Source organism: Equus caballus, chromosome 7, assembly GCF_041296265.1.
Source record: "Equus caballus isolate H_3958 breed thoroughbred chromosome 7, TB-T2T, whole genome shotgun sequence".
Classification (NCBI taxonomy): Eukaryota; Metazoa; Chordata; class Mammalia; order Perissodactyla; family Equidae; genus Equus; species Equus caballus.
Genome location: NC_091690.1, coordinates 30946491 through 31413146, shown reverse-complemented (window position 1 = coordinate 31413146; position 466656 = coordinate 30946491). Strand labels below are relative to the sequence as shown.

At 43.9% G+C, this 466656-nt stretch overlaps 4 protein-coding genes, 1 long non-coding RNA gene and 1 pseudogene across 68 annotated transcripts; 4 read left to right on the top strand and 2 right to left on the bottom strand.

Annotated features, from left to right (window-relative positions):
- Positions 1-34216: 34216 nt before the first annotated feature.
- Positions 34217-35155, top strand: OR6X1 (olfactory receptor family 6 subfamily X member 1). The gene has a single exon (NM_001391491.1). It carries the CDS (start codon positions 34217-34219, stop codon positions 35153-35155), a length of 939 nt encoding a protein of 312 aa, NP_001378420.1.
- Positions 35156-43948: 8793 nt separating this feature from the next.
- On the top strand, positions 43949-60948 carry ZNF202 (zinc finger protein 202). Of its 9 annotated transcripts, none has more exons than XM_070273863.1 (9): positions 43960-44094; positions 45078-45200; positions 45402-45515; positions 54262-54756; positions 55456-55666; positions 56027-56115; positions 57051-57180; positions 57723-57842; positions 58323-60948. In XM_070273863.1, exons 4-9 carry the CDS (start codon positions 54508-54510, stop codon positions 59312-59314), a joined length of 1791 nt encoding a protein of 596 aa, XP_070129964.1. In that variant the 5' UTR covers positions 43960-44094; positions 45078-45200; positions 45402-45515; positions 54262-54507; the 3' UTR covers positions 59315-60948. The 9 variants fall into 9 exon arrangements, with proteins under 9 accessions (XP_014596793.2, XP_070129964.1, XP_005611717.2 ...); XM_005611660.4 differs by having other exon boundaries at positions 54262-54760; XM_014741307.3 differs by lacking the exon at positions 45078-45200 and having other exon boundaries at positions 43949-44094; positions 54262-54760.
- Positions 60949-61399: 451 nt separating this feature from the next.
- LOC138925115 (uncharacterized) lies at positions 61400-109328 on the bottom strand. Its single transcript, XR_011440861.1, has 6 exons — positions 109242-109328; positions 106726-107459; positions 104059-104169; positions 62651-62796; positions 62308-62515; positions 61400-61722 (listed from the first exon to the last, which is right to left on the bottom strand). It is a non-coding gene; the product is annotated as an uncharacterized lncRNA (long non-coding RNA).
- Positions 109329-112623: 3295 nt separating this feature from the next.
- Positions 112624-138898, top strand: SCN3B (sodium voltage-gated channel beta subunit 3). 7 transcript variants are annotated; one of them, XM_070272186.1, is made up of 7 exons: positions 112624-112683; positions 114877-114956; positions 122391-122554; positions 125216-125441; positions 129470-129608; positions 133916-134001; positions 134375-138439. In XM_070272186.1, exons 2-6 carry the CDS (start codon positions 114902-114904, stop codon positions 133977-133979), a joined length of 648 nt encoding a protein of 215 aa, XP_070128287.1. In that variant the 5' UTR covers positions 112624-112683; positions 114877-114901; the 3' UTR covers positions 133980-134001; positions 134375-138439.
- Positions 138899-139740: 842 nt separating this feature from the next.
- On the bottom strand, positions 139741-367303 carry GRAMD1B (GRAM domain containing 1B). Of its 50 annotated transcripts, none has more exons than XM_070273843.1 (22): positions 324727-325071; positions 266688-266765; positions 241362-241429; positions 185683-185893; positions 179043-179063; positions 168105-168189; positions 167377-167480; positions 166518-166613; positions 165095-165175; positions 162249-162364; positions 160233-160389; positions 158933-159122; positions 157285-157428; positions 156180-156298; positions 155767-155909; positions 153713-153816; positions 152867-153070; positions 151635-151725; positions 147928-148035; positions 147499-147616; positions 144877-144970; positions 139741-140467 (listed from the first exon to the last, which is right to left on the bottom strand). In XM_070273843.1, the coding sequence occupies exons 3-21, from the start codon at positions 241421-241423 to the stop codon at positions 144881-144883; spliced, it is 2244 nt and encodes a 747-aa protein (XP_070129944.1). In that variant the 5' UTR covers positions 241424-241429; positions 266688-266765; positions 324727-325071; the 3' UTR covers positions 139741-140467; positions 144877-144880. The 50 variants fall into 50 exon arrangements, with proteins under 50 accessions (XP_070129944.1, XP_023500806.1, XP_070129925.1 ...); XM_023645038.2 differs by lacking the exons at positions 241362-241429; positions 324727-325071 and adding exons at positions 184778-184798; positions 302288-302767 and having other exon boundaries at positions 152858-153070; XM_070273824.1 differs by lacking the exons at positions 241362-241429; positions 324727-325071 and adding exons at positions 184778-184798; positions 302288-302766.
- A 9917-nt stretch (positions 367304-377220) lies between these two features.
- LOC111774146 (prohibitin 1 pseudogene) lies at positions 377221-379851 on the top strand (annotated as a pseudogene).
- The last annotated feature ends 86805 nt before the right edge of the window (positions 379852-466656 follow it).

Genomic DNA, 466656 nt, shown 5'->3' with positions numbered 1-466656 from the left:
AGCAGTTAAGTTCACACGTTCCACTTCGGCGGCCTGGAGTTCGCTGGTTCAGATCCCGGGTGTGAACATGGCACTGCTTGGCAAGCCATACTGTGGTAGGCATCCCACATATAAAGTAGAGGAAGATGGGCATGGATATTGGCTCATGGCCAGTCTTCCTCAGCAAAAAGAAGAGGATTGGCAGCAGATGTTAGCTCAGGGCTAATCTCCCTCAAAACAAAATTTCTTCCTGAGTCTTTTGTTCATAAAAATAATCAAGCCAAAGAGGCACATTTTGGGTCTCTTTGCTCCCCTATGCAGGATAAGGCTAATCAGCAAAGCAAAGCAAATGCCAGGGAAAGGAGTAGCCCTTGCCTAAATGTATTCCCCACCATACCTAAAACAATTCCCTGCATATAATTTGTGTATCAAAAAAAGTAAATAAAACCAATTGTGGCATGAGACACAGGAAACCAATGAAAGCGAAAATATCTCCTTTATTGCTGATAGAGTTGATAGGAGAACATATCTTTGGCTTGTTTACACTTCATCCAAGAATTAGAGGTCACACGCTCTGGTCACAGGCAGTGCTATATACAGAGATGGCCACATCATCAGAGGTAGACCTTGCTCAACTAAGCTCACATGTGGTGAGAGAACAGACTAAGACACAGCACACCCTCTTAGAAGGCAGCAAGATCTGAAAAAGAATTCCAGAAGGGCCGGTTCAAATTCGCTCAACTCTTTCTCCCAGACTTGCTGGTTAGATAAATCAGTTCTCCTCCTTTGGGTGAGGATGTGAAGGTGGTAAAGTCTTTCCACAAGATAACACCTCCAGACAATCTTTGTTCTTTTATTTTTTCCCGTAACTTCTTGAATTGGATGCTTGCCATGTTAATTTTCAGTCTTTCTCCTTTTCTAAGGAGCATTTCTAAGCCTTTAAATCTATAAAATTCCTTTTACTTACTACTTTAGCTTATGGCATGTGTTTTGATATGTAATATTTTCATTATCATTCAGTTTCAAGCATTTTCTAATATACATTATGATTTCTTTTTTCACCCCAGTGTTTTTTAGAAGTATGATCTTAACATTTCCAAGATAAGGGGATGTTTTTCATTATCTGTTTTTTATTATCTGTTATTTGCTTCTAATTTAATTACTTTGTAGTCTGAGAAGGTGTTATCTGGTTTGACCCTGATTTGAAAATATTTTTTATGGCTTGATATATGTTCTATGTAACTGTCCTGTAAGTGTTTGAAAAAAATATATTCTTTAATTTTGGGGTAAAGGATTTTATGTACGTCCATAAGATGAAGCACATTATATTATTCCACCATTCTATAATCTTACAATTTTTGTCTTCTTGACCTATAAATTATTGAAAGAGTTGTGTTAAAATCTCCCACCGTAATGATCAATTTGTCAATTACTTTTTGTACTCTCTCAAGGTTTATTTATATTTTGCATAGGGTGGAGCTATTTTATCTGGTGCATGAAAGTTTAGATGCCTGTTGAATCTGTCTTCTGGTGAATTAAATATTATATCATTATATGGTACCATTCTTTTTAGTAATAAACATTTGTCTTAAATTTTATTTTATCTGATATACATAAGGTTACACTTGCTTTCCTTTGTTTTGTATATGCCTGGTATATAACTTTTGATGCTTTTGCTTATGACTTTTCCTTGTCCTTATATTTTAGGTGTGTTTCTTTTTTGTTTGCTTGTTTACTTACAGAGCTAGCTGGCTTTTTTTCTTTGAACAAGACTTTTTTATTTGGATATAATGAACATATAATATATTGGTTTCAGGTCTACAACATAATGTTTCAATATTTATGTAGATTTTGAAATGATCACCACAATAAGTCTAGTTAACATCCATCACCACACATAGTTAAAAATTTTATTTCTAGAGATGAGAATTTTTAAGATTTACTCTTTTAGTAACTTTCTTTTTTTTTTTTTTTTGGTGAGGAAGAGCCGCTCTGAGCTAACATCTGTTTCCAATCTTCCTCTTTTTTTGCTTGAGGAAGATTAGCCCTGAGCTAACACCTGTGCCAATCTTCCACTATTTTGTATGTGGGTCGCTACCACAGCATGACTTGACGAGTGGTATAGGGCTGTGACAGAGAGCCAAATCCATGAACCCAAACTGCCAAATCAGAGCACGCCAGACTTAATCACTACGTCACAGGGCCAGTCCCAAGCAACTTTTAAATATACAGTACAGTATTATTTATTTGTAGAAAATATTTACTTTTTTTATTCATTTTTTTTAATTAAGATCATGTTGGTTTATAACATTATATAGATTTCAGGTGTACGTTGTTATATTTCAACTTCTGTATAGACTACATTGTGTTTACCATGAAAAGTCTAGTTGCCATCTCTCACCCTAAACATCTGCCCCTTTACCCATTTTATCTTCCTCTCACCCCCTTTCCCTCTGATAACCACCAATCTGTTCTCTGTATCTATGTGTTTGATTGCTTATCTTCCACATATGAGTGAAGTCACACAGTAGTTGTCTTTCTCTGACATTTCTTTTAGTGTCATATCCTCAAGGTCCATTCATGTTGTAACAAATGGCGAGATTTCATCCTTTTTATAATTGAGTAGTATTCCATTATGTATATATAAATATATATATATATGTATATATATACACACAACATTTTCTTTATCCATTCGTCCATTGATGGGCCTTAGATTGCTTCCAAGTCTTGGCTATTGTGAACAATGCTGCAACGAACGTAGGGGTGCACGTTTCTTTATGCATTCATGTTTTCATGTTCTTTGGATAAATACCCAGCAGTGGAATAGCTGGATCATAAAGTAGTTCTATTTTTAACTTTTTGAGGAATCTCCTTACTGTTTTCCATAGTGGCTGCACCAATTTACATTCCCACCAGCAGTGTATGAGTGCTCCTTTTTCTCCACATCCTCTCCAACTCTTATTATTTCTTGTCTTCTTAGTAATAGCCATTCTGACAGGTGTGAGGTGACATCTCACTGTAGTTTTGATTTGCATTTCCCTAATAGTTAGTGATGCTGAACATCTCTTCATGTGCCTGTGGGCCATCTGTACATCTTCTTTGGAAAAATGTCTTTTCGTATCCTCTGCCCATTTTTTGTCCAGGTTGTTTGTTTTTTGATGTTAAGTTACGTGAGTTCTTTATATATTTTGGATATTAACTCTTTATCAGATGTATGATTTGCAAATATTTTCTCCCACTTGGTAGGTTGTCTTTTTTATTTTGTTGATGATTTCCTTTGCCATGCAGAAGCTTTTTAATTTGACGTAGTCCCGCTTGTTTATTTTTAGGTGTGTTTCTTGGAAATGGCATATAGTATTTTTTTTCAAATCTAGTCTAATATTCCATATCTCTTAACTGAAGAGCTTAATTCATTTACATTTCTTTTTATTATTGACGTATTTAGATCTATTTTTACTTATATCTTTTGGTTTTCACTTGTCTCACTGTTTCAGTTCTTCTTTTTATTCTTCTTTCTTCTCCTTGTTCTGAGTTAAGGTTGGGTTTTGGTTTTGTTTTTGTTCTTCACTTTTCCCATCAACTGATTTGAAAGTTGTTACGCTTGATTTTTATTCTTTCAGTGGGAATACCCAAAATTTTAAAATGCACATTTAAAATGTCTAAAGTAGCCAATATCCCTCCCCTTCTTAATAATATAAAGACTTTAGAATGCTTTGTCTCTACTATTTCTCTGCTGGCTCATGTACTTTGCCATCTAGAGAGCTTTGTCTTTTTTAAGCCTTCAAAAGATGTTTGATTAGAATTTCCTCTAGTGAGTTTCTTGGTAGCAAATGCTCTAAGTTTTTGTTCATCTGAAACTGTTTCCATTTTTTAAAGAGTTTTCTGAGTGTAAAATTCTTGGATGGCAGCAATTTCTCCTCGTACTTTGGCTACCATTGTGCTATGGAATAGCCAGCAGTCTATTTTTTGTTCCTTCATGGATGATGTTTTCCCTGGCTCATTTTGTGGCTTGTTGTCTTTGGGGTTTTGAAGTTTCACTCTGCTATGTCTATGTGTTGATTTCCTTTTATTGAATCTACTTGGGATTCCTGACTCTGAGAATTGGGTCTTTCATATTTCAGTGATTAAGTGATTATTTTTTTGAATCTTGCTTTTCCCCTATTCTCTTGATTCTTTCCTTTTATATCTGTAATTAAATGGTTGTTAGAACACTCTAGCCCAAGTGTTAGCACACCCTGCAGCCTATTGGGAGCCACCTGGTTTTATAAAAATTACTATTGGAACAAAGCCACATGAATTTATAATTGTTATGCATCTTTCAGGCTACAACAGCAGACTTGAGTAGTTGTGACAGAAACCAGAAGGTCTGCAAAGTCTAAAATATTTATTATCTGGCCCATTAAGAAACAGTAGATCTCTGCTTTTGGCCCTTATATCTTTTATTTACTCTTTCAAATTTTCCATTTCGTTGTCTCTGCATTCTGAGTAATTTCTTCCTATCTATCTTCCCATTCACTAATCTCTTCAGCAATATTAATCTCTTATTTGTCCCAATCACTAATTTGCTAAATTTAACTGTTTTTCCACAAGACTCATCTATGTATTTCTCAAAGCTACTTGATAATTTTTTCATTGTCTGTAGGTCTTTACTTATGTTTTTTATTCCTTCTCATTTTTTAAAACACATTAAGCATGCCCTTTTTTGGATTCAATAATTCTGATATTTTAATATTGACATCCTCATGGGCCTGATTCTGCTGATTATTGTTTCTGCTCGATCTTGCTAATGGTGCCTTGTACCGAGAATGAGTTTTGTGCTTTTTTTACTATAAAGTTATATGTCTTATATTCCTATGGGGATTTTTATTCAGACCTGCTTTAAGAATGCCTTCCTCTAGTAGGGATTTGCATTTACTCCTTCCAGCTGCCTGGAGAGCATTACACTACCCACCTAGGTATACTTTAACTTAAATTTCCTGATTATAGTTTTTCAAAGAAGAAAAATGACATAAAGATCATTAATTCACAAGAATATACTGTTCTCCCTCAATCTGTAACCAAGATAAAAATAGAAAAGTGGGATGAATTTCTTTTCTACTTTACTCTTTTCCTGAGAATGTAGCTCTTCCTCAATCTCAGTTTTACATAGGAGTCTTAATCCTGCCTTCTTGCCCTATGCAGGTGTAAGGCTTTGTCTCCTGTACCTGAGGATACTTCCATCAAACCAAAGCTCGAGGCAACCTGGTGTCAGAGATACCACAGGTACAGAAGGTCTGGTGCCCCAACTTTGTTCTGGACTCAAAGAGTTTCCCTCTTCCTGACAAGTTCACGTATTCAAAGAGTGGGTTTTTATTTCAATATTTTATCCAGTTTTTCAGAAGTTGTGTAGCAGAAGACTTTCAAAATATCTAGTCTGTATTATTGCCAGAAAGATTACATCAAGTTTGATCATATTTAATTATTTTAAAATTAAAACTTCTTTATGACAGAAGACTCCATTAAGTAAATGTGGGATGAGGGGGAAGTATTGACCGTGAGATAATTTTTGTAACACAAATAAACAACAAAGAATTTGTATTGTAGGGAAGCAAAATTTGCTACCCCAAAATATGCTACTTTGGTATATTGATTATTTTGAATTAAAGTTACTTGAGAAACAGCCAGTGCAAGAGAACACTGTGACCTTCTCTATCCCCCTGAAAGAAGGAAATAAGTTTACCATGTGAAAGGTGCCCTCCCTGTAGAGGAGGTAGAGAGACATCCTTATCACCAGAGTTAGGAAATGTAGGGCTGAGAAGGCTATATAAACAAAATCTGTTACTTATTTACTGATTTACTACCCAAGCCCTTCTTTGTCTTGTCAATTCTTTACAAACTTATTGTTTATTTGTCTAAAAAGGGATAAGAAATTTTCATATATTGAGGTATATGGGGTAGCTATTCCGGTTTAAATCTGATTCAGCCTGAACTAAAAGAAACCTGACTTATGTCCTATCAAATATACGTTGTACACCTGCTTTAACCATCAAAGTAGAGAATGCATTAAACATTATCTCAAGGTAAAAGAATGCACTCTTTGAAGATAAGAATCAAAGAGTATCAGTAATGCCAGGATCAATACTCCTGAAGGCAAGTTTCCCTTTCCCAGACATGAGGGTCATGTTGACCTACTACTCTGCAAATGAATGTCTCTTTGACACTTTGATGAATATGCATCCCAGAAGGGTTTGATGTACGTTCTCTGTTCTAGAAAGGTATAAAACTGTACTGAAAGCCATGCTTCTCCAGAATGCTTTCTTCTTTTGTGGAGTCTGGTTTTCATCCTGGCTCAAGGAAAATTCGCCTTATCTCTTTTGTCTATAGAATGGCTATTGGATATTGGCATTGACAAAAGTATAAAAAGCTGCCTGTTTGGGTCATTTCTATGGGTCTCACATTCTTATGGAGCTCTTGCACATACAAAATTAAATACCACTTCCTCCTGTTAATCTGTCTCATACCAATTTAACACTTAGATCAGCCAAAAGAACAAAGAAGGCTAGGGGGAAATTCCTGCCCCCCACCCGCCCCCCCCCCGACAGTGTATAGATTATACAAAGAAGTAACTTTTTTTAATGGTTGAACAATCTCATAGAAAAATAGGAAAATCTTAGAGAACAAAACAGGGGCAAAAAAATTGTGTGAAAAGATTGAAGGAGAGCAGAATATTCCACCTCAAAATACCCCTCTTTGGCGTAAGGATTACTTTACGCTGGTTATTTTCAAGAGACAGCAGACATAGGAAAAGCTCTAAAATATGAGTAGAAGTTACCCTTCTGTATGAAACATTAACATTTATAAGAGAAATTTCCATTTGTAAGGGTGTCTCCCTCTCCCTCTCTGTACCAAGAAGAGAAAGATGACTCAATCTCTAGAAACTTATCAATGGAGAAGACAATGACTTAAATCTCATAACAACTTTACCCTTGTTAAATGTGCTTTTCCTTGTAACCTCCAATAACTTGGCTTCTCCCCTCCCCCCCCCCCACCCCCATGTCTTCTTTTTCTTTAGCTGGAGATGCGATTTGCTGTGATGGGTTGGGCCATTTCAAGGAGTCATCCTATTTTCCTGGAAATCTCTCATGTACACAGGAGGTACACATATTACTAAACTTCTGTTTTTCTCATGTTAATCTGTCTTTTATCTAAAGGAAGAGTTAAAAAAAATAGGCCCCAAATGGCCCCCACAACAGCAAACCACAACTTATTTACAGTTTCAGCCCCTCCCAGGAATGTGACCTTTAAACAGTCAATCTGAAATTTCCTGAGTTGCATTTGAGAGGTAATCTGCTTGATAAAACCCCTGCCATTTCCTTCTCCCCAAAATAAGAATGCTGACCTGAAATAATCCTTTCCTTTCTTTTCTTTTGCTAATAACTCCTTTGCCCCATACTCCTTCCTATGAAAATCTTCCATTTTGTACAGCCCCTCAAAACACCCTTCTAGTTTTCAGATGGGATGCTATTCAATTCAAGAATCACTTTTAAAAGCCAATTAGATCTTCAAATTTACTTAAATTTTGTTTTTTAACAGATTTAGTGGCAGCTGTGGGAACTAGGTAAACTTTTGACGGCATTTGGGGACAATGAAAAACATAGGCAGGGCACTCTCAAACCCCATTTTGAGTTCAGTGTCTCTCTCACTGGTTCTGAGGGCCATTGCTAAGTTCCGCTCAGTTTGAGCTCAACTCTCTTTTTGCATTTGAGCTCTCAATCTAATTAGCTTTCCTTTGCAGGACAGGTCAGCTTGAGCTGGCAAAAGATTCTACCAAGAGCCCAGCTGAGCTGGCAGAGAATTCTGCTTGGAGCCAGTGGAGCTGGTAGATAGTCCTACACAGAGCCAAGCCTCTAGTCTTTCAGACCACAATTCCCCGGGTGGAAAACCTCAACCCCTAGATCTGTCTCTGGATTCTGCATTGGGAACTGCTGATGGTTTCGTATGCAATTCTACATTTGTTTGGAATTAGCCCCCAGATTCCATGCTGGGAAGCGTTGGCAATAGCTGCAGTTCTCCATTAAGTTTGGAATCAGTCTGCAGTGCCTATTTCTTAGGGTTTGCTAGTTCAGTCCTTTTCCCCAGCCCAAAGTTCCACAGGTAGTGTTGTAGTTACTGGCCAGAGTTGGACCAGTTTAACTTGAAAATTGAGCTGATTCTGGGATTGGACTGGATCCAATTTAAACTGGACTGGGTCCAGCTGGAGGCCTCAGGTGAATTTTAAATAAAAGCTAATTGCTATTGGGAATCTCAGAATAAATAAAAAAGCCTCAAAATTGCTGGGCACGGGTCAAGCATTCAAATGCTGTTAAAGCACTTGCCACCTCTCAAACCTATGGCAAGTCCCTTAGGTATTAGTTTGGCTCCAAGGAACCCAAAGGCTTCAGACAAAAGAAATGGGATCCTCAAGTTTCAAAAAATTGAGCCCTCCACCTTCCAGCACAACTGTTCATTTTATGTTTAAGAACTGCGGTCCTGAGTGTTGTAGATATCTGCAAAAATGGCAACGTTTAACTAAAAACAACCTAGAATTATGATCATTATGTGGAATGGTCCAATTAGATAAAATTGATACAGAAGCTTACAAAAGGCTTCAAGATTCCGAATTGAAAGATTCATTGCAAAAGGCTAGTGAAAAGTTAAAGAGATAAGGGATACTTAAAGCAAAAGACAGTAAGACTGGTGTAGTGCTGACATAACTCCTACTGCTTCCTCTATCCTCCTCTGAGTACTCATTCTAGAAATCCTCTGTATGAATTGTTTTCCCACTCTAAAAAGACTACATGACCATAAACAAAAGCTTGCCAAGTTAGGGACATTACAGACACCCTCACATCTACCTTTGAAGGAGTGCCCCATGTGGGCCCTTCCTGAAGTTGATGGGCCCCTGAGGGATTTCCTGATAAACCACTACATTATTCCCTTAAACAGTCAAGGGGGAACTAAAATTAAAATTAATGGAATTGTCCAATACTGCCAGAAATATTAGTTAGTCCTGGCTGAAACCTGACAAGATATTTTAAAAGATTTAATAACTTTATGATCAGAAATTGAAAGCTGGTATTCAGAGACTGATAGAAACTTTTTTAAAGCCCTCTCCTTTAAGCTAAAATAAAACTATGTACCCGGAGGTAAAGAAGCAAATTGGAGAAAATGTAATTGAATGCACATGTCAGTCCAATTATTTAAGGATTTAAAAATGGCTGTCTTTGTTTTACAAATGTAGTCTTGACAGGACCAAAGGCATGGCTCTAGAAGTTTAAAGTTCACCTGCCCTTTTTGCTAGTCCCCCAAACCTCACCCATTCCTCTCAAAATGCTTGAAAACATCAGGATGTTAGAAACAGAACTGTCCTGGAAATATGTCCCCAAAACTCCATCTTGGAGGAAACTTGGATACCTTCTCTGTACTTTTGTAATGTAGATTTTCTACCCCCATCTTCTCTAGGAACTAAGAGCCATTCCTTGAAATGCAAATGTTTCTCATCAGAAGGAAAAAAAGAGAAGAAATATTTGGAAATTGGGCTAGTGAGAAATCTTATAAATCTTCTCCACAAATATTAGTGACTATGAGGTGTCTGTTTGCATCAGTCTGCATGTGTATGTTATGGTTATGTGATATGTTTCTACCTTTGGGTGATATTACTAAAATTACTTTGTAAAAGAGCTCTATTTAATTAGGTTAAAGGTCAAGCACTTGTAAGAATTGGGCATTCTATAGTTCTCAGAAATACAGAAACTAACTCAAATGCTTTTCAAGTTTATGTGATCTGGGATAATCTTTGGTAAATATAAGCTAGTTTAATTTAAAAAGACATGTGTTTAAAGTTATTGGAATTCAACATAAAGCAGATAAAAAACATTTATTCCACCTGGGTTTACTAGTTAAATTCATGTTATCTCTGTTGCAAAATTTGTCAGCAAGAAAAATAACTCAGTAAGATGAAACTTTCATAGGTAATCTAAACACAGCTGTTAAGAGCAAGAAAAGTAAATAAACAAAAGTAGGATAAATAATGTTTTAGGTGAACTTTTCAAATAGTTTGCCAAATCTTTTGGGTAACCTGCAACTTTAAAGTTTTGCTAAGTTAAATTAAATAATGGGAACTTTATTGAATATCTAGATTATTCCAAACTTAAAAAAAAACTAAGATTAAATTTTCTTTCACCTGTTAAAAGGACAAAGTTTGTCTTGGACAGGTCTGCTCATGATAAATGATAATGAAAATAAAGCAAAGATTTTATCTTTTATCAAAATAATTTTCCGTGCTTCTTCTGGTCTTTGATTACTCAGAAAAAAAATCTTCTTAATATTAAAATAACTATGTTTTGTTAGCAGATAATTATTGCTTCATAATGATCTGTGATCCTATTAAGGAAAGTGTTTTAAAACTTTCTTTTTTTGACATTTTTGACAAACTTCCCAAAATCAGATTCTAAATGAAGTCTTTTTGACCTGGAAGAAACTGTGGGATTTCAAGAGGATCCCTGGAACAGTCTGAAAGATTTGTTAAACTAATTAGGCTTATTTGATATACTAAATTACATAGGAAGCATTGTCAAATAAGGAGATGACTCCTTCAACAAGGTCTTTCTTTGACTTATTTGATTTTGCTTGGTTTGGGTCTTAGAGACCATGGCTCTGAAGTGCACTCCAAGTGTTAGGAATTATCCTGCTTCTTATAATCATAATAATCCTCCTGGCAAATTTTATTTTCTCAAAAACTTTAAATGCATGTTTGCAGCCACTAGCTGCCAAGCAAATGATCTCCCTATGACTGGAATATCAGAAAAGAAGTGAAGAAAATGATCCATTAAAGAGTGTGAACCTGGAACCATGGCTAGTGAATATCACACAGAGAATAAGAAAAAGCCAGGAGAACTACAGAGCAGGAGTTGAGAGTGGCACTAATGCCTTAATTTTTAACCATATCTCTCAGGCCGAGTGTTTTGATTAAAAGAGGAAGATTGTTAAAAAAAATAATAATAACAGGTCCAAAATGGCCCCCACAACAGCAAACCATGGCTTATTCACAGTTTCAACCCCTCTCAGGAATGTGACCTTTAAACAGTCAATCTGGAATTTCCTGAGTTGCACAAGTGAGGGAACGTGCATGATAAAACCCCTGCCATTTCCTTCCACCAAAAATAAGATGACTTAGCCTGAAGCAATCCTCTCTTTTCTTTCATTAACAACTCCCTTGTCCCACCCTCCTTCCTATAAATACCTTCCGTTTTGTACAGCCCCTCAAAGTGCCCTTCTAATTGCTAAATGGAATGTTGCTTGATTCATGAATCATTTAATATAGCCAATTAGGTCTTCACATTTACTCAGCTGAATTTTATTTTTTAACTAGGGTCTCAGCCAAGAACCTAGAAGTATAGAGGAAAAATTATTTTCTTCTCTCCCACAAGATGTTACATTCAATAGTAAACAGGAAAAAATGAATATCTATGTCTTAGCCATGTGGGCTGCCATGACAGAATACCATAGAGTGAGTGGCTTAAACAGTAAACATTTATTTCTTACAGTTTTGGAGGCAGGGAAGTCCAAGATCAATGTGCCAGCAGATTCAGCATCCAGTGAGATCTGACTTCCTGGTTCACAGATGGCTGTCTTCTTGCTGTGCCCTCACATGGTGGAAGGGGCAAGGGAGCTCTCTGGGATCTCTTTTTTAAGGGCACTAATCCTATTCATGAGGGATCCATCCTCATGACCTAATCACCTCCCAAAGGCCCCACCCCCTAACACCATTACACTGGGGATTAGGATTTCAACATATGGATTATGGGAGGACACAAACATTCAGTCAAAGCAAACTATGACCAGGAAAGTCCTCTTCAAGATATTTACCTATAGAAACACTCTGCACAAGATATGGACAAGAAAATGGGTACAACTTTTATTACAACGTGAGTTGTAATACTGAAAAATTGAAAACAATTTATCTTTTCAACAGGAATCAAGTGAGTAACTGTAGTTTATACCTGCATGGAATGTTATACAGCAGTTAACATGAATGAATTATATTTTTATGTCTCAATTTGGAAAAATCTAAAAAACAAATTACTGGATAGAAAAAGGCAAAGAGTAAAATAATAATTGGACTAAAATATTATTTATTTAAATTTTAAACACACAAAACCACACTGTATACTATTTATGGATACATACATGCATATCTACAAAAATATAAAAATTGATATTTTTATACATAAATATCAGATTGATATTCATTAATTGTTAGAAAGTAGTTCCTCTAGCAAAGGAAGCAGGAAAAGAGTAGAGTTTTAGCACTATCTGCAATGTTCTTTTCTTTTTAAGAGAAAATTATTGCGAGATAATAGAAAATATATGTATTGGTCTCTGCCCCCAGTTCCTGGCAGAGTTTATGAAACCTTTGTAATTTCCTAAGTGATAAAAGTATCTCTTATTCTAATATTTGGTCTCTGACAGCCTCCCTGACACCAGGCTCCTAAAACCCTTGCAATTTCCTAGGCCACAGGAATGTCTTTAGTTCTAATGAGGTGATTTTAGGTGGGCTCCTGGATGGCTCCTGGATGTGGGCTGGTCACCAGAAAGACCAAACCAGAAGTAGAAACTTGGAATTTCTAGCCCCACCCCCATTTTCCAGAGAGGGGAGAGGGGATGGAAATAGAGTTAATAATTTATCATGCCTACATAAGGAATGCTCCATAAAATCCCAATAGCACAGGTTTCAGGGAGCTCCCATGTGGTTGAACACATCCACATGAGGAGGGTGACACACCTCAACTCCACAGGAACAGAAGCTCCTGCTCTGGGAGCCCTCTCAAACCTTGCCCTGTGTGTCTCTTCATCTGACTGTTTAGCTGTATCTGTTATCATATCCTTTAACAAACTGGTAACATAAGTAGCTATTTCCCTGAATTCTGTGAGCCACTCTAGCAAATTAGTCAAATCTGAAGAGTGGTCATGGGAACCTCCAATTTATTGTCAAATCAGACAGAAGTTGTGACTAACTGGGCACCTACTGCTTACAATTAGCATCTGAAGTGGGGAGGGGTCGCAGTCTTGTGGGACTAAGCCCTCAGCCTGTGGAATCTGATGCTATGTCAGGGTAGGTAGAGTCAGAATTGAATTAAATTATAGTACACCCAGCTGGTGTCGTGGAGAATTGCTTGCTGTGAGGAAAAATTTGCACTCATTTGGTAACCAGAAGTGAAGTGTTCTGTGTGACTAGTGTGGGGGATCAGAATTTGCCACCTCAAAATGTGTTTCTTTGGCATGAGGATTAGTTTGGGCTGGTTGCTCTTAAGAAGCTGCAGACATGGGAGAAGCTCTGAATACCAAATAGAAGTATCCCTTTGTGAGAGACATTTACATTTGTAAGGGAAATATCCGTTTGTACAGTTGTCTCCCTCTCTGTACCAGGAAGAGAGGGATGACCTTATTTCCAGAAACTCTTACAAATGGAAGGCCAGGACTTAAATCCTACTTAAATCATAATAACTTTGCTCTTGTTTACTGTGCTTTTTCTGGTAATCTCCCATCACTCACTCTCCCCACCCCTAACATCCTCCTTTGTCTTTAACTAAAGATGGTATTTAAGGTGGCAGCTTTGGCCATTCTGCAAGTTACTCAGCTTTCCTGGGTTTCTCCCATGTATATATGTTATTAAACTTTGTTTGATTTTCTCCTCCTTATTCTGTCTCATGTCAATTTGGTGCTTAGACCAGTCAGAAGGACCTAGACAGTAGAGGAATTGTCTTCGTCTTCTACAGGAGTAAAGGAGAAACAGAGGAAAGCAACACACAGGAGGAAGGACTAGGTTTTTCCATATACAAGAGAGAAAGACATAGGAGTTGGGAAACAGTTTTTCATAACACATATCTAAAGCAAATATGGTAAAATATTAACATCTCTTAAATTGAGTGCCAAATGTATATATATCAGCATTATTTTCTGTGCACTTCTGAATGTCTAAACCACTTTATAATTAATTTTCTAAAAGAACGAGGACAAAATGAATGAATGTAAAAATTGCCAAACATCTTTTGACAAGAACACTTATGAATAGAGATTTGAAATACCATAAGGCTTTAAATATATATATATGTAATATAAAACAGATAAATATATGTTACTGCCACAGGAAAATATAAAGTTAATCAAGGTTACAGAATATAGTCCAGAAACTGGTCCAAGTGTTGACTGGATTGTAAATTTCATAAGAACAGAAATTTTTACCTGTTTTGTTTTTCTGAATTGCAGAACCTAAACAGAGCCTAGAATATAGTAGGTATTCAAAAACGATTTGTTGAATGAAAGAATATTCCTTAACCATGTCATTTTGATAAAATGTAGTATTTCAACTCTATGAAAAATGGCAAATAAATTGTTCAATAAATAAGATTGTAGGATATTCATCTAACAGGAAAAAAGATAATGTTTGCCTAACCCTATATACAAGAAAAATCTAGCATAAATAAAGATGTGAAGATAAAATAAAAGTATAAAAGCATTTCTTAACATTGATAAAGATTAATGTTGGCTATGATATGAGTGAAAAAAACAAATCCAAGTTGCTAGAGAAGATAAGAACTGCTACAGTCTTTTTGCAATGTATTCTGACAGTACGTACTGAATTTGGGCACAAGAATCCCAATCTTGATATTTTGTTTATAAAAATAAAAGATATCAATAATCAAGCATAAATATATAAACATTTTTAACACTTGGAAACAGATAAGCAAATAGCAGAGTATTACATGTTTCATGATCTCATACATTGGTATGTAAATTAATAAGCAAGGCGAAATTTTTGGAAGGATACACCAAGCTGTTAATAGGGATGAGAGCAGTTTTAGGAAAAAAGAAAGACTAAACCAAAATTTAAAAATATGTATGCTACAATGTAATATGAAAATATACAATATAAAATTATGGATAATATTTCTTCAAAATTGTAAGAAATGAATTTGTTTATGGTGAAAAATTAGAAAGTAACATAGAGCAGAGAAAAATCTTGATTTTACTAGAAGATGGGACTGGGGCAGCTTTGTTTTTAGATTTCTATTGTTACTTAAATACTTCTTTCAATAAGGTAACATTAAATAAGGATAAATAAAATATTGAAAGAAGTGTAATGAATTTCAGGTGGGGGAAAACACTGCTAATCAATTCAGGGAAACTAGAAGAGTTAAAGGAAATATTTGATATACCTAGCACCATAAAAATGTAAAACTCCTGCATGGTAAAAGAAAGTACAATCAAAGCCAAAATACAAATGACAGAGTAGGGAAAATATTTACACCATCCATAACAGGAAAAAAGTTAATATTGCTAATATTTTAAAGGCACCTACAAATTAATTAGAAATGAAAGACAATCTAATAGAAAAAAGTGTTCTAGATATATGAATTAGCAAGTCACAGAAGAGAAATTGCAAATGGCCAACAAACATGAAAAGATAGTCATCTTAATTATTAATTAGGGAGATATCAATTGAAACAATAACTTCTCTGCATATCTAATTGGCAAGATTTTCAAAAAATGGATACTACCCAGGATTGGCACTGGTACAGGGAAACTGACACATTTACAAACAGTTCACAAAAATGTGACAGCAGCAGATGGTGGAGCCTCAAAGTATGCACGTAAATTTCCCTCAAATCATTTTCTGACTCCTAAAGTGTGTGTGTGCACGGCATACTCCAAGAAACCCAGTGAAAAGCAACATCTGGAAGACTGAGAAACAAATTTCAGCTGCTGCTCCTGACAAATGAAAAAAAGTTTGGAGCTTGAATTCTAACTTGATGCTAGAAAGGTTGGTAAACAACTTGGAGTTTCCATTGAAACTAGCAAAGATCCATAACAGAGGATTAAACACTATGGCTAAAGGCTAAGGAGTTGCCCTAAGAATAAGGGTAAAACCAACACAGACTAGCCCTTAAAACATATAAAAACAGGGGCCAGCCCGGTGGCACAGCCGTTAAGTTCGCACATTCCACTTCAGTAGCCCAGGGTTCGCCAGTTCGGATCCCAGGTGCAGACCTACGCACCACTTGACAAGCCATGCTGTGGCAGGCATCCCACATATAAAGTAGAGGAAGATGGGCACAAGCGCTGGCTCAGGGCCAGTCTTCCTCAGCAAAAAAGAGGAGGATTGGCAGCAGATGTTAGCTCATAGCTAATCTTCCTCAAAAAAAAAAAAAAAGAAAAGAAAGAATATAAAAACAAATCTCCCATGGTTCAAAGTGATTAATCAATAATTAGTCTTCCTGAAGGAACAAAAAAAGAAGCCTTTCCAGAGAAAGATTATAGAATCCAGGGTCTCTATAACTTATTCTGTGGTACACTGTATATATGATAACAATACATGCAAAACTCACTAAATCTGTGAAAAATGTGAACCATGATCAAAAGAAAAAGTAGTCATAGAAACTGACTATACATGAGCAAACACTGACGTTAGCAACAGCTTTAAAACAGATTCTATAATTATATTTTAACTTAAAGAAAAATATGGACATAATGAACAAACAGATGGGGAAATTTCTGCAAAGAAATGGAAATATTCAAAAGAACAAAATGGAAACTCTAGAACTAAAAAGGAAAACGTCTGAAATGAAAAAGTCATTGGGTTTAACAGTAGAATGGAATGGTAGAATAGAGGATCAATGACCCTGAAGACATCAATAGAAATTATTCTATTTTGTGAAATAGATTTTGTTTTCACGTTTAAAAATACAGAACTTTGGTGACCTCTGGAATAATATCAGGCAAATGTGTAATAATTATCCCAATTCCATTTGAATTCCAATATAGATGGACATTCACTATAAAAATGCCAAACAATTTTTAGTCATAAATTTTTTTCTTTTTTTTGAGGAAGATTAGCCCTAAGTTAATATCTGTTGCCAATCCTCCTCATTTTTTTGAGGAAGACTGGCCCTGAGCTAACATCCATGCCCATCTTCCTCTACTTTATATGTGAGACACCTGCCGCAGGATGGCTTGACAAGCGGTGCATACATCTGCACCCAGGATCTGAACTGGCAAACCTCAGGCTGCTGAAGCATAATGTGTGAACTTAACCACTGCACTGCCAGGTTGGCCTCTAGTCACAAAATTTTGTTTTAAATGACTCCATTGCTAAATATGACACTCTTATTCCACAGGATCTGAGGCATCAAAAATATTTTCAAAGAGAATTTCAGTCTCTCGGTAAATAATGAGGAAGTAAAAAGAAGCGTTTTAAAGCAACGAGACACTTGACCATAGACCCAGTTTCCCTTTCCCAGTCCTTCCTTTTTCTATAATTTTTGGCCATTAAATCGTTGCATGACTTGTTCAGTGATTATAAAAGTTAATGTGAGATTTGTCTAGTTTAGAATGATTAAATGTCTTTGGTGGGGGGAGGTAGAGGATAGAGGAGTTTAAGGTAGTTTCTACCTAAAAACCAATTAACATCTTTGATCGCACCCTTTCCCTCCATTGCAGTCCCCTCCATTTTTTTTCCCTCCTCCTCCTATATATTTCCTCAGAACTTTAACACAGCCTAAAATACTTCTATACACACATACACAGTTGAAGATAAATATAAGGGACCCTTGGTAAAGCTATGTGGTCATTAAAATATTTATTCTGCCCACAGCCTCATATTTTACCTTCCATTACCTTCTTGGGTTCATCACCTTCATGACAAGAGCCCTAGGGCCCTCTCCTTTTCTCCCAATAGTTGCCTATTGTGTACTTTTGAGGAAATGTTTATGCTCTGAGTAAAAAACAGCCCTCCAGAACTCCAGCACCCTCAAAGTCTACAGCTTCAGGATAAGCTGGGACAAGCTTGGCTAAGGCAAGCCTGCCTGCAGCTGTTGGAGAGCCATTCCCAAGAGTTTCTAGGGTTGAAGCCTTTTCCTGCCAAGTTCTCAGGATGTGACTCTTCTCCTGCCAGAACACAAACCCACTGGAAACATCCTCCCACCAGTTTTCACTCCTCTCCACTTTCCCCCAAACCAGCCACTCTTCCCCTCCCTGTAATTTCATCATTCCTTTCTTTTAATGCTTTAGCCAATTTTTAAAATAAGACTTTTTTCAACTTTTTTTAGAGGTATAAATTACTGTGTGGTCATCATAAAAATAATTCTAAAATTGAAAAGGCATGGAAAAGCACTTAACCTCTATTGCCCAGAGACAACTGATTTAAATTTTTTACTGAGTGGTTCCTTTTGGGTTCAAATTCATTGGAAAGTATAATCTCAATAAGTGTGTGAGAGATTAGACAGGCAACAGTTTTGTATCCTGCATGTAGAGCCCTATAGGAAGGCACTAAAATAAAACGAATGAGGGACATATTTTAGACAGAGTTCTGGAAGGCGCCAGGAAACCAGAGTCCTCTTCAGGTGCATCCACTAAATCACTGTACAACATGGACTAAAATCACTTTATCCCCCTGCAATCAGTTTCCTTATATGTATAATGAAGGGGCTAGACTTGAATAACTTTAGGTTTACTTCTTTCTGACATACGTTGTTTATTTTCTTTGTCCCGTTCCAATTTGCATTTGAATTTTCTCTACATTTTGTATTTTCTGACTATTTTTTGTATCTATGTTCTGTTAAGTTAGTAAATTATTCTTCTTATTCTTTGTATCTGCCCAAATATGGTATATAGCATCTGATAGGTACTCAATAAAGGAAGGAAGGATGGAAGGAAAGGAATTCTTAAGAATATTGAAAACAGTTTTTACCCTGTCAAAGAAACACTTAGACAAGAGCCTTTAAAAAACAAAACAAATTTACTTATAAATTTTACTAGAAAGTCTAGACTTTCAAAGAATTAGCTCCTCAAATAAAAAATGGGACAGGTATTTAAAGAAAAAAATTTACTGAAGTTACCAAGTTTATAGTTAATCTGGTCATAGTGGAAAATGAGAATTTTCTAAAAAAATTTTAAATCCATGGAAGTCATTGCTACTGAATCAGGTTCATTTTTGCCTGTCTCCCAGAAAGCCAAACATGGAGACAACAAGATTACAGCACAGATCTTGGACCAAAGACTGTCGCGCTAGTGGGGAAACATGTCAAGTTTCTCCAGGGCGCCCCAGGGATCATGTTGTCATAATGAACACAAGGCACATTGCATTTTCTGGAAACAAATGGGAACAAAAGGTGTATTCCTCACATACTGGCTACCCAGGTGGATTGAAACAAGTAACAGCTGCTCAACTTCACCAGAAGGATCCAGTGGCAATTGTAAAACTGGCTATTTATGGCATGCTGCCAAAAAACCTTCACAGAACTATGATGCAGAGGTTGCATCTTTTCCCAGATGAAGACATACCAGAAGATATTCTTAAGAATTTAGTGGAAGAGCTTCCTTAACCTCGGAAAGTACCCAGACGTCTAGATGAGTGCACACAAGAAGAAATAGAGGCTTTCCCAAGAGTGTGGTCCCCACCTGAAGATTATCGGCTGTAGAAGAATGAAAGTTGCGGAAAACAACAATGAGGTGATTGAAACTTCTTCCTGGTGAATTTCTCCTAGCCTCCGGGGCAGAATGAACCAAGTGTTACATTTTGACCAGAAAGTTGTTATGAGTGCTGACCGTTAGTGGAGAAAGGTCAGGAAGGGATATTCCTCCCATAGGAAATTGCAATAAAATACATTTTATAGAATTAAAAAAAAAAAAAGATTACAGCAGAGAGATGGTTTTAATCACAGGGCAGCCAAGTGAGGAAGTGGGAGAATGAGTCTCAAATCCACCTCCTTGAAAACGGTGACTTGGGGATATTTACGGGGTAGGAGGGCAAGGTGGTCTGAAATGTGGAGACAGTTGATTGGAGGTGAGGAGAGGTGAGGTAACTGATGATCCCTGAAAGCCTAGTCAAATTTCATGCTTCTTCTTAAAACACATGTTCACAAAATGGTGGCAGCCTCATGATCTGAGGGTGGAGTTTTATCTCCTTGATATCAAAAAGGTCACTTGTCAAGCATTTGTGCAGGCCCAGTTGAAGGGTTGATGATCTCAACCAGACTTAACTGGACAAGTGTCCTAAATCCTGAAAAACAGCTCAAACCTCTGGTACCACAGTGATCCAGGTGCCAGGGAAATGTTATTGATAGGAACCCAGGGGGAATCAGATGGTATATTGCCTAAGCAGCACAGCCAACAACAGGTAGGTGAACAACTAAAAGCTATAGTTAGTAATTGCAAAAAAATTTTAATTGCTCACTAACTAATCATCAATGGCTGTTTACCAGTTTCATCGTCATATATCTTCACACATCAGTGTTGCAAAGGCTAGGAACAAAGTTGCTTTCTTAGGGAGTCAGTAATTTATAGGAACTGCTCAAGGTTTCATTTATTTATTTATTTTAGGGACTAGCACCAAACAGGATGACCTTGTTTGTTCTCTGGGGGGCAGGGAGAGAGGATTGTTTACTTATCTCAGGGCACAGGGTATTGGTGGTGTTGTCTTTGTTCTTGCTGCTGTAGGAGAGGAAGACATTTCCTCTACCCACTCTAGGTCCTTCTGGTCAGACAGCGAATTAAATTCACATGAGACAGAATAACAGGAGAAAATCAAACAAAGCTTTACAACATGTATACATGGGAGAGACCCAGAAAAACTGAGTAACTCGCCAAAATGGAAGAGCTCTCACCTTAAATACTATCCTCAGCTAAAGACAAAGGAGGATATTGGGGGTGGAAGAGTCAGTTATGGGAGATTATCAGAAAAGTACAGTAAACAAGAGTCAGGTTATTATGCAGATTTAAGTCCTTGCTTTCTGCATTGATAAGAGTTTTTTAGAGATAAGGTCATCCCCCTTCTTCCTGGTACAGAGAGGGAGACACCTTTACAGATGGAGATTCCCTTTACAATGTAAATGTCTCTTAACAAAGGGTAATTTCTACTTTTCAGAGTTTCTCTCATGTCTGCAGTTTTCAAAAGTAACCAGCCCAAAATAATCCTCATGCCAAAGAGATATATCTTCGGGAGGCCAATTCCAGTCTCTCACACTGCTGTTGCTGCTATTACTGCCTTTACTCTTGACCATAGAGGTGATGTGTACATTTACCCATAATTTAACAATGAAGGCAACACTTTCAGTCCCACAGCTCTCAAATAGAATAAAATCAAAAAGGGTTAAATGAGCCAGAACAAGTGTACAAAGCAGATTTTTCCTATAAAGATAAAACAAGAAAGCCTTTCAGTAAAGATAGATTTCCCAGGTCATTCTAATTTCCTTTTTCTTTGTTTGAAAACAGTTGAAAATATGAGGCTGAAAGAGAATCCTTCTGTCATGTAAGTCACTTTATTCTCAAATTCATCTGTTTGAAAATTGCAAATTAATTGTCAAGATTATAATGTTAAGGAGGCTGGCTCCATGGCCTAGTGGTTAAGTTTGGTGTGCTCTGCTTTGGTGGCCCAGGTCCAGTTCCCGGGTGTGGACCTACACCACTCATCAGTGGCCACGCTGTGGCAGCAACCCAAATTCAAAACAGAGGAAGATTGGCATACATATTAGCTCAGGGCAAATCTTCCTCAGCAAAAAAAAAAAAAAAAAAAAAGGATTATAATGTTAAGTATTCTGTGGAATAATGTAAAAGGCTGTCCCACTTGGAAGGGCATGAGAAGAACTGGGGGTAAAGGGAGATGAAGAGCAGTTGTCACTTCAGTAGAAATAATTTTTCCTTATACTCACCTACGTTTCCACCTCCACACATTCCTCAGGATCTGGCTTTTTTTAAATCTTATTTTATTTTACTTATTTTTTTTTTTTGAGACAACTCTGAATACTTAGCCTAAACTAACTCTGTGTGTTCTCTAGAAATCAGGCTTGTTCTGTCCTACCTTGAGGCCTGGAAGGGATGATGAAGTCAGAGATTTATTTGCCTGAAAACTATTTGGAAGAAATTTGAGAGAAGCTTGAGTTCTTGTAGAGATGTTCATCAAACCAAAGAATGGTTGTTTTTAGTGACCCATTACCATGGCCCTGTGTTTGTCCAGGATTGAAATCACCTGGAACACTTGGCACTTTATGTCTGTTTACTAAGCCGTGAAGACCAACGTACAAACAGTGTCACTGGGAAGTTCTTGTGAAGAAAATGAATACTGAGTAGAGTCTTCAAGATTGTAGACTCTTCACACTGGTGAGATATGGCTTGAAGAGGAAGAAGGACTTTTCAAGCAGGGTGTATAGCATGTATCAAAGCTAAATGATGAAGCAAAAATAAGCTTTATACGTATGCTAATAATGGTTAAACATTGGCTTTGAGGCTAATAAAAGGAAAAAAACTTTACCTGCTTGAGTCTTGGTTTGCTAAGAAGTTAGGGCTGAAGTTTAATTTAGTTGCTAATCTGATAGCAATAAAGCATGAAAAATAGTATAGCCAGGAGTGGTTCCTCAAAAATGTCCTCCAAATTTTTTAAACTATTTCAAGTTCATGTCCCTGTTACCTTTGGATCCCTCTCTCTGCTCTTCATTCACCCTCCACTGTCATCAACTCCGCTTCCTATTTTCTTTAGCTAACTGATAACATCTTCGTTAATATGTTTGCAAAGAGTAAATGTTGCCCTACCCATTTGGCTGTTTGAGTTTAAAGGGGAACTATAGAAGACTCAGAATAATTCAAGACCAAAAATAACTGCTCTCCAATGCTGATTTTTAGGGAGATAACAGAGGTAGATGATTTTGGACAGATGACCTCCTTGTTCCTGCTAAACTTTTATCCTATACAACATTTTATAGTATGACTTAAGGTATCCCTAGGTACCTTTCTATAGGAGAAAACAGTATCTTAGACCATTTTAAGCTATGGATCTGATTCCCACTATTTACAAGGATTTTGACGAAGACTACTCTACCTATGCCCAACTTAAAGCACATTCAAACCAAAATTAAAACTTAAAGCAAATTCAAAACAACAAGAAGTGATGATTCAGTACAAAAACGCAAACAGATCATTTTTGCCTACTGTTTACATATCCTAGAATTACACTAGATTTCTATCCTATAAAAATATTCACTTAGGGCCTTGTTTACCACACAACGTTGTTGTGAAATTAACTAGTTATGTAACTTGGAAAATTGGAAATTAAAAGCACAGTACAAATGTTATGAATACTTTGATTTATGTAGATTACTGTGGTTCCAGGATATTTTACTATATAGATAGTGTGTTAGCTCATATTTATCTTATTTATTTTTTCTACCAGATCCCAGGAAATAAAAGTGATTTGTGGTTATTTATAGGAGAAAGGACAGGCTGGAGTTGTCAATTAACATGTCCTTTGAAGGAATGATAGATGGAACAAAATAACATTTCAGAGGACCCCCAGAGATGAGAATAGACCGTAACAGAGAATTGGAGGCAGGTGATTCTCAGGAACCAAGGAGGTAAGCACTCAGCATCCAGACAGATAATCAACCAGTGGTAAGATTTCCAGTTGCTGGGATGGTGTTGGAGCAAGACTCCAACTCCAGCAGGGGATCTAGGAGAAGGCCAGTTATTACAGAAGTAACTTTGAGTTGGTGGAAGGTTGAGGAATGAAGGAAAATTCCAAGCCACAAGATCCAGGCAAAAACTCACTCTTCAGAACTGACAGACTAGAAACCACACCACCTGATCTTAGGTGCTTACTGTCCCCTGCTGCAGGTCAATTTTGCTCAAGGGAACGAGATGAAGAACGTCAACTGAAGAGGATTATCTAGCTATGGCAGAGGCATGCCCAAGCCAGGAATATGCCTGGGCCTAACATTTCCTTCTACATCACAGCACCACTTTGAGGTTCCTTGTGTACTTCTTGCTCTAGAAATGCTTTCTTTTCTTCCAGGAATGCTATTTTTTCAAAACCAAACTCTGAAACCATGTTTTCTGGGTGGAAATTTGTCATTTAGTAGCTATATGGCCTTGATCAAGTTACTTCACCATTCTGTGTCTCACTTTCCTCATCTATAAAATAGAAATAATAATAGTGACATTACCTCAAGGGTTGTTGTGAAGATTACGAAGACTTAATACTTGTAAGAGCACTTGGAATAGTACCTGGCACACAGTAAGTGCTATGTTTGCTTTGGTTGTCATTATCTTTATTTTCTTTAATTTTAATTTTTATCTTTTTATAGTTAAAAAAAATATTCTTTATTTTTTACCTTGAGAAATTCATAGTTTCTTCTGACTTGGGTCAACTACAATTTTATACTTGAATTTGTCATCTCAGCTGAAGCATTGCAGAACAAAAAACTGACACATCAGAGTAATGCTCTGAATCTGTACTGTGGTAATAACCTGATGTGACTTTTAAAAGGGCTTTGGGAGATTTCCTAACTCCCTTCAGAGTTTGTACACATTTCTCTTCTCTGTACCTTGTAAGTTTTTCAAAACTGAGAAATTTCACCAGCCATTTTTAGGCACCTGAGTTCTGAAACAGAGATGGCATTTCACGTTTTGAAAGCAAGGAAGAACCAAGATTTTTTTCTTAGTGATGGCTGCCCACTGGAAGGAAAATCTACCGAATCATTTTCCTGGTAGCCCATGGCTAAATCTTTTTAATGTTTGTACGATGGATTCAGAATTTGTGGTAAAGCATATACTTGGGGAGGCCATCTTTAAGAAAAATAATACTAGAGCCAGCCCTGATTGCCTAGTAGTTAAAGTTCGGCTCTCTCACCACTTTGGTAGCCCAGGTTCGTTTCCCGGTCTCAGAACCATGCCACCAGTCTGTCGGTTGCTGTGCTGTGGTGGTGGCTCAGAAAGAAGAACTAGTAGAACTTACAACTAGGATATACAACCACGCAGTGGGGCTTTGGGGAGGAAAAAAAAAATACTAAAGTACAAATACAGATTAGGTACAAAACGAACATGTATTTTAAACAAGAGGGAAAAAATCACAATAAATTGCAATTTTAAAAAGTAACAAAATACTGTAAATACTACACAATCCAGAAAAATAACACAATATTTTATTAGCTGATGCTTCTCTTATTAGCTGATGTTCCTGTGTTTTTAGTTGCATATTCTTTGATCATAAAACAATGGTTTTATAATATAATTTTCTGTAGAAAGAATGGAATGTTAATTTGATTTCTTCTGTCATGGTTGATTGAAATGTGTTTTTAATTTATGTTTTAGAGAAGTCACTTTTAGCTTCACAACATATTATTTGTAATATATAAATATATAGTGTTTTATCAAATTTAAGATACACCTCTAGAGTGCATTTTTAATAGTATATGCTGCGTTACAGAGTATGCACCTGACAATAGAGAATTCCTGCTTTGAATAGGCAGCAATGAAAATGTCCGCTTACAGTTTCAGTTTCACATGACCGACGATGGGAAAAATGTTCACAGACGCACTTCTGGCTTTGTATATTTCTGGCTCTGAACATTTTAAATCTTGCTTCTCTTCCATGACCCACCATTGAAGAAATATAATTAAAAAAAAAATCTTCCAACACAGAAAACCTCTCCACAAAGGTACTAAGAGAAGAAAATACCTTTATTATTAGATAAACATTATACCAAAACGTGATGAGCATCAGAGGTAATCTGCTAAGAGAGTGCAAAGACAGAAAGAAATCTCACCTTTTATAGAGCCAAGCAGACACAGCCTGTTACAAACATGTTTTCAAGATAAGTAATAGCTAGTCCTCAAGTAACAGGACTAGATAACACCATTTGTGACACATGGTGCATCCTAGATTCATTTGGTAATTGGAGTGACCGTCTGTGCTAGCTGATTGGCTTTATCCTGAAGAAAAACAAATTGCTCATATCTTGATGACAGGAGGTGGTTTTGCAGCTTGGAGCAAGGTGCCCATGGAGGCCCCCACTCTCCCACAGAGACTGAGATAGGGTGCTACCTCCCTTGACGTTTACATTTCAAAGAGACGGCTCCCAGGTCCTTGAGAAAGACATTTCTGGGCCATAAAGCTGGCAAGAGGCTTATTTAGCTTCTCAAAAAATTTACACACATTTCAAAAGAAAGAACTTACAAGCGTTCAAATGTAAGCACTCTAAGAAAGTGGAGAAAGAAGTCTCTTCCCTTATTTTCAACAAGGAGAATTAAGACTCTTATTTTTTACTTTTATTTGTCTTTACACCACATACTTCAGTGCTTTCTGGAGTCTCTCCAGGAAAATCTCTAGTCCTGTTCTTTCAGGTCATAACATCCAGGTGAGTCAGTCTGGTGAATATTTCTAGAAACAATTCCTAGGGCTATTTGGTTCCCTGATGACAAAGTTCTTCCATTTAACCCTGGGCATCTCATTCCCAGAGCACTCCAGGGGAAAACATCAGGGAGATGGGGAAAAGATCACAGGGCCAGGAGAGTGGATAAGCATAGCTCTACCCTGTACCTGGAACATCCCTGTCTGCTCTAAAATTGTCCCACTGCTAAGCCAATCCCACCTTACACATGGTGATTTTTCTCTCAGAATTTCCAAAGTGCTTTCCTGAAATTCGCTCGATTCAGGGACCACCTCAACTTCCAAATATATTTGTAAGTATTTCAATTATGAATGGGTTTTAAGTTGTTTCCCATTGGAGCTCCCAGACCTGAATTACATCAAGATATATGATATAGCAATCTGATTTAAATGCTCAAATATTACAAGATTGATGAGAAGTTTGCTGAATATTATATAACAAAAGGATGGTGTAATCAAAACATATAGTTCAGTAGGATGTTATTATCTTATTCCACACATGGACCTAAAGAATTCTCATTTAAACAAGATATCTAATTGAATATATTTTGGTTATTACTAGGACTGGCTAACTTTACACACAAAAAAAGGATAAGTTAATAAAAACTGAGATTCTCCCCTCAAGAGTAAAAGACAAGAGGAAAGAGAAAGGAGACAGAGAAGACAAGAGGATGTAATGTCATAAAAGGCAGAAGAGAAGACAGTTCCAAAAAGGAAGTAGTCAGTGGTATCAACTACTACAGATTCACTTTTTAAAAAGCACTAGGAAAATCCCATTGGATTTGAAAGATTAGCAGAAAATTTAAGAATGATCTCAGTAGAAACATCCTTCCAAAATGAAGGGCATATAAATAGATTTCAAACAAAGAAAAACTGGAGAAAAATTTTTGCCATCAGACGTTCACTGCAAGTAATATTAAAAATTAACTCGGAATGGATCACAGACCTTAACATCTAAAAGAAAACATAGAGAAAATCTTCGCACTCTTAGAGTAGGTGAAGATTTCTTAGGATGAAAAAAAAATGAACTATAAGAAGAAGAAAAAAATGATAAATCAGATTTCAAAAATTAAAAATTTCTGTATATCAAATTATATTGAAAGAAAAATCAATAGTAAGCCACAGACTGGGAAAAAACATTCTCAACTTTTTTATCTGACAAAGGACTCACATCTAGAATAAAAAATTTTTATGACAATAATAAAATGAAAATCTAATTTTTTAAATGGACAAAAGATTTAAACTACTTCTTCATAAGAAATGATATATGAACATCATAAACATATGAAAATTTGCTCAATATAACTAGTCATCACAGAAATGCAAATCAAATTAACAATGATAAAATCCTACCCCTACTTTAACTAATTTTTTTAATTGACAATAACAGATGCTGGTGAAATGTGGAGCAACTAGAACTCCCATGCATTTGTTGCTGGGACTGTAAAATGGTGCAACCTCATTGGAGAACAGTTTGACTCTTTCTTAAAAAATTAAATGTACACTTATCTCATACTCAGGAAACTCCCTCTTAGACGTTTACCCAAAATAAATAAAAACATATGCCCACAAAAATGTTCCTACATGAGTGTTCACAACAGCTCTATTTTTAACACTCAAACTGAAACAACCTGAAAGCTCGTCAACTAGTAAATGAATAAGTAAGGTGTGGTACATTCGTTCAATGAGATACTACTCAGCAATTAGAAGGAATGAACTTTTTATAGTCAATGATATGGAGGAATCTCAAAAATATTTTTCTAAGTGAAAGCATCCAGACACCAAAGAGTATATATGCTGTATGATTTCATTCATTTAAAATCTTACAACAGTCAAGACTAATCTATAGACATAGAGATCAGATCAGTGGTTTTTGGGGTAGGAGAAGGGGTATTGAGGTAGACTAATGTAAAATGGGCACAAAGTAACTTTTTGGAGTACTGAGAAACATTCTAAATCTTAATTGAAATGGTGGCTATATGAGTGTATTCATCTGTCAAAACTCATTGAACTGTATACTTAAAATGACTACATTTTATTCAATGTAAATTATACCTCATTGAAGGTTGTTCTTTTAAAGTTACAATTCCAACTATATTTTTCTGTTTTGCAGAGTCTCCACCAACTCTCCAGACAATCCTCAACATTTTAGCCCTATCTTTTCATTTATCACCATAGGATAGTTCACAAGAAAAAGAAACACAATTATATTTTGTTTGTGCTTGTATTCCTGCATACTCGATCATTTTTCATATTATTAATTAAATTTCCTACCCTTGATTCAATTCAATTCGTTAGAGAATTGCACTTAATTATTGAGACACTGATTTCCCCTCTAGGAGGAACTGAGAAATTCAAGACCTAAAACTCATAAAAGCATGGCTTCTCAGACTTTGATTAATTATCTCAGGAGTGCAGGGATGATTGGTACCAATTAGAATTTAGAAAACTGCAAATTCCTCAGCTTGACTTACGAATAAACTTTTAGTGAGACCTTCCTTGTCTCCTGGGAGTCTCTGGAGCACATCCATGGAGACTGATGTCCCAGAGGAAGCTATGAAAGTGCCCCACTAACAAATCGTTATTTTGAGAGAAGAAATCTTGACCTAGTGTGAACTGACAAACTAACCACTTTCAATACAATTCTCCTAAACACTGAAGAAATCCTGCCATTTCTTGAAAGCGTTGCGAGTAGAATTCAGCAATGTCTAAGAGCACTTGCCTAAAACTCTAGAGAGATTCATTTTCCTTGTGCAAAAAGAAGGAAAATTTCCTGGTTCAATGAGACTGTCTTTATAACCAGTCTCTCCTTCTCTTTAGTCCACTAGCAGACAAGGTCACATCACAGGACCGGAAGTGTTTCCCTGGGATTCATTAGTGCTGTGAGTATTGCTTTGCCACAGAGAGGGAAAGGGTACTATTTTGGATACAGTTTTGCTCGTCTCTAAAATGAATAGATACAGCTAGCCTTGATGTCTTGAAGCCTCAAAATAAATTCCAATAAATGAATTTCAGTCTCATGTAGACAGGCAATAACAGTGACTTAGATTTGGACCTTCCTAAATCAAAGCGGTCTTTATTCACTGCATCCTACCCAGCACCATCAGTCCAGGGGATGATTTTCAAACTGCTTGTCTTTATTTGCATTCCAGGTTAGCACAGTCCCCCAGTTAGTGATTCTTGACGCACTTCCCTTTGTGGAGCCTATAGTATGTATTCTGGGTCTCACTGCTTTAAGGTTCTACACCATTGGGCACCTTCCAATTTACTACATGATCAAAGCCTTTAAAAATTGAAATTGGCCCCTATCAACAATTAAAAAACAAAACATATAAATGAACAGAATAAAACTTTTTTTTAAAAAAAGGGACATACAACCCTTGGCCCAAATCCAGAAAAAAAATTAATACTTTTCTCTTTTTTTCTTCTTTTAAGACTATGAAAAGTTTAAGAAAAATGAAAGATCCTTTATTGCAACAACATAGCTCAGAAAAAATTATTCAACTCCATCTCAAACCATTGAGCATTAAATGGATTAAGAAAGCTATCTGTACTCAGGGTAGTCTGGAGAAGCTGGAAGAATAACCAGAACACAGGAGAAACACATATCCCTGATTAGAGAAAGATGGAGCAGAAAGGTTTGCACGCAGGAGAACTTACATAAAGAAAAGCTGGGAGCAGCAGCAGACTTGGAGACACATGATTCAGCAAACAGTCCCGATTATTACATGTCGCCAGCATTTGAAATCTAACAGTAGCGTTTTATAAACATATGCATGGGTCAGACTACATAAACTTAGAGGTAACTGGGGACACAGTGTTAACAAGTCATCCATTTATATAATCAGTCAGAAAATATCTTTCAAGGGCTTATTTTGCGAGAGCCCTATGCTTAGCCCTGCAGACACTATTGCTGCCTTCAAGGGCCTTGGCATATATAGAGGAAATGAAGCAAACAGTAAATACAATGCTGTAAGTGTTCAGATATAGATATGCATAGGCTGTTAGGGAAGCATAGAGGAGTAACACCTTAACTAACTAGAGATAGGAAGTCAGGGAAGGCTTCCTATGAGGTGGCTCCTCAGCTGAGATCTAGAAATCAGATAGGACTTAGCCAAACAATGGAGAGATTGGGGAAAGGTATTCTAGGCAAAGGGAACAGCATGCATAACGATCAGGAGATAAGAGAGAGGGTGGCACCTTCAGGGAACTAGAGCAGGGGTCAGCAAACTGTTTTTGTGGGTCCTAACAGTAAATATTTTAGGCTGTGGGGGCCACATAGTCTCTGTTGCAACTACTCAACTCTGCCATTGTAGCACAAAAGCAGCCACAGACAATATATAAATGAATTAGTGTGGTTCCAGTAAAATTTGATTTACAAAAACAGGATCATAGTTTGCCAAACTCTGAACGTGGGTAATTCAATAAGTATGGAGCATAGAATAGGGAAGAAAGAAGGAAGAGTGGCAGAAGATCAGACTGGAAGATCAGGTAGGTAAGACCAGATCATCAATGACCCTGAGTGCCATGGTGAGGAGTCTGAATGTGACACTCAAGGTTCGGAGGAAAGACGTGATCAGAATTGTGTTTTAGAATGACCATCCTTGCTACAGTTTGAAATGGATAGGAAAGAGTATGGCAGGTCAGGAGACAGGGAGTCCAGTCAGGAGGCTGTACCCTGATCCTGGTGAAAGATAATGGCATGAACAAATGAACAAAAGCAGCCTAGATGAGATGGAAAGAAGAGAACAGACTGAAAAGTGAGTAAGGAGACGAAATTAACAGGGCTAGGTATATGATTGATATGGGGAAATAAGGAGGAACACCATATGACTGTATGCATTATGACTTTTATAAAGAAAAAAATGCCTAGAGTATACAATTAAATTGGTTGAGTATATAGACTGCAGTATTTAATTCAATACTTTAACTCTATAACCTTAGCTTCCTAAGGTTACTTTCCTGTGTTCCTCGGAATATTGCTTTTACCTGCTAACTCAAGACATCTAACCTCCCTCAAAACCCCACAAAACTTCACTTGTGCTCACAACCCAGTCCAGTCAGCTGTCCAGACAGCTACCGCTGGGTCCTGCCACTTTTCTCTTGCTCTGCATCCCCTCCGCTGCCACTTCTGCTGGCACTATTTCTGCTGACACCATTGCTGCTACTCCTGGGTCCTCATGGTGCCAAATCCAAGCCATGTTCCTTACAAAGGTAGAGAGAATCTGTCTCTCTCTATATGAGCCTCACTTTGTCGCCTGGAGCAATGCTGTCTGTGACCAGGGTCTCAAAACAGCTCACTCAGTTGCCACTGGCAGCCCCTTCCTCCAGAAAGATAAGTGTGTACATGTGTCAGGGAGGCAGGCTGACGGCATATTTTCCTCACATGTGCGTACATACATACACATTTGCCCCATGTTGGCAAACTTCCTGATCCAAGATTCTCCCCTCCAAAAATCTCATGAATCCGTCTTGTAAACTGACTCACAGGAGGCCTGCCCCACCTGTTAGCTTATCAGAAGAGCCTGGACAAGCATGACTCCCAGCTTCAGCTCAAGTTGAACTCTCTGCTCTAGTTCTGTTTCACAAACATTAGGTTCTTGTCTGGAATGCATTTTCCCTCCCTACCTGGCTCTCTTTTCCTCTTGAACTCCGCCAGGACTCAGCTTAGGCATCTCCTTCTCTGGAAAACCTTCTTTAACCCCTACATAGGCTGGGTAAGGGGTCCCTTCTGGGTGTTCCCAAAATAATCTGTGCATAACTCTATACTTCCACTCTCTGGGTTATACTGTAATTATTCTATATGGCCTCTCTTCCTATCTGAATGATAAGGTCCTTAATCCCCTAGCAGGACTTGGAACACAGTAAGATCTCGGCAAATGCTTATGGAATAAATAGGTCTAATTCTCCAAATTGTGGAACGTGTAGCCCTTAGAAATTTTGAATTGGCCAGGAAAGACTGCCACTCTCCTCTGCATGGGGACTGAAGATATATCTATTTCTACCCTATTTAGAGAGACCAGGCTCATGGCCAGTTATATTGGCCATTAGTACAAAATTCAAATACTTCTCTGAGTCTTATATTTCATGGAAAAGAAGTGGTGCTTGTGACATTATAGACAAAAAAAAAAAATAATCCTTTCTGGGTCTAGAAAAGAGATGGAAAGGAATGGAAGTATTTTTCTCACCTAAGCTTCCAGAGAATTAGTGTTCTCTCCTATGGTGATAGAATTAAGCAACATATCAGTGAACTGTGAGCTGCCTCTTTCATGCTAAGTGTCCTATATACTTTGAAAATGGTGCAATTAATTTCACAGTAATTTATCTTACCCATTGCAAAGAAGGACCATATAGAAGAATATCCTCAATAAGATAGGAAGTAGTTTTACTATTTTCTAGTGAATTTTTAGTAGAAGAGAAAGTTCTCAGTCTATGAATTTGCATACACAAATGGGAATGCTTTACTTGTATGGAAAGATACTTAGTCACAAAGGAAGGTTTTGATAGGAATGTCCTTTCCAGGATTTACAACTTCATTATTCTTAGCATTTGCTAGGCTTTTCCCCTTTTTAGGTTAGCGTCTACAGATCTTTATCCAATATACTTTTATGAAGCACTTCTATATATTATGCCCTGATTCAGCTGGTCTTGTAATTTTGAATTAAAAGTTAGCATATTTCCCTACTTGCTGAGCAATTTTATCCATTTAGTTTTGAATGTTTCTCTAGTCTACTTTAAAAAAATGTCTGAATTAGATTTTGGAAGTGGATTCTTCAAAAAAACATGTTTTACTATCTAATTGTATCTCACCACTAATGAATAACAAAGATTTTTAGTTATATAAATACACACATACATATGCGTGTATAAAATCAGCTTTCTTAAATATATCTGTAATATAAGTCAAGAATTTTCTTTCAGAATACAACATGAGAGTGTGGATTAACTTCTTATGAGCCCACAGCTGGACTTATGTAGATATACCACTGGACACATTGTTCATTTTAAATAATCATATGGATTATTGACAGATAAACCATTATATTATGATGATTATTCTCATAGTTGTATAAGGGTGAAAAAATACTTTTTTACTCATCAGGTGACTCAGTACTTTCAAAGTCCACTTAAAATCTGATTTATGGGCTGGTCCCATGGCTTAGTGGTTAAGTTCAGCACACTCTACTTCAGTGGCCAGGCCCAGTTCCCAGGCATGGACCTACACCACTCATCAGTGGCCGTGCTGTGGTGGCAACCCACATACAAAAGAGAGGAAGATTGGCACAGATGTTAGCTCAGGGCAAATCTTCCTCAGCAAAAAAAAAATTAAGCTAGTTTAGCTGACAAAGGAACAAGCCAAATCATGAGTAAGGAAGGAGACCTGGATGTTGTCAACCTTTAAAAAGAGAAAACAGTTTAACAGGCAGAGCATTTATTTGGGATCAAAGAATTGCAATTCAGGGAGCACAGATTCAGGTAGAAACTCAAATGGTGTCCCACTTACAGGTTAAAAGCAAAGGGTTTTTATGAGAAAAGGAAGGGGATAATTACGTGAAAAGAGGAGGAAAAAAGAAAAAAATTTCTATGAGTATTAATAAGCTAAGTTGTCCCTGGCTATACATAACTGATTACTGATCCTATCTTAAAATGAAAAGTCCATCATCTTCAGTCTTGTGATGAAGATGTCCATTTCTCTGCTAACTTCTCAAACAATTAGTTGTACAACAATGGTGGTTTTATCCCAGTCCACAGGTTTGACCTGGTCCAAGGTTCAAGATAGCAAGGCAGTTTCTATGGAAGGGTAGCTCTGACTCCATTTTAAAATGGCTCCACTGAAGCCAAGTTTGACAGTGTGTGTGTATATGTGACGGAGAGGGAGTACCCTGAAGGGCCTTAAGAATAGAATCAGAATCCTCCAGCTTTTTTATTTAATCAAACTATATTTGAATGTGGGATTCTAAGAAGCTACTTTCTTGCCTGTTTTTCTAGAGTATCAGGGACATGAGAAATGGCACGGCAATCACAGAGTTCATCCTCCTAGGCTTTCCTGGTATCCAAGGACTACAAATCCCTCTCTTTATAGTCATCTTTTTCATCTACATATTAACTCTTGCAGGCAATGGGCTTATTATTGCCATTGTCTGGGCTGAGCCCAGCCTACAAATTCCAATGTACTTCTTTCTTTGCAACTTGTCCTTCCTAGAGATCTGGTACACCACTACTGTCATCCCCAAACTGCTGGAAACTTTTGTGGTGGCGAGAACAGCTATCTGCACCCCCTGCTGCCTGCTGCAGGTCTTCTTTCACTTCTTCTTGGGCACCACTGAGTTCTTCATCCTCACTGTCATGTCTTTTGACCGTTACCTGGCCATCTGCAAGCCCCTTCGCTACTCCACCATCATGACCAGCAATCTCTGCCTGCAGCTGGCCCTCAGCTCCTGGATGGTGGGCTTCAGCATTGTCTTTTGTCAGATGCTGCTGCTCATCCAGCTGCCGTTCTGTGGCGACAATATCATCAATCATTTCTACTGTGATGTTGGTCCCATTTTGAAAGCAGCCTGTGCAGACACAAGAATTTTGGAGCTCTTGGGTCTCATAGTAACCATCCTGGTGATCCCAGGGTCACTCATGTTTACTATGATTTCTTATATCTATATCCTGTCCACCATCCTACAGATTCCTTCAGCCACTGGCCGGCAGAAGGCGTTGTCTACCTGCGCCTCTCACCTGACAGTTGTCTCCCTGCTCTATGGAGCTGTTTTGTTCATGTACCTGAGACCCACAGCGCACTCCTCCTTTAAGATTAATAAGGTGGTATCAGTGCTAAATACTATCCTCACACCCCTTCTGAATCCCTTTATTTATACAATTAGAAACAAGGAGGTGAAGAGAGCCCTAAGGAAGGCAATGGCTTGTCCAAACACTCGTCATCCAGAGTAAAACACACAACACATCAAAATGCACTTAATGCAGGTACAAAAATTAAATGTGAGAGAGGATTGTGGAGGAGATAAAGATGTGAAAGTAAACTGTGATGGTCGGGGTCCCCTATAAGAATTTGTTACATATAAATGGAACAGGAGGCCTTCTTGAAGAGGAGAAATGACCTAATTCTCCAATAAGGAAACCCCAGAATCCCTTCAGAGGCATGAGGTAGAACTCTGCACTTTCTCAATTCTAAACTGAAAGTAGAAACCACTACTGTCAGAGACAACTCTCAGTAACTTTTCAAAAAAATGTAAGAAATCCTGCTCCCTCTTTGTTTATAATAACCTCCTTTGCCTCATCTCCTTGTCAAAGGTATAAGGCATCCCACACCTCATTTCCTCAGGACTTATTTTCTTCATAGTTGAAGTCCCCTGAAGTTTCCTAGTCAATTCTAATGGTCTTTCAAAAATTTTTTGGGGGGGTATGGGGGGTGGAGATTAGCCCTGAGCTAACATCTACTGCCAATCCTCCTCTTTTTGCTGAGGAAGACTGGCCCTAAACTAACATCCATGCCCATCTTCATCTAGTTTATATGGGGGACACCTGCCATTGTATGGCTTGACAAGTGGGGCATAGGTCCACACTGGGTATCTGAACTGGTGAATCCTGGGCCAGCGAAGCGGAACATGCAAACTTAACTGCTGCGCCACTGGGCTGGCCCCAAAAATTCTTGAAATGAACCAGGTTTTTGTTTGAGAATGTCTCAATAAGGGGACTTCCATCTTGATATAATACAAATTTTTAGATAAACCTCAAGGTGTTTATTCCCAGATAATACCAAAATTTGAGGACATCATATGAAAATTTCCAATTTGATTATACCAGTTTCTATTTTTCAATCTAGGTAGGCAGTGTGCCTAGGAAACCAACAGCAATCTTACAGCCAATATAAATATGAAGGCTTTCTTGCTGGAAAACTCAGGCCCAAGGTTACATTACGTTCAGGGCTTGCATGTAGGGTTAGTATTTAAGGTCCCTCAAGACAGGTGACAAACCTATTGGTTTAACCGTGTTCTCAGGCACAACATCTGGTAGAAATAGCTTTTAATAGAATGATGACGCAGGTGATTCACAGTTTGTGATAATGACTATTATATATGTCTCTCCTCCATCAGCAAAGAAAGACTACCATTAAAAGCCCATTAAAACTACGACTTTAAAAAAAGGATTATTGCACATTCCTTTTAGTATTAAATGGAAAATTGCAAATGCAAAACAGTGTACCTGATTTTATCTTAGAGATAGAGCCGTTTGGGGGCTGGACAGGGGAATTTGGTCATTTGAAGGCAAAGAGAGAGACCCTAGGGACATGAATATTATCAAGAGCCTTACCATCAAAATAATAGTTTAAATTGTCCCGAATGAGAAAATAAGGATAATACCTAGTGCTCCTCGGAGAAGAAAATGCCAGAGAAAGAAAAGAGAAGAGAAAGAGCCAAAAAGAAGGAATGCAGAAGAAAAGTCTGTGGGAGGAAGCGAGTGGAAATTCTCCAAAGTTGGGGCCACAGTTCCACAATGTTAACCTGTCCTCCCCTCACGCCTTCAGTAAAGTCTCCAACATTACCAAATGCATGTATGATGTCACATGTATTCATGCGTGTGTGTGTGTGTTGTATGTATAAGTCAAGGAAGAATTGAGTTTTACATCTGGAATGATGTGGTTTGACTTAGAGACAGCCCATAAAAATCTCACAGCAATGGCCACAGAATATGCAGAAATTTTAGGAAGAACTTCAGACTTTCATTCACTTGGGTGTGTCTCAGGTAACCCAAATCTAGAGGACTTGGGACATCTGGTTTATATTATTATTTAAAAATATTTTTAAAATCTGCCTTCAAGTTTTATAAACATTAGTTTTCCTGAGTCTAGCCTATTGCCTTAAGAGTTTCCTGTTTGATGGAAGACAGAGGGTAACATAAAACACCTTGACAGATCCTAGAAAGAAGAGAAGAACAAGTGTGAGAGTACTGCCAGGTTTCAATTCATGGAACTCAAAACAGACACCATTTATTCATGCATTTTTCCTGTTTTATTGATGCATTGGTATCATATACCAAGCAACATGCCTGATATTGATTCTGCTGAAAAAAACATATTTTTGTAGTCTGCCACTGAATCAGTTCTAGGAGTTGGAAATACCAGGGTTAGAAAAGCCCGTCCAACAGTGAAGCTTCAACACCTGAACACCAAGAATGAAATGAGTTACAAGAAGACTTCTAGGCAGCCCTGCCTTAGATCCAACTGTCCTTCACCAACACAGGAGCCACCAAGGTCACCAAGGAGAGTGTTGTTTACCTCCAGTGTCTCCAGGAGCTGGAATGCCGTTTTGAGGAAAAGGAGCTCTGGCCACAGAGACAATATGTCAGAATTTGAGACTTCACATTGCACCCTACTGTTTCTTGGGGTTCTAGAGCCCAAATGTCTTTCCAAAGTGTACATATCCCACCTTTCTCCAAGAGAGTAAGAAATTACACAGAGACCCATCCTAACAATATGACAAACAACCTCCTACTCAGATCCCTGGATATTAATTATTTTTCTACTACTGATAATTCTAATGAAGAGGTTGAACTCATGGATAATCTGAGCCAAATCCTTGGCAATGAGCTCTTGAGTTAATTTGTTCCTGAGAATATACTGTGGGGCATCAGAATTTGCCACCCCAAAATGTATCTCTTTGGCTTGATTATTTTTTTTTAGATTGGCCCTAAGCTAACATCTGTTGCCAATCTTCTCTTTTTGCTTGAGGAAGATTGGCCCTAGACTAACATCTGTGCCAATATTCCTCTATTTTGTATGTGGGTCACTGCTACAGCATGGCTTGATGTGTGGTGTAGGTCCGCACCCAGGATCTGAACCCACACCACTGAGGTGGAACATGTGAACTTAACCACTATACCACCAGGATGGTCCTTGGCTTATTTTTAAGAACAAAAGACTCAGAAAGAGACTTTGACCTTTCCTCTACTGCCTAAAAGAATTTAAGATAGAAGGCCTCTTCCAGGAAGGAGCTTTCACCATAGATAACTCTAGGTGTGGTAGGCAGGAAAGCACCTAGCAAGGCCCATTTTATCAAAGTTCCCTCTAGGGTTCCCTTTTAATTATGTCTTTGTTTTCTTTTTTTTTTTTTTTTTTTTTGCTTTTTAATCCTTTTTAACATTTGTTTGCAAACATTTGCTTTTCCATCTCCAGGTGAATTGCCTCCTTCCCCTTTGGAGTCCCGAACCACTACCCCCAACATCCTCCTTTGTCTTTAGCTGAAGATGGTATTTTAGGTGGGGCTTTGGCCATTTTTGCAAGTTACTCATTTTTCCTGGGTTCCTCCCATATACATGTGTCATTACATTCATTTGATTTTCTCCTGTTATTCTGTCTCATGTCAAGCTAATTCCTAGACCAGCCAGAAGAACCTAGAGGATAGAGGAATATTCCTCCTCCCCTACAAGACACATTTAAATAAAGCAGTGTTTCCATGATGTGTTTCACAAAATATTAGTTATTAAAAGCAGAGCTCAATATGCAAAGTGGAGGAGATGCAGAGTTAGACAAGGTCAAGCAGGTTCCTTCACTACTGAACTTCTCAGAATCTTTAATGCCATCTTGAAAAAAATTTCCAAATCTCAAAACTTTTGCATATGAAAGATCCTGCTTATATGATCTTGGATATTATTGAGAAATGTGCCTATAATTACTGATGTAAATCAGTGCAATGATCATCCCTAAAGGAGACTTTACAATTCTCTCCTTAACCTATCAAGTGATGGCCTTCAAGATCCTGCCTTATTTGGGCAAAACTTCCTCACTTTATCTTAGATCTAGCCCTTCTCTTACAACTTAGAAAGACTCACTGAAGTCATGTTAGAGTGACACAGCTCTCCCTTACCTGACAAGTAATAAATTCAGCTTTACTTTTTCAGTTTAATGATCTTCCTATGCACTATAAACCCCAAGAGGAGGATACGGTACATGCCTTTCTCAAGCTTATCTAGCTACAGACCATTTTTTCAATGTGCCATAGACTAAAGATTTCCTGCTGTCTTCTTTGAGGCATATCTCTAAACTCATCTCTGTTTTTGTCCAGATCTTATAACTCAATGACATGCACAAATGCCCAACTAACTTGGAGATAAAATTTTTAAAATCCAATACAAGAAAATCTGAAGTACAATACAGAAAAATTTGGAGTAATTATATATTTACCAAAGTATCTAGTGCCTGACCAAGTGGCTTACCACCACTTTGAATTACAAATTCTCCTGGAAAGTTTAAATGACTCCAATTATAAAAATGCCATTTACACATAGCTCTTCCAGAACCAACCACTTCCTATACCAGGTGTTCAGCTAGACTTGGACTGAACCACTAGGAGAGTAGAACTCCTACACACACTTTCAGCTGAGCTCACTCCACTATTATCCCTGCCATTTCTTTGATTTTTGGAAAATAATCTCTCTTTATCCTACGTACAGAAGCAACTATTGTCATAATAATTAGTTCTTTGCTCTTCATGAAATATTGTTAAAAAAAATAACAACCCAGGGCTGGCCCTGTGGCCCAGTGGTTAAGTTCACATGCTCAACTTCAGCGGTCCGGGGTTAGCCAGTTTGGATCCTGGGCATGGACCTATACACTGCTCATCAAGCCATGCTGTGATGGCATCCCACATAGAAGAACTAGAATGACCTACAACTAGGATACACAACTATGTACTTGGGCTTTGTGGAGGAACATGAAAGAAGAAAATTGGCAACAGATGTTAGCTCAGGACCAATCTTCCTCACACACACACACACACAGACAGCTGTTTTTCTAAAAGAAACAGAAAGAACAACCCAATGCCTCCCATATCCACTACTATGGCTTTAGTCCAAGCACTTGACCTACAATAATAGCTCCCTCAATCACCTCTCCACATCCACTTTTGGACCCTTTCATTCTCCTCAGTGGCCAGAGAAGCCAAAAAATGTACATCTAATCATGTCACTTAATTAATGAAAACCCTTTCAAGACTTCCCAATAACTTTAACAGATAAGGCCTAATTTGCTCTATTAGACCCTTGGTCTATCAGATCTGATCCCTGTCCACAATACCAGGCCCAACTCACACATTACTCTGTTGCTCTCTGGCCCCAGATGCACTAGATGTCTCTCAGTTTCACCAATACCCCAAGCTTCTGCCCATCTCAGGGCTTTTGCATACTCATTATTTCCCATTACTTCAAATATTCTTTCTTATTCATCCTACTGCCCACACCCAACTCCAATCTCAGCCTGCCAAGTCATCCAACACCATTCATCTGAAAGGTTACTACTCAAGAAAGCTTTTCCTAACTGCCTCTCTACCAGCACCACCACCAGGATTAGGATCTCTAATCATAAGCCCTCATAGCAATCTGTACTTCTCCTTGTAGAAACTTCCACAATCATAATTAGTTATTGTGCAAATTTTTTAAAACTGATTCTTTCCTCCCAAGCTCCTTCATGTCATACACACACACCACACGGAAGTCCACTCCATGAGGACAGATATAAATCACTCTTGTTCTCCACTGTATTCCACCTACCTACCACAGTGTCCTGCAATAGCAGTTGCTCAATAAATATATTACTGATAAACGAAGGACCAAATAATTCCATAGAACACAAGTCACATCACACATGGATTATATTCTCTGCAGTTCTGTTATGTAAATATCTTATACTCCATGTTTTCAAAGTGGAAATTAACTACCAGAGACAATATTAGATTAGAATATCCAACTTATATCATTCACAAAAATAAAATCAAAATCTGAGAACAAAAAAGCAGCAGAAGAAAATACAGGAGGAAGCCCTGATCACTCTGGTGTGCAGAAGAAGTTTTTAAATAAGACATGAAATTCAAAGCCACTGAGAAAAACAGTGTATCAAATTTGAAATTTTAATACTCTAAACATAGTTAGAATATAAGCTATAAAGTTGAATAAAACATTTGCAACATATATGACAAACGATTAGTATCTAGAATACATAAAGAACATCTAACAATCAACAAGAAAAAGACAAAAAAATCCAATAGAAAAATGGGCAAATTTATAGGAAACCTACAAATTACCAATAAACATACACAAGAACATTCAGTCTTACTATTAATCATGGAAAGGCAAAGTAAAACACTGAGACATCACTTTTTACCAATCAGATTGGTCAAAATTTACAAGTTTGGCAGCATGAAGGAATGTCATGGATGTGGGGAAAAATATTCTCATGCACTGCTGTTAAGAGTGTAAATGTTGGGGCCAGCAGGTGGCTCAGCGGTTAAGTGTGCACATTCTCCTTTGGTGGCCCGGGGTTCACCAGTTCGGGTCCCAGGTGCGGACATGGCACCACTTAGCAAGCCATGCTGTGGTAGGCGTTAAAGGGGAGGAAGATGGGCACAGATGTTAGCTCGGGGCCAGTCTTCCGCAGAAAAAAGTGGAGGATTGGCAGCAGTTGGCTCAGGGCTAATCTTCCTCAAAAACAAAAACAAAAAGAGTGTAAATGATGCATTCATTTGGGAAAATAATTTGGCATTATCTATTAAATGTGTACAACCTAAGACCCAGCAATACTGTCTCAGAGTAACACATGTATGCACAAAGATGATACTTATTGTATCATTGTTTGTGACAGCAACAATTGTAAACAACATATAATATCAATAGGCAAATGGCTATTCAGGCTATGAAATGTTACCCAGAAAGTAAAAGGAATAAGAGAGATCTGTACGCACTACTATGGACAGATCTCCAAGGCCCACTGCTAGGAGAAAATAGCAAATTGAGGAATTTAACACGCACATACAGGGGTGGCCCCGTCGCCCAGTGGTTAAGTTCATGCACTTGGCTTCAGCAGCCAGAGGTTCACTGGTTCGGATGCTGGGTGTGGACCTACGCACTGCTCATCAAGCCACGCTGTGGTGGCATCCCACATAGAAGAACTGGAATGACCTACAACTAGGATATACAACTATGCACGGGGGCTTTTGGGAGGGGAAAAAAAAAGAGGAAGATTGGCAACAGATGTTAGCTCAGGACTAATCTTCCTCACCAAAACAAAACCCACACATTAAAAAAAAATAACATACCCACAACACATACATATACACACAAAACAATACTACGTATTTTCTATGAATACATGTGTATTGTATGTATAAGTATAGAAAAAGTTCTGGAAGATAAACATACCAGACTCATTAGAAGAAACTTCTGGTGAGAGAGATGAAGCCAGGAGTAGTATAAGGTCATTAGCTTTACTTATAATGTTTTAAATATTTAAAAGAACATATTTATGTATTATTTATAAACTTACTATTTTAAAATATTAAATGAGATAGATAGAGAAAAGAGCTGGCACACAGTATCCTTTCATAAACTATAGATTTGTGGGAGACTGGACTTGGCCACCCCAAGACATGTCTCTTTGGCATGAGAATTATTTGGGGCTGGTTACTTTTGAAAAATTGCAGACAGGAAAGAAACTCTGAAAAGTAGAATTTACTTACCCTTTGTTAACAGACATTTACATTTGTAAAGGAAATCTCCATCTGTGAGGATGTCTCCCTCTCTGTACTAGGAAGAAGTAGGGATGACCTTGTCTCTAGAAACTCTTAATACGGAAGGCAAGGACTTAAATCTGCATAATAACCCTACTCTTGTTTACTGTGCTTTTTGGGTAATCACCCACAACTGACTCCCCCCACCCCCAACATCCTCCTTTGTCTTTACTTGAGGATGGTATTTAAGGTGAGAACTTCTGCTATTTTGGCAAGTTGTTCAGTTTAGCTGAGCCTCTCCCATGTACACATGTTATAAAGCTTTATTTAATTTTCTCCTGTTATTCTGTCTCCCGCGAGTTTAATTCCTTGTCCAGGCAGAAGGACCCAGAGCAGGTAGAGGAAATGTCTTCCTCCCCTGCATATTCCTCTCCCTCCACCAAAAGTGATGAATACCCTGGGTGCAAACACAATCAACAGACCCCAGCAATACGTCCCATGAAAATGAAATGCGTAAGATATAGTTGGGGAAAAGGCAGGCTTCACAGGCATGTGGAAAGTGGTGACTGAAGGGGTGCTACGGATAGAGAGAGTAAGAAGGAAACCAGCAGGTACAGGCACAAATGTCACTGACTCAGACAAAAATGAGCAAATGAGATCAGGCAAGAGCGTCTCAAAATGAAGAAACAGAAAGAAATACTCAAAGAAAAATAGAGGAGAATGATACCATAACTTTCCTCTTACTGAGCTTACTATGTTCACATGCAATGTGTCATCTCGCCCTAAGAGCAATGGTATCATCACCCCCATTTTAGATGGGCACTGAGATTCAGAGAGGTGGAAGGATTTGTACAAGATCCTGCAACTGATGGCGAATGCAAGAGCCAGTATTCAACCCCAAAACTGCTCTCATTTTTGCCTTGCTTCGCGGAAAATGTAAAAGAAAAAAATCAGGAGAAGCACGTAGAGGTATAGCCACTTAAATCAAAACAAACAAAAGATCAAGAACAGAAAAACGAAAAGAAACCCCCTGCAGATGTGTATGTGTAAACGGCAGGGCCTCCTCGCTCAGACAGGAGGGGCTGTGCAGACGGAAGCGGTCTGGCACCCGGCTTTTCGCACCGAGTCATCCTAGGGCACGGAGCCTCAAACCCCCGCTGGGCACATAGAGAGAACCAAACCTCCCAAAGCCTAGAAAGGCTCCAGCGCGACGAGGAGGCGGGGCGAAGGGCAGCTTCCGCTTCCGGGCGAAAAGGCCCCACGTGTTCCGACCCGCCAGGCCCCGCGCGGCTCGGATCCGGCGGCGCTGCTTCGGCCGGGAGTGGGTGGGGGAGAAGCCGGGGCAGGGGAGGAGCTGCCGGAGCTGTCGGAGCCGTGAGTGCTGGGGGCCGGGCCGGGCCGGGTCGGATCGGGCTGAGCAGGGCAGGGCAGGGCGGGGAAGAGGGGGAGGGGTCGAAGACCCCGCCCCCCCCGGAGCCTGGGGAAATCGTACAGTCCTGGGGAGGAGGCGGCAGCAGTGTAGTAAGGGGGCCACGGCATTGTGCTCCCCGTGTCTCCTGATGGCCGGAGCTAGGACCCCCGGAGACGCGATGGCACTCCAGGCTTCTTTCTTTCCAGCCACCGCCCTCCGCCCCCTCCTGAGGCCTGCAGAAACGTAGTTAGTCCGTACCTCCCATTGCTTCCGCGCCAGCTGCCCCCCGGAACCGAGGCAGTAGTCGTCTAGGCCCCTTTATTTCCCGCAGCTCCTTCTCACCCCGCCTCTCAGATTGCTCAAGAATCCCTCCTCAGGCTCCCTGCCCAGCTGACCCCTACTCTTTCCACCGCTGACCACCCCTGCAACACACACGCAGATAACGCTAACCCGTGATCTTATCACCCGTGGTCATACTAGGCCTTGGAGACCATCTGGCCTGTGGCCCTTCAGCTGCCACTGTGACCGACCCCGAGCTTCTCAAGCCTGTGGCTGCTGTCTCCACTGTCTCCCCGACCCCTCACCCCTCGTAGCCAGTTTTGGCACTACTACTCAGCACTACCGTTACCCTCAGCAAGAGTGAACGGGCCCCTGCTGCTTGTCTAGTTCGACCAAAAGTTTGTTAGTCTGTATGCCATGGACGTGCTATGTTCTCTTGGAAAGGTGTCAGCCCAGTTTTTATTTTTCTGGGCATCGGATGTTCTTGTTCTCCTAGGCGCTTTGATAACCCTGTCAGCCTTGGTCCCTGCACTGACCTCCCCAAAGGTGGGCTCTTAGGCCTCCCTCTTGTTCAGCCACCTTGGTTCTGGGGAGCAGTACCACCTCCAGGCTCTCGCTTAGAGGCTGGGCTTAGAACTGTTGCTTTTTCTCTGTCCACACTCTGCAGGTGACACCCAGGGCATCCTCACTCAGAAGCCACAAGGAATGCTAGTGGAGTCCCTCATCCCTCCTCCCAACTTCTCTTCCAAGCTGCCCCATGGGCCTTGATCCAGAAAGCCACTTCAGAAAGGTTGTGGGGTAGCCACGGGAGGCTTGCTGGTGGGAAGTGTGTGACAGTGGAGCAGTTAGGGTTTGTGGCCATTTGTTTGGGGTAACTTTATGCTCTTACTGTCTAGCATAAGTGGGTGGGCAGGGTTGGAGAGAGGAAGGGCATTTTTCCTCCTAGGACCGAACACCTGGGATACATAATCTTTCCCCCTTTTTTCTCCAGCTGTACTTCTTTTGAACTCTTTCCATAAACCATATTACAGTAGACAGTTCAAGGGAACAGCCAGGTTTACTACGATGTGAGGCACTCTTGGCCTTTACGAACTGTACAGATGAGGTAAGTTACAGGTTTACAACATTTTTCTCCCCAGTTTGGCACAGGCATAAAACATGTAACAGTCCTAGACTCTTCTCCTTTTGCGAACTCTCCTTTAGGTTTAACCAGCACTGGAAAAGTTGAATCCTTTCTGCTTGAACCTCAGATTTACTTCCTTTGTCTTAGTTACAGGTTCTCAAACTTATCCTGCCTCTTAAGCATTTGAGGGGCTTATTAAATACGGATTGCTGGGCCACCCCCAGAGTTTCCCATAATAGGTCTGGGCAGGCACTTGAGAATTTGCATTTCTGACAAGTTCTCAGGTGCTGGTGCCGCTGGTCTGGGTTTCTCACCTTGAAAACCACTGCCTTTGGCCAAACAACTTCTCATAAACATTGCAGTGGTTTGGGGATCACAAGATCGGTGTGAGTACTTCTGTGCTGAAACCAGTAATACGATCTTGTGTGGATAATTTAACCACTTAGGTCTAAGTTCTTTTGCTTGTAAAATTAAGAAAGTGTACTTAAAACTCGAGGTGCTAAGTTATGCTAAATTGAAGGTAAATATTGATGAGTTTCTACCTTGATTTTCTCAATTCTCTTGATAGGACCTTCCATTTTGATCATATAGCTTATACCCATATTCGAGGTTTTTGCTGAGAATCTCTAGTATGCTAAAGTCCCTGCTTTTTATTGACTACATGTTAAATTCTTTGTGGACAGAGCCTGTGCTTTTTTCACCTTTCTTTGCCCAGCACGTTGAGTTGTCTGAAACATGCAATTGAGGTTCAGTAGATATTTGTGGAATGAATGAACTCCATCCCCTGCCCTCCTCCCCCCTTGAAGAAATTTTTCTCCGCTAATCCTATGCCACACAGTAAAGCAGCATATGGCTGTGCCACCTGATTCTCCCCAGGAGATTGGAATAAATGCTAATGCCAAATTGCAATAATGTCCCTGTGAGTGGTGTATTACCCAGAAGCCCTGGCACCCACTGATGTTCTGAATTTCAGTGCTTCTGTATCCGGATTGGGGGAAGAGAAATAGACAGCTTAATTAAATTGAACACACATTTATTGAGTACCTTTCCTACCAAATGTTTGACAAAGTGTTAGGCACTGGGAATACAAAAATGAATAAGGAGGGTCTTACCCTCAGGGCAGGGCTCACAGTGGGAGATAGACACTAACCACTGCCCACAGAATGGCATCCTGGGCTTGCTTCTACCTTGGAGCATGATTTAGTCTGCAGTGGAAACCTCATACTCCTCAGATTCCTCTGATCCAGCAGGCATGGATCCCATCCTTTATCATCTCATCATATGCAAGGGAGCCTTGGGCAAACCAGAAGGAAGTCATGTAGATACAGAGCAGGGAGTATCCTGACAGAGAATATTAATTACAAAACTAAGAACATAGTAATGACTTTTGAATTGACTCTTCTGAATTATCCATATTACACCTCGGTCAGCTATGTTTATAAGCTATATTCTGTTATTTTTCATTAAATAATGGTTCCTCTAACTGTGTGATTGGCATTGTCCATGTTCATTGTAGTAATTAATTGGATCCAGCTAGTTTTATTCTAGCTGCCAAATGAAAACTGCTGTCCTCATCAGGGTGGGTGGTAGGTTTGATGACTGCCTTTTTCCTGCTTCAGGTTAGTTTGTGATGTTCTGTTTTAAGTGAAGCATATAGATTGGCCTGCATTATTTAGGCCATTAACCACCTCTGGGTGATAACTTTTATGGTTAAAAAGCCTAGCTTCATGTTGGAGATTAACCAATATGATCACGATGGCCAGATATTTAATTCTGGACTCTTAAAATCTGTATTTGGCTTCTAGCGCTTCTTGACTCTTGCCTAGATCCCTCTCACCATCCTAGGCTAATAGATTATGGCCCAAGTACTCAATGAAGAAGCCGTATATCCTTGTTCCTCTCAAAGCCCCCCTTTTATCACCATCAAAAACCTTGATAGTTTCTCAAAAGATCATCTAGCTCTTTGCCTTTAAATAGAGAATCACCCCCATTTTCAAGATGACACATCTTTAGGAGCTAGAACACAGCTCATCTCCCTCCAAAGGCAGAACTATCGACTGTCCAACACTGCCTCCTTGGCCTGTGGTACATACTATAGAAAACATTTTAATTTAAAGTAAATTGAAATCTTATGATTTTTATAGCTTTATTTTACATTTTTCATATTTACTCTCGACATTTTTATACCCGCTTTATACCTTGATCGTAACCACAAAGTACAACATTTCATGGCAGAAGATATTTATGTCTTAGTCTCCACACTCTTCCCTCTACCACCCTCTACTTATCTTGCCTCTCTTTTTATTTCTTCTGTCTTCCCCTTCTCTACACTGTATTCTGTTTCTTTGAAACGTATCATAGTAAGCTTTAAGCCACTTCTACCTTTTCTACTTAAGTATTTTATGTTGAATCTAATGAAGGAATAAAAACTTTAAATGCAAAAATATTTTAAAGAAATAGTTTTTAAACGTGGTTTGAAGCATGCTGATTATGATTTGTTAAAAGGCCCAAAGTCAGTGAATGCGGCCCTTGCCTTACTTTTGCCTTCTGGGTTAAGTTTTAAGGGCCATCTTGGGTATACTAAGCTGCCTCAAATTCCCTCCTCCCAGTTAGAGAGGGGACACGGCTATGACATTGTACATAGAAGGATTGCTAATAAGGTCTTTGGCAGAGAACCCACCTTTAAGATTTTGTCCCGTCTATGTTCCAAGGATCTTATTTAATCTTAGCTTATAAGAGCCTTCAAAGCAATGGCTCTTCTTTTGGTTTAACACTTTATTTGTAATATAACAGTAAATCAAGATTTTTTCTGTGTATTTTAATTTTCTTTTTTTGGAATTATGATGAAATAAAGGACTGTTTGCTTTGTTTATCATTGAAATCTCGCATTCTTCCCAAAAGGATTTAAAGCAATTTAAAGGAAAGAGAACAAAATATATTGAGTATCTGCCTAGGCACTCGGTTGAATGATTCTGTACATTACTTCATTTACTCCTTAAAACAGCCACGTGAGGTAGGTAGTATTGGCCACAGTTTGAAGATGAGACTGAGGCGTAGGGAGCGTCACATGGCTAGTAAGTGAGGAGAGGGTTCCAAACCCAAGGCCCCAAAGCTCCTAAGCATTATGTGGGAAGCATAGACACGCATCTGTATGGAGAACAGTTAATGATGAAAGACAGTTTTTCCAGTAGAAGGATCATGCTGGATAATCTTTAGTTTTAAAGAACAATACAGCATTGGAAAAGGATAATGAACAGTTTTTATTAGTTGATTTCTATTCTAGAACGATGAGAAGAGCTGTTGCAATGTCTGGTTAGCCCCAGTGAGCGGTCATATTCAAATTTCCAGATTAGGAGCCTGCAATAGGGTAAAAGATAAGAATGGAGACTGGAAGGGATATAGATAATCTGCTAAATATAATCATTTGAACCTCTCTGATCACTATTTTCTTCTGAAGATTGTTTGCCAGTAGTCAGATCCCTGTCTCTCCTATAGGTAGATTAAATTATGAGTACAAAACGTGTCATTTAGGGTTCAGAAAGATCACCCCAAGTAGTAACATTTTAAGGTAGAGAACCAGATATCCTTTCATTGCCTGCAGTTTTCTGTTCTTGTCAGTAGAATTGAGTTAGGGCCTTCACTGGCATGTGACACATTCAGATAAGGGCCAGAGACAGCTGGACCAAAGATTGGAGAAAAGTCTTACCTTTCCCACATCTCCCCAGTCCTGCCCCATATGTCTTAGAAACATACACTGAAGAGACTAGGTCATGGCGCTTGTCCAGGCCTAGGCTTGGGAAGTGTCTCTGCACACATTGTTTTAGAGCTTTCTGGAACCAGGTCTTTCACTCTTCCTGGCCTGGCTTCACAGTCTCCCTACAGTATCCTGGTGTTCGGTTTTTCTCTCTCACTGGAACCCTTCCAAGGACAGACCTCGAAGGAAGGTATTAGAATAGCAAGGGCAACAAATTGCAAAGCAGACTTGCGGTGCAGCACATCCCCTGAATTTTAGGATAAAACACAAGGTCCATTTTCTGTGTCTAATATTGATAAACTGACATTTGCACAGCACATTTTAGTTCATAAGCTCTCATGGATCTCAGCTAATTCTCTGAGTTAAGAGAATGGTTATCTGCAGAGGGCTTTACTGTTTCCCAGGGCTCTTGTGTACGTATCTCATGAGACCCTCAACAGCTCCAGTTACTGGGGGATCTGGGGCTGGAACGCACATCTTTGGATACCTAATTGTGGGCTTTTCCACAGCACCATCTGCCTTCTGTTCCTTCCCATCTTGCCCCACCAAGGACTCCTTTTCCTCCCTTCATTCCGCTGTTGCTGATCTGTTTGCCTTCATCTCATCTTCCTAGGCTGCCAAAGTAAATACAAAACAAGCAATGGAAATTGCAATTCATGATTGCTGAAGGGCTGTGAAAAATGGCCGGTTTTATGTGGTGCTGTTATATTTTTTTTGGAGTGCAAAGCTCTGTGAGAACAGGAATCCTCTGTCATGAATCTATGGTAGGGAGTCTCTTGAGCTAGTGCTACATGAAAATGATGAGAGTTCCTAGTCTGCTTCACTAGGCATGGCTTCTTAGACTTTTAAGATAATGGAAATCCTTTCGTTAAACCTAAAGATGCTATGTACCAATTCCATCTTCTCTTCCAGGGATAGAAAGGTGAGGGATTGGGAAGCTTTGTCTGGATAAGTAATCATTGTAGTTGCATTAAATTATGTGCTGTCTGGTTTTGTGCTTATTAAAGTTGATTCAGATCCTCAAAGGAAAATGATTTTTTTCCAAACACACAGCTTTGTGTGGCTTACATTGGCAACCTGAAGATGCTTTGTGATGAGTTGTGGTTTCATCATGTTAGGAACCACTAAGCATATTCTGTTTTACTCACAGGCCAAAAAGTAAATGTTTCTTCCTTATTTATTCATTTGTCTAGGGCACAGTTTGCTGGACAATTGTATGAATAAGAATAAGACAGGGTATTTATCCTTCCAAAAAAAGACTTTAAAAAACTTAATAAGTGTTCTGTGCTTGAGCACCTGTTGCCTGACAGGCGGCGTGCTGGGTGCTGCATGTGCTGCCCTCAGAGCCTTAGTCTGGCAAGTTAAACAGCAAGATGAACACTTTTTACCACATAAAAAATAGATAGATATATGTGTGTGGTATGATATGGGGAGAGGGGTACAAGTTCCTGTGGAAACAATCTTGGAGGATCAGGAAAAGCATCCTGGAAAACAGATCTGAAGGGTGAGTAGAGTGAACTAAGTAAAGAGGGTAGAAAAGAGCATTTCAGGCAGAGTGAACAGCATCAGGAAAGCCCAATGAGAGCATAGAAAAGAGAGAACAGTCCATTCAAGCAGTGACTTTCAGTGGGAGTGGCAGTCATAGGAGAAAAGGAAGTAGGCAGGGGCCAGGTCTTAAAGGGCCTTGAGTATCAAATTATAAGGAGTTTCAATTTCATACTATGGACAATGTGAAGACAGTGGCTCATTTTGTATGTTAGAAAGTTCACCACGCAGACCTTCTTGCAATATTGCAGGTGGAACTCATGTGGATGGGGCTCCTGCCCATTATTAAATGCCTGCCCCCTCCAAAACTAAAGGTAAATGTATAGATTCCAGGAATAAAAGCTAAAGGAGTAAGTACAAGCTGAGTCCACCACAGCCCAAGGAGATTTCAAACCGAATAACACTTCTGGAGTTTGGGGTTCTAATACCTATGCTCCAACAAGGAGATATGAATTGGGGAACTGGTGAGGATGGAGGAGGGATATGGAATTAAACCGTCTGCCATCCTGGAGCCTTGAAGAGCTATCCCCTTTGTGAAAATCTGTCTGCCAGTCAAGCAAATGGGCAAGGAAGTAGCCTTGGGTAACACAAAAATCACTCACAGGCATAGGCCCAAATAATACGCTATCGGCATGATTCTGGAATACCGTGAGAAATTAACATAAAAACTGATCCAACATCATTGAAACCATTAGTACTTAGGTAGAAGCAAAGGAAATTCTTTTCAAAGGCCTCTCTTTTATAACAGCATTCTCGGGACTCCCAAAGAAAAAACAATCCCAGTCAAGATGGGCATAAAATTAAAAAAATTAGAAACCACCGTGGGGTAGAGTCAGCAGATTTAATAAATAGGAAAATTAGCACATGAAAATGTAGAAATTATGGAACTATCTAAAACAGACTGAAACTATGTAGTAAATGCTTGAGGTTAATGGAAAAATGAAATAAGCATGAATGAAGTGATTTGAGATGGATAATAAAAGCGAATAATATGGTTATTGAAATTAAACTCGTTTGACGGGCAACAGCATATTAGACACAGCTGTTGGGAGTGGATTGATAACCTTGACGGTGGATCTGAAGAGTTGCAGTGAAGCACCAAAAGATTGAAAAATGAAGAATCCCGCAGGTTCCATGTGAAGAGTGGTCTGGAGCAGGCAGGACCAGGAATACCAGTGGTGAAACTTGAACCGTGTCCTTCATTGAATGCGGACGTGCCTGTTATGTGCCAGTTGCAGTGTAGGGGCTGAGGATATCGTCATTTTTTTTTAAAGGTTATTTTAACACCTTCTAGTGGGTCATAGTGGCTCCACTAGGGGAATGGCAGTGGAGATGAGATAAATGAATTTGGAAAACATTTAGAAGGTAGAATGAGTAAGATTTGGTGAATAAAAAAGAGCAGAAACATAATAGAGGAAAAGATTGTTTCTTCCTGTTATAGTTGGAAGAAAACTTCCAAGTGGAGGTTTATTCATTTAAATGCATTTTTTGTGCACTTTAATAGGTATTGGAGATTGATGGAAAGCACAGTCCTTAACTTCAGGGAGTTTCAGAGGGAAGATAAACAATAGCTATGTGATATGACAGATGGGTGATGGAGATATGCCCAGGTTGCTATGGAAGCAAAGTGATTTCTAACCATGTCTAAGGGTAGGCATAATGAGATCAAAGAAAACATCTCAGAAGACGCGAAGCCTGAGCTATATCTTGAAAGATAAGTTTAACCTAATGAAGGGTGACGAGTCAGAAGGAAGAGCATGTCCCAAAGCCAGAGAGCATAGGGCTTTTGTGTGCTTCACATGCATACACTGTGTGTGTGAAAGGATTGGGGAGGGGGGCAAAAGCAACAACAAGGTGAAGGTCAACCCACTGTATAGTACTTAGAAGTTTGTCTTTCACTTAGAAGACAGGGAGGAGTGATGATCTTAAACAGGAAAGGGACATGACCAGATTTGTCAAGAGCGCTCACTCTTGTGATACTATGAATGGTAGCTTGAAGGTAACAAATCTAGAGGCAAGTGGCTCATATCTGGAGGCAGTTGCAGTAATCCAGACAAGAACTGATAAGGGCCTACATTGTAAATCATGGGAATGAAGAAGAGGGGACTTGTTAAGAAGAAATGAGAACATACCATGCGGCATTGGGGGTGGGGGAGTGAGTATTCCATGCAGAGGAGCAAGCCTTCATACAGGCATGGAGGCCTGAAGACACCCTATTGTAGGGAGATCAGCAGTGTGTTCCTTATAGCCAGGTAGTACAGAGGAAAAAGCAGGATATGAGGCTTGAGAATATATTTCTAACAGTAAAAAGTTATTTTTAAATGTTGAGGGAACAGTTGGAACTATAATTTAGGAAGTTAATAGTTAACATTGGGATGCTATTGCTCTTCTGAGTACTTCACAGATAATGATGCATGTGATCCTCATAGTAACCCCATTAGGTGGATACCATTATTACCTCCATTCTGTAAATGGAGAAACAGGTGTAAGGAGAATAGGAACTGCCCATGGCCCCAGACCTAGTGAACAATAGAGCCAGGATTCAAACCCTAGCAGTCTGACTTCAGGACTCTCTTTCAACCTTACACACCCTAGGTATTTTTCAACCAGGATGCACATCAGAACAACACACAGATTTTCTAAAGACACAGTTGCCTAGGTTGACAATCAGAATATGCAGAATGATATGTGATACTGTGTTCTGCAAAAGCTCCACAGGTACTTCTGTTACACTGTGCTCATAGTTGCGTTCTGCAGGGATCGCAGTTAGGGAGTATGGCAGTGGTCCAGGCAAGAGATGACGACCCAAGCTAAAGCAGTCTATGGGAAAGACGATGAGGAGACGGATTTAGAGGCCTAAGAGGTAGAATTGGCTTAACGAGCTGTAGGCCATGGGGAAGAATCAAAGTCGAATCCAAGGATTACAGAGTTGAGTGTTTATTTAACAAGTGATGGTCTCAGCCAAGACAGGACTCCGGGAAGAGGAGTGGGTTTGGGAGTTAGAGTAATGAATTCAATTTTGAACCTTGGGTTTGAGGGTCTGTAGGTCTAATTAAAAACATCAACAAGAGGAAGGTTGCTTGTGGGGGTGCTCTTTTGCAGTCAATACCACGTTTTTCAGCAGGTGATTGTCCTTTCTCCTAGGCTATTCCTTTTAGGTTCACTGGTTTCATGAAGTAGAAAAGTGGTGTTTTTCTATGGGATGTGAACCTTGCCTAGGAAAAGAGATGGGGAAACATACCTTGAGACATACATCTTCCTATTCCAACTAGATCCATTTATAACATATAGTTATGCAGATTAGGGGAAAGGAGATTTAATAGTTTGAGGAAGTAGTATGTGTGCAGGATTATGATTGAACTCATAACTGTTATCCCTGTGTATAATTTCATGCTTATACTGTTGTTTGTCTCTACTCTTCTACCCCAGGTCCCTTGGGAGAAATTCCTCGAGGTCCCCAGGCTCAAACTGGAGGTTAATGACAGTGTGAGCTCTAAATGGTGTGAGACCACCCCAGAACCAGAAAATGGCTACAGCCTTGGAACCAGAGGACCAGGATCTTTGGGAAGAAGAGGGAATACTTATGGTGAAATTGGAAGATGATTTCACCTGTAGGCCAGAGTCTGTCTTACAGAGGGATGACCCTGTGCTGGAGACCTCGCACCAGAACTTCCGATGCTTTCGCTACCAGGAAGCAGCAAGCCCTCGAGAAGCTCTCATTCGACTCCGAGAACTTTGTCATCAGTGGCTGAGGCCAGAGAGGCGGACCAAGGAGCAGATCCTAGAGCTGCTTGTGCTAGAACAGTTCCTTACCGTCCTGCCTGGAGAACTGCAGAGCTGGGTGCGGGGCCAGCGACCAGAGAGTGGCGAGGAGGCAGTGACGCTGGTGGAGGGTTTGCAGAAACAACCCAGGAGACCAAGGCGGTGGGTGAGGAGGGGGAGTCCTGATCTGTGTGATGTGGAGGGGGACTTTTTGCTGGAAGGATGAATTTGGGGGTAGGGCTTACAGGGCCCCCATAAATTGCCATTTAAATTTAACTGGCTCTGCCCTTAGATTGCGCCTAGATCCGTAAGCTCCACGGGGCAGAGGTGTGTATGTGTGCGTTTGTGTGTGGTGAGTGTGACTTCCTGGTTTCTGAAACACCTGCCTGCAGTCTGTCTTAAGGGCCTCAGCACCCAAGGGTCATATGGCTCTGGCTTTCCCTTTGGATGTTGAACCTCCTCTTCCTGGGAAGGACAATTTGGTAACTTCCTCAAAGGTTCTTATAGACCCTCAGTCACAGAGCCCCCTCCCAGGACAACAAGACAGGGAAGCAAACAGCAGGGAGAGCTGCGGGTGGGATAGGTAGAGATGGGAAGGATGGGTACCTCAGAGCCCTGGGTGCCAGGGGCATGGTTGAGGGAAGTGAGAAAGCAGTGCGGTATCTGAGTGTCCCCTGCCTTGTCCTGGTGAGGGTAACCTTCAACTCCACCTTGCATGCCTCACTGGAACTCAAGTTTCCCCTCCTCATCTGAGTCCCCTTGGGAGTTTTTCTCTTGGCAACTTCTCCTAAAATAAGCCCTGACGACAACCAAGATTTTCCTCCTGACTCCATGGTGACTGGAAGTTGGAATTATTCCCAGGTGACTGTCCATGTTCATGGCCAGGAAGTCCTTTCAGAGGAAACAGTGCATCCAGGAGTAGAGCCTGAGTCACCTACGGAGCTGCAGGATCCTGTGCAGACCTCGACCCCTGAGGAGTCCCATGAAGAGATGACACAGAGCCCAGATCTGGAGCCACCAGAAGAGCAGAGCCCATGCCATGAGTTGGAGTTCCAGCCCCTGCAGGAGAGCGGTGAGAAACCTCAGCAGGAAGGGGGATGGTGGCAGAGTATGGGGAGGGGGATATTTCTCCTATACCAAGAAGGCTGGGTAGATTGTAATGGGAATAAATTACAGAACCCAGGGAGTTGAGAGGAAACAGTACCAGCTAGAGTCCCCCACAAATAGGGCTAAGCTCAGGTGGTAATATTCTTGGTTATTCTTTTGGCATTTCAGTAGTGTTATAGGTGGTAGCATTGGGATGACTTGAGCTGTTCTTAGGCCGGTTTCTTGATTCCTACCTTCCCACCAAAGATGATGGGGGATGCTCAGCTCTTTGCCAGTTACAGGGGTGCACTACATATCACTGATCTCTGCCTTCTTTTCTTCTTAGAAGTTCCATTGCCACAGGACCCAGACCTTCCTGAAGAGAGGAACAATGGAAACCAAGAGATGGTTGCCCTTCTTACTGCTCTGTCACAGGTGCGCCCTAGTTTCCCTCTGTAGCACAGAGAATCTGAAGAACTAGTGGGCATTAGCCATATATGAAACGAGTCAGACAGGACACGGATTTCCACTGTCCTTTTGCCAGTCCAGTTCTCAGTTCTGCATGTGTCTGGAGGGGAGGAGTTGCCTCTAATGAGAGCACTATAACAGCCTCAGTTGGATCTGCGGGCTCCAAAGCTTCCTTATGTGCCATTGACCAGAGGGACTAATGAAATGGGGCTACTTTGTAACAGTGCACTACAATTTCGAATGTTTGAATGAGAGTTTGTTTTTGTTTTTAGGAATAACCTTGATAGACATTTGTAAGAATGACTGACTGTGCTTTAGAAACAATTTCTGAAATTGTGTGGCGTACTCTTCCAGTGTCAGGCCATGACATTTATGAAGCATTCATCATGGTCAGAGCCCCGAAACTGAGCTGTGTGGCTGGAGATTTCATCTGTGTTTTTAGATTGTAGTCTAGCTAAAGAAAAAAATCCTGTTTCTGCTCTGTAGACTATGTAAGTGATATAGGTGATTAGATAAGGTCAGTTAGGGAAAGCTTCCTAGAAAAGAGTAGTTTTTACAGAAATGTAGGTAATATTAAAGCATCAACTAGGAAGTTGAATGATGACTTGGAAGACTTGTCTTATATTTTAAACAATATCTTCAAGGAGGAGAAGAACATAGGCTGGTCCTGAGGGAAGGCATTGGGACTGGAGGGAGCAGCAGGAGGCCAGTGCAAAAGTAGCAGGTCGAGGAGCAGGGACAGAGGGCGAAACGCAGATTTCCTGAAAGGGAGCCAGGTGTCCCATTTGAGTTCCTTTTGTCTCCTGGGTGGATTCTGCCTATACCAGTGACTTTCATTGCAGGAACAAAAGATGAGGCTCCGTGAAGCATCACACTTTAATTGAATCTTTGTGTTGTTTCAGGGGTTGGTAACCTTCAAGGATGTGGCTGTGTGCTTCTCTCAGGACCAGTGGAGTGATCTGGATCCAACACAGAAAGAGTTCTATGGAGAATATGTCTTGGAGGAAGACTGTGGAATTGTGGTCTCCTTGTGTAAGGAATTTCAACTGTTTCCAGAGTGTTCTGAGCACAGACATCATTTTCCTGTTGGAAATTATGGGGATCTTAGACCTCAGACTGTATGCAGTACACTTTTCTTATGTTGACTTTGCCAATGAGGTCGAAGGATTAGCTAAGGAAGATGATATCCTTCCAAGTTAAAGAGAAGATAAATTGCTTGGAAAGTAGTTGGAAACTTCTAATAAGAAAATAAAGTTGTAATATTACAGCTTTAGTATATTTGAAGTGAGCATATGAGTTTTGAAATAAGCAATAAAAGTTGGAGATAATCTACTTACTTGAATATGGGGAAAGACGGTAGCATTTACAGTTGTATAATGACTGAGTTGTAGATGAAAGGTGAGAGAGATGCCGTACTTGGTTAGAGCTGCTCAAGCTAAAGAGACAAGATCTGATCAACTGACCTGGCTATATATTTGTTCTACAATCTACCAAACAGAAAAGATCTGCTCTTAACACAGGGAATTATTACTTGATTGCCAATCGTAATGTCCTGTTTTCCCTCTCTTGAGCAGCATTTCCAATCCCCAGACTAGATGAGATCTCCCATGTTAGAGAAGAAGAGCCTTTGGTCCCAGATATCCCAGAGCCTCAAGAGTCTCAAGAGCCAGAAATCCTGAGTTTTACCTACACAGGTGAGGAATGACACAAGGAATCTTCCCCCCTACTTGCCAGTTCCTCTAGTCAGTGCTGCTATCTTCCGCTGAATGCCAAATTCTTCTATGCTTTTCCTCTCTCTCACCCTGCCCATCATTTGTTTGAGGGCTATGTGATGCAAAATGGTGAAAGGAAAAAAACAGAACTTTTGGAATTGCAGCTCTACCATTTACTAAGCAGGTCACTTAAACTCTTGCTCCTCAGTCTCCACATTTGTGAAATGAGGATACTTGTCCATACTGAGGTTTGTTGACATGAGATATCACATGAGAAAGTGCCTGGCACATGGTATGCATTCAGTTGTCCGGTTATTTCCTTCTTTCCCAACCTCTAGAGTTATGAAATATGAGCTTCTCTATATGATCTTGCTCCCCCAAAACTGTTTAAAAATCCCCTCCTTGTGTAGAAGGCACCGTTATCTCTGTAATTTCCCCTTTCTCCTCTCACCCTCTCTACAGGAGACAGGAGTGAAGATGAGGAAGACTATCTTGAGCAAGAAGAGCTGAGTTTGGAGGATCTACACAGGTCTGTTTTGGGAGATCCAGAAATTCATCAGACTCCAGATTGGGAAATCGTCTTTGAGGATGATCCAGGTAGACTTAATGAAAGAAGATTTGGTACAAATATTTCTCAAGTTAATAGTTTAACAAATCTTCGGGAAACAATGCCTATCCATCCCCTGTTAGGGAGACATCATGACTGTCCTGTATGTGGAAAAAGTTTCACTTGTAACTCGCACCTTGTTAGACACCTGAGAACTCACACAGGAGAGAAACCCTATAAATGTATGGAGTGTGGGAAAAGTTACACACGGAGCTCACATCTTGCCAGGCACCAAAAGGTGCACAAAATGGGCACTCCTTATAAATTTCCCCTAAACCGGAAGAATTTGGATGAGACCTCTCCTCGGGTCCAGGCTGAGAGAACTCCACCTGTTGAAAAACCCTATAGATGTGAGGATTGTGGAAAACACTTCCGTTGGACTTCAGACCTTGTCAGGCATCAGAGGACACATACAGGAGAAAAACCCTTCTTCTGTACTATTTGTGGCAAAAGCTTCAGCCAGAAATCTGTGCTAACAACACACCAAAGAATCCACCTTGGAGGCAAACCCTACCTGTGTGGAGAGTGTGGAGAGGACTTCAGTGACCACAGGCGATACCTGGCACACCGGAAAACACACGCCGCTGAGGAGCTCTATCTCTGCAGCGAGTGTGGGCGGTGCTTCAACCATAGCGCGGCATTTGCAAAGCACCTGAGAGGACATGCCTCGGTGAGGCCCTGCCGATGCAATGAATGTGGGAAAAGCTTCAGTCGGAGGGACCACCTCGTCAGGCATCAAAGAACGCACACTGGCGAGAAGCCATTCACGTGCCCTACCTGTGGGAAAAGCTTCAGCAGAGGCTATCACTTAATCAGGCATCAGAGGACCCACTCAGAAAAGACCTAGCTAGGTCCCCGAGTGAGGAGATCTGCATTCAGCCTTTACCCGTGGACGGGCCAGGAGAAGCGCTCTCGTCAGCCTGGGAAGACCTTTTCTAGGGAGTCTCCCTGACTTGCCCCAATCTGCATAACCTCTTCCCACAACTAAATCAAACCCCCAGGTAGAACCTCTCAATCTTCTTCTGCTCCTTGAGGGGATTTTTTGCCCAAAGTACAACCTGAATTGAGGCTTCTCCTTAATGGGAGTGCTCCTGCCTCTACCTCATGGGTATGAAGTAGGAGAATTAGAAGACTTAAGAGCTTGTGGTTATTATATTTTCCCCAAAATAGCCTGTTACATATCCTAAAGACTCCTTAACAGCCAAGTTTAAAGGGGCCCAGGACAAACCTTAGGTTTGGCAAGGGACCAACCTTTAGGATTCTGTCCTTACTGGGCTCAAATCTTAAAGCACACAGCCCTGAACTCAAGGCAGGAGATTTGCATCCTGATGGCTTTGCGGCACATTCACAGGATAAGTGTACAAATCTCTCACTGATTCACTTCTTCACCATGCACTTTCCTTTGATACTGGGGGGAGAGGGGAGAAGTGTTTGATGGGTGAAAACCTCACGGCTGCTTCCTATGGACCTTGTCAGGCTGCTCCCCTCCCCAGTCTCAACATGACACCAGGTGCCAGACACGGCTAGAAAGGAGGACCTAGTCAGAAGCCTGTTCCCTGTGGGTTTTTCCTGTTAGAACACTCATGCCTCCCCTTCTGCTGTCCTGCCAGTCTCTTGGTTTTGTCCCTAGCACTTCTACAAGTGAGCTGGAGCATTTAGGTGCCGAGGGATTCCGTGAAGCATACTGAAAGCATTTACATTCTCACGTATGTACAAGCCCACCTACCGCACCTTCTGCATGGGTTTGTGAGGGGATTTTGGAACACCGTCAGCTTACAAAGGCACTATAATAATTATAGAATCATGATTGACCGGGTCCCTTCATTTCTATGAAGAAAACTGGAGAAGATCTGAGATCAAATTGTGGAAAAATTAAGAAAAGCTGTTGCTGCTGGCTAAGGCCATCAAGACTATTCTCCTGACACCCAACCCCCATCATCCCTGCCTCGGTTCTCTGATACCAGGGAAAATTATGAACCCCAGTACCTGGGACACTCAAGAATTTACCAGGAGTAAATGGCTTTCATGTTTTTGCGTTGTTTGCTTTTTCTTACGTGATTTCATGTAATTAAGAACTAAATAGTAGTATCTCATGGCCCAAGGATCTCTGTTGCCTGATAAGGGTTCCATGGAGATGAGGCTGAATAATTATGAACCTCACCTGCTCTGATCGTGGGAGTGGCAAGGACTGGGGAAAGCGTCCTGCATAAGTGGAGCACAGGGTATGGGATTAAAGCATGAGAAGGGAAACTATCTTCTGCGCCTGGTTTCTTCTCTATTTCTCCATCCATTATGTGGCAGTGTACACCAGGGGAATTTGGGTGGGATGACAAGGCCTCAGCCCTAATAGCTCAACAAGGAAATTCTCATTTTGGTCAGTAATGATATTCTGATTGACTGGTTTGGTTTTAATACCAGTCAACCATTGTCCTTCTGGAAATACACACATATGAAATAAATAAAAGTAACACTGGCAGCCAAGTTCCCTGGTTTCTGGGACTTTCCGTTTTACCCATTCACTTCCCAGGACTTCAGGTTCCTGATTCTTCTGAAGAGCATTCATACTCACAAAGAGATCTGGGAGTAGAGAGTGGTTTTCCATGAGACTGGAGAAGGCTTGGCATGGTTAGAGCCACAGGTGGGATATATGCATGCTGAGGTAAGATCTGAACCTGGAGTTTACAGAAGAGACTATCCTAATATGCAGACATTTCTCAACCAGAGAGTAAAGTCTAAGCACAGTTTGTCTTGGGTGAAATGTCAGCCTCAAAAGATAATTTCCCCTAGCTCATACCATTTATCGAAGTTCATGAAATTGTGGAGGTAACAGAACAAATTGACTTTTAAATCTCTGATTGGTCTGCATTATTGCAATAAGTGAAAATCTGTCAATAGAGTTCTACCTAAGGGAAAGTTTGAGAGAGAGATCCAGTTTGTTGGAAAATCAAATAGTTATTTTATTGATGATCCCCTTGCACATTTTCATATGCTGACACTAAATCTCTGGTCTCTTGCAAATTAGTGTATTTTCTGAGGTTCTTGCGGAGACATGCTGTCTCCTAAATCGGAACAAAAACAGAACTACGGTTTTCAGCGGCAGGGCCAGAACAAGCACCTGGAATGAACGAGAAGCAGTGGAGCTGAAGATAGGGAGATGCTAGAGCTCAGGATGTCATTACCATTCAGGAGGGCTCCCCTCTCGAATTTCGTGAACTGTTGAATCCTGGTGGTCTTGAATACCACACTAAAAAGTTTCTGAGGAAGAAAAAGAGAGGATTTTAAAGCTATTATTTGGAGGAAGCTATAAGGTAGTCTAAATCAACAACTTGGAGAATTGCTAGATTGTTGGAAATGAAATTGTGTGCAAATAAAATTATGAAATTAAAATATTATTTGACCATTAGTTTAGGAATAACCAAGGAATATTCAGCCTCTTCTTTACCCCAAAGTTCCAAGAGAAATAAGTGGAAAGAGATAAATGAAAATATATTTTTATTATGTGGAACTTAGGCCTCAGACTCTTGAGTGGAATCTAGTGAACCAGATGAACCACATGGAGAATTTTGTTCATTGGGTTACCATCAAAGTACTAGAACCAAAGCCGGCTAAAAACTACTGCCTTTTTCTCCACAGCCCAACTCAAGTATGGATCTGATAGAGGGTGCGTTCTTCCCTTTGAGCAACAGAATAGTGAACGTGAAAATGCCCCACTGAATCCTGCACAGTCAGCAGGGAACATTTGCTCCAGTCTTCTCAGTTAAGGGCAGGAGCCTCTAGATCACTCCTTTGCGTGAGGACAGTGAGGTAATGTGCCCCCTACCAAAAATCATTTTGACTCACCAGGCTCCTAGGAATGACGGCAACGCAGATGAGTGCTAATTGGGCCCCATGATGGTTTTGTAGAGCCAAAGCTGTACTGAGAAGTAGTAAATTATGATATGCTGCGCAGATTACTAATTTGGTACTCTTCCACACCAGTATTTTTTTGTTTTACCTCCAACATTTCCCTCAGCTGACCAAAGTGTTTCTTCTGGCCACAATGGCTCTCCTGAAAGAAATATACATGTATTCTCTTCTCTCACCTTATATTTCTAGGGATGTTGGCTGGCTGACCCATTAATTTATTTTCTGGGAGAGGAAAAGACTAAAATCCTAAAAATGGGTGCTGTACCAATGTACTCACCTGTATTTTGGCAAAATCTAATGTCCTTAAACTTGAGCATGTCTCCTTGGAAGTGAAATAACTTGATTCCTCCTTGGGGAAGTCCTGAGGAGCAGGCGAGGAAAAGGCTTGAGCTCTCTTCAGATACCAACCTTTGTAAATCATCCCTAATAAGAAGAAACAAAGGATGGTTGTTAGGGCAGCAAAAGTAAGGATATCCCATAATGTGCACTTCCTGGTATTTTTCTTGTGTGTGTATGCTCATGGAGGTTTCAGGCAGGAGGAAGGTGGAATGCAATTTAAATCCTAAGAAAGGAGTCAATCAGCACAGACTAGACTCATGGTAATTTGTAAGGATGGGGATTCTTCAGGGGAGACTGGGAGCTAAAAAACAAGTGTAGGGATTATATAAAGACTTCCAGAAGCTGCAGTGTTGGGTAGCTGAAGCAACAAGATCCAATACAAAAGGGCATGAAGAAAATAACTAAATCTTCATTTAAATGGAGTATAAATGTTAGTAATGTTCTGGGCAGAGTATGACAAGGCTTCAAAAAGGTCATTTTACAGGAAAATAAATGCAACTAAATTCTCAGGATTTCCTGTAAGACGATGGCTCTGGCTCTTCCATCTGTGGTTCCTTCATTCGTTGTACATCTTATCCTGTAGAAGAATCCAGGAGTCTCCTTATCTAGTGAAGATTTCAGGCAGAGGACTACAGCAATTGTTTGATGCTTTGGTTCGTTTACTGAATCTCTTCAAAAGCTCTACAGAGAAGCACTTCTAAGGCAGAAGTGCTGTGGTGCAGTTGGAAGAAAACACCCAACCAAGGAGTTAACCTGGAGTCCAGAAACATCAATGCAAAAGCAAAAGACTGGATCAGCCGAACAAAGGAGGAAGATCTCTGCTTCCTTCCTTACCTGTGACAGGATACTCTGAAAGGCCCTCTACTGAAATAAAATTGTATTTTGGATAAATAACTAAAATAGAGATCAGAAATAGCATGTAAGTTGGGATAGAGAGATCAGAATTTAAGTGTTTTATCATTCATGAACTTTTCAGGACAAAAGCTATAAGATGTTGATTAACTTCAGACATTAAGTATACACTATTAAATTATTACATTAAGTTACTGAAGTATGCAGTGTACAGTATCAAGGATATTCATTATAAGATATGAAATAAAGCAAATAATATTCTAAACAGTGGAGGGAAAACTGGAAAGAAAAATTTAAAACAAAAAACTGGGAAAGGGGGGGCTGGTCCCATGCCATAGTGGTTAAGTTCAGCACAGTTCACTTCGGTGGCCCAAGGTTTGCAGATTCGGATCCTGGGCATGGACCTATACCACTTGTCAGCTGTGCTGTGGCAAAAAAAAGGAGGAGGGGGGCTGGCCCCGTGGCCGAGTGGTTAAGTTTGCACGCTCCGCTGCAGGCGGCCCAGTGTTTCGTTGGTTCAAATCCTGGGCGCGGACATGGCACTGCTCATCAAACCACGCTGAGGCAGCGTCCCACATGCCACAACTAGAAGGACCCACAATGAAGAACATAAAACTATGCACCAGGGGGCTTTGGGGAGAAAAAGGGAAAAAATAAAATCTTTAAAAAAAAAGAGGATTGGCAACGTGTTAGCTCAGGGCTAATCCTCAGAAAAAAAAAAAGTGGGAAAGTAACTCCACTGTCCAAAGAAAGGCAAAAAAATAAGCATAGAGAAGGTAGGGAGAAATAGAGCTACAAAGATAGCAGAAAGTCCAAATGTATGTATAAAATAGACTAAATAGCATTTAAATTATAGAGATTGTAAGAGTGGGCTAAAAAGTAAATTATAGCAATAGACTCTATACCAGAGAAACACAAAAATATAAGAATAATGAAAAATTACAAGTGAAAGAATATACCAGGAAAATACTAACCTAAAGGAAGCTAAGGAGTTGTTTTAATATTGACAAAGTTTTTTTTGTTTGTTTTTTTGTTTTTTCATTTTTCTCCCCAAAACCCCCCAGTACATAGCTGTATATTCTTCGTTGTGGGTCCTTCTAGTTGTGGCATGTGGGACGCCACCCCAGCGTAGCTCGATAAGCAGTGCCATGTCCGCGCCCAGGATTTGAACCAACGAAACACTGGACCGCCTGCAGCGGAGTGCGCGAACTCAACCACTTGGCCACGGGGCCAGCCCCGACAAAGTTTTTTTATGCAAAAAGCATTGTGAGAAGTACTACATTATGAAAAATGTAGTCCACCTCGAATGTATATCATATCTACATTTGTATGTGTCTAATGAAGTAGCCATAGATTATGTAACAAAAATTGGTATAATTACATAGAACTGACAACCATCATTTTAGTAAGCAATTTACACCTCCCCCAGTTATTGATTGATCAAGCAAATGAAAAAACCATGAGGACACGTATTTGTACAACACAGTTTAAGAACTGTGTTGGGCAATAAAGATCCATGCCTCACAATTATAGAATACATATTCTTCTCAAACAGACATAAAAGATTTAAAATAATTGCTAATGTATAGTGCAATAAAGTAAGTCTCAACAAATGTCAAGTGAGTATTACATAGATGATGTTCTCTGACCACAACATATTTTATTTGAAAACCTACAGCAACAAAAATTTTAATGTATATTGGGAGACTTTTTTTTTTGGTGAGGAAGATTGGCCCTGAGCTTACATCTGTTGCCAGTCTTCCTCTTTTTGCTTGAGGAAGATTGTTGCTGAGCTAACATCTGTGCCAATCGTCCTCTATTTTGTATGTGGGATGCCTCCAGAGCATGTTTTGATGAGTGGTGTGTAGGTCTGCGCCTGGGATCCAAACCTGCAAACCCTGGGCTGCTGAAGTGGAGGTCATGAACTTAACCACTATGCCACCAGGCCAACCTCCTACATTGGGAGGCTTTTAAATGTCCATATAAATAACTCTTGCACTAAAGAAGAGATCACTTGGAAATTTACTAACATTTAGAACTAAAATGAAATATTGTATATCAGTACCTTTGGATGCAGTGAAAATAGTACTTAGAGGGTTACGAGAGAGGAAAAACTAAAAAATTAATGAGCTAAATTACCAACTTAAGAATTTTTAAAATAACAGTAAAAACTTAAAAAATACAGAAATGAGATAACTACAGAAAGTAATGACAAAAAAAGTAAAACTGGTTCTTTGAAAAGATTACTAAAACCTCTGGCAATATTGATTAAGAGATGGAAATATATAAATACAGTAATAAGATACAGAAAGGTAAATATGTAGACAAATATCAATACTGATTGAAGCAAAAATAATGTCTCATGAAATTAAAATACATGTCAGTATCATGTAACATGGAGAGAGTAGATGGAGTTAAAATGTTCTAAGGTTCTGGCATTATTGGGAAAGAGGTGAAGTAATATGTTTTTAGACGGTAATAATAAAGGATATATGCTGTGATTATTGGAGTAACCACTAAAAGAATAGTAAAGGAATGTATAACTGACAAATTAATAGAGGGAAAATAATGAAGATGTAAAAAATTAATGCAAATGAAGGGAAGAAAAGAGAGAAAAAGGAATATAAAACAGGTGAGTCAAGTAGATAACAAATAGTTAAGATGGTAGCTAAAAAAAACCCAATATATGAATAATTACATTAAATTTAAATGGATTAAATACCCCAATTGAAGACCAAGCTAACACACACACACACACACACAGAGGAAGGAAGCATACTCTAAAGAACACAGGAAGGCTAAACATAAAAAGCACACTAAAGTGAATTGTTCCTGAGAATGGATATAGTCAAGAAGGGAATAAGAGATTTATCACAGTTCTGGAGGCAGAGAGAAGAGCGCACTATGAGACGAACTGCCCTGAGCCTAAGAAGAAAAGCAAATTTGAGGGAAAGGAATGGGATTGGGGGCAGGGGGGCGAATAGAATGAACAAGGAACCACCTGCTTTTTTCTAGTTTGTGATCCCTTCCAGTCAGTTAACCACTCATTTGTTGAGTATAGTCTGATCATTGTGTACTGAATGCTTGTGTAACTTATTTAATCATCAAAATATGTGTTACAAGTATTTTTATTCATATTTCACAGACTGAGAAACTAAGGCTGAAATGAGAGAAGCAGCTTATTCAATCTTACTAATCATTAGCAGAATGGGTTCAAAATCAGGACTGTCTGACTCCAAAGCCAGTTATTTTTACAAAGGTATACTTTCTAGAATAGAACGGAGGAGATGGGATGCATAATGTCAAAAGGAGGCGGAAGAAAAGGAGTAAAAGAAGATCTTGCTATTTGTATCAGTCAAATACTGCCAGATAATAACATAAAATTTTGGTAACTTACAACAATAAGCATGCACTGGTATTAGGCATCTTCAGGTAGTCTGGACTGCCAGAAGCTGATCTTGACTAGGTGTGGCTAGGTGGCTTTGCTTCTCCCTGATCATCCATGGGCCAGCTGGGATGTGTCTTTCAATCTCCCGGGCCCAGTGGGGCTAGCCAAGGCATTTTACTCTTATAGTGATTGCAAAGGTGCAAGAGGCCAAGCCCAACCACCAAGTGCATGTCAAGCCTAATGTCTCAAGTCTGCTAACATCCATTGGTGAAAGCAAATCAAATGGCAGAGCCCAAAGTCAAAGGGTGGAGACTTTTACTGTATCTTTTGTGGGAGAGACTGCTAAGCGGCAAAGGGTTTACATATAAAGGGGTGAAAAATGAGAGTCAGTAATTCACTCTACCGTCTCCAAGCAAGAAACACAATTTAGTTTTTTAAGGACTTTACATTCATGCTGATTTGGAAAATGTCTGTTTTTATAAAAGTCTTCTAAGATTAGTCCTCCTATCTATACAAGAAATAGAAAGCATTTTTGTTTATCATTTTCCTTACAAGCTGATAATGGGGAATGGGATCAAACACTTTCTTAGGTATGATCAACATGCCCTATGTAACCTTTATAGAAAAATCAAGAGCAGACCTGTGCTTAATTGCTCCCCAGAAAAGTTTTCACTTATTGACTCATTCAACAAATATTTATTGAGTGCCTTTTGTGTACTGGGCACTGTGATGGGCTCTATTGTCTATTCACTCATTCATTCAACAAAATCGAATGAACTGGGGGAGGGGGTTTGAAGTAGAGGATGCAAAGATGAATAAAACAATGTACAGAGGGTTGTGGGGATCTGTGTGACAGGCGACATTATTACTCAAGTTAGAAACACAGGAAAAGGAAAAAATACATGAGAGGAAGATATTGAGCTCAGTTTTCATTATGTTGAGTGTGAGGCAACTCAGTTATCCAGAAGGTATGGATCTGTTGTGAGGAAAAAGGACTGGAAAGGAGATTTAGATTTGGGAGTAATATGCAAATAGGTGCAAATTCAGGGCATGGGCATGGATGAGAAAGAAGGAAGGTGTGTACATTAAAAAAAAAAATTGCTAAGGACAGAAATCTGGGCTTTTCCAACATTTAAGGAATAATTGAAAGGAGCATTTAAGGCAGAAGACTATCCACCAAAGAAAAGTGAGGAAAACAGCTAAAGAGGAGAATCAGAAGAAAGAAATGTTGAAAAAATCTAAAAGAGAAGGAAATTTTAAAAGGAGGAGGCGGTCAGTGTTGTAAAATGCCATAGAGAAGTCAAGTTAGATGAAGACTAAAAGAGCATTTGATTTCATAATTAGATCAATTATAAAATGTGGGGTGAAAATTAGATGAGCGAGTAGGAGTGGAAAAGAGACTGGGAAGACAGTGTTTTTCTAAGAAACTTCAGAAGGAAAGAAAAGAGTGTAGTAGTTTGGGGAGAGTCAGTGTCAAGCAAAGATGTCAGCTTTTCTCAGGATACAGGAAACTTGAAGCGTTAGAGGAGTCTAGCATTTATTGACCACCTGCTATTTTCCAGATACTGTGCTAAATGTGTTTATACATATTGTCAAATTATATAAGCTGAGGAGAAGGAACAAGGGGAGACAGAAACATTAAAAATACAAAAAGGAGGACAATTGAGGAAGAAAATCTTAAAGAGGATAGGATCAAAAGTACAGGTGGATGGATTAGCATTGAAAAATACCTCATTCTGAGACACAAAGAAAAATATCTTCAGGTGAATACAAAATACGACCAGCTTGCAGACTGGGGAAAGGCAAATGAAGGGAATCCATAGCTGCTGATTTCTGTCTTCTCCTGGGGTAAGTGCTGCCTTCATCATCTGACAATGAGGGCTGTGAAAGTAGAGAAATGGGCTCAGAAAGAGGAGGAAAGGGTTTGAGCTTGTGAATTCAGAATGCATTGGTTAACGACAACCACTGCCAGCCTCAAGATTTGAGAATCTAATAAAGTTTTATTAGGGAGAGTGGAATGAAAACGTGGCTCAGATTATTGTTTCACTGAGCTGCAAGCTCGAGAAGGACTAGACACGACCTCTAGCTCAGCAGCCTTCCTCACACCTCCTACAGCCACTGGAAGCCCCTGTAGCTTCAACCTACACTCCACTTATTTTGTCAGGATGGATTGTGTTAAACTGATACAGGTCTACAAATAACCTCTATGGAGCTAGAGTGAGCTAGGAAATACTTTCACCTCCCCTTAGTTATCTCAGTTATTCTTATTGTGGAGAAGACTGTTAGAGAAATGGGGCACGTAATTGTATGTAATTGCTTGTTGTCAAAAGTTTTATTAGTAAACTGACCAACAAAAATTTACATAAATAATTATTGCTTTATATAAATAATTTTTATGAATTTTCTTAATTAAAATCTGTCTATAGTTTAGTAGGGGGCATATCCATTAGATGGCCACAAAGTCATGGAATCTTAGACTGTTAGGAGCTGGAAATATGTGTAGAGCACGTGTAATCCATTAGTTTAGAACATACAGTTCCTGAATAGCATGATGAGTTTCTTTACCACGAAGCTTATATTATGGGGAGGAAAGACAAACAGGGAACAAAGTAAATTACTATTTAAATTATATAGCATACTACAAGACGACAAATGCCAAGACGAAAAATTAATCAGGGAAAGTGTAGAGAATTCCAGGGAGGGGGAGGGGTAATTAAGGACGGCTCCACTGAGAAGGTAGCCTCTGAACAAAGACTTATACAGGTCCAGGGAGGAAGTCATGCATATTTACGGAGAAGAGCATCCTAGAGTCAATAGCAAATGTGACATCCCTGAGACAAGTGTGCCCTTGGCATGTTTGAGAAGCAGCAAGGAGACCTGTGAGCCTGGAGCAGAGAGAATGCGGGGGAGAGCAGCAGGAGATGCAGTAAGAGGGATAATGAGGAGGCAAATCATGCAGATCTTTATAAGCCAGTGGAGCAACGTGGGCTTTTATTCTGAATAAGATGGGGAACCACTAGACGGTATTGTTCAAAGAATTGCTATGTGATCTCACTACAATCATAAAAAAAAACAAGGCTAGTAGGTGAGAATGGATTGTAAGGGAGCAAAGATGGAAGAAAGGGGACCACTTAGCAGACTTATACAATTATCCAGGTGAAAGATGAGCGTAGTTTGGACAAGAATAGTAGCAGTGAAAGTGATGAGAAGTGGTAGGGTTCAAATTACATATTTAAAGTAGAGTTAACAGGATTTTCTGTTGGACGTGCGATTTAAGAAAAAGACGAGTTAAAGAACCCTCTAAGCTTTTGGCCTGAGTAAATGGGAGAAGGCAGATGCCGTTGACTAAGCTGGGAAGACTGTTAGGTGAAGCACGTCTCCAGGAACGTCAGGAGCGTAGTTTGGACGTGATAAGTTTGAGATGTCTACTAGACGTGAGTGGAGATGTTGTATAGTAGCAGGTGTAAGAGTCTGCAGAGTAGAAATATAATATCCACCCACTCATTAAACATTTGTTGGGAGCCTGCTCTGTACCAAGCATTGTGTTAGGTGCAACGATTACTGAGAGTTCCGCTTCCAAGGAATGCATGAACTGGTGGGAAAGACTGGCCTCTAAGCTGATATATGTGATGTGCTGCAATTTTTTTTAAAAAAGGATACATTCATGCTATACATTTTATTTTAATTTCAAACACATAAATCTGTTTCTTCTCCATTTTTTCAAAAAAAGAGTATACTTTGTTTACTAATGTCTTATATACTTAAACCATCATTCTTAGTGTTTTAAAAATTTTTTTTCGGTTTTATTGACATGTAATTGATATTCCCCATTTTGCAAAGCTAGTATTGCACGATAATTAGTCTGAGTTTAAATCTGGCTCCACTATTTACCACCTGTGTGACTCTAGGGACTAATGAGAGCAAACACTGATATAACACTTACATGTGCCAGTTTCCTAAGTGCTTCACCTATGTTCACTAGTTTATAAGAGCCCTCCTGTATTCACGCTCTAGGGTGGCCCTAACACTTGCCACAAACAGCGGCTTCAAAACAGAAATTTATCCTTTCAAAGTTCTAGAGGCTAGAAGTCCAAAATCAAAGTATCAGCAGAGCCAGGCTCCCTCTAAAGGCTCTAGGGAAGAATCCTTCCTCGCCTCTTCCCAGATTTTGGTGCTTGCTGGCCATCCTTGGCATTTCTTGGCTCACAGCTGCATCACTCCAACGTGCGCCTTTGACTTGACTTGGCAGTCTTCCCTCCATGTGTGTCTGTATGTCTCCAAAATTCCCTCTCCTTACCAGAACACCAGTAATTGGATTTAGGGCCCACCCTATTCCAGTGTGACCTCATCTTAACTTGATTACATTTGCAAAGACCCTATTTCCAAATAAGGTCACATTCACAGGTACCGTGTATTAGGACTTGAACAAATATATTTGGGGGGACCCAATTCAACCCACTGCACCTAAGCAAAAAGAATTATTGATTATCTAATTTTACAAATAAGGAAATTGAGGCACAAAGAGGTTAAGTAATTTGATTATGTTCACACAGCTAGAGAGTAGTAAAACTAATATTCAAACCCAGGCTCCCAGTCTAGCTCCCAATTCTTGCTCTTAACCACTATGTAATACTCCCTCTAAACAGAAAAGGGAACCTGAGGGTAGCGAGTGCTGTGCCTGACACCATCAAACCACAGCCTGAACTCTGAGCTGTCCTGGGCCTAGCAAATGAATCCAAATCTCCACGGTCAGGCTCTGCTGACCTGCAGATCTGTATTAGCACTTGCAATTTAAGGATTAACCACTAGAGGTCGACTCCCGATGCTGGAGGCGTGTTCCCTCCACAGGGACTCCAGGTCTGCAAAACTAGGTGTTAGGTGGAAAGAAATAGGGAAGTGTCAGGGATCTCAAATTTTTGAAAGCTCCCACTGCTGCCTCAAATTTTCGAGAGATATATGTATATAAAAACTGAGCCTCTTATGACCAGCTAGGTCTTTGGACCTCAGACCCTCCTATACAATCAAGCTGGGAGGCAATATATTTACCTGGCACTCCTACCTGAACAATCTTAAAAGATAAGTAAAAGTGATCAGAGTTCCTGAGGAATATAATACAAAAATACAGCACAATGCCCATGGGTCTTTTTTCTTATTACACCAAAAACCCATTAGTCCTCTCAGAAATGAAAAGAAGTTGGGATAAGGAGAGGGGAGACAATTGTGTCCTCACTAAAGCCAATACCCCAAATCTATGATTCTTCCTGAAAGTGACTTCCACCAGCTACCTAAGTCAGAAATCTACGACTTGTCCCAGATCCTTTCCTCTCGCTTCCTCTCCGTATTCCATCAGTGATGCTAATTCTCAGTTATACTTAATGACCCACATCTGTGACCTCCTCTCATTTTCCCTCTTCCCCCTTCCCCACTGCAAAGATTCAGACCTCATCATATGAGTTATTACAATGGCATTCTCACAGATTTGACTGCTTGCAACGTCACCCCTCCATAACTCATCCTCTACATCATTGCCAGCAAGCATCCTGAATATTAAATCACATCCTATTACTTCACAACATAAAATTTCTCAATGGCTGCCCAGCATGTACACGATTGAATGCAAACACCTTAGCTGTGCGTGCAGGCCATTTTTCCCTCAGCTTCTTCTATCCATCCCCCACTCTGTCCATGCCCCACTCTTCCCTACTCTTACGTGCTAATTCCTTTTTATTTTGAAAACTCAACTCACGGTTCACATCCCCAAGAAGCGTGCTCTCATTTTAGCACTTCATTTACTTCTCACGTGGCCCTTTGAACATTGTGTTGTAATCATCTGTTGACTTTTCTCTCGGTTTTGTTTGCCTCTAACACCTAGCACAATTCCTGGTACATAGTAGAAAATCAATAAATGTTTGTTGAATAGTAAGCTAATGTCTGAAAAACTGTAGGAGAATATGTAAAAGTTGACTGATGCAGCCATAGGCACTATTTGGAAACTGGTATGATGGAAGATGAAAACATGGAGACGTGGTCCCTGACTTATGAATTTAATGAACATGTTGTTTTGGGGAGAAGACCAGAGAATGCTTCCTTTGACCAGTTACCATGTACCATAAGCTCCCCAAGGGAGATATAAGCAGAGAAGAAAGTAAGATAATTAGTTGAGACCTTAGCCTCAAACCCCATCACAGAACTTGAGTGAATGTGGCTGGACCCCACATCCTACCTTCACCCCAAAGCCCAAATCTGAGTCTCAGGTCTTACCACGCCAACATGAAGAAATTGCAGAATATATCTGCTCACAAAAAGTGCAAGAGGAAAAGTATGACAGTACAAGTCCCAGTGCTTAGAATATAGCAAGCCTAAGACAGCTCCCACTGGCCTTTCTCAGAAGGGACTGCCACAAAGGCCTATGCTGTCTAACAATGTGGCAGTGTCTGAGAGGCCAGCCAATGTGAGCTCTAGCCTCTGACCTGGACAGAGAAGTTATCCGTGGGCAAAGGGGCATTATCATGTTTCCAAGCCCAATCAACCATTGCAAGCTTTTTTCTTCTTGGCAGTGGGTTGACCGAGGAGTAGTGAGTAGAAGGGAAAGAGAATTAAGAAGAGCAGTGAGCTTCACCACCTCCCCTCCACCTCAGTGTGCTTCATGGAGAAGTATTTTTACCCAGGACCATCTTGTTCTATGTGTAACCTTAATAAAAGTTGGGGTCTCACATGGCCTACTGTCCACAGGGACTTACACTCAGGGGAAAAACATATCTAAACCCAGAATCCTTGAAAAATAATACATAGTTTTACTCTAGGTTTTTTTAGAGCAGTTACGTTTTAGAGCTACTCCTGTGGGTTGTTAGTGCCTGTGACAGTGCCTGCCACATAGTACGTGCTCAATAAATATCTACTGGATGATGAGTGAATGAGCGAATGAACAAATACCTATTTTAAGGCCTTTCTTACAGTACTTCACTCTGATTTTTTATGTTTCTCCCTTACTTGCCTTTGAGCTCCTCAGGCCTCTTGAGTATACTTTAGAGTATATGCTAGGACCTGGCACAGGGCTAGACTATAGTAAGCACCGATTGCCTGTTTTATCTCTGAATCTCACTCTCGGCTTTTGAAAATGTAAACAATCACTGAAGAAGTTAAAGTCCTCCAAGTCTAAACTCTAAATAGATTTGAAATGAAAGTATATATATATATAGGATCCTTTGAAAAATCAAGTATGCAGAGGCAATGTAAAAAGTAATTTTAAAAAATCATATATAAGGGAAAGCTTAAATGGAAAGACTAATGAACTATCCAGCCAGCTGACTTTGGACCCTCTACTTCTCATTCACTCTACTGACACCAGGTGGCGGCATTTTACTGTGATTGACTAAGTCCTGGCCATTTGTTAATTTATTCAGCAAATGTAGCATGGAGGCCCATGCCAGGCACCAAGAATTTATAAATGAATGACACATAGACCTTGATATCAAATATTTATAATCTATTGGGAGTGTATATACTTATACAGACAATTTAAAAAGTACAATAATGATGATACAAAATAATAGCTAACATTTTTTTAAGGGACAAAAGACCTGAAAAGACACTTCACTATCAAGGATATCCAAAAGGACAAAAAGCCCAAACAAGTGATCAACATTATTAATTATCAGGAAAATGCAAATTAAAAGCTCGATGAGATACTACTACATTTTCATTACAATGACTAAAATGAAAAGGACTCAGAAAACCAAGTGAGGAAGAGGCTGTGGAGCAACTGGAAATCTTGCACACTGTCGCGAGGATGTAAGCTGGTACAACCAACTGCTTGGTATATCACTGAAGCTAACCTGGCAAATACGCCATGACCTAGTAATTCCACTAATGAGTATATACCTAGAGAAATGAATGCTTATGTGCACCAAAAACATGCATGAGTATATTCATAGCAGATTATAACAGCAAAAAAATGGAAATAACTCAAATGTCCATCAAAAGTACAGTGTGTAAATAACACGGTTTACACACAATATATGCAATGAGTGGAACATCACATAGCCATGAAGAACAAAATGCCACGACTTACAGCAACATGGATGGATCTCACTAAGCATAACATTGATTGAAAGAAGCTAGACACTGAAAGCACATGCTATGTGATTGTATTTATGTAAGTTCAAGAACGGGAAAAACTAATCTATGATGATAAAGGTCAGAATATTGGTTTCTTTGGGGAGCAGAGTGGATATTGACAGGAAGGGGGAAAAAGTGAGCCTTCTGTTGTGCTAGAAATGTTCTGTATCTTTTTTTTTTTTCAGGGAAAGATTCACCCTGAGCTAACATCTGTTACCCATCTTCCTCCTTCTTTCTGTTTTTTTCCTCCCCAGTGCATAGTTGTATATCCCAGTTGAAAGTCATTCTAGTTCTTCTATGTGAGCTGCCACCACAGCATGGCAACTGATAGACAGGTGGTGTGGTTCCAGGACTGGGAAGCAGACCTGGGCCGCTGAAGTGCTGAGAGCACTGTACTTTAACCTCTAGGCCATCGGGGCTGGCTCAGAAATGTTCTACATCTTGATCTATGGGTTGCTACACAGGTATATACAGATGTAAAAGTTTTTTGGATTGTATAAGTTTGTGCACTTCCCTACATATAAGTTATTCCTCAATAAACAAGTAAATAAAAAGAAAGCAATAGTTAACATAATTGAATGTTTATTAGGTGAAAGACATTTTGTCAATACATATATTATCTCACTTAGTCATCACAATAATTCTTTTTTCCCAGCTCTATTGAGATATATTTAACATATAACATTGTTTAAGTTAAAGGTGTACAAGGTGATGATTTGATATATGTATATATTGCAAAATATACCCCAATAAGTTTAGTTAACATGCCCATCATCTCACATAGTTCCCTTTTGTATGTGTGTGTGTGTGTGTATGCATGGTGAGAACTTTTATGATGTACTCCTTTAGCAACTTTCAAGTGTCCAATACAATATTGTTAACTAGTCACCAGGCTGTGCATTAGATCCCCAGAACTTGTTCATCTTATTACTGAAAGTTTGTACCCTCTGACCACCTTCACTCGTTTCTCCCATCCTCCCCCTCCTCCTTGCCCCTGGCAATCACCAATCTACTCTCTGTTTCTATGAGTTGGTGTGTTTTTAGATTCCACAAATAAGTGAGATCATACAGAATGTGTCTTTCTCTGTCTGATTTATTTCACGTAGAATAATGCCCTCAAGTTTCATCTATGTTGTTGCAAACGGCAGGATTTCTTCTTTCTCATGACTGAATAATATTCCTTTGTATATATTTATATATATCCCATTTTTTTAATCTATTCATCCTTCGATGGCCATTTAGGTTGTTTTCATGTCTCGGCTATTGTGAACAATGCTTCAAAGAACATGGCAGTGCAGATATCTCTTCAAGAGAGTGATTTCATTTCTATCCCAAAATAGAAGTGACTGTGTACCCAGAAGTGTGATTTGCTGGATCATATGGTAGTTCAATTTTTTGAGGAACCTCCATACTGTTTTTCCATAGTAGTTATATCAACTTACATTCCCATCAGCAGTCAACAAGGGTTCCCTTTTCTCCACATCCTTGCCAACACTTGTTATTTATTGTCTTTTTGATAATAGCCATTCTAACAGGTATGAGGTGATGTGTCATTGTGGTTTTGATTTGTATTTTCCTGATGATGAGAGTTATCACAATTATTCTAAGAGGAATGTCCAGTTTCTAACTGCAGTTTACAGATCAGGAAGCTGAGGCTTAGAGAACTAAGTAACTTGCCCTCATGCGCATAATGTGCACGTGGCAGAGGAAGAACCTAGATCAGTCTGGTTACAAAGCCCAGGCTCTAGTCTGTTATTTAATTGTTTCCCATTTTACGAAGCCCAGTAGGAGTTATGAATTCCGTCTTATGAGGAAGTAGATTAGCAAAGTCCTTTCTAAGAAGTCCTCAAAGAAAAGGATGATACATCTTGAACCAAACAAGTAAACCAAAATGTTATCAGTTTCCTTGCTTCTTCCCAAGAACTGTGGAATCCTGGATTTAGGAGGAGGTGTAGAGATCATCTAGTCTAGTCCAATCCTTTATTTGTGAAGGAAATAAAGCTCAGAGTGGCAACAACACTCACTTAATGCTGGAAAAGACCAGAGCTAAGGTCAATTGGAAAATAGCCAACCTTAACCAAAGAGGTTAAGTAACTGCTCACGGGCACTCAGAAGTAAGTGGTGGAGCCGGTATCTGAGTGCAGACCATGTGACTGCAGAGCCTGTTCGCTTAAGCACTGTGCTATTCAGGGTCCTGACTCCTAGCCCCGTGCTCCATCCACTGCCCCAGAATGCCTCCCTAAAATACACTGAAAAGTCCATACGTTAGGAGAGATTGGAGTGGTCACAGTCAACTGGAGGCGAGGAGGCAGGCAGGGAAACTGGCATGCTTGCCACATCGAATCAGGCCAAATCCAAATGCAAACAAACTGGGCAGATAATTGGGAATTGCTGGTCAATCAAAGTCAACTTTGTTTGAGCAGAAAGAAAACAGCATTGGGAAACCACCTAATTTAAACCAAGGAATTATTTCAAGACTTGAATTTAGACCTGAAGGAAGAAAAGCCCAGTTTCAGCAAAGTTCAATTAAGGTATTAAAAATCCAATTTATATCGAATTGGTAGGCCTGGCTCAGCCCAGGGGTAAGATGCTTATCTGGCCAAGGCGCCACAGCCCAGAGTCAACAGCTTATCCTGGCCTCTCTCTCTCTCCATTCTTTCCATCTGTCCCTCCCTCTCCCCCAACAGAAGTTCTTCCTAGTTTTTCCCAGGACTTTTGCAATCCTTGCCCACTTCTCAATGTTCCATTTCATTTATCAGTGGTCTAGTACACTGATGGTCTTTGACTTGGTGCAGTTGGCCTTGTTGAGTCTTTCCTCCATTGTATTACTTTGCTATGGCAACTGAAACAAACTACAAACTTGGTGACTCAAAACAACAGCAATTTATTCTCTTGTGGTTCTGGAGACCAGAGGTCCAAAACCAGTACCACTGAGCCAAAATCAATCTGTCAGCACAGCCACGTCCCCACCGAGGGATGTAAAGGAGAATCTGTTCCTTGCCTTTTCCAGCTCCAGGTGACTGCCCTCGTGGCCTTCTGGGGCTTGCAGCCTCATCACTCCAATTATTGCTGCCTCCATCTTCACAAGGCCTTCTGTGTGTGTGTATGATCTCCCTTGCCTCTCTTTCACAAAGACCCACCTAGATAATCCTGACTAGTCTCCTTATTACAAAATACTCAATTTAATCACATCGGTTACCATATAGGATAGTATTCACTCTTTTTCCCAATAAGGTAACATTTAGCAGTTCCAGGAATCAAGATTTCATCTCTTTGGGTGGCCATTATTCAGCCTACTAGTTTCCAAGCCCTACAACTACAGAAAGATAGATTTTAAAAATAAAAAAACCCTCTCTAACAACCCACTAAAAATGTCACCATCATCAAGGAGAAGTCCTCTCTTCCACCATCTTCAGTCTGACTTTTTTTCCTCACCATCCCCTGAAAATACCCTTGTCCAGGCTGCCAAATCCAGGGATCATTTCTCAGTTCTTATCCTACTCCCAGCAGCATTAGACACAGGAGAGCTCTCCCGGATGGAAATTACACTCCTACATTTCCTCCTCTAGTGGCTACTTTCTTTTCAGCCTTCTCTCCTGGGTCATCATCTTCATACAACTTCTGAACATCAGAGTGTCTGTGGCTCAGTCCTTGGACCTCTTTCCTTATTTATCTATCCTCATTCCCTGAGTGATATAACCCAGTCCCTAAGCCTTAAAGTCACCAAAACACTGATAATTCCCAAACTCACATCTCCATACCAGCCTCTCCTCTAAACCTCCAACTATGATAGAGAACAGCCTACTTGACGTCTCCACTCGAATGTCAACAGGCATCTCAATCCTAACATGTCCCAAACTAAACTCCTGATTCACTCTCCTCCCCAAACCTGCTCTTTCCCTAGTGTTCCCCATCTCAGTAGAAGACTATATCTGCCCAGTCATAGGTCCAAAAACCTGGGGGTCATCCTTGACTTCTCTTTCTCACGTACCTTACAGCCAATCTACCAGCAAATGTTATTGGTTCTATCTTTTTAAAAATTCTGAATGCTACTACTTCTGTCCACCTTGACCACTGTCACCTAGTCTAAGTCACCATCACTTCTTGCCTACACTATTATAATGACCTCCTCAGTGGTCTCCCTGCTTCTTCTCTTTCTTCCTTACAATCTATGAAACAATGGAGATCATTTTAAACACAAATCTCATCAATACCTTCCCATGATATTTAAAATAAAATCTAAAGTCCTTACCATGGTCCATGATGCCTCTGTGGCTTCATTCCTTATTATTTCTGTCCTTGCTCCTTGTACTCCAGGCACACTGGCTTCCTACTGGTCTTCAAATTTGCCATTCTCATTCCTGCCTCAGACCCTTGCACCTTCTGTTCCCTCTCCTGGACCTCTTTTCCCTGACTATTTCCCCAGCTTGCTCCTTGACAACATCTAAGTCTCCGGTCGCTTGTCATTTCCTTGAGGAGACCTCTCCTGACGCCCTACCTAGTAGCATTTCTGTCACGCTCTAGCCCCATACCATAATTTGTTTTCTTTAAGACACTTGTCACTACCTAACATTATATTATGTATTGAACTGTCTAATTGGTTAATTTCTATCTCCCCCACTAAAATACTGATTTTCTGAGAGAAGGGAATGTGCCTAGTTTTGTTCATCACCAGATCTCTAGTGCTCAGAACAGTGCCTGACACAGAATAGGAACATGTTAAATATTTTTTGAATGAATGAGTGATAAAGATTTCAGGGGTAGAGGGCTGGGATAGGTAAAGTAAGTTCTCGGAAGGGACCTGCCTCCACTCCCCCGAGCACAAACCAGATAACTATAGCTGTGCTTCCTCCCAGCTTGAACACACCCACCTGCTCCAGCTGAATGTCAGCTCTGCAGAGGTAGCAACTGCCTCCACCCCCATCTCAGCTTTCTGACCAGCCTCCCAGAGGAAGTGGGCAGGGAGGCCACAAGGCAGAAAGAGCCACCTCGGAAAGCAGAGCTGATGATGGACTGTTCTTGTATTATAGCAACTGCTGTGACATGCAAATGCTGTGTGTTTAAAAAAAAAAAATAAGAGTTACCCTTGGGGATTCTCTGTAAGCTCTTACTAAGAAAAGCATCATTTGATGCCCACTTGGGGCAGCAGTTGAAAAAGAGTGCAGTCGTGGTGTAAATGATGTCCACAGTCCTTTCAGGGGCCTCTGTGGGGCACAAGCCCAAAATAATGCCTTCTTTTTGCTTCAGACACCACTCTCACCACCACCAACCTTCCTATGGAAAATTGGTATATGCTCAGTGGCCAGGAGAAGCCCACATAAAGTAGAGAAGCAGTATAATATATTAATGAAAAACCGAAATCTTAGAGGCAAGCCTCAATTTAAATTCTTAATCTACGTTGTTAGTTATATATTCTTGGGAAAGTCACTTACTGAGCCTCAGTTTCCTTATCTGTAAAATGAAAATAATGTCTGTCTCTTAGGGCTGTTATGAGGATGGAATGGTCTAGCCCAGCACGGGGTCTCAGTGACTCCTAGTAGTTAGTATCATTACCCTTGGTCGGCCTTTAGGAAGGAATGGAGGGTAAGGAGGAGAACAGTAATGGCTAGGACACCAACATCCTATGACGTGATTGGCATTGGAGTGTGACCAGTCTGCTCTATGGAAGCCATCACAGAAAGATAGGGTTAAGACTTCAGAGATATTAAAAAATAAAAATAAAAAAACCTTGCATTTTATAAAAAAGGAATAGGCCTAGAAAGATGAACTGACTTGCCCAGAATCACACAGCTGGTTAATGGCAGAGCCAGAGCTGGACCCCAGAACTCAGACTTCAGGCTCACGCTCTTACCAGAGCCCCCTGGTGTTTCCAACATCCTGGGTGATCTATAAGCCCTCCAGCTCCACCACTCCCAGGCCTCAAACCACGTAGCAGGCCCAGCTGTCATAGCAGACAAGCTCAGACCGGCCACAGCCTCACCAGGCCTGCAAGGACTCTGTTCCTCCGGCTCCTCCTCCCATTCTCTAATTTTTCTTCCTTCATCCATTATGGCTTGTGATCCCCGAACTCCGTGCTCCCCACTCCCTCTCAACAGAACACAGCAGCCAGACAGCCCCTTGGCCTGCTGCAGAGCAGCAAGTTTCCTAGAGGTGAAATGAAGGGAACTGCAAGGTCCACCTGAGGATCCCTGTGCTGGCGTGGCAGCTAACGCATTCAAGGGAATGCTTTTCCCAGGTGAAGCCTTTGTAGCCCCTCTAATTCCTTTCCTATCCTCTGAAGCACTCGTTTAAGCTTGCTGGTGATGCCATATTACCAAAGTTGCCATAAATTAAAAACGATGGCAGTCACCCAGATCCCTTAGGTCAAAGGCCGCACACCTAGAATTGCCTGTCTACCCCTTTCACTTCTCCGTTCCTTCTCCTTCAAACATTTTTAAAATATCTTCTCTTCTGCTGGGCCCTTTGAATACAGGAATCATTCTGAACCAGGGTGCAAATCCTTAATTGCTCCTCATTAGCAGTGTGACCCCTCTGTGCCTCAGTTTCCTCAACTATAAAATGGGGATAATAATGTTATCTCTTTCATAGGGTTAGTGTGAGATTGTGAATTGATCCATGTAAAGCACTTATAGAAATGTCTGGAACAAAGGAAACCCTCAATAAATATTCTCTACTGTTATTATTATCTTGATGATAATGAGGAGCAATGGCAGGATATAACCACATAAGAAAAGAAAAGAGGTGGCACACTTGTTCCCCCAAAAAGCCTGCTCGGTTCCCTGAATACCTATGAATATTCCTCCCCTTCGTTACCTTGACCTCTTAGAACAGCTGCTTGATCACCCCAAGAGCTGAGAAGTTGATTTGTGAACTTGGTTCCTGTTTCTCCATTCCTTGGCCATTGAATAAAGTTCCTGCTGTTGAATGCTCATCTTCAGTTTTGTTTCAAATCCACAACACTGAACAGGAAAGAACCCTCGGAGGAAGGGATGGATTGTGGGTACAAGGCCCACCCATAGGCCCCTCCTTGGAGCTCCTCCGAGTGTAGTCAGAGTCCCACCAGCATGAGGTGAAATTGGTAACAGATTGACCTCTCCCACTTTAAATAGGAATTTACCATGGGCCTCCAGCTGCCCCATAATGTGTCTTTCTCCCTCTTTCTGTCCATAACCAAGCATATTGTAGTGCGTTACCTCATGTAATCCTCTTCTCTGTTGGTTCTCTTGTCTAGCAGCCAATGTCTGATTTAGAGAGAAGCTTCCAGCTGGGCGGGGACCAAACCTGGTTAACTATCTGAGCCTTACTCTCCTCCTGTGCCAAATGAATCTAATTCCATGTGCCTTGTACTGCTAAAAGGATTAACCAAAATAGCATCATAGATTAAATGGTAGAAAATACTGTCACCTTTATTCTTGATTATCTGTCTGTGTAACTTGACTAGTGTTAGATTTACTATAAGAAATTGTCCATTTTTCTAGGTCAAAAATAGTCAAATACCAGCAATTTCACACAGTTCAATCTTATAATAGTACCAGTAGTTGTAATAAAAAAAAAAAAGCAGCCAACATTTATTTAATGCTTCTGTATGCCAGGTACTGTCCTTTTTGATTCACGTGGATTATGCTATTTAATGTCTAAGACCCTATGAGGTATGTGCCATTATCATCCTCATATGTGAAATGCAGAAACTGAGACACCTAGAAGTTTAGTAAATGTCCAAAGGTAACACAGCTGGTGAGGGGATTACAAACTTGGGGAGTTTAATTCTATACTCACATACCCAACAAATATTCTCTACTGCTAGGCCTCCTGAATCCAGACTTTTCCATGGTCTTGTCCATCCATCTTTCAGTCCTCAAGAACTGCAACCTTGTCCTTGATACCCAAGTAGTGGCTAGGCTCCTGCCACCTGATGAGAAAATGCCCTGATTCTGCCTTTAGTCTGCTTGAGTCCCTGAATATGGCTTATTCCTGTTTCTCCAACACTGTGTTCTGTCTGTCCAAGGAGCACTCAGCTGTTTTTCATGTTGGACCTCCCTAATGAAAAGTGCTTTACTGCAGAGCTCCCCATGATCCATGCAGTCCTGTTAATCATATGCCACATTCTCCGTACCAGACAGTACTTGCTCTTTCAACTTCAGCTAAGTCTATCTCCTCAGTCCCTTCTCCATTTCTAGGAGGGTTCTAGTATCACATCCACACCCACCCCCATCTGTCTTTTCCTGCTGTCTCAAGCAGATCATACCTAGCCTTGCTCATGCATATGAGCTATGGGGAGATTCTTGGGGATACAGAGAGCATGAGACCTGGTCCCTGTGTGCAAAGGGCTTGCAATCTCATTGGCAGAGAGAATCTAGAAAAAAAAAAGGTGGTGTATACTGAGTGATGATTGAGTGGCACGAACATTTGTTATGCAGTAAAGGCTTAGCATTAGGGAGAGAGTGAAGAATCGTGATCAGGATACAGTCCAAACGGTTCCTGTTTATCATCTGCACCAAACTCAGTATCCAAGTAATAAAGAGAGCCCAATAGGGGGACAAAGGGAGCTCACCTAAGAGGCCAGGTGACAAAGCAGCTCAGTGGAGTGTCGCTTCACCTCCAGCCCACTCCACGTAATGGCGGTAGCTGAATCCTCTTTCTGTGCCTCATTACACTTGATCCTAAGCCTTTCATCCAGGAGTCAGGAGTCCAGTGACCATAATTTAAATTCTCCCCAGTGCCTAGCCTGGCTGTGCCACAGTAAACTGTAGCCTAAAAAGCCACATTTTTTTTGTTTGGACCCACACAAACCATGCATTTTCAGGCGACTTTTTTTAGCCTCCCTTCCGCTAGCTGAACAAGCTTCACTTATCTGCAGCCATTAAGTCTGTCCACAGGCAGGTATCAGGCATGACCAGGAAATCAATATGAGCCAATGAAACAAGATATTTCCTCCCACTTCGGCTCGTCTAAATGAGAAAGATTCCAATGGTGATCAGAGAGCAGCCGGCTGCTCAAAGCCCTTTTCTGTCTCCATTCGTGGCAAACACAGAAATTATTTTCTGCCAAGAATATGGACCAAGATTAAATTCAAAGACTTTAACAGTATTATGAAGCCAGTCTAAAATCTCCTTCACATCTTGGAAGCTATTACAGAATGTGTTCTGGAAAAGGGTGGGAAAGAGAGACTAGAGGTTCACGGGGTGGAGGTGTATGAAATGGTTAGGCCCCTATTTCCACATAGAACTACATAGTAATCATGTGCATTTACCTCTAAAATTCTCAGAAACCTTTATTTCCAAACCCCATTCTAAGGACTTGTATCTGTATATGTTGGGACGTCTTTACTACGTCCGGCTTTTATTCATCTAAGACAGTTTATTATTGATGATAGCCTTTTCTCCTGAGCCTCTGTTGTTCAATAAGATTTTGGAACTTAGCAGCTTTGTGACTAAAGAACAGGGTCCATTCACCGTCACTGGTAGAAGTAGACAGTGGATACGGTTGAGGAGCAAAGCAATGGGGAAGACACTCGTCCTAGTCAGCTCGGGCCACCATAACAATACAGCACAGACTGGGTGGCTTAAACAACAGAATTTTATTTTCTCCCGGTTCTGGGGGCTAGAAGTCCAAGATCAAGATGCCAACATGGTCAGTTTGTGGTAAGGGTTCTCTCCATGGGTTGCTGATGGCCACCTTCTCATCATGTGCTCACATGACCTCTTCTTTGTGCACGCACACAAAAAGAGTGTGCAAGCAAGTGAGCTCTGATGTCTCTTCTTCTAGGAACACTAATCTCATCATGAGGGCCCCACCCTCATGACCTCTTCTAAACTATTGCCTCCCAAAGGCCCTATTTCTAAATACCATAGCACTGGGGGTTAGGGCTTCAAACTATGAATTTGGAGGGAGGTGCACAATTCAATCCATAGCAACATTATACTATAGATCCTCTCTGTTACTATATGAACCATTCCAATCATAGACAGAAAGGTCCATAAGGCGCAGGACCACATATTTCTGTGACGGCTTCTCCTGTGTTTTCTGTGGGCAGCTGTGGCTGGTGTGATGTGGTGTAGTTTCCGTGCTGTGGTATGATCCTCACTGGACTTGCAGTCAGAAGACAGAGTTTCAATCACCTCACACTCATTAGGATGGCTACTATCAAAAACACAGAAAAATAATAAGTGGTGGCAAGCATGTGGACAAACTGGAACCCTCATGAAATAACGGTGGGATTGTTAAATGGTGCAACCGCTATGGAAAACAGTATGGCAGATCCTCAAAAAATTAAAAGTAGAACTATTATATGATTCAGTAATTCCACTTCTGTGTGTATATCCAAAAGATATCAAGGAAATATTTGTAAAAACATGTTCATTCACAGTAGCCAAGAGGTGGAAGCAATTCAAATGTCCATCAATGGATGAATGGATAAATAAATTGTTTGTTTATATACATACAAAGGGATATTATTCAGCCTTAAAAAGGAAGAAAATCTTGTCACATGCTATACCATGGATTAACCTTGAGAACATTACGCTAAATGAAGTAAGTCAATCACAAAAAAGCAAATACTGTATGACTCTACTTTTATGAGATACATAAAGTAGTCAAATTCATAGAAACAGAAAGTAGGGTGGTAGTTACCAGGAGCTAGGAGGGGAGGAAATGTGGGGTTGTCGTTTAATGGGTACAGAGTTTCAGTTTTGCAAGATAAAAAACCTCTGCAGATCTGTTGCACAACAGAATATACTTAACACTAGTGAACTGTACACTTAGAAATGGTTAAGATGGTAAATTTTAGGTTCTGTGTGATCACAATTTAAAAAAATACACATAGCTTTCAAGTCCAACCTCAAGCAGGTGTTAGCAATGAGACCGTCATTTAAACCTTCTAAGCTTCAGTTCCTTCATCTGTAAAATAGGGGGTAATAATGTCTATCTCTCAGAGTTACAAAGAAATCTAAATGAAATAAGTATACGGGAGCATTGTGGACAGTACAGTACCATACAGAAGTGGTGCACTAAAACTGTAGCTGAGAATTGCTCTGCCACAATTCCAATAATATTTAATGCATTAGTTACCCGGAAGTGTTTTAATTCTGGCCTCTGCTAGGACCTTCCGCAATGCAGGCACTGGAACTGCCTGCCATATCAATTCTCAGTATGGGAGGAGGGTGTAAATTTTAAATGAAATTTTGAGATTGACAATATATCATCTAGGCAGCAGAAAACAGAACAAGTTACTTTGGTCTGAAAGCATTCAACTAGGATTTGTAAATGATAACCTAAAGTGATTCATGATTTCTGTATATTACAGAATGGTCAACAAGACTGGTTCTGTGTGATTCATTCCCCAGCTGCTGCTCAGGAAAGGGTAAGCCAGTAAAATCCATTTGTGGGCTGTGAAATATTTAATGCTCATTTGCACTGATGTTTTATCATGAAAAAAACCAGTTCATTTATGAAAAGGACAGCAGCCATCAAGAGGTAGCACATATTCATATGAGTCTGCCTGTCCATCTTTAGGAAGCTCTGCTCCCAGGTTCCTGGGTTTCGGCTAAAAGATGGGGACAAAACATAAGTTCCCTTCTACCCACCAACACTAGGAAGCCAAGATCCTCTTTCCTTGGTTCTCCTACCAAAGAACAGCCAAAGCCAGTATCCGGTTCTCCTTTGCACATCTTCTAAAGAGACTAGAAAAATACTTTTAGAGAGACAATCTGTATTCCTTCATTCACAGACTGTTCCGAGAAGGCAATTGTCACAAAACCAGCAGATGGCCTGTTCAGACGGTCCTGCTGCCCACTGCGGGTCTGTGAGGAGGGATATGATGAGCATCTGGGAGTGTTCCCAAATGTTAGCAGCAAGGGGACAGTGTATTTACACTGCAGTTAAGTCTCACTGATCCTAACATAAAGGAGGAACGAGCAGTGATGGAGCTAACCCCAACGAGCCAGCAATATCTTTTAAAAGTTGAATTCAACTTTTGACTATTGCTATTTCTTTTAGAAAATTGACTTGGAGGCTGTAACGTAAGGGAGCTTTTCTCTCTTTGTTGAGGACCATACCTCTTGGTGTCTGAAGGGCCCAACCAAAAGTAGTTTTGCCGTTCCTCTAAGAAAGTCTTGGGTTTTCATTCCATTTCATATCCCGGTAGCCTGCTTGTTATGTTGAAAATCCCAAGGTAGACAGGCAAATGAGGTGCCCTGCCAAAATATTGTTATGAACACATGCAAACCTCACACCTAGACCTCACTGGAATGTCAACTCAGTGAGGGAGGAGATTTTATTTGCTCTGTTCACTGTTTTATTCCCATCACGTGGAAGAGTTCTGAGCAAAGAGTGGTGCTCAGTCACTATTTTTCAAATGAACATATGAGTGCTTGCGTGCACTCACACACACATTTGCACAATGGTGAGAACAGAGCAACCAGTTTCTCATGTGAGGGAAACACATGCATATCATATATGACTGAATATATGACTGAAGGTGACTGATTTTCTCACTATGCTGATGATGTCTAACACATCTACAGCTGGAAAGAAAAATGCCTTATATCCAAATATCATGTCTGGAACACTAAGAATGTATTTAATTTAGGGAATCTTAAAATTTGAGAAAACAAGCATGTAAGTAATGAGAACTATAAAAACAACTGATATGATGCTTAGACTGAGAAGCTAAAGAATGTCAAAATCTGAAAAATCAGTCCTATCATAATCGTGGACATCCCGTCATCAGGTCTCAGGATCTAGTTAAATTACTATTTTATTACTTTCTTCCTTAAATTTGATTCATAAAGATTTTACCTGACTTGCTAACTTGACTGTTAATTTGTGACCTTGTTGTGAGTCCTTGTAAAATCACACTCTTTAGATTTTTTAGAAACAATTTCTAACACATTACACTTTTCAAAGAATCTTTATATGTATTAATTTAAATTTAAATTATATACGTATTACTTAAATGTAAATTAATTTAAAATGCCTGTGCAAAGACTGAGGAAGATCAAATTTCTGAAGTCCAGGAAGCCTGAGAGATTATCCAGTTTAAGTTTTTCCTCTCCCTCCACAACTTGTTCTTAGTCTTAATCTGAGATGCCCCGAGGCTTCCCTTTATCATGGACTAACTAAGAGGTAGAATTGAAATTTCTTGTCCTACAGGTAATTGAAATTAAGCTTCTGGATATGCGTGCCCTCTAGTGTTTGTGGGGTCTGTAGTGATTCAGAATAGAACAGAAAATTAAAAATCAGGGCAGGTAGCAACAGTCCCAAACACTTCATTGCCTAAAGCTGGGCATGGACAACCTTGTACAGGAAGCTAGTGAGACGGTGTGTGTGCATGTTTGTGTGTGAGTGTATATTTTGCAAGAGTCATCAGACTTTGGAGTCAAGTGCTCAAAGTTCAGACACTGCTACCCCAGCAGCACCACTTCCCCCCACCCACCACACTACTGACTCTCAACCCTGGCTACACCCCAGAAAAATCTATTATTCACTGAATGTGCCCACTTCGGAGATTCTGATTAATTTGATCTTGGGTAGGGTCCAGGCATCAGCATTTTTCAGAGCTAAGTATATAATTCTTATATACAGCCAAAGTTGAAAACTACTGCTTCATGCATTGCAGTAGCTTAGATGAGGTTAGATAGAATTTACCATTGGTGAAGTTGTTTGATCTTGAACCTAGGAAATTTATAAATATCATCTTCTGGGCTTTAAAAAAGAAAAAGGTCTTAAGACATATATAGTAAATCAAACATGAGTTTGTCTACACTCCCTCCTGAATTCCCACTGAAATAAGAGTAAAAGTTATAAACCCATAAGGACAGATAGAACAGGGTGGAGAAATCAACAGGCAAGAGATAACAGCAAAGTTTTGCAAAATGGAATGCAAATAGAGGAATAGAGACTGACTTCATAGAGCTGGAAAAGCTAAAACCTAAGTGTTTGCAGAGGGAAGGTTGATGAGAATCAAGCTGATTTGTGTTCAAGAATACTTGAAAAGGCTCAGAAATTGTGCACCAGATGCAAAGATGGGAAGAGGGGTGGGACTGAAAACAAGAGACTAGGTTGAAAGTCTGTATAACGAGCAGTTAGACCCTCAGATTCTCTCCTCCGATATGAGAATTCAGGTGACTCCTTCCCTTTATCAAAGAAGGAGCTAGTTCTTCTCTGAAAAACACAAATCGAAAGTCTTCAGACAGGAGACCAGCACAGAGAAGGATAGGGAAGAGGCACTGTACTGACAGGAGGGGGATTCAGTGGGTCTCGATAATCACCTTTGGCATCCAGCCCCCTTCCGCAGCTTGGCCTCAAGAATACTGACTGCCAAACAAATTCTCCCCAGACTAAAGATCGGATGATCTTTCTCTGGAGAAACTGAAGAACTCCAAGTGGAAAAAAATGACATTTAGAATACCCACAACATAAAAACTCGCTGTCTGCCGCATCACCATTGAGTAAAGGCAACGATTTGACAAGCCACACTGATTATTCCTGAGATTCCAACCAGCTTTTTAGAGTCTTGCTCTGAATGGATAGCTAAGGATCTTGAAGAAAGCTTCTACCCAACTACAAAAAACCAAAACAGAAGAAATGGAAGACAAAGGAAATAGAGACAAAAAAGATATTACATTTATAATTAGTATTCTCAGAGACAAAAAAGAGAATAGTATATCCGTGAAGCAAGAACAGAAGGCTATAAAAAAACGAACTCTCAGAAAACAAAAAAGAGTTCTCAGGAAATAAAAACATGGTAGTTTTGGTATCTGGTATCCAAAGATGGACCACAATGAACCGTGCTTCCCAATATCTATGCCATTACATAGTCCCCTCTCATGTGGAATCCAGTTTGGCCCTGTGACTCACTCTAACCAATAAAATGGGACAAAAGTGATGTTGTGCTCCCTTTTGGCCCAAGCATGAGGAGTATATCTTGCAGCTTCTGTTTTTGGTAGACTTGAGCTGCCATGTAAGAAGTCTAGGTACCCTGCTAGAGAGACCACATGGAGAGGTCATGAGGAAAGGGAAAAGTCCTGAAACTACACAGAGAATGAGAGGCTCAGCCCTTCCAGTGTCCAAGCTGAGTCATCTTCCAGCCGTCTGGCAACGGCAGGTCTATGAATGAAGTTGTGTTAGATATTCCAGCCCCATTTGCCCTCTGATGGAGAGGAAGACCATATGAGAGGCCCCAAGTAAGCCAAATGAGCCCCAATCAATACACAGAATCATGAAAAATAATCAAATGGTTGCTGTGTTTAAATCACTAAGTTACAGATGGTGTGTTATGCTGCAACTGATATCTAAAATTATTGCCAAATTAAGAAAATGAATCTGAATGGCATCAGACTTCTTAACAATAACCCTGAAAGCTGAAAGACAATGGAGCAACAGCTTGAAAATCCAGAGTAAAGGATGGGAGTGCATTTTTCAATCTACTGAGTTTTACACTCAGTAAAATTAGCAATCAAACATAATGTTACACTAAACAAGATTTTATGCAAGCTCTCAAAAAGTTTACATCCTCTGCAGCCCTTCTCAGGAAGCTATTGTCAGATGTAAGTCAACAGAGTGAAGGATTAAACCAGAAGTTCTCAACGGAGGGCAATTTTGCCCTCTAGACGCATTTAGGAACGTCTGGAGACATTTGGATTGTCCAAAGTAGACGGGTGCTGCTACTGGCATTTAGTGGGTTGAGGCCAGGGACATTGCTAAATACACTGTAATGCTCAGGACAGCCTTCCACAACAAAGAATTATCTGGTCCAAAATGTCAATAGTGCAGAGGCTGAGAAACCCTGGATTAAATTGAGAAAGAGAAGTATCAAGGAATAAGATTGCCAAAACAATAAATTTGCAAAGAAGAGTCCCGTAAATTTGTTTACCAATTTAAACAAACTGAAGAATGTGATATTGACCTGATATGACTGGTATGGCCTGGGAGCCAGGAGTTACTAAGTGTCTGGACTATCGCTCCTGCAACCAGAGTGGGAGGATAGGGAAGGGGAAAGCAGAGATGAATGTGCTAAACATTGACCTATATATAATATACATACAAATATATTTATTTGGAAATAAAGATATAGCAGCACAAGCATATTGTTTTGAAATATGGAGGAAAACATCAGAAGAAACAGCTGAGAGATTGAAGTAGTTGCCCTGAGGGGATGGGATTTAGGCGTGACAGGGACAAAGCAAGGGAGAGCTTTTATTATTATAACCCTTAATACTATTTGGCTTTAAAATTATGTATATCTATTACTTTGATAAAAAATAAAATTTGATTAAAAAATTTAATAAATTTTCATTGGTTTAGGGTTCTTAAGACTTACCCTGCCTGGAAACAGAGGTATAATCCAATGATTCCTAAAGTGGCCTTTTAGGTTAAGGACCATGGAAACTGGAATATTTTGTTTCAGGGAATGGCCTAAATTGACTTTTTTTTTTTTTTTTTAAAGATTTTATTTTTTCCTTTTTCTCCCCAAAGCCCCCCGGTACATAGTTGTGTATTCTTCGTTGTGGGTTCCTCTAGTTGTGGCATGTGGGACGCTGCCTCAGCGTGGTCTGACGAGCAGTGCCATGTCCGCACCCAGGATTCGAACCGACGAAACACTGGGCCGCCTGCAGCGGAGCGCGCGAACTTAACCACTCGGCCACGGGGCCAGCCCCTAAATTGACTTTTTGTATGTAGGTCAAGAAGGTCATTCAGAGAAGAGACCCTTGTCTTGAGCCACCTAAGACTCCAAATGATCCGTTTGAGTCTGGAAGCAGCTACACTTCCTCGATGTGTGGCACTTCTATGACAAGTCTGTGTGACATCCAGAGGAACTCCTTTATGGAGAAGACCATGGAGTATGTCATGTGGGAAGGGGTCTTCACTGAAGGAAGTGGAAGATTGATAAACTCCATCCCTGCTACAAAAAATGAAGGTCAAGTGTACTGAAGGAAGGAAGACCGTGTGGGAAGGCCAGGCCCCACTCCACTTACATTTCAAGTGAAGACTAAGTACAAACATTAGGAGATTTTTTTGAGATTTCTGGAAACTTACCCAACTATTCAGAAAACCCTTTTCTCTTGCTTTTCAGTAGCCTCAGACACCTCTTCTGCACCATTTAATATCCTCTCAGCTTCACTATTTCGGATGCCTTGGATCACTTGTTCCAGTCCTATACCCTGTAACAACCAACGCCATGCAACCACAATTCAACAGTGCCTTGCCTCATGCCTGAGCTGGTTGGTACCACTTAGCTCTTGTCCAGGAGATTCACTCTTGACAATGAGGTGAGAAACCAGTTGAGTTGGACCAGTTGGGTTCTTACACAGAAGCATGGGTGAAATTAACACTGTGTGATTAAACTCTGGCTAGTAGAAGGCGAGCTCCAGTGGATAAATTCTTCTCTCTTCTTCTCCTAGAGAAACTGTCCTGAAAAAATCATGTTTAGCTTGGGAGACCCTGTGAAATCAATCATCCAGTCCTGCTTTGTGTCAAGTGATGATCAACTCACTCATGCACTCCTATGCTGCTTCTCCCTCTTCCTGTTACTTTCCTTTTGCTCACTCCCACTTCCTGGGATTGCACACTCTAACCAAGTAATAATCCACAAGCTTGTGTCTTAAGATCAGCTTCCTAGGAAACCCACATTTCAGACTTCAAAATGTTAAAGATCTCACCTAATGCAAAATAGATCATCCTGGGGCCAGCTCAGTGGTGTAGGGGTTAAGTTCATGTGCTCCAGCTTCTGTGGCCTGGGGTTTGTGGGTTTGGATCCTGGGTGCAGACCTAGCATCACTCATTAAGCCACACTATGGCAGCATCCCACATAAAATAGAGGAAGATTGGCACAGATGTTAGCTCAGGCACAATCTTCCTCAAGGAAAAAGAAAAAGAATATTAAGAAAAGAATAAATAAATAAATAAAATAGATCATCTCAACAGTCCTGTAACTATTAAAGAAATTGAATATTTAACTTGAAAGCTTATGAAAAAGAACTCTTCAGGCCCAGATGGTTTCAAAAAAATTCTACCAAACATTTTAAAAATAATTAGCATTAATTCTATGCAATCTCTTCCAGAAACTGGAAGAGGAGAAAGCACTAACCAACACATTTTATGAGGTTCGTGTTACTCTAATACCAAAACCAGACAAACAGTTTTTAAAAAACATAAAACTTCCAGTTTATATTTCTCATGAACTTAGATGCAAAAACACATTTTTTGCCTCCCCAAAGCCCCAGTACATATTCGTATATCCTAGTTGTAGGTCATTCTAGTTGTGGCAGGTGGGATGCTGCCTCAGCATGGTTTGATGAGCCGTGCCATGTCCGCACCCAGGATCTAAATCAGCGAACCCCGGGCCTCCTAGGCAGAGCACATGAACTTAACCACTCAGCCACAGGGGCAGCCCCGCAAAAATACTTTAAAAAAATGCTAGCATAGGGGCCGGCCCCGTGGCCGAGTGGTTAAGTTCACGCACTCTGCTTCAGCAGCCCAGGGTTTCACCAGTTCGAATCCTGGGCGTGGACATGGCACCACTCATCAAGCCATGCTGAGGCAGCATCCCACATGCCACAACTAGAAGGACCCACAACTAAAAATACTCAACTGTGTACCAGGGGCCTTTGGGAGAAAAAGGAAAAATAAAATCTTTTTTTAAAAAAATGCTAGCATATTGAATCCAGCAATATATAAAAAGAATAATATACCACAACCAACAGGGGTAAGGGCTGGAATAAACCAGCTAGGCTGATTCAATATTTTAAAATCAATAAATAGATAGAGAAAAGGTATTTGAAAAAATTCAATATCCACTCATGACAAAAACTCTCAGCAAGTTAGGAATAGAGGGGAACGTCCTCAACTTAATAAAGAGCATCCATAAAAACTAACAGTTAACATCATACTTAACAGTGAAAGACTAAATAAGATTAGGGTCAAAAGAAGGATGTCCACTCTCACTACTCCTATTCAACATAGTGGTGGAAGTCCTAGTCAGAGTACTAAGACAAGAATAGGAAATAAAAGGCATACCAAGTGGAAAGGAAGAAATAAAACTGTCCAAATATGCAGATGACACGATTATCTACATAGAAAACCCCAAGGAATCAAGAAAAAGTTCATACAACTAGTGAGTGAGTTCAGCAACTTCACAAGCTACAAGATCAACCAAAAACTCAATTCTATTCCTATATATTAGCAACAAATGTGTGGAAAACAAAAACCAAATACACAATGCCATTTACAATTACTCTCAAAAAATGGAATACTTAGGCATAAATCTAACAAAACACGTATACATCTGTATGCTGAAAAACATAAAATGCTGATTAAAAAAATCAAAGAAGATCTAAATAAATGGAGACGCATACCATGTGTAAGGATTGGAAGACTCAATATAGCAAAGCTGTCCATTTTCCCAACGGATCTATAGATTTAAAGCAATTCCTATCAAAATCCAAGCAAGAATTTTTGTAGGTATACAAAAACTTATAAAATTTCTATGAGAAGGCAAAGGAATAGAATAGTTTAAATAATTTTGAGAACGAAAAATAAAGTAGAAGGAATCACTGTACCTGATACTAAGACTTATTTTGTAGATACAGTAATCAAGACAGTGTGGTATTGGTGGAGGAACAGACATATAGATCAATGGAACAGAATAAAGAACCCAGAAACAGAGTAACACAAATATGCCCAACTGATTTTTGACAAGATGCAAAAGCAACTAACTGGAGGAAGGATAGTCTTTTCAACAAATGGTGATGGAAGAGTTAGACATCTACAGGCAAAAATCATGAGCCTTGACATAAACCTTACACCATATACAAAAACTAATCCAAAATGTATCACAGATTTAAATGTAATGTGAAACTATAAAGCTTTCAGAAGAAAACATAGAAAATCTTTGGATTTTTGAAATCTTTGAAAAATTTAATATTAAATATAATTAATATAAATATTTAATATGAAATAAGACACCAAAAACACAGTGCATAAAAGGAAAATTCTTGACAAATTTGACCTCATCAAAATTAAAAAATTTTACCCCGTGAAAATCTTGTTAAAAATGAAAATAAAAGCTACAAACCAGGAAAAAATATTTGTGCACCATGTGTCTGATAAAGGCCTTATGTCTAGACTGCAGAAAGAACTCTCAAAAATCAACATTAATTTAAAAAACCAGAACAATTATAAAATGTGCAGAATATATGAGCAACCATTTGATCAGAAAAGAGATATAGGTGGCAAAGAAGCACATGAACAAATTAAAATCACAATGAGACATCACTACATACTTTTAAGATCAGCTAAAATAAAAAAATAGTGGCAACATCAAAACTGGCAAGGATTTAGTGAAACTGGGTGACTCACAGATTGCTGGTGGGATTGGAAATGTTACAGCCACTCTGGAAAACAGTTTGGCAGTTTTTATAAAATTAAACATGCAAATACCATGTGACCCAGCAATTTCACTCTTGGGCATTTATCCCAGAAAAGTAAAAACTAAAATTCACACAAAAATCTATACAGGAATGTTCATAGCAACTTTATTCATAAGAAAAAAACACTGGTAGCAACCCAAAAGTCTATTCTGAATGAATGATTGAACAAACTCTGGTACATCCATAGGATGGAATACTACCTATCAATAAAAAGAAATGAGCTACTGATGCATGCAACAACCTGGACGGACTTCAAAGACATTATGCTTACTGAAAAAAGTTAATCTCAAAAGATCACATAGCACATGATACCTTTAATAGAACATTCTAGAAATGACTTAAAAAGCAGAGAACAGATTAACAGTTGTTAGAGGACAGGGATGGGAGTGGAGTGGAGTGGAAGATCTAGCATGAGGGTGTTCTTTTGTGGTGACAGAGCAGTTCTGGATCTTAATTATATGAATCCATACATAGGATAAAATTGCATAGAACTGTATACACACAAACACATAAATGAACGCAGGTTTAAAAAACGGAGAAGACTGAATAAGATCTGTAGTCTAGTTAACCCCAATGTACCAATGTAAACTTTCAGGTTTTGGTATTGTACCACAGCTACATAAGATGTCACCATTGCACTGACTGGGTGTGCACACGACAATTTGTACTACTTTTGCAACTCCTTTTGAGACTATAATTGCTTCAAAATAAAACATTTTTTTAAAAACAGAGAACCTTAAAAAATGAAAAGTAAATTTTAAAAAACGACCTACTAAATTTTTTTTAAGTGACCTAAGAAGTCTGCTAAAGCAGACTCAAATGACTGTAAGAGTCATTTTTCCCCATGCTGAGGATAGATGTGGTCATGGAGAGGCTGGAGCAAATCTAGGTTTAGAGCGTTGGAGTGGGAGGAGGAGAACATCTCTGTGAGGGTGGATGGAGTGACAGAAGAGGGAAATCCTCTGGATTAATAACACAGGGTCTACACTTCGGGTGCAGCAGTGACAATGTTGAGCCTTGTGAGCACTGACTGTCTGAGACGGAGTCAAGCCCCTGCTGGCCTCAGATAGCAGGGCTCTGCCTGCTCCCTCAGCTCTTCCCTCCTCCTAAGCCCAAGGCATATTAATAATAGTCATCATCACAACCTAAATTTGCATAGAACCTTTTCATTTTTTCAAAAACGTTCCATCTCTGTGACCTCATTTGAGCCTCACTGCTCTCTTGTAAGGTAGTCAGGAGAGGTGTTTTGTAAGGTAAGAGAATTAAGAATTACAGAGGTTTCACTGACTCATGTGTATATGATGCTACATATCAGGTCTCTGGGCTGTGACAATCAACTCTGAAATATGAACTGTGTTCACTCTTTTCCTCTCGGACCATGTCAATTCCCAGTCCACAGGCTCTTTTGCAATATGATATACAGGGAGAGAGAAATTCAGAGAAAAGCTCCCAGCAAAATCCAGCCTCAAAAAGAGCTCTGCTCTTCAAGGAGCCATAATAATAAAGAGAAAGCATCAGTTCACTTGTTTGTGGGTTTCATTTTTCTTAAGACAGGAAAATATGCAAATTTTACCCGGACTGGTTTTCTGTTTTCAGGTAATTCCTGAGTCTTAGTCATACATGGGTCCTGGATTAATCAGAATTTATTTTTATCTCCCAACCTTCCGGCTGAAGCTTAGAGTGGTGTTCTCTGCCTGCTGGGTGAGGTTGCCATAGAAACTGTTTCAGGGGAAGCAGTGTCTCTCTTTCTAATGTTGTGACTGCAAGCAGGGACTAAAGCAGACCGGCTACTCCCAGACAAGAAGAGTAGCCTGGGACTCAGAAAGTGCTCCATCTCCTCTACTCCAAGACGTCCCGTGCCCTGAGATGGGAAGTGTTTCCCAAACAGATCAGTGGCCGAGCACACAAAAGAAAATATCGTTTGCTCCCTTAGAATTAGAAGCATTAGTAGAAGGACTGCCATGCTGGAGCTGGCTTGTATTGGTTCACGAGACCAAGGTGAGCATCTCTTCCCAAATCCACCTTCAGGGATGTCACACTGGTAGCTTGAAATGAGCCCTGGTGGGAGTATTTACACAGCAGTAATTGGGAAATCTTACAGATCAGGGCTTTTTACTTTTTCACCAGCTCACTACTGAGATAACTTATCTTTCTAAAAACTATAAAAATCTTTAGTCTCGGATTCTGAATACTTTGTCTTCCAAATATTCCTGGGTTATAGGTATCTATGAATCCAAAAGGGATGAAGTAACTCAGATCACATCTGAGACTAGAGCCCAGGTCTCTTCTCCAACTTGCACCACCCCTGTAACTTTTACATACCTCTGTTATCGCACCCTGCAGTTTTATTTTAAATGCATGTCACTGTCATTAGCCTCCATCTCCTTGAGAGCGAAGATTCTTTCTTATGAGTCTTTGTATCCCTAGGACGAAGTGCAGTGCCTGGCATCCAGCAAGTGCTCAAGAGATATTGGTGAATGAGTTACTGAATGCATAAATGAATGCAACAGCTGGAAGGGCCAAGAGATAATCTAACACAGGCATTACACTGGTAAGAAATGACTCCCAAGAAAGTGACAGTAACTCGCCCAAGAACATAATCATATTAATGGTAGAAGCAAGATAAGAACTTAGCTGACATCTTTTTAAAGTATGCCATGTTGGGGCCAGCCCAGTGGCATAGCAGTTAAGTTCGTGCACTCTCCTTTGGCTGCCCAGGGTTCACTGGTTTAGATCCCAGGCGCAGACCTGGTTATCAAGCCAAGCTGTGGCAGGAGTCCCACATAAAGCGGAGGAAGCTGAGCACAGACGTTAGCTCAGGGCCAATCTTCCTCAAAAAGAGAAAAGTAAACTATGCCATGTTGTCACCTAGTTCCAAATACCTAGTACCTGTGAAAAATACTACATTTTATTTGTAGCCTCAGACTTTCCTATTACCTCTGAACATTACTTTCTATAATCTTGTTATATGAGGAGCCCCGCCCCCGCACTGAGATTTTTCCATCCTTGTCTGGGTATTTCCAACGTCTTTAATACCCCCATTCCTGCCCCGGTGAGGTATAACTATAAGGGAAGGAGCCCCGGGACATTCACATCAGATCATAGTGCCCTACTCTTTTTCTTCCTTCCTCCTTTCTTTTCCCTTCTCTTCCTTTCCCAGGCAACTACAGGTGATAACTAAATAAACTGTTTTGCCATTTTATGTCCTTGACTTCTAGTATTCTATTTACCAGCAGCAACATAGCCATTGATGGCTTTAAATTTAGCCAGATCAGAGAAGCAATTCAGATTCTCATCCTTCAAGTTCCGCTTCTCTGGAACCACATTTGGTTCCAATAAAGTATCAATTAGAGAAAGAGAACCACTGTATTATGCATATGAGATCTATTATAAGAATTAGACTTCTTTTAGATCTTAAGCTTTACTACAGGAATTAGACACAAAAGTGCAAAGAGCTAAGGAAGTAAAGGTCTGGAAGGGGCAGTTGGAGAATCAGAAAAAAAGAGTCATTGAACAGTCTTCCCAAAGCACTGGCACAAGTGGACAAGGCAGGGCTTGCAAGGAATTCTGAGATGCAAACATGTCTAGCTGCTAAAGTAGGTCTTCAAAGGGGGGACTATGGAAGCTTTTGCCTTTCTGTTGTCCACTGCCTCAGTGGGTGCACAACCAGGCCCAGGGATGCTGTTGGTCATCAGGGCAAGCTGTCTAGAAAAGAAGCTGGATATAGAGCAGAGGAGAGCAAGAATAAGCTGGGACCCACAAGGCACCTCTGTGTCTGTCTGACTGTGATGAACTAAGAGTAATGGCTGCTGCTTCACTTTGACCTTCCAAATCTCATGCAAGTCCTTCTTTTCTTCAACTCTGAGCTGAAACCATACAGGGTAGGAAATCCTGAGAAATTTACACTTCTGGTTTGACGGAGTTGACATAGCATAATCTAACACAATCCTCTAGGAGTGTGCAGGTGGAAGCAAGTGACATTAAGTGTAAACCCAGAGAAGAATGTGGAAATACACAAAGAACCATACAACCTGCTGAGAGACAAGAACAAACATGTGATGGCAGTTGCGTTGTGGTCAACTTTTATTTATGTTATTTTGTCAGTCTGACGCTGAGAGGTGTTAAAAGCTGGGAATTGAGAAGAGGGGAATTATCACTTTGCTCCCTTTTTACTTTGACAGACAATTACGTTAGTTGTTTCCCTATTCCATATTTTAAATATTGATTAATCAAAAATCAAAAAAATGGAAAGTTACAACTCTGCTAATCCTCCAAAGAATCTTCTCTCAGGGGATATATTCATTAAACATTACCATTTTAACTCTGTTGTCTATAAAATTCCATGGTTCTTTTTACTGTGAAAAACATTTAGTATTAAGAAATTTTCTTCACATGATTTATTAAACTGTTGCCCTGGAACTTCCTTTCTGAGTTGACTCAGTAAATCTTCATGGAATTATAGAAATAGGTGGATGAACTAAATTATGTGTCATTGTCCCTTCCATTCCTCATTCTACAATCTTACTTAAGACATGAAACTCCTCCCTTGCTGTTTCCTAATAATACGTGTGTGCAGGGTGACTTTAGGTGATACCTGGAAAGACAGAACACAGCTGTAAAAATTTGCATCAATAAGGAATTTTGAAATTTAAAGGTATTTTTGAATATGTTTCCATATTTGAGTCTGAAAACAACCCAATGAAGTGAGCAAGGCAGATGTCATATCACCATGTTTAAAGAAGTGGAAACCCTGTCTCTGGGCTTTTAAACGACTTTCTGTTCCTAGAGCTCTTTTTTTTTTTTTTTCGTGGTTTTGCTTTTTTTTTTTTTGTTATTAATGTTATGATAGATTACAACCTTGTGAGATTTCAGTTGTACATTATTGTTAGTTATGTTGTGGGTACACCACTTCTCCCTTTGTGCCCTCCCCCCCACCCCCCCGTTTTCCCTGGTAACCACCGATCAGATCTCCTTGTCAATATATTAACTTCTACCTATGAATGGAGTCATATAGAGTTCGTCTTTCTCTGACTGGCTTATTTCGCTTAACATAATACCCTCGAGGTCCATCCACGTTGCTGCGAATGGACCAATTTTGTCTTTTTTTTTTGGCTGAGTAGTATTCCATTGTGTATATATACCATATCTTCTTTATCCAATCATCAGTTTCTGGGCATGTAGGTTGGTTCCACGTCTTGGCTATTGTAAATAATGCTGCGATGAACATAGGGGTGCAAGGGACTCTTGGGATTTCTGATTTCAGGTCCTAGAGCTCTTTTAATTCACCATGCATGATGTAACAGAAATTATGTAACTGATTACAGTTACTGGGTCAGATGCTTTTTCCCCCAGGAGTGATGACAGACTGCTCCACTTCATCCATACTCCATCACCTGATACTTTGTATGATCAACACAAGAATTTCAAGGTAGTACTGAAAAGAGAATGTGCTTTGGTAAAAGGAAGACCTGGGCTTGAAGAATGGCTCCATGACTTACTGGCTTTGTGGCTATGGGCAAGTGACTTAATCTCTCTGAGCTTCAGTTCTTCCATTTTAAAAATCAGAATAATTTTTGCAAGCTTGTAAAAGTTACATTAGGTAGCGCACATTGTTAGAATGCCTAACACAATGCCAGGCACATAGCAAGTGCTCAAAAGCCAGTTTTCATTGATAAATCCCACCCATCCCTCAAGACTGAGCGCAGTTCCACACAAAGCCCTCTCTAACCTCTCTCTCATTTTCCAATTTCACTTTGTCCAATCCCACTCAGAGCCCTACTTAATTGTTCTCAAATTGCTTTATATTCTGTTCTTTTTCATTCATCCAACAAGTATGCAGTGAGTACAAACTATTTTCAGACACTCTGCTAAACTCTGGATCTAAAATAGTGAAGAAAGCAGATACATTCCTGCTCTCAAGGAACTTATAATTATTAGGAAGCAGACCTCATACCAGTAAACACACAGATAGATGTACAGTAACAAATAGGGGGAAATGCTGTGAATGCAAAGACCAGGTTGCAGCGTGGAATATGGAGTTTAGTTTGGGTGTTGAAAGACGTTCTCCTTGCAATGACATTTAAGCAGACACGAAGGACTAGAATAAGTCAATCATGTAAAGATGAAAAAAATAGCATCTCATAGAGTAAGAACAGCAGGTGTGAACACTCTGAATTGAGGAGAGAAACATTTGAAAAGCCAACGTGGCTGGAGTACATGAGTAAAAGGGATGTGGCCTAAAATGAGGTCAGAGAGGCAGGCATGGACCAGACCACACAGAACCTTTGACTTAAGTTGACTATCCCAGAAGCAAATCCTGAGACAAGATTTTGAGCACCTACAGTTTATTTAGGAGACAGGGGAGTGGCGAAGTGAGAGAGGGGAGAAAATGAAGGCAATAAAGTGTGTGTTATTGAATAGGTCACCACTGGCAGCACCTGGATTTCAATCCCGTGGGAAACTCCAGGACACAGTATATATGGAACACACACCCAGGAGGCCAGGCAGCTGGGTTCTTTATCAACCAGATTCCTATGCTCCTTATGGCATTAATTCTCTGACGCTTCTGGCTTGCCATCCGCAGGCCTAAAACAGTTATGGCCAAAAAAATAAGCCCAGGGGCAGAAAGTTGTAGATGTGTGCAGAAAACAGCCTTCAATGGGTAGAGGTGACTGCTGAGGAGATGGGGTCAGAGATGAAGGAAGCCATATGGCTCACCTTATGCTATGTGTCCAACACATACAATGGGGAACCACGGAAGGATGTTAATAGCAGTTTAATATGAAATAGTTTAGGTTATTAGTTTTGCTTGTCCAGGCACATTGTAAGATCCTTGAGAACATAGTTGACATTTACATTACACAAAGAACATACTTTACATTCCTTTAGCACTAGCCATAACAATGACACAATGCTGTTTATACACTTAGGTACCAAATAAATATGTTTGATTGACTGTCCAGGAGTAAAAGCACTGATGGACTCGAGTTAACTGGACAACAAAATATCAAATGAAAACTTTTACTTATAAAGATGTTTGGCATCATTTTCCATTAAGTCTTTTAAGGTAGCCAAATGGCTCGTGGGCCACCTTGGTACCCAGGGAGTTAACTAGAATCTGGAGTATTCATAAGACATATTTTAGAGAGAATCCTACCATCAGATGAGGGACTCATCATTTAGTCCTTTACTCTGCCTCTCCCAGGGGCAGAGTAGTGTAATGTTTGAAAGCACTGACTTTGGAGTTCCACCCAGATCAGACGAGCTCCGGGCTTTAACCCTTATCAACTATGGGACACTGAGCAAATTGCCCAACCTTGTCAACCTTCAGTTTCTTCATCTGTAAAATGGACACGATAACAATTATATTCACCTCACAGAGTTAGTGTAAAGTTTAGATAAAATAAATGTTATCATCATTGTTAATATTTTGACTTTCACGTGGGCTATTTCAATAGCTTTCCTGGAATACAGATAAAAATTTACTCTCAAAGTTAGGCCAGACACATAGTCAGGAGGACCCTCTCATCTGCTTGTACTTATTTCTTCAAGCTATACTTTAGGGGAAAAAATTTCATTTCCAATGGACAATTCTTCCCAGAATGAGACTTTCCCTCAGGAATTGAGGGACATATTTGTAGAGTGAGCAGAAGCATATGGGATGACACCGTGTGGCACCCACACCCTCCCCTGGCCCTCTCAGCTGCCTGCTCTCACGAGTTCTGCTGTAACCCAGCCACTCCCTGGAGAATTCTGAGGCAGATGCTCAGGACCTGTATCAAGTGTCTTTGTAGGTTGCAAAAGGCCCCACCAGCTGGGACTGCACTGGGCTGTACTTTCATTTTTATCTTTTCTCATTTGCATTTTTTTTCTGATTTCAAAGAGATATGTTCTCCTCATAGAAATTCTGGAAAATGTAGATAAGTGTGAAAAAGCAGGAAAACCTCTTTAAACCTTCTCTAGGATGTGGTTGTACTCACCCAGAAGTGTTTAGCTGAACTTTTTTAAATTGCCTTAGAATCAAACACTTTTATATTTTATCTGACCTAAGACTCTTGTAATTTATACTCCCTTTCCTCTTGCTCTGGTTTATGTGAAAATAAAAATTTCTGGGTCACTATTCTCTGCCTCTGAGTGTCCATGTTTGTCCACTTTGTACCTGTGCTTCCTGGGCCCTCGAAGGAGTTGTCTTCCTCTGTTGGCTGGCAAGAGTAGCAACGCCCAGATCGGGGTCAGAATGACATGACTGCTGGGAGCAGAATGGAGGGTACAAACCCAGAGCTGGGCAAAAGAGCAACAGCCAGTTGGTGCCTCTGTCAGGTGAGGACTTGCCAGGTTGTCTCCTAAGGAATAGTCACCAGGGGATTTGATGCTTTGTCTTCCCGCTGTGGTTATGAATTCCACCAGCCAAGGGAGCCCCGGTCCCGCCACTCAGGTGGAGTCCCAGCCCAGCCTTGTCTAGTTGGGAACAGACACTCATCCAAACTGAGAGCAGGAGGTGACTTTTTAAGGAAATCTAAATAAAGCTCTCCATCTCGGCAGCTGTTGGAACGCTCATCTTACCTCCCCAGAGTGGAATGAATTTTGTGCTGCTGGGACAGGAACTTCTAGGAAAGCTGGAGATACACCACTGCTCATTCCACAGAGGAGCGTCAGTTCAGCTGAGTCTGGGATCTGAGAAGGGAGAGGTCGGGGTTTTCAGTGCGACCTCACGAAACAAAATAAATAGATTACATCAGCTGGAATAGAGTTCTAGCTGTTGTTCTGCCTTCTCCTGCCAGCAAAGAAAAAGAGAAAAAGGAAAAGGAAAACACTTAAAACCACTCCAGGAAGATGTATCTATCCTTGACTTCCACTGTCTTTCAAGCACTCAGGAAGTTCTTCCTTAGCTCAAACGCAAGTTTCTCTTGTTGCCATCTAACCTCATCTCATGTTTACTTCCTCTGAGAGATGAAGCTTCTTGGTACAAAGAAAGCTGATGTGGGATAGTGTGGTAAGCACTCTACTATGGGAGCGAGACAAACTTCAGTCTGAATCCTAGATTCTCCACTTAGCCATGTGACTGCAGACTTTTCCTTGCCATGTGTGCTTCAGATTCCTCATAAGTAAAATGGGCATAATAATAACATGCATGTATTGAGGTTATTGTGAGGATTAAATGAGATAACATATGTAACGCCCCACAATTACAAGCTCTATAAATATCAGTTATAAATATATTAATAGCAAACACTTATATGGCATTTGCAATGCATCTGGCACTGTAATATAATTTTTAAGCTGAGTGTGAATTAGACTCTTTAGTTCTCTGTTTTTTTGAAGCCATCTTTTGTTACCTATATGGCTTGGGGTTTTTTTTAGACACTTCCTGAATATCCAAAGTAGAACTTAAAGGAATCTAAGATCTTTTGTTAATCTACTTAAACACTCAAAAAAATCATCCTCTACTTTGTCGGTCTCAGAAAAGAGCTGGAATCCACTTTTCTCTTTTCTCTCCGGTCCTGAAGGTGAAGATGGAAACAGCAGACCATTAGTGATGATATTCAAAGAAGAAGCAGTTTCCTTACTCCTACTTTCCACCTCAACAACACACAAAAACAGGGCCAAGGGATATCTCTTCTCTCCTGCATAAAAACAAGAGGCCTCTTCTCTTCCCTCTGAGATTTGACTCCACCCTCACGGCCTTCAAGGCCCTCAGGGACTGCTGGCTATGCACAGTTGCTTATTTATTTGGGTTATATTTATGGATCATAAATTCCAGTTGCACAGGGACTATGATGTTATTAGACCTTAGCTTTATCCTTTTGTGAACAAACTCTTCTCATCACTTTCCTATCCCTCTTTTATTCCTACTAGCAAATATTTTGAAAGTTCCATCTTTTATTCCCACTATCAAATTTTTGAAAGTATAGTCAAACCAATCACATCCACTAGTTTTGCACCAACACTTCTTGCTTAACTTCTTCCACTATGTATTGTCCCTTCTCTCCCCTCTACTGAAACTCTTCTTAAGGTCATCAGTGATTTCCTAATTACCAAGTCTCCCAGCCAATTTTTATCCCAATTAACTCTCTGCCACAGCACTCAGTGGCACGGAACACTCCCTCTCTTTACTCCCTGACACAGTACTATTTTGATCTCCTCCCATCACTTTGATCACTCTTCCTCCATCTCTGTTCCTGGCTCTGCTGCTTCCTCTACCCTCCTAAATTTAGGCATCCTTAGATCTCCTATCACTTTATAGTGTCTCTTTCAAATATCATCCATTTCCATCACTTCAATTACCACTCTATAAGAATGACTCTCAAATCTTGATCACCGACACATTATCTCTTCTAAGGACCTGATTTACATTTCCAGACAATCTATCAGTATCTGAAACACAAAATATCTCAAACAAGATCCAAGATCAATCGTTTTTCTTCCTCAGATAACCGTTCCTGCTATCTTCTCTATAACTTCTAATGGCATAAGTTTGCCCAATCTACCATGACAAGAGTGACCTTTCCTCCCTTGCCCCACATCTGGTCATTTGCCAAGTCCAACGTATTTCTCCAGAATCAGAAACCTCCCACCCACATTGCCCTACATCAGCCCCTCCTTCCCTCTTACTACAGCTACTACAATTATTTCTCCTATTATCCCATTCCATGTCTCCTATTCCGCCGGATTCATTTTCCTAAACCCATTTCATATCACCTTACTCACAGGCTTTAAAGTCTCCAGTGACTCCCAACTGTCTATCAAACTAAGTCTAAATTCCTTAACAGGCATTAAAGACTCTTTACTTAACTTATGTTTCCAACATTATTTCTCTAAATGTGTCCAGTGATCAGAAAAACTAAATAATTTAGTTTCTCTATCTCAGGTCTGAAACATTCCTGCCTCTATGCCTTTGTTCATGCTATTTTCCTGTCAAGAATGTCATGCTTTTCAATCACTTCTTGTTGAAACCCTATCTTTGCTTCAGGAAGATTCCACATGTGCCTCCTTCGTGTACCTTTTACTGTTTGAGGTGTAACCTACCTTTCCTCTGAGCCTCTGTATTTTACTCTTAATCTGCTTTGTATCATAACCATTTATGAATGTGCCACCTTCTCACCACTGATGTCTTATCCTCACTATAGATTGTGTCTTTAATACTATTTTCCAAGTCCTTTTCTAGTTTCTGCAGATCCAAAGATAAATAAAAATTTTCCTAATTTCCGTGGGAGATTCAAAACTACTTACCCAAAGGAAACGTGTTGATGTTTCTCATCCTCATTCCCCCAATGCAGGCTTCTCATTCACCCAGAAGGTAAGTTCCTATTGCCACTCCTTATAGGGTGGAGAATCTAGAAGTGGGGCCATCTTCACCTCTGTGGCAAGGAGGAGTGTGTTCTTGAATCCCCGGGTTGGAATCCAGAAAGTGAATCTTTGCCCTAGAGGGAAGACCACAGGCTAGTGATGGAGACAGATCCCAAAGCACCCACTTACAAGGTTATTTGACTAAACCTACAGGAGAAGTGTGTGCTCTGGGAGCTGGGGGAGCCATCTCCATCATGGAGTGGGAGCAGGGAAGAATAAATCTGAGGGTGGGATGGAGGAACTTGGCAGCTACTCAGCCGAGTCAGGTTTTCTCAGCATGACTTCCTTAATCCTTCTGAAACACAAAGTCCAGCACCATGCCTTTCCCAAACACTAGGCATAATCCCATTCTCCTGCAAGTAATTACAGAAATGCAAGAATTTTTAAAAGCTGTGGTATTGTTCATATGGTCTGGATATAGAGTTCCTTCCCTTTCCTCCTTCAGTCCTGGAGTTGGTGTGATGAGCTCTTCCTGGCCACACACAGCTGCCAGGGGAAACCTGGGGCCGTGGGAGTGGTGAGTGAAGGACATCGAAGAATGGAAAACAAAGAATTGGTGGTTCTGCCACATACAAGGTGAGTGGCCAACTCATTGAACTTCTCTTGAATTTAATTTCCTAAAAAAAGAAGAAGATAGCAATAGTACCTACTTATTTATAAAGAAGGCAGAAGAAAACAACATCCATTAAGTTTATGCTAAGGGCCAGTCATTGTGCCAAGTGATTTATATATTTAATTCATTTAATCCTCATAAATAGCTACAAGGTAAGCAGTATTTTTAGTTTCATTTTATGGCTGAAGAAACTAAGGCTCAAAGGAATTAAATAATTTGCCCAGGGTTACAGAGGTAACAAGCAGAGTATCCAGAATTAACCTGTCTGACCCCAAAGACGTCACTCATTTCCATTACTCCATTCAGCCACTCCAAATCATAACCTTATTGGAAAATGACAGTGTCATTCAGGGAACAGTGCCCCAAATTAAGAACCTGGAGACTGCCACCCACACCACAAGGAGAGCCTCTTGGAACGCTCATTAGCCTCCAATCTACCATTCCTTTTCTTTGGGAAATTCACTCATCTTGTCAAGGTTGCACTCAAATATTACCTCTTTCAAAACTTTCCCAGCTATCCCCCTCCCCACCAGACCCAAAAAATAATCTGCGGCTCCCTCTTCCAGGCCACCTGAAAACAATAGCTCTTCCCACACAATTTCACTGTTATTGTTTTAAAGTTAGAGACTAGTGCAATACCTGGCATAGAGTAAGCACTCAGAAACAGTTGTCTGAATGAAAGAGCGAAGAGTAACAGTACACAAGTCATTTAATCTCTCTAGATATCAATTTTTGCCATCTTTAAGATAGATGACTAGTCTCTCATATCTTACGGGTATATTATGAGAATTAAATGAAATATGTTGTGTTCTTAAAAATAAAACCACTAGATGAGGCCAACAACTACTGTTGTTCCTTTTACAAAAGAAAAAAAGGCAAAACAAAAACAGATCAATGACAAAGATGTTTTCATTCACGTCAATCCATGCGAGCTCTCTAAATGATGTGATCATAAGAGCCCTGTCCCTGGAAAAAAAGAAAAACGAAAGGAAAAAGAACAAATGATAGTGGATTTTCTCGTGTCTATTTATTTAGATTTCATACTTTTCCCTCATACTAGAAGTTTTGTGAGTAAGGTGGTTACACCTTCTTTTTCTCTCATATAAATACATATACACACCCAGCACTCAGCTTAGGATTTCACGTTGGATAATGAGTCATTAACCTTCTGACTGATTCGCACAGGGAAGTGTCTTTTGGTGGTGAAGATCCTCAAGTCCTTAAGGCTTTGGAGACTAAGAGCTTTGGGTGTGAATCATAGTTCTGCTATATACAAGTTGAGTGAGCAAGTCATTTAACTTCTCTTATGTTTACTACCTCAAAAAGAGAGAGAGAGAAGAAGAATAGTGCTTACTCCTTAAAATTGTTGTGAGGACGAAATGAGTTAATCCACACACAGTGCATAGCATTGCTCTGCGGCCAAAGCCTGCCCTCAAATATCATTATGATGGTGAAGATAATGCTGTTGATGATGAAAATGACAACAGAGGTGATGATAAATCATGAACAGCTGAGTATTTTTCATCATGCTCAAGTTAACAGCTGAGCACATCTCTGTAAGGATTAAAGAAATAATCTAAAGACGAGCCTACAACCTTCTGGTTTTGTAGGGCTTTACAAAATCCAAAACACATCCGCCCAACATTATTCATTTGTGCTCCCAGCAACTCTTGGAGGCAGACAATTAGAGAGAGAGAATAGGTTCAGAGAGGTGAAGTGAAAATTTCAGTAGTAGAAGTGGTATCAGAGTAGAAGAAGGCTGGGTCATCGGCTTCCCGTCCCTCACCTGGGGCTCATTTTGTGGTTTCTTTGTCTCCTTCTTCAATAATGTTCTGATGAGCATTGAGTCAGTCAGGGCTCAACTGTTGCACCTGCCCCAAACATCAGAACAAGAGCATTTAGATCAGCAGCGAAGGCAATAATGACACATTCCTCTAAGAGATTTTTTCCTTCTCCGTAGCCTATGATCTTGAGCCACATGCATGCCAGAAATGCATAAAGAATTATGCCAGGCTAACAGCAATACTCGAAATATAACTTTGCTTCTGAGGAACTTGAAGTACTTTATCACCATGATATTTTATTTTTTCCCATTCAAATGTTTGGATTATCAGAACTACCTACAGATAGCTTTCTCATCGACATGTGACCATGGGCATCCTGTAGACTGGTTAGGAGCAGTGTGACACTGGCTTCTTTTGTACACAGGTTGTGTTATGAGTATGTGCGGGGCACTCCTCGGTGTCAGGAAAGTTCTGGCTTCCCTAATCGTTCAGACTGAATTCATTTCAAACACACATTTTTGGCCCCATCTGACCTGCCATGTTCTTTGCCATGTGCAGATCCAGGAAGGGCTGCATAGTCTGGTCATCATGTCACTGTTTCCTGGTCTAATCCCAAACTTCCTTTGGCTGGGGACAGTAACCACACAGCTGGCAGGCAGGATGAGGGAACGGTTTGGGGGAGCCTGATATCTCTCAGTTCCATATGTACTTTTTGGCCACAGTGTAAATTGAACATGTTTCTTCCCTCTCCTTGTCCCATGGGGTATGCACTATTTTTCAAAATCCACTTAGAATAGCAAAAGCAGGTCACTTGACTTGCCTACATTGGGCTCTGATTTCTGCATCTTGACTGTTAGTTCAGCTATGTGTTGATCCTGAAACGCTCCTCGTAGCATTCTTCTATGCATCAAGAAGGGGCCCACAGTGATTGCAGACCTCTCCCTTGTCCCCAGTTCCCCTGTCACTCCCCATCCCTACTCTCAGTGGATGATTTGGCTTCCTATTTTACCAAGATCCATATGTCTATCTTAAGGTCTCATACTTTATCTTTACTCATATTGCCACTGCCAATACTGCTGTCGCTAATTTTTCCACCATAATTTTAGTGAAATAGGTTTCTTTCTTCAGGAACACTAACCTCTCCATGCATATCTCAGATGCCAATCCTTTTTCCCAGTCAGAGTCATTCCTTCCCCTCCACCTCAAAAATCTCTGAATACCTCAGGCCCCATACTTCCCCCTCCACTTCCTCAATCTCTGAGCTTAATTGGCTGTAGTCCCCTCTAAGGAAGAGAGTCCCTCAAGTCTAGATATTCTCTCTTTCCCTGCCTAGTGTGGCACTACATCTTTCTAGATCTTCTCCCATTTCTCTGACTATTCTTTTTCTATTCCCTCTATTGATCACAGCCTCAGCTCTTCACTCTTTCCACACTGTTCTCACTCGTTCACCCATCATAGATCTCACTATGATGATCACTATGATATGCTCTCACTTGTTCATTCACTCATAGAGGATCTGACATCTGCCTGGTGATAATCTAGGCATAGGATGACAGCAGCGAACAGAATGAATAAGGCTGCTTTCATGAAGCTTACATCCTGATAGGAGGAAATAGAAAATAAGCAAGACATAAATTTAAAATAAGATAATTTTAGATAGTGAGAGAAGATACGAAGAACAAGAAACAGGGTAATGAGCTAGCAAGTAGCTCCAGGTGGGGGAACTGAGCAGGAAACCACTTTCCTGGGCATGACCACTTTCTAAAGTGCCACTCTAAGGAGAAGTCATTTGAGGCAAGACGGGAATAATAAGAAACCAGCCATAAGATGAAAAGCATTCTGGGCAGAGGGAACATTTTGTGCAAAGGCTCTAGAATGGGAAAAAGCCTAGTAAGTTTGAGGTATATTTTAAAAAATCAAGTGTAACTGGGATATTGTGGACAAGACAGGGAATGGTGGATGAGAGTGTGAAGAGATAGCTGGGGCTTGGGGCAGGCCTTGTTAGGCCATGGTGAGGAGCTTAGATTTTATTTAACTGCAATGAGATGCCATTGAGGGGCTTTAAGCAAGAAAGATGCATGATCTTATAGAATATAGAGTGCTCTGACTACTGTTTTTAGCCTAGAATGGATGGTTTCACCCATCAACTGTAAAGGGAAGATGATCATCAAATTGGAAAAGGTTAAAAAAAAAAAAAAACACAGAAAAGGGTTGAAGCCAAAATGGCAGAAAGCAGGGAGGGATAACAAACAATTTAAATGAGTTAAAAATTCTCAGAACAAGGCCAAATGTACTTTACGGAACTTAAGGTACTTGCAAAAGTAATGAGGGCCACTGCCAAAAATCAAGAGAAATGTCAGAAGACTGAAAAGACCAAACCCTTCTGTTTTCAATAGAGGAGAGACAGAGGAAGTGGCTCCTGCAAACTAGAGGCAAGAACATCGTCCCTAAAATCTCATGGACAATCCTCAAAGTGAATATTTAAAATGGGATTGATAAACATCTAGAAAAGAACACTGTGATTATTAGGAATTAGCACACATAGACGTAAAAAAAATTATGTAAAATTAAGCCAGTTCCCGCTGTGGTAGTGGTGGGGTTTGAGTGGGGTAGTTGATAGAGTTATCAGACTGAAAAGATTTTTTTTTGTACAACATCTCAGTAATTCTTCAGATAACAACTGCTTGAACTTAACAAAAGGTAATTCACCTCACTTTGGAATGGTTTGAAATATGTTGCTGAAAATCTGTTTCTATGTAAATGTAAGCCACTGATCTTACTTCTTTTCTCTGGATTGTTATAAATCTAATTCCTCTCACATATACCCTTTGTTTTAAATTTGCAGAATGTGTCATGCTATAAATATGGAAAACAGGAAGATACGTTTTGGCATTTATTTGTGATTGAGCAACCACACCAAGGAAGTCTAATTAGCGGTTCATTGTCAAGGTAGACCGAGGTCTCTAAAACCATGCCAAAGGACTCTTCTTTGTTTTTTTCCTATCCATTTTTTTAAAAATCTATGTTTGGCCCAAGTCATGACGAGCCTAGAGATGAAACAAAGCAAAAGAGGAGAGATATGTTGAATGATTGAATCTAGATTCAATAAAAATATTAACAAGATATGGTAAATTTGTTGAAACAAATAAATTTTTAACAGCAATAAGTGCAGAGTTTCATAAAAATTTTTCCAAAATTCCCTATATAAGTACAAAATGACTCTGCAATAGGTCAAGTAAAAAATGCTTGAAGATTTTAACTGACTATAAGCTTATTATGAGTGAGATATGGCTGTAAATGCATTTGAATAGACACACCCTCCAAAGCAAATGTGGCCGTAATTCCCCTGGATTTACGCTGGGCCCACCACACAGAGAACATCAGTTCCTGTTCCGGATTTCACTTTCAGAATCATGCTGAGAAACTAAAAATCCTCCTGAGAAAGTGAGCAGGGCGGTTAAGGGTTGGAAACTACTAGGAAATACGCTGAAAGAAACTTAGGAAGCTTAGCCTCAAACAAAAAAGTCTTAGGGGTGGGGGGGAAGCATAGCTCTTTTAAGGAAAGCAGATTGAGGAGCACTGAACGGAGTTTGGGGAGGGAAGAGGAGTGTGCAGAACTCGAGTATAAAGCACTTCCTTAAACAACAGAAGGAATTGACTTGTGAAGTAGTAAGCTCTCATCTTTGACGAAGGTCAAGCCTGTTCATAGGAATGTTCTTGGGGGATTTATGAATTGGAAAGGAGGTTGAATTAAGTCCATTTTAACTTCTCATCCAAATCTAATACACTATGCTTCAAGGGCTGGTCTTCAAAACGACACAGAGCTTATGGCCTGGCGGCTCCCTGCCCGGGAAAAGGATCCTGTCTGGGGGACATTCTGTTGCTCTGTGATACGTTAGGAGGGAGAATTTCCTGCATACGGTTCACTTACAGTCAGCTGCTACTCTGCCAGTTCTTTTTTGGAATATCAGTATCAAACTTCCCCTTTTGGAAAGAGCACAAGGGGATGAGAAGACGAGGGGAGAGAGGTTCTGGTATTAATCTTTCACTTCAGTTCCAGGCATTCCTAATCTGTTATGTCAATTTGAGTTTATAACTGGATTTAAAGGTTCAGGTTTCCCTTCCAGAGATGGGGGTGGGGGCACCGAAACAGCTGCTAGGACTAGGGAGTGGCTGATAGCTGGAAGAAGCCAAACCACAATCTATCAGCTTTAAACTTAAAAAAAAAAAAAAGTGACCAGAGCAAGAGGGAGTTCCCCCACCCTCTACATCATTTGCGCTGACCTTTGGATCACCTCACTGAGTGAGGAGGTGAAGACGGAACAGGTGCGCCTCACCGCTACGGCGCTTCTCCTAAACAGGGATTGTCTTGCTGCGTTCAGTGTGCCTGGGACAAATTAATCAAGGCTAGACAAAGGATAGACTGGGAGGACAGGAGGGTATAGGGTTGGGGGAGAGAAGCCGGGAGCCATGTACATTGTACATTGCAGATTACATCATTGCCTGAAAGACATTTGGCCCTCCCCTTCCCGGAGCTGGAAGCGAGCTTGTCTGTGCGGGAGCAGGAGTGGGGTTGTCTGGAGAGTGTGAATTGGTGGGAGGTGTGACCGTGCTGGTGAGAGAGGTGGAGATGTGAAAGGGAGACCTGGAGACAAGCAGCGAACAGAGAAATCGCGGGGGCTGGAGGTGTTTGCGCGGTTGCGAGCTCCGCCCCCTGCTCAGCGCCTTGTAGGGCCCTGGGAGGGGCACGCCTGTTTGGAGGTGGGGAGTGTGTGCACGGGGGGGTGGGTCCGTGGTGGCGGTGGGGGTGGAGAGCCGCCTGCGCATGTCAAGGCTGACTGAGCATACACGGTCAGGGGGCCCTGGAGAAGGGCAGCCAGTCGCCCGCCACCCAGGGTCCGGGCCCCGGCACGATCCGGGGGCGAGCTCCAGGGAAGGACCCACCCTCCCTACCGCACTCCACCCCCCACCTCTGAGACTATCGGGCAAACAGAAGCTTCTGCCTCCTCCTCGGTCCCTCTGGACCTCTCCGGGGAGCCGAGGGCGGGTGTGGACGGCACCAGGGTGGAACGAATTTTGTAGCTCAGACGGGCGGCCCCGCTGGCTTCGGGAGTGGGGACACGCCCAGCTGGAGAAGCTGGTCACGGCGGATGAAGCCGGAGCTCTCGGGTCTTGGTGGATCCTGGTCGGAGCGTAGCTGTTCCTAGGGGAGGTGAGGGGTGGATCAGCATGGAACCTTTCGACAGCCCTGCAGCCTAGAGCCAGCCGTGCCACGCTCACTTCCGAGCTGAGCTTTCTCCGAGGCGCAAACAGGAGAACCAGCCGTGCAACTGGAATTTGAAGTTCCGGGGTGGGCGGGGAAGGTACTGTCCGTGGTGCTGAGCCGGATCCCAGCAACCGGCTCCGGGGAGAGCGCGAAGCCGCTGATCCGCTCCCTCGAATTGGGGCGGTCGGCTAGGTTAGCTTGAAGCTGAAACCCTCGCCCAGCTCAAAAAGCCTGCAGAGCCTCCCCAGTCACCGGCGCTTGGCCCTTATTTCAGTCAGAAAATCGCCCCCTTGGGGCAGTTCGTCCCAAAGGGTTTCCTCGAAAGTGCCTGAGAGGGCGCAGTTCTTGACCGAGGGAATCTCTCTGTTTAGCCGTGGAAGCCACCCGCTGAAAAAGATGCCTGCCTTCAACAGATTGTTTCCCCTGGCTTCCCTCGTGCTCATCTTCTGGGGTAAGTACCAGCACCCTGCCATGAGAGATGCAGATAACAGTAATAATGCTAACAATGATAACACTTATTGATGTCGTTGATAACAAAAAGGAGCCCTGGTTGGCTGCCCTCTGTGCATGTCTGCCAGACATGGAGATCCATAAGGGGTTCCATGGGAGCTGGGATTTTAAGATTGGAAAAACAGCTCCGCACTCTCCTGCTGCTTTATTCTTGAACCTCCACTGGTGGTTTTTCCACCCTTCCTCCCATTTCCTATTAATTCCAAAGTATTTTTTTTTTCCATTTCCCTTTGCTGAAAGGGAATGCAGTCACATTGGTTATAAAAAATCTCGGTTGCAGTTACATTTCATTTCTCAGTGAGGAGTCAGTGGGTCTTCAAATTAATTTCTATATATTACAAAAAAGCCGGATGCATGCATTTTGACAGTGAAAATACTTTAATTGTTGACCCATCTGTTTATTTTGGTACGGAAAACAGGTTTCAGCCATTTGTACCTAGGCATTAGACAAACAGGCACCTGGGAATTGCATCTTTCTTCTTTTTTGCGAACATGTGGAGCTAAGGCGTTTTGGTGTTTGGGGAGCTGGATTTTTTGCTTTCAAAGATGAACAGGTTCTTGCTTGTCTGCTGTGAGGGAATGAGGTGACCTTTTCTCTCCAAATAAGAGAGTCCTGCACTTGCAACAGTAAGGCTAAGCAGAGCTGTGCCAGAGATGGGCTTGGAGTGGGGTGCCTGCAAGTGTGTAGAGCAAGTCAATGAGTTTACATGATAACATCGAATATATGATTGAGAGAATGCTTTACTGTGTCAATGTATGCTTCAGTGTTTGAATGTGTGCTAGTGTATGTCTGAGCATGTTAGTATGGGCATCTGAATGGATTGGCAAGGATGTAGTTGTGTGTGTGTGTGTGTGTGTGTATGGTTGTTGTGTAATTCTGGGCATCTCTGCCTTGGTAACTCTGATTAGATCCTCAGGTGAAATATAGGCACTCTTCAGCTGATATATTGCTTTACATGATCTCAGCAACCTTCCTCCATGCTAAAAATCAATAACCAGGATAATTAGATGTGATTGTGCCCACTTTCCCTGTTAAAACTAGGCATGTGGGATAATGCTCCCATGATTACTTGAAACCCATTCTGCCTGTGCAGTTGTGGACATGCTGATGGGAATTGCCTCTTTGCCTTAGTATCACTTTATTAAGCCTCCAGGACTAACTCTGGCAGCCAGCATTATCTGGGTTTTGCATGTGACTAGAAGCAAAGCCAAGCTTCCTGTTGAACAAAATGCCGGGACATGGGCCAGGAAGGACAAAGAGAGAGAGTAATGCCAGTCCCAAGGGCAGACTCCCCACCATCCATTCCCAGTAGAGTAGACCAGACCTGAAGATGAAGCCGACATTGTAGGTTGTCAATGATGTCACCTGCCTTGAAAATTTAACGCTGGGATTTCCTCAGGGGAGGCTAAGACTAGGGACATGAGGCTTCGGAGAGATTAGTCTGGCTGGATAAGAAAGAGTTGGGGTAAAGCAATGGGAGACAAAGTTGTGGAGGAAGGTTGGGGTGAGATTCTACAGAGCCTTTCTCCCCAAACCCTAATTTAAGTTTTCAGCATCTCTGCCTGAATCCCAGTGGAGGGGGAGAGCATGCTATACTCCAAGGACCTTTTGACTAGGACTTACAAAACCTGGATTGGAGTCTTAGCTCTGCCAATAGCTTACTATGTAACAACCTTACAGTACCTGGTTCCTCATATCCAAAGTTTGGAAGTTGGGCCAGATGACCTGTAACATCCTTTTCAGCTCCACAACTGAAGAATAGGGAAATATTTACAGAATATTGCTAAAATTGGCAGAGTGTCCATTCTACCCCTTCCCCAAAAAACCTTTGGAAGAAGTCTGTACATTACCCCTATCTTTCCTCATTCTCAGCTTCTCTGTAACCTGAACATTGGTTCACCAAACTGAGAAGCTGCAGAGGGAAGGAGAGACGGTTCAGGAAGCCTGGCCATTAAATGTAAGATAAAGGGCCTCACTTCACAAATATAATTTCATTTTATTTGCATGTAATTCTAGTATTGGAAAGCACTTAGCTCTCCAATACTAGCTTTCTCCCTTCCCAAGCTGATTTTTCACATGATACAAATATGAATGGAAAGAACATATTCCATTCTTCTATGTTTTTAAATTTATTTACTGTTTTTGAGGAAGATTAGCCCTGAGCTAACATCTGCCACCAATCCTCCTCTTTTTGCTGAGGAAGACTGGCCCTAAGCTGACATTATGCCCATCTTCCTCTACTTTATATGTGGGACGCCTACCACAGCATGGCTTGCCAAGCAGTGCCACGTCTGCACGGGGATGCAAACCAGCAAACCCCGGGGCGCCAAAGCAGAATGTGCACACTGAACTGCTGCGCCACTGGGCTGGCCCCATTCTTTTATTTTCTACGTGTATTGAAAAAACTTCCATTATTCCCTTTAACAAAGTGTATGATAAGAATAATAATAAAAACCTTACTCTTGCCTGGTGCTTTACAGTTTACAAAGCAATTTTCAATCCATTACTTCTTCTGGTCCCCATATCAATCCTGTGGGAGTTGCCAGGGGAAGAAGTATTATTTCCAATTTAGAGAATGAGGAAATGAGCTCAGGGAGGGGAAAGGACTTGCTACAGGACTCTTGTCTCCTGATTTCAGCCTTCCAGTGCTGATTCCAGCACGTCTGATGGACACATGTACTGCTATGCAGGATTGCCTGATTGGCATCAGTCCGCTTATCCCTCTCCTGAGCCACCCTCCCACCCCTCCCCCATGCCATTACCTTTCCTGGGCCTCACTCATCTTTCAGCTCTTAGTGTCTTCTCTGTACTTCCTCTCCAGCTCTACTCTCCCAGATGTCTGCTGTGTTGGGGAATGTTTCCCTCTCTTCTCCGACTCGCCCATCTTGCATCCCATTCTTTTAAGGCTCTGCTAAGTGACTGTCTAATCTCATAGACCAAGTCATTTCAGCGTTTTAATATTTGAAAATAACTTCATTTATAGTCCCCTTTTGGAAAGTTTCTACAGTCTAGTCAAAGCCTTTATTATGTTAACACAAAACAAAGCATTCTAGAGCAAGCTTAGGAGGGGCAATATAGCAATGCCCAAAGAAGAAAAAGATTTGGGGTATTAGAGGAGTTGGTTCAATACACATTACTATCCACCTCATAATAGATTGATGCTATTCCTTAGTTAAATATAATCATCGTTAATACCTCATATTCTTCATTCTCATAAGTTTCTTCATTATTACTATGGACATTGAAGAGGAGACCAAAGGTCAAATGATTTGGCCGAAATTATTCCAGGAGTTTATTATTTACAGTCAGCAATGTGGGTTGAATACCTACCATATGTGCAACCTTTTCTTGGATATCTAGAGAATTTCCTAGAAAGAGAGGCAGTGGTATACTGGAGATTCTTAGGGCAGAGAAATAGACTTCACTTCTTGATGGAAGGAGCAGCAAGTCATATTGCAAAGGACAAGTAAACAGAGACGAGAGGATTTTGTGGCCATTTTGCAGTGTACTATCCAGAACCTCATAAGCAGAGTTCTTATGCCTTGAAACTGGACTTTGGCCGGGAGAAGGGAATCTGTGGGACTTGCTCTCTGATGATATCTTGGATTATTATCATCTCAGGTGCAACTCAGGAAAAAGAGAGGCTGCCATGCCATATTCACCATCCTGACTGCATACATTCTGTGCCCCCTCCTTTAACTATAAATGAACGAACCGTGTCCTATATCAAGACTAACTCACCTACTTGTTCACTAGATCACACCACCTCTTACCTCTTCAAGGATGTTAGTCCAGCAAATGATTCCTTTTCAAACCCCAACAGCTCACTACCACCTTCATCCAAGCAAAACCAATGAACCATCTCTCAGTCTGATCACTGTACCAACCTCTTAACTGTCCTCTTTGCTTCCACCCCTGTCTTTCCTCACCTCTACAGTTCATTCTCAACATGGCAGTCAGATCATGTAATTTTGTATAAATCATATCATTCTTCCATTCAGAACACTCCAGTGCTCCCCAAGTCACTCCAAGCAAACGCCAGAGTTCTAATCATGGCTTACAAGACTAGCCATGATGTGGTCCTAGCTTCTCTCTCCTACCTTGTCTCCTTCTATTCTTGCTTTGTTCCCTATACTTTATTATGTTCTTTGCTTTCAACAAACACACTGTCACCCTTGGACCCTTGAGTTGCATTTCCTCTGTTCAGCACATCTTCACACAGTTATTCATAAATTTTCTCCCTCATTTCTTTCCTTGAGTGCCTGCTTGATGTCGTCTTCTCAGTGAGGCTTTCTCCAATCATCCTATGCACTCTCTATCTCCTCTATACTCTGTTTTGTTTTTTTCTCATAGCACTTATGACAATTTAGTGTTGCTTATCTTCTCCTCCCTCCACTGGAATGTAGACTCCATCAGAGCTACAGAATGTATGGTTTCTGTTTTGTTCCCTGTTGTATTCTTAATGTCTAGAACAGTGCCTGGCATACAGTAAGCACTGAATGTATTTGTTGAATAAATGAATAAATAAATTAAGGATAAAAATAACATTACCAAAGTGATATTTATACAAAGTATGTTCATATAAATTATTCCATAGGATTCTCATGACAAATCTATTAGATATTATTTTCAGCATTTTGTTGATGAATAAACTGAATCTCAGAGAGGTTAAATAGTAGGTCTTCAGCTGCCAAATACCGTCTTCATCCTGCCTCTATAACTGTAACTGTACATTCTTTGGTACATCTTACTATTCTGCTTTTGAAGTCATCATTATTGAACTAACTTATCTTTATTGTGTGTCATTAAATATGAATGTGCCACAAGGCTCTCTGCTACACAGAGTTTTCAATGCACACTCGCTACACCTTTATCCACTCCAAACTTTTGTACAGACCATGTCTTCTTCTTCTTCCTCTTTTTTTTTCACCAGACCTATAATCAAGACTTCAAACTCACCCCTGCTGATCAGTTCTCCCTAGTTGTGGACTCTCTCTCCATTAAAGTGATGGTCCATATGCAGAAGCAGGAGACCCTCTTGCAAACTGCGCAATAAGACAGCCCCAGGTTGCCTGAGAGTTTTAAAGCCAATTAAATTTATTTTACCTTGATATTTTAAACTTTATCATTGTGCCACTAGTTTTTAAACTCTGTGTTTAAAAATAAAATTTGTTGGGCCAGCCCCATGGCGCAGCAGTTAAGTGCACGAGTTCCACTTTGGTGGCCCGGGGTTCACCGGTTTGGATCCCAGGTGCGGACATGGCACTGCTTGGCAAGCCATACTGTGGTAGGCGTCCCACATATAAAGTAGAGGAAGATGGGCATGGATGTTAGCTCAGGGCCAGTCTTCCTCAGCAAAAAGAGGAGGATTGGCGGCAGATGTTAGTTCAAGGCTAATCTTCCTCAAAAATAAATAAATAAATAAATAAACAAACAAATAAATAAATAGATAAATAAAAATAAAATAAAATTTGTTGCCTTCTCAGTCAGTCAAATACAATATTTCTTTTGACTCAAAATTAGTCAGTCTCATTTTAAGCTCTAAATTAAGCTTTTCTCTGCTTTTAGAAAGAATTTTCTGCCAGTAGATAAACAGACTGACCATTTACATTGGACTAGTTATTATTTTTTAATTTTTTTGGTGAGGAAGACTGACACAGATGTTAGCTCAGTGACAGTCTTCCTCCAGCAAAAAAAGCAAGATTGGCCCTGAGCTAATATCTGTTGCCAGTCTTCTCCTATTTTGTATGTGGGATGCTGCCACAGCATGGCTTAATGAGTGGTTTGTAGGTCTGCACCCCAGATCTGAACCCATGAAACCCAGGCTGCCAAAGCGGAGTACGCGAACTTAACCAGTGGGCCAGCCCCTGGACTAGTTTTTAAATGGCAATGTGTATTTTTCCTTTTTTAGGGGTTCTGTTTTTATTATTAACTCATGAGAAGGTAGCATCAGAAGTGGCCTTAGAAGTCCTAGTTCAAGAATCCTTAGCGGTCATCTCGCTTTTGAATCTTTCAGACAATGAGGTGTAAACTCTCTTACCGAATAGTGTTTTGCGTTTGTGAATAATGAGCACCAGAAAATTCTTTTACTTTTTTTTTTAATTCAACTAAACTTACTTTCTTGTAACTTTTGGAGTTAGAATCTATTTTCTCTTTCACAGGGCAGCCTTCAAATATTTGAAAACAGATAAGCTCTGTTTCCAAGCTAGACACCCCTAGTCCTCCTGTTTGTTCCTCACCACACCAGTCCCCATCTTGTCCCCCTCTGGGCATGTGCTCATTGCACAACTTCCTTTTGTAAAATGTGACACCCTGAACTGATCATAATAGTCCAGATTTGTTCTGAACAGTGCAGAGGAACTGTTCCTCCTTCGTTCTGCACATTGTACATCTGTTAATACAGCCCACATTTGCTCTTGCTTTGCTGGCAGCTATGTCTCACTTTTGGCTCGCTCAGAATTTGCAGTTTGATATATTTGCCTTTTTAATGGGCCATAAGTTTCTAGAGGGCAGGAATTATAAATGCAGACCTCCGTGTGGCATGCAAGGTGTCCCGCAGTCTGCTGTCTCTCCAGATTTTAACTTTGCCTCTCTCTACTCCTCTGCACAAGGCATTGCTCCAGCCCAGTGGTCATCTCACTGCTGCTCTGTCCTCCACTGTGCATCAAAACTACGTACATTTTTCGTAAAATACAGATAGAACAACTCTCCCTGGCTTTAAAACATTTGACCCCTCGTATTGTGAAGGACATACAGAGCTTGTCACAACCTGGGTCCTATCTACATTCCTAGCCTCCAGTCTCACATCCTTCTCTTCGTCTTTTCCCAGCCCAACCAGGAATAATTGCCCCTCCTCTGGGAACAGAGGTCACTCGCCATGGTCTGGTTTGATGATACTAAAGAGGATGTGTTCTCTGCTAGACAATAAATGCCTTTAGGGTGTGGTTAGTGTTTTGTTCATCTTTGTGTCTCAGCCTAGCATCAGGCCTGGCATACAGTAGACTTCAGTGGATGTTGGTTGAATGAAGGGGCACATGGATGGTTAGTGGACGGAGGCATGTGTGCCCTGTCTCCCACCTAGACTCTAAGTCTTCGAGGTCAGGGCTGCACCACATCCCCACTGCTTTCCCGGGGCTTTCAGTCAATTCTGGGCCATCCAGGCCTCCTCTACCCCACTCCCTCCCTGTTCTGAGCATGGATACTCAGGGCACAAGCGTGAAGGTATACACACATGTACATGCTATTTTCAAGTTTGTCTCATGATTCTTCCTTCTTTGTCTCTTCTCCCTTCTTCCTTGTTCTCCAATGCCTCTTTCCTGGTGTCCTCCTCCCCAATACCTCCTGTTCCCTCCCTGTCATCCGACCTCTCTCCAGCCCATGTCTGCTTCCCCGTGTGTGTCGAAGTGCCCTCGGAGACGGAGGCCGTTCAGGGCAACCCCATGAAGCTGCGCTGCATCTCCTGCATGAAGAGGGAGGAGGTGGAGGCCACCACGGTGGTGGAATGGTTCTACAGGCCTGAGGGCGGTAAAGATTTCCTTGTATGTCTGACTGCTGACTCTGGCCTTTCTTTTGCTGGCCTCTGCTGTTTTGTGCCTGGCTCCCCAGAGTCTGGGGAATGGTGATCTGACAAACACTGGCTCTTTCTCTTCAAAGCACTGACAGCTCCTCAGCAGACAACTGACAGCCTTAGTTTAGCCCAGCCTCTGTGAAAGGAAGGGCGCCTGGCCAGCTACCAGCATTCCTGGTTATAAGCAGAGGAAGGCGGAGAAAGATAAATAGTATTTGGAGCCTAGTGTGTGCCAGTTACCCAACCAGGCACTTAGCAGGTGTTTTCATTTCATCTTCCATACCATCCTCTTGGGTGGATTAAATTAGTGAAAATGGAAATAACGCTAAGCATCATTATATGAGATAACACAGATTAGCTTATTCAACTCTCACAATCCCAGTGAAATAAGAATGACAGGGATGACCACGGCTGATATTCAACTGGTACATGCAGGACAGCCACATCAGTGGGTAAAATTTTAAATATTCTATAGTGGACACTTGCTGTGCCTGGCCTCCCAAGTGGCCCCACCACCATCCTTCCCACCAGGAGCCCCCAGACTTCCCATGATCTTGGAACTAAAGGATCAGCCCTGACAGAGCAGGGAGCCTCCAAGACTCTGCCCCTGTGCTGTGCAATGTCAGTTCTGATTGGTTGGTGTTGGTACTGAAATGGTCATTACATACTTAGAATACCACCTTGGGGATGACCATTATTCACACCTTCTCTGTCTCTGGAGCCAGGCTGCCTGGGTTTGATTCTTTTCCTTTTTTGAGGAAGATTAGCGCTGAGCTAAAATCTGCTGCCAATCCTCCTCTTTTTTGCTGAGGGAGACTGGCCCTGAGCTAACATCCATGCCCATCTTCCTCTATTTATATGTGGGACCCCTACCACAGCATGGCTTGCCAAGTGGTGCCATGTCCGCACCTGGGATCTGAACCAGCCAACCCGAGGCCACCGAAGCGGAACGTATGCACCTCACTGCTGTGCCACCGAGCCAGCCCCAAGGGTTTGATTCTTGACTCCACTACTTACTAGCTATGTGTCTTGGACAAATTACTTAACCACTCTGTGCCTCAGTTCCCTCATCTCTAAAATGGGAATATAAACCATAGCTACCTCATAAAGTTGTTACCACGACTCATAAGCATTAATATTTAATGCATTTAGTAGTCTAGTTCTGGAATATAGGAAGCTCTATATAAATAAGTGTTGCTAGAGAAAAGATAAATATACATAAAGGAGGAAACTGAGGCTCAAAGAGTTACGTTAGTAAGAGAGCTTGGCTTGAATCAGGTGGTCTGACAGCAGATACAAAGCCCTTTGTACTGTACCACTTTGCCTTCCTGGAGGCAAGTTTCTCCTCCAAGACTTTAATGGAGACGACAGCAGTGTGAAATTGAGTTTTGCTTGCTCTTCTGTCTAGCTTTCCTAAAACTGAACTCATTTCCAACTCTAAGCTGTATGGGCCATTCTGATGTAGGTTTGCCCTAATCAGCTGCCAGAACTGGAACCAGTAGACCTCCAGCGCCTGGCTCAGGGCCGACCATGACTGAGGCTAGTCCCCAGGTTTCAGGAACCTGGATGTCTTGGCCAGATGTGAAAGCCCCGTGGGCCTCAGGCCTGGTCTTGTGTCAGCTGCCTACTCTTCTCCCAGGCCTGCCCAAAGTGAGGAGAAGGTGGCTCAGAGGAAGGAGGAGAAACTTATGAAATTGTGGTGGAAATACAGAGCAATGCCAATGAAAACACTTGTGAAGATGGAAATGTTCCATATTTGTGCTGTCCAATACAGTAGCCACTAGCCACATGTGGCTGTTGAACACTTGAAATGTGGCTAGTGCAACTGAGGAGCTGAATGTTACATTTTATTTAATTTCTAGTAATTTAAATTTTAACATAAGTAGCCACACGTGGCAGGTGGAGACTAGCATGGATAGCACAACTGTAGAGGAAAAAAAGGTGTGTCAGAAGGCAGAAGTGTTTGAAAAAAGAAATTTAGAGACCACATTTCGGTTATAATTCAGCTCAAAGCAAAAGACCTGATGTGTGCATGTTGGTTGGCAGCTCTCTGCTCATCTGCAACACCTTAGCACCCCAGTCACCTTCCTGTGGCCTGGCCCAGACTGCCCACATCCCCTCAGTGGGGACCAGCTCAGAGTCCAGGGTTTTCTGATGTCTTCATGGCTAACGAGACTGCCTCTGTTGGTCTCTGAGCCTGGTTTTCTCCCTGGCTGCCCCCATGACACATCTTACTCTTTTGCTCTCTCTATTTCCTTCCAATCGTTTCTTTCTCTCAGTTTCCCCACCTGGTCTCTTATATGCTTCACTCACTTTCCTTTATTCTCCTTCTTTTCATCTCTTTTTTCCTGCCAAGCTTCTTCCTGCCTGCCCCTTTCTGCTTCTCCCCTTGCCATGTCCGTAGGCCCTGGCACCTATTTGCCTTTGTTTGTCTTTCCCTCTCTTTACTCTCTTCCATGCGCTGCTCTGACCCTCCTCATGGCACCCCTATATTCTGAGCTCCTTCTAACTCTGCTGCCTGTCTTCCCTGTCCATGCACGATTCTGTTCCTTTTCTCTGCCCTGTCCCCATCTCGGCTGTCCTACCCTCTCCTCTCTCCTGGCCCTACCCTCCTCTGCTTCTCTACCCGCAGATCTATGAGTATCGGAATGGTCACCAGGAGGTGGAAAGCCCCTTCCAGGGACGCCTGCAGTGGAATGGGAGCAAGGACTTGCAGGACGTGTCCATCACTGTGCTCAACGTCACCCTGAACGACTCTGGCCTCTACACCTGCAATGTGTCCCGGGAGTTTGAGTTTGAGGCACATCGCCCCTTTGTGAAGACCACACGGCTGATCCCCCTCCGAGTCACCGAGGAGGGTGAGGCTGGGCCAAGGGGTCTTTAGGGTGCCCTGCTCTTGGGTGGGGTCCTGGGGGGGCAGTGGGTTTCCACACAAATAAGACTCTTGCAGAGCACAAACATCAATATATTTGGAGTGGTAATATCTAAAAATGTCACCACTGGCTGGTCTTCCTGTGGTGGCCAGCTTCCTGCAAACTGCCTGACCAGCTTGCCTCTCTGTGCCTTTCCTCAAAGTAGAAAGGCCTGGAGATGATAGTAGCATTACCTGCTCCTGGCCCCTTGACTCTCATCCTTGGAGGAGGAGGACAGCCTCCACGAAGCCTAAAGTTGCCAAAACAACTACGCCTTCTTCTGTGGCCTGTATAGAGTCCCAGACTCAGTGGGCTCAGACAAATCTCATGAGGTTATCTAGAGGTCTACCCTCCTCTCTGTAAGCCACACATACCTCAAATTAGTGGTGCTCAAACTTCGGCAGGCCTCAAAATCCCCTGCAGGACTTCCTGAAACCCAGACTTTCTAATTCTATAGGTGAAGCCTGAGAATCTGCATGTCTAACAAATTGCCAGACAAGGCTGGCACCACGCTTTGAGAACCACGGCTCTAAACCAAAGTTTGACAGTCTTTTGTCTTCTGTCTTCCTCCACAATAATCACACAAGCACCCCTTCCTCTATCTGTGTCATCTCTCATTACATAACCTCATTCTCAACTGGGAGAAGGGGAAATGTTGATTGCTATCCAGTCTTTAGTTTAAAATCTTCAGATACCCACAGCTTGTTTCTTGTTATGGTGGGAAGTCCTTTCATCAACCTAACTCAAGTGTTTCTGTTGCAATCAAGTCCAGGATCTTGAGGGTGAACTTAGAGTCTTCTCATACATTGTTCTTGTTCTGCTTTCAATGGACTCAAAGAACTGTGGCTTCTAGCCCTGTGAAAATGTTCCTTCACAGGTCAGAAGAGTGGTGTATGCATCTCCCTTTGTGTTTTCTCACGCAGGCTAAGTGATGATTCCATTCTACTTAGCCTTTCTCAGACAATCTACTTCCAGCACATTCTTAGCATTATCACTGCCCCAAGATGCAGGACAGTGAACCAGCCATAGCTATGGGGCACGAAAGAAAGAGGTCAAATTAAAGATAGGGTCTTCCTAGAAAAAGATCCCAGGAATCCTGTCCCCCAGGCCACAAGTTTTTGTTTTTTATCATGTGATTGTGATACAATTTATGAAGCCAACTTGAGAGCGAACGACCGAGTAAGATAACGATTCAGACAACATGACAACATGACTAAAACGGAAAGTAGGTCCATTCTGAAAGTGCAGAAGGACTCTCAGGCCACTTGAATCTAGACTTAATGGGCCACTTCCCCTCTCTGAGCCCCTGAGTCTCCTCTTGTGTACAACGAGGGGTCGGACTGGCAGCTCTCTCAGCTATTTTTCTGTTCAGAAGTTCCATTATCCTCTTCTGTTTACACACCTCTCCTCCCTGGGGGAAGGGAGCCTGGTGCCCTCTACCGTTCACCAGCAGGAACTGTTGGCTGGTGACTGCCAGACACTAGGAAGCTGCCTCTGTATCTCCATCTCCTGCTCTCTCTGGCCTTTGCCTCCAGAGATCCTAGAGCAGCCCGTGCAAAGTGTGTCAAAGTCGAGCCAGGCCGCCTGCTGGGCACCAGAGCCAGTCTTGGGTAAGAATAGAAGGAAAATGTTTGCTGTCAGAGCCACAGAGCCTCTTGGGATGATAGGGCTGGAAGGAAGCTTGGCTCATTTAATCCAGGGATTCTGAACAAAGAGCAGGCATCACGCAGGGGGCTTTCCTTCAGTGTAGACGTCTCCATCCACTTATCTGGGTGTGAGTTCAGAAGGCTGGGTGAGGTGAGGTAAGTGTAAGTTAAAATGACTTCCCAGTGATTGGAGGGTGCAGTCCTGGTGCCCTTCATTTTGTGGCTGGGAAGACAGAGCTCTGGAAGAGTGAGGGCCTTGCCTAGAGACATGAAGCAAATTAGCACCAGAAGCAGGACCGCAATCCAGATCTTTGGCCTCTCAGGCTAGCTCTATTTCCATGGCATCTTTTCCTTCTACCACCATCCCACTACCTGCCACCTTTTCTTTCTTTTTTTTCCTCTGTGATCCCTTAGCAGCCCCCTCACACATCCTCACTGCTCTCATATTGCTCAGAGCTACACACTCCACCGTGACAGAGCCCACTGCATCTCCTCCATTCCTGTGGTCCCAGAGAATCTCCCTGGTTTTCTTCATTCAGACTAGACTTGTTCTGGTTTAGGCTTTCACCTCCTGGCTCTAAGACAGAAATCCAAGGCTCCTCACCTAGAGGTGACTGAAAATACTGAGGATAGCTTCCTGTGTTACTGCTTCTGGGCTACCGCATTTAAAAAGAGAGTGTGCTTTAAGCCGAGCACACCACGAATCAGGTAGAAGCAAGCCCATGAGAAGATATTTGATGTGTGTGGCATTGTCCTGTGCCTCAAGCTCCGTCTGTGACCTTCAGCTAGGGAACCTGGATGATCATGGAGCCCTTGGACTGCTTCCCTGAGCTGAGGGTTATGGCTGTGGCTATGCTGGGCTTTTAATGAGCCAGGCCTTAGGAATGACTTGGGCCCTATGAATAGCCGAGGACCATGAATCTAATTTGCTGGTGGGAACTAGCAAGGGGAGACGTGGCTGCAACTGCCTTCCTACTAGGAAGGAATATATATCAGGACATTTACCATGTGTCATCTTTCGATTGTCATTTTTGTTGATCATGAAACAACAAAGATCAATATTTATTTATATTCATTCATTCAACAAATATTTATTACTCTGAGTACTTCAAATATTCCAACATTAGACAACAGACTGATAATTCAGAAATAAATGATATATGTTCTCAATAAGCACATAGCAGAGAAGAGTGATAAACACATCCCAATACAACCTGAGACGTGTTATAACGGATGGATGAAAATACTGCAGGAGAAGGATGTGCATAACTCTGCATGAGAAGCTGAGGAAGGTTTCACAAAGGGGGGGGCTTCAGTGGAGTTTGGAAGAATGATCGAGAGGCCGAAAAGCAGGAGGGCATGTTAGGACAGAGGTAGCAGTAGGGTATGAGAAACAATCTAGGGAAAGGAAAAAGGAAGAAGAAATGTCCACAGATTCCAAAACACCAAAGTGTGTATAAGATGAGAAGTTTTGCTGGCCAACTGAATGGAAATGAGATGAGAAAGGCTGGATTATGAATGACCTTACGTGCCGTATTCATAGAGACTGGACTTTATCTTGAGGGCGGCATGGAACACTGAAAGGTTTAAGAGGGGAAATGGCAGGATTAGATCCATGTTTCAGAAGGAGAATGTGAGGACAGCCTTGTTAATACATGGAATCTTCCAGGACTCATTGCTGTTTGGGTTTGGGATGACCTAGAAGGAAGGTGAACTGGGAAGGTCCCTGCTTCTAATCCACACTAGTAGAGAACATGCCCAGATCACTGGTGGGCTGACTGCACTGGCCCTGTTTCCGATGCTCTCTCCCTAGGGCTACTGCCCTCTGCCCCCCTCCACTCAGAGGACACAGGCAGTTGAACTAAGACTTGTTCCTCACATGTGTGTAGACTTTCACATCTCACAAGATATTCTTAGATACATTAGGTGATGTAATGGTGTGGATTATTATCCTCACTTTACAAATTAAGAAACTGAGTCTCAAATAAGGAAAATGACTATTCGCACACCAGTAGGTAGCACAACTGGGATGCAGCAATACACATAAGCCACTCAGCTCCAGGATTTCTTCTGCTGCTCTATTTCTTCTTCTCCCACCCATCATTCTCCCTCATCCCTCCCTTCAGAGCATCTGAAGAATGTCAGTGAGAAAGCAGGCAGGCAGGAGGGTCAGAGGATATTAAATCTCTTTAACACCTTCTTGAGTTCCTTTAGACCCAGTGCTTATTTAAGCCATACTCAAAAGTAGTCCTCATATATCTCTGACCCCGATGACAGCTCTGGGTTTATTGGACACGCACATTCTGAGCCTCACTCTCCTCCTTGCAGCTGGAGAGGACTTCACCTCTGTGGTCTCAGAAATCATGATGTACATTCTCCTGGTCTTCCTCACCTTGTGGCTGCTCATCGAGATGATATATTGCTACAGGAAGGTCTCAAAGGCGGAAGAGGCAGCCCAAGAAAATGCGTAAGTCCAAAGATGCCAAAATAATGATAGCTAGCACCTTCAGAGTACTTGCTCTCGCAGGTGAGGTACTGAGCCGTTTACATAATCCTCCTCCACTTTCCTCACAACAACCTTTGAGGTAGGCAGCTTTAATTTACCCCTTTTCCAGATGAGAAAACTGAGCCTGGGAGAATTTGCCCAAGACCCTTATAAGAGGCAAAGCAAGGTTTGAATCCATGTCTGCTAACTGTTGGCTTGTACTCTTAACCACTAATGCAAAGCCCATCAGCTTCCACCACAATCCCATAAAATTAGCATTATTATGACCATTTTATAGACGCTGAAGCAGACTCATGGAGGTTCAGAGGCTTGCTGAGGCCACACAGGTAATGAGAGTACAGGCTAGGATTTGGACCCAAGCCTCTCTATTTCTAACGTCCAAGCTCTTTCTGTCACACTCAGCTGTTTGCTCTACATACGGAGCTCATCAGGCCCTTTACTAGCTAAGGAGCTCCAAGCAACATGCTCTTCCCACTGGAGCTTGGCAATGATTGAATACTCAGAGTAGGGGCTCTCTTTCAACGTCCAGACTGTACCTCGCCCATTTTCATCAAGGCCCCAGTCACTCGGAAATGAGCACATGTGAGAAATAATGGGACCTGAGAGTCTAAAAGTCCATGGTGGCCTATTATGTGGGGAGAGAAAAGGTAGAAAACAACCCTCACAGATTTACAAGGTTAGCAAAATTTCTGAGGTGATAACCTAAAAACTCCAGGCTATTACCACCTAGAAATGTTTGGTAAAATAAAAGTATGATTATGCATGACATCTATGATCTCAGGGAAGGAAAAAATTATAATTGCCAGAGGGCCAGCCTGGTTGCATAGTGGTTAAGTTCATGCATTCCGTTTTGGCAGCCCAGGGTTAACAGGTTCAGATCCCAGGTGTGGACCTACATACTGTTCATCAGGCTGTGCTGTGGTGGCACCCCACATACAAAAAATAGAGGAAGGTTGGCACAGATGTTAGCTGAGAGCCAATCTTCCTCACCAATAAAAAAAGAAAGAAAGAAAGAAAAGAAACCAATTACAATTGACCAGATAGAAAGATGGAAAGAATGGTATGCTAGGGGAAGTTCTCATTCCTGGTGACGTAGGTGCTTGGAGAGGAAGTGCCCACACTTGCACAGGCAGTGCCTCACTTGGACAGGAAGTGCCTGCCTACAGAGCTAGTGCCTACAATTGGGTCTGAACAAGAAACAGAGTTGGAACTGAGGCCTCCAGCAGAACCAGCATCCTCAGAGAGCTATAACTCACACAAAGGATAGATCAGAAAATAATCAGTCCACCAGCCCAAGGAAAAGCCAAGGAAACTTATCTATCTTGGCCTGACTCCAAGCAGAAGCATAAAAGATTCTTGAGAATCAGAACCACAAGCCTGCTCTCACATCATTTGGGATTTAAATTTATACTACCCACATCGTCCAGGAACCCCTAAGCTGAGAAATTCAAGAAAAAACATTAGTCCCCAGACAGTGATAACTATGTAGAAGCAAATGAAAAGTCATTCTGAAGGGACCCACTTTCAGCTGAGGCTTAACAGGATTCCCCAGATAAAGCACTGCTGAATCTGACTTCACAGGCTGATCCAAAACTAAAAGACACAGCAGGAAACAATCCAGCATGAGCAAGAGAGGTACTAAAGGGCAGGATGAGATCCCAGGACTTTGGACACAAGAAGGACCTGATAGAATATAGGAAATAAGTTTGTTTAAAAGAGTTAAAGCAATAAAAGGAGGAAGACAAGCGTAAGAACAGAGTTAAGTTGCTAAGAAAAAAGAACAGACAGATTTGAATAGGAATAAAAAAAAAAATCTGGAAATGAAAAACATAGTCAATAGGGGCCAGCCCAGTGGCGCAGTGGTTAAGTGTGCACGTTCTGCTTCAGCAGCCTGGGGTTCGCCAGTTCAGATCCCGGGTGTGGACATGACACCGCTTGGCAAGCCATGCTGTGGTAGGCGTCCCACATATAAAATAGAAGAAGATGGGCACAGATGTTAGCTCAGGGCCAGTCTTCCTCAGCAAAAAAAAAAAAAAGGAGGAAGATTGGCAGCAGTTAACTTAGGGCTAATCTTCCTTAAAAAAAGAAAAAAGAAAAATATAGTCAATAAAATTTAAAAGTCAATGGATTTGTTTACCAAAAGATTAGATACTGGTAACCAGAAGATAAATGTAAGGAAGTTATGGAGAATGAAGCACAGAAACATAAAACGAGGGAATATCACAAAGAAACATGAAGGAAAAAATGAGAAGATCAATCAGAATAGAACTGAGAAAATGGAGGAGAAACAACATTCAGAGATACAGTGGCTAAAGAAAGGCGTGATTCTTCAGATTCAGGAAATGTCCTGAGCAGGATAAATACATATAAATCTAAACCTAAACACCAACCATCTTTAAACTAACTGTCAGTTACTAAGACAACCTATGGCAAATATCATCTGTGTTGCAACTTTAGAAGCATTGCCTACAATATTAGAAACATGTCAAAGACACCATCTCTCCCTCCTTCTGTTCAATATTGTACTGGAGGTTCTAGGGAGTGTACTAAGTAAATGCAAAGAAAAAAGAGTAAGAATTGGAAAGAAAGAAACTAAATTATCACTAATTACCTCCAATATGATTACCTACACAGAAAACCCAAGGGAATCTATAAACAAACAATTAGAACTAGTAAGAACATTCCACAAGATTGTGGATACAAATCAAAATATCAAAATATAAAAATCACCTATTCCACAAGATTGTGGATACAAATCAAAATATCAAAATATAAAAATCACCTATATTCCAGCCAAAAAATTTAGAAAAACATTTAAAACATTTTTTAAAATTTCAATTACAATAGCAACAAATACTCTACAATAGCTGGGAATAAATCTGATAGAAACGAACAAGACCTTTAAAGAGAAAATTACAAAACTTTACTGAAATACTTAAGAAAAGCCAAATAACCAGAGAATAAAACCTCTTACTAACATGGCAATTCTCTCCCAAATTAATCTGCAAATCCATTGAAATTCCAATCAAAATACCCATTAGATTTTTCAACAAACTTGATAAGCTGATCTTAAAAGTCAAATGGTAGGTCAAGGGTCAAACCTGGTTTAAACCAAGGGACAGACAGATAGTAAATATTTCAGGCTTTGCAGGCTTCACAGGCTCTCTGTCCATATCGTTCTTCGGTTTTGTTTCTTTGTTTGCAATCCTTTAAACAAGTAACAAACCTTCTCAGCCCATGGGCCATAGTTTGCCGATTTCAAAGAAAGAACAGTAAGGTTGGGGGAAGTGGCTGGTAGGACTTTTCCTATCAGATATGAAGATTTCTTATAGACCTATTAAAGAGTTTGTGAGACTGACATAGGCATACAACAGGGACAAACAGAACAAAACAGAGAGCCCCTAAATTGATGCTTATATAAAAAATTAATGTGTGACAGAGATGGCAGTACAATCACTGAAGGAAGAATGAACCATCCAGTAAGTGGTGTGGGGACAATTCCTTATCTATACAGAAAAAAAATAAAATTAGATTTCCCATCTCTCTCACTAAACAAAAATAAATTGTGAGCGGATTTAAGGACAAAGTAAAATGTAAAGCTTGAAAATTCTATTAAGGAAATATAAGAGACTATCTTTGGAATGGAGAGGAGTTCTTAAAATACAAAAGGCACAAATCAAAGAGGAAAAAATGATAATTTTGATTACACTATGTGTAAAAATCTTTTGTTCATTACAAGAATCCACAAGCAAAATTTAGAGACAAACAACAGACTGGGAGAAGATATTTCAAGACATGAAACCATCGACCAAAAATCAATGAGAAAGAGACAAATATCCCAGAAGGAAAACTGGCAAAGCAAATGAGCAGTCAAATTACAGAAGTAGAAATCCAAATAGCCTATAAACTTATGAAAAGTTGCTCAGCTTCACCAGTAATGAGCGAAATGAAAGTTAAAGCAGCTATAAAATATAATTTCACTCCCATCAGTTTGGCCAACATTTTAATCTAACAATACTAAGTCCTGAGAACAATGTGGGTAAGTGAGAAGACTCATACACTGCTGACAGAAGAAAAATAAAAACACTCATTTTTCTAGTCCGCTAAAAGGGCCATTCTAATTTTCTCTTGGGAAACACAGCCACAAGGAAATGCAGAGCTGTTCTGTAGACATCCTTGTTCCTGTGCGCTTGCTCCTTTCTTTTTCTTGTGTTCCCACCTTTGGGTACAAAAGCACTGACTCTCTTCCCCTATCTGTCCTCCTATAGGTCTGACTACCTTGCCATCCCATCAGAGAACAAGGAGAACTCTGCAGTCCCAGTGGAGGAATAGCAGAGAAGGGGTGTGACTTGAGGTGATGTACAGCGAAGGGGAGGAGAAGGTGGATAAGGATTGCAGGTTGTACAAGTGACCTTGTCACCCACAACCAAAGTGACTTTAAATTTGGTCCCTTAGATTAGATTTCTAACCTACCCAGAACCCCCACCCTTGGGGTACTTCTTTAAGCTGATGCCCAAATCACAAAGCTGTGTGTGATGTCAAGCCTTTCAGAAGGCAAATTGCTTTGGCCTGAATGTTGGGGCAACTTGAAGTCCTTACCCATAGTGACAAAAAGTAATTCTCTCACTCCCTCCCTTGTAAGGATCGTGGATTTGGTCCAAGATTCTTTGGCTAGGCTGGACTGGGCTGGGCTGGAAATTCTCAGTGAGTTGTTTTATTATTGGTAGGTGGCCTGAACACTGAGGGACCGGATATCCCTGGTTCAATGATGTCAACAACGTCAGGAGGGTGCCCTAGGGGCCACGTCACTTCCCTTCATGCATCCATCCTTCTGTTCATTCATCATACATCCACTCACCTCTGAACTTTCACCTCTGACTTTCTAACTCCATCGGACCTCTACAAACCATAAAACTTTGCCAGAACTGAGGAGCCAACATTTCTACATGGACTCAACCTCACCTAGTCCTAGCTTTCAAGCAAGCAGCTCCCATGCCAACTGGACTTCTTCCCTGTGGTCCAAATGACTTTGTACATGTGCTGGAGGTGGCACACCCCACTGCCCCTAACTGGCTGGAAGTGGCTCATTCTCCATTGCTGCAAGTGAATGGATGTCTTAATGGAAGGAAGCAGGAATGATTAATTCGGGTTAAAGCGAGAGTGTCATGAAGTGGGATTCTTTGAAGTCAGTTTTTCTCAAGTTTCTAGCCCACTTGGCTAGAGCATCAGAGCAAAGCATGCCTTTCTAGGTTCTCCAGTGATAGAAAGTTCACCAGGTATGGACTAAAATGTTCTCTGGAGCTTAGTACTCCAGAGCTAGATCCTGATAGGTCTCTAAGGCCTGGGGTGGACTCAGTCCTTCATGAAGCCAAGGACAGGAGACTTGGGAAGAATTGAAAGCAACTTAAGTAACTCTTAAAAGTCACAGAAAATATTCGTGATCCTATTAGGGGAATGTATGCTCCCTTCCCACAGGAGCACACCGCCTGAGAGAGCTGGGAGGCATTATTTTCCTGTGGGCACTGGAACTGAGATTCCTAAGTTCCTCCTCGTAAAATGTCTGTGGATCAGTATTATTTCTCATTTTATAGGAGGCAGCTGAGACTCAGATGGGGCTCAACTGAGTAAGAGACGTCAGAGGACAAACTGGAGCAGAGATGAGCCTTAGCTGCTGCCCAGTTTACACTTTGGGAGATGGGATAATTTTCTTTTTAAAAAGACTTCGATCCTGAGCTTGACTCTGGCCATGCCTCTTTCACAAGCACAGGTTGAGGTGGATTGCCTGGCTGAGATGAACTCTCATAGATTCAGGTAACTAGAAATTGGCCCAAAAGGCAGAGAGAAGGCCATGAGGGAGACTCGAAGAATTTCCTTAGTGAAAAGATTTGTGAAGCTGAAACATGCTCCAGAAGGAGATTGCATCTGGGAATGACGTTTAAACTAAGAAACATGCATTTTCGTCTGAGAGGGATGGTGAGCGAATGAATAAGTGATAGAGGCAGCACGGGCTAGGTGGCTTCCAAATATCTCACCTGTGAACCCACAACGTCCAGGGTTTTTTTTCCCCTAGATTTTGGGAAAGCAGAGGAACACTGGAAAAATTTTAGTTGATATCTCATGTTTGATTTTAATTGAGTGAGTGGTCCAAGACTGATGTCCTTCAGCACCTAGCGATGAGCGAGGGGAAGGATGCTTTATGAGATGTGAGATGAAAGTGACTGGGATTCAGTGAGAGACATGTCCCTCAGATTTGCGGGAATATATAGGGAAAGATCAGACTCCATTGGCTGTGGCCCCCACCTGACAAACTCATTTTTTCATCTCTTCCATCACTGAGGAAGTACTTGAAACAAGTCCTTGTTCACATAACAAAGAGTCCGATTTTATTGAAGACAATACTTTCAATAAATTCAAGGCTCTTCTTACTGGTAATTTCTCACATAATATCTCTGAAATACGGGACAGAATATAGATCATTCTTCTTACTTTATAATTAGGAAAATAGGTCTGGATTACTGCGAGGTTTTCCCAGTCACATGGCTGGTTGATGGCAGAGCTTGCAGTAGAAGCAACCTCCTTCCTACCACTCCACTTTCCTCTTGGTTCCAGCAGACCATTATCTAACTTGTAATCAACTTTTATCTTTTAAAAAAGCCCAACTCAGATGTTTCCTGAGTGATTTTTAATGAGCTGAATGGTACCTGTCATTTCTCTTACGTATCCTTTACAAGTAACTTCTCTATTATTTTCTTTTAACTTCTGAACTCTTCTCATCTTAATACTTTCATTAGAGCTATGTGGTTTACAGAGCATTTTCATTTCAGTTATCTTATTTCTTCTCCAGAACTAGCCCTGAGATGGATATTACTAATACCCATGTAACAAGTGCAGAAATCAAGGCTGTCTGAGGCTAAGTAACTTTACCAAATCCTAAGTTCACATAGCTGGTAAATGGAGAGCTGGAATCCAGGTCTTCTGACTTCTGGCCCAGTTCTCTTTCCACTTAAACCATAGCTGCTTCCTTTCCTCTCATTTTTTAATGTCCGTCTAATCTTTGTGTCTCTTGCTTGTGCTGAAATGTTCACCATCTTCTCTCATTCCTAATCCCAGCTGACTGCTCCTCTACCACTTTGCTTCTTGGCAGATGCTAGAAATGTGCTTTGAGATCAATCTCATTTTGGTTTTTCCTTTCTAGTTGGTTTGTATATCATTATTTCTCCTGAACTGCGATTAAACTCCTTCCTGGGAGACTTGATCCTGACTATAAATCTACAAGGTACTGTGATCACTCGCCTGCTTCATATCCTCACCCACCTCCCTGTTTCTCCCCATATTCCTACAAAGGACCCAGACTAATGTGCACTGCTCTGGAAGCTTTATCTGGCAAGCTATTCTTTTTAAAGGGCTTAGAAATGTTCTCAAGGGCTATTATCACTTTAGGAACCCCATCTGTTGTCTTGGTGCTGGATATTTCCTATGACTAATCCTCAGTAACACAATTCACTAAAGGCCAAGCTAGGCTGGGTCTGATTTTTCCCTTTCCTACTGCGTAACAGCTGTGAACTTGATTGCTCAACTCAGTTGGTCCTGTAAACACCTTGCCCTACTGACCTTTACTGTCAGCTCAGTCTTGTATCGCAGCCCCAACTCCTGCTTGGAAACACCTTGATAGTGCCAGTCCCTACCCCAATCTTTATTGTCAGTTTGTTTAAAAGCATTATCCTTTAATTTCTCCATCCCCAAACATCCACACGTCCAGCTTTCTGATTCTCTGAGTTTCTGGTTTCTCCTTAGATGACAAACTAGAAATGTTAGTAGGAAAGGAACTTTTTCAAAGCAGGAATATACTGGAAATATGTGTAGAGCAGTGAATGGTTAAGAGAAGACAGTAGCTCCCTCTACTCCCCCCAAAACTACTAGATCAAAAAGCAAAATATACCCATCTCAGAATCTCTGAATCCACTTGACATAAATCAGAGAGAAAAGGCTATGTAACTGCATCTTTACAGGAAGGAGGAGGAGATTTAGACATCTTTCAGAATATTTCTTGGTGCCCCTTTCCCAAGTTAACATGGAAATTGAAAAATAAAAAAAGCTTCCTTCTCACCTCTTTTTGTAAATGAAAAACCCCCAACCCAGTGAATTCACCTAGTCACTGCAAATGTATCTGAATAGTATTTGGTGTGTTCGTTACTCCAATCATCCACTCATTCTACATTTCAGCACCCACTCTTTGTCAAGCACCAATCTACACTCTCAGTGTGCACCATGGTCTTAGGGCTGAAAAACACCATCATCCAAGCCTTTCCTAATCTGTAAAACTCTGTGGTAAATAACTCACGTTGAGTTTTCCCCTCTTACTTGAGTTTACAGTAGCACCCAGTAGACAAGCAACTTAAGCCAACTCTGAGTTGTAGACTAGACTCAACCTCTCTTACAGGCTGGCTAACCCTCAAGGCTGGTAATACTCTTCCCCAGAGTCATCATTTGGCAAGAGCTGCATCTGCTGGGCAGTGTGTGTGATGGGAGGGAGGCCGCTGGAGGACAAGTGCTTGTAGGTCTGTGAAATGCCATCAAACACAATTAGCAAACTCTCACAGTCTTGCAACTGATGGAACTCTTTACCACAATGTCACCTTCATATTGCTTTTTCTTGATTTTCCACAGCCAATCTCTTTCTGAACCCTAGAAATGTTGTTCCTGACCACCCAACCACTTGACAACCTAATGCCTGTATGTAGTGTTTTTCAGTAAATTCCATGTTTGTGTCAATAAAGTGTCTCCAAACACTGCTTGCTCTGGTTTTGCTCTATGTGTCTTCTACATAGACTATGGCTTCTACCTACCTCCCCAGCCAGCATGGATTCCTGAATTCACAACCAGTGAATATACGCCCAGAGAATGACAATCCTCCTCTACCCAAATACAGAGGAATACAAGAGTCGTTTGTGTTCTCAACTGCCTGACATCAAACAAGTTTCCTACCAGGTGGCGAGGGGCTAACTGCAAGGAAGACATAATGAAGGGAGGGGCCACATGGCTCTCAGCTCTACCAGCTTAGGTAACATAAGCCAATAAAGCAAAGCTGTCTCCCAATGTCCATCTTCCTGGAAGTACTAAGGCCCCAAAAAGGAAAAGTGCAACAAGAAATCATCATTGGGATTTACAGTCCACCATAATCTCCTATAGTAACAACAGTACTGATTAATAATGAAACAAAAAATTATCTTAGTATAGTACCAGCCACTATACTAAGAAATACACACTCATATAATAGGTACAGTCATGCGTTGCTTAACGATGGGGATACATTCTGAGAAATGCGTCGTTAGGCGATTATTTTGTTGTTGTGCAAACATCACAGAGTGTACCTACACAAACCTAGATGGTATAGCCTACTACACACCTAGGCTATATGATACTAATCTTATGGGACCATCATCATATATGCAGTCTGTTGCTGACTGAAATGTCATTACACAGCACATGATTGTGTGTGTATACATACATACATACATACATATATATATATATATATATATATTTTTTTTAATCTTTGAAATACTGAGGCTTGGAGTAATGGATGGGGCCCAAGGTGACACAGCTGGTAAATAGCGATGCTGCACTTTGTACTCAGGTCTGATTCCAAAACTTCTTAGCCATTCCCATTTTATCAGGCTGCCTCCCTCTCTGGGAAGGAGGTCCTAGATGTTGTGTGGATGGCTGTGCATATGTGTATGAGCATGCCTAGACACACGTGCCTTTAGGGCTTTTCCTGATCACATCTGGGAAGACCAAAAACATTTGGGGGCTGGCCCCGTGGCCGAGTGGTTAAGTTCGCGTGCTCTGCTGCAGGCGGCCCAGGGTTTCATTGGTTCGAATCCTGGGCGCAGACATGGCACTGCTCATCAAGCCACGCTGAGGCAGTGTCCCACATGCCACAGCTAGAAGGATCCACAACGAAGAATATACAACTATGTACCGGGGGGCTATGGGGAGAAAAAGGAAAAAATAAAATCTTTAAAAAAAAAGACAAACATTTGGAACGATGAGCACTAATGAATCAAGGAATAAACACACACACCACTTATTATTTGTAGTTCAATACTTTTTTCTTTTAATTCATACTGTACTTCCATGGCTCTAGCTACTTTACATTAAGATTTGGCTGGGAAGCCTTTTATGTTTCTAGATACTAGCAGTAAGTTTTCAGACCTTGCGCACAGCGCCAGGCAAAGTACAGTTACAGATCCAAATACAGATGGCCAGACAACTCAACTGCAATCAACCTGTGTTCGTTCCCATATATGGCCCCAATGTGGGTGTTGGGGGCTGCTTCCTCTGCCTCACCCCACTCCACCCCATGTCAGTATTATCCAGGAGCCACTATGGCCTCTGACCCATCCCTCCCCACCTTGGAGTCTACGTTGAGTGGGAGAGGAGTGGGGAAGCACCATGGGTTTGGGAAGATGGTCTGGTCCATGCAGAGAGTTGTCTGGCCTTAGAGTGCAGGACAGGGAACTGTGGGGAGCCGCATACTGTTGTTGGCAAAAATGGTTGCTTTTACTATGCAATCTCAGCACACGGCACCCAAACCCAAGGCCAACTCCCCAGACAGCCAGCTGTCTTGCCTGGAGCAGAGGCCACCATTTTGATTCTGCAATGTCTTACTGTGTTGAGAGAAGCAAGAATGGCCAAGGGGCAGAGATGACACTGTTCTGTAGGCCTTCACATGTCCAGTGGATCGTCTGACATCAGCTCCTCTTGACAGGCAAGGTGCTTCTCGCCAGCAGCCAAGGCTCCAGTCCGGGCTCCCAGGCCTGCTGAGGACCTCAAATCACAACAGAAAACAATGCCCAAGACCCCTGAGCTGTCGCACAGAACACTAAAACAGGGAAATGGCTGGGCCCATCACAGCCAAGGCTGAAGCAGGAGTGAGGTAACAAGGGTGGGCAGAGAGGTGGGAAGGGGAGCTCTCTACACCATGTGCAAATTCCTGCTCCACATCAGGTAAGCAGGGGCGTTAAAAGATGGCCTCCCAGAAAAACTCTCCTCTTGGACCCAAAACACATCTTCTGGAAGAAAACACAGAGGTGGAGGGGAGTGGGGCCAGCCTGCTGGAGGTTGGGGGATGAGGGTCAAGGATGTCAAGTGGTGGATGGGATGATTGTCCCACAGCCTAGAGACAAGGGGTGGGGAAGAAGAGAGTCAGGAAGAGAGGTTCTCAAGTTTCCTACTGGAGTGGGCAGGTGAAGTTAGGGGGTGATGGGAGGGAGACCACAGCCCTGCTACCTAGGGGAGAGAAGAGCACTGTTTCTCCCGGGGGGGCCCTAGGGAGCAAGGGCTGGCTTTGGCTGTCTGCAGAGCTAAAGCAGCAGCATAGTATGGCACAGAAAGGATCCTTCTGAGACCACAAACAATCCAGAAAGATTCTTCCCCTAGTCCTTTCTCCAAGATTTCACCCTAGAGATGCTGCCTGCAAATGTAGTAGACATGGCCCAAGCTTAGGTCAGGATAGGGACATGGAAAGAATCCACTTCTAGCAAAGCATTCCTCGTGAGGTGGCCTGTTCCTTGTAATCCTAGGTTGTTAGTGTCAGTGTTCTAAGGCAACCCAGGGATTTTAGCCAAAGCTTCACTTAATCCAAACCCCAACAAGATTTGGGTGGAGCCAAAATAGAAGTGCTAGGACCAGGAATGACTTCTCTCCACTGCTTCCTCTAGCAAGAAAGGATGGATAGATGGAGGTCTTCAAACCTAGAGACGGAAGATGGGCTCATCCAAGATAATGCCTTCCTTGCCATTGTCCTTCTCCTCCCAGCTTAGACAGAGTCCAAAGGAAGGCCCCTTCTCAAACTAAGATAGGCTAATGAAGGAAGAAACACTCTCCTGGGTTAACACTGAGCAACATGACAAGCCTGATCTCTCTCTCCTCCTCCTCTATCGCTGGGCCTCCTGAGCCCTCCTAGCCCATAAAGAAGAAAGTTTAACTACTCTGGATTTCCTGGGAACCCAGACACTGCCTGATCACTCATCTAAACACCAGGGGAGCTCTAGCTCAGAAGACTTGTTCCCTCCTGGCAGGGTACCTCCCAAGTCTGAGAAAGCCCAGCCTTGATGGTCTCTGGCCTAGCCTCCAAGACAATCCCAAAGCTAGAACCTACGTTAGCGATAGTCCAGCCCAACTCCCTCCTGTTACAAATGAGGATACTGAAGCCTGGTGGGGGAGGGTGGGATACTTGTCCAATAGCAGAGCCCAGACTTAGGTCCAGGTCCCTGCCTCTCAGCCCAGGGCTCTCACAGAGAACCTCAGGTTGCTGATGTTGCTGGCCTAGGATGCTATCCCCTTGTCCCAGGGGGAAAGGGCAGAGTCGCAGACAAGGCCAGCTTTTCCAACGCCAATCTTGTAGATTCCTCCACAGTAAGCTGGAGTGGAAGTATAGACCCTGTAGCTGTCCTTCACCTGGTTAGAAACTTTGCAAAATCTTTGAAACTAAGTGCAAGCTTTCCAATGTTTTGCCACATGAATTCTTGCAGAAAAACTCCTCCGTGGCCCGAGTTCTTATGTGAACAAAAACGAAAAAAGCACTGGCTGGAAGAAATAACATAGAAGGCGGTGGTTTTGATAGCCCCTTGCAGGTATCACAACTCACGTTATTTATGTTTTTCACTCCCAGACCTATCTGCAAGGGTGAGTTCCTTTCTCTTTGACAGGTTATTGAATAAGGGAAAAAAGCTTCTGTTTGGGAGTAAATAGAGTTGTTGGTTTTCAGCTGGTTTGAAAGTCAAAAAATTATTAAAACAGACGGCACTCAAAAGAAATCCATGATTTTTGGAAATGAGGCAGCTGAGGGTCATTCCCTATGTGTAGACGTTGTCTCCTGAGTTCAAATCACCAGAAATCATGAGGGTTCCTTAGACACACTAAGTACCTCCCCTTCCTGCCATCTTCTCCTCCCTAGGATGGGCCTGAGAGGCAAAGCAAAGGCAGAACTCTGGGTAGCCAGGTCTACTTCTACTTTACCCCCAGCAAGGGATGCTTTTTAAGTCATCCCAAAGGTCTCACCAGGGGATCTTTAATTAATGAATAATTTAAATAATTATGTACAGAATAAATTGGAGATTTTACCATTTTTGCTTTCAAAAGTTTCTGGGAATAATTTTGGCTTCTGGCTACTCCAACGGGGAAATTTCTAGCAGTCTGTACTGTTCCTCCTTCTTTGGCTTGAGGCCCAGAGCCTGACCCTCACCAGGGTCTCCTACTCAAAGGCTTAGACAAGAATGAGTAGTGACCCACTGGCCTGCGGGCATGCGCACCCTTCACATGGATTACACTCGACTCCAATTCCTCACATCTCCCTTTCAAGAGGAAGGAGATCAATTCCAGCTGATCCCAAGGAACCTTCTCATCCTTCCCACCTGGGGGAGGACGTGGGCATCTATCTTTTTGCGTTCTCATCCTGCCCTTAGGGCAATAACAAGGTCATATTCTCAGATAGACTGAATAGTCAAAAACTTTTCTTTAGTTGTCAAAGCAAGATAAAGCACAGGCCATTCCAAGGGAAGAAAACAACTTGCTCTTCTTTTGGGGTAGATCTATGATAAAATCTTCTTTTTTTCCTGCCCCTCATCAAGAGACCCACCAGAAGAACAAGCGATCCGGAAGAGCTCTCCTTGCCAAACTGGCTATGATCCTTTCCTGATCAAGAATGTCCGCAAGGTTGGCCTGGACTGGCAGGAATCCTTTGGTCATTATACAGAGAAATAGCAATCTGTGTATGAAGGACAATAAGTGTGCCCAGAAGGGCCCCATGAGGTCAGATAAATGCATGGGTCCTAGTGAGACGACCCCGAAAAGGCCCTGGATGCCTCAATTTCTGAACCCAAGATCTTCTTTCTACTCCTAGTGATCTCATACCTCTCTAGGGCCAGAGACCAGAAAAGGCTTTGCTCCCTCAGCTGGAACTCCCACTCCCAAGTCTGAAAAACAGGATTTGGAATAGCCCCCATGGGGCAGAGAGTTGATTTGGTTTTTTCCTGCCCAAATCCATGCACCTTTGACAAATCCATTCCCTCCAGAGGCTTAGGTTTTCTTCCATGTGCAAAGCGCGTCAGACAGTTGCCTCCCTTAACTAAAGTTGGTTCTTCACTGAGAGTGAATGATGCTGGCAGCCAAAGGAGTGCTTAGACATCAGTGCTCACTGCTCACCCAGCGTTCTGTGCTTAGACCCTACAATCTGTACATTGCTAGGGCATTCACTCTCTCAAACCCTAGAGGTCCTAGAACACTGTGATTCATACTGGAAATCAAACTCAAAGGGAATTAATTAGAGCCACAGACCTGACTTACTGATAACCACTAAAAGAGGTTTAACAAGATCAAAAATGCTCTACCCTGGCTAATAAACAATGTGCTCTCAGGGCACAGAGAAAAAATAGGGCTTTAGGCACTAAAAAGTGACACTTCACCCAGAACCAGCCTGGGAGAAGACCAGAGAGAAGAGGGGGTGGGAAAGTAAGAAATTCCCAGCCCTTATTGGGTCCACACCCTAGACAGTTAGAGGAAGGTGCAGGGGGTGGGGTGATCAAGGAGAATACCCTTCAGAACACAAGTCCTCAGGAGCCTTCAGCCACAAAGCCCAAACCCACAAGTGCGCCTTCCTTGCTTTCCAGCATCCTCTCCACCTGAATCTTGGGGTATGGTCCATAGAAAGGAGGTGGCCTCATGTGGTAGTTTAGATTGGGCTCCTGCCCTCAATGCTTCCTTGTTCATAAGAGAACACCTGGGGAAGCATGCAGTAGGGAAGAAAAGATTCTCTTTTATTTTGGAAACAAATCAAAAGGGGATTAGGGAATGAAGCACCTTAAGCAATGCCCCCTTGAGACTTCAAGACCCCAGGGTCTTCACAGGCATAACTTTGGCTCAACAACATTTCCCTTCTCAGAGCCAAGAATGGCCAGCAAGGGAAAGGGCGAGGACTAGAGGATGGGGGAGGAAGATCAGGGGAGGTCAGCGCTGAGAGGTGGTCCCTGCCCTCCTCGGACCCTCCACTGGCCAGCACAGGAGGCGGTCCCGCTCCTTCTCCCTGGTACAGAGGCATTATCTCTTTTTAAAATCTGTATATAATATATATATATTTATATTCTGTATATATATATTTATATATATATATTTATACGGTCTATGTACACGTATTGCACAGGCCTCTTGCAGCCACCCCTGCTCCTGCCTTGTCAATGATAGCGGTTCCTCTTCTCTTCACTTTCTGATGTGTAGTCACGGGACCTGATGCCGTTCTGAAGATTGATGAGTGAGTCCTTCATCTGTAAGACAGGGAACCCCACCCAAGCCCCGGTTTGTGTCCTCAGCGGGCTTCTCATCCAGCAGCATGAGCCATGCCCACTTGTGGCAGGTCCCCTACCATGCCAGGGAGCTAAAGAGAGCTGGGCTTCTAAAACAGGGGACACACACAGTCTCAGGCAGAAAGGGGACAGCCAGCCCACCACTGGGAACCCCTAGGGCCAGGTTCGCTGTGACTCAATGACCTGTGACCCTTGTATCGCTGAATCAGGAATTCTCTCGAAGCATTCAATTGCTATCAGGAGCCGCAGTAGACTGCCATTTACTTGGTCTTCTACTCATTCAGTTTGGTTTCTCCACTGACTCTGAATAGACTGTACCATCTCTGTACATTTTTCCACACTGTTCCTCCAGCCTGGGACTTTCTCTCTTGCCTATTCCAACTTCACTCATCTATCGAGACCCAGAAGAAATCCAAATTTTCTCTGGCTCACAGTCATCTTTCTTTTTCCTGGCCTCTCACATACCACTCCCTTGGGCTTGGACTGCAGTCAGCTTTAACAGCTTTGTTCCATGCGTGTGGGACTGCACTGTGTCTTGTCTTTCCCTTACACACCCCAGGTGCCAAGCAGAGAATCGAGCAGGTTCCTAGCTGTACCCATATCACTGAGTTAAACTTCACCTTAACTGAATTTCCTAAGCTCCTTTAAGAAACAGACACACTAACATCGTTAGGTCATGGGGATGAAGTCTATGGGGCAGTTCTGGCAGCAGAATCCTAAAATGGCCCATCATACCACAACACATTCAAATACTGTCTCTAAGTAAGCTGCTCTGTTACAACATACTACAGTTATCGTTTCATGGGTAAATGGTTGTGGATTTCGAGAACCTCTGGTCGCTGCCTATTCTACCACTTTCACTTTCTTCTCTCTGGTACTTCTGTATCCTCTGCTCAACAGGGATGAGGGGCCCAGAACTGTTCTTTTAAACATTACTTTTAAAGGGAAAGAAATAAAACACCTATCTAAATGCTTGTAGAGTCCACCATGCTATACATCTGCCAGCCCCAAGTGCCAACTTAAGGGGACCCACACTAAAATAGATTTCTAGAGTTGGAGGAGAACTGAGTCATCCAGTCCAACTGCCCTCCCCCATTTAATTCATAAGTTCCTCATCCATCATCGAGTCACCCCTTCAGCACTCTGAGTGACAGAATTTCAGTCCTTCAAAGCAGCCCATTCCATTGCTGGATAGCTCTAACCCTAAGTAGTCTGTTTATATTTGATGACTCAAAACCCAATTCCCTATACCTAGGATGGCCCTAGTTCCATCCTCTGGAGTTCCAACAATGGTCTGCATCTTTCACTTGTTGGGCCTCCATATCTGAGACTATCCTGTTCTCCTCCCCGTCTTCGCTTCTCCTGGGCAGACCCTCCATTCTATCCACCCTCCTTGATATGACAGGGCTTCCAAACTCCTCGCTATGCCCTTGACCTGCTCTTGCTAAAAAAGATACTCTAAACACATTAAACTGGGTCCTGATAGCTGCATTAAAACTCTCTCGCCTTAATTTAGAGCTAAGACCAAAATATGAAGGGGAAATAAAATTTAATATCAGTGAGTGCCTCCCGTGTGCCATCAAATCCTGATAGCAATTTCATGAAGCAACGATTATAATTCCCATTGTACAAATGAAGAAACTGAAGCTCACTAATATTAAATCCCTTGCTCAAGGTCACAAAACTAGTTAGTAGCACATTTAGGATTCCTTCTCAGGTCTGGCTGACCACGAAACATAAGAAATCCCTTAGGAACAGAAATTTTAATGCAACAGGACAAACCCTCAGTCTCCTGTCTTCCTAATTCTCCTGGAGAGCAAAAGCAGGTTCCTGCTGTCTTGGCAACCACATGGGCTCCTTTCATAGGATGTTATATTCTTTTGGAGAAAGGAAGCAGCTCCCTCCCCTGATAAAACTAAGCTCATTATTGATTTTGCCCCAGGATGGTTTTCTCAGATGCATCTGGTTTTTAGAAGAAATACAGACAACTGTACTAGAAAGATGTTATGAAGAGAAGACATAATGCAACCATCTTCCCAGGGCAGCCTCTGAGGAAGAGTGACGTGCTGGCAGCTGTGTGTTTGTGGGCATGTTTTGGGGGCAAGGGAGGGGGTGGCACACGTCAAACGGAACTAGAAAGATAGGGCCTCTGGGAAGACAAATCTCTGTAAATAGGAAATTTTTTCTTTAAATGTCTGTAAGATGGTTATGGGTTACCAAGAAAAAAAAAATTAGTTCTCCTTCTATCTAACCTACAGCTTTTCTGCTGTAAATCCAATGTGTTGTTCTGTTGTTGTTATTTTGGGGAATACACCTGTGTTTCCAACAGCCCATTCAAGGACGGCTTTAAAATGAGACAAATGGATGGCCCAGAAGGATGAATGGAAAGATGAGATCCAGTGGGTGGTGATGGAGATGGTGATCTTTCTTAGGGGAGCAGTTCCATCCCAGGGAGACTGGGGCCAGGAGAGAGGGTAGGGGCATCTCACCTGGTCAAGAAGCATCACTGAAGATTTGATGATCTCCCTCCACTTTTGGAGCTCAGTATCGTGGTACTTTTGTTGGGACTCTAAGAGCTGGGCCCATTCTGTCTGAGATTGGGGTAACCTGTGGGGTAGAAGAAGGGGTACCCCAGCAGCTGGAGTTATACTCAATGGAGTGTCCTGTGCTCCCAGACCTCTAAAGGACAGAGTCACATCAGAGTGCTTTGTCCTTTGCTCACTGCCCCTGGTTCCCCTGTGCCCCAAATCAGACTCAAATTATAGGGACAGTTTTTAGAGCTTGCCTACGGACTCATGCCAAAGGTGATCCCCCAGCTAAGGGCAGCAGGGCAGTCCCAAGGAGACTAGACGCAGGAGGCAGGGCACGGTACTGAGTGGGATGGAGGTGGTGGCAAGGGGAAGAGGCCAGGGTGTTACCTTTCTTGGAGCCTCAGACCCTGCCAGGCAGTGAGGGTCTGGGTGGTGTATTCTAACATCCAGAGTTTGTAGAAGAGCATCATATTAAGGATGACCAGCAGCACCAGACTAGGAAGGAGACAAGGGGAAAAAAGCAACAGCAATGAGATATAATATGAGAATGCATGCTTCCTCTGAGAGCCAGGGCTATCCCCCACCCCAGAGGCTGCTGTTCTTGACCATTGGGTCACCTGAGGCTTTGCAGTGAGTGAGTAAGTGAACTGGAGGGATGCAGCAAGGGGGGGAAAGAGAGAGAGCAGCACTCTGATCTGGAGGGACCAGGACACCGCGGGAGAGCCACGGCAAGGTGTGTGGGTAAAGGCAATGGAAAGGAGAGACACACGCAAGTCACCCAGAATCTGGGTGCCTAGGGAAGAGAGCAAAGATGGAGAGGAAAAGAGATGAAGGGGTGAAGGAGGCAATCACAGAGCCAGTACCTGAAACAGATCCTAACGGGAGCAAGGAAGAAAAATGGGGAGGAGGCAGAGGTTAGAAACAGGCTAGTGTGGGGAAGCAGAAAACTGCCCCTCATCAAGCCAGAGAGAGTGCGAGTCCGTGAGAAAGAAATATTAGGAGCAAAGACACAGTGATGAGGAGAGCTAGCAAGGAAGGAGCAGGAGAAAGCTACTGTAGACAGACTCTTCGTATTTCAGGCTGATAAATGGAGATGAGAGTCTTCCTACCAACCCAGCATCAGAACATGACTGGAGGTGACACTGTGGGAAGAATTCCATGGGGTTCCCAGCCCCAACCGTGACAGGCCTCACAGCTGTGAGCAGGATGGCCCTGAAGCACAGTCTCCCCGCCCCCTGCCACAGTCCTGCAGGGTTCCCAAGGTTTCCAGAGTCTGGGAGACAGGAGGGGGTGAGGATAATCCAGGGGCTGGAGGAGAGTCACAAGGGAGACTGGGGAAATTCTCTTCTGCTCTTGGCCTCAGTGGCTGCCAGAAGATCAGTTTACGACAGAAGTTCATGGGATGGAGAGATGAAGATTCAGGTAAAGAGAGGCTCCAGAGACAAGCAGAACTGGGGACAAATCCTGGCTCACCAGTTAAATGTCTCTTAATTTTTGACCAAATTTCCGAGCTTCTCTGAAACTCAGTGTCCTCAACAGGACAATAACACCTACCCTGCTGGGGTTGTTACGTGGATCAAAGGAATGCACATACAGCCTTGCACACAGGAAGCCCCTCCACAACGGGCGGTGTTCATCATTAAAGGAGGAGGCGCAGACACACAAAGGAAAAAGGAAGATGACATAAATGGGAAGATAAAACAAACAGGTGGAAAAAAAGACCAGCAATGAGAAGAAATCTTATACTATGCCTTCGACCTTTCAAAGTGGGTGTATGTGTTTGTGTCTATGTGCACGATACTGTACTTCTCACTCGTGCCTCGAGCACTATGGAAGATAATATTCCTTAAGCTGGCAGCTGCAAGGGCCGGGGGCTACTGAGCTGTGCTCTTGGGGCTGAGTTCTCCACAAGAATATCTAAATGTTATGTTGAATTTCAACAGTGCTGTCTTTAATTGTATCAGCACACATCGGATCGTCTGAACGCCCACCTTTCCAGCATGGGCTCACACAATCTTAGCACCTGCATTTGGGTTATGTTTATAATCCTGTCTGTGCTCGGTGAAGGTCCAGGGACACCCCTGAAGGCTCGGTGGTCTAAACGGAGAAAAGAGGTGGGAGGGTGGGGTCACCACAGGGCAGATTTATGGGGCTCAGGCCTGCCAGACACAAGGCAGTCTGTGCTGTGGTAGTCCATCCCACACGCATGCTGTCAGCACACCCACCACCTGGACCCTCTGGTATTGAATGAAGAGGCCTGATTATCCTAAAGTAACAAAGCCCTAAAGTTAGCTAATACTATGCTATACAATTTACTCAGGTGAGCAGTCAAATGAAGTCAATATGCAGAAAGAGCTTAAACACAGAACTAACCCGAGGATACTTTTCTATCTACCAAACCCAACACCAGAGATTTGACACAGCAACAGCATGAATCACATTACAGTGATGATGCTAAAATGTGAATTTTACTAGTTTTATAGCTGTCTGTGTATTTAATTTTGTACATATATCCTGGCTTCTTACGCCATAGTCAGAAGAATTCTACATCTACTTTTACGTTACATCTTCAAGTAAGGTTGACAAGAGCCCTCCTCAGGCTCCTCACAGGACCCTCTCTCTTATGTGGCCCCAGGTTTGCCCGCAGCCCCATTTTCTTCCTCACATGCTACACTCTCCTCCGATGATCTCATTCACCCATGGTTTTAATGCAACTGATAATTAAATCAGCAGCTGCAGCCTGAACTTCTCTCCTGAGCTCTACCCTGTCAGCTCCACCTGGATAACCTACAACAACTCAAACACTTCTGGAACCAACAGCATCTTCTCTGACAACTTCTCGTTAAGTTCCAGATTTCTGTTAACGACACAACCACCTACAGCACTTGAATCAGTAAGTCATCTTCCTTCGCTACATAACTGGATGTAACAAGTCTTTACCTTTTAGGATCTCTCAGCTCTGGTCCCTCATCTTACTCCGACAGCCTCTCGCCTAGATCACTGTGGTTTACTTTCACTGGCCTCCCTGCCTCCAGTACCTTCTGCTCTAGTTCATTCGCCATACTGCTGTCAGAGTGATTGTCTTTTTAAATGCAAATTCAAACATGACACTCCAGAGCTTTCTTAAGTGTTTTCTGAGGGCAGGGCTGTTCCTGCTTCCGGCTCTCTGAAAATGCTTTAGTGAAGGCCTGAGGCCAGAGGGGTGGGGAGAGGGTGTTGCAGAAGCAAGACTCAACGAGAGAGAAAGTCTAGCAAGTGGTGCACAGCTGGGGGAGCCAGCGCCTGGGTAGCTCCCATGTCCCCCACCCACCTCCTCGCCAACATTCTCACAGCACACCCTGATCCAGGAAAGGGTGGGATGTCAGAAGAGCAGAAGAGCTGCCTGCAGTTAGCTGTCCTAGCTGCAGCCTGCTCAAAATGGTTTAGCACAGTCCTGAGCAGGCTCTGGGCTTACCCTTCAGATAGCTGTGTTCTCCCATCTTCCATTTTCATTTCTTCCAACTTCCTTTCTCCCTAGCCCAGCATCTTTCTGCACAAGTTACTGAACCTACCGTTTTACAACATTATGGCACTTACTACAAATTGTTCACATTAAAATAAGCATATATTCTTCCTGGACTATAGTCATTGATTTTGTCTGGCTACCCTGCCAGAGTGGACCCCATAAGTGCATGGTCCTAATGCCTGGCATGGAGCAGACACCAGAATGTCTCTCACAAATGAATGAATGGGCTCATAAAATGCTCTGTAGCATCTCTATGTTAGCATTTATTCAATGATGTAGTAATTTTGAATTTCCTGTCTGTCTTATCCAATTGAAACTGAGCTCCCGAAGGGCATGGATGCTGTATACAGCATCTTCTTCAGAACCCTGAAGGCCTAGCATACAGGAAATGCTGAACAAAACAGATTTAAAAAAGGAAAGAGGCAAGGAATGACAGACAGAGCAAATGAGAGAAGACTAGAGGACAAAGAAAAAGAAAAACATAGCAACGTGAAGGGTGCTCCATTGGCCTGAAGGGACGAGGAAGGAAGCAGCAAAGAAAGGGAAGGTGGTGAGGGCAGGGTGGGGAGGAGAGCCTGGAATCCCTTACACACAGCTGATAACCAGCAGCAGCTTGGACACACTCTGCAGGTGGAAACCATTGGGAGTGTCCTCAGGGATATGCCGTGTCTGCGTGGAACCTGTTGGGAGAATAGAGTCCATGACCATTGTGGCCCACAAGTCCACCAACTGCTAATGTGACACTGGTCATGCACAGAAATTCAGGGAATGATGGGGAACTGTCTGTGATGCTGTCACAGCAACGCTATGATAGATATACCCTGTCCTCCAAAAGTAGAAGGTAAACTCCTCAAGGCCAGGGCCATGGATCAGGTCAGGGAAGGTGGACAGTCAAGTCACTGAACAAATGAGAAAATCAACAGACCTCTGTAGCTAGGACATACAGACATAGGACAAAGTGATCTGCACCCATAGAAGGTGAAGCAGCACTGGGCTAGGACTAGAGGGAGTCAGCATTCAGCTCTGGCTTTATCCAGGACTGGCTACATGATGTTGGCAAGTCCCATAACCTTCCTGAGAGTCAGTTTATTCAAATGCAGTGTTGGTCAGAAATCCTATATGTAAAACACATAACATGGGAATGCTCTAGTTGAAGCTAGGTGGAGAGACATGGAAGGGTGGTACTTTCCTTCTCTCCTTCTGCCTCCTCTCCTATCCCCATCCAGCTCTGATAAATGCCCAGGGATGTGCTCAGTACAGTTTGAAAAATACTGGGTTAGTTGGTCTCTAAGACCTCTTCTAGCCACAAGTTTCCATGACTGAGCAAAGACACCAGGTTGTGAATGGCTGTACGGGAAGAGAGAGGCATAGCAAAGGAGTCCACTGCCTGGGAGCGCAGGTCCTTGGTGGGCCGTGGGGGCCAAGGGACAGGGGGCTGCCTTGGACTCCCTGATCTTTGTGTTATAAGGTAATCTCTGCGGTCTGAGCTTCAGCTTCTCCCCACTGCATTTCCCAAGAACTTGGAAGCTGCATACTTGAGCCTATCCAGACAGCCATGGAGCTCAGGCAATGTGGAAGCAACAAACCCAGAGGCAACTTTTGTTCAGCAGAGCACACAGATGGGCTCAGCAGGGGCTGAGGAACTCAAAGGGCAAAGAGAAACAGGCAGAGCACTGGAGTCTCAGATTTAATAAATCACATGCAAATTATATACAATCTATACCGAAGGTGCAAAATGAGTGTACATGTGTGCGCCACCGCCCAGGCATGCGGCTCCAGCCCAAAGCCCTAAGCCACACCACCTGGCCCCACCTGGCACACCTGCCACGTGCTTGATCCTATGGCCCACATCTTCATCAGTGGGTGTGGTGACGGGACTCATCACCTCTTCCAGGTGAGGCACCCGCAGGTGGGCATGGGGACGCTTCCTCCTCCGCACCGTTGTGGGCTTGCTGGCCTTCTCTTTGGGAGACTGTCTGTGCATCTCAGCCAGGTAGGTGCTCTCTGTTTTGGTCAGCTCACTCTCTGTCAGAGACAAAAGGCCACATCGAAGGCCATCTGCTCATAGCTCCAACTCAACACACTGGCCTCTAGTAGCAACTCTGTCTACTCCTAGCTGAGCCCTCTCTAAGAGAACCATTTTCCATACTGTATGCTGAGAAGCTGGCTGAGAGGGTGGGGGTCCCTCAGGGATGCCCGTGACCCTCAGGAAGTACTGCTGGGACGCAGCCCAGCCCAAAGCCCTCTTCTGGGTTGTTCAACAGTGTACGGAGACATAGATTCCCAACACCTGCACCCTCGTGTACACAATTTGGGGCCCATCTCATTTCCTAAGAGATGCATTCACAGGCGATTTCCTTTCTCTAACAGAATAACCACCAGTGTGACTAGACCTGAGGTTCACTTTTTGGGCAGGGGGAGGAGGTGGTCGTAGATCTCTTGATAATCTCATAAAAGTTACAGGCACAGTCTCTTGAAAAATGCACATGTTCACATATGTGCCAAATTTTGTATCCATGTCTGGGCAGACTTGGGGACCCCAAGACACTCCTTCACTACCTTAGTCTCTCTCCTCATTCTCCATGGTTCCCAATCCCCAGAATCGTGACAGCTGAACAGTTCACCAATTTCTGCAGTTCAACCGGCAGCAATGATTGTAGGGCTCACCTAAATGGCGGAAGTAGTCCTCCAGCCCACTCCAGAAGTTCTTCTCGATGAAAGTTTTCACTAACCCCCAGGGCTGTTTTCGGTACCGCAGCTCTGTGGAGACCCTGAGAAACAAGCCAGAAACAAGATCAGCCTTTCCTGGGCAGACCCTCCTCTGCCAGGAAAAGGAAAATTCAGGTTTAAGTTCAAAGCAGCTTCACATTTGTGCTGCATATTACAAGTTAAAAAGTCCTTTCACCTCCATGATGTCATCTGATCTCCCTGGTCACCCCTTTAGGTCTGTAGGGCCAGTGGATTTATCCTCATTTTACAGGTGAGAAGAATGAGTTTCAGAATATTTAAGCAGGCCCAAGGCTAACAACAAGGGCTTCTGACCCCAAGCCCAGAGTTCTTTCATAACACCACGCTGCCTCCTTCCAGGAGAATTCCAGACGGTGCCAAGCAGCCTGCAGCCAGCCATGGGGTCCTCCTCTCCTCCTAAGTCCAAGGCAGGCTATAAGGTTTCAGCACGTCTGCCTTTAAGAGCATCATCTGCTACCTCCTGCCTCTCCACTACATCCAGGACCTTGCCAGCTCTTGCTCTTTTCTAAGTATTCTCCCTCACGGTCATGAGTCTTTCTACTGCCCATATGTCTTGCAGTATCAGCTCCTTCCTCTCCTACACAGCAGCTCTGCTCTCTGCCTCTCCTTAGGTTCATTTTCATCTGTCAGTAGAGTCTCCCAGTGTATGCTCCCCATCTTTAAGGCTCCCTGCCCTGCCCTCATACCCCTCCCCAGGGACACCACCCCCACCCATGGCCTGATGTGAGCATGCCTATACCTGGAGCCACCTCACCCCATGCCCAATGGCTGTTTACTGGATTGAGGGTGGGCACCTCTCTGAAAGGTCTATCTGAGGTCAACCAGCTACCTCTGCGTGTACTAGATAGAAAAGACCTCCAATCAGAAGACCCTCCAAGGAAGCTGGGATTGAGAATCCTAGACACTGTGGGGGAAGGACAGGGGAAACAGGACGGAGGGAAATAAAGGAAGGAGGGAGGAAGGGAAGGGAGGGGAAAGGAGGAGAAGAGGCTCACAGAACAGCACAGAAACCAAAAAGAAAGTTTTTTTAAAAAGAAGAGAAAGATGCAGGCCCTTTCTGAGGTGTGTATATCCAGATCTTCCTGACTCCTGAGAGATCTCTCTGTGGCCTTTCACTAAATTTCATTAAATCCCTATTTCACTTAACTGAGAGTAAATTTCTGTTTTGTACAACCAAAAGAATTTGGTCTAAGATCAGACATACAGTCTGATTATTTTCAAACGGGTATGTGTCTTGACTTTTCAATTACACTAGAAGCTTCTTAAAATGTCAGGGTCTAAATTTCTTCCTTCCTCGAATGCACATCACAGTGCCGAGAACAGGGCTCTACCCACAGTCAGCACTCTAATTATTCACTCAATCAACATCTTCTGGACTCTGCTCTGTGCTGGCCCTGTGCTGAGTGCTGGCAGTCAGCAGTGAATGGACGGGATTCCTGCTCACCGGCAGCTCACCGTCTAACAGGGAGACAGACAGTAAATTGTGATACATGTAGTGTGGTGGAAAGAGCACAGGTTTACGTTTCTAAGACCTAGGTTTCAGCACTTACCAGGGATCAGACTCTTGACAAAGTTACTTAATTTAAATGACCCTCAGTTTTCTTACCTGAAAAATGAGGATAAATCCACCTCCCCGGGTCATTCTACAGATTCCAGTTCATGTAGGTGAGCACCTACACAGTACTTTATAAACTACAATCAATGAACAGCAGTAGTTATAAAAGTTTTACTAAAGAGACGCACAGGGTGGTAAAGGGAACACACAGGGGAGAGAACAATGAACTCTGACCATGTGGGGGTGCGTGTCTCAGAGGCTTCAGAAAGAAGGTAGAAGAAAGGATGAGTCAGCAGGCCTAGATACCCAACCTCCTCCTTCCTCTTTAGGAGTTAATGAATGTTCTCTGATGTAAGGACCCCATGTGCCCCAGGAACTTGCTGTGAGCCCGCCCCCTCAGGCCCTCCGGACACCACACCTGAGTCGACTCTTGTTCCGTGCCACGCGGGTGAGCGTGTAGCGGTTGATGGTGTAGAAGTAGTCGTGGTACGGCACGTCGTGAGTGAGGACTTCGGCGTCTATCACGTAACATTCACTCTCCTGGCTCGCCTTGTACATGGTCTGAGGGGAGGAAAGGCCCATCCGACAAAACCGAGGAGAAGCAAGATGAGAAAAGCACCTCCTTCCCCAATCTCCCCCACCCCAGTCCCGACTGCTAAATGGAGGACCCGGAACCACTGGAAACGGCAGCATCTAAGCACATAGATGCTCCCCTCTCAGGGCTAACAACACTTGCACCCAGAAACTTCTTCCTCACATCTATCCTTAATCCTTCATGACAGAACAGAGGCATTTCTGGCTCATTCTTTTTCACCTCTGCCCTTGACTCACCTGGGTCTCCCTGACAGTGGCAGTTTTGGGAGCCAGAGGATTGGTAAGGGTGATGGTATAAAGAATCACTCGACTCTGGTTTCCATTCTCTTCCTTTTTCCACGGATGGAAGATGATATCTGAGGGTGGAGAAGAGCCCCGGGATGACAAATGGAAAGAGGCACGCCCTCCCCACATCCGAATTTCCCCTCCAAGTGAACTTCTCTTGACTGTACTGACTGCCGACTGGCCCCCACAAGGAAGCCAATGGGAGCCTGAGGGCTGGGGGAGGAGGAGAGAGAAGGGGGAGTCAGAGCAGAAAGAGGCTCATTGTAGCATTGCCGAAATTCTACTCAGGCTCCAGAATGCTGATTGTTCCTGGGGCTGGGGCAGGAGGTCCTGGGGCCACCTGCGGGGGTGCTGGCAACAGTGGAGTCACTGTAGTGAGGGCCTGGGATCCCTGGGAACAAGTCCTCTGCTCTAAGGCGTGACCTCCTGTACCCTCAGCATGCCCTCTCCTCCTGGCAGAGGGGTATGCTAATGCCCAAATGCTCTTTCACAGACTCGGATGCCCAGCAGCTCTGCTAGGCCAGAGCCGCAGTCCCTGCTGAGTGGCAGAACCAGGGCAGGGGGATGGACATGGCATGGAGGTGCAAGGCATGAACTCTGAGAGGCCTAGATCTGAACCCCAGCTCTGCCCTTCTTAGCTGCATGACCCGTAGGCCCGTAACAACAGTCTGAGTTCCAGTTCCTCATCGGTACCCTGGGGATCACAATACTGGCACAGAGGGCAGACTTCAGGATTAAATGAGATAACGTAACATGCTGGCATACAGAGGGTGCCTACTAGGAAGTGGTAGCTGCTATTCTGTGAGATCTTGCTCAATAGCAAGTCTTTGGGGCCCGGCACCGAGGGCCTGGTGCACAGTGTGTGAGCATAAAGCTGCAGCATTCGGGGAAGGAGCAGCACACAGGGCCATGTGGGCACTCTGGCACTGAGTAAGGCCAGAAAAAGGATGCCCCAGGCTATCAGGTGGCCTGGAAAAAAGCGGCGTTTGGGAAGAGCGGGAAGAAGGGTGGACAGAGAGGGAAGGGATGGGAGGTGTCAGCCCCAGGAAGAACGGACCAGAGAAGCGTCGCTGCTCCATGAAGTCCCGCTGGAAGGGCGAGTCAGTGAACAGGAGGTCGTAGAGCTTGTCCACGCTGAAGTTGAAGACTTCGTTCACATACTGCCGGCCACTCAGGTCCTCATAGAAGGCCTGGACCTCCCCTGCACAGAAGACAATGAGGAAGTAGACAGGGAAGGCAAGAGGCAGGTGACCCCAGGACTTACGTTTCTGTGGGAATGGCCACCAAGGGTCAAGGGAAGCCATGGAGTGGGGCAGCTGGGCCCCTTGCCTCCACAGTTTATGACTTCGCATCAGTCTCCTTCCCTCACTGGCATGCACACTCTTTACCCCCCAGTTACTCCATTCGTTCAACCTTCACAAGAGTTTGGGAATGTACTATTTGCTTTTACACTTTCACGCCTTCCTAATCAAGGTGATCTTAGACTAAAATTTAAATAAACGACTACTTCCTGAGCTTGCCTGAACCCAAAGGACCAGTTATCAAGAGTCTGTAAGTTAACCACAACTGACAACAATATCAGTGTAACCCATGACATAGGTCTGCTCGAGAGACACTAATTAATCTGGAACGATCTGTTTACATAAAAACTGCTAAGGCCTGGGTCGTCTGCAGGGCCGTGATCTGTAACTACACAAGGTCTGCTCTCCTTCCGCAGGGCAGCCTAGTACCCGCCTTTAATTTTCTGAATTTTGGATCTGCCCCAGGGGATGTCTCGCAGGGCACAGCTGAGTGGAGCCCATGCGCTCCTCTCAAGCCCTCGGCCCCACAGCCCAACTGCTGCACCTGCAGGGGCTGGTATCTGATCTCAAGCAGGAGGCTGGCATTCCTGGAACCTCCTGTGACCCTGAGAAGGCCAGGGAGGAACTCAGGAGCATCCTAGATGGGAGCGGGGAACCAACCAACAGTGAGAAAACCACTACAGGTGACCCACGGAAGAGACTGTCCAGAGACGGATGAGTGAGCACTCTCTGCATAAACTCACTGGTCATAACCTACCACCAATTTAATGGAGGTAAACCAACAACCAGTTTCATGAATACTGAGATTTTAGCTTCTCACCCTGGAATGCAAGAAGCAGCACATTCCCGAGTAAGGTCCTAGAAGCTAACTCTATACAGGAGAGAAGGGAGAAGCTTTCTACTTAGAAATGTTACAGAGAAGGACAGTCTCAAAAGTCTGTTTGCCCCAGCAACACCTTTCCTTCTAGCCTGGTCTAACATCCCACACTGGAGTCACTAAAGCAAGTTTCTATTAAAATCTAATCATATCCAGGGAACAGCTGACTGGCACTTTCCTGGTGGCATATAAACATTGCCCTGCCTTGCACTCTAGGAGGGACGGAGCTACAAGGTAAGCTAGTGTCAACAGGGGTGCATTTAGTGACAAGACTGGATGGCAGGAGAGAGCATTATTTGTTAAGGAAAGAAATGCAAATATGGAATGATGAGAATAGTGCAGCGAGTACCAGAAAAAAGAGATTTATGTTAATAAAAAACGCACCTTTTTTTAAAAACAGCTCTGTTACCCAGCCACCCTTCCACCAGGAACCCAGAGACTGACTCCAGTCTCCATATAGGGACATCCTTTTACCCTTCAAGATGGAGAGAGGAAAGGCCGCTCTGCACCGATTTTCAAATGCTCACCTTCATCGTGGGTGTCGGAAGAGTCACTGAGCTCGGTGGGGATGTCCTCATTGTCATTGAAGTCCAGTGAAGGGGAGTTCACAGGCGCGATGATCTCGATTTTCTCCCCGATGATGCTGTCGATGGCGAGCTCCTTCTCCAGGGACCCGTCGCCCTCCAGCACCTCCTCTTCCAGGGGCAGGCCATCAAACTGGGGTGGAGACAGGGCAGTCACCCAAGAGGGGCAATCTGCTCTGGATCTACTCTCCAAAGGGAAGTTGGGGACCTGGCCTTGGGAGCCCTCACATTCGCAACAAGAGCTGGGCTGGAGTCACGCTCTGGGGGTTCTCCCCAGCTCTGCCGTGGAAGACATGGTTCTGCCCTTCTCTTGCTCACCATTAAACAGCACACCAGGCCCCACAAGTCAGCAGCGTTAGCACCTTCAGTCAGCTTTCCCAGAGCCACACCTCCACCACGCTCTAACAGTGTGGGCCTGCCTCTCACTAGTACCTTGTTCTCTAAGAAGCTCAAAAGCATTTTTTGATTCATTCTCCCATTAGCCCTGTAAGGGAATAGATAGAATTCTTTATATTTTAAAGATAACCTCAGAGACAGAAAACGGAGACAAGGCATCAAATGAATGATGTTTTCATTTTAAGGCCAGGTGGTCTGACCCCTAAGCCACTGGAATATCCAACAAGGCTCCTTTTTCTGGGAATCCTTTCTGACAAACTCCACCCATTCTTCTACCTGCCAGCTCACACCAGAACAGTCTCCTTCATCAAGCTTCTATCCCCTCTGTAACCAGTCCCAGAGGACAGAGGTCTTTCTTATACATTTTTATCTCTTTGACAAAGTCTAGCAGAGTAGGAATATAAACCAGAGTATATACTAGGAACTCACTATTATTGAATGAATGAATAAACAGATAACAGTTCTATAGTCCTATATTCATATATGACTTTGACTTTACATCAGGCAGTGAAAAAAAGATCTGGATAGTTCTCCACCAGCGGGGCTGATATGGAGCAGCCCATCAAGAGCAAAGCTCTCACGATGAATTTGAAGTGGTTTTTATCTACTCAGAAGCCAAACACAATCTTGTACCCAAAGCACTGAGAACCCAGCTCTGGACCCTCGGACTACACCATTAGAATGCAGAGAGCCCATCTGCTCCAGGATGCCTCCTTGAATAGACTGACCACAATGCAACCAATCTCCCTTCTACGCGCTCCCCAGACTGGGGTTCCATGGAGTTACGTAAGCTAGGAAACACTGGCCACTGGACTGGGTGTGGAAGCAAAGGGCCTACTGCCCATACCGAGACGGGAGCTTCGCTGCTCCCTGTGGATGTCAGCGTGCTGTTGGTGATGGATTTCTTGGGCAGCTGTGGACTGGCATCTGGCTTGGTCTCTATGCTGCTTTTGGATGAGCTGTCATTCACTTCATTCTCTTCTACAGGGATCTCCTCACAGTAGCTGAAAAAAGACATAAGGTGCTCATGTTAACTTCAGTAGCCAAGATTGCCAACTATTCTAAGAACCTTAGACCTGTCTATCCAGCCAAAATTATGGGCTTTCCTGCTTCTTTGCTTTGTATACGATCTTCCTCTAACCGCCTCCCAGCCCCACACTGCTCTCCTGAAACTGCCTTCCCACCTTACACTCCCCTCCCCCGTGTAAAATTTCTGGCTCCAAATTTACCTTTTCAGGTATCCTTCTTAGATTTATCCTTACCTAAATACAACCTTTATCAGTCCTAAACTATGTTTTTTTTCCATTCGCATCCCATCCCCACCCGACGTGATCACTTGAATCAAACATCTGGGCTCCGAGTATACATTTCATTTCCCACACAGTGACTAGGACAGGACTCTGGACACGAGTGTCCTTCGGTGGTACTGCCCAGATTCTGGATCAGAACTAGTGAACAGAAGTGCCATGTACATCTGAGGGGAAACCCTCCTTGAGATAAAGGTGGGTGTCCTTCTAGGGACAACAGAGATGCCACTGTAGCATCTCCCAAGGGAGAAATCATCGTCATCATCAACATCTGACTTATAGTTTACAAACTATCTCATCTGGATGCATAATGACTCTGAGTAAACCATCACATGCATTTTAGAGATAATCAAACAGACATTCACAGAGGTTAAGTGATACCATGATTAAGTGTCAGAAATTGTACCTGAGCCCAGGTGTCTGTACTACACAGTCGATGCCCTTTCCTTGCGTTCTACTCCTCTGTGCCTCCCACACTATCACCAAACCTCCACCTACCTTCCAATCTCAAGAATGCTTGTACCCCTCTGGGGTCCCATCTTTCCTAACCTATCAACAGCATGTGATACAGCACAACTCCCTTCTCCTTAAAATTTCCTTCCTTTAGCTTCTAGGATACAAAACTCTCCTATTGTTGCTTCTGCCTCACTGGATGTTCTTTCATGATTTCTTTTGCTGCTTCTTCCTCTTGTTGAGTGTTCCCAAGCCAGTCCTTGAACTTCTTCTCATGTTCATTCAGTCACTTGGTGGTTTCAGCCAATCTCATGGCTATCCAATAACTCCCAAGTTTATGTCCCTAGGCCCAATTTCCTCAGCGAACTCCATACTCATATACACAAATGCCTATGTGGCATTTCCTCTTGGCTAAAGTCATCTCAAATGCAACTTGCCTAAAACCAAGCCCCTGATCTACCCCTGAAATCTGCTCTGCCTACAGTATTGTCCATCTCGGTTTAGAACAACTCTATGCTCCCAATTGATAAATCCAAGAAAACCTTAAAGCCGCCTTTGGTTCCTTTCCAATCCATCAACAAATCCTTCAAAATGTTTCTGGTTCTACCTCCAGAACATATACAGAAACCATCCACTTATTGCTACTTCTACTGCTACTCTCCCGGTCCAAACCACCATCATCTCATCTAAATGACCTAAATTATTCAACAGCCTCTTAGCCAATTGGCCCTTGTTCCCCTTCAGTCTATTTTCAACCCAGAAGCCAGAGTGATCCTGTTAAAATGTTAAGTCAGATCTTATCAATTATCTACTCAAAGCCTTCCCATGGCTTCTCATCCCACTCTAAGTAAAAGCCAATCATTGCGTTGCCCAAGGCCCTCAGAATCTGGCCCCAGACCTCCCCTCTTCCCAGGGGCCCTTTGTTCATTCCACCCTGCTGTGCCTTGCTGTTCCCTCTGCCCAGGAGGATTTTCCTGCAGGTACCCTCGTGGTTCACTTCCTTCAGGGCCTTACTTAGATGTCATTCCCCAGTGAGGCCTTCACTGCTATTCCAGATCCTCTTGGAAAGGCTCCCTGGGAAGCTTGCCCTCTGCCTTGCTCACCCCATTGTGTTGAAGTCGTCATCAGGGGGTACGTAGTCCTCATCGTCACTGGTCAGCCCCAACTCGTTCCCGTAGCACTGGTGAACGAAGTGCCAGAGCTCCTTGGGACACAGGGGCTGCAGGGGACAACAGAGAAACTCTGACTCTTCCTTCCTCAGGACACCACTTTACACAGAGGCACTGAGTTGAACTGGACTCCCTCCAGGGTAGGAAAAGCCAAACTCCACTTTCCCTAGCTGAATTAAGAGGAGAGCAACGCCTCCAAGACAACCTCATCTACTTTCCCTTTCCTCCTCTCAGGATCTCAGCAAGACACCAATCTTCTGCCTAAGAATATGGCTTTTAGCAAAGCCTGGAACGTGGCCTGTTCCCTCAACTTGGGTTTGTATAATGGGATCAACTGGCCCCTTGAGAAATGTAACTGTCTACCTTTTGCTCCTATGGATGAAGTCCAGCATTAAGTGGCATAAACCGACATTACTCTGGGGACAAAGTGATGACAGAGCTTCTGATTTGGACTCAGACTGAGCAGCAGAGGTCCTGTGAGCCAGTCTCCTTCATACTACAGAAATCTCTTTATACTATGAGCGGCTGCACAGGCTCTGGCGGATCACATCTAAGAAGAGGTGCGACCTGGAAGGTGGCTGGTTCCACAGTTGGACAGTTCCTAGGTTAGAAAGAAGCCAACTCTCACATTTTAAGAGAGCTCAAAGGTCCTTGTATCCAACCTTCTCTTGACTACCTGAATACTTCCTTCTTTATTCTTAAGTAGCATCAATTTGCCTACAGTTTTATGCGTTAGTTCTAGTTTGTCTTATTTCGTTAGGTGTCTACATGTCCTCCTCAAAAGCACTGTCCTAAGAAAAGTTAGCTCTCGTGAGGTTCATAGTTTCAGGAAAGAGGCCACAGAATGCCGAAAGCTACAACTGGAGGTGGAGTCCAGGATGAGCCTCGAGTTGGGAGGAGGGGGAGAAGGCGGTAGGAATAAGTACGTGAAAAAGGGCGAGAGCATTAAGAAAAACAGAAGCACTCAATATCTTAAAAAAGAAAAAACTTCCAACTTAAAGAATGTTTCCCACCAATAAATCTGATAAAGAATCTGATAATTCTCTGAGCCCATCCTTTCAAGGTCTGGTGTAAGAAGCAGACAGCTGGCAGGATGCCATGAGCCAGGGGTCCAGATTTCCAGTTCAGGAGAATTGCCCAGAACGGTGTAGTCAGGGCTCTCTCTGAGCCAGCAGGGTTTGGGGGTGGCAGCTCTCTGTGCTGGCCGTCACGGTGCCCTCTCCTTTATCTGGGCCTCCTCCCTCCCACATATACCATTCACCCTGTCTGGGACATGTCTGCCTCTGCCAAACCACGTCCCCCTCTTCTTCACAATCCACCTTCTCCATGCAGCCTTCCCCGATCCATTCCACTTGGCTCAGCCTGCTGTCTGACCACAGCCTGGACAAGCACAATTAGAGACGCTATTCATCAGGCAGAACTCTTAACAGTTACTTTGTGAAAGCTTTTGTGAACCATATAGATGACCCTCTATCTTATTTAGAAATGACAGTACTTGTGAACTGAAAACTCAAACCTGTCAGTGGAGAGTCAAACATGTTAACATTTTACCATTATCAATCGTTAAAGCCAGAAGATCTCAGCTCAAATAATTGGATTAAGTTCAAATTACTAGGATTTACACCAGGGCTATAGACGTTCAGGTTAGAAGAAACTCTAAATAATAAATCTACTCAATTTTCTTTAGATAGTAATACGTTTGGGCTAGAGTAATGTTGATATACACACATATTTAAATACACGTCACATATATAATGTAATTATATTATATAATTATATAATTTTTTTTCTTATGTCCTTTCTCTGGCGTGGAGGCTATTTCTCAACACCCCATGGCATCTCTGTGGGAGTTCTCTAAGGGCTGTAACCACAGTATCTCCTTCATCTGCATGTTCTCACAGTGTCCTTCAAACACTCGAGTAGTCAGTTGGTGGCTGTATTAACTCTATTTTCCTGTTTTCTGTATTTTTGATGCTCTGGCATCTGAGGCCTTGCTGACTGTGGAGGGACTGCCCCTCCCAGCGTTAGCTAATTCCTAGAAATAGAAAACAACTCGTTGGGGTGGAGAGTGGGGGTGCGCCTTTCACATGTAACCAGCCAATCCAAAGCCCAGAACCCCAAACAGCTTCTTTATCTATTTCTTACACTCTGAGCCAATATTCCTCTGCCCTAACTATCCCAGGGACAGGTACCAGGCAACTAGAGACAGTCTCTATACCCCGAAGCCTGATGAAACTATTCAAACCAGCCAATCCTACACCTGCTCAGCCTGCTTACCCTGCCTCGCCCATTCCTTCCAGTGAAAACCACAATGAAGATTCTTGCCCGTACTTTCCCCACCTCTTGACAGACCCTGGGGCTTCCCAGCGTGGCCCTGCATGGCATGACATGCCTTTGCTTTTGGGATCTATAAGTATAAAAACTTCTTCCTCTACAATAGTCATTCCACATCTTTGTGTCTCACCTAATTAACACAAATCCTGGTACATTTTAAAACAGTGTTACTGAAGCATCTGAAGTCAATGAGGGATGTGCTCCAGGCAGCAATGAGGCTGCTCACATAAGAGGATATGGTACTTTCAGGACTCAGGTCAACACCACCAGTGGGAGAATACATTACTCACCACAAGTCTGGGGACTTCCAGAACCATGAGGAAACACTGGAGCTGGCCAACGCCACAGTAAAAGCAACCTCTCCATGGGACCCACATCCAAAGAGAAAGAACATTCTAGGTGGATGTGCATCCTGAGGCTGTTGGAAGTAGCTGGGCAGTACTCACTTTTTCAAGGAGAGCATTCTGCCAGAGCCGGAACATCATCATGTATGTCCTATCCCGGGCTCCAAATGAAGTGAAAAAGTGCTGAAGTGGAAGAGAAAATGGCAACAAATGCCTGTTAGGACTTAAGATACAATGAATGGAGCCATGAGCTCCTTCCTTTAAAAAAGGCTACTGACTTCATCCTTAAATAACATCCTGACTCTCGGTTACCCACGAGTGCAGTGCAGGTACCGCAGTGATGGCCAAGGAACCTGGGACCTCTAAGTCCCCACTGAAACCACGTCCTTCATTTACCAACACTTTCCTCGGTGCTTCTCTGTCTGGTTTGAAGTTTCCATCTTCATAAAAAACTTCCCTCAGCTGCCTACTGGAACTGGGTAAGGGGTGAGCTGTGAACTAGCCCAAAGGGAAGGAGAAGACAAAACCATCAGCACGCTCACCCTTTCATTCATTAATTCAACAAATATCTGAATATTATTAGTATGTGCTAGGCACTTTCTACATGTTTGGGGTACAACAGCAAAGAAAATAGAAAGAGACTCCTGCTCTTACAGAGCTTACACATTAGTGGGGACTCTTTATAATACATGGGAAGAAAGCGATGAAAAACTAGACTTTACTGAACACACTGTAGGTGCTTCACAAATGCTGCTCATTGAAACCACATAGAAGCCTTGGAAAAATAAACATAACTGCTAAGACCTAATCAACAGAAGCAGGCTGGTGAGCTTAGGCGACTTCTGTAATCACAAACCTGATTTGTGCCAGGAACAGAATTCAAACCAAAGACTACCTCACTGTAAAGTCTCCTGGGTCTTGCCACTGAACGGCCCGAGTCCAAGGGCACGGTGGCCCTTGTGTTCAGCAGAAACCTAGTCCACCCCCAGCCCTGAAGCTATCAGTCTTCAGGCTCTGGTTAAAGGTCAAAGATCACAGTGTTTTCTCTGCCCCAAATTGTACGGATCACATTTTCCCCCATACCAATAGAGACAACTCATTTCCTATGAGACTCCTTATTCCTCTTGATGAGCTAAGCTGATACATAATAACAACTTACACTTGTGTAGGTCTTTACAATTTAGTGTTTTCAGAGTCTTAAAATGACTCTGTTAAATAGGTACTGCTGGCTTCATTTTACATGAGAAAGTTAAGGCTCAGAGATGTTACGTAACAGGCCAATCATGGTGGGACTCAAATTCAGGTGTTCTGGCTCCAAGTCCCATGTTCTGCCACTCCACCCTCACCTCTGCTCAGACTCCAAACAACCTGCTCACCATGGAGGTGGTTCCCACCATCTCATCGCCTCTCACCCTAATCCTACTGGCCTTCATACTGACACAACTGAGGAGCAGAAACACAGGGGTAGGGGGACTGGGATTTGAGGGAGGAAGGAGTAGAAAATCCAAGATTAGACTCCACTTACCTTTTCCGAGTCAGTGCAAACTTGGATGGCATTGGGAATGAGGCGAGCTGTTTTTTCTTTAGTCATGGAGCAGATGTCTTTCAAACGAACGGTCAGCTGGCATGGCCACAAGGACAGAGAACGGACAACGATCAAGAAGAGGAATTAACCAGAGTCAGGCAAAGAGTGTTCACACGGCACCAGCGCAGACAGAGGAAACCAGATCACAGTCTACAAATTTCCAAACCCGGCAGGGACCTCCTTAGAGATCGTCTGGTTTACCCCCTATTTCACAGAGGCCTCATGGCCAGGTGGTGACAGCCACGCCTAGAGCCCAGGGGTGTCTTGATTCTTGGTCCAGGGAGCATTCTTCCTCATTTCTACACAGTCTGATAAATGTGCAGAGGTTCCATCACTATTTACCACTTACAGAAACACAGAACACTGGCACTGGATGGGACCACAAGGCTCATCTAGTTTATCTTTTCCACTTTATTTTGTAAGATGAGAAAACAGAGGCAAAGAAAGAATAAAGGACTAGCCTAATTAGTTGCAGAACCCAGAAAGTACAGAAACCAGTTCTGAGTCCCAAGGCCAATGCCCTTTTTACTCTACTATTATGCCTTCTGCAGTGACTTCCGCCAAACATTTACCTGCATTTGCCAAGAGGAAATGCTCTCAACACTCTCTCACACACCTAAGGGGAAGGGAGGGGAAGACAGGGTGGAGGAGATCTATGCTTCAAGACTCAGGCAAATGCTTTTGTTAATTATGCAAAGGTGTGGATAGAGAAGGAAGTCAATAAAAGGAAGAAAGTGAGGGCAGCTTGCTCAGCCATAGCCAAGGGGACAGCCCAAGGGAGCAAACCCCAGGTCTTTACCAGAGTTTCCCAGCGGAAGATGTTGCTGTAGAAGCAGATCCAATTTTCAGAGAGGTAGAGTCGGCCCTGAAGAAGAATGTCTCTTTGGAGTGCACATGAGTAATCTGTGGTAGGATGGGGGACAGAGGCGCTCAGAGACAGGAAGCATTTTCAGCAAACCACCGCAAATTAGACATGCCGCCCCTGCCACCAGTGCGGGGGGGAGCCCAACTGCCTACTACTGACTAGCTGTGTGAGACACTGGAACTAGTGGCCAAGGGAGTCCTCAGCATCTCATGATCAGGAACATGAAAGATGTGGAATAACTACTGCCGAGAGGCAGAGGGATAGATGAGATGGCAGAGAGGGGCAAGAAAGTTACAGGCGGAAAAGGCCAACAAAATTCAACCAACGCCCCTTCCCCATCCACAGTTACCCCAACCCCTTCACTGCTGGGCCATCTGCAAAGATAAGAGTGGCAGTGACTCATTCCACGTTGGGCCCTCTCTCGAGGCCACCACACACGTGGCACTCAGTCCTGAACCCAGACCACTAGGGTCAGTGCTCTGGACATCCTCTCCTCCTGTTCCCAAGAGACAGTCTCACTTGGCTTGGCTCTTAGGTGGGGAACCTCCAGACAGAAGCAGCCTAAGTGCTGTCCCTGGGACTCCCAGACTTCCTCTCTGCCTGCCCCAACCCCTCACCACCCCCCACACCCTCCAACCCCCGGCCCAGGTCACCTAGCTCACCAACAATGAGGCGCTCCGTGTCTGGAAGTTGCTTAAAGAGCTTTCTGAAGTCTTCATTTCTCTGCTTGTAAGTGGGGCTTAAGACCTGCATGACAACGGCCAAGGTTAGTGGCATGTTCCCAAGTGCTGTGGGGCTGGGGAGGAAGGTGCAGGTGGAGCACTCGCTTGCTTGTTTAAAAGGCAAAGATGAGGCTCTGTTATCCCATAGACCCCAGGAGGCCAGGTTAGGCAAAGGGGGCCCAGTATAGAAAAACATCATGGAGAGAATTTGCTACTGCAAAAGGCTTTATATCCAATGTCCATCAGTGAGAAAACATCAAACATACTAAGCAGGGTCCACATTACATGCCAAGGAGACACCCCAGGGAGCTTCCTGGTAGCCGTCATGTCAGCTATTGCTGTTCTGCCTTCTGCCAACAGGCAGCACCTTGACAGTGAAGCAGGGGCCCAAGGGGGCTCCCCCAGCTCCCCAGCAGGACCTGGACATGATGGTGCCCAGCACACCCCTTAGAAAAAGTTGTTATCACAACTAACACAGAGCACACTGGCTGTGTGCGAAATTCATGATGGAAAAAAAAAATCATAAGACTAGTACAATGTTATACGTCAATTATATCTCAATAAAACTGGGGGAAAATTATACTTTCACAGAGACTGGATTTTAAAAAAATTCATAGAACTAGTACTAGAATAAGCCCACAAGTAGAGAATTTAAAACTTTCTTTACAGGATTATCTAATCCAACCCTTCATGACTGATGAGGAAGCTAAGGCCAGAGAGCAGTCCTCTCGAGCCCGGGTCCTGTGCTCATCTCCCACTACCACCTGTGCCGCCAGATGCCACTGCGCCCACCCAGCCTTTTGGGAGCCTCAGTGCAGACTCATGCCCATAAACTGCCTTAGCAAACCCTCCTTGGAAATTCCATGAGCCAGCAGAATAGACAGGAACCCTGCTCCTTCTGAGCTTACAATCTTAAAAAAAAAAAAAAAAAAAAAAGTGTGCCCTATAGAAAAAAGGCACCCAAGGATGATACATGAAGACAAGTGCACAGCTCGGCAAGAGCCGTCCACCACGACAGAGCGACATCTGCCCTCCACCCAGTGATTCGTTGACCTACTTATGCCAGGAGTGCACACATACAGACAGGCTGTCCTGGTGATGGTGACAAATGGGTCTGGGTCATTTATACTTTCCCACCCACTTCCCTGGGAATGTACTGGCATACAGCTGTGGTGACGATGGGATGAATAAGCTTTGGACTGTTCATTTTTTGGCTTTCTGCAAAGCTAAATGGCCCACAGGAGGCTGAGTCTGTGGCCTGACCACATTCATAGCACACATTGACTACCTGAGCTAAGAGGCCCCATGGCTTTTGTGCTAGAGGGAACAGGAGTATTTCAGGAAGTCGTGGGGAGAGTAAATGGCATGTTTTAGTCTAGGGAGGTTTTCCAGAAGAGAGAGAGAGAAGAAAGCGCTTTTAACTACATTGTCTATAGTTCATCTGAATTTTTTTTTTTTAAGGAAGATTAGCCCTGAGCTAACATCTGCTGCCAATCCTCCTCTTTTTGCTGAGGAAGACTGGCCCTGAGCTAACACCCGTGCCCACCTTCCTCTACTTTATATGTGGGACGCCTACTACAGCATGGCTTGCCAAGCAGTGCCATGTCCGCACCTGGGATCCAAACCGGCAAACCCTGGACTGCCGAAGTGGAACATGCACACTTAACTGCTGCGCCACCAGGCCAGCCTCAGTTCATTTGACTTTTAAACTTTGGTTTTGGCTTATTCATAAAACGAGTTGTACTTGTAACAGGCCCTACTACCCTCCCCAAAGAAATCGTTATAGAATCCCAAACTTTAAGAATCACCTGCCATACATCTGAACCAAGTATCAGGACCACTGGGAGCGAACATCTGGAAGCCAGCCCATCCTGTGACTTCTATGGCTAAAAAAGCCCTCAGAATACAACATTCCTCTGGCCCATATGTTAGTTTCAAACTGATACTGAGATATCCAATCTAAACAGAGCCCTGGCCTTGCAGAACTGAGTCTGCACACTGAAAATTCTTGCTTAGCCACCTGATAGTAAGTTCCTAATTATGTCTAACTGACCTTCTAGAGCTACAATGAAGCTCCTGTGGAATGAGTGAACATCACGTACCAAGCACTGTCATAGCCCTTCACATACCTCATTTCATTTGACCACAGGGTTGTTTTCATTATCTCATCTTCCACACGAGGAAGCTAAGGCACAGAGAGGTTCAGCAGCTTGCCTAAGGTACATGGTTACCAAGTGGGAGTGTGGACTGTGAACCCAGGCAGTCTGCCCCAGAGCTCGGTCTGAGCCATTCAGTCTATGTTGCCTCGGGGTCCTTGCCCCGGCAGAGCGCATGCTCTTGGGAAGAAGATATTCACCTGCTTTGGGCCCCCCACTAGCATTCCATGCCCACAAATGGATCCTTTTGGGGGGGGATGGTAATTAAGTTTGAGTTTTGAAGATGAAAAAGTTCTAGAAATTGGTTGCACAACAATGTGAATGAACTCAACACTACTGAACCGTATACTCAGAAATACTTAAGACGGTAAATTGTATGTTACATGTATTTTACCATAATTAAATTTTTTTAAAAACTGTTTCAGTCAAGTGGGTCTTTATACCTTCAAAGTTCCAATATCAGCCTGAAGACCAGACTACTAGGTAGCCCCAAAGCCCCTTCCGATGAAACTGGACATCAAGCATCCAATTACCTGAAGCCTGCAAGTCCTACAATTTCTAATATTCTTTCTCTATTGCTCCCTCCCCCTTGCTTCCCTCATATCCAGTGGGAACTCAGAGATCTACAGAGGTGGAGGTACAGGGAGTCTGGCCATAATCTCCAAACTAGAGGCAAATGGAGGGAGCCGCTCCTCTGCTTTCCTTAGAACAAAGCTGTAGCTGTGGGGAGAGGGAGGGCAAATCCAGCCCTGACCTCTGAAGTCAGCTAGTTCTACAAGGACTGGCTTGAGTGTAGGGATGCCTTAACCCAGGCTTGCAAATAAATGTCCTGATTCTACCAGGCTGCCACTGTGGATGGCAGGCCAGCCTTTGCCTCCTAGAGTCTAAAATACAAAGATACACTAGATGGACCTGTCACCACATATCCTCTTTACACCAGAGACCATGACCCTCTCTTCCACTCCCATGCCCTTAAAACAATCTCCTTCAAAGGTGAGGCATGGCTCACCTATCTCAATTTTAAATGGCCAAAGAATTTTGGTTCAAGGATTGTCAAATCTGGGGTCCTTAGGTAGCAGGGCCAAGTGGGGGATGACAACGGTGCAGCAGAACTGTCACACAGGCACAGAGAAATTAGGTTGCACACTCACGGCTGGGATTTCCTCAGATCCATGCCAGCAACAGAGTTCCTCACTAGCAGGTACATCCGTCAGCTTCTTCAGGAACCACTGCAAAGGCTGGCTGTCCTGCTCCAGCAGGAGGCTCCAGAGGACCCCAGATTCTGTCAAAGATTCCATTGCTCCCACAGCTCCACCTCTCAAAGGAGCCCAGCTCCTTGAACTTTGACTCCCTACTGTCACCACAGGATGAAAACAGTCAGTCTCACCAGGGCTGAACACAGATGGGCAACCTCTGGCTTCTTGGCACAGGGTCTACGTGACCCTGATTGGCTTCCTTGTCTCTCCTAGAACTCTGTTGCCAGAGTGAAACTTCACAAGTGGGAGGACGTAGTCAGCGTGGTTCTCAGGACAGGCTGGCCAGCGAGTCTCCCATGGCCAGGTTCTGCTTTGTCCCACTCAGCTCCCACAGTGCGGCCAGTCTTCAGGCTGAGGGTGATCCGGAGGGGACGTGATGAAGCCCCTCCTCCTGGTCAGTGTGGACCGCCACTCCAAGAGGCTACCTGAGACCAGAGGACACAGCCGACACAACAGGTGCACAGGGCCAGCTGAGGGCTCTGAATGGCAGGCCCCTGGAGGACAGGTAGACTGTGCAGGAAGAGGATGACCCCACAGCCAGGTCCAGAGGTCCACCCCACCAGTTACTCACACACAGCAGAGTGGCTCATAGTTGGTCTGAAAGTCCAGGGAGAGAACAAATGCCCAGCTCCCCAGCTCTATCTGGCCTGTCCCATAAGGCAGCCCGTTCAATGTACAATCTCTACTCTGGGCGGGCGCTGGCTGCTATGACTCATGGCCCTCACCCAGGCAGAGCAGCCACCACTGGCTGAGGCAACGGGACCTGCTCTCACCCCCACCCCTACACACACCCCTTTCCTCCCAGACCGTGTTCCTCTTGGCTGACCAGCAAACAACTTCTTTGTTAGATTCGTCTGTGGCAGGAGGAAAGGGGGTGGGGAGGGAGGGAGGGAGGGAGGGCGGGCGGGTGGGTGGACAGGGCCGAAGCCCTACACATGCTTCAAGTTACAGGATCCGGGTGATGGCGCTGGCCAACGTCCTCCAGTAACCCCCAGCCTAGCCTGGCCTCCCCAGCAGATGTTTCCTGCAGTGGCAAGTAGCTGGCCAGGGCTCCAAGGTGGGGTGGGGGAGGAGGTAGTGCCAGAGGCATGGCTGTTACGACGAAATCTGAAATTTGACTCAAACAGCCAGAGCCTTCTTGGAGACACACTCTCCCCTCACTGACCCATCCGTCCACCGATCTCCCAACAGCAGCAGCATCAGGAAACTGCAAGTTTAATGCATCTCATTTCAGACATGCTGCTGGGGAGAAGTTGGGCAGATCGCCTGGAGAAGCTGAGGTCAACAGCTCCAGGGTCTGTCTGAGGCATCTCCTTCCTTTGCAGGGACCCTGCCCTGCCTCTAGCACTAGCAGGAGAGGACTCAAAGCCAAGAGGACTCCCAGGCAGCTGCTCAGACCTTGAGGGCCAGGGAATTTGGCCTCAGGTCAAAAGGGGACAACCAAATGCAGGGAAGCAGGACCTCCAGGAGAGGAATGGGAGCCAGGCCAATGGGGGCAAGAAGGCTCTGGATAGAGACGTGGCGGGCAGGGGTTAGACAGCACTGGGGCTGGGAAGACTTGGACTCTCAGGAAAGGGACACCTTTGAAACAAACAGGGCACTTCCCTCACCCTCTTGCCAGGAGGGTCTCAAGCCTGCACATGATGATAAATGGTGCCTCTGTCCTAGGCGTCTCAGCAATTGGATGCAGTAGCACTCAGACTTTAGCATACTTAAAAACGACCTAATGAATGCATTAAAAATGTAGATTCTTGACTCCCAAACCCAAAGATTTTGATTCAGAGGAACCTGGGACCTCCTGGTTAAGCAGTGTTGGAGAAAGTAGAGGAGAGTCTGAATCTTTCCACAAACTCCTGTGCCCCTCTCTCAGTGTACACACCCTGGACACAGCCACCACCTCCATCCATATCATGCAGGGTAATTAATCCCTCAGACCACCATCTTCTCCAGGAAGAATCTGGGCCCCAAATAGCTTTATATCTTCTATAGCACTGGGCATGATGTGTTTCAAACGTCAGCTGTTCAAAAACTATTTACCAAACGAATGCATTCCTTATACACCTCTAAAACTGTTCCTATTTACATAGCGTATTATGTGCACACACCCACACAGATCCTCAGTCCTATGTGCTTGGTTTTTTGGTGCCCAGTCCCTGCCAACACTTTCCCCACCACACACGTGAGCTTCTCTCTGCCCCATGTGTGTCAGCCCTATCCTAGGGGTGGTAGGAACACTCAGCAATTCCATTTTCCAGGGTGACCAGAATGCCTCTCTCCTGGGCCACACCAGACCCCAAGATCTAGGTGGTACATAGGCCCATGAGGGCTGAATCCTTAGCGTAATTCCCAGAAAACATCTGAATATTTCTGCAGGTCAAATGAGGGGATGACTGTTCGGGCTGCACTGGGGTGAGGCAGGGGCTGATACATCCAGAGAGATAACCCCTAGAGACGAATCTCGGTGTGCCCAGCCTTTATCTCCTACGCCCCCTCACAAGGGCTGGGCAGGGCAGGGCAGCAGGTAGCGTCCAGCCTGAGGAGAGGGAACTGGCCTTGGGCTAAACATTAACTCTATGACAAACAACAGGAGCTGGGACCAAGTGGTACCCTTTCCCTGGGCATGGCAGGGGGGCAAAGGGGGTAGAGAAGCCCAGCAGAAAAGCAGGTGGATTTTGGTGGAGTGTTGGCCTCACCTAGGAAGAAATCAATTAAGACCCTCAAGGAAAACCCTGGCCCTCCAACCAAATCCGAGAGGAGCCAGATGTGGGATAAGGGGACAGTGGAGATGGAGGAGGTGACTGAGCACAGGAAGAGGAGAGCAGGGGTGGGCTTGGGTGTAACACAGAAAGGTGGAGAGAGGAGTAGGATCGGGAGTGGGTTTCACCTGGAGAGGAGACCACTCTGGAGAAAGTTAGGATGGCTGTCAGGGGAGCAGGGGTCAGGAGGACTTTGAGATAATGGGTAAATAACAGAGGGGAGATGGCCAGAGGTAGAGAAAGCAGAGTCAGTCCCTGGGAAAAAAAAATGCCAAGCTACAGAGAGTGCCACTGGCAGTTCCCCTTTTGGCACTCCCACTTCCTTCACTGCCCCCTGACATCTGAGCTTCATGGTACAAAGCTTTGTTCTCTTGCTCTCAGTCCTATGCCTGCCAGACCTCACTGGTCATTGCACAGGGTCGGCACCATCCCTTCCTCCCCACCAAAAAGCCAGCATCCCTAACCAGGGGCGTTCAGGCAACCTGGGCGCTAAGTATTGGGTAGCTGCCAGGGTGCGGGCTCCCCTCCTCTGATCTCAGAAATGCTCCTTCCCTGGGTTGCCCTGGAGATGACTGACCCCAGGAAAGAGAGGTGAGGCGGATGAGGACAGCACCCTGCCCACCTGAGGCATCACGGCAGAGACTTCTGCAACCGTTTGCTCCATCCGAGACGCAAGCCCCCTACACATCGCAGGGGCCATCTTCAGGGGGCAGATTCTACCCTTCCCACCCCCAACTCTGCCCTTGGTTCCCTGCTGAAGCCAAAGCCCTTTTTCTGCTTATCCCTCCATCTCACATCTATTGGGGCTGTACCTCCCAAGCTGGAAGCCTTGATGAGTAAAATTGGGATGGTCAAGTCAGAGGGTTAAGGGTGAGATCAGGCCTGGAAAGGACTCAGAGCAGCTGTAGATGGCACAGCCTGCAAACCCCACTCGACCTGAATGTCCCTGGGGTTCAGCCACTTCCCTCCATGGTACCCACTCTTTAGGCCCAGGTGCCTTGTCACCATGGTGACAGCTCCTCCCTGGCTAAAGAGGTAAAAGCACAATGCAGAAGAGGCAGGTGAGGTAGAAGGCTGGTGGGCAGGGAGGTGGTGGGTGGGCTACCAGACCCAGACTACTCCAACAGCCCTGAGATGTTCTCGCAAGGGTCAGCAACTCTGCGCTGACCCTCACTGTCCTGAATCTGGCCAGGGTGTTTCTAACTGTCCCTAGAGCTGGAGATTACAAAGCCTTTCCCTATCTGAAAAACTTCCAGTGCAAGGATGGAGCCTCAGGCAGCAAAACAGCTGGAGAGCTATCACCAGCACCAGGAGAGAGACTACAAAGAGGGCTGCCAGCAGAGCTGAGACGGGGAGACCGGGTGTCGAGTCCAACCAACTCAGGGCAACACTGAGGTATGGGAGGAAGACAGAGCAGACTAAGGGAGAACAGCAAACCAGATAAAAGCAAAAGGGCAGGGCAAAGGCCTCCTGAAAACACATCAGCGGACTATTGGAGGCAGTGTTGGGGAGGCAGGCAATGGAACTGAAATTTCCTGATGGGGCCTCTGCACATGAGCACAGATACACACATGGTGCAGAAGGAGGGAGTCCAGCCAGCTGAGGGCACAGGCACAGGAAGCATGGGGCACTCCACACCTGTACGTATTGATTCAGGTGGCTCTGGCGAAACACTCAGATCATAGTGTCCTGACTGACCCAGGGCAGTCATGCCCAGGAGAAAGCCACACTCAGGTCTCTGTCCACAGATGCCCACACTGGTACCACCAGAGTGCACAGACGTGGGGGTGACACTTGCTGTATGCAACAGGCAGCATCTTGCTTCCTCCACAGACACCCAGAAGTGGACAAGCCCAGAGCCAGGGCATTGGTCTCAGGAAGAGAGCATGATTTTAATTGGAGGACGGGGTCCCAGTGTTACTTGAAGCCAGCGCCTCTAGGGTTGCACCTACTGTGGTGGCTGCTCATTATCCTCTGAATGTGAAAACACATGAAGAAAAAATGGAAAGATAAACTAGACACAGCTCCTGACATCCGTAGGTCTGGCCAGCTGGACATCTGTTGTCACCTCTCAGCTCTCCACCATTTGCTCAGTTTCTGCCTCTTCCTCCCAACGTCCACCTGCCATGTCTATCTCCCTCCTCCACACTGTTCCATTCTGGTTCCTGTCCCAACCCCCAGTCAGGACGTTCATGATGGAGATTCCGCAGGACCAGGAAGAGGGAGCACCCAGGCTGTGGAGCCAGACACAGGAACTGAGTCTGCATGGGGAGCCTGAATCGGGGAGCAGAGGTGGCAGGAGCAGCAGGAAGACACTGTGGACGGGTCCCATGATGTCTGGTGCTGCAGAGTTTCTGGAAGAACCCCCAGTGTGAGAGCACGAGTCCAGGAGAGGGGAGATCAGGCAGGAATCACTGAATGCTGCCCAGCAGAGTCCCCTGTGCCCTTGGTCTCTGCGAGTCACTGATCTGTCCTGGGTGGAATCAATAATGTTTCTGTAATTCAATAGGGGTGGGAGGAGGGTGAAAAGAGATAACCTAGGATTAATTGAGGTTGAGGCAGGAAAGGTCTGGGAAATGAGTGCATTCTGGAGGACGATTTTACACAGAGATTTGCAGTCAATAAGGGCCGACCGCTCCCCATTGTCTCCAGCTGTAAGTGGACTCAGTCCTTCAGGAAGCAGGTCTCCGGACATGCCCTGATCCTCCGCTGTCTCTCACTTATCTGTTATCAGAACCCCTGATTTATGGGCCCCCACAGGGCAGCTGGCCCTTCCAGCCAAGAGGCAGCGTGCAATTCTAGCCGGTCACTCTGCTGAGAGCTCAGAAGCCAGTTCTTACATGTGGTGCTGAGAGAGAAGAAACTAGAGGTGAAAGGATGGGAGAAAGACCGGAGAAGAGAGAAAGTAAACCCTGCTAGAATTAGAGAGAAAGAGAAAGCCAACCAGGAGATGGAAGTCAGAGAAAGGAGAGGCAAAACAGAGGTGGAGAAGAGAAAAAAGGGAAAGTCAGGGAGAAAAGGGTAGGGAAGTGCTCAAAGCAAGACAAGATGGAACAGAAAGAGCAAAGGAGAGAGAGAAACAGATGAGAGAGCGAGTGAAGGTGGAGACTAGCAGCAAGGATGAGGACTTTTCCTGTCCACATCTGGAGGTTTCAGTTGTCTCACAGGTCTGAGGCCACGGGTCTCCTGTTGTCCTTTGGGGACACTACTTTTGCAACACTGCTCAGAAGGGTGGAAGGTTTCATTACGCAAGGATGCGGGGTCCCCACACAGCTCCCGGGAAAGCACCCTCTACCCCTCCACCTCTGCTCCCATACACAAGAAGCTTCTCTTTCCTCCAGGATGTGAGCCCCAAGCAGCACAGGGAGGGAGGCTACGAGGCCAGATGAAGATCACGGTAGGTTCAAGGGGGAGAGCTGGCAGTGAAGGACTGGAGTCTGGCTTCTGCCAGCGCAGGCCACCTCGGCCCTCAACTGCCCTCCCATCAGCACAGCCCACTATCTTCAGCCTTCTTTGTGGTGGGGCTAAGGCAGGCCGATCAGTCAATCCTCAAGCTGTCTAGGGACAGGCAGGCCCACTGAGCAGCAGGAGGGTGGAAGCCACAGGTCTAACTGACATGTGCTTGATTTGGGTGAATCGCTGAGCGGTATGAGAAAACACCCGCCCAGACACATACACAGGTGATTCTGACCCAAGTTCCTACTAAACCAAAGCCTTGCCCCTACCCCCACCAACCCTCCCCTTCCCCAGAGTGTCCTCAACTTCTGTCATTCACAGCCACCTTCCCCCACACCTTCTCCGTGCCCATGTAGCCTGCTGAGGTAGAGCCTGGTGTTAGCGGAGGGGGAAAGATGGCCTCCATGTGATCAATCAGTCAAGTGTGGGGAACGCAGACTCAGAGTTGGAAAGATGATGACCTGAGGCCAGGCTATGACTGCAAACCGCCAGTCCCTCCACTAAACACTCCCAGAGGGCAGAGCACAACGGGGCAGGGGCCAGCTGAGAAACTTCAGCCAGCCGCTCTTCAGGGGACAAGTTCAAAATCCTGTGGCCCAGTCTATGTGACCAAGGGGATGTGGCCTCTGCAGGGACTATTTACTCCACAATATGTGTCCTGGGTAGGAACCACTCTCTGGAGACCCCAGACTATACCTTCACCAGACCCAGAGCCATGGATGTCTTCTAGAAGAAGCATGCCCTTGGGGCCACTGAGGTATATGCCTTGGGGCAGAAGTCAAATTCCATTACATGGGACAGCCTCTCTACTAAGGGGGAAAGTTTTCTGGCTCCACTTCCCCCAAAATGTTTTGGTTAAGGGAAGGAAACTTTGGCCCTAAGTTCAGGCCCCGAGGCCGTCCCAGTCCCAGAATCTGTCTGGCCTGGGGATGCCTCCCTGGCTGGTGTCCTCCATGAGGGCCGGAGCAGCGTTGTCCAGGAGCCTAGAGGAGGATAAGGCAGGCCATCCCTCCCTGGTCTCCCTGAATCAAATCGTGCCTCAGCAGCAGTCCCGTCCTGCTACAAAAGATAACCACTGTATCTGGTTTTTGAGGGAGGAAGCTGGTCAGGGGAAGAGCCCACCTTTCTAGGCCTCAATGTGCTCAAGCCCACGAGGCAGCCAAACCACCCTGCACACCGCTCGGTTCCCCTGACCACTGCTTCCCCCCCTCCACTTTACAGGTACCCAACAAGAAGAGAAACAGGGATACTTACATTATACCAACTCTGGCTTTTCTGAAAGGACAAAATAAAAGAGAAGGTAAAATTAGTCAGGGAAGAGATGGTGGGAATGGCCAGGGTATTCCTGGCTCCAGAGGGAAGGTTACACAGACAGCAGGGGGCGGGCAGGGAGGAGGAATCCAAATGCAGCAGAATGCTTCCCATGTTGCTGCTCGGGAGGGGTCCTCCTTTCTCAAGACAGCTCCGGAAAGGAGGCCCAGGGAGCAGTCCATGCTGGAAGCCCCACCGCAGCTGGGGTGGCAGGCAGCGGCAGCCCCAGCTAGAGCTCAGCTGGAAGGGAGTCGGAGCCCCATCACAAGTTTCTTCTGATGGGGTAAAGGATGCACGGCAGACATCCAAGACCCAGTCCCCAGATGGGCCCTGACCAGAAGCAAAGTACAGATGGAGGCCAACCCAGCCTTCTGCCCCAAGTCAGCCCTCTGGAGAAGGCAGGAGGGGACTCTTTGGTACATGGGAAGAAAAAGGACTGCCTAGAAACTTCCTCCAACTGTGTTCCCCACGAGCAGATGAGTAAATGCCTCCTTCTGACCAAAAGCTGGCTGATCACCTAAGCCATGATGGCAGGGGAGTGGTGGGGGTTCTACCCTGGGAGGGAGTTTGAAGCATGTACTTGCTAATGGTCCTTCTCAACTTCGTGGTGCCATAATTTAATACCAACAAAACCAGACTCTGCTCCAGCTCCAGAATTCAGGTGCTCTCCATTCCCAGCCCTGAGCAAAGGTTACTCATCTTCAAGGTAAGTGAAAGTTTTTTAGGGGAAAAAGGGGGGATGGCTAAGATTGTGCCTTGTCTATCTCTGATCTCTATGGCCAGTAGTCCTTTCTACACATCCCACGTGGAAGACAGACAGATAGAAAGGCAGATAGGAATAGATATACAGACACACACGTACACAGACATGCACACACCTGCCTAGGCTCCATCCCTTGAGGTGCTGATCCAATAGGCTTAGATTGGGGCTGGGGTATTTTCAGTTTTAAAAAGCTTGCCAAGGGTGTAACTTGGGAGAAGAATCACCGGGTAGAGGGACCCTTTGCCTGCAGGTCAACATCTTAACTATATGCAGAGGTGTGCATCCTGGGCACAATTAGCAACCTTTATCCCCTCCACATGGACCTAAGGGGCCCCGGATCATCGGGGAAGGAGAGGGCAGCCACCGTCTCAGGATGTCTGCTGTGCAGGTGTCTGGCGGGGTGGAGGGGGGCTGAGTACGTCTGCAGTGACAAAAGCATGATCATGTGATGCCCCCTCGCCAGCTCTCCCATTCCACCAGAAGAACTCTATAGAGATCCTCAAACTGCACTCTGAAGGCGAAGCGTGCCAGCAGCAGGGGAAGCACAGGGCGTGCTGCCTCTGAGTGGTTGTGTTTCACCTCACACCCAATCTCACCAGCCAGAATACGGCTAGAGTCTCAATCCTCCTCTGCAAGATGCTCTCCATGGCATTTCCCAACAAAGGCTGTCATGGTGGCCCATCTGGAAGTCACAGGCTCCCACCAGAGCCTCATCTTCTCCTTCAAGCCAGAAGTCTTAGCAGCTAAAGGGGCCGAATTCAAATATTCAAAAGTAACAGCTTCATCATTGATAGAGCTATTGCCACACAGGAATCCTGGACCTGGAGCTGATAACTAGCCTCAAAGCATTTCAGCTAAGGCTACCCACATCTGGATGAGAGCAGATGGCGCAAGGAGGCTGCATCTGACTTTATCTGCACCTTTGAGACGTCTTGATTCCTGGGTCCTGACCCTGAGATCACAGGGCATGAGGCTGCACAGATACTCATTACAACACATTTCCCACTGGTGGAAAGGCACACTGTGGGAGCCGCCATCATCTCATCACACCAAAGCCAGGTCATCAGACGTCAGCTTCACAGCTGAGAAAACTCTCCAGCACCCACTCCCTAGCTCCTCACCCCACTGTCCTGGCCTTCCTATAAGACCCTAGGAGGAAAGGGGGCAACAGCAACGTGGGCCGGGTGGGAGGACCCACAATCCTTCATGACTTCTCCTGCACAGTACTCTCCCTCCTGCCTCAGGTAAACAGCAGAAGTAGATTTTCTCTTTTCACGTACTGCCACATGGATGATAGGCCCTTCTGAATCTGTTTGGAACAAAGAGCTTCAGAGTGACAAAGAGCCTCAACCAGGAAACCCGTGTCCTGTCTCTAACTAGCTGTGTGGTACCTTTGTGTGTAATACTTGCTCTTTTGTCAAGGCGGGTAAGAATACGTGCTCTCAAGTCCTGAAAAGAAAGTGAAATAACCATCCAGAGCAATGACTTTGTCTTGTCCCTCAGGAGGAGACCTCGCCTGTAACCAGCCATTTCAGGGCAGCTTCTTGTCTGTCACCACTGAGGGTGGCACTGGGAAAAATGTGCCCCACTCCTCCAGCCAAATCCATAGTAACTGCTGAGGACACCCACTGTGGGGAGAGTCCCTGAACCTGGACCAGCCTTTCAGAGGCAAATTTGATCCTCGTGGCCCTGCTCTCCCAGGACCTAGTCCTGAAGGGGCTGCCTGCCCTCAGGGTTCACTGAAATGCCCCTCTCGTGCAGAGAGGGATAGAGGCATGGAAAGAACAGAACTAAGGTGGGAGGGGATGGCTATTCTGGCAGGTTATCAATGGATTTGGTAATGAGGGAGGAGGGGGTCAGGAGAAGTACCCACAGACAGAGCTGTGGAGGTCAGGACACTGAGGGAGATGTTTCCAGTGCCTCCTGGAAGAGGTCTGAAGAGAAGAGCCTGCAGGATTGCAAGGCCACTGGAAACAGACCCAAGTCCCTCAAACATCTCCCCAGTGCACAGCCTCGGGGAATCTGGAAGATGGAAGGTAGGGGGCACAGGAGGGGATGAGAGCAGCTCTATGTTTAGCAGGAACTAGGGGGAAAAAAACAACTTCTTACTTTGATCAGGTGAAGTCTGTCATACTGGGAAGAAAAACCACAAAAATTAGCATTGAAAAACAGGGAAAAAGTCAAAGGGGAAAAGGCGTGACAGAACCACAGAGACGGGGTGACTGCGCACACCCAGCATAGGAGGCACGATGCAGGGCCAAGCTCAGGACTTGCCCGGCTATTGGGCACCGCCCTACAGCGCGTCCCAGTTCAGGGGCTGGTGGGAGCAGGAAACGGCCCCTGGCTCCCTCTGGTGGCCATAAGCCATCACTACAGGGTGGCAGCAGGGTGGTGGCATCCTCTCAAGGGGTCCTGGGAAGTGGAAATGAGCCTTGATGTCTTCAGTCCACAGCTCTGGGAGGGCTGCACTGAGCAAGGGTCAGCTTCAGCAGGACAGTGACAGATTCACAGGACAGGGACCTTACTCATAACCTAGTCCAACCCCTACATAATAACACATGAGAAAAAGGAGGCCCAGAGCGGGGAAGACAGACAATGTGCGTGAGGCCTGGCTCCAAGGAGGAGTGAAAGCACTCTCCAGCTTGCCTGTAAAGTATATGAGGTCACCTGGCCTGGTGGCCTGGCTGTGACAATAGCTCTGGCTACCAGATCCCTCGCCACAGATACATTTGGTCAACCTGAGACAATGTTCCACCGGGGGAGGAGAGCACATCCTCCTCTCTTCACCTCAGCCCTGAAGCTTCCCTCACTCTCTGGTGCAGGCCCTGACCTGTGTGGAACCTAATTCCTACAGTGGCTCTCATATTTTCTTTCTGAAGTCCATGTGTCCTGCAGACGCATGTCCCAGATGGACCATGGCAGCTACTGCTTCCACCTGGGGTGGTAGGGTGCCCCTCCCCCGTGAGTCAGTCCTATTTTAACTGCCTTAGAGGACGGTAGCGCTGGTGGCGGTGGTCATGGCTGGTGAGAGAACGGGGTGGGGAGGCGGCTATCCAAAGCCGGGCAACTGAGACCACATGTGTGCTGGAGACAGGCACTGCCTCACCCAAGCTCTTCAAAGCGAAAGAAAACCTAGACTCCTTCCATCGCCTTCCTCTCTGGCTCCTTAAGGGAGGAGGCCAAGATGAACTCAATTCATGTCCAGCTCTTAGGCCCTTCATAATGCCTCATGTTTGCCTCTCCAAAATCCAGAGTTCCTGCCTGGTTCCGTGCTCCTGCCCCCTGAAAGACGCCCTGCCTCCGACTTCATCTAACAGCCTCAGCTACTCGTGTGGTTCTAAGTCAGGGTTAGTTTGTGGATAATGTGGGCATGTCTCTCATCTCCCTTCCTAAACTGAATGCTGCCTGGGGCTGGGAAACTGTCTTCACACTCGTTTCCCAAAGAAAAGCTACCATTTAGGAGATTTTAAAAATCCTCATTTCTGGGTACTCACCTCAACCCACCACCCGACTAAAAGAGGCACTCTGTAAGTGGTGACCACTGGCCATGAATAAGTATGGCTCTGCTCACTGAGCGCCTTGCTAGGTACAGGGATAAGGGGGTGAGGAAGCTCAGAGCTTCACCTCAGGATGGGAAAGTGTGCAAAGACCGTGGGCAGAAGCAGAGAGAAGGAATAGCCTGATGCCCACGTCCAGCGACACCTGCCCTTCTCCCCAGCCAGAGGCATGAGGGGCTCTGGAGGGGCTGACAGAGGTCATCTCAAAACCCTGAGCCTAGACATGCCTGCACCTGCTGGGCCACCTGAACTCAGAGAATTCCGGTGGCTTCCTCACTCTGGCAGAGTTCCTCCTCCCATGTCCACGGCCAGCAAGCCATCTAAAATCCTCAGAGCCAAGACGCGCTTTCAGCCTGAAGGTCACAGACTGCAGGATCAGCCCTGCAGCCTCTTGTTCTTCCCTCAGGAAAGAGAACAGCTGTTCACCCTCCTCCTCCCCAAAACACTTAGAGAGGCTTGAGACTATTATTAAGTCATCCCTCAGCTTCCTCTTCTCCAGGCTGCATCCATGCCCTCCCCCGTGTATTATTTTTTCCTGAGCCCCGCCGTTCGTTCTAAAATACCTAGTGCTCACCCTCCGCCCCCTCCACATTCTCCTCAGGCCTCTGAGATCCTGGGGTCCTGGGCTGACTCTGGCACAGCCTCCCTGACCTGGTGTCATCTCTGTAGGGCCTGGCAGAGGCTACTGTCAATGTCTACCAACCTCCAGGTGCTGACACCATGCCCTCTGGGGAAAAAAGGTCCCCTCTGATCATAATCCAGGATCCTAAGGACACCCCGAGCCCCGGGCTGGGCAGTGGGTGGGAGCAGAAGTGGTGCTCAGGCTGAGGAGCTCTGGGCGGGCAGGCAGAGGGAAGGAGCGGGCCAGCGAGAGCTCCTGAGGTCACTCTACCACACCAGGGAACCCACCTATGGGAACTCGTGACGCTCAATCAATTCACCTGGGCAATCAGGAATCACCCACCAAAGCAGCTGTAAGGTGGTATCAGGCCCTGTAGCCCAACTGAATGGGGCCTCCCTTCCCCAAAGAAAGGAACTAAGCCCTGGCAGGACTCTGCTTCTAGAAGGCACCATGTAAGGAGGGAACAGATTCCCAGACCGAGGCAGTGTATGGGGAGCAGGCAGAGACATGGGGGGACGGGGGATGGGTCTGTTCTCCAACTTGGGGTGCAGTGGGAATGGTCCCTCAGTGACTTCAAGCCAGCCTGCCAGGGGCAGTGGGGCCGGCCCTTCTGGGAAAGGGACCAAGCAAGACACATGGGCCAAAATGGGCGGGGGCAGAGGGAGGGGTGCGGAGCACTACAGACAATTCAACACCGGAGGGGAGACCAAAGACACAGAGACAAAAGATGGCTTACTTTTGAGAGGCGCTTGTGAGACTAAGACCATGCATGCAAAGAAGGTATTTGGGAAATGGTGGGGAAGAAGAGGAAGAACAAGAAATCAAACGACAAGTTCAGACAGGAAGCCAGCTCCCATGTCTCCCAGGGATCCCTGACTCCCCCCACCCAGGGCCTGAGTACAGCAGAAAAAGGGAAGCTTTCTGAAGGAGCACCTAGACAAAGACATCTCCTGCTTCCCAAAGGACTGGGCCTGGGAGAAGAAAATCTCTAGGGAACCGTAACTAGCCTGGGACCCCCAGGGCTTAGCTTATGCCTATCCCGAGGCAAAGGCCCAGTGCTTCGGTGGAGGTGCTAACACACTTGGGAGGGATGGAGAGGCCCTGTCACCGTCCTCTTGGCCAGACGAGTACCAAGTGGGTTAGTACTGAAGGTAAGGCAGGGTGATGCCCAGGGCGGAGGTTAAAAACAGCATTCTGCAACATTCCATGAGGACTCTCTTCCTGGCACCAGAGTTGTCCCGCAATAATGCTCCCTTTACCCCAAATTTGAAAAAGGAAGTAGGGCTAAACAGATGACCCCTCCTGATCCCCAGAGCACTCCTCCTGCACATCTTGAGGTCTGTAATGGATGCTCCTGGACTCCTAAAGGGAGATACTAGTCTTTGTGGAATCATCCTATTGGCACCGGGGCCCTCTCTGAGTGCTTACCTGAGCAGTTAAAACATAACTAGGGTCTCTCCTTCCTGCCCCACCCTCGCCTCACTGAATAATGACTATCTCTGGGTCTCTAGGGCTAGTCAATCACACCAAGTCCCTCAAGGAAGGGGTTCCCTACTTCACCATCCCCTCAACACCAGCATCCCTGCAGCCAGCTAACAAGGAGGTACAGAGTCCCTGGGGGAGGGGGGGTGTCCATCTCACCTTGGAATTTTTGCCCCCACTCCGGCCAGACTGTGAAGAGCAGCTGCGCTGCACACCCTGCTCCGGTGTGGACGGGGACTTGTCCGAGGAGTGATCTGAGCCCTTCTCCACCATGGTGTCTCCGTCTGGGTTCTGTGGGGTTGGTGAGCGAGACCGCTTCCGGAGGATGGGGGAGCAGGCCGGCGTGCTGCGGTTTGAGTTACTGGCAGTGCTGCAGGGGCAGATGGAGACAGCGGGTAGGGTGGGAAAAGGGAGGAGCAGGAAAGATAAGCTGTCAGTGATTGAAGGCCGAAGATGGGTCCCAAGGAGGCAGCTCAGGGAGCCAGGGTTAGGGGCTAGGGAGAAACTGGCCCAACTAGGGACCTACTGCCCCGTAATACTGCTGCTGGCCAGGAGAGGGCGGTGGTGCCAATGTGAAAGGGAAATAGTAAGGAGGGCAATTAGACATTTAGATATCCATCTGTCCATCCATTCATCCAAATACCGTCAGAACCCCTATTATATGCCAAGAACTGTCTAGGAAAAACAGAATTTGAGAGCTGAAAGACTCATTAGAGATCATCCAATACTATCAGCTCATTTTATATGTGCTGCAAATCCAGGTTCTACTTTTTTTTTTTTTTGAGATATTTGTCCATAAAAATAACAATAATAATCCTACTTTTCAAAGCATCACATACGTATTATTTCATAGGGTTCTTAAATCACTCCCCCGAGGCAGCAGTGACAAGACCCATAATCCCTATTTTAAAAACGAAGACTTATGTTTGGCAAAGAGAAGCTAAGTGTCCTCTGATGGCAGAGGGCTCAGAAACAAAATTTGGGTGTTCTAACTTGTAACTCATCCACACCATCCTATTTCTTTGTAAGTCATATTGGTTCCTGCTCCCCCTGCCCAGGACAAAGGTGAACACAGAAGTTCTCACATTCCATTCCCCACCCCCACCCCCAAATTCATTTCCAAGAGGTACCCTGTACATCCACAGAACCAAATTCACTTACACCAAGGCTTATAAGCTGTATAAATACTTACTACTGGATATTTAGCTTGTGTTCTTAATGGAATAGAAGGAGAAGAGAAGAAGAAAGAAAGAGGAGAGGAAAATTAAATGCAGTTAAGTTCTAACAGGTGTTAGAGAAAGAGATGGAAAAGGAAAAGGTCAAGTAGAAAAGAGACAGGAGAAAAGGGAAGGAAAGCGAGTGTAAGACTAGAAAGCCAAAGAAGCACAAGGGGAGGGAGTGAAAAGCCGAGGGTCCCTCTCACCCACTCAACAGTCAGAGAGCAGGGTCAGGCTTTGGGAACAGCCCGGATCCGAGGCTATAAGGGCCACATCATCTCAGCCTGCCCTAAGCAAGTGGAGTGCAGGGTTGGGAACACTGCCATTTGCATGAAGCTCCAGCTGCAACCTCAGATGCCCCACTGGACCATTTGCAATGAAAACCATGCCCCTTTCAGCAGAACCTTCCACTGAGGATCCTTAGCAGAGAGAAATGGAAGGAAGCCCAAAAGCCCAAACCAGGAAGTGTGGGGAGGAGGGCAGAGGGGGCGAAGGTGGTGCTCTAACTTCTAGAAGGAAACTGATGGAGAAAAGGAACAAAGCCGACCAGAGGAAAGGACAACAAATGTGGCCAGAGGATTTATGGAGACACGTAAGGCCCAACGTTTTGCTTTATTCCCAAACAGAATTTAAACTTAGAAATTCCCTTAGAATACTAACAATAACTGTGATTTAAAAAAAGAGGCTCTGCAAGTTCTCCCCTCATCCGCAACATCCTCATCCTGTGGCTCTCTATACTCAGTCGCTACTACAAACCTCGCAGAAAGGAAATTACGTTCCTTTTCCTCAGTCGGAAAAGCCGAGCCTTAGAATGGAGGCAAGCAGACCCTCAGGCACGTCCTGGGGCGAGCTGGGGGGAAGCCTCCAGAAGCTCCTGCAGAGCAGGCTCAGATGCTCACGTTTCTGGGGTAGCCCTCCTTTCTCATGGGCCAATTTCAACCCACAGCCAAGTACTCCAAGGTGTAAACTGTCTTCTGGGATTCATTTGCCAGAGGAACAGCCGGGAACTCTACCCCTAACCTCAACTAGTTTGCTGGGAGAAGTGCTAGAGTGTGGACAACACTGAGCACAGGTCCATCTCCGACACAGGGAACCCACAGCTTGGCAACTGTCTTTCTTAGATAAGGGACATCTTCACACATGGCGATTCCAGACTCGGGAATGGAAAGGAGATCCTTTACCCTTCCTCAAACTCTGAGTTCCCGCTGATAAATGGCTGTTGAGGGACTCAAGCCAAGGAGCGGGTAAAAATTCTAACCTGGAGGAGACTCACTCCGACTACCCAAAACCACATGAATCTCACTCAACGACCAAAATGTCCATGAGATTCCCTCATCGTTGAGTGGCCCCACATCAGCTGACCCTACATGTCACCCAAGGATACCTAAAATTCTGCTTTCAACGCTTATAATACTAACAATAATTGTCAATAAACAACTTACATTGTTATTTGCCACTTTAAACTCTGTGCTTACAAAGCTGTTGATCATCTGATTCTTGAAAATCTCTCCTCCTCTCCCTGATGACACACAGCTTCTCTTCCATTCCTCTTCCTGCCTTGGCTACTGGCTGCTCTCTTGCTCCTCTACCAGAAATTGAGTCCTTCCCCAGAGGTGAGTCCCTCACCACCCAAGCCATCTCCTGCTTTCTATGACTTCAACTATGCCTTGAAGCAGAGGACTGACTCCTCCACCTGCTCCTGGCCCTGATCACATTTTCCAGCTTCAGCCCAACAATCTGCTGCCAGGTGGACATTTCCTCCGAATAGATGTGTCACAAGCACCTCAGACTCAAAACCAAGCCTGCCATCTTTCCTCCCAAACCTCCTCCCACTACTGCCGGTTCTCAACGGCATTATCATTTCCCAGACTTTCGGGCTGCAAACCCAGCTCTTCCATCTCACCGCACAAAAAGTGAGTCACTGAATCCCATCAATTCTATTTCCCTAAAGCTCCTTAACCCATCCTTCCTTTCCATCGTCAGGCCCTGGATCAGGTTCTCAATGCCTCTTGCCTAGACTCTTCCAATAGCCTTCCAAGTGGTCTCCTCTGTCTCCTTTTCCTCTTCATACTCATTCAAACCTGTCATTTAATCTTTCTCAATACAAGCCTCATGTTACCTATCTGCCCACTACTAGCATTCACATTAAAGTTCAAAATCCTCAGACTGGAATTCAAAGTTCTCTATTGAAAATAATTTGACACTTTATATTTCAACACCTTATTGCTCCTTAAACTCTCTTAAAGAGCTCCCATATTCTAGTCCTACTGATCTTCCCCTGGCTTTCTTAATAAGCAGTCTCATTCTCCTGCCTCCTGACTCCCATACCACTCACGACTTGCGCAGGAAGAGCCGTCTCCCTCCATATCTACCTCCTGTAGTCCTGTTCATCCTTTAAGGTCCATCTCAAACTCTACCTTCTCCAAAACATTTTTCTAAATCTCCACCAATGAACTGACTAAAGCATTTAACACACTCTGCCCAGTATCAAAATTAAGGCCGACATACTCCTGGAAGCACACACCTTGGCACCTCCCACATTGCCCAACATGACGCCCTGTAAGTAGTTTGTGTTCAGTAAATGTCTGCTGAACTGAATCTCATTCTAGTGAAGGTCTTCATATCCATGGCTTTAACAATCCCACAGTGTCATGACAGCTCCCAAATCCGTACCTCCAATCTGCTAATATTAATAAAAATAGGTAAAAGCTTATGAATATTTATGAGTTACCGGCACAGTGCCAAGCATTTATCAAGCATTATCTCATTTAATCTCCCCAACTGACCTATGAAGTATTAGTGGACATTACTATTAGTCCTACTTTTCAGGTGAAATTGAATTACTGACAGATTAAGTAATTTGCCCAAAGTCAGACAGATGGGTAAGTGGCAGGACAGGGTTTGAAACGCACGCCTATCTGATTTAAAAGAGCCTGTCCTCAGAACCAAGCATTCAGTAATGTTTGTTTGCTGGGTGAACAGATAGAAGGACGGATGAAGAGAAGGATGACTGGGTAGCTAGGTGGATGGAAAGAAAGAAGGAATCAATTTCCTGACTCCAGTCTTCAAGCCATTCTCTATTTTGCTAGCAAAATGAACTTTCTATAAAGTAAACCTGTCATTTTTGACCTTCCTCTCCCTTGGTTAAACCCCCCTATGGTTTCCTATCCCCTTAGATAAAGTCTGAACCCCAAACCATGGTATAGATTTCCTCAATTATCTTACTCAAGCTACCTGTGAAGCCTCCACCTTTGGCTCCTCTTCCCAGCACACCCTCTGCCTCAGCCATCGGGGCCTATTTACAGATCCTGTGCCACGCCCTCTCACTCCTCCACTTCTGATCACTCCTCCTGGCTCTGAAATGGCAAGTTCCCCTCCAATCACCCAACCGACTGACTGTTACACATCGAGACTAAGCCCAAATATCCCCCTTACCCTCCCACAAGCCTCGCCACCATCCTTCACTACACAGGAGGAGACGTTTGGAGCTATGGTTCTAACTCAGCAAAATCGCTGCTAGACTTGCTCAATTCCTAAAACTCTTTTAAAAGGCACCCCCATTATCCTATAGATTTAGATGTCCTGCTGAGCAAACGAAACCATTCCTATATATCTCAAAACCTATAGTATTGTGTCTTTCAAATAAACTCTATGATGTGTCATTAATCTGGTCCTGTCACCATTATCAATAATAGCACATTGCATTATATTTCAGAATCTTGGAATTTTAAAGCTAAAGATGGCCTTAGATGTGCTACAGGAAGGGAAGGAAGACTGGTATTGGAGGAGCTGTTAGACCCCCTTCAAGAGTTGAGAATTAATGCATCCACTTGTAACCTCACATGTAAGAAACCTGAGAAACAGGGAGGTTAAGTGCCTGGCCAAGGTGATATGACTTCCTTTCTGAATCTTCTGTTCCACAAACATTTACTGAGCACCTGGCATAGTGCTAAGCATTCAAGTTCATATTAGTGAGTAAGAAAGGATCTTTGTGTTTGGGACACTGTAGTCAGGAAGAGCTGGACATGGATTCCTCTCCTTGTACTATAAGCAGTGAGTGGTGTGACAGGAAAGAGTGAAGGAATCTTAGCCAGACTTGAGAGACAGGCTTCCTTGAGGAGATGCACTTGAGACTTGAGTTGGGTTCTGAAAATTGTATTAGAGTTAGCCAGGCGATGGGCCTGGTAACAGGAGGGAAGAGAGTGTTCCTGAAAAAACAAAACAAAAAAAACCCAGTATGAGCAAAGGTATTAAGGCCTAAAAGAATATGGAATACACAAAGCATTACAAGAAATTACACGCTATTGAAGCATAACGTGATTGAGCTGATGCTTAAGAGATTCCATAATCATCAACTCTCCCCAGTAATAGGTCCACTGAGACCCCCACCAGCCAGCCACCTTTAGCCAACTGCAGGGGGGCCCAGAGGTCATGCACTCATTTCCCATCTCTCCTATTTTTAAGACCTCCATCCAGTAAAGACTATTTCACTCTTTTCCTGGTTACCTTGCTAACAAACAGGGCTTCCTTAAGTCTGGCCACAACACCTCATGCTACAGTTTGATCCTACTTCCTACACTTAGATCTAGCTGACATCCTTGAGAAAGAGGGACATATGGAAAGAGGAGAAAGGATCTTTGGGCTTTCTGCAGTGTCTCTCTTTGCAGCATCTCCCACTTACACTCAAGACATGGGAGCCATCACACTACTTTGCTTGGCCTTTTTTCCCCCCATCCTTATACCCAATGTGGTCCTGCAGGCACAGGTAGATTTTGTCAGCAAGCTAGCTCCCTGATCAGCCACCCCAATTCTTTTTAGAACCCTGAGCAGAGCAGAGTAGTTAGCTGGTACTCCAGTGTTCCTTGTTCGAGTTAACTTGCTGGCCTCCAGAGAAATTAATAATTTCTGCCCTAGAGGTTGCAAAATGTGTACCTGTCACTCTGCACCCCTGCGCCTCCACCTGCTCAGACTGTCGCAGCTCCTCTCCGTCTCTCTCGCCACGGTGTGTCCCACCGCCCTGGCTCATTCCCAGTCACATTCCCACCCTCCTCCCCCAACCTGGACACTCCACGTCCACTCTCTTGTCTCCTCTAAGCCCAACCCTGCCACGACTTGGACGATCAGATGTGCGGCTAAGTAGTTTCAGTGCCGTGGCACCAGTAATTTCGTTAAGATCGTCTGATACATTCCAGACATTCCAACCTAAAGGAAGAGCATTTAGTTAGAAACTTAGAAAGCCAGTTTCAAATGAAACACTTGTTTGCTGAGGGCCTGCTTGGGCCTTGCAGGGTCAGGATTCATCGTCAGTCTGTGGTGTCAGCAGGCTCAGGGCTGAGTCCCAGCTCTGCCACTTGCTGTGTGACCCTGGCCTCTAAGCCTCATTTTTACCATCGGACAAATGAGAGATACTAATACCTACCCCATAGAACTGTTCTGTTAAATGAATCAACAGAAATAAAATATTTAGTGCAGTGCTTGACACATAATAAATGCTATTATTATCGATTATTATTAAGAAGGCTTTTGTTCCTCTCTGTAAAATGTGGAATAAACATCCTTGGCCTCTTTCTCAGAGGGTTGTGTGGACATGCTTTAAATGCTCCCAAGCATTACTTTCTATAGTGGGGACCAGATCCACCCGGGGTGACTTACGGTACAGAATGCCAGCCTCACCCCCATTCAACAAGTGAAAATTTCCAGCAGATGGTCTTACGAATCTGTACTTAAAACAAACACCATAGCTGATTCTGACACACTCTAAAATTTCAGAACCACTGCTCCCAAGGACTAATCTTCTAAGTATCAAGGGGTAAGTGATGAATCTGCCCCAGATAACAGAAACCTGCTTACAACTTTTTGAGTGTATCAGCTGTTCACTGTCTACCTGGTGGGTGGACTCGCTGGAATGGTAAGTCAGTTGAGCTTGTCATGAGAACTGCCAATGGAGAAGAACCTGAAGTCGAGCTGATGGGGAGTGGGCATGAGGGTATGATTCTCAAGGTAAGGCTATGGCTCAGTAGCTGACAGGACAATGTCATCTTCTTTTGGTATAGGAGCCCAATAATCACCATTAGAGCTTACGCCCACAGCCGTGTTACAAGCACCTCACCCCTCCTTGCCTTTGGTAGCATCTGGTTAAAGCTGATTCTGATATCTAGTGGTCCCTAATTCCTAACAGACAATTATTCTGTTATCTAGCTACATACCTTCCTTCCCATGCCAATTCCAAAGTTTCATCAATAATCCTCCTCACTTCTTTAAAATAGCACTGCAAATATCCATGCAAATTAGCCAGCTCCACTTTGAATTTCCCCCTAGCACATGCTTAAGTGTCTGAGATAGGAAGACCACAGGTGTATTTGCATAACATTAGCATGAAATTTACATGTTGCCTGCAAATGCCTCTATTAGGTCTGTCCACCTAAACTTGTTCCAAATGCAGAGCTTACTAGGACTCCCTGAAGGTAGTTGTTTTTCAGTTCCTCTCTTTATTCCTGCTTGTCACTTAACAGTGTCTCTGTACCCTCATAAAACCACAGCAAGGTATCTGGGAATGGCCCAAATCCACAAATCCCAGCAGGGCCCCAAATTCCCCTTGGACCCTCCTCAGAGAGCAAAATACCAAGTCACTTGGAAAAAAATCTTCCCAGGCTTATTTCACTCCTTATCATAACATCCTGGAGCTCCTGTCTTGGCTCCCTTTATCCATGAAAATAAAAACGCAGTCTCAGGTCGCCATGGGATGACTGGTGCAGAGAAAGGGCTCAAGCAGTCCAATCCTCTCACTGTTATGGATGGGAAGCACAGGTCCAGAGCAACGACATGACTGTCCACCACGGGGTGAACAATCAGTTGGTCACCTCACCACCCAGACCCAGGGTGTTCAACAGTGCAAGTCTCAATGGCTTTTTCACCCACACTTGTTAGGACACTGGATGGGGTGGAGGTTTGAAAGGATGAGAAATGTACCCTTGCTTCCCCCTAAGAGAAGCTCCCCATGACCATGCGTGGAACCCCCTCTTTGTGGGCCTATCACTTGGAATCTAAACCTGGCAACAACTCTGCCATCGAATTCAATTCCTTCTCTAAGGGAGGAAGCCAGCTGTGCCTTTTGTGTCAAACTGTGGTTTCCTGGTTGAAGAAAGGGGCCGGACAGCTTCTAGGAGAGATGTTATCTAGCAGAGATGTTTTGTTATTGTTGTTGTTTAATGGCGTAGAGGTTCTCTCACCAACTTATGCTCCAGCTGAGCCACAGCCTGGTCCCAGCAGGCCACACTTTGGCCTGGATGTAGCAACACGCTGCATTTCAGCAAGGGGCTGGACAGGAGAGGGCTCCCGGGATAATGTCTTTCTTTCCTGTCACAGTTCGTACAATGCCAACTGCAGAGGCTGACACAGAATGGGCCTCCCTGAACTGCTACAAGAGCAAGATTCCAACAGAGATGAACATCTTGTTCTCTCTCATCTGTTTGAGTGTCTTGCTGAAATTCCCTGGGGGCCTTCCAGGTTGGGCCCCTGGGTAAAGTATACAAGGTGTGCATGGACAGGCTCTGTCTGAACTTTGGAACCAAGAAGGTGGAACTAATCTGCTGCCAGCTCAGACCACTGGCAGAGATACCTTAGAAATAGAAGCCTGACAATGCTCCAGACTCATTAACTAGCCACTGGTCATCTAAACATCGGCTCACAGGGTCCACACTGGCTCAGGCCCTGTCCTCTCTCTGCATTCTGTCCCTGACTGGTCCCCATTCTCTGTAGATACAGAGTAGATAATTCGGGGTACTTCCTATGGCAAACAAGCTCCACCTACCCAACCCTCCTTCTCTATCTTGTTCAAGTATTTATGGAAAGTTAAAAAAAATTTTTTTTAACTCTCACAAGGGGAATGGAAGGTGGCAGAACCCATCCAAAACATTTGCAGCCAGCTGACTAATACCTAGATACATTCTCATTAGTGATCTCCTTAAGCCTGGAAGGAATTCCTTGTTGTGGGGGCCAGTCCTAGCAGTGACTTCAGTTGGTGATGAATTTATTAACTGACAATTAACATAACGGCAAGGTCCATGGACAGTCTTTGGGGCCAAGCAAAGAAAAGCAGGCCTTCAGTTACCCTTCCGCTGGTGTTCTCAATCCAGAGAGGTGATGGGTAGAGAGAGGGCCGAGACTGAGCAAAGGCTGCTCCTCTATTCTGCTCAGCCAAAGAGAAGAGATCCTTCATCACAATGGCTGAAGCCTCCATCCATCCCTCTCCCCCACTCCCTGGCCTTCCTGCAGCTTCTGTTCAGCCCAGAGTTTGGAACTCAATTCAGGAACAGGCATGACAAACACTATTTTTCATTTCCATGGAGACCAGGGCCTGCAATAGAACCAGGACTCCATGCCTGAAATGCCAAAACAGCCTGACCCACTTTTCCCCCTTCCTGCAAAAACAAAATAAGTTTGTTTGGGTCCTGCCAGAGCTGAGGGAAAAACCAGAGCTCCTGTTATCTCTAAGGACATTTTGAACAGGAACAAATTATGACAATCTTTGAAAACTCTGATGATGCCACAGAACCAGCGTCAGAAGTCAGACATGAACTGTTTTACCCAAAGGGCTCACAGGCTGTACCAATCCACTCTGCATCCTTGTCCTAACCTTCTAGAGGAAGAGGTTCTATCCCCTAAGAGATGTACTTAATGACTTGAGATCCAACTCCAAGAATCTGAACTAACGGAACTGTTTCCTCAATTTCATCTTGTACCACTTTCTCCCTCACTCTTTTCTGGCCTTTCTGTTCCTTGAACATACCAAGTTCACCCCTGCCCCAGGATATTTGCACTTGCTCATCCCTCTGCCTGGAACTCTTACTTCAGAGTTTTGAATTTTGGTTCCTTTTCAACATTCAGATCAAAGCTCAAACGTCACCTCCCCAGGGCAGCCTGTCTTGAAGGACCACTCCATCTCAAGTGGCCTCTCTGTCCCCAGGCAATCATTATCATATAATGCCATTTTCCCCCTTCAAGGTACTTATAAGGAGCTGAAACTGTCTTGTTTTTTGTTGCTATTGAGTTGTCCATCACTAGATTGAATGCTCCACAGGGGCTGGGGCCTCGTCTACTACGTGGCTCCCCAAAGTCTCTAGGACAATGACACACACTGGGATCACAGATACGTATTGCATGAAAAGCAACGAGCTCTTTTGAAAGATGATCATTCAGGGCCAACCCTGTGGCTCAGTGGTTACGTTTGCGCACTCCACTTTGGCAGCTCGGAGTTCACCGGTCCAGATCCTGGGCGCGGACCTAGTACCACTCATCAAGCCACACTGTGGCAGCGTCCTGCATAAAAGAACTAGAATGACCTACAACTATATACTGAGACTTGGGGAGACAAAAAAAGAAAAAACCATGGGTGGGAAGTGGGTGAAAAAAAAAAAAGCTGCTCATTCCACTGTTCAGCCACTCTGTTAGCTATTTCTTTCTTAAGCCTGAACCAAATCTGCTTTCTTCTAACACCAGCCCATTGGTTCTTATTCTGACTTTTGGATCCATGAAAACTATAATATGACATCACTTCCAGACTCTTTGCTGGCTTGGTCACTTTGTCTAGACATCAGTGTAAATGTCTGAGTTTAAATTCCGAACTGGTTCATGTCCTTGAGAAAAAAAATCACTTTATCCTTCTGTGTACCTGTGTTCCTTGTCTATTGAACAATCAAAACCTACCTTACTAGGGTGAGAGGCAGAATCTTAAAACAAACAAAATAATCTAATTAGATAGTGCATCCCCAAAGTAAAGGGCATCCTATAACTGCTCAACAAGCAAAAAAAAGTGTTAGAAGTAGAAAGCAAATTCCCAGTTAAGACACTGAATCCTGTTTCTAACTTCCATCCTTCCCACATGGCAAAGACAAGGGATGGCGATACAGACTGTTGCTATTCAATCTTCAGGTGGTCCCTCCTTCCACGGGGCTGGGAGGATAAAGACTTCTATGAAGCAGAAGACCCTGAAATGAAACACAGGAACTAACTCATGTTGTACAATTTCCTTTCCCTGAGATTTTTCACGATGGGACAAATGCCTAACGTTTGAGAGACCGTCCTGCTGGGTCCACAGGCAGTATTAGCTGAACTGATCTACAATAACAGTCTGTAGTTTGGAAGGGGCCTCAGTGGTCATGTGAGCCAACCTCCCACCGGATGCAGGAATCCCCTCTGCAAGGCCCTGACCACAGCCATCCAGCCCCTGCTTCTGATTTCCAATGAGAGAAAAGGGCTCACCAGGTGGCCTCATACATGTGTGGAAAGCTCTAAAGGGATTTTTAAATGCCATGGTCCTTGTTTCTCCATGATTCTCGTGATCGTTATCCATCCAGCTGTCTCTACGTTTCAGTCTTTCAAAATTAAGCTAACCTTGCTGACTCGATGTCATTAAACAAGCATTTATTGAGCACCCACTATGTGCCTCCAACTTTGTGATACTTATTCATCCTGAGGGCCCCATGGGGCAGCGACTGTGTCACGGTTCTCTGTAGATACGCAAAGATTGGATACACAGTATTTAGCACAATATTGGGTACACAGTAGGGACTTAATATTTTTAAACTTGACTACTATCAGTCTCAGGCAAATTTAAGTACGATCCCACCCAAAGTATTTCAGAAGCCTCACCATCCAGGAGAATGGGACCTTGTGAAAGGAGAAAAGGTGCTAAGCTATCCCAGGAAGCTCCATCCTAGAAAGAGATTTCCAGTCCACTGGGAGGCCACAAACCACTGGAACAAGGCAGGGTGGAGTTCAACTGAATGAACTTCCAGCTTCTAAGTTTGCTCATCAAGGGCCTCTCCCCCATCCTCAGCAAGAGAAATGAGGCTACTGAAACTGAAAAGAACTTGCGCAGGATCCTCCATCCACCTACGCCACAAACAGTTGAAGAGACCAGGCTCCGTGCCAGGCAGGTAATGTTCTAAACATTAGGGACACAGGCTTTACTGCTAAGGAACTCACCACAATCTAGTGGGAGATGCAGACATGTCATTAAGTAACAGCATGCAGTAAGAGCTACTTGGATTCAGTCAAAACATCTCCCGTTATGACCTGTGAAGGGAGCCAGGCAGTCCTGACTCAGCCCCTTCCCTCAGTGTGATCTGGGGGCAAACTACGCAAGAAGAATGAGTGTGGATGCCACCGAATCTCCACAAAGACTCAAGGATGACAAAGAGCATATAAAGGATTCATCGTGAACTACTGAGAGCAGTAGCTTCTCTGAGACAGAGGGACTCAGATCTAAATTAGGCAAAGGTCCAGAAATGAGAGCCAGGCAGTCTGGGCCCCAAGTTAATTTAGCATCCCCAGCTTTCCCTCTGGTCAGGGCCACACCACCTCAGGCACCAGAGGTCAGAAGAAGGCTCCTAGCTAGGCAGTCAGCGTGTGCAGGGCGTATGTGGATGAGACGAAATGACAGCATTTGGTGCACCGGGCCCCTCTTGTCACTCCTCCCTAACCTTGTGGTTAGAGCCAAGTGTATGGTTAATCCCTTCCTGACCCCTAGGGATTCAAACCCAGTCCGTACTTACCTTCTGCTAGAGATCAAAGAGAAACAGACCCAAGAATACCCATTATGCTAAAATCACAGAAATTTTAGAACAAAGAAGACGGGAAGAGGTCAGACCATCTGCCTGGCTGCAGGCAGATACCAACTCACCCAAGAGAGGCTTTCTCCTAATTTAAAGTAGATGCAGGGTACCAAATTCCAGGACTTCCCTTTGTGACCCTTCTCAATGTCGCCTGCTACCATCAGGAAGTTCGTCGTGATTGCAACAAAAATCTGCTATGATGCACTTAACACCATTTTCTTCTATTCCAGCTTTCCCAGACATGAGGTCAGCTCATTAGCTATCACCTGTCTTCTGTTCCTACCCTCTTTCTTTCAGTGGAATGATTCTAACTCCTCAAACCTATTTTCAGAAGTTAAAAATCATTTCCCCTACATCATCTCCACCAAACCTTTGTTTAGATTATACCTCAAGTGACAGAGAAGTATTTTATTGATGACGTAACTCATTTCACCTTTGGGCAACTCTTTATTTTAAGCGCCAACTGTTTCCTGTGGTTTCCTACCAAAGGTCCTACTGCTATTCACTTGGCAGCCATAGAATAAATCTGATTCCTCTTCCACATGCAATTTGAACATGGCTCTCATGCTCCCTCAGTCTTTTCTCCTCCAGACTTGCTGGTCCCTCCAGCCATCCCTCACAGAGCGTGGCTATGGATCCCTCAGCCATTGGGTTCACTCTCCTCCGAATGAATTCCAGTTCATCTCAATCCCCCTTAAACTGTGGAGCCCAGAAATGGATGTCATACTGCAAGAGAAGCACTCCGATAAGCTCAGAATAGAGCAGAGCCGTCGCCCCATGTGCTTCGGAAATCAGAGCAAACATATATTTTTGGAGTCATCTTCTGAATCAGGGGAATCTGGAATTAGTCACTACTCTCTTATGAGTCTCTGGCTACAGCCTGCAGGATAAGGAGAGTGCATGCATGTGTAACATATACGTGCAGATGCCCATAAGGAACACCCCCCACTCCTTTCCCCAACCAGACAAACCCGAGTTCCGGTGAGATGGTGAAGAATCCACCCACCTCTCATCCAACTCAGGTTATACTACAATTCTGAACATTTACATGAATATCTCCAGGCCAGATGCAAAACCACAACCCTTAGAGATTCTCTTATCTGGAGATGTCAAGTCCTTAGCAAACGTTTTCCCTCCTAAATCCAAACATTTGTTCCTTGAATCTTTTTGCCTGACTTACAGATAAGCTGACTGGCCAATGGCAATACTGTGAGGTTCCAAGCTCATTAGGAAAACTGAATCCAGCCCTGTCTCGTCCATAACCAAGAACAGAAGGGTGTGTGTGTGCAAAAACGTGTATAGCAAAGGCTGCCTGCACCCTTCACGCTTTTCCAAGAAGGTCTCGGGTGATCGTCAGGGCCTTCTAAACAGGACTGTCTAATTCAGGGGTCAGCAAACTACAACCTAGGGAGCAAACCCAGCCTGCCACCCATTTTTGTATAACCCACGAGCTAAGAATGGTTTTTACATTTTTAAATGGTTAAAAATAAAAAGAGTATCTTGTGATACGTGAAAATTATATGAAATGAAAATTTCAGCGGCCATAAATAAAGTTTTATTGGGACCAGCCACGCACATTGGTTCATACATTGTCTATGGCCATTTCTGCTGCACAAAGCAGAGTTGAGTTGGTACAGCCAAGACAGCATGGCGAGCAAGGCCTAAAATATTTACTCTCTGGCCCTTTACAGAAACCGTTGGCCAGTCCCTGGTCTAACAATGTATGACCTTGAAAAGGTCTTTTCCATGAGCTTCTCCTCTGTCAAGTTGGGGACGAGGGCATCTGTGTCTCACAGACAAGGAACCTGTGCTTGATGACTCCGTAAGTTGAGGGAAGGGGCTGCCGGCCTGCTCCCACCTGCAGAGGAAATTTGTAGGGCCAGGAAACAGGGGAGTTTTTTCTACGTAGAATGCTAAAAGCTCCCATTCCTTCGTTCTCCCCCAAGGGGGTACTAATTTCCACAGCCTTGACCCTGACACTGTCCTGCCACAGGCAGCCCCCGAAAACATCCCTTTCTCCTTCCCTTCTTCCAAGGCCAGCTTTTTCCACCCTCGTCCTAAACTTTAAACTCTGGAGTACTATCCAAGGCCAAGGAGAAAAACGTGCCCACGGCTCAAGGCTAGCTGTGGGGAGAGAGGAGAGGCAGGAAGCAGAGGGGTGAGGGGGTGGCCACAGAAGCACAGTTTGCTAGCAAGTGTCAGAGAAGGCAAAGAGGCAAAAAAAAATCCCTTCCGCAGCCCTGGCTGAGCACTTGGCTGAGTCCCCAAGGAGACAGAGCTCCGAGTTCTCCCCTACCCCTCCACTTGCCTAAATCAAGCAAATAACTAACAATGCAAGGAGGTGTGGGGGAGGAAGGCCCAGCCACTGGGTGTCTATTTTCTGAAAACACATGGCAAATCTCTGAGCCAAATGCAGGCTAAGCCAACGAATAAACAAATCCCTTTATTTCCCTGAGACAGGAGCTATCAACTTCCCCTCTCACCCTCTCCTTCCGCTAGCCAGGTCCATCCGTCCCATGGCTCTCTCCCTATGGGAGAAGCAGTTTCTGTCCATATCTGAGAAGGTGGCCTGTCTTATAACCCGCCAGCTTGCCTCCCTCCCTTGCTAACTACTGCTCTGGTCACCTCTCCCCCACCAGGGGCACCCCAGAGCTACACTGGTGGGGAGAGAGCAGGAGCACATGGCCTGTCCACACCTCCCCCAGAAGCTCGGGCCAGCTCTCCATGACGCACCGCTAATTCAATCCTCTGCCCTCCTTTCTCCAAGTTAGAGGACCCTGAGTAAGTCTTGCTGGCCAAGGGCACCCTAACAGCCCCAACTCAACCCCTCCCTCCAGCCGACCTGGACCCACCCCTCAGTGCTCCAAAGCTCAGCTCAAGCAGTGCTGCTAAGAAAGAGGGGAGGAAGGGGGAGAGAAAAGCTAGGGAGGGAAAGGAATGTGGCATCTCTGCAGCATGATGTCACACTGCCTGCTTTCTGATCCCCCAACACAGAACAGAAGCAAACAACATGGACTCCGGATTTACTCTGCCTTGAAAGGTTTGTGTTCTCAGCAGCTCTGAGCAGCCTGGGCCAGCTGGAAAAAGCACACAACCAGGCAGAGAGGTCTTCGCTACAGCCCCCAGGGCCCCAACCCAACCCGGGCATAGCCACCCCTTCAAAAAATCTCCCGAGGAGACAAAGATAGACTGACACGTACACACACACAAGCGTCAGCACGAGTTAGCACTAACCTGGAAGCCATTAGGAACGGTAGTAGAGTGCAGTGCAGAGAGGAACTCATTCATTCATGCATTGGGCAGTGGGGGGCGGGGGCGGGGATCGGGGGCCCTGAGGACGCCGGAGGACACTCACCTCCATGACCACCCCACAGCCCAGTTTCTAACGGGGGAAGGAAGTGGGGGCAGGGTTCTCATAAGCTGGGGGAGCTTCCTTTCTCTGCTGTTTCGCACAGCTCTGGAATTTTAAGCATGACTCCCCTTTATTTTCTTTGCCCCCACGTCCCTCTGCGGCTGTTATTTGGTGTGGTCGTGCAGCCGTGCAGAAGTCCCTCTCTCCCTCACCCTTGCTCCCTTTCTCTCTCCCTCTGCCTCTGCCTCCCTCACAGACAGCTGTTCGCCAGCTCCTGCACGCACGCGCACAGGCACACTCAGACACGCACCCCTCTTTGCGCACACACACACGCGCGCGCACACACACACGCGCACACACCCTGCCGCCTGCCGCTTTACATAATGCAACTCTTTGGTGCAGTCAGCTTGCCAGCTCTCAATTATTCATGCCAGCTTGGAGGACAGAGGCGCTGGGGCTGCGGGCGTTATTTCCTCTTCATCCGCAAATCTGACAAAATACAAGCTGATGCTCCCGAGAGATTCTGCTCCCTTTGCTGCCATCAATTATCTCCCAGGTGTTGCCTATTAGGTCAAGCTGTATCAAGGAGGTGACACTAAATCAAAACACAGGCGCCTGGCTCAAAATAGAGCCCTGCATCTTTCAAAGGCTGACAGCTGCTCTCCCTGCCTGAGCTTTGGGAACAGAGGAAAAGAGGAAGGCAGCATTGGAGACCAGAATCTGCAAAAGAAAACGGCTGAGGGCCTCTTCAGGGGAGCCTCTCCCGGACTTCCAAGGGAGCCAGCCGAGACACCTGCTCCCTGAGCAGGTCAGACTCTGACGGATGAGAAAACAACACTTAAGTAAAGCATTTACATTCACGACAAAGCAAGGTCATCTGAGTTTTCACACTCTAAGCTGCACCTCCGAAAATCATTTTCTCTCCTGTCCTTTCACTGAAATGCAACATTGGTACTGAAATGGCCCCCAGATGAATGCTGGGTCAGATGAGAGGTATTCTATCCAACGACAATATTAACGACTATTTTGAAAGTCACTTACGGCTTACAAAGCACTCTCACTCCTGTTAATTCATTTGATTTCCACAACAATCATCTATATATAGGCCTCATTATGACCAAATCTAACATAAGGATGCCGAGCCCTGGACGGGTGGAAGGTCCCAGGGCAAGAAAGGCTAAGCTGGGAATCCAGATCACCTGACTCTAAACCCCCATGATAATGAGCTACCTAACCCACCAAGTACGACTGTGAATCTGGGGAGAACCACCCTCACCTTCTGAGGGGGTGGTAGTGGAATCCCAAACCAGGGACAAAACAGACAACAAAAACAACAATGATGGTTAGCCCGCTGTTTCTCAAAGTGTAATCAACTCAGGATCTTGTTAAAGCACAGATTCTGACGTTGTGGGTCTAGGGGAGGGCCCAGGGGTCGACCTTTCTAATGAACTCCAAGGTGATGACCACGCTGCTATTCCACGGACCACACTTTGAGTAGCAAAGAGGGAGCTTATGCTTCCTCGCACTTTGGATGTTCCTACAGGGTTTTGTCTTTCTGCTGCAGCTGCACAGGAATACATGCTGAAGGTGAATAATAATTATAATCCATTGATGTCACCTGTGTCCTACTCCCCAGACTCATGCTGAGAGCTAATACTTCTTGGGCAACTGCTGGGAAAAGGTCTCATCCTGGAATTGCCAAGCACTACAAGCTCATCATGAAAGGCCTTTCCAGGATTGTTTCTGTTGGCAGCCTGTTAAGAGAACAGCAGCTTCAAGGTATCTAGGAAGCACCTGCGTTCGGGCTATTTCGCCCCCACCTCAGTTACCTAGAAGAATTTCAGCTCCAAAGAAAGTTGTACTAGGGCCAGCCCCAGGGGTCTAGCAGTTAAGTTTGGTACACCCCGCTTTGACAGCCCAGGTTCAGTTCCAGAGCATAAACGTACACTACTCGTTAGTGGCCATGCTGTGGTGGTGACCCACATATTAAAAGGGAGACTGGCAACAGATGTTAGCTCAGGACAAATCTTCCCCAGCAAAAAAAAATCTTGATTTAAAAAAAAGCGTACTGGTAATGCCCTAGGATACAAGCCCTACCCCAATTCTACCCACCCCTACTCATCTGGCTCAGTTCTGCTTCTTCTGAAACGTCTTTCTTGCTTTGGAGGGCCCACCTGCCTCCTATTTTGTTACTCCATGAAAAGATCTTGGACTTCGGAGTCAGACCTGCATTCAAAGCTAAGTGACCCTGAGTAAGTCTCCCACCTACCCCCACCTCAGACTCAAGTTTCTTCATCTGAAAAAGTCAGTAACATGTATTGCCTCCAGTACATTGTTGAAACTGATGAAATAAAATAAAGGTGTGGAAAAGCACCCAAGAGAAGTTGGTCACCTCCTTCACTCCTGCCTTTATAAACCATAGTACACAAGTTAGAAGTTAACTGTAGTTTCTGTTGTTCCCTCTGTTGGTTTTATCTCCCTAAGAAGATTGTAGGCTATTTCTTTCATGTTCCTCCAACACGTAGGTGTACTGGGTACGGCACAGGTAGTCAGTAAATATCTTTGCACCGAATGTCCTGTCCTCCATTAAGACAGTAAACGAAGGGGCTGGTGAAGTCAACCAGCCAGCACCCTAGTCCTGGCTTCCCCACTCACTTTGTGACTCTGGAAAAATCATGCCAACTTTTCAGGAGCTTTGCTTTTTCCACTATAAAATGCACAGATTCATCTTTCTTCCCAAACAGCTCTACACAGCCCTGTATCGTTAGTATCTTCATGGTGAGACCGATACTAAGGGTTAAAACGGCAGGGTCACAGATCAGACAAACCTGACAAATGCTGGTTCACTCAATGACTAATTTTGTGACTTTTGAAAAGTTAACCTCACTAAGCTTCAGACTTCTTAATCTTTAATCACAAAAATAAAAGAATCTTACTGGATTGTGTGAGTATTAAATGAGGTAAATACATGTAACAAACTTTTCACTATGTCTGACACAAAGTATCTGTCCAGTAAATGAAAACTATTATTATTACCGATATTGGTCAAAACCAGTAGAGGCTGGCCCAGTGGTGCAGCAATTAAGTATGCACGTTCCGCTTCGGTGTTCCAGGGTTCAGATCCTGGGTGTGGACTTACGCACTGCTTGTCAAGCCAAGCTGTGACAGGTGCCCCACATGTGAAGTAGAGGAAGATGGGCAGAGATGTTAGCTCAGGGCTAATCTTCCTCAAAAAAAAAAAAAAAAAAAGAGCTATTTTTAAAAAAAACAATGAAAGATATCTTCTAGTGGTGAGACAGGTATTCAGAAGCCTTCAACTGAATCTGAACCTAAGAAAAATCTCAAAAGCTCCTTAAGATACATAAGGTATGTGCACAGTATTTCCTCAGTCACCAAAATGTCCTTTGTCTGCTCCTCCCAAATTGTACCTCATAAATAATAAGAAAGTGACAGAGTAAGAAATCAGAGAATCTGGATTATGTCTACTGTGTTATAAAACGTAAGCCTTTCTTTCATGATTAGAAGCTCCTCACATGGGCTACATAAAACCAAAATTATCCTGGTAATAAACAGAAACAGAAATACTTTCTATGTGCAAGGCAATTTGCTAAGTCTCTGATATGAATGATCTCATTTAATCCTACCAACAACATTTAGAAAAGGTATCTATCACTCCCATTTTTCTGATGAGAAAACTAAGAGGTACAGGGTTTAGTAACTTCCCTATAGTATTTAGTTAATAAACAGTAGAGTATTAGTTAATTTCAGTATCTGAAATCCAGATTGCCACTCTTAACCATTATGTTGCGTTTGAAAAGCAGGTGCTACTGACTTGTCATCAGGAGGGCAGGGGGCTATTTTTTACTAACAGAGTTTATAGATTTGCTCTGCTCCCCTCATCCTCCTTGAAAGTCACGGCACAAACTGGGAGAAGGCCAGCTGAGTCCAAGAGCGCACCCTGTGACCATAACAAAGCCAAGTGGACTTCCACACATGGAACTTCTCGGGCCCCCAGGCCCAATCTCCACATTTTCACAGCTACTTGGTGCATAAATTCCCAGACTGCTTTTCTGCAAATGAATTGAGGAAACTGAGGTATAAGTAGGTACCTTTTTCTGAATTAAACCTTTCCCTTAGAGATACAGAAAACTGACATCAGCTTCTATTTTTGAAAGGAAAAGAGGTTTCTGGGAGTTCTGTGCAGAATCAAAAGCACTTTCTAAAGAGCACTCTGGACGAATCGGGGGAAGAAAGAGAAGTTAAGGTACATCTGCAAATGCAAGTGAACCAATTAGTCCCATTCTGTAAAATGAAGGTCAGTGTCTACACAGGATCTTGCTCACCTCAAGCGTTTAATAGCTGTTGTTGCCAAGAATGACAGACAGAGCTGAGAAAGGACAGAGTCTTATTACATCTTTGAACCATACTCCCATTCCAACAAAAACAAGACTTTTTACATAGCAAGTACTTCAAATATTTTAACTAAATCTGAATTTGTTGAATTGTGGGGAATGATAGACAAAAGTAAACCTGATTATATTACTATTATCATCCAAACCACAGATGCTTTTACAAACACCAAGGAGCTTCCTGAAGTGTGTGGGGTAAGTGAAAGAAGGAAAAGGAACAGAGATCTAACATCTACTGAGAATCTACCACGAGCTAGGTACATATTTTAGTTACTTACACAACTTTTATTTAATCAAACAGATGAGGAAACTGAGTATAGAAGCCTACCCTTACCCAAGGTCACGCAGGTATTTCTCAAATCGATGTCCACACCTCACCATGCTACCTCCAGAAATAACATCTACTAAGTAAAAGGCACTTCAAAGGTTACTGCATTTAATCATAACCGGTTACCAGCACAATATTGCATTTAACTCTCAAAACAACCCTGCAAAGTAAGTTCCATTGCTCCTCCTTAGGCCAGTTGCCCATTTACTGCCCCTCAGCTCCAAATACACCCTTCTTCGCCCCACCTTGTGATGCTGCAGCTGCACCTTGTGAACATTTCGCCAGCTTCCCAGTGAGTCTCACTGGCACCCCACAGCAGTGAGTTTCCAGTTTATCTGCTCCAGCCTGCAGCACCTCAGGAACCTACTGAGCCACATCCTCTCCAACGACCTCTGCATCTTAGCCTTGCACAGGGGGCACCCCTAGCAGTTCGTTCCTTCACTGAGCGCTCTGCCTCAATCTTACAGGTAGTGGCTTCTTCTTACATCTATCTGCTACTCCTGAATTCTTCAGAGTCCTCTGTACCTTTTTACTTGTTAACGATTCTTAATATTAAATCTTTCCCGTTCAATTTACTAGTGTGGTTTCTATCTCCTGACTGGATGCTCAATGATATATTACTATAGTGATGAGCAAAAAGCAGCTCAGATGAGTAAGACACCATCCCTGCCCTCAGGTTATGCAGTAATAATAAAATGGCTAAAAGCACTCAGAACATTCTATGAGCCAGACACAGTTTTTATACATTTAATAGGTAATTTCCTCAATTAATCTTTGCATCAATGCAACTTTACAGATAAGGAAATTGAGATATCTCAGAGATTAAATAATTTTCCAGATCACCTAGATGGTAGATAGAGAAACCAGGACTCATCTCCCAACATTCTGACTCCAGAGTCCATTCTCAGCCATGGTGCAATGCTGCTTCCATCAACTGGCGGTAGTCAAAGAGCGAAAGAGGGCAAGGAAGCAGAAGCGGAACATAAACACAACAGTCTTTCATAAAGTTTGGAAGAGAGAAAAAAACTAAATTGTTAGCCAGAGAGGTCCACATATGTCCAATGAATTAAAAAAATGAGAAGGGGCCATTAAAGGTCTTTTAAGTCAGCCCCTGTGGTATACAAGAGTTGGAGCACCCCGATCATCAGATACTCACGAGACCCTTTAAATTACTTTTCCCAGAATTAACACTCAGGACATCGCCCATGTTTTATGAGCCATTAATGCAAGAGAACTGATGGTCCACAGACTTCCACTCTGCCCTCTTTGACTTTAACCCACAGAAGCCAGGCTGGGGGTGTCCAAATGAGTATACTGATTGCCTCTGACCCAGCTGTAACCCAAGACCTCTCATTAATACTGCATCTCTCACATGAGGAGCAATGATGTCTACGTAATTAAAACCTGAAGCAAGAAATGGCCAGAACTATGGGGGGGAGGGAGCCCAGGATTCAGACAGCTCTAACACCACTCTCGCTCCATGGCATACCAACACTCCCACTAAACCAGTGCCTACCCTTTAGGTCAAGCTTTAGCAGATGGAAAAGCCTCCCCTAGAGCCAAATTCAGCCCAGCGGGACAAAAAGGACCAAGCCCCCAGCCCACTGGGAACAGACCATGCTGGGGTTAGGGCTCCTTCCACATACTAGGCAAAGCTCATTTCACCATGCCTGCCAACTCTCTCCCTTAATTTTCTTGTAACCCTATGAGTGTCACCTTTTTCTTTTCTAAATGTTCCCGGCCAACCATCAATTTTAGATTTTCAGCCAGGACCAGCTATAAATCCACTGAATGGGCCATGCCAGTAGTTCCCAAACTTTGCTGCACTTTACTATCACCTAGGAGTTTTCACATATCCCAATGCTCAGGTCACACCCCATACCAATTAAATCAGAATGTCTGGGAGTGAAGGCCAGGTATCAGTATTTTTAAAGATCCACAGGTGATTGCAATGTATACAAGTCTAGGAATCACTGGTCTATACAAATTTAATTCTCCAGCAATGTAGTACAGAAATTACTTATAAAAGTATAATCTAGTGATCTGTATTTAATCCCGTATTTAAATATATTTAACCTGTATTTAATTTAATCCAAGACATTTTCTTCTCTTTTTATGATTTCCCATATAATACTCAGAGTGAACACTCATTGAGAACTATGTACCAGGCTTGGTTCTAGGCATTTTATGAAGGTACACTGGGCTCTATTTCATTTAACCTTATTATTCCAATTTCGCAGAAGAGAATTAAGTCAAAAGAGATTACCAGCACGTCTGCAAGTTTACTGAGTACACCTGAGATGTCACTCATCAGGAACTAGAGACTTTAACAAATTTAGAAAGATCAAATTCTCCCAGGTTATCTTTTCACTGATGTTTGGGTTTTTATTCAACCCAATTAATTTGCTCTAGTCCTTTGGTTTTGAAAATTGCCCTCTTTGAAAGAGGAGACAATCTCATGTAGGCAAGTTTGGTAAGATTCCGAAATGCACTGAAAAGAGAATGAAAATTCCTCCTTTTGCTAGATCTTCAGAATTACAGCGGGTGCTCGGGGGCCATGGCAAGAGTCTACACAAGATGGCAGGCACTAAAAGTGTGGCACCCGAGAGGAAAGCACCGATCTCGACATGGGATCGGAACATTACACCTCACATGTGGTAAGGATGGGGCGGGGAACAGAGTTGATTCCTGGGTAGGCAAAAATGAGATTGAAGAAAATGAAGAGAAATTAAATAATCTACAGTCATGAGTCTACGGGAAGCAAGTGGTAGCAGGAGTATACGTGGTGCCCAGGAGCTGCAGAGAGGCACGGAGAAAGGAAAATAGAAAACAAAAAAGTGAGGAGGATGACAGAAGGGATTGGCAACTCAAGGGCAGGACTCAGAGTCTCATGAGGGAATATCCTAAAGCAAGTGGTCCTCTTTCCAGGCAATCATAACTGCCCAAGCAGGAAGGCCCTGAAACCACAGCAGGGCAGCTACAGATAGGAGACCTTTAAAACATGGGCATGGGTCTAATCTAATTATTTAATTATGCAAATTAAAGTAGTAACTTGCCCACAATCCCAGGGTTAACATGGAAGAGGATTAAATAAGAACACAAACTACTGAGTCCAAAGTTCTTTCCGCCACCCAAAGAGTCACCAGGTTCTGGATAGGGTCTGCCCCTAGCTACCCTTCAACCTTCCACAAGTGACTCTACCTCTGTCAAAGGAAGATAACACCTGTTCTTATAAGGTGATTGTGAGGATGAAAAAACGTAAGGCCAAGTGCAATGTCCTAAAGTCCTAGACATATGTAGGACTATTACTGTGTAATGGTTACCCTGGTGTGCTGCTCCCTTCCAGAATGAGGCATTCATTTCCCCAACTGCCTGAAGTAACAGCTGCCCATGGGTCACAACTGAGCTCCTCTTTAGGAACTGCCCCTGACCAAGGGACCAGCCTCACTGAAGAGCACGCCCCTCCCTGAGGACGGATCACGTCTAAAGGCTAGTCCTTGAGAAGATACGAAAACCTGCCCCTTTGCCTCAATTTGGGGATAATTCTGAGGGCCATCCCAGAACCAGAGCTTTCCATGGGACCGGCCAAAGCCTCCTGCAAGTGCATCAAAGTTTAACTTCTCCCTCTGCCCAATGCTGATTCCCTCACTTACTTCCAGATTTGTTCCCAAGAGCACTTCCCAACAAACCCCCTGCAGACAAATCTGTCTCCATGTCTTTGCCAGGGGCTCTTTCCAACCTAAGACATACACTAATTACCACGAAGGGATGTGCATGAATAGGGAGGCAACAGAGCACGCTGTTAAAGTTTAAGAAAAAGGCCAAATCTCACACTCAGGAAATCATTACCAGTTTGGAACTGCTAGAGAGGGTCCTGGCCCCCTGGGACGGGCAGATGACCAGGCTATGGCTTCTACCTCTGTCCTCTTCAGGACATGAGGAGAGACTAAGCCCTTCTCCAAATCACCTCTTTGCAGAGGTAACTGACCTCTCCTTAATCCTGGATTAAGGTCTTAAAGAGGGAAGCTGCTTGCTGGTGCCCCAGTTAAGATGTTGACATGTACTTAAGAAGAGATCTTGAGTCCCTCCTGCCATTGGCCCAAGGCTTGGGCTACATGACCATCCCCTCCATCTCCCTCTTCCCTATGCCCACTCTTCCTTTAACCTAAAGAGAACCAGCCAGCTTTGGCAGATAATAGATAGAGCTCACATCATGAAAACACCATTGTTAGGCACTGGGAGCCGGTATGCAAGAGAGGGAACGAGCACTGTGTTAGGGAAGGGGAGCCAGGGGGACTGTGAGTTAGGAAGGAATCCTAGTCAAAGCAATGACCCTGTCCCCAGCTGGGGGTCCTTGGTGTATGCAAGAGAAGCTGCTGTTGCCTCCTGGCCCCACTCCCCACACTCACGTATGTATCTCAGGAGTTTGGTTGGTCAGTGGGACCAGCCAGGGCGGAAAACCTAGGAGGACACAAAGCTCCAGAGATCATTTTTCAAGAATCTTGACCCAGACCCTCTTTAATTCAACCCAGACTCTCCAGGGGTAACTTGGAGGGCTCTGGCACAGGTACTGAGAGAAATTCCACAATCTCTCTTCAAGAGGACGGCACACAGCCCTGGACCTCTGGAAGTGCTGTCTAGCATCTGGCTTTCTGCAGACGTGCCCAAGCTGCTTTGGGAGGTTCCAGGCCTTGTCTGCGTTTACCTTCAATGAAGATTATTTGTATCAATGGACATCTTTTCTCAGTGTCCATTTTCTCCATACATGTCCAGCTGTGGCAGTTAGTCTCAGTCACCTCCCCAAGGGCAGCACCTGGGCGGCTTAGGCTACTGCTCCCAAGACAGGCCTCCTCCTCCTAGTCAGGGACACAAGATACACCTGACTTTCAATTCAGGCTACTGGAGGAGTTGCTGAATCAAAACTCACTTATAAGACAGCATTGGCTGCCTGGGGTGTAGGCACCTAGATGACAGTGGTATGCGACCCTGGATGTATCTCACCCTTTCTCTGGGCCTCAGTTTCCCCATCTGTTCTAAGAAAGGGTTAGTCTAGACAACACCCTAGGTAATTTCCTGCTCTAAAGGTCCACGATCACTCTTCACCTCACACACCTCCAGGTGCTAATGAGCAGCAAAAAGAGATGAGCTCCATGGCCACAGCTAGGGAGGCAGAAAAAGGCAGCAATGCTGACCACAAAGGACAGGGCCAGAGACCCAGCCATGAGTCCTAGTCTCTTTCTACTTTCTCTCTTCTGACCACATCATTGCCTCAAACTATCTGCCTCTCTTCTTCCTGCCTCTGCATCTCCTGTCTCTCCAGAGAAGAAAAGCTCAAAAGCTATCAGGGTGGCTGTGCCGGACAGCTAGGAGGCACTCTCTTTGTAAACTCTAAACTAGTCCTCATTAAAGAATTTTGGCATGGCCTAACTCTTCCGGTCAAAACCTAACGGGGGCTGGAAGGGAACAGGTAGGGACAGAAGAGATGTGACTAAAGAGATAAGTAGCCAAGTGGCAAGCCGGGAACACTGACTCACCAGAGACACACACTGTGACATCCTGGCAGTACCAGAACCTCCAACCAAAATCGCACCTAACCAGAATCACATTCCCTTCTCACAGTCCACATGCTGCGGATCCTTCAGCTGTGTACCCCAGACATTGGAGCCTGCCTGATGTAAGGGCTACTGCAGAATAAACCCCCACCCTTCGGCAAGGACCTTTCTTCTACAAGGCCTGAAGGAACGTGGAAGTCTACTTACCAGTGGGCAAAGATTACAATGCTCAGCATGGACCAAAACCACAATGTGGCTGTGAAAATAACTAAAATACATTTGGGCCTCACCAACAGCAGCAAGTGAAGGGAGGTAATAAACCCACCGCAAATTGTACTGGTAGCAGCACACCTAGAAAGAGTTTCACACTTTACAAGATCTCTTGTTCAAACAAGATAAATAAGACAGTGCAGGTCTGGACATCCTACCCAATGCGAAACTGTAAAGCAACTAGGGGTGTTTAGACTGAAATAGAGATGCCTTCAAGCACGCAGGATATCAAAGATATGAAAAGAGGATGAGGGGCCAGCCCCATGGCTGAGTGGTCAGATTCACACGCTCCGCTTCGGCAGCCCAGGGTTTCGCCGGTTCGGATCCTGGGCGCGGACATGGCACCGCTCATCAAGCCATGCTGAGGCGGCATCCCACATGCCACAACTAGAAGGACTCACAACTAAAAGTATACAACAATGTACCAGGGGGCTTTGGGGAGAAAAAGGGAAAATAAAATCTTTAAAAAAAAAAAAAAAGCAAAGAAAAGAGGAAGAGAAGAGAAAAAGCCAAGGAGAGAAGAGTCTTATTTATTGTTTCTCCAAAGGGAAGTTATCAGATGACAAAGTTGGGTTTGAAATAATAGGGAGTATTCTGAGAGTTTAGGCAGCCAAACATCGTAAGAGGCTAGCTGGTACAGGGTGAGCTCCTAGCCACGAGGCTGGTTTCACATCCCCATCTCCAGGTTGGTCTAGATGACCTTACAAACCTCCTAACTGTGAGACATTATCTGTGGCTGAGCAGCGTCCAGTAGGAGATGGCACCCAGAGAGGCCCCAGTATAGGAGAGAGCACAGGGCCTCCCGATTTTTGTCCTGAACACCACTTCAAGATCTCCACCTGCTTCTACTCTATAGAGTCTTCTTCTCCAGACCAAGAGGGAAGGCATTCCGCTACCATTAGGAGCCCGAAATACATCCACAAACTCCACAAATCTCCAAAGCAGAAAGGCCTTGTGATCTCACTCAGGCCAATTTCCCACTCAAAGCAGTGATTTCCTCTGCTGCTTCCTTGAAGAGAAGAAAAAGAAACCAACAGATCTTTTCCATTAGTCTCCAAAATACTGAATCAATATTGTTAAAGAACGGGGCAGGTAGCCAAACCCTTCTCCCATGGCAAGTTGACAAACTTTCTCAATCCACTGAGGTTCTGCTCCTGCCTGTCACTGCGGGTCTCAAGAGCCACCCAAAGGTATCAAAACCCCCACCAAGAACAGAAATGCCCCTGTGAAGCTTCCTGGAAATCTTGCAAAATATGCTCAAGTGAGGGTCAGTGGACGTGAGGAAATCTCTGCTCACTGCTGGGTGTCCTGTGTGCTGACATTTATAATCAAGATAGAAAATATCCATGAGACGTGCCCTGGAGGACAAGCTTGCTTTCTTCTAAATAATCTAGCACAAATAAAATACCACCGCCTGGGTGTACGGCATTAGAATTCTCTATTCGGCCAACGGCCTTTTGTCCAGCTTTGATTATTTCCCAGAACACCCTGGGGGGCACGTGGAAATGGAACAGCTCATGCCTCCCAGGTTGGCTGTCTCTCTCCCAACCTCACGCCATGTCCATAAGCAGCTGGATAAATGTGACTCGTGAGTAATGAAAGCGAAGAGAAATTAGAGAGCACAGAAAGAAAAAGAAGCCTTGAGCTGGATACTAAACATGGAAAAATTTAATCCAACAGGATCATTTTCAGAAAAGTAACAGTTGAGCAAAACCAAAAAGCTATAATAAAAACCTGGATGCATGCTAAACCGTAGTGCCCATTTTGGCTCAAACTGGCTCCTGAGGGTAATGCCACCCCTGTACCCTCGGTTACATACCCCCTGAGCCTCCACGGACACTTCTGTCCGTTCTCATTCCTTGAGGTCAGGAAGGCTGTGCAGAGGGTTCAATTTAACTCAGGGGATTGAGTTGGGTGTGGATAGTAATTATAAGACCTTGTATTTACGTCCAGCTATTTCTGGCCTGCAGCTTGTTTTCTCTTCCTTCAATTACCTCTGAAGAAGCCATTCAGCCTTATAGATGTGGTTTCTGGCCTTCCTGTGACAGATGTGGTTTCTGGACTTCTTTCCAATGCCCATCACCATCACTTCACCATACCAACTGCTTTAATCCTCACAACCACCGTATACAGTAGGTACTAAATTATCCCTATTTTACAGGTGAAAAAAACTGAGACACAGAGGGGTTGAGAAACTCACCCAAGATCATAGAGATAGCAACTGGTAGGGCCAGGATTCAAACCCAGTGGGCCAGCTCCAGGGTGTCTGCTCTTAACCACTAACCAGAAGCTGCCTTGTTCAAATTCATGGGTCCTGCACAGATATTCTGATTCAGTATGTTCCCACGTGATTCTGATGACTGGGCAGGTTTGGGAAGCTTTAATTAAGTCAGTGGTTCTCAAACTACAGCACACTTGTTGATATTCAGTTTTCTGGGCCTCAGAAGTTCTAGAATTAGAACCAAGAATCTGTAGTTGTAACATGCACCACAGGTAATTCTAGTGCAGGTGGTTCACAAGAGGCACCTGTAGAAAACTAGTCCTAGCGCCTCACCCCACTCACCTGGGGCAAGTAAACAACACACTGGGGCACCTCACTGCAGCCTGCAGAGACCATTCATTCTCCACTGGAGCAGCCGCCCTGGGGGAAGGGGAGCTGGTGGCTATGTGAGGGCTATTCTGTTCTTTAGCCTTGGTGACAAGGCTGCCTTCAGATGGAGGAGGAGGAGGGGAGGGTGGGTGACTGAAGAGAGCTCACCGTCCCTCCACACTTGACAGGCTGCACATCAGAGGGGGACAGACGGTTGGTAACGGGAAAAGCAAAAAAGACTGGGCGGTCTGGGCCCCCGTCTCCCATTGCCAGAACAATGGCCTCTTCAAATCCCTGGCATCTCAACTGGCAGTCGGCCACCAGGAAAGAAAAGAGCTTGCTGTCCCTTTAAGGACGCCCTTTCTCCACAAAGGTCAGAGATGCCAGCTCAGCCTGCCCAGCGGCTGCCTTTTTGCCACTTTGGTGCCCCAGCACCCTGAGCCATGCTCCCCCTCCCACCTGGTTCTCCGGGCACCTGCTGTCTTCTGAAGACGGCAAAGCACCTGGGTGACAGCTGCGCTCCAGGCCAGGTTCAGTGATGGGGCAGGAACAGCTGATGGGGAGGGAACCCAAGACTTTATTTGCTTATCAAAATCATTCTCCAGGGAGAGTTAGCCCCTAGAAAGTGAGGCCGGGGGGGGGCAAGATCAGATGACTGTAGGAGAGGTAGAGGTCAAAAGAAAACTGACCGAGGAATGGACGTTCCAAGAGAAACAGTATTTCATCCAGAAGAGCAAAGGCTGACGGATGACTGATTCAGAAATCACAGTGACGGGAGTAGGGAGTGGAGGTTGGGAGGAGTGTATGTGGGTGGATGGCAAGAAATACAGAGGAGAGGTTAAGGGAGGGGCTTTTCTCCCTCAGCCTGGGTTCAATGCCACTTTGTGTAACCTGGGGCCCCTTTCCCAACCTCCCTGAGCCTCAGTTTCTCTGTAATATTGGCATACACTGAGCAGTAAATAAACATTAGAAATGAATAATATCTATTATTAGGGTCCTAGCCGCTCCATGTGGGTCTCATAGCAGCTCAGATGGTCAGAGTATGTCCTCAAGAGGCCTGAATCCCAGACCACACCACTGGTTCCAGTAAGTCATCTTGCAAACATGTGCCACGAGGGAAAGGGGAACTCATTTAGAAAACTGCATGGGTTGGTGTAAATCATGACTCTTGTGGAAAAACAACTCAAAATTAGTCATCTATTCATAATTTAGAGCAGGGGTCGGCAATCTTCTTCTGTAAAGGGCCAGAGAGTAAATATTTTATGTTTTGCAGACCATACAGTCTGTCATCACTACTGAACTCTGTAGCTGTAGGGTTGAAGCAGCCATAGAGAACACATAAATGACAGAATGTGGCTGTGTCCCAATAAAACTTTATTTACAAAAACAGGCAGCAGACTGAAGCTTGCTGACTCCTGAAAAGAAAGGTTGGCATTAATGGAGGAAATAGTGAAATCTTTATGGGAGATGGAATGAAAGACATAGAGGCAGAAGCCTATTTCTTGCTCTTCTACCTTGAGACTCAGTATTTTACTCAATTACTTGACTTCCAAGAAAGTTTTTAGCTAACACCAGCCAACTGCAATGATTCCACCATGCAGGTTTCTTCGGCATCTCTCTGCACTTCAATGGCTTTTTTTTCTTGTTCTTCTGCACCTCCTCTAATCCTTGAGATTGGGAGCTCACAGGGCTCAGGGTCTCCTCTTTCAGCAAACTTAGTGAGGTACTGCCTGAACGGCCAACCCTCAACGTGTGCTCCTCAGCATCCCTCACGGCAAAAACGTCCGACCCCCACCCAGCTTTCCAGGCCTCAGAGAGCTGGGATCCTTCCAGTCTGTTCTTCACCAGGTTCCTAAACAGCTACATATCTCAGGAAACCCATGCATATTTTCGCTCATTTGTGGATTCATTTAAACAGGGGAGTGCCTACTATGTGCTACATAAACCTTAGAAAACGCAAATTTCACCTCGGCCTTGATTGGAGTTGGAGAGGCTGCTATACCTGGGGTTCTCTCATAAAGATGCTCTGTGTTGTATTTATTTCCTGCTCCCCGGTGTCTTTCTACCCAAGAGCTCAATCACTTCAAAAATAACTTTCTCGACTTCACTAAACAACTTTTATCATGACAATTTCTAAATGGCACTAAAAGCAGGAAGGATAAGAAAAGCTGAGAATGAGAAAACAGTGAGATCAAAAGCAGAGGAGGTGGAGGGGCTGGCCCCATGGCCGAGTGGTTGAGTTCTAGCACTCCGCTGCAGGCAGCCCAGTGTTTCGTTGGTTCGAAACCAACTGCTCATGGCACTGCTCATCAAACCACGCTGAGGCAGTGTCCCACATGCCACAACTACAAGGACCCACAACGAAGAATATACATCTATGTACTGGGGGGCTTTGGGAGAAAAAAAAAAAGCAGAGGAGGTGGGGGGCCAGCCTGGTGACATAAGGGTTAAGTTTGCGTGCTCCACCTCGGCAATCCAGAGTTTGCCGGTTTGGATCCCGGGTGTGGACATACACACTGCTTATCAAGTCATGCTATGGCAGGCGTCCTACATGCAACGTAGAGGAAGATGGGCACAGATGTTAGCTCAGGGCCAATCTTCCTCAGCAAAAAGAGGAGGATTGGTGGCATTGTTAGCTTACAACTAATCTTCCTCAAAAAAAAAGCAAAGGAAGTGGAAAGGGAAGCAAAAGAAAAAAAATCACTATTTCAAATTGAAAAAAATACTGCTTGCTTACATCATTCTCTCTGCATAAAATGACCTCCTTCTACAAATCCATCCTATATGGTCTGAGCCTCCCTTCAAAGCTCTGCTCCCAATGCATCTTCCCGGGGAGATTTCCCTGATACACTCTCCCAGATCTCAACCTCTCCAGCAGCCCTTGGGATTCTCCAGGATGGCTCACACTGGCTTATGGACCTTATGCCTTATGCCTATGGGTTCGTCCTAACCCTGAGACTGTCGCCTTCTCAAAACCCATATCATAACTTTCCCATCTTCCGCATTCCACAGGGCACATTGTAACTGGCCTCTCTCCCTACCCTGTTGCTTGGCCAAGGCCCTGCTTCAGTGGAAGAGCTGCTGCTATCTTACAATATCCTCGGTGACCTTTTATCACTGTCTGTTCACACCACCATTCACTCACTTATTCACTCAACAAAACCTATGTGGAACGTTCATATGCCAAATAGTGTGCTGTAGATTGTCATATATCTCATTTCCAAATTCATTTAATCCTGAAACCAACCTATTGAGAAAGATATTATTAATATGCAAATGGAACACAATTACAGAGATGGTTTCAGAAGGGATTAGGGAAACGTGGGTGACTGATGAGAAGTGGCAGACTATCTTCATACTCTGGAAAAGAGGTTCTCATCTACCCGGGCTCACGCTCTGATGCTAGGAGAATGGACGTGACCTACCAGAGTTCCTTCTAGTCTCATGACTGAGAACAGGCACCTGGGTTTTACAAAAGTAGATGCAACCTTATATCAAAATGGGCCAATGTATTAAATTTAAAAAATCAAATCACAGAAGGACTCAAAGAAAGCACAGGCGACTATGTATACTCTTAAGGTTGGGAGGAACTTTCTATGAATAATACTAAACACAGAAAGGCTAAGTGATTGACTCAATTACATTCAAACAAACAAACTTCCCTGTTCCAGAAAATGAGCCTGAGGTTAAAAGATAAAACATCCAGAAAAAATACTTATAACATGTATGACTAAGGGTTAAGATCCTTATTACATTAGAGCGTCCTGAGCAATGAGGAAGACAAACACCTCAACAGGAAGGGGAGCAAAGAACAAACAAGGCAATTCACAGAAGAAACATAAATGGGTAATAAGGAAATTAAAAGCAGTCACCAGTGACCAAAGAAATGGAAAGGAACGCAACTCTGAGATACCACTTGTGGAATATCAGATTGGCAAAGACTAAAAAGAATGGTAATGCCAAGCCAGGCAAGGACAAGGGGAAGAAACAAACTCCCTCACAACCTGCTGGTGGGTGTGTCAATCGGAACAACCTTTCTGAAGGGCACTTGGCACTACGTGTTAAAAGCTGTTGACCTAAAAATCTGGCTTCTAAGTTGTTATCCGAAGAATGTTAGTATGACATTATTTTTAATCTTCAAGAATTAGAAATACCCTAAATGTCAAAAATGAGGAGAATGAACAAATACTTGCATATTTGCAACGGGAGCCTTAAAAGTAATTATGGAAATCAATATTATTATAGAGAGATCACATGTTGTTAATGAATTACAGAACAGTATATAGAATGAGTGATAAATTTCATCTACCTATATTTTTCTATCTATAATGTACTTAGGAAAAATAGCTTAAAGGATACAAACCAAAATGTTAATAGTGATTATCTCTGATGGGTAGTATTATGACTGATTTCTTTTTCTTTTGACTTTTTATTTTCTAATTTTTCTACAATGCCCACAGACAATTTTTGTTGCCAAAATAAAAAAATTCAAACAAGTTAAAACTACTGATAATTTTTTCTTCAAAAAGATCTTTAACCCTGATTTTCAAAAAAGAAATATGTAAAAGAACTTTGAAAAGCAAGAGAGACTATACAACTCCAAGAGAGCAATCAATCATCCAGCAAAGACTTTTTTTTTGAGGAAGATTAGCCCTCAGCTAACATCTGCCGCCAATCCTTCTCTTTTTGCTGAGGGAGACTGGCCCTGAGCTAACATCTGTGTCCATCTTCCTTTATTTTATGTGGGACACCTGCCTCAGCATGGCTTGATAAGCGGTGCCATGTCTGCACCCAGGATCCGAATCAGCAAACCTTGGGTCACCGAAGTGGAATGTGTGAACTTAACTGCTGCACCACCAGGTTGGCCCCCAGCAAATATTTTTTGAGCACCAACTATATGTAAAGCCTTGTAGAAAGTACAATGAGGTAATAAAACAAAAACTAGAACAACTCTCAACTCCCAGAGAAGATTTAATATGTTATAAAGGATAGAATGATACCTAATCTGAGACGATGAAATCATGGGAATCGAAGCAAAATGCTCAGCAATGGAAAAAGACTAATTAACTCCTATTTGGGAATGAAATAACCTGGGACGACTTCTTCAAGGAGGTGATAATAAAGCTAAATTCTGAAGGGTAAATAGGATCTCCACAGGCAAGAAAGGACCAGCATAACCAAAGACTGCAGTGACATGAAAGATATGTGTCATACTCCGCAAAGGACAGGTGTATCGGGATGGCGGGGACAGCAGGGTTGGTGGAAAGATGGAGGGGATGATGAGGCTGGACCGTCAGGATGGAGTCAGACTGGGGAAGGCCTTGAGTGCCATGCCAGGGTGTCAACTGTGCTTTGTAGGCAACAAGGAGCCAAATTCAGTTTTTAAAGAAGTGGTGGAAATCTGACCTGTATGACAGTTGAATGAAAAATGGACCCAGGTTACAAGAAGGGATGAGGTTATTCAGCCACAAACAAGGAATGAAGTACTGATACATGCATGGTATGACTTGAATGAACCTTGGAAACCTTATACTAAGTGAAAGAAGCCAGTCACAAAAGTCCACAGACATACATGATTGCATTTATGAAAGTTCAGAATCTACAGAAAGTAGATTAGTAGTTGCCTAGGGCTGGGCTGGAAGGGTTGGGGAGGGCCAGCTAACAGGTATGGGGTTTCTCTTTGAGGTGATGAAAATGTTCTAGTACTGACTGTACTGATGGTTGCACATATCTATGAATACACTAAAAAAATTGTACACTTTAGGGGCTGGCACCGTGGCTGAGCGGTTAAAGTTCACATGCTCCACTTCAGTGGCCCAGGGTTCACCAGCTCGGATCCTGGGCACCGACCTACATACTACTCATCAGGCCATGCTGTGGCAGCACCCCATAAAGAAAGACTACAATGACTTACAACTAGGATATACAGCTATGTACTGGAGCTTTGGGGATTAAAAAAATAAAAAGGATGATTGGCAATAGCTCAGGGCCAATCTTTCTCACCAACCCCCCCCCCCAAAAAAAGTACACTTTAAATGAGTTAATTGCATGGTATGTGAATTACATCTTAATAAAGCTGTTTAAAAAAAAGGAGGAGGGGCTGGCCTGGTGGTGTAGTGGTTAAGTTCATGTGCTCCACTTAAGCAGCTGAGGGTTCGCAGGTTCGGATCCCAGGCACGGACCTAAACACTGCTCACCGAGCCATGCTGTGGCAGCATCCCAAACACAAAACAGAGGAAGATTGACACAGATGTTAGTTAGCTCAGTGACAATCTTCTTCAAGCAAAAACAGGAAGACTGGCAACAGATGTTACTCAGGGCCAAGCTTCCTCACAAAAAAAAAAAAGGACAAGGAAATCAGCCAGGTGGCTACTACAACAGGCCATGCAAGACATTTGAAGGTTATGAATTAAATGAATTAAGACAGTGGCAGTAGTCCTAAGAAAGGATGGAGGACAAATCAGCAAGACACTGCAAAGACAGAACCATGTGAGGAATGAGGAAGAACACGTAAAAAAAAATAGCTCAGAAGTTTCTTATGTGAATGACTAGGAGAGGAGGAAGCGAAGAGAAGGCTGGGTGGGAGACTTTCATAACTTTGCTTTTCATGCAATGAGTTTCAGGAGTTTAGCCCATTCCAGGAAGTGAGGAAAGAAAGAGGTGCAGATCTGGAGCTGACAGTCCTTCTCCTGGCAATGGTGGCTAAGGGTCTTTTGTGACTGGTGAGGACAATTATTGATTATATTTAGCATTAATGACCAGCTCAAAAGTGGTCCTAACTTACGCCTAGAAATATACTTAGGAGGATTTAGCCAGAGAAAGAATTTAAGATTGTAGCAAGCAAGTAAAACCAATTCTATAGCTGCACACACAATACCCTCACCATTTAACAGAGATGAGTATTTCTGCTCCAAGTACAGACCGTTGGAAAAAGGAGTCCCATCACTGCAGCTACAAACGTGATGCTTTACACAAAGGCTGCTCGACAGCTAAATGGCAGTGGTTAGCTGCAATTACTAACAGGCCTTACACGAGTACAAATTTATTTTGCTTGTTTATATCAAACAAGGCAAGAACTTGAACTAGAAACTCTTGGTTCGTGAAATCAAAGGGTTAAAAAAAAATCATTTGAACATGCCAGAGTCAATTACATGCAAAATAAATAAATACATAAAAAAGGTACATTTTAGACCAAAAAGATGGCTAAGGAAAATAATGTGCCACCAGCGGAGCAGATCACCTTCAAAAGCCCAGTGGCCACCGTTCACAAAATTTGCATCCTGAGGTTTGTCAAGTTAAGCCTCTGGAAAACAAAGGGGTTTTGCATGTCATGTCATAACGCCACCGGATGTAAACTATGACCATTCAGTAGGGAGAAAAAGTTGAGGTCGCTGCAGGGAAGCTATTATGAAACAATGAGGCTCCCAGTCTCTGGAGAAAGGGTCCAAAAAAAGATCTTAACTGAAAGATAAATCTATTTGCACTACAGCAGGAGAGGCATCTGAGTCCCTCTGTGGAATTTTCCTATAATGTGCAGCACTGCTGAGACCCTACAGAGAAGGGAGTGCGGTTCTGGCTCCCCTACTACTGTACTGTACTGTAGGCACCCCTCTCGGGCAAGGACCAGTTCTTCCTCATCTTTGTGTTCCCACCACCTAGCCCAGTGGGTACTCGAGAACTGTCCATCAGATAAACACATGAATAAATGAATTAAAGAGAGGATACGAACAGTCCTGGGAAGAATATTAAAGGGTCTTGTCCTCGAAAGATCCTTAGCCTGAAGTCGATGGGGATCCAAAAGAGAGAAAATCTGCAGCTCTGATCTCACCTATCATCTTAGAGATGAGGGCATCGGTGCCTTGCCGAAGGTCACACACGCAGTCAGTGGGAAAACAAGTTCCAGCCTCCAGCTAAGTGACCAAGTGACTATATCCATGTGGAAGAGAGGACAGAAGAGATCCAGCAAGGACAATAAAACACGTGGTTTGGGAGGTTGTTAACTTGAAAAGAGGGATAAAAACTGACTGAGAGCAGCCTAAGACGATTCTTCCCGGCTATTCCAGTTAAAATAACGATCAGTGTTCTCTGTATCCGTTTGGGCACGAGAAACAACTACGGATTTTACGCTGTTGTTTTGTTTTTCTTCTCCCCAAAGCCCCCGAGTACATAGCGGGCGCATTTTATTTGTGGGTCCTTCTAGTTGTGGCATGTGGGACGCCGCCTCAGCGTGGCCTGACAAGTGGTGCCATGTCTGCGCCCAGGATCCGAACCGGCGAAACCCTGGGCCGCCAAAGTGGAGCATGCGAACTTAACCGCTCGGCCACGGGGCTGGGCCCCACGATTGTGGCTTTTAAGTGTGTGGAGAGCAAGGACTATGACCATGCTCTCTTTGAACAATGCCAAATATAAAACCATAAAGATTTTAATAGCAGGTTAACATTTATAAGGTGGTTACAAATGCCAGGCCTCCTTGTAAGTGCATTAACAGAAATCAATTCATTTAACCCTCCCAATCCTACAACAGACCTGGGAGGTAGGTGTGATGAGCCCCATTTTACAGATGAGAAAATCAAGGCTTGGGGAGAGTAAGTAACTTGCCTAGAGTTCAGACAACCAGAAAACAGCAGAATCATCTGCATTGGTCCCTTGGGGTCCACCATATAGCTAAAGGGAGGGTGCTCCACATGAGGGAGCAGCCACTTAGGCCAGTGTTAGAACAAAGAGGTGCTGGCTGAGGACATAACCTTTCTCCTCTGGATGGGAGAGGAACCCACTCCATGCTCGGTTCCCCAGGTTTGCGTTTTCTGGGGCTTGTCCTCCCAGCCTTTGAATATTTGCATAAATCTTATAAAACAAACAAATAAAACACTGAACAGCTTTCAAAGGTTTAGGTAACGTTCTAATGTTTAACTGGATGGTGAACAGACAACATTTATTTCTTTAAGCTGCACAGATACATTACACACTTTCTTTTGTATGCGTGATACATTTCAGAAATTTTTAAAAAATGGTTTTTAAAGAAACCCTGACCTAGCCCTGAAGTGGTAGCCACCAGATGAGCGATGACCAGGGTCACGGCTCACCGTGGGGGTGAGCACACTGGGAAACTATTCTACCAAATGAGCCGCTGACAAGAGAGCAGCACCACGCAGAAAGATCGCCCCACCTCATCAGCAAACCTTTTCTGAATTAAGTTTCAAGCTCCAGATTTCCACCAAATAACCACTCTTTTCTCACTGCCTCAAGGACCAGAGGGCAGAGATTAAGAGCACAGGCTTCAGATCTAGACAGCTTCAGTTTTATCGCAATTCTGCCCCTTACCATGTGGTCTTGGGCCTGTTACTTAAACCTCTATGAGACTCAGTTTCCTTAGCTGTAAAATGGGATAAATACCACCTTTCCTGTAGGGTTGTGTGAGGGTTATATGAGATTTTTTAAAAGTAGAAAGCTCATAGAGGCATTGTTTTGATAACTTCTCAGGCTATTCTTCACACATGCGCCCTAACTATGCACTTCCTCCAGTTCTCGGCCCCAGAGCATCTTGCCCACCATGCTGGGCATCGCATCTCCACGCTCTTTGATCATCCTGAGCCTGAATGCCTCTCAGGGCTGTCCTGGGGGCCCTGTCTTCCCACTTAAGCTTCTAGGCCACACACCCCTCTGTTCCAATCAGGCTGCTCAGCTCTCTCTCCCTTCCCCCAGGCCCTCATTCTGTTTTCCATAGCCCAGTTCTTGCTTCTTCCCTGCCTGAGAGACCCGCTGAAATCTCGGTGGCCTCCATCCTTCAAAGATCACCCCACATCCCAGCTCATCATTCAGCCCCTGTTTATTTTGCCCATTACTGGTCTCTCCCTCTCTCTGTTCTTGCACATCTTTGGTAGTTATACTTCATACCATTAAATATCTTCAAAAACTACCTTAGCGTATTTCTCTAACTTTTCATGGGTATCAGTCTTCTCTCATCTCATGGGCAAAGGTCTGTCTTCCAATTGCTTTGTTATTGTAGTGGTTAAAAGCATAGACTCTGGAGTCAGACTGCCAGCTAGAACACTTTTGGCCTGTGTGACTTTGGGCCTATTACTTAACCTCTCTGTGCCTTAGTTTACTGATTTGTAAAATCTACATAGTAATAGCGCATAGCTCAAAAAACTGCTGAGTTAATACACAGACAACATTTAAAATATATGTCATATAATAAGTTGTTATGTAAGTATTAACTATTAATATCCTTATCATCATCATTATTACTATTATAGTGCCTAGAACAAGACTGCTACCTAGAAACTTTCCAGTAAAAACCTCATTTTGTTGCACTTAAGAAGCATCTCTATTTACTTAAACTAGGGGGCAGCAAACTTTGTGTAAAGGGCCAGAAAATAAAATGTTTTGTGGGCCATAGGTCTCTGTCACAACTACTTGACTCTGATGTTGTCACATAAAAGCAGCCATAGACAGTGCCTAAACAAATGAGCATGGCAGTGTCCAATAAAACTTTATTTACGGATACTGAAATCCGAATTTCATACAATTCTCACATCACGAAATATTACTCTTCTCTTGATTTTTTTCCCAACCATTTACAAATGTAAGAAAACATTCTCAGCTTGCAAACTGTACAAAAACAGGCAGCAAGTTGAATTTGGCCCTCGGCTGTGGTATGCTGACCCCTGGGCTAAGGTCACACAAGGTCCTCCAGGCTATTCCACAGGCAGTAAGGAAATGTCAGGTCCTAAGGAGGGGAGTGAGCCCACGCCCACACTTGCGGGACAGCAGCGTGGTGGGCATTACTGGTGCTCAACAACACTTCAGTTCTCCTCCCCCTGCCATTCAGAAGCCTCCTTTCCCGCTTTCCTGCAGCCAGGCAGGGCCACGTGATGGCCCAGTGTGCAGGAAGGGCAAGGCAGGGTATCTGCCTCCTAGGAGAAGCACTTAAGAGCTGTGATCGCCTCCCGTCTGTAGTGATTGTGGAGGGAGGTGCCAGGAGATTCCACAGCCTGGATCACTGAACTGGATGGCTTCCCCACAGAGTTTTCCAGAGCCTGGGAGGGACCAGAGTGTCAAGAACTAAATTTGCAATGAGTTAAACTACTGAATTCGGGCAGGGGTGGGGCGATGTTGTTACCATAACACAACCTAACCTGCCCAGTTTAATTCAATTATCTCTCTGCAAACACAAACCAACAACAGCTTTAAGGATAAGTAAACATAAAAACATCTAGCAATATCTAGTTTGTCATATCCTTTCACCTTAACAAATCATTTAGGGAACAAATGTCCAGCCTCCTGGACAATTCAGCAAGAGATCAGAGGCAGAAGCAGTCTTCTCTTCTCCAAGTTCTATCGTGAAAAACCCTAAATCATCTCTTCCAGCAATAAAATTTAATGATAATAAGGTCTTAATGGCCAGGAGGAAGGGTTTCTAGCCAGCAGCAAAGAACCTCAAGTACTCACAATCTGACTGGGTTGACATGATCTCTGCCATCCAGCTTACATTCTAAAACAGTAAATCTCCTTCTCTTAAAGTAATAATGCTGATGACAACAAGACAACAAAGCAAATGCTTACTGCTGCTTATTTCAAGCCCGGTACAGTTTCCCAAAGTAGAAAGCCAGGTGAGGGGTGGAAAAGGCCTCTCTCTTTAAGAAATCTGAAGAGTCAGAAGATTCAGTCACTGCCCGGAGCTGTGCTGATCACTCGGGGGACCGAAGCACTCAGATGCCCAGCACTCAGTGTCCCAGATTTGCCAGACCACGAGAAAACGCCAACTCCCATCCCACCAAGTAATGAAGTAAATCTTGCATGGTGAGCAAGAGGGCGTGCCTGCTGGGGGACGTTTGTAAGTGAATATTTAATATTTTCAAATGAAGGTTTATTTTTAGCGTCTCCTGCGGGCTCAAGAAGTGCACCAATAGTCCATATCACAAGCAAGCAGACTGCGGCGTTTTCTAAACCAGCAGTCAAAAGGAAGCTGAGAGAGCAACTAGCCTGCCCAGCCCTGTTATTTAATCTCACTTTCAAAACAGATACCACTCAAGGCAAACAGAAGTTGCCTACCAAGGCCACACAGCAGGTCAAAAGGTGCTTACAAGATCCAGACTCAAGCACTGACCTCTCCAGAACCTCCAGCTCCTGAGCGACCCCAGCCTTCACAGCAGCTCACCTTCTGGAAAACATCTGAGGAGCTGGGAAGCTTGGTTCTAAAGGAGGCATGCAGAAGTCACATCCAGAGCTTTCTCTTCCTCTAGAGTAAACTTTCCACAGAAAGGACCTCAAAAGATAAATACGTGTCCTGATCTTAACACTCCAGAGACAGAAATTCCCAACTTTTTCCTTCTGTCTAATTTAAATTCCCCCTGCTGCAACCTACCCCATTTCTTCTGTCATGGGCCTAAACCAGAGCTGAAGAAGGAACAGCGCTCCACTCGTTAACAGATCTGAAGCGAGAGAGTACACCAGACAACTGACCTTTGGTATCAAATAAAATATGGCTGACCATTAACCTCCAGGAAAGATGGAGGAGGGCAAAAATGAACTTCTCTCCCAGTTACCTGGTAAGAACCTACATGAGTAGGTTCTCTCACACAGCACTTGTATTTCTAAATAAACTGTGAAAAGGAGTGTGATTGCTCATGCACCCACTCAAACGCAAAGAGAAACTCGAAATTCCTTTCATCTGTGGACCAAGACCTGGCCACAGAAATGCTTCCCCTGTCATGTGTCAAGAACTAGACTTTCTCTTTATTTTCTCACAGAATCAAATTCTTCCAGCATACTTGATACCAGCTCAACAAAAGGTTGACATAGGGAAGCCATATTGTAGAAAAGAAACCACATTGTAACTTTAAATGACCTCTAACTGGCCCAGACATGCTCTGTAGATTTGCTGCTTTAAGATGATAACTTCATTCTTTTGAGCTCCTTAGGAATGTGATGACCCCCGGGCAGAGAGCCTATGCTGATAACCATCATCAATGAGAACTGAAAGATCAGGGTATAGGGCATTGCTCCATTCTTGGATGCATATCCAGTGAAACAAAGGACTATCAGGAACTGGGCCCAGATGTCTGCTCCAGCCAGAGACCAGCCACCTCCCCCACCTGGAGACCAGCCCCTTAGATAACTGGCCTGTAATCTTTGTTCTGTGAGATGGTTCTTTTGGCCATCTTCCCTCTTGCTAGCAAGTTGTAATAAAGTCCTGTCTCTCCTACCATCTTGCCTCCTGACTACTGGCATGTCTTGCGGCGAGTAGAGGGCCCCCCCTTGCGTGGCAACATACTGACTATCTGGAAGGTCTGTTACAGCCTCCAGGAGCTGTGGAGACTGCACCACCAACCTGAAGAGAGGTGAAGACTAGGAATGCGAGGACAGAATCAAGACAGATGTCACTACAGTCTGCCAAGTTCCATGGGGGCCAAAACAATCTGTACAGGGAGTAGCCCCATGAAACTGGAGACCTTCTTAGTGTCTGAGGTTCTGAAGCTCTAGAGGAATTAGGAATATCTTTACATCACACACACATACAAAAAAAAATTAATCAGGTGGAAGCTAAGGAGGACCAGTGAATTTTTTTTTTTAGAAAATAACTTGGTTTCCAAATTGCATGTGTCCCACAGCTCTGCTCCGGCACAGCCCTGTCTGTTGACATGTGTCACCTGCTCTCTCAGTCTCCTCCACCGCTGTCCTTACCTCGCTCACCAAGTCATCAGGAGATGGAATCACAGAATCACCTTGAGAAAGTCTAAAGCCTCTGCCCTAATGAAGGGGAGGCTGGACTAGGGGGAGGCTTTCTATCTCACAATGCAGCCACTCGTCAATCATTGACATGTATCTCGATCAGCTTTATCCAAAACCATCCCGGGATAACCTCGGAACTCCATGAGGCGTGGTGTTAGTGCTGTACAAAGAAGAGCCTCTACTTACCTAACACTGTCCAGCCTTCAAATCCCTACTCAAGTGCCACTTAGTCTAAGAAGCTTCCCTGCTACCCCAGCTGAAGTGAAATCCAGGCTCTGACTTTCCAGAGTGCTTGTTGTTCACTGCACGTATGTGTCCCTTAGCATTCAATGACTTATTTTGTAGGTTTTGTTTCTGTGTGTGGAGGAGCTTGGGTCTCATTCTATCTGTGAGGTTGCCAGTCCGTAGAAGGAGAGGCAATGTCTTTTACATTTTTTAACCCCCACAGGGCTGTGAAAATGATGACTTGGTCAACATTTGTAGAATGAAGGGATGGATGAACAACGGATGCATAGACCTTGACCCTGCTCTCTGGGACAGTAGGGCTAACACAGACACACTTTGCTGCGGGAGTCACAAAACTGAAATAACAGTCAAGCAATAAAAGTTTGCACCCTGTATTTTTCACTAACTAGTTGCATAAATTTAGTCAAAACCCTTCACCACTCTGTACCTCAGCTTCTCTAGCTCTCAAGTGGAGATACCAGCCACTTTATGGGACTACAGTAAGGATCGAATGAGATAATTCATTTCCGTACACTTTTAAAAGTCTAATTAACTAACCAAATAAATAGAAGGCAGAGAAACAGCAGAACAGAATAAAAGCCAGTGTATAGTATGGTGTTACGTACAGAGGAAAGTGCGCTACAGAAGAGCAATTGCAGACAGATGAATGACTGGGGGAAATTACCTGCAAATCCAATGCCTGATTCCTAGTGCCCTCAAGCAGGTTACTTAACCTCTCTGTGTCTCGGTTTCCTTGCTCTGTAAAATGGGATCTTAATCATAATGCTGGAAAAACAACGTGATGGAGCACATTCAGAGGGCATAATATGGTGCTTGATGCACGGTAAGCGCTCAGTAAATGTTAGTTGCCATTATTATTATCAGCATTATCAGCATTTTTTATATCACTAGCACACAGCAGGCATTCCAGAAATGTTTCTAGAAATGATTCAAACATTAGACAGCTAATTAACTCCATCCTCTTTATCCAGGACAAGGTAGCCAATTTTTTTGGTTATCTTGTTTCTACCAGTCTTCCTGTTGGGGTAGTAAAGAGGTCCCTGACACAAGATTCCACCAAGGGGAGCCACATTTCAAGCCCACTCACTCACAACACAACTACAAGGTTAGGCCTCTGGGCCAAAAGAGACGAATATATCTGTACCTAACGAGACGGTGAATCACTGGATCTAACAGTATCCAGACAGACACAATGACAAAATTTCCCCATCCTTCTAACATTTTATTTGGCTGAAAAAGGACAAGGTTACTCCAATTACAGTTGCCATCTTAACATCATTCTGTTGAAATGCATCAAGAGATAGTCAAGGCAGATTTTTAAAAGCAAACCCTGCATGTCCCTCAGGGACGAGCCGGAGTGGAAAAGAGCCTTCTGTGTCAAAGTGATGCCTCATCCTGAACGAGAGCCAAGCAGCCCTCAGTCCCCAACTGGGTGTCCTGACAGCAGGCCATGGAGGGACGCTGAGCGATTTCTGACGATGAGCCCAGTGTCCCCGCTCTCCCAGCAGCACCTGGGGTCTCTTGGGTGGCCTCACCCAAGGTAAGCCCAGCTCGGCTCTGCTGAGGAACAAAGGTGCAGCTTTGGACCCTGACTCGGCCTGAAATTCCCAGTGACAACAGACCCTCTCTGCTAATGGCTTCCAACCCAGAAGGAACAGGGAACGTGGCCCCAAGAGAACAAGGGCAGGGAGGACACCGTAGCACCTCCACCTCCCTTTCTCAAACTCAAATCGCACGAGAGTTCCACATAAGAGGGAGTGACACCAAATCTTGAGGGGAAGCAGCTACAGGCTGGGTGGTCCCTGATGCTTACTACTAAGCCTGAATCTCAGGTTCTTAAGAGTTAAGCTTGCAGGAACTAAGCTCCTCCCTTGCCCCTCTGTAAAGTACCTTTTCAACGCCCACTGAAGGATCCTCTTGCCTGAAGGGGGAGGGCTGGACTAGACTAATTCCATCAGGGTTCAACCTAGGGTAGGGGTTTCTGGAGAGCCAGATGTGGCCAAGAGCCAGGCTGGGACCCCATGCTTTAAACTGCGCAATACCTGCCCCCAACTCTGAAAAATCAACCTCCAATCCAGAGAGACAACCTACCACCGGCCCCAACCTTGGACTGCTGACTCAAGGAAGACAGGACACACTTCTGGAGGGAGCTCTCCCAAGCTCCTTCTCCTCCTCCCACCCTCCACTGTCTTCAGGGAGAGAAAGCTCCATCCCCAGTCCAAGGAGCCTTTCTCCTCTAAGCTGCACACGCCACCCTGCAGGGAGTACTGGATCTCTGGTACGACAAAGTTTTCCAAGCAAAATTTCCAGTTTCTCAACCAGATAAAAAGCCAATTCACCCACCCATCTGATTCAAAGGAAAAGAGGGAGAGGTTAAGAATTTCATATTTAAAATGGGAGGTAAAAATATTCCGACTGCTTCTGCAGCTTCAATATAGCTACCCTACACTGCAAGCAAGAGGCGGCTTTACTATCGCAACATTAAGCCCAGGAAGAGGCACCCGCAAAGCCCCCAGGTGTGTGTGTGCAGTGGGCGTGGGAGTGGGGGCGGTCCACTCTCCTTCGGACGCCAGGCATGCTAGAGGTTGGAGCCTGGCCCCTCATGACTCCCTCCTCAGAGAGAAGCTTCTAAGAGGTCGGAGACTACCACGGAAGGTGAGGGTGCCCCAATGAGCCGGGTGAGAAGGGCCCTTCAGGACGTCCGGCTGGGTCGGGAGGGTATAACTGCAGCACCAGCCTGATGCAGACACACAGGACCTCGTGAAAGGATCTTTCCCGATGAAGTGCCCTCAGTGCGCACCACCCCTCAGCCCTCTCAAAGTTGGACTCTTTCAGCTGCAGTTTGATTCTCTCCACAACCCCCCAACTTCCACAAAACCCCTCCCCCAGGAAGATGCTGGCAGAAAACACTGCAGTGCAGAAGCTGGGGTGAGCCACAGAGGGTAACCCAACTTTGTAGAGAGTGTGGCCCCCATCTTAACCCCTTGATACCCGTCTAGGGAGACGGGCCTGTGCGAAGGAGACCTCTTGAGGATGCTGAGGTGCTGGGAGGAACACAGGGTTGAAGAAAGATAACGGAAGAGCAAGGTGGCTTATCCCTCCTCCACTTACCAGGATAGCTTGAATCCTTTCATTAGTACAGTCACGATAATCCACTGACCGTGTCCTTAGCATCCCCGTTACAGCTCCGGAGGTCCCAGGACATATTTGAAAAGATGACGAAGTCCCCAAAGAACAGAATCCCATGTAATGTGACTTGAACTCAGAAAGAGAAAGAAGAGAGAGAGAGAGAAAGAGCAAGCCAGAAGAACTGATGCCTTCCCTTCTTCCCCCTTTCCCAGCCCAGAGCTGGGCTGGGAGGCGAAGGACAGCTTCTGCAAATCCAGCCCGGGGCTAGAGCTGCCTGCCCGAGCTGCTGCTGCCACTGCCAGTTTCTGATGGAGATGGGTAATGCTGGCAAGGCTGCAAAACAAGCCCTGGAGTTGCTGTCAACAGGCAGGCAGGCCGGCCACCCACCCACCCTCACCTCACGCCGGCTCAGAGCAGCCTTGGGGAAAGAACCCAAGGAGAGCCCAGGAGGAGAGCAAAAACCTAGCAGAACCTGCACCTCTCTTCCCCCAGGCGGCAGCTCCCGCAGCTCCATATAATCTCCTAATCAATGCAGTACCCAAGCAAAGCACTGCCAGCCACTTCCGCCCATTTAAAGACACAGCACATGTTTTGTCCCAGGACGGGACAGAAAGTCAGGGAGAGGGTGAGTGGGGAATGTGGTCTCAGAGAAGGGGGAGGAGAGGGTCAGAAATACCTGAAGATGAGCACTGGCATGGGCATCCACCAAAAGGTTAAAATGCCCCACCCCTAGCCGGGAGGGGAGCCTTGACCCCGGGCCCTCCGCGAAGCAAACCTCAAAGCAAACCTTGGGAATCCAAGCTGCACAGACCTGAAAGGCCGGTTGCTGAGTGCCTAGGTGTCCGAAGGCAGCGAGCAGCACGAGACCACCTTAAATAGAATGCTCACCCTCTCCCCAGCAAGGCGGGGCGAGCAGGGCTGGCTGCAGATCCTGAGCAGTTCACAGCACACAGAACACACAGTTCTCTTCCCCTGCTGGGGAAATTGCCTTGCCGAGACTTCTGGGGCGCGTGGTGAGGCAGCAACTTACGGTGGCCCAGCAGCGCCCCCAGTCACCTGGGGCCAGGGATCCTTTTAAGGTGGCTACAAAGGCCTGGTGTAGGATTTAAACAGCATCTCATCACCAACACAGGGCTCCAAGAAGATTCAGACCAAGCACACCATCCAGTGAGGGGGGACTGAGATTTTCAACTTCAGTGGGAACATTCAATTCATGGGAGTCAGGGAAAGGCCCCTCTTAAAATCCTTCAAGCTGGGCCCCAGTACTTCCACCCCCAAAAACTTCCCTAGCTGTGTGAGTCCTTTTTGTCCTCCCCTAGATTACTGACTATCTGAGTCAGTAATGCAGATGGGTGAGAGCGAACAAAGATGAGATTAATTACGAAATAGCAACCTTCAACTGAACCGGAATAAGCCTTTACCCTGTAACTTGCCCCAAAGCAATCTACAGACATCCATATGTGTTGCATGTATATCATCTATACGTGACCTTCTAAAGCAATGCTCTTAAGAAAAACTGGAGTGCAGGTCCCCGTTGATAACACTCATTGTAATTACTTATTATCTGTCTTCCTCTTTTTTCATGGTAAACTCCATGAAGACAGGGACTATGTATCTTATTCAGCTCAGTCTCCCGCTGACTAGGAGGGCTTGCGTACAGTAGGGGTACCATAAGCAAGTGTTTAATGGAAATGACCTTATTCAAACCGAACTAAAACACTGCAGTCTCTCTCCAGTGTCCAGATGGACCAGCAGAAACACTCTTTAAGGCATCCTGAGCTTTCAAAGATGTACTCCCAAAGCAGCCCTAGGCTATGAGATTTCCTTCCATCCACAGCCCTCATGCCAGACAACACTGAAACGCTTTCAAGACTTCTGAATACATTTGCGATTATGTTTTTAAAGCTCCTTGAGCCTGGACTCAGGCCACACTGTCAGGACAGGTATTGCAGGTGCAACAGATTCCAGAAGTGCACAGAATTCTCCTTTATGACGCAGATAATTTACTCGAGGGGCCGCCCACGACATATGACCCAGCCCCTAGACAAATGCCACTTCGAGGGTTCCAGGTAAATGAGAATATTCTCCTCCTGCTCCACCAACTGCTCTGATCACAGGTAACACCTAAGACCTGGATCAAGGCTTTCCAAGTATCACACTAGAAACACATTATTACAGTGTTAAAATTCTTTAACTTTTACTCTTTTTTTTTCAACTCTCCTTAGCAACTATTAATAAGAATTTTTTTTATTTTACATAGTTGTATATATTTTAGTTGTGGGTCCTTCTAGTTGTGGTAAGTTAATAAGAATTTATTAAGGGCTTATTATGTCAGGCATCGTGCTAAGCATTTTACATGCATTATCTCACTTAATCCCACATCTATACTATGAAGTAGTAACTATCATTATTTTTCAGATAATGCAGCTAAAGAGTATAAGGGGTGCAGTGTCTTGATTTGCCTAACGCCAAACAGCCAACAAGCTGCAAGCTTGGGATTTGGATGCAGACATGTCCAACTCCAAACCCACTCTCTTAATAACAATGGATGCTTATAAAACAATCTTCTCTATCAGACAGGCTGATTTATAAGGCCTCACATGCTCCCAGGACAAAAAGAATCCAGGCAACAGGTAAAAAAGAGACTCAATCAAGCGAGCTGCTTCTTTCTGTTGCTGATGAGTTAGCTGGCTGGAGTGTCAATGTGTGTATGTGAGGGATGCCACCACGGAAGGAACAAAGGAGAGCCTGGTGGGTTCGAGACAATCGTCTGCCTCGGATTCCCCTTGACTCTTTCTTGTTTCTGAACCCAGGGAACCCAGCTCCATTTTTGTGGTCCATAAAGAAAATTTCAAATTATGATCCAAACATGGCTTTAACGAGCCACGGGATCACTGTCTCTCCCTGAAGTAAATTAAAAAAACAAGACCAAGCAACATGAAGAAACATTTCTCATTTCCTGTATTTTCCCTCTTCTATCTTCTCATAGAGGGCAGTCTGTTTTGTACAGTTTGAAAAGTCCCCTGACCTGTAAGAGTAATTCCAGATTACTCTTGGGGTGGAAACGCAGAGTAACGATCAGGCAGGTGCATTCTGATTCTCTTGCTCCTGCCGGACTCTGCAATCCGGCTGGTCCTTGATATTCCTATTTCAGGAAGGGCAACAATTTTTAGACAAAACTAAATTCCAAAGACTGCAATTCCTGGCAATACGGCAGACTAGATATCCTGATGGACCTTCCTGCTGAAACCAACTAAAAATGCTGAATAAAATAAAACATTTAGATAGAAAAAAAAAGAAATTCTTTTAAAATGTTTGATAAGTTATCAACACAGTAAGGAATATTTAGAGGCTACAAACTTGGTAAGGGCAGAAACCCAGAAAAGGAAGGAAAGCCTTGTGGATGAGTGGTCTAGAGAGGGCGTTTGCAGAAGCTGTGAAGCTGGCCTGCGGTTTTCATGGCCTCACAGAACACAGCTGACAAGAGACAACAACGTCCCAGCCCACTAATGCGACAGGTGTAAGAGGAGACCTCCTCATGAGGTGGGCCTGCTGGCTGTGCCCTCACCCGAAGACGGAACTTGAAAGAAACTCACAAATGCTGCTGAGGAACTAAAAGGACAACTCCCTGTCTTAAGCCTCGGCAGTGAATGGAGGAGGAAAAACAATCTCCCCTGATAAATCACAATTACAAACGGATCCTCACACAGATTGTTGCCTGAGAGTTCCCAAACAATTCACAAAAAACAACGGCCAGAAAGCAGAAGACTGATAAATTCAACCACAGTAAAATTAAGAATATCTGATCATCCAAACTGATCATAAAGAGGGGGAAAAGACAAGGCTCTTCTGGGAGAAGATATTTGCAACACATGTAATTGAAAAAGGAACTGTTCACAGAATTTATTAAAATCATACAAGTCAATAAGAAAAAGACAAATTATTTGAATAAGCACTTTCAGAAGAGCAAATGATCAATAAATATATACAAAGGTGCTCAACCTCAATAGTACTCAGGAAAATGCAAATTTAAACTCCAATGAGGTGCCACCTCATACCCATCTGATTGACAAAAACTAAAAAGTCTAACAAAATCAAGGTTGGAAAGGAGCTAATGGAAGTGCATGTTGGTTCGATTATCTAAGAAAACTATTTGGTATTATTTAGTAAAGTTGAAGAACTGAATCCCCTAACACCTAACAGTTCTATCTCACATCAGGAGATGTACAAGAGAAACTTCAGACAGCATTATATGTAACAACATGGTTTGCAGAAACAAACCAAAAAACCTGGAAACAAAACAAATGTCTACCAACAGCAGAAAGGATAAATAACTGTGGTATTTTCTTAAAGGGGGATAATACACAGCAATAGCACACAGAAATTTTATAAATTACTGACACATGCAAGAAAGTGGACGAATCTCAGAAACAATCTTAAACAGAGGAAGCAAATCAATGAAAGATGCTTACAGTATGATTCCATGTATATACAGCTATAGAACAAACACATAAGACAGATAAATACTTTAAATCCATAAAGATACAGAATATCTGACATTCTATCTGTATAGATAGATATTCTGTGTCTATAACATGGAAAATCAAGGAAACGACAGACTGAACATTCAGAAAGGTGGTCACCTCTGAAGGGTGGGGAAGACAATGGGGTCAGCAGGATAGGTAAGAAGTTTGTTGTTTCTTCTTTCTATGTACTTTACACATATTTAATGTTTTATAAATAATCTTTGTATCTATTCAGTATTTAGCAAAAAAAATTTATAAGTAATTAGAAAACAACTGATACCAATCTTCTCCTTTGGGATTTTGTGAACAAACTTGATGAAAGGGCAGGATGGTGGTAGGGGAGGGATCAACTATGACAATGTTTTGTGTTATCTGCATTTTCAAAAACCTAAGTTCAAAAAATTGGCCTTCCCAGGCTTATGGATATTCAAAAGTTTGTTGTGTTTACAAGATGTGATTAACCTAAGATTGGTTTGTATGACTCCAAGCTTCTTGCTACAAGAGTTTCTTCCAAACTTACTGGGTTTGGAATGAAGGTTGGGAAAGCTCCTTTCTGAATTTACCTGCTTTGGCTTTCTCTTGGCGTCCTACGAGCCTTAAGGTCTCACCCAGCCCGGTACTGTTCCTTTCCTAATCCAACAAAAACACGAGTGGTGTTTCTTGCCTCATCCGTAAGTAGGGACTAGAATGGTGAGAGAGGTCTTTCAGCCACAGCATACTGCTCGTGATCTCATAAGCAGACACCCAAGGCCCCCAGCCAAGGGAAACCTGGAAGCTGTGGACCCACAGGAGAATTCAGACTTTCTGACTCTCACTTTCCCATCAGTGGCTCTTTCCACCACTAGAAGCTCATGCCTCCTCATGACCTTGGGAAGTCACTGGGAGCAAATCTGGAGCAGAAAATAGACTGTCGCCATGCTCCCTGAGGCTCTCCTTCTATCTCAGGTTCTTGGATCCTGTGCTGCTCTCCCTCTGTCCCTCCTCCGGAGGAGAGGAGAGCTGCCGCAGTACCAGGGCAGGGCTGCATGCCTCTAGGAGCTGGCGAAACTGGGGCAGAGCAGCGCTGCAGTCACACGTTGGGGAATCAAAGCTCCAAGTCAGGCAGGGGAGTGGTCAGGCGCTCAGAGTGTTATATTTAAGGAGCATTTTGGAGGTCAGGAAGCTAGCGAGAGAGAAGCAGTGGAGGAGGGAGCGCCTCCTAAACACTCTATTTCAACAAGCCTCCTCCTGGTCTTCCAGCCAGAATGCTCTTCCAAATTCCAAACTGCAGTCAATAGAGCCTGTGTGAGTGGACGGCAGATGGCCAGAGCTGCGCCGATCAGGTGCTCCCCACCACTTCCCTGTCCCCTCCTACCCCCCTCCCCACCCTCTGCCACTATTAGTCATTGGCTCTGGGGTGACAGTGTGGGCTGCAGGCATTGGCCTTGCCTTCTGGTCTGTTCATCTGTGTCAGCTCCCAGCCGGGAGCCTCCGAGCCCGCCCCTCCCCTCCTACGTTGGGACCTGCGCACACCCCTGCCTTCCAGCCCCACCGTCCAGTCCACGGTAGGGAGGGAGGGCGGGCCGCACAGGCCACAGGGCAGCAGACGTGGAGAGGCTTGTGTGGTGAGCAAGCAGGGTTCTGTTCATTTCAAGAATGTTTCCTTCTGCCTCTATGACCCCAGGGATTCACTTAAGGTACTGGAGTTAAAAAATGGAAAATGGACAGACTTGCCTCCCTCCCTCATCCTTCTTTGCCCCTCCTTCACAATCTGCTAATCCAGAATGTTCCTTCAGGCAACCAACAGGATGGGTAAGGTCAAGCTCCAGTTGGCTTCATCCCGCCCCTAGTTGCTTCACCAACACAGTTGACTGGAGAGAGAGGAAGACAGGATGGAGGCGGCCAGCGGCTTCCACAGATGGGTATCTGTCTATGCTGGAATTTAAAGCAGTCTCCCATACATTATGACATGTGATTCTCACAACAACCCAGTGAGGTATTACCAAACCACGTCTCACAGAGGAAGAAACTGAGGACCAGGGAGGTCTAGCTCTCTTCCCACTACTAGTAGCTTCTCCTACCCACAAGACAGGTGGTAGTTCGTGAGAAGAGGAAAAGCCAACAGGTAAAGCCCTGTGCCTGGGTTCCACAAACACCGCAGCCCTTACCTCACTCCAACCTAGGAACTCTCCTTCTTACCAGGCCAGGATGGAATTACCTCCTTTGCTCACCTCAGTGCTGAACCCAGCTAAGTGCTCTCTCTCCCTCTGTTGAGGCAGTCCAGGACATCCCTTCTCCAGGGAGACTTCCTGGCTTGATGAAAGGAGACAAGAGTTTCCTTGGCCCTGCCTTGTCTGGCAATGGAAATCCCAAAGAGGACTCTCTCTCTCCATCCTACTTTCCCCTTCGTCTCTAAAATCGCTCCCAGGCTTCCTGAACACCCGACCGCCTGACTCGCTGCTGGTTTATCTGTATGTCTCCCTCATTAGCGTGTCCTGCATCACAACTCTTTCTACTGCTAGACAGAAGGGCAGCCCCTAGGAGGCAAACGCCCTCCTGTCAGGAAAGATGCACACACCTCAGAGAAACCCCACCAACCAGGAGAGGGGAACGCTGCCTGACTTCATTCATGCTAATTATGTGCATAACAAAAGAAAATCTCTCTACTGCCAGATGGAAGAAACAAGGCAGATTTCTAATTACCCGCCCCGCTCCTCCTGGTTTATTCTCGGGAGAAATCCAGGGTGACTGATGGTGTCAGGGACCCTGGAGGGTGCTTATAAACTCAGGTTCTCTCGGGGAGGGAGCACCCATACACCCACAGCCAACTGCTGCATGCTCTCCACCCACCACACGGAGACTTCTCCTTTCCCAACTAAGTTACACATGAGAATTACCGTTAACAAACAGATGAATTGAGTGTTCGCTCATTTGAACAGTGAAAGTCTCCTGGCCAAGGACACGACAAGAATCTCTTGTTGGCAGAGAAACTGCCTGCTGATAGGACAAGTCTACAAAGACCGCATTCTTAATGACACGGGCCTGACACTAGTCCCAGAGGTGTGTACTGTGGTCTAGCACAGGGACTCTGGAATCAGACTTGAGTTCAAATCCATATTTAACAACTGAGTAACCTTGAGCAAGTTACTTCATTTCTCTAACCCTCGGCTCCATCTACAAAAAGCTGATGATGGGGGCCAGCCCAGTGGTATAGTGGTCAACTTCGTGCACTCTGCTTCAGCAGCCCAGGGTTCACAGATTCGACTCCTGGGCGCAGACCTACACGCCACTCATCAAGCCATGCTGTGGCAGCATCCCACGTATAAAACAGTGGGGCGCTCAGTGACAATCTTCCTCAAGCAAAAAGAGGAAGATTGACAACGAATGTTAGCTCAGGGCCAATCTTCCTCACCAAAACAATATAAATAAATAAATAAAACAGTGATGATGGAAAACTACTCAGCCAACAAAAACAACAAAATCATACCATTTGCAACAATACGGATGGACCCTGAGGGTATTATGCTAAGCGCAATAAGCCAGACGGAAAAAGACAACCACCACATGATTTCACTCACATGTGGATGATAAATAAAAACATGGATAAAGAGAACAGATTAGTGGTTAACAAAGAGGAGGGGACTGGGAAGAGCAAAAGGGGTAAAGGGGCATATATATATATATGGTGATGGATAAAAACTAAACTATTGGGGGTGAGCATAATGCAGTCTATACAGAAACTGATAAATCATAATGTACACCTGAAATTACACAATGGTATAAGCCAATATGACCTCAATAAAATAATTAAATTAAAAAAAGAAAAAAAGGTAATGATGACCACAACCATAAGGTTGTTAGGAGGAGTCAATGACACAACACACGGCATAGTATTGAGCAGGTGCCAACACATTTTAACAGTTATTATGACTATTCCCAACCAGCGTCCACAGACCACCACTACCCTACGGCTAGACCCAGTCTCCATTTCTATGGTTCCTGATCTAATTTTTTTCTCCTTTACCTAAACAAAGTTTCTAATTTTTCCTATTTTGTTGGGGATATTTTTGTATTTTTATTTTGTGATATTTGGGTTAGATCAGTCAGCTATTTACTTATTCAACAACAATTACACTTCTCAAGTGCCTAATACGTTCATGACGGAGGCAAATCATGATGATGTTTCAAGGGTAAATCCAGCATCCTCCTTGATCTCTGAAAGTTTACAGTCAAACAAGGAAAATAAGACATGGGCACTAAGTAGTTACGATAAGTAATTCTAACGTAAAGTTTGAAGCAGTGCGTCCCGTAAGAGAGGCACAGACAAGCAGAAGGACAGAGCACTTCTGTTTTCCAAAATGAACACAGGTTTGTAATCATTATGCCAATTTTTCAATCAACGAACGAGTAATGGTGAATATTCTCAGCTAATCTATACTAAGCCTGCCTGTGATAATTATTTCTTAATTAGTCTGTTCTTAACACAAAAGAGTTAGCCAGAAAAAGGATCCAATATTTGTCATCATCCTTTACAGAGACAAGAACTTCCTATTTGCATGACAGGTGTCCAGAAATAGTGCCTTCGGAACATATTGCTACCGTCACTGCCAATAAATACAGGTTTATCTGGATGGAGCAGACTGCATCTAATGGGTTGGATTTTGAAGTTTCATTTCCTACCATCAGCACATGTTCTCATCAGTGCCTTAAGGTTGAAAAAAGAGTGCTCAAACATGTTTAAGGCCTCCATACGTACCATATTCTCAACATCACAACAAACAGGAGACTGGCATAATCATGAGTGAACCTAAGAGCTCAGGTTCCATCTGTCTTGTGACCAGAGGTACTCAGTAAATGCACCTGTATCCTTCCACGCTAAGCCACAAGCTACCTTTGATGGTTCAGGGGCACCCACGTGCTGATGTGTACCATGACGTTTTTATGTGGATCCATGGACAACTGAAAAAAATAAGGGCAACGTGCTAAGTTTCAAAAAGCTAAAAATACTGAATTTTTAATTTTCGATACCACATCCTTTTAAATTTTTGCGTTAAAACACTCTAAATATAAATGATGGTGGCAGTAGTTTTATTTTTTAGTTCTGTTTTGTTACCTTTTACAGGCAAAATAAATATCTGGCAATTCTGTGTCAGTCCACCAACTTTTTTCAGTTTCTCTATAAAATCCACAAGTTCAGACTCCCCTGTGAAGAGGGCTTCTCAGTTCTAAGAGCTCACGTTCCACTACAAGAGGAGCCTCCCCTCTTAGCCGCTGTGAGGGGGATCTGAAAAGCTTCTCCAATAATTCCCTTGTCCTCAGGGTGCCATCTGGGTTACAGATGTTCCTAATCTAGTCTCCTTTTGAGATGTAATTGACGTATAACATTATATTAGTTTCAGGTGTGCAACATAATGATTCAATACAGGTACATATTGCAAAATGATCACCATGATTAAGTCTTATAGTTAACACTCATCCCCACCCACCGTTTCAAGTTTTTTTCCTTATGATGACATAATCTAGTCTTGAATGCTTTAACAATGCCTTGGAGCTCTGCCTGTGCCTCCCAAATAGATATATACCACTGTTACCACTCCCCTAACCTCAGACGCAAATTTCTAATTGTTCTCGAACACCTTCACCTAGATGTCTCCTGGGCATCTCCGAGCCAGCATGAACAAGTGAGACTCCTTACTGTCCTCCTTCTGAGTCTGACCTCCTGTGCCTATCTCAATAAATGGCACGACCAACTACCAAGTCACCGAGTCAGACACCTGGAATTCATCCTACGTTCCTCCTCTTCCACCTCCCATTTAATTAGGCATAAAGTCATGTCAATTCCAGCTCCCTAAGTCTCACAAGAGTTTGTTTCCTGCTATCAGTTTTCACTGCCTTTCAATTCTCATCTTTAGGTTTGCCATTGTTCTCACCCTCCCCTACTCTTTCGTTCATTCACCAAATATTTATTGAGCATCTATCATACAGCAAGTAATAGGCTAGATTCTAGTGGTTTTGTGACTTAAAAAGCAAAAATACAAACCCTGTCCTTAAAAAACTTATAGTCTATGGGGCCAACGCCATGGTGTAGTGGTTAAGTTTCATGCGCTCTGCTTTGGCAGCCTGGGTTCACGGGTTTGGATCCCAGGTGCAGCCTACACCACTCATCAGCCATGTTGTGGCGGCGACCCACATATAAGTGGAGGAGGATTGGCAGAGATGTTAACTCAGGGTTAATCTTCCTCAGCAAAGAAAAAAAAATGTATAGTCTAGTAGGGGAAGACAGATATGTAAAAAAAATGTCAGAGATGAAGCAAAACGAGGCAATTATCAGTTATTTGTCTACCTTATAGCCAGAGAGCACTTTTCAGAGCCAATCTGATGATATCTTAAAATCCTTCAATTATTCCCAGTATTGACATAATCTTAGTACTGTCATGTATGTCAATTCTTGCTCTTGTCTCCAGTTTCATCATTGCCTCCTGTTTCCACATGCACCCAACACTGCAATCATGTCAAACTCCTTATAGTGACCTGGGCTTTTCCACATACAAGCTGTCTCCTCCTCCTGCCTAGCTACTCTTCAGTGAACATCTATGGCATGCCAGGCATTTTACCTACGTTGTCTCATTTCATCCCCCCAACAATCCTGCAGGGCCGATGGTATCACCCTCACTTACAGATGAAGAAACTGACACTAGGAAAAGCCACAATAACTCACTCAAGTTGGCAAAGCCAGAAAGTAGCAGTGCCAGCATTTGAGCCCAAATACGTACAACTCCAAATCACAAGCAGACCACCTCTCTTCTCTTGTCCACTTGATAAACTCCCACCCGCGCTTCAGGTTGCAGGTCAAATGTCACTTCCTTTAAAGAGCCCTCATGCCTGCCCAGGCAACATCAAACAGTTCTTTGTGCTTCTCTGTTGACCTGCACTTCTGTGACAACCCTCACTACCTTCTGCCATCATAATTTGTTTACTCATCTGTCTCCCCCAAGAACGCAAGAGCAACTGCGCACAGTGGCCGTATGCTAGCCACTGAAACCCCCACACTGAACCCTCTGCTGGCCTTTAATTGGCATTTAATAAACATTCATGGAATTAATCGATTAATGAATGCTTACCAACCTCTGTTCTCAAGGTTGAAATAGAAACTCTCAGAACACAATTTATCATCTACGTATCTTAACAAGTCATGTCGGGACATCAGATGGCCCCAGTTGGAAATCACAACCTTAAAAAAAAAAAAAGAGGAGAACCCCAGTGATGCAACAACAGGGCCCCAAAGCCCAGGTTCCAGGAGCTGAAGTCAGGCTCCAAAAACTCCCGTCCATGAACTGAGCACAGTATGGACAGGCAGTGGTCATCAAGACTGACCACACCCCCACCCAAAAGCTATCTCACTCTGGGATAACTGGACCCCATACATTGGGGTCTAAGGAAAATGCGGGGAACAGTACCTCAGAAATAAAAGGAGAAAGGCTAAGCTAAGGTGGATGCATTTACATGTATTTAGACATCAAAAAAATAATATCCAAACCATGTAAATGACTTACCAATAAGTCACAATACGAACTTTCACTCAGCAGTTCCGCTGCTTTTACACATTCTCAGATATTCAGTACGGCAGCCATAACATACAGGTTCTCTATGTATCTGGGCTGCAAAATGCAAACAGGCTCTCCAAGGGAGCATCTTGATCAGTGAAAGGTTCTCCAAATTTTTGAGTTATAAGCCTTCTGAAGATCTGAGGAGAGCCATGGATACTCTCCCCAGAAAAATGCCCAGAGATACAAAGTTCTGCCTACAGAGGAGAGAGGCTCAAGGACTCTCTTCTCAAGTCCATCCTAGGACCTTAATGGTTCTGGGCCCAGACCGAAAACTTCCTGAACTAAACTCCCTCCAAAAGGTTTGGGCTGCAGAAAGTTGAAGAAAAAGATCACACTGCTTGGGTGAAATGGCATCTGTTTCCATGACCAATCAGGTTCCCTCTTGTGGTCAAGGTCCTGAAAGTAAATGGCAGTCTCAGGAATGGTCCAGCTCCAGGTCTAATTAGATAATCTGCAACCTGGACTACGGGATGGCAGGGCCTAAGAAAAATAAAGCGGTCTCTGTTTCTACGTCCATATGCAAATGCAAACATAAACACATCTCCAAACTCCAAACTGCCAAGTAACTGCCCAATCCCCCAACTACACCTTGCCCAGAGCATCCCCCCCTGCAACCGCCACCCCTGCAGAGCCAGCTGGTTGATCTCAACCCCTTACAACTTCAAGAGCTAGTGGACTAGGAGGTTTGTAAGTGGTAAGCCTGGCAAGAGATGCCACTTGACATCACGCAGCATTACAGCCAGACGGCAAACTGCTTGGAGCAAATTGTTTTGGATCCAAACATACTTGCAGATGCCTGCTCCCATGGCTGCCACTGCACACTGCCAAGAGGGTACAGCACCTTGCACCATCCATGCTCAAAGAGCATACGCAAATTTTAGTGGAAGGAGGGAAAACAGAGGGGAAGAGGGACCGAGGAGGGAGTCCAGGACGCCCGTTCTCATTTAGTTTTGCTCTCCCTAGCTCCTTTCTGCAGAGAAAATGAAGTATTTGACAGATCTAAGCTAGTTAAAACAACAGATGCAGGTAATTTTCACGACTGTGCAAACTAGAGGATGAAAGCCCAGAGAGGTTAAGTAACTTGGATCAGATCACACAGCATGTGGGGGTGGGAGAAAGGAGCCAAAAACCCAGTTCTGTGATTCCCAGAGACTTGTCCTAACCATTTTAACACGTTGCTGCCTGGAGCACTATTGCTGCTTAGGTCTCCTACCTCATTCTCTCTTCCACACACACATTGGGTACCCAACCTGCTCCAGAAGTCTGAGCCTCGTCCAGTCTTCCATCTCGGAGAGAAAGGAGACCCTGCCATCTGGCCAAAATGGAAGGTCCCCAAACCAAGAGCTGAGATACTCTCGAAGGACTACAGGTCTCTCCCTGCACACAGGGGCTGGGGTTGGGGCTTACAGCCTAGGCCTCCTTAGATTCCCCATCCACTCTCCATGGCTCAAGCTCCTTGTTTGGAAAAATGCACAGAAAAACAAATTTCAGATTGCAAGCAGGATTGGGGAGAGATTAGAAACCTATCTCAGGAACGCCCTCTAGCGTGCCTACAGGGTCCATGCAACAGAGCACCCGGGCAGCACCATTCCCTAGAGGTGCCCGAACCCGCACTTCCATTGGGGCATCAGATGAGCGGTGGGAGGGGACAACAGCAGCATCTCCCACTTAGAGACAAACTCCTCGCCAATCCCAAGGCCAACATCTGCTGCAGGATGAGAGGCAGTCTCTGCTCTTAAGACTGTCCAGCCCACATTGACCCCACCCATTCCTTATACAACAGGCAGAGGGAAAAGAGAAGCAGAGAGAAGATGAAAAGGAAGTGTGGAGATGACACAAATGGATTAAGAAAGCTTGGCAATGCTGGGAAGAGGAAGAGGAGGGAGAGAGAGAGAGAAAAAAGGAGAGGGATGACAGGATAAAAATAAAACAAGGCAGAGCTAAAGAGAAAGAGAAACACATAAGTCAGCCCAGCTACAGACCCCCCACCTGCTCAGACTTGTAGGCACATAAAGGCAAGGAGTGTGCTTTGTGGGGCCCAGCCCTTCCTCCCCTCTCCTGATGTCCTCATGCTCACGTCATTTCCCTCCGCTCTGACACAGCCCCTGGATGCTCAGGAGCGGTGGGCTGAGGGAGAGGAGGGGAGAGAAAAGTGAACCAAAGGCAGAACTTGCCGAGCGAAGCCACTTACGCACAGTGCGGCCGGCAGCATTTCCATCCTACCTTTGCTGTCGCCATGTCAGCCGGCTCCATGGTCTCTGCTTGGCCTAAGGAGCAGCGGCACCATCCAGAGAGAAAAGGCAGAGTCACAAACGTCCACCCAGAAAGAACAAACCACCCCTCTGGAAGGTCGGGGAAAATAAGAGACCTCTTTCTATTCTCTGGCCCCCTGGGACCTCCTCTGCTGGGGGGAGAGGAAAGAGCCTTAGGGTCTGCAGCAAGTTGGGAGGCCTGCCCGTGTTCCCACAGATGCCCATATCAGGCTGAGTCAGGGGGCATCTCCCCTTGCCTGGTCCTTCTTCCCAGGAGGATGGTCTCACCAGGGCTCCCCCTGCTGGGGGAGAGCACGCAGAGATGGAGGCCCTCCCATCACCCAGCCAACTGGTACCCACAGGTCAGGAAGAGGGGAGCATGTGGGAAGAGGCCAGCTGGCGGGAGCTGAGCAAGTGCTGGGGGTAGCAGGAAGGGAGAAGGCTAGGGGTTGGGGGGGGGGGGCGGGTGTGAGAACCTCAAGAAAAAGGTGCAGGCACTCAGATGGAGGCAGAAGGTGCTGTGCAAGGAGGTGCCGGAGCCACAAAGCCAGAGCTCAGCACGGCAAGGTGGAGAAGGCAGAGGGAGAGGAATTCGCCCGGTGAAGCCACTCACCTTGCAATAACATTCAGACTCACTGAGGCCTACACAGGAGCCAGGAGCGGGCGGTTCACACACCCCCACTCCACTCCCAGAGACTCACAGCCTCTGTCTAAAGGTACATGAGAGCAGCCGGCAGCCGGGCTGGATCTGCAGAGGTCCCTGGCTCTCTCGGAGCAGCCTGATTGGAGGAGCAGGATGACTTCATCCGGCCCCATTCATCACTCTAGGTTTCCTGCCCAGCAGGGACAGGCCGCTCGGCTTGCAGTGACTACAGCTTCCTCTCTGGCCCATTTCACTCAGGCAACCTGGGATAGGCTGTGCCTGTCAGGGGCAGCCAGGGGAGAGGGATCAGAGTGCTTCAAGCCCTAAAGGGAAGAAGGGAACAGGCTGCTCACATTTCTAGGAAAGCGTAAAGCCTCTACTTAAAACACAGTGCTTATATTCACTGGGTGCATTTGCTGGTGCCAGCGCCAGCATAAAAGCAAAAGAGCAACCCCCCTCCTCAAAACCAGCAAAGGACTGAGGTTGTATGCTCTGGGGAACCACTGATCTTCCTGCCACAAAGTTAAATCAAATACATTCCAATCTTTAGAGATATTTCTCTCAATCAGAGAGAATAACCTACGGAAATGCAGAGCAGTATCCTCAAGCATCCCTAAGCACCTCCTTCTTAACATTTTCCCTCTGTCAGCTTCAGCTCTCCCAGCTCTTCTCACGTGCTAACCTGGGCTTGCTGTAAAGGGGCTGATTCCTTCACGCCTATGGTTTCAGACCCACAAAATATAACAGGTGGAAGAGAGCTTAAAGCTTCGGCTCCATTTTACAGATGAGGAAACTAAAGTCCAGAAAAAAAGCAAAAGAGTCAAAGAAAATTCTCCCAGCACTCCTTTTCCAATTCCACGTAGATTTTTCCTCAAAAATGGTGAGATCCTGAGAGAAACGGTGCCCTCTCATTCCCCCCTCCTCTCCCCTACTCCCAATCCAGCCCCTAGAACACAGAAAAGTCCAGCAAAGCAAGGGTTAAACAGAGATTAACATATAAGAGAATAAAAATGAAGGTTCTGATCCTGCGATCACCCATCCATTCCCACCTGCGCTTCCCTGCATCCTTTCCCATTACCCTGCTCCTCCTCCAGCCCGACTTCACAAAGAAACCGTGCCTTCACGTAGAGCAACACAGGAGGAGAGAGTTTTCCAAAAGAACGACGACACCAACAATTCTACCAGTTTATTTTACCAATGACAGCAACAATAACAGTAACAACTCCCATGTGTACAGTGCTCCACAATGTCCAACGCATTTTCAAATCTATTACCTCATTTGATACTCACAGTGGCCCTGTGAGGTTAAGTATTGCTTTCCTCCTTTCAAAGATAGTTAAACTGACATTCGGAGACTTTAAGTGACTTGCCCAAGGTCACATAGTCAGCACAGCAGAGCTAGGACTCAAACCCGTGTTCACCGACTCCAAATGCCTTTCTATTAAACATCATACTAGCAAATCTCCCACCACTTCACTCTTTCCCTCTCAATCTCTCCCACTCCTGCTCCCCATTACTACAGACTCAGAGAAGATAAAACCTTAATTACTTTGATATTTCCCTTCAGGACCCCCCCACTCTTTTTCAAAGATGGCAAATTATAAGAAAATACATTATCAAACATTAGGAAAAAAATCTGGGGCCTTTCTAGAGGTTGGTATACACATTTAGCAAATCTCCTGTGTCCAACGGAAACTACTCTTAAAAAGAATCATCAAAGATGCATTCACGTTCGCTTTATTTAGCAGAAAAGTAGACCAAGACACCTGACCAAATTGGTCAACTATCAAGATTAAAATTAAGGGGGAGAAAAAGAGATGTGTACCCCGCTTCTTGGAGGTACACTATTTTCTAGCCATCATAAACACAGAATACATGACTTCTCCCTTTCCTAGCCCGTCTTACTCTATTAGTTAAGTACTGCAGGTACTTAACAAGATATATTACAAAAAAACCAAAGGTGTGGGGGCTGGGCCACTTCCACATGGCGTCTCTGCTCAGAGGTCGGTAACGTTCCTTCTGGCTATCGCTGTGGCCTGCCGTCCTCTCTGTTCCTGGGCTGATAGTCAAATGTACAAACAGATGGAGAGCAGAAGGCGGGTACCCACAAATGAGGATGTTCTGTTTCATCAAAATCACACAGAAATTGGACCCACGTTAATGGGGCTCCACCCAGTCTCCCGAATGACCAAACACATTTGCCTACTCGGTTCTTAAAGGCATCCAACTGTCACAGAGCCCTGGAGGGTGAGCACAGTGGAGGGGGTTTAGGAGAGCTGCTCAGCCAGGAGAATCCATGTGTATTTTACGAAGCAATTCTTCTGTCTTGAACTCAGGGCAGCAGGAAGAGTGCTATTAACTATGGAACAGACAACCTAGAAGATGGGGCAGGGTGGAAGGTAGGGGATAACGCTAGGCTTTAATGAGACAGGTGAGAAGACGTGTCCCAGAGTTCAAAGACAATTCCAGGAATTGATCCAAATAACTTGGCAGGGGATGGAGAAGGTGTGGTGAGAAGTACAGGCACCCAGTTCCCTGAGGACAGCTCAGAGGCTGGACACTGCACCTGCTTCTTTAGGAAGTGTCTCCTCTACAGCAGCTGCCTTTTGCTGGGAGGGGCTGCCAGGAAACCAAGTAAAGCTGTTTCAGACCCCAGTCAGAGTAACTTCCCCCTGCTGCACTATGGGATATGTAGTTCTCTGAGTAAAGGGCAGGAGCACCACCATATTTGCATTGCTTATAAAAGGTGCAGCCTAATCACTCTGCCTGTCCTGAGACTACAGATGTGGATCAGATGCCTTTGCCAAAAAGTTATAATTCCTGCTGTCTAGAGTCTGAGTGCTGACTGTAAACTGGAAAGATGGCAACGAAACAGGGACGACGCACAGAACGACAGGGGACTAGAAATACGACAGACCTTGAATGGTCACTCAACATCTTCTCTTCTTGTACACAGAAAATGGCAGCTTTTCTCAAGACGAGAAGAGACAGAAAAAGGAGGAGGAAGAGAGAAAGAGAGGGAGAATGAAGGAGAAGAAGGGCAGTGCATGTGTGTTCCTAGGACTGTGTGTGTCTGTGTGGAATGTGACTTCTCATCTCTTTTGCTTGTTAACCATCAACTCTTTGGAGAGGCAGTTGAGCATAACGAAGAGCAGGCCTCTCAAGCCATTCTGCTTAGGTTTGAATTCTGACTCAACCACCCACCATCTGTGTGACCTTGAGCAAGTTACTTAGCCTCTCTGTGCTCCCATTTCTTCATCTGTAAGACAGGGATTGTAATATTCCTCATTTCATAGGCTGCTTTGAAGATTAAATGAGAAGACATGTGTAAAGAGCTTAGAATCATTTCTGGCACACAGTAAACACCACCCAAGTGTTAGGTGCCTTTAAAAAAAAAAAGAAAAAATTCAGTGGTTCACCTCCTGTCTTGCCCTATCCACGAGACCTCTCCCCACAGAGCATGAAATTTTAAGATCTCTGTAGAGCTGATGATGGTAGAGGTTGACTGGACAGAAAACAAACCCCAGCTGCTATTTCAGGCGAATAAACACATTAAAAAAGTGCGGCAAGGGGCCAGCCCAGTGGCATAGTGGTTAAGTTTATACACTCTGCTTTGGCGGCCTAGGGTTCATGGGTTCGAATCCCAGGTGCAGACCTACGCACTGCTCATCAAGCCATGCTGTAGCAGGCATCCCACACACAAAATAGAGGAAGATGGGCACTGATGTTAGCTCAGGGCTAATCTTCCTCAGCAAAAAGAGGAAGACTGGCAACAAATGTTGGCTCAGGGCCAATCTTCCTCACCGCCCCCCCCGTCCCCCCCCCAAAAAAAGTGGGGCAAGACAGTCATTAGAATAAGGAAAAAGTAGAACAGGAGTAACGAAAAGAATGACAACAGGAGACGCTGGCAGGTAAGGCTGAGCGGTGGTGGACGTTAAGGGGGACGTGTAGGGGAGTCTGGGAAAAAAACTGAAGAAAATAAAAGAGTCCAAATGAAAATAAAGAAGGGAAAGAAAGATTCACAAAGAAAATCTGAGAAACTGATCAGGTTGGAAGTGGGAGGAGAAAGGAAACTAAGCAATTAAAAACTCAAAGTGGAAATTTCCACGAGATGATTTGACCGAAGTGTCTGAGAGGAGCTAAGAAACTGTCTGGCATGAGGAAAACTAGAGAGACGGCAGCTCGTACTGCAAAGTTCGAGTCTGAATTGGTCTAGCAAAGCTGAACTGATCTCTGGGAAGGTCGGAGTGCTGTCGGAGGACTGGGGCACAAGAGTTTCCAAAGCAGCCCACACAGAGGGGGCGAGATGGGGGTTCAGGTTCTAGAAGGAAAGGAAGCAGCCTTAGGGACCAGTCAGCCATGGTAGTGCCCCCTCAGCCGTGAGGGGATGTCAAGAAGAGGGAGGAACGGCTATTTGAGGACAAGTCTCCGCTGGAGGGATAAGGGGACCGTGCCTGGCCGTCAGCCTCCCACAGCAGCTTGATCACGGAGCTCACACCTTGTGCAAGAGTCACGTCTTGCTGGCATCGGTGCAGTTTTACTTCAGAGCTCCTCAGGGTGAAAACAACAAGAGAAGCAGCGGGGAGACCCACCTGCCCCGGCCGCTGGCCATTCCTGAGACTTCACAAGCGACAGGGCTATCAGTGATGTTACCTCAACACCAGTCTCTAGGCCTGGATGGGACAATGTAGCATAGTAGTTAAAATCTAGAGCCAAATTACCTGGATTCATATTCCAGCCCATCATTTAATTGCCATGTAATCTTATACAAGTTACAAAACCTCTCTCTAAGCCTCAGTTTTCTTATCTAGAAAATGGAGGTAACAGTAATAACCATTTCATAGATAATGAAATTGAAATTGAAATTGAAAGGAGCACACAGTGTCTGACACATAATAGGCACATTCAATAAACCTTAACTAAAATAATGATGCCTTTATAATTACTATCTTAAGGGCACTCAGGGGGTTGGGAACAATGGGAACTCCATGAGTTCCCCCAAATCTCCAAGCCGTCTGCACATGGTGCCAATGCAAGGCTAGCACTGGTGTGGTTACACAACTCCTTGCCTTCCCTACCATCTCCAGGCCCGATCACACTGCCTCCAGCCAGCAGCCAGTCTCTGTACTACACTTTCAAACAACAAATTCATGCAAGTGCTTCACAAATGGAAAGGGTCATAAAGTATAAGGCTGTCAACTCTCCCACTTTCTTCCCTGGAGCTTTACCCCCATGCCCGTACCAATTTTCACCAAAGACCCAGAGACAGGATGCAGAGGACTTCGGAGCCTTTCACACAAGCTTTTAGGGTGAGAATATATAGGAAGCCACAGGATTAACCAAGCAGGGGGTCAGCAGGGAGGGGAGAGGGGGGAAGAGGCCAATAATATTGCCTGACCTTTTTATGGTGCATGGTAAAGGGAGCCACACGTTCCCATTGTACGACCAAACACTCTACTGCAGACTACGGAGGCAGGTGCTGGCAGAAGAGTTAGGATGGAAGACCTGGGGGTTGTCTGAATGCCACTGGAACATCACTGGATGCAGGCCACTGGAGAGACCCTCTAGTGACTACTGCTGAAGCTGAGAGAAAAACAAGACAAGGTGACAGACAGACTGTGGTCACAGATCCCTGGACAGTCCAATGAGAAGCAGCAGCCTCAGGGACTCCTATTGGAGAAGAGTGGCTTCACTCCCCCATTCCTCTCTGTAGCTGCCAAAACAGGCCAGCGGGAAACTCAGGGAGAGTCTCCAAGTCAGGAGTGTTCCCCTTCTGCTCTCAGGTCTCTAGGGAACTGCGAAGGAGGTAGAAAGATGCAGCTACAGACCCCACCAATTCTTGGGCTGGGGCTGGAGAGGATGCAAAGCTGGCAACATGCAAAGGCAGGTGTGGAGGGGAACGCAGTGCTTCCAGAGCCCACTCCCTCTCCACACTGCCCTTAACCCTCTTTCCGAAGGAGACTGGCCCCAAGGTGGAGGTCTGCCACGTACCACTTATATCCAGAAAACAAAAACAGACCATTAAGCTATGGAAGCTGGCTGGGGCTGGAAACAAAAGAGTGACCAAGGAAAATACCATCTATACGCCCAAGGAAGAACTCATTGGCCCCAGAGGACTCTGAGGAGGAGATCTAAGAAGAACATACAAACCCATCTGCACCAGCAATTCTTCCTTTTCACTGGCAGCTCCCTTCTCCTAGTGTCCTCTCTTCCTAAGAGGGGGGAGCTGTCCTGCCAGGCAGACATGCCTGCCCTCCGCGGTTGAAGGAGTGGAGCCCAAGCCACTCCCCTTGCCTTCTGCCTGCTGACTCACCACTGATCTCACTACTGAGGAGGGATCAGACGGCCACGCCCTCCTCTCCTGGCACAGCCAGGGCCGGCAGGGGTTGCTGGTGAGCCCAACGGAGAAGGAGGACAGGCAAAGAACTCTTGCAGCCCATGCAAATACCGACAGGAGCTTCACCTGGTACCTGCAGAGAGGTGAGTTCTGTTCTGCGGGTTAGGCATGATAGGGAAACCAAAGGAAAGCATCAGAAGGAGATCCTGTCAAACAAAAAATGTACTGGATCTTTCCTACATATACCTTGTTCATTAAAATCCTAAGGCACTTCTCAAAATCAACAGGGCATAGGAAACATACTCAACAGAGATTGTTTTAAAAACTGACTTGGTAGGGGCTAGCCTGGTGGCGCAGCAGTTAAGTGCGCACATTCCGCTTTGGTGGCCTAGGGTTCGCCGGTTCAGATCCTGGGTGCGCACATGCCACCGCTTGGAAAGCCATGCTGTGGTAGGCGTCCCACATACGAAGTAGAGGAAGATGGGCATGGATGTTAGCCCAGGGCCAGTCTTCCTCAGCAAAAAGAGGAGGATTGGCAGCAGATGTTAGCTCAGGGCTAATCTTCCTCAAAAAGAAAACTGACTTGGCCCTCCGGCATATTTAACTGGATTACTCAGAATCCTTGGGGTCTATTCTCTCCTTGTCAATTTGTTTTCTGTTCTGTCTGGTTTTGAAGGCTTCCAAGAGATAACCGTCATTAAAAGACTCACTCACACACCTCCATATCTGGAGCTTCCGATCTAGGAAGTTGGTGAAGAAAGATCCATCAGATCCAAGGAAAAGCAGGAGGTCTGCACTGGACCCCAAGTGTCCCAAGAGCCACATGTCCCCTTTCTCCGGGAGGAGTCGTATAACATTGCAAACAAAAACGTGAGCTCTGGAGTTGAGTCTCAGCTTTGCCACTTATAAGCAGTGACAGTGGACAATCTAAATCTCCATTTCCTTATCTACAAATGGGTAGAAGAGGACATAGGGTTGCTAAGATGATGAAATAAGGTAGCACATGTAGAGACTGCATTGAGCATGCAGTAAGTTCCCAAAATAGGAGCTATTACTTGTAACAAGAAATCACACCTCAGAAATTACATGTGCCCACAAACTAAGTACACAGACACTCTGTTTTGTCTTGTGTTTGCTCTTCACATTCATAGATTTGCAGTCATTTCCTCTAATTAGAGATTTCTTTACTGAAAGAGATCCCATTTCCTTAGCAAATGTCCCATTCTGGAAGTTATTCACAGAGGGACAGATAACCACTTGATGGAGGGATTGAAGAAGAAATTCATGAATTAGGAAAGAGTACAGAGTATTTGACCCCTGAAATCCCTTCTTCAGGGCTCCTTCTATAGATCTCTGTTCTATACCCTTATTTACGAGACAACTGATTTAACTATTAGTCAGATGCAAATCCACCCATAGTTTAAAAGGCCCAGAAAAGGAAACACAGGTGATAGTTGTTTCAATTCTAGCGGGAAAAGGGTGGAGCAGGTGAAACTGTTCACTTTGTAGATCCCAAAGCAAGTCTGTCGAGGAGCCAAGTTAATAAACTAAGAGATTCAAAAGTCCAGCCCTGGGTTCTATTACTAACTCACTCATCACACTCATATAAAGAACAACACAAGGGAGCTTTTGTGTGTGTGTGTGTGTGCAGAGGAGGTACTCAGACATCCTCCACTCCCTCAGCCCCTCCCCTCTTTCCAGCCCCAGGACCATTTTGAACCCGGGTTACAACGGGCTTCTCTGCATCTTAACAGAAGAGTTTCACCTTCAGACTGAGGAGGAATGGGAAAGAGAGGGAGTGAGCCCAGCAGTTAACTGACTGACTCTCACGTGCCTGAGGAAAAGAAGAAAAGAAGCATTGAGCAACCTGGAAAGCTGGTGACAGATAAGATGAAATGATTAATTTAATTATACATCCCCTCCCCCATCCTCCTTGCTGCAGAATGGTGACTCTTGGGCTACGCAGAAGGGAGATAAGGAAAAAACAGAAGCTACATACTAATACCAGTGTCCCCAGGCTAGGGCTAAAAAGGCACCAAGGGTCTTCAAGAGGCTTCTTCCAAAACTCATGTCACAGGCCAGGAATGGGACACCTAGGCCCTCCCCATCCCAGCCCTATTAAATTGTGTACTTGATACTAGCCAGAACAGGGATAACAGGAGGCTTCCAGCTACAGGGCATGTTTCTCAAAGTGTGGTCCAAGACCACCTGAGTCAGAATCACTTGGGATATGTGTTAACTATGCAAATTCCTAGGCCCACCCTAGTCCACATATCTCGGAACTAGAGAGACAGGCCCAGGAATCAGCACACTGAGTAAGCTCTGCTTGTGATTCTGAAACCCATTAACAGATTGAGGACCACAGACTTAGAACCCTGGTCTCCCAACTAGGCTGCTCATTATCAAGGGGACATGAACACATACCCATGCAGTACAGGAAGAAAATATTAGAGCTTATATTTCTTTTTATCTCATCCTTTTAAAATTTACGATTAATCATATAATATACAAAACATTATTACAGTAGTGCATGTATATAATTTATATAAATACATTCATACATTACATTGGTGGCATATGCTCAAAAAATGCTCAAAAAATTTTTACTGATAAGGGTTTGCAACCAAGCTGGAATATCAACTTCTGGTACAATGGCTTCTTCAATACCTCGATGGGAAAGCAAGGAGTGGTCTCTGCAAATAGCTGCTCTGAACTTACAGTATTAATCAGTGACACGTAGAGAAGAGAACCCAGGGGTCTTGGTTTCCAAGTGCATCTCAATCCTAGAGTAAAAGGGAGGCAAGGAATGCAGTGCAAAGCATGGCAAGCCTGCAGGTGGAGTCTCTGCTTGAGCCCATGAGTTGTCACCCACTCCCATTCCTTCCTCACCCTGGCTGGTAAGAGGATGCGCTTTCCTCCAACAGAAAGTAGGGAAGCTGGGGAATAAAATTTACCTTCAGTCCTGCCAGCTGTCCAAATCTAAATCCCAACTATAGCATCCGCAGAGATAGTTTTCTGAGCTAAAATTAATACCCTTCTTTCTCAGGCAGAGAAGAAGAAATGCTGGAGTAGGAGAAACACAGAGCAGGTGATGGTTACACCTGCAGACAGTTCTGCTGACAGCAACAGAAGCAGCCAGGACTGCCAGAGAGGAGCCACAAACTGGGAACTCGGGGAGGGAGGGGCAGACAGGAGCGCCCACTTGCTTCTCTGCCCTTCCCCCAAAGTCAGAGCTGAGCCTCAACCTAAAATAAGGTTCTCCTCTCTACTATCCACTTGCCACCATGTGCTGTCTTCCCCAAGACCACAAAATCCCCTGTGCAGGTGTGTATGTGACGCAGACAAAGGAGGACACATGAGGGGCAGTCACAGATCAGACCATTTCCATGACCATGACAACGTCACAAGCATTAATAGAAGTACAAGGGCTAGTCGCTGGCCCTCAATTTGGGCCACAGCCACAGAATCCTATAACCATAGAATGTCAGAGCTAGCAACAGGCCATAGAGAGTTATCTATGTCCTCATTTTCTCATTTAATATTTACTGAACACCTACCATGTGTCAAGTTCTGTACTAAGTGTTGGGTGCACACCACTGAATAAAACAAAGACAGTCCCTGCCCTCATGAAGTTTAGGGACTAGAGAGGGAGACAGACAACAACCAAGCTAACGAATAAACACAAGTATAACATGATTAGTGCTAAGATGGAGAACAAGCTGGGAAAGTGAGGACCGAGTTTAGGTGAGTGGGTTCCCCTGGCAACTAAGGAATCATCACATGGCCTCTCGTGGACCCGTTGCTGGCTTACCTAACCAAGTTCTCCAACTGCCATTCCTCTAGGAGCTCAAAACTCTCCTCCAGGCTTAGCCCAAATCTCCTGTTGGCTGACAACAACAAAAGCTACCCTTTATTGTGTACCAGACACAGTGCTAAGGCCTTTCCCATTTTATGTCATTTTGATCTCCATAACCTCCACAGAATAGGTACAATTATCTTGGTTTTTAAGGAAGGAAACAGATTCAGAAAAGATAAAATGATTTTATGAAAGCACCACAGCCAGCAGTTGGTAGAGGCGGAATTTAAACTAAGGTCGTTCAGTCTTCAAAGCACTCCTGAGTTCCACACGACCACTGCAGAGAGAATCTTGTGCCTGCCCCCAGCACCCTGCCACAGGCTCAGAGAATTTCTTACTCTGCCATTCCCTGCTGGGTGCCTGCTGTGTACAAGTTCTGGGTGGTCAGGACCTGAGGAGTCACCTCATCAGAGGAAGGACTCAGTCTCTGTTCGCCACCCTCAAACTCTGCCATGTCAGCATCCCTGGGGAGAGGACACCTGTCAACAGATGGCTAAACAAGCACGGGCATCTACACCTATGCGTGTGTGTAAGTGTGCGTGTGTTGTGTGTGTGAGAGAGAAGAGAATCGAGATCAAGTCACCCACTTCCTCCAGCCCCTACCCACCTTTGAAATCCGTTTAGCCTCTCTCACTCCCTATCTTCTTCCTTTTCTCTCCCTCACTCCAGTTGTCCCATCTTTCCTTTTTCTTAATGCTGTCTCTCTCTTCACAAAAAAACCCCTGCCGATAAGCTTCCATGCCCCTCTCTCTCCAGTACCCACCAGCCTCCTGACTAAACTCTGCCCCTAGGAGCTGAAACATTTTTCTCCTCCAGGAAACCTTCCCTCTGCTTGTCACACAGGCCAAGGCACAGTGTGTGCAGCTGGGAGCCAGGGCACCACAGTTCTGCCAGGTAGAAGGCCCACATTAGGAAAAAGCGTCCCACACCTGCTTTCTGCTCAGATCTCCCCAGCGGCTGCTCAAGCAGTTCTGGGGTCAGAGCAAAGTCCCAAACAAGCAGAGATAAGAAGGGAACCCACAAAGTCAACACCCCTAAATGCCTCGCTGGTGGGCCTCTATAATGGGAAGAGAATTATCAGGACCCCCAAAGACACCAGCACCCCTGCTCTAGGCACCTTAAATGAGACAGAATACATCATTCTCTACAGCACTTACTCTTGGGATTCGAGTTCTTCACCAACTGGAGCAAGTGACCATGAAAGAGGAAAATGATGATACTTGGCCAGTTATGAACAATCCAAGAGTCAAGTACCCTCCTTGGGAGACCTGCAGTGAGGCCCAGTCAAGCCTTCCATCCATAGCAAAGGGCCACACGGCCTCCCTTGGTGGCACCTCCACTATCCTTTACCTTCAGTCTCTTGCAACAGATCACTGTCCCCCTCTTGGGGCCTCCTGGGTCGCTTGGTAAATGACAACAATATCCCCAAACGTGGGAGCCAATCCCCAAAGCACCCCCACCTCTGTGAAGAGCCCCAGGTGATCCCAAACCAGCCAAAGACCAATTCCTCGTGCCCTGATCTCCAGGGGCCCCCTGCACCTACTTGGCTCGTAGAAATGACAGCTTCTTCCTCAAGGAGGAGACGTGGTGGTGACAGGCCTGCTTTACAGCCGTGCTGCAAGAGACGGTCTCTGAGTGCAGGTTCTGCACCATGCTGGGCTCAAGGGAGGGCCAACCACATGGCAGCTAGCACCTCAAGAGCTGAGGGCTCACTCTGGAGCTGTGTGGACTTGCTGCCTCTGCCGCTCCTTCAGCTGTCGACCGTGGCTCCTGCACCTGAGTTCTCCCTGCCCTAATGTTCAATACAAAACACAGGCAGGTGGAGGGCCCAGGATGGGAGAGCCTGAGGCTCCCTGTTACCAGGATCCCTTCTGCCTTCAGCCCAAGCCACAGCTCCAAACAGAGCCCTCCTCCATTTTCCAACATCTGGCAGTGCTCTGGGCACTAGCTGAGTTTCCTCTCCTCCTCTGTCCTCAGGCAGGGAGGATGGAGCTGTACCTGCATGTGATGTCAGCTGCTGGTGCGAGAAGGAGGGGGAGGCCGGCAGGCACTGCTCCCAGAGGGCTTGCTACTTGGCTCCTTCCCCACGGTGGGGGAGCTGCCTGGAGAGAGCACCTGAGTGTCCGCAGGGCCATGGGGAATTCATTGGCCAAGCAAGTTGATGGAGCTGGGGTGCTCTGAAAATATGCTATTTGCGGATAATTTCTGGGATAGAATAAGCAGAACGGAAAACATCTTTCCTTCTAATAGGAAGCTGTCTATTCTTAGCAGGCCTGCATTCTGCCCTTGCTTCAGCTCTGGAGGCTTATCTTTTGGCCTCCAATTCCATTACCTTGGTTTCTCCATTTGTTCATTCATGAATTCCACAAACATCCGCTGAGCACTTACTCTGTGCCAGACATAAGAGATCAGTTTGTCTTCCAGGGTGTCATGGGCTAGTGGGAGACAGATAAGTAAGCCAAAGACTGCACACCATGGGGCAAGTCTAGACAGAACGAACCAGAGCCTACTACGACACCTGTAAAATAGGTGTGATGAAACTTGCCGTCTCTACTCCAATAAGAAGACTTGAGGGTGAGTTTGAGTAAGATGTGTAAGACACGAACGTCTCTTAAGCTAGTCAGAGAAAAGGTGACACAAGAAATCTCCAAATTAATTACACCCAAACCTTATACTACTCCCATTCCACCTTCCTTGATCTTAGGAGATGATCTCATTTCCTATTACACAGAGAAAACAGATCCTGCTGCTATTAATCTCACCTTCCCACCACATCACCTACATCCACATCCATTATTATAACCAGTTCACAGCTAATCCTTTTATCCGTGATCTAGGTCTCTCTTTTCTTGCCTCCTCCGAAACCTTGCGTCCTTATCTTTCAGTAGGTGGCGCTATCCAGCTGAGCAAGTTGGAATCCCAGGACTAACTCTGAAGACCTCCCTTCTCTCTCACACGTGATGCTCAATCCATCAGCAAGTCCTGGACGTTTTATCCCCTACATATATCTTGAATTCATCTCCTTCTTTTTCTTCCCTACCACCATCCCAAGTCCAAGCTACTGATATCCTCTGCCTGGACTATTATAACTGCCTGCTAACTGCCTCAGCTGATCTCTGCATCACCAGGGCTGCCTCCATCCTTCACATTGTAACCTTTTCAGAATGCAAATCTGATCTTGTCACCTCCCTTCTTAAAGACTTTCAACGGCTTCTTGATGCTCCTAGAATAAGACTCAAGTCCTTGTCATGACCAGCTAAACTCCTGCCCATCTCATCTCATCTCATCTGTCTCACCACACTGCTTCCTTCTCACCTCAGACTCATCCTTCTGGTCTTGGCTCAATCATTACACCCTCGACCTCACCCCTTCTCTCTAGGTCCAATTGCTTTGATACACTCTCTCACGGAACCGTGTTCCCTTCCTTTAATACACATATCCAAGTTTGTATTTTCCCTGCCATATACTGAGTTGTGTTAATATTAGCTCTTCAATAACACTGGAAACTCAATGAGTAGACAGCGCATAACTGATAAGTGTTTATCGAGTGAATGGATGAATGATGTTCTCTCTGAAATTCTCGTCCTTGACCTACTGGTTTCTACTTCAGAGATTTAAAAAGTGCTTGTGTCTCCCTGTATTAAAATAAAAATTCTCCTGAATCACCCCTGCCTTCTCCTGTAGGTGCCATCTTTATTTCTCTTCTCCCCAGGCAAACTTCTAGAATGAATTCTCCATGCAGTCTCTTCTTCTTCCCCTCATATACACTCTTCTAAAGCTGTTGTGTGGTTACAGATGACCTCTTAATTGCCACTGCAGAAGACTCTTTTTAGTTCTTATGTTCCCTAACTCTACCCTCTTTGTCTCTTTTTGACTTTCTTGCTTATATGATATTTCTGTCTCCTAGTTCTCCCAGCTTCCCTGGGTAATCTGCAAATTCCTCCTTCCTTTGCCTTCTGCTTACACTTTCCTAATCCTAAGACTCTTGGCTCAACTACATTCTCATTTCCAAACAAGTAGTTCTAGTCCTGTCTCCTGAGCTTCAAACGGGTAAAGCCAGCTGCCTAATGTATCTCTCCACTGGCATGCTCCATGGGTAGTTTAGACTCTACATGCCTGAATTAAACTCACTACCTCCCCTGCTCTTCAAATTCTTCCCCCCTTATCCAATATTTTTATAATAATAATAGTATTAATAATAACGGCAAGCACATATATAATAATAGTCGTGTGCCAGGCACTATTCCTAGTCTAATCATTATAGACACACACACTCAAGCCTCTCAACAACCCTATGAGGTATGAACTATTATTATACCCATTTTATAGATGAGGAAAGTGAGGCACAGAGGTGAAATGATTTGCCCAAGATCACACAGCACGCAGTGGAAGCACAATCCCAACCCAGGCAGGCACTTAACTTCTAGACTCTGCTGCCTTATATTTGCTGCCCAAGTCAGAAACCTCAGGTTCACACCAGACACCCTTCCCTGACCCAGATGTAAGTCCTATCAAACCTACTTAACAAGTTTTTTTCAATTGGTTCCTCCTTTTCTGTCCTCACTACCATAATTCAGAAATTTGTCCATCTGGGCTCAGCTTAAATGCCACCATGTCAGTGAGACATTGCTGCCTACCCAACTTAGAGTAGCCCCAAAAAGCCTTGGTCCACCATGTCACCCTTTCTCATTTTCTTCACAGCACTTATTGCTACTTGATGTTTTCTCATATATTTGTTTATAATCTATCTCCCTTGCTAGAAAGGAGAGACAATGGTTATCTTGTTCATATGGGTACTCCCCAAAGCCTGCTAGAATAGCTAGCATGTAATATGAGTTCAATTAATACTTGTTAAATGAAACAACTGCAACAGTTTCTTTCCTTGTCTATCTGCTTCCAGTGTTTGCCCCTTAAATCCATCTCTCACACTAGGACCAAAGTGATTTTTCTCATAATACCTGGGTGTGACCTTGGTACCCCCTTCTTCAAAGTCCCTCACTTGTTTCCTATCATCTATAAATAAAGCCCACTCTTTATCATGGCAGGATGTAACATGATCAGTCACCTGCCTACCTGTCCAAAGATGATTCCCAGCCACTCACTAGCTACCCTCCTCCTGGGACACGATGTGGCAGCAATACTGAAATACTTGTAGTTCCTGAACACGCCTTGCTTTCTCACGCCTCCATGCTTATGCACATCTTGTTCCCTTGTCCATGTGACGGACTCCTACTCATCTTGCAGCTCTCAGCTGAAGCACAACCCCCTCCATAGAGTCTTTCCAGATATCAAGGCCCTCTCCCTGCCCCCCGCACCCCTGCCCTCGCCGCAAGCAGAGTATCTGTGTGACTCTTGGGCTAATTTCTTAATTCCACTGAGCCTCAGTTTCCTAAACTCAAATATGAAGATAATAATAGCATCTATTTGATAGGGTTGTGTATGTAAGATTCATTACACAGGGCTAGGCACATTAGCAGACAAATTCTAAATTTTATCACTTTATACAAAATTCCGTATGTCAATTATTACATTATATTATACTTGCTTACTCACAGGTATGTCTCACCATAAGACAATGAGGCTCTTGAGGTGAAATACCACACTTTAATCTATTTATCCTTAGTGTCTACATCTGACATTTTGCAGGTGCTCGATATGCTACACATTCTTTGTCTCTGCTTCTTCGAGGACAGAAGAGTACAGATTTGCTAAGAAACTGAGAGCCAAAATCATCACAGTACTAGCAGCTACTACTTACTACCTGCTAAGTTATCAGGCATTTTCCATAAGTTCTCTCTTTTATCCTTTACAAGAAAAGACTTTCACAAATGAGGAAACTAAGGTTGAGTAAAGCTAAGTAAATTGCTTTTAAAAATGCACAGTTAATAAGGAAGAAAGGAGTCAAAATTAAGTCTGTCTGATGTTAAGGCTCTTGCTCTTTCCAACACACCACGGTGCCCAGCGCACACACAGTGAGCCTCTATTCATCTGGCAGCCTAGACTCCAAGAGGCTCCTCAGTACCTTGTAGACAGTTCATCAAGGTTTGAGGCACACAAGGCTGCGTGCAGGAATGGATACGTTACCACATGTGGCCCTGCCTTGGCACTCGCTTACCTCAGCCCTGATCAGGTCTCAATTTTCCTACTAATAAAAGTCTTCCTGGTCACTTGCTACCACATTCTGTTGAAACGAACACTATGTCCATAAAAGGCCCTTAGTAAAACAGCTCGCTTTTCTACAGTGCTGGCTTTGTTTGAAAGTTCCTGCCATTGGGTGAATGCATCAAATAAAGATCTGGAGACTTGAGAAACCCTCACAATTGATCCAGTATGGGCTGAACCTGCCCAGAACATGACTGTCTCCCTGCACCCACCTACCCTCTGCCCCCATCATGGGTCCAAAGGTTTTCTTCCTTCAGGACAGAACACTGATCGAAAGAGGAAAAAAATTCTCAGAAGCCCTCAAGTTTGGACATCACATTGAGCCATTTCCTCCTTTGCTGTAATGTGGACATTTTCTAGACTACAGTAGGATAGCTGTTTTGTCTAAATATTGTATCTATTCCAAACGAAACACGAGAAAAAGAAAAATCAATGTTTTATTTAACCAGTTAAATGTGCACCTCATACTGAAGGGTTATAATTTTGATCTTTAAAACAGAAATAAAATCGAAATTTTTTTTTTTTTTTTTTGCCTCTCTATGAAACTACCTTTCATCCTATAATTGATCACATGGTTTGGTGAATTAGGAGCAGCCACAGAAAAGGGTCCATGTTACCCACCTCACACTTGACCACTTTCAATCCATGATAATAATATCTGTTCTACCTGCCTCCCAGGGAAGTGGCAAAGAGTAAATGAGATGATTACGTGAAGGCCTTGCCCGTACAGGAAACACCAGTGTAACCAGCAGGGTGCGCTGTCCACCAAATAGGGCCCAAAACAGCTTGCGTCTGCCCCCACCATTGCTGAAAATCTCCCCAGGGTGCACATCTCACACTTGCCCCAGGCCAGGATGTCACAGACCAACATGCAAAATGCCCTAGAGAGTCTCCTAATTGGGTCGAAACATATAGAGGAAGGATCAGAAGCAGGGTGTAGGGGTTTGTTCTGAGCTGAAGCTGGGTGATTAATTACCACTCTGGGGACTTGTTCTCTCCAGGAGAACAAACTGGCTGAGAAGAGAAAAAAAGACTTCATTCAGAAAGGCCATGATGAACACGTTCCAGTCCTGAGTTTCCAAAGGGAGGGGTCCACAGGGACCGCCATGGGAAGCATACTTCTGATCACAGCGCTCTCTGTTTCCCACACTGCCCAAGATGAGCTGGTGCAAAACTATATTCACTGTCTACCATGAAGAGTTCTAGAGGCTATCAGTGAGCCAGGGATAGGAAGAAAAGACCAGGAAAGACATCTAGAGGAGTTTTCTGGGCAGAGGTTTGGATGGGAGACTCTGTAACATTCCATTTGGTTGAGGGAGTGGGCAGAGACGGAGATAGAACATAATTTATATCAACATAAAATTCCAAATAGCAAATAAAAGGTAGGGCTTTCTCTAGTCAGCAAGCAGCCATGTCCTAGAGTAAGAGATGAAGTTGCCTCGGGAAGAACTTGGAGTATGTTCAAATTCAGCACTTTCCTCATCTCTCCCACAAATGCCCCAGCAGCAGAGATGAAATAAACGGGCTTGAGGAGCTGACAATCATAGAGCTGACGGGTCAGGAGCAACTGAAGACAGCATGATCAGAAACGGACCTGGGCTGTAGGCTTGCGGATGTGCAGGGCACACAGCACAGAGAAGGGGCTGTGCTGGGGGAACTCTATGGTTCCTTCTAATTTTGAAAGTACGGCTGATGAAATCCAGAAAGCATTGAAAAGAGAGTGTAGGCCACTCTAGAGACTGAGGGAACTGCCATCAGATCATAACTGATTAAGCCTCTTGACAAGAATGATTAGTCTTTGCCCCCGGAGGCCTCATGCCTCCATATAAGCTCTGTCTAAATCGATGAGCTGAACTGTTAATTTTGCTTAATAATGAGCACGAAACTGAGAATGAGGGCAAGACTTTATAATCTAAAGAGAGAAGGATTACAGAGGTCCCACCCTCTCCCCCAGGACACAGTCCTTTTTATGACACACCATGTAGCTTTTCCTTGAACATTTCTATTCAAGGGGGTCAGTTCATCCCTCTCGAGGCCTATCCCACTGTAGTACAGCTCCAAGCAGGAAAAGGTCTTCCTTATCCTGCAACGAAGTCCGTCTTGCTATAAGTTCTGCCCCTCTGGTTCCATTTCGTAGGCTTTCAGATACTTAAAGAGTGCTGTTATAATCACTGAAAACTTCTCTTTTCCTGGCTGAACCCCTTTCCTTCAATGGATCCTTAAAATGCTACCAGCGATTATCCTGATCCTTCTTTTCTAGACTCTAAGTTATCAATATTCATTTCCAAAGAGTTGGGCATAACACACCAGATGTGACCAAACTAGTACAGACTACAGCGAGACCTGGTTTTTTTTTTTCCTTTTTAACCATACTCCACACTGCCATTAATGAATTCAGACTTTCAAAGATCGTTTGGTACTTGTGTCACATTACTAGCTCATATTTGGCTGGTAAATCAAACCCTCAAGTTCTTTTTCACAAGAAATCTTGTCAAATTAGGCTCCGTGTGGTAATACTACACTTAAGAAACTATTATTTTGGGGGCCGGCCCGGGGTTCGCTGATTCGGATCCCGGTGCGGACATGGCACCGCTTGGCATGCCATGCTGTGGTAGGCATCCCACATATAAAGTAGAGGAAGATGGGCACGGATGCTAGCTCAGGGCCAGTCTTCCTCAGCAAAAAGAGGAGGATTGGCAGCAGTTAGCTCAGGGCTAATCTTCCTCGAAAAAAAGAAACTATTATTTTATATATATGTGTATATATGTAATATAAATACATAATAGCACATTTCCTTTAAAAAAATCTCCTGGTTTTCACCCATTGTTCTATTTGAAATAATACTAAATCTTGATTCTATCATCCTCGGTGCACTCCACTCCCTCTCAGCTGAGTGTCTGCCACAAGTTTGATAAATGAGGTAAAAGTATACTGCTTTTTCATCCAGTTTGTTGATAAAAAACAGTAAACAGTGCTAGACCAAAAGCAGGGCCCTCTGGTATGCCAACTGAGACATCCTTTTAGTCAACATCAATACAGTCAACTTTCTCTGGGCACAGCAGTCTAACTTGCTATAACAGACCGCTCTCTGTCTACCATTCATAGGTGCTACGTGAAGCAGATGCTGGCTGGTCCTCATTTCCTGAGTGTTTAACTAGTCGTACCTCCCTCTCACTTCTTGGGTGAATATCCTGTCTTTCTAACCAGTCTCTGAGCACAGAGGTCTGGCAGTCTCCAAGCCCTCCTCAGTTTCCCACAGTTCTCACTTGTGGCAGAAGCACAATCTTACTCAAACATGTTGACCCCGCCCCCCCCACCGTGATCTCTGCTTCCATGCTCTCCCTCCTCCTTTGACCTTACCTTTCTTCTCGGGCCAGAGGACTCAGGAACCTGTTCGAGTCATCGTCGTGGCTGCTCTGCTGGCTACTCTGTTGGCTGCTGAGGAAAGACACAGGATATGAACCGTTAACGTTTGGCCTCTTTCTCAACGCTGGGGGAGGTCATTAAGACTTCAGCTAGACAAAGAGATGGCGTTACAAAATTTTAAAGATGCAAGCTCCCCGTGTAAGTTTACATGGAAAGTGTACTGACACAGTAGATATGAGAAGTGACACAAATGTGGTGCAAACACCACCCATCACACCTCCGGCAGCAGGGGAAATCCTGACCTATCACCTAGTTCTTCCCGGGCTACATAATCTCAGTGAGCATTCTCTGTATGGGGCCTCTTCACCTCTATCACAGGATACCAATTTCATTCTTCTTCAACCTCATGGGAGACTCTCAAGGGGCTGCTGCAGACTTGGGAGAAGAGGTGTGGAGGGAGGGGAGAATTCCACAGGAAGAAAGACTTCATGGGGCAGGGGTCACCTGGCCTGCTTCCCTGCCTCCAGGGAAGGCTGAGGAGGGTGAGGAATAAACGAAGGACAGAAGGTAGAGTCCTCACGCCTTAAAGCCCTGTAGGCAAAAGGATTCTAGAGCTTCAGCCCACAGTTTACATTAAAGGTATATGGGATTCAACTGTCTTCCATCTTACTTGAGAGGAATTCAACTGTTGTCCATCTTACTTGAGAGAAAGAAAAAAAAGTTCAAACACCTTATGACACTAACTGAACAAACAGCTGATGAACAAATAATTTTTATTAATTGCTAACTGTGACCTATTCCAGGCATCTAGTCAGGAGTCCCCAAACTACACCCACAGGCCACATCTGGAGCTTTCTGATGTTTCACAGTCCCATGAGCTAAGAGTGGTGTTTGCTCTTTTAAATTGGTTGGCAAAAAAAGTTTTCTTAAGAGTAACATTTCATGACACATGAAAATTATGTGAAATTCAGTATTATAAATAAAGTTTTATTGGAACACAGCCACTCCCATTAGTTTACATACTATCTACGGCTGCTCTTTTGCTACAACAGCCTAGCTGAGTAGTTAAGGCAGAGCTGAATACGTTAAGCAGTGGGACCTTTAGACCCACGAAGCCTAAAATATTTACTATCTGGTCCCTTACAGGAAAACTTACCAAACTCCTGTTTTGCATAGATTCTATTAGTAACAAATTCCTATATGTCACTATAATCCAGGCTCCAGTATAACCAAAATCGTTTCCTTGTTCTGGTGGATTGCTGAGCACAATAAAACACATTGATCTCCATGGAGTATATTCCTTAGACTAGATCCCCAGTAGACTGAACTCGGAACAATCTCGTAGGGTAAGTGCTTGCTCCAGTGCCTGCACACACTCTCCCAAAGAAGTGCACGATTTTTTGTGGTCACAGTTATATCCATACTTTTATGTTCTTTTCTTTCAGCAAGAAGAAAACGAACTTAGAAGCCATTTACATCAGATTTTCAAACTCACACAGAAACCAGAACAGCACCACACACAAAGCCCAAGTTGCCTAGCAGAACTAAGTGTGTACACAATCTTTTTCTCTTTCATTTACTCAACACAAAGTCTTTTTGCTGCTTGTCCACTGTGGAGTAGCTACTCATCATTTCCTCTTTGCCAGGTCTCACAGACTTGCCTACTAAAAAATCCTTACAACAAAATTGCACTATCATGTTGTTGACCCACGAGATTTCTTACAGCGGGACTGACCTGTTACATGCATCAAGCCCCCTCTTCTATATAACCTGGGATCCATGTTATACTATAGTAGGCAACCCACAAATAATTAGAACTCAAATTCCAAAGCAGACACAGCTCCAGAGGTGAGCATCAAAGAGAAGAAAACCAGTCTATACCATCAGGAGCTCACGCGAGAACAAGTAGAAGGGGGAAGGTCTTTGGACTCCAAAAACCTCACAGCAAACAGGGCTCAATCAACCCAAACGACCATAGTCATCATTACAGCCTTGGAAGAGATAAAACTCACCTTGATTATAGCTATGATGGGCTGGTTCTTTCCTCTCACTCTGACCTCCTCTGACAATCAAAACCTAAAGCTAAGGAATAAAAGGGGCTCCCAGATCTAAATGACGACGTGCCAGGGTTTCAGAAAACTAATTCTGAGTTGATATTAGCAAGTCATCCCACTAGATGGCACTGTTGACTTCCAAACCAGAACCTCGAGGCCAACCCATCCAGGGCTTCTGGAACCAAAACTAGAACCAACCTTCTGGTGCCCCCTTCTGGCCTTCCCATTGCTTAGAAAACAGTTCAGAGGGTGCAAATGAAAGCAACAATGGATCATCTTCAAACTGCTTATCGGTTCTAAATAATTAAGAAATACCAACCTATAGGCATCTGATAAACAGCTGTATAATGTCCTCTACGTACGCATATGTCAACAAGAGGCAGCACCAAGGCAAGAGTTAAGGCTAGGCTCTGGCATATGCTGCCTGGGAGTGAATCCAAGCCCCTCCACTTCCTAGTTACATGACCCTGAGCAAATTATTTAACGTCACTTTCCTTACCTACAAAATGGAGACAGATGTGAATGATAGTCTTACCTGGTAGAGCTGTTTTGAGGATTTAAGAATGAACATATGTGAAGTATGGAGAACAAATGCAAGCTCTTATTCTATGCAAGGTATTGTTTTGTGGGTCATGGAAAATAAAGACATGAATCCAACAAGGATCCTGCTCTCAAGGTGTTTACAATCTGGAAAGTAAGATTCAATATAAGCCACTACATTTAAAACGCAGAAAATGATAACTCTCTAAAGTAAATATTAAATGCTACAGAAACAGAATAGAGAAAGATCACTTCCTCCTGTGGCCGGTAACAGAAGACAGTCTCGACAACAAGGGTTTTACATGGACACTTGAAATTCAGATAGATTTGGGACAAGCAGAACTGAGAAGAACAGGCATTCCAGTTCAGCTCCTTTACCAAACACTTCTCACGCACCAGGCACTGTGCTAGGAGATGGGGACAGAAGGAGCTCCCAGTGTAGGAGGCATGAGTAGTCACTGCAGCGAGATGCAGCAACACTAGAAGGATGGACAAGGGGCAGATGGCACACACTGCTGTGAGGGGTTAAAGGGAACATGTCAGAGAGGCAAACACTGAACAGGAGGGACTGCAGATAAATCCACGGTGGCAACAGCACAGGATCCTTCCTCCTCTAGAGCCCCCAGAACGGGCCTGGTCCTCTCTCCTCCCATTGTTAGAACTTAGTTTTCAAGAGTCTTAAGTGAGATGGATGCCAACTACTCCTCCACTCAATCCCATGAAATAAGACTGCTGGGCAGAATTTCCAGAGATTCAGACATTGCCTCACCCTCTCACATAAACGCTTTCAATTTTCCTCTTACAAGAGCCTTTTCATCTGATACAGGCCACCTGCATACCGGGGCTCATCCTGCCCCCTAAATGAATCTGCCAGTCTTCCAAGGTCATGAAAAAAACAACCTGCATTACTAGGGTGTTTACAGGGGAGTATGGAATGCCAGAAAGTCAAGGGCCACATCCCCAACCACTCCATTTTAGTCAAGGTTTTGGTGGGACAGGTGTCCAGTCTGAGCTCTACAGCTTAAGGAAGTTGAGAAATATGTGTTAGAAGCCTGAAAAAGGGGGCTGGCCCCATGCCCTAATAATTAAGTTTGGTGTGCTCCACTTTGGTGGCCTAGGTTCAATTCCCAGGCATGGACCCACACCGCACAGCAGGGTCCACAATGTGGCAGTGACCCTCATGCAAAATAGATGTTAGCTTGGAGCTAATCTTCCTCAGGAAAAAAAAAAAGATAAAAAAGAAAACCTAAAAAAACGCTAAACAAGGATTCGGAATGACCTAGCCTGGGCACCAGATGACTAAAAAGTCAGCTTAACACCACAACAAAGGGAACTTACATAAGCAATTGTTTGCTTTCCCCCAAAACTCAATCCTTCCCATTGTAAATTCAAACTTCAGATAAAAATCACTATATAAACTAAATTTTGAAACACTAGACCATGTTACTAAATAAGGTGGCAAAGCCCTTCTTTAAATTCCAGAATATTCCTGAGGGAAAGCAGCTGAAGCAAATCAAATCCAGAATCCTGGTTTTGTTGCTAGTGCTGGGAGCTTATCCTAGACACTGACATTAAACCAATACACTGGGAAGGGCTGGGAAAAATCTGTTGTCACTGGAGGCAAAGCACACGGTCAGAAGCAGAAATTCAGAGGCTATGATCAGGAAGCTCACAATGCAGGCTGAGTAAATTCCCATGATTCCACTGATCCCACTACCGCCCCCACCCCTCCCCCACCCCCCGGGCCCCAGCAGAAACTTGCAGAAAGTACAGCCTAAACCCACAAGCCGCCAGGAAGGGGTCCTTTTCCCCACTGGGAAGAACAGCCTCACTGCTAGGGAGAAGGAATTTGGCACCTTTTCTGAGTTGGTGCTTCATAAGCAGAAACAGCTCTTTCACTCCTAGACAACACTCAACAGGTCATGCCTCCCAAACCCAGAAGGTTTTGAGAGATTCAAGGGATTCCAAGCAGTTATGGGGACTTGCAAGCTGTAATTTAGTATTTCCAGAGCGTAATGGAAACTGTACATTTACCCACACGATGGCTGTGCAGACTAATTTATCGCGTTTTTTTGCTTTTGGCTGTAATCAGAGCAATCTAGCATGTTAGCACCAATTATCTCATGCCAACTGGAAAGTTCAAAAGACTCAGAGGGGCTCTGATTGATACATGTCTTTGATTAATAAAAATAAGGAAAGAAATTATTCTAGGCAGTGGATGTAGTAGAAACAGCATGGAGACAGACAAACCCAGGTTTGCCCCGGGTTTGTTTCTTATTGGCTCTGTAACTTTGGCCAAGTCATTTATCCTAGCCTAGCCTCTTTCCTCAAAAAATGGGGACAATAGGGGCTGGCCCCGTGGCCGAGTGGTTAAGTTCCCACGCTCTGCTGCAGGCGGCCCAGTGTTTCATTGGTTCGAATCCTGGGCGCAGGCATGGCACTGCTCATCAGACCACGCTGAGGCAGCGTCCCACATGCCACAACTAGAAGGACCCACAACAAAGAATATACAACTATGTACTGGGGGGCTTTGGGGAGAAAAAGGAAAAATAAATAAATAAATAAAATCTTTAAAAAAAAATGGGGACAATAAAATACCACTTACAGAATTGTGTTGAGGATTAAGTTGTGAATAATCCAATCACAGTAACTGAGCTCAGGATTTAGAGTCAGGAAGATACAAGTTCTAGTCCTGACTCTGCCACTCAGTGGGGTGATACGGGAAAATTATTTAACTTTTCTAAGTGTGAGATGTGGGTATACCACATGCCTTAAATGATTGTAGTGAGGATTAGAAATGGCAGAAATCATCTATAGAAAGTGTCTAGGGACATATCTGGTCCTTGATAGGTATACTATAAATGGCGGACATCAACGGTACTTCATATTCACAGTTTGGCAGATAAATATTTCGAAACATCCAATGCATGGAGGAAGATAATAGACCCTTATGTTGAGACCCACTGACCTGAAAAGTAGGGTCACGCCATCACTGACAAAAGAGAAGGCTGAGTGCTCATGCTAAATTATATTCACCTGTGAAAGGACTCCAGCATTTACCATTTCAGTTTAAGTAGGAAAGGTATATGGAGGAAGAAAGGCAAGTGGCAAAGAAGTAGAGAATAAAAGAACAGTTTCTGTTTGCCATCTGGCAAGCATTTATAGGAAAGTCTAATAATAGAAAAAAAGTAAACAGATGTGATTTGGGATATTGCCAATGACTGTCAGCTTCTTACACAAAATACCTGAATATTCACAAATACAACTTAGAAAATAAAAGGCTCTGGGTGAAAATTGGTAATTTGTCTACAAAGTTATCACACTGCTTCCGTTTAATGGCTCCCATGGGAACCTGCAGCAAGGTGGGCAGCTGGTCAAAGATTCAGGAATTCAGAATCCAGCTAAATATCTTTTAATTCATTACAGCTCACTAACAGTTCTCTATTTAATAGTTCTTTTCCCTCTAAACCCATATGCCCATATCTTTTCCCTATGCTCATATCTCTGTATCTAAATTACAAAAAAAAAGAGAAAGAAAAAAAGCTCTCCCTCACTCCTTTATTTTTCCTTCCTTCCCTTCAGGGCCATATTTTATGGAAAGAATACACTGCTTGGTGATTGACAAACTTCCATCAAAACTATCAGAATAAGCTGGCAGCTTTACCATGCAGATTCCATAGCCCCTCCTCAAACTTACCAAGTCAGAGTCAACCTGTCCAGGAATGCGTATTTTTTAAAAGCTTCCCAGTGATTCTGGTGGGCAACCAGGATTGAGACCCCCCGGACATCACACTCACTGCCTCCATTTCCTCATCACTGATTCATGAATTAGTCCATGGCACCCCCACCCCTCCTTGGTTTTGTCAAGGAGGAGCTCTGTTACTGCCAAAGTCAATGACAACTGTTACATCCTAATCTTATCTGACCACCCAGGCAGGTTTGACACTGATGATTATTCCCATCCTTTAAAATTCACCCTTCTCGCCTTCTATGACCCCTCCCTCTCCTGGTTCTTGGGTTTTGTTCTACTTTTGTTTTTCTCTTCTTTTGTAGGGAACTTCATGGACTCTTCTGCTTGGTCCTGAAATGTTTCCCAGGACTCATTCAGCCATTTATTTAATAAATTCTCAAATACCAACTATGTACCAGGCATTGTTCTAGAATCTGGATACTGAGTATACAGTAGTAAACAAAACAGATGAGATCACTCTCAAGTTTACAGGTTAACTGGTTCCTTTCTCTTCCAGCTTTATACTATGGGGACCTCAGTTTCGTGGACCTCTGAAATTGTTATCAAAATACTGTGCAATAATATTCTACATTCATAGAAGAGCATTTATAACTCGTCAGATTCTCAAATAGGCCTGTAAAGCTCAGAAGATTAAAATCCACTGCAATACATCTCTGGGGAATCTTCTGCGCACCCAAGGCTTCAATTATGATGGATATGCTGATGACTCCCAAAGATAGCAGAGAGCTGAGCTGTCACTAGTCACACGGGGCTATTTAAATTTAAATTACAGTCACGCTTTGCTTAAAGATAGGGACACTTTCTGAGAAGTGCAGGCGATTTCGTCATTGTGCGAACATCACAGAGTGTACTTACACAAACCTAGATGGGATAGCCTACCACACACCTAGGCTACGTGGTACTAATCTTATGGGGCCACCATTGTACATGCAGTTTGTCACTGACCAAAAACACTGTTACACCGTGCATGACTGTAATTAAAAACTCTGTCCCTTAGTCACACTAGTTACATTTCAAGAATTCAGTAACTCCATGTGGCTATTAGCCTGTATATTAGTCAGTACAGATACAGAACATTTCCATCATTGCAGAAAGCTTTACTGGACAGCATAGAGGTTTCCAGATCAAACCCAGAATTTGAGTTCTAGCTCTGCCACCTGATACGTGAATAACTCAAAGCAGCTTATTTACCTCTCTACACATTCCTGTCCCTCATCTGTTAAAATGTAAGTAACTTGATAGACCTGTTTTGAGGATTGACAAATTAACTAACAGAAGGCACTTAGCAGAAGGCTTGGCAAATAATAAGTCCTCCCAAAAATGTTAATAATACTTATTTTTATTATCATGCGTTTGCAGCGGTACTGGACTTTCTTAGGAATCTCAAACTGAACATGCCTGATAATGAATTCACTCTCTTTCTCTCCTGGACTCCATAAGGAAGGATTCAAACTAGAAATGCGCCTCCCCACCAGTTTCACACCACGTCCTGCAGATTCTGCTTCCTCCCTACCTCTCTGAGCCATCCCGCTCTCCCATCCATCATCCCTCCTCCCTCCCCTGCCTTAGATCAAGCTCTCATCACTCCTTACAGGATTACTTTAATAGGCTCCTAACTGCTCTTCCTGGTGTCAATCTGACCTGACTCCAGTCTATCCTGGACACTGATACAATGATCTTCCCAAAGGCAGATTTGATCATGTCTCTTCCCGGCTTAAAAATCCTTCAGGCTTCCCATAATTTCAGAACAAAGTTCACACTCCTTAGTTTAGCCTAAAACTAAGATATAAAAGCCTAACAGGCAACCTTCCTAGCTCCCACATCTCTCGCCCACTCCAGAATCTCACTCTTCATTTGTCTTTGGCTTTCCATATGCTCCTCTCCTGGCCAGTATGTCCTTTTCTCTACTCCCTTCTTTGTTTCACTCATTCCCATCACTGAAGCAGAGTCCTTCAGGAATGAAGGATTAAGCCTGAGGGCTCTTGCTTTAGACTGTCAGCAACCAAATCTCAACTCTTCCAACCACTCAGTTTTAACCTCTATAAAATGGGAATAATAAAAGTATCTTCTTCACTGGGGTGTTGAGAAAATTAAATAAATTAATACCCACAAAATACTTAGAAAGGTATCTGGCATTGAGTAGATACTCAATATTATAGCTATTATTATCCTTCAAAAGTAGTGCCTTCTCAGGGAAATCTTCCTTGATGCCGGCCGCCCACACTATGGCCCCTTATCACCCTGCACTGCCCTTTAGCATAACACTTATCATATTCCCTGAGATACAGTAATTAATGATTCAGTTCCCTATGCCTTCCACCACACTTTAAGTTATTTGAGAGTAAAGATCCTATTTTATTTGTCATTTCTTTCAATCTCTAGTGCCCAGCACTGTGCTGAGCGCATATTAGGTATATAACATGTGTCTGATAAATTGATGTGCAGATATCTAGCCTTGTCCTCACTCCCAAGTCTCCACTTTCACCGAATACTCCCTGGCCAGTCCAGAAAGAAACCTTGCTGAGTACTCTCAAATCTGCACAGGTTACCCTCTCCCTCCAGATTACCACGTGCTTCCAAATGTTCATCTGCATTTTCTGAAGGCCTGTGTTCAAAGTATCTGCTAGGTCTTACGGGACCTGTAAGGCATGGTCTGTGAACTCAGGAGCCCACTATTCAGTATGAATTCCTGATGCGCCATTCATTCATCCATGTTTCCAACAGACTATGTTTCAGGCATTGGTGATCTGGAGATACCAACCTGAATTAGACATATGTGAATCTTCCAAATAAAGCAGCTGCTGGAAGAAAACCCCCCAGGGCTGGCATTACCCTCCTAACGCCAGCACTCCGCTGCCCCACTCCTATGCCAAAGTCGTGGTCCAACTCTCAGTTATCCAGGGTGAGGGAGCTGTATCTCCTATTTGACAGAGCCTCCATCAGAGGGTGGGCAGAAAAGAATGTGCCTCTCCAATTAGACATTACAGGTAAAAGTTAGTAGAAAAAGATTTTGAAGCCCATGGCTACAACATTTTTGTTTGTTTCTTTCTTTCTGAAATATCCATGAGTTTTAAATTTTCATGCCAATCCTTGGCTCATGAATACATAAAATCAAGCTTTGGTTGGAAAAAAAAAAATAAGTATTCTCTCATGCTCTGTTCTGAGATATTTTTCCAAAGGGTAAAGGATACTTCATCCAAATAAGATTCTAGGCCTTTCACCACACACAATTAAAAGAATTACACTTACCCCATTACATTCCTCAAACAGGGCCTGAAGAAAGGGGGCAAGGAGAACCTGTGTCAGCTCAGACTTTCCTCAATTGCTCTTACGTAAAGGAACACACCGCTTTTTTCTAGCTTCCCACAACCTAGGAGCTTCATTGGCCTCAATCACTACTTAACTTCACAGTGAAATCTTAGGCCCTCTCAGGAAAGTAAATACAAATTAACCAGGTCACTTAGTGGTCAAACTTTACTCAGGAGGTAGCGTGACCAACCAAGTTGCTTCCCAGAACTTGAAGTCTGTGAGAATTTGTTAAGATTCTGGGCAGTGGAGGCTCAAAGGTCAGCCTCCCCCTCGGCCCCACTCTCCCTTCCCAGCTCCCTGCACCCCCTCCCACATTTAGAAAGCTTTCCTTCCGAATCCAGAGCCTTCAAGTTGGAGAAGCAAGCAAGGACCAGGAAGCTGCAGAGAGTTCTCCAACCCCACGCAAGCCAGAAGACATTTTGTCCACAGATAACCCCAAAACCTTATTTTCGACAATCATCTTGATCCTGGTCCCTTTACCTGAACTGCTCAAAATAAGGAGGTACAGCTCCTTCTCCATCGATTTCCTCTCTCACAGGAGCATATCAGGTGACTCTCCTAGGACACATGGAGAGCCTCTGCATGCATTCCCCACACGTCCCTACTTCCTCCACACCAAGAACCCTAATCTATATTCCCACCTATCATGTTTTGAAAGAGATAACTATGCACTATTTGTCTCCTAGGTAATGTGCGTGTGCTTTTAATCAAAGGCACAGAACTACCGTTAAGAATTTCAGGTCAGGGGCCAGCCTGGTGGCACAGTGGTTAAGTTCACACGTTCTGCTTCGGTGGCCCGGGGTTCACCGGTTCGGATCCCAGGTGCAGACACAGCACCGCTTGGCAAGCCAGGCTGTGGTAGGCATCCCACACAGAAAGTAGAGGAAGATGGGCATGGATGTTAGCTCAGGGCCAGTCTTCCTCAGAACAAAGAGGAGGATTGGCAGCAGTTAGCTCAGGGCTAATCTTCCTCAAAAAAAAAAAAAAAAAAAAGAATTTCAGGTCAGCATCCAAAACACGCCTCACCACACTGGGTTGCTAAACAAATTTAATGTTTTAGGTTGTCTTATTACAGAAAAACGCATGTGTGGTTTCTGTTGGGCTTTTGGAAATTCTGGGAACACCTAAAGGAACCCCACCCTCCAGGAACCGTTGACTTCAGTAATCAATACACAAACTGCTGTCTGCTTGATCTCTTCTCGGCTTCTCTTTTTCTACCAACATCTGAAAATTTGTTCCTAGAGTGCAGCCCACAGTCCCCTTCTCTTCTCTACACATTTTCCCCCAACAGTCTCATCCAAATCCATGGCTTCTACAACGCACATGTTGACTCCCGAGCCTGTATCACCAGCTTCTACTGCTCCACCAAGCAGCAGCTCCCGAATCCAACTGTTGACAGGACACCGCCAAAACCCTGCCTCCCCAGGCTCCCCAAACAGCCTGCGCACAGCTACCCCCACTCCCATCTCCCACTCTCACCTCTTCTACCAAACAACTCCTGTCTTGACTTCCTTAGCTCAGCTACCTGCATCACTATCCATCCACTTATTTGTCCACACAGGGAGACTCAGAAATTGTTCCGGCAGTTCCCTCTCCCCATCTCCCTACCTCCGATCTGTCAGTGAGATCTGTTGCTCCCACCTCTGAAACATCTTTTATATCCATCCCCTCCTCACTATCCCTCCTGCCTGTGTCCTGGTCCAAACACCGGCAGCAGACTGGCTGCATAAGAATTGCCTGGAAAAATTTTTAAAAATAGGGTCCTACCGCCTCACCCTGAATTCTGATTCAGTGAGTCTGGGGTGGGGCCTGAAAGATTTCTAACACACATCCCAGGTTTGCAAACTACTAAAGTCCTGCTTTCTTGAAATGGCCCCTTAACTGTGCTGATAAATTTTTGACAATCAGCTTGCGGGGTGGAGAGGGGACTGATTCATATCATTTGCTGATTTCTGTAATGTAAGTACTCCCACCATGGTCGATTGCAAGCTATCAACTAAAATCACAGCTGGGAAGCGATATGCACAACTGGCTGATACGAGCCGACCCCAGCACGAGAATGTGCCTAGACCGCCACCTGTTATCTTCGAAACCAGCTCTAAACATGACTCTCCCCAGGTTAAAATCCTTTGAAGTTTTCCTCTCATGCCATAGATTACAGTCCAAAGATCTTTGCCTCACACACAGCCTTACAATATGAAACCAACTTCTTCTTCCCAGTTTCTCAACTTCCCCTACAGAAAGTTCCACCTAAGGCCCTAATGTTCTGTTTACACTGAACCACTTGTGTTCCCCAAATAAACCACGTACACTCATTCCTCCAAACTTTGTTCACATTGTCCCCGCTGCTTTAAATGCCTCTTCTACATGATCCCACAGACCCCACCTCAATAATTTCATCTCCCACCTTGGCCAACTGAGCCTCATGTCACACAGAAGCCTGGCTGTCTCTTCCCTCTGAGGTATTCAGGGCCTAAATCATTGTTTTTCTCTTTTTTCCGACCTGATCCAGAGTTCTGCTCCCTCTGAGCCACAGAGCTATGACAAATCCAAACCTGAGCAGTTATCGCCTAGGATAAGGGTAGTTTTGCCCAAGCCTTGGAGATAACCTGCTGGCTACATCAGAGAAAACCTCCTTTGGTGCAAATATTGGCTGCTTTTTTCAGTGTACTCAAGATGTTGCACACTCATATGCTGTGTTTCATACTAACAATAAACCTTCACATTTAAACAGCGCTTTCTAGTCTACAAACTGCTTCCACATACATTCTTCCATCTAACCTTTCCAACCTCATAAAGTAGATAAGAAATACGTATATTCTGATCCCCGTCTTATTATTTTTTTTTTTTGAGAAAGATAAGCCCTGAGCTAACATCTGCCGCCAATCCTCCTGTTTTTCTGAGTTAAATTGGCCCTGAGCTAACATCTGTACCCATCTTCCTCTACTTTATAGGTGAGATGCCTGTCACAGCATGGCTTAACAAGCAGAACATAGGTCTGCGTCCAGGATCCAAACCAGCGAACCCCGGGCCTCCAAAGCAGAACATGAGAACTCAACCGCGGCGCCCTGATCCCCATTGTAAAGATGAAGAAAATAAGGGTTTGCAGGGATACATGACATGTCTAAGAGTGAGTTGGATCTCAGTTCACTGAAGGATTTCAGTGAACAAGGATTTCAGTCCAGGTTTTCTGCCCCTGAATTCGTTGCTCTTTCACCTTGAGCATGTGACCATGCTGGGCAATAGCATTCACCTGGAGCTATGGAGGGGTGGGTGGCAGGAGTGACCTTAGTGATGTGACTGAGGGAGATGTGAACTTGGGGGGGTGGGGGAGGGGAGCTAGTAGGAACTTGAACGTTCATCTGCCGGAACTGTCAATCACCTCTGCTCTGCAGGAGGCGGCCCTCAGCCAGAAAGCAAGAGCATCTGGGAAGTCCAATGCAGCAAAAACTTTGAAACAAGAAGTGACAAGAGTTTGCCCTGACCAGTTAATGGGCATTGATGTGAGATGGGACAGTTTCCTACATAACAGCACTGGCCACAAGGTCACAAGTCTAAAAGTGAAACCACAGAAATAAACAAGTTTTGACCACACCTGAAAAAAACAACTTATGTCTCACTGTAGACCTGTCTCAAGAACCGGCTGGTGAAAAAGCCATAGGCAAGCCAAATAAGACAGAGCATGAGCCCAGGGAGAGGGAAGGACTTCCTAGAGCGAGAGCCAAGCCTAGAGAGTCTTCTAAGGAGCCAGTGAAGGGTTGGCCTGAGCCCAAGTGGGAGTCTCTGAGGACCAGAGAGGCCAGCGTCATCCCATTTCCGCATGAAGGCAGGACTCAGGAGGCATAGGCCAGCAGCAGGGCAGAAATGCTGGTGCCCTGAGGGCCTCTTCACAGAAATACGTTTAAGAAACTGTTCTAGTGTCAGTGCCAACTCGATTCTACTGCCAGCTGAAGTACTAGTAGCTTGATTTAGGAGCCAACCTGGAGTAGACTGGGAGAGCTGATTCCCTCGAAACAACTGGTGAACTCCTACAGGAACATTTTGGAAGCCCAAGACAAAGTGGCAAGAGTCTATTTTACTCCTGATTGAGGACCCAACTCAAGAATAAATACGTTTTTAAGATGTTTTATGACTATGGCTTCCCAACTGGTAGTTAATTTTGTCACCACTTCTCTGCTTCCCTCTAGTTAAGAGAAGTCAACCCCCTTAAGCCGAAAGTGTGTGAGTCCTGAAGGTAACCAAGCAGGGAAGATACAGAAAGCCTTGCGTTCTGCTCCAGAGGGCCAAGGACTCAAGAGGCACCCGGGCGAGGAGAGGCTGATGCATCTGGAAAGAAGGACAAATTCTTGAGTCCTAAAGGACAAAGGACACATGGGGGAAGCGGGTATTTATGCAAACGCTATCAGAGACAAACTGCTAGATCTCATGGAGCGACCATGGGGCTCAAGGACAGACTGCAGGCTGTGCTGTTCTCCAGAGAGTCCTTTCCGCTTCCCTGCCGCCCCCTTCCCTGCCCCACTCCTATTCCCACCCCCCATCCAACTTCATTTGCCCTTAGCCCCAGGAAAAACTGGTTTATGGTGAAACTGTTATCTTGGGTTTTTTTCCAATTAAAAGAAATAAACACAGTCCTAACCAAGAACTTAGGTCATTTACCAACTCACAGAGAGCCCCTCAGGGGCCTGGGAAGAAATAACAGCATTGACTGGACCTAGAGTCAGGACATCTGGGTATAATGGCCTGATCTGTTCGCACAAGGCCATTTTCCATACAGGATTAAATGCCATATCTTCTCTGCCAAGTACCTTGATGACTTTCTGATAAGGTATACACAACTCATGGTCACTTTTCATTAGTAAGAATGCAATGGGTACAGGATAATTCAGATAAGTCACACATCACTTAACGAAGGGAATATGTTCTGAGAATTGTGTCACTTGGTGATTCCATCATTGTGTGAACATCATAGAGTATAATTACACAAACCTAGATGGTATAGGCTACTACACACCTAGGCTATATGGTACTAATCTTATGGGATCACCATTGTATATGCAGTCAGTCCATCATTGATCAAAATGTCGTTATGCAACCCATGACCGTATTGAACACAAGAAAACAGAAGTTGGATAATCCGCATACTGTTTATTTTTAGTTAGAGAATGTTAACGAAACACACTGCCATCACATTCCTGTTCTATATGCAACTAACCCGCTTCAAGTTCAGCTCTGGGACCATTCACATAGATAAGAGCATAAAAAAAGATTTTGATGATCCCCAAAGTGGGTAATTCACTCACTCAAAATTCATTCAAGGGTAACTGACAGTTTGTATCATAGAGGAAGGGGAAAGCAGCATAGACTGAGTGCCTACTATATATTTTTCACACACTATTTCACTTAAAAGTCAGTACAAGAGGAAAATAATACTCTTCTCTTTTTTATTCAAACTCCATCTTGTTCTCCTTACTTTCTTTATAACAAGAATACAAGTGTCCCATTTTCTGTAACTAAATTCCCCAATCTGCCCTAACTCAGGATTGATCATTGTAACTATAACTCAGCCATGGCGCGTTCTTTCTGATCCCACAGCGCCCCTTACAACAACATCCTATAAATGCTTTTCCAAGCTCACAGCGAGGAGACAACTGCCTTGGTGAGGCCTAGAGCTCACAGGTGTGTCGTCTGAGTCCTCTCTGTAACTCTGCTGGGCTAAGAGCACTAAGGCGATTATTCCCACCCATCCCTGGCTGAGGAGATCTGACTCAGCATTCGGGGAGAATTACAGGAGCACAGACAGCTAGTCCCAGGAGAACCTCCACTTCCATTCGGTAACTGTCCCCCTGCAGAGCTGACACTTAGAAGTATCCCACCTAGCGAAACACACCCGACATGTTCTTGTCACTCAAAATGTTCCTGTTCACTGTCTTTTCTGCTCACTACATTTCAGCAGTAAATGGGTGTGGGGTTACGACGAACAGGGAAAAACCCTAGCCTTTCACTCTTTCTTTATCCAGCATACTCTTCATCCTTTAGATCAAAAAGCAATATGCCTCAAACTCTTCCTTACGTCCATTTTTCTCTCGGGGCGATTTTAGTGAGAAGGGAACGAGTGACCTTGCAGTGGGCAGGCTCCATTCCTCAGCTCAGCTGAGAGAGTCTCATTTTGATGAGATAAATTGGTATTTGTAGTTCCCAGTTGCCCCAAGAGGGTAAATATTCATCCAAATGAGCTCAAAACTCTTTTTGGTTTCATCATACTTCTTCACGTGTTGAAGTTACCTGCCTTTTCCGCTTTCCTTTCATTACACCCTCCTCTAACTGGTGATCTCCACCAGCTGCATCTATTTCCTCTCTATTGACTTCTTCCCCCTCTGCAATCACACTTCCATCTCTACTGCCTGAAACACAATGTTCTCTCATCAAAGGTCACCAATGACTGCCTAATGGACTTTTCTCCTATCCCAATTCTTTTTTGTTGTTTTTCTCCTGTCCCAATTCTTTCTGACATTTCTACAGCATTTGAAATGACTCTTCCCTCTTGGGGAAAAAAAAAAAAAATCCACCCTTGGCTTAATTTCAGTAGTGCTTAATGAAATCACATCTCTCATTTAACAAGTATGTCTAGAGGACCTCCTATGTACCAGGCTCCATCTGAGCGAACACAGGTTTAAAAAGAGAGAGAGAAAGAGACATTCCGTCCTTGAGGAGTCTACTCTCTAGTGAAGGAAGAGACATTCCATTGAATAATGAGATTACATACAATAAGATAATTGCTTCATGGAGGGTGGGATGAGGGAAGTGTATATACAAAGTACAGTAGAGAAAGAACACCTGGGGCTGCATGAGACTATAGATAGAGCTACACAGAGTAGCAAGCATTTGTGTGGACATTTAAAGATGAGTACAATTTTCCTAGGCAGACTATATTCCAAGCAGAGGGACTGACACATGCCAAGACACAGAAGCATGAAAAGAGGCGCATGCTCAGTCATGCTGCTGGAGAAGAAGGCTGAGGTGGGAACGGCAAGAGACAAAGGTGGACAAGCAAGCAGAGAGTACAACACAAGGGGCCTGTGTGTCCCAGAAATGAGATTAAATTTCATCCTGTAGGTGATGAGGAGGCACTGAAGAATTCTGAACAGGGGAGTGATCTGTCTACTAGAAGAAAGTAGAGGTGGTAAGTGGGAGGCCTATAAGGAAGCCCTCTCAAGAGAGCAGAGGATGAAGGCTCAAGCTAACGGAGCGGAATGAGGATGGAGAGATTTAGGAGGTGCCTGACTGCAGGTGACAGGAGAAGGTGAGGGAGAAATCTAGGATGTCCTTCTTCTTCTGCTTGCCAGCCCCTGGGGACAGTCCTAGCTGCTTCTTTGGCATCCCCACCACTTTAGCACTGTGCAAAACAAATACCTGCTGACTAGTGAATTATTACCACCTTCGTCAATGAATGGTCAGATAAGCCTAGAGCCAACCTTCAGTGGGCCTTGCACCTGGAGTGAGAGCAGAAGGGCTGCAGAAGTGCGTTATGAAAAGACGTCAGGGAACTCTAGCTGGGTCTACATAGCATCCACGTAGACTCATCTTGGCATCATGCATAACGTAACACTCACTTATTAAAAATAAAAATATATGGAAAATAGAGCACGAGTACAGTGCAGCAATAGATCTGGAGCTGGGCTCTGTCCAGCTCTGGCTCTGCCACTGACTCTGCAGAACACCGAGAAAGCAGCACTGCCATTCTGAACCTCCATTTGCTTATCTGTAAAATGAACTGAGGGTGCTACGATCACAAAGGCCCCTACTGACCTTCGAAGTGCAATAAAGCTAAGTAAGGTTTAATAAAGTGAGGAAATCTTCCAGGAAAATCAGGTTGAAAGCTAAGTGAGTGGCAGAGAAGGGAGCTGTGTGCACTGAACCAGGAGGGCGAGGTGGCACTGGCTGGTCAGTGGGGAGAGGAGAATGGCAACCTGAGAACAGCAACCTGAAAACAACTGTGGTTCAGACACCTTCGGAAAGGCAATTCACAGGCACAGAGACACAGAAATGTCACTTCCTGTCTCACTTCCTGTGTGTACTTTTTGATCCCTGCTTCCTTTTACTGTTATTCTGTTTCCAGCTTACCATTTTATCACAGTCTGTAATTCTCGTAACAAAATCATGGGCCAACCCTTACAGCAGGAAGGGGTCTGAAAGATAACCGAGTCTAATTCTTTCCCTTTCAGACCAGGAAACCAAAGGCCAAGGAAGAGACATGTGGAAAGCCGCAGAGGGATTTAATAGCACTGCAAAGAATAAAACTCAGGGCGGCTGACTCTCAGAGCAGAGTTCTGCCACAACACCATGCTGCCCTTCAGGTACAAGTACAGAAACTCCCAGAGGGGAGAGAAAGCATCTTACATTTTTTTCTTAGCTCTCTGGTATATCGCTCCTAACAAGGATAACTGCTGCCAGCTGTTCATTCCACAAAATCTGTGCATCGCGTGCTGTTTTTGAGTGTCTTCTAGGTACCAGCTCTGCTCTAACCACTAGAGACACAGTAGTGGACAAGGTCCCTGCTCTTAACGACCTCAAATTCACACGATTTAGCAGTAGGGGTGCAGAAATGGGAGACAGATCATCAGCAGAGAGGCAAAAGAATACGCTAATTTCTAAAGTAAAAAGTACTATGAAGACAGTAAATTGGGGGGCAAGTTTTGAAAAAGTTAAAATATAGTTAAGGTCACATCGATATTAAGTGGCAGAGCCTTGGACCTGAAGCCATGCAGGTCACTCCAGCGTCTACGGCTTTTCCAGCTGGGCTGTGTTGAGTGCCCCGTGCAGCAGTTGCCAGAACAAATGCTGAGGGAATGAACGACTGATGGAATGTGAATGGATATAATCAGAAGGGTCCCTCGTGTATTTTTAATTCGGAAGGGAGGAAGACTCTCGTGAATCCTGTTTTGATTTTAGTTCATCCTAATGAGTCTCTAGCTCGTCATAGGGAAACACAGATTATTGTTTAATGAAATATTTTTCCTTTCATTCTATATCTCTTACCTGCAGAGACAAAAACAGACTTAAACATTTGCCTCCCTACATTCCTAAATATTAAACATGGCTCTTACACAGCACGTATTCAAATAATATGTATCGTTCCTGTTGAGAGGGATAAAGCGGATCACAATACTCTCACTAATATAAGACTAAGTGCTCATAAAATATTCAGATATAACAAGTTATAAAGTATTTCTCAAAATATAAGAATGACACGTACGTTGTTCCACAAATACAGTCTCATAAAAGGTGGAAAAAAGCATTACAGAGTACACACAAAACCAATCCTAACCTCACAAATGCCCCCTATCCCTCTTAAAGACTGTCTTTAAATCTTACCTTGGCTCTTTTTCATAAGTTCTTCTCATTTTTCTAAAAGTTCTCATTCTGCATCTTCTCCCTAGCACCAAGAGCCTCTTCTCTCCTAATTACACCTCACATCAAAGAATGTCACTCATCTCAAACTCAGAAGACAATCCTGCCCTCCACTCATTTCGAGTCCTCCACAGCCTGATGGCAGCACTGCCCAATCAAAGATTCATGAAGCCATATCACAGAAAATTCAGCCCCAGGCGAGATACTCATAACAACACCCCCACGGCTGGTTACTTGTCCCCCTCCCTTACACACAAGAAGGGGATCAGGTTCCAGAAGTGCACCAGGAAATACTAAGAGACAATACAGGCTGCCTTAGCCGATCACACACAGCCCTAACCACCCTCCGGACCACCATTTTTTCCAGGTCTGCCAAACCCAGATGACTCAGCAAAGGTGCTGCAATGACGAACAACCGCAAGACCCAGAGCCTGCCGTTCAGATCAGATAAGCTGGGCCAAAATGACACCAACATGAAAACACCTCTTTCCCCTAAATTTAAAGGGGAGAGAGATAAGGAAATAATCAGAAAGCGAGCACCTACTGTGCATCAGGCACTTTGAGAGATGCCTTACCTGTATTATTCCATCTTCAAACCAACCTACAAGGCAGGTATTATCATGATGCCCTATTTATGTAGGAGGAAACAGATGATGCAAAGCAGCCTGAGGGAAGAAAACTTGCTCCAGGCTGGAATTTTACTCCATGAAAGCAGGCTGGAAATTGCGACTAGAATAAAAATCAAACGCAGACACTGAGAAGTCATCTATACCGGTTAGGAAGTGTTGGCCTGGGTGGTTATTGACAGTATTTTGCAAAGATGAACAGCTTTGGCAGTGGTAGAAGCACATTCTATTTCTCAGCTCTCCCCAGTCACTCTCAAATTCACAATCAGTAACCACCTGTGACTCTGGACGTGCCATCACTCGGCTCCAGCCGGGCTTACCTGGTCCTCACCTAGCATAAGGTAGGCCAAGTCTCCCAGGGGTGGATGGATCTAACCCAACTGCTGACACCAAGACAAGTCAATATGCAATATGCAAATTTCAGTAGGCATATTAAAATTTCTTGCTGATCTGAGCTGAGTCACCATCCCATGGCCAAAGAGCACTTCACCTGTGCTAGGGGGCATCCAGGGGTAAAAAATAGATACATATATACTCACACACATAGATGCATATGTAACATTTATATATATTAAATATACAATATATTTATTTTTAAAGGTCTATTTATTTATTCATTCATTCATTCTCCAGTACCTCTTGACCTAACCTGGACTAGTGTGTTTGGAGTTATCTGAATAGTGCCAACCATTTCATACTAACCCTCTGAGGATACTACTGAGCTGATTGAGACAGTGAAATCTAATTATTTCCCAACAGCACCTGTCACCCAAAGGGGCATTAACCTAGTAGGGAACTGAAGGCAGATGCTCTACGGCTCTAGATTCTCCATGGCTATGAGGGATAAGGTCAGAAAAATGCACAGATAATGACCCCAAAATGCATCACTTTTGAGTCCTCTGCATCAACGGTGCTTGTGAGAAACAACACAGAACTTGAGTTTCCCCTGCCCATCCTCTTCCAGAGAAACCAAAGGGAAGTTCAATGGTCCCATGTCCAGCAGAAAGAGAGAAGAGAAGTAAAAGGCTTGGTTAACCCATGCTTCTGCTTTCCTAAAACAAAATGTCCATCTAACACCACTTCCCAAGGAAGGCCTTCTACTGGAGGGGACGTCCTTCACAACAAGAACTGGCCCACTGCCAGGATTACCTACCTAACCTGCTGTCCTCGTCTTGAATGTACTTGCAGGTTTGTAAATTTTACATTTATTTGTATGATTCACATCGACTGCCTAATAGATGATCAGTAAAAAATCAGTTGATGAACAAACGGACAGACAGACAATAAATAAACTAGAGTAAATCTGTCAAGAGTAGAGGCCAGCCAAAGCTCAGCAGCCAGCACAAAGCAGCCAGGCTGTCAGTATATGCAGAATTTGGACTCTCCTCACGGTGGCAGCCTGAAGGTTTAATTTGTCCCTCCAAATGGGAAGGGGATCAAGAGGAGGTAAAAATCCATTCAAAGCTTTTCCCAGGGACTGCTGCTTTAAAGAATGGAGGCATGCTAAAACAGCTGCCTATAACACTTGGTCTTCAGTTTCCATTTCCTGTGGATTTTAATGACCCATATTATCAGCACGTATACACAAACCTCAGGATAATGTCAGACACATACGAGTATTGCACAATATAGAAAAAGGCCTGAATTAAAAGTGACATGACACTACCTCTTTTTGAGTCAAGTTTCCATCATTACTTAGTTGCATGGATGTGGGCACGTTTCAGAGTTTCAATTTCCTTAATTGCCAAGTGGACATACTCATTACATGTGCCCCATGGATGCAGGAACAAATGAAGTAATGGATCGTCACACCATAAGCATGTTACTGGAAGGCTCAGTGTGTGCCAGGCACTGTAGTATGTGCTGGGGCGAATATAAAGAATTATATTCTGTGCCTGCGTTCCAGGAGCCCATAACCTGGTAAATCACTTTAAAAAGGATAAAATGCTGCTCAAATTAAGAGATGATAAATTGCTATTGCCAGCATTGTTTTCATTTGTGTCCAGGTGGGCACCAATCTCGGCCGCTCTGACTGGAAGCTCCCAAAGGCAGGTGTCCCCTCTTTCCTCTGTACCTTCCCCACCAACCACCGGTGTCCCGACTCCCAGTTCAAGGCTCCACTCTCTACAGTGGCTCAATAAATGGCATTGACGGCTGCCTTGAAGGCTGTTATTACGCTGCATAGAGAAGAGCCATTTCTATGGACGGCCTATTGCTTTTGGCTTCCCCTACAGCTCAGAGGAGGAAAGAGGCAAAACACCAGGAGAACAACTGCTCTCGCACCTGACAGCTGCAGAGAGAGACTCAGCTTAACTTGGAAGATGTCTGAGCAACAGATGCCTCAGTATTCCAAAATGCCCACACTCAATTCAAATAAGTCTACCATCAATGGGAGGGGAGTCAGCCTCCCGCCTTCAGCCCCCAGCCCCTCCCCCATTCTTATCTCTCTTCCAAGGGAGGCAGAAGACATTACTTTTAAAACTCCTGATTTCCAAATTTTAGAAAACAAACTAATTCCCTTTCAGGGATGGGCCCAACAACTTGCTTTTAAATCAACAGGGGTCCATGTTGCTTTGCTAATTTGCTTCCTGTCTCTCTGCCCTCTCTAGGATGGATCTCTACTAGCACAGAAACTATTTTGTTCACTATCATTTCCGGTGTCTAGAACAGTACCTGGCACATAATATGTGCTCAATAAATATTTGTTGGATTAATTTGGGGAGAAAAAGGAGTAGCAGGAAGGATGCAGCTATTCCAAAATCCTTCGCTCCTGCAAGAGGAACAACTGTTGCCCTGACCTGGAATCAGAGGACTAGGAAAATGTACTGCGTTACCACGGCAACCACAGCTCCCAAAATAAAAACACCCTTCAAAGCTGGTGCAGGTCTTTGGTGGGAAAAGGCTTCTTGCAGACTGTATCCGGGCCCCAGGTCAACCATCCACCAAAATATGGCTCCCAATGTGCTGGTGCTCTCTGGAGCCTCTTTCTCGGAAAGGGCACCCACTCTCCACCTAACTATGCCCAATTCCACTCCCTGAATAGAGACCACCCTCAGAAGAAAAGCAGGCTCTGGTCTCCTGGCACTTACAGTCTGACAGAAGACACAGATAGCACAAAGGAAAAAACACAAAATAAACCAACAGGCTGAATGCAGACAAACAAGCCAATACATAATAGTCCAGATTTGCATAAAAAATGGCATAGCAGGGAGTAATTATTCAGCTTCAAGAGGACTTCTTGCTTTGCAAAATGATTTACAATAGAATTCCATGAAAATCAAATTTCCTTATAGTCCATTTATTTATTTATTCATTCCCTAAATACATGTTTACTGAACTACTGTGTTCCATGCAAAAAGCTTAGCAGATACTCAATGAAATAAACTCTGCCCTCACAGCTTATGACCCAGGAAAGGATACAATGTGACCAAGTACTCAATTTAGGCAGTAGATGTAATAAACACCCCTGGAGTCAGAAAACACTTCCTGTGGGAATGGATAACTAAGCTAACACCCAAAGGAAAAGAAGGACAGAAGCAAAGAAGGCAAAGCGGGTCAGTGTTACAAAAGAGGAACCCTGTCTGAAGGAACAATGTCTACCAAGAGCCGGAAATAAAAGAAAACACCCCATTCAAGGCCCTGCAAGGTTACTCTGGCTGGAGGCAGGGTACCAGCAGCGGTAAATGAAGCAGGAGGGGCAGCAGAAGTCATGTCAGGAAGACCACGCTGGCTGCAGAGTGAAAGAACCAAAGGGAAGGGGCGGCAGTGTAGTCAGGGAGACCAGCTAGTCTAGTCAATAATATCCATGAGAGATGCTGATGGCCTAGAGACGGGCAACGGTGGTGGAGATGAGAAGACAGACTTGAAGAACATTCTCTCCCGAGGGAGGGAAGCCTTGGGAAACTGGAATACCAATCCCCAATGCAAGGAACAGACCGAGAGGAACTGGTTATAAGGGAAAGATGATGAGTTCAATTATGGATGGACAAGCTGAGTTTTGAAGAACATCCCAATGGAAATGCCCATTAGCCTGCTGGAGGTATGCTCAGAAAAAAGATGAGGTCTGAGATCTGAATGTGAGAGTCATCATCATATAGGAAAAATCAAAGCCAAGAGAGGAGATGAAACAGCCCAAGGAGAGAATGTAGATTTAGAAGGAGGGGAGGAGAAAGAGGGAAAGGGAGGAGGGGAGGAGAAAGCAGCAACCTGGAACCAAAACCTTAAGCAGACCAACTTTGAAGAAACAGATAAGAGCAGCCTACAAATTATAAAAATTCATTTTTAGCACCTATCAGTAGATCAGAAAAGTGATATCTCATAAATAATCAAGGAAACAACAAACCACTGCTCCAGTTTACACGAGCCAAGGAGCAGACTCAGAGGCCTCAAAATCACGAAAAAAAACCTCACTTCTATTAAGTAATAATATCAGCATAATTCTTCAGACACAACTACTTAATTTTGTCTTACGAGATAAAGAAGAAATGTATACTCTCTGTTTTACAAATGAGAAAGACACTGAGGCCCAGAGAGACTGAGTAACCCGCCCAGGCCACACAGCGAGAAAATGAACAAAACCAGGGCCTCCAGCCCAGGCGGCCTCAGACCATCCACTGGCCTGGTGCGAGGGCAGGCCTCCTAGGAAAAACCACCACCCTGTCTCCAGGAGCAGACGAGGCCTGCCTTCACTGATGAAGAAATGGCTCCATCCTGGGCAGACATGGGCTCCCCAGGACATGCGATGGGCTGAACACTTAGTGGATTTGCAGGAGACCTCTAGAGCCCTCTCTGCCACTGACCAGCACATGGCCTTGGCCTTCTCCACGTGCTCAAAGGTGAAATGAGCACACAAATCCTAGCCACCATGAAGACTAGATTCTCTGAGCAAGATGCAGAACCAGAACTGTAGGTACTAACAAGGGGCAGCTCAGTGTGAGAGAAGAAAGGCGATATGGTGGTGAAACCCTAGGACCCTCCTTTCCTCTCCCTCCCGGCAGATCTTTTCCTCAGACCTATTTTTTTTTTTTTTATGCTTTAGTTTGAATTCCGTATTCTACTGAAATTATCTTTTTACATGTTGATCTGCCACACAGGCTGTGAGCTCCTCAATGGAGGGGCCATCTGTATCCATCTTTGCATCCCAAGCAGACAGCACAGCACCTGATTCCCTGTAAGTGCCAATAAATGTGTGTTGAATTGTGAGAATTACCTCTCCCGAGTTATCTACATTTTCAAGCCTACTCTCTCTGACTGCTAAACAAAAGGCATGTCCACTGATAGAGGCATTTTGGGAAGCAATCCAAGCATAGTGAAGGCACTTCAGAGAGAGAGGAGTCGTTCAGTGTTCCTAAGAACTTTCTGAATGGCCGGGCTTCTTTCTACTCTGCTCACTTCTAAGACTAGTTCTGCTTCTCAACATGGGGCTGCCAGTTCCTCCAATAAGTCTGTACGTCTCCACTGCCCCCACTGGAGAACGAGTGAGGTACAAGAAATTGGTGTACAAAATCAGGACTTCCCTCAGAATCTAGAAAAAACAGCCCAAGCTACTATTAATAGTCTCTGAAGGAATAGTCTCACAGGACAATGGCCAGATATCCTCTCATCTTCACTGAGGACAAAACAAGAGAAAATGAGTTTGAATTGTACCCTGAGGGATTTCAGTTAGATCTTAGGTAGAACTTTCTGAATAGTATGGCTTGAAAACAGAGAAGTAACCAAGAGAGGTGATGCAATCCTCTTCGCTGGGGTCTTTTTTTAAAAAAAGTGAGATCTTGGGGCTGGCCCCGTGGCCGAGTGGTTAAGTTCCTGTGCTCTGCTGCAGGCGGCCCAGTGTTTCGTTGGTTCGAATCCTGGGCGTGGACATGGCACTGCTCATCAAACCACGCTGAGGCAGTGTCCCACATGCCACAATTAGAAGGACCCACAAGGAAGAATATACAACTATGTACCGGGGAGCTTTGAGGAGAAAAAGGAAAAAAATAAAATCAAAAAAAAAAAAAGTGATCTCTTCACATGTCAGGAACATGTGGTTCACCATCGACACAGATAGAGAAAACACACGTTATCACCCAAGCTCAGGGCAAACTGTTCTCAGGAGAAGCTCCACCCTGTTCAGAGTAACCTTTATTACTGCCACTCCATACAACCCTGACAATCAACAAAAAGGTCAGAAAAAGCTGCAGAGTGTAATGACCCAGCCAGAAAACAAATGCGTGCTAGATCAAGGCCGATTGCTCTGAGAGTTCAGACTGGCAGTAATGTACGAGCCTGGGTCATGGAGAAGACAAGGACAAGGCTAACTGGCATCCGCTTTGACAGGAGGGTTCCTACCCCGCTTTGGAGAAATATCTCATCCTGATGGCTCCTCCAGAAACAGAGCTTTGGAAATTCCTTTTTCTTTTTCCTTATTTCACAGACTTACCTGTCCTCAACCTACCCACCTATGTTCTCCCTTACCTTCTACAGGTACAAGGTACAGAAGAGCCGGTGAAAAAGAAAAGTCTCTCAATTAAAAAGAAAATCTGAATAAGAAAAACGTCTGGAAGATAATACACCAACCTTGCTATTAACAGATTTGTTTTGTTTTGTTTTGGTGAGAAGGATTCACCCTGAGCTAACATCCGTTGTCAATCTTCCTCTTTTTTTTTTTTTTGGCTTGAGCAAGATTAGGCCTGAGCTAACGTCTCTGCCAATCCTCCTCGACTTTGTATGTGGGATACCTCCACAGCATGGCTGATGAGTGGAGTAGGTCCACGCCTGGGGCCCGAACCTGTGAACCCCAGCCACAGAAGTGGAGCGCCCACAGAACTTTAACCACTCAGCCACAAGGCCAGCCCCCCAACACTTTTATATTAACCAGCTATTTTATTACACACACAATAACCACTGACTTTTGCAATGTAAAAATTTCTTTTAAGACAACAAGCTGGAAGACCCTTGGAGAGACTCAAAAGTGTGTCACTAAACTAAACATCCACTGTCTTTCTGTATTTTCCTAATTGCTGGGGCAAACAGTGCAAGGGTGGCCCATCCTTCCCCAAACTGGGCCCCTAGGCAAATTCTTTTTCCATCGTTGCAAAAAAAAGGGGAAAAACCAAATGGGTTGTTGACTGTTTTTGTAGTCCCCTCACTCTACCCCCTCATTTCCTGACTAAACTTCTACCCAGAAGCAGCAAGACTAAACATCTCTGTGGTCAGACTGGAGGTGAGAGGCGCCAGGCTGGGAAAGCCATTACCCTAGGGTTGCACTGACATGGAGAGACCTTAAAAAGAATGAAGAGGCTCCAGAGAGGTGACAGTTAGAAATTGGTCGAGACTTTGGGGCAGAGGCCTGAGTTCCAGGCCATAACCCAGATCTGCCACCATGGCGTGCCTAATCACCTTATTTCTTTATCTTATCTAGAAATCAGAGTAGAACAACCGGAGTCTCCACCCAGTTAGAGGGTGTGCAAAGGATGGAGAAGAAAGTACTTCATGTCATCTGGCCAAAAAAATGTCTCAGGGCCTCAAATGAAAAAACCATGGATTTACCAATCCCTCTCCTCTTCTACCGCTAGTCTTAGCTAAGGCACAGCCTCATTTTCCTGGTGATGATTTTGAACTATATTATCTGAATCAAAAATCTAGACACACGGTCTGAAAACAGAGAATATCTGACACCAGGACTATCTTTCGGAGGTGGCACGGGCTGCCCACAGTGGTATGAGGGGGTCGCAGGCCACTGCCTGACATCTCTTTTCACCAGCTCAAAGCATCTGCATCCTGCCTCCCGCCTCCCTTCTCCCACCTGAAGGCCCACATTCGATTTTCGATTTTCGGTTATGCATCCCTGAGGGAAGCTTTCCTATCTCCTCTGAAAGGAGGAAGATTCCTCAGGCCCCACAGTCACAGGTCACAAGCTCATAGACCTTCTGCTCCGAGACATTTAAAAGCTGTATCTTTCCTCACACCAGTCACAACAGCCCCTCGGCGACTCACCATACTGATTTGGGCTCCGGAGGAAAGAATCCCAAGAGGGCAGAGGCTCCAGGAAAAGCCCTCAGATTTCATACAGCTCGTGTACACACAGCAACCCAGCAACCATCCCCGGGCTCTCACGCCGGCCTGACTCTGCGTCCAAACACCTGCCTCCAGGCCCAGCGGCTCACCCGTGGGTCAGCAAGGACACTCCCCACTGGACGCAGAGCCATTCAGATGCCTTAATGAAAACTTCAGAGTTACCCTGGATGCAATTATCAGTGACCAGCAGAGCAACTGGCAGACAGATAGTACCTAGGAGAAACTAAGCAAGCAGGACAGGATTATCACCTGTTAATCTACCCCATGATCGCCCCAGTCTCTTGCCTCACATGTAACTGGCACCTGATGAGTGCATAACCACCATGGAAACTCTCAAAATACCAACTCCCACAGAGGAAGCTGGCCAGTGTGATCAGCCCACAGGACTCCATCCCCACCCTCTCAGTTTCCATCAGTTGTTTGACTCTGGAAACCACATCTACAGCCAAAGCCTGGCTGCTTCTCACGGAGCAGTTCACTTTGGCTCGTCAGCATCACCCTCACACATGGCTGCGCTCGCCCACAACCTGCACCCATTTCTCCTCAGCATCCTTCCCATCCTCCTGACCTCGAAACTACCTTCCCTCAGAACCTTCCCCTCCACATCCATACATCCTCAAACACTCAAGGGCTGTTTCCAGGCCCTGGGGTGATGGTACAGTGTAGCTGTGAAGGGCTCAGGCTCTGCAATCAGGAGAACATGGTTCAAATCTCACCCTTGCTTCTGTGTGACCAGGAGCAAGTTAGGCTCTGAACTTCAGGTTCCTCAGCTGTAAAACCCACCTGGGGGGTTTGCTGTGAGGATTAAATGTGATTGTGTATTTAAGATGCTTAGCAGAAAACTTGGCACAAAGTAAGACGCAGTCCTGCCCTCAAGGAATTATGGGTCTGCTAGAGGTTTTTGCTAGTTTAACCTTATCCAGCATCGATTACTTAGTTAATCCGCTGAAAAATCACAGGTGTCCTTTGCATTTGTTGCTCTGTGTTAAGAAAGAACTGAGTTTTCTCTCTCCCCACTCCCTGTGATTCTCTAATGTGGCAGGGTACTCACAGAGGTGACAGGTAGAGCATCGGGATGCACACAGCACCTGCTGCCCTGAAACTGAGCTGAACCGGAAGCAAGACTCCATCCAAAGATGAGAGGAAGGGAATGAAAAGTCAAGATAAAAACACCAATGATGTATCTTCATTACCTGCAAACCCACATACCAGCTAGGCTGGCACTAGGCTGGGCAGAATCAGGGACAGGTGCCACCTGAGGCCAGATGTGCAGCCCAGCAGAAGCCCTGGGCCTCCAGGTTGAAAAGACTCTCTAGCTGCCAGCCTGCTAGAGTGTGAGCAGTGTTGAGAGGGTAGGTGTGTTATACAGAAGAGGGGACAGAATAGCCCAGGGTAAAGGAGATGCAAATGGTGATAATGGGAGAGCACCCTGGGCAGAGAGAAGCAGAGAAGTGCTTCTGTGTCTCCTGGAAAAATAGCTGCAGTTAGCCACCCACACCTGCTCACTTGCCCCTTGTCAGCTTTCCCTTCCCCCTCCAGAGAATGAAGACAGGATGCCATCCTGGAAGACGTGGCTCCATCCAATTTCTGACTTCTTCCCATAATGCAGCAGGTCAGACTGGGGCTCTGATCCTCAGTTGAGTTTTGAATAATCACCACAGCCAGATATGGCCAAGGGATACAGGGAGACACACAGTACAGATTCTAAGAGCTTGCCTGTCCACTTCAGACTACATTATTCACAGAGCTCAGAGGACAACATGGCCAGCAAAAAAGCGGTGCCATCTTATGTTAAACAAACCCTGCTAGACTGCTGGGAGAACAATGCAAGGCTTCGGGCCTCCACCTCACCACTCCATTCACACAGAACAGCAAGAATTAGTTGCCTCAAATACCACTCTGAGCATGTCTCTCCCAGGTTCCAGAACCTACAATGGCTCTCCATTGAGATGAATCCTCTTTGTATATAAAGCGCACTGTCTATAGGACCTCAATACATCTTTGTTGACTGACTGATTAATTGAAATTCAAACTCTGCAGCATAAATCACAGTCTGTCAGCCCATCAGCTCACCACCCTCACTTTCCCACATCCCTCATCAAGACCACACTTGGTCATCCATCCCCACCTTGAAACCAACACACCTAAATGCTTTCTACAACAGGTATTTGGTACCCGCTCAAAACTCAGCTTTGCACAGAAAGGAGATTCGTGGCTGCCTCGGGCAGGGCGGGCATGGGGGATAGGAGGATTGAGGTGACATATGGGGGTACAAGTTTCTTTTCGAGGTCATGAAAACGTTTTAAAATTGACTTGTTAGTTACATTTATCTGTAAACATACTAAAAATCACTGAATTATACATTTTAAAAATGAGTGAACTGTATGGTATGTAAATTATATCTCAATAAAGCTGCTAAAAAAAACCTCTCTCTGGACTCATCTCCTCCAGGAAATGTTCCCTGATTTATGAATAAGGAGAACTGCATTCCAAACAGTAGAGAAAAAGGAATCATTCAGGGGCCAGCCAGGTGGTGTAGGGGTTGAGTTCGTGCGCTCCACCTCAGTAGCCCGGGCTTGCAGGTGTGGATCCTGGGCACAGACCTACACACCGCTCATCAAGCCATGCTGCAGCAGGCGTCCCACATATAAAGTAGAAGAAGATGGGCACGGATGTTAGCTCAGGGCCAGTCCTCCTCAGCAAAAACAGGATGACTGGCAGCGTATGTTAGCTCAGGGCTAATCTTTCTCAAAAAAAAAAAAAAAAAAAAAGGAATCATTCATTCACTCATTATTTATTCATCAACAAACATCTACGGGTCATCATGAAAAATCAGGCACAGGGCTAGACAGCGAAGATACAAAGAGGAACCCGAAAGGATCGGACTGGGAGTATTTCTGTACTGTACCCCAAGGTCCTCAGATTCCCAAAGCATGCTAACTTTACCATTTTCTCCCCCTCTTTCTTCCTAGGGTTAGGGAGAGCAAAGAGGTATCCTGACCTTCTTTTCAACTTTGTGCAGTTAAAATCCACAAGCTGTGGCCCTCTTGGCCCCTTGGCTTCTAACACATCAGACAGAATTCCACCGCAGGCCTGAAAGGTGCTTTTCTCTGTTGTGGAGGGTTTGATCTGGAGTAGGGAATGTGAAGAGGAAGGATGCCATGCTGGGCTTGGTATGCTAATCCCCCCTAATCCAAGCCAGAGCACAGTCATTTTCCAACCATCATTTCCAAATCGTGTAATGTGCGAGGAGTCCCAGGTGCGGCTCCAGGACACATGAGCGTGTAACCTCAGCTCTCAAGAACACAGCCCCTCCATGGGAGACACTCACAGAAGAATGACAGGAATCCTTCACCCTTGCACAGCAAGGGGAAGTTTACAGAACATTTTCACGTGTATTACTCCTGAGACCTCCCATCAAACCCCAGATCTCCCCTTCCACAGGCGGAGGAAGCAAACACACAGAGGTGAAGTGGTGTGCCCCAGGCTCCACAGCTAGAAAATGACAGAACTTAAATTTAAACCAAAGTCTCCTGACTTTAAGTCCAATATTCTTTTTTTTTTTTTTCTTCCAAGGAAGATTAGCCCTGAGCTAACATCTGCCAATCCTCCTCTTTGTTCTGAGGAAGACTGGCCCTGAGCTAACATCCGTGCCCATCTTCCTCCACTTTATATGTGGGACGCCTGCCACAGCATGGCCTGCCAAGCAGCACCATGTCCGCACCCGGGACCCGAACCAGCGAACCCCGGGTCACCAAAGTGGAAAGTGCACACTTAACCACTGCACCACCGGGCAGGCCCAAATCCAATATTCTTTGTGCTCTGTTGCCTCTAAACGTCAGTTCCTTCTCAGGGCATCTTGTTGGGCATCTATATGCACCTATTCACTTGATTGCTTCCTTTCTTTCCAAGAAGCCATCTAATTCCAAGGCCTAAAAATGACGGGTTTTTGTTTTAGCCACAATCCAGACAGATTCCAACAGGAGGCTGTATAACAGTGGTTAACAGTAGAATTTGAGTCAGAAAATTTGGGGTTTGAAACCAGCCTGCCTTTGTCTACATACAGGTTTCCCCTACTATCCGAAAGTTCGCTTTATGCCATTCTGCTTTTAAGAAAGGTCTACGTTAGTACCTGTTTCTGCTAACCACAACAAATTCGAAGAAGTTTTTTGCTTTTAGGAAAAAAGGTAAAAATGGTGTTCAGCGTTTTGTGACAAGCCATCACAGAGAATAAGCAGTCAAGCATACTGTCGTATTTCAAGCCTTGCACATCAGCCACATCAGCTATATCAGCCACAGCAGACAATGAACCTCGACCTTCGACATGGAGGCAGGCAGACACAGAAGAAGGTGCTGACATTAGGGACCTGCCTGCCTTGAGGGATTCAGACAATGATGAGATGTTAACAGAGGACCCCCTTCCTCTCTCTCCTACATGCCAGTCTCCTGTACCTCTCACCACTCCAACCTCTGATGACTTAGCCTAACACACCATCACCACCACCACCACCTCTCAGCCCTCCCGTGTGCTGTCTTCCCCATTCGAGAAAGTGAAACTATACTGCACACACATTATTTTCTACTTTATAGAGGCTGTGTATTTATCATATCATTCCTGATTTTACTATATATTAGTCCTATTTTAGGTTTTACGTTTTGGGTTTTTTAATGAATATATTACCATTTTTTTCTTTTTGAAGATTGGCACCTGAGCTAACAACTGTTGCCAATCTTTTTTTCCCTTCCCAAAGCCCCCCAATACATAGTTGTATATTCTAGTTTTGAGTGCCTCTGGTTGTGCTATGTGGGACATCGCCTCAGCATGGTCTGACAAGAGGTGCCATGTCCATGCCCAGGATCCGAACCAGCGAAACCCTGGGCCGCCAAAGCGGGGCATGCGAACTTAACCACTTGGCCATGGGGCTGGACCCCGGTTTTACGTTTTACTTGGTATGATTTGGTAGGTTATTTTTTAGGTCTGGGAATGCTCAAAATTTTTCCCATATAAATTAATAGTAATTGCCTCTTCACTTTAAGGCATTTCCGCTTACAAAAGGTTTCATGGGAACACGATTTTTGGATTTCGGGGGAAACCTGTATATACATATATTCTTCTCATTCAACGGGCCACCATTTAAAAGAACTCCCTTAATGGGAATGCAAACTGGTGCAGCCACTATGGAAAACAGTATGGAGATTCCTCAAAAAATTAAAAATAGAACTACCATATGATCCAGCTATTCCACTACTGGGTATCTATGCAGAGAGCTTGAAGTCAGCAATTCCAAAAGTCCTATGCACCCCAATGTTTATTGCAGCATTATTTATAATCATCAAGATGTGGAAGCAACCTAAGTGCCCATCAACAGATGATTGGATAAAGAAGATGTGGAATATATATACAATGGAATACTACTCAGCCGGAAAAAAGAACAAAATCGTCCCATTTGCAACAACATGGATGGACCTTGAGGGAATTATGTTAAGTGAAATAAGCCAGATAGAGAAGGACAATCTCTGTATGACTCCACTCATATGAGGAATTTAAACCTGTGGACAAAGAGAACAGATTAGTGGCTACTGGGGGAAAGGAGGGGTGGGGGGGTGGGCACAAAGGGTGAAGGGGTGCACCTACAACACGACTGACAGACAATAATCTACAACTGAAATTTCACAAGATCGTAACCTATCATTAACTCAATAAAAAATTTTTAAAAAAAACTATAAAAATACATAAACTCAGGGGCCGGCCCAGCGGCCCAGTGGTTAAGTTCGCACGCTCTGCTTTGGTGGTCCGGGGTTTTGCGGGTTCAGATCCTGGGCGCAGACATGGCACCGCACATCAAGCCATGCTGAGGCGGTGTCCCACATGCCACAACTAGAAGGACCCACAACTAAAAATACACAACTTTGTACCAGGGGGCTTTGGGGAAAAAAGGAAAAATAAAATCTTTAAAAAAAATAAAAGAACTCCCTTAAACTACTCCTAAGACGTGAACATCCTTCCTGATTTTAAGAGTATGTTCCCTGTTCCAACAAAAATGAAGAATCCACCGCAGCCTTAGACAACTCGCAAAACCAGGAAAGCCGTCCTTAAATCTAAGCAAATCCACCCCATCCCCACCCTGGCCAGCAATGCAAGGCTCCTTTCCCGATATTTTGTCCTCAATATACATGGCAGAATCTCAAGGTCAAAAGAGGGTCTCTTTTAGGGTCTCTCACATTTGAGGGGAACATTGACAAACTATGACAAACTATTTTAGTTCAAGTTTAGCTCCCTCCCAGCTTGCCCCACTTGCCTCTACTCTGTGGAAAAGGCAGCAAGATGAAGCACCAGAACAGAAAGAATTGTTATCCCCAGGTCCACAAAAAGCCCCACAACAAAGCACCACAGGGATAAGCACATCCAGTCATTGCTCCCAGAAGAGAAATCCTGGAAGGCTTAGCATGCTCATCTTCTGTAAACCTGGCCCAGCTCCTCAGCGTCCCCTCAAAGACACATGGCCCACCCTGTTCTTAGGCCTTTGTCCCTACTGTTCTCCTTTCCTGATCTCACGCCCACGACCTCGTATTTTTCCTGTTATTTCCTACCACCTATCTGTATTCATCATGGTTTCAGCGTCTTCCTTCTGGAAGGCTTCCTCCTCTCTCTTCTTGCATGTGGCACACACAGCATATGTCTTCAATGCTTCTATCGCAATATGAGTGAAACTCATATCTTAATTTCATATGCAAGTCTCCTCCCCCCCTCCTCCTTAACTTCCACATCCCCTCCTTCTACTCAGCCCTCCTCCTCTCCCTCCACAACCATATCACCATTAGCTGGTGCCACTCTGAGCTCATAAGAATATTCAGTAAATACCTGTTGAATTGAAATGAATGAAACTGAATAGATTGGGAGGAGGAGGCCTGGGGAAGGTGGCCAATCGCTCAGTTGCCCCACACAAGAGCACAAACCACCATTGTGACACAGGGCCCTAGAGTCTAAAAGTAAATGAGTAGGGCTCATGGTATCAACGAAGAGTGGAAATTCCACGCCAGCTCCACCAGACCACGGGTTTAGCTCAAACACAACTCCTGGCCAAGGCTGCATGAAGCTGCACTATGGTTTTCTATACCAAGTTGTAAGGTAAGCGAACTTGCCCCACTACTCAGACCACCACATTTACCCAGGCAAAAAAGTAGCTGGCACAAACCACAGTGGTGTGGACCAGGCCTAGACGTCGAAACAATCTCTGTGGTAGGAACTATGACTCACTTAACACCAATACTCTGCCAGCTCCTCTACCGGTGTGGGCCAATAAAGGCAACCTGATGTAGCCAAAAATAAAGTTATAAAAATTGAAATGGAGTTCACAAACATAAGTCTAAGTGCAGGACCCACTTAACCTCTCTCATCTTCTGCTATCTCCATCTGTTAAATGGGAATAATAGCAGTACCTACCTCAAAAACTTTTTGTAAAGATTAAATTTGGAAATAGATGGTGAGGCGCTCACCCTAATGACCCGCACATGATAAGGGCTGGATAAATATTAGTTGTTGTGGCTTTTATTATTCATTCTGCTGTGAGGATGGAAAGAGATGGAATGCAGCGTGAAGCCCCATGTAAACGTGTTACATAATATAAAGTCACTGGTCCCTAGCGCTGGGTCTGGGAGACGGGTGACGCGAGGGGAAGCTCAAGTACCACCAGCCCTGGTGCGGGGCGCCGTGCTCGAAGCCGACTCTGCTAGAGGGCTCCTGCATTCCTCGCCGAAGTTTCCGCTAGGATGCCCTGGGGCCCCGGACGCCTCTAGGGAAGAGGAGGAGGAAAGGGGAACAAGGCAGGAGGCGGAAGAGGGACGTACCTGCTTTCACTGCACTCCTTCCGCTCCCTCACCCTCAGCCACTTGCGGAGGAGGAAGCGTTTTCGGCGCGGGGAAGCGCTGGGTGTGGAGCAATTGGACCACGGGGTGTCCTCGTCGCTGGAGGGCGTGATCTCGATAGACGGCAGCTGCAGAAACTCCTTGCCAGGGGCCAGGACGCCGGGCAGGTCCTGGGCCAGCCCGGCCTCCAGGCTCTGCTCCTGCACGTTCCTCATGCGGCGCATCTTGAAGCGCCGGCGGCGGAGCGTGGGGGTCGACGAGCTGGACCAGACCGGGCTGCCCTCGGGCGCGCCCTGCGGCTCGGGCACCTGCAGGGCGGGCAGCTGGAGGTTCTCCATCATGTTGGCCGCCGGCATGGGTCCCCGTCGCCTCTGCGCTTCTTCGGCGCCCTCCGCCTGCCGTCCCGCTCCCGCCTGCCGCGTCCTGCTCCCCACCCCTCGGCCGCCGCGCGCTCGGCCCTCTCACGTTGGGAAACGCTCGCCGCTCGAGCTGCAGGAAGAGCGAGTCCCTCTCCCGGGGCGCCGCGAGCAGGGGGCGCGAGGGGGCGCGGTGGGGCGCGCGGCCGTCCGAGGCTAACTTTTGCGCGCGCCGGTCCCCCCGGCCGGCCACGGCGCTCGCCCTGTCCGCCGCCGGAGAGGCGCCCCGCGCGCGCCCGGAGCCGCCTGCCAGCCACCCGGCCGCCCTGCTGGGGCTCCCCTCGTGCGCCCGCTTGTCTCCTTCCGCGGCTCTCCCTCGCTCGCTTGCGTCTTTGCCTTAGCGGGACTCGGCAGCCCGGGGCCCCAGGGGGCAGCTCCACACACTCAGCGGTTTGCGTTCGGCAGGGCAGGTTGGGGAGCCGGCTTGGCGCTGCAGGGAGGCAGAGAGCAGGAGGAAGAGGCAGAGGTAGGAGGGAGAAGGAAAGAGAAAGAGAGGAAGCGAGACACTGGATAAAAACAAAAAAGGAGGAGGAGCAGGGGGCTAGGAGGAGGGTGAAGGGAGGTCATTTCTGTTAAGAAAGGGCATGCACAGGCAGCGACAGCTAGTGTAACTGTACGTGGAATCCCTTGGGGAGGGACTCTACCTCGGAGTAAGGGCTGCTCCAATCAGCCTAATGAAACAGGATCACAAACCAAACTTTCTCAAAGCGACGATTGGCCAGGCAGCGCTCATTAATCCAACTCCCTGCTTTATCTTGGGGGGAGGGGGCGGGGAAGGGAGGAGTCAAGGAATTAATTCAGTCCTCACTCTCCAAGGCCATCCTATATACGGGGTTGTCCGAAAACTAGGGGACTTTTCAGCTGCATCTCTTCTCCTAAGAAAGGTGTCTTCTCAGAATTATTTGGGGTACAGGTGGGGACACAGGAAGCCTGGGCATAATGAAAGGGAGACAGCAAAGTTCCTGGAGGCTGCTTCCAAAATGACAAGCTGAGAAGAGAGGACAGTTCTCCTGTGGAATGAGCTGAGACGGCAGACATGACATACCAGGGAAGGACAGACAACAGGATCTGAGAGACACAGGACACAGAGAAGTAAGGAAAAGGGACTGCTCCCTGTACATCTTGAGCCACCCTGTCAATACCATAGCCCCATCCCAAGCAAAGTAGGAAATTGGGGAGGATGAGCACCCAGGAAGCAAAGCATCCAGCAAAGCCCCAGGGAGCTGAGGGTATTCCCTTTACATTCCCGGGAATGACTTGAGTTCTGCTTCGACCTGCAAGAGGCATAGACTGGGTCACAAAAAGTCTAGTATGTCCCCAGGACATGGAACCTAGAAAGTCTGGATCAGTCCTGTAGTGTCCCGAGCTATGCTGACCCACTCACTCCCTAGACTCAGGTACCACCCGGAGAGATTGGCCCTAGAACTGATCCACCTTACTGAGGCACTGTGTGGGGACTGAGTCGAGAGCAGCCCTGCTTCTAGAGCAGAGGCTCTATCGCCCATCCCCCCTCCCAGCCCAGTGCATTTGCCTCTCCAGTAAGTCCTGCATATAAGAACCAAAGTAGAGATGGTAGCTTTCAAATAGACCAGGAGGAGCACAAAAAGAAGCACCATTAAGTCCACAATGCACTCCACCTATTCTCTGCCCCTCTCTGTGAGCCCAGTTTCCAGTAGGGAGCCAATGCCGCTTCTGTGCCAGGAGGAAGGTCATGGGAACATTTCACAAGTGTCCCAAAGCTGAGGAAAAATCACATTCCTGAAGACCACAAGAACTCATTGCAAGAAAATATGTCCCTATGGTTCAGCAAGACATCAAATGCGACAGTTGGCCATGGGTGCATCAGGCCTTGTAATGACGCATGGAGGGCAACTCAAGATATTGCGACCTTGAACAACCTCCAAGAGGCCGGGAAACTGAGTATGTTTTGCTTATGGAGAGAAATACTGTGGCCAAGAAAGCCAAGGCCAGACCCACTGTCAATGACTCCCCAGAACAGCGGTGCCGACTGATTTCTGACTCTTCCACATCCGGCCACTGGCTCTCTCAAGGGTGGTTTGGTATCACTCTATTTTAACTCCCAGACGTGGCACGGAAAGGAAGAACCCCTTCCCAGAAGGTGTCAAGCCTGGCAAGGAGAAGGACACTTCTTCCGGCTCCGGGAATGCTGAGGAGGCTGGGCTGTATGTAACTCCAAACTTCAGGATCCGGAGCTAAGCCAAGGCACACAGAGTGGCTCACTGCCTTGGATTGCCTCCAAGGAGCGCTTGGCAGGGGAGCTGATAAGTTCTCAGTTCAAGGAAGTTGCCCTGTGTAGGGGGTCTCAGGCGTTTAAGAGGCGAAGGGAAGCTAGGACACTACCGTTCACTTGGAAGCCAAGAAAAACCCCAAAACACACAAAAACCCAGTAGGTTCCACAATAAGGGGCCAAAATATTCAAAGGGTATTTTGGGAAAGGGAGATTCACAAGGGGAGCAGCCCCTTGAAGTTTACCATGGGCACTCTGCATTTAAATGTAAGCCTCTTAAAAGGAAAAAAAGCCACCAGCTCCCTCTTCCCACACTTTTTCCACCCACAATAGATTCCGGACCTAAAATCTAAAATCGTATAAGACTTAATTTAAGCCTTGGGCTCAGCAGTAGTTGAGAAGGATCATTTACATTTCACCTGGCCTGAGGGAAAACCTCAGTCAAAGTAAATGTGAGCTGGCTTCACTTGGCTGGGAAGCAGACACCCAGAGTCCCTCAAGGCCCCTGCACTGTTCTTGCTCACTTCCCCCAGGCAGGCCCTTCTTTCCCTCAAGGCTTAACTTTTTCATCCGTTAAAACCTGATTCAAAACACATCCCCTGTCCCCCGACCCAGCTGTTTCTGTTTGCTTCTTATGATGCACTATCAAGTAAGATGATGAATGGGACACTACTTCGAAAACGAAATGCCCTACAGTTACAAGCCATCATTACTCTTAAGGCTGTAAGTGTGGTGAGAGAAGAACCTTTGATTCCATCCAGTGTCCTGTGTGTTTTGTTAGGATAGTTACCTTTACACTTTTGTAAAGGGCTTTCATAGACAGTATTTTATCTTCCCAGTGACCCTAGGAGTTTGGGAGAACAGATGTTATTATCCTCATTTTACAACTGATTAAAGTGAGACACAGAAAGACTCAGTAATTTATCCAAGCTCATAGATAAATAATAAATATTCAATGACAAAGCCAGAACTTGAACCCAGGTCTTCTGAAGCCAGTTAGAGACCACCAAAATCTCATCAAGTGCTTCAGCTCTGGAAAGCAGGTCCCTGATAGCATCAGAATTTTCCAGCCCTGAAATAACATGTAGCTATTCAATTCCATCAGTTATTTTACAAGTGCAGAAATGGAAGCACAAAGTTCTGAAAAACAATTTCCCAAAGCAGCTGATGTCAGGGAGTCAGGACCAAAGAGTTTCCACAACCCACTTCGGGATCTCAGCCACTGCATTCCTCTCAAAGTCTCCCCTCCCCACTTCTCTCCCATACTTGACTCTCAGCAGACTCTGGCCCTCCAGACAGGTGGTGGCCAGAACAACCTGGCCGCCCCTTCCTCCACCCCGCAGCCAGCCCTCTGACTTTAAATGAAAGGAGCTCATATTACCAAGCAACTGTTGTTTATCCTCAGCTGTTCAGGCTCCCTTTTCCTACAGACACAAGACACCCAACACCTGTCTATTACTTCTGGAGGCCCACAAACTATATAGTCCATTATTCAGCCGAAACTTCCAGGAGAGAACTTAAGTGAAAAACAGCAGCTGTGAGGCTAGATGGTGCCTGGGTGGCATCCAAGTGAGTGTGAGGTGGAAAGGGCAGGCCCCCACCAGCCCACCTGCCCCAGGGATGCCAAGGGCAAGACAGGAGTGTCCCTTCCAACACTGCTGCCTCAAGACAGACAGTCCCCACCCTCAAGTTTGCGACACAGAGTCTCTCTCCTGCACAACACTGAGAATGGCCAAACCCAAGGGCTGGCCTGTGTACAAGGGAAAGAAGCAGGCAGTGGGCATATGGGAAGTGGAATTTGTTGCTATCAGGGAAGGTGGAAATACTGATAGAAATGTGAACAGTGCTGTGAGAGCAGTGTTATTAACTGTCTTCAAATACAACACAAAGGATTCTCTAGCTCTCTTTCTGTGGTTGAGCAAGAGGAAATGAGTTTGCATAGAGCACAGCATGGGAGATTCAGGTTAGATGATAAACATTTCCTAAGAGTAAGGCCAGTTAAGGACTGGAATGCATGACCAAGGATGGTTAGAAAGTGGCTTTCTCTGCACATCTTTAAAGGTAACTTGTGCCTACTTAGACGCAATGGCAGGAAAGAGATGAGCTCTTAAAGGCCCAGTTCCCACTCTACCATTGCGGGTCTGTGAGACCCAGATTAAAACAAAGTCCATTTGAACTGATGCATTTCTGGCCCCAGGCATTTTGATTGTTGGATACTAAACACCTCCCTGAATCCCACAAACAGCTTTAATATCTTGCATGGTGACACAGAAATACAGGGATCAATCACTGGGGTGGTGATGGGGCAAGGGGCTGGGGCTGGGGAGTATGGACATAAGAGAAAGAATTGGAGAGAATAAGCTTCAATCCCTCCCGGGGTAGCTCATTTCTATTCCTTTCATGAGTCCCCACCTCATTTCCCTGTGCAGGAGCTAGCTACTGAAGTCAGATGAAACCACATTGACTTTGGGGTGGTTAGAGGATGCTGGCTAAACACAATCTAAATAAAACCACCGTTGACCAGCCCTCATGTCCAGCTTCTCCTTCTGAGGAAAAGGAAGAAAATGCTGTAAGACTTCTATGGAGTCTCAGTTCCCGAGAACAGAGCGCTTGGTGAGGCCTCTCAGCCGTGGGGACGGCACAAGGTTGGCCGAGCGCTTCCGCTAGCCTTCAGCAGGGGCCAGGGTGAGCAATGACGTCACCTCAGGAGAAGGACTGTCACCAGATAAGCCTTCCTGGTTTAACTGCTCATCAAAAGGCTTAGGAGTCAAAAAGGAATGTTTTGCACAACATATGGCTGCCCCTGATCTTGACACCAGCATACCAAGGCTCAGACAGACATCATCTCTTGTCCTCTAAATCTTACAAGGACAGTCTTTGCACAAACCGGGGCTGGAAAAGACTTCCTGAGGTCAACCCAACTGTCTCCTTGGTGTCCATTCCAAGGAAGGCAGGTGGTCTGCTCTGGGTACTCTGATGCTTTCCTCTGAACTGTCACCAGATACTATTGGCACTGTAAGAAAGTGATTAAGTGCACAGGCCCAAAGGCATGCTGTCTGAGCTATAGCCCCTTCTCACCACTTACTAGCTGTTGATTTGGGGATAAGTTATTTAATTTCTCTGTGTCTCAGTTTCCTCATCTGTAAAACTAAGATAGTTAATAGCATCTCCCTCGTGGGGTTGTTATGAGCATTAGAACAGCGCAGGGCACTTAGAACAGTGCTTGGCACATAGTGAGTGCTCCATAAATGTTAGCCTTTCTTCCATTGAATTAAGTCTCCTGTATAATACCCTTGTTAGCAAATATGACTATTCGTGTTGATTGTCAATTCCATTTAATTCCACAAGTACTTGTTAAGCTGGAGCACTGTGTGAGGCTCCTTACTAAGTGCTAGGGATACAGCAAGACAAATAAGACATGGTTTGTGCATGGGAGCACACAGTCTAGCAAGGCAGAATTAATTAAGTGCAAAATATAAGGGCAAACAAGGTGTGGTGGAAAGACTGATAAATTTTAACTAGAGGGAAAGAGGTGGTCTCGGCAGGCTCTATGGAGGAAGTGGTATTTAAGTTAAGACAAAGTATGAATTTCAATAGAAAAGAATAAGGCATTCTAGAATAAAGGGACAGTTTGAGTAAAGGCACTGAGAAGTAAAAACTCATGGAGAGTTTTCAAAAATAGGAAGAGATAAGTCAAGGCACATGGAAGGAATGATAGGAGATGAGGGTGGAGAGGCAAGAAGGTCAGATTCTGGTGAGTGTTGAGAGTTTAGATTTTATCCTTTAGACAAAGGGATGCTATTCAAGTGTTGTGGGTTTTTTTACATTATCGACCTGTATTTGAGGAACATCCATTCTAGTGACAGTGTGAAATATGTATTGGAGAAGCAAAAGATGGGACACATAGAGACCAATTCAGAGACTATTATTCAACCAGTCCATATTTTTGAAATATCGACTATATGCATGGGAAATAGTTCAGATCAAACATGAAGAAAATCTGAAATAGGGCAGGAGAAAAATGTGGAATGAGAGGAGGTGGCCAAGGAAAAGAAAAGCCCTATGAAGATTTATTCAGAGATGTAGATTGGGAAAAAACTAAGAATGAGGGATGATTTAGAAGTCAACGGAGGAAAGGAGCCAACATTTATTGAGTGACTACCACAAGCCAGGCACTGGGCTAAGTGCTTCATGCACAAAACCCCAATTGACTGTCCCAACTGCCCTGGAAAATAGGTATCAAAAGCTCCATTTTAGGACGATGAAAGATTTTTTAAAAGGTCACTTGCCCAAGTTCACACAGCTAGCAAGTGGAAGATGAGCACACATTTAAACTAGGGTCCCTTCACTTTAAAACTCATGCTTTTGCAATTATACCACATTTCAAAAAGATAAACAATGCCAAATACTGCAATGAAGTCAGGCAGGAGGAAGACTGAGATAATTTCATTAGATTTTGTAGTCAGGTCACTGATGACCTCTGAGAGAACAATTGCAGTGGTGTGGCAAGAGAAGAAAATGCTTTTCAGGAATCGTCCATTTGCCTCTACCCTGGCTGCACTCTGCCCCTCGAGCTGTCCCCAGTGGCAAGTGCCAGTACGATCCCCCCACCCCTCTCTAGGAACCTAGACTCTGGACCACTGCCCTCACAGTTTGCCTCAATTCAGTGACTGCACGGTATTTTAAATACCCTGAAATTGCTATTTGGGGATTGGTTACGCGGAGTAACCACTAAAGTCTTTAACTCTTTAACTTATTGCTAGAAGTTAAAGAGTAAAAAGGGGATGAATAGATGGAAGCTGCAAGATTAGACTGCCCTTTCCAGAAATTGGGCAGTGAAAGGAATGACAGACATCTATTCATTCTCAAATAGTTACTGAGCATCTGTCATGTGTTAAACACTCTTCTAGGACCTGGTATTAGATTGTGAAAAGTAATGTGTGTGTGTTGTGTTGTGTGTGCGTGCGTGTGTGAGAGAAAAAGAGATTTAGCGGGTAGGGATAAGGAGGGTTTTTTTCCTTTTAATTTACATGTGTGTGTGTTTTATTGTTGGTAGATGTTATGTTTCAGAGGAACAAAACGTGACTGTATGATTATGCCATTTAAATGGAGTTCTGCCTATCTCTGCTAAGAAAATTGAAGCTTGGTGGTGTACCTGGTAATCTAGCAAATCAATCAAAAAGTATGTAATATTCCCAGACTCTAAGCACACCTTAATACTGGGTACTTGAAGCGTCTCTGAAAAGATTTTGTACAATTGTTCATTTATTCCTAAAAATAATTTTTGAATGCCTATCAAAGATGACCCTGGCCTTCAGCTGCTTCAAATCTGGGGGCGGGGAGAGGAGAGCAGAAAACCAATCCAAGAACTACAATTTGGTAAGAAAATCCACTTCAACACAAGCATATACCAAATGCAGTGTGAGCCCAGAGAGAGATCTTCAGCCAGAGAGAACTTCATGGAGGAGACAGTACCTACCCAAGGTTGAAGGTTAGCAGACGAGTTTTCTGGGTAGACCAAGGGGGGCATGCTTCCAGGCAGAGGGATCGCATGTGTAAAGGCAGTGAGGTGTAAAAGAGACCATGGTCTATTCTTAGAATTACAAACAGAACAGCCTAGCTGGATCCTAATGTTCAGTTGGGTGAGGGATGAGGGCAAGAGATGATATCTACTATAAGTCTTCCTTCGTTCACCCATTCAACATGCATTTATTGAGCATACTATGTTCCAGGTGCTGGAAAACAGGGATGCACAAGTGCAAGTCTGTGCCCTGGAGGAGTTTACATACTGGTGGCCACAAAATTCCAGAATGATGGACCAGATTTCGAAGATCTGACCCAACCATCACTTTATCTCCAGTGGTTCATTCTCTTTTAGAGATGAGAAAACGGAGGCACGGGGAGGGTAGAGATTTTACTAAAATCCCACATCAAAAAGGTGAGGCTTCATGGATGAGAAAGGGCTTTGCAGGCAAAGAGCAAGAGTCAAAGCAGCTTTGGAAGCTTAACTCACCCAAAGAGAAGGGCACCAAAGCTCTAGGAAATGATGCCTTTCAAGTGCTAAAGCAACCATATAAAGCTTTTATTTCTGACAGGAACTCTGGCCATTCCAGCTCTCCCAACCAGAAAAGTAACCACCTTTCACAGACAAGCAAACCAGGATCCAGAGAAGTACAGATGTTTGAGCAGTGCGCTCCAAATTGCTTCCAGGGTTGAGCAGAACAGTGGTAACTTATTGCCCTGAGATATAGTGCTGAAACTGTGAAAAGTGCCTAGTTTGTTCTGATGGAATACAACAACATGTTGGTCAAGCACCAGGGGGATATCAGCCTTTACATACAATTTCAAACAAAAAAAAATGGAATTGTTTTCTTACGACCCAGGAAGGACCTGAAGAACACTGAGCTCAGTGGAGGATTTTCAGGGGCAGGCCCTGTAATCCAGCTCCAGACAACCATTCCCACTGCACCCTGAGTTATTTATCTTCCTGCAAGGAAGGCACTTGGAGGGAGTAATTGTAAATAATTCATTCCTGGAAAATTCTGCATTAAGCTTGAGCTCTTACCTCAATGAAAGTCACTCTGTTGGATATCCCTACTTTTCAGGAATCGTCCATTTGCCTCTGTCCTGACTGCACTCTGCCCCTCGAGCTGTCCCCAGTGGCAAGTGGCGGTGCGATCCCCCCAGCCCTCTCTAGGAGCCTAGACTCTGGACCACCGCCCTCACAGTTTGCCTCAATTCAGTGACTGCACAGTATTTTAAATACCCTGAAATTGCGATTTGGGGATTGGTTATGTGGAGTAACCACTAAAGTCTCTCTTGTAGTTCTGAGTCTATGAACTGGAAAAGTCTACTTTACTTTAAGCAAGCCCCATGTATGAAAATACAGATTTAAAAAATGTATGAGTTGGAATAATCATTCATATAATACAAATCATTTGTTTTACAAAAAGGATTCACTAAAATAGATTGTTTCTATGAACATTTTTATTCAATTAATCAACCGAATAAGGCACACTCTGTGAGGAAGCCACCTGCTGTATAACTTGAGTGTTCTCAAATAAACATGAAACATGTCACTGAACATAGAGTGACCTTGTTTCTCTGTGTTTCCAGGAAAAGAAAGAGTTCCATTTTCCATACCCTCAACCGCTCCCAGGATGTAAGCTTGTACTTTTTTTCTTTCTTTCTTTCTTTCTTTTTTGGTGAGGAAGATTGGCCCTGAGCGAATACCTGTTGCCAATCTTCCTCTATTTTTTTCTATGTGGGACACCACCACAGCATGATTTGATGAGCAGTGTATATAGGTCCACACCTGGGATCCGGACCCATGGACCCCAGGCTACCAAAGCAGAGTGCACAAACTTAAACACTACACCACCGGGCCGGCCCCTGTAAGGTGGTACTTTTGTAAAACATAGCAACTCTGTCTGACAGTTGGAAAATTTTATGAGCGAGAGACCTTCCTTAGGTGATAGGATCTAGGCCTAGGAGAGACATTAGATGTTTAGTCCAACACCCATCCTTCCTCCACCTGTCCCACCCAGGTTCACAGATGAGAAACTGAGGCACTGGCAAGATAAATCATGTCCAAAGTCATAAGGCTGGAATTGAAACTGCTTTCTGTAAATCAAACATCTTTGGGTCAAATTCTACCTTAATTATTTCCAGTATTATTTTGCAGGTAGTATTTTGACCTCAAAGAGTAATTTAAAAAAAAAAACAAATTGCATTCCGGAGTCCACTCACTGTGCTTTTGTCTGCACAGTCTGTGTGCATCTAATTCCCTCATAAGCCCACACAGAGCGGGAAGTTAATCAAACATAAACACCTCGCTAGAACTAATCCCAACATGTCAACATTTAGATTTGCACAAAAGATATAACAGAACGGTTACCTGCTTTTGGAAACATCTTTTTGCTTTACACAAACAGAATTCCTTTATGTGGGAAATTCCCCTAATGCCTTTTAAATATTACTTGATTTATATACGACTTTGCAACAACAATACTTAATAAAAGTGTGTCTGTAAATAATCAGCTTCCCTGCTCTTACCCTTTCAGTTCAAAGCAAATACGTGACAACAAGGACTTGAACCAAATGAAAAATCTGCTTTAGTCGGGCACGGATTAGAAACGTTCCAATGTCCTAAAAATTTTCAGATTAACCTAGGAATTCTTGAGCCAAGCACTGTATTTTCCCACTTAAGCCACGTAAAAATCCCATGAGGTAGTGTCATTTTTCTCATTTTAGAGATGAGGAAACTGAGGCCCAGAGAGATTAAGAACTTTAGGTGTCAAGATGTGATCCAAACCCAAGTATTCTGACTCCAAACCCAGTGTTTTCTCCATTCCCCTGTTTTACTCCATTTGAAGTTCCTATAAAATATATTTTTTCATCTACTATTCAAACTGCTTCTCTCTGTCGCTCTTTGTGAAGGCTTTTATTTGATTTGCAACTTGGTAAACAAATTAATATTTGAGATTGCGATTCTGCAAAGTAACACACTTTGTTTCCTTGTTTATTCAGTCAGTTTCTATTTGTTCCCTAAACTAAACATACCGTAGCATTAATACCAATTTCCTTGGGAGTTCCTACTAAATTCTAAATATTTTAAAAAGAAATGCCATCCCAAATATTTAGCAAAACTCACTGGCTAGAAATACTTGCAAGGAATACTTTTTATGGCATGCTCAGGCCACGGATGCAGTTTCTCTTTTGCAACTAATAATGTCAGTACAACGCTAATTCCTAATTTGTACCCAAGTGTCTCTAGTACCTCTTACCTGTTAAGAAGTCACCCTGTAGGTCTGGGGTGAGTCAGCAGGGCTGTGCAAGTGCTGGTGCCTGGAGGCTCCTATTACTGAGGACTGCCCACACAGTGCTCCAAGCTGGGCCTGCCCAGAGGAGGAGACCACTGGCCTCTTACTGACAGGGCAGCCCGAGGCTCCACTAATTTAGTTTGCTTAAAATGAGGCTTGCCATCGCCTGCTGAAATGGTAGCTTAATAAATGCTAAAAGACTTTTAAAAGTAGTTTCTCTGTGGTCTTCAGGTTCTAATTTAGCTTCCAAAGGTAGATCTAATGTGTTTTCAAGACGTAGTAAGGCTTAAATCTCACCAGCCAGAGCAAAGTCTCCGTTCTTGAAGGCTTGCTCACATGATCACATTCTGTGCAAGTTCGTGTTTGCATCCTCGGACCTTGGAACCAGGACATTAGACTCCATCGCCACCATAAGAAAATCTCCCCAGCTTAACTCAAAGAACAACCCGTCAGCACTTATTGGACCCACTGTCCTTCAGGCAGATCCGCACTATGATACTGAAAATCTGGGTTACCATCCTGCCTCTTTCTCCCTCACCCTTCTCTTCCCTTCTCTCTTTGTCTCTCTGTCTCTGTCTCCATCTCTCTCTCTCTCTCTGCCACACACATACACACACAATATTCTTAGAGATCCCCCAACTTCTTTCAGTGACCAGACACTGTTAATCCAAAAATAACTAGTGAGTTCCCCGTCAATGCAGGTGTTCAAGCAGAGACTGAATCTGTTGGGGACATCCTCACATTGAGGTTGAGATGAGATGACCTCAGAAGGCACCTTCAGGCCTAAGGGTCTATGGTATTCCACAGGTTCCGAGGTTCCGTAGCAAGCCCACCCGTATTCTTGCTCTTCTAATTGTCTTTTTATGACTTCTCTTTCTTTTCTCCTTTAAAAATGTCCTCCTTATCTACTTAAATCAATCCTTCCTAGTATAAAAAACACCTTGGAGTAGGGGCTGGCCTTGTGGTCTAGTGGTTAAGTTTGGCATGCTCTGCTTCTGCGGCCCAGGTTCATGGGTTCAGATGCAGGGCGTGGACCTACCCTGCTCATCAGCCATGCTATGGCAGTGACTCACCTACAAAATAGAGGAAGACTGGCATAGATGTTAGCTCAGGGCTTTAATCTTCCTCAAGCAAAAAAAAAAAAAAAAAACCCTTGAAGCAGTTTACCCATACCACTTTTCAACAAATCCTTTTCTACCTTGTACCACAATTATTAATGTGCATTTTCCATCTCCCCTCGGACTGCCACGGCCATCAAGGCAAGATTTATGTCCCATTCATCTTTGTTATCCTGTTACCGAGCTCACTGCCCCACCCAGTGTATATGCTCGGTAAACATATGTGAATGAAGAAATGATGGGTGGGGGAGCGTTGAGTGAAGACGGGTCAGGAGGTTTGAAGAGACGCCCCATGCAATTCGTTTTCCAGCGTCAAACTCTATGCAGTTTGCTCCTCCACTGCAAAGCCCTTCTGCAGAGCAAAGACTGAAGAACACCCCGTGTCTCAGCCCTGCAGTACCCCTAGGGACAGCTCTGACTGCGGTCATAACTTCCCTTGGATTATCACATCACACTCAGCCTACATCACATAAGAGGTCTCAGGAGAACTCACCTGGGACTATAATGCTCTTTGCCCAGAACAGTCATTCCTGGTTAACTAAAAGCTCAGGTTTCTTAGATAAGGGTGTTTGGACTATGGATCCTTGGGGAGCAATTAAAGGAAGGAACAAGAATGCATTTGGAAACAGCAGCTTATCTATGAACTCTTAAGAAAACACCTTAGGGGCCAGCCCAGTGGCACAACGGTTAAGTTCACAAGTTCTGCTCTACGACCCCCGACACTCTGAATTAGAGTTTAATCAATTCTCTTTCTGGTATTCCGTGAGGGCCTCAGCCTAACCATTCCTGCGAGAAGGGATTTTATCCTACTCTCTTCCACAGATCTCCAGATAGGCCAATCTCCCAAACTTCCCCTCAGGAACCCCAGCCCCTCTTGAGTTCTGGTGCTGCCCACAATCCAGAAAATAACCATCCTCTTCCATAGTCTCCTGTCCAAAGGATGTCTGCCAATGCTTATTATAAGGCCAACATTAAGCCATAATTTAATTCCCCCTAAATGTCTGTTCATTCTGTTTCAGTTTCAAAGCAGAAAAATACCTTAGAGGAAGCCAGCCCCGACACTGTACAGAGAAGGAACCAGGCTCAGGAAGTGCCTATCCGTGGCTGCCTTTGTTAGCTTGTTTGCTGTGATACAAAGATGAAGCTGATCCATTAATCATGGAAGAGCTGAATCCAGAAACATATTACCATGCACTTTTAAAAAAATAAACATTATTTTAAGAAGAGTTTTAGATTTACAGAAGTTACCACATTCTTCTAAACGCTAAACTACTTCATCCTTCCTGTTACTGTTTTACTAATAGTGCCCTCTCACGTCCTACCTCAGGACTACAGCACATTGTCAAAATAATCTGTTTTCCATTTTATTGGCACTAAGTACTTATATGGGTGAGTGTTTGGCCCAGGTTCCAGGAACAATATGCTTGTTTTCTGAGGGGAAATGTTACAAAGAACAACTTACCTACACAGCTTCTGTGCTGATGTTAGGAAGAGAATTTTCTTTAAATTAGCCTAATATCCAAATACAATCACAGTAAGGCTAGCTAATATTTACTACATGCTTACATGAATCAGGCATGATCTCAATTAATCCTCAAATCAACCCAATGAGTGAGTTGTTATCCTCATTTTCAAATGAGAAAACAGGAGGCTTGGAAGGGTCGTCTAAAAACACACAGCTACGCAGCAGCTGCACTGGGGTTCAACCTGCACAATCTCAAGCCAGAGCTTGTGATCTCCCACGTTAGCCTGGTCTCTCCCGTGGTGTGGAATGATCTCAGTCTTTACTGTCAGCATCTTGGTCCTATGTTGGTACCTGATTTGCTAACTCATTCATACACCTATACTACACAATTGTTGCGTATGCCTTGTACAAAACACCATATGAATTCTTAATATCCATCACATGACCTGTTTCAGATAAACATATGTATGGTATGTGCAGATACATATCCCGGACATATGAATTCCCAAAGCTGGCAGGCATATTTGCACATCCTTGACATTTACAGCACACTTTCCAATTATATTAAGCTTATAATACTCATTTATTTCCTTACTTATGGGAGACAGTATGACCTAGCAATTAAGTGCAAGGGTTCTGGAATCAGAACGTCTGAGTTCAAATTCTGGATTCACCATTTATCAACAACTTCGTTAATCCCTCAGTGCCTCGGTTAACCCTTGTGAAAAATCAGATTGACAACCATAGTGCCTATGTCATGGGCTTGTTCTGAGAGATAAACGAGGTAACACACGTAAAGCACTTAGCACAGCCCCTAGCACTTAGTAAACGTTAAGAAAAGTTCATGGTTGTCTTATTTTTATGTCAGCAATCTGTGTGTATGAGCATCGCATATTCATCACTAACGTAATAACGTACATCGGGTAGCGCGGGATGTCTGGTCACACAGACACATCATACACACGCCACACAGCATTATGAAAATCCACTTTACCCAGCGCCACACAGGTCGCACACAGGAAATCTATTTTTATCATTTCAGTAGCTTCCCCCTCACAAAAAGAGAGATGGATAAAGACTGAGGTCAACCTAATAGCTTAAAATACAGGTTTATTTATTTTAAGCCCTGTGGAGAAGGGGGCAGGTTGAAAATAGTGGCAATATCATGATCATTATTGTTATCATTATTATTATCACTCATATGAATAGAACTCTCAAGCCTCTCGCATTTCTGTACTTGCCTTTTCTAAGGGAACTAGAACATGCTTCATTGCCTCCTTACAATAGGGGTGGTTTTGCCATTCAATTATCATCTCCATCACACTCCACAGACGTTAAAAGATGGCATTTGGGTCTTCTAGTCAAGCGGGGATCTTTCTATCCCTTTTATTACAGGAGAAGCAACTGGTAAAGCTGATGCAATGTACTGTAACTAATGCCTTGGAAATGCCCAAAGCACCAACCCTAATCCACTTTGAAGACGAACTGTATTCAGAATGCTAGGTTTTATATTAAGCTATATATTATAGTAAAATCAGCTGCAGGGGAAAAATCCTCTTTGAGCCAGAGCTAAACCGTTTTTATTTATTTCTAATACTTGCAAGAGCCTGGTGCAAGAGAAAAAACTCCAAACGAACCTCAATAATAAGATACCAACTTAACCTTTGTCCGAACCACAGCAAGGGTGGCTGCATGGGTTTTGCACAAAGGCTATGTATGTGTGCATGATATTAGAACCCTCATGGACACCATAGGACCAAAAAGTAACAGGGCCTATTTTAATAGGAGATACTAAAAGCAAGCCTGAAAGACACTATTTTACCAAGGAAGCATCACAGCGAAAGTGAATGACTAAACAGTAACTAACAAGAAAGGGACCTCCTAAGCAGGCATGCTCTGTGGCTCTTCAGAGAGGAACCAGCAGAGAGGAACCCCATGTTTTCTCTCTGATCCCTTCCCACATGCTTGATGGAACATTAAACTCATCCCTGATCAAAAGAAAATAACAGGATGTGCAAATGGTCCCTGAGTTCTTGTGGAAGTTTCCAATGCCCACCTCCCCCATAATTACATTTCCTGATGTTTGCTGATCAATTCTTTATTCCAGACTTGTTACCCCAGCACTGGCATTAATGCAATGAAGGAAATGCAGGACATCTCAAAGCAGAGTGCCCTGTATCTCTTATTTTGATAGAATACGCTTTGCTACGTTTCTCAAAGGGGTGAAGGGAATGAAAAGAGGGTGATCATAAATAAAAAAGGAAGTATAATTTCTCTCCATTGCTAGTTTGGAAAGGCAGGAAATCACCTGTGCCCCACCTTCGAGTAAGGGTGAGAGCCCAGGACTAGGTGAACTCAGGGCAGACTGTGCTGTAATCCATGCTCATTCCAGGCAGGGGATACTCAAGCTCAAGATGGATTCAGTATACTTATAAGGTAATGAAGAGAGTGGATGTGGCTCTGTATGTTTCTTAGCTTAAAAAATGAAGTCAGACAAAGTTATGGAGAAAACAGTATACTCAGGGAGTGGAGTTTATACAACAGCACAAGCTTCTGGAACGCAACATGGAAAAATGTAGTTAGAGCCACAAGCTAGTAACACCTTTTGACCTTACACTCCTGTCCCTAAGAGTTTTGCGGTTTAGAGGGATAGGGGTTTGGGCATTAGGCAGACCTGAGTACTGTAGAAATCCTGGCTCTGTATTCACTGGCTGTGTAACTTAGCCAAGCTACTTACTTCTCTAGGCTCCAGTTTCTTTCTGTACAAAGAGGAAAAATAATACACACTTCGCGGGTTGTGAAAATTAAGTGATGCACACTACAAGTAAAGTGCTCAGCACAAACGAGGCACTCAACCAACTGCTTTAGGTTTTGTTCTTTTTTAAAAAAAAGTAATAATAATTATTTCTTATGCAAGAAACAATGCTTATTTAACAGTGAAAGGTTGGCAAAACCAAAATATCATATGACAGAATGACTAAGGAAATCATGGTATTTCCACTCAAAGGAGAAATGCAACTATTTAAAAATATAAACACACATCTGCTATATATTTAAATAATTTATGGTTATTTTTGTATACATTTGCTGGAAGTGGAATGATATTGCACACGTACTAAAATTACAACATTGTGTGTGTGTGTCATTTTCTATGTTGTACCAGGAGGTATCATTACAGACTTCATTTGCTCATAATAATTGATTGTTTTTAGATAATAAAATATTTTAACCTAAAAAGATGTCAAAATTAAATTCATTCCTTAATTTACAATGGAAAAATTAGGGATGTGCAAATGGTCCCTAGGTATTTTTCAATCTCTGGGGAAATATGACCTAAGCCAGTAAAACCAAGCCCATACTTGCCACATCAAGCCTAAATAGCCGCAGATCAGTTGAAGAGCTGATGGTATAATTTCTAGAGATCTGCTTACTGGGATTGCTAAAAGAAAACCATCATCTTCCTTGTTTATTTAATTATTAGGTGTCTGTTGCAGATATGTGTCACACCTGCTCTGTGCCAGGCACCATGCTAGACGATAAGCCTGCAAGTATCCTGCCCTTGATGAGCACATAACCTACGAATAAAGATACACTATTCAAGTATTTAAACATAAGGCTGTGGCAAGTGCCACAGGAGGTACACAAGGCACTTTAGGGTTTGCATCTGTTATCTCAATAAACCATAGGTAAGCATGAAGACAGAGAGGTGTCTTATAGATAATAAAACTTAAACCCTGTCTAGGAGCCACTCAGCAATTAAGTGGGAGAGCAGGGGAACCTGAACTCTCATGTCTTTTGTTTTTTTTGAGGAAGGTTAGCCCTGAGCTAACATCTGTGACCAATCCTCCTCTTTTTGCTGAGGAAGACTGGCCCTGAACTAACATCTGCGCCCATCTTCCTCTACTTTACATGTGGGACACCTGCCACAGCATGGCTTGACAAGTGGTGCATAGGTCCACACCCGGAATCTGAACCAGCAAACCCTGGGCTGCCGGGGTAGAATGTGCAAAGTTAACTACTGCGCCACCGGGCTGGTCCTAAACTCACATGTTCTGATGACACGTTCTCTGATTTCTTCACTCCATCAGAGCCTCTCCCTACATAAAGTGATCTGGAAGTTCTCTTTGCCAGCATCTTCTTTTTAGGTCTTCCTCATCCTTCCTCAGACCCTGAGTAAGCATGTAATGTTCCAGCTCTCAAGAATAGGAATGGCCACACTGCTTTTAAGGGATGTGGGATGCCCTTGCCACTGACAGTTGGAACAGGGACTAGCAGCATGGGAGTTCTTGTATCAGGAGAGAACTGGGGACTCTGGTGGCCTGAATCCCTGGCAGATTCACATAAAGAGCATCTAAGGCACATCTGGGCGCAGCTGACCTTGCTCTAAAATATTTGTTTCTGCTCTGTCTCAGTGGGAGGTTGGCACAAAGAGGTCTTCTCCTTAGCCCCTTATCTTCTTCCTTTCTACCCCATCCTGACTCTATCCCTCCTCTTTTCCTCCTCCATTTCTTCCCTTTCTTCTTGCCTCGATAAGGTTCCACCCTCCTCCCTTTTCTCCATGTTTTCTTCTGCTTCTATACACTCCTTTTTCCTTGTTCCCAAAGGTTCCGTCCCTCGAGTCTTGCAAGTCTGGTCCCTGACCTCATAATCACAACCCTCTTACCTCGGCCTGCCCGCTGGCCTCCCTGAGCTCATTAAAACCAAAGATGTCCAGTGGGGAGTGGAAGAGGGAAAGGTGGAAATGGAGAATCCATTTCTAAACTCTGATCTTGTGACTCAATAATTCTAACCCCACTACAGTTTGAGACTAACTGGAACTGGGTGAGGGCACGTCACCACCTGTTATTGACCACTAACAGAAAGTGAAGAGAGCACTGCCTTTGGAGCAAGAAGACTGTAAATGTCCTCAAGCCTTTTGGCTTTGTTGTTTATTTGTTTTAGGTTTTGTTGTTGTTAGCTTGTTCTTTGTGAACTATATTTTCAGGCACCTAAGTCACCAACTTTGAAAGTAGATATGAAGCCTATTTCTCACAGGTACATGTTGACAGGAAGCCGCATTAGCTGCAGGCAAAGGTCCTTGAGTTTCAAGGCAGCATGTCTCCTCCTTCTGCCAGTGGGTAATTAAGCCGCGGATAGTAACTCAACACCGAGAGGCCTGGACAGTGGCGTATTTTAAAAACCAAAGACAAATAAACAGTTGACAATAGTGATCTCATTCTCAGAAACTCCTGTCTAGGTGTCAGGGCAGGCAAGGGCAGGCAACCCAGATAAGACCAGAAGTGCCCCAGCTGAGAAATTAAATGTTCAGCAGTGTCAAGGGAGGAGAATGGGGAATTTCAGAAATCAGATGAGACAACCGGGACATAGCTACCAAAATAAAAACCACACCTGTGAAGCCCTTTGTAATTCAAACCCTTCTACACATATAAACCATCTGATTTTTACCACACCTCAGTAAGGGAAGTAAAATAGGTATCAAATTGCTTTATAGATGAGAGAAGAGGATCAGAGAAATTATATGATTTGCATGAGTCCCATAGTAAGAAGCAAAGGCAGGATTTCCAGCCAGGTGCGCCCTTTCCAAATTACTATAATTACTGAGAGTGCTTGCTAGTAGTTCTGTGGTAAGACGACGACAGTGCTGGGAAGCCAGGTCTGCTTAATTCCAGTTCAAAGGTCTTTTTACTACCTAAAAATGCCTAGGTAACCAAATTCTGTAATCAAGTTTCTTTCTCTCTGGCTCTTGGCAAAGATTACTCTAATCAGAGCTGCCTTTGGGCAAATACCAGATAAAATTAAAAAGAGGACGAACACCTCAGACCTGATCCTGTCACTTCTAGTCTTCTGAAACAATAAATACGGCACTTTCTCTGGAGGTTATAGAAGCAGCGTTCTGCTTTCAGCTGCAGTGGGCTTTTGACTAAAGAGTACTTGTAGCCTTCAGAGAATCTAAAAATTGACAGGCTGGACCAGCGAGAGTGTTAGGAGGCAGGGTTATCATGCATGAATTCATGCTCCACAATGTAGAGATAGTCAAATCATTCTAGCAGATTCCCTGAACATCCCAGGTATTTCACTTAATTATAAATGCTCACTACCCATCAGTGCCTTAATGCATGGGTAGTCTTGCCAAACTTTTTCAATTTGCCCTATGGACAACACCCCCAGCTCAAAGGTTTGGAGTGGGAGGAGTGGGTCCCAGAATTCTTCCCTCATTCCATTCTATTTTCTTAGAAAGCAGCAAGCTTTCGTGAGTAGTGACTACCATGTCAGCCATTTACACACTCAACTCATTCAAGTTACTATGAAAAATAAAATAAAATCTGATCCCTGAGTTGGACAATTATTCACTTCTGGGTTCCAGTATTAGTTAACATAACCTAGACCCAGTGTCTACACAAAATAAGAGAGATGGCATGGGGAGCCGTAGCCATGCAAACAAATGAGTAGCTGTAAAGACATAACAACGGTCTAGCGAAATCCCAGTTGGGTTTCAGCACTCGGGTAACGCCCCATAAGATCATTCTCTCTCACTTCACTTAGTTTTCTATTGGCGCCCTGGCCTTCTCCGGGAACAGCTAGGAAAACTTGGGTCCACAAAGACTCATGACTCCTGCAAGTTTACACGGCAAAGCACTGATTCCTGGCTTAGGACTCACAATGAGGCTGCATGGTCAACTCCAACTGTTGTTCCAAAGTTTAGCTATAGTACCAAAGGCATCAAAAGGCCACTTTTCTAAACTCCATTCACAGAGATCTACCTTCTCTTATTTGAAGTTGTGAAGATTATGAGGCTAACGCCTAGAGCCTTCACTTCACTATCAGAAAACAGCCTCATAACCTTGGATTCAGAACCACATGAGACCCCCTTGTGAGGAAGAAGCCATTTGCCTGTTGTCTGTGGAAAAACTGAGAACGTGAGCTCCTGGCGAGCAGAGGATTTGCTTTGATGAAGGCTGGGTTTGTAGAGTCTAGGCCAGTGCTTGGTACATGAGCGGCACCCAGTAGCTACCTGTTGAATCAGTGACTGGTCCAGCACGTTTAATTTGGGGAGATGAGGGAAATGAGCATCAGCCTATCAATTTGCTTATAGGCCTGGCATTCAGGGGCTCTGACTTGGCCCAAATTGCTTTGAAAAGGTCATTTTATCAACCCTGTTTAAAACTGCCAGCCTATAACTAGACAAAAATGGCAAAGCATCAGGAGATGTGGAACAGCAAGTTCTTAATGCCCCCTAGTGGCCAGGAGGATTTCCAACGTCTCCACAGCACTCCCAATGCTTTTAATTCGAGCATTCTGGTAGGCAGGAACCTGCAGGTTTCATTTTACCCATCCCCTCCTCCAGAAAAGGGAGTCCTTGGCCTATCAGCCAGAAAGATGCCACCCCACTCCCGAAGTCCTCAAAAGAGGCTTCTCATCTCTAGACTGAGAACTGATGAAAATGTCAAGAAGCTGAAATTGAACCTTTCAAAGTGAATCGCCTTCCAGTGAATGCTCTGTGGTTTCAAGAGCTCCTAGAAAAAAAGATCATTCATGGAAAATAATAATTTCCAGTCTGGAACATTCAGATTTCTATCTATTTGGGATTATCAGGTCAGGTCACGTTTCTGAGCTTAAAAAACCTTCAGAAGCCCTTTCAAAACTTGTATTTCTAACATTCCATGATTACATTCCCACTTCACAGAAGAAGAAACTGAGGATCCAAACCAATTATTGAGAAAATGATAACTATTCTCTCGAGCCTACAGAAGGTTTTCAATTGTATTTTGCTTTGTTTGAAACGTGTGGTAAGTGAAAAAATGATAAACTGCTACAGAGATTTCTCAGATAAGCAGCACATGTGCAGGGTTTGTGGCGGTTTATCCCACTTGTTGGCTCTCCAGCACCTAGAACAGTGTCTGACACATCAATACATATTGGGGAATGAATGAATGAAGCCTAAAGAGAAAGAGATGCTTTTTAATGGAAATTATTGCATATTGGAAAGGATGTCATCTGGTTCCTTGAGAACCTTTAAAAACAGGCTGTATTCTCATCTATCTTAAAAATTATAGAATTTGACAGCTGGAAGGAATATTAGAAATTATCAGCCTGATCTCAATTGGTTTCATTCATTCACTTCACAGATGAGGAAAATGAAGGTCAGAGAGGTTAAACAACTTCCTGTAGGTCACAGAGCAATTTCATGGAAGAGCCTACAATGAATCCAAGTCTTCACTCCTGATACTTTCCAAAAGAGCAATGATATTCAAAGATTTTGGCTGTGACTTACTGTGAGAAATACACTGTAACCCAGTAACACTCACTCACACACACACAACACTAAAAAGAGTTTCGTGAAACAACACTCACCTTCTCCATATAATGCACCGCGGTCTATTGTCTGTTCTATTTCATTTTTTATAATATTCTGATCACAACTCACTAAATTAATTTCACAACCTGAAACTTTAAAAGCATTCCACTATAGTATCTTGCCTTCTATATCCTCTCCTCTTGTATAAGGCTGACATCCTCCAGAATCTTCTGCAAGGAAGAGAATTAAAGTGACAGCTTCTTGGGACCTCTTGGCCCAAAGATCCCAGTTGGATGACTCAGTACAGACAGCATCTCCCACTGTCAAGTCCCATTTCACTTTGAAGAATGCAATCCACGCGACCTTCCTTTCCAGCCAGCGTAACCACATCAGTATCCTTCAGAACACAGACCAGGGCCATTGGCAGCAGCCTTGTCCTTGTCCTTGACTGGCCCTCTAACCCACAGTTTAGCAGGGATTTGCATCCTGACATAAAAGAGCACATCCTTATCTGTCACCAACCTCTCTCTGCTGCCGTCACTCTCCCCCTAGCCCAGGAGCCTGGGGCGGGGGTGGGAGGGGGGTGAGGTAGGGGGTGGGGAGGTGGACAGCAGCAGGATGAAGAGGAACAGGGAAGGGGGACACCAGGACAAGTAAGTGGGTCTGGGAAGGTCAGCAGCTACATAAGTAGGTGTGAACAGATAGACCGCTGAACAGTCTTGAAGAGCTGGGCAGTCCCTCTCTCTCTCTTTCTCTCTCATACACATACAGTTATAACATACTCTCCCTTATCCTAACCCTATTTGATCATTTTCTCCCCCATCTCTTCCCCTGACCACCTGTACCAACGACTCTCCCGTTCTCTCTATTTTGCTCAAGCTAAGCTAGTTAACAAGGTGAGGAGATGGTTTCTTAGCTATTTTCCTTCTAACTGACAGGCTGGGAACCTTCTACTCTGACTACTCATCTTCCTGCTGAGAATCAGCAAGAAGACAGGATTTGGCAGGGGAGATGCTTTGTGGCAGCCAGGGCCCATAGCAACCTGGGCACATTCCCACAACTCCCTGACTCCAGCCAGGATTTCCAGGGTTGGCAACTCACCCTCTCTCAGAAGCAGTGCACGAAGTGCAGGCTGTCCCCGTCCCTTCCCAATGAGTCTCAACCTGGCTGCAGGGCAGAGTGGGGAGGGCAATGGTCGGAAGGGAAGAGGGACAATGCTTCAAGCATTTATTGGCCATTTTGTTTCGGATATTCTCGGAGACAGCTTTTGAGCCCAGGGTTCTGGGTCTGGGGTTCTGCTCCTGAAAGCGGAAGATGAGAATGACCTGGGAGGCAGGAGAGCACTACCCTAGCTCTGCCGCCAATGTGCTGTGTGATGTTAGGTCAGTTACTTAATTTCTCTGGCTCTCAGTTACCCCTTTTATAAAATGAAAGATTATATTTAAAACACAACAAAAATTAACTGGTCACCTTCAGTACTTCAGGGAATGCATTCATTATTATCTTGAAAACTGGCCATAAAAGAAAAGAATCAAGCATTTACTCTTTTTTTTTCCTGTATTAACTACAACACTAGATAATCAAATAGTTGTGGAGGGGAAGCATCTCTTTTAAAAAGTATTCCAACAAATAAATGAAAAAGAAATGATGGAATATCAGCATTGTGCAACATCCAACGAATCGATGAATCTAGACATTGAGCACCAGTGGCTACTACCGTCACAAAAAGAGAGATAATCACACGTTATGTGCTTCCTGAGGAGAGCACACACCGCCACCACGATCTGGCCAAAAAGATCTCAGATTAAACCTATTTAGATCAAACTTCTGGGTCCAGCAGCCAATTTGCAGGAAATAAAAGAGGACAGAGAACATGTTGAACTGCATTACAAGTGTGCAAGCAGCAAAATCGAGACTGTGGGAAACTCTACAGGTCAAATGCCCTGAGTTCTTCAAAAAATAAAGTTTAAGGAAAAGAAACTGATGAAAGGTGAACCTGGAGAGTAACAGGGACATATAAGACATGTTGATTTTTTTAAATGGAAAAGATTATAGAACGTCAGGAGAGCTGCAGTTGAATGATAAAACAATAAACACAAGAAATTGATTACAAGAGTCAGCAGGGTGATGACCAGCAAAGAGGGGAGCATCTGAGATGGGATCAGGGTAGTAGAAAGGCTTCCGACATGGTCCGTGGAGTTCTATGGCTTGCGTGTCACTCCCTGTACTCGTATTTTATTTTATAATGAGGTGGTTTCTAAAAATGAGAGAGTAGAAAAATCACCTTTAACTCCTTACAGAGCTAGAACGTTGGATTCTGGAATTCTAAACCTGGAAACTTACAGGGGCTGTAATGATGAGGTCGCTCGTTTGACTCCTAGGAGGCAGGAGGCAGAGGGCAGAAAGGCTAAGATTATTCTGGCCAGAGAGTCAGACAGACTTGACCTTAAGTCCTGACTCCCACTTACTGGCTGAGACACTGGGATATTCAGCTAACCTTTCTCATCCCATTTTCCTCATCCACTAAGTGGAGATGATAATAGTTCCTGCCTTGTCATCGTGACAATTAAATAAGATAACTCATCAGCGTTCATAGTGCAAATCTGGCACACAGTAAGTACTCAGTACGAGTTGGCTAATAATAATAATTATTATTATTACTATTATTACTACTGTTATTATCTATCTGGGAATAAAGCTGTCCCTAATGTGGACAGAAGTAAACCAGCAGGCAGATTTCTCCTTCAAAAAAAGGAATATGAGAACATGGCCCCTTTGGGACACCAGTGACTGGGGTGGTTGTGGAAGGTGTAGCTTCGCAAGCCTGCTGGCTGCTCTCCCCAGTGTGACTCACTGTGGGCATGCTGCCTTCTCCAGCCACTCTTCCTCCTCCCCATTAAGCACTAAACTAGGCTCCCACCCTAAGCCATTCTCATCACTTCTACCCTGCCATTCTCATCAAAAACCATGCTCATCACATTAGTCTGGTGGCCTGCCTGCCCTTGGTTCTTCTGGTCTTCAGGTGGAGGAAACCTCAGGGCACCACTCGCTGTGTCCATTGGTCTTTGGTGCCACTTTGTGCCAGGAAGCCACCAGGATGGGCAAACACCTGTGTGAGGCAGGAGAGCCCAGAGGTTCAGAGATGAGCTCTGCACAGGGCTGGTGACCACCCCCACCCCCTAGGGTTACTGTGAGGATGAGGCTCCCAGTGGACACAGTCTTTGGAACCTGGGAAGCACCACATCTTTCTCGGGAATCACTGTGATGCCTCTGGCAGAATGGCCAAAGGTCATCTTCTTTTCTTACTTTAGCTCCTTGGGAGGGCGGGGGAAGTAGGAGAATCCTGTGCCATTTGGAGCTCCTGCTTGGTCAGCCGTCCTTCAAGTTATTTTCCAAATAATTTCATCTTATCTGTGTGACCATGGGCAAGTTACTTAACCCCACTGTGCCCTCACTTCTTCGTCTATAAAATGAAAGATAAGAGAACCTGCTTCATATGGTTGTCATGGAGATTAACTGAGTTAAAAAGTATAAATTGTTTTTAACAATGCCAGGCACGTTGTTAAAATAAAAACCCTCTGTTTTCAGACTTTCTGGGTTCAAGTACTAGCTCCTTCCCTTACTAATTGAGCAGCCTTGAAGAAGTTGCTTTACCTCCCGACATATTTGCTTTTCCATCTATAAAATGGGGAGAATGACAGTACCCAGCTTGCTGGATTGGCGCTAATATGAAATAGGATAATGCAAGTAAAGATCCTGGCTCACACAAAATATTTCATAAACATTAGCTATTATTATCCCCATAATGCCAGATAATGAGCAACATTTTGTTTTTTCCTCTCTGTCCAAAGGAGAGCAAAATGCACAAAATATTCCAACAGAATATTGGATAGACATCCTTTGAAGCAAAGTCCTTGTCTCCCAGGCACTGAGATATTCTTACAGACCATGAAGTGGCAGCCCTGGCATCGAGGACATGCAGGTCTCTCTGGATCCATCACATCTAGGGGGCAGTAGAGCAGTGGGACATGCAATGCAGCACGTCTAAGCCACAGGAAATGGAGATGAACGAAGGGGAACCAGCAAGCAGACTTTTCCATGGAAGGGTGGTTAGTAAAGGGAGAAGGAAGTAGCAGCAAAGAGGAGGAGAGGAGCTTTCCTCTCTACCATAGTGAGGTACACTCATAAACCCAGCTTCATTTTCCAAAGAGTGACCAAGCCATTACTACTGAGAAATAGCAGCCAGAGCCGACGGGGCTAATGGGATTCTCAGAATCTTTATTTCTAATTGCCTTGTCTCTCTGATACTTCATTTGATTCTTTCAACAGTTCAGCAGGACTGGAACATTTTGTACGGGAAACCCTATTTCACAGACGTACTAAGCCAGAAGAGATAAAGAAACTTACCCAAGCTCATGAGCACCTTGGGTCTCATCACCACCCAGCCAGGGCTCTTTGGTTGAGCACAGGTGTTCTCACCCCTGGCTACTCACTGGAATCACCTGAGGAGTTTCTAAAAATACCAATGCCTGGGTCTCACCCACAGAGATTCTGATTTATTTGTTTTGAGGTTCAGCCTGGACAGTGAGATTTCTAAACTTTCCTCAGTTGGTTCTAATGTATAGCCAACGTTGAAAATTACAATTGAACATATTTGACTTCTCAGATAATAAGTAAAACCCACACTTCACCTGGGGAAGCTCCGTTATTTCTTTGGTCCTTTTGGGTAAGGCTGGAAAATGGAGTAAAAATCAACTCCTTAAGAAATGAGTCCAGCCATCATTTGGCTATATACAAGGGGGTATGCATCTGAAGATGTCAAAGGAAAAAAGGATCCACTGTTTCCCTCTATACATTTCCAAAATTTTACTATTTAATTTTATTTGTGTGGCAACTGAGAAAGAAAACCACTTTTAATAGAAAAGCCCTTCCTTACTATGAAAATCAAAATCACCTTTCCAGAACCTGTTTGATTCCATTAACCTAAAATTTATTAATGACCCACAATGTTCAATGGTTTCATGCAACATTTATTGAGATTTTGCTAAATGTGTATGATATACACAATGGATGATAAACTGGTATGGGAACAGGACAGGTACACAAATAATTACAAGAAAAAAATATATGCTAAGTGCATGGAAGTACTTAGCAGAGTGCTCAGCACAGAAGATGCTTAGTAATTATATGGGGAAAGAAGGAGAAAAGAAGAGGGGTACGAAGAAAGAAGAGAAGGATGTGAAAGGCAAAAAATAATAGGAGGGTTTCAAGATGAAAGATCACAGTGTGTCGGGAGGAGGCTGCAACTGCCTCCTTGAAGAAGAGGTTGGAGTCCACGAGATGTGGAGGTAGAGAGGCAATTCCATTTGGAGGGACAAGTATAGACAAAAGCAGGAATGCGTGAAGGCCTGACTATGCTTGGGAACCACAAAAGGGTATCATTGGATACAGCGCAAGGAATATCAACACCGATAGAGAGAAAACGATGAAAAAGAAAGCTCTTGCCAGTATAAAAAATGGACAGAATAATATTCTTGTTCTTAACTGTAGGTAATAGGGCAACCATAAGTATGGTTTTCTCTCTTTGTTTTTGTGAGGAAGATTAGCCCTGAGCTTACATCTGTGCCAATCTTCCTCTACTTTGAATGTGGGATGCCTCCACAGCATGGCTGATGAGTGGAGTAGGTCTACACCTGGGATCCAAACCAGTGAACCCCACAGAGAGCACAGAACTTTAACCAGCCCCAAGTCTGGTTTTCTCAAGACAGTATTTATTTACATCTCTGGTTCATACATAAATGCCAGGAGTATCCTCTTAAGAGCTTCACTCTCAAAAGTGCTATGGTTTGGATAATAAATTATATGATCAACTTAGCAACAAGAAACCTTTAAACTCTTTTAAAAATCAGAGGGCAAAGGAGTAGAATAAGGATAATATTATCAGAGTTGCATTATACCAAGACTCACCAGGTAGTTCTATGGAATTTGCACTCAATCAGGAAAGAAATGAGATAGAGATGGGAAGATCATTCAGAGGCTATAGCTTTACTCCAGGCAAAAGTAAAAAGAGCCTCAGCTGAGGTGCTGGCCAAATGTAGTAGGCAGCCAGTGAGCTAGCCCAGTGATCCCCAACTCATGGTATTCAATCCTTGTGTAGTCTCCTCCTACACTGAATAAGTTGATTACAGAAATGACAGAGTGTGACTTCTGAGGCCAGCCCATAAAAGACACCGTGGCTTCGGCCTTGCTCTTTCTCTTGGAGCACTTGGTCTGGGAGAAGCCAGCTGACATGTTGTGAGGACCCACAAACAGCCCCATGGAAAGGTGCATGTGGTGAGGAACTGAGACTTCCTGTCGTCTCCAGCACAAATCTGCCAGCCCTATGAGTGAGCCGTCTTAGAACAGAATCCTCCAGCCCCAGTCAACACTTCAGATGACTGCAGCCCCAGATACCATCTAAGCACAATCTCATGAGAGCTCCTCAGCCAGAACCACCCTGCCCAGCTTCTTCTGAATTTCTGACCCACAGAAACTGTATGAGATAAAAATGCTTATTATTGTTTGGGGTAGATTTAGGGTAATTTGTTACACAGGATCAAATAGTAGACCACAGAAATAAAAGGGAAAGGATAAAAATGAATTTCCCATGGAAACCTAGAGTAACTGGCATTTGAGTTCTCCTCCCAGTTCCGCTGCTAATTAACTGTGTGATGTTGGTGAAAGTATTTAATATATGAGAGTCTTGGTCTCCTCATCTGCAAAATATGCAGGCCTGACTAATGATCTTCAACGTCCCTTCTAGCATCCACTAAATGATTCCGTATTCTAAAAGCAGGATTATTAGTCATAGAACAGGGTTTAGAAATTATCACATTATCTGGAAGGCTCTCCATGTCTCTGGCCTCATCCTGTTCAACAATCTTATCAATGACTGAATTTAAGATAAAAAGGCATTCTTGTCAAAATTGAAGATGATGTAAAACTCCAAGGGAAAGTGTCACAGTGGTTGAAGCAAAATGTCTAAAAATCTTGAAATCTTGGAACAATGAGTCAAATATAACAAGAAGAAATGTAACACAGACACAGAGACAGCCTGTGAAGGTCTGAAAATTTATCTCTAGGAGCATAAGAGTGTGGTAAGAGTAATATTCACTATTAGTTAATACTATGAACTGGTCGTCAACAAGTAAGTTCTGTTGTTCTTTTATTGGATTCATAAAGTTATTCAACAATCACCCAGGCACTGTGCTAGGTATTAAGTTATAGCAATGACTAAGACACAGACTTGGGATACATTTATAGAAATATAGAACCTAAAAATAAAGGAGGAGAGAATCCCATTTTCATCCTCGCTTGGTCAGATCATATATAAATATTGAGCCACGATTCAATTGATCTAAAGACAAACCCAGAGCTTGGTCTGAGAAGAGTTACCAGAATGGATATGGAACTCAAAGTAATCAGAACCAACTAACCTTTATTAAGTGGCTGCTCTGTGTCCTGTCCAGGGACAGTATGTCCAGAGAGAACTGAGGATGGCTTAGGATAGAATCTTGCTGAACACCAATAAGTAAAGGACAGGCAGAAGAAGAGGATCTGCAAAAGAAGCTGAGTAGGAGTAGCAAGGGAAGGAGGAGAAAAATCTAGAAGCGAAAACAAAAATATGTTTCAAAGGTCAAAGGTATGTGATCTGGTCTTGCTTCTCCTTCCAATCTCCTCTTCTATCCTTCTAACTTGCTCACTCCGACCCAACTACATGGGTCTTCTGATCGTTCCTCAAGTATACTACACTCATTCCTAACTCTGGGTCATTGTCTTTGCTCTTCTCATGATTGGTGTGCTCTTCCCCAGGATCTAAGAATGGTCCAGTCCCTCACTTCATCTCAGCTCAGATGCCAACTCCTCAGAGAAGACTTCTCTGATCACCCTATCTAAAATAATAACCCTCTGCCTCACCCTGATTCATTTCTCCTCTCAGCATTTATCATGCATCGCCTGATATTTTATATATTTACTTTCTCCTTTATTTATTATCTCCTTCCCAAATCCCCCAGCTCCATACACACACATTGATTCCACTTGCCTTTCACTGGTGCAGCCACACTGCACAGTACAGTGTCAGGTGCATTGTAGGAGCTTTGTAAATACTCGATAAAATAATTAACTAAGTAAAATCAAGATGCCAAGGAGGACTTTGGTAATCTTGACAAGAGCAATTTCAGCGAGGGAACATAAAGTCAGATATATAAGGGCAATAGATTAAACAAGGTCTTAGAAAGCAAGAGTGATGAGTGGAAGTAGCCTTAGACAGGAGACAGGCACCTCAAGAGGGGAGGAGGAAGGGATGAGTAGAGCTGCAGGTAGGCTCCTAGGTATGAAGTTAAGAAGTTGAAGGATTCCTCATCTCATGACTTCTCTGTTTTATTCTAAAGTATTACTAAGAATTTATCAGCTGAGATGAAGTGGGGCCAGTGGTGGGAATAGGGGTTTGAGGAAAATGGAGTAAAGGAGATTTGAAATAGTCACTGTGAGAAAACCCAGGTTGCAAGGTGGGTTCAATAAAAGGCAATGGGCATGAAAGTTAAGGGTATTGGAAGAAAGTGGCTGGAGTAAAGGTTCATAGAATTAAGTGGGATGGGGAAGAAAGTGAAGCCAACAGGGAGTTTATAGATGGGGTCATGTAGAGCTGTTAAGAGACTGGCCTGTATGGAGACAAAGAACAATGGCATGCCACCATGCCACTGACAACCAGTTGAAGGAACAGGCAATATCTATCCTATATAATAGAAGAAAGGAGCCATGGGGGTATGGAAGATGAAAAAGGATCTGTCTTCAAAAATAGAACAATCACCATGGGAAAACTCTATTTGACATTTATTCTGAATGGGACTAAAGCCAATAGATAGTATTATAAATAGATTTGATTCAATGTAAAAAAAAATTGCAAAGAATCATAACAGTTGTAAAAAGTGATAAAAAGATAAAAAAATTGTCTCTGGAGTGGGGGTACCCATTTCTGGAGGTGTCCAAAGATATATTGGGATGTTGTGGGGGAGGGAGGACCCAAGGAGAGCAGGGTCGTGCCAACAGGATGCTGGGCATTCCTCAGCGTTGCCTCAGAGGCAGGCAGGAGGTGAGGCAGGGGACCAAACAGGCGGAGCCCGGGGCTCTTTCCCACTTCAGCCAGAGCAAATCTACACTTATTTGTATATCATTTGACTTCTGCATAATATTTTGCTTAAATAAAGTATTTTTGTGTAAAGAAATAAATATTAAAAACCATTGGACTAGTCTTTGAGTTTCCTTCCAAGCCAGAGGGCCTCAGTTTTTAAAAAAAATTAATTAATTTTAACATAGCTATTTTTAAAATAAACTTTTTTATTTTAGAATAGTTTTAGATTTACAAAAAAGTTCTGAAGATAATACACAGAGTTTTTATGTACTCCATACCCACTTCTCCCTATTATTAACATCTTACATCCATGTGGTATATTTGTCACAATTATTGAACCAATATTGATACATTCCTATTAACTAGAGTCCATACTTCATTCAGGTTTCTTTAGTTTTTACCTAAGGTCCCTTTTCCATTCCAGGATTCCATCCAGGACACCGCATTACCTTCATTGGTCATGTCTCCTTAGGCTCCTCTTGACTGACAGTTTCTTAGACTTTCCCTATTGCTGATGACTTTGATAGTTTTGAAGAATACTGGCCAGGTATCCTACAGAATGTTCCTCAGTTGGGATCTTTCTCTGACATTTTTCTCATGACTACACTCAGCTTATGGGTGTGGGGGAGAAAGACCACAGAGGTGAAGTGCCATTCTCAACACATCATATCAAGAGTACACACCGTCAACGTGACTTATTACTGTTGATGTTGACTCTGATCACTTGGCTGAGGTAGTGTTTGTCAAGTTTCTCCACTATAAAGTTACTACTTTTCCCCCTTTCCATACTAAATATAGCTATTATTTATTTATTTATTATTTTTATTTATTTATTTATTTATTTTTTATTTTTTATTTTTTTATTGAGTTAATGATAGGTTACAATCTTGTGAAATTTCAGTTGTACATTAATGTTTATCAGTCACGTTGTAAGTGCACCACTTCACCCTTTGTGCCCACCCCCCACCCCACCTTTCCCCTGGTATCCACTAAACTGCTCTTAGTCCATAATTTTAAATTCCTCATAAATATAGCTATTTTTTAAATTATCATCTATAATCTGCATTTATGAGTCAGGTTATTTCAAAGAAAAAAATGTTGCACATGGTGATGGTTAATTTTATGTGTCAACTTTATTGGGCTAAGGGATGCCCCGATAACCGGTAAAACATTATTTCTGGGTGTGTCTGTGAGGGTGCTTCTGGAAGAGATTAGCATTTGAATCGGTAGACTGAATAAAGCCCTCTCCAGTGCAGGTGGGCATCATCCAATCTGTCGACAGCCTGAATAGAACAAACAGGCAGAGGAAGGGCAAATTTGCTCTCTGCCTGAGCTGGGACACACATCTTCTCCTGTCCTTGGACATCGGTGCTCCTGGTTCTCAGGGCGTTGAACTTGGACCGGGCCCTACACCACTGGCTCCCCTGGTTCTCAGGCCTTCAGACTAGGACTGAATTATACCACCAGCTTCCCTGGGTCACCAGCATGGAGATGGCAGGACCACCTGTAAACCAGCCTGAGTCTTTTCTTCCTATGTCAACTGATAATAGGGAACTCCCTAAGAGGCCACAGGTGCAGCCTGGGAGAGACAAAGCCATGTAGCAGGAGTGGGAACCATGGGCATCTGGGCCACTTCTTCATGTAATTTACTTATGCCTTCAGGGCCTGCTCAGGCCCAGTCATGTATATCCCACTTCCATTTGATGATGGAATGTTGCTGCGCACACCCAACTTTATGGCTTGTTGGGTCAGTTAATACCCAGCTCACAATGAGTAGCTCAGGTCTCATGGTAACTTGGTGTCCCACAGTCAAGTGTTCAGTCGCTACTAAGGCCCAGTAGGAGACAAGAGCTGTTTCTCAAAAGGTGAGTAGTTATTTGCAGATGATTGCAAGGCTTTCCTCCAAAATCCTAAAGGCCTAAGCTGTGATTCACTTATAGGGGCCTGCCAGAGGCTCCAAACAGAATCCCTCTCTGCCACTGATATTTCAAGCACTACTGGATCCACTGGATCAAATGGGCCAAGTGGCAGAGCAGCTTGTACAGCTGACTAGACCACTGCAAACCTTCTCTTATTCTGAGCCTCACTCAAAATTAGCAGCTTCTTGGGTCACTTGGTAAATAGGCTGGAGTAATACACCCAAATTAGGAAAATGTTGCCTCCAAAATCCAGAGAGACCCACCAGGCATCGTGCCTCTTTCTTGGCTGTAGGAGTGGCTAGATTCAACTCATCCTTCACCTTAGAAAGGATCTCTCAAAATACCCCATTCCATGTACCAGTTTCTGTCTTAGTCCTTTCGGGCTACTGTAACAAAAATACCATAGACTGGGTGGTTTACTAACAACAGAAATTTATTTCCCACAGTCCTGTAGGCTGAGAAGTCCAAGACCAAAGAGCCAGCAGATTCAATGTCTGGGGAAGGCCTGCTTCCTGGTTGATAGATGGTCAGCTTCTCCCATGTCCTCACATGGCAGAAGGGGCAAGGGAGCTCTCTGGGGTCTCTTCTATAAGGGCGCCAATCCCATTCATGAGGGCTCCTCCTTCATGATTTAATCACCTCCCAAAGGCCCTCCTCCAAACACTATCACATTAGGGATGAGGTTTCAACATGAATTTGCAGGGGTACATAAATATTCAGTCTACAGCACTAGATCAAAAAGGGTACTTTGGGGGGGTATAAGCAGGCTGATGCTTGTTTTTCTGCACACAGAGGGCCAGAAAACAAAAGTCTGAGACCTCTGGGGACGCCAGAGCCTAAATTCAAGAAGTGAAGGAATTTGTTACATCCCTTGCTCTGTGGAACGGTAAGTGGAGAGCAGAGACTGGGACGCGGGCTCCGTCCTTTGAGAAAACCCGCCCACCTTGGCACAAGAGTCCACATTCCCTGAAATGACCATCTTTTATCTGCTATGCAAAAAGTGCTAATTCAGGGACTTTAGAAGTTTTTGTTCCCCTTTCCTTCGAAATACAGTCTGTCTATGATGATAAACACTGGGCCTCACATACATGGGTGTGGGCCTGTGTGTCAGCAAACATGCTGGCTTTCTGAAGCGTGTGGCAATTTACTGTGAGCTGTGACTCCACAAGATGACTGTGCCAAGTTAGGCCTTTTCTGAAAAATCTTCCTGGGGATACTTCACATCCAGAACCATTACTCATGAAGCCAGATGACGCTTCTTAAAATGCCAGCATCTTGGTATTCAACAGCTTCACACACCCCAACTGGGGTAATGTGTAATTCTTTGGGGAGGCTCAGAGACCGCCTCTGGCCATTTCAACCTTTCTCATTCCACTTGCTTCCTTGAAAAGAAAACAAACAGAAAACACCTCTATCAAAAGACTCTCCAAGCACTTAACAGATGGTTACGATCATGGCCCAACAGGCACTCAACAGACCCGTGGCGCACTCATTCGGTGTACACGAAGTGGACTAGGCATTCCTTCCTGTTTCCCTCACAGACACAAGACGGGAGCTGATGTTACCACCTTCCACTCACAGGCGAGCCCAGAGAGGTTAGAGGATCTGCTTAATATCTCACAACCAGTGAAAGAGGTGCATCTGGTGAACAGGCTCCGGCTGGCTGCCGCTCCTGCCCACCCATTGCAGCCAGGAGACATTGGGCAGCTTTCTGTTGTTTACAGACAGACGTACATTTCAGGGGCCGGCCCCGTGGCCGAGTGGTTAAGTTCACACACTCTGCTTCGGTGGCCCAGGGTTTTGCCAGTTCGAATGCTGGGCACAGACATGGCACCGCTCATCAAGCCATGCTGAGGTGGTATCCCACATGCCACAACTAGAAGGACCCTCAAGTAAAAATACACAACTATGTACCGTGGGGCTTTGGGAGAAAAATGAAAAATAAAATCTTTAAAAAAAAAAAGAAAAGAAGTACATTGTGAGTCACATTCAGAGTGAAATTCTAAGAAGCTGAGGTTGGAGGAGATTGAGTGCCTTGAAAGCACCAAGAGAGGGATTCCCCCTGGGATAGGAGGCCCCTGGGTGGAATCCAGGGCTGGAAGTCACCCTACAAACAAATGAGTCCAACTGAGTAGCGTTGATCTGGGCCCTGAAGCATAAAGATTTTCACAGGAAGCAGAGGCAGGCAGGGTATTCCAGGATGAAAGGGAAGAAAGAACAAAGGTATGAAGGAATGAGTGGAACCCAACAAGAGGGTGAAGAGGCTGAAAATTACGTTAAACAATTTAAACTGCATTCGAGAGGCAAGAGAAATCTAATAAAGGGGTGAGGGGGTGAGCAGAGTGGCTCAGTCAGACCTTCTCAAGCACAATGGTGATTAGGAGGCAAATGCAGTGATCAAGATAAAGTTAAGGAGAGCTTGAGCTCCAGCAGTGACAGTGAGAAACACTGCAGAACTGAAATGGTCAGAGTTGGGTCATTGGATGGGGGAAGCAAAGGGTAAAGATGAAGCTAACCCAGGTTTCTGTCCTGGATGACTAGAATAGAGATAACGTAAACTGAGCAAAGTATCACAGCAAGTGGAGAAGCTTTTGGAGAGTGAAGAAAGAGAAGGTAATTTCAGGCCAGACAAATCGAATTTGAAGTGCCATTAAGTCAACCATGTGACAAAATCCACTGACTGGAAACATGAGCTAGTGCAGGGGCCTACAAATTATGGCCTGGAGGCAGCATGTTTTTATAAATAAAGTTTTATTGGGACACAACTACCCTGTGAGTCTATTGTCTATGGCTGATTTCGCTCTACAATGGCAGAGTTGAGTTGTGACAGAGACTATATGACCTGAAAGCCTGAAATATTTACTATCAAGCCTTTTAAGAAAAAGTTTGTTGTCCTGTGATCTAGAATCCAAAAATAGAGGTCAGAAATGTTTATTTGGGGAATACATAGTTGAGAAGAAGGCTAAGAAAGAAACACTGGAGGAATATTATAATCCATCCTCCACTCAACTAGTGTTTGTTGAACACTTACTCTATATCAGGCACTGGGACACTGGGTTAAGTGGTGGGAATAATACAATAAACAGGACAGACAAGGTCCCTGCCATCCTGAACTTTACAGTAGAAGCAAGAGGAGGAAACAATCAGATAACAACCAATTACTAGCAACATCTGTATTTTGTGAGTGAGAAAAAAAAGAGAAGTCAATGGTGGAGGGGTGGGGAAAATCCTGGGCAGGAATATTGAGATCAGCCAACAGAAAACCAAGAAAGTACACCAGAAACCAAAGCTGAAATGTATTCCAAGGAGAAGGACATGAGTGAGAATGTCAAATGCTGTTAAGTAGGGTGAAGTCTAGAAAGAAGTCATTGGATTTGGCATTTAGGAGTTAGAGACTTCTGAGATAATTTTTGGCACAATGGTGGAAAACAAACCAGTCTGCAAGCGGTTAAGAAGTCAAGGGGCAGTGAAAAACTTGGGGAAATGAGTGTATGCTGATTCTTAAAGAAAATCAGAATATAAGAAGAAAACAATAGCCAAAATATGGCAGATTAGAGGGGTATTAAGGTTGAGAGAGAGGTTTCCTTTTTAACATCAGGAAGATGTGAGTTTACTTGTAACGAGGAAAGAACCAGTAGACAGCAAGAGATGGAAGATTTAGGGAAGAGGAAATAATTCACTACCCAGAGCACAGAGTGAGGATTTATGAGAAAAACAACCAGCATTTACTGGACACTTAGCATGAGCCAACACTATACTGGGAGATATAGATATTGATATAGATAGATAGAGATTAGTCTTTAATTATCAGATCAACCATGAAAATTTAATATTATCTACCTTTTAGATATTAGGAAACTGGAACTTGGAAGTATAGCAACTTGCCCAAGGCCCACATTTAATAAGGAGCAGAGCTGGGATTTCAAGCTAATAGTATTTAGCTCCAGCCCTCATGTACTTTCCACTTAATCAAGGTGTCACACTTTGGAAATCAGGTTCCTCTCTGCCATAGGAGGAAAGAAACACAATGAGTGAAAAAAGAGAGAGATTCTGAAGTAGAAAACACTCTCAAGTGCAAGTCCAGGCAAGCTCCGGTTAATACCCAAATGTTCTCAGGAAACAATCTTATCTTACCTGCAATTACACATTTGACTCTGGCCAAATGTCAGATATTTTCCATTTGCCCTCCAGATCTACTCTCTCTGTCTCTCCATCTTGCTCTGTAACCCAGGAGGCTGACTCTTATAAACAACATGACTGGCCCCCTTGCCCTCTGGCTTCTGGTTGGGTTCTGCCAAGGGAGGCAATGACTGGAGAGAGGTGGGCAGGAGGAGAATGGGGACATGGATTTGACCTCAGCTTCTTCCTTGCCATATCACCACAGATCGACTGCATCCTTGTACCAAAGGCCACAGCTCTGGTCAGACAGCCCTCTCCTACAGCTATGGCCAGCCTCCAGGGTGTTTCATTATCTCTTGATGATTTCCCTTAACTCCACCTACACCTTTGAAAAGAGTCCCTTTATTAAACTCTCGCCCATTACCCTGTCTCTGTGTGCCATCTGTGTCCTGCCAAGCCCCAATAAGCCACACGGTCACGTAAGTTCCTAGATGCTTTTTCACAACACATAAGATAGTCACCCCCACGTGCATCCATTTTCTTACATACTTAGACATCACATTCATATGTGTCTATCAAGCAACTGCGAGGTCTTCACAATGGAAAAATTGAGGCATCTTTCACAATAAAAGAGAGTTCTAAGCTGAACCTTGGCATTCAATACCAGTTTAAACCTCACATCCAAAATAATTTACGAATCAATGATGCTTAATCACGGACCTTAGTATTCTCAACTCCTCTAAAAATCCCCTAGGAAACAAATCCTGGATTGACTGACCCAGGTTCAGAAGTGGAGAGAAATGCACCAGATCTGAAGCTACAATTAGGTTCAAGTTCAAAGCTCTTCCTAGTTCTGGTCTTGAAAGGGAGGCTAGCCAATCTTTCTGTTATGATTCACACTCTGTGATAGGAGCTTAATTTAAAATATTAATTTGCTTTTCAAAAGGGTAATGAAAAAATGGATGCCTTCAGAAGTGCTGCTTCCTTGTCCTCCCTTTTCTATCAATATCAACCTCCCCCTAAAAAAAACTTATTTTTTTTATTGATGTCATTCACTTATTCTGGGAAGGTCAAACGACCTAAGTTTTACTTTTAATGTGTAGCTTCTTTCTCAGGCTCTAAGCTAGTACTGCCAGGCAGTGGTCAGAGGAGGCCTCCTTTGCCCTGGGGACAGCACCCTCCACATTGTGGGCGAGCAGAGCAGTGGGTGCCAACCCAAACATCTACCCCACCCAAAGCCTCCAGTCCTAGCTTGTGACTTCAGGCCAGTCACCATCTCACTCTTTCTTTCTATCTGGGCCCCTGTTTAATTCATTTGAAAAATAATGGGTTTATAATAAATCAGTAGTTTGAAATTTTTTTCAAGTAGGGGGATTGCTTTTTATCATAAAAACATAGTGTAGTCTCAAGAGATGGTGGCCATGTTTGCGTATCTGGTCCACAGGAAGTGCTCAGTGCACACGCATGGCTTCTTGGAGTCTTTGCAATAAGTCCACAGCCTGCTGGGAAACTTTAATATGTGTTAGCCACATGTTAGAACCTCTGGACTCCAAAATCTCTTCTCGTTCTAGCATGTTGGTTTTTTAATGTGAATGCCTAAGACCTGGCATTCATATAAAGACCTGGCATGAGAGAATCTCACCATCGTCCCACCCTGGGGTTGGCCCAGAACACTACAAGGAATGGCCTGAAATCTCAGGGGTGTGAGTCCCTATTTAGAGCCAGACCTAATCTACTAAAGAATCAGGGGTCAGGGTTTCCCCACTTCAGACTTTAGATCTAACCAAAGCTTAGATTTGAAATTCTGAGGCAGTCCGAGATTTTAGAGGGAAGCACTGTAGATACGAGGCAAGGGTTATCTAATATGAAGGAGGATGCCCGATCACAGGCCACAGTTCACACATCCATCCAGGATTTGCTCTAGATCTCCGGGAGGTCAGTGGATAGTGAGGAGCTACCTAAATGGCTCCCACTCAAAATACTGCATTTCAAAAAAAAGTCCTTATTGTGTGGGACTAGATTCTTAATCAGAGTTCAAGGTATGATCAACCCAGATGTCATCCCCAAAGCCCAAAATCCCCCTTAGGCTTTTGAGAATAGCTTAGCCCAACATAGAGGAAGCACCTGGATTAGTTAGCTTAAGTGTCAGATTAAATGCATGCCATCAAGATGCGCAGGAATGGCAAGGATAACCTCCAGAAGGCCCTTCCATCTCTGCCAGTAACATGAACACGATGGTGGTGATTTGGGACCCAACTCTTCTAACCAGGGTTTGCCTCATAAGACAATAGGGAGAACCTGGATTGCCACTAAAAACCTGCCCTTTTCCTGTGAAACACACCAGATGCAAGTTTTTCTGAAGCTGCCAGACAACCACCCAGGAGCAGCCTCCTCCTAGAGCTACAACTCTCAGGGCCATTGTCACCACCATCTGTTCAGTCCTAAGACATAAGGCTTAGGGGCTCCCAAAGCATTGTACAAAAACAGATCCAAAAGACGCTCAGGGAAGGGCTGGGGAGGGAATGGGGAAAGGAGACACTCCCAGAGCCTCACAGAAATGAGCAAACCTCAATCATCTCACCCTTGTTCAAAAGTCCCCTACCTCTGGCCAGGAGTTTCCATGGAAACCTCGTAAGTTCTATGTATAGGGAGAGAAAAAAATTAAAACGAAGACGCATCCTGAGGTATGTATGAATTACCTCCAAGGAAGGCAGACAGAGGATGGAGGAGGGAGTGGGGGCTCATTGGGGAATAAACAGAGCTGATCATTACCCTGATACATAAAAAAGGCCCTGCGGGGGCTGGCCGGTGGTATAGTGGTGTCCCACACACTCCGCTTCAGCAGCCTGGGGTTCACAGGTTTGGATTCCAGGCATGGACCTACACACTGCTCATCAAGCCATGCTGTGGTGGTGTCCCACATACCAAAAATGGAAGAAGATTGGCACAGATGTCAGCTCAGGGCCAATCTTCCTCAAGCAAAAAGAGGAACATTGGCAATAGATGTTAGTTCAGGGCCAATCTTCCTCACCAAAACAACAACAACAACAACAAAAGGTCCTGTGATAACCACACTCTCTTCAGTCACAGAGTCAAGAGGGAGGCGGGGCGGACAGGTAGGTATGAGGCACTAGGGGCTTGAGGTGGGGGTGCACTAGTATGTGTAAGCAACTACAGGCAAAAGAGGGGACCACGAGGCAACTCATGAAAGACTCTTAAGCCAAAGGTTCTTTCCAGAGGAGGAACAGGACAGCAGGCAGAGAGCAGAGCTGATGGTTGTGTTCAAATGACGACAGGCAGCAGCCTCCTATGCTTTTTATCACCTCAGGCCACCTGCAAAGAGTCAATCAGTCTATCACCCATATTTCCATGTTTGAACACCTCAAAAATCAAGACTTAAAATAATAATAAAGTCTCTGGAGGTGTGTAGTACATCTTCATCTTGTAAAACTGCAATCCTTTGGGTCACCTGTCAAGGAAGGATTCTGCTAAATTCTTTTTCTCCTAATCTGGATTTCAAGATGAAGTCTGAGTGAGGAGGGAGTATGTGAGTGTTAAACGCCATGCAATTTGCTTTTTAAAAATAGACCATGAGGATCAAAGAACTAATATAAGAGCTCAAACTATAAAACTCTCAGAAGAAAACATAGGCATAAATCTTTGTGACCTCGGATTAAGCAGTGGTCTCTTAGATACAAGAAAAAGTACAAGCAACAAAAGACAAATAAATTGGACATCATCAAAATTAAAAACTTTTGTTCTTCAAAGGAGACCCTCAAGAAAGTGAAAAAGACAACCCAAAGAATTAGAGAAAATTTTTGTAAATCATATATTTGATAAGGGACTTGTATTTAGAGTATATAAAGAGTTCTTACGACTCAATAACAAAAAGACAAAAAAGAAACAATTTAAAAATGGGCAAAGGGGGGGCTGGCCCCGTGGCCGAGTGGTTAAGTTCGCGCGCTCCACTGCAGGCGGCCCAGTGTTTCATTGGTTCGAATCCTGGGCGCGGACATGGCACTGCTCATCAAACCACGCTGAGGCAGCGTCCCACATGCCACAACTAGAAGCACCCACAACAAAGAATATACAACTATGTACCAGGGGGCTTTGGGGAGAAAAAGGAAAAAAATAAAATCTTTAAAAAAAAAATGGGCAAAAGATCTAAATAGACATTCTCCAAAGAAGATTTATAAATGGTCAATAAGCACATTCAAAGATACTCAACATCATTAGCCATCAGAGAAATGCAAATCAAAACCACGATGAGATCCCACTTCACACCCACCAGGATGGTTATAATAAAATGATGATAAGTACTGGTAGAGATGTGGAGAAATTGGAACACTCATGCCTTGCTGGTGGAAATATAAATTGGTGTAGCCACTTTGGAAAGCAGTCTAGTAGTTCCTCAAGAGGTTTTACATAGTTACCATATGATCCGGCAATTCTACTCCCAGCTATATACCCGAGAGAAATGAGAACATATATCCACACAAAAACTTGTATTCATAGCTGCATCGTTCATAACAGCCAAGAAGTAGAAACAACCCAAATGTTCATCAACTGATGATTGGATAAATAAAACGTGCTATAACCACACAATGGAATATGATTCAGCAATAAAAAAGAATGAAGTACTGACACATGCCACCACATGGATGAAACTTGAAAACATTAAGCAAAGTGAAAGAAGCTTGTCACAAAAGACTACACATTACGTGATTCCGTTTAGAAGAAAAGCCCAGAATAAGCAAATCCACAGAGACAGAAAGTAAACGAGTGGCTATCTAGGGCTGGGGAGATTGGGGGGAATCAGGAAGTAACTGTTAATGGGTACAGGGCATCTTTTTGGGGGTGATGAAATGCTCTAAAATTGATTGTGGTCTTGGTTACACAACTCAGTGAGTATGCTAAAAACCATTGATTCTAGACTTTAAATGGGTTAATTGTATGGTCTCTGAATCAGAGCTCAACAAAGCTGTTATGAAGAGAAATAAATGATGAAAAACTGTAACTTACTGATCCTGCCTTTATTTAAAGTTTTGATATTTTCTTTATCATAGATTTTTTTTTTGCATTATTTTTATTTCAAAAAAATATATTGCATTAATATGTTATTTCTCTTGATTCTTGAGTTTTTTTTGTCACCTTAGATTTTGTGCCTGAGGCAAGTGCTTCTTTGCCATCACCCTAGGGCTGGCCCTGAAGTAGGTGTGGTAACAAAGACGTCAGGATTTAAAGAGCATCCCCTGAGCCCCAGGGGGATCTGCTGGAGGCTTCCTCCCACATACCTGCTTTCTCCTCCTCTCTCCCAACCTGAGTTGTCATTTGCACGCTTCACGGTTAACTCCTCTGATGCAGTTCTGCCTCTCCTTAATACACTCTGTCTCCCACTGGCTTCGTGTATGCATGTGTGTGTGAGTAATTATGAAGAATAAAGACGATTATGTAAAACTGAAAATGGGCAACTATCCCAATTTTCAAAAAATGAGAACAAAAGAAAGCAGATTCTACAAATTATAGACCAGTGAGCATGAAATGGATCTCTAGTAGAATTCCAAAACTATCGTTTCAGAATATGGTTTTATGAACATTCAAAAACAAAGTGGTTACCAATAGCAGCCAGGAAAGTGTCACTAAAACCAAGGAATGTCAAATGCACACCATTGCCCTTTTTGATAGTTATTAGACTATAAAAATAGATTAGGGAATTGCAAAATATAGTGAATATCTAGATTTTCGCAATGCATCCAGCAGTTATCTTTATATCATTAACAGGATAAAGAAATGGGGGCAAAATGATTGTATGTTAGGGAGAGTTGTAGCTACTTGATTGATGGTATACAAATTTAGTTTACTATAAGCTCAATCTATGTCAACAGAGTAAAGCAAAAAACTCTAAATTGATCTGGGCTACATCCAAGTCCAGATGCCTGGCAAGAGCCTGCTCTGCTCTCCAACTGGCTTCTCAGGAGTACTGCACTCAGTTCTGGGGGGTTCCACTTTGGAGAGGACACTACCCAACTGAAGTGATTCCAGACAAGGACACTGAGGCTGGAGCAGAGAATCAAAAGATTACAAGGGGCTGGCCCAGTAGCGTAGTGGTTAAGTTCCCACACTCCGCTTCCACAGCCAGGGTTCACAGTTTGGATCCTGGACACACACATACACACTGCTCATCAAGCCATGTTGTGGCAGCATCCCACATAAAATAGAGGAAGATGTCACAGACGTTAGCTCAGCAACAACCTTCCTCAAGAAAAAGAAGAAGATTGGCAACAGATGTTAGCTCAGGGCCAATCTTCCTCACCAAAATAAATAAATAAATGAATAACTCCTCTAAAAAAAGATGACAAAATATTTTTCACAAAAAGATTGAGGTCAAGTATTTAGCTTACCGTTGTGAAGCCATAAGGGAAACATTATGGCTACTTTTAAATATTTGAAAAACTCGAAAAAAAGAAAAGAAAAACTGAATCAACTTAACATAAATTCAAAGGGCATAATTAAAGCCAAACGATAGTAGTTATTAAAACACAAGTCATCTTAACAAAAAGAAGTGCCTCTCCCCACAGCCCGAGCTGTCCCACAGTCAAATGGCCTGAGGTAGACAGTTACCCTTCAATGAACGCATTCAGTGGAAAGCCTTACTAGGGTGTTTTAGACGAGATTTAAACAATTTAATGAGGTTGGAGCTCAGGTCTCACTGAGGCTCTTCCATATCAGAGATCCTACAAATCTGTGTTTTTTTGTCTCCCTTCTCTTCATATACTCTCTGCTGCAGTGAGTGAGTATTTGGAAGATGTTCTTAAGCTATAACCTGTTATTTTTACCTTATCCGTTCTTCTAACTCTGCTCTCCAGCCCTCCTTCCTCCCTTTCTTCTTCCATGTCCCTCGTTCCTCTTTAGGCTGACACAGAACAATGCTTCATGTTCTTCCTACAACCCCCACTGAAACTCAGTTATGTGAGAAAAAAAGAATAATAGGAAAAAATGAAAGAAAAGAATAATAGGAAAGAAGACTGAACTCAGGTGGCATATCGTGTCTGTTATGCTCTGATATTAAATCCCTTTTGCTTGCTTGCTCTGGACACACACAGATGTTCACTGAACTGACTGCCCTGGGTTTGCATGAATGAGCCTCAGAAGTATCTACATATGCTGTTATCTTTCTGCATAACACTCAGGGCTTGTAACATACTCAGTGTCTGTTTTCCCTGCTCTACTGGTAAGTTCTAAAGGCCAGATCATGACAGCTTTGTCTCTGCTATGCTATATCCTCAGGGAGGGACTCAATAGATAGTAATTAAATGAATAAAGAATTTCTCTTATCCTTCCCTCCTATATTCTGGACTGCTGAAGACGATGCTGACGAAAGTCTCACTTAAGACGAAGCATTAGACAATCACAGAACTTGAGAGCAGGTAGGGATGTCAGAAAATACCTAGCATACCCCCTCCATTTGACAGATGAATAAACTGGGGGCCAGAGTGATGAAGTATTCAGCTAAGAAGCAGCAGAGCTGGGGAATCAAACCCAGTTCTGGTTTCTTGGAGGCAGAATTTCACAGGAGTAAAAAACCACAGGTTTTCGAATCAGATGAAACTGGGTTCCAATGCCAGTCTTCTTACTAATTCCATGATCTTGGGCAAGATAATCAGTGTCTCCAAGCCTCAGTATCTTCAGAAGTACATAAATGGAAAAGAGAATACCTTCAACTACCTCACTGGCACAGAGGATATGCTCAATCGGCAGTAGGTTTGTTAACGATTACCAAGTCCAGTGTTCTGTCCGCTACAGCACACAGGCCCTTGGCTTTATGCCTACGGGAAAAGAAATATATTCATGCTAAGGGGGAAAAGAGGGTGGGAATAAACCAACACTGACTGCCTGCTATGTGCTAAGCACTTTTCCATACTCAGTCTAAAACACAGAGGGGCCAGAGACAAAGTAACAGAACAACTGCCATTCACACAGATGCCCTATTTCAGCTGGGAGCACATGACTGTGGAAGGCAATCCATTTCATTCAAGTTCAATACCTTTTGTGAGTCTTTTCTCTGGATATCTAACCTTTGTCCTCAAGTACCTATTATAGGGCCTTCCAGATAGAGAAAAACAAACAGGAAGCCACTAGAACATCTGAGTGTACATTATCTTCCAGCTATGCTGGATGGTACTTGAGGGCAGAGGCAAGGGAGCATGTCCAGTGTAGAGATTTGTCATTGTGGGAGCTTAAAAGCCAGGAATGGATACACAGAGCACACTGCTGATGCAACCCTCCCTGTCCAGCTGGCCTCCTTGCCGCCTCATCTGCTGCTTTTGGTGTTCACCAGACCTGGTCCAGCTTCCTTGGCAACACAGTCCCCTTCTCCTCTTCCGTAATGGCATTACTGCCGAGATGTCACACTCTAGAGACTCCTTGACTCAGTTCATCCAAGGGAACTTCCCTTTGTCCTGCACCCAGCACATCCTCTGCCCTCTTTTCTCTTATGCTTTGTCTACCCAGAACATCTCATCAAACTGCAGGTGATCATTCACATGAGCGAGTGAGTTCACATGTGAGATAAATTCTGGAATTAATTTGGCTACTGATGTTTTGAGGCATTTATCTTTGGATTTTTATACCAGCTATGATCCTGGTGTGAGGGGTACAGACAAGACAGAGGAGATGCTCCCCAGGATAAATCAGCCTACAGGAAATGATTGCAACAATCTTGTCTTATTGGACCTATTTTTTAGATTGTCAGAGGACTTCAGGAGCTGAGAGGAGGAATGGTTGAAGGCAGGTGTGGTTTGTTTGTCAGAGTAGGCGCTTGTGTCGTTTTAGAGCAGTTCTTGGGAATAATTCAATAATGTAGGCATGAACGAGAGGGCAAAGGATAATGCCGATTAATGTAGGTGAAACTCTATATAAGTTTTGTGGGTTTAAGACTTGCATAAATAAACCACAAGAATTGTGAATTACTGCAATTCCACATGTGTTCCTTTAGTTAACTAGCAGTTATCGAGTTTCCAAAATCCTATGGCACTTCTAAAACACAGCCACTACTTGAATCACAGAGCGAACAGCAATAGCAACCCAGACACAATCCCTGTGGGAGGCGAGAATTCAGATTCCAAGGCCTTGGTCCAATTTCCCCCACTTCCCTTAACCAAGAAAGTTCCTGTTCCTTGAATAGCCACCAGACAAAAGGGCAAGATTTGGGCCAACAGAAATGAAAAAGGGAATCACGTCCGTGGTCATGAATGAGAGAGACTGTCTTTGCACTCAGGACGGTTCCTCTCAGGGACGGATGGGACTACAGTGATCCTTACCTCACTCCTGATCATCAGGATTCCAATTCTCAAGTGTCCTGATTCCATGCTAAGATATTTCCAACTGTTTGTATCAGAACCCAAAAGCCACACCTCAGAAGTAGCATGCTGAAAACATTCATTGTTCCCATCTCTATTTAAATAGAGAAAACTGAAAATAACTTATAGTAACAACAGTGGGAAAGAGATAGTACATCCCGTTCTTGTGAAGACTATGCATCAATATTCATTTACTCAACACATTTTTATGAGCTCTAACTCTGTAAACAAAGCAGGATGCAAAATTGTACACACTCTCTGATTACAAGCAAGCAGAAAAGCATTATTCCCATGCTAAAAACTACAGATTATACCCTGGTTATGTTAGGGAGATAGGACTATGGGTGATTGTCTGTTTTTTCTAAACATTTTTGTAACACAGCCATACTGCTTCGATATTTTTTCAGATTTGTAAATAAGTTGGTAAGATGGATATGCCAAAGCTGTTCTCTTTCCTTCCGACATGTTAGCCAGGAAGAGGGGCTGCAGACAGGGCATACTCCAGCAAGTATGAGTATAGCTGTGAAGGTGAGGAAAGGTGGAGCTGCTGATGAAACACTGATTCCTGATGTGTCTGCAGGAGGCAGAACAGCCAGACAGCTCTGCAAAGTAGTGTTGAGAGAGGTACAGTGGCAACATCTGACCTCAAATCACTAAAACTCAAACTGTAGGAGACATGGCCCAGGGCTGAGTTGCTAACACTCTGTACCAAGCTAGGAACATTTTCTCCTATCTTCTCTTATACTACTTTTAAATTGTCCCATAAAGAGAACATAAGATACTTGAAGAATGACATGGTTCTTATTCTTCTATCATCACCTCCTTAACTCCATCCTTCATATCCTCCAACAGTGCCTAGCATAATTCCAGCATTGGAATAAATAATTATTGAAGCATGGTGAGGCATTCAAAGATATAAAAGAGAAGTCAGAACGCTAGCAGAATGGCAGAAAGCTGGATGTTGTCAATTTTCAACAACTAATCTGGGAATGAACCAGATGTCTACTGGTTCAGTAGGGAGAAGGCCCTTAGGGTACCCAGGTCACAGCCAATGCTAACGGCACCCAAGCCCGATGCCCCTCCTCTGACTTTGACTTTTCTAATGGCTAAGAGATGTGCTGATTGCTTTGCTTTGAGTTGGGTACTTTGCCACCTCTACTGCCTGGCACAGGATGTTATTTACTGGAAAGCAGTCTAATCTCCAAGCCTCTGATATAGATAAATCTCTGTGGCATACACTGTTGGTTGACTAACTTAATGCTCATTTCAAATGCCCCTTTTCCTTGCCTTTTTTTTATTATGGCTAGGAAGAATAAATATTTTGATCTAGCCTCCTTTGCAGGCAGTGGTGGCTCTTTCCAGGTCTGGCCAATGAGATATGAAGGCAAGCATACTGGGAAGCTTCTGGGAAAGTCTATGCTTCCTTGAAAAGGAACAGACAACACTAGCTCCACTACATTTCCCTTCTTTCTACCTTAAGCATGAACATGATACCTGAGCAGTAAAAACCTCCCCATGACCACAAGGTAACAGTATGAGGATGAAAAGCAAAAATGGAGAGGACAGTGTAATGGAAATGAGCTTGGGTCCTCAACTGCATTGTCATGTATCAAAACTGATGCCAGAAATCACCTTTATCTGGACTTCCTACTGTGTGAAAAATATCATCACATATTTGTTTAAGCTGCTATTAGTTGAGTTTTTAGTAAATTGGAGCCAAAGACATTCCTAATCGAATCACTCTCTTGAATCAATCATCTGTAACCAGACTAGATCTGCACATAAATATGATTATGACATTACTCTGTTTAAATTCCTCAGTAGCTTTCCATTGTCTTTAGAACAAAATCTAAGGATTTTAGCATGGTATGAGGTCCCTGATAACCTTACCTAGTGCACCTATGCAGGCATATCTCATCTCCTTCAAGCCATCCTTCTTACTTTACATCTAGTAATTCCAAAATAACATAATGTTTTTTGAAAAATCACATTTTCTTTGGCCCCTGTGATTTTGCTTAAGTTTTCCCTGTAGGCTGCTCTTCCCACCTTTCTTTGCTTTTTTCACTTATCCTTCAAAACATAAATGCTTAAGCATCACCTCATCCAGGAAACTTCTTCATACTCCCAGGTAGGGCTGAGTGTCCCTCCTCTACATGACTATAGTACCTGGACATACTTTCACCTTTTCCCTAATCATGATAGAGACAAAGTGTCTATTTGCAGAACTGACTTCTTCCCTAAAGAGTGAATTTTTCTGACAGCAGGGCCTGTAACTTTCCTCTTTGCAACCCGAACACGTAACGCAGTGTCTGGGACACGGTAGCTGCTCAGTTGGTAACTGTTGAAACACGCTGTGTTTCAGACGTGTGTATACACACACACATACAGAATGTTCCTAACTGGAAGAATCGGTGTGTGAAATATTCACTCATTCATTCATTCATTCATTCATTCATTTGTTGATTTTTAAGAAAGAGAAACACATCAGTAATCCAAAAGTCCTAAGTCATGAAGATAGAAAACTGAATAAAAACAGCCAAATAGAAAGAAATTTCTTTAAAGTGTTGTAAATACACTTAACAGGAAATTCACCTACTTGAGAAAGAAGATGGCTCATACGATAAATTGACAATCATTGCCACACAGTCATCACCCAGTAGCAGATGGGTTTAAGGATAATATGAGCTTATAGTTTAGGGGCAGAGAACTAAGTTGGGGGGGAGTATGGGAAGGAGATTATAATTGCACCAATGAAACTATCCAGTTCTTAAAAATTCTATTCATCCAGTTATCATTAGAACATAAAGCTATAAAATCCCTGTGCACAGGAAGAGTTCTCTCTGTTGCATCCTTTGTTTCAAATTTCTTGTTCTGTTTAGATCCTATGTCTTCAAATATGTACTGGTTTTGCCCATTTTGAGAAAAAAAAAAACATTGATCAATTCTTTTCTCCTATTGTTATTATCTTCATTTTCTTCTCCTTTGGCCACCGAACTTGCAAAATGAGCAGTCTATATGTGACCATCACCTCTCTTTTTACTTATTAATCTCCTGCAATAGGGCTACTATCCCCACTACACTACTGAAACATGTTCTCCAAGATCACCGATTCACCAATCACCAAATTTAAGATCAAATTCAAGAGCGTCAAATTTCTCTTGATCTGTAATCTCCTATCTTCTCTTTGATGCATCTAATCCCGATGACCCCTTTCCCTCTACACTTTCTTCAAACTCTCTCATTCTGAGCTTTGGTGATGTGACAGTAGCCCGATTCCCCAATCTGTCCTTTGACTTTTTAGTAGGCTTTCGTTCTTTCTCCATTCCCTAAACATGAGCATTCCCTGTATAGATAAATGGATGTCATTATCAGAGGAACGCCCACTCTGCAATGTAAAGTCCAGAAAAACTTAGAGAAGGAGGGCATGACAGAGGCAACCAGTTTGGAAATTTGTCAGAGATGGTTTTGAAACCCATCCATAGCTCCTAGACTACTGACTGTAAATTTTGGGTCTACAAAATAAAGTTACAACTCCTGAACTTGAGATCAGTGAGGGTCTAATCACATTTTCAACCTTATCTCTCATTCTTCCCCTATGGAACACCTCCATACAATAGGCATCCAGTAAATATCAGTTGACCAAACAGATGAGTACACAAATACTTCATTCTTGGATAGCTCATCATCTAACCTAGCCCCACGATTCTCCACCCTTCAACAATATAGGATGGCTTGTACTTGCTCATCCTTAGGGTTTATTCACATCATCCCCTTATATGAAATGTTTTTCCTATTTATTTTTCATCTATGTAAATCTTTCCCACTGTTCAAGGTCCAGTGTGAATTTCACCTTTTCCAAGACTTCTTTCTTATTAACATAATATTTATTATGTTCCACATATTGAGCACTTAGTGTATTGCTAATTATTTTTTAAATGACTTCTTGCCCAACAACATTTGACACTATGTGGGGATGGGAGGTATCTTATACTTCTTTGTACCCCCAACCCCATGCACCTAATATAATACCTCACATAGAGGAGATGCCTGTGAATAGTTTCTGATGGCTTTGTTTCATGTAGCATAGTTGTGTTGGAATCTCAGGCTGAGATCAGACCTAGATTTGAATCCCAGCTCCACACACTAGTAAAATAACCTTGAGGAAGTCATTAAGTCTCCTAAGTTTTGGTTTTCTCATCTGTAAAATCGGGAAATTAGTAGTACTGACCCACGGTGGTGCTGTGCGCTAAGTGGGGTCATGAATGTACTGTGCTTATCAAAGTGTCTGGCCCGCGGTAAAAGTTGACAACGATGAAAATGATGCTGAAGATGATGATTCTTCAGATAAAAATTAGACCTGTTTGAAGGCCAAGGTCAAATGAATATCTTTTATTAAAACTCTGTGACTACTTGGAGAGAAACTCACCCACAGAAGAGTTCTTTCTTGCTGTATGTGACATTGGGGAAGACAGATACCATCATGCCCCACCTAAGCTGTGGCAACTAAGCAACAGGGCTTTAAATTACATTTTAATATCGCTCATTCCTAGGATAGCTTCTCCCACATGTGTCATCTCAAGGCCCAAGCACCAAGCAGAAAGTGAGAGATCATTAGCTCTATACTGGGATGATCAGGAAATAAAAGCAGAGTGTCATTGTTGGTCGGTTGCTTTGCAATAGTTTAACCAAATCGCAGACAAGTGCACCAGGAGGCTTGTTATCAAAGTAAAACTTGAAGGTTGTAATGCCTATAGGGTCAAGGATCTGAAGGGTGCCAAGACTGTTTTTAACTTGCCCTTCCTGCATTCGACGTGAGCTAGGCTGCTCTCAGGCTTTTATTCCAAAGATAGTAAATGTGTGGTTAGAAATCTCTGGACCTTAATGATACCCATGTTGGACAGATGGCTCTTTGAAACTCTGGACTGTGGTTTCAGTTAAAAGTTCAACAGAGACAGCGGTTTATTATGATAAAGGAAGGGGTCTATAAGCAGTAATGTTTACTTTGTGTTAACATTTTCCATCTCTGAGACTCAAAAGCAAACTAGCCTACCTTGGAAAACTAGATTCAGAGTGACAGGGGCAGAGCGGAACTGGACAGACGAAACACAAAATTATTGACTGAGTAATTTAAGAAGAGACAGAAACAACAACACAGACAACAGAGGGACAATCCAGACGACAAACACATAAATTATAACATTTTGGAAGCAGTTAATAGCATTGGAACAGACCAGGAAAATACTCAAAGCATAGAGACCATTGACTTATGGGAACACCTACCACATCTCACATTCCTCTTCATGGCTAGCATGTCTGAGCACACCCTCAGTAAAGCTATTAACATGGATGACTACATGGCTGTTAACTGATATTTTGTCCAGAAGGGATTCTCCCTGGGGAAACCAAATCAGAGAGCAAAATAATCAGCAAATGGAAAACAATTCTCTAAAATGACCATGAGTTCTGTACAGCTAAATTCTTAGAGACCTCAACCTCTGGCAAAAAGAGCCTGTATGATTTCTTTGAGGGTTCCACAGTATTATTTATTAACTCATGTTCCAGAGAGACAGAGACAGGAGACCAGGAAACTTTCTCAGAGGATTCCACCATTTTCTTATGAACAGTTTAATTAGTCCCCATACATTTTCCCGCGTCTAGTCCAATGGTCTTCTCCCACCAACATATGTAAGACATATATGTTAGAGATTTCCTCCTTTTTAAGCATGTTTTACCCTTTTCCAGTATGCCTTTCCTGTGGAGTGACAAAAGTCTCAGAGTTAGGGACATTTACTTAGTACCAGCTTCTGCAGCCCTAAGCATCAAATCCATCAAACCGACTGACAAGGCAGTGACTTGGGAGAACTTCCCCTTCCTCTGAGAGGGGAAGCACTGACTCACACTCTCCACTAGGGCAGCTCATCAGAGAGTCTGTGCCATTCCTCAGCAGGCCAGAAGCTGGATAATCGATGACTGGCAATCAGGAAAAGCTACGCCTAATACTGAAAATTCATCCACACCCCCAAACCTTCCAGCTATAAGACCAGGTAAACTCTATTGCTGCTGTACACGGTTCTAGCCTCTCTGCTGTATGAGAGACTAGCAATGTTTTAGAAAGGGTCAGCTCTCACTTATCAACACAAATCTTTGCTTGTTAATAGAGGGTGGCATGTTATAGATAATCAGAAAATTAATTTTTATTTGATACTATTGTGCATATGATTTTTATATGTGTAGTGGTAAAACAAAATTTACCCATTCAAGGGGCTGGCCCCGTGGCCGAGTGGTTAAGTCTGTGCGCTCCGCTGCAGGCGGCCCAGTGTTTCGTTGGTTCGAATCCTGGGCACGGACATGGCACTGCTCATCAAGCCACACTGAGGCAGCATCCCACATGCTACAACTAGAGGGACCCACAACGAAGAATATACAACTATGTACTGGGGGACTTTGGGGAGAAAAAGGAAAAAATAAAAAATCTAAAAAAAAATAAAATAAAATAAAATAAAAATTTACCCATTCAAATTACCCTCCCTAAGCATACATCCACAGCAAACAAGGGCAGGAGGAGATAGATTCACTGGGTGCAGGACGAAAACTTTACAAGATAACCTACATGAAGGGCAAACGGAGGGCCAGAATACTTGACATGTTGCCCACAAACTGTCACCTAAATGAGAATGCCATTCTACCCCACCTCAAAATACCCTTCTCCAGCAGCTGGAGATTTAGTTGCTGACACTAAATTCTGTGTCAGGGGATGGGAGAGCTGGTCCCAGATCTGCCGCCAACCAGTTTTAGGGACTTAGATGGCTGACTTCTCTCCTATGGGCCTCATTTTCCTCATCTGTAAAAGGTTAAAGGAGACAAGATTCTAGGCTCCTGAATAGCTGGGAATATATGAAAGTGAAGTCACAGAAGGCAATCAAGATCCTAATTTTTAATATTTCTTATCCAAAATTCATCATAAAACTAAGTAATGACTGAATTATTAGAAGGACATTCTAACAGATTGTTTCCTGGGTAATTGTGTTTGAAGCCCCCCATTTAGTCTCCTACTGTAATAGCTGTGGAAGAAACCAGAGCTACCTGCAAGGAAGGATAACAGACTGACATAGAAAGAATGTTTTAAAACCTTGCTTCAGTGCTCTCTAATCGAGGTGAACAAATAAACAGGCAGATAAAACGCAGCTGAGACAATTTTTTTTACCCTGATTTCTAAAGCACGTTTTAGATGACATCAATTTTTCAGATACCTAGAGAATTGCGTTCTTTTGGTGTTTGTATGTAGAAGGGAGAAATGCAGTTGCACCAAATTACAGATGTTGCAGTGATGCAGCAGACAACACCTAGAAACAGGGGAAGCCTGAGGCTGGGCCTAGGGGGTGGTGATGGGGAGCAGAGTCAGGACAGACTAACCACAGAGAACTCTAATAGAACAAGTCAGAAGGGGCCAGACAAGCAGAGCTCATCACCTGCTGGTGCTGTTTCCTGAATGACAGAAAGATCCTTTGTCTGCCTCAGCAGGCCCATCATTTGCTTGGCTTCTGGGGACAACACTTGTAGAAAGCATGTGGCACTGGTGAATCAACCCCACATAATATGCCGGATTGAATGAAAACGGAAACCATTATGTTACCCGGCTGGAGTGGAGGTATGGGGAATGGCCCAGAAAAGTCACTTTGTGAACCTAAAATTTCATGAAGTGAGAGATAGGAACTGTTCTCTGGAAGGGACAAATTTACTTAAAGGCATTGATGATGCAAAATAAAATAAAACGATAAAGCCCATTTAATAAAATAATTCTGTGGCTTGGATTTTCAAAAGCTTGCAATCACAGGTTTTATAGACTCTTCAAAATATCTGGTAATTGGGTTCTGCACCTGTATATAATCATAACACCTGGTGGCAGATAGACTGAGATGTCATCTAGCAGAACGTTGTTCCTAGAGAGGCCCATGCCTAACTCATCCCAGATGGATGGGGACTACCTAATGTTGAATTTCACAGCCTTCCTTGGTCACCCAGTCAACAATAAAGAGCATCATCTTTTGATAATGCAAATAAGGTAATGCTAATTTAAGGTGTGTGGTTAGTGACATGCATCCTGCTAAAACAACCTTTTATCCAGACATCAACTCTAGAATCTCAAAGTACCTCTGAGATCTGTCAGGATCTCAAACTCCAATCCTTTGAAATTTCTCATTCTTTTCCCCTCTTAAATCTCTTCTATCTCATCATTTTGTCAGTTACCAGTTTACCAGTCATCTTCTGGCTTTACTTCCCTCTAGGTCACTTTCCTCACTACTAGTCTCACCAGCACTCTCAATGCCTTGTGGTTTTACCAAACCTTCCCAACACATCTACCCAAGAGAAATCCAACCAGCTGCTCTCTCTGCCCAGCTCATGTGCCGTAGTGAAGACTGAGACAATAGTGCCACAAGAGAGTATGCTTTCCAACTTCAACGGGTATGGCTCTGTGGGGAAATCTTTTTGCTTGCTCACAGTCAGTAATTTTCACTTTTTCAAACTTTTCCATTCTTCTTGAATTCCCTACCCTACTTCCCACTTTACTCTCAGAAGATGACTTCACCTCTCTTTCATGGCAGAAATACAGGTTACCTCTTAAAGTTACCTCGTGTAGTAATCTCTTGAAGCAACTTCCAATGGTCTTTCACATCTGCACTCCTGAAAGTAGCACTCATCTTTTGCTGCTTTCCTACCTTCTCCAAGAAAAGAGCATTGCTTCTCTCCCCTTAAAAGGTTTAATGAGAATTAAATAAATCAATAAACATAAGATATCTAACACAATGCTGGGAAAGGCATAAATATTGGTTCCTGTTCATTTCTTCCCCTGCAAATTTAATCCATATATATATATATATGTACAATTTTTTTCTAGTTTCCGTTACCTCTTGAAGTATTAGGGACTCTACTCTCTCAGATGTCTCTTCTCTTTCCTGTATCTTTAATCTCTTCCCGTCTATCCAGCTGTCCCTCCTTCATTGACAAACATATTCAAGTGCTTCTCCTCTTTTTAAAAATATTTTTTTCATTCTTACTTCTCTTCTAAGTTGTCAGGTCCTCCTTTCTTTCACATATTGAGAGCAGTGCCCCCAAATTCTCTGCTGCCTTCAACTCCTAAGCCCTTGGCAATGTTATTAACTTGCTCCTGTCCCATCTTCCCTCACAACTTCATTGACACTGCTTTTGCAAAGTTTGTGAATGATCCCCTACGTCTCCACTTAATCCCTTACATCTCTTTTCAATCCTCATCTTGCTCAAATTTTGACCTCATTACCTTTTCTTTCAACATTGCTTCTTTTCTGGTACTTCCTATCTCCATTTATGGCTATTGACCCAGTTCAGCTGACATCAAGCTAGAACATTAATGCAACCTATGGCTCCTCTCTTCCTTCCCTCAGTCTCCACCATTCGCCTGCTACCAAATTTTTATGACTCCTTTTTAAACTCATTCTCAAATCTGGATAGTCCTTTCCAACATTTCTTGCTGGAGTTCAGACCCCATCAAACCTCACTGAGGCTACTCAGCAGCCCCTCTATGGCATCCGGCCTTTGGATTCTCCCTGTTTCTGTTCATCCTCCACATTGCTGCCAACGTTATTTTCCAAAAGAACTAACCTGTTCTTCTCACCTTCTTGCTGGAAAACGTGTGGGGCTGTCAGTTCCCTCTCTTGAGGACGGCTGTCTAACCCTCACAATCTGACTCCAGCTCGCTGGTCCAGCGTCATCACCTCTCCTACAGCACAGCTGATATTCTGACTAAATTACTCTTTGCAAACACATAAAGCACCTCAAAACTCCATGTTTTTTGCACACACTATCAGACTGAAATATGATTTCACCCTTTTCCATCTGAAACACACTTACTCGCCTTTTAAAATGCAGCTCGAAAAATCCTTTTCTGAAAAAGCCTTCTCAGATTCACCTGGGCTGTTCTGCTCATTGCTCTGGACTCGGTGTTCCTGTGCCACCTCATTCTTATCTCTTTATAGCTGTTAACAAGTTGTCTTTGACTCTTCTACTTTGTTCATCTTCCTACTAGACCATTGAGCTCTTTGAAGAAAGAATTATCTTATTTAACTCTGTATCCCCAATACCCATCTGGTTTCTTGCTTAACAAAAGTTTGTTACAAGAATATAAAGAGAGGATGTGGTAAAAAATATGACAGAAACGAACGAGAACAGAATAAAATTGGGGCGAGAATACACTACTACATCCTGTCCACAACTGGTGAGATATCACGCTCTAGCAGAAAAGACTAGGAGATAAGGACACTTCACCAGTGCTCTGAAAAACCTAGATTCCAATCCATCAACTCATTTTCTTCCACTGCCTACACAGGAATAAAATCCATAAAAAGTGCAAATGTCCGTGTTCTTCTCTCTTCTATTTCAGGCTTGTTTGTACCACTTTTTATCTTCTTCCAATATCAGTTGTCCAAACTTGATCACAGTATCATCATTTCAATACAGGTTGACAAGATAGCCCAAGGGCTCAATGCCTAAATTAAATTTGGCTGTTGCTAAGAGGTATCAGGCTTCAGACAGAAGAGTCAAAACCTAGTACCAGCAGTGAACTCAGCTTCATGAGGCATCCAGATGTGTTAAGAATGATCATATTTTGGGAGAAAAAAAAGAATAGGTGAAATTATTTTTCAAACCCAATTTTATAAATCCTCTCGTCTCGTTTACAGTTGGGCAACACTCTAGGAAAAAGACCTGCTGTCCCTGCTAACTTGTTCTTGCTTCTTGACAAGCCAAAAATATATCATTCAGCTTGGGCTGGTGTAACTGCTAAATAAAGCCATCAGCACAGCCTTATTTACCTGGGTTTGCACTTTCTCAGACAAATAGCAGGAAGCTCATACATGCAAAGGAACAGCCAGGACCAGAAATTAACATTGTCTATTGATTGCTGCCAACTGAGTTCAAATGGAGGAAACAGCTCCAGCCAAGATGAAGAAAGACCTCAAAAGGCTGATTTATAGAGACTTGAATCCTAACCAACTTGCCTCAGCTCTCCTTCAGACGTGGTAGTTGCCCTCAAATTCTGCTATAATTTCTTTGCCTTACAGAAATTTAGTTAGCCACTGGTTCAGCTGGAGCAGGCTATGGGGTAGGACTCTCCCTTCAGGATAATCCACAAGAAAAGGAGGGATGTCACATTATAAGGAGTAGGTTTAATGCCAACTTTCATTCAGCATTTTCTTTGACTTAAATGTCAAGAAAACTTGGCAGTGATTAACAGACCAAAACCTAAAAAAAAGGCAGTAGGTGCCAAGGAAAGTAATATAGTCTACCTTTCTGTTCTAAATTCCTTTAGTTATGTTTGCATAGGTATCCATACTTTAAGGAACCCGTTTGTGTACCAACCATAAGGAGGTGCGTGTACACTCCTACCTGCAGAGATGGAGAACTAACAATGAAAGATGACAGGAAAGGCTTAAGAAAAAAGATGGCCTTGAAAATTTGGGGTGGAATCCATAAGAGAAAGAATGGTATCACAGTATTTAAGAATGGATCATAGTATTTAAAAATAGAACATGGGCTTAAGTCCTGGCTCTACCACTTTCTGCCTTTGTGATCTTGGGCATCGTGTCTCTGCATCCCAGCTTCTGCACCTATAAAATGCAGATAATAATAATTTATTCTGCGTAAGTGTCTCATGATGATTAAGTAAAATCACAAAGAGCTCCATGAGCAATAACACATACTACAAATGATATTTTAGCAGTAATAAAATAATAATGAAGAGTTCAAGGTGCTTTTGTTTACTGTCCATACTCATGAGATGGATAACTACGTCAACCTCACGAAGAAAGGGGAAACTTTTGTATAATGACTTTGTATAAGCTCTCTACTTCCAAGCAAGTCGAGGAACTCATTCTAGAGATTCATTTAAATAAAGACCCGAGCATGAAGAGGCTCAGGGACCAAGTATAGACGTCTGGGGAAGACACATGGCAAAGCAATGATGGAGACAGTCATGTTCGGCTCCAAAGGCTGCAGGACTGACAGTGGAATTGTGCTCAGCCCTGAGCACGACTGAGCTGAGAGACCTGAGTGAGACAGACGCTTTACACCTGGGATGCCATACTTTGAACTTGATTATAGGAAAGGAAGTCCTGACTTGGGTTTATCTTTTTTCCTTTTGTCCCCCAGATGCATAAAAAACTTCCTTGGCTTCAAAGCCATGTCAGGTGAACTGCCTGAACCAGACAGCCAAGAAGAAAGAACGCGGAGAGAAAATGCACATGAATGCCCAATTAGGGGGAAGGCAAGGAAACTGCCTTCTGCTTTTCACTTAATGGACTGTCAATCCTTCATTTCTTCAAGTCTTTGAACACACATGCATATGGCTCAGGTCGATGCTCTCAGTCGTTCTCTGCTCTGTCTCTAACCAAGTACGAGATATGCGAGATCATTATTCTTGCTGCCCAAGCCTTGTCACACCAGCAGGGTCCACATGAGCTTCCCTGGCCAGGCCAGCAAATAGGGCGCATGCCAAATTCTAAGCCGGGCTTCCACTCAGGGCAAGTTCAGCCAGAGTGAACCCTTTCTTGCCATCGACAAGATCTCCAGGGAGAACTGGACCAAGAAGTCTCACAAAGGCTGGAATCACCATGGCTGAGTGGTTAGAGTTCCACACGTTCTGCTTCAGCAGCCCAGGTTTGCAGGTTTGGATCCCGGGCACAGACCTGCTCCACTCATCAGCCATGCTGTGGAGGCATCCCACATACAAAGGAGGGGAAGATTGGCACAGATGTTAGCTCAGGGCTAATTTTCCTTAAGCCAAAGGAAAAAAAAAGGAGGAAGATTGGCAACGGATATTAGCTCAGGGCAAATCTTCCTCACACACACACAAAAAAAGCTGGAATCAAATTCAGTGCTAGAAAAAGAGTATGAGAGGGGAATTGCTAAGGTCCTCCAGAATTTAGTTAGCTGGAATTCTTCCTGCTGACAAACCCAACCCAGCCAGAGAACAAGGTTCCTTTCCGGCTTCTGCCCACCTTCAGCAAAGCAGCTCTGTATAGGCTGTTACCAGAGCCCAGGCTTCTCTCAAGGATCCCTTATCTGATTAAATGGAATATTATGCTAAACATTCAGCCACCCCGGGACTAGCTGTGTGGGTGTGCTGGATAAAATCTTCATGAAAATGCCATCACAGGGTCATTTGTTTAATTTCAATTCTGCAAAATGTAAAAATAGAACGAGCTGCCGTGAAGGGTTGAGGCTTGACAGCTTCAATGAGAAGGCTCCAATAGCACAAAACCACGCTGTTCCGCTGGAGCGCTTGCTTCCTCCTCTGCCAGGGGAAAAAGGGGGAGAGAAAAGCCTGGCAGCAAGGTGCTGCTTTCGCTTATCTTCTGCTCTTTTCCCCTCTCTCGCCTCTTCTTGCACTGAGTCCCTACATCTTCCTCTTACTCCGTTTCCTCTCTCCTCCCACTTTCCTTGCTTCCTCTCTCTGCCTCCCTGCCCTCCCCTCCTTCATCATTTTATGTGCCGTTTCTCCTTTTCTCCTTCCTGGGGACCGGTTCTCCTCCAAGGCTCTGACACACTCCCCTGGGCCACCCCTGCCTTTCGGGGCAGTCTGTCTCCGGGGTCTCTGGGTCTCCCAAACTTTTCTAGGAATTGCTCTTCCGCCCCATTCCCATCTCTGTCCCTTACACCCTCCCTAAGTGTCAGACACTGAAAATGTTTAGAAAGATGGATTTCAGAGATCAATTAGATGGAACGGCACATGAGGTATAGGGGCTGTCTTTTTTTTTTTTTTTTTTTTTTGAGGAAGATTAGCCCTAAGCTAACATCTGCTGCCAATCCTCCCTTTTTGGTGTGGAAGACTGGCCCTGAGCTAACATCCGTGCCCATCTTCCTCCACTTTATATGTGGGACGGCTGCCACAGCATGGCCCACCAAGCGATGGGATCCAAACCAGGGAAGCCCAGGCAGCTGAAGCGGAACATGCGAACTTACGCTGAGCCACCGGGCCAGCCCCAGGGGCCGCCTTTTTTCATACTCCCTCGTCCAGCCAAATATGCTTGAGCTCAGCCACTCCTGGCAGGGGGGGTGGGCGGGCAGGTAGTACCTCAATGGTCTTGTATTTCGGACAAATCAATTTTTTAATTTTATGAAGTCTTTTTAAAAAACAAATGCTCAAGTTGCACTCTCCAGTTCTGATCCTTGAAGCCCACAGGCCACCTCCACATCAACCTTATTACAATTCTGGCTCAGAAACGGAAATTTCTCTTTTACTGGGGGCTTCTGAGCTGCTCCAAAAACCCACATGGGCGCTGAGAGGAAGAGATGCTTCCTGCTTCCTGCTCTCTGGGTCTCAGAAAGGTCCTGCTGTTTGACCTAGTTTCACACCAAAGGACCCAGGTAGTTTCACGTCTGCTAATATGGCTGATGGAACCAACTCAGTCTAGCTCATTCACTGTGCCTAGAATGGGCTGCTCGCCTGTGGGGTCCACGAACAGCAGGAGCTATCCTTCTCCCCTCCTGTGGATCGCCAGGAACTTTCTCTCTGAAGACACAACTTCACTGTTGGTTTGAGGAAAGCGTAACAGAAAAGGTGTTGGCAGAGCACTAACTCACAGATCCGTCAGCGTCAATCCACTCTAGAAAAGAACTTCAATTCCTGTTTTTATTGCTATTTTACAGGTCTGTACTTGAGTCTCATGCCAAGTGTTCCCCTGTCTAAAGACCCCTATTGTCACACACACCAAATGGGGCTTCACTAAATCAAGGCAACCCTCATGACAGTGTACGCCTACCCAGAATCCCATTTCCGAAAACATCCCTCCCCCTTTGCCATTACACTGTTTCCACCCTCCTGCCTCTTACTGGCAATGTCCATACATTAGGCAGATGTGCAATGTATATCCACCAGGTACAAAACAGAGTAGATCCTGGAGCATCCCTTTGAAGCAGAGCCTTGTATACACCAAAATAAAGAGGATATGGAACTCTGGCCTCTAAAAGATACATGCAGTGCTTCTGCTTTGTGCACATGAGGGTTCTGGATCAAATCAGGAAAAGGATGATTTTAGTACAATCTGCAGAATGAAAATGCCGAGGCCAAAAATGAAATGTGGTTGCTGATGCACAGTTCGACAGGTGCAGAAGGGGGAAAGCAGAAGAAGAAAGAAAAGATCCTGACCGAGCTGAAAGAACAATGAAAATCAAAGCAGAGTATAACCTGCAGCAGGCACCCCGAGAGAAAGCAGCCCTTCAGCAGGGCAAGCGGAATGGTGATAATTCATAGCAGAATTGTAAATAGCAGCCCAGGGACACAAAAGCTGGAAACTACATGCCACCTGTGCAAAAGCAGCTGACAGTGCGAGCAGAGCAGTGGGAACACCTCTGGAATGCAGCTGTGGTCCTGGGGCTGGTGATTTCAGTTATAAGCATACATACAGACGTGCCTGATGGGAGAGCCCTGACAGGGGCTCAACTGTGAGCTAATCTACAAAGACATCAAAGGACTCCTATGGCCCAAAAGCCAAGGCTGGAAGGTGGGGGCAGGGACCACCTTTACAACGCAGTCTCCTTATAAAGATGCGATTTTATTCAAGGCCTACGCTGCTTGAATACAGCTGAGCAAGAAACCAAATAAGGCACTCACATTTGGCGACGATCTCAAATTGGGGTACTACAATGGCACCTCAGTTTGGCTAGGTATTGATCAGTTGCACATAACGGTTTCTTTCCAACACTAACACCAAAAAACAGCCCCAAGTCTCCAAGACTAGATAGCTTTTGAGTGTGGACAGGGGAAACCAGAACTTCCACATGCCCTTTGGAGAGCCGGGATCTCCTGAATACCGATGACGCCCAGGAGAGCTCTTGGCTCAAGTTGCAAGTTGAGGACAAGATCTTCTGAGCAAGTTACAAAGTACATGAGCCAAGGCAAGGGGACCTCAGGCAGAGCCTGGGGACCTCACCAGTGACCTCACCGTACACCATCAAAGGCAGCCAGTTCAAGCTGTGAGTAGCAGGGAAGGTGACATGGATTGGGACACCAGGTAGGAGTAAGAGACACAATCTTCAAGTAAGGAACAAAGAGAGAGGCACCACTGAATAGAGGGAACAAACGTTACCCTCACTCTGAGCACAGGATGGAATTGCTCACACAGGAGACACAGGAGCCCTCTAACCTTCTAAATGCTATTTAATGAAAAGAGAGAGAGAAAGAGAGAAACAGTCACGTTAGAGGAGTGTGGATGCCTCTCTTTGAGTGTGCCTGTTCCACGGAGAGCCTTAAGATCAGATAAGGAGCAAGGTGAGACCTTGGGGTGGGAACAGAAAGGCAGCATTTCCCACTTGTTTCCAATATTAGTTTCCCGAGCTCAGAGAGAGAGCCCCAGCTGAGACACGCCCCTCTGGAAAAGCGCCCAGGTAGAGGGCTCCTCATCCACAAAACACTGTTTGTGTCTCCCAAAGAGGATGTGCCCCCATAGGCACTGGCAGAGGAGACAGCTCAGCCCCCTGCACAAATTTCTTTGTCCTCGTCTAAAGTGGTGGGAGTTTTACATCTGCTGCCGTCATGAAAACATTTTATTATTTTTATACAAGTCTTTTTTTATTATTATTTCCTTGGATAAAGCTAGGGATCTTCCAAGTATATGTGATGTACAAATCCTTTCACTCTATCCCTCCTCAATTCTGGGCACGGGATGAAGTCACCCCTCACAACTACTCCAGGTCCACCAGAACTCGGAGCCTGGGAGCACAATGTCAACTGCTTGTTGCTGTGCCGCCTTGGAGCCTACACACCCTGCTCAGGAACTTTGAGAGGAATGAAGTTGCTCCAGGCATGAGGTTGGCAGATGGGTGCAAACAAGTGGTTTGGGCTCTAACAACTTCATTCTAACGGCCACACCTTCTCACACCTCATCAACTCCATAAGAGTAACTTTGTTCCTTCTGGAATGGGGCTTCATGCATCCCTGCGTCCAAACTAGGAATTCCTCCAGTTACCTAGACCTCCCACCTCCACCCTAGGAGGAAATTAAGAAAAGCCAAACCTCTCCCCAGTCTTACTAAGTACCTTCAGATAAACCTCACGACGTCCATTTTGTCTTTGTTCTAAATGTTGGACTTCTACAACCCAAGGGGAATGGGCATAGGGTTGATGGGAGTGGCCAGGTGGGGTGAGGGAAGCACTGCCCAGAACAAGAAAAGCCACTGTCCCCAGTTCAAACTTTTGCCAGAAAGCTGGAGAGAAGCAGATACAGTCTCCATGCACACAGCCCTGTCCTCACCACCTGCCTGAGCACATCTCCAGAACTGAATGGAGAAAGAAACCAGCTCAGCCATCCCTGGAAATTCATGAAGGAGGCAGTCTACCCCAGTGGTTTCCTGGGGACACCAACTCTCAGGTGTGGACACCACAGCCTCGCCACAATCCATGTTAATAGCTTTACCGTGTCCTCTGGTAACTTTGAGGTTGCTCTAGAAAATTCAGATGAGAACAAACAGCAGCCCCCACCCCCACTCTAATGTTTCCACACCCTCCAGTTTCACCAGATCCCTCATCATCCCCTGACGTCCCCAGGTGTGTTCCTCCTAGGACTCAGGAAGGTCAAGAAGTTCTTACCTGAGTCTGCTGGAAGAGGCACTCATGCGGACAGAGGGTCCGGGTGCGCCAGGTCAGCGGCGTCCGGGACACACCGGCTGCTGGCTACAGCTCACCACATCTCCGCGGGAGCCTGGCTTTGCGAAGAGGAGAGCCAGTCCCATCAGGAGGAGCACGGAGCCTGAGGAAGCCGAACCGAGCCCGGGTCGGGGCCGGAGCCAGAGCCGGAGCCCAGCTCCACGGAGGGGCGCAGGGCACCCTCGGCGCCGCCGGGACAGCAGTGTGCGCCCGGGCGACGCGGGGCTGCTCGGGCGGGAGGAAGCGGAACTCCCCCTGTCGCCGTGGGCTCCGAGGCTCCGCTGCCTCCGCGTCTAGTTGTTACCGCATCGCGTTCCTCCTTTCTCTCTATATATGTGCCCCCTCCCTGTGCTTCTGCGCTCCTCTCTGTGTCGTCCCTGACTCTCCCTCCGCGGTTTCCGCTCCCGTCTCAGTCCCTCTCTCCCACCTCAGTCCGCCTCTCTCCCCTCCCCCTCCCTCCTCGGGTAAAGCCTGCTGTCTGATTTCTCCCGGTGTTGCCTTCGCTCCAACGTTTAGCACTGCAGTGTAACTCGGGGACACACAGCCAGACAGTGCCTTTAAAACCAACCGCTCCTTTAAAAATCAGACCATCAAGTTTAGTGCGGAAACCGACACCAGAAGCGCCGCTGCCTTGCGGCTAGGAGGAGATACTAGCCCGTCTGGAAACCAGATTACCCCATTTTACGCAAGGCTGTGAAAAGGGTTGTGGGGAAGCGAATGGTACAGATTAGCACCAGTCCACAGGTGGCCCCCAGGGTCTTCAGGATGGGGTGGAATGCGGACTGGGTAGTGTGAAAATCTTGGCACTATAAAGCAGGACAGAACCTGAGGAGTCATCAGGTTCAAAGCACTCATTTTGCAGATGAGAAAACTGAAGCTCAGGGAGGTGAATTGACTCGCCCAGGATCACACAGCTAGCCAGGGAAGTGGAGACCTGAGTTATCCGATGGTCCAGGCATCCACGTTTCCACACCTAAAAAAGAAAACTCTGGGCGTGGGGTGGCCCTGGAGGTAGAGTTGTCAGTCTTCTTCATTCATTCTTGCTCAGTGCACCCTTATCTCTAGGCAGTTCCCTGAGCCCGTGAAGAAACACAATCAGCCAATGTACAAGTTAACACTCCATTCTCACCAAAAGCACTTCTAAAGGCCTCCCTTCTTCCAGGAAGGCTGTAAAGAATGGAAAGTACCGAAGGTGCAGCAATGGTGAGGCCAACAAAAAGGTGAAATGACATCCTTTTTCATTGCTGTCTTCCAGAGACCCAGCTAACAAGATTTCCTTTATAAAACCCCCATTTTCCACTTATTGTTTTCCACTCTTCTTTCCATCCTTCACGTCATTCTGACCACTCTCTGGACACAGATATTTTCATATTACCCACAAAGGAACACATTTCCCCATCTGCTTCTTACACCTACACTAAGATACTACCTAGCAGTATCAGCCTATAAATCAAGGGGGCTTTTCCACTGCCAGACTACCGAGGGCGTGGTGGCATTAATTCCCTTCCCAGGAGATGGTATCATCCCTGGCAGAGGCTTCTCCCTCACAAATGTCCTTCCCTTGGGCATTTCATAAGTTCAACAACCAGGCTTCTCTGGAACTGCTTCTCAGGGCAATGGTATTTGGTGCATCAACAGCTCCCTCCTGCTGGGTGGGTTCCAGTATTTTTCATACACTCATATGCTCTCTTTTGGGGAGTTAGATACCTATTTCGCAATTATGTACATTGAGAGAGTAAGGAAAGCTCCCCTGGAGTTATACTCTGGATTAAGAAGAGTTCCTTTGTCGACTGTGGCCTCAGAGAAGCCAGTGGCAGGGTGAGGGTTTGAACTCTGGAGTAGATACCTGTGGTATCCTTTACCAGATTTGTCAACTTGGTCAAATTGAATGAAAAATGGAGAAAGTAATTGGCCCTGCCAATGGAGATTAATTGAGATTCTGAGTAAATGAGATTCTGCATGCAGACTGCGTGGAACTCAGTACATCCTAGTGGTTATTCCTATTGCTGTTCATACTGCTAGTCAGGGCCAGAGAGCCCTCTTAGCCACCTCATACCTCGACTTACTAGCTGGGTAACCCTGACCAAGTTGCTTAATCCCTCCCCCTTTCTTTCTTAATCCAAGCTATCTTAATCTCTAAAATGGGGATAATAATAATACTATATCTGTCATAGGACTGTTGAGAGGATTAACTAAAATAATGCATGTAAAACACTTAGCGTGGTGCTTGATACATAATAAACATCCAAGGTAGATTAGTTCCAACTTCTTCATCCACGGTTACCAGATGTGTGATCCCGAGCAAGTTTCTGAACTCTTCTAAGCTTCCTAGGGTTGCAAAGATTAACATAACATCTGTAAGTTATCTGGCACATACTAAGTGATGACCATATGTTAGTTATCTTCCTCCCCTTTAGAAACTGCTCACAATTTATTTTTACCTGGAAGCATTCCCACTACATCTCCATCACTCATCCTTTACTTAAGATACTGTTATACCAGTTTGTTTCATTTAAATGTATTTGCATCTTTATCACATTCCCTCATTCACTTAGCAAAAATGTCTTACTTACTATGTGCTGCCAGGCACTGTACTCTCCTCTGACATGTATGTATTTCTTTTACATGATTTTAAATTCCCAGAAGCTATAAATGTATTTTCCATGTATTTTAATCTTTCACCATCTCTTATGGATGTAGTGACAGTCATAGATCCATTGAGCTAGAAGGAGGCTCGGAGATTATATTGGGCAACATTTTCATTTTACAGCCCAGAAAGGATAGCTGATTTACAAACACTATCAAAGCTGAAACGGTGGTGGTTTCTCGCGCGCCTTCTTATCCAGTGTTCTTTGAACTATGCAGGCACCTTTTGCCATTTGTTCCATGGAACACTAGCTCCTTGGAATGTTTATAAGGCGGCAGTCTGACAAAGGGTTCGATGGCCAAGTGTGCTCGAAAAATAATGGATTAAGCAAAATAAACCATGTTTTGTTTGGTTGTTGGGGTTTTTTTTACTGGAAGACTTTTCAGATCCTTTATTATGTTTCTGAGCATTGTGAATTTCCAAGAGAGGGATGTACTACACCTCGTTTGGTAAACGCGTCCAATCAGGAAACCCTTTCTCATGGAGTATTTGGGGAACTAATGATCTAAGACACAGATTTAGGGAACACCATGCTGTTCCCAGGAAATGTAAACAACCCATGTGACTGTTTATTTTGTGTGACCTTCAGAGAGGAGACCAGGGTCAGGTCACCCTAGGCATTCAGTCAGTCCTCTTTCTGGGAACTTGTTGGGTAGATGCAATCCTTAGACGAAAGGGGAACGTGCCACCATGAGTCCCCTCTTCCCTGAGCACCTTGCTTGGCATAGGGAACAGGAAAGCAGTTGACACACTCGTCACCGCTATGGGGATTCAGTTCTTCCTTCCCTGCTTTGACTCAGGGCAAATGTCCAGGCGGCGTAGGCTGGAGAGCACAGTGGTCAAGAACATGGGCTTCTGAGCTGGAGAGTCCTAGGTGTTGATCCCATCTCTATTTCTCACTAGCTGTTGGATATTGAACAAGGTGCTTACCCTCTTAAGCCTCAATCTTCTCATTTATAAAGCAGTATATTAAAGCTGGATAAAAAATTCTTGCATTCAAACCCCCGGCACAGTGCTTGGCACAGAGTAAGAACCCAGAAATGCTAGCAGCGTTACTGAGAGTGATCATAGTGGTAGGAGAGTAGTCATAGCACCTAGCTGTCAACATAGAGCTTGGGGATACAGCAGAGTTTTGCTGAATCCGAAGGTGCCCTTGTTCTCCTCTTTCCTCTCTCCCCATGCAGTGCTGAGCCTCTTATAGTCATCCCAACAACTGCTCTGCTCCCTGAGAGCTGGGAGGAAATGAGTAGTAGATACTCAATGAACAAGCTCAGAAATGAGCAAAGAAGGATATTAGTCATTAATATAATAAAAAACTTCCTTTAATTTTTTTTTGATTTTTTTTTTTTTTGAGGAAGATCAGTCCTGAGCTAACATCTGCTGCCAATCCTCCTCTATTTGCTGAGGTAGACTGGCCCTAAGCTAACATCCGTGCCCATCTTCTTCTACTTTATATGTGGAACACCTGCCGCAGCATGGCTTGACAAGCAGTGTGCAGGTCCATACCTGGGATCCAAATGGCAAACCCCAGGCTGCCGAAGCAGAATATGCGAACTTAACCGTTGCCCCATCAGGCCAGCCCGGAAACTTCCTTTAATTGAGCAGCTGCTAAACACCAGGCACTGTGCTAGGTGATTTATGTTTACATTTATATGCATTATCTATCTATATCTCTATAGATTGAAGAAGGAAATATCCACATCCCCATTTTGAAAATAAAAAACGAAGGCTGAGAAAGTTTATGGGACAAGAGGCCAAATTAACCCAATGACAAAATGAGCAACCACCAGCTTCCCTGTAGCCGTGTCAATCCTAGGGAAGCATAGGCATATTATGTACACACTTTATGAGACATGGCTGGGGCTGGTATTATTTCTGTCTTTCACGGGTGGGGCAGTTGTGGGACAGTTGTTAATCAATGCCCAATTAAGTAAGAAATGGAGCCAAGAAAATTCCTTCTCAATCGTGTCTCCTAAGGGTACCCTCACTGGACCCCACCTATCAGCCTAGAATATGTGAAGGCTGTAGGACTCCCATTAAGCCGCTAAAAGAAACTATGGTATCAGCAGATCAGAGAGGACATTTGCATAAACAGAGAAATGAAGACATAATTTTCTTCCCACCCCTGGGCACCCAGGCATATGAAGCAAGGATGGTGAATTAATGCATCCTCTTCCCCTCTCACTGTCACCCAAAATGTCCTTTCAGACTCCTCTACACCCACCTCACCCCTCATCCCAGCAAGAAATCCACGCCTGGGGCAAACCTGTGACCCCTTTGAACTAAATCTTCCTAATGACTGTGGTTCCCTCTTGCCAGTCTGTTCCTGAGAGGGTCGAGTCCGAGCGCCAGACACCCTCGAGTAGCAGCCTCAGGATGAGGAAGGGCAGACTTCATCCCTTCCAGGAGGCCAGAGCCTAAAGGCAGCCATGGCTGACTCCAGCTCCTGGCAGAAAACACGATCAGGCTAGTTTTTTTCAAGAGGATTTGGAGAGAAACCAAACTAATAAGAGAGAAAAGGCAAGAGGGACAAGAGAGTAAAGCTTTATTATTTCCTCAGGCAAAATTGAACAAGGAGCTTTTGCAATAAAAATTACACCTGCTTGGCTGAGATTGGAGAGGACAAAACCACTCAGATGTCCACGCTCTCTCATCCGAGGGTCCTACTCTGTTGTCCTCAGAAACATCTGCTGTGTGGCTCTGTGGGGGCGTGAGGTGTGGGAGTGTATGGATAAGGGGCCGGGGTGCGGGGAGGGAAAAACAACAACATTTTATAATAACTACCACAGCGTATCAGATATCGTACCCAGTGCTATCTATGTAGGATTTCCTGTCATCCTCACAATAATGCTTGAAGTTAGTTTAAAATTATTCCCACTTTATAGAAGAGAATACTGAGTCTTAATAAGGTTAAGTCACTTGTCCAAAGCCACAGAGCTAGTATTTCATGTGAGAATCTAATCCTTTATCTGTGACAAATAATAATCCTAACTGTCATACGCTTGGATATAGCATTTCAAACATATTCTTTTCGGATGGCAAACAATCTTATGAGATAGATCACACATTTCTCCGAATTTGCACATGAGGAAACTGAGGCTCAGAGAGGTGAATTTTATTCAGGCCAAACAGGTAGAAAATGACATCGTTTGGTCTTGAATCTAAGGCTTATTCTACCACTTAGTCACTTTAGCAAATAAAGACTTTGCAAATTTTGCAATCCTGATGCCCCTAACAATCAGAAAACATGCCACTCCTTGCAGAATGCCCCTGGTAAATTCCCATGGCCAAGCCAGTCACCACAAAGGGCAAATGCAGGGGAAAAAAACAACAATAAAGCCACAGAAAGGTCAGAAGAATCCCAGGGATTTCTAGTCACTGGGCAGGGGTTCCAGGACACAGAGCCCCTCTGCTTCTGTCTCTCAAAGACCTTCAGGCCAAATGTTCAGTTTTTCCTGTGTAAAAAAAAATATTAGAGATTAATGATAATAATAATAAAAGCGTACACTTATTTAGTTTTTCCAAATTTCAGGCACTGTTACAAGTGCTTTACATTTTATTTACTCATTTACTCAGGAGTCATGCTATCAGGTCCATACTATTATTACCTCCATTTTCTAGATGAGGAAAATGAAGTGAAGAGAGGGGAAGTCGCTTGTCCAAGATGACAGAGCTAGTAAGGGCAGAGTTAGGATTTAAACCCAGGAAATCTGATGTCAGAGTCCAAGTGCAACAGAGCTAGGGGCTACCCAGAACCTCTGATGAGGTCTTCCGAGCACCAGCTTACCAGAACAGTGAAGGGAGACCTTGGGGTAAGGACCTGCATCTGAGGGGGGGGGGGGGTGCACTGGGGCCGTCATACCCTGTCTTCCAAGCAGGCCTTTGCCCATGGGCACTTGGCTAATTCCTCTGTCCACCTCCCTGCCAGCGTCACCAGCTACCCCTTGTCAGCCCAGCACAAAGGTGAGCCAGACTGGCAGGGGGAGGGGTGGCAGCGCCTCTTCTTTTCCCCCTTCTCCTGGGAGTGCCCATCTGGCCTGTATCACCAGCTGATTTGTGCTTTGAAAAGCCTGCTTTCAAGTGAGGGCAATGGGATTGAGTCTCATGAACCATGTCTGTTAATCCAATCAGGGGCATTTTCCCTGATTATGGGCATCCCCCAACCCTGGGGGATCTACTCTTGGCTTTGAAATAAGGCTCCACTCAGAGTCCAGCCCCAGAGAGGAATAGGGGCATCTAGGACTTTCTTCACGGGGCACATTTGACCTCAGGGATTTTAGAATGGCTTCTTCCTATATCTTCTCTTTCCTGCTGGGTATTGTGGCACATTGTTGAAAAATAGAGGCAAAAGGATACGGGTGGGGTATGGAAGAGTGGAAGCCTGAGGTGGCAAAAAATACAAGCCTAGAGCTCAGGAGGCCCAAGCTGAAGTCCAAAGTTTGCTGGAAACAAGCAGTTTGAACTTAGGAAAACGATATGCTTTCTTTAGGCCTCACTTTTCTCATCTATAAAAACTTGGATTAGATGGACCCTGTGAGATTCCTTCCATATTGTGTGAAGTGGAAAGACCCCTCCAAGCAGCAATTTTCCAAGAGAGAATGGGGACAGAGCCCAAAGTTGTCTCCATCCTCTATGCTGCTCCCCTGGGACGTCTCCTAATGTCTCTAATAAACAGAACTCCCATTCTCCAGGACTCCACTCATTGATGTGACATGGTGGGCACTCGTGCAGATTGCTGGGCCAGGGTCTCTAACCCTGGAGGGCCAGCTCCAGAGCTCCCCTTTGACTCAAAGCAGCAAGTGCTCGGAGTCTGGGTTCTGAGAAGTATCCTGTCCTAGGTCACAGATTCTCTCAGCTGAGCCTCAATAGCTGTCAGTCTTAGGGTTGGGTCTTTATTTGACTCTGACTTTGCTTTCCTCTTTTGATCAATACAAAGAAAAAAACTAATGGACCATTACGGGGTTCCAGGCAATTAGCTAATCAGAAACATGGTTAATAAGCTTTGCAACATGAAGTGTCTCACAGGGAAAATCTATCAGACTTCTCAACCATGTCAGGCTCTGTCCCTGACAGGCAGTGGCTACTGAGAACAGCAGCGAGTTAGATGCTTTATTTTTAAGAGGCTTTCCCTGGTCTGAAAGAAATAAGACAAGGCTAGAAAGAAACCAGGTTGGAGCACATGAGGAAAAAGCAGAATTAGGAAGCCAACACGGTATCTTGGGTTGGACTACAAATCTTAGGGGTGGGTTCTGAGTCTTGGTGAGATGGCTTCGTACAGCACTAAGTATAGCACCACATACCAACAAGCGATCAGTAAAGCCTTTTAGTAGTATGAGTCGTGATGAAATGTCCTGTCCTTTGTTAAAGTCCCATGGCTCATTCTCTGCCACCAGGTGCTTCACCTAGTGTTAGGGGCTATCAGAATTGGAGCTGGGCTGCAGGCCATTCCAAACAAAGGGTCTAGGACCCAAAAGTTAAGTCTTCTGCCATGGATGGAACCTGTAGTTGGGGATAGAGACAGCAGTAGATACTGAGAAAAATTCATCCAGGCAGATGGCACATGACATCTGGAGAGGACGGTGACAGGCACTAGGCAGTGATCCGAGCAGGGAAGTCCTCAACAGGAGATGCTCTGAAAGGTGGAGTACAATGACATGATGTGGGGGTGTGCAGTTAGCTGGCCGTGTCTGACCCACAGCGAGGGAAGGAAAAGTTTGGGGAAGATGAGCAGGGAAAGTGGGCAGCTTTGCAAAGCTTTGTAGACTGTGGTCAGGAGTTCAGATTTTGTCCTCGGTGGCATGGGAAGCAATAAAGAATTTAAGCAAGAGAATGACATGATTGCAAATACTTTTTAAGAGGATGGCTCTGGCTGCTATGTGGAGAACGGTTGGGAAGTAGAGCAGGAGTAGCCATGGAGAAACCAGTTAGGGACCCAGTGTGTTTGTTTAGGGGAGAGAAGAGAGTGGTTTGCACAAGGGCAGTCCCAGCAGAGAAGATGCAGTGAGTCAGATTCAGGAGACATTTTGGAGAGACAGATGATACCTTCGGCCTTTGAGCAGATACAAATTTATTTTTAATTTTTATATTCAATGATTGTTAATGAGCTGGAGCTTCCTGGGGCAGAATTCTAAAGGAGCACTACTAGAGCTTTGGCCTGGGCTTTCTGTTTGTTAATATGATGCACCTCCCTTTAGGGTTATGACATGCACAATCCCCTCTGGTCTCCCTAATGGCCATCCCAATGACATCTAATTTGGCTCCCACTTTTGTGAACTGGCTTCTCAGGCAGTTCTGACAGGATACAACACACATGCTTTGCAGCCAATCTCTAACCAACTCTGGCCAGGGTGAGGAGGGGTCAGGAGGGCAGGCAGGTGAGTGATTGCCTGGTGCAAGCACTGTTGCAGAGTGGACTGTTGCAGAGGGGACGCCAGCACCAGGTGAGGATTTATGAGTCTCTCTGGCCTATTTCACCTCGCTTACAGTCTGCTTGGTTTTCTTGATCTTTCCCGTGGCTTCTAAGCCACAGATTTGGTTGGCCTACTTCTTTCTAGACAGTATGCCATCTGCATACACCATTTGCATACAGTGTTGTTTTTTTCCTGCACTACCCACAAAAGCGGCGGGGATGCACATGGCTCTCTCATTAACTAGGCACAGAAAATTTGGCTATCACTAGGCCCACACAGAATGGAGCCAGTTGCTGCAGTGAGAAAAAGGACTTCCAGGGAATTCTGCGGGCTTCTTTTTCCTCTTGATATGCCTGTTAAAGAGGGAAAAGAGAGTTCTAACAGGAGGAAAAAGAAAAGTTTTATGAAGTCCAAAATTATAGAAATGGCCAGGTTTATGCCAAGAGACTAACTTCTAAATCCTTTGGCGCTTCAATGACTGAGTCTATACTAGGAACCTATTTATCTTGCTGAGGATCTGGCATATTTTACACCTCCTGAAAGGAGCAGTTTACTCTGGAGCCATAGAGTCATGTAGGATAATAATCCCAGCAGACAAATGGGAGGAGACAGCAATAATAAATATCTCCGCTATAAGAGCGTAGAAGAAGTAAAAGCTTGGGGCATCTCATGTGTACCAGCTGCTTAATAATAAAGACAATGATAACGTGAGTCTTAGGCCAGGCTGCAAAAATGTGTCTTAGTTACAGGTATCAAAGCCCAAATGTCTGCCCTTGTTTATTACTGTCATTTAGTATGCAAGTGGTGTCTGCCTCCATCACAGTTTTCTCTGACACCAGAAACACAAGGCTTTCTCTCTCTGAATTTACAAAGTCTCCCAGTTCTGATCCATTTCCCTCTCAATTTTCTCCTAACCCAAGATTGTCTGGTCCTTTTGCTACGGAGAGAAAGGGACCTTGCTTTCCAGGAAGGCTTAAATCATTGCATTTGTGTTCATTGAACTGTTAAGCCCTATCCTGTCTGAGGGCTGGGGTGGGTATACAATTATAAAAATGATAATACTAAGAATACTGTTTTCTTTTTAATTCAATTCCACTTGTTGATCACAAGCCTCAAGAGTTGTAAGGAGTGAGACAGCTCCCTCAAGGAGTTTGCAATCTAGTAAGAAGGTTGCGATAAGCACAGGATTATAGTACAAGAATAAGATAAGCTGAATGAAAACAAGGGATCCTGTGAGCCACAAGGGATCCAATGGGCTGCAAAGGATCCTATGGAGAAGGCCAAACACATCCAGCTGGGGAGAAGAGAAAGGTCAGGGATGTCTTCATGAAGTTGGTGGCATTTGAGGTGAGTCTTGAGAGTTTGGTTTAAGGCAGGGAGCAGTAGCAGAAGGCTGGGGGAATGAACTGGACCCACATGAGACTGGAGAAATCGCCTTATCTGTAGAGCCTGAACCATTAAGGACCCCTGGGCAATCTTCGGCCCACTGTCTATGGATCAAGAAAACTTAGAGGTAATTCAGAAAAGTGTTGATATCAGGGAAGTCTTTTACTTCCTGGACACAGCAATGTGAAATTCTAGGTGATCAGGTAAGAATGTTGAGGAAAAGTAAACTACATTATGATGCTAGGAGATATGTGTATTTCTAGAGAATAACTAATGTTGTAGGAATTAGAATCCCATTTACCGGGGAGAGAGTTGGCAAGAGCCAAGCATGGTAAGAATCTGTCAAGTGGGCAGAGTTTGGGGCCAACATTCTAATCTTGAAGAGATTATGGGGCATTATGCAGGGTAACAGACTGACTTTAGAACTGGGAATAAGGTCCAACGCAAGAGTCCAAATCTAGGGCCTGAAACAAAGTGAGGAGTCCAAAGGGCTATTCTTCAGAGGTGTCAGCATCCAGACTCAGCCTAATCGCATCAGATACTCAATTCTGTTTAGCAATATATCTCAATGCCAAGCCTCACCAGATGGTAAGCCTGAGCTGCTGACTATTTTTGCCCTGAGCAGGCACTAGGGTTTGTATATCTGCAGGCAATGTCCTGTGTCAGAGATGAGAAGAGCAGGGGAAAGGGGACAAGGCAAACTTCTTCCTCTTCTGGCAATGCCTGACTATGAGCCCCAAGGGGCTTCTGCTACAGAACAGCAAAGCCTGGTGGGGGGCATTATTTGAGACATTACCAGTCACACAAGAGGAAAGAGATAAGAGGCAAGAAAAAAAAAGAAAGAATGAGCAAGAGAGATGTCAAGCCTGATCTACAGGAGGGTGAATAGTGGTTGCAATAGTGCTGCCAGAACACTGAGCGTTGGGCCAGCCTTGAGGTGAAGAGGACAAGTCTGGGACTCCACCATGAATTGAAGCTCTCAAGGGAGAGCAAGGAGGTTACAAGCGGTGCGGGCAAAGTCACTGACATAGCCCTGGATTAGCTGAACCTCTAGTGACTGTCAAAAGCCAAAGCAAATCTTCTCTGCAAGAAAACTTCTCCAATCCCCAATTTAAGCCCTCAGATGTTCCACCTATTATGACAAACAGTGAGCTCACAAAGATCACTAAACACAGAATGTAAGCCACTATTCCTGAGAGCTGGCAGAAATAACATGCAATGAATTTAGAATCCTATGGATTGCAGATATGAAATCAGATATAGAATATGTAGAATATAGAGCAGCTGTGCAAGCACAAGTATTATCTAACCCACAAGAAACTTTTGGGAGTAAAAACATGGATTTGTGGGAAAAAATGAAACAGCAAGAAATTAAAATTGTAATTGTTGATACGAAAATTTTAATGAGTTAATTAGCAGATTAGATACAGCTAAAGACAGAGTTAATGATTGTCAGATATACCTGGAGAAACTACCCACAATGAAACACTGAGGAGGGAATGGAAAATAAGAAAAGATATTAAGAGATTTGGGAAGTATAATATACATCTACTCAGACTACTGGAAAGAGAGAGTAGAGGAAACAGAGAAGAAGCATTACTCAAAGTGATATTGGCTACAAATTTTCCCACTTTGTGAAAAATATGGACTTACAGATCCAGGAAGAACAGCATATCCCTAGTAAGTCAGTATTTAAAAATCCATGCAGAACATCAAAGACAAAGAGAAGATCTTAAAATCATCTAGAGTGAGCGGAGCAGGGGAATTCACATGGAAGTCAGAGTGGAAGCAGGTCTGAATGGGCTAAGAAATCAGGTCCAGCAAAAGAAACACAGTTACCAAAGTGCTTAAGTCCATGGGCAGGGCCAGTTCAGCCTGGCCTTAGAATTTGGCAGAAATTGTAAGTGCGAATGCTGGCCACAGGGCTGTCACCTTTGTCTGGTTCTGTAAAGTCTGGAACATTGTAGTAGGCGAAAGGACTCATTATTTTATCCCTTGGGTGCAAAAACCAGTTATCCTTGACTGCCACATAACATACCAGTAATCACTGGAAATAAAAATTTACAGAATGTCAATGTCATGCTTTGCATCCTTTTCCGCGCAGTTGCTATCAGCAATAGAAAGGACTATGACAAGCATGGGCTGCCATCAATCACTATAGAGATCCTCAAATGAATGGTGGCTCACCTTGATGTCAGAAAACTGGTCACCTAGAGAGAGCTGGTCCCCAGAAAAGTGAGTGATGACCTATCCAACATGTTCTTGACACATTTGATCTTTAGGACAAAGTTCTCAGAGCAGTGAAAGCCAAACAGGCGGCTTAGCAGAAAGCAGAGAAGGCCATATTTGTGAAAGAAAAGAGAGCAACAGAACAAGGCAAGCATCATATCTGCCAAGGGCAACTCCAAAGCAGCTGAATTGGGCAACAGTTTGAGCTGCATAGGCTGGACGCTCAGGGGACATTGTGTGCAAGCTTCCTTGCTCTTGAAACATTAGCTGCCTGCCTACCTCAGTAATGCTTATTCTAAACTCAGCTCCTCCAGATGACCAGGCCACAGCTCCAATCTTAACATAACCTTCCTCCTGTCCTCACCCTACCAGATCATTGTGAAATTTCATGATTGACTTAAAATGAAGGGGAAAAAATCATTTTAAAAGATCTCAGAGGGAAAAAAATAGCCAGAAAGAAGAAAACAGGTTACCTTGAAGGAATAATTAGAATGACAAAGTGACTTTCCAACAGCAACAGTGGAAGTCAAAAGACAGCAAAATAATATCTTCAAAGAGCTTAGAAAAAATACTTTCAACATAAAGTTGTGTACCCAGCTAAAGTATCTTTCAAAAAAAAGTAAGATAAAGACATCTATAGACAACAAAAATGAGAAGGTTTATACCAAGAAAACTGCTGTAATAGAACTTCTAAAGGAGCTATTTCAGGAAAAAGGAATGTGATTCCAGAAGGACAACCTGAAATACAAGAAGAAATGGTAATAAAGCAGGAAAAATATGCCAACCTATTATAAAAATAGAAAAGAAGCAGGGAGGACAGAAAGGATTTACACAGAGAGTAGCTAGAAGGACAGTGTTGCAAACAGAGTGAACAACAAAAAAATTGAAGAGAGAAGAAAACCTGGGACATGTTGAAGACTTGATGGATCTTTGTGAGAGAGTGGCCAGGTTTCAAGAGACATTTTCTCCCTTCTTTCATTATTATTAGTGTCCGTCTTAAGGAAAAGCCTTCAGAATCTCTCTCTGCTCATCCTCACTCCCTGCTGTCCTCTTCCCCTCTCTCTTTCTCCTCCTTCCCAAGAGGCTGTCTGGTTGGTCAGATTCCAGATAAACCCTTGTTTCCTAGGGTGTTGTCTTCCCGTTAAAAAGTCAGTGCATGAGGATATAGCTCTGTCCTGGTCTCTCAGGAGGCGGAAGTGGGGAGGTCAGGGCCAGCTCTTGCATAGAAGCAGACCAGGCATATTGCTCTTTCTTTTTCTCTTTTGCTTTTATGCGACCAGTAGTAAGTTTTTCCAAACACTCTTCGCTATGTGACAGCCAGGTAAACCTACTGCTCCAGCAACAGCCCAAATTAATTTAGTCCTACATATTCAGGACAAATACATTTTCTTTTGCCAGCTGTTGCCCCCCAGTTCCGCCTGCTGGAATGTGTAGGTTTGTATTGCCCACCTTAGGGGTTAGATCTGTGGGTTAGGCATAGGACAGTGAGAAGTATGGTAGGAGATGGCGAATAGAGCAAACCCCATAATCTGTTTTGGACTGGAACTCATACTGTTTAGGCCTAACTGGCATAGAAATAAAGGACCCTCCTATTTTATCCAGCAAAGGACGTTGAAATTCTATGCACGCATGGGGAATATCAACTATGACCTGGGATTTGGGTATTTAGGGATCCCTTGGCTATAGCACCATGTATTATCACCTACTTACGTTAAGAATTCTAACAATTTCCTGAGACTGTTATAATTTAAAGGAAGTTTCTAAAAACAGCATTATTGAGGTATACTTACATACAATAAACCATATACATGTAAATTGTGCCATTTGATGGATTGTAACATATGTATATATACATGGAAACTTAAAACACAATAAAGAAAGTGAACATATACATCATCCTCAAAAGTTACCTTAAGCCCCTTTGTAATCCTCTCCCCCATCCCTTCCTACCCTCCCCTCCAACTTCATCCCCAGATAACCACTCATCTGCTTCTATCAGTGTAGATTAGTTTTCACTTTCTAGAATTGTATATAAAAGGAACCATACAGTATTTACTCTTCTTTTGTGTGGCTTCTTTCATTCTACATAATTATTTTGAGATTCATCCATGTTTTTGTGTACCAATAATTCGATATTTGTACTCCTAACTAGTATTGCATTGTATAAACACACAACCCTTTGTTTATCTATTCACCTACTGATGAACATTTGGGGTTGTTTCCAGTTTGAGGCCATTACAAATAAAGCTACTATGGATATTTATGTAAAAGTAAATATTTCTTTGAGTGGACAAAGAAATTTACCCATTTCTCTTGAGTAAATACCTAGGAATGGAAGGCGTGAATCATATGATAGCTGTATGTTTAACTACTTCAGAAATTTCTAAACTATTTTCTCAAGTGGTGAAAGTTCCAGTTCCTCCACGTCTTCATCAACACTTGGTGTGGTAAGTCTTTTAAATTTCATCCATTCTTAAAGGTGTGTAGTAATATCTCACTGTGGTTTTGATTTGATTTCCCTAATGACTAATGATTTGGGGCATTTTTTCATGTGTTTATTCGTCAGATATATATCTTCTTTGATGAGGTATCTGTTCAAATCTTTAGCTTATTTTTAAATTAGGTTGTCTGCCCTTTTTGTTATTGAGTTTTAAGATATTACTATCCACTCAACTCTGTTCCCCAAAATTCCTATGCTGAAGCACTAATCCTCCATTTGACTGTATTTGGAGATAGGGTTTTAGGAGTTAATTAAGGTTAAATGATATCATAAGAGTGGGGTCCTAATTCTACAGGATTAGTGGCCTTGTAACAAGCGGATGCACATGCACTGAGGAAAGGTCATGTGAGGACACAGCAAGAAGATTGCAGTCTACAAGCCAGAAATAGAGTCAGTGCCAGAACTCAACCATGCTGGCACTCTGATCTCAGATTTCCAAGCTCCAGAACTGTGAGAAAATAAATTTCTGTTGTTTAAGACACCCAGTTGATGGGATTTTGTTATGGCGGCCCAAGCAAAGTAAGACAGATATATATATATATCTGAGATATACATCTATATATATATAAAACGTAAGTCTACAAGCCCTTTATGAGCTATATGCTTTGCAAATATTTTCTCACAGTCTAGGGCTTTTCTTTCCATTTTCTTGATGGTGTTTTCAGAAGAGCAGATGTTTTTAATTTTGATAAAGTTCAGTTTACTAATTTTTTCTTATATGGATCACACTTTGGGCATCAAATATAAGATATCATTGCATAACCAAAGTCATAAAGATTTTCTCTTCTGTTTCCCTCTAGAAGTTTTATAGTTTATATCTTACATTTAGGTCTGTGATCCATTTTAAGTTAATTTTTGTGTATGGTGCAAAGTATGACTCAAAGGATGGGTTTTTTTTTGCATGTGGATATCCAATTACTACACTCTCCTCATTATTGTAACTTTATAATAAATCTTGAAATCATGTAGTGTTAGTCTTCCAATTCTGTCCTTCTTTTTTCGAAGCTGTCTTGGCTATTCTATATGTTCTACATTTCTAAATGAATTTTGGAATCACCTTCTCAATTTCTATTTTAAAAAAGCCTGCTGGGAGTTCGATTGAGATTACATTGAATATATATATCACTTGGGAGGAATTAATATTTTAAAATACTGTGTCTTCTGATCCTTGAACACAGTACGTGTCTCTTCATTTATTTAGGTATTTAGGTTCTATCACTAATGTTTTATAGTTTTTAGTGTATAGGTCTTACACATTTTTTGTGAGATTTATCCCTTTATACTTCATTTTTATGTGTAATCATAAATGATATCTCTCAAATTTCAATTTCCGATTTTTCATTGCTAGTAAATAGAAGTACAATTTTTAAAAGATTAATCTTGTATCCTGCAAACTTGTTTAATTCACTTACTAGTTCTAACAGCTGTTTTGTAAATTCCATCAGATTTTCTACCTAGAATCATCTTATCTGTGAATAAAGACAGTTTTATTCCTTCCTTCCCAATCTAGATGCTTCTTATTTTTTCTTGTGCTTCAGGAAAACTTTGATCACATTTAGCATAACTCATAATTGTACAGATGCAACTGAAGTCCAAAATAGGTGATCTTTCAAGTCTCCTTTGGCATCTAAAAGACCAAAACTGAGATTTTAACAAAGCTGACAGAACCTGCCAGATGTAGCACTTGTAGAGTGGTGTATCAGCTTTCTGCTGTCATAATAAGGGTATGTTACAAACAATCTCAAAACCTCAGTAGCATAGCATAGACAATAAACATTTACGTGGCTCATGAGTCAATGTGCTTTACCTGATCTGGGCTGGGTTCACTGAGTTGTCAACGGTCAGCTGCAGGGTGGCTAGGTCACTCTATTTATCTTCTCTGGACTCACTCTCATGTATGGTGCTGGCTGGCTGATGGCTGACCTAGGGCACAATTGGGATGACTGGGGTGAATAAACTCTGGGGTGTCTCTTACCCTCTATCAGGCTAGCCAGGTCATAGTCTTCTTATGGTAATGACAGAGGCAAGAGTAGCAAACGAAAATGCACAAACATTTTTCAAAACTTAAAATTTGCTGACATCCCATTGGTCAAAGCCATGACCAAAGCCAGAGTCAGAGTGGGAGGACCCTCTGAAGTTACACGACAAAGGACATGGATACACAGAGGCATGAAGACTTGGAGCCATTAATGCAGTCAGTAATGGTTAGAGCCAAGGGGTTAGTTAGTACAGATGATGGCAAAGAAATACCATAAATCTTGGCCCTGAGTCAGTTACATGTACATTTTACCTCTTCTGGTAGAGTGACTAGCACAGTTTCCCAGTAGTTCTTTGCCAAATTGCTGTGGCAAGATCTGAGAATTAGTATGAGTAGAAAGTAAAGGGTGGGTACTGTGTGGACAGTTAGATATATCTAATTTTCAAGAAATCTTCAAAGGCAGGGGAGACCAGGCAATAATGAGGGATTCATTAAATAGATGGATTCCAGTGTCCAGAATATCACATAGTAATTGGGACATTTTTGATTGCAAGTGACAGAAATCCAAGCGAAACTGGTTTAAGCAGAAAAGGAACTTTATAGGTCCCATAACTGAAAAATCTAGGAATATATCAGGTTTCAAACACAAAGCCTCAAATCATGACACTGTGACTCAGTTTCTCGCCATCACTTGGCCTGGAATTTCTCTGTCTGTCTTCGCTCTCAGGCACGCTCTCTCCACATGAGGGTTGTCATCAGCTCTAACCTTACATCCTCCATTTAAACAATTTCGTGGGAAGAGAGCTTCATTTTTCCTTCTAATTCCAATAAAGCTCTAAAATTGGTCTCACTGCTCTAACTTGTGTTACCCCCACGACACTGAAGCTGTTACTTAACTCGAAGGAATGGAAAATGCTTGCTGGCCAGTCCTGCCTCAGACACACACTTTAGAGAACACTGCATATCACAAACACACTTACACACCCTACATTTATTTAAGAGCACTCTGTCACTCAGGAAACCGTTCTTAACACTGGCGCAGCACAACCCGTAAACTGAAACATCTACTCCTATGACCAACACCAGTCAGGCCCAAGGAAAATTCTCACATAGTTTGACCTGTGTCCTCAAAACAAAAGAAAAACTGAATCAAAATGCTAAGTGTTGTTGCTCATGCTGCCCTGACACTGGAGATAGATACTACTTTGGAGTAAGCAGAGGATTTCAGTGGTTGAATTACTTAGGTAAGAGAACAAGCAGTTAGGTAATTTTACATTTTTTATATTTTGTTAACATGTCATGTCCTTCTTCTTAGATGACATGAATTATATAGATTCTAGCCTAATGAAATATTTTCTCCCAGTAGTGCTAATGACCCACTTTCTTATTTCTCTTCATGTTTCATTTTGTGGTTCCGTAGATACTCACAAATTAGCTTTATAATTGCAAGCTGGTGGCTGAGCAACATCTTACAATATTAAATAATTCATATTACTCTTAACATTTGTATATACATAGATATATATATATAAACGCAGCATGCATAAAGTATGGCATTCATTCTTTACCTAGGCGACTGGATGGTGATTGAACACCAGAGTTGTGAATATTTTTATTTTTTGTAAGAAATACTAATAAGATGTATGCAAATTTTCCCCAAAAATTAAAATTTCAGCTTTGTTTAGATAATTTTTAGTTAAAATTAGAATTTATGTTTGGCTTTTTAATTTTAAGATAATTTTGAGTATTTTAGAGGAAAAATGAATATTTTTGAAAAAGTATATGAAAATAATTTTATATTTTTATATATTTTATTTTCTGGATACATTCAAGTTTTGTTTTGTTTTGTTTTGTTAATTTTTATTGAGTTAATGATAGGTTACAATCTTGTGAAATTTCAGTTGTACATTATTGTTTGTCAGTCGTGTTGTAGGTGCACCCCTTCACCCTTTGTGCCCACCCCCCACCCCACCTTTCCCCTGGTAGGCACTAATCTATTCTCTTTGTCTACATTTTTAAATTCCTCATATGAGTGGAGTTATACAGAGATTGTCCTTCTTTGTCTGGCTTATTTCACTTAACATAATTCCCTCAAGATCCACCCATGTTGTTGCAAATGGGACGATTTTGTTCTTTTTTACGGCTGAGTAGTATTCCATTGTATATATATACCACATCTTTATCCAATCATCTGTTGATGGGCATTTAAGTTTCTTCCACGTCTTGGCTATTGTAAATAATGCTGCAATGAACATTGGGTGCATAGGACTTTTGGAATTGCTGACTTCAAGTTCTTTGGATAGATACCCAGTAGTGGGATAGCTGGGTCGTATGGTAGTTCTATTTTTAGTTTTTTGAGGAATCTCCATACTGTTTTCCATAGTGGCTGCACCAGTTTGCATTCCCACCAGCAGTGTATGAGGGTTCCTTTTTCTCCACAACCTCTCCAACATTTGTTACTATTTGTTTTAGTTATTTTTTTCATTCTAATGGGCGTAAGGTGATATCTTAGCGTAGTTTTGATTTGCATTTCCCTGATGATCAGTGATGATGAACATCTTTTCATGTGCCTATTGGCCATCCGTATATCTTCTTTGTGGATACATTCAAGTTTTATATTTTTTTATTACAATTATTTTTTTCCAGTTTTACTGAGAGACAATTGATATATATCACTGCATATGTTTAAGGAGCACAACATGATGATTTAATTTACATATATAGTGAAATGATTACCACATTAGGTTCAGCTAAACATCTATCTTCTCATATAGACACAATAAAAAGAAAAGAAAGAGGAAAAGAAGAAAGGAAAAAAATTTCTCCTTGTGATGAGAACTCTTAGGATTTACTCTCTAACCAACTTTCCTGTAAATCATACAGCAGTTAGCCATAGTCATCATGATGTACACTACATCCTAGTACTAATTTATCTCATAGCTGGAAGTTTGTACCTTTTGACCACTTTCCTCCAATTCCCCCTCCCGCTACCAGCTCCTTCCTGGTAATCACAAGTCTGATCTCTTTTTCTAAGAGTTTTTTTTTAGATTCCACATATAAGTGAGATCATACAGTATTTGTTATTCTCTGTCTGATTTATTTCACTTAGCGTAATGCCTTCAAAGTCCGTCCATGTTGTTGCAAATGGTAATACGTCCTGATTTTTTATGGCCAAATAATATTCCATTGTTTCATGGTTTCAGCTCTTACATTTAAGTCTTTAATCCATTTCGAGTTAATTTTTGTGAGTGGTGTAAGATATGGTCCAGTGTCATCCTTTTACACATGAATATCCAGTTACTCCACTACCATTTATTGAAGAGCCTGCCTTTTCTCCGTTGACTGTTCTTGGCTCCCTTATCAGATATTATGGCATACAGTCATGTCCATTCATTTATGTATTGTCTAAAGTTGCTTTCACACTACAATAGCAGTTGAGACAGAGATCATAGGCAAGGCTAAAATATTTACTATCTTTCCCTTTAAGAGAAAGTTTGCTGACCCCTGCTTTAGATTACTCTCAATAGAACACAAATTACATGAAAATATTGATTATAATAACATAATTAGTGATTATGCTAGGATAAAAAGAAGACAAATTTTGTGGAATAAATATGTAACAATTTATGAAGTGTGTATTTTAATATGCACCTGGACATTGCTAGTCCATCGAAACCACACCTAGACGTGCAAATATAATTAAAGTTTGTTGTATTTGGTATTTTTGCTGACTTTCAGTCATATAAAAATGACATTTTTATACAAAACTAAAAATTTTGGCATACTGAAAGCAAAATCATAGAGCATATTTTATGTAACAATTTGCTCAATTGATAACTTTATAGTATTTAGGAAAGTGGTAAAGCGGGGGGGTCCTCCATTTTAACTCTTGTTCTTGGGTCTTGTGAAAGTTAGAAACAGGACTAGGGAGAAGTTGCTAGGTTCCCCAAAGGAGAACCAAGATGTTGTTACAAATAGAAGGGGAAGGGAGATTGGACAGATTACAAACAACAGATGTCAATTAGAGCTGACAGTTTGCCAACAGGAGCAATTCTTTCAAATGCTACTGTTCTCGGATTCCAGAACAGGGATTAATGGAGGCAGGGAGGAAAATATTAGACCCATGGAAGACTAAGCAAGCTGTCTCATGGCATTCCTGGCCGGCGAAGTGTTTGATCAGAAGCTCAATGGCCACGTCAAGGGTACTGCAGAAGGGATTCCTGCATTAGGAAGGAGACTGGACTAGATTAGTTTAGTCAACAAATAGTTGTTCTGAACTGTTATGTTTCAGGCTTTGCACTAGGTCCCAAGGCTTAGACAATTTTATGATTCCAATAACCAGCTGAAATGCTGGGAAGGAACAGGCTAGTTCCCACTCTTGCAAATGTACACAGTTCAGACACAGCAGAGAGTCTAGCTCTGCTATTAAGAAAGCTCTGGGTCTATTTATATATCAGAGACACACAAACTCAGAAGCCGTCATCACTACAGGAGGTAATCTGGGAAGTTACCCGAGGACAGCCTATGGCCTTACCAGTTCAGCTTCAGAAGGAAGGATTAAACAATCTTTGTAACACAGATCCCCGATGTATAATTTTTTTCATCTAATCAGTCCACCAAAGGCAAAAGATGAAATTCTAACAAATTAAATTAAAATGCAGTATAGACCACTCTCAAAAGCAGATTTCAAAGCCAATTTTTCTCTGATTTCCTTTTGAACCTGGAAGTTAAAGAGGTCTGTGGAGGGAAAAGGACGCATCATCTTTGATCAAATCTATCAAATCAGTTTATTCTGTTTCTAAAGGAATTAATTAAAGGAAAAGACACACGAGCGTTTTATCTCACAGTAAAGGGAAAGAACAGGGCTTCGTTTTCATTCCTCACAAACCTCTGGAGCCAGTCTTAGGCAAATGACAGTCAATAGCACAGTCTGTACAGCTTCCCATCCTTGGTTTCTTTCCTTTCTTGCCATTTGCTCCTCCCACAAAATCATGCCTTTGTCTTCTGTCAGTCTCAGTTGAGAGCCACAGAGTGCTACTGAAATGCATTTAGTTCCTCTAAGCCAGTCTTACCACAGCTATTCTCTAACTAAAGAGTTTTCTCCTTTTTCTGCTTTACATGTGGGACGCCTACCACAGCATGGCTTGCCAAGCAGTGCCATGTCCGCACCCGGGATCTGGGCCAGTGAACCCCAGGCACCAAAGTGGAACGTGCGCACTTAACCGCTGTGTCACCAGGCCAGCCCCTAACCAAAGAGTTTTAAAACTGGAAAAGGCCTTAGAGATCATCTTGAAAACTTCTTCAGTGCCCAGGAAAGTTGAATAAATGGCTCTCAGTTACCCCAACTTTTGGTAACAGAAAAAAATTCTATGACCCAGATATCTCAACTTTCATTTAAATGTTCTTTCAATGGTGCCACTCAATGTGATGGTACTGTGGAAGATTAGAGAAGTTTTCTGGATAATGCATTCATAAAGTCCACTTTAGACTTGATTGTCTCTCAAATATTGGCTTGGTACCCAAATCATCCACAGAATTCTTTTGGGAAAACTTGGCTTTGTGCTTTGGCTCTGAAACTTCCTGGTTGTTGATTATGGGCTGATCTCCTCTCCTTTTAAACCTCAACTTAATTATCTGCAAAGTAAGGATAATCACGGAAGCACCTTGTAGGGTTGTTTTAAGGATTTTATCAGACAAAGTATGTAAGGCACTTCACAAATTGAAAAGACATACATATATGCCAGGTGTTATTACTGTTGTTGCTGTTAGACGCATGTTTCTCCAAGATATTTCCTGGATAAATTTTCCACAATCTATAATCTCTCCTCTTTCCTCTCATTCATTCAACGTTCATTCAATGTTTACTGGGTATCTGTTGTGTGTCAGGCACCATTCTATGTGATGGAGCTTCAAAAATGAGTGAGAGAAAATGCAGGCCATCAGGAATTCCATGGACTAGAAGCAGGTATATAGATAATTACCATGTAGAGTGAGTATATGGGTACAAAATGCTGTGGAAGCACAAAGGGGAACTTACTGATGCTGAGGTCCTTAGGAAGGCTGCATAGTGCAGGTGACATTTGGATAGTTTGAATCAAAAGTAGAAGTTCTCCAGACAGGAGAGGGAAAAGAAAAGAAGGGTGGAAATCGAGGCTTTCCAGGCAGTTGGCTTTGTGATGGATTTGCAGGTTTATACAAAGGCAGGTAGCCTAGAAGTGGCTAATACGTAAGATATAACAACAATGACAAGAACAACCACAACTGTCTTTTAGAATGACTTCTAAGCTCCATACCTTTTACCCAAGCTTATAACCTACACAATGACCCTTCAAGGTAGGCAGCATTACCTAAAGACTACAGGTAATAAAACTAAGGCTCAGAGAGGTGAAGTAACTTGCCTAAGAAAACCTAAGTGGCAGATAGGGAAATCAGGTTTTGCATTTAGATCCTTCTGACTCTCAAGTTTGTGCTTTTACTTAATTACCACACTGCTTCTCATGAACTGGGGAATATTAGGAGATGACTGGAAATATAGGCAAGGGGCAGAAATTGGAATACCAATGCCAGGAAGCTTGGATTTTATTCTACAGATTGTGGGAATCACTGAAGGATTTTTAAGCAGATATTTTAGAAAAGCAGGCCTTGGGGCAGTGTATAGAACGGATGGAACAAGGAAGAGACTAGAAACAGGAAGATCAGTCAAGGGAGTGTTACAAAAATCCAGGCAAAAGAAAATAAGGACCTCTGAAACTATGTGTTTATTTGCTCACTCACCCATGTGTGGGGCACAGATCATTGTTTTATTAAATAAGGACATACATTATCTCACATAGCAGAAAGTCCAGAGGTGAGGCAGCTCCCAGGTTCATCAGAAGCCCTGGCCTCTTTCCTTCTCTCTGCTCCAGTCTACAGTTATCCTAATATGGGTTCCCCTTGTAGATCCAAGATGACTACCAGTGGCTGTTAGAGTTCTACATACTTTCTTTTTCACATCCTACCAGTGAGAGGGATCTCTTCTCACAAATGGGAATTCAGTATTTCCATCAGTCTGATTGGGTCAACTTGGGTAACATGAATGAGTAATAGTTGCCAGTGGAACCATGCGTTGATTGGCTTAGATGAATCGGGATCCTCCTCTGGACCTGGGTTGGGTAAGTCTCCCTGTGCCTTGTGTGGTAGAGGCTGGTACTTGAACCAAATTATAGCTTTGTTAGGAAAGAGGAGTGGGGAGTGTTACCAAAAGGACAGCAAATAGCATCCACTAGTGTCACCAAGCTTTGGGCGTGAATACTTGAAGGGAATTGATTCCTATATATACCTTTCCTGAAACTGATCTGCCTGAGGACATGCCCATGGTCAAGGCCTCAAACTAGCTCCTTTCCGACTGCCTTTCTCAATCACTCTTCTCCCACTTTACAAAAGAAAGGCATTTCTCTCTCCTATTCCAAATATTACCATAGCACCTTGGCTCAGGAAAAAATTTTCTGGGGTGCCAAAAAAAGAGGAGTACTTAAAATATTGCAGTTGGCGTTGAGAAAGTGAATGATTATAATGACTAGGTAACAAATACTTTTGCATGTCAGGTGGTTTCCAGTTTTCTGAAATTCAAAGACAAAATGGACCTGTCACCTGTTAGGTCACTAAATATATATTTTAATGATAGGTCACAGTGCTATTTTTGACATATAAATTAGAAAAAGTAAAATAGAAATAGAAGTAGTGCTGAACTCTGTTTTATTCTAACAATGTGTTATATCCAACCACAGATGCGTGAACTGATTGGGAAACAGAATAAAAGTCCCAACTATCTTATTAAGTGAAGCATTTCCACTAAAATATACTTTTTATGTTTAATAATCATAAAAGGTCAATATATTTATGTTTTCATTAAGTGTGTATTAATAACAATTCTCATAACTCACTTTGAACACTTAGATATTTATGGCATCAAAATAAACTTTTTGTCAACCTCAGTTTATATTTTTTGTTTCAGAGAAGTATGAAGGGTGATCAATAAAAGATTTCCAAGTATCAAAGGTGGGAAAGTTAAATGGAAATAGTAAGTTCAAAGAGAAAATATGTAAAAATTTTAACCACTAAAAAAGAGTTCATTCATGTATTTTCAAATGAATGAGTCTGAGTATAAAATTAGTAATAGAATCAGAGATTTTACTGGATAAAGCTTTTTTAAAGCTATAATAGTTTGATTTTTAAATGTTAATATTGAGCCAGCCCTGATGGCTTAATGGTTAAAGTCCAGTGTGCTCTGCTTCAGTGGACCAGGTTTGGCTCCTGGGTGCAGAACCACACCACTCGTCTGTCAGTTGTCATGCTGTGGTGGCAGCTCATACAGAAGAACTAGAAGGACTTACAACTAGAATACACAGCTCCGTACCGGGGCTTTGGGGAGGGACAAAGAAAGAGAAAGCAGAAGATTGGCAATGGATGTTAGCTCAGGGCAAATCTTTCACAGCAAAAATAAATAAATAAATAAATAAATAAACCTTAAGACTTAACAATATGTTAGAAACTATATCTCTTGAAATATATAAACTTATAACAAAAAATTTTAGATGTCAACTTAAAAATATGAAGGAGTTATACAGTTTTTCCAAATTATTTTAGCAGATAAGATTGCAAAATTGTTGACCACTGGTTTAAAGGAGCCAACCAAGCTGCGTCCCAGAGCAGCCAGCTTGCCACAGTGCTGGGCAGATCACTCATATGGCTCCATTTCAGTTGTGCTAATTTTTAGGTTCCTATAAAACATCCAAGTTAAGACATCATTTAGGCAATTGGAATTCAGCAGAGGAGTCTAGACTAGAGATATATTATTTATGAGTCATACAAGTACAGAGACTAGTCAAAGACATATCTGCAATCATCAAGAGAGAAAATAACAATGGAGAAGAGGATCAGAATCATATTTTGGGAAATAATAATGGCAAGGGAAATGGAAGAGAGATCAGAGAATTAGGAAGCAAATAGGAAGAATGAAGACCAACCAAAAGTGCTAAGAAGGAAGCAGTGGGCAATAGTGCTAAAATGGCTCCAATAAGATAAAAACTATCAAGTATTCATTGCATTTGGCAATTAGGAAGTCAACAGTGACCTTGGGGATGTCGGGTTCAGTGGAATGGTAGGACAGAAGCCTGACGACTTTTTTTTGTCAAGATTCACCTTGAGCTAACATCTGTTGCAAATCTTCCTCTTTTTTTTTCTCTCCAAAGCCCCAGTGCATGGTTGTATGTCTTAGTTGTAAGTCCTTCTGGTTCTTCTATGTGAGCTGCCACCACAGCACAGTAACTGAACAGACGGGTGGTGTAGTTCCACGACCAGGAACCAAATTGGGGCCACCAAAGTGGTGAGAGCACTAACCTTTAACCAAGAAACCATCAGGGATGGCTCAGATGATGACTTCTTTGAATGGATATTATCCCTTGACTTTTAGGTTCAACAAAAAAAGGGTTACTGCAGTGTGACACTGATGGAAATTTTTCAGAGTACAGTGTTGTGGTATCACCACTTTTTCTGGTCCATTTGAGTCTTACAATCCCACATCAGTAACCTGGCAAGGGAGGACATAATCTGGTTCTTGAAATTAGTTGGAAGAGAGTGGATAACGTTTTTTATCCAGTCTGTTTGCAGGATAACATGCCAGTCATTCGTGGGTGAATAAAGTGTTGAAAGCCTTAGTCTCTTCCTAGAAAGAGTTATTAACTCTGTTGGAAAGAAAATATCCACACAGGAAAAAAAGTGAGAATAATTGAGGCAAAATGTGCTAATATTTTAAGAAATTGTCTGAAAGAGACATTCTTATTGGTTGAAGTCTTCCTAGAAATGGAAAGACTTGGGATGGGCTTCAGATTTTGTCTAGGAAGTGTCCCAAAGACAGAGAACAGGAAGAATGGTGACATGCCAAGGTATTGAATAGGATGACAATCAGCTAGCCCTGACTGGAGTGGAGGTATAGGTGTGCAGGGGGAGACAAACTAAAAGCTAGACATTGGGAGGTGGAATATGAGTCAAGCTGTTTGGACAGGATTCTGTTGGCAATAAGAACCATTAAAAATTTTTGAGCATTTGGATTGAGAGATGACCAAAAAAAGATGTTTTAGGAATATTAATCTAGTGATGGCCAGTAAGAAAGATCGAAGATGAGGATGAGCTTTTCTTCATTTAACTATCTTTCTTTTTTTAAAAAAAAAGATTAGCACCTGAGATAACAACTGTTACCAATCTATTTTTTTTTTCTTTCTGCTTTTTCTCCCCAAATCCCCCCAGTACATAGTTGTATATTTTAGTTGTGGGTCCTTCTAGCTGTGACACGTGGGATGCCGCCTCAACGTGGCCTGATGAGTGGTGCCATGTCCACGCCCAGGATCCAAACCAGCAAAACCCTGGGCCGCCACAGTGGAGCTCGTGATCTTAACCACTTGTCCACAGGGCCGGCCCCTATCTTTCTAATGATCATAATTACAGCCTGTGGAAATATAGTCCCTAAATAGGGCAGTGACAGAGTAGACAATAGAAAAGAAGGTAAAGGAGTTAGGGGAAAATTTCTAGGACTAAGACACTGGCTGGGGGCGTCAAACAAGACAAAGATGAATTTGAGGCTCTGATTACGAGTGAAAGAAATAGGAAAGTCAGAAAAAGGAGCCAAATGATTTTTCTCCTGGCTGAGAGGTAATGACAAGAGTGCAGCTTTCTGACAGCTGAGCTTACTAAACATGATTAATTTGGTTTTAGAAATGTAGGGGTTGAGAAGATCCAGCTTGAAATGAGCACAGAGAATTGAAGGGCTAAAGTAAAAAGAAGTTAGTGCTGCATCTGTGAACATAGGAATTCCTCATCTTTGGTGTCTACGGTATATGAGGTATGCACTAGGGTGTGAAGGTACAGGAGATAATAAGACACTCTTTGAGATGTGTTGGTTGAAGATGTACATAGTGAAAGAGATTGAGATGGATAAAGAACAGAAGATCATGGTAGAATCTTAGAGCTCAGTCCTGGCAATGCACTAGAGGAAGGAAGTGGTTATAGAAATAATAGGAAAATCAGAAGAATGAGGCAATCCAAAACCTAAATTACACACACAGTTTTAAGAGGGTAGTGGAATAGAATGCTGCCAAGGAGGTAACAGAATTGAGAACAAAGGAAAAAGTCAGGGGGCTTAATGATTAAAAAGTAATCGACAACCTTTGGGAATGAAATTTAAGTCCAGCTACAGAGGGTTAAGAAATAAGTGGATGGTGAAAAAGTGGCGGATATTGGTATGCGCTGCTCACTCAGAGAGGCTCCCTGATGACTTTTCTATCCCAGGGAGTCCTTTTGCTGCACTGTGTTATGGTTGGTATGTGAATGGCAATAGGGAGATATTGCACATTTGGTAAATTAGGTACCCAAGAATTTAACATCTTTAAAAATGAGAAGTGCTTTGCAAGTCATAGTCATATTACAGTTATGGACTCAGTAATAGTGTGAATTTTCCTGTAATAATAGTACTTATCTCATCACTTAAGGCAAAAAGGATACTTTCCAGCTCAGATATACTTTCTAATCATTAGTTAAGCAAGTCTCCTTTCTGTGTGCGCATCTTCTTAAATGATCCAATTAAGCTTTTATCTTTCCCCTAGAGAGCTAATCAAATATGTGGTAAAACCACTTAGAACCACACTATAAATTTCCTTTCTTCCTTACTTCTCTCTCCTTGGCTATAAAAACTTGGTACCCACCCAAAAACAAAACAAAAAGAACAAAAAAACACATTTCACTAGCAAGAACGAGAGCTCTATTTTCACTATGAAACCATTAGCCCTATACTCAGAGCATCTACCACGTGGGGTAACCCTGGTACCTTGTATCTTGGTGGCAGAGTATGCCTCCCCAATGGTCACAGTCTGAGAATGGTGGTGGGGGCCCCAGAACAGAGGCATTTTCTTATGAAAAGGTAATGATGAGAACCTGATGTTCTTTCTGCTACAGATATTTGAGGACTTGAATTTGAGTTGAGAAGCACAGACTCTCACGCTTGAAGGACTTCAGGTTACAGCTAGTCCAACTACCTATCCAATATTTGTATTCCTTCCACAACATTTCTGCCAAGTGTTGGGAAACTCACTACCTCCTGAGAATAGCTCTGACTCTTAGTAAGGTCTTCCTCATAAGGAGCCAGAATGTGTCTCCCTGTATTGTTATTGCTCCTAGTTCTACCAATTCAAGCCATTCAGAGTAAATGCAGTCCCTCCAAACCCTTCAAATATTTGAATGTAGCTTTGTTACTCAAACCCTTTAGTCTTCTCTTTTCCTTCAGCTTCACTCATTAATTTGCCTTTAAGCCCTCCACTGCCTTAGCTGCTCTCTATGAATGCACTCAGATTTTCTCCTCCTTTCAGGAAGATACCCCGACACAGAATGCATCTCAACTCCTGGGCTGTCCTAAGAAGGACATGGCAGGGGGTGTCATCTCCCACATTCAAGATTCAACAACTCTGTACCACTCCAGAGACGATCTATCAAAACACGTTATATTTGTGCTTTCCATGTCATTCATGGCTCACAAGTCTTCAATGTCTTCCTCTTTGTTGTTGAATCACATCTAAGTTTCCCTGCTTTTTCTCACCTCTCCTACTGGATTCATTCAACTTTATTTTGTATTCCACTCTAACAGATATGCATCACTTGGGTCAAACCAGTTTTATCAGTGTATCTCAAACATATCACCCCTATTCATCTCCAACACTGTGCATGCTCTCCTGTTCTTCCCTGTCTGAAATTCTCTTCCCCTTGCCCATCTAAATTCCCTCTATCCTTTAAGATCCGACTAAAATACTACCTCCCTTATGAAACTCTCCCATGCTATTCCAGCTTGTATTTATCTCCTACTTTCCTGAACGTTTTTAGGAAAGCTGACAGAGCAGGACTCACCTTATATCCCATGAGTATGAAACATCTCAGCCCTTTGTCTTGTATTATTCACTATAAATTATATGTCTAGATATTACACTCCCAGGAAAATGTGAACCACGTTTTAAAATTCTCTTTGTTTTGTTCACTATTCATTATGGACTGAATGCTTATATCCTCCCAAAATTCATGTATTGAAATCTTAACCCCCAATGTGATGGTATTAGAACGTGAGGGCCTGTGGGAGGTGATGAGGTCATGAGGGTGAAGCCTTCATGAATGGGACTAGTGCCCTTATATAAGAGATCCCAGAGAGCTCTTCAGCTCTCTTTCTACCATGTGAAGATACAATGAGAAGAGGCAGTCTGCAAGTTGGTCCTCACCAGAACCTGACTGTGCTGGCATGCTGATCTGGGACTTCAGCCTCTAGAACTTTGAGAAATAAAGGTTTGCTTTTAAGCCACCCAGTCTATGGTACTTCGTTATAGCAGCCTGAGCTGACTAAAACACTGGTGTATTGTCAGCACCTGGAGCAGAGTCTGGCACGTAGTAGGCACTCAATAAATACCTGTTGGATGAATAAATGAATATATGAAAAAGGCTTAAGAAATGCATATTGGTTGATTGATTGATTGACCTGGATTGGACAGATGATTAGCCAGAGCAGAGATTAAATAGCAGAGAAGGACAAACTATCATTCTTAAAAATCAGGAATGGGTCTGATTCAGATTTGCAGAAGGAGGAAAAAGAGGTGGAGGAAGAGGTGGGCTGTCAGCAGAGAAAGTCTCCAAGTCCTCAGGGGAATAAGATTATGTAGGGAGCTCTGACTCATCTCGGGAAATCATCAGCAATGCTCCAACACTCCCTAAAAACAGCAGCCCCCGGATGAAGCTTTGAGGCAGTTTGGAATCTTCTCTTGTCTTTCCCCCTTTGACATGAGGGAACTCATTTTGCAGAATGACTTGTTCAGTCTCCCAGGTGCTGTGGTTATTTAATATTCAGGATATGTCAGGGTGCGTCCTGCTGTATGTCACCTTCATATTCAAGTTTCTTCTGAACCCAGGAAACTACTGGAAGAAGGAAAAATGGAAGTAGAAAAAAATGGCTTCAAAGAGTGACATAAATTCTGATGTCCCACCTTACTCATTCTCTCCACCCACCTCTCCACTCCCCCAATCTCATTTCTCTTGCTCTATCTATTCAGTTAATGGTTCCACCGTATCTTCTCAGCCCCAAGTGCTATCTCCCATTCCTTCCACATTCTCATTTCTAATATCCAAGTGGCCACCAAATCCTGTCAGTTTTATTCCAAAATGTCTCTCAAATCTGACCTCTCTTCTGACGTCCCACTGCTTCTACCCTTTCTCAAGCTCCTATCCTCTCTCACTCAAATCATGGCAATAACTTCCCATTTTTCTGCTGCCTCAATTCTCTCCCCTCCTCCAGAACATTCTTCACATTGCCACCAGTAGAGTCACAAATGACGGATCCTGGTTGGTCCTAGTTATACTTCTGGTTGGTCTGTCATTCTCTGTTTGAAATATTCAATGGTTCTCTACCGCCGACAGCATAAAATCTAAAACTCTTAATCTAGCACTCAAAGTCTTTCTTATGACATTGTAACTTGCCTTTTCTCTGCCCATCCCTACAAGATATCTATTCCATTCCATTCTTGAACTTTCTCCACCTTAAGATTTCTCCAGCCAGAATATTCCTTATCTTTCAAAAACTAACTCATACTTCACCTTCCCCGGAACACTTCTGTCTCAATGAGTGAAAAACTAGGAGGATTCAGAGATCACTCTTTAAGGAGCAGCAAGCAAAATTCAAATAAATCTTGGAGGCAAAATGTGGATTTGAGGAGTAAGTCGAGCTCAGTCACTGTGTGATCCTGGTCAAGTGTTAAAAGCCAGACCTGGGGATATAGAGAAAGTTGAAAGGATAAACCAAGTTCAATTCCTAGTTGGTAGAGCTCAGAGATGAGACCCCCCCCATTTGTTGAAAGCCAATAAGATATAAGTTCTACATTAAGCACATGTACGTATATTATCTTGATTAATCTTTCCAACAATCCTGTAAGGTTAAGTGTCATTGTCACCATTTTATTAGATGAGGACATTCAGGCTCAGAGTGCTCTCACAGGTTCAATGTCATATAATAAGCTATTAGCATAACTAGAATACAACCTCAAGTCTGTTTGACTCTAAACTTAGTGCTCCCCCCACCTGCTAGAGCACCCACAGAAAAGTGGAGCAAATCTCAGAGTCAGAGTACCAAGTAGGTACAGGGTCAGGAACCAGCAAAGGAAAACAGAAGGATAGGAAATAATGGGGTTCTCAACCTGTGGTCAGGGTAGGGCCTCATCTTCAGCCAACAGTGTGATGCTGAGACAGAATTTCCTTTTAAGGGGATGTCTTAAGTACAGCCTTTGGAATTTGATTATCTTCCCCGATTCCCACATCTGCACCTCCCACCCACCCTCCACCCAAATTAGCATCAAGCTGTCCTCTGAGCTCCTGGATTCCTAACACATACTATGCCTTACATATAAGGCATAATAATAATAAGCACTCCAAAACTTAGTGACTAAACAAGAGCAACCATTTTTTGGCTCATGATTCTGCAATTTGGGCAGGTCTCAGCAGGGACAACTTGTTTCTGCTACCCATGGTATTCGCTGGGGCAGCTTGACTGGGACCAGAGGATCTGAAATAGTTTCATTCTTGTCTTACATCCAGCTAGAGAGGCTGCAATGACTTGGGGCTGGCTGCGTCTCTCTCAAGCAAAGTGGTTGGACTTCTTTACATGGTGGTTGGCTTCAAAGAGAGAAAAAACCAGAAGCTTCAAAACCTCTGAAGGCTTAGACCCAGAAATCACTCAGAGTCACTTCTACCACAATCTATTGGTCAAAGCAAGTCACAAAACCAGCCTAGTGTCCCAGGGAGAGAAAAATTCCACTTTCTGATGTGAGGGTTATCAAAGTCACATTGCAAAGGGCATGTGGGATGGGAGGGATTTTTCTAGTCATCTTTGGAAACAACCTACCACAGTGATTTTTATATCCATCTGTTTTCTCCAATAGGTTGTCTCGCTGAGGTCAAATCCTGTTGGTATTCATTTTATGTCCCTCATAGTGCCCAGCATAGCAGCTAAGGCATAGAAAATGCACCACCAGATTGAAAACCTACTGAAAATAGATGAGCTTGCAGCTTCCCCTGACCCTCCAGTTTATACTACTTCCTCCACTCAGCGGCAAGAGCATGAGCTTTGGAGTCAGGCGTACGTACACTGGCAGCCTGGTTCTGCCACACACAAATCCAGTGAACCTGAGCAAGAAACTTAACTTTTCTATAAATATTTCTACATTGTAAACTATTTCTTCACTGTAAAATGGGGATGAAAATTTGTATCTCAGAATTGTGAGGATTAAAGAAAATAATGTGTTCAAAGAGATTAACACAGTGCCAGGAATCTACGAAACATTCAAAAATATGACAATTATCTTTTTGATTTCCCTTCTCTATCCCTCCCACTCCCCAAAAATCTCCACCAGTCCAGGCACTACGCTTTCCTCAAAACCATCTCTTCCTTGGAGCACTCTCTGATCATCCAACTGGAAATGAACTTTCCATTCCCCAAGTAAAGAATTTTCCTTTGATTTTGTCCCTGACTTTCTTAATATTATACGTCATAGAATGCCAGTGCTGGCAGGAAATTAAATCATCTCGTCTCAAGCCCCTCATTGAGAAATGTGGAGAAATTCAGATGGATGAAGCAACTTGACCAAAGATTCATGGCTGGAGTTGGACCCCAAGACTTCTCTCACCTTGCAATCATGCTGTGTTTATACCCAACTCCTCCAACATGAAGGAGGGATGATGCAGGAGGAGTAAAGCAGAAAGGCTATGGTGTCAAATTCTCCAAAGGAACGTTGAGTCAGAGGACACTAACTGTCAGAGTGGGCAGCCTTCATAAGTAAAATGTGGCCAGCATATATGTTTTGCTTGGTTCATACAGTGTTTAAAAGAAAATTGAAGAAGTTGCCAACTTTGAAACAAAATTTTTTTTATATTAAAATTCAGATTATCAGCTTCTCTTGAGCACAACTGGGCCATCTAACCACACTGGGCCTAGCTTTGGAGGCTGATAGCAGTCTGCTGGGGCCATGTGGCTGCTGTCCTGTTAAATGCAGCTTTGGTCTCCAGAGTCCAAGTTTGCAGAAAGCTCGGCCTGCCTAGCCAATGCAGGTATGTGAGTGTGTGACTTCTGCCTTAGATGATGGCTTTGGAAAATTACACAAATATCTTCTTCTATATGGCAGTTATTTTCTTGCATGTTTTATCTCACTACCAATTATAAGCTTCTTAAGGACACTCATCATGTCTTAGATAATTTGGTAGAAGTAATAATACTTGTTTAGCGTTGTATACCTCCCAAATAGCCTTTATGTACATGAGCACTCATAGTACTCAGTAACTTAGCGATGTACATTTTATTAGATTTATTTGCCTTCTTTTACATTTTTCTATCAGATGAGAAAACTATCAGAGAGGTTGTGATTCACCAAAGATCAGCCAGCCCTTAAACGTGGAGCTGGGTGTGGAGAACATCCACTGTTTTGGGCTGTCTAGTATCCATTTTCCTTTCTTCTAAATATAACACCTCAATTTGCCTTTGGGAAACTAACCCTTTCCTTCATAGCCCTCAGCTGACCCCATGGGAATGCGACTCGGACCTGTCTAATAATAGTTCTGACTACCCCTAACCTCAGTGATTGGTTTAGATGCAGACATGTGACCCAAGCTGGGCCAACCAGAGCTAATCAATATCAGTTCTGTGATGTTTGCTGGAACTCTTTCTTCTTGTGTTAAGTTGATCACTCCTGGAACAGACCAACCTCCCCTTTCTTCAAACTTCCATGAGCAAGTGACATGAGAGTCCCAGGAGCTCCCCAGCTCCGCAAAAGACCACCCTACCCATGGCCTCCAAAACACCACTGACAGGAGTAAAATGGGCTCGGAACTCTGCCTATTCCTAGAAAAATCCTCTGGCCTCTCACCTCCTTCCCTTCTAACACTCACTGACCCACCACCACTGTCTGTCTTGAGATCACCAAGCCTTATCTCAATATACTTATTATCTGTTCACATCAGTCTCCAAGAAAGTGCAAGATTCCCAGGTCATCTCTCATTCCCAGGATACTAATCACCATACTGCTTTATGGGCAATCACACACACACACAGACACACACACACCCCACCCTTACAGTCCTTATCCCCTTTTCCTGCTGTTTTTATTTTCCATAGAATTTGCATTAGGAACATCTATAGTTACTTATTTCTTTTTTCCCCCAACTTTATTGAGATATAATTGGCATATAACTTTGTATAAGTTTATGGTGTACATGTTTATTTGATACACTTCTATATTGCAAAATGATTACCACCCCCCCACCCCCAGGCATTAGCTAATACCTGCATCATGTTGCATACTTATCATTTCTTTTTTGTGGTGAGAACATTTAAGATCTACTCTCTTAGCAACGTTACTTACTTCTTTTAGTTCTATCTCTCCCCGCTAGAATGCAAGCCTTATGGGGGAAGGGACCTTTCCTGTTTGACTCATTGCCATTTATCCCCAGTACCTAGAACAGTGTCTGGGACAAAGGAGGAGTTCAGTAAGTATTGAGTTAATGAATGCATGCTACCTATCATGTCTTGATAGGGATAAGCTTGTCTGAGAAAGAAAACAATAGAGAAGAAAGCAGATGCATAAGGAGGGAAGAAAAACATTCCTTTTACATTTTTTTTTTTAAGATTGGCACCTGAGCTAACATCTGTTGCGAATCTTTTTTCTTCTTCTTCTTCTTCTCCCCAAAGCCCCCCAGCACATAGTTGTATATTCTAGTTGTAGGTCCTTCTGGCTTTGCTATGTGGGACACCACCTCAGCACGTTGATGAGTGGTGCTAGGTTGGTGGCCAGGATCTGAGCCAATGAAACCCTGGGCTGCCAAAATGGAGTGCGCCAAGTTAACCACTCAGCCACGGGGCTGGCCTTCTTGCTACATATTTAAAAACCTTGTGCCTTAGTTGGATTGGGCTGCCATAACAAAATACTATCAACCGGGTGGCTTAAACAACTGGAACTTATTTCGTTACAGTTCTGGAGGCCGGAAGTCCAAGATCAGAGTGCCAGCATGGTTGAGCTCTGATGAGGGCTCTCCTCCTGCCTTGCAGACAGCCACCTTCTCACTGTATCCTCACATGGCCTTTTCTCAGTGTGTGGGTGTGTTCATGTGAGGTGAGCTCTCTCTCTTCCTCTTCTTATAAAGCCAACAATCCTATCAGATTAGGACTCCACCCTTATGACTTCATTTAACCTTAACTACTTCCCAAAAGCCCTATCTCCAAATACAGTCACATTGGGTATTAGGACCTCACCATATGAGTTTGTGGGGGGACACAATTCAGTCCATAGCACCTTGACCCCAGATGTGCCTTAAACTTTTCAGTTAGATGAAGCAATAAGTTCTTCAGTTATTTTTTAACTTAAACCAGATTGAGTTTGGTTTCTGAATTTTCATTTAAAAGAATCCTAACTGCTCAACAACAACAAAAAAATGGCCCAATTAAAAAATGGGCAAAGGGCTTGAATAGACATTTCTCCAAAGAAGACATACAAATGGCCAGTAATCACATGAGAAGATGCTCAACATCACTAGTCATTAGGGAAATGCAAATCCAAATGGTATCACAATGAGATACCACTTCACACCCATTAGGATGGTTATTATATATAAAAAAAAAACCAAACAGAAAATAACACTTTTGATGAGGACATGGAGAAATGGGAAAACCTGTGCATTGCTGGTGGGAATGTAAAATGGTGCAGCTGCTGTGGAAAACAGCATTCTGATTCCTCAAAAAGTTAATCACAGAATTACCATATGATCCAGCAGTTTCACTACCAAAAAGAAACAAAAGCAGGGCCTCAAATAGATATGTGTACACCAATGCTTATAGCAGCATTATTCACAATAGCCAAAATATGGAAGCAATCACTCCCATATTTATAGGATGAAAGTAAAGAAGTTGCTCAGGAAAACAAAATGTTTCCCTTTCTCCTGTTAACAGATACTGACTACTGATTGACTAGTGTTTTGTCAAAAGAAGGTTCTTGCACCATCCACCTCAGAAATATCTGAGGTGGTTATTAGTGATATAGATTCCTGGTCCCACTGCACACTGACTAAATCAGAAACTCTGAGAGTATGTCCATTAACAGATAGAAGGATAAATAAAATGAGGTATATACATATGATGAAATATTATTCAGCTTTAAAAAAGAAGGAAATTCTGACACACGTTACAACATGGGTGAATCATGAGGATATCATGCCAATGATACAAGGCAGTTGCAAAATGACAAACATTATATGATTCCCCTTATATGAGGTAAGAGTAACAAAATTCATAGAGACAGGAAGTAGAATCGTGGTTGCCACAGGCTGGGGGGAAGGGGAAATGGGGACTTGGTGTTTAATGAGTACAGAGTTTCAATTTGGGAAGATGAAAAAATTTTTCAAATGGATGGTAATGATTTGGATGGACTTAATGCCACTGAACTGTACACTTAAGAAAAGGTCAAAATGGTAAATTTTATGTAGAAAACTAACCAATACACTGGCTCTCAGGCTCAAATCTTTAGACTCCAAACATGTTTTTAACTTACCTCTCTGTGCCCCTTCCGTCACTTATACTGTCTAACTCAAATGCCCTGCACACCTTTTGCACTCAACAGAAATCAGGAGGATAATTGAATTAACACATAATTGAACGAATGCATTAATATTTATTTTTAATTAACAATGAGGGCTTCTCATCTCCTGGCAGAAAGCAAATGTTCTATTGGTGGTCTGGAAAGTATCATGAAAGTTCAACTCAATCTCTTACTTCAGGAAGCCTAGAGGCTCTGTCCCCACCCATTCAGTTCACACTTATGGGAAGTTCACACTTACATGTTCACATTCAGCATGTGAGAGGTGGTTTGCCTTTGTATGTGTATTTTGAGTGTGGCCTTTGCGTAGAAGCACCTTGAAGGCAGAGACACTTCTCTTTGTATCATCTGCCAATTCAGAGAGCCTCTGTGTCCAACTGCTGCTCCAGAGCCCCATGGTGAGCATGACGGCTGGACAAAAGTAGAAAAGGTGTTGAGACAAGCCCAAAGCTTTAATTCACTCCCTCACCAAGCCCTGATGATTTTTATATTCTAGGTACCTAGCTGTCATCTTCATCGGCACCACCCTGCTTAAAGCCTTCATCATCTGTCATCTGATTACCTGAAGGAGCCTCCTAACTGGTCTCCTCTTTCTCTCTTGCATCCTCCCCCATATCCTAGTCCATTCCTCATGGAGCATCCAGGCTATTTTCCAGACTATCATTCTGATTACATTCCACCCTGGCTTAAAACCTTGAATGAGTAATGTCAGCATCATGATGGAGTGAGCTCTTCCCTTAGTCTCTCCCCCCAACATACAACAAAAAGGATATTCATAAAGCAATAGAGGACAGTGACACAACACAATAGATGTCTGAGAGATCCATGCAGCTGTATTCTGAAGGTGGGGGTGCTGGACCCCCAGGGAGGCAGTGGAAGGAGGTAAGTGGATCTCCTCTCCCTGCTGAGTGCAGTGATCTAGGGCACATGACCTTCCACAGCAGCCAGAATGCAACTGTGAAAGGAGAAGGGGGGAAGGCAGACCTCCATGGGAACAATTTCAGTCTCGGAGTTGCCTCCCAGCCCGTGGGAACACTCCACACTGAGGCAGCTAAGTAATTGAAGGGGTGTCCCACCAAGCCGAGCAGCCCAGGTGGGCAGACAGTGACTGCAGAGCGGGAGCATGTGGGATCACTCGTGTGAAAGAAAGTGACCCTCCCCTGCCTCCTGCCTGGCACACTAGCTTAGCCAGTTTGCCAGAGCGCCTACACGCCTACATGTGTAAAGCAATAGTGGGCAGCAGGCAAATGCAGACAGGCCGTGTCAGCACAGCCTTCAACAGTCTGGCACAACTGTCCTGCGGCAGGTTCAGAAAACCCAGCTCCTGGTCCCCCTCCAAGTGGTGGCAGGTGGAATCTGCGACCAGATACCACCGCTATGTGACGGCAGAAGGCCACCCCATCAAATAGCAGGAAGAAATATATTGACACTCCAGACCGGAAGGAAAATGACAAGTACCCAGAAATCAATTCTGATGTCACAGAAATTTACAGTCTAAAGGACAGAGAATTCAAAATGGTTATCATAAAGAAACTCAGCAAGTTACAAGGAAACTCAGAAAGACAGTACAATGAGCTCAGGAATAAAATTAATAAACAGAGGGAATTCCTCACAGAAGAGATTGAAAGCATTAAAAAAAAAAAGCCAATCAGAAGTAGTGGGGATGAAGAACACAATGAATGAGATAAAGAAAATTCTGGATCTTTAAAAAAAAACAGAGCTGATATTATGGAAAACAGAATTAGTAATTTAGAGGACAGAAGTATAGAAATGCTTCAGATGGAGGAGAGAGAACTAAGACTAAAAAGAAATGAACAAATTCTCCAAGAAATATCCAACTCAATTAGGAAATACCACATAAGGATTATAGGTATCCTAGAGGGAGAGGAGAGGGAGAAAGGAGCAGAGAGCTTGTTCAAAGAAATAATAGCTGAGAACTTCCCAAACCTGGGGAAGGAGCTGTAATTACATGTAAATGAAGCTAATAGAACTCCTAATTACATCAGTGTAAAAAGACCCTCTCCAAGGCATATATTGGCAAAAGTCAATGACAGAGAAACAATATTAAGGGCAGCAAGGCAGAAGAAAATAACCTACAAAGGAACCTCTTTCAGGCTTTCAGCAGATTTCTCATCAGAAACCTTACAGGCTAGGAGAGAGTGGAATGATATATTCAAAATTCTGAAAGACAAAAACTTTCAGCCAAGACTACGCTATCCAGAAAAACTATCCTTTAGATAGGATGGGGAAATAAAAACTTTCCCAGATAAACAAAAGCTGAGGGAGTTCATTGCCACAAGAACCCCTTGCCCCAAGAAGGAAGGATCAAGAAGGTCCTCATACCTGAAAAATCTTGAATGACTCCCCACTGTGGAAGATTAAAGACCAATCCTCCTAACTTGGGCCTCATATGTTCTGGCACCTGTATAAACATTCAAGCCTTATATAGAACCACCTCCTGCATCTTCTCTGGGCTCCAGCCAGATGCTCTGGGTCTTCATTCCTGAGATGCACAAGTCTTCCCACCTCAAAATCTTTGTGTACACTGGAACCCCTCCCCACCACCACCTCTGCCTGTTCAATTTTTGTTTCTCCTTCAGCTCTCGATACAATCATCTTTTTCTCAGTTAGATCTTCCCTGGTCTCTTCCCACATCCCACCCAGGCTGGGTCAGTTTCCTTTGTAATAAGCTGTCATAGATCAGTGCTCTCCTCCTTCATGGCACTACCCTCAGTTAGTAATTACACATCCCTTCACAGCACTGTTTGATCAATGACTTTCTCCTGCACTGGGCAGATTCTAGGCTCCATAAGAATAAAGGCTGTGTTTACTTTTGTCCATCATTGAATCACCATTGTCTAGTACAATGCCTGGTGTATAATAGTTGCTCAATAAACATGTGTGGAAAGAAAGAAGGGGAGGAGGGAAAGAAGCAAAACAATAGGATCCCCATCTGGAATTTTAGGAAGCCATACAGCAACATAACTTGCAAAGGACCAGTACCAGTTTGACATAATAGCTGAAACTCAGCAGACAGATTTTCAAGTTTCATCTTAGTTTTGTGGGCTTGGTCAAATTGCCAAAATTCTCTAATTTTTGTTTTTCCCATTTATTTCATCAGATGTAGAATTCCTTCTGAGTGCAAGGTACATATTAGAAGAGTGTTTCTCAACTTGGAGGGATGCCTTCTGTAGATGGATATGTCAGAATGTCAAGGAGGAGCCTTACTCAGAGTACAAACAAACCCACAACCAATGAGATGGGCACATTGGGTATGTGAGTGAGTGAGCAGCCAGAGAGTGATACAGAGATGGATGACAGTTCGTGACACCAAAAAACTTACTCTCAAAAGTGGGACAGACAAGGGGCAAGAACTATACTATGAGCCATTTGCTAGAATAGAGACAAAATGTGCATGCAGAGCCCAGAGAAGGAGTGATAAAGTTCAACTTGGGGAGGCAAGAGAGGGTTTGTTGGTAACTTTGGGGCTGGGCCTGGAAGGGTAGATAGGACCTCATGGATAGCCATGAGGGACAGCCACCTGGATCTCTTTCCAAGAAAGATGGTGAGGGCTAACTAGTTAATGGGCAGGAGGCCCCCTGAAACCTTTTGCCAGAGGCTCTGTATCAAGAATTGTCTTTCGACAGCAGATAATTCTAATATATTCAACTACACAGCAACTTTGCTCAGCTGGCCAATGATATTACTCCTCTGAATTGAATTGAATGTATCTAAACTTTTTCCTTAACTACCCAAGAAGGTCTTAGTTACCAGCATAATCAGTTTATCAGAGAAATTATTTCAGCCACAAATAGGGGATTAACTTGGGAAGGGTTGACTTATTTCTAGAACTAACTGGTGATTTCTGCCTTATTACTGTTCTTACTGGGGAGCCAAATGTCTGGCACTCTGTGGCTTTATCAACTCAATTTGACCCTGGAGAAACACATAAACAAGGGCAGGTCTTCCCAGAACAAGATGTGGGGAAACAGAAAACAGCGATGGTGCTATACAAAACTGTGACGTCAACCACAGGAGTATGGGAACACTTGGTCCCTCTGACTGAAGTAGAGCCCACTGCTAATAATGGTTATTTCTTACTGGCTTCTGGGCATTCTTCTAAATGCTTTGTATGTATTGAGTCACTGAATCTTCCCACAACCTGACACAGGCAGTCATTGCAATCCACATTTTATAGATGAGAGAGCTGGAGCACAGAGGGGCTAAGTAACTTGTCCAACGTCACACAGTGGTGGGATTTGAACTCATAGTCCATGCTGTTAACCACCATATTAGACTGCCTCTCATCCATCGAGTTGAAAACAAGGACATTGGAGTCAGGCAAACCTGGCTTTAATCAGGGTTTTTTCACTTTCTAGCTGTGTGATCTTGGGCCTATTATCTAACTTTTCAGGGGCATTTGCATTACAATAAGGCTCAAAGCCTTAAACTTGGGAAACTCTCAGTTAGAGGAATTTGCTATCTCAACCTGCTGGTCTGTTGCCCCGCAACATCCTCAGCCCTCACCCCCAGCTGAGCCACTGCTTTCATCTCCCGCATGCTCAGCTCCACTCTTCTTGCTTGACCAGTTCTCAGTAAGGATGTCCTGAAACAGGCTGAGTTGTACCAAATGGAGGCCAAGTCAGAATACTCAGCCCTTTGGTCTAATGCAGGCTCCAGAGCACTGATGTAGGCCCCTGGGCTGCCGTGTACCTGACCCGCTTTTCCTTTGTGTGGTTCCTCTGTCCTGATAATGGAACACCAGCCCCTACCTTCTTTACCCAGATTCTCCCATGCACTCTGACTTACAAGACTAGGCTTCTGCTCTGACACTGTTATCACTCAAAGGGCACGATCTGCTCACTGCAAGACAAAAGCCAATCGTCAAGAGGCAAGATGGGGGCAGAGAAAGGGCATTTTATTACAGCTTGCTGGCAAGACGGAAGATGGCCGACTAATATCCAAAAGAACCATCTTAAGTGGGGCACAGATTCGTGAAGCAGTTATATAGGCCAGTGGGTTACAGGGGTGGGGGTTAGGAATGTCAACCCTCTGGTGTTACAGACTGGGAGTTGCCACACGAGATCTTTCAGTTTTCATTGATGACGGCTATCATCATAGACTCTGTTTGGGGGGCCATCACATTCCTAAAGAACTCAAAAGAACAAAGTTATCATCTTATCACAGCTGGGAAGTATATGCACTCACTAGCTGAGGTCATAAAATCTACAGAACAGGTAGATCTCCTGGAGGGTGCAAATCCAGCTGGGTTAGTTAGTCAGAGCTCATTCAAAGTTACAACAGGGGGCCGGCTCCGTGGCCGAGTGGTTAAGTTCGCGCACTCCGCTGCGGCGGCCCAGGGTTCAGATCCTGGGTGCGGACATGGCACCGCTCGTCAGGCCACGTTGAGGCGGCGTCCCACATCCCACAACTAGAAGGACGTGCAACTAAGATATACAACTGTGTGTGGTGCTGGCGGGGGGGGGGGGGGGGGGGGGGGTGGGGTGGGGAGATAAAGCAGAGAAAAAAAAAAGATTGGCAACAGTTGTTACCCCAGGAGCCAATCTTTAAAAAAAAAAAGTTACAACGTGGTTTCTCTTCTACAATATGCCTTCCCTTTTGTTAACCTTGTGTTGAGCTGATTTCAACACCTCCTTCCAGTTCCGGTTCTAGAAATCTTTCTAACGCCCAGTCCTGGCATATGGGTTGGGCCTGCCTTTCACTTACCAGTCCCTTTCCCCAGTTCAAAAGAGGGGCATTGCTCCCCAGATGACCCTCAGAGCCGGGCCTCTGCCACCTTGGATGGCCTGTTGCTTGACTGCTTCCCTGAGTACTTGTCACACCCGCACTCCCAAAACTGCTCTATCCACAGGCAAGGAAGCCTTGTATTCCTTTTTTTTCCCTGAGATATAATTCACATAATGTAATTCACATAATGTAAAATTTACCATTTTAATCATGTAAAATGTATAGTTCAGTGGTTTTGAGCATATTCATGAGGTTGTGCAACCGTCACCACTACCTACTTCTTGAATATTTTAATCTCCCCGTAAAGAAACTCCAGAGGACATCAAATCTGAAAAGAAAACCTGAAGGCCAGAGGGACAGGGAAGGCTTCACGTGACACAGCAGGCTACGCAGAGGTTCACAAGTGAGAAGTGGAGGAACTGCAGAGGATGGTGACAGGGTTCATGACAAGCCACCCCCAAATATGGCAACTTGGCATACTGACTATTTCAAGCTGAAGGAATTTGAGAAATGGCAGGGGCAGGAAGAATTTTCTGACCTTCCTCTGGAGCAGGTCATAAGACCCTCACGTGAGAGGTGCCTCCCTATACTCGAAGGAAGGGAGCATCCTTCTCTCTGAAGACAGAGGGACGCCGAGAGGAATCTGATGGACAGTGTTGCTCTTTCTCCAAGTTTACTGCTCTTAGTTCACATCCTTTTTCATACTGTTACATTTTTCCATGGTTCTCCAATCTTCACCAAATCTAGCCTCAATACTTAGGTTTAACTACAAAAAAAAAGAAACTCCACCCTCATTACCAGTCATTCTCCATTTCCCCTCCCTCCAACCCCTGGCAACCACTAATCTACTTTCTGTCACCATGGATTTGCCTATTCTGGACATTTCATATAAATGTAAGCAGAAACATTTGTCCCTTTTTTGTCTAACATCTTTCACTTAGCACAATGTTTTCAAAGTTCATCCATGTTGTAATGTGAATCAGTACTTCGTTTCTTTTTATGGCTAACAAGTATTTCATTGTGTGGTTAAACCACATTCTGTTCATCCACTCATCAGTTGATGGATATTTGGGTTGTTTGCATTTTTTGGCTGTTATGAATAATGCTCCTAAGAACATCTGCATGCAAGTTTTCCTGTGAGTATGTTTTCAATGATCTTGGGTATAAACCAAGCAGTGGAGCTGCTGGATCATATGGTAATTCTATGTTTAACTTTTTGAGGAATTTCCAAAGAGACCCTGCCATTTTATATTCTCACTAGCAATGTATGAGAGTTTCAATTCCTCCATGTTCTTGTCAACACTCGTTATTGTCCTGCCCAATATTTCTAGAATCCTCTGGCAGTGGATGTTTCCTTGAAATTGGTGATTCCTTGAACAAAGTAGGTAAAAACGTTTAACTTTGATGACAGAGTCCTAAGTTTGGGTCTACTTTGTCATGGAGAGTACTAAGGCAGGTATATTTCTTGGGCAAGTTATTATTTTTTTATCTTCCTAAGCTTCAATTTTCTCATCTGTTAAATGGGAATAATAATAGGATCATTGGGCTAATTAAATGAGACAATGCATATCAAGCTTTAGCACAATGCCTGTAAAGCTCTACTTTGAGAAATGATAGCTCTCGTTATTACCATCTTTCTTCCCCTACACACCTAGACCTCTGGTCAGCGGCCATGGCATCCACTATTTGGCCAGTTAACAAATATGTATGGAGAGTCCACCATGTGCCAGGCACTGTTTTAGGAACTGGGAATATAGTGCCAAACAAGTAAGAGACCCCACAATTAGGGAGCTAATATTCTACTAGGGCAAGAGTCATAATAAATATGTAAATTTAAAAATAAAGAAGGTAATTATAGGAACTAGAAGAGCCTTGATAAAATAAAACCGGGTCATGCGACAGTGAGCAGGGTAAGGGGCTGCTCAGCCAGTGTGGCCAGGATAAGCCTCTTGGAGGAGGTGCACTGGAGTTAAGACCTGACTGGAGAGGGGGAGGCAGACACACAGAGGGCTGGAGAAGACATCACACAGAAGGAACCTCAGACACAGAGTCTCTGCAATAGGAACAGCTTGGAGGGGCCAAGAAGAAGATGTGAGGGGAGGAGAGAAGATGTGAGGGGAGTGGCGCACAGCAAGCCTGGGATCATGGAGAAGAGACAGCAGGCGCCAAAGAGCTGCTGAGGTGCCGTGCTGGGGACAGTGACAAGGAAAGGAAACTGACAGTGGGGCCCCCGGAGAAGGACGTCAGTGAAACTGGGCCAGACCCCAAGTGTGATATTTGGCAGGAGTTTCGGGTACTAAATGTTCTCCGTAGTTGGCAGGAATCAAAGGAAGCCTCAGCAGAGAGCTTCAGCATGGCGCATCCCCTCCCCGAACACTGCTGCCCCTTGCTCTTGAGAAGTCCTGTCCTGATTTGGATTTCTTTATTCCTGAGACAGAGCACCTGATCACACATCTGCTGCCGGCATTTCAGGTGCTTGCACTTCAAAAAGGAGGGAGAAGGAAGCCTGGACTCTCTCTGCTCTCAGGGAACATTCTGGATGGGGCTGGTGGGATTGAACACTAGTCCTGTGATGCCACAATGTCCAAACACAAGCATTAAGGGGGTGTCACAGACAGCCCAACTCACAGCCCACCAGCTGCCCTGAGTGCTGTGTGTGCCTTCTCTGTGGCAATCCCCATGGCAATGGAAGACACCAGGAGCATTAGAAGAATGCGTCATTAAGGGCAAGGAATTGAGAAGGGGTACTCATGGGTTTTGCCTGTGCGCTGGGTTCTACGCCCTAGCTATCTGGCTATCAGAAGTTTCTCTAACACTCTAAGCTTCAGTTTCCCCGTTTATAAAATGGAAATAATACCTGTGTCATATGGGTAGCAAGGACATGGTGTATAAAGAGCTCAGCATGGAGCCTGGCACTTAGGGAGCCCTCAATGAGTGTCACTTATTATCATTTATAATATTTTTTTACTCCTACTCCTACGATTTTAAGAGCCTCCACTTGTGAAGGGTGGCCATGCTTTGAAAAGCAAGTGCAGAGATTGGAGGGTGTCCCAAGAAGGCCAGTGATCAAAACGACAATAAGAATTTGAAGATTCAAAGAAAAGGTTGGCGCAAGAGGGTGAGGGTAGATCCTGAATGAACGTGTATTGTTAAACAGCTTTTCAGGTGCGAAAATCGAAGAGCTACAAGATGGGAAGGGGGACAAAACTAATATTTTCTTGGTATGACCTTCCATATGCCAATTACCAGACTGCGGAGTCTTTACTTTTATTACTATATCTAATCCCTATTACAATCCTCTGAGATTCTTGTTGGTGTTGTTGTTGTTGTTATTACTATTTCCATTTGACAGATAAGGACATTGAGACTGAAAGACCAAAGTCAAACACTAAGTGATGCACTGGTGTTTCTTTGACTCTGATACCCATTGGTATCTGATACCCACTGGACTCTGACACCTATCTTTTTCCCACAACTTAAATCAATAAAGCCCCAGCAAAACCTCTCTTATTATTACAAAGATTATGAACTCCACAGATGCAAGTATATTTCCCCAAATGCTACAGTTGCACAATGACAGCTCTCATGGAGCAACTAATCCAGCCCGAGGAGACAGACACATGAGCATCTAAGCAGAATATTGGAATGATAAAGTCTCTTTGTGTAGCAAGAACAACGTTCCAGCAGAGCACAGAGGAGGAAGGATTCCTTCTGCTAGCGCTGAGAAAGAGGAGAAGAAAGGCTGCAGCCTCTTATAGAAGAGAGTTTCAGATGAAGCTCTCTGGGCTGTCTGGTGGAAAGGCATAGGAAGGACATTCTCTTCAGCTGGGGCAAATGAAGCCATGGTGTGGAGTGGGAATGCATGAGGCTTGTTCAGGAAAGACTTGACAGAAGCATGGACCAGGGTACAAAGGGGCAGAGGAGCTGGAAAAGTTGGGTGACACCTGAAGGCAAGGTGCCTTGTATGACAAGCTATGGGTTTTAGACTCTGTCCTGTAGGCAGTGGGGAGACACTAAAGGCTTTTCAGTAGCTGAACAGCTTGATCACATCTATGTTTTAGGACCTTACCTCTGGTAACTGTGTAAAAGATGCAGCAGAGAGAGAGTGAAGCCATACAAGTCAGGTTCTTCTAATTCGCCTTGCAGAACACCTGGCTGTGGAACCTGTGGGAAGGGGGCATTTCAAGGAAGCCGCTGGGTCTGGTCCTTCAAAGAGCTCCCAATACATATCACCTCTCTTGATCTTCTTCTCAGGTCCCTAATGAGGAAGCCTGCTGGGGTAACGGCAGTACGGTCAACCTTCATTTCCACTGCACTGAAAGGCAAGGAGGGCTTTATTAGTATCACAAGTGCTTTAGAAACAGTCTTCAGCTGAGACACCAGCATTTCCAGGGTAGACAGAGTGGTTGTCACCAACACTTGAGAAGTCCCCAGAAGACAGCAACAGTCCAGGGCCTTCCCCATCACGGGCTGGGAGAGCAGAACAGCCTGCAGCAGGGGATGAGGCTCAGGCCTCTGCCCATTCATTCTTTCACAACTGCATATTGAATGCCAGCTGGAGTCAGCCTTGTGCTGGGTGCTGGACATGCCAAGGTGAAAAGCTATGGTTCCTACCCTCAACCAGATCACAGTCTAGTATGGGAGATGAAAACGTAAACCAAAAACTATGACAAAATGGGAAAGGCATAGTAATGGAGATTCTCAGGGATCGCTTAGGAACAACAACTAGTTTGAACACTCAGGGAGGTAGAATAAATATCAGGGACCGTTTTGTAAAGATGCTATGTATTGAGCATATGTTAAGGTGTCAGGTTCTGGGCTGGACATCAGCTGCATCTTGAGGAATGAGTAGCCATATAATGAGGAGGTAAAGGAAATCGTATGTGCAGCAAAGAGAAAGAACATGACCCATTGTCGAACCTACAAGTAGTTAATAAGGCATAGGATAGAAAGAAGGAGGGAAGGTTTAGTATAGAACAGGGAGAGAGGAAGCTGGAGAGGTGGGCAGGGGTGCAATTACAATGGGCCTTATACGCGATGCTAAAGAGTTTGGACAGCCATTAAGACATTGTAAGTAGGAGAGTGACGGGATTGCATTTGTATTGTATAAAGATCACTCTGGCTACAGTGATATGGTCAGAGGATCATATGATATGATACAGAGATAAGATCAGAGCATAGTTCAGAAAACTATGTTGAACTTCACTGCTCAATATCGTAGGCAGGGAGATCAACCAAGTGGAATTAATATAGAGGAAAATATTGAGACTTTGAACTAAGGCAAGGGTAGTGGGGATCGAGAGGAGGGGACCTATCAGAGAGATGTTTGGGAAGGAGAAGGAGAGTGAGAATTGGCAGGGCTTGGTGACCACCTGGAGAGAGGGAGAGAGAAGAATCAAGAGTGAGCCTCAGGGTTTTGGCGTGCTGCCAGGTATATAAAAGAAGGCGGCAGATGGCTGGATTAGCCTAGAGACTGGGATTTTGTTGGGAAGAAAGGGCAAAACGACAAAGGAGAAGGAAAAGTAAGGATAATCAAAAGACAATTATGAAATAATAAACTATGTTTTCTAGACTCAGAGAAGGAAATTAAGAGAGAGGATTGATAGATGGCTGAAAATGGAGAGACAAAATGGCCAGAGAGCTTAGTAAAATCAGAGACTAGGTTTAGCATGAGTAAAGGAGTTCAAGAAATGGGATAAGAAACCATGGTGGGAGTGTGGATATTGGAGTTAAGGTTTTCAGAGATGAAACCACTTCAGATGACAAAATCCAGGGTGTGGCCAACAGTGTGAGTGGCTGAAGTGGAATGGAAATGAATGTCATGCCGAAGCTAGACTATTGGAGAGGTCCCTCTTGTAGACAGAGAAGTCAGGGTAACGGCGGGTCTTGGGGTGATAGGAGGACCTTGAGCTAGGCACTAAGGCCTTCCATGAATTAGGCAGATGAAAGCTATAAAAAAAGGATAAAAGGGAAGTGTGTGGGCTTTAAGGGAGCAATGTTTATATGAGGACTGAGAAAGTATGGTTTGGAAGCAGAACTTGGAAACTTCAAGGTTGTTGGTCGGGGCTGCTTGTCCAGGTGGTACCCAGGGGATGGGAGAATGAGCACGATTCAGAGGAGACAGTGTTAGTGAAGCAGTGCCCTCGGCTAAGAGCACGTTTCAGTTCCAACCAGGAAAGGGGTGGGTTTCCAGGAAGAGCTTAAGGATGTAGGGGAGTTTAATATTTACTGTGGTATATTGTCCCAGAGATGCTAGAGGACAAAGCGAAGGAGTCACCGGAGAAAGGCCCAAGAGACCTGAGGGCTGTTTGGTAGTGCCTGTGACTGGCATTGTCATCTTCACAGTCATCCTGGACTCCTCCTCCCTCATGCCCGCATCCAACTGGTAACCAAGGCCTGTTGATTTTGGTTCATATGTAGCTCTCAGGTCTCTCCTCATCCTTCCTTCTCCACTGCCCATGCCCTAAACAAGGAGCAAATGGTCCCTCACATGAACTATTGCAATGGCTTCCCTTTTGGCCTCTCCCTCTCCTGCTTAGTTACCCTTCTCCACTGCCCCTACCCCTACCCCATCCATCCTCCACACAGCTGACAGAATGTTCTGTTTTATCCACAAATCTGATCCCATCATCCCATCACTCGACATCCCTTAATGGGCCCTCAATTGTTAACAAGATAAGATCTGTCCCATTTGCTTGGCTTCCAGAGTTGTTCATAATTGGGCTCCTGCTGCTGATCTGTCCCACGTCATCTTCCACGATTCCCCCTCCAGAACTGTATGCTCTAGTAATACTCAATTATTTATAGCTCTCAGATCATGTTACTATATTCTCTCATGCTTCCAGATTTTGCACATTCCATTCCATCTGCGTCCATGTTATTCCCACTTGCCACATCTTGCCCCTGATGGAGCCCACTCCAGAATCCACGCAAGTGCTGCTTTGGTGAAGTCATCCTCCACTTCTCCAGACAGCCTGGGTGATCCTTTCCTTAAATTCTTCCTATACTTTGCACAACATGCCATGAAAGTAATTACGTACTATACTAAATGTGACTATTTATCTCCTCACTTAACAATTAGCTCTTTTTAGAGGAAAACATTGTCCTTTTTTTAAAGCCTTTATTTTTTCAGAGCAGTTTTAGGTTCGTAGCAAAACTGAGAGGAAGGTTCAGAGATTTCCCACATAGCTCCTGCCCCAACACATGCATAGCCTCCTCCATATCAACATCCTGCACCAGAGTGATACATTTGTTACAACTGATAAACCTACACTGACGGTCATTATCACCCAAAGTCCGTCGTTTAAGTTAAGGATCACCCTTGGCTTGTACATTCTAAGGGTTTGGACAAATGTATAATGACATAATCCACCATTATAGTATCATACACAGTATTTTCATGGCCCTAAAAACCCTCCGTGCTCTACCTATTCAGCCCTCTGTCCCCACTAATTCCTGACAACCACTGATCTGTTTACTCTCTCCATAGTTTTGCCTTTTCTAGAATGTCATACAGTTGGAATTATATAGGATGCAGTCTTTTCAGAAGCACTGTCTTTTAATGCTTACATCCAGTGCCCATCACATTACCTAGCACACAGGAGGTGCAAACTATTTACAGAATTAATGATTGACATAGTCCATGTCTGTTTAGGGAAAGGAGATCCAGTGACCTGAGGCATGGTATAAATAATTAGGCTATAAACTCCAAGAGGAGGCCTGCTCTGAGCTGTTTTGAAGCTACTAGACTATGTTTGATTCAATTCATCTCTAGACCTCATCCCCAGGGCTAGCACAGTTGCTAGCTGTATGATGGGGGCACAACACATATGGAATAAAGAGATAGTCCCTGCCCTCAAAAAATATGCAAGTGACCAAGCGCTATGTCTGCAACCACGCTATTCCTGTCCTCCTGCTTCTTCAGTTGTCACTAAGGATTGCTAGGACTCTGACCACTTGTTCTTTCACTCATTTACTCAAGAAAGCTGTCATAGGTCAAGTGCTGTGTTCTGCTTTTTAATTGGAAACTTGTGGAAGGGCAAGGCTGTGGTTAGGTGGCTAGTGCTGTGTCGCACAGGTTGAGCATAGACCCTCTCCCTCAAAACGTTCAGTGCCCAAGACCTAGGGCCTCCAGGGAGTCTTTCCTGCCCTGCCTGCCACTACCCCAGCTCGCCAGGCTTTTTTCCTGCTCTGGAGTCATGTTGTACTCTAGTCAGAACCAGACAGTTTGGCGTTAATTGCTCTCTAATTGTTTCAAGTGTGCTATTTTTATCTCCCGACTACACTGCACTCTCCTTGCACACCGGCCTGCTCTTTTAGTTTCGCATCGCCACTGTGCCCCCAGCACTCAGTAAAAGCTTGCTGATTGATTTTTCTATGAGCTGTAATTATTTCCAAGGCTGCCCTGGGGTATGGATCTCTCCCGAAATTCTGTTGCTACTTCTATCCCCTGCAGTGCCCCCCCCTCACTCCCAGCACCCACAGACTGTTTCTTCTATTAGCATCCTCTTGTCTCATCTTTGTTTTCCTATTTTCCAAAAGAGCAAACCTTATTTCTTCGCCCATCAACACCACTGAGGTTCTGTTTTTCCCACTAGTCCTCCTTTTGCATAAGGGCTCTCTTTGCAAGAGATGTTATTCTTATCAGCTGCCTCATGATCTATTTTTATTTCTCCCGCAACTTGTTAAATACTCCCGGGAGCTGATGGGGTGAATGAAGCCTCCACTTTGATTGAATTTCTATGTTTTCAGTTTTATTATTTCAAGACACAGTTAAAGGAAGGGACTCTTAGGGGCCTCTTTCTAGAAGGGAGCTCAGCAGTGAGTGCTGCTGGGAGGGGCTGGGGAAGGAGCATCACCCTGGCTCCCAGCTCCCTGTTATTTGGTCTCAGAAAAAAGACAATAAGCTGGTAGGGACACCTTGGAGCTTTGCTTCGGAAGTGCGACTGAGAGTGAAGAGAGCTAAGGGAGACTTTCTGAGAATTGCCAACGTGGCTCTCCAGAGTGTCTGAAACTGCCCTGCTCACCCCAAAAGCAGACTGAATCATAGGATCTGAGAGATCTGATGGGGCTGTGGGGATGGCTTTGTCCGAGCTCTCTCCAGGTAAGATCTCTGGGACGGGCTCTAACTGAGCCGTTCTGGTGACTGGGAACCCACAGATTCACAAGGCAACTCATTCTACTGGGTGGTGGTGATAATTATTTTTCAAATCAATTTAACATTTATTTGTTGCCTAGAATAGTGGTAGCAAAGTATCATCAAGGTTAAGAGGCTGGGCTCGGCTTCAAATTAACCTGCGCTTGAATCACAGCTGCACCATTTCCTGTGAGAATTCAGGCAGGTTACCCAAACTTGCTGAGCGTCAGTTTTTTCATAGATAAATGGGCGTAATAATACCCACCTCTTGGAGTTGTTATGAGGATGCCGAGACACATAAAGCCCTTAGTGCAATGTCTGGTATATAGTAAATGCTCTATGATTGGGAGCTCATAATATGATTATCCCAGGGGCAACCGTTATCTTCTTCCTAAACATGACTCCAACCCAATGCTCACCCAAATCCTTTGGGAACCCTGGACAAAGTGCTCTAAATAGCGACCCATCTTGTGGGCTTTTCCTGTGTGTTCAGTTGGTTAGGGGACTTTAGAAAGGACACAGTGTGTCGAGAGCCCCTTGCGGTGCGGTCTTCAGTGGTGGGAATTCACCTGGCCTTTTCTGTGAAATGGTCCAACCTTATCCAACAAGCTACCCATGCCATGAAATATTTCCCTCTGCTTGCCAATCAATATGGTGATCCATGTCATTTATCACTTGTTTGGTGACAAATTTATTATCTGTTTGTGACAGGTAATGTAGTGCAGGTGTAAAGAGCAAATGATCTGAAGATGGAAATCCCTGGATTGAAATGATGCCTCCATATTTACCATGATATACTCTTAGGTCAGTTGTTCAACATTGCTAAGAAGAGCTTTGGTTTCCTTATCTGCAAAATGGGAATACAAATATGTGATTAAGAGACCACACATGAGAAGCACTCAGCACAGGTCCTGGCACGTGGTAATAGATGGCTGGCGGTGTTATACTTGAAGGGTGGTGGTCGTTGATGGCGTTGCTCTCTTACTGAGACACCTGCTGCTTTTTGCCCCTTCCTTGCAGGTATCTGGCACCCTTCTTCACACCCAGCACTTAAAGCTCAGTTCATGTCAACCTAGACTTGAACCCAGATTAGGGGGCAAACAACCTCATCAGAGCGCTTTGTGTCTTCATCAGCTAAGCTGGGCCCAGATGCACTCAGGAACCTAGCAGAGCTCCTTCTGGTTGACTTGGCACCGCAGGAAAACAACGGTGTTGAACACTTCTTTCCCCCAAAGGCTGCAGACACTGCCTTTCACAATGCGGAGCAGACACCACACATTCAGACAAGTTCCTAATTAATGACGCATAATCAGTGTCTTTCAAATGTGCATTTGTTATTCTCTGTCCAACTAATTAACTGCACTGAACATTCCATGGTTGAAGCTGGAGCATGGGTTATCTGAAAAGCCCGTTAGAACCAGCCCAGGGTCAGAGCTCAGAAGATGCAAAAGTTCTGACCAGGTTACCACTGGGCTGACGGAGTCTTAACATCCCTACTTTCCCTCTCTAAAGCTCTCTGTAAGTAGGACCACAGACACTTTCTACCTCTTAAGGTTATTATAACCGGGGCACTCATGATCATCTAAGGGAAAGTGCTGTGAAAGGTGTAGGGAGCTACAGAAATGCACGTGACGATCACTCCTGGCAATCGCTGTAAGGTGGGCAATCTTTTCTAGGTGGGAAGGGTCATCAACCTTAGGCAAAAATGATGTGTATATGTGCCTTCGAAGGTGTAGGCTTTGCACGTAAAAGCTCATGTGATCCTCATGACCACCCATACCCATGAGGAAAATAAAACTCCTTTGAGGAGCTCCGAAGGGGCTCACCCAGATTCTGAATGGCTGCGTCACAACATGAATCCGGGTTGATCTGATTCAGAAAACCCAGGATTCATTCTCCTTCCTCTCCCATGCAAAATATAATGTTCCTTGTATAGCTCCTCTCAGACAGCTCCACCCTTTCTTTTCCATTTCCTTCTCATCCCTCCCCCTCTACCTCACCCCCCCCCACCTTTCCCCCTGTTAAAATATACTCTCTCTGTCACATTCTCTGAGGACCCTGCAGCTTCCTTTCTTCAGTGAGGGTCTAGTTAGCCTGATGGAATATTCCTTACCAGTTTGCCAGCTTAGTGCTGCCATTCTCCTCCCGCCCCGACTCCCCAGGTAATTTATTTATTTTAATAGGAGCCTCCTGGAAAGAATACAATACTCTCCAATCACACTGGAGATTACCTGCCTGCTCCACCTCTGCTGGGAGTTGCCCTGAGCAACCGTGCTAATGGAAGCTTGTGTGATCCTGGGAGCAAAGCCGGAAGGTTCACTGGTGCACAGTTTAACATGGGGATTAATAAAGAACAAGGTCATACGGTGGGGGCTACGGTTGGGAGAGATTGGGAGACGATGTGGGCAAGGACAAGATCAAATGAGTTATAATGTGTTAGAGCTGGAGAGCAGGCTTTACTTGGAACAGAGGGACCAGGGAAAACAGAACTCCCTACCCTTGGAAAGCCTGCATTCTCTCCTTCCCCTTGTTCTCTGTCCAAAGCCTTTCTGGTCACAGCTCTTGCGGCAATGAGTCGCAAGTGGCCGCTGAGCAGTAATTTTTGATGTACCACCAAGTTCCAGGAAGGGGTAGCTGACAGGGCCTCATCCGAGTTTTGCCATGGTATCAACTGCAAGAGGATGTTTATTCCGCATTATTACACTCAGGCGTCATTTTCCCAGACTGCATAATAGATAGCGACTGAGTGGTACTGTGTCAGCACAGGTTCGATGCCCATCATCTAAGCTGCACCTCACTTTGCATTCTCTCCTCTCTCTCTCTCGTGTCACACACACACACACACACACACACACACACACACACACTTGACTACAGAAATTGGGAGCAGGTGGACAGTGGTTCATTGTCGCTAGACACCACAGAGAGAGACAAAAGTCCAGAAAAACTGATGTTATGCTTTATAAATTGAGCAGGACACCGCTGCCTCTGCTTCCTGTCTGTTTGCTATAGCTATGGCTCATCCCCTCTCTGCCCCTTTGTCTCTCCCACCTGAGGTCTGCACCAGGGCCCTTCTAGAGAGGGCTGCTCTGGGATGCTGTCTGGGTTGGGAAGCATTCATCTGGGGAAATATTCTGAACCAGTTGCCTGGATGTTTAAGTCCCTCCACTTACTAGGGTTGCCATTACCCTGAAGATTTAATTAAAATAATTAAAATAGGGTCCAAAATCTCCATTCCCTCTTCAGTGGAAAAGCCAGCATCTCTGCAATATTACCGGAGATTGTCTTGGTCCCTCCTCCTGCCTATGCTGAATTTTTCATCTCTCCTCTTTCCCTCCTGGGCATGCTGTCACCTTTCCTTAATGAGTCACCCCCACTGGACACCCCCAGGTGTCTCCATCTCTTCACTCCCTGATGGCTGCCACATCCAGCTGCTGTGTTGAGCAGACATTCAGTGAGGGCAACAGAGAGAAGTCGCTCTACCTGTAGCACATTAAGTGACTTGACTCAATATTAGGTATTCCAGTTCTTAGAATTCCCTTGAGCCATTTCTGCCCCTAGAAGGGTTTTACTGATTACCCTTCTCATTTGCTTAGTCATCAACCTCTTGCAATGCTGCTAGACCTTTTCTCCTCCAGCCTCTCTCCCTTTCTTTCCTGGTTAGATGGTCCCCCTGCCCAAAATTCCTACACATTTTTAGGCAGAATAATTTAGCTACTTCTTACCCTCTCTCAGCCATATCCTAAGGCCTAAGGGATATCTTTTCACAACCCAAAATGATCCAGCAAGGTGTTCTGCTAAATCTGTGCTGTTCAATATTTAAATTCAAATCACTTAAAATTAAATAAAGTGCAAAATTCAGTTCTCCAGTTGCTCCAACCACTTCAAGTACTTGAAAGCCACATATGGCTGGTGGCTACTGTATTGGATAGTGTAGACAGCAGGAAGTTCTAGCAGACAGCATTGTAGCTAAACTGAGACCAATTTCTCCCCTAAGAGACCACGTCACTGGCTCTTCGACTACCATTTTTCCTGCCTACCTCATTAATGTTTATTAGTCCCTTTGCTGTGGAAGGCACTTTTCACGTGTTTTCATTTAATCTTTGTAACAGTTCTGTAAAGTGGGCAGCATTTTCTCCATTGCACACAGGCGTAGCCTGAAGCTCTGACAGCCAATGCAGCTGGTCCATGCTCTTTAATGTACCTGCTTAGGGGTAGTGATGGAAAGGTAATACTGGGAAGGTAAATATGGACCAGACTGGGAGAGAAAAGAAGAAAAGGGCTTTGTCAACCACGTATGATATTTTTATTACACTTTAGGAAGAATTTTCTTACTCTTACGGGTTCAGTCCCAAAGTGGGGTCACTGAAAGGGAAGCTCAAAGACTAGTTTTCAAGGGGATGAGATTTTTACCTTGCTGTGATGGATGCCATTGCTTCCAGCAGCTGGCCAGGCAGAAACGTGTGTGGAGGGAGAAATCATGGCCCTCCTTTGAGGGAAACCAGCAGTGACAGGAGACCGAGGTGGTTAAAGAGCTACCGATTCCTCCCCCACACCAGCTGCTCCTAATGCTTCCCTCTGCTCTCTGCTCTAGAGATCAGCCTGCCAGGCCAGAGCCGCCCCCTCCTACTTGGGAAAACCTGTGTTCCTGTAGGTTGAGCCCGGAACTGACCCATTTCTATCAACTCTCAGGGGAGGCCTGGCTTCGATGATGGCGCCATCTGCTGGCCATGTCTCATGCTGCAGCTTGTTACTGATTTCCTTCTCAAATCGAATGCAAAGTTTGGTCCCTAGACCAGCCACATCAGCATCAACCGGAACTTGTTAGAGATGCAAATTCGGACTCCACTCCAGACTTACTGAATCAAAAAGTGAGGTAGCTGTCCATGTTTTACCAAGCCCCTCAGGAGATCCTGATGCATGCTAAAGCTTAGGAAATCACTGATTAGGGGATCCAACTCTACCATATATTCATTCATCAAGACAGCAATCATTAATAGGCATCTTCTAGATAAACATGACTCCCATACATACATATAGGATGAAGAATTGCTTACGGTATTCTCACATCTCTGTGCAATAGGGAAGAGAAGCGTTATGATTATCCGTACTTTACAGACAAGGAAGAATTGAGAATAGGAGACTGGCTCAGGACCACACAGCTAGTAAATAGTGAGGCTGGGTCTTTGCATGTCAAGCCTGGGCCTATTCATCAAACCACATTTCACCAGCTTTTCTGGATTGGCTTGGGGTTTGTTTGGGAAGTGGAGGAATTGGGAGAGAAGAAACTGCCCCAAATCACACACAACTGGAACTTGTCACACTGCCTAAGATTGCCAGCAACCCTCATGTAGGGTTAGATATTTATTTTAGAAGGCTAACAAAGAAGCTCCCTGTCTATCGTGCTACTATAACCTTCCACCTAGCTGTTCCCTCTTCTTCTCTTCCATTGACGACAGAGGGCTTACTGGTTAGGTTGTGATGGGGAAAGTGGGAAGAGTTAAATATCCTGTGTGGGTGCTGCCCAAAGGGCACAGCTTAGGGACCTCTAGGGCAGTAGGAGTTTAACTGGAACTTCCTAATTGGGGATTGAGAGGGAAAGACAGCAGGACTAAACAGAACCAGAAAATTACTGAAGAGAAGGACAGAAAAGAACAGAAGACAAACTCAGTGTCCTCTTTCACAGCTTAGCAGCCTCTGAAGCAGCCCTTCAAGCACAAGATAGCTGCTCATCAACAGCAGACTGTTGTGGAGGACCTGCTAAGTGCAGGGCGTTGCAAGGTCAGGTCCCTGCCTTCAAGACTCGCACAACTTTGCGGGGGAGTAGAGACACATGCCTTAAAAACGTATGGACATTCCCGTGTTGAAAATTCCTTTGGCCATGGAAATATTTTAACAAACAAATAGCAATATTTTTTGTAATAATAATGATAGCACTTCTTGAGCACTTTACTAAACACTAGGCGGTGTTCCAGACCTGAAGCGGGCCCACGGTGAGGAAGCAAGTTCCCACCACTTCGAAAAGTCCCGTTTCTGGTCTTTAGTTTTGCAAGCCTGTGAACTGGATCTTATTAGTTCCCTCTCAGCTTATCGGGCTCATACCTATTGGATTCACAGCAAACATATTAACCAGAATGGCAATATGTCCATTTACAGCCAAACCTATTACTGTTAGGTGGTTCCTGTCATATTCGTGAGTCGGCACATCCTCTTTGCTTATGAAAAGCTGTGGGTGAAACCAGCTTCAGTCACTTGAGGGGCATGGAACCACCAAAAGAGGCATTGGATGAAGGTATTGGGGATGCCCGAGGGATATATGGCCTGATGCTTTCTCATCTTTGGCAGTGGGAACACAGCTGAGACGGTTCAGAACACTGGCGTAGATAGTTCACATGAAGGGCTCAGGGCACCCTCAGCCTGAGTCGGGGCTGAAGATATATGTATGGCTGCCCACCTTTCTGCCTCCTTGCATGATTTCAGCCAGGCTGCAATGCAGGTCATCTGGTTTCAGCTTTAGCCTCAAGGTCCTCTGGTCCCTTGGATTGGTGCTGTCTTGCCTCACTCCCGGGATAATAGTCACAGCTATCTCTCAAGGCAGTTTCATCAGTAGATAGCTCAGTGTCATCTATTCTGTGCTGATTTTTAAGTTACCGTATCAGGAAGATGGCCTTTTCCTGACCACGTCTCCCAATGCCAAGGCTGCCCTCACTGCTGACTGGCCCACAAGACGGCCCAGGCATCTGCTCTCAACCCCCTCATCTCAACCTCTCATGTTCTCCCCAATACTTATCTTCAACTCACACAGAGACTGGGAGATTGGGAAACGCTCATGGAGTGAGGCTTTGAACTGTTTGTTTTCTTCTGTCTCTCCCAACAACTGTTTCTTTCTTATTCATCTTTCCGTTCTCAGAGGCTAGAATAGTTTCTCCTACTTGTTACAAATTAATAAATCAACAAATGTATGTTGGATGAATGGAAAGAGTTCTGGTCAATACGTTTAAAATCTGAAATTGTTTTAATACCATCGTTAACTTGCTTTGCCACCTTTGTCTGTGTTCTCTGCTTCCCCAGACACAAAGTCGGAGACTCAGCCCTCTCCACTTCCCGCCTCACAAGCACATCAGGCAGGTGCACTTGGTCACTGCCAGAGACTGGAATTTTGTCAAGCAAGTTGTATATCACTGTTTCATATCTTTTCTCCATCCTAAGAGAGGTAATAATGCACAAAAGCTTGTAGGCATTGAAAGATATATTTTTCAGTTCCATCATGTGAGTCTTTCAGTGTTTCAAACACCAGAAGAAGCATCTCGTCCCACCAGACTCTTGGGAATAATGACATAATGTCTGTAAAGTATTTGATGGCTCCTAACGTTGCTGTTGATCAATTTGCACCATTATTTTGGTTAGCAATTGATTGTATGTGCATAGTTTTAATACTCAGGAAAGACTTTTAAAAAATATAGGAATTAGGACTGAGAAACAGATAAGAAATGAAGTGGTTGATTCACTTCTAGAATTTAGTGATTCATGTCTCTTGGTCAAGGAAGCCCTGGTACTAAATGAGATTGTGGGTTCTCCACTGAAGACCAAGTCAAACCTCCTGATGCCAGGACCCCAGATACAGAGTTCAGTGACTTGGGCCACTACTCCTGCTTCCCCAGTGGATAAGCCACCCTTGGGGTGTTGTCTTCTAGGGAATACTGAGTGGGCAACACCGTATAATGCAGAAGATGATCCAGGCTCCTCTTGGTTCTTATTGAAGGCTCTGTCTGTGCTCTGCCCTCTGGTCAGCCACACACACACTTTCTTCTTTCACACTGGGAATCTGGGTTTCTAAGAACTCTTAAAAGTATAAACCACTATGGGGCTGGCCCGGTGGCCGAGTGGTTAAGTTTGCGTGCTCTGCTGCAGGCAGCCCAGTGTTTCCTTGGTTCAAATCCTGGGTGCGGACATGGCACTGCTTGTCAAACCACGCTGAGGCAGCGTCCCACATGCCACAACTAGAAGGACCCACAACGAAGAATATACAACTATGTACAGGGGGGCTTTGGGGAGAAAAAGCAAAAAAATAAAATCTTTAAATAAAATCTTTAAAAAAAAATTATAATCAACTATTCGAATTTTCAAAGGACAGACACAATAGGCAAAAATTCATTTTGAAGCCTGGGGCTCAAGTCAATAGTGGTAATAAAATGAAGACAGTTTATAATCACTAATCCTTTCCTCAAAATGTTTCTTGATGATCTCCCTTTCCGCCTCTCTCCTCTGCCTTCATTTTTCCTGCCCCCTCCATCTTCCTTGACTAAAATACATAACTGAAACGGTTTTTCTTGTTAACGGATTTTTTGAATAAATTTGTATAATCTGTTTTCTTAATTTTAAAAGCAGAAGAGTTGAGCATTTTGCATTGCCTAAAGGAAAAACCAGTTGCTTTATACTTTTATTTGTTGGGGGGGTGCGGGGGTAGGAGGGTTGATTGTGTGGGTAGAAAAATGATTCCCTATTCTTGACATGAGTCTAAACTTTTCTCTTTGACTTTTAAACTTTTTCCTAACTTGCTGTCACCCTATGTGGGCAACTGTATTTCCAATCCTCTCTCCAGCCAGAGGAGTCTCCCTAAGGACCTTGACTTTTTGTCTTGGTGGCATCCTGAGGGACAGGCATGGATTGTAATACCAGTTGCACCATTTACTAGCTGTAACAAATCATTCAGTCTCTCTGAACTTCAGTTCCCGCATCTGCAGCTTAATGCACGACGGCCCAGCTCACAGTCAGCGAGACAACAGAATTACAAAACAAAGCAGCGGATATGCAGAAGTGTTCACGGAGACGTAAAGTTCTGTGTGAATGGACAGCGCTCTACCTCCTGACCTCCAGAATGAGTTTCCCCAATTTCCTGGTCAACCAGCTCCAATTTACTCTTCAATGATGACTATCAAGCCTCACTCTTTTTCTTTTCTTTTTATTAAGAAAAAAAGTAAACATATACAAAAGCAGAGAGAATAGCATAATGAACTTCCAGGTACCCACCACCCAGCTTCCATGATTGCAATTTATGGACAATCTTGTTTCGTTTCTACTTTCACCTGCCCCCTGATTATTTTTTAAAAAATCTCAGACAGATAAAAGATAAGGACTCTTTTTAAAAATAAATATATAAACACAATACTGTAGCACGCATTTAAAAGAACAGCAATTCCTTAATATTGTCAAATATCTGGTCAGAAATAAAATTTATCCCATTGACATATCACACACACATACACACACACGTATATTTAAAGTTCGTTTGTTTGAACCAAGATTCAAGCAAGTTTCATCCACTGTTTTTGGTTGATAACTCTCTCTAGTCTCGTTATCTATGAGTTATCTATGCCCCTACTATTTTTCTTGCAATTTATTTGTTGAGGAAGCAGAGCATAAGAGTTCGTGGACTCCATCACATTTTGGATTTGATTGGCTGCATCCCTGTACTGTTATTTAATATTTTCCTCCTTCTGCTGTATTTCCTGTAAACTGGTTGTTGGATCCTAAGGCAAGATCAGATTCAAGTTTGATTTTTTTGGTAAGAATATTTTGTGGTACGGTTGAATACTTCCTATTGCATCACAACAGGCCACATATGACGTGTGGTATTTCTAATTTTGTGGTATTAGCTTTCATCAATTGATTCAGGACTGCCAGGCTGAATCCGTGAACAGTATGAAGCTCCCCATCCACTTCTCACCCAATGGTTTTAGCAGCCACTGATGATTGTGGTGGTTTTGTAATGTGTCAGCGTGGCTAGGCAGGCCTAGTATTCTCTTTTCCTAAATGTTTCTGGTTAGGATGGACACAAGGAGGATTGTTGGGAGATGTGGAGGGCAGCAGTGAAGCAGCAGCCCTTTTGTAGCTCACACACCTCGTGGCTTATGTGCAGGCTTGTCTTCTTGCCAGGAGACAGCAGCCAGGCCTATAACTGTTCCACGGTCCCCTGGAAACTCTTTCAGCTTCCCCACTACTTGGGCCAGTGTGTGTTAGCCCACAACAAAGGCCCTGGCTCTGCGGGACACAATACCATCAACGTTAGAGACCACAGGAGCTGCCACAGGTTTCAGTCCGTCTTCCTGAACTCCAGCTTGTTCTTGTTCGCCTGCAATTTACATCCATCTTCCCTATCCAACTGCCTGCCCCATGGATTCAAGCTCTATCCCCAAATTAGATCCATTTTTCGTTAATTGCAAAATGGTGATATTCTAGTTGTAGCTTTTCTTTTGCTGAAATTTTTAGCTGAAATTCCTGAGCTGCAGTCCAAACAGGAAAAGCAGAATAAATACTTGTTTCTCTTCAGTTTTCTTCTTTACCAGTTGTCACTGTAATGAGTGGGTTCCTTACCATCTTCCAAAGGTGATGACTTAGTTCTATTTATTTACTTTTTTAAGTATCATTGTAAACTCATGGATTTTAATATATTTGATATAACATTGTAGTTGTTATTACTCATGATTATTATTGATATTATGTTCACATTATCCCATCTTTGGCCAGTGGGAGATTATCCAAGTGGGTTCCTGGATCTTCTTGATATCACCCTTGTAGTCTATGACAACTTCTTTGCCTTCCAGTCAACAGAATGTTCTAGGCCCCCTTTGCTGTTTCCTGTCCAAGCCTTGAAATTAGCATTTATCCAAGGAGGCATGGTGCTTTTTAGTTGGAAATTCTATTTAGAGAACACAATCTGGGTGTAGAAAGGTTCATTATTTTGGGGTTAGTAAAGCCTTCTAGACATTTTTAGTGAACAGAGCAAGGAAATATGGTTTTTTAAAGAAAATACATCATAAGCTCTTATTAATTTTTCAAATAAAATGTAAGACTATAGGATTTTCCCCTTGACTCTTTCAATTTTACATTTATATCTCTCTTCTTCTGCTAAAAGATTTGAATCCTAAATACCTTAACATAATTATTTATTTGATATGTCCTAATATATATACACACACACACTTAATAGTTTCAGAATAACACTAACATGGTGTGTATATATATACTAATATATACTATAGACCGTAATATTGACATAGTATATAGAGAGACTATAATAGATATATTCAGAAGTATATATATACTTGATGGTTTGAGAATAATAATACTTATAGTATTACTAATATTATAATTACAGAAAACAGTTTAAGATTTCTTTATAGTTCTTTTTATCCTTTGGATATATTCTTCTAGGGTTGTACAGTCAAATTATTCTGTTTAAAATAATTTAAGTAATTATTATGTGTCTAAACTATCAGTTTGATATATGTTTAGGTTTATTTCTTTCATTTTGCTTTCAATGTTTAGGCCTTGTATTTACATTTTTCAATTTACTTTTATAATTATATAAGACATTAACGTGGTTCTAAACTCAAATGTATAAAATTAGATACTGTGGTGATTTAAGATATGTCCACAAGGTGGAGCCTAATTTCCCTCCTCTTGAGTGTGGGTTGGACCCAGTATCTTGCATCTAACAAATAAACTAAGATACAAATGACAGTGTGGGAATTCCAAGACTAGGTCATAAAGGTATTATAGTTTCCTCTGCTCTTTTTGGATAACTGGCCCTGGAGGAAGCCAGCTGCCAGTCATGAGGATGCTCAAGCAACTGTATGGAGAGAGCAAGTCCATGTGGTGAGGAATTGAGGCCTCCTGCCAACAACCATGTGAGGGCACCATCGTGCAGGTGGATTCTGTAACTCAGTTCAACCTTTAGGTGATTTAAACTCAGACCAACATCATGACTGTGATCTCATGAAAATGACTGAAACTTGGATCAACATCTTGACTACAGTCTCATGAAATACCCTGAGCCAGGGCCACCCAGCCAAGCTGCTCCTGATCCTCAGAACTTCTCTGATGTGATAGAAGTTTATTGTTATTTTAAGCCAGTAAGTTTTTGGAATAATCTGTTACGCAGCAATCAATAACCAATACAAGTACATTCAGGAGAAGATTAGTTTCCATTCCTGTCTCCTCCATCCCCCTAAAGTTAACCAATTTTTTACTTGAGCTTGTCCTTCTATTGCTTTTTACTTTACATATAAGCAAATATGTATATATTTGTATCATCCACCCTTTCTTAGATAAAGGTTAGAATATTACACACACTCTTCTGAACTTTGCCGTTTTCAATTAACAATATTTACTGGAAATCATTCCAAAGCTGAATATAGAAATAGTCCTCCTTCTTTTGAACAGTTGCTTCATATTCCATTCTGTGGATGAAGCACAGATTAGCCCACCAGCCTCCCACTGATGTTGTGTTGTTTCTAGCGTTGCAAATAGTGCTACAATGCATACGTCTTTTCATAGTTTTGCTAATGTATCTTTGCAATAGGTTCCTAATTCCACTCTTTCTGCATTTTTTTCCCATTACCTCAGCTCTCATGGATTTCTCTTGTTCCCCTCCCCTGTTTTAGAGTTTATTCTATATAATTTAGCACTATCTGCTTTTATTTTGTATTATTCTGAGTTCCCCATGTGTATCTTTGTGCTATATTTATGAGATTGTGCTATTGTAGGCCATGTAAGGCAGTCGTAGCTCTGACCCACTGCTGTCAGGAGATCGAGTTTAATGCTGAGCTTGTGGGGATTAAAGAAGATCTGACCTAGAAAAGGAGGCAGAGAGGATCAGAAGGGATCAGAGTGTGCCATAAGAGAAATCTTTTTCAATAGGTATTCCAAACATGAAGCAACTCTTCTTGCCCAAGAGAAAAAACCATAATCCTCTCCCACCCCTATCATGATGACAAGGAAGATAACACTGATATCATCAAAGATCTAACATATGAAATAAAGGGAACTCAGGTTACAGAGAGATTCCTTCTCTGGGCTAACCAGCAAAGCAGGCAGCAAACATCTGGCCAAGTGCAGTGGCTGGAAGTAAAGCCTCTGCAGAGATAGATTACATTTTGTATGAATTTATAGAATTTGGGGAGCAAAGATTAAGAACCTATGATTGAAAAGGCATTCTCTAAGGGACAGTCATCTGAAACTGTGTCAGTTTCAGAAGAGATGTGCATGGGGTGGCAAGAGATGAATGGGATGCCTGCCTTTCAGCCAGATTAGCTCGATCAACCCTGATGACAAATACAAGTTCACTTGCCTGGTCAGATCCCCTACACACCCAGGATGAAGAACATATCAGTTACAGCTTGAAATAAAGAAGCAACATCCTCAACAAATAGTTAGAAGGACACAAAAACCACAGAAGAATATTGAGAGAACTTAAAAAACCCAAGGTGACAAAGAGACAGAACACACTAAGCCAAAGGTCACTCTCTGGACCACACTGAGCCTCACTGTGTCCTCAGGGTGGAGGGACTGGAATTGGATCAGAGCTTCTCTGTCCAGTCTAGTATTCACAATGCACTTATTTATGCCTAAATTAACTGTGTAGAAAAATGTATAGAGTTCTCCTCCTGGAGTGTGAGTCCAGTCCTTTGTTGTTTCCGTCCAGTCCTTAAATATTGTTATACACCTATATGAAGGTGGACTCTGACTATTTTAGATAAGATTCTGTTACCCACCATGGGAGAAACCAACTAGGCAATATCCCTTCCATAGTGGTCCCACGTGGTTGCTACCTATGACACTATCGCTGAAGAATACTGACAAGCACGAGGTAACAGCAGATCTGCAACACATGCCTGATAAAATAATCAGATCCTTAGCTCCAGATTTTCACCACAATTAGATTCTTATCCTTGCCTTTCTCCCCCGTCTTCATGTGAGTTAAATGTCAGTGCACGCGAACCCTTATGTATGCAACAGATGAGATCCTTAAAAAGTTGCGTATGAATCTACTTTTTATTATCAACAAAATATTGCAAGTCACTGAAGATGCAAATGCATGTCTATCATAGACATAATTTCCGCATTTTAGAAATTGATTATTTAGTCAAAGAGACCAGGTGCAAACACAAAGATAAAGACCGTCATTGCCAAAGGATTTCAGTAACAAGGAAGTTCACTTAGAGTACTGCCTGCTGGCAACACCACTTAGGGGCTGGAGAGCAAGCTGAAAGTTGAAGAGTTTGATGACAGATAAATGGAGAAGAGGGAGCAGGGTTTTGGCAGAAGGGACTGTATGAGCTACATCGAGAACAAGATACTGGTAATGTGCCACAGTGATAATATTAGCTGTGCTGAGGAGGGTGGGCGGTAGTATATCCCAGCAGCACTGAGGATTTTTCAGCTGGAGGGGAAGAGGGTGAAACATAGAGGTAGGTGAATAGGCAGGGACGTGTAGGAGGGAGTGGATAGAGGGAGGGTTGGAAGCAGGCGAGCTGCTCCAATGTCTGTAAATAGAATCATATTTTTCACAGTAAGATTGGGAGCCCAAAGACAACTAGTCATTTCAGAGAAGCTTCATGTTCATTTCTGATTACACTTTAATACTGCTTCAGCCTCAAGTGTCCATCCAGATTCGACCTCAGTGTCTACACATAAATACTGGCATAGAGTTGGGCTTTCTATTCTTGTTTATCTCTTAGCAAAGTGAGGAAATGCTTTAGAGATAACTAACAGCCGGTTAATTGGTCTCTGACAAATTTCAGTCTTGAATACTGGGATGGTTCAAAGTGGGTGTGGGCTCGTATGCCCCTCCTGGGTGCAGAGGATAGCCCACCGTTTGTCCCAGATTGCTTTTTTTTGTTTCAGGAACGTGGGAGGCATGAAAGTTACATATATTAAAGCCTTTTTAAGAGCTAGGTTTTTCACATGCACCACCTCACTTCCTTATAGCAGCAATTCTATGAGTTGTATTAGTCCCAATTTACAGATAAGAAAAATGAGACCTACAGCAATGAAATAACTTGCTCAAAATTACAAGCTCATAAATGGCAAGGCTAACGTACAAATTCTAAAGTTTGGGCAGATTCTAAAGCTGAAGTTCTTTCCTCCCCCCAACACTGCCACACTTGAAGGGGAAATCGTGATAGATTTGGAGGTAGGAAGAGGGGGGAGCGTGTTTGCAGTGAGAGGGAGCAAACAAATACTTGCTACTCACTGGTAAAGGGAGAATTATAAAATACTGCAGCTGGAGCTCAGCTCGTCCCTGCCCTTAAGCTATGAAGATTGGCTGTTGCTGGGAGATGAGGCTTTTCCTGCATAAGGTTATTTGTTGTAGAGAAATTTTTAAGACTGTCTCACTAAATCATGATTACTGATCATGCTATTAAGATTTCCTGCCTGGAATGCCCCATACCCTTAACTCTTTCTTCATAATGAGATAAGCTCAACGTCACCTCTCCTCTGAATCCTCAGTGCTGCTCACATGGTATAACTCCTCATCTGTCTGCAACCCTTGGGAAGGCATTCAGGTACCATCAGTTCTAAAAGGGAACAGTCTTACTTCTCGCCAATTGATGCCAGCCCTGATGTCAGTTCCCCTACATTAAACCCAGCATATATGGGGTTAAAACCAAAGCACTCTTTCCCTGCTCACTCCCTGACTCCCTGGCCCCCTGGCTCCAGAATCCACTATCCAGCCATGGAGACAAACAGCCAAGTTTGCCCACCTGGATTCCTTATCATCTCCTCCTCCTCCCTGCAAGCTGTGTCCCAAGGCCGAACCAGGTTGGTGGGAAAGCTCTGACCAGCAAGGCCACTGACTCCCACTCACCTCTCTACAAGCAGCCACATTCCTCACAAACTTTTAAAATCTCTTGCCTCCCCTCTCTCGGGGAGATGAGATGAAACGAGACAAATTGGAGGGCTCATCCTCGTCTCCCCGCTGATATCATCCAAAATAAAAACTCTTTCCTTGCCATAAGCCTGGCATTCCAGTTTTTATTTGGCCCCTCTTATGTGGCGGGTAAAGAACCTATGTTTGTAGGTGGTAACACAGTCACAAACCTTTGTGGAGTCCAGAGCCTCCTGCTAAAGATTTCCTCTCTTCTCTCATCAGTTCACTTCTGAATATACTGAGTAAGTTGGCTGTGGGTGAGTGGCCAAGAGTCCCTTTTCCTTCTTCCTCTTCTCTCCCCAACATTCTCCTCCATCTTGACTACCCCTCTGTCCTCTCTTTGAGGGCCCGGCCTCCATTCTGGAAACCAAAAGGAAGATCCTGATGCTGATTGTTCTCGGCCTTGCTGGAAGGGTGGCAGTAGGTTTCTGAGCCTACTCTCGATGGAGCGTCTCCTGAAATGGTACCTGTCCGATTATCGACCCACAATAAATATGTGCTGAATAGTAGACGGATAAAGATTTGCTGACGCCATTTGGATTCTCTCAAATGGAAAATATACTATATTTATAAGGTTTTTTGGGTTTGTTTGTTTGTGTTGTTCATAGTATTTCTGAGCTCTTAGCACAACTTTGAAATGTTAGTGTAGTGGACGTGTGTAGTTTTCCTTGTACCATGACATCCATTCTCCCTTCACTGTTTAACAAGGTTCAGGTTTTTCTTCAGGGAACCAATCCTGCTCCTCTCTCAGCCCATTCGGCTTGGGTAAGCCTTGTTTTCGAGGACCCTTTTGACCTATGCCAGAGCAATGAGACTATTTCATCCACCTGACCACCGTCGGGGACACGCATTGACCCCCTCCAGATCTATGAGTGTGACACAGGACTCTGTGTGAATTATTGGTAAAACAATATTGTTCTCTACTAGAAGGTTCTAAGCTGGTTGGATCTAAACCCATCCAGCCATCCTGCCACCCTGGAGGAAGGACCTGATGGAGAATCAAGTTCAAAGAGAGGAAAGCCCAACAAGAGATGGAGAGACAGTCTCCTTGCTTGAGCCGTGGAGCCAACCATGCCTGAAGGCAGGCACCCCTGGCCTTTTCAGTTTTGAGAGCCAATAAATTCCCTTTGTTACTTGAGCCAAGTGAAGTTGGGTTCTTATCACCTATGACAAAAATTCCTAACCATGCAGTTATTATGCTAATGAAGTCCTTGTCTGTTAATCAAAGTCCCCTGCCCATGAGAGATGGACAAGGGAAGAAAATAAGGGAGATGCAGAAGAAAACCCTGTCTTACGGCAGACATATTGTAGTCATTTATCCACATCTCGGTAAGAATATGAGCACTTTACAGGCACGTATCCCCAGAATCTGGCACAGTGTGTAAAACACAGTTAAAGCTCAAAAAGTATGCATTGGTTGAATAAATTTGATTTATTTATAGTTTTTAAGCTTTGGAGTCAACTGGACCTGTGTTCAAATCCTGACTGCGTATCATTTACTACTTGATTTTAGCCAAGCTGCTTCACCTTTCCAATTTTGATTTCCTTGTCTGTCAAATGAACACACAAATAACACCTGTTTCACATGTTATTGGGAAAATGAAATAAGATTGCTCGTGGTGCATATCACATAGTAAATACGCAATGATATGCAAAAACTGTTATTGTTATTAAACAAACAAACGAAAAAGAATGATTAGGACCTAGACTTTCTCATATGGAAATTTCGATAAAACACTATTTGCTGTAATGGCATTTTAATGTATATTGGTTTATTATATAATTATTTATGTATAGACATGTAATCTTAGGCAAGTTACTTAACCTCTCTGAGCCCAATTTGCTTCAATTGAGTATGAGTCTAATACTTCGTATATTTGTTCTTGGGTTAAATAATATATTAAAATGCCTAGCTGGGATATAGTAGTTGGAGTAGGCAGCCTGTAAGCTGGCCCTCAGGGGTCTGACCCTCTGGTGTTCACGTCTTGGCTAATTCTCTTCCTTCACAAATGCTACATTTGGTCCAACAGATGTCCTCTGTTCCTTGTTGCCTGCTCTGCTTGTTCTTGCCCTCCAACCTTTGTTCTCTGTCCCCTTGGCTGGAGCCCCTTACTCCTGTTCCCTGGCATTTTAGTAGCCTAGAAGCTTCTTATATGCCATCTCTTTTGTGAAGCCTTTTCTTATCCCTCCACCCCAATGCCTGCTGTTGGAAGTCACCTGTTCTTCCCCGCATTTCATAGAAAGTATTTATACCTTTCTTCCGCCACCTATATTTTTACATTGTATCATATCAATTTGTATCATGTCTGATCTGCCACAATGCTCAAATTGTAGATTTGAAAAGTTAATGTCCCATTCATCTTTGCAACCTGTTATATGCTAAAGCACAATGACTTATGATAATGGGTACTCAGTAAATATTGGTTGAGTAAACAATGCTGTGAGAAAGTGTATGAATGAATAAATAGATGATCATGAAAATAATGAAATTTACGTTCCTTTTTCCTTCTTGAACCACGACATTTTCCATTGCCTTCATGTGTCCCTCCTAAGTCATATTTCCAGGATTCTAACATCCACTAGGGAATTCGTGAACTACCTACCTCAAAGAAAACTTCAAATCAGCAAAAAGGAGCCTTTCCATTCTATTAGCAAGATGGTATTATTACAACTATAAATCAAGAGATTTCACAATTTGTATTAATTATTTATCCATTCAGTCAGTCTGCCATTTAACAAAAAAAGTGTTTATCACCTGAAAAGGGCACTATGGAGGGGGATGAAAGAAGCATAATGTCTGAACCCTGCCCTTATAGTCCATCTAGGAAAACGACAAACTGGCTAGAGGTTTACTAAGGCAGGGAATTGGAAGACAGCTCTCTGCAGAGACAGGGGTCAAGGGCGACCTTAAGAGGTATTGACCAAGACATTTCAAGGGAACGTACAAACAAAGGAATTAAAATCCATTATGATTTGAAGGTTTAAAATGATTTCAGGCACTGCCCTGGACTCAATGTTCCTTTGAAGTTTTCCGGATTGGACAACAGCCTTCTCCAGCTAGGTAGGAGATCAAGAATAATTAAAATATCAATAGAACTGCTTTTGTATTTTCATCAAATTAATACGTGTGGTTCTGTATTTTTCTTGCCAACCTGTGCAGTGAATCCGAGAGACCGTTCACAAACTATTCATCCTCTAGTAACGGAGGTGTTATCAGGTGCTGAGCACATGGGCATTATAGTGAGGGGCTCTGCTCCCAGGAGAAAAGCAGACCCTTAGGATCCGTCTCAGACACTGGGTTCTGAAGTTGAGTGGCCTGGTTCCACCTCCTCTACTTCTCAATTGTCTGGAAGTTTCAGGCTACCAACCCCAAGCTGAAAAAAGACTTAAAAATCATTTCATGTCACGTGCTGCAACCTGGATGAACCTTGAGGACATTATGTTAAATGAAATAAGCCAGTCACAAGAAGACAAATACTGTATGATTCCACTTATATGAGGTACCTAAAGTAGTCAAATTCATAGAGACAGAAAGTAGACTGGTGGTTGCCAGGGTCTGGGGGGAGGGAGGAATGGGGAGTTGTTATTAATGGGTACAGAGCTTCTATTTTGCAAGATGAAAAAGTTCTGGAGATTGGTTGCACAACAATGTGAATATACTTACTACCACACTGTATATTTAAAAATAGATAAAAAGGTAAAATTTTATGCTACGTGATTTTTACCAGAATTAAAAAAAATTTTTCAACACCTCCTCTGCCTTCAAACTAGACAAAACCTTAATGTGTCTCAAACAGAATGGAATTTCTTGTGTAGTTAAAGATCTTGAGAAAATACTCTGCCATCTATTTCCTGCGGTGTTCCGAGTCCTCTCTATGAGGAGTTTCATGTTTAAATCCACCAGAACACCTTTTGGGCAGTGTAAGCCTTTTTCTAAACTTTGCTCAAAAAACCCACTAAAGTCACCAACTTTTGGCACGTTAGAAGGCAACCATAGCAACCACCGTATGAAACCACTGTGTGTTTCCTTTCTGCCAAGCAGAAGCAGGAATGGGACATTGACTATTGTGATCATACCAGGTCAAGCAATCATTAAGAAAAGTCGGAGATGTGAAGGAAAGCTAATACTTGGAGCGCTCTGTGTGTGCCAGGCATATTTTTAAGAGCTTTTATGTATAATAACTCAGTCTCTATAACAACCCTACGAGGTAAGTACTCTTGTTGTTGCCCCTATTTTGTAGATGAGGAAACTTTGCCAGAGAGATGTTAAGTGAAATACCCAAGATCATACCCAAGAAAGTGGTGCAGCCAGGATTTAATTACACGTAGTCCAGCCGTTGTGACAATGCTCTAAATCACCAGCCGGCACAGCTCTTAGACCCAGTCAAGAGGGGCTCCCATTCTGTGCCCCATGCTCTAGGGGACCCCCGCCCCCAACCTGGCCTTGTTCTGGCTGCACCTTTCCCCATGGGGAGAGGAGTCCATGGTCCAAGTATCCATGACCATATGAATCCTGTGCCAGGTACCCCTGATCCCAGTATCCTCTTCCCAGATGGTCCCAAGCTTGCCTCCAGGGCCTCCACAATCTTCCTGCTGAGGGCCATCCTTGGCAGCCAGTACTGCACCCTCAGAGTATGCACTCCTAGAACCAAGATATGTCCAAGGAGTGACTGTGGGGAGTATGGAGGTATCCTCACAGTGTAGATGAGAACTAGTAATGGAAAGAGAAAGGAAAAGGCCACAGACTGGGGGCCATGGGCCAGCACGTCCCCATGCTGCCATGTTCTGGCATGGAACTCCAAGGAGTCTGAGAATTCTAAATGTGTACTGGGCCTTCCAGGTCACTGTAAAGGTCTATTTCTTAAGGTAGGAGAGTAGAACATATTTTATTTAACGGTTTATTGGCTTGTTCAAAACTAAATATTCAGGGGTAAGTAAGCCTCCGTTTGTAGTCTTGCCTGGGGCCCCCAGATGTTAGGGTTGGGCCTGCTCCCTGTTAATCTGCATCTCAATAATAACTAACACTTATGGAGTACTCCCTATGTATCAGGCACTGCTGTGAGTACTTTATACTATTCTCATTTTGCCCTCATAACAACACAATGAGACAGAAATCTCCATTTTCCACATGGCAGTTACGATCAGAAGCTATACTATGGTGAGGTTTTCTTTACCTGTCTTATCCCATAACAAGACTGATCTACAAAAAAAAAAAGTAATAATAAGGGGCCCGCTCCATAGTGTAGTGGTTAAGTTCGGTGTGCTCAGCTTTGGTGGCCTGGGTTCATGGGTTCAGATCCAAGGCACAGACCTATACCACTCATCAGCCATGCTGTGGTGGTGACCTGCATGCAAAATAGAGGAAAACTGGCACAGATGTTAGCTCAAGGTGAAACTTCCTCAACAGCAACAACAAATAAAAATTTTAAAGTTCTTTAAAAACACCACATAAGGAGAAATGAAGTCATATTTAGATGATTTTCAGACAATCCCACTACATTTTTTTCCTATCCTGACAAAATGAGCAAGAACCAGGCCAATTTTCAGCCACCCTGATGGAAGATACTGAACCAGCCTGGACTGGCATCCTTGAGAAGGATGGCATAAAGTCAAGTCTCCTCTGGTAGGTCTAATTCTGGGGCCCTTCTGCCTAAACACTCCAGTGACACATAGTGTGCCCAGGGCTTTCAATAGGAGAGGTATTTCCAAAATGATCTCAGCTTAACCTTCCTCTCCTTGTGATCAAGGAAGTTCAAGGATTCTTTGCTCATGTCACAGGAAAGGAAATGGACTCCAAGAGTACTCAAGTGGCTTTTCCAGGAAATTTGAATCTGTCACCAATAAAACCAGGCCTGGGATCCAGGTAAGCCTCTTATTCCCGAGGTACCACCCTCATCTTAGAAGAAAACCTTAGAAAGTGAAAGATACTAATTTACCCATTGGGATGCCTTCACTCTTCCAAATGCACAGAATTAAAGTGTTCTGTCCTTTTCCACAGGCATGCAGTCCATCTAAAAGGTAGTTGTCAGTGTCCAAACCTATTGCCATATCAGTGCTGAAGGACAGTGCTGCTGGGGGATTAGAAATCAAAATGCTACAGCAAATCTAGGATTTCCCTCCTGCCACTATGAATAGGCTGTCAAGAGGCAGCGAGCCTAGCAGGGCTGTTACACGTAGGACCAAAACTACCACATAGTTATTAGTACCCTTGTTTTCTTCTGCCCATAACTGTCATGAGGCATAATAACCTTATATAATCAGAGGGATGTCTTCCCCTCCAAGTGACTCTCCAATTTCTCTTCAGTGCCCCAGGCGTGGTCATTATGGAGATGGAGAGAGCTAGAGCCGCCAGAATTCAGCGCTCACAATGTTCCAGCTCTCATCTAAAGGGCTTTTTTTAGATACAAAGCCATAAGAGTGAGGGTAGGTGGGTGGTCCTTTTGCAGACCCATTATCAATAACCACTTGCCAAGGCTGGCCTGCTTTGTCCTTTTCTTTAAAAATAGTAAGAGGAGGAGGAGAGGTTGGGGAGGTGGGTGGGCAAGGAATATTTTGCTTTTTTTTCCCTTAAGCTTGAACCTAAGAATTTGCCTCCAGCTTTCTCTTTCCAACCAAGCAAAAAATCTTATAAGTAAAATGAAAAGACAACCCTATGACTTTAGCAAAATATTTCCAACTTGAAAACTATGCAGAGGGTGGAAAGGGACATAAGATTAGACTATAATTGGAGCAAAAATATTTTTCATCCCGTTTTGGGCATGTGGTTTCTTGTGGCCAGAATGTGCCAAGGCTTCACTCAAGATTCTCAAGACTGCGCCTACCTAGTCCTTACCTGCTCTATCGCTTCCCATATTTGTATCTTCCTGCTCACCATTTTGCACAGTACTTCGGTGAGCATCTTAGGTCAGGTTCCCAGGAAACAGACCGTGAGAGGGAGATTTGAGTGCAGGAGGTTAATTGGGATGTCCTCTCAGAAACAACACCTGTAAGGGAATAAAAGAAGCAGTTGCAATAGGGGCCACAGGCAGCTCCAGAGCTGGGGTAGCCCCTCAGAGTTACCCTCAACTGGGATGGGGGCTCAGGCTTCTGTATCCCCATACAGTCTGGTCACTGGATGTGGGCTGCTTCCAGTGGAAGAGACATAACCTTGGGCCAGGCATTTCCCAGAGAAGGATGGAGGTGTGAGCCAGAAACTGGGGGGATAAGTGCCTTGGTCCCGAAGGGGGAATCTGGTTAGTTGCTTTTTACTCCTCCTCAGAATACAAGTTGACAAAGGCAGGCGTCTTGTATGTTAGTGCTCCTGTTTTATCCCCAGGGCCAACAGCAGAAGTTGGCATGTAATCAGTGCTCAATGTATGGTGACTGAAGCCATGTTGAATGAGTCAACGCTTTTTATTCTACATACTTCCTTATTGTCTTAAACATGTAGGAGAATGTATTCATGTAAAACATTTTCCCTGGAAATATTTAAACAAGTATCTCCTAAGTCCTAAGGATGTTCTCCTATGTAACCATATTGAAATGATCACGTTTAAGAAATTGACATTGAGAGAATGCTACGATCCAATGGACAATCTATAGTCAAAATTTTCCAGTTGTCCTAATAATGTACTTTCAGCTTTTTCTTTCTTTATTTTCAAGTCCAGAATCCAGTCTAAAATCACACATTGCATTTAGCGGTCATGTCTCGTTAGTATCTCCTAATCTAGAAAGTTCCTCAGCCTTTTTTCGTCCTTCATGACATTGATATTTTTGAAGCAGTTGGACTGGTTGTCTTGTGCAATGTCCCTCAGTTTGGATTTTCTGTTTCCTCATGATACATTCACATTAAACATTGTTTTTTTCAATCAAAAATTCCGTGTGTTATTCCCTAGGTGTGTATGTGGAGAGGCCCAGAAGACACCCAGGATTGCTTGGGACATGATTATCCAAGATAGATGAAGCTCATTAGTGGAAGTGTAGGTGAAGAAACAAGCATTCTCACCTTAATTTTTTTTCTAATTTTTTTCTGATTACAAAAGTAATTATTGTATAAATTTCAAACAATGGAATGAATGGTGCAGAAAATAAAGTGCTCCTATAGGCTTATTCCACTGAGTTGTCAACTATTATAGCATGGAAGTATATTCAGCCAGATTGTTCCTTATGCATTTATTAATTATCTACCAATCTGAATATTTATCTATGTATCTATGTATGTAGATAGATAAATATTCATGTTTACACACTTTAAACTGCTTATCTATGTATACTTATAAATTACCTATGTATAACAAATACATAAAGTAGCAGTAAGTAAACATATAAAGACAGATTGCCTTTCTAATTAAAATTCCTAATTTAATTATCTTTTAAATTATTTTTTTGCCTTTTAAATTAAATTTTTAACGTTTTTATCAAGTATTTATAGCTTAAAAAGTCACGCTGTTCTCCAAGGCTTGAGATGGAAACCAGCAGTTCCCTGCCCCACTTCCTGCCAATCTCCGGTTCCCACGTCTCTAGCTGTTCACTTTAGGTTCCTTTAGCTATTTGTTTCTGTGTTTCTAGATACCTTACTTGCACTGTTCTTTCTTGATTTTCAGTTTTAGATATTTTCCATTGATTTTCCGCTGTGGAAATGAGCATGTGGTTATCTTACACTCGTCCCCCATCCCTCACATGCATGCGTAAGTGCACACACACTTCCTTTTTCTTTGTTCTATAGCTAAACCAAATATACTCGTAATCTTGGTTAGATTACAGTGTAATGTCCACATTGTAAAGACTGTGTAATTATTGATCAGGTAGCTGTGCAGGGTCCTAGACTTTCCTTTCTTTTTCTGTACAATTTTTGTTTTGCTTGATACTAGCGTTCCTGTTCCTTCCCTTGTGTACTTTTCTGACTACCTTGCACTAATTCATTCCCAGACTCTCAGCCAGCAGTATAAATCTCTTCTCATATTCATTTATAGCAAGTAATGCATCAGTTTCCTGTTCCTCTTGTTGACACACCTTCTGGCCTCTCCTCCTGGTTGCTCTCTAGATCTACTGCACGGTGGGCATAATGGAATCTAAAAACTCCTTTCACCATAATTCTGGGGACTCCTTTCTCCTCTCCATGTTGTATCCCTGTTTACAAGATTCCATGTCTGTCTCTTTCTTGGTTTACACCCTTATTTTGATGGAGAACATCCTCCAAAAGCTTTCCAAAAGAGGTGCACGTGAGATAAATTTTTGGGGATCTTGGACAACTGTAACTTGCACAACATCTTTCATCCTCTCGTTCCACAATATTACTGATACTTTTCCCAAATATAGAATTAAAGGTTGGAAATAACTTTCCTTTGTGATTTTTAAGGCATTGCCCTAATCTTTTCTTGCTTCCAGTGTTACTCTTGAGAATCTGGTACCATTCTGACTTCTTATCCTGTATATGTGATCTGCTTTTTCCATCAGGGAGCTTTTAAAGTGTTCTCTTCTTCCCAGTGGTCTGAAATTTTACTCTGTTGTATGCTGATGTGAGTCTTAAGTCACTGAGTGTGCCGGACACTGTGTGGGACCTCTCAGTACAGAAACTCATGGCCTGCAATTCTGGAGACTTTTCTTGAATTAGCCCTTTGATTAATCCTTTCCCTCAGTTTTCTCTTTCTACAATGGCTGCTATTTGGATATTACACCTCTAGGACTAATTTTCTATTATTTTCCCCATTTTTTCTCTACTATTTTCTACCTTCTGGTTTGTTTTTATTGTTATTCTACTCTCTGAGGCTGTTCTTCAAGTTTATCTTTTAATCCTTCTACTAAACTGTTCGTTTCTGCTATCGTATTCTTAATTTCCAACAGCTCTTTTTCCTTCTCTACACATTCCTGTTCTTAGTCTCTGGGTGCATTTTTTTCTTATTCCTTGGAAGATAATAACTAGATTTTTCCAATTTTCTTCTGCTCCTGCACTGTTTCTGTTTTCTCCAAATTCTTCTTCCTCTTCTTGTTTGTATTATTTGGCTATTGGCGCAAAAATGCCACATGATGGGTCATCCCCAAACTCATTAGTTTATAGTAATAAGCATTTATTTCTTACTCATGAGTCTTCATAAGGCAGCCTGTGGGTTGGCTGTCAGGTCTCTGCTGTTATGTTTCTCACTCTTCTGGGACCAACCAGCTATCCAGGATGTGTTCTCATGTCGATGGCAAAACCTCAGGAGCGCAAGGCCCAGCATCGAAGCTCATTTCAATCCTTTGCTCATGTCACATCCACAAACATCCCACTGGTCAAAGCAAATCCCGTGACCAAATCCAACACGTTGGAATCAGGTTGTACATTTGTCCAAAACGGAAGAGAGAAAGGGTAAATATTTGCTGAATAATAAACCAAATTTTCATTTATGCTTCTTGTGTTTGTTTTGGTTTCCATCTTTCATGACAGAGGCTTTCCTAAAACATTTGGTGAGCCTTGCCAGGTCTGCTCATACTTAAAAGTGTGGCCCAGAAAAACTGATTGAGAAGCTTTATGGGAATGGGCTGGACTTGTTGACTGGTGAACTACGTAGGATAATCTGGCTGGGCTGTTTCACTGGGGGACCACCACTGGTAAGTATCAGTGTATTTTGTCCCTTGAGCAGCTCTGTTTCTAAGAGAAGAATCTTCCAAGATCCTGCCTGTATAACGCTGGCTTTCAGCAACCTTGGAATCAAGTGGAAGAAGGGGCCCGGGCTTTCATTATTTCAGTAACATCCCTATTTTCAGTATGGTTCTCCTGCCTCAGCTGGGCCTGGTATTCTTGATTCCAGAATGTCTCTGGTTCAGCCCATACAGAAAGTAAACCCTTAGACTTCTCCTGGTTGGTGGGGGGAAATCGCCAGCAGAGTGAAGTTGAGGTGGGAATCGAGGTCTATCTGCTTCTTACATAGACCTTCAACAAATGTTCCCATTTCTAGATCACCCTGGACACCCACCCTCAGAGGTACCTTGTGCCACTCATTTCTGAACCATTCAGGAGCTCCATAGCGCGAATGTATTTATGTCTGGGCTTCTCCCACTGCAAATTTAAGATTTAGATTTACCTAGTACATGAAATTGGGCTATCAACTTTCCAGTTTCCAAAATTTTATTCTGTCATTCCCTTTCCTGTTCTGTCTCATATTGTGGATTTGTGCATTTTTCTATTCTCTCTGTTACTTTAGTTTAGGACAGAGTGGCACTAGCACAAATGTTTAATGTAAGATATTCTACCAGAAGTCTCTCAACTTATTATCATTTTTTAACGATCCTGTTTATCTAGAATCTCTTTTGATATCGATGTGGAAAAGACTTTTTGCTTATTTTTATTTTTGTTGTACACAACTCATTTACTCAATCCTCTATTTATGGCCATTTGGATTATTTCCAACCCTTTATTACTAAAATAATGCTACGGTGAACATCTCTTTGAACATTGGTAGGCATGACCGCCGGGCTCTCCTCCTTCCTTATCCAGGAATACAAACCTCACACGGCAGTCAGCTAGTTCACGAGCAATCACCCCCTGACATGTGCCCTCCCCCGTCCACTTTGCAGCTGTTTGGCTGATCCCTGATGCATCTACCATTCGGGAACAAAAGTAGCTGAGATTAAATTGTTTAAATCTGTGCTTCAAACAGTCGGGGCAGGAAAGAAGCTAAAAGTCCTGTCTAAGGCACTGAGTACGAATTTCTCCTTTCGGTATTATATTTATTTCACTCCCAGTGTTGGTCACATGTCAAGTAGGGTTAAAATGCAAGGACAAAACAGAAACAAAGCCGAAAAGACAAAACAGAGAGCCCAGCACCCGTTATCTTCTCAATGTTTTGTTTAATCCCACTTGGGTCTACTTAACTTCACTAAAAAGAATGATGATCACTTGTGCATTTTTAAAAATACTTAGGGACTCTATACTATATTTAAAATAGAAATTACCCAATGGAATGGGCATCATTTTTTGAGCGTTTTCAAGATCCAAGAGCTTTATATGCATTATCTCATTTGGATGCTCTCAACTCTTTGTGATGGGTGTTTTGATTACACCCATTTATTACCCCCATTTTATAGAGAAGGATCTGAAGCTAAGAGAAGGTGGAAACATTGCCCAAGGTCACAGGCTCATAAGTCATGGGATTTGAGCCCAGTATTCTGACTCCTGAGCCCACGCTGTTTACCACAATACCTACTTTCATTTCAATTTACCTTCCAATCTTTATTCACATGCATGCACATATTTTCTGTTGTATTAAACTGTGCAAAGTGTGTTGTACTCCACTCTCTCTACTCCCACTTATCATATCAAATATGTTTCCATGTTTCCTTCAGCAGCATAATTATAATTTGCATTTTAATAGGCTTATAATATTTCACTGAATCATCATAGCATCATTTACCAAACCATTTCCTTCTGTAGGAGTTTTATGTTTTCACTATCGTTGGTTAACGTAGATGACGCTGTAATAAACTTCTTTGGGCTCTCAGCTTTTGCTTTAAAAAAATATATTTCCTTAGGATAAATTCCTAGCAGTGGGATTTGCCACATACAATATTGCTTCCCAAAGTGTACTAACGTACAGTACTACCAGGAGTGAATTAGTAGACCAATTTCACTGTATTCTCACTAAAATTAGCCTAACAGAGTACTTTCAAACAGGAATATAAAATAAATCGTGTACTATTATGATTATTGTTGCAATGAAGATTATTACCAGAAATCAAATTGTCCTTGGAGCCTCTACCCCTCATTTCTCTGTGATTCCCTTCCCTGTTGCTTTAATATCCTCATCTGAAGTCGCAATGTTGAGTTTGGCTCCATTATGGGACACCGGCAACATGGATACATACTACTAAAGGCAGTCCATTGTTTAGATGCCAACAGCTGGCACTAAAATTGCTCCTTCTCCTGACTTCCCAATTTCTATCTCCCTCTCATTTACATGATACACAAAAAAAATTGGGAACATTTAGGCTCCTGTCTCCCCATCCCCTCATCACTTTCCACAACTTACACAGTGTCTTTTCCAATGTTGACCCATCCTCTCCATTCCCAAAGCCACTACACGGATTCTGATCCTCATCAGCACTTGCTTGTACACAGCTTTTGTAGCAGGACTCCCTTTTTACCCTAATCCATCCTACATGCAGCTCCCCCGTGAACCATCCTAATGCACAGACTCTGATCATGCGCTTTCTCTGTCTCAAGGCCAGCACCAGTTTTCGGTAGCCTCAGGAATGGTGTTCAACCTGTGGTATCTAGTGGACTTCAAAATGTGCTCCTTCCTCCTTCCCAGACTTCCCCTCCACCTCTCCATCCAGTCCCCTGGATGCCTCATCAATCCTTGGAACTTGGTCTTTCCAGGTCTAACGAGGGCCCTCAGCTGGGTAGGAGCTATATGCAGAAGCTTGGGCCCAATCCTCCCCCCTATATTTATTTGTGTCTACTGCTTTGAATCACTCTTGGGCTGGGGAGCCTAGGAAAGTCTCTTCTGCATCTTTAAAGCCACCAATGAATATTATGACACAGCCTTTTAGCAGCTTTTCTGTCTCGAATCTTGCCAACTCCCTTTCCCAGTCTAGCCACCACACAGCTGCTAGAGTGCTCTCTCTACCTGCAGGCTGGCTCGCGTCCCTCCTCAGCTTCCCATCGTCTCTGTAGGGTGTCATCCCAGGCCTTTTAGGAGCTGATCCCTCTCTATCCCTGCAGGTTTGTCAACCCAGAGCTCCATCCTGCTCACCCTGCCTCCAGCCCTCTGCCCCAGCCTCACATACCTTCTCAGAGGTCCTTAAATGGAGGGGCTCTTGTGTACCTCCAGGCCACGCCACAGGCACGGGCCTCTGCCTAGGGTGCCCTCTCATTCCTTCACTCTCCTGGCAGACTTCTACTTCATGGCTCAAGTCCAATGCCACGTCCTCTGGAAAGCCTTCTGAGACCTTCACGGATAGAGTCGGCATTAGGGATTTCGTGACACCATGGACTTAGGTTTATGCTCTCATTATGTGATACTGATTGGTTAGAATCTGTCTCTCCACTAAATATGAAGTCTTCTAGGAAAGGGACCGTGTCTGATTCATTTTGGCTTTCCCAGTGCCTGGTATCATCTTTGGCATAGGTAGTTGCTTCTGGATAAAAGTGTGGCTAGAGCCCTGCCTCCCCTAAATGGGATGGGCCAAATCTCCAGCCTGATAATCTCATGGAAGAATCCAACTGTGTAGAATGGAAAGATCTAGCTTGGAATAAAAGTGGACTCTGACCCCTGTACTTCCATTTCCCCTGTCTCCATTAAGGAAAGCACTGGAAAGTTCTCCAGGAGCCTCTTGGTTCTGGATAAAAAGAAGAGGAAAGAAAGCAGAAGCTGTTCCAATCACTGTGGAAGGAGAAGCTTGGGGATTTTGTCCAGGTCCACACATCTCCAGACTCAGGGAAAAGGGAGGAGTAGCTGGGTGGGCAGGAAATGATCAAAACTGGAAGTTATTACCTGATTGTCTGCTTTCAATGGACTGTGTTTCAGTTTCGAAAACAAAGGTTTGCAGATCTGGAGAAAAGCATGCAAGGGGTGTCTGTGTTTCCCCAAAGCATTTAGCCACTGTACACCTGAACAAATCTGAGGTTCTGTGAATCATGAAGAAGGGAGTGAGCTGGGTAACAAGCTGTTGTCGTCCGGTGCAAACCCTCCTCACACTCTTGTGCGATGCTGGGCCTGGGACACTGTAGCCTCATTTCTCCTTTGCCAGTGGGTCCCTGTTAATTACCACCAACAGGGACACCAGAGGGAGACTGGAAGGCAAGAGGAGGGGGCAGGCATCTTTCCAATCTTGTTTGCTTGATATCTGCCAATATCACTGCCACGATGCTTCTTCACCCAATAGCAGCAACTGGTTTCAGGAGCAACTCGTTCCAGTTTCCAGGGGTCTTCCCTTCTCCCTGACCCAGCCTCATGGTGCCCTCTCAGATGTGCCTGCCCAGTTTGCTGATACTCAGATGCCTGGGTCCCAGTCCTTCAGCCCTTCCTCCGGTCTCCTGAGATACCAGCCCTGGCAGGCAGCACAGCCTTTCTGGGGGGCCTGGGGCCACCCCGTGATGCTCCTCTTCTGGGCTTCTGAGTCCGAATAGCCTCAATCTCTTCTCCTTCTTCCTCCAGCTGCTTCCTGCAGCAGCTGTGTCTATATCGCCTCTTTGTCCCTCTTGCTTTTTCTTTTTTTTTAAGATTGGCACCTAAGCTAACATCTGTTGCCAATCTTTTTTTTTCTTCTTCTTCTCCCCAAAGCCCCCGAGGACATAGTTGTAGGTCCCTCTGGTTGTGTTATGTGGGCCACCGCCTCAACATGGCCTGATGAGCGGTGCCATGTCCGCGCCCAGGATCAGAACCGGTGAAACCCTGGGCCGCCAAAGAGAAGCGCAAGAACTTAACCACTCGGTCACAGGGCCGGCCCCCCCTCTTGCTTTTTCAGTCTTCCAATTCCTGTCACAAGTTTCCCATATTAAATGATCTCTGTTAAAATAACTGCTACGGTTTCCGTTTTCCTGATTGGACCCTGACAGGTGCAGGGACAACCATTGTTGGGAAGCTGCCACTAATGTCCGGCTGGATTGCCATTTTAGAGTCACCTCTGATCATGGTGAATTATAACAATAATGATCACCATTTACTGACTATCTGTGGATGTCATATACCATGTGACAAGCTTTGAGTGCATTATGAGAGACAGAATATCCAGGACAACAGCCAGACCGTATGTGACAACGGAACCCCGACCCACAATCTCTGCAGCAGCCAGCGCGAGAAGACAAACCACAGCCTCTGCAGTGATCGGCCCAGAGCGGGCAGGACTTGGTCACTGACTGCCAGCTTCCCTAATTCTGCCCCTGCTTCCAACTCGGGACCAATCAGAGAGAACCAAATACGCCCCCCAAACCAATCATATGAGATGCCCCACTTCTAGTCAGCCCACCTCCAGCTTCCCCATGCCACTAGCGTCCAATCAGAGTGTACCTGGAGCCTTCCCCTTGTTTCATTGCCTGCCTGTGTCTCTAACCAAACTAAGACAAGGTGGCTGGCTCCCTTCTCGATAGCAAGATCTGTTTGTTCTGATTTGGGTGATCTTCATTTATTTCCACAATTAGGTTTATTTCTTACTATCATCCATCAAAAGAGACATAATTATGTCCATTTTAAAGATGAGGAAACTAACACTCAGAGAGACCAAATGATTTCCCCAAGTATTTAACAATTAAGGGACAGATCCAGGATTCAAAGCCAGGTAAGTCTGACTCCAAACCCTGAACGTGCCCTATCACACCTCTGTCATGCACTGCTCACCTAGTGTTTATGGTGTCCTGCCGTGATTGTGTCTGAACAAGGCTGTCTCCCTGAGCAGCCTGTGCCTCTCTCAACGGTAGGAAAGACACCTTATAAACCTTGTATTCTCAGCACCTACTCAAGGCGTGACACATGGTTGAGGCTCCTAAATTCAGAAATAGCACTGAGGAAATGTTCTGATTATCCTTCCCAGACAGGTGGCTGAGAAACACCTTGAGAAGGAAATAAAATCAGTTGAGTGAATGGTCTGGGCTGTACTGAACCCTCTCATTTTCTTCCTGGGCTGTGGTGTAGACCGTGGACACAAATATGGAAGAGACTACCACCATCTGAGCATTTATGGGGCTTACAGCCAGGTATCAGTGGGACCAGGGATCTGAAAGAAGCGGGAGCCAAGGCATCCTTGTGCAGTGTTTGCATGAGGTCAAAGCCAACAAAATTGTCAACGTCCAAAAGTCAGTCATCACAGTGACTTAGAATTTTGCAGTTGTATGTAGTGGGTGGTTGCCTCATTGGTCTCCTCCCCATGCACGAGTATCTCCCGTGCTTGGGGAAAACACCTGTTTGAGGACCTGGAGAAGGGAGAGACCAAAAGCCCTACCCAATCTCATCACTGAAATGCCAGGAGGACCTGCAGACACTGGGGTCTGCCACCAGGTGGCACTAGTGCTGAGCTAATGCGGGCTCTGGCCTTCCGCCCATCCTTCCGGAGAGGCCGCCACATTTATCAACAGAGGCCAGTAATGGGAAGTAAAATAAAAACTGGAGCTGCAAATAGGGCAGCTCTTATAATCCCACAGCGAGCCTTTTATGTGATTGTGACTTTCATCATTAATAGCGCATTTGTTCTGCACCAGAGGCCTGAATTAGCAGTGGTTTAAGAACTGAAACCAGCCTGACGTTTGGACTACACTGTGCAAGGTCACCAGGGCTCTCAGAGAAGTGACCTGAGCCGTCTCCCAGCAGGATCAATGTAAATGAAGCTTTTCTTTGATTAGCTTCCTTCTGCTGCCCTGGGTTCTCAAAATTACAGGTTTTCTAGGGATACAGTTTAATTACATAATTGTACAAAAATAATACTTAATAAAGTACCAAGCAAACAAAAATGACAGCAACATTTCCCAAGCCATTTCCAGCTCCTGGAGGCAGCATGCTATAGGCAAAAAAGTGGGTCTTGAAATTGAACTTGGGTTCAAATCGTAGCTTTGCCTCTTCCTAACTTCACATCTTTGGGCAAGTTTTTTAATCTCTCCAAACCTGTTTCTTTACCTATTAAGGTGGGATAGTAAGTTCTACTTTGTAAAGCAGAGAGGGTTAAATGATGTGTGGCATTTGTAAATGCCTAGTACAGGCATGCCACGTAGTAGGTATGTAGGAAATGAAACCCCTTCCCCTGTCTACCAAATGGCAGGCTTTGCATCAATAAAGTGGATACGCTGCCCTTTTGCAGCCTGCACGCCCAGGATTTCATTCCTTTGAAATCATTCCTCATCTACCGTTGCATTTTGGCTTGCAGGTTTTGGAAAACAGGTACCTAGAGCAGAGAGCTGTGTGGGACGGAGGGGTTTTGTTTAAAACACAGATTAAGGATAAATGCAGACCATGGCAATCACCGTCCGTACTAGCACCTCCTACGTGGCTTGTTTTCAAAAGCCTTGCACTGCCCTGAAGACAAGCTCTCTGCTGAGGCAGAGGAGGATCAGCCAGCATCCTTCCTGCTTTAGCTTTATCACCTCAGACAGGTGGAAGTTGGATTGTGGGTTTGGTCTGGGTTCAGGTGGGCAAAACGGAAGGACAACGTGTGGTTTTTAAATATCTGTGGCCTCTCTCCAAGTCTTCTGGAGGTCAGAATACATCACAATTTCTCACTCTCTCCTAAACACCCAGCCGGAAAGCCAGGTGGGAGCCAGGTGCTCTGGGTCTGGTGTGGGCACAGGTAAAAGCACTTGACCTCGATTCTGCACACTCGGGGTCAATTCCTGGCTCTGCTACTGTGTAAGGAATTTATCTGCTCTTTGTCCCCGGTTCCTGGGATGGAGCTTCTAGAACTGGTGAAATTTCCCAAGTGATGGGAGGGTCTGTTGTTTATGAGCCCCTTGGATCACAACTGAGTTTATGGTAATATGATGGCTCAGGATGCAGTGGAGGCTGGTTACCTGAAAGACCAACCATGTGACTAAAGGGTTGGGGCTTTGAGCCTTGGGAGGAGTGGGGGGCTGGAGATGGAGCTGTCAATCACGCCCATATGACGAAACCCCAATTAAAAACTCTGGACACTGAAGAGCTGCATGAGCTTCCTGATTGGTGAACACATCGATGTGCCAGGAGGGTAATGTGCTCCGATTCCACGAGGAGAGGGCACAGAGCTCTGCATTCAGGACCCTCCTGGTCTTGCCCTATGTGTCTCTTCATTTGGTTGGTCCTGATTCATATCCTTTTAGAATAAAACTATAATTGTAAGTATAGAATTTTCCTGAGTTGTCTAACAAACTATCAAACTTGAGGGAGGCAAGGGGAATCCCCCAGATTTGTAGCTAGTTTGTCAAAAGTGTGGGTGGCCTGGGACTTCCCCTTGCAGCTGATGTTTAAGTGGGGGCAATCTTGTTGGGGACCATGCCTTTAACTTGTGGGGTCTGCACTAACTTCAGGTGGTTAATGCAGAATTGAATCACAGTTCACCGATTGGTATCAGAATAGGTATTTACAGGGCTGGCCTGGCGGTGTAGTGGTTGGGTTTGTGCACTCCACTTCATCAGCCCTGCGTTCACAAGTTCGGATCTTGGGCATAGACCTACACACTGCTCATCAAGCTGTGCTGTGACAGCATCTCACATACAAAAAGTAGGGGGAGATTGGCAACAGATGTTAGCTCAGGGCCAATCTTCCTCAGGAAAAAAAAAGGATAGCTATTTACAGCTATCTGATCTCTGGCAAGTCATTCACCTTTAGTTTAGTTTAGTTTCTTCATCTGTAAAGCGAAGCTGGCTGTGATGACTATTATAACCACCCACAATGAGACAGTATCAGCAGAAGTGCTTGGTAGAATGCCTGGTGCTATCTATGCCTATTCCTGTTCCTACTGACTCACCTGGTGACCTTAGGCAAGTCCAGGCTCCCTGGGCCTCAGTTTCTATATCAGCAAGCTGGGCCCCCTTTGTTCCCATACCTCACAGAGTTTTTACAGGGCCAAACTGAAATCATCAGTGTGAGAAAGTTTTGCAAAATACTTCATCTTATTTTCAAAATAAAGTTTCTACCTCTTTTTCTAATTTCTAAATGCATCACCCAACAACAGCTGAATTCATTTTCACTGAATTTGGAGAGTGTTTGGGACAGTCAGGCTTAAAAAGACAGGCCACAGATAATAAATGAAATTCACTCCAGAAAGCCCCAGGGACCCCTCACAGAGCTAGACAGTCATCCTCCTGAGGAGCAGAAGCTAAAGGACAATGAGAGGTCTTAGTGAGGGCCCTCTGCAGGGTACCACAGACACTGAGAGGCTACATCAGGAGAAAACAAACAGGGGTCTTGACGTGAATCCCAAGAGGGGCAGATAGTTAAAAATCACAAGTGCTGATTTGCTGTTGATTTATTTTTCACATGATGGTTAATGATTCTTTCCAGTATCTCTGGGCAGGCCAGCTAGTAGGTAAATGTGAATCTGATATAGTTATAGATTCAGATAGATAGGTTATAGAGATCTAGATGAGAGGTTTTTCAAAATTAAGAGACTCATGAATAAATTCCTTTCCTTCTTTATTCCAATTTGATGCCTCTAATCAGCCAGGATGGCAGGGGGGTAGGGAGGTGCCTCTCTTCAGTTCAATATGATGAAGCAGGCTGAAATAGGCTGGTTGGTGCCCAAGTTTTGTGCTGGGACCCTAGCATATGCAAAGGGGAATCCCCTCCTACTTCCTACCACCTGCTCCGCCTCCTGTGGGAACTTGGATCTGTTCCCAGTCTAAGTGGGATCCTGTTGGAGGCTACTACCCACGCCACTGCCCTCATGAGAAGCCTGGGGGTCTCTCTCTTCCTCACCCCCTACTTCTAAGCGACTGGCAAGTTCGGCTTATTCTACCTCTGAAAGATATTTGTCAAATCCATTTTCTCTTCTCCAGCCCTTTGGCTCTGAACCTCGTTCAGGCCCAGGCAGGCCTGAGTCTTTGGTTGCACCTCCAGCTACACACAGATTTGTTCAGGAAACTGAGGGGCTGAGATCGCAGTTTGGGGGCAAGGGTGGGAGGTTTCATCAGTGACTTTAGCTTGAAGGAGTGAGGAAAGCAAAAGCTACCAACATCTCTGTCTCTTTGCCAAACACATCTTGGTAAACTGAGAGGCTACTGTGAACTCTTATGACCCTCAGATTTTGTACCAGTTTTATTCAGAGTGTATAACTGCTTTGCTTTTATCCAATTATCCCTAAATACTCTTTAAAGAATGTCACTACCCCTAGACTTTTGGCCTGAAGCAATCGAAGAGTAGATTAGGACTTACTGGGTGAGGGGTGTGAGTGTCGTAAGGAGGAGATGGGAGAGCACACACCGGAGCCTAGGCCTGCGGTCATCGCCACACCAGCAACTGCAGCAACTCAGGCTCCACCCATTTGAATCTCCTGACTCTGAATGAAAGGCAGTTAATTTCAGGGTTTAACCTAACATCTTTGCAATTACAGTGATTATCTGAGCCACTTGCTAGAGAGTCAAAATGAGGTCTCAGAGGAGCTCGGGTCTAAGGTATATTCTCAAAATGTGCATTACCCCATGAATACAAGTGAGAGGATAGAAATAGACTGGGGATGGGGGAGTCTTTGGAAAGTACCAGAAGATGAAAGGACACGAAGAGTAGGGGAGAGGAAGAGAGCAGGATGCAGCTCATTGGACCAAGATTCCACTTGATCCCAACCATGGGGACATTCATTTGTGCCCTCAAGTCTTCCACAAACCTGTCTTGAGCATCTAATAGATGCCGCACCTTAAGCTAGGCATGGTAACACAAAAACAGATAAAATAATCTCTGTCCCTAAAGTGTTGTCTGGAAGAGAAGTCGAATATGAAAAAGATTGAGAATCAAGATGGAAGAGTCAGGAACCATCCACAGTTAAGTTCCCACGTTTGGGACCAGTACCACTACTTGGTACTTTTCCTATGTGGTTATTTATTTAATCCTCACAACACCTTAGTGAAATTATTATTATATCCCCATTTTATAGATGAAGTAACTGACGGTGAGAAGTTAAATTACCTGCCCAAGCCACACAGCTGTTAAGGGGCAGAGCTAGGATTCAAACAGGGGTCTTCATTTCCAAAACCTGTGTTCCCTTCCCTATTCCATTCTGCCTCCGATATATTAAAAATCCACACTCGGCTTAATTCCTTCTGCCTGGAAGCCTCTGCTCACATTGTTGATCTTCATCTTCATCCTATTATCTCCAGGCACATCTTACAAATTGTCATCATTTTCCCTTTCCAAGCACAGGCAATGCAGATTTGTTAGCTGGAAAGAGACCAAAGCCGTTCTCCATGTAAAAAAAATTCTTTCCCTCCATAAAGTTTTAGAAGGAGGAAAAGATACCCAAGATAAACATTATAACGTAAAGAATGAAGGGGCGGAAGAAAAAACCAGGCTTCTTCCGGTGAGGGACCCTCATTCTGAAAGAAAGCTGATCTGCCATCTGTCCTGTATTTGTGAAACCTGAACTACTTGCTGTAACCTAAATAGAAGCTCTCTGGAAACCCTGCAGCTCTTCCTGCTCATGAGAAATGAAGTCAAGGAAGAGACTGCAACTCAGAGAGTGAGAGTTGATTTCTGGGATGTGAAAGACAAGTGTGGGGATAACTCTGAATGCAGAAGGCTGCAGAGTGAAGAGAGGAAGTGTGAGCTGGGGAAGAGACAGAGAGGGAAAGAGAGAGAGAAAAAGAGAAAGGAAGAAAGGAAAGAAAGAAAGAAGACAGGGAGGGACGGACAGAGCAGAGGAGGGAGCGAGGAGTATTATTTTAAAACTCAAAGCAAGAGGTTTGGTGGTTACCTTCTATTTTTGTGCATGATCCAACTTTTTCTAGAGGTTCCTAAGGAGAAGGTAATGCCACAGTGTCAGATTAATCTTCAAGTTAGTTGTTTGGGGACAGTAGGACCCAATGTTCTTCCTAAGGAATTTACTAACACCACCATGGGACAAACTATTTCTGCTTTGATGTTTTTTTCTCTTAAGAAAGCACGCGTTCTGCCATACTGTTCTGATCATCAGTCTCTTAAAATACTCCCTAAAAATCTGTTTGCCAAATAACTGAGTTGCTGTGATGTCCCCAGGTAGACTTATTCCCAGACAAATTTGGGATCTCTTCCATGGGGTCTAAAGCAGGAAAGGGGCGACCTGTCTGCTCACATGAGTGTCCGCTGTGAGCAGAAACTGTCCTGGGAGCCAGAGAGAAATGTACACAAAGAGCACAGGCCCAGCCCTCAAGGAACTTCCAGGGCCAACAGGAGAGCTGTGACACACACACAGTTAGGCAATCAAGCGGGAGTGGTGCCCTTCACTAAGACAGGGCGCACGGGGAGGATGAGCAAGTCTGGAGGAGATGGGATGAGCACTGAGTCCCAGTTCAGTCAAGTTGAGCTTAGGGGATCACTAAATGAAGTGCAGATGTCCAGTTGGTGGTCAGATAAATAGATCTGGAGCTCCAGAGAGAAATCCGGCTGGAGACGAAAACTGAAGCCACAGGAATGAATTGTCTGTGGAATGAGAAAAGAAGGCAGCTTGGGAAACAGTTTATCTCTATTTGAATGAATGACTGAATGTATTATTGTATATTTAGTATACAAATGGAAGTGTTGGGAGTTAAAGCTACAACAATAAGATAAGTTGGCACCAGATTGCCCTTGGAGCCAGGCATCAAGGTGGCAGAGTTCCAGGCTCCCGTCTCCACTTTGTGTATTTTCTGAACAATTTCTAGCTTGTCAATGTCCTGCCAAGTATACTGCCCAGAAGTGAATGCGATATGTTGAACATAGAGGGGAAGACAACATTCCCTCGCTCATTCTAGATTCATATACTCCCACTAATGTGGCTCAAACTTATGTTAAGCTCTCTGGCTGCCACATCACCTTAATGACTCACAATGGACTGACTGCCTGTATTAGTTTCCCATGGCTGCCATAACAAATTACCGCAAAATGGTTAGCTTAAAACAACGGGAATTTATTCCCTCACAGTTTTGGAGTCTGGAAGTCCAAAATCAAGCTGCTAGCAGGGCCATGCTCCCTCTGAAACTTTTAGGAAAGAATCCTTCCTGGCCTCTTCCAGCTTGGGGCGGTGGCCATCCATCCTTGGCTTTCCTTGGCTTTCCTTGGCTTGTAGCTGCCTCAGTCATCATACGACGTTCTCCTTGTGTCTCAGTGTCCAGATAACCCCTTCTTATAAAGACACCAGTCATATTGGATTAGGGCCCACCCTAATGACCTCACCTTGACTTGACTACCTCTTCAAAGACCCTATTTCCAAATAGGGTCATATTCACAGGTTTTGCGGGTTAGAATCTGAACACATCTTTTGGGGGGATACAATTCAACTCAGAACACCATAACACCACCAGATAAAAACTGCCTTCAAGTCTTTTATCCCACATGCTGCTGTATCCTTCCTGAGCTTCATCTCAGCACTGAATTACAAGTCTCAATTTCCCTTCAGTGCAGAGAAAGAAGGACCCAGCACTATGTAAAAAGGACATTGCTGAAAATGTGAATGCCCAGCACTTCTCCTGAAGCGGGTTTTACAACCTCACAGTGAGAAATCAGAGGAAACAGGACTCCTTCACACTCAGTCCTCAGGTTCTAGCTTTCCACCCCATTTCTGCCTTCCCTGTCTCCAGCTCTGTCTCAGTCTGTCTTTCTGGTTCTCTCCCCACGCCTCTGTCTTCCTCTCTCTTGTCTTCCGCACTTTGCACGTGTGCTCACACGCTCACACACACCATTCTGCCTGAGTGATTACAAATACAAATGAGACGGCATAAGAGAGACAAACAAAAGAAACCCTGAGAAGCAGACAGACAACCACTAGTGTTCGAATTTCCAATTCAAAGAAAGCACTGGAAACTGGTGATGAAAAAGTGCTGCTGCCAAAGGTCTAATGTCCTGACTACACTGATCTCTTTTTCTCAACATCAAAAGAGCAATAGAGCTGCCAGGAGCAAAAGTTTCCTAAAAACCAAACAAGCTGTCAGTTGGTTCCGTGGTATCAGATTGATTATCTTCCAAAACCCAGGCTTGTGCCTGAACACAAAGGTGCTTAAGTCAAAATATTGTTCTATTTCTTGCCCTCTGTTTTGAAGAAATGAGGATGTCAGCAAGGTGAGTTGTTTGGTTGACAAGATGTTTACAGCCATTTGGCCCATTAAACAAAAAAATCCAACAATGAACACTCTCAAAATTATTCAGAGCACACGTTCTTGCTATTAAAAAAAAGTAATATTTACTATAAATAATTTAAGAAGTGCGTGCTTAGGAAGACTCCCCCAAAACGAAAACAAGAGTAAAAGCCAAAGATCTCTGATTCATCTTTTCCTCCCTGAATCCAGTTCAGCTGCCAGTCTCATGAGCTCTTCCTCTGCCGTGCGTCCAGGGCTTCTCCACTCCTCGCACCCACACTGCCCGCACCCGTATCCACGCCATCCTCACATCTATGTGACTGTGACAAAGTCTCCAGTCTTCTGCCCCCTCCCCTCTCGCTCCCTCACAGCCCATTTGCCAGAGAGAAGCCAGAACGACCTTTTAATAATGTAAACAAGATCACATTACACCCATAAAATCCTTCAATTGTCTCCAGCCACATCCAGGATAAGAAGCAAATTGGCCGTGGCCTCTCTACCTCTCTGTCCCACTCGTTCTCTCTGCTATAACCTCACCAGCCTTCAGCTAGGTCCTCGGGCGCAGCAAGTCTGCTTTGTTGCAGGGTATTTGCACTTGCTCTTCCTTCTGCCCAGAAGGTTTTTTCCCACCTTGACACGTTTCTGGCTCCTTCTCATAATTAGTCCCCAGATTAAACGTCACCTACTCAGAGCAGCCTTTCCCCACAGCCCCTACTAAAGTAGGGACCTCCCCTATCACCTTGTTTTGTTTTCTTCAAAGCACTCACCAAAATCCAAAAGCGTTTATTTGCTTTCATGTTTCTCTCCCTTCATGAAAGCAGAAACCCCATCTATCCTTTTGAAATCACCGACTCCCTAGAATCTAGAACAGTACCGAGCATGTCCTAAGTACTGAATGTTTGTTGAGTGAATGAATGAAAAGATATTTTAACTTTTATGGCAGATCTAGGGTTAATAACTCTACTATGTAAGCATCTTTATTAATCAGCCAGAAAAATTCAAGCAGACCCGAGGCAGGCTGCAGAAGCTACCAGCCAGGATCTAAGAAAACATTCTCAGTCCAGCCAATAATACTTAGACACTGTCTTTTTCTTTCTCTGCCATTGAAAACGAAGAAGGATATTAAGAAGCCAAAGGGAAAGGGGATTTAAGCCTGCCCATAGGATTGATAATAAGGAAGAGGTCAAAAGAGGAGGAAGAGGGCCCATGTGACTTAGGTGGCACTAAAATGACAAGGCTGAACAAGCCAAGGAGAGGGGCTGTCTCATCTCCTGATAAGCATAGCTGGTCCCAATGAGCAAAGTCTGAGGAATAATTCAGCGTCGTCTGCTTTCTGTCATTTTCTAATCTCCCTTCCCTCCCCTCTTCTCTTTCTGTTTTCTTGTTCGTGGAAGAAATAAGTAGAATTAAAGCAGAATTAAACAAGAGAAGAGAAAAGTGAGGAAGTAGGATATTGAGGAAGAGGGGTATACGGAATGATACATGACAGAATCGCTATTTGGTAAGTGATTGTGGGTGTAATTTTTTAATTTTTATAAAGTAAACATATTACCTGGATAATTTTTTTAATTTTAAAAAATATTTGTATTTTAAAACATGAATTTTTATTTTATATTAAGAAAATATAATCTTGGGGCTGTCCTGGTGGTGTAGTGGTTAAGTTCACACACTCCGCTTTGGCAGCCCCAGGCAGGTTTGGATCCCTGGTACGGACCTAGCACTACTCATCAGGCCACACTGTGGTGGTGTCCCACATAAAGCAAAGGAAGATTGGCACAGATGTTAGCTCGGTGGCAATTTTCCTCACAAAAAAACCACCCAAAAAACCCGTTGGTCATGAGTGTGGCATACATATTTGCAGCATCCTACTAGTTGTGCCAAATGTCACATATCCCTGGTAGTCATCACCTGATCCGCACAGCTGCAATCCTGCCATTCTGGTGATAACATTTGTATCTCCCAAAATCAGTACGGGGTTGATGAGAAGTCAATTGGAATAGAAGCTCAGGGCAGGAGAAAGGCGAAAGAAGAGAAAGGCAAGCCCTAGACCTTTCACCAATGACCCTGAGGAGGTTTGAGCCTAGCAAGTTACCTGCTCCCAAGAGGATCCAGTGAGACTGGTTGCCCACACGGGGGCAGAATCCAACCAACTGCGAGCATAGCTATAAGGGAGACCTTCAGAGACTGAGATTGCTAGACGGTGATTAGTTTATATGTCTGTTTTGCTAGCATTTTGACCCCACATACTGAAAGGTCAGAACTGGGTGCCCAATTTCAGAAGTAGCTCCTTGTACGAGGCTAACAGTATCTGGTGTCAACTCTGATGGCCTCCCTGCCCATCACACACAAAATTCAAAGTCTTGTTTCAGAGCCACAGGAAGGTGGTGAGATGACCTAGGTAAAAAAATCACCTGAATAGAGGATGCCCTTCCTGTCCTAGTGACATCTTAGCCCCACCACCCTGCCCCCAAAGGAAGAGAGTCCCTCCAAAGACAAAGAAGCTCATCTGGAGGCACCAGAGCTGTGACTTTTGAGGTCAGAATTCAGGACCACTTCAAATTCTCAAATCTCAACAGACCACTGGAATCAAACTCTATTTACACCTGAATCCCTGGTCCCCAAGACTTAGCTTGACAAAGAAAAACAACAAACAATGTGATGAGATATTAAAACCAAATCAAAATAATTTACTCTCCAATTCCACATCCATGGTGTATTTCCTTATCTGTGTTTGTGAATAATACACTCCACCACACCACCAGCGCCACACTTGCACACATGTGTGCAAGTACCCACCTTTTCCCTGGTTATAAACCCACAAACACACCATGCTGGCCTTCATCTAGAATCAATGGTTTCAAACCAGTGTGCATCAGAATCACCTGGAAGGTTAAAACGCAGACTGTTGGGCCCCACCCCTGGAGTTCCTGATTTCGTTCCTGATTCAGCAGGACTGAGGAGGATGTTGACGCTGCCGGTTGCGGGACCACACTTTGAAAACCACTGTTACTATTAACACAATACAGAGGGATTTGTCTCTCTCTGTTCACCACACTGTCCCAAGCACTAGAATGCTCAGAAACAAATACTCACCAAATAAGGGAAAGAAACTCACGTTACTGAGACTACTGTGTGCTGGATGTTTTACATGCATTATCTCGGTTTTTTAATCTGCACAAATTCCTGGAAAGTAGGTATTACTATCCCCACTTTCAAATGAGAAAACAAAGGCTCCCAGAGGTTATTTGACCAAGGTCATCCACGTACCTAGTGTTAGAGCGGGGATTTGATCTGGCTTCAAAGTTCATGCTGAATATTCTTTCATACGAAAAGCGGATGAACTGAAATGAATAAAAGTGTAAAAATGAACAGTTTTTAAGCCAAAGCAAAAAAGCAAGCAGTATAGGAAAGCTCTACAGTCACGATTAGTGTCAGAGGTAGACATGAGGTTACCCCAGTGCCCAGGAAACACGCAGCACTTGGAAGAGAGGGGCCAGACTCGGCCAAGAGCTCGCCGAGGTTTCAGATAAAGCAGCTACCGGAGGTCATCGCTGCCTCACAGAACAGAACACTATACATTATTCAGGACAGAAAGTAGTTTCTATTTTTGCATTCTGAGAAGTGGTATTCGTATAAAAGGGTGTTAGGGATGTTTGTTAAAAAGCTTTTTACAGATCAGAAATCCCCAACCTGGAGGCTTGATGAATTTAAAAAGTGGAAAAACAAAATGTGATGAAACACCCGAGATGCTTAAACACCCGAGAAACTGATTAACACCCCTCACAGCTTTTAGTTTCTGCCTCAAAGTGGAAGTGTTTGCTTCCTTAAGCATTCTCTTTATGTTTGATTAGGCAAACAGTAAGCATTTGGATTCCGAGTCTTTTGATTGTGTGTGTGAGGCAGAGGGGAGAGTTTGTATTCAAAATATACCTTTTGCATAAAATAATCTTGATACCCAAAACAGACTCATAGTTGGTATGTCTTGGAGAACCGTTAAACAGATTTTCATCAATAGCAATAATCAATGTGAAAAAAATCTAATTTCAACATATTAGGTAATGCACAATACGATTCAACCAAAGCCTCCTCTACAAACAAGCCATTGCCTTCAAGAAACTTGTGATTTAATCAAAGTAGTATGATAGACATATTGATGATGATGGTAACTGTTGTGGACTGAATGTTTGTGTCAAAATTCACATGCTGAAATCCCAACCCTCAATGTAACGATGTTAGGAGGCGAGGCCTTTGGGAGGTGATTAGGTCATGAGAATGGAGCCCTGATGAATGGGATTAGTGCCCTTTAGGACGAAACACAAGAGATGATTTTTCTCTTGGCCCTGTGAGGATACAGTGAGAAGACGGCCATCTACAAACCAGAAAGCAAGTCCTCCATGGATCCAGACACTGGATTTTCTAGCACCTTATCTTGGACTTCCCAGCCTCCAGAACTGTGAGAAATAAATGGTCACTGTTTAAGCCACCCAGTGTATGGTATCTTGTTATAACAGCTCAAACTGACTAAGACAGTAACTATGATCCAATCTGGAAGGAGGCAAGAGCCGAGAACTGCTCCTTCCTTCAGAACTCGTCTCGTGTCTCTTTCTAGCCCCAACCCGGCTTATTATCTGCCAGCTGCCATCTAAACTGTTCCAACTCTCCTAATGGCCTTGTTACCCCTGACTCTGGTCTACCCAACACAATGCCACCAGGTTTATTTTCCCCAATTAAAGGCAGTTTGAGGGGCTGGCCCCGTGGCCGAGTGGTTAAGTTCGCGCGCTGCGCTGCAGGCAGCCCAGTGTTTCGTTGGTTCGAATCCTGGGCACGGACATGGCACTGCTCATCAAACCACACTGAGGCAGCGTCCCACATACCACAACTAGAAGAACCCACAACGAAGAATACACAACTATGTACCGGGGGGGTTTGGGGAGAAAAAGGAAAAAATAAAATCTAAAAAAATAAAATAAAATAAAGGCAGTTTGAGACTCCTGCTCAAAGCCTTTCCAGAGATCTTAGTTGCCTGCAAAGCTGAAGTGATCCTGGCTGTCAAAGTCCTCCGCAGTGCAGCTGCAAACCGCTGCACCAACATTCCCCTCTGTCACTCCTCCGTGTAAGCCCTCAGCTCCAGTCAGACTGACGGACACTTGCTGTCCCTGAACACATTGCAAAGCCTCCCACTTCAAACCTGACAACAGTACCACTTGTTAAATATTTGGCACATGCTGCCTTGAGATATTATTTACTTTGGTGTGTCTGTCTCACGGCTTGTCACAATTCCTGAGAGTGGGAATTGTATACTATTTGTCCTCATGTTCTCAGTCCTCAACACAGGCCGGGTACGCAGTAGGCCCTGAATAAACCCAGCTACCTTTGACTAGGGCTTTCATGAAAGATAGCAATTCTTATTTACCACGACCCGTACTCAAGTCCATCCAAGATACACCTGAATGTACAGAGTCATATCAGAATCTCTCGGAACAAGGCAAAGTGATATTCAAAAATTCATACACCCATAGACTTTTCAAGTGGATGCATATGTTGTTCTCTGATAGGATAATTGCCCTGGTCCTTTGAAAGCCAATGTTAAGTGTCACACAACCATCTCATGTCTGGGTCAGCACCCTTTCAGTCTACTTATAGTTATTTTTTAGGTTAGGAAGGCATGGCCTTCTACAAAGGGGACAACACTGGGAATGCTACATGCTTCTTGGCAGCAGAATATCTGAGACAGCTTTAACCAATTGGGTGTGAAAAGCCTTCTGACAACTGTGCTAGACTCTTCAGACTAATTAGCAGTTTTCAACACGGACCTCAACTCAAACGCGCCTTCTGATTATAAGGCTTATTTCTCCTACTTTGCGTCTTGATCTGTCATGCGTGGGCCAATTAGCTACTTTTTTGTAACTTGAACAAAGGTAAAGCAAGGTAGTTAATTTCCTATGATCTATAAACATAGATTTTAGCTGTTGTTTAGGATTGATAACAATAGATTAAAATAGCCGAATGCATATAAATTGTAAAAAGCTTTTCTCGTTCCTCTCCCTTACCACCTCTCCATTGCCAAAATGGCTTATTAGCCCATCCATTCTGTTCAGAAAATGATTACCTTTAATTAAATGTTACTCTGAGAACAACACAGCACTGACCGAGTGCATAGGCAGGTGCCACCAGCAGAAACCGCTCACTAACAACAGCTGCATATAGAAAATATATTATTTATTTAAGAGCTGAGGAGCCAGAGAAAGCTTCAGCTGTTAATCAGTACTTTTGCCTATAATAAATTTTCAACTTGGCAAAATGAGAGAATCACTATCATGCTGGGTTTCTGGAATACAAAATAATTGAATGATTCAGAGAGGAATTGCTCAGAATTGCTGGCTCTGGAGACTGGTGGAGGTGGTCCTCATGGATTTTCAGGATTTTAAATTTAGTATTTAGATAATTTTAGATTTCAGGATTTTAGTATTTCAGGATTTTCTTATTTTAGAAGTCTTGCTTTTACGTAAGTATTTCTCAAATTGTTGGAGACAAAACCTCACTCACATGAGTATAATGAGCAGAGTCAGAGACTTGGCTCTCTCCTGCCACCTACCACTTCCGGTGCCTCAGCAAATGTACTTTCCAGATTGGGAACTTCCAAAATCTGCTAAAACATC

What these genes read in the sequence shown, in the direction of transcription:
- OR6X1 (NM_001391491.1), top strand. Translation starts at nt 34,217, where the DNA reads ATGAGAAATGGCACGGCAATCACAGAGTTCATCCTCCTAGGCTTTCCT.
- ZNF202 (XM_014741307.3), top strand. Translation starts at nt 54,359, where the DNA reads ATGGCTACAGCCTTGGAACCAGAGGACCAGGATCTTTGGGAAGAAGAG. An exon ending in CCAGCCCCTGCAGGAGAGCG is followed by an intron (nt 55,667 to 56,026) that starts GTGAGAAACCTC and finishes TTTTCTTCTTAG; the next exon opens with AAGTTCCATTGCCACAGGAC. An exon ending in TGGAATTGTGGTCTCCTTGT is followed by an intron (nt 57,181 to 57,722) that starts GTAAGGAATTTC and finishes TCTCTTGAGCAG; the next exon opens with CATTTCCAATCCCCAGACTA.
- SCN3B (XM_070272186.1), top strand. Translation starts at nt 114,902, where the DNA reads ATGCCTGCCTTCAACAGATTGTTTCCCCTGGCTTCCCTCGTGCTCATC. An exon ending in CCTCGTGCTCATCTTCTGGG is followed by an intron (nt 114,957 to 122,390) that starts GTAAGTACCAGC and finishes ACCTCTCTCCAG; the next exon opens with CCCATGTCTGCTTCCCCGTG. An exon ending in GAGGCAGCCCAAGAAAATGC is followed by an intron (nt 129,609 to 133,915) that starts GTAAGTCCAAAG and finishes GTCCTCCTATAG; the next exon opens with GTCTGACTACCTTGCCATCC.
- GRAMD1B (XM_023645038.2), bottom strand. Translation starts at nt 302,661, where the DNA reads ATGCCGGCGGCCAACATGATGGAGAACCTCCAGCTGCCCGCCCTGCAG. An exon ending in TCTTCCGCTGGGAAACTCTG is followed by an intron (nt 166,614 to 167,376) that starts GTAAAGACCTGG and finishes TGGCCATGCCAG; the next exon opens with CTGACCGTTCGTTTGAAAGA. An exon ending in TTCCGACACCCACGATGAAG is followed by an intron (nt 157,429 to 158,932) that starts GTGAGCATTTGA and finishes TCTTCTGTGCAG; the next exon opens with GGGAGGTCCAGGCCTTCTAT.